This window comes from Meriones unguiculatus, chromosome 15, assembly GCF_030254825.1.
Source record: "Meriones unguiculatus strain TT.TT164.6M chromosome 15, Bangor_MerUng_6.1, whole genome shotgun sequence".
NCBI lineage: Eukaryota > Metazoa > Chordata > Mammalia > Rodentia > Muridae > Meriones > Meriones unguiculatus.
In genome coordinates this window covers 53,618,690-54,195,405 of record NC_083362.1, presented here as the reverse complement: position 1 = coordinate 54,195,405, position 576,716 = coordinate 53,618,690, and the positions used below count along the sequence as shown (strand labels likewise).

The 576,716-nt window shown below is 40.3% G+C and overlaps 6 protein-coding genes, 1 non-coding gene and 3 pseudogenes across 31 annotated transcripts; 5 read left to right on the top strand and 5 right to left on the bottom strand.

The window, feature by feature from the left end:
• Window positions 1-13,973: 13,973 nt before the first annotated feature.
• Window positions 13,974-14,113, top strand: LOC132648134 (small nucleolar RNA SNORA48). Its single transcript, XR_009586518.1, has one exon. It is a non-coding gene; the product is annotated as a small nucleolar RNA SNORA48 (small nucleolar RNA).
• Window positions 14,114-50,846: 36,733 nt separating this feature from the next.
• Window positions 50,847-88,129, top strand: Lancl1 (LanC like glutathione S-transferase 1). Of its 2 annotated transcripts, XM_021655694.2 has the most exons (10): window positions 50,847-50,944; window positions 51,135-51,231; window positions 55,476-55,593; window positions 69,739-69,946; window positions 77,863-77,998; window positions 78,499-78,645; window positions 81,450-81,632; window positions 83,622-83,798; window positions 84,196-84,268; window positions 85,017-88,129. In XM_021655694.2, the coding sequence occupies exons 2-10, from the start codon at window positions 51,151-51,153 to the stop codon at window positions 85,091-85,093; spliced, it is 1,200 nt and encodes a 399-aa protein (XP_021511369.1). In that variant the 5' UTR covers window positions 50,847-50,944; window positions 51,135-51,150; the 3' UTR covers window positions 85,094-88,129. The 2 variants fall into 2 exon arrangements, with proteins under 2 accessions (XP_021511369.1, XP_060224544.1); XM_060368561.1 differs by having other exon boundaries at window positions 50,871-51,231.
• Window positions 88,130-131,434: 43,305 nt separating this feature from the next.
• Window positions 131,435-133,149, bottom strand: LOC110560008 (histidine--tRNA ligase, cytoplasmic-like; annotated as a pseudogene).
• A 4,183-nt stretch (window positions 133,150-137,332) lies between these two features.
• On the top strand, window positions 137,333-157,143 carry Myl1 (myosin light chain 1). Of its 3 annotated transcripts, none has more exons than XM_021655695.2 (7): window positions 137,335-137,587; window positions 147,861-147,888; window positions 151,895-152,038; window positions 154,549-154,722; window positions 155,176-155,253; window positions 156,380-156,422; window positions 156,866-157,143. In XM_021655695.2, the coding sequence occupies exons 1-6, from the start codon at window positions 137,471-137,473 to the stop codon at window positions 156,406-156,408; spliced, it is 570 nt and encodes a 189-aa protein (XP_021511370.1). In that variant the 5' UTR covers window positions 137,335-137,470; the 3' UTR covers window positions 156,409-156,422; window positions 156,866-157,143. The 3 variants fall into 3 exon arrangements, with proteins under 3 accessions (XP_060224542.1, XP_021511370.1, XP_021511371.1); XM_021655696.2 differs by lacking the exons at window positions 137,335-137,587; window positions 147,861-147,888 and adding exons at window positions 146,747-146,838; window positions 147,600-147,624; XM_060368559.1 differs by lacking the exon at window positions 156,380-156,422 and having other exon boundaries at window positions 137,333-137,587.
• A 48,979-nt stretch (window positions 157,144-206,122) lies between these two features.
• On the bottom strand, window positions 206,123-206,243 carry LOC132648155 (small nucleolar RNA SNORA17; annotated as a pseudogene).
• Window positions 206,244-210,564: 4,321 nt separating this feature from the next.
• Window positions 210,565-240,723, top strand: Acadl (acyl-CoA dehydrogenase long chain). The gene is made up of 11 exons (XM_060368558.1): window positions 210,565-210,715; window positions 213,584-213,739; window positions 215,479-215,616; window positions 216,573-216,737; window positions 221,668-221,734; window positions 225,018-225,182; window positions 225,774-225,875; window positions 226,760-226,873; window positions 234,185-234,312; window positions 235,626-235,712; window positions 240,055-240,723. The coding sequence occupies exons 1-11, from the start codon at window positions 210,651-210,653 to the stop codon at window positions 240,146-240,148; spliced, it is 1,281 nt and encodes a 426-aa protein (XP_060224541.1). The 5' UTR covers window positions 210,565-210,650; the 3' UTR covers window positions 240,149-240,723.
• A 13,152-nt stretch (window positions 240,724-253,875) lies between these two features.
• Kansl1l (KAT8 regulatory NSL complex subunit 1 like) lies at window positions 253,876-354,354 on the top strand. 8 transcript variants are annotated; one of them, XM_060368550.1, is made up of 15 exons: window positions 253,876-254,096; window positions 270,473-271,592; window positions 296,392-296,533; window positions 297,860-297,952; window positions 298,402-298,523; window positions 308,093-308,297; window positions 335,075-335,240; window positions 337,432-337,539; window positions 345,156-345,284; window positions 347,082-347,203; window positions 347,911-348,035; window positions 349,174-349,228; window positions 350,419-350,531; window positions 351,763-351,931; window positions 352,716-354,354. In XM_060368550.1, exons 2-15 carry the CDS (start codon window positions 270,502-270,504, stop codon window positions 352,938-352,940), a joined length of 2,865 nt encoding a protein of 954 aa, XP_060224533.1. In that variant the 5' UTR covers window positions 253,876-254,096; window positions 270,473-270,501; the 3' UTR covers window positions 352,941-354,354. The 8 variants fall into 8 exon arrangements, with proteins under 8 accessions (XP_060224533.1, XP_060224535.1, XP_021511368.1 ...); XM_060368549.1 differs by having other exon boundaries at window positions 253,959-254,096; window positions 297,755-297,952; window positions 308,129-308,297; XM_060368548.1 differs by having other exon boundaries at window positions 253,960-254,096; window positions 297,755-297,952; window positions 347,085-347,203.
• LOC110560002 (60 kDa heat shock protein, mitochondrial-like) lies at window positions 289,411-290,552 on the bottom strand (annotated as a pseudogene).
• Rpe (ribulose-5-phosphate-3-epimerase) lies at window positions 354,203-372,357 on the bottom strand. 5 transcript variants are annotated; one of them, XM_060368553.1, is made up of 7 exons: window positions 372,153-372,357; window positions 371,522-371,541; window positions 365,741-365,820; window positions 359,292-359,431; window positions 358,329-358,463; window positions 357,782-357,868; window positions 354,203-356,235 (listed from the first exon to the last, which is right to left on the bottom strand). In XM_060368553.1, the coding sequence occupies exons 1-7, from the start codon at window positions 372,261-372,263 to the stop codon at window positions 356,113-356,115; spliced, it is 696 nt and encodes a 231-aa protein (XP_060224536.1). In that variant the 5' UTR covers window positions 372,264-372,357; the 3' UTR covers window positions 354,203-356,112. The 5 variants fall into 5 exon arrangements, with proteins under 5 accessions (XP_060224536.1, XP_060224540.1, XP_060224539.1 ...); XM_060368557.1 differs by having other exon boundaries at window positions 371,511-371,541; window positions 372,153-372,352; XM_060368556.1 differs by having other exon boundaries at window positions 371,511-371,541; window positions 372,142-372,248.
• A 1,660-nt stretch (window positions 372,358-374,017) lies between these two features.
• Window positions 374,018-555,281, bottom strand: Unc80 (unc-80 homolog, NALCN channel complex subunit). 11 transcript variants are annotated; one of them, XM_060368545.1, is made up of 65 exons: window positions 554,968-555,281; window positions 553,980-554,028; window positions 551,350-551,506; window positions 549,630-549,931; window positions 539,567-539,690; window positions 537,236-537,312; window positions 533,978-534,117; window positions 523,569-523,830; window positions 522,334-522,468; window positions 520,655-520,871; window positions 519,836-519,976; window positions 517,991-518,259; window positions 516,607-517,002; window positions 513,223-513,369; window positions 508,749-508,896; window positions 506,623-506,771; window positions 504,397-504,563; window positions 503,124-503,222; window positions 497,062-497,276; window positions 495,908-496,014; window positions 494,659-494,755; window positions 492,733-492,905; window positions 473,176-473,388; window positions 465,052-465,187; window positions 462,225-462,358; window positions 458,025-458,190; window positions 452,891-453,094; window positions 450,991-451,091; window positions 447,228-447,428; window positions 439,276-439,383; window positions 438,085-438,223; window positions 435,160-435,341; window positions 434,447-434,578; window positions 432,084-432,270; window positions 431,371-431,502; window positions 427,393-427,536; window positions 424,459-424,559; window positions 422,554-422,640; window positions 421,448-421,631; window positions 420,230-420,324; window positions 418,876-418,965; window positions 417,774-417,875; window positions 415,440-415,620; window positions 414,144-414,412; window positions 412,658-412,792; window positions 412,156-412,303; window positions 411,440-411,536; window positions 409,477-409,647; window positions 406,380-406,472; window positions 405,687-405,722; window positions 405,123-405,341; window positions 401,693-401,893; window positions 399,470-399,593; window positions 397,922-398,047; window positions 396,680-396,803; window positions 395,762-395,968; window positions 393,127-393,311; window positions 392,402-392,567; window positions 390,789-390,968; window positions 389,485-389,623; window positions 387,074-387,130; window positions 380,106-380,187; window positions 378,937-379,048; window positions 378,137-378,336; window positions 374,018-377,355 (listed from the first exon to the last, which is right to left on the bottom strand). In XM_060368545.1, the coding sequence occupies exons 1-65, from the start codon at window positions 555,057-555,059 to the stop codon at window positions 377,089-377,091; spliced, it is 10,020 nt and encodes a 3,339-aa protein (XP_060224528.1). In that variant the 5' UTR covers window positions 555,060-555,281; the 3' UTR covers window positions 374,018-377,088. The 11 variants fall into 11 exon arrangements, with proteins under 11 accessions (XP_060224528.1, XP_060224523.1, XP_060224521.1 ...); XM_060368540.1 differs by lacking the exon at window positions 405,687-405,722 and having other exon boundaries at window positions 513,238-513,369; XM_060368538.1 differs by lacking the exon at window positions 405,687-405,722 and having other exon boundaries at window positions 497,068-497,276; window positions 554,968-555,280.
• Window positions 555,282-576,716: the final 21,435 nt, after the last annotated feature.

Below are 576,716 nucleotides of genomic sequence, written 5' to 3'. Positions count from 1 at the left end.
CCCGCCACCTCCTAATGGAGCGCCTTGACAGTAGGCCAGCACAAAATAACTTTACTTCAGAAACAATAATGTATGTCATTCTGTCTTCTGTGTGCAAACCCAACACAGCTGTTTCAGATATGAGAGGCAATTCTGGTTTCAAAAGGGAGATGGCAGATTCAGAGTTATGGCATCTGAATTCAAATTCCAATGCAACATTTATTTGTAAAAATCAACTGTTGTCAATGTTGCTTGTTTTCCTCCTTTATAAATTAAACAAAGTGTCAGGCAGTGGTGGCACACCCCTTAAACCCCAGCACTCAAGAGGTAGAAGCAGATGGATCTCTAAGTTCAAGGTCAGACTGGTCTATAGAGTGAGTTCCAGGATAGCCCGGGCTACACAGAGAAACCCTGTTTCAAAGAAGCCAAAAATAAATAAATAAATAAATAAATAAATAAAGTAAGTAAGTAAGATCTATAACTTCTCTGAAATTGGCGCCAGTGTCTCTGACTGCTCACTAGATTTATTCTTATAACAAACAAACCTGGATTTTATGGAAGAGTGAATAATTTTATTTTACATTTGATCATAAAAGAAAAAATATAGGTTTTTAACTTTATTAAAGATCAATGTAATTTTATGAAAGCAAGTGGTTGGAATTTATCACAAATATGATTCCTTGTCTATCTGAAGAATGCAGTAATATTAAAAAACAGATTACATTTAATAGCATAACAGACCATTTTGTTCATGAATTTGATTATTTTTGTCCAACTTTTAGCTAAGCCTTTTCATGCACTGATGCAGGTCACTAAATTGACTTCAGGAAACACCCTTCCTATCAATGAAGATAATTATATTATATTGTAGTAAGCCTTTTGGGGAGATATTACTGTATTGCTCTTTCAATGAAATGTTTAAAGTTAAAGATAATGAGTGGTTTAAATTCACTGAACTGTATATGCCTAAGAAAAAAAAAGGCTTAGCTGATGACAAGATCTGAAAATGTTTTTGACGGAAAGCATAGTATTAAGTAGTACATGGGTATCGCAAGCTTAAATAGAATTGAACTAACACAGAGTGATGAAGGAGCAATAAGATGGAGAGAAAGTAAATGCAGTTAAGATGAAAGCAAATGGAATTTATATTTTATCCATCTCCACAATGCTGCCTCTTATCATCAGGATGTCTAACTTGGTTCCTACTTGAAATGGGAGGGAAGACAGTCCATAGTTTGCGGCTAGTAAAGTATTGATCAAGCAGTGAAGAGCGAGCAAGAACATTCTGGAATGCTGTCAGTCCAGAGTTTTGTTTTTCTTTTTTGGCTAAGGCCAAAGGAAAACTCAGATGAAAACATCCCTCTTTGTTTTCTCTCAAGATGCTAATGTTAAGGGTTAAGCACCTATAATGCAGTAGGCTCTACAACTGAGAGAAGCAAATAGAAAGATGCTTTCTAAAGAGCACAAATCTACCTGGAAAAAAAGTCAATGATGTGGGAGGACTCTCCTATTATTGAGAGAGGAGGCTTCTAAAACAGGTTTGTTCTGACAGAGCCTTAGGAACAAAGGCAAATGCTTTAAATGATTTCTGAAGAAAGCTGACATTTTGTTTTTTTAGCATTCTGTGTCTTCCTTGTATAGGTTCAGCTCAATCTAATGTTACACTGATCATTTGTGCACCTACTAAGTGGTAAATCTTAAAAGGCTGAAAAGGTGATCAAGACATGGCTTCTATGTTTAAGGAAACGAGGAGTCAGAGACACATTAAAGTTAACTATAGAAAGTGTTATTCTATTCCATTGACTATCCTAACACTGTTTTAGTATTCTAGGCTGTCCTAATTCCACCTTTATATTCGAATCCTCTGAACCATAATCCCCATGTGAGTTAAAGATGAGATGCACTGCCCATAGGCTCCTGTGTTTGAACAGTTAGTTCCTAGCTGGGTAGGTGGTGGAACTTTTAGGAGGTTGAGACTTGATGGAGGAAGTACATAGTGGGTCCGGCCTTGAGGCCAGCCCCACTTCCTGTTGTCTCCCTCTGCTTCCTGAGGGTAGAAGCAATGTGACTAGCCAGCCTCCTGCTCCTACCACCATGCCTTCCCCGCCTAACGCTGTATCTTCCTATCACGACAAACTGCATAAGCTCAGGACTGTGAGGCAGAGCAGACCCACTGTCCCTTCCGTTGCTTTTGTCAGAGTATTTTATCACGGTAACAGCAAACTATGAGATAGATAGATAGATAGATAGATAGATAGATAGATAGATAGATATCCCTTCCAAAAGCTTTGCTTAGACATCCCACCATCATGATAAATTCACAAACAAATAAAGCCAAACACAGAATAACCTCTTCTCCATCAAAAAAAAGTTCTTTGTAGTACAGACTTATGTGGGGTACCTCTAACTTTTCCAATCTCCCAAGGCTCCAATTAATATTTCTTTTATTTCTTGGTCGTACTCAATTAGCTATTGAATCCTACCACACTTTCCTGAGGAATTTACCCCGTAAATATAGTTTCCCCTCATTATCTGCTACTTACCACATCTTGTTTCAGATTCTCTTTATGGCCAGTACTCAACGGGGTGACAGAGATCTACCTCACCCAGCCACTGCCAGAAATGTTTGCCACCCCCTCCCCTACCCCACCTCAGCCTAGTTCACAAGCCCCCTAATCACTACACACATCCTGGCATGGGGCTGCTCCTACCTGTCAGTTTAGCTTTCAAAGACTTTGGTGTATTTCTGGTGAATTTGTTCCTTTAGCTTATTGATTTCTGTTGCTTACAGTCAAAAGAGCCTTAACATAAGTAAATAAGATTGAGAATAAAATGTGTTAAATCAGCCTAGAAGAAGAGGAGAGAGACTGGTCCAAGATCTATAAGTCATACTTGAGAGTGCCAATAAAAATTAGTCTGTGGGCCTAATACGTTAAGGAATATACTAAATAGCCACAAGAAAAACATCAGTCAGTGGGCATTTCTTTGATGGGGGCTTCTCAATGCTCAGTCTCAACAAACATCCCAACTCCACTACCACAAATTTCAACTCCTGTGTGACCTCCCTCTCCAGAGAATATCCCTGGTTCATTTACTCATTTTCTTGACCTTTTTCTAAACTGTCAAGGCTGCATGAGATAGTGAAATGCAATGGCACAAAGATAAAACAGCGGGTTTATTAGTGATGGATAATTTATGCACACTTTCTTAGTGGGTAAATAAAAAAAAAAATCAATGAAAGCCTCCACTCCAGTGAGTGAGAATGGGACTTCCTGTAGGCGGGGATATCAGAGTGCTCTTTCCAGGGGAAATTGTATTAGAGCTAGAGATTTGAGGCAGCCTGCAGTCACATTCTCCAAACTTTCTTTATGCCATTGCAGACGAATACCTAATAGATCTTCAACACTTCCATGTCCAAAGTCTCCACAAAAAGGAGAAGAGTTAAGCACAGGGACGTACCTTTAGACACCCCTGACTCTTAGATCTCTAGGGCCCATGTAGGTCTAGAGACCTAAAGCCTCTTGTTATTCTTTTTCAGTGTGTTCAACTTTGTCAGAGTACTGCAATTTAATTGGGCGTCCCTGTTACATTTTCATGTTAAAAAAAAAAAAGTTACAAAGAAGGTATTCTTCTATTTCAAGGAAAATAAACAGCAATTAGTCTAGATGGAGTTGTTTCCATAGAGCTTTGTACACAAAAAGGGGTGTGGAGAGGAAAAAACTCCAAGGTGTTAGGACTAGTTTCTAAAGGGGAGAAACAAGACAGTGAGAAACAGCCAATACCAAGAGACCAAAATTAACTGAAGAATGACGATGCATAAGCAAACTCAGACGTGAAAACCTGATCTACCTGAAAAATCTATAAAAACTGAAAAGAGTATTTTGGTCTTTTCCTAGTAAAAATATCACAGATAAATGACAGCCTTGACTGACTCTGTAGCAGGATTTATAATGATATGCACTATTGATATCTGTTTTTATTTTAATGTTATGATTACAACTGAATAATGTTTGATTTTTATGTGGAGTTAGGCACAATCCTGCTTTCCAACTGCAAAGACTCTTTGTTTTTCCTTCAACTTTTCTCTTCGATCTACAATCCACATGCACTCACATTTTGTAAGGAACCTTCCATTTGAGAGGGGTTGTGATGAGTTTTCAGAGTATGGGGCATGGGAGAAAGAGAAAAGGAAAAACCCCTTAATTTCTGCTCTGTGATAGGTGCTGTGCTAAGTACTTTCAATTCATAAGTCTGTTTCCTTCCGTCAATAATGTTACAGTGGGGATTCTGGCACCTTCTCTTTTGTGTAGAGACACAGGTAACTCTCTTCCTTGAATTCACAGAGGCAAAGCTTCAGTTTTCACATGGAATAACATGGCGGCAATGCTCTTGCTTCACGTATTGGGTCCTCCATTCACTTCCTTTCTATGTCCATCATGCCTCTTAATGGATTCATTGCCCAAGTCAGGCCAGCCAGAGCGTGCTTCTTGTAACGGGCATTCTCTTTTCCCTCACCCAGCCTCCTCTTTCCAGACTTCTTCTATTTCTTATATTCCTTCTCTCTTTTCTTCATCTTTCTTCTCTTCTCCTTCCTTTCTCTTGCTCTTTTTCATGCCTCTGCTCTGACCCTGTTTTTCTCCCTTATTATTTCTTCCTCCTCCTTCTCCTCCCTAAGCCCCTCTCTTCCTCTCCTTCTTTTCCTTTCCCTTTGTTGTTTGAGGTGTGCCATTACCAGTCACCTATATATCAAGCAATTTTCCCACATCTTTCCTAAGCGCTAACCCAGGCATTCTCCCCTTGTGTAGACCATGCCTGTCATGACATCCCCATGTGAACTCAGAGCTGCTTCTCTGTTCTTCTGTTGCCTCTTTTTATATCTTTCTTATTGGGTTCATCACTCCCTATGTCCTAGACACTAGCTTATTCTGTCTTCCCTTTCTCCATTCCAGTTTTGTGCTACTATGGGACAGTAGCTGTATGGAGTCATTTCAAAGGCTGATAGAGAAGTTGGGAGAGATCAAATGCTTACTAAATTCATTCTAAATGAAAGAATGGGTTTATTGTTCCCTTGAGTTTACAGCAATCCAGGGCAACTCAAAGGAGACAGGTGAGTGAACAAGACATAATGAACATGAGTTTGCCCTCTGGTCATGGATGATAACGGAGGCTTTCAGATAAGTTAACTGTCTGAGGGAGGCTTTGCATCAGAGTAATCAGCTCGATGGTACAAAGTCTCCTGGGCATAACAGAGACTGACATACAGTAAGCTTTGCACGTTGCACCTGTGATGCTGAGCCTTAACTCCCTGATAACCGGTCTTCCTAATGATCTCCTTATTCCTGGCATGGAGCAAAGGCTGCAGCAGTGGACACCTCAGAAACTGGCTACTGGTTCTCAGACATAGAAAGAAAGGGGAATCCCCATGAAAGTGGTGGTTTAATTTCTTACCAGCCCAGTGGAAAAAAGAAAAAAAAAAAAAAGGCAAAGCTTTTTATTTTACCAAGTTTAATGTGTTAGGATAATCGGGTTTCTTTTCTAGTTCCATCCATTTGCTTGCAAATTTAACGGCATCATTGTTTTTAATAGCTGAGTAATATTCCATTGTGTAAATGTACCACAGATTCTTTATCCATTCTTTGGTTGAGGGAAATCTAGGTTGTTTTCAGTTTCTGGCTATCACAAATAAAGCTGTACGAACATGGTTGATCAAATGTCCTTATATACCCAGGAGGGATATAGATGGGTCTTTAGGTGTGGCTTTCCCAGTTTTCTGAGTAAGTGCCAGATTGATTTCCAAAGTGGTTGTGCAAGTTTGCACTCCCACCAGCAATAAAGGAGTATTCCCCTTTCTCCATATCCTTGCCACAAACCCAGAAAGACACACATGGTATATAGTCATTTATAAGCTGGTGTTAGTCAGATAGTACAGGATAGACATACTATAATGCACAGACCCCAAGAAGATAAGCCCTAGGGGAGTGGGGAAATATCTCTGACAAGGACTATGTTGCCGGCTTTTTTATCACTTTCCCCTGAGGGGACTTCCCTACCAGGCCATGGCAGACAAACTCAGTTCTCCTGTCAACAGATGAACTGGGGTGTCTGGGTGGGGGGACCCCCCTATTCTGAAGAATAAGATAGAGGAGATACAGGAGGGAGGGTGGGACCGGCAGAAGATGAAGGAAAGTCCTAAAAAAAATAAGAGTAAGTGGATTCCAAGCAATGCAAAATTACACTTACTATAACTTGTGAGAAACAGTGCAGGTTCTGCTCAAGAGGAGCAGGGAAGGAAAGAAGCCTTTGAAACAAGTGAGGAAAAGAGTCCCTGAGCTCCAGATGGCAGGAGCCAATGTCCTTGTCAGAGAGCCATCTTTGAGTTGAACACAGTACAACTATATTTAGTTGTTCTAAGCGTCTGATTGGTCAAGCATGGTCAGGTGTCTACCAATTGGCAAAGAGAAAGAGATGGGACTAAGGTCAGAGGCTGTCCCACCAAGACACCAGTCAAACAAGAGTAACAAGCTTTCCACAGAAATACCTGAATATGGCAATTCAAACATGAAGGCACATAAGCAAATTTGGAGATACCATATCCATTATTCATTCATATTTCCTACTTTTCATGCTTTTCATTATAACGCTTACAATACAAGTTCCATGGAGTCAGAAAATTTTGTGTTGTGCCTTACTGGGTGCTTGTCCTTAGACTATTCCATAGCTTGTAATAATCATTCATGGTTAAAAGGGCTAGGGGTTAGCTCAGTGGTAGAACAGTTGCCTAGTTTGTTAAGCAAGTGAGTGATTAAGTTGAAACCTCAACACCATAATGAGTACATAAATATTAGTTAATGTATTACTATGTCTCTAAATTCGCTACCGTTACTATAGAGAAGTATAAGTCCAAGGAGGAAAATATGTTGTCAGTAAATTTTATGTAAAGGCAAAAGTTTACAAAAGAATCAAAGTCTGAAGTAAACGCTCATTGAAAACCTTTAACTGGACAGAAAACCATAGGAAGATTCTAAAGAGTTAAAAATGTTAAAGAGCCATGCAGAAGAAGGCCTAGGAAAGGTGGTTGGAGGGACAGGCTGAAGATAAAAGGTCTACCTCCTGGCAGACGTTGTAAGCACTTTTGCACATGCTGTCTCATTAAAATGGTGTGCCAAAACTCCAAGAAATATGTAGAAAGTAATGACCATCACAGAATGTGGGCCACTTTTGCTTCATACTCATGGTACAACAGGCCATTGACCTGAGGTACCCTCCACTAGATACACATTTGATTTGCACAATGAGGCCATTGGCTCTGGCAAACAGCAGTGTCAACATTGCTAATCAGAAACAACAATCTCTCATGCCCATCTCTGCTCCACCTTCAAACACACCCACAGCAAGAAATGACAAACACTTTACATGTGCCTAGGTGAGCAGTCTCTCACTTGTGTAGAAAGGGCAGCCAGCTAACCCTGTAGGAACTTCCTTCTCTCCTGGCTTCTCATGAGGATGGCACCCAGCTCACCTTATCCAAAAATACTTAGTGGAGAAATGTTTTTAGAGTTTTCCTCATAGACATTTAGGTCTAGACTGGGCCTGTGCTTATTCTACAGATAACAAGGGGAAATTCAATTTTTAAAAAATGCTCAATACCTCACAACTTGTTTGTTTTAGGCCTGGGTTTTAACGAGCATCTCCCACTTTCTAATTCAGCCCTTTTCTCATTCACCAGTGTTTTTTGCTTATTTGTCTGTTGTTTGTTTGTTTGCGTTCGTGTTTTTTTGCTCAGATTCATACTGGCTTTGCATTTTCTACAGCAGCCCAGAGACAAAAAGCATGTGTTTTAAGGAGCTGTAATTCAAGATGCTCTGTTTTTCTCTTTGAGAACTCACAGACCAACCTGACAGCATGTTTCTTCTAATTGTGCAACATGAAAATGAGGCCCATATGTCCAAGAAGCATCATTTAATGTTTGCTCTGATGTCTGGAGATTTTTTTTTTTTACATCAATTCAGTTTCAGCCACCTCGACAGAAAAGCACCTTAGACACAGAGCCAACAGCACCCTCCAATTGGCCAAAACAAAATCAAGGTTAGAATAAATGATTACAGTTTCAGAGAATCTTAACCCTCATTTGGATTCAAAGTTCCTCAAATGGGAATATAATTACTTTGCCACTTCTTTATTTACTCTATCAGTCTGAGTTCAAAAAATAAAAGCCACTCATAGAATTTCTTTAAATAGTAACATCCCTAATCACATCAAAACATGATCTACATCATTGCATTCTATTAACTAATGAATGTATTTCTCACGCATAGTTATGTTGAAAAAAAAATTCTAGAAAGCATCAAAAATATTACCGGAAAGATGGAAAAATGAATTAAAACTCCATTAACATTTTAAAATGTTTACTCTAATGACTCTGTTAAGCAGGTAAAACTATCCACAACTTGCACTGCTTTACCAGAGGCCGAGCCCATTCGAGGGACCCCAAGTACCACACCACCTGCTAATACTCCATAAGGTCCACCAACATCCCCCAACAGCACCGCTCTCCTGGGCTCCGTATTCTGGCCCACAACTGAGGCAGAGCACATCTGCTTTCCCAGAGGCTACCCAGGTACTAGGGATCCCAGGTGAGACACCACCTGCCCCCTCCAACACCTCTTAAAGCCTGACTGGCAGCCCCCAAGAGCACCCTCTCTCCTGGGCTCCATATTCAGTCCCACAACTTCTCCTTTAACAGAGGCCATTCTGTACTAGGAACTCAAGCCGATACCCAGAACCCCAGAGGCCACACAAGTACTTGGAACACTTACGTCAGTGTTGGCACCCCAAACCACAGAGGTCATAGGCCACAAAAAACCAGCACAGACAACCTACTGGACCTTAAGATTAGCTGGTCACCAGAACTCTAGGCCACTCAGGCCAGAAGACCAGAGAGAAAACAGAAACCAAGCAGGAAAAAAACATCCATCTAACAAAGAGAAACTCAGAAATCAGCACCTAAATCTGTAATAGCCCTAAATCCAGATGACTAGAGGCCAGCATAAGAACACAATCTAACAGAAGCAGAAAGACACCCATGGTATATACTCACTTATAAGTGGGTTTTAGACATATAATATAGGATAAACATACTAAAATCTGTACACCTAAAGAAGCTAAGCAAGGAGGAGGATCCTGGGTAAGATGATCAATCCTCATTCAGAAAGCAAATAGGATGGACATCAGAGGAAGAAGAAAACAGGAAACAGGACAGAAGCCTACCACAGAGGGCCTCTGAAAGGCTCTGCCCTGCAGGGTATCGAGGCAGATGCTGAGACTCATAGCCAAACTTTGGGCAGAGTGCAGGGAATCTTATGAAAGAAGAGGGAGAAAGAAAGACCTGGAGAGGACAGGAGCTCCACAAGGAGACCAACAGAATACAAAAATCTGGGCACAGGGGTCTTTTCTGAGACTGATACTCCAACCAACGACCATTCATGGAGATAACCTAGAACCCCTGTAGCCCATGGCAGCTCAGTCTCCAAGTAGGTTCTCTAGTAATGGGAACAGGGACTTTTTCTGACATGAACTCAGTGGCTGGCTCTTGGATCACCTCCCCCTGAGCGGGGAGCAGCCTAACCAGGCCACAGAGGAAGACAATGCAGCCAGTCCTGATGAGACCTGATAGGCTAGGGTCAGAGGGAAGGGGATGAGGACCTCCCCTGTCATTGGACTTGGGGAGGGGCATGGGAGAAGATGAGGGAGGATGGGGTTGGGAGGGGACTCAGCTATTAAAAACGACAGTGTCGTTAAATTTGCAAGCAAATTGATGGAACTAGAAAAGATCATTCTGAGTGAGGTAATACAGACTCAGAAAGACACACATAGGATGTACTCACTTATAAGTAGGTTTTTGCCATATGGTACAGGATAAGCATACTCAGAGGCACAGACTCAAAAGAAGGTAAGTAATAAGGAGGACCCAAGTGAGAATACATAAATCTCACTAGGAAAGGGGAGAAAGAATAGGGATTTGGGGACAGACAGGGAAAGGGGTCTGGATGGGATATGGGGATGGGAATGGGGGGATAAGTTATGGGGAGTATAAAGGAAGAGAGTAAAGAGATAAAGTACTGCCATCAGGCGGTTCATAGACACACATGCAAGCAAAACATCCATATACATTTTTTAAGTTAATAAAGTCAATTCTATGTGAAATGTAAATTTGTAGCTCTCCAGGCTGCAAATGAGAACACAGATTGACTGGATATGGGAAGGCGATCTTTGGAGATTGATGACAATACTCTAAATTCATAGTGGTGATGGTTGTGCAAATACGAGAATTTGCTGAAAAACTACCCGACTATACATTTTAAAGGGTAGATGTTACGATGTGCAACTTACAACCTAAAAGCTCACTGATCGAAGAGTAAGATTTCCCTTTTTCACTAAGAGTGAGAGGGACTGTATATACTCTCTTCTGACATGATGCATCACCTAGAAATTATGTAAGAGAAACAACTTTTTTTCAAGACTTGAGAAAACAGCAGCTAAGGATGACCTCACAATTCCTGCTTTCTGAGCCAAAGATTGAAAGTCAAGACTCTAAGGTGAGATGGCTCAGAAAGCAGGGACAGTCCAATGGACTAACTGAGTCTCAGATGTTGAAGTTGAGAGCCCAGAAAACAAAGGCAGCTGAATTTTCAAAATGTCGTGGTAGAGTGAGTCACTCCAAGAGAAATTGGGAGATCCACGGGGGTTTCCTCAAGCAGTGAGTATATGCATGCAAGGAAGCTAAACAAGATTAGGAGAACAACTGGAAAAGCTCAACAAGAACAGCCAGAGTAGGCAACTCACAGTCCACTCTGTATTAGAAACACCCATAAGAATCTTGCTTCAACAGTGGGAAATAATTAATCCTAGATTAAACAAAGTTACAATTTAACCTAAAAAATAATCATAGAACAGAACTCAAAAGTACCAAGCTTTTTTTTCAAATAATGTCCTAGAACAGCACTCAAGCAAATTTTTGTGAATACACAAAGCTCGAGCACTAACTAGACCACCATGTCTGGCATCGAGTCAGAAACCACCAGGTGTGATGGTGGATCTTCATTGCTCACTGGATTTGAAATCACCTAGGAGACACTCCTGAAGGTGTGTCTGTGAGGGTGTTTCCAGAGATGGTCAGTGGGGAAGAGAAAACTCCCTTTCAAGGTGGGAGACACAACCCCATGTCCTGAGCTCATAACTGGCCTGAAAAGCAAAATGGAGCCAATATGAACACCGGCATTCATCTCTGTCTGTGCTCCTTGATTACAGAAGAAACATGGCCAGCCCCCTCACAGCTGCCTCTTGCTGCCATGCCTTTCTGCCATGGTAGATTGTATTGCGTCTTCAACCATAAGACAAAATTAACTTTTCTTCCTTTAAATTGCTTCTGTCAATATTTTTCACAACAGCAAATATTTTATTTTGAGATTATAATTTCATTGCCTTTCTCTCTTCCCTTTCTTCACCCAAGTCTCCTATATACCCCTCCCTTCTATCTTTCAAGTTTATGGTCTTTTTCCATTAATTTTATTGCATGCATATATGTATTTGCATATACATACATATCACTAAATATAATCTGTCTATATAATATTACTTGTAAACATGTCTCAGGACTGACAATGAGGTACTGGACAACCAATTGGTACTATCCTTCCTGAAGAGGACCACCTCTGCTGCTCCCAGCTTTCTGCAGTCGCCTGTGGTTCTTTGTGTAGAGTTGAGGCCTTGTGGGCATTTTCCTATTCAGTTTGACATGTTCACTGGTGTCGTCCTTCTTCAACTAAAGTTTTGGCCGTCATGTTGACGAAACTTATAGCCATAGCTTTTGATATTACTAGGAGATACAACCGCACAGCAAACTCCTTGATTCTCTGACTCTTACAACCTTTCCTCCCTCTCTATCACAACATTTGCTGAGCCTTAGGTACAGTAATGTAGTGTAGATGTATCTACTGGACTGATCTTTACTCCCCAACTCTGCATTTTGATTGGTTGTGGTTTGCTGTAGTGGTCCTCATCTCTTGCAAAAGATAAGTTTCTTTGATGAACGGTGAGACTACACCTATCAGTGGGTATAAAGATAACTGTTTTTAGACTTGTCAGGGATTATCCCAGGGTAGTAAAGTAGTGGTTGTAGATTACTCTCCAATAACCATGACATCACTAGCACTCGTTAGTTAGCTGGGTTTTCAGTTCCAGGCATGGTATTTTTCTTGTTGAGTTTGGTCTTCAGTTCAATGATAGAGCAGCTAGTTACTGCCAATATATATGTGCCACTTCTGTATCCACAGGATTGTCACGCCATTCTGGTTGTTGATATTCATAGGCATCTTAGGTGGATAGGACAGTTGTTTGCACAGAAGATTGTATGTTACTCTTTCTGGTACCATGAAACCTGGTCCTCAGGAAGGAGACATGCAGGGCAGTTCCAACTGAGTGGGCTCAAGGTCTTGTTTCTGAAGAGCATGGTGTCTAAGGCAATAGGAACTTCCCTTCCACTTCTCAGGGGTAAGTAAGAGCAACAACAATAGGCTACATGTTTTAGAAGTCTCTTAGTTGTCCCTGACCAACAACATAAAAGAGAGCTTCTCATGTCTTGTATTGGCACTTTTGTTAGGTGATCTTTGACTTGTGGAAGAAGCACCATTAGACCAGATGGTAAAAATGTATTAAAATTACATATATGTATTTTTATATACATATTGTATTACAGGCATTATGATTGTTTTTGGTTGGTTGGTTTGGTTTGATTTGGTTGGATTTTTTGTTTGTTTGTTTGTATGTTTCTTGTTTTTAGGGAAATAGATAATAGTATGATCCCTTGTGGCTTTTTCAACCATCTATATTGTTACGTTACCTCCTCTTGTTTTTATATCTTTCCCTTTTCCCTAAGAAGGCCCCCTCTTTTCTCACTCACCCCATCAGACCAATTGCATCCTGCTATTGCCCTATATCCTCCTCCCACTTTGTTCTGTATTAACGTCGCTACCCCTGCAGAAGGAGCCTACATTTCCCCATTTCCCTGTCAAATCACTTGTATCCTGCTATTCCCCTCTACCCATATTTATCTCCCTCCCTGCCCTAAGGAGCTCCTCTTCCCATTTCTCTGATTAGATTACTTATATCCTGATATTTCCCTCTCTATTGCTCCCAACAGCCCACTTGCCACCACCAAACTTTGCAATGGTAAAATGGTACCATTTTACTTTCCTGATTTCCAAAGTTACTCACATCTAAAGATTTGGAACTAAGAGCCTCTAATAAGAGAGAAGTGAGGTTTGTCTTTCTAGATATAGATTAATTCCCTCAATACGATCATTTCTAGTTCCATCCATTTACATACAAATTCCATAACTTCTGTTGTCTTTTCTACTTAATAGTGTTCCATAGGCTCTGTGTGCTATATTTGCATTATCCATCCATCAGTTGTACAACATTTTGGTTGTTTCTGTTTCCTAGCTATTCACAACAGTTTTTAAAGATAACCAATATATCAGGCATGCCGAGAAATGGAAAATCCAATCAGTCAAAGCTGACATAGATAATAGAATTACCACAAAAGAAAACTAAAGATGTTATAACATCTTTAAGAGTGATAGATAGATAGATAGATAGATAGATAGACAAATAGACTGATAGATAGACAGATAGATAGAGGCACTGAACTTTTGAAGGTGAAAATTATAATACCTGATGTTTAAGATGCACAGCAAATTGGGTGTCACAAAATGAAATACCAGTGAACTCAAGGTTGGGGATTTAACTCAGGGGTAGTAAACCTGTGTATCACTGTAGACCCTGGGTTCCATAGCAACACACACACACACACACACACACACACACACACACACACATCAACGAGTTCAAATTATTGTAGAAAGTAATAGTAATTGTTTAAAATTAAATGTAGAGATAAAAAGATTTTTTTTTTAAATTTTAAAACATTAGCGAATACCCCCTGGCAATGACAAAGAGACACCTTGTTGGTGTGGTTCTTATTTCAGTCAGGGGCAGAGCAGATGTCAGTCCTTTGTTCATCCTAGTTTGATGCCTGACTTGGTGGCCAATGCTGTCCTATGCCTAGGACTCATAAAAATCAAATCAGATTAAATCAAACCCAGGCATCACAGCCCAGGAAGAAGACAGAGACTTGCACACCGACATGCCACGCAACAGACCTGCCCTCCTGCGCACAGCACAGGTGGGCCATAGGCACCTGTTTGCCTCCACACCATGTAGAATGATGAAGGATTTCACCCAGGGGCCCCCTGGCCTTCAGCGTGGCTGGCCAGCATTGTACCAGGATGTGGTGCTCAGATGGGAGAGAGAGATACGTGGAACAGCTGGAGCACTATGAAGAGAGGTGGAACTGGGGACTCACGAGTGAAGAGGAGTAACCTAATGTGAGTGGCCAGCCCCTCCACCTGAGGCCATGGTGAGGTTCCAGCCTGAGCTGCAGCTGAGGACCACGTGTGAGTCAGTGGTTATGCCGCAGCAGGGGTTGATGTCAATATTCGTGGCTCATATTACCACTAGACCCCGTGGAGATGTCCACGGGGCTGTGCATAACTGGCCCTGCCCCCCACTGAATGCAGCATTCTGGAAAGCTGGCCCAATCTCCCATCACCGGGGAGAGTGAGCTTTGTGCCTCACCCAGGAAGCACAGTACAGCTAGTCCTGGTGGTGGGGTGTAGGTGAGCCAGCCCTGAGGGCATAAGTATGTAGAGATGACGCCTTCCTCCACTCCCACCCCCACTCCCACCCCTGCCTTGCTCCTCACTGCCTGCAGCAGTTGGGAGAACTGGCCCCGTGGTCATGAGTGCAAGAGATCTGGTCCTGGCCCTTGGCAAGCTGCAACACTCAGGAGACCAAGCATCTCACCTGGGCAGCACAGTTGGCCTGGCCCTGGTCAGGAGGCAGCAGGTAAGCCAGCACTGAGGGCAAGAGCATGGCAAGGCTGGCCCTGCCACTTGTCTATCATGAGATGACATGTGGGTGGGAGTAATGCCTTTTCCCTCCCCTCCTTGCCACCTGCAGTAGCTGGAAGAGCTGGCTCTGGGGTGATGAGAGCAGGAGAGCTACCTCTGCCCCCTCACTGGCTGTAGCACTCAGGAGAGCCAGTCCTGCACCTGGCCTGGGCCACACAGTGGAGCTCGTGCTGATGGCAGAGGTGAGCCAGTCCTGAGGGTGTGAGAGCAGGAGAGCCGCCCCAGCCCCTCACAGGCTGCAGCACTTGGGAGTCTGAGCAGCACAGTGGAGCTGGAGCTGCGAGTTCAGGTAAGCTGGCCCACAGGGCATGAGAACAGGAGAGCTGCTCCTGCCTCCTGCTGATGTCAGCACTATCTAGATAGTCCTGGTGGTGGTAGTACTGATAATGGAGAGCAGTGGGCCGACTACCTCAGCTACCACCCAGGTCTGAATAGACCTACCCCAAAATCTGTATTACCTGGGAATGGATGGGACATGTGAAAAGGCCAGTCCTGCTCTTCCAAAGTTGCAGGATCTCCATGACACAGGAAGGACAAAAACAGGATAGCTGAGAGGAGTTCCAATGAGGATCCAATATTGACGGTGTCACAGAAGCCAGAGATCTCAAAACAGACCAACAACTCATTGCAATGAACATTTGCAAGTGAAGATGTGTGGACAGAGGGATTCACTGTGTCACACTACAGCTTCCACAATAAACTGTTTTCTATGCTTTGTTTTGTTATTGTTTGTGTGTGTGTGTGTGTGTGTGTGTATGTGTGTGTGTGTGTGTATTTGGAGGGGGGAGGCTTACAAGAGCAAAGGGAGGATATAAGGGGATGAGAGATGAGTAGGACTAGGGTGCATGATGTGAAACTCATGAAGAATCAATCAAAAATAAAAACATAGTGAATCATTAGAACATTTAAATGGTCTGATATATAGGTATTTAGAATCCCCAAAGAGGAAAGAGCATGGAAAAAAAAAATGGTGGTTAAAATGTTCTAAATTTAGTACAAACTGTAAGCCATAGTTAAAATAATTTCAACAATATACAGGGGGACACAGGAAAACCCTACTAAGAAACATTAATTGTTCAAACTCAATGATAAAGAGAAAAACCATCAAAACAAAAAGAAAGCCTCAGAGGGAAAAGGACAAAGACAAAAAATGGCCCAAAGGTTTCTCCTGAAAAGCACATAAACCACGGAAAAAAATAGATCCACCAACCTGTAATTCTATAACAAAGATGCAGCCTCCAAAAACCATTCATTAGAGAAATACAAGTGATAACTACAACAAAGCCGCTATTAAGAATGGCTGAAAATGAAAAGACTGCTGTTACAAACAAGTCGAAAGTTTGGAGGGACTGGGGGCCGTATGTTGCTATTTGTCGTGCAGACCGTTGGTTGCAGTCACTTTAGTAGACATGTTGGGTTTGAACAAGAGCTGTGGTGTGCACTCCACTACGCTACCCACTCATTCTATTTCTCGAGTCTTACTCAACAGAAATAACATGTCCGTAAGGAGACACGACACAGTAATTAGAAGCTCACCTTTTAGTCACCAGAATTTGGGAACATATCTAAATGACCTTGATGGTCACATCAGGGAATGATCAAAAGAAATTGCAGTGTATTCATACATTAGAACAAAACGCCAGCAATAAAAAGGTGTGAACTATTGAATGCATACACTGCAGTATTTATGAACCTGAAAATAATTATACTTAGTGAAAGAGGCTACACAAAAAAATAATTCATAGTGTATAATTCAATTTTTTATTTTTTTATTTACTATTACAATTTATTCATTTTGCATCCCAGCTGTAGCACCCTCCCGCATCCCCTCCCAATCCCACCCTCCCTCCTTCTTCTCTTCCAATGCCCCTCTCCCAGTCAACTGATAAGGGAGGTCCTCCCTCCCTTCCATCTGACCCTAGCCTATCAGGTCTCATCAGGACTGGCTGCATTGTCTTCCTCTGTGGCCTGGAAAGGCTGCTCCCCACCCCCTCAGGAGGAAGTGATCAAGGAGCCAGCCACTGAGTTCATGTCAGAGACAGTCCATGTTCCCATTACTAGGGTACCCACTTAAAGACTGAGCTGCCACGGACTACATCTGTGCAGGGGTTCTATGTTATCTCCATGCATGGTCCTTGATTATCAGTCTCAAAAAAGGCCCCTGGGCCCAGATTTTTTTAGTTATGTTGCTATCCTTATGGAGCTCCTGCCCCCCCCCAGTTCTCTCCATCTCCCCCTTTTTTCATAAGATACCCTGCACTCTGCCCAAAGTTTGGCTATGAGTCTCAGCATCTGCTTTGATACCCTGCTGGGTAGAGTCTTTTGTAGCAGCTTTACTCGTAATATCCAGTATCTGGAAACAACCCAGATGTCCCTCAATGGAAAAATGGATACAGAAATTGTGGTACATTTACACAATGGAATACTACTCGGCAATTAAAAGCAAGGAAATCATGAAATTTGCAGACAAATGGTGGAAAATAGAAAAAGATCATCCTGAGTGAAATATCCCAGAAGTAGAAAGACACACATGGTATTCACTTACTTATAAGTGGATATTAGACCTATAATATAGGATAAACATACTATCTGTACACCTAAAGAAGCTAAGTAAGAAGAAGGACCCTGGGTAGGATGCTCAATCCTAATTTAGAAAAGCAAACAGGGTAGACATTGGAAGAAGAAGAAAACAGGGAACAGGACAGAGTATAATTCAATTTTATAAAATGCCAAAAACTCAACTAATTCATAGTGACCAGGATAGCTTTATATTGCTATGATGAAATAATTTAAAAAGACACTCTTAGAAAGAAAAACTTATTTAGCTCATGCTGTATTTTATTATGGAAATAAAGAGGAGAGCACATACTGAGAGTAGCTAGCACTTAGCCTAAGTGTCTAAGACAAATGGCTCTGAAGCAGCATCTCCCCCACTTGTGTCAAAAAGCGAGCAGCATGGTTACAGTGATCGTGTGACTCCAGCCTAATTAACAAAGCAGGAAAGCCTTCGAGTTCTTCAGTACATTACCAGTCATTATTGACAAATCACTTGCAAGACACACAGATCACGGTCTAGCGCAAAGTCAGAATGACACCTGTGACAATCTATCATAGCATAACCTCAGAAGTCTGTCTGTTCTAGCCCCTTTGTTCATAGGCAAATGAACAGGCACCAGTCACAGGATATCATGTATTGTCCTCATGCTGATATTTAATTGTGTTATGAAATTCAAGACCTTAATATAAAGCTCTCCATTTGGCTCAGTAGCTGTTGACTAATTCAAAATACAGCATGGCCACAGAGAGACTCAGCAAATAAATTATTGAAAAACTTCCTCAAAAGCCTTGTGTTCCTATTAGTTGGATACAGAAACTGAAAGAAAATTGGAAGGAACATCAATGAGGAGTAAAAAGGCTAAAGTGTGTAAATGGAATAACTGCTATCATTTTTCTTTGCCATTACCTTGACAATAAACAGTTTCTATGGAAGCTCCTGATTTATGGCCCTTTCAAGGCAGTCACCGCTGAACAAAGCCACATTGATTTCCCAAGATCCAAGGTGGAGCAGGTCAAGGCCACTAACAATTGCAGTTCACACTTCTATTGGTTGGTGTCTATGAATTAAACCTGACCCAGACCAAATTTATGAATGGGACCGGTCTTGGCCTACCTGTCTTATCGCCAACACATGGAAACTTTTACCTTACAGTAAGTCATGCACAGGAGGGCACCCTGCACTTCTGACCTATGCCTGTGCAAGCGCTCTGGGTAGAGGACCTTAAGACTCTCTTTGAAGATTATGCACCAATAAAGCACATTAATCTTTGATACAGCTGAACCTTCAACTGCTGAGAACAGAGCTATTGCAGTGAGACGAACAAAAGAACCACACAGAAAAGTTCAATGCATTTCTGCTTGGCTTTCCTGAAGTGAGTGTGGTATAAAAACTGGTTTTGGAGGATTTTCTCTTTCGTGGGACATTACAAGGCAAATATGCAAATAAAATGAGTATATCAGCGAAAAAGGCAGAGGTGTGCCATGAACATATATAAATACATGCATGAAAAAATAGAGAAAAAGGACGCTAAAAGGAGTGGGGGAAAAAATCATTATTTTAACAAATAGGTAGAAAAGCCTAACCAAATAGAAAGAATGGAAAAGAAATAACACAGAGTGGGGAACCAGAGAAGTTGATCTTAAGTGTATGGAAGTTGTGGGCCATTGTGAAGCTTTCTGGAGTAAGTGGCTAGAGTGTGTTTAAAAGGACGAGTCCCAGGTAGCACACAGGACAGCTGTAGCGTGTGTTACATCTGAAAATTGCCATGTGTTCTTTGAGCCCGCTGAGAAGCTGGTTCTGGAGTGAGATTGCCCCCACACACCCTCACTTCAGACCTAAGTATGTCTGTCCCAAGTTCACTTGTTTAGGGGTGGGCTTTCCCCACCCAGCTCTGTCGCAGAGAGGGACGAGAATGACAAGGAGATCACGAAATTTGCAGACAAATGGTGGGAACTAGAGAAAGATCGTCCTGGGTGAGGTATCCCAGAAGCAGAAAGACACGCATGGTATATACTCACTTATAAGTGGATATTAAATATATAATATAGAAAAATCATACTAAAATCTGTACACCTAAAGAAGCTAATCAGGAAGGAGGACCCTGGGTAAATTGCTCAATCCGCATTCAGAAAGGCAATCCAGGAGTAGAAGCCGTGGGCTCTTGCAAACACCCGGAAGGCAACCCACTGCCAAGGGATATTATTACTGTTTCTCCCACTGTGTAAAAGTGCCTGCAGTGGGGGAAAGAGGCTGGCAGCTCAACCCTGTGAAACTCACCGAGGGAGAGATAGCTCCACCAGATACCTCGGCTGACACCTCCACTTTCTCAGTTGGTTTCCGCTTGAGGTTTCCTGGTCCTGACTCAATCAACAATACTTCCCAGTCAATCTCTGCTGGATTTTTTGAGCGCCCAGTTTGACGTTTTGCCATCCATCCATCCCTTGCTATGTATTGGTTTGCGCTGCTGTATGCTTAGTAAACCAGCTCATTCAGAGCTCAATGTATGACTGCCATACATACCATACAGAACAACTATATGCATGAAGATAGGAAAGTGTGCCTTGCAGTCCATCTGGGGAGCTGTATTCAGTAAGTAAGCTGTGCTTACGACGGGAGCCAAGGTGAAACCCCAGGGCTTTCCAGAGGAAGAAAAACTTGAACTTGACCCTCTGTGTAGCTGCTGAGAAATGACATGTTATGCTTCTTAGAAAAGCCAGTACACCTGAGAAGGGTATGTAGGAATGAGGTGAGCGGGATGCAGGAAGAAAAAAGTGATGGGGACATCACAAGAGTTGGACTTATTGACATTTGGAAGGACAACAGGGTTAAAAAGCATACGGAAATACAGACTGTGTGCCTCAGGCAGCTGGCTTTCCTTACCTGATATATGGTCACCAGGAGAATGAAGAGGGGCAGATGGAGAACACCACTTTGATGATGCTCAATCTGAGGTGTCCGTGGACGATCTGCCTAGACAGAAAGCACCTGAGAGACGCATCAGAAATGTTTTTCACTGGTGACACCATGTCTCACACAGACTGAATCCCTCAGCTGGAATATTACAATGATGTGAATACATCTCTGCCGAAAACAAATGAAACCAGGAAAACACAGCAGGTGCACAGCACTCACGTTTCAGGGTCGTCTTCAGTCCCTCCTCGTTAGGGAGCTGCCATCAGCCCACACCTTTGTTGCTCCAGCAATAGCTTCTCTGACAGCCTGCTCCACGAGGCTGGACTACACTGTGAGATTTTTTTCCTAAGCTTTGAGTTTTGTTTTTTGTTTTGTTTTGTTTTGTTTTACCTGACTGCAGAACACTCAGAGCCTTTACGAGTGAACGGATTTCTTCAGCGTAGTGTCCCCATTTGCAAAACGATATTTCCAAAGACATCATTTAGTGAAAGAAATGCTGTTATGGTGGGACCCTGGGTAAGAGGCTCAATCCTCATTCAGAAAGGCAAATGGGATGGACATCAGAAGAGGAGAAAACAGGGAACAGGACAGGAGCCCACCACAAAGGATCTCTAAAAGACTCTAACCTGCAGGGTATCAACACAGATGCTGAAACTTATAGCCAAACTTTGGGCAGCGTGTAGGGACAGGAGAGATAGAAAGATCTAGAGGGGGCAGGAGTTCCACAAGGAGAGCAACAGAACCAAAAAATCTGAACACAGGGGTCTTTTCTGAGACTGATACTCCAAACAAGGACCATGCATGGAGACAACCTAGAACCCCTGCACAGATGTAGCCTGTGGCAGCTCAGTGTCCAAGCGGATTTCCTAGTAATGGGAACAGGGACTGTCTCTGACAGGAACTCAGTGGCTGGCTCTTTGATCACTTCCCCCTGAGGGGGGAGCCACCTCACCAGACCACAGAGGAAACAATGCTGCCAGTCCTGATGAGACCTGATAGGCTAGGGTCAGAGATAAGGAGAGGACCTCCCCTATCAGTGGATTTATGGAGGGCCATGGGAAGAGATGAGGGAGGGAGGGTAGGATTGGGAGGGGACAAGGGAGAGTGCTACAGGTGGGACACAAAGTGAATAAACTGTAATTAATAAAACAAAAAAGAAATTAAAAAAAAGAAATACTGTTGTCTGCTTTCCTCATGCCCAATATCACATAAATAATATATTAAGACCCTCCTCTTTTAGGCAAAGTGATAGCTGACTCCCTAGCCTTTTGCTGACTAAAGGTCCTAGGGTATAGCTGATGAAGAAAGCTCCCGCATTCCGTATCTCAGCTTTGCCTCCATGCTGATCCCTTCTACAGCTCCTTTTAGATCTAAGTAAATCAGAAAAGTAGACATTGGCCATCCTTCTGAATTGTCATCTTTGTAAGTATGTTTCGGTTGTATTGACACTGGACAATGCCAGTCACAGGGAGGCTGTTTCCTCCTCTCGATCGTGTCATCAGTGAGACACGGGTGTATAGAAGTGCACTATCTCCTGGAGAACGGCGAAGAACTGCGTTTGGATCAATCTTAAACTAGAAGAAATACAGCCGCATCAATAATAATTACACCTGTTTCTAATGATTACTCCAGAGGAGACTTGTATTTTCACTTTTGTGTGACTTCAATGCAAAACCCTTTGAACTGAGGTTACTGCATTGAATTACCTGGACTGAGACCCCTACTCAGTACTTATTAGCTGCATGATCTTGAGCAATTTATTTAACCCTGTTTATAGTGAGTTTTCTCATATATAGATTGAAAATGATGGTAGGATTTCACTCTTGACATTGAGGTGAGGATGAAACATATGTCAAATGATTAAAACGTGGTGTGCTATAAAAGACTTGGTGCACACTAAGAATTCAATAACCTATAGCCACTCATACCAAAAAGAAAAAAAAAGAAAAAAGCTTTTTTTTTTTTCTTTCTTCTCGAATTTTGCTTGTTTTTCACAGGGCTTACAGTTTGGGGTTGTTTGGTTAGCTGGTTGTTTTGTTTTGTATTAATGAAGATTAGAAATTGATGCAGCGAGAAGGAAAGCATCAAGGAGCGAACAAGGGATGTTCAAGCAAAGATACATACCTGCTTTGATCCAGCCTTCCAGGCAGTGACCCGTCAGTGTATGTCACCGAGGGAAGAGGAAGGCACAGTGGATAGCCTGACAAACAGAGTGTGGCATCTCCCTGAACCACAAACAGCTGGGCTGGAACAAAGCCAGGAAAGGAATGCAATCTCTGAAAGAAAGAACGAAAAAAAAAAAAAAAAAAACATCTTCTTGTTTTGACAGTTCAGGGGGGAAAGGCAGCTTTGTAGAATAAAGCAATGTGTGTGCTTTGAAACCTCCCAAGGAAAGGGGAGAGGAGAGACACAGCCTGTTACTGTGTAAACCCCGTGTGTGTGTGTGTGTGTGTGTGTGTGTGTGTGTGTGTGTGTGTGTGTAGAGCTTTGGCCCTCAACCAAACTGTGTTATACAGAGAGGATTTTGGTTGTTTTTCCCTGATGTGGAGTAAAATTATCTTTTTCCTGCATCTGCCTTGTGCTGCTTCGGATACTAAGACAAACATTTAACATCCCAGAGCAACAGTCCTGCACAATCATGCGCCATTTTGGCCTGAATACGTTCCCCCTTCTAAGAATGTTGAGTTGGAGTCAAATATTCAAATTCCTAAAAATTACAGCAACCACAGCGGTAGCAAAATAAAATTGAACTCACTAATTCATCATATCTCTGATTATAAATAGTAGTTAACAGCAGAAATTGAAACAGGAGAGGGCATGGAAGGCACCAATAGAGAGTAAGAGAGAATGCACCTGCTAGAAGAGAGAAGAAAAATGAGAACTGATACTTATGCACAGGCTTCACCTCTCCCTCAGACGCTAGAATGCTTATTTAATGAGTCTCTCTCTATCAACTTGTCAGGCAAAACAGCTGCAACTTCTGAGTTAAAGTGACAAGTGACGTGTCTCTGCAAAGCTTCCTAAACAGAGCTTCAAGCTTAAGGCACAAGGAAATGGGAAACCCCAACCAACCACTATCTCCTCCCTCCCAAGAATTATCTGCGCCATCTAGTGGCAGCGCATGATAATAGCATCCAACTAGTTAAGGGACCCACTAGACCTCTCTGTAATTACAAAGGTTGTAGCATGTAACAATGGTGAAATCAACAGATAATGCTAACGAGAAGGGGGAAATGTTTTTCACAGCTAGACAAAGAATTACAGGAAACTAATCACTGTTGGTACATATATGTGTGTGTATATATATGCATAAACATATATTTGTGTATCTATGTGTGTACCAATAACAAAGAAAAAGAGGTTATGAAAGTAGTGAACATGAAAGAGGTTCAAGCCAGGGACCTTAGGAGGAGCTGGAGGGAGGAAAGGAAAAAAGGAAGGTGATGTAATTCTATTTTAATTAACATGTACTTTTTAATTTTTAATTTTATTTTTATTAGTTACAGTTTATTCACTTTGTATCCCAGCTGTAGCTCTCTCTCCAATCCCACCCTCCCTCCTTCTTCTTCTCCTATGCCCCTCCTCCAATCCAATGATAGGGTAGGTCTTCCTCCCCTTCCATGTGACCCTAGTCTATAAAGGTCTCATCAGGACTGGCTTCTTTGTCTTCTTCTGTGGACTGGTATGGCTGCTCCCCCCTCAGGTGGAGGTGATCAAAGAGCCAGCCCATGAGTTCTTGTCAGAGACAGACCCTGTTCCTATTATTGGGGAACCCTCTTCGACACCGAGCTGCCATGGGCCACTTCTGTGCAGGGGTTCTAGGTTATCTCCATGCATGGTCCTTATTTGGAGTATCAGTCTAAGAAAAAGATTGTTGTGCCCAGATTTTTTGGTTCTGTTACTCTCTTTGTGAAGCTTCTGTTCCCTCCAGGTTTTTCTATCTCCCCCTACTTTCATAAGATTACCTGCACTCTGCCCAAAGTTTTACTATGAGTCTCAACATATGTTTTGATACCCTGCTGGGTAGAGTCTTTCAGAGGCCCTCTGTGACAGGCTTCTGACCTGTTCCCTGTTTTCTCCCTCTTCCGATGTCCATCTCCTTTGCCTTTCTAAATGAAGATTGAGCATCTTACCAGGGTCCTCCTTCTTGATTAGCTTCCTTAGGTGTACAGATTTTAGTATGATTATTTTATATTATGTGGCTCAGCCATTAAAGGCTAGGCTCACAACCATAAATATAACATGTACTTTTAATAAGACTTCAGTTATCTACCTCCTCACAGAATGTCTGCTGGACTCCTGTCATACGTTCAATGCACATCCCATCTGTCTTTCTAAATGAGGATTGATCATCTTACCCCATGTCCGCTCAATTGATTATCTTTTTTAGGTGTATAGATTTCATTATGTTTATCATATCTTATAGGTCTATATAAGTGAGTATATCCCATGTTTGTCTTTCTCCTTCTGGAATATTTCACTCAGAATGATCTTTTCTAGATCCCACCATTTGCCTGCAAATTTCATGATTTCCTCCTTTTTGATTGCTGAGTAGTTTTCCATTGTATAAAAATACCACAATTTCTGTACCCATTCCACCGTTGATGGACATCTGGGTTGTTTCCAGGTTCTGGCTATTACAAATAGAGCTGCTATAAACATGGTTGAGCAAGTGTCCTTTTTGTGTACTTGAACAAACTTTGGGTATATACCTAGCAGTGGTATAGCTGGGTCTGGAGGAAGCACTATTCCTAGTTGTCTTAGAAAGCGCCAGATAGCTTTCCAGAGTGGTTGTACCAGTTTACATTCCCACCAGCAGTGGAGGAGGGTTCCCCTTTCTCCACAACCTCTCCAGCATGTGTTATCGCTTGAGTTTTTCATCTTGGCCATTCTGATGGGTGTAAGGTGATATCTTAGGACAGGAGTCTACTGAGCGCATCTGAAAGACTCTAACTAGCAGTGTTTTCAAAGCAAAGACTCATAACCAAACCTTTGGCAGAGTACAGGGAATCATAAGAAAGAAGGGGAGTTAGTCTGATGGGGAAAGGATAGGAGCTCCACAAGGACCAAATATATCTGGGCACAGGGTCTTTTCTGAGACTGACATTCAACCAAGGACCATGTATGGATATAACCTAGAACCTCTGCTCAGATGTAGCCCGTGGTAGCTCAGTAACCAATTGGTTTCCCAAAGTGAGGGGAACAGGGACTATTTCTAACAGGAACTCAATGACTGGCTCTTTGGCCTCCCCACCCCCAAGGGAGGAGCAGTCCTGTTAGGCCACAGAGGAGGGCTTTGCAGCCAGTCCTGAAGATACCTGATAAAACAGGATCAGATGAATGGGGAGGAGGTCCCCCCATCAATGGACTTGGAAAGGGGCACGGTGGAGATGAGGGAGGGAGGGAGGGACTGGGAGGGAATGAGGGATCGGGACACGGCTGGGATACAGAGTTAATAAAATGTAACTGATAAAAAAAATAAAAAATAAATAAAAAATACATCAAAAAAAAAATAAAAATAAAAATAAAAAAAATAAAAAATTAATAAAAAAGAACATACTGGGTAAAAAAAAATCTGTTTTCATTTTAAAAAATCATGGTGGGTACTATGTGTTATAAATTAAAATATATATGCTCCAAAGACCAAAAAAAAAAAAAAAAAAAAGAATGTCTGCTGGAAAGACTTTAGTTGATTTTGGAACCAGTGATCTTTCTATACAAAGAAATCATGTTCAGAGTTTTTAAAAAGAGATCAACTTAGAACTCCTGCACAAAGGTAGCCCATGGCAGCTCAGTGTCCAAGTGGGTTCCATGGTAATGGGAACAGGGACTGTCTCTGACAGGAACTGATTGGCCTGCTCTTTTATCACCTCCCCCTAAGGGGGGAGCAGCCTTACCAGGCCACAGAGGAAGACAATGCAGCCACTCCTGATGAGACCTGATAAACTAGGATCAGAAGGAATGGGAGGAGGACCTTCTCCATCAGTAGACTTGGGGAGGGACATGGGTGGAGAAGGGGGAAGGAGAGTAGGATTGGGAGGGGAGGGGAGAGGGAGCTATAGGGGGGATACAAAGTGAATAAGCTATAATTAACAAAAATAAAAAAGAGAAAAAATAAAATAAAAAGAGATCAATGCTAGATTTTGTAAAATATCCACCCCATCAAAATTTCTAGGACTCAGGCTCAAGGAATTGGTTTTTGTTTGTGTGGGTTTGTTTGTGGGTTTTTTCCTTTGTTTTGTTTTGTTTTAATTGGGGAGGGGTAAGCTCAGCAGAGCATTAGGGAAGTGTTTATCAACCTGTGGCCTCAATCCCTTGGGAACAAAAGATCTTTTCACAGGAGTCGCATATCAGATAACTGTAGCAAAATTACAATTATGAGGTAGCAACAGAAATAGTTTTACAACTTGGGATCACCACAATATGAAGACTGTATTACAGGGTCACAGCATTAGGAAGATTGAAAACTACTGTATTAGGACAAACTGAGCTTTGAGAACCACAAAGCTAACTCAAGTCTTAATGTTTAAAAGTGTAGAAAGCTTGACTAAGGCAAAGGGACCCAAGATTGACCTTCCCTTAGAGTACAGTACTTCTTTCCCTAAAACCCAACCCAAAAATTGCTCAATCCAAATCAACAAATACAAGCTGTATTCTTGAAAAGATGCTTTTTTGTAAAGAAAGTATTTAATCTTCCAAAGGTAAATAGAATCTTTTCTATTTTTATTGTATCTCACAAAAGACATTTATTTAAACTTTTAACCAGTTCTATTCTCTGAAATGTTGCCAGCATTGAGAGATGAATTCTTCTTTACAACTTGCCTTACTTTTTTAAAGATTTGAAACAAAAATAGAGATGAAACAATAGCACACTTTATAGGGTCTTAATTGAGAGTGGAAAAAAGAAAACTGACCAAAAAGTAAGATGAAATTAGAAGGAATTACCCCAAGGGGGCTTATGCCTTAATTACAGCCAACACAAGAGTTGCTGCACTTAACAGAGCTAATGAATAGAAAGGAAGAGATGATTAGTTTCAAGATCTCTATTCCCTTTTGGTCAGCTGCTCTGAATAAGAATGATCAGCTCTGAGAAGGAAAATGAAGTAGAGAAGGGAGAGATTAAGTATTAAATAGTGGCTAGAAAAGGTGTTACTGAGAGGACATGGTCGAGCCATGTCTTCCTGGAACCAGACACAGAACAGCAAGGTCCTGAGGACAGCACGCACCTGGTATGTTGGAGAAACACAAAAGAAGCCAGTTTAAGAGCAGTCGCAACTAAGATTAAGTCTTAATTAGATTATGTCACTTCTCTGTTGGGGCTGCTATAGTGATTCCTGTGTCCCTGCAAGGAATCAGCAAAGCCATTACTATCATCTACAGCATCTGCCTCCAAGAACTCTGACTTTGTGTAGTGCCAACAATCCATGAACACTGACATCCAGACATGTCTTACACAGGAGCCTTCAGCTAACGTCTTTGTTGACTTTTATCCCTGGTCAGTGTGAAAGGAGGGATTCATTGAAGGGTCAGTGAGGGACAGAAACAAGAAGTGATAATAGGGGATAGCAGCTCCTCCTACAGTAGGAAGGTCTGAGAGATGCTAGAAAACAAGAGAGGGGAAGAAGGAAACACGAACACACTCAAAAAATTTACCTCACTATCTTGGGTAGCAAAATACAGAATGGGAATTTTGGGTATTGAATTGTATAGTCATAAGGCCTGGTAGATGCCATAGATGCCTGCGTGCCTGTGTGAAAAATAGTTCAAAGTTTTTTGGTATTGGGACAGGACATTCTGGTAACAACAGGATCTGAGCAGTGGGGAAGTAATAAAAATGTAAGGAGTTCACCACAAACTTTACTTCTACGGAAAGAAAAAAAGGGGGGATGGAGGAAGAAATACACTTAAGGAATGTCCCATCAATTACACACACACACACACACACACAAACTATCCAGGCAGGCAGTGAATCTGTACTCAATAGCAAAACAAAATAGAAAGTTACTTGCTAAACACTTTTCATACATTCTGGATTTTTTTGTTTGTTTGTTTTGTTTTTTAAGTCTTAGCTTGAACTGGCGTGAAGAAATTAAAGATGGCTCTGCTGAATAGATCAACAGTGCAAGACAGGAATACAGGTAAATGTTCCCTGAGGTTAAATAAGATCTGCCCCAACCGGAAGAGACAGGTGGGATGCAGGTAGTCTGCATGTCTGTGTGCTGGATTTTGGTGATGTTGCACTATTACATGATTTGTGTTTAATGAGCTGCTTTACTGAGTTTAGTGGCGTCGCTTAGTCCAATTCATCAACCCTGAATGGAAGCCCATAACAGAAAGGGACAGTGTTCCATATACACCTCCACACACACACACACAAAAAAAAAAAACAAAGTATCGCGCCAATGGGAGACTGGCATCTCACTGGGAAGAGAATCTGAACTAAGAGGCTTCTCTGATCCCCAAACGTTTTCAGCGTAAGAACTTTGAACTCCAAAGAAGTTGGGTATTAATGGCAAAGTCACAATTAAAAAAGAAAGACTCCTGTTCTGATCCTTGCTGATACCAGTTTGTGTGTGTATCGTCACACACACAGCCAGTCGTGTCTGCTCAGCAGCATCACATGCGGTGCTTTTACACAAGCCAGTAACAGAACCCTGCCTACCCACAGGAGGTTCTAAGTCAACTGTGGGCTTTTAAGCCCCCAAATTATTCTTCTAGGTGGTCAGTGGCAGATGCCATTCTTTGAGCTATTCAGCGTCAGCTCTGCCTTGCCATGAATGTTCCAGTAATTGAGCTGGGCCCATAGACCCAACTCTTTCCCAACCTTCCCTTCTTATGGCACCTTCAGAGTAAACCTCGCTGAAGTAAGGGATAACAAGACCAAGCTCACGGCGAACACTAGCGAGTTGGGGATATATTTTGCATGTCAAATTTAAGAATCCTTCACTAGGGGCCCATACAAGTGCCAAAGTACATTTGTATCTCTGCGTCATCATTTTATTCAAAATGTCAATACCCTTTTACCAACATAGAAGTTAGAAAATAAACACATTTTTAAAATAAATGGCACAAAAGCTAATTTAGTGCAGCCTGGTGAAATTAGCCTATTATCACAGCTTGAGCATTTTCTCTGTGTATTCCAATCACCACCTGATAAAAGGGAACCCAGAGCCATTGTTGCTCCTTACAGCCTAGAAATGAGCCTTTGCTCTCTACTCCATGGTGGCATGAGCCTGGGTTAGATTACGTTCAACTTCAGTTTCCAAGGCACTTATAATCTAATTGACTATTGGTAGCTCATGACACCATGACAGACGTCTGCGAGAACACCTGCGAACCAGTTTCCAACTTCAGGCAGCCGTATTAACCCATCTGCTCGCTCAGACGAATGAAATCATTCCTCTATAAACCACAAATGGCTATCACCTGAAATGATAGCACCGCAAATGAGATGTTCAACTGGAAAGGGTATTTGCACACCCTGGGGAGATGTGGCTGCCAGTGTAAGTAGAACCAAGAGCAAACTGAAAAGGACGACTGAAAAGGAGACCTACAACTGACTGACAACAGTAAAGGGGACAGCCAATCTCCATGGATTGAGATGACTGAAAAGTGTCTGAATGAAAAAAACCAACAGCATCTCTTTATACATGACCCAGGTGAAAACAAACGAACAAACAAAAACACAACCATATCCCACCCTGGGCATTTGACTCTTCGATTTTAAATAGCAAATCTCCCTGACTAATGCATTTAAATATCCATACTTAATATAGCTGTTGAAAGGCCATGACTATGGGTTAAAACTAAGGGAATTGCTCATGTCACTTAGAATTGCCCAGAACCCTAATTTGGAAAAAGAGTGTTTGGGAAGCCCAGGTGAACAGTTTATCACTTTACAATCCGGTCAGAATTTACCTAGCCTGTGCTCATATCCACTGCCATCTTCTACTGAATGGATCCACCAGTTCACTCCAACTTTGAAACTTCTATTTCAGCAGTAGCTTTGCAAAGCAAGCAGTGAAGGGTGATTTGACAATCCAACAAAACAGTTATTGCCTTGAACCTGAGCTCATGACAGCAAGTTGAGAAATAGAGTCTAAAAGACCCATGAATCTGAAAGGGGGTGTGGTGGGGGTTGCCTTCTATTTTTAGTAACATTTAGGCAAATTTTAATATTCATCCAAACATAAATGTAAGAACTCAACCTTAGTAGTGTTATCTGTGTGTACAACTTCATCTTAGAATTTACATAAATTTACATTTCTCGTTGCAGTGGTGCACACGTTTGGAAAAAAACTATATGTACCATTTATTGGCTTTAGAACTCTTATTTGATTGAATTCTGCAACCTTAAATTTGGTTGTAAGAAGTATAAATACTATTATGCTGCAACATTTTAAACTATGATATAACAATATTTCAGTGTGATGGGATTTTTCCTTTGAAATTTACATTGTACATTTCAAAGCATTGTTCTCAGAAGAGATAGGTAATTTTCACTACATTGCCAATCATGACATGAAATGTTAAGACATTTTAAAGTTACTTTTTCTTTTCTAGTTACTGATGGTTAGATTTTTATGTGATATTTTTTATTACTACAATTTATTCACTTTGTATCCCAGCTGTAGCCCCCTCCCTCAGCCCCTCTCAATCTCACCCTCCCTCCCTCTTCTCCTCCCATGCCCCTCCCCCAGTCTACTGATAAGGGAGGTCCTCCTCCCAATCCATCTGACTCTGGCCTATCAGATCTCACCAGTACTGCCTGCATTGTCCTCCTCTGTAGCCTGGTAAGGCTGCTCCCCTACTCAGGGAGAGGTGATCAAAGACCCAGCCACTGAGTTCATGTCAGAGACAGTCCCTGTTCCCATTACTAGGGCATCCACTTGGTCAATGAGCCGCCATGAGGTACATCTGTGCAGGGGTTCTAGGTTATCTCCATGCATGGTCCTTGATTGATATCAGTCTCAGAAAAGGCCCCTTGACCCAGATTTTTTAGTTCTGTTGATCTCTTTGTGGAGCTCCTGTCCCCTCCAGGTCTTTCTATCTCCCCCTTCTTTCATAAGAATCCTTGCACTCTGCCCAAAGTTTGGTTATGAGTCTCAGGATCTGCTTCAATACCTTGCCGGGTAGAGTCTGTCCTGTTCTCTGTTTTCTCCCACTTCCAATATCTACCCCATATGCTTTCTGAGTGAGGATTGAACAGCTTCCCTAGGGTCCTCCTTCTTGTTTAGCTTCTTTAGGAATATAGATTTTAGTATGTTTATCCATGATTTTGATCCATATCCTAAGTGCATGATTTTTCTCATGGGAAGTTGTTTGTTGATTAAAGCAGATATCTTCTACACTTGAGTCTAGGCAACATATTAAAAGTTACTTCCAGAAGATGGTTACACATCAAGGATATGAAATACTGTCAGCTGTATGTCTTAGAAAAAGAAAAGAAACTTCCCAGTGTACAGTGGGGGTGGCTATCTTATTTCTAACTCCTCCTATAGCCATCAGCCTAGCCTTTAGGAACCGCTTCTTCCCTGTCTGCAGAGCATGAAACTGGAAGTCATTAAGCTGTGTAGCTATGTCCAAGAGTTCCCCAGCTATTGCTTATATTGTATTTTGAGATTTCCAAATAATGAATGTTATCCAGTCATAAAATGGCATCACGCAGAAAAAGCCTTCTTCTGTCAGGACGGTCAAAACTTGTCTCTTGTATGCTGGCTAGCCTAAAATTAAATACACAGCTGTCAACTTTGCTGCTATCAGCTACAGCACCGCATTCTTGGGCCATCTGCTGTTCCCGCTCATGTTGGTTGCTGCCAATGTCTCACTGATGTTTCACCCAGCTTTACCACTGCTACTCTTTTCAACGATGCCTCTATGTGGTTAGGAAAGAGAGGCCCTTTACCACTTCGAAAGTTAATATACTCAAAGGAAGCCCTGGATGTTTAAGAACATCCTAACATCCCAGCAGAAGAAAGACGTCTAAGAGAATGATAACTGGAGCTCCTCGATGCTAACGGACCTCTTAAGGTTCTTACTGCTACGTTCCAAACCTGGGACAAATGGCTGTGGTACCTATTGAACATATCACAGTGGACCTGGCCACCAGGTTCTCCCTGTACCCCACAGCCCCTACCTGTTACAAGGTATAACTGGCACACTCTGTCCCCTACCCTGAACTCTCCAGCCCCAGAGGCTGGGCTGCCCTCCTCTACATAATTCCTCCATTTTGGTTACCCCCTCTCTTTGTACCTTTGGGCCTCTTGGCTGCTGAACTGGGTTCTTCTTCCCTCCCCCCTCCTTTCCCTCCCCCCTCTTTTCAAGTGGCTCAGGGTCATGTCCACTCTGGACTCTTCCAGGTGTCCCTGCCTCTGACTATGTCTCCCTTTTATCTTAAACATTCTCCTTCACCATACCTAGGGACAGTCATGTTTCTTTTTCTTTTTTTTTTTTTTTTTTCATTCTTGTGCTGCTAAAACTCAGCACTCATTATGTCCTGCCCTTTCCTTTTATTGCTTTCTCTTTTTTATCTTCACTCACTTACAACTCTTATGGAAAAATAGAAAAAGAACTATCCACTAGATTCCTTAACCGTAACCATAACGATTAAGGTAAGGTCAAAGCTGACCTGTGACAACTTCGCTTTGACATAGGTCACTTGGAACACCACAGAGGGCCAGTTGAATCCACAGACATCCAAGCTTTTATCACCCACACAACTCAAAATAGCCAACACTAAAATCATGCCCAGGGGAGGGGGGATGCTCAACACAAGCAGTAATTAACACCTTCCAAGAAACACAACAAAACAAAACAAAACAAAACATTCTCTTACAGTCAATTAAATACATTCGAGTCAATTATTCAAACAGTTCCTGCCAATAGACAATTCAAGCCTTCACTTTAAAAGAGTTTGTTTGCAAGCCCTGTAATTGCCTCTAGATATGAGGAAGCCAAGGGCCATTCCTTCCCCATACAAGAAGACTTGAGAGACAAAGATAAACTTAGACTCCAGTGTTAGTTTTGTTTCATGTTGCTAGGAGAAACTACTGAGCACAGTAGCTTAAGGGAAAGGGGGTTTAATCTGGATGACAGTCATCGGGAACTCAAGGTAACAGGGGCATGAAGCAGCAGGTAACATCACATCCACAGTCAGAAGGCAAAGAGAGCATGATGCTGTCGGCTCAGGTTATACAGTGCGAGCTCAAAGCCAGGGAATGGTGCTTCCCACAGTGGCTGGGTGGGCCTGCCCATCTTTATTAGCATAATCAAATTGTTCTGTACAGACATGCTCAAAGGTCCATCCCCCAGGAGATTGTAAATTCTGTTGAGTTAACCATCACCACTGCCAAGTGAGGACTCTGTGGGGAATAGGGAACACAAGAGAAAAAGCAAACAAAACTGTAAACTGGGCTTCTCAGGATCTGCATGAATACATGGACAAGTTCAAGTTATGTATGTATGCATATATACATACATACATACATATATGGGGGCTCAAAGTTTAGATGCAAATTTAGTAGTAAAAAAAATGGAGTAAGTCAGTCCTACTTCCCATTTTCCAAGAAGCTTTTTAAAGTTGTAGCCAGGGCCCACACTGAAGGAGTCTTCCACATCTATCTTTAGGTTGTAGCTCTATCACCAACAACTAAGCCAGTAATTTTACTTTATCCTCTCCTCATCACCTTCCACAAATATTGTAGTATCTGCTCTCCACAGATGCAATGGTCTTGTTAAACCATTTAGGGCATAATTCTCAGGTTATTTAATTAAAATATATGCACGTATTAGATGCAAAATTACTTTATACAACCACTGCTGGAGTTGATGTTGTACAGGAGTCACATAGATCTCCATAGATAAACTATGTTTGAGCATGAAAGAAAAGAAAACCATACATACAATAAATATGGTATAAGTTTATAAGCATTTATATTTATTTATAAGATTATGTAAATATATCTACATATCAGATTTATAGAAGCATCTATATGTCACCATAAACTTAGAGAATATTTTTAGTATCAATAAAGCTCTGGCTGTAAATATCCTGAGTGGTGTGGCTTAACAACCAGATAAGTCCTACAAAAATCTGAACACCTAAAGAAGGTAAGCTAGAAGGAGGACACTGAGTAAGATGATCAATCTTCACTCAGAAAGTCAAATGGGATGGACATTGGAAGAAGGAGAAAACAGGAAACAGGACAGGAGCCTACCACAGAGGGCCTCTGAAAGGCTCTACCCAGCATTGTATAAAAGCAGATAATGAGACTCATTAACAAACTTTGGGTAGAGTGAAGGGAATCTTAGGAAAGAAGGGAGAGATAGTAAGACCTGGAGAGGACAGGAGCTCCCCAAGGAGAGCAACAGAACCAAGAAATCTGGGCCCAGGAATCTTTTTCTGAGACTGATACTCCAACTAAGGACCATGTATGGATATAACCTAGAACCCATGCTCAGATATAGCCCATGACAGCTCAGTATCCAAGTGGGTACCCTAGTAAGGGGAACAGGAACTGTCTCTGACATGAACTCAGTGGTTAGCTCTTTGACCACCTTCCCTGGATGAGAGAACAGCCTTGCCAGGCCACAGAAGAGGACAATGCAACCAGTTTGGATGAGACCAGATAAGCTAGGGTCAGATAGAAGGGGAGGAGGACCTCCCCTATCCATGAACTTAGAGAGGGGCATAGGAGGAGATGAAAGAGGGAAGGTAGGACTGGGAGGGGAGGAAGGAGGGGACTACAGGTGGGATATAAAGTGAATAAAGTGTAATTAATATAAAAAATAAAAATTAATAAAAAATAACCACAGATAATATTGCTCATCATTAAAGCCTCAGTAACAGCTATGAAGCCAGATGCAAAGGAGAACGTCTTTCCTCTTTTCTCCTTATCCATTTTGTCCTCCATCCGTTCTTCTTTTCCTCCTTGCTGCTTTCCTCTTCCATTATTGAGGGAGCATGATGAAAATCACATATGATGGCAGTCCTGTGACTGGTTGTTGTCCCGACCCTCGGGAGTTCAACGGGGTCCTAAAAAGGGGTGGGGGGAGTGAAAAGAATGGGAGGACACAGAGACGTGAAGAAGGAAGCCAATCTGTTTATCTGATCAAGACCTTGTTTATTAGAAAATTTTACCAACTTATATAGGGAGAAGGCAGGAAAAGGGAAGGTTTAATTACTGCTGCGGGAGTTAGGAAGAGTGCTTTCATGGCTTGAAAATTGCACATGCAAGATACTATAAGGATGTTTTCTTAAGATATCTCGTGAATGCTCTAAAACTAACAGACGGATGTCCTCACAAATCTATCACCCATGACTTAGGGTCCTGGATAACTCTTTCACTAAATAGCTTTAGGTCTCCACTAAATAACTTTGGTTCACTATTTGGCTTTGGCTTCAGTAAATAGCTTTGGCTCCTGGCAGGTTGTTAACGTTGAGCTTGAATACCTGTATCATTTAATGTTCTCTATCTAGCATTTGTACAATTGCTCCTGAAACTTCCAAATTTAAAATCCTAAAGTACCCATCAGATGTATGTATCATGGGGAAAAAGGGGGGGGGTCCCTCCTAGGCCAAATTTGCCCTGTCTTTGAATCATTTGAGTGACATAAAGTCAGTGTGCAATGTGCAAGTATTTTATCCATTTTTTCTCTCTATTTTATTTTCCAATAACTCATTTATTTAATCACTTTATAGCCTGATCCCAGTCTCCTTCCTCTTCTTCCCCCACATTCCCCCTGTCCTTCTTCTTAGAGAAGGGGAGGCCCTCAAGAGGTACCAACCCACCCTGGCACCTCAAGTCACAGTACTACTGAGCACATCCTCTCCCACTGACACAACACAAGGCAGCCCAGTTATGGGGAAGGGGTCCCCCAAGGCAGACAGCAAAGCCAGAGACAGACCCTATTCTTGTTGTTAGGGGATCCACATGAAGAGCAACCTTCACTTCTGCTACATATGTGTAGGGGGTCTAGGTCCAGCCCATGCATGCTCTTTGGTTGGTGGTTCAGTCTCTGTGCACCCCATGGCCTATGTTAGTTGGCTCTGTAGGTCTTGTTATGGGGTCCTTGACCCTCTCTGGATCCCTCTATCTTTTCTCCCACTCTTCCACAAGACCCCCCAAGCTCAGCCTATTGTTTGGCTGTGGGTCTCTGCATATGTTTCTATCAACTGCTGGATAAAGCCTCTCAGAAGACAGTTCTACTAGGCTCCTGTCTGCAAGCATAACAGAGTATAATTAATAGTAACAGGGGTGGATCTCAAGTTGGGCCAGTCATTAATTTGCCATTCCCTCAATCTCTGCTTCATCTTTATCCCTACACTTCTTGAAGGAAGACAGATTTTGGGTCAAAGGCTTTATGGGTGGGTTGGCAGTACCCCCTCTCTACTGGAAGTCCCATCTGGCTACAGGAGGCGACAACTTCAGGCTCCAAATCTCCCACTGCTAGGAGTCTCAGCTAGGGTCTCAGCTAGGCTGACATTTTGTCCTATTGACATTGTCTTTTGCCTAGAAGAAGCTTTTCAGTTTCATGAGGTCCCATTTAATAATTGTTGATCTTTTGTGCAAAAGTTGTCTTTTGTACAAATTTAATGAGTCCAAGCATATTCCTCACTTTCTTTTCAGTTAGGTTTAGTGTATCCAGTTTTATGTTGAGGTCTTTGATCTATTGGACTTGAGTTTTGTGCAAGGTGATGAATATAAATCTATTTGCAATTTTTCTACATGTAAACATCCAGTTAGACCTGCACCATTTGTTAAAGATGCTGTCTTTTTTCCATCCAAAGAGTCATTAGGTCTTACTTCAAAGAACCTGTACCCCACAAAACTGAAAAAAGAAACCTGAACAAAATGAACAATTTTCTTGATAGATACTACTTACCAATGTTAAATCAAGATCAGGTAAACAATTTAAATAGACCTATAACCCCAAGGAAATAGCAGCAGTCATTAAAATCTCCCAACCCCCAAAATCCCAGGGCAGGATGGTTTCAGTACAGAATTCTACCAGACTTCCAAAGAAGAGCTAATACCAAAACTCCTCAAACTGTTCCATAACATAGAAACAGGAGCATTACCTAACTCATTCTATGAGGTGATAATCACCCTAATACTTAAACTACACAAAGACTCTACCAAAAAAAAAAAAAGAATTTCTGACCAATCTTTCTTATGAACTTTGATTTAAAAAAAAAAAAACTCAATAAAATACTCACAAACGAAATCCAAGAACATATCATCAACCAAGGTCAAGTAAGCTTCATTCCAGGAATGCAGGGGTGGTTCAATATGTGAAAATCCATCAATGCAATCTAACAAACTGAAAGAAAAAAGAAACACATGATCATCTCATTAGATGTCAAACAAGCATTTTAAAAAATCAAACACCCTTTCGTGGTAAAAAAAAAAAAAAAAAAAAAAAAAACTGGGACAAATCAGGAATACAAGGTGTATACCTAAACACAATAAAGGCAATATACAGAAAGCCAATAGCCAACATCAAATTAAAATAATCTACCGATTCAATGAAATTCCCATTAAAATTCCAACACAATTCTTTACAGACTTTGAACGAGCAATCCTCAACTTCACATAGAAAAATAAAATATCCAGGATAGCTAAAACAATTCTGTACAATAAAAGTACTTCTGGGAGTATCACCATCACCATTCCCAATTGCAAGTTGTACTATAGAGCAACAGGTTTTTTTTTTAAGTATAGTAATGGCATAAAAATAGACAGGTTGAGCAATGGAATCAAATTGAAAATCCAGAAATAAATCTACATTCCTATGGACACTTAACTTGTGATGAAGAAGCCAAACCTTACAATGGAAAAAAAAAAGTATTCGTTCTTGAGCCATTTCTAGGAAGAACCAAGTACCAACATGAATCAAAACAAATTTTACCCAACAAGACCTTTGCTGTGCCCTCCAAAATGTTCTATAGGCATAAATATAAAGCAAAGTTCATAGTAGTTGTTAATCATTCTTGCCATCTTTTGCCTCTTTTATTTCCAAGATCTGTATTACAGAAAATGTTAGAAGGATATGTGAAAAAATGTGAATCTGTAGTCCACAAAGATTTCTAAACTTGATAGGAAGATTTCGGTAATACCAACTGGTAAAACTTCTTAACATTTTTATTGTTGCCTAAGTTATTGTTACTAATTTCTCTGGATTTGCAACTCAATTAGAAATGAAAAGTTACAAGGATAAGGGTCTGTGAGAAGAGGAAGATGAGCATAGATGGGCATAGCTACAAACATGACTGTTCTTTTTTTTTTTTAAGCTACCATTCCCAGAGAAAGACATTTTTTTTTCCCAAAAGGTCATCCCATTATTGTCCAAGAGATGGGTGGAAATTGCACAGTCAATGAAGAATACATTGGTCTATTTCTGCTCATAATGTGTCCCTGGTCTCTGAAGGCAATGGTTCCCATACACACAGAGCAATCACGGTCACAGTAGGTGCAGCTAAGGTAGATAGAGGGAGGAGACTGTTAATAAGGAGACTGTTGGCAAACGGCAATCTTTGATGAAGAAATGTGATCATGTGCATGCTAAGCCAACACTCAGCGGCAGAGCTTCTACAGTGTGGGTCTGATGGCAGTGAGGACCCAGGGCATATTATCCTTGCTCACTTTTGGAATATGAGACGCATTGGCTTTGGCTACTATGCCGGTGATGTAATGATAATTTGAACTGACAACTGGAAATTCTCCCCTTTGCGACAGAGGCGTGTTCTTACCTCCAACACCAAAGTAAAATCATTTCCATAACCTGAAAAGTATGAGTCACTCCCATTTTCTTCTCTTTTAACCTTGGAAAATATAGCCAGCCTGTGTTGCTAAATAAATAAATAAATAAATAATAACAATAAAAGAATACTGCAAGCAAGCCAAAGAAAACGGATGTCAGGAAAGCCAGATATTTAATAAAGTCTAAAAGAAGAAGAAGAAAGAAAAAAAGAAAAAGAAAAAGGTCATTTCAATGCAGATTCAATTAGTTCCACATCCAAAGGTTTCCCATAGGTCCCCAACACAGACTTGTGAGTAGTATTGAGTGTGATGAAGATGCCCTTTTTCTGAAGAACTGGGACAGGTCCCTGTGGTCCACAACACAGGCAGGAAAACTGATTTAGTGGCCTAATTCCATTCTCAAAATTTGAAACTCAAGTATTGCATGGGTGCCTTCTGGGTATTTTTCTGACATTTCACTGAGGCTAAATTGTTCTCTCTTTCACTTTCTGCAAATTGATATGTATGGCTGGGAGCACAAACACGTGTAAAGGTAATTTCACTACCCAAACTCTTGAACGAGTAGAGCCAAACTGTTGGAGGAGACAATTTGTAAGAAAGAGAAGTCAGATGTAGGTATAAACTAAAAGGAGCTGTATCATGGCATGACAAACAACCAAAAAAAAGTACCAAAGACAAATTAATAATCAACTGATGTCAGCAGACAACTTGGAGGGACAAGGCTATGATTGTCATTCATCATCACCTGCCCTCCTTCCTTAATAAATACCTAAAGGCTTTTTTATCTTAGTAAAATCTATTGCCAATACCGGTTCAGAGAACCCTGTTGTGTATTTCATCCCAAAACAGCTGCCTAGGCCACTCCTACTTATAAATGACTAAGCTGTCATGAAATTCAGACGACTCAGATTATGTCTGCTGTGTATCAGGGCCCATCAATCACTTATACTATCCAGCAAAGCAGTTCTTCCTACTTTCCCTGGTTAGTTTCAGCTATTAACTTGCCCGTGGGGGTCTCCCCTGAGAGACAACCCAGATCAGACTGGACTATGGCCATGTCTGTGAAAGATTCTCTTGATTGATGACTGATGCGAGGAGACCCGGTTCACTGTAGGCAATACCACGTGGAGTAGTTTGAAAGAAAATGGGTCCCCATAGGCTCATGGGTAGTGGCACTGTTAGGAGGTGTGACGCTTGCTGGAGGAAGTGTCACTGAGGGCAGGCTTTGAGGTATCAGCTCAAGCCAAGCCTGGTGGCTCACAGCCTCTTCCAGCCTACAAATCTAGGTGTGGAACTCTCAGCTCCCTCTCCAGTATCGCACGTGCCTGCACGCTGCCGTGCTTCCTGGTGTGATGATAACTGGCTAAACCTCTGAACTGTAAGGCAGCCACAAGTAAATGTTTTTCTTTATAAGAGTTTCCGTAGTCATGCTGTCTCTACAGCAATAGAATTCTAACGAAGACATTTGCCTAAGTAGGTACATCTGAACTGTATAAGAAAGCTAGCTGAGTGATCCAGAGAATGAGCTATCATGAAGCCTTTCTCTGAAGTCTCTGTTACTCTTCTGCCTTAAGTTCTTCCTCTACTTTCCTCAGTAATGGACTGTGATCTGGAAATTTAAGCCAAAATAAACCCTTGCAGGTTGTTTTTGGTCAGTGTTGTGTGTGAGGGCACAGTAACGAAACCACCAAAATGTCCACTTCATGATTTAGGGGAAGGTTTTTATTGTGGGGGAAAAAGAAGCAAGAAGTATCTGGAAGTTCCCAGAGCAAAGGAGTGAAGATGTGTGTGTGTGGGCGGAGGGTGGGGTGGATCAGACTGGTGGACATAGCCATGGCTGCAGAAGCAAGAACAGCAGAGAATAGCAAGCAAGGGAATAGTGAGATAGCAGGGGCAGGAGGGAAACTTTGTCATTATATAGAGAATGAAGTGGTATCTGAGAGCAGAGAATTATATCAACAGCCTGGGAACAAGCATAGTGGAGAAGGTAAGAAGGGCCAGGATGCTAGCTAGGGTTTGAGATGTACAAGTATCAAGTATGTGTGAATAGGGGGTGAAGAATCCTGGAGGCCAGCATGGGCTTTGATATGATGATATGATGACAGATGTATGTCAATATAAGCTTATATGTCCCTTCTCCCAGAGACAAGGGAAATAACTACTTTTGGTGGGTGGGAACAGGGATCACAAGTTCCTGAGGGGTGCTGGCTTTTACCTGACCACCAGAAATCCTCCTACAGTCCAGCTGGATCTGAGTCTAAGACTCAACTTTGGACCAGGTCAGGAGGCCTGCCATTGTTGGAGAGGAGTAAAGAACAGGACGCCCTTCAGACATGGCAAGTGTTTTATCACAGTTACGGCAGAGGAGACTACAGCACTACTGAACATCTCAGTGGCTGAGGGCACAGGACAGGAGAGTGTGCCTTGCCTAGGCTAGCAAGGAACAGGTAGCGAGGAGCTCCATAGCTAAAGTCCTAAAATGAGAAAAACGTGGCATGAGATTTCATAGACCTGAGAAATTTACACAGCGGCCTCTAGGTAAAGGTGAGATTAGAAGGTTGGGAACCATTCTTGAGCCGTCCTTCATTTCCAGAAACGGTAACTAGGGCCAAATGAAGAATTTCTCTGTGCCTCTTGCATAAAAGGGAAGGATTCAAAGCAAGCTCTGGTATGGTTTTGTAACTGGGGCCTCACTCTGTATCCTCTTCAGATCCTCTGTCTTTATTGTCTCTGCAGAAAAAGTTCAGATTACGCACAGAGACTACAGTGCAGAAGGTCGGGATCTTATTACGGACAGAGCAAATGGGCCACTCTAAAGTTGTAGACACAGACAAGAGCCAGAGAGACCATTGTGTCAATCTACATTTAAGGCAGGCTTACAATATGTCTAAGGACTCCAGGCATGAACCTTCGGTGGTTATGATTTAGAATGCTTTGATATAGATAATTGTTCCTTAAAATCCATGTGTTAAAGTCTTGAGGCCCAGTGCAGTGCCTTGTGGGAGGCCTTTAGATCATTAGAAACGTGCCCTAGCAGACAATCAAGATATCCCAGGCTCTGGCTCTTCCTGTCTATGACTCCTGATTTATAACACGAACAGTTGGCTCTGCTGCCTGTTCCCACCATAAAAATTAAGTAATTTGCAAAGACAGTGGTAAAACTGGGATCTAAACCCATCTTTATTACTGGAGCACTAGATCTAAACTCTCAACCATGATTCCTTACCAGAAGAGGGTAAAAAATAAGCCTGAAATGCAGAGAGATGTAGCTGGGAAACCTTTCTGCAGGTAGGAAAGAATAGAAGACGCGTGCATAGGCAAATTCAGCAAGGAGAGAATGGAGTGCTGAGTGGACGGGACTGAGAACAAGGTGGAGGACAAATCTGCTATGAGAGGGTTAGGCCCAGAAAAAGAGGCGATTCATGGAAGCAAACTCTCAGTACCAGGAACAGGTAATCCTCTCGTGAGTTATTGGTCAAGGAAGCCTCAAATCAGCACATGCTACTGTCATTCCTCTTGGTTGCCTGCCACAAGTCGATTGCAAAAACCATTTTGTTGGATGCACCACACACTTTGGTTGTAGAACACACCAGTTAATAGCATGGACCAAGAAACTCTCACAGCTGGCTAGATTTCACAGTGCTGAAGATGCTTCACAGACCGCCAGTAAGAAAATACATACATGTTCTTTTCCAGTGCTGAACCAAGGAAGCCTACGGGCTCAGAGAACATCGAGGAAGAGGTAGCAGAAATGCTATGAAATACTACCATATTTTTATTTGTTGATAGGACATGCTGTTGCACATATAAACTCAAAGCAGGTATGATTACTTACGTAAGACCAAGCCAGGTAAAATTCCAGCACAGGTTGGGAGGAAGCCTTGAGCCTCCATTCCTGTGCGAGGAGCTATTGGTAGTTGATGGCTGCTTGGGAAAGGGAGTCCTTTTGCTTTGGGAGTGTAGCAACTGGTAAATTGTTCATGTCCAATGCATGGCCACAACTCCATGTGCAAATGTGTTTTACTAATTAAACTCAGACAGTTGCTTAAAATTAAACAAATAAACACAAGAAAAGCCATGCAATTGTGAGGGAGATATTTTGGGAAGTCCTGGGAGTAATAGAGGGTAGATATGATCAAAACACATTGAACACATGCATGAAATTTTCAAAGAATAAATAAAAAACACTTTTCATTATATTTATAAATATATTATATTTAAATATATACATATTAAATATATGTATATATAAAATATGTGTGCACATATATATATATATACATGTGTATATGTATGTTCATCTGTGTATATATATATATGTATGTACACACACATATATTTATTTATTTATTTATCAACAGGAAGAAGACAAAAACCAGAGAGAAAGATGAAAATGAACTGGGAATTTAAAGAGGGGACTCCAAGAAACATAAGCATGTGTTGTTGTTTTTTTCTCTGCTTCATTCTTGTATTTATCCTCTCAACAAATCATTAGGAAAGCTAATCAGTGCTGTATGCTGTACCCACATGATAAGTCATATGGCCTTTTGCTATCAAGACGTTTAAGACCTAAGATTAACAGAATTAAATGCAAAAGCAGGTATTACTTGCAACAAGAAGAAGGTCTAGTTTTCAGAGCTCAGGTTCAGAGAAAGAGGCTATAAGGAGGCAAACTTGGAAGAGGATTCAGGAATTCTTTCCTATCATGGAGAGGACCTAAAGCCCCTGCACAGAGATAGCCCATGGCAGCTCAGTCTCCAAGTAGGTTCCCTAGAAAGGGGAACAGGAGCTGTCTCTGACATGAACTCAGTAGCTGACTCTTTGATCACCTCCCTCTGAGGGAGGTGCAACCTTACCAGGCCACAGAGAAAGACAATGATAGACTAGTCCTGAGGAGACCTGATAGACTAGGGTCAGATGGAAGGGGAGGGGGATCTCCCCTATCTATCACTGGACTAGGGGAGGGGCATAGGAGAAGAAGAGGGAGGGAGGGTGAGACTGGGAGATGAGGGAGGGAGCTACAGCCAGGATACAAAGTGAATAAATTATAATAAATAATAAATAAATTTTTAAAAAGTTTTGTGAGTTTCCATTTGCAGCTATTCTGATGTAATTATTCTATTGCCAGTCTTTTAGTACTAGAAATTTTAAGACTTCTGGCTAATTCCCTGTGCAAGCTAGATTTGACCATGACCACATCAGTGGGTAGCTGATTTAATGAATCTCAAATAGCTATACATGGGACTGCTTTAATGATGGACAGAAGTCATTTACTCAGAGTGCTTGGCACCCAGACAAGGTCCTGTGAGCACAAACTGTGGTGATTAGGAAGGGGGCTATGGGCCAGTGTCCCCTTCTTGGCCTTTTCATGTGCCTGCCAACGACAATGAACGTTCTGGAAGGCTTATGAGTGTTTGTATAAAGAGTGACAGCCAACCGCATGTTTCCCTCCCTAACAGCCTCCGGCTTGGCAGCAGAGAGACATTGTGGAGCTGCCGTCCCACAGTGGAAGTATGCGGAATGCATTTGTTCTCCCTGAGGTCCAGAGAAAGCCACAGGACTCCTGCAAGACTTTTTCTGGCAAGTTCCTCTCCACCCTGCTATAAACAGGCATGAGCGTATGGTTGAGAAACAAGCTACATCGAAGAAAGAAATCCTAGGAAAATGCAGGCGGAGTTAAAACTCACTTGACTGCTCAAGCCCAAAAGAAAAAAAAAAGTTAGGAATAGCCCTTCTTTGTAGTGTCTTAGTAAACTACCCAAAATACTGCCTAGAAGCATAGACTGGCTTAGGTTAAAATCATGACAAGGGACCAGAGAACTCTCCTTCCTTCCTTCCTTCCTTCCTTCCTTCCTTCCTTCCTTCCTTCCTTCCTTCTTTCCACCTTCCTTCCATTCTTTCTCTCACTCACTCACTCTCTTCTCCCTTCCCTTCCTTCCTCCTCTCCCTCCGTCTCTTCAGTTCTCTTTCTCAGCTTTGATCTAGACCAGCAGTTCCTAGCCTTCCTAATATGAGACTCTTTAATACATTTCCTTATGTTGTGGTGACCCCCAACCATAAAATTCCATTGCTACTGCATAAATGTAATCTTGCTACTGTTATGAATGGTGACATAAACATATGTGTTTCCCAACGGTCTTAGGCAAAGGCTGTGAATGGGTCATTCAACCCTCAGGTTGGATCAGCGACTGTGATTCGCCAATTGGAGACTGGAAATCAATAATTCGCAGAACTCCAGCCCATCATTTATAGCCATGGTTTTTAAATGTTCAAAGTATATTCTTCCGTTGTCTTCTCCTTTTCTAGAAGGAGAACATGACAAACTCTAGGCAGAATTAGATGACAGTCCAGCCAAGTGTGCAATTCTTGACTACAAGAGCTTTTCATAATGCAGGGTCAACCCAATGCCCCTAAGACAGAGTGCCTGACAGGAAGTCAAAGGGCTTGTAGCAGAAATAAGCTTTGATGGTGATGACGTATGGGAATCAGCCCTTGAGAGGAGTAAGTTTTGCGTGACTCTTTGAGTTGCAGTCTTCTCCTTTATTCAGCCAGTCCAGCCTTGAAGGGGGGCTTTGCAGCTCAGCGCAGGCATTGTATTGATAAAGTGGGAAGGCCCTTGCTGCAGCCCGGCCTGATGGCTGTCACAGTCAGACCTGCAACACAAATGGCTGCAAGCTGATGTGGCACAGTGGTGACAAGCTGGCCTCCTCTCAGTTCTATGAACTCTATCTCCGGGTATGGGTACATATGGCCCTACTGAGGCACCATCTTTGACTTCTTACTACTAACCTTTATGCTTCACAGTTACTCAGCCTGGCATTTGATTCCTTGCTACTTACAGCAAGTAAAAAAGAAAAAAAAAATGAAGTAGAAATAGCAAGGCTACCAGGAAAGCTAGAAATGTTTTTAGTGCTTTGTTTTAAATCACTGAAAACCGCCATTGTAAGGCAAGTCCGTAACATGACATGAAATATTGTTGACATTAGTGCCTCCTTGTCAGCCAGTGGGACAGGCTGGTGGGTGTCTGGAACTGCGACAAACTGAGGAAGAAGATGTATCACCTCACTACAGGCACTAGTGTTGAGTGGCTGCGTGGGGATGGAAGCAAACACAGTTCACCTCATTAGGGGTTTCTGAGGGCCCAAGAAGTGTGGCTCCGCGAGCAAAGGCACTTGCTGCCAAGCCTGACAACCAGAGTTCAACCTCCAGGGCTCACACAGTGATAGGAAGAAAACAAACTCCCTCGAGTTGTCCTCTAACCTCCACACATCCCACAGATAAATGTAATTTAAAAAATTAAACTATATCTTAATACGTAATGATTTCTGACTGTGAGGAGGATGCCGGGTACAGGGACAGGACCGTGGTGGCTTCCTATCACTGGCTTGCTCGTATGTACCATGCACAGAGAGAGCAAGGGTCTGTCTAACCTCAGCCCGGAACACAGGTGTACATTCTCAACAACAAAGAGGGAAAGGCTCTCTCTTCTTGCTCCGAAAGACATGAGCTGGGATGTTGATGAAGGTATTTTCTAACGGGTGAAGAGGAGAGCAAGAAAAGCCGTCTAAATGTCAGAACATCTTTGACCAGCTTTCTGTACCCGCAATCTTCTTAATCTCGCAGAGAACCCCAGAGCGCCTGTGTTTCATATAGCAGGCTCTCTCGCCCAGCAGTTACCGATACAAAGAAACCCATCAGCTCACTAATAACAGTCCTGACTCCTGACAAGGCAAGGAGCCAATGTTTTCTGTACACTGTCTCCGGGAAATTAAAACTGTACCACAGTGCGCTTGGAAAACGCCTCTTTTCATGTGTTTCCTCTGCTGCCAATGGCACTGCCAGTCAGTGGAATCAGCACCTTGGGTGAAACAGGAAATTGCTTCAGTTGTACATAGACCCAACCAGATGTTACACCAATGGGTCAGTGACAGTGAAGTCAGACTTAGATGGCTGCTGCATTATAGTTTTTTGAGCTGAGAAGGAGAAAAGTAAATAAAAGCTGTTGGCTGGGTGTTTGGGCTCACGAGTATGTATGTTTTGTATGTGTGTGTGTCTGTCTGTGTGTATATGTGTGTTAGAGGACATGTTTCTGACAAAACGAAATAATATGGAGTCTCGTGGTCTCTCTTCTCCCACAGTTCAATGACAGAATTAACAAAGTTCAAGGCAATGCACCATAGGCAAAAAGAGTGTGTTCAATAAGGTCAGAGTCAAAGGGGGAATCACAGGAACACAACTGTGTTGCCTTTATGCTAAGAGACGGTTACTACCAGTTCCCATGCCTAGGAGGAACTACATAGTTCCTCTGTGCATAGAGACCACTGCCCACCAAAGCAGCCCTCCCCTATGCACATCAAAGCTAGACAGGCTCAGAAGATGACCTTGTTTCCTATCTCCCTGGGCAGCTGGTCACAGCCATGCGGCTCAATTCTCACCTGTGGACACATGAGGGCAGGGCAGTGATGGCTTCCCCTACTAGTCTCTGCATGCCTGAGTTTGCCTGACCCACCTCAGGCTAGAACACAGATGCACCTCTGCCCACCATGGACACTGTGACAAGGGCAGCATACTGAGGGATGAACAGCACAGTGGATGAAATCTACAATCCTGAACAGAACAAAGCTAACCTAAACAGAGAGAGGTACATTTCTCTCTGTTTCCATGGTGTGCTTGAGGCCTCTTCGTAACCACCACTCAGCCGTCACCCTCCCACACAACCTGTCATTTGGAGGTCGCCTCCTGCAAACCAAGAAAAGGGGCAACAGGAAAGCAGTAAATGCTGCCAGCATCCAAACTTTGACCCTCCAGCGCCGTAGGAAAACTAACTTGGCGTTATTTGAGCTTCTTGGCTAAGGCACTCTGCAGCGGGAGCCAGAGCACAACGTGAGTCATCCTCGAGGCCCGGGAGTGGATAGACACACACGGAGCTTGAAGCCATGTCTCCAAATCACAATCGCAAAGCTGCAATGAGTTTTATTTAATCCATAGCATGGGAAAGTTAACAGACAGGAGAATATATTCACAACATCTGAAGCCAGAGATGAATAACTGGAAATTGCTTGCCTGGAGATCTAGAAACCCTGTCAACTGTCACGTAAAAACAAACACAAAAGTGACTATCCATAGATAAAGTCCAGTTGTCTGGCCTGTGTATGAACAAAAGCCCAATGCTACTATCAACAACATAAAAAGAAAACCTGAGTGTTTCAACATCAATGGAGTTCTATACCATTTATTAACGCGATAAATTTAGAATAGTAGTCAATAAATGCTGGGTAGGAGGTGAGGACAAACTGATAGGTCCCAATAGAGACATGATAAACCAGTCCACTGGTTCTAGAAAGCAATCAAACAATATTGGGGAAATTAATACTGAGGAAATTAGTTTTGAGAATATCCTATGATCTAGCAGTCGGCTTCTGGTATAGACAGAATGGTTATACCTAAGCAATATCTATATATCTATGCCATCTACATCTAATCTATATCTATCTGTTAATCATACATATATATGGAAAGATATCTTTGTGGGTCAGAGTGCTCACTGCACAAACATGAGGGTGTGAATCCAGGACCTCAGCATAAAAGGCAGATGGACAAACCCATAGTCCCAGGTTTGGGGTGGAGGGAGACAGGAGACTCGCTGGAACTTGGCTGCCTCCAATCAAGGAGAAAACCACCAGTCTCCAGGCTCAGGAAGATATACTGTCTCAGAGGAGCAAGACAGACTGACGGAGGACATTACACTTGTCTGGCTTCCCGGCAGGCGTGCCTGTGTTCCCAGTATCAGCAGTGTGAGGGGCTGGGAGCGCCGCATCTCGCACTGTCCACATGGCACATGCTCCTCCATCAGGTCTTTCAGCCACCAACACGCTCCTGTCAAACTCTCAGACTTCCTCTGTCCTCGAGCTGCTCCCATCTTCCTGCCCACTATCATCCCTTCAAGCATGTCTGCTTGTGCTAAATGTTCTGCTGTGCTGAACCGAGCCATTCCTTCTGTAAGTCACCAGCCTATTTAGGTATCACTGAAATTTCAACCACTCACGTAAAGACTGAAATGCGATATCATGACACTGAGCTTGCAACGCCTCGTACTCCTTTCCCTTTCTCCTCTTATGAGATGCTCCTCTAAATCTCCATATTTGCAGCCTAATATTCACTAGAGACCTTTACTAACTCTCCATAAATATGCTGGGAGAACTGAACTAAGGAATTTCTGGAAGAATAAAAGTTATCTTAAAAAACAAAACAAAACAAAAAAAAACCTTGAATGTTTAACTTAGTTTAAGGCTCAGTTTGGGTGTTGATTTCACAAGAGAGAACTGGGGCAGACATGAGGAAGAGGAGGTTCAAGAACAGTGCGAGGTCTGAGCTTGCGCTCTCAACCAATAGAGAGGGGAATGAAATAACATCTTATGTTTTTATTTTATTTTGTTCTCCCCCTCCCTCCCTTACTATCTCTCTTTCTCTCTTTGAGTGGTGTGTGTGTGGTGTGTGTATGTGTGTGTGTGTGTGTATGGGTGTGTGTTTATGGAGGCCAGAGTTTATGGAGGGAGTTCTGATGGTTGCAAGCAGCCCAGTATGGGTGCTGGGAATCAAACTCTGCTTTTCCCTAAGAGCATCGAGAGCTCTGAGCCCCGCCCCCGTGCATCTCTGCAGCCACCGACTGACTTGAACTGAACTAATGTGTCCCAGGCAGGATTTAATTTCAAAGGAAAAAAAATTTCAAATTGAAAGAGACCGTTAAGCCCTGAGATGAGTATCTACTCTTTGTCTTTCATTGTTTGTTTGTTTTTTGTGTTTTTTTTTGTTTTTTTTTTTTAAGGCTTCAAAATCTAGTATTAGAGTCTAATTTAGGCTAAGGAGCTGAATTTCCTAATTTCTTGATCTTGAGTTTTTCCGTAAATTCCCTGATGTTTTTGTCACTTGCCACTTGGTGCCTTGTCCACAGACTCCAGACCCTTAAAAAATAAAAAATTTAAACAATTTAAAAAATAAAAAGTCCCCAAAGTATTTAGCACGACCTAGTTTGTGCGGTGATGGTGTCGGGCGCGTGGTTTAGGGGCATTTGTTTGTCTGTTTGTTTTGTCTATTAGTCGGGGTTTCTCTGTGTAGTCCTGGCTGTCTTAAAACTCTGTAGACCAGAGTGGCCTCGAACTCAGGAGATCTGTCTGCCTCTGCCTCCCAAGTGCACCACCACGCCTGGCTGGCCACATGGATTTCTTGGTTTCTTCATTCTCTGTCACTTCTGGGTCTCTTTCTTTTTTTTTTTTTTTTTTTTTTTTTCCTTCTTTTAGAAACCTAGGGAAACTTACCTTGGCCCAACTTCACGTTGTCAGCTGTAGTTAAAAGGCTAAGGTGTTTAGATTTGAATGCGATACTTTCCTGGGCTTCGAACTCCTGGGATCTAAAACCGAATGTGCTTTCTTTAACCACGTGTTTGTAAACGAGGGCGGGAAACGTGGGGACCTCCCCGCCCACCCGGGAGATAGGAGGGGGAGGGACGAACGCCAGAAAGCGCGCTGTGTCTTTAAGAACCTGAACCCGGGAGGCGGAGCTCCTGTCCGGCGTGCCCGCCGATTGGCCAGGCCGCCAGGAAGTGGGCGGTGAACGCGCCGCGTCTGTTGCCGCCTGCGCTGCGCGGTGTGCGAGGCCGCCGCCGAGCCCCGTCGTCGGCTTGTGACCCCCGCTCGCGGGCGTGGGACGTGGGTGGAAAACGGGCCCCCTTGCTCCCGCGGGGCTCCGAGCGGCGGCCGCGGTCCCGCGAGCCTGCCGAGCCGCTGCGGGCCGGGGTCCGCTCGGAGGGCGGGGGCTGCGGGAGCGCCCGGCGTCGCGGTCGCGTCCCGGCCCCGAGCCCCGGCGCCCCTTGACGTCTCTCTTCCCCCTGTTGTGCAGGTTCGCTTGCGGCGCCATGGCTCAGAGGGCCTTTCCCAATCCTTACGCCGATTATAACAAGTCCCTGGCCGAAGGCTACTTCGACTCCTCCGGGAGGGTGAGTCCGGGCGGCGTCACCCACCCGCTTCCCCAGCCCCGCACGACCGCGCCTCCGCCGGGACTCTGGGGGCGCCCGGCCGTCCCCCGCCGGGGATGCGCGCGTGGATCGGCCTTACATAAGCGTCTAAGGCAGGACGCACCCAGCCCTGACGGTGTGAGGTAGGGAGTGAAGATGGTTGTCGACCTCGCCAGCGACGTCCCGGAAAGAATTTGTAATTTAAAAAAAAATTTTCAGCTGAGGAGTGGGAGGCAAAGAGTAGGAAAACTACCCGTTCTGTACTTGACACTGGTCTGCACACGCTGGGCCCCTGGAGGGAAGAGCCCGGCGGGGCGGGGCACCGGAGACCTGTTCTCGCACGCCTCTTTGGCGAGTGGGGTTGTTGGAAGGGATGCCGGGTTTTGAAAAGTCCCAGCGGGAGAGCTGGAGGGTGTGCACTCACTACGTAGCCTAGGCTGGACTCCAAGGTAGCTCAGGCTAGCCTTAAAGTCACCATCCTCCTGCCTCAGCCGCCCCAGCACTAGGACTAAAAAGCGTATTTGCCGCTGGGCCAGCAGGTGCACATTTTCTTAAAAAATGTTATCACGTTTCTTTGAAACGTGTCAACCATGTAAAATAAAAATAAAATAAAATAATAGGTGGTGATATGGTAGCCATGAGGAGTTCCTGAGAGCCACATAAATGGCTCTGTCGGCTCGCTCCTGCAAGCACCTTGGTCTCGCAATAGGAGGGGTGAATGATGGAGGTGCCGTGTGGGTGTGGAAAGGTACCAAAGTGTGTGTCCGGCTGGGACAAAGCTTTGTGTCATTGTCTGGAGCCGCCGTGGCCTCCTTGTCACCCTCAGGGCCTGTGTTCTGCTCACCTCAGCAGATCTGAAGCTAAGGTGTGAGTCAGGCAGTCTGGTTGGAGGAAGGCATGCCACTGCATGCTGACTTGGCTGAGGGAACCCTTGAAGAAGTGACCCAATGACGGAGCTTTAGTCTGAGGCTTCGGGCTGCTCCTATGCCAATGCTTCCACACAGTCACTTCTTGTTGGTATTCATCCACTGCATGTGTGTGATGTGCCTGTGCATACAGGCTACAGCCACATAAGTTCGTTCTTGCCTTCCGCCTTGTTGAGGCTTTGTGATGTACTCCAGGCTGGCCGACCCACAGTCTCTGGGTGACTCTGGTCTCCACCTGCCATTTTGCTGTAGGACACCTGGGATCGATGCGCTTTGATAAGTGAATTGCTACATGCTGCTTTTTATGTGTTGTGAGATTGAATTCTGGGTAGTCAAGTTTCACAGCTAATGCTCTTGTGCGCTGACATGTCTTGACCCATTTTCTCTAGGTTTTTTTGAACTGCTAAGCCAGAGCTCAGTTGGTAGCCCAGACTGGCTGGCCTTTAACTCAAAGTAATCCTTCTGCCTCAGTCACCTGAGCACTATAGATGTGAGCCATCATATCCAGCTCTCAGAACTAATTCCTCTCTTGAGGCAGTGTCTCACTATGTGGCTCTGACTGGCCTGGGACTCAGTGTGACATTCAGGGTGCCCTCAAACTCACAGTCCATCTACCTTTACCTCTTAAATACTGGGATTAAAGGTGTGTGCCACTATACCAGGCCTAATTTTAATTCATTTCTAAATGACAAAAAAAAAAAAAAAAAAAACTTTAACCCCAAATATCAAGGTGACATGATAGAACATACTTTGGGAATTCTACAAAGAAAATGGCATCCGTTTTTTAAATCCCTTAGTGTTGAACCCTGGAGACCTGGCAGCCACCAGGTGTTAAGACAAGGGCACAGGAGGAGCTGGTCTGCCGTCTGCCTCCTGTTCTCTGCATGGACATACTTCCAGTGATGTGGTTGGCTGCAAGCAGTCCGTATTCTCCGGCAGGTCACCTTTGTAAATGTGTGAGTGTGCCTGATAGAAAGTGACTCCTATCCTGAGGGTGAGGCATTCTCCCTGGGGCCTCCTGATATCAGGCCGCACAGAGCAGCGAATTACACATGGTCTCTGTGCAGAAGGTGGCTTTTGGTCATGTTGAGCTACATCTCGACCTCATTGAGACTTACAGACCTTTCATGTTAACATTGGAGTCCATTATGTTTTACTAAATGTATCTCAAGTCTTGCTGAAGTCCTGACCCCTTTGCCAGAGACTGTTACTTACAGGCGAGTATCTCTCAGGCTGTAGATTCTTAGTAGCACTCTACTGGACCAGCCAGGGCCTGAGCAGGGATGCTTCTCTGAGGCGAATCTTTGAAAATGATCAGCATTGGTACTTACGACACTACCTCCTTCAGTCTTAGTGCCTCTTTGCACATGTGCCAGAGCTTGCATGGATATCAGTTAGAGGATAATGTCCATCGCTCCCTGTGGGGACAGGGCCTTTCTGGCAAGGAGCGTGACAAGTAGGCCAAGACTGGCTGTCTATCTAGCCCCAGGAATTGGCCTGTTTTCTCCTCCTCAGCTCCGAGATTATAAGCACATGCCAGCATGCCCCAAGTTTTTATGCACTGGCTCCTCCAGAGGTCAGACTAAAGCTTTCATGCTTGTAAAAGCAGGTACTTTGTTGTCAGAGCCATTTCCCTAACCTAATTTGGTTTTTGGTGGTGGAGGTGGTGGTTGGTTTGGTTTGGTTTTTTGGGGGTTTGTTTTTTTGTTGTTGTTGTTTTGTTTGTTTGTTTGTTTTCTTTTTTTTTTTTTTGAGACAGGGTTTCTCTGTGTAGCCTTGGCTGTCCTGGCCTCACTTTGTAGACCAGGCTGGCCTCTAACTCATAGTGATCTGCCTGCCTCTGCCTCCCTGAGTGTTGGGATTACAGGTGTGTGCCACTATGCCCAGCACCTAAGGTGATCTTAAAAATGAGATTATAGAGCCATTGAGATGGCCCCACAGAAAGCACTCAGCAGGCAAGCTGAGGACTCCAGCAGGAGAGCAGTGACTCCCGAAAGTTGACCTCCCACCTCTACCCACGTGCCGGCCATGAATGCACAGGCGGGAACATACAGCCACAGTCAGAATAAGAACGTAAAGAAAGACTCTGGCGATGGCCAATTTGGATTTGGCATTACAGTCTTTTCATGATGGAGCACGTTTCTGAACTTGTCATGTTCCTCAGCCCTGTATTGAAATTTTACCAGGTTTTGCGGAATCCCAGTCTGGGGGTCATATCAAGTTCCTGAATATTGGATACATTGAAGCAACTTCTTAATACACTCAGTCATTTAGAGCATACAGTTCTTCAGAACTACTTCCCAGTTGCCTTTATAAAAAGTATGCCTTGATGAGGAGGCAGAAGAGATGGCTGCAGTTAAGGACACTTGTTGCTCTTCATAGGATCTGAGTTCTAGCACCCACATGGCAGCTCACTGCTTACTATAACTCCGGTTTCAGGAGATCAGACACCCCCTTTTGGCTTCCCAAGGCACCAGGTACACACATAGTCCACAGACATGTAAGTCATCAAAACACCCATTCATATATAATAAAAGTAAATCGGAAAATAAAATTAAAAGAATATGCCTTTAGGAATATGACTTGTGAACTTCAGTTTGTCCATCGGTTCTGTAGACACCCTCACATTGGGTGTCACCCCAGGGGCCCAGCCTTAGAGTACCCAGGTTCTTGTTAAACAGCTTTGGTTGCTGAACAGTAAAATAGTTACTGCTTACTTCCCTGAGTGGAAAACACATGTGGCACAGAATGGATGGCCTTTAAGAAACCATGGGGCAGGTGTTAACTCTCTAACCCCAGGAAGGTAACTGCAGTATAAACAAGTTAGCAAGTTAGGACTTAAGCTGGGTGGTGGTGGCTCATACCTTTAATTCCAGAACTTGGGAGGCAGAGTTCAAAAAGCAAGTTCCAGGACACCTAGGGCTACACAGAGAAGCCCTGTCTCGAAAAACAAAAAAGTAAAATGACTTTCTTTTCTTCTGAGACTAGATCTGACTGTAGCCCAGGCTAGCCTCAAAGTAGCTGACCTCCTGCACCAGCCTCCCAAGTGCTGGGATTGCAGGCATGCACTGGCCATAACCTGGTTCATCGTAACATTTTAAAGTAAACATGTTGGCTTAAATAATAGTATAAGCTTCCTATGTGTTTTCTGGAAAACCTAAACCTTTAAGACTGCTTTGAGTTTTATATCAGAATTTTTATTTCCATGAATAGAAAGTGTCATCATGAAGGTACTATTAATTCTGTTACTGTGATCGACTATTCTATTCTTTAAAAATATTTTTTTCTTAATTACTACAGCTGACTCCTGAGTTCTCACAGCGCTTGACCAACAAGATTCGAGAGCTCCTCCAGCAGATGGAGAGAGGCCTGAAGTCAGCAGACTCTCGGGATGGCAGTGGGTATACCGGCTGGACAGGTACAGAGCGCCCGAGCGAGCTAGCATGCGCACTGGTGAGAGCCAAAGCAGGGCCTCCCCAGGGCTGCGAGGTGTGGGCGGGTGCATCCTCCCCGATGCACAGCTACCTTCCACGTGAGCATTGTTTAGGGTGGGACAGTGTTGATTTTCACGTCTGTCTACCAGACTCCACTGCTGATGGCCTGGAGGGCAGGGAGAACTAGCCACTGCTTTGGAGGAAGTGAGAGGTCTCCGAGAGCTGAAGGGCTGCAGTTAGTTTTCCCTACTGCAGGGACAGGAGGGCACTGTGAGAATGTTGCAGGACGCAGTCGAGGGGCACAGGGCACAGGGCTTCCCACGCACTCTGAATAGGTGGGAGCTCCGTGTTGACATGCTGAACTTAAGGGCTTTGCAGGTTCCATGCACCACAGTTGAGCTGCTCAGTGAGTTGTAAGCAGAAGCCAGAAATGGCATTTTATAGACAAATGTGGAAGCTGATCTGTGGCGAGCCCCTCACAGCCCTCGTTAGTGTGAGGAGGCACATTTCCTTACAAGGTCAGGGAAGACAGGTGATGCCTGTAAGGTAATTGCAGGGAACATTAGGCTGACTGTTTTTTATAGACTTGGTCTCACTATGAAGCCTGGCTTTCCTAGAACTCACCATGTATGTAGATTATTCTGGCCTCAAACTCACCGTGATCCACCTGCCTCTGTCTTCCAAGTGCTGAGATTAAAGGCATGTGCCACCATACCTGGCCTAAAGGAAGATGACATTGGTTATACTTTTTATAGTTGACTTTTAAGGTTGTTACATATTTTAAAAGCTGAACTAAGTAAGATACATGGCTAGACTTAGTTCCAGGACGGAAAAGAAAGGATTTAAGTCCCTAAATTGCCTGTTCAGATGGGCTCATTTTATTATAAAGAACTTTGCTTGAGGGTGGGGAGAGATGGACTGATTGGTTTCAGGTGTGAATGACTAACTTGACAATCTCAGGAAAAGCCCCCGTCGCACACGCTGAATTGCTAGGTTAGATGAGAAGCTAAATGTCACAGTTCCTTCAGAAGAGCTGTTTTTTTCTGAAGTAAAATACACCTGGGTTAAGCTTTTTGACTGCAGTACATTTCTGGCATCATCATCTTTGACTGTCAGTGTCTATCCTCAAGCAGCTGGAGAGTGCTGGCTCTGGAAGCAGCTCCTGTGGCAAGTGTGAGACACATTGGCACACTGAGCAGTTGAGGAAGTCTTCTGTTGCTGGTGTATTTCTGAGAAAGCCTAAAATCTTGTAGATAAATTTGCTAATGGCTTTTGAAGCAAGGTTCCTAATGTCCCCTCATCGAACACTGTTAAAATGCCATTATTTCCACATAAACTAAACTGTCTCCTCCAGCGTTCTCATACATAATAGGTTGTCCTGTGCCAGTATTCAGTCTGGAAAATGGGAAGCTCTGAGGTGACTTAAGATGTAACACTGATTTGGCCACAGGAAATGATAATCTGTGAGCCTTCAGTAACTACTGTCTATGACAACTGCTGTTTCATTGCACTGCAGCTATTGTTAATGAATATTAGTAATTAATATTCAATCACATAATTAGTAAAACTTTACTTATTCATTGATCAGTAACTTCCCCAAATAACCACACAGTGAGACTATGATTCACTCAAAATTAAGCACAGAGGTGAACATAATAACTAATCTGTTATCCCCCTGTCATTTTATCTTCCTCCATCCAAGGTCTCAGGTACTTGTGTTATTCTCTTCTCTGGAATCCATCCATTCTCCTCCTCTCCTGCACCTTCTCCAGCCCCCCCGATCTCTAGCCTGGCAACCTGAAAACTCCACCTCCTCTTCTGCCAAATCCCAAGCTTCATCATTTCTTATTAACCAATCAATTTTAAATTAGGTGGAGCAAGGTTTATACAACTAGGACAGGTATATGTGAGAATTTGCTCATCTTGTCCCTACAAGATCTTGGGGGCCAGTAATTAGCATTAAAGTGCACAGCACCAGACCAAGCCCCAGCAGTCCTGAATAGCACAGTGGGAACACTTGGCGCCGTATGTTCAAGCACTGACTATCTGATGCTGTGCACCCGCGTGTGTGATTTATGTGTGCCCACATAACCTTTCTAAAAATTAGGCCTTTTTTTCACAATTTATTATATATCCTGATTGAAGACCCCTCCTTCTTCCCCATTATCCCCTTCCCCCTAGTCCACTGAAAAGGGAAATTCTCCTCCTCTGCCATAGCCTAGAGCTTATCAAGTCTCATAAGGACCACCTGGATCCCCTTCCTTCCTTGTCAGGCCATGTCATCAGGAGCCAGTGATCAAAGAACAGGCAACCAAGTTTGTGACAGGGGCAGCCCCTGCTCCTGTCACTCAGAGATCCAAATGGAAACTGAGCTGCCAGTCAGCCAAATCTGAGGAGGGGGTCTAGGTCCTCTCCATACAAGGTCCTCCGTTGGTGCATCAGCCTCTAGAGATTCTTTAGCTTTGTTGATCTCCTTTTGGGGCTCCTGTCCCCTATCCCCACCCCCTCTTCTTCCAAAAGACTCCCTGCGCTCTGCCCAAAGTTTGGCTGTGAGTCTCAGCATCTGCTTTGATCCCCTGTTGGGTGGATCCTTTCAGAGGACCCTCTTTAGTAGGCTCCCATCCTGTTTCTTCTCTTCCACCCCTTCAGGTGTCTATCTTGTTTGCCATTCTGAATGAGATTTAAGCATCCTCCCTAGGGTCCTCCTTAGTGTTTAGCTTCTTTAGGTGTGTAGATGGTTGTCCTATATGATATGTCTAATATCCACTTATGAGTACATATCATGTGTGTCTTTCTGTTTCTGGGTTACCTCACTCAGGATGATCTTTACTAGTTCCCACCATTTGCCTGCATATTTCACAGTTTTCTTATTTTTAATAGCTAAGTAATATTCCATTGTGTAGATGTACCACAATTTCTGTATCCATTCCTCCGTTGAGGGACATCTAGGTTGTTTCCAGATTCTGGCTATTAATAATAAAGCTGCTGTGAACATAGTTAAGCAAATGTCCTTATTGAATAGTGGGGCAGTTTTTGGGTATATGCTCAGGAGTGGTATAGCTAGATCTTAAGGTAGTGCTAGTCGCAATTTTCTAGATAAGGTACTTTCTTTTGACTTTGCTCACTATGAAATTTGGAATTTGGGACCTTTTATAAAGACTATCTTATTGTTGCTCTTTGTGCTAACTTATTCACCAATTTAGGAAATGCTATTTCATTCATTTAGTGGACATCTCTTATCATGGACAGTGAAAGCTATTACAAGTTGTAATTAGGTTACAGTGTGGCTGTGTGAGCCAAGGCTATGCTTACAGTTAATTAGAACTTTAAATTGATGTCTTATTCTCTGGTAGAAATGAAGCTGCTGGCCAGTGCCAGTTCAGGAAGAATCAGGCTTTGCAATGGAATTAGAGTCTTCAGTCTAAATACTATAGTTTTATGTTTCTCCTGTGGAGAAGTCGTGGAGGGACAGCTGAAGGCTGACATGATAACCTTGGGTGTTTACAGCAGTCCAGGTTCCTCTCTTATTGCTTTCTCATTCCTCAGCCACGAGTTCTGCTCTTGGTAAGGACCGCTGCTAACAGCCTGCTGTTGTTTCAATGTTCCAGCTGCCAGAAGGAAAGGAAGCAAAGGAAAAATGCATTCCATTTCCTGAGAAAGACTTCATGGATGACCCACTCAGTGTGGTGTCCAGTTCTGCTCCGTGTGGCATGATGACACATGTCAATTATTGTCACTCAGGAATGATATATATCAGGAAGGGCAACTCCTGTAGTCTGTTAGCTGGAGTTTCGTGGTAAGAGGAACATAGACTTTCAGATAAAACCTTTTAGTATCTTAGAGCTCTTATCTATAAGCAAAACTTTCTTAAATATGTGTTGTACAGCCAGTTGGTGCTTTTTTTTTTTTTCTCATCTGCAAATTCTGTCTAGTGTACTTGGGTCGGGATTTTTATAAAAATGAACTTGCTAAGGTCTTAAAATGTTTTTAAATCATGTAAGCGATAGTATTGCCCCCTCTTCATTTCCAAAGGAACTCAAAACAACTTTCTTCTTTCTAAAAACAAAGTCTTCATCTCGCACATAAAACCTGTTACGGAGAAGTATTTCAGAATGCGACATCCTTAGTACTGTCTAGTGCTCAGTGTGTCGCCCTCCACGAGAGACTGCAGCTGCCACTGCTGCTGCTGCCGCCATCTCTAACTGATGACTGGGCTCTCTACCTCCCCTTTCTTCTCCTTCAACGCCTCGTTCTTTCTTTTGTGGACTTTAAACGCCTTTGTTTGTTGTTCTGTACACACACCAGTCACACATCCCTAAACCCCACAGTCGTGCCCGTCTGTGCCTGTCATGATTCTGAAGATTTAAAGCTACAAAACCAGGCTGCCCAGATCCATGATGCCTTGTACATGCTGTAACTTGCTCTGCTGACCTTGAAGCTGAAAGGGTTCAGCGAAGAGATGCAGCAGCAAGTGTTCAGTGCTACGTGCAGAAGACTTACATCCAAACACATGGACCCCATAGCGTTTTCCATCCTGTCAGCAAAACCTGAGACTCATGGGGCCAAGGTACTTGGACTTTCTGCCAGGGCATCTCTATGTGATCTTGCTTTGCAAGATAACCATCACAATTAGAAGCTTACCATCTGACCAAGGAAAACATCCAGCGTCAGCATCTGGCCTCCACACACACATGTCTACATGAATGCAAACACATGTACACTAAACAGAGACACACTAAAGACGCTGCAGTTGGCGGAGGAGCAAGGTTCTACAGCAGGACCTATCTTGGCTTTTATTTCTAAGTGGAGCTTGAGGATGTTTTACAGAACCGAGAGTATTAACTATGAGAAGCCATCATTAGGCCTCACACCCCTGGCGTTTACCCTTTCACACATGCAACACAGAAGCAAAATTCCATGACCCTGGGAAGAAAAGAGTAGAGATCAAAGCATTGTTCCTATTAACAGTCATTCCAACATTTGCATGACAGGCGTGAGAAAGTGTGCGCATGGACATGCATGACCAATGAGGAGAGCACATAGAGTGTTAAGTGCTTTCCTTTAATCCACTGTTCTGTGCCTCAGAACAGCTCCGTGGTACAGAGTCTAGCCAGGTATCCATGTCACAGTTAAGAGATAGCAGCAGAACAAGGCTGCATTCCTAGGTGGCTCAGCCAGCAGGTGATGACAACAGGCTTCTGTCCGGCAAGCCTGCTCAAGAGTCATGTCCTTTAACGTCTGCATGAGTTTGTGTGCATGTTTCCCACCAACTGCTGCATTTGTGTCCATTGTGTTCATTTTGTAAGCGAAGATTTTCTTAATGTCTCTGATGTGGAATAGTTTGAGCCATGGCAACCCAGTACCGCTCCTGCACTACATTTTAGAATTGCTATGACCCATCAGAGTTCGGTATTTTATGTTTTTGAAAAATTATGAAATGAATCTGGAAAATAGAGAAATACTCACTATTACCAAGGCAGCAGAGGGAAGGGTAATTAAGCCTGCAGGTAGGTTATTTAGGATTGGACATGAAGTAAATCCTGGAAGTTTTTCTCAGTGTTTGCAGCCAGGAAACTAAATTTGCCATTCTTTCATAGAAAATGTGTTTCCCAGCATCCTAATCCTGTGGTTGCCTTCAATGTAGATTCACAATAAAACATGAACTAGTCCAAGGAATATTTTTCTCATAATGGCTTATATTTGAGAATCCATGTTTTATTGTGAATCTGCACTGAGTGTGTGTTTTAGATGATGGACAAGAACTCACTTGGGAAGTTGTCGCCATCATCTAAAATCAGTTGGCAACTGTTAATAAGTGACATCTCAGATGAACAGCCTCAGTTATTTTGCCAGAATCCTTCTCTATAATGTATTACCCTCTCAAGTAGTGTACAGTGGTTTGAGGCGTGGCATATACCAGCTGTCAGCATTGGGTTGTTTGTTTACCGTCTCCATCCCCTCCCAGCAGACGCACAGGAGTTGTGCTCACAGGTGAGGAGCAAGGGCAGCCCTTAGGTCACTTAGATGAGAAGACAGCAGGGGCGGAACCCTACAACCAACGCTGTGGCCAGCTGGGCTCTGTGATGTCTCAGTGGTGTGTGGACACTCCAGACACTATAGTGCTAGCTGGGCAGCGCTGCCTTTTCTTCCAGAGAAGACGATGAAGATCCTAGAATGGTGTCTAGAGTCGAAATAACAAAAGACCAGTATAGACTTATTGTCATGAAGGGTGAGTGGGCCCTTCCCGAAGTGTGTTATAAGTAAGCCTTTAGTGGAAGCACTGCCTCTCTGATAGTTAACAGCAGAGAGTTAAGTAAACCCGAGGGAGGGCTGATCTCTATCTTGTCACTAGATAGCATGAGGAAAAGAGCTAGCCTCCATATAATGTCACTTTTCCCCACTCCTCACTGTGCTGACTCCTCCGAGAAACAGTGATCAGCTTACACTTTAAAGAGAAAAAACCAAGTGCACAGTGGGCTCCAGAGGCTTCAGCTCTGAAAGGCATGAATGAGCTAAGCTCCTGTTAGGCAACTCAGGAAGTTAATGAGGCTGAGATTGGCATGCACATCCTCTTCTCAAGTATTAGATAACGTTTTAAATAAGAACAGCTACAGCGTGATCCCTAGAGTAATATTAACTTGGGCTCTAAACGCAGGTCATTAGTGTTTCAAGATGCTGTTCCTCTGATCTGCCAAATGTATAGCTGTTAGCTGCCACATTAGTATGTGGGTCTCAGTTACTGCTGTCACTAGATTTACTTGAAAGAGATCATTCTGGCCAGTTGTCTTCTCTTTGCAATTTGATCTCTCTTTATAAGAAGCTTCCGTACCAGCGACAGCATTTGATTGTCTAATTTGAGCTCTGAGCAGATGTCCCCTTCACCTTCATGAGATGCACCTGTCTCCACGCCAGAACCATTGATGTGGATGGATCCCTTCTTACATCCCAGGATAGATAGCTACACCAGGAGCATTGTCTTCTCTCTTTCTGAGCCATACACCAAAGCGTAATGTAATATCAGTGCCGTTGTACTGTAGGTTATCTTACTAAGGCACATAGGGTTGAGCTGTCCACAGTGTGCTTAGGGGACGCACAAAGAGCAGATGTTAGTGTTGGTGAGCAAACAAGAATAAGGGGAACTGAGGAATGACTCAGTTGAGTAAAGTGCTTGCCATTCAAGGATGAGAAGCAGAGTTCAGATCCCTAGCCCCCAAGTAGATTCTGAGCCAGTGTTGCAGCTGCCTGGGATCCCAGCATCCTAAATGTGGACACAAGATAAGATCTCCAGAGCAACCTGAGTAGCTAGATTAGTTGTGGGTTCAGTAAGAGGCCCTGGCTCAATGAATAAGGTTGAAAAAGATTCCTGACATCAGCCTTGGATCTACACACACACACACACACACACACACACATCAACATGCAGAAACACATATTCAAAGAAGAAATGGTAGAAAGGAGGTCACATTGACCAAAGCAATGACCTTTACAGGCGACACCAAAAAGGCTACAGCTGGGCCTGTCATTCCCATTCCAGCATAATGCCCATAGTCAGTGTTTAATAAAAATACTTGAAAAATGAATGTTTGAAGGGAATGTACCCGCATTACTGCTCATTGCCACTACCTATTTAACCCAAAAGAATTACTTAAAACTGGGTTCAAGGGGAAATGAATGAGAAATCAGTTCAGCTCATGTCTATTAGGCTGTGATTTAGTTTATCATGGCTCTTCTACTCTGATCCAGTTAAGATAGTTCAGGATATGGTAAAATTTGTCAGCTATTCCTGAACTTATATCTCAACTGGACCAGAGTTAATACCCAGTGAGGTTCACTGCCTAATGGGATTGTAGACTTTTTAAGTTGGTGTATGCCAGGGACTACTCTGTGCGAGCCACATGACTCTAGCACAGAGTAGTGCCTGTGCTGCTGCTGTTTGAGGTTTCAAAAGAGGGCTCAGGCAGATGAGGGTTTGCACAGCTTGGAAGGACAGAGGCTCTCCTCTACCCCAGCATGAAGAGCCCGCAGTCTTAAAAACTGTAATTTATCACCTGTTAGGCCAATCCAGTAAAAGGCTGACAGTGCTTCTGTATTTGATCTTTACGAAGCAGGAGTCTGTTGGACACTGAGGGAGAGGAAGACTGTGTAATGTTTCCTTTGTTCTTAAATCCCAGTTCCACAGTTGCATGGTAGCTGTGGAACTAGCTAAAAGGAAAGAAGACCTGTGTTGTTGTTGTTGTTTTTAATAAATTATTAATTTTATTTTATGTGCATCAGTGTGAAGGTGTCAGATCCCTTGGAACTGAAGTTAAAGACAGTTGTGAGCTGCCATGTGGGTGCTGAGAATTGAACCTGGGTCAGTAACATATAAAACATGAGTCATTGACATTTAAGATTGAGGAACAGTTCTGAAATTACAGTAGAAAACCCCAGCTTGATACAGAAAGGAAGGTGGTCATGAGTAATGGGAGTTCATTGGGGATTTTCACTTATATTCTCCAAGTCTGAAAGGAAAAAAAGAAAAACATAGTAATTAATGGTGACCTTTTAAAGCTTCAAAAAAGGAAAAGTTTGCGCTTAGATTGGAATTCTTCCTCCCCTCTCCTTCAGTAATTATCTGACTTTCCAACATTCTTAGCTTATTTCTGCCATAGCACCTGTATCTGTGAGCGCCCCTGGCTGCAGGGAGCCGACAGCCTCTGCAAAGGTCTACTGCTGACTGGTTAGTGAATAAACACAGTAACCTCCAGCATCACAGATACTTTTGGAAGGCCCTCCTGTCTGGGGAGTTTGTCAGCTCCATATCCATTTGAGACACAGTGAGCTCTTGATTGGTCAAGAAGAATAGAACTAATGGCCCCTCAGAAATGCAAAAGCTTAATATTAATTACCTCCAGAAAACAGCTGCTGTACTTAAGCACTGCTGAGCATCCAGAGCTGAGTAAAGGAAATTGCAGATTTAGAAGTGGCCCTGAACAGTTGACCCTCCCTCCCCAGAGTGGCAGCTCTGGAAAGAAACAGCCAAGCAAACCAGGGTTGATGTGTCTTACACAAGTCTTTTGGTCCTTACAGTTTCTTCTTTTTTCTTAAAGTAAGTAAGTTACAGACATTTGAAAGCCACATTTATAGGGTGAGTATAAGGAGTTCCCAGACTTCCCCAGCTCCTTATGCAGATAAACACTTCCATGCTCCTTAGAGCAGTCATGTTAGAACATTTTTCCTCCATGGAAATGGTAGTTTGCTCTGACTGGCAGCCACAGGCCAGCTGTAGTTGTTGAGCATTTTGAATGGAAGGGTGTCACTAAAGTTTGCTTCCTGTTTAATGAACTGTTATTGTAAATGAAAGTAATGTTGGGCTATCTAACGTTATTATTAGTCCCGCTATCACAGATAAGACACAGGCGCCTGTTAGATTTTATAATTGCCTTATGTACCTTGGGCTGGCCAGATATTCTACATACACTGTCTCAATAACTTCACCATCCGTCTCCCAGCCCCCACCCAGTGCCATCCTTCTTAAGCATTCCTATCTGGGCTACTTCCGTCCATAATCCTAAGGTACTTGCTTATATTTTTCATCTTGTTTTCTCCATCCACACTATCCTTAAAGACCTTCCTCCTGGCCCACATGGTTCCTTCTCCATGTTAACCCATCATGGCATCCTCCTGCTTCCTCTCTTCCCGTTTCCTGTGATTCTCTTGAACGCACAGCCTAGAAACCTTAGCCACGCCAACCTCATTCTGCCCTTCCTAGGTTTTAGGCCTTTTAATCAACCAGCCAGATATAATATCTTAGGTAGGTTTACACAGGATAGGTGAATCCAGGCAGTATACAGATCTTGAGGACCAGTAATTAGAATCAAAATACAAGCATCAGACCAGCCCCCAACAATGAACTTAACTTAGCTGTAGTTGTAGAGCAGAGACTGGCATCAGACGCTGCAGGACCAGAGTGAGCGGAATGCTAATGTCACGTGCCTTGGTTCCTCTGGCCTCCCAGACTGCAAAGATTATGGCAAGTCAGTTTGCTGCTTGTGACACACATTGAAAACCATTGCTGAATTCAAGTTACACAGAATTAAGATGTTTCCCAAATGCTTACTGATCACATTTTCCGATTACAAGACTCCTAACTAAATGCTATCTAATTACGTTTTGCTTTATTTACTTTTCTATGTCTTCCCTTGTCCATTAAGATGGATTGCACTCTCCTTTAAGATTCTACATGTTTTAGTCATGTGTGTGAGCAAAACTGAAAAATAGTACAAGCCAAAGGCCTTAACTTGCACAGCCTAACAACACTGGTTTTCATGGAATAGACCAGCCAAGATAAGAAATCAGTAATATTTAACCTTTTTTTTTTTTTTAATTGCTGGGGAGAGGATAATTTTAAGACACAGTTTCTCTGTGTAGCCTTGGCTGTCCTGGTCTCGCTTTATAAGCCAGGCTGGCCTTGAATTCACAGTAGTCAGCCTCCCTCTGCCTTCTAGAGTTCTGGGGTTAAAGGTGTGCACCACCACACCCGTCTTTAGCTTAAAATTTAAAGTTATTGTTGGTCCAGTGACATGGTCTAGTGAGTAAAGATGCTTGCCACCAAGCCTTACAACTCGATTTCCATACCCAAAACCTGTGTGGTAGCAGCAGGAGCAAATAGATGCCTACAAGCCATCTACTGACTCAGACGTCTGTGCCATGGCACATACACACACTGAGACAAATAAAATGTAATTTTTTAAAAAGAAATCATAAGACTTAAAATTTTGTGTTTGTGAAAATGTTAGTCATCCGGGTTTGTGAAAAGAAGGCTCTTAGGTTTTTAAATAAAATACTTCAAACAGAAAAAAAATAAAATAAATGGAGCTTATTTTTAGAGTATAATGAAAACTTAAATCATATTTAAATGTTTTCTGAGGTGGTACAAAAAAATAAAAGATAGAAAAAAGAAGTATATCTCTGTTTTTGTAGTCTTTGCTTAGCAGACAGTACAAAGAAATTTTATCCAGTGTTCAGGTGCAAATCTAAGAACACACTCAATTACAAATGGCTGCTGTCTTATTTTAATGATTTAAACATTTTTAACAATTTAAACATTGGCAGATGCAACTCTGTCCATCACTTGCCCAATTGTGATGTTATCACACAAGTATTTTCCTCCTGAAATTAGTGCCCTTTAAAGACTAGTGATGCATTTAAAGATGTGTTTCTTCATGGACACAGTGGTAATCGTCCCTTGAGATCCTCTGGTGTTGGCCTGTCCTGCCATGCTGGTGGTGCCCACGAAACTTGGAACTGGGACATTGGGGAGCCATCATGGTATCTCCTGTCACTCGTCCTCCACCAAGCCCTGTTAATTTTACCTCCTAGGCAGGTTCATTCTCACTGCATCTCTAGTCTACCCTGTGCCCTGTGTCTGTTTCACTCCTGTTCTTGTAGCATCCTCCTAACTACCCTCGGGCATCCACTGTCCCAGCCCTTACGGGGTAGCCATAATGCTTGTAAAATATCTTTATGCTGTTATGCTGTTCTCCTGCTTAAAAGGATGCATTTCAAATGAAACCACCATCATCAACTGGCTAAACCTGAGACATAGCTTTACTACCTCTCTAGCTTTGGAACAAGAGCTCTATTCTCTAGTACTGGTTTTACCAGCATGTGTCGTACACTTAAACAGCAATGGCTTTAGTGAGACAGACATTCTCTTTCTTGTGTTAGTAGACAGCACAGGGTCTGGGGTTGTGGTATCTAGGGCACTAGACCGCCATCTCCTCCCATCACCAGCATCCTAATGGAGTTCCAGTTTATGGTCTACAGTCACACCACCAAGACCATGCCATCACTTTCACATCCCAGACAGGAAGAAGGTGGGAGGGAGGAAACATACTCACTGATAGAGCTTTTTCCCCTGAGGGGAAATGGGTGTGCATTTAGAGAACCAGTTCTATGTCACAAGAGGTAAATCTTCGTATTCTAGATGGGAATACAGACAGACAGATAGATAGATAGATGGTCTGAAATGGAAAGAATTAAAAAATACCATCGAGGCTTTCTCTTAGAAATTGGAGGCAGAGAGTCAAACAGTTGAAATCATTGAAGGGAGAGGGACAAGGAAGGGCGTGAGATTGTATGCTCAGCCCTGCAGTGCTATATGACTTCCAGTGAACAGCCGAGGTCAGACTTGGCAGTTTATCTTCAGGCCTATCCTGTCTCTTGGTTTCCCACCTTGCCTGCTATCTTTGAGTCTTCGATGTCTGTGCAGAGACGCAGATGTGTGCGTGCAAACTGTCAAGGCTGCGGAATTTGAGGATCAGGCTCAAGACATTCAGCCACAGGTTTTCTACATTTTCCCACTTTTTCTATATTGAATTTAAACATGTTGATGAGAAATGAAATATCTCTTAAGTATTTTGTCTATTCTCCTGACACAAGCTGGATTGTAAGTAGGTCTGAGGAAATTGGCAGCAGAATTCAGTACTTAAAGCCCGTTCTATCCACGAGTGCTTTGGGCAGGAAGAAACCACACACTCCAGAAACAGACTGCATAAATGAAATATGACACCAGGGCCCAGGATAGAGACAGGGAAATGGAACCTGGGGCTGTTGGAATCCAAGAAGCTCCAGGCATAACTGTGCTCATCAGAAAAGAACCAACCGAAATACTCCCCGATTTTCATGAGGAATGCATCGGGTTTTTAAATTGTGAGGCATAATAGGTTTTGTTTGTTAGCTTAAGACAAAACGAATTGTTGATACGTGAGACAAAACTCCAAGAAGGAAAATAGTCACTGGGCTTGTGTTTAGTCACTTTTTATTTTCCCAGATCCAGGTTATGTCATTATCTGGCTTTGGCGCTAATCTCACTTAATTAGGGGGGTTGGGGCAACAATGGGAATAGGAGAGGAGGCAGAAGGACAGCAGTGTAAGTGGATCACCAGCAGGCGTGTGATGTGGGTGGTGATGAAGCCCATTAAGGAGCCAATTCTGGAAGAAGCTCTTGATGTTGATCATTTGTGAAAAGGAGATTTTTTTTCCTCCTCACATACGTGGTTCTGTACACTTGTCTATAAACCTTGAGCATTGTTACATCTGCTCATCAACTTTTGGAATTACTAACACCGTGCCGCTCTGAAAGAGCAAACAAGGTTATTAACTTTGGCAGGAAATGAAAAGTTGGCCTTAATACACATGTGAAATTGAATTGTCTGTAACACAAAGCTTGGGAGATTACCCATGCAAAATGAGAAAAGTATCTGAATTTAAAATTGTCCTCAGTACAGTGAAAAGTAATTTTGCAGACTCCGTTTTTACTACATTGAAATCCATGAAGAGATCAGCCCTATTAATTTAGATTTAAACATAGGCTCTGTGTCTTCTAAAAATGGCAAATGAGATGGAAAATGTACTTTACGGGGAAAAAAAAATGTTTGTGGAAATGCTTTAGGCAGACAGACTGCCTTCTCCACTCTGACTGCTTGTCACTGAGATGGCTTCAGAGGGAGCTCTGTCTCCTGCCACAGGCACCTGTAATAAGGATTTACAGACCTCAGTTAACTGCATAGGCTTTAGGGGAGGACAGGGTGCAAGGTGGGTGGGGGCTCTGCCATTATTCTCCAAAATAGCTCAGGGTGGGGGTAGTCCTTGACATGAAAAAATATTAGAAAATTTGAGTGTATTTTCTCAAATGGCCAATCCCTTCCTATAAGGGAACCAGAGAGTAGGACTGGTGACACAAACTAGCTTTTCATACACAAAACAAAATATACCTTTTCTTTTGTTTAAAAAGAAGTTAGCTTTTTCATACCTTACTCTGAATTGCTTTACATCACAAAGATTGTACTTCTTGTTCATTATTAACAAAAACAGTAGTAATAGTCAGTGTGTCTGTGCATATCTGTCTTGGACAAATCTTAAAAAATCTTTATTACTTAATAGAATTTTAACAGGGAGGATAATTGACTCCATCTGCCTTATTCTTAGAGCTGCCTCGCAGCAGGTGGAGCTGAAGCTTTTTTGGAAAATGACCCGAACTTTTAGATGGTTTCACATAGCTTATGAGACCCAACCCAGATGAGTGGGTGACACACCAGAATAACATTGAGCTGCTCATCTCCATGTGCTCTCTCCTTGCATTCCAGGCATTGCTGTGCTTTACCTCCATCTCTATGATGTGTTTGGGGACCCTGCCTACCTGCAGATGGCGCACGGCTATGTAAAGCAAAGCCTAAACTGCTTGAGCAAGAGGTCCATCACCTTCCTGTGTGGTGATGCAGGCCCCCTGGCCGTGGCTGCTGTGCTGTATCACAAGATGAACAGTGAGAAGCAGGCAGAGGATTGCATCACACGGTAATCATGTGTGTTTGTGAGGAGTGTTGTTGCCTCGACCTCATTAGGATTCTGCCTATGTTAACAAAAGAACATTCTACTGAGTTTGCTTTTCTCTCAGCAGGTAAATCTTCCTCCCGCTTTTGGTCCGTTCTCATCTTCCTCTTATCGTTAAGGAATAGCCTTGTAATTCTTATCTTAATACAAAATAGATGATGCTGGCATGGTCCAGATCAAATATCAATTCCCTGGGACCAAAGCCTTGATTGTGGGATGACTAAGTCATGGTGCTCCCCAGAGTCTGCATTTGAAAGGAAATGGGTCCCTTCTTCTTTCTTGTAAGCGAGGGACCAAAAACCAAAAGTTACAATTATGCTACAATGAAGGAATTATTTATATCAGCATTGCTTAATGAATGTATAACTTGTTTAGGTGTGCATACATACAGAAGTTCTCCATTCTCCCTAAATTTTGTCCGATACAATGCTACTTTCTCATTATAACAATTTTTTTCCTAATGAAAATTATAACTGCAGAAGGGAAGCGAAAGAATCTTTTGTTCTACCTGTAACATTATATGAATCAACATAATAAATCATTTTTTTGCACTGACTGTTTAATACATAACTGTGCTTATATCTATCAAAAACCACAAATTATATAGTCCAACTTCAAATGAAAAGCCGCATTGTCTAGTATGTATAGAAAAAAAACCTGGCAGAGAATTGTTTAATATAAAACTATATAAGCTTTCTCCATGCAGCCTAGCCCTCATACTGCTAGAAGGTGCTGTACAGGCTTCTGGGAAATGCTGTTGTAGCCCTACTCAGCTATGAACCCTACATGTTGTACTATTGAACTAGAGCAGGATGTGCCTGCTAGTGCAGTAGAGGCATGACTCTCCAGGGGTAACCAACTGCCTGATCTGAGGCCCACTCACCAGGAGGGGATTCATACCTGATCCGATAAGCCAGTCAAATGCCCATGGCTGAGGAGGTCAATGCCCTCTTGCGGAAGTTACTGCTGTTGTTTTGCTGAAAGGACATGGTATGCCTGTCAAATTGCCTTCCAGATGTTTATGTCGACGCTCACAGATGTGTGCTGTTGTTAGCTTTAGTCAGAGCAGCAGCTTTTTGCACTGGATGGCAGTTACTGTAGAGACTCATAACTGATCTGGGCATTTAGCCGTGGACGGAGCAGCACATCACCCCTCCAGTCTGTCAGAGACTGTCACAAGAGCTGGAAAGGGCGTGAGAGTGTAAGAAGAGGCTGGCACCCTGCCCTAGGGGTGTGACGTGGCCATGGCTCTCTGAAACTCTCAGCGCTGTGGTTACCTCCAGGAGACCCACACGGCATGGGTCTTACCAGCATTCCAGTGCAGAGGGGAAGGACTCACATGCCGCCCCAGCCCTGAGCACCTCCTCAGCGGTCAGCAGCTGCCGAGGGCAGGGGACAGCAACTGATAACAACCAACCCACACTCCTGGCCTAACCAAAAGGGTAACCTTCATTAAACTCATGGGTTCATAAAAAAGAAAACTACAATATGACTTTTAAAAAACTGTCCCCAAGCTTGACCAGAGTGGTAGATGATACAAAGTAATAATTTCTCTGCAGGTCTAAGCACAGTTGAGTTCCTTCCACCGCAGCTTACTGAGGTATGACGAGCCAGTGCAAACTGTTGGATGCTCACTTGAGGCTGAAGCACAGAAACTGCCTTGCCTAATTATTAGTTCTTGCATCGCTGGTTTAATGCCATTAAGCATTTGCGATTCCTGAGATAGTATTCCTCCCTATCACTCTGAATTACCATCAGGTACATTATAGTGGCTTCAGTGTGTCACACACAAGGTCACCTCTCCTGAAATACAGTGGCTAAGTGGTAATCTTCTTTGTTAAGAATTTTAATAGTAACGGTGGAACTCATTACTGGTTACACAGAATTAAATGCTCACAGTTGCCCGTCTGCACATAGTCCTCAGGAGCTCATGTGTCAGGGAAGCCCTGCAACGCCAGGCTGCAGTGTTTTCTTTGCCGTCAATGTAGTCAGCCTTCGTTTCTCATCCTAAGGGCCTGGCCTAAGAAATGCTTTCTGGGAAATGGTACCATATGCCTCGATTGCCTTAAGATACTCAAATGAGTAAGCTAAGATTCGTGTATCATTTATTTGATACCTTGCTTATAAATACCTTTCATGATTCACAACTTTTAAAAGATCAAAAGCCATCAAGCTTGTCATGTTCAGCTAAAATACAGACTGTGAGATAGGCGTGGTGGCTCCCATCTATAATCCTAGTCCTTGGAAGGTTGAAGGAGGAAGATTTCTACAAGTTCAAGGCCAATCTGGACCACATACTAAGTTCTAGGCCAGCATGGTCCATGCCGTAAGACTGTCTCAAAACAAAAGTAAAGAAAGGTATGTGTGTGTGTCTGTGTCTGCATATGTATACATGTGGTTACTTTTCTACTCCATATGTATGCAAATGTGGGTGTGGCGGAATGTGGGGAAATTCATTGTTGGTGGCCACAGCTTTCTCGCATCTATATCTCATGAGCACTGCTGGGAACTGTGGTCCTTGCTTCACCCTCTACATCTCCTCCTTCTTAGTGGCAAAAAAAAAAATCCTTTAGTTCAGTTCCTAGAAATCCAGAATTATTTTATATCATCAGGGATTGAATCAGGGCACTTGCTTATTTTGCTTCTTAATGAACCATCTACCTGGTGTCACATCCCCTAGGGGTATCACACTCATTTCCTTGGGCAATGTCTTTGTTTTGTCCACTAACCACACCATCCACTTACCTTTCCAGCATTTTGAGTTTGAAAGAGCAAACACGCCTTAAATATTAAAAAATAATAATAATAATAACAATGTTTACATAAAGAAACAAGAATCCAAAGAAATCAATTTTCCTTGGGTTTCAGTTCTTAACCTTGCCTTTGAGGGTCTTTAGCTTCCAGAAGTAGAGGGACCCTGTGAAACATTTTTTTCGGAATGGAGAGGGCTTACACTTTTCTCATGTGGCTTCCGACGGGGGTGGGGGGGCAGAGGAGTTGGGAGGGATGAATGAAAATCAGTGATGGCACTTGGTCCTGTTGTGTTGCAAATGGCCTGGTTAAAGGACAGAACCTCCTAGTGGTTTCCTCTGCCGTCTGGTAAATACGGTATAGGTCTGAGAAGCTGAGACTTCTTGTATGTTGTAGTGTAATGAATCAGAAAAGGACTTATTTTTTTAACCATTATAAATCTTTTGACATTATGCAGAACAGAGAGCTCCATGCACACCTGGGGAGGCGCAACTCGATACCTAGCAGAGCAATCTTGAGTGTCTGTATTCTTCGTCCAGTGACATTCACCGACTTGCTGGTCTCTTCTGTTGCTGTTAATATCAGCCTATCCAGACAGATAAGCGGAGCTACAGAGATACACTTGTGGGTCTCAGAGTTTCCAAAAAGACCATAAAATAACCCTTATGACTGATGTTCAGGTACCCTGATTATTTTATCTTATGAATGTAGCATGTGAAGCGCAGGGCTTCCAGCCCCTGTAGTAATCAGAACCAACTAGGAAGTGCTGACAGTCTGAATTCTGATGCAGAAAAGAAATGTCCCACATCTCTTATTGGCCTAAACTCTGTTGTTGGGAGATGGCTGCTCTGCACAGTGTCTATAAGCTTCTAGACTGTATTCCATACCTGCTGCTATGACCAGCCCTAGGGCAAATGAGTGTGGTTTCATCTTAGTTGTGTATCGCCACCTAGTGGTAGTGTAGATGAGGACACTGGCATTTTTGTAATTCAGTAATTCAACTCTGTTTTGGTAGCATCTTCACTGGACTGAGTGCAGTAATCGATCACAATTATGCTTCCTAGGGCTGAAATAACACCGAAGTCTTCCTTTTGAGTAGCTCCTTCTGTCTCTCTGCAGAAGTAAGTCAAGTTTGCTTTTGTTTCCAGAGTCTGTAGGATCGATGTGTCTGTGTTAAAGTCAGTCAGGTGTTCCGATCTGACCTTGAGACACATGATATGGCTGCTGCAGTTGCTGAGTTTGTATGTAGCCGACAGAGCTGTTGTCTTGGCCCCAGTGTTGCTCAGATACAAGTTCTGTCATGAGGGGGAAAAGACGGTTTTCTTAGCAAATGTTTTTATGTTCTTTTGAAAATGCAGACCTGGCCAAGCTCCTCTGCCTGGGGCCATGTGGCGTGTCCTCCCAGATCTTCCCCCTTAGAGGTACCTCTGAGCTCTGAGGAGTCTTCAGAGTGAAGTCTGTTTCTCTGAACTTACTTTAAAGGAGGAGACTTGTGCAGCCCAGGATACCTGGATACCGCTCCTGCCTGCTCCTGCCAGGGCTAAGGGGTAGGGTGGGCCAGCTTGCTCAGCCTCTGTGAAGCCTCTTAGTCCCTGAAGAGCCTTGAGTTACTCAGCGCGTGTCCTAGTAGAAAAATTAGGCAGAAAAACCTACACAGCATCCTTTGTAGAGTCATTTTGGAAAACGATTTAGAGTAAATGTGCCAGTTTTTTGTGCTACGCAAAGACCTGCATAGGTATATATTAGAAAACTACTGAATCAAAAATCATTGGATCAGAAGGCAGGTAAGACATCTTAAAACAGAGCCCTCTGGAAATAGCTTACCCTTCAAGAAACAGTAATGCATTGTGTGTGTGTGTGTGTGTGTGTGTGTGTGTGTGTGTGTGTGTGACACAAAGATACATATACATCCCATACAGCCTCACCAATGCCCAAATTTATAGTACTAACCTAATTCAGTACTCAAAAACTGATATGTCATTTTTCTTCTTTTAGTTTGTTACCACCAGGATTGACCTTGACTATAAATTGTGTGTGTGTGTGTAACCATTTGTGTTTTCTTTGAGTACAAGAAAAAAACAGAGGTGAAGGATGTAATTGAGAAAATGAACACTTGGCCATCATGCCCACCACACTGGGTTCATTTGGCCCAGCCGCAGTAAGATGGGATAGGGGTGGGAAGTGAAAAGAAGACATTCCCTCTCGTCTTCCTCTCCCACAGCTCTGTTAGCACTGAGCAGACCTTAAGCAACACTGCAGGAAGAACATCTGGCCGTGGTGGCCCTGACCCTGAGACACCATTTCACTGCCACTTTGTTTCCCGTATTGTCAAGGGGAATAAAGAGACTCTGATCTGGCATTTATATATTTTTCTAACTTGAAGTGCATCAGTTGCTTGCACAGTACCGTTCTTTTTTAAGCCCCGTTTTTCTACCAAGTAGCAAGCATTTAAATACCCTTTACACCAGCAATGGAAGGCTTAGTAGCTAAGAGCAGGGCACCTGTTGCCTTTGCGTAGGACCTGGGTTCAATTCCCCGTGTCCATCTGGTGGCTCACAATCTCCATAACTCCAGTTCCAGGGGACTCCATACCTTCTTCTGACAATTGCATGTACCAGGCACATGTGTGGTAAACATGCATAATTCAAATGAAACACATATAAAACAAAATGAATAAATCTAATTAAAAATTTTGTTTAATTTTTAAAAACAAGAATCCTTGATGTGTTTCCTTAACATTTGTTCTATATCTGTCAGCTTTTTGAGTCATAAAGTTATCTCATTCTGGTTATAAGAACAGGCCCTTTTTATTGCAGACACCAGCTGTGCCTCTCCCTCTCAGTAGGTGATAGAAGAAAAAAAAAGGGGAAGGAGGGAATGTGAAAGGAGTCTTTTCTTTCTCACAAATGCTTGTCTTCCTAACTCTAGCCTCTTTGCATATGCACTGATGTGCATCTGGCCTGCTGGAGCAACTGTCATGGCTTTGTGGGCCTGGGCTTCCTGTGTTCTTGATGTGGGTAAATATTGTTGGCCTCCATGAGTTACGGTTATCTATGTATGTATACATACATATACATACGGCTGTGTATGTAACAGCTACACCCTGACTCCTATGTGTGTTAAAATAAAAGCATGGGCAGTGGCCTAGTTCTACCAAATGGGCAAATGTTTACTAGGAAGAAATCCACATGTGATAGTATCAGAGACTGCTCTTCCAGCTCTGAGGAAGCCACACAGCCCTCTGTATTGATTGTTAAAGAACAAGAAAGACTATACCCAGCCCACATCTCCAGCCCTGTCAGCTCAGTCCACCAAGAAAGCCATGTCCTCTCAATCCTTTCTTCTTTTATTAACAAGGTCTTGATACGGATTTTGATAGAGATTGTTGAGTCCCTGTGACATTGATTCCTGGTTACAGTATTTGTAATGTAACCATTCACCCCATTGGAGATGTAATGTTGCAAATGCTGTTCAGCCACTTGAGTGTGAAATCAAATTAGGAAGGTGTGCACACTATGCTGACAATCCAAAGATGAGTTTCTACCCTGAGAACAAATAAGGGAATTTTAGCATCAGGAGTCATTCTTAGAGAAGAAACAGAATGAAGATGAAATGTTATGCCAAGAATATTGTAAAATATCAAATAACATTTTATTTTCCAGAAAGTCCCTAAGCTTTTTATACTAATATCATTTTGTCAAAATTTAAAGTGTTTTAATAACTTAAATGGGATCATGTCACAGTTCATAAAGAATTTAGAGAAAATTAAGGTGCATTTTCAAACTCTATGTTACTAAAAATTCTAAAACAGCAAGGACACTCCCCCTCTAAAAAAAAAAAAAACAAAACAAAGCAAAAACCCACACAAGTTGAGGCTACCTAGCCTGGGTTGTCTTCCAAGTGTCTAAGCGTGCCTCCCCTGGGGTTTCCCCTTACTTTCTGGTTGCCTGGGGTCTGCTTACCAGCGGTAAGTGTTCCGCCTACTTCTGGGCTGAGTGACACAGAAGTTAGGTAAACAGGGTTACCCCTCCCGTACAGCCACAGTGCCTCTAGTCTCCAGGGAAGGTAGTCTCCCTCACAGTTTCGCCTCTGGGCTCCCATTGTAGTTGTTTCTGCCTGCGGCTTGAGACAGAGAAAGGTCTTACCCTCTCTAGTCCTTTACTAAGGACCTTTCTTTCCTGTTCATCCCTGAGACAGAGGTCCTTCTGGGACCACCGTCAGCCTGCCAGTACTTCTGTGTTATTGGCCATACTGAGCTCAGGCCAAGGGATTATTGGAAGGGGGAGAAACCTCCAATGTCGTATTCCAGATCCTGCCCCACCTAGCCACTGCTGTTTCCTTTTCAGAGTACTCAAACTGCTGTCTGGTGTTTTCTCTCCAGGTGGTTGGAGCCATGTTTAATGAAAAAGGGAAGGCTGGCTTTACTTGATGCTGCTTAACTGGAAACAGAACCCATAAAAGCGTGTGAGACAGCTGCGCTGCACCCATCAATAAGAACCTAACGAATTAGAATGTGCACTTTGACAGGATACTGTTTTCTAACTTACAAAGAAGGGAACTAGTCTTGTGTGTGCTTGACAGGGAAGAGCTGTATGAAGGGCGCTGCAGACCATTGCTGGATTAAATTCATATTTATACACACATGTATTTGTGCATACATGTATTTGTGCTTATATGCACGTAAATCTAGAAACACACATAGTAGCCAAGGATGTTCCTAAAAATAAAACTGATATGGCCTTCTGCCATTTGCGTGTGTTACCCTGTGGAAGATGAGGCTACAGTGGAGAGGAGTAGGATGCTACAAGCACTTTGTTCAAGTGTCTATCAGTTCAGGCTAAATGCTGTGATGGCAGCCGTGGCTAGCTCCTCCCATCCCCACTGCTTAAGCACAAGTCTTAGAGCCTGCTTCTGTGAGAAGCTAGGGAGCATTCAGGAGCCTTAGCCTCACTTGTGCATTCTCCTTTTGTTTGGCCAGTTCCGTTTCGAACTCAACATGGGGCTAGTCTTTAAACCATGATTTTAGATATGTGTGCTTATATGTCGGTGTATATATTTTTAATGAACCATGTCGTATGCCAATGTCTAATCCCTGCCAGATGATCATAGGCGCATGTTTCTATTCCTAGGCTCATTCACCTGAGTAAGATTGACCCCCATTCACCAAATGAAATGCTCTATGGACGCATAGGCTACATCTTTGCTCTTCTTTTTGTCAATAAGAACTTTGGAGAAGAGAAGATTCCTCAGAGCCATATCCAGCAGGTAATAGTTTTGCGGGATTTAGAAGCGTTCCATACTCTTTGTCTCTCCACTTAGCACATCCCATGTAGAAAGACCGTGCGTTCAACCTCTATAGGTGATGCACAGGCAGAGACAACAGCTTCACACTGGTCTGTGGGAAGCTCTGTCAGGAACAATGGGAGCCAGAAGGCCGTGCTGCTTGTTTGATAGGTCAGACACCCTTCCTATGTGAGATAGAGGCCAGGTCTCATTTCTCAGATGAAAGTATCTCCTTCGGTTCCTGGAGGAGTTTGTGCTTCTCTTTGAAAGACATGTAGATTCTTAAAAGTGCTAATAAAAAAAGTTGAGGGTTCTCCCCAACTGCCTCCTAGGTAGAATAACACTCACACTTCTCAGAAGGGAACTGTGTTCTTCCTGGTGGAAGGTAGTGTCTGATTACCTACCAGTAATTAACAAAAAGATCCACCAAGAACACTTTTTGTCTAACTGTCTTGTCATTTTGCTTGCCTTTCTTCTTGTAGGTTTGTGAAGCAATCTTAGCATCTGGAGAAAAACTGTCTAGAAAGAGAAACTTCACAGCAAAGTCTCCACTGATGTACGAGTGGTACCAGGAATATTACGTGGGGGCTGCACATGGCCTGGCGGGAATTTATTACTACCTGATGCAGGTGAGGGATGCTTCAGGTGAGACTAGATGACCCACACGTGTAGGCTTGGGTGGGGAGCAGATCCTTCTGTCAGGCACTGTGTCATACTCCTTGCAGGAGCCAGGGTACACCTTTAAGTGTGAAAGCATAAAGACACCACGCTGGGGATGGTGCTGGGTCCTCGGGTGAGCATGCACTCACTGAGCACCACTAGAGCAGGCTCTTGACCTCTCAATCTACATGAAGTGCTCTTTGTTTTCTCAGGAAATACCTTGAGTCACAAGTGTCATTCTCTGTTATAAAGAACAACACTTGAATATGAGAATTTGTGGCAAAAGAAAGTGGATTCTTTGTGACAGTGGAAGTGTGTGCCTTTCTCTTACAGAGCACAGTGTCACGTAAAGGATGGTGCACTGTTTGTGCACCCACCATGTGTGCATGGGTGTACATGTCACCATCTGGCCAGAAGAACACAAAACTGTTTTCCTGCCCACAACCCATGCTTGCTTTGGAATAAAGTCAGTTTGGGAGCAGTGATCAGAGACTAGCCTACGTTTGTTTGTTTGTTCTATTTTCCAGTAGTTGTATAATTAGCATTTTTGACAATCAAGATTTAAATTTCTTTTTCTGGAATGCTTCTTTGGTGACTTTATTTCCAAAACTACACGTAGATTCTTTAAAAGATTTCATGAAAGGAAGGTTTGTATCTGCTGATCAAGTTAAAACCATACATGTCAGTGAGTGGGCAGGCAGCCTTGTTGACTCGTCATTAAATCTGAGACTCAAGTGCTATCTACTGTGACTCTTTTTGTTAGCTCTGACAAGAAATCTGAAAACATGGTATTAATTTTTCGATTCCCAGTTTGTTATCTGCTGGAAATGATGAAGTTTTAATAGTGAAAATCCATTCGTGAATGTGCCCAGATATCAACATAAAACTGAACAATATTATTTCTAGGCCATGTTGGATAACTCTGGAGTGATTCACTCTGCTTTGAATACTTTCTACTGATTAAGTATTCTTTGTGTAAAGTTCTATTTTTATATGTATTGAAGAACACAGAATCCTGAGAACACACGTCATTCCCAGCATGTGGGTGAGGAGTGCACCATCCCCTGAGTGTGCACTCCTCACCCACATGCCCCATCCCCTGTGTCTTTTAAAGAGTAAGCAAAGCACTGAATTAAAAATTATCAAAAAGAGAATCGCAAAATTATATCCCAAGTGACATCCACCATGCCACATAAACCCGTATATCCCAGTATCAGAGTAATCCAGTGTACAAGTCATTTCCAGTTGGGTATTCAGCCACACGGTGGTTCCACAGCAGGTCTCGGGCCTCCCAGTCTCATGCCCTTTCCTGTTGCAAACAGCACCCAACATCTTCCTGTCTGAAAGCAGGAACTGAGCTTTCAGGAACTTGATTGTTCATTGTGTCTCTGCACTTGACAAACATGGATTGCACCCTTGTTTGCAAGCACTGATTTAGGAAAAGTGCTTGTGAATGTGTCCATAACAACAAACATTGGAAATAATACATACAGAATGCCTTAAGAGTTACTTAACTTCCACTACTTAGAAATCATAAAGCAGAAGATTAAAACTAGAATATCTAGCAGATTAAACAATTGAAAGAGATGTGAAGCCTTTCAATGACCTCACATTTCCTATTTTTTTACTTTTTGCTTTTTCTTCACTTTGTATCCCAGCTGTAGCCTCCTCCTACATTCCCTCTCAATCCTACCCCCTCTCCCTCATCTCCTCCCTGCCCCTCTCCAAGTCCACTGATAGGGGAGGTCCTCCTCCCCTTCCATCTGACCCTAGCCTATCAAGTCTCATCAGGACTGGCTACATTGTTTTCCTCTGTGACCTAGTAAAGCTGCTCCCCTGTAAGGTAGAGGTGATCAAAGAGCCAGACCCTGAGTTCATGTCAGAGACAGCCCCTGTTCCCATTACTAGAGAACCCACTTGGGCACTGAGCTGCCATAGGCTACATCTATGCAGGGGTTCTAGCTTATCTCCATGCATGGTCCTTGGTTGGCATATCAGTCTCAGAAAAGACCTCTGTGCCCAGATTTTTTGGTTCTATTGCTCTCCTTGTGGAGTTCCTTTCTCCTCCAGATCTTTGTGTCTCCCTCTTATCTTTCATAAAATTCCCTGAACTCTGCCCAAAGTTTGGCTATAAGCCTAAGCATCTGCCTAGATACCCTGTAGGGTAGAGCCTTTCAGAAGCCCTCTGGTAGGCTTCTGTCCTGTTTCCTGTTTTCTCCCTCTTCCAATGTCCGTCCCATTTGCCTTTCTGAGTGAGGATTGATCATCTTTCTCAGGGTCCTCCTTCTTGCTTAGCTTCTTTAGGTGTACAGATTTTAGTATGTTTATCCTATATTATATGTCTAATATCCACTTATAAGTGAGTATATACCTTGTGTGTCATTCTGCTTCTGGGATACCTCACTCAAGATAATCTTTTCTAGTTCCCACCATTTGCCTGCAAATTTCATAATTTCCTTGTTTTTAATTGCTGAGTAATATTCCATTGTGTAAATGTACCACAATTTCTGTATCCATTCCTTAACTGAGGGACACCTAGATTGTGTTCAGATTCTGGCTATTAAGAATAAAGTGCTATGAACATGGTTGAGCAAATGTCCTCATTGTATACTTGAGCTTCTTTTGGATATATGCCTAGGAGTGGTATAGCTGGATCTTAAGGAAGCTCACATTTCCTATTAGGTGTATTTTTTTTTTCTTTCTGGTTTTAAACTCATTTTGAATTCTAGGAATTCTTTTTCTTCAGTAGAATAATTCTGTTTCTCCTTTTAAGCCCAGCCTTCAGGTGAGCCAAGGAAAGTTACACAGTTTGGTGAAGCCCAGTGTAGACTTTGTCTGCCAGCTGAAGTTCCCTTCTGGCAATTATCCTCCGTGTTTGGATGACACCAGAGACCTGCTTGTTCACTGGTGCCACGGTGCCCCTGGGGTCATCTACATGCTCATCCAAGCCTACAAGGTACCTCCTGTTTTCATGTTGTAACAGAAATTTTTGAAAAACATAGCAAACTTTTTTTAAGGTAACACTATTCTCATAATCATTAAAGGGTTGTGAACCAGCCGCTGGGTCTAAGAGCGTTCATTGTGCTGAATTGGTTAGCAGCCTTTCTCACAGGTCCACCCTACCATGGTGTTTGCCGTCCATAACACTAGAAGCTGCTTCACTGATAGAGTAACCAAAATAATAATGGTAGTGGCGGAACCAAGATACATGTCCCAGAAACGTAACTGAAAGCATATCCTCATACATTGCTGCTGGAATATGAAATGGCACAGCTGCCATGCAGACAGATTGGTGGTCCCTAAAAGTCAAGCACTTCACTGTGATATAACAGTTCCACTCTAGGCTTATGCCAGTAGGTGATAGATAGACAGAAAGAATCTAGAGCAATTCAGAGAGGTTTGTGCACATGACAATTCATAACAGCTCCATTCTACGCTATTCATCATATTTTAGATGAAAAATCCCTAAACATCTCTTAATCTATCAACAGATGAGGATATGGATAAAATACTGGAATGAAACAGAATGAAATGCCAGTATATACTATAATACTCATGAACCTTGAAAACATGCTAAACAAATAACTATAGACACCCAGAATGCAATACAGAAGAGGAAATTACACTTATATTGAGTGATGACTAATAGGATGTGTCTAGAGTAGGCAAATTATGTAGACAGAAAGTAGAAGGTATCAGGCTCAGGACATAGAGAACAGGGAAGGAGGACCTGTTGCTTAATGTGTAATAGTAAAAATGGAAGTGATGTTGGGTGCACAACTTCAAGACTATAATTAGCACCACTGAGTTATATGCAGAACAAGGTAATCCCAGTCCTGAGGAGGTGGAGCTAGGACGATCCCTAGGGCTCACTGGCCACCTAATATTGCCCAGGGTGAGTGAGAGACCCTATTGTGAAAAAAAAGTTGGAGAGCAGTTAGCGGAAACATCTGACTTGGACCTTTGACCTTCACAGGTACCCATACACATATCCACACATAAGAATACACATACACGCAAAAATATAATAATAGCTCCTAGATTCTTCCCCAGTATGTAAAGATACTCTTAATGGTGAAGGGTGTTGTAATTACTCAAGCAGCTGTGTGTGCTCTTTGGAGAAGGAGTGATAATAAGAACAAGTGGCCAGTTCAGTACTGCTGTTTGGTCTCACACATACACATAAAGCTTAGACCAAACATACAAGACCAGTTATTTTTTCAATAATTTATTTATTTTATGTGTGTCGCTGTTTTGTCTGCATGTATGTTGTGTGAGGGTGTTAAATCTTGGAGTTACAGACAGTTGTGAGCAGCAGTGTTGGTGTTGGGAATTGAATCCGGGTCCTCTGGATGAGCAGTCAGTGCTCTCAACTGCTGAGCCATCTCTCCAGCCCTAAGCCAAGTTATTTTTAAAAATCAAAGCTAATTACATAGTTGCTTTTCTGTTGCTGTGATAAAACACTAACTCAAAGCTACTTGGAGTAGGGAAGGGTTTATGTGGCTTATAGGTTAGTCCAACATGAAGGAAAGCCAAGGCAAAGCAGGAACCTGAGGCAGGAACTGAAGCAGAGTCTTGGAGGGATGCTGCTACTAATTCCTTTCCCCTGCCTAGCTCAGTCTACTTCCTTATATAACCCAGGACTACCTGCTAGGGCGTGGCACCACCTACAATGGACTGGACCCTCCCACATGAGTCAGCAATCAAGGAAACACCCCACAGATATGCCCACAGGCCAGTCTGATAGACAGTTCCTCAATTGAGATCCCTCTTCCCAGGTGCGCCTAGGCTTGTGTCAAGTTGAAAAACCTAACTATGCTACAAGCCAATGTTAAGAATTTGTCAGCAGTAACATATTCTGTTGCTCTATTCCTTATTTCTTCCTTCCATGCCTGGAGAATTTTCCTTTGTGCCCTGATGATACATATGTCCCTTGACTCTGTAGGTGTTCAGAGAGGAGCAGTACCTGCATGACGCCTACCGGTGTGCTGACGTGGTGTGGCAGTACGGGCTGCTGAAGAAGGGCTACGGACTGTGTCATGGTGCTGCAGGGAATGCCTACACGTTCCTGGCACTCTACAACCTCACACAAGATGTGAAGTACCTGTACAGGGCCTGCAAGGTAGGGGCCAGGCTGTACGTGGAGAAGCTGCTCCTTGAGAGGTTGAGAGTGTCCATGAGTTTAGAGTTAACAAATGTGTTCTTTAAGAAAACCTTCAGGGACTATTCAGTTAGGGTAGCATTCCTTTAAAGGGTGCATTTTGCTGGGGCATTTGTGGGAGTAAAAGCTGAAAGACAGAAAGGCATCATTTTGTCCTCTGATACCCTTGGCAGCATGTGGCTCGCATGCTCACTAAACCCCTCCCAAGGCCTATACCTGCCTTCAAGCCACCCAAGTCTCAACATTAGCTCCTTATCTCTGACTTGATATTTTGGAATTTTTCAAAGTAGCAGTTTTCATGAGTTCTCAGGATCTCTGAAGAAATAACTACAGTCGTTGAACTTGGTCTCTTTTTCAGTTTGCTGAGTGGTGTTTAGACTATGGAGAGCACGGATGCAGGACACCAGACACCCCCTTCTCGCTCTTCGAAGGTATTTTTCACATACGACATACTTTCTGATGCCACCTGCTACTCTGCTTGGTGGTAATGCGTTTGAATTCCAGCCCTAACTACAAACTGGTTTTTATAGTCCATTCTTAAACATACACTTCCTTACTTCCTATGTTTCAGGTCGGGTGGTAAGGTTGGGGGTACAGCTCAGGTGTTAGAGTGCTTCCTGAGTGTACATGAAGCCCCGAGTTCGTCCTCCACACTGCATTAACTGGGCATGTTGGCACACCTCCGCAGTCTCCTCTATAACTCAAGGGATGGAGACAGTAGAGGTAGCAGGTCATCCCTAGCCTGTTAGCTAGTTTAAGGCCAGCCTGGACCGTATGAAACCCTGTGTCCAAAACAAAACAAAAAGACTTAGCGAGCATGCTACCACAGACGATATTAGTAGCTGTGATGGGACCACCATTTATGAAGCCAGGCTGAGTTGTAGATACAGAGCCTCACAGAGATACGTGGCCACAGTGCTGTGGCAAAGAAACTCGCAGGTAGTGACAGGTAGTAAGTGGCTTGGACTTGTTTCCATTCTATCTCCTCCCTTCCCCCTGAATAAACAAAATAAAGCCAAGAAGCTCTCTAGGGGCCTCTGATGTTGAATGCAGTGTATGAATTACAGGACGCTTCCCATGTGTTAGAATAGAATAAAGTTGGTGATGAAAAAAAAATGAGCTGCTTTACGAATTGGAGCCATTTGGTATAGTAAGTTGTGCTTCTTTCTCTTGCTTTAGGGATGGCTGGAACAATATATTTCCTGGCTGACCTATTAGTCCCCACGAAGGCCAAGTTCCCTGCATTTGAACTCTGAAAGGAAAGCATGTCTCCTGTGCTTACAGAGTGCCTCTCTGTGTGTTCCTCTGGGCTAAGTGTCTCTGTTGCTTTTGAAGGAAGCAAAATGAAACTGTGTACTTGATGTGGCCCGGCTTTTATTTAGCAGTTCAGCGCCTTCCTTTTATTACTTGCTTTATTTAAAAGTATACATGAAAGCCATCTTAACTGTCTTCCAAAGAGAAGGATGCATGAAAAGTACAGTATTTTGTGGCCATTTACATGTATTTCCAGACTTGGAGGACATCTCACTCTTATTTAAGTTCTTTCTAGAAACTCACTGGTAAGCCATTCCTGGTAACATATTATCCCAGCTACTGAGGAGACTGAGGCAAGACGATCACAAGTTCAAGACCAACCTGGGCAACTCAGTGAGACTGTTTCAAAGTAAAGAGAAGAGAGAGATGAGGGATTAGCTGAGTGGCAGAACACTTTTCTAGCATGCAAAAATCCCTGGGTTCTGTCCCTAGCTCACGCATACACATAATACTACATATAGTGCAGATAGATGATCATATGTAGATGGCCATCACCTTCCATCTCTTCTGTTGAATCTTTGTCCTCCAACAGAGAGTAGTTTTATGACTTGGTTTTCTCAAGTGGTTGATTATTAAAGGTGACAAGAATGTAGTAAGCCATGCTTCTGGAAGAAAAACTGCAAGACTTACCAATTAGACTTGGGGCCTAAATGTCGTGTTTTAAATTGCTAGTTTTTGTATAAACCAGAAATACCATTTTCAATGAGCCAAACAGGCACTGTATTCCAGAAATATTATCAAAACTTAAATTGATTTTGATGCGCATTCTGATCTTGAAGCTAATTCACCAACAATAGCTCCTTGTTTTCTGTTATATGCCAGAAATGTTTATTTTAAAAGTGTTTGTCCTTCAGTGTTCATATGAGATCCAGAAGTAGATGTTCTGTGTAAATTTGCTGAGACAGGACTACAGCCTGACCTTTGGCTGACCTTCAGATGTTTGGCCTAGATTTTCCTTGCTTTTCGCTGACTGTGCTTGAGTGCCACGTGTCATCCCTTCCTGTCAATTGATTTGAACATTGATCTTTTCGCTAAGTAGTACAGAATCTAATTCTGCTTACACAGCAGGTGGAAAGGGAGATGCTGTGAGTAGTAGCTTCTGAGAGAACACAGAATTCTTACTCCTGGAGGCACTGGATGTTACAGACTTCATGCATGTAACACATGAGTCTTTGCACATCCCAGGAGCAACAGTGGTCAGATTCTGAGACCACGGAGCCAGGTTTGTTTGTACATGAAGACTCCCTGGTGCTTCAAATTCCGAACAAATGTTTTTTGACACCTCAGCTCCTCCCTCCCTCCTCCATTATCACATACCTATCCAAATTCTAGGTAACTGACTTGGGAACATTTTCCACCTTTAAAACAACAGGGTCTGAGAATATTTAATGTGCTATTTTGTGGCTCTCTTGATCGTGCTATTTTTGTTGGAAATTGAATCCCCTTGGAGTGTGTGCTGGTTGCTATGAGGAATAATCTTATTATTTTTCTATTTGGTACCAAGATAGCTAATATGGGAAATTTCCTAGCCCTTTAAAGGCTACCTGCAGTAGGATTCAACAAGCAGCCCAGTGCTTAATTCTGAGGATTGGGTTGCTCCTTCTGTGACCCTCTGTACACAGGGACTTGTGCATCTTCACCCTCTGAAGTGCTGCTGAAAGCTGTGTGTAAACTGCCTGGTGAAGGCTGTGCACCGACGGGGCCAGAATGTGTAAGTAAGACTCAAACACAGCAAAGCACATCTGTTTGTTGGGTGCCCAGCTTTGAAAGGAAAGCCCACTTGGTTGGCTGAATGGCTTACTATATTCTGCCTGTACTTTCAGCTACTGTAGGTACTTATTAAAAGAAAAAGAACAAGTATTTTGATCAGTCAAGAGACTTGATCACAGTGCTTCCCCGGCATCCTGATCAGGGGAGCCCCAGAAGGAACTCAAAGAAGGAAGAATGTTTTGAGGCCCACCCTTGTTGCTATCCTAGCAGCCTTCAACATACTGTCATCCAGTAACAGGCCCATCGGCACCAACAGTTCGGCTTTCTGTCTTCACTGTAGCTTTGTAAAACTCCTTACACTGACAGCATATTTATGCCACATTGACTGAAGCGTAAAAGCTAGGAGAGTTTTCTGAGGGTTTTAAACTCAGGTAGAAACAAAGCTCACACCGATGCCTCCCACTCTGAGGTAGAGGCCACAAGAAACACTTTCACTCCAGCTTGTGTGGGAGCACCATTGTTGCTTTCATTCTTTGACGTTTTTCGCTCGGATGTTTTTCTTCTCGGTTTAAAAACCTTCCAGAGGTTGCTTCAGGAAAATTTGGTGGCATTGCTAATCTCCCTACAGAGACTGTGTAGTAAAATGTTGAGAGGCTCTCAGGCCCTTCTGTAAGATGCCAACATTGCCATGACCGTTTCTGTAGATCCCACCAAGTGTTCATTTCATTCCAGCTGTCAGTCTTCCGTCCTTAGAGTCATCTGGTTTCCTTTTCATCATTCCTGTCACATCCGTTTGATGGCAGAAGCCCGCATGTAGGTAGAGTTACATCAAAGGGGATCTAAGGGTATTTTTTTCTCCTTTTCCCCATTTCCCTGAGTAACTAAATTGCAGCACTCCACTCCTGTGTCCTCAGGTCAGTTTGTATCTGTTTTGGCGGTGCCCTTACCTTCTGTCACCTAACTTTGAAATAAACTGTAAGCGGGAACGTTTATTTATAGACTCTTAGGCTCCTAGAACTCAGGTGTAGTCCTTGCTTACTCATTTTTAATTCCAATTCCCTTTCTGCTTCCTGAAAACAGTCAGAGCAGGTTTCTGAGTGTTCTGTACCACTGTGCTGTAGGGGAACTGTTTACATCTGGTAAGCAGGAGTCAGTGTGGAGGACATTGAAGAATCATCCCAGGTTCATTGTCCCTTGCTGGGAACAGATGTGTATGTTATGAAAAGGATTTGTCTGGATGGTTTTCAATAAAATGCTATTAGGCCTGAGTATCGCCTACTATTGTTTGTTTTAGTTTTTTCTCCATAATGGTAAATAGCTTTTTCTATAAACTCACTCCCTGAGATTTGTGCTTAACTTTTCATTATTAGTTCCACTCCTTTCTGATAACGGATTTATAGAATAAAAAAATATTTTTACGTCTGATCATGGTAGGATTAGGAAGGATCTCCAAGGCTTCAAACCATGCATTAATTTCCCATGTCGTGTTTATCTGAGTCTACCCAGTAGTCAGTGACCAAGAGCCTCATTCCAGGAATTCCCCGTGCCCGTAATTGTAAAGGAACTGTGGATTAAGGTCACTGACTGAGGCATAGCCATAGGGAAAGGAAGTCGCCCAGACACCTGGCAGATTTGGTACCAGCCCTTCTCCTGCCCAGCAAGGTAGCACATGAGAAGTTCACCAGTATCTTCATGGACCACGTGGCCGCGTGTCTGAGCCACAAGTGTGGAAGTGTCCTTCCTCTCTCCCCTCTGTTGACCGACTGACTCTTCACTCCAAGGAGAGGTGTGGCTCTTTCCCTCTCCTTCACATGAAATGAAGGTGTGTCTGTGGTAGCAGGTCTGTCGATGCAGGTGTGAGGCGTGGAGGGACAGAGCCCTCCAGTGCTCCAGACCCACAGTGACCCTGTGCCCTGTTTACTTCTCCCTAGCAGAGTGAAAATACACTGTTGCCGCCGTATTGAAAAAGGATAATAAACATTGAAGTGAGTTGGCCCTTTCTGCTTGCCCGTAACTTGTTTGTTCCTATGAATTTTTTTTATATTCTTTGTCCCTCCCATACTCTTTGATCATTAGAAAATGATAATTTATGTCATTTTCCTTTCCTATAATAACCTCCATTGTGGATTTTGTGCCCCAGAGGCCTCATACCTCCTTTATGCTTATAAGCATCATGTAAACTTACCCTATAAATCTATCCCCAGAAAATGAGCTGCTTCGTTCTCTTTCTCATTCACACTGTCCTTTCTAGAGCTGTGGTCAGTTACAGCAGAACACTGGCTTTCTTAACAACAGGGAACACCCTCCCTTCCTCTTCTCCACTATGGCCCTCCCCTAGTCCAGTGGAGGGTGGGACTGGGAGGAGATGAGGGAAGGGCCTACAGCTGGGATACAAAGTGAATAAATGGTAATAAATAATAAATCAATAGCAAATAGAATGGAAAAAAAAAGAGAGAACACAGTGGCTTCACAGTTCTGTCGTGTGAACTAATAAAGAGTTTTCCAGGAGCCGTGTAGTGCATCCTTAGGGACACACTTTACAGTTTCGTTAGTAATGAGAGGAAGCACAAACACAGCAAGGCGAAACGTGGACTAATGAGGACAGAAATGGATCTTAGCGGGGCCGCTTCTCGTCATCAGGCAGTTGATTTCGCATCTGCGCGTTATGTTAACTTTCCATCAACATGCAAGTTACAGCCATCGTGACAACATCTGCAGCTAACATCCTGCCACTGTGCAGATTAGGAGAGCCTTTGTGTGGCATTTAGTGGTTACGGGCGGCGAGGAACACTCCTGATCAATCAGTTTGTGAAGTACTGTCCAAATTGCCTGATTTCTCTGGCGGACCTGGCTGTGAAGGAAAGCATTTGTAATCTGCAAGTGTTGATGGGGGCTCGATGTAAGCTCCTGGCTAACACTGGCCCTTTTCTCGAAACTGGCATTTAGCAGCTGGCATGCACGCTCTCGTAGACACTTTTCGCACTGTTGTTGGTACTATCGTCTTACGTCCTGCAGACCTGCCGGTTCTGGTGGTGCTATGAGCAGCGCTTAATCTTCATTGCTTGCATGCTCAGGTCTTATCTGTGTGTAAGTGCCGCATGCACAAAACAGCTCTGCCCTGGCAGCTCGGTCTGCAGAACGTAGGTAATTAGCCAAGCCAATTACAAAATGTGTTCCGATGTTTGCACTGGCGCCAACTCTTCTAACCCTTGTTTCATGAGGTCTAATGTAAGCCTGGCTCTCTTGTGCTCTGTGGTTTCTTTGTATTTGTGGAAATGCTGACATTAGACGCCTTCACAGGGTGAAGACGCGCAGCCAGCCCAGGAGCATTTCCCGGTGTTCCATTTGGACAGCCCTAGTGCTGGGCAGGGTGTAGGGAAAGCTGAAGACGTAAAGCCACTTACTCCTCCCAGTTCTCTCATTTAGTCAACTTCTGGGAAATCCTTAGTGTTAGCCTTATTAAGTTAGGTTTTGCACAAGATCAAGCGTGGAGGGGGGGAGAGGTGGCTGCTGCAGGGAGACAGAGTCCGTTTTCTATAGGAGTATGGCCTCTGGTAAGTCAGGCTCCAGTGGATGCCAGAGCCATGAGTATAGGTGCAGCACAAATTGGACTCAGTGGGCTACTTTTTAGAAATACAGAATAGAGGAGAGGAAAAGTCGGGGATGGATGAGCCAGGCAAGAGGGAAGTGATGGTGAATGTGATCAAAATACATTTTACACATGAAGTTTTCAATAAAAATATTTAAATTCCTTTCCTTGAAGGGCATTTTAAGGAAGTACAGATACTTTAGAAGTAGCTCACAAATCCTCCCATGCCTTAGCCTTCATTGCACAGGACGATTGTTCAACCTGAATATGTGAGGACTGCTGCTAGTGTGTGCTAGTTGAAGCATCCCATGAGGACTGGGAAGATACAACTAGTATGTTCTACTACCACTGCTCACAAAAACCTCCTGAAATGAATGTAACGGTAAACAAGTGATTTCAGTGTGAGTCATCTGGTTAGACTCCTCCGAACCTCATTCACGGTTCATAAGGAGCCAGACTTCAGCATCCTTAAAGATACTGCTAAACACAGCTCAGTCACATTCCTTCCCCAAAGCCTGACTTCTCAGCATGCCTTCAGTAGTAAATGTATGTAGGTGCTGCTGGCCACCTACCTTTTGACAGGATTCCAGTGTGAGAATTTCATAAAGAGATGTGGTTTGGGGGGTGGGGGGTTCCAGAAGCCATTCAGCCAGAGCTGTGTAAGAACCTAATACCAAAGCTGATGTAGGAGAATTGGAAACCTAACTAGAAACATCAGGGTGGGAATGCTTTATTATCTCCTAAATCACAAGCCTGATAACAAGTAAGAAAGATCATATCCCTTTTTTCCTGTCAACATGAGCATGTTCTCTGGGCCTTCAGCAGTAAAAACTGATCTAAGTTTGAATGACTCGCAAGCAGTGTATTTTCTACTACTCATAATTTATATAAACCAACCATGTTAGGTTTTAATTTTTATAATCCTTCCTCTACCCAGTTAAAACTGGATGGCGACATCGTAAGATGGTAAAATGACAAGTCCATCCCTTGTTCCTTGTCCCCTTGTGGGAAGTGATTTCCTAGTACACAGGACAGAAGAGCTCCTGAGAATTCCATAGTCCAAGAAGGTGGCGTGCACCAGGCAAACAAAAATGCTCCTCTCAGGACAGAACAGAAACAGGCTGTATGGGTAGCACTCAAGCTTCTGGAGGACTTTCTGGGAAGCTGCTTTGGGCTGTTCGTCCTGACACAGTACAGGCAGGAAGCTGACGATGTACTTTAGAAGTCTGGCAGCCACTGGGGAAAGGGTGATTGTACAGCCCAAGAGCTTGCCATACATCTGGGCATAGTGGTGCACACCTGTGATCCCAGCACCTAGAAGGTAGAGAGTATCAGGTCGGGACATCCCCAGGCATGTGGTAAATCCAAGGCCGATTCAGCATTGTGTAGGAGTTCGTTTCAGAAAAATAAAAACAGAAAACCACTTACAATACAGAAGACAGACACCAGAGGGAGCAAGATATTACAAACGCCTGAAAAAGGAACCTAGCAAGCATGTCTAATTGAGAAATTAAAGCCACAGAGAAGTTATATTTTCCTAATCCAAGGTTTAAGCGTGCCCCACCCCACCTCATCCCATAGAGCTGGGTTTAACACTGAGTGTATTCTCTCATAGGAAGACCCCATGCAAACACTGGGACAAGACTAGATGCTTTGTTGTAATTCAACACACATGTGCCATGTGTAATAATCAGAGTAACGGACATGTCTGTGTCTTCAAGTGTTCTTATGTGTTGATAATTTTATACTCTTCAGTCATTTTGAAATATCTTAGCTGTTGGTAACTGTCCTGGGCAAACCAGAAGTGATTCCTCCACTCTGCTTTGCCCTTTAGGGGGCTTCACCCCATTCTCCTTTCTTTCATGTTTCTCCCAGTTTCTAGCGAGCACTCTTTCAAATGCTTCAATCCTAATTCATAGTTATGAGTCACATGAGAAACAGAAAAGCATGTCTCCAAGCTAAGAAAGTGTACGTGCAGAGCAACCCCAAAGAAATAAGAGATGGGAATTCCCTGGTTTTGAAATTAAGAAACCAATGCAGTAGGGAAAATGAGAATTCTAGCAAACAGGCAGAAAACATAAAGGAGACCATTTGGTGAATGAAAAACACAATAACTGAAATGACAGAAGAGCAGCAAAAGAGAGCCAGGCATTGTGGCGTACGCCTTTAATCCCTGCACTCAGGAGGCAGAGGCAGGCGGATCTCTGTGAAGTTGAGGCCAGCCTCGGCTGCAAAGAGAGTTCCAGGACAGCCAAGGTTGTCTCAAAAAAAAAAAAAAAAAAAAAGTAAGGCATCAAAAGAGTTCAATAAAAGTGGCAGAATCATTGAGTTGAAATATAAATCTTTTGAAAGGGGAAAAATAATTGTAAGTAAAGGGGTGAAGAAGGCTCAAAGGGTGTGTGTGATATCTGTAGGAGAGTCCCTATATGCACTATGGGAAATTCGGAACAATACAGAGGAGCAGAAAACATAAAGAAAAATGGCTTAAAATGTCCCAAGTCAGAGAAAGAAAACTAACATCCAGGCTGAACCAAACCAGTCTGTCCTCAGACATGTTATGAACAAATTGTCAAAAATCATAGGTAAAACTTTTGAAAATGGCAAGAGAAAGGTATGTTTTCATACACAAGGGAGGGTTACTGTGACTATAAAAACACTTCTCAGCAGCAGCCTGGCAGGCCACTGTGTGATTCAGCCAAAGTGCTAGACAAGGTGAAATAACAGGAAGCAGGAATACCTCCCAACCAAGAATGTTGCCTCTAACAAAACTATCCTTCAAAACAGCTAGATTTTTCTAGATGAAGTGTAAGATAGTCCCATCACCGCCGGAAGATTCTTCAAGTTGAAACAAAAAGACACTAAACAGAATGTAGAAACATTTAAGCACCTAAAACTAACAGAAAAAATAAATGTGGAGACAAGAACAGGATGATTTGGTAAAAAGTGGCCTAGAAATTGTTCTAATTATAGCATTAAAAAATACAATGCCAAACATTGATACACAATATAAAGGAGAATGGTTTCCAATAATAAAAGTGTGGGTGAAGTGAAAGTCCAGAACATTTCTGAGTTGACATTAAGTTGTTATCGGCTTAAACCATTATTACAGCAATAAGGTGCTTTAGATAATCATGATAAATACTAAAAAGCATATATACTTAGAGAAGACAGGCACAAGAAAATGAGAAAGAAATATCACCACATGAGTCAAAGAAGCACAAAAAGACGCTGGGGAGAAGGGGGGAGGAGGAGACAGACAGCAGTTAACCAAAAGGCAAGATGTGCATGGATTTAACATGGCAACCAAAGACATAACATGGCTGAATAGAATTTAAGAAATAAAACCAGATCCAATGATGTGTTGAGGGCACACTAGAAATCCCCCCCCCAAAAAAATGAGAAGAAATGTATACTGTATGTAGATGGTAATTTTAAGCAGTTTCCATGTTTACTCTATCACACAACATTGACTGCAAACACTGGCAGGGTGGAGTGAGAAACGTACAAGAAACTGATAGGTTTAGGTGTCCCACTGGAGATGATGGTGAGCGCATCAAGACAAAAAAAAAAAAAATCAGATTGAAACAACAGAATCAAACCCGTTAGATGCTGTAGAAGTGGGACTCAGAGGAATTTCATAATGCTGAGAAGGGAAAGGCCTAACTCTGAGGTACTGAACATAACTCAGTGAACTAGAAAAAGCCATCTAATCCCAGAGTTGACACAGGTTCAGTCTTCAGACTAGATTACCTGCTAGATACCAAAACACCCGGAGAACTTGAGACCTTACCAGCTGCAATGAAATGAAAGTAAAAACTAGTGCCAGGAGGGAAGCTACAGAATTCAGAACACACAGAAATCAACACATTGAATTTGTAGGACAGAGAAGAAATTGAAAGGAAAAGCACTTCTCCTCTTCCCTGCCTCCAGCTTCCTTTGCTTGCAGGTACCCAACACTTTCCCTTGGTTTCTGTCTTTGCTTTACTGTGGGAACATTAAGCATTCACAAACTATCACATCCTCTCAAACACAGTCAACTGTATGCAGTGTTCACTTTAATTTTCTATTCTTAAAGAAAATATTTTATATTTGTCACTGCAATGTCAATTATTGAAATGTTTGCAGATAATAACAGCACACTTAGCAAATTGGTTGTGATTCTATTTTATCCAGGAATTTCTCAGACGTAGAGGGATCTTAGCTAAAATATGGCACTACTCATTTTGGTGGGGTCTATGGTGAGCGAATTTGCATATGTAAGTGCACACATATAGCAGCCAGAGGAAGACATAGTGTGTGTGCCTCTGTTGCTTTCCACCTTATTCGCTGACTGAGACAGGACATGTCACTAACCCTGAAATTCGCCGTTCTGCTAACAAGCTCCCAAGATCTGCCTGTCTCCGTCTCCCGATTCTGGGGTCACATTTATGTACAGCCATGCTTGGTTTTTTGGTAAGAGATAGGGATTTGAACTCAGGTCCTCATGCATGCATAGAAAGCACTGTTATCAACTGCTACACCTCTCCACACCCTATTCATTTTTTAAATGAGGTTCCACAAAGACGGTCCAGCCAGCCAGAAGCTGGGATCAAGTGTTTCGTCGGAACCAAGACTGTGATGGAGGAAAAAACAAAACTATGGAATGGTTCTCTATTAAAAATATTTTTTAATTTTTTATTATTAATTACACTTTATTCACTTTGTATTCCCCCCCATAAGCCCCTGCCTCCTCCCCTCCAGTCCCACCCTCCCTCCCCATTCTCCACACATGCCCCTCCCCAAGTCCACTGATAGGGGAGGAAGACCTCCCCTTCCTTCTGATCCTAGTCTATCAGGTCTCATCAGGACTGGCTGCATTGTCTTCCTTTGTGGCCTGGTAAGGCTGCTCCCCCCTCAGGGGGAGGTGATCAAAGAGCAGGCCAATCAATTCATGTCAGAGACAGTCGCTGTTACCATTACTAGGGAACCCACTTGGACACTGAACTGTCATGGGCTACATCTGTGCAGGAGTTCTAGGTTATCTCCATCAATGGTCCTTGTTCAGAGTATCAGTCTCAGAAAAAAACCCTGTGCCCAGATTTTTTGGTTCTGTTGCTCTTCTTGTGGAGCTCCTGTCCTCTCCAGGACTTACTATTTCCCACTTCTTTCATAAGATTCCCTGCATTCTGCCCAAACGTTGGCCATAAGTCTTAGCATCTGCTTTGGGCAGCTTTGTTTGTAATAGCCAGAACCTGGAAACAACTCAATGCCCCTTAACTGAGGAATGGATACAGAAAGTATGGTACATCTACACAATGGAATATTACTTAGCATTAAAAAACAAGGAAATCATGAAATTTGCAAGTAAATGGTGGGAACTGGAAAAGATCATCCTGAGTGAGGTGTCCCAGAAGTAGAAAGACACACAGGATATGTACTCACTCATAAGTGGATATTAGACATATAATATAGGATAAACCTACTAAAATCTATATACCTAAAGGAACTAATCAAGAAGGAGGACGCCGGCTAAAATGTTCAATCCCCATTCAGAAAGGCAAAGAGGATGGACATCAGAAGAAGAAGAAAACAGGAAACAAGACAAGAACCTGCCACAGAGGGCCCCTAAAAATATTTTTTGAAAAAAGTCCAAACAAGTTAATATAAAAGCTAGGGATGTTCCATCTGTTATTATTGTATTGTGGCATCCCCATCTATGCTTCTGAGTCCATAAAAAATACCCTAAATGCAAGACCTCGCATCTTTGCAGTTTCCTCCACAAAGATGTGCTTGTAATTATGCAGACAGCAAGCACTGACAGAACACTTCCCAAAGGATCTCCTCACTAGCTAAACCAGCCCCCTTGGAGGAGAGACCCTGCTGTGACTGATGCAGGCCTGCCAGCACTGCCACTAAGCCTCAGGGGAGGCGCGGAAATGTGGCTCAAAGCACCAAGCTGAAGTGCGGCTTTGCCAGCTAGAAAAACAGACTTGGAAACTGCTCTCAGATATACCGTGTGCTAATTCAGAGTCGCACACTTGGCTTAACTTTGTTTTCTGTTGTGTGGTGGAGCTTTTCGTTGCTGAGCTAATAATCATCAAGTCACAAACACAGGTTTTGTCCAGCAGATGTCAGCAGAACTCAGTTCAATAATTTCTGCCGTTAATGAACTTGAAAAACCAACGGGAGATAATGGGAGGAAAATTAGTTGCAACAAGAATAGCATCTTTTTTTTTGGTTGGCATTTGAGGAAGTGGAATGGCATAAAAATCCACATAATTAGGCATGCTGGAAACACTGCGAGATCGACTATAACACAGTCATTTTTAGTGCTAATGTCTTCCACTTAAAAATTCAAAGTGATTTTAATTGGATGTCAAGTTTTAAGGCAGAATCCAAGTCATGACTGATACAGAAAGTAACAGTCTCAGGATGTGGGCTCAGGTGTGGGTTATAGTGCCAGTTGAGGCTACTTGTGTGTGTGTGTGTGTGTGTGTGTGAGAGAGAGAGAGAGAGAGAGAGAGAGAGAGAGAGAGAGAAGAAAAAGAAGAAGGAAGAAGAAGAAGAAGAAGGGCAAGAAGGAGGGAGAGAGGGAGGGAAGGAGAGAGAGACCTATTATCATCAAGTAGACCTTATACTGATACTGAGTCTTCCTCCTTATCCTTTGAGGCAGAGTCTCTCGCTGACTCTGTCTTAGCCAACACTCGTGTCTTAGCTTGACCAAGGATGACTGATCCTCCTGTCTCCCTTGGAACTAGTGCACCAACACATGCAGCTTTTTATGGGAGTTTTGGGCATCTGAAGTCAGGTGGTCATACACAGCAAATACTTTATGAACTGAACCATCTGTCCAGCCCCCAAGACATTTTTCTGGAGGCCATAATATTACTTCACCAAGTATTTAGACTCATTTTTTTTTCTAGAGTGATGTTAAGCCATCTTTTTTGTTTAAAAATTTAAAATCCTTTCCACAGCTTTGAGCTTAAAAGGAGAGAGCATAAAGTAAAAGGGAAGCCTAATTTTTTCATCTGAGAGAAAATTTACACACAATCACACACCAAGACCAAGGTGTTTTTAATAAACATCCATGAAATCATCACACCTAATATGTAAATAATGATGATGCTGATAATGATAGTGGTGATAGATTTTTCCTGGTTCTGAATGTTTAATCTGCTTTAGTTTTATATATAAATCAAAAAAAGATTATTTATATATGTGTATATGCACACACACACATATATATACAGTAATCCTTAAGGAACCTGCCTGTATCTGTTAGATGTCATGGAATCAGACTGTCTTTTGATCTGTGATTCTATCTTCAGAATCTACCCCATCTGGCCTAATATTTCCTTCACTCCCAGAACATCTTCCTTTCAGTTCCTGGATGACATAACTCTCTCTAAGATCCTTGTGGGTATCTTATGTGTTGTTCTCTGTGAGCTCCAGCACAGTTTAGGAATTGGTCAGAAAGGAAGGGGATCATCAGGCCAAGGAGGCCTGCCATGAGGCAAGAGAGTAGGTCCTTTTAACTGAGTGACTGTTACGTTAGATTTTCCAATTTTACTTTGTATTCTCAAGCAGAAATAAGTGAAATGACCCTTTTGATACGCAAACACACACACACACACACAAGCCCACATACATATTCACATACGCATACATTCACACACACAAACTCACACTTTCTCTCACTCTCTCTGTCTCTCAGTCACACACTCCAAAACTCAGTCGTCTGACCCAATCTTCATACCTTCTTAACCTCTCCACATCCAGTCTCACCAGGCTGTGAATCTCATCATCATCCAGAAGTCTCTAGTGGTCCATTTATTGTGAACAGGTACTTTTCCCAAAGATCATCTTCCTCAGGAGCCGCCCATTTGCTATACCATTAAATTACCATTACCATAGCATAATGGGGAGAAAGAAAGTTTATTTCCTCAGTAATGTTACAGGGTTTAGAGAAAAAGAAAAAAAAAAGACAAGAAGCAACTGACTTTTATTAATAACATTGCTGGAAAGTGGCAAGGCAACACCTGGAATACTGATTACCCATTTGGCATGCCATTCGTCTCCACGGCTAAGATTCAACATGACAAGTGCTGTCAAAAGGAAATAAGCTCCATCTAGTTAAATTAGAATGATTAGGGTCATTTAGACAGGGGAAGTTTAATTTGTATGGATCTAGAAATTTTATACAAACTGGGATACCTAAGTATTTAATCTTCCCTGAAGCTCAATTGAAAATTGAAAGAGACTGTTGCACAGATCTATAATGAGATGAGACATATTAGAAATTAATTTAACTATTACAGCGCTGGGAGCATGTAGCCCAAAGAACAAAAGAATGCTTTATTTGCAGCTTGTACACAATGAGAGAAGCAAATGTTCTGATACAGTTCATTAATCAGCCTGTTCTTTATATCATATTCGGCTTGGATTTTTTTTCTACTTCTGAAAAATTCTCCTCCCAAACTTATATTACAGAGTAAATGTAAAAGCAAATTGAACCATATTCTGCCCTAACCTTATATTCTAAATAGAGATTCTTAACCTTCCTAATGTCACAGAGGCCTTTGGGATCCCATGAACTGTTATGGGCCCTTCTCAGAAGAGTATTTTAAACATGAAAAGTAAAATGTGTATGATTTTTGTTTTAGGTAAAAACATAACATTTTTAACATGTAGAAATGTAAAGAAAATTTCTTTTATTGAAATTTCAGATTGGTGACAGATAGGTACTTCTTATTTTGTGTATGTAATACCAAAATGTAGCAGCGTATTTGATAACTACTGTCGTTTTGAAATAACGCATCAAAGATTTATCTATTTTATGTGCATGTGTCTGGGTAAATGTATATGCACCGAGTGTGTGTGTGTGTGTGTGTGCATGGAGGCCAGACGAGGCCATTGAAAGCCCTGCAACTGGGGTCAAAGGTGGTTGTGAGCTGCCACAGGGCAGCTGAGAACCAAACCTGGGTCGTCTGCAAGAACAGCAGATGCTCTAATCTCTCCAGCCCCTTGAAATAAATCTGAATGGAAATTATCACCCGAGCGCAGTATACAAGTACTGCACTCTGTCAGTGACGAAGTCTCGCGTACTCACACCACACCTGTGTTGCCTGTAATAATTGGAATAAATGTTTCATTTTAGTCATAATTTTGTGAAGATTTGCGTGTGATCATTTTCTATACACGTTCCTAGACTAGCGCTTCTGTGTTGTCGCTGCCACCGATGGTGGATGTAGGCTCTACAGCTAATGCTATAGCTAGGAAGACTGGGTGGACACTGTAGCTGTCGACAGCTGGATTGACTGGGTCACTCTTCGCTTATTGGCCGGTTAATGGCCACACAGCCGAAACGGCTGAGGTACCAGTTAGCGGCTTAAAAAAGCTGTTCAGTTTCTGCCTCTCTTGCTGCCATGCAGCTAGAGGGTGTGAGCTTTTGTTCCGGATTCATGGAGGACACTAGTTCGAATTGCCTGGTTTAGATGAGGAGTCCATACGCTGGTGGGCTCTTTACGTTTCTTAGGTAGTTCGTTCTCTTCTTTAAAATATCCTTTTTCCACCTGCAACGTAATAAATCTTGACATGTTCTTGGAAGCATCTTCACACTTTCTTCAGTTTAAAGAGCTGATATTTCCCTTGGGGAACATAGTTTCTTTCCGTATCATATATGAAATGCTGTTCTGTCTGGGTATAAGGAGGGCTAAATGCTGAAGACTAAAGCTGACTAAGACCATGGAATTCATGAGCTTCTGAGAGAATCAAATTAGTAAATCACTACCCCACGCACCAAGTAGTAACTTTGGTTCTACACCAGACATTGCTGAACTCCGGGTTTCCTTTCTGCAGCTGCAAGAGGAGAGAAGACCCTGACACAGGTAGGCAGGAGTCATCTATAAAGTTATATAATTTTTTTAAGTAAGGAGACAAGAAGGATTAGTGAACCTGTGTTTGCAGAGGTTGTGCAAAGATACGAGAAGGTAAATCATGTTAGAGAAAAGGATGGAGCTATACAGAGGTGCAAAGACCTAAATATGATAGAGCATTTTTCTTCTGTTTTCTCTGAAACATAGAGTGGCACCTAGACATCCAGTCTAGCATATCCTCTAGCTAATGGACAGTACGGGGCAGGAACCATTGACCAATGATGGTTTGATAGGAAAACTAACCAAATGCCCAGAAACCATTCTCTTCCAGCTTTAGAAGAGCAAGCGATGGATTTCTATTTTCAGATGAAAGGATTGCTTATGTGTCTGTGTGAAAGATGGGCTACAGAAAGGAAAACATGGAAAGATTATTAGAAGATTTATTAGAAGATTGTGCCATGTGCCAGGGAAGCCCTGGGGAAAACAAAGACAAGTAAAATGGCAGTCGGAATGAATAGGAAGGGCAGACGTGAGGGACAGCACTGACCGATGTAGCAGCTGTATGTGGGAGGCGAAGGAGAGAGCATGTCCAGGGTGACCTATGATGCAGCATTTGCCTCGTCAGTCTTACTCAAATGTGCTTCTGCAGGCCAGCCCCCCTAGTCCTTGATGCTGTATGTGCCACCTCCCCTCAGGATGCTTGTACAGCTGCAGTTTAGAAAAGGTACACGAGGACCCACTCCTGGTGACTGACAATGCACAAAGAATACATGTGAGCTCTTTGTGCAAATGACCCAGCCAAGACCCAGGGTTTTGAAAACAAAGAAAACGCACTAGGCAGAAAGACTGGCTATCAGGCTTCATGGGGGTGCAATACTGGGGCTGGACAGGAAATAAACCTGTAACACCCCATGCTGCTATAACACTGAAAAAAACAAAATGCCCACAAGAAGAAAACTGATGAGAACACATTGCAGTGACCCAGGGGCCAGCCTGGAGCAGCTTCGACGGGCTTAGTCAAGAAATGAATAGCCACGTGGAGCAGCACTTTAGAAGGACACCTGCCATAAGCATGTGACTACAGTCCTCTACAAAAGACCCCCTGCATGCTCTCCAAAGTGTCCAGCTCCACATAGTTAGATGAGGAGGCACATGAGGAGGCTGTCACAAACAGAATGATACTAAGGGGCATCGTGACGTAATACAGTTGGGATTCTGAGTCAGATCCTAAAACACAAATAGACTAGACATGAAAATGACCCCCAAACCTGGTAAATTTGAACTAAAAACGGTTACAATAATTAATAGTGTCGCAAGGATGCTCATCTCTAAGCTTCAGTGATATACATTGCCAGATGTTGACATTATAGCAAGCTAGGTGAAGTAGAACCACTTTGAGTAAATAATTTTGCAAAATTTCTATGCATCTAATTTCATTTCAGAATACAATTTCAAAAGAATCAATCGTCATCACAGGAAGCCTCCCTTCCACTTCCATGAACGTGCTCCAGTGGATGATCCAGCAACCATCATCATCATAGTTTACTTTGGTTTTTGGAACCATTCTGCACGTATCTTAAATCTCTGAAGAATTCAGGCACAGATATATTTATACTCAAGCTTTATAAAACAAGCTTCAGAGTTGTCCCCTTTCATGGGCCCCACTGAATGGTGAAAGTTGCTGGGAACTATAGAATATTCTGCCTGTGTGAGGAGAAGCTGGGTTTTGAAGGGAGACTTGTGTCTGCCAACCATTCTAACACACTGCGTGAGGAACGCTCAGAAAGGATCTAAACCTTGAAGCCTCCGGCCACTTGTTATTTCCTTCTTCATTCAAAACCTGCTTGCTTCCAAATGTTCTCTTTGTCTCGGACTTTACGTTTACAGCTATTTTGTAAAGGGCCCCAGGAACTGTACGGATTCGCGTCCATCTACCCCGCCGAACTTTCAGTACCAAGTACAATGTTCAACAATGAAGTTACCAGAAAAATCACTCCGGACTCTAAAACATAGTCGATATCCATCAGTCACAAACTGACCATGCTAATCTGGGGAAGGCTTTTCCGGGATAACAGTTCCTTCTATGGCACCTTTAATGTTGAAGGGTTCTCTCTATCTGTACAGAAAGGATGCCAGTTAGCACACAACAGGATTCTCAGGGACCTCCCACGCGCTCTCAATTGCCCTGGAATTCTGACATCTTTACTCGGATTTTTTTTTTTTTTTACTTTGGCCAACATGGGTAAACCATTCAGTAGAAATCAGGCTTTCCCTGAGCTAGTGGCTCCCTCACTGAAACACACTCTCTCTGGAAGAGAGCTGTGAGCAGCAGCCAGCTGCTCAGTGAGGGGAGCACACGACATCCACTCTATAGTAGCTTGTGCCGTCAAATAATGACATCAGCCCTGTCAGACGTAGTAACTGAATCTTTTATTTAGAATATTTCCAACTTACACTGTGTTTATCAGTGTGTCACCTCCCCTTAGGAGCTGAGGAACATCTAGAATCTTGAACGTGTTTCTAGGAGGCAGAACAGTTAAGGACTGGGACTCAGGCAGTGTGTAGACTCCAGGGTAGGTCAGAGGAGTGTGGTCAGGTATGATATACACTACTCTAGAATAAAGCTTTTTCTTTTTATTATTAGTTACATTTTATTAACTCTGTATCCCAGCTGTACCCCGCTCCCTCTTCTTTTCTTTTCTTGTTATTGGCAGCTGCTGCTCTAGAGCCTAAAATAGCAACAGAAACTTTTGTCTGTCTTTGCACCCAGTATAGAAATGTACTTAATGTACTTAATGCAATTCTTAAAGGGTGGCGATTACATACTATTCCATACATGAGGCAGTTTCGAAGAGCTTTCAAGTTTAAGCAAGTGTGCTTCTGTACTGCAGAGTAAATCAGAGTGATACAGGTAGGATTCGGGACTGTGTTGGAACTGGGGTTTCAGTAATGTCCCCTCGGGCTAGGACGTCTCTTCGAAGCAGGCGTGTGCTCCCGAGAACACTTGATGCCTGAAGACTTCGCAGTGACTGCAGTCTGCACCACTGCACGATGGCTCCGGGCTGAAACTGAATCCGCTGTTAGTTCATTCCTCCCCCCCCCCACACACACACACAAACCCCCACCCCCGTCAATCTGGAGCCAAGCCTAGAAATAGCTCTGCTGCTGCCTTAATGGCATCTGGGATGGGAGCAAATGTTCTACACGGTGGCGCCTGTTGGCTCTAATCAGATAAATTAAGGAGTTGAGCATGTTTCCACCATTTGGTTTAGTTTTATTTTAGTCCCCAAGTCCCTTCGCTCCCCTTTCCAGGCTGGCCTTTTCTCACTGTGGAGGCCACACTGCTTTATCACTGAAGAAGCTTCCCCAAGCAGAAGCACCCCCTCTCTTGCCCATGCGACATTTCCAGCAGACCGGTTGCACAGCTACACTTTTCTGTCACAAAGGCCACCCCTTGTCTCACTGGGCATGCTTCAAATCGCTCCTTTCACAAACAAATGGACTCTCACTGGGCCTGGTAGCATACACTTTTAATCCCAGCCCTAGGAAGGCAGAGGCTAGAGGATCTCTGTGAATTGTAGCCCAATCTGCTCTGAATATCGAGTTCAAGGCCACCAACAAGCCAAGGCCACACAGATAAGCCTCTAAAAAGAAAAAAGAAAAAAAAAAACAGAAAAGAAAAAGGGGACAAAAAAGAAAGAAGAGTGAAAGAAAGAAAAAAAGAAAGAAGAGAAAGAGAGGAAAGGGACTCCTGCAGAGAGTAAAATACATGAGCTTTAGTACAAAAGGTCCTTTATAAAATGGGAATATAGAAAGCATATTTGGCTTTATACAAACAGCATAAGGCTTAGAGTTAATATGCAATTCCAACTCTGGAGATAAGGACTGTATGAATCATATTTTCTTCCCTTGCAGTACTTACTGTTTACGTCATATTACTTTTCTGACTCTATACTAGTTTTGACCCACAAATGCTGCAGTTTTACATGATTAAAGCAGATATTTATTATCTCCAGATAACTGTTCAGCTCTCCATTTTTTACTTCCCTCCCACTGGCAAAAGACATCCCATAACCGCAGTAGCTGCCAAAGATGTTCTTCTGAGCTTATTAGGAATCCTTTGCTAGCTGAATGAGAGCCAATAGATGGCACCTTCTCTGGGCATGTTCATAAATTTCTCCTTTTAAAAAAAAAACCACACACACACACACAGAAGAAATGTGAAAACAAGTAGAGAAGGAGAAAGAGAAAAGACAGAGCTGATTGCTCTTAGTTTTGCCTTTTTTTTTCCTCATCTGCTGAACTACCCGTAAGTTGTCAACACTAAGGATTAGAGAAAAATCGTACTAATCTAGTGATTTCACCAGTGATCCATCCATCAAAGGCTCTTTACACCTGGGGATAGAAATAAACTGCACTCGAAGGTAGTGATCAATGCAAAAGCACTAGGATTACTAAAAAGCTCAGTATTACTGTTTGATGTAGACTTACAGAGCACCACTTTGCCCATGTCAACGAGCTCCTAGGCTGTGACCGTGGCAATACTTCCACCTCTTCTCTACTGTTCGTCTAAGCAGTCTCTTTCTTCCCCATTTAATGTAAGTTCACACGTGATAACCACCCGTTAAGGCCTACAACTGGTCAACCCTCCAATGCAGTTCATGTTCCTTCCAGAGAGGCTTGCTCTGTCTAATGAGCCATCATAGAGCCGGCATTGTACACAGTAGGAAACCAGTAAATATTTATCAAATTAATGCAGAAAAGGCAGGGTTTTGTCCTACAGAGCATTTGAGTGGCTTGTTTTTATTCATTAACCCCTGAACAAATCCAGTACAGCATGACATGGAAGTTTTCACCACTTGTGAGAGTTTATACCTGAGGGAATGGAACATCTGCCTGAGCAATTGTTGTTTTCTAAGGATGGACAGTATGCCTATGGCTGAGGAAACACTGTACTCTTGTTATTCTTAGTCCCGCTCAGGACCCTGCCTGCCTCTGCACACACTGACAGATCTCGATAGGACAGCTGTGTGACCTGCCTTCCAAACAGTGAAAATGCAGAACATCTAGGACATGCCCTTGATGCTCTCCAATGTGTCTGTCAATGAGTCTTGCGCAGAGGAGAGCCAATCAGTGTTTTCAGCCCCCCGTAGTTGACATAGGATAGTGAGAGTCTTGGGAAATGGGTCAACATAACGTACTTCCTCTTCCTACTATAGCGCTCTGATATTCCTCTATCACATGGTTCTACTCTAGAGAGAAGGTTTGAGAAGCAAGTGACCCTGCTTTATTCTCACGCTAACAAAGTCCTTATAAATCTTTGATAGCTTTGTGTGTGTGTGCATACACACACACATGCGTGCACGCATGCATGTAACAGGATCCAGGGAGCCAACAGTTGTACTCACTCAGTAGTTCTTATATCTCATCAAACACTCTTGCTGACCCTAGGAAGTCGGAAGCAGCAACACCACATTCATTGTACATCTAAGAAACCTGGGGACCCGCTTGCCAAGCCATTTGCCCTAAAATTAACACAACTGGTGGATATGGGAGCCAAAATTCAAACACCCTCTGTCATCAAACCATTCTTTTGCTAAAAACATACATGGTGCTCCAATAAAAACTTCCCATCTAAAAATTAACAGATGGACTTACTTATAGCTGAGGTCTCCTGTAGCTTCAAAATTTTCACTCCAAGAAAATAATTTTTAATTTACAGGTCAACCGTATGTGAAGTGTCTTAAATTACACTTGCATTCACAGAAGAAATGAATAGATGCATAGCCAGGTATGATGGTGAATTCCTTTAATGTGAGGTGATGCAGGGGGAATCTCTGTGAGTTCGAGGCCATCCTGGTCTACATAATGAGTTCCTGGCCAGTGGGAGTTATATAGAAAAAGGGGAGGGGAATGCACCCAGAGACATTCCTTGGGAGTCTTTAGCCAGGTGTGGGGACACGTGCCTTTTTTTTTTTTTTAAGCTTTTAACTTCAGCACCAAGAATAGTGCTGAGAACCCTGAGTCTAAGGCCAACATGAGCTATACAGGCAGTCTCAAACTGAAAGATGTTTCCAAGAGCCTGGGGTGTAGCAGAAAGGGGGAGATGGCTAAGAAAAGTAACAATAGCTGGAAAGTGAGGCAAATCCCCAAGTCCCAGGTGGCTTGGAACCTGAAAAGCAAAAGAAAGTTTAAGAATATAATCATAGGTCCATCAGTAAGCCCCCAGAGCAAGAGTCGGGACCCTGATTAAGTTATATTAGGCAGAGCCAGCAAAGCGATGAGAATGGAGATGTGACGGAGCAGATAAAGCTACATCAGTAAGATTTAAGAACAACTGGAGATGACCCAGCCCCTTGACAGCTGCAAAGCAGAACAAAGTGATGATTTGGGAGTGAGATTTTTTTTTTTTTTTTTTTTTGCTTGTGTGAGTAATTATTTCTCCACCAAGAATTTTGTTACACTTATTATGTAGCTAGCCATGTGCTCATATGGTTATAAGGTTTTCATAAGAAAAACGAAAGGCAGGAGCTTTGATCTCAGCACTCAGAAGGTAGAGGCAGGAAGATCTCTCTGAATTTAAGGCCAGCCTGGTCTACATAGTGAGACTCTGTCTCAAAAAAAAAAAATTACTCATGTTCTTTTGGCCATGACTATTTAGTGGAAGAGAAAAAGCATGAGGATTGACATAATGAGACATTTTGATGATGGTTACATAGACATGGAGTCCTCAGAGGATACAGTAAAAGGAGAGAAGCTCCTCTCTGCTAGATATAGGAACAGAAGTGAAGGTGCTGAAGAGATGGCTTGACAGCTATTATGAGCATGGGCTGCTCTTCTAGAGGACCTGAGTTCAATTCCCAGCACCCACATAGCAGCTCACAACCTGTCTGTAAACTCCAGTTCCACGGGGTATGACACACCCACTCAGACATACATGCAAGCAAGGCACCAGTGCACATAAAATAGATAAATAATTACCTAAAAGAAGCAAAGACGATGCTGAGTAAGTGCCACTTAAATTGAATGAGAAATAACAAGAAGAATTATCCATGAGTATTGTTGATTACTAATATTTATTATTGATTTATCTTTTAGTTAAACAGTGGTTATTCCTAAAACATCTGTATACCCAAATCATCACATAGAAACTAAGATATATTTAGTTAACTTAGAGCACAATGCTGAGCAATGATTACTCCATCCTTAACCTCCAAGCCCACATAGCTTCCTACCATTCAGATTTTCCAACATTATGCCTGCTTTTAGTACTATCTTAGATCCAGCCCATCTCTTCTCATAGTTCCAAGTCCTCTCCTGCCAATCTCTCCTCTCTTACTTCTCCCACTCACTTCTTTCTCCTCCTCTCTGGACCAGGATGTCCCACCCTATTCTCTCCATTGCTCAGCATTGGTTGGTTGTTTTATTGAAAAATACAGAGAACAAATGGTGGCATGTTTATACAAACTTGAGACAGGTGATGCTTAGAATAAATATCACAATGCAATGTCCGGATTGAAACCTGAAAGTGGGGTAGAAAAATCAGCATTTGAATGAACAAGTGTAAATTGTATACATTTATACATTCCACAAGAACGTTATACCAACACATGGGCAATGGGGAATTGGAGAGAGATTTTTCTTTAATCAGGCTAGAATCTTTATATGTTTAAACAACACATGATTTAACTTTTAAAATCTGATTTGTTCCTTCCCTAGGATACAAGGGTCTCCTGAATTAATTGCCAATTGATAGCTGATCATTGATCTTCTATGAGCTGGATTATAGGGATTATATTTGTCCTGGTCAAAGATTATTTCTAGTAGCTGGGCACACAGGCGCATGAGTATAGCCCCAGTTAGAGTCAGTTAAAGTAGGAAGGTCACTTCAGTCCATGAGTTCATCCAGGCCAACACAGTGTGAGTGATGTCAGGAGGAGACAGAGGAGAAAAGAGGGAAGGAGGAAGATTATGTCTACGTTTGTTCTCTTCTAGACTTCAAGTCTATCCGTGTTTCCTCCTAAGGTCAAAGGTTAGCTGCCTAGCACCCCTGACACTCCGGGTTCCTACTTCATCTTGAGAAACAAACAAACAAACAAACAAAAATTAGAATTTCCAAAGTTATATCTCTTTTTGTTGTTGTTTTGTTTTGTTTGGGAAAATATCTGAGAGTGGACTCAGAGCCTTGCACATGTTCTTATAATAACTAGTCCCCATCTTTCAAAAGATCCTAGTGTGATATGTAGTCTTTCTATGTGTGGCTCCCTGTTGGGGAGACAGAATTTTTGGGGTATGGGCTGTAAACGCATTGAATTTTAGTTCAAAGCCACATTTGAGGATGACAAGTTTATTTAGAGATTAAGAATAACTTGGCTGAAAACTCAGGATTTCAGAAAGTCCCCCCTAAATTGTTTCTTCTTATCGAATCTTAGTATTATTGCAAAGTGACATAAAGTAGTTTGGGCATCACCGTTGCCAGGTCTTTTGGGAAGATTCCAGTAGCCTTTACTGGTGAGATGAGAAGCAAGAGCCTTCCTGCCCGAAACCCAGTGACCAAGGATGACATAGTATCTGCGGAAGCAAATCTCAGAGAATTCTGTCACTTAGCAAAAATACCCGTGACCACTTTGAACAACAGGAAAAGGCACACCGTGGTGAACTATGGGCATACTTAGAAGGGTTAAAACCAAGGCAAATTTTTGAAGACAAAAATGAGGGGAAATTATATCAGACATGGTGACATGCACACAGTTATGCAGAGTACTCTGAGAGCTTTAGGGGTCTAGTGAGCTATTTTTAAGCACTTAGAAAACCAGCTTTGTGGACATCAGAAGAAGAAGAAAACAGGAAATAACCTAGGAACCTACCACAGAGGGCCTCTGAAAGCCTCTGCCCTACAGACTATCAATGCAGATGCTGAGCCTGATGGGCAACTGTTGGGCAGAGTGAAGGGAATTTTATGTAAGAACTGGGAAATAGTAAGAGCTGGAGAGGACAGGGTCTCCACAAGGAGAGCAACAGAACAAGAAAATTTGAACACAGGGAACTTCCCAGAGACTCATACTCCAACCAAGGACTATTCATGGAGATAACCCAGAACCCCTGCACAGATGTAGCCCAGGGCAGTTCAGAGTCCAATTGGGTTACATAGTAATGTGAAGAGGGACTGCCTCTGACATAATCTGATTGGCCTGCTCTTTGATCACCTCCCCCTGGGGGGAAGCAGCCTTACCAGGCCATAGTAGAGGACAATGCAGCCACTTTTGATGTGAACTGATAGACTAAGATCAGAAAGGAGAGGAGACCCTCCCCTATCAGTGGACTTGGGGAGTGGCATGCAAGCAGAGGGAGGAGGGAGGGTGGGATTGGGAGGGGAGGAGGGAGGGGCTTATGGGGGGATGCAGAATGAATAAAGTGTAATTGATGAAAAATTAAAAATAAATAAATAAATAAATAAATAAATAAATAAATAAATAAATTGGGAAAAGAAAAGAAAACCAGCTTTGGGGGAAAGGACCCAGCTATACCACTGCTAGGTATATACCCAAAGTTTGTTCAAGTACACAAAAAGGACACTTGCTCAACCATGTTTATAGCAGCTCTATTTGTAATAGCCAGAACCTGGAAACAACCCAGATGTCCATCAATGGTGGAATGGGTACAGAAATTGTGGTATTTTTATACAATGGAATACTACTCAGCAATCAAAAAGGAGGAAATCATGAAATTTGCAGGCAAATGGTGGGATCTAGAAAAGATCATTCTGAGTGAAATATCCCAGAAGGAGAAAGACAAACATGGGATATACTCACTTATATAGACCTATAAGATATGATAAACATAATGAAATCTATACACCTAAAAAAGATAATCAATTGAGCGGACATGGGGTAAGATGATCAATCCTCATTTAGAAAGACAGATGGGATGTGCATTGAACGTATGACAGGAGTCTACTGAGCGCATCTGAAAGACTCTAACTAGCAGTGTTTTCAAAGCAAAGACTCATGACCAAACCTTTGGCAGAGTACAGGGAATCATAAGAAAGAAGGGGAGTTAGTCTGATGGGGAAAGGATAGGAGCTCCACAAGGACCAAATATATCTGGGCACAGGGTCTTTTCTGAGACTGACATTCAACCAAGGACCATGTATGGATATAACCTAGAACCTCCATTCAGATGTAGCCTGTGGTAGCTCAGTAACCAATTGGTTTCCCAAAGTGAGGGGAACAGGGACTATTTCTAACAGGAACTCAATGACTGGCTCTTTGGTCTCTCCACCCCCGAAGGGAGGAGCAGTCCTGTTAGGCCACAGAGGAGGGCTTTGCAGCCAGTCCTGAAGATACCTGATAAAACAGGATCAGATGAATGGGGAGGAGGTCCCCCCTATCAGTGGACTTGGAAAGGGGCACGGTGGAGATGAGGGAGGGAGGGAGGGAGGGACTGGGAGGGAATGAGGGATCGGGACATGGCTGGGATACAGAGTTAATAAAATGTAACTGATAAAAAAAAATAAAATAAATATAAAAAAACAAAAAAAAGAAAAATTAAAAATAAATAAATAAATAAATTGGGAAAAGAAAAGAAAACCAGCTTTGGGGGAAAGGAAGGAGGAAAAGGAGGAGGAAGGGAAGGAGAAGAGGAAGAGGAGTAAGGGGGACTGTCATCAGGAGCATACACATGAGCCACCACTGCAAGTAATAGGTCATGCAGGTTTAGCTGGAAGATCCCAGGGCAAACACTACCTGGCAGAATTCAATATTTTGTTTTATGAATTTCCCCCTCGTATAGTGTTTTCCTATTACTTTTCTTCTTTGCCCTTTGCAATTCACTAGGGTGATAAGTGGGGCCCGAGCATCTCTGTCACCTACTTTTGTTCTGTCAGATGGGACCTGGAAAGAAACAGCTGGAGAGCAAGCGAGCTTCAGGACGGTTGTTTGAGGAGTTAATGGTTTCCTTCTCCTTTTTCTCCTGCCCTTTTCCCCTCCCATGTTTTTCTCACCTCCTTCCCTAGCAATTAAAGACAAGCTTTCATGCAAAAGAAAAATAGAAACAGAAGCCCTTTTCCCTACGTCAAGTTTAGACCTTAGAATAAGAAAGTAAAAAGAATAATCAAGACTCACTTTGATACTTCAAAGTAAATGAAGGGACCAGGATTCAAATTTGAGATGAGATTGCCAGGAAGGCATTAATAAGGTATAAACATATGCCTGGAATATTCCTCAGGGTTCTAGCTAGCATGGACCTGCGTGCTCAAGTGTAAGTTTGTACCTGTAGCCAAACATACTGCCACATATACCCTGGACACCTACCCTGTGAATGATTAGCTAATAGTTCTTTTAAAATATGTGTGATCAGGAGCTGTGACAAAAAAAAAAAAAAAAAAGCACCTGTTTGATATGCTCATATGCTCATAAAACTCCCCTGAGGTTTACCAGTGCAGTAGAAAATGTTACATGCTCTGCAATTGTGCATCATTCCATTTGTTAAAACGAAGGTTAAATGGGTACCATCTTCCAGGAGCTACTAGCCTCCAAACTGGCATGAACATTAAAAAAAAAAAAAAAAACAAAACAAAACAAAAAAAAAAAAAAACGTTTTTGAGCCGTCTAGATTTCTAGTAGGACAGCGGTTCAATTCCAGATGTCTCATTGCTACAAGCACCACCACCCCCCAATCATTGCCTTGCACTGTTCCCTTCCTTTATTTTATTCTGAGCTATTTAGCAGAATAGAATATTGTTCACATGATCTCAGGCACAAAATTCAGCTGGCCATCGTTTTAATTGCATAGTTGGAGCTTTGTCCCTGTTCCCTTTCAATCTCTTCCACAAATGAGAAGATGCACTTTTAGAACTAATTACACAAATGCCAGCTTCAGCATCACTGCATTCTCCAACAGCTTTCAACTGGATGCTTGCTTGGAACCAAGCTTGGTACAGCCTCAAAAGCTCCAATTTGAAGGACTATGCATGGCCAGAGATCTTCCTGCTACATTTTAAATATTAATGCTTTCTAAAGACCTTCCGGACTTTATGTAGGCCTAAACAAATGCAGGTATTAAAAGTATTTTCTGGGTGTTTTATGATATTTAAACAATTAGGAGCATGTATTAACTATTAATATAAACCACCTCTATTTAGCAATACTTTACAGAACAAATACAAACTAATTAAATAATACACTCTGCAGCTGTTGGATATAAGATCATTATGAAATTAAGAGAACACTAAGAATTCTAATTAGAGAACTGTCAACAAGGGAAGTAACAAAGATGGGCTGAGGAATTTCTTCCGAGCTGGCATTTTCTCAGTGCAGGAAACCCTATGATGGTTTAGCCTCCTGCCCCTACTTCAGCTGGTCACACTATCCTTTTTTCAACAATTAAACACACTATTACTAGGGGTAGCTCAGTTTTGACACATATGACCTAGTTTAACATCCCAGAAGAATTTAAGGTCCTTTGTAGAGTGTTTGGATTGTCTGACTCTGGGAACACCTGTGCACGGGTGACCCTTTGTGTGAATGCACTTGTAGTCACACATCTAAAGTGAGGAGCTCCAGAATAAGCTTTTCATCCTACCCACATTCTTAACCTCTCTTGCCCCCAACTTAACCACTGAAAGTGTTACCTGAAGTAACAGAGGAAACCTCTACTCTGAGAGAAAGTAAAGTCCCACTAAAAAGACAAGACATTTCCTAGTAAATTCCTTAAGGGGTGAGAAGATACAGCAGCCTGTTCCTGTTGTCAGGTAATGGGAAAAGGAACTTCTTCCCATCCCCACAGTTCAGACCAAAGTTGCTTCACCAGAGGAGGGGCTGGAGAAGAGATGAAGAGATGGTACAATAGATACAGGATGAACCCCAGTCTCACCTGGCTTCAGAGAGCTACACTGAATAGAATCCACAGGAGTCTCACAACACATAGGCGAAGGCTCCATGGTAATGTAACACTGTCAAGATACCTTGGTTTAAAATTTTTATTCATGGCCATAATCCATCCATCCAAACAGAAGGAAGAAAAAAAAATACATATAAATTGTACATGTATGCTGGTGCTTTGGCTAATATTTAGGAGTGGTTTCTGACAAAGATGCATGCAAAATAGTGATCTTTACGTACGATCCCAGATTACATCAGCAAATCTAATGAAATGAAAGAAAGAAAAATAGGCATTTAATTAAGTGTTCTCAGTGTGTGGGGAAGTGGGGATGGATAGAAAGTGAAAAACTTCTGAACTTGATAGTGAAAGGAGTAGGAAAGTAGTTTCATAGTTGTGAGTGTGAAACTGTTAAGTAACCAAGAAAAATGCAAGAAGGGGAATTGAATAAAGAAAATATAATATTCAGTTCTCAAGTCAGAGAGGTTTGTGCACTTTAGATTCACTTTCACAAAATTCCAGGGAGATGAATTATCCAAAGTTGTCATTACCGGCAGTAATCCTCTGCTTTAATGGGATTTTATTGGAAACACTTAACACTACCAGGAATCACTCTAGTATCGCTTTTAGAGTATTTTACAATCATGTCCCTTAGCGTAGGCGTGTCTGGTGAATATTAATAGCTACATTCCAAGTTGTTCATCAGTAGTGACCTTCAAGCTTGTTAAGTTCCGTTTGTGAAGCTCAAATTAGAAGGAAGAGATCCATCCTCCAGAGTCTGATTTCTTCTTCCTGACCTGGAAGTCGGGGAAGGGCTAAGGAGACCAGAATCTCTCCTGTGGGCTGCTCACCTAATGCTAAATTTATTTAAATTCATCATAACCATCTTCACACTTGAATACACTTCTCCAATATATTTCTCTCATTGAGAATAATCACTTTTCTATACAGCCTGGTCAGTATAGAAAAATGAGAGAGAGAGAGAGAGACTATTCCTGAAGATTTTACAGCTATAGATATAGAAATCAAGAAAGTACAACAAAAATTCTAGAAATAGATTTTCAAATAAATGGATGTTTTATATGTATCTGTGTTATATCATAAGGGAAAAGACATTTAATACCTAGTATTGAAGCATTTTATTATCTACATGGGAAAAATTATCTCTGTTTTATGTCATACTCAGAAATAAGAAGTACAGAGAGCAACATGAGAATACAGGGAAACATTTTTAGATATTGGTTTAGAAAAATAGTTCTTAACAAAATTGCCCTTTAAAAGATTTATTTAGTTCTATATCACATGTATGTGTACTTATACACATGTGTATGCAGGTACACACAGAGGCCAGCAGAGGGTGCTGGAGTTACAGATGGTTGTAAGCCACTGAACGTGGGTGCTGGGAAACAAACCATGGGATTCTGCAGGAGATACAAGTGTTCTTAACATTAAGCCATCTCTCCAACCCCCAACAGGATTTCTCAAGTATAAATCATGAAGGAAAATATTGTATAGATTTAAATTTAAACATATGGGCTGGGAATGGTGGTACCCACCTGTAATCCCAACACTTGGGAGGTTGAGACAGGGGAATCATAGCTTCAAGAACAGCCTGTCTAAAAATATCTCTATAAAACACATGGATAAAAATTATGCACCTTTCCTAGTTGTCTGAGAAAGCGCCAGATTGCTTTCCAGAGTGGTTGTACAAGTTTACATTCCCACCAGCAATGGAGGAGGGTTCCCCTTTCTCCACAACCTCTCCAGCATGTGTTGTCACTTGAGTTTTTCATCTTGGCCATTCTGATGGGTGTAAGGTGAAATCTCAGGGTCATTTTGATTTGCATTTCCCTGATGACTAAGGACATTGAGCATTTCTCTAAGTGTTTTTCGGCCAAGTGGGTTCCATAGTAATGGGAACAGGGACTGTGTGTGACATGAACTAATTGGCCTGCTCTTTAATCACCTCCCCATGAAGGGGGAGCAGCCTTAACAGGCCACAGAGGAAGACAATGCAGCTACTCCTGACGAGACCTGATAGACTAGGATCAGAAGGAAGGAGAGGAGGACCTCCCTTATCAGTGGACTTGGGAAGGGGCATGCATGGAGAAGGGGAAGGGGGGAGGGTTGGGAGGGGAGGAGAGAGGGGGCCACAGGGGGATACAAAGTGAATAAAGTGTAATTAATAAAATTAAAATTAAAAAATATTTAAAAAAAAGAAAAAAAATATGTGCCACAAAGAATATAATTACAAACATTCATAGTTCTAATCAGCTCCTAGAATAAGGAAAGTATGTGAAAGCCCATTATAAAATGGACAAACACTCTATATAGGAAATTTACAGAAGGTAAATCTGAATGGTTTGTTAGTAAAAACTAAAAACATTCAATCTCATTCCTAGTTAAAGCACAAATTAAAAATAAAATATAATAGTAATACATATTTCAGCTGATCAAGATTTGAAGATTTTAAGTTGTTTGATTTTGTTTTGGTTTATAGTCCTGAGATCTTATACACTGATAAAAATGTATAATTGGGGCACCATCTTTGGGAGCCAATACAGTGATTCCTTGCAAACTTGATGATGCCCATATGCAAAGACAAGCAATCGTGGTCCATTTTATACTCCCTAAGGAAACACTTGCAAATACACAAGAACTTATATACCATTTTAATCATTGCATCACCAAAAGGAGCTAGAAAAGATGATTACATTCATATATTTATATTTATATAGTGGAATGTCCCAGTTTCAAAAATGGATTACGTTTGCATGTATCAATGTGGATAAATCCTTCAGACAAGTCTGAGTTTAGAACAGGCAGGAGAATTCACATCGTTGGTTATAGTTCAGTCTCTGTGTGTGTCTATCAATATGTCCATCAATCTGTCTTTGTCTGTGTGTCTTCTCTCCTTTAAGTACACATGAGAGGTAGGTGATTTTCAACTAAGCTATATCTCCTGCCCTCTTTATTCTTGTTGTTATAAGTTTAAGGGTGTTGGTGCTTTTCCTGCATACAGGAGACCAGAAGAGGGCATTGGATGCCCTGGAACTGGGGTTATAGATGACTGCTAATTGCCATGTGAGTGCTGGGTATTGAACCCAGGTTCTCCAGAAGAGCAATCGGTGCTCTTAACCACTAAGTCATCTCTTCAAACACTTTTCTTGTTCTTTTGAAATAGGATCTCACTAAATTTTAGCTTAGACTAGCCTTGAACTTGGGACATTACCACCTTGGCCTATCAATATCAGCGTGTCTTTTTTAAAGATTGTATTTCTGAGAGCAGTTTTAACTTATTGGGCAATATTCAAAGGCAAGTGCTGAGATTTCTCATTGGTTTCTAGCATCTACTTAAGTGAGCGTGGAGCTGAAGAGCTCTTAGGGTGCGTTGGACATCAGGCCTTTATCAGATTTGCCTTTGCATCTATATTTTCTCCTCCATGCCATGTCTTCTCATTTTCTTTGCCATATGTTTTTCAGAGAAAGCATCCTTCATTATGGTGAACTCCAACTTACCAACAGGATCTTTCACGGAAATGTTTTTGGAGTTATATCTGAAACGTTACTGAAGTACTCCGGTTTCTCTGATGTCACCTGGGAGTTTTATGGCTTTGTAATTTACCTTCAGGCCTATGACTCACTTTGAGTTAACAGCCTTCTTGGTGTTCTCTGAAAGCCCCAAATCCATGGTTTTCTTCATTCATAATTAATCTCTTGCCCTCCTATCCCTTCAACTAAATTCACTTATATCACTGAAGAAGACTCAATTCGCCTGCATTAGATTTTAGCTACTCAAGAATCTACCTCTTGTACCACATCGTCATGGGCAGTAACCACTTCCTTGTTTTCCTGTCATCTTCCAGTCATACCAAAGCATCATGTACATGTGTATCCAATGTTTATGTGGCCTTCATAGATGGAATTGAGCCACTGTTTCTATGACTGTCAATATATCATTATGTTAAAAAAATTAGACAAATGCCTGAAGAATTAAACAAAGACACGAACACTTCACACAGAAATTTTTTCTTATTGGTTGAGGAAGTCACAGCAGGAAGAGCTTTGAGACAGCCGGCGACTTTGCATCTGGACTTAGCAGAGAGCAATGGATGACTCCCTCCTCTGCTCTATCCCATCCAGGATCCCTTGTCTAGAAAATAGTGCCCCCACAGTGGCAGTCTTTCCACACCAATAGCATAATCAATGTAATTACCACACGCATGCTGAGAGCCATATGTCACAGGTGATTTTATATTTTGTCAAACTGACATTAACACTAACCATCAAAATGAGCTAATAGTAACTTTTAAATTAGAAAACAAAAGACGCTATATGTTTGCTAAATCTTTCCTCTCTTTCTCTATCTGAGATTCGAAAGAAAGGGAAACCTTGTACTTCTTTTTGTCTTAGTTTTAATTTTTTATGTATATTTTAGTTTATTTTTCTATATAGGTTGTTAACTGTTTTTCCTTATTAATAGAACAAATTGTAGGTTGGCAGCTTTGGGGCTGGGTTGGTGTCCCAATCCTTCCACCTGAGGCCTTGTATGGCTACAGAAGATGGCTGGCTAGGCTCTGTGTCCCCACTACCAGGAGTCTTTGCTAAGGTTTTTCTCATAGATTCCATAGAGTTTCCATTGCAATAGGTTTCTAGCTTGTCCCTAAAATGCTCCCCAATTCCAGCTGTTTCTCCTAGTATTTTCTTCTTCCCTCCCCTCCCCACTTGATCCCTCCTGTTCCCAACCCCATCTACTCACGTCCCCCAGTCTATCCACAAAATCTAATCTCTTTCACCTTCTCAGGGAGAGCCTTGCATCTTTTCCTTAAGCTCTCTTTTCTTACTTAGCTTCTCTGGGTCTTTAGATTGTAACATGGTTCTCCATTACTTTACAGATAATACCCACATATAAAGGAGAACATACCACGTTTGTCTTTCTTGCTCTGGATTACCACACTCAGGAAGATTTTTTTTCTACTTTGATCTATTTGCTTGCAAATTTCATGATGTCATAGTTTTTAATAGCTGAGTAATGCTCCACGGTATAAATATATTCCTTTACCCATTCTTCAATTGAGGGACATCTAGGTTGTTTCCAGTTTCTGGCTATTATGAATTAAGCTGCTATAAACATAGCTGAGCAAATGTCCTTGTGGTAGGATAGGGAGTCCTTTGGGTGTGTGCCCAGGAGTGGTCTTGCTAGGTCTTGGGGTAGGTGGGTTCCTAATTTTCTGAAAAACCTCCATATTGATTTCCAAAGTGTCTGTACAAGTTTGCACTCCCACCAGCAGCAGAAGAGTATTCCCCTTGTTCCATCTCCTCGCCAGCATGAGCTGTCACTTGTGGTTTTGATCTTAGCCATTATGACAGGTGTAAGACAGAATATCAGAGTCATTTTGATTTGTATTTTTCTGGTGGCTAAGGATGTTGAACATTTCTTTTAGTGTTTCTCTGCCATTTGAGATTCCTTTGTTGATAATTCTCTGTCTGTATCTGTACCCCATTTTTTAAAACTGGATTATTTGGTTTGTTGATGTCTAGTTTCTTGAGTTCTTTGTATCATTTGGATATTAGCCTTTGTGTTGTGTTCTTGAATTCATTTTATGAGTATTTTATTGAGTATATTTTCATGAGGGACATTAGTCTGTAATTCTCTCTCTTTATTGAGTCTGTATGGTTTGGGTATCAGGGTGACTGTGACCTCATAAAATGAATTTGGCTTCAGGAGGCCACATAGACTATTCACATCAGTCTATTCCTCACCACCTCTTCTTCATAGTGGACAAACCATTCTGCTTCTCTTTCTCTTCTCTCTCTCCATCACAGACTTGCTCATTCATCATGGTATTGCCTACAAGCACCTTATCAGCAATGACGTCTTCTTTTGACAGGTAGGATGGTTAAATGTTTGTCCAACCCAAAGATTCCAAAGGAAATAAATTCCTTGTCAAAATTTAAATACACACAGAGAAGCTGTGATTCAACATAGAGTCGTCTAGTGATGTGGTTGAACTACCACCACAACTAGGGAAATTAGCCAACAGGCCAATGACGAGACGTGAACACGTCAGGACATGTCCACTCTGTAGGTACCGCTTTTCTTCGCGGCCTCGGATGCAGCTCTGGGAGTCACAGTGACTCACACAGTGGTCCTGTGGCGTTGTCTTGGTGCCACCAGTTTCTTCTATCATACCTTCTGTGCCTGAGGTTCTCTTTGCCATCTCTTGTATTCTTTCAGTGATACCTGCCTCTGTATTTCCCGTTCGATTACTGAGGTTTTCCATCTCCAGAAGTATTCAGTTTTTGTTTTCTTTATTGCTTCTATTTCTGTATTCAGGTCTTGAATAATTTTATTCATTTCCTTTACCTGTTTGATTGTTTGTTTCTTTGTTTGTTTGTTGGCTTTCTTGGAACTTCTTTAAGGGATTTATTTGATTTCCTTTAAATTTTTGTTTGTCTTTTCCTCAGTTTCTTTAAGGGATTTTCTTCATTTCCTTTTTAAGGACATCATCATCTTCGTAGAGTTGGTTTTACAGATGTTTTCTTGTGCATCCACTGTTAGAATACTCAAGTCTTGCTGTCATAGGGTGTCTAGGCTCTGATGGTGCCATATTGCCCTGGCTATTGTCAATTGTGTTCTTACACTGGCATCTAGGTGTCTGGGCTTGGGAAGATTTTTAGGTTTAAGTGACAATTAATTTCTGAGTTTTTCTTTGTTGAATGGGTGTTTTGCTCCTTGGTTTCTGTTTCTTCTTTGGTCTTCTGGTCTTTGTGACCTGAATTTCTAGCAGCTGGCATGACCTCTGATCTAGTATGAAGTTTCTGTCCATACTGGGGCTGTACGTCTGGCAACTAGCTTGGCTTTTGCTGTAACAGAGGGTCTGTGCCCTAGTTTGGGACTGGGGTAGGGTGCTAAGAGGAGAGTGAGGTTTGGGGGCACCAAGAGAGTAGGGGAGGTCCACTGGCAAGCCGCCCATCTGTAGCTCTGGAGGCCGATGTGGTATCTGATCCTGCAGGGAGTCTCTGCCTAATTCACCTCTCTATTTTTCTAGCTTGCTTGGCCTGTACCTGCTCTTCAAACTGTCATAGCCTGCACCAGTCTTCTGACTGGCTTGTCTTGCTCCTGGGCAGCAGAAGTCAGCCAGAGTTGGGAGCTGGGGCACAACAGCAGTAGGGGAAGGTGGTGGAGTGGAGGGTGTAGGCAGTGGCATGAGTCGCTCAGAACCAAATCTAGGGAGTGGGGCAGTTTCACAGGCAGGAGGGCCACTCACCTGTTCTTCCAACTGTTGGCCTGCACCTGAGCAGAGGGAATCTGGAATCCGTTTGAGTTCGGGCAGGGGCCACAGCAGTGGAGGGAGACTGGGGTGGGGTGGGGGTGGGGCTGCGGACTGGGTCTTTGCGAATGGAATCTAGGATCTAGGGCATGAGGGCGGTCCAAGGCCAAGCAGGTCTCTCACCTGTTCTGACTGCTGTGGCGTGCTCCTGGGCCTTGTATCTTAACTGTCTCGGTCAGGATTCTGCTGCACCATGACCATGGCAACTCTTACAAAAGAAAACATCTCATTGGGGCTGGCTGACAGTTCAGAGGTTTAGCCCATTGCCATCATGGTGGGAAGCATGGCAGCACATAGAGCAGGCACAGTGCTGGAGAAGTAGCTGTAGGCTTTGCTTTTTTAAAACCTACTCTAGTTAGGGTTCTTAAATGCCTTCCAACCCACCAACCTTAGGTAGGAGATAAAGAAGGCTAATGGGTACAGGAATGTGTACCTCTTTAGACATAGTCCCTTGGGGTAATTCTGCTCTTTGTCAGGATACCAGCCATCCAGCCAAACAGCGAAAGCAGCACAAATAGTTCTCTGAAGCTTTTCTCTCTAGGAGCAATGCAATGGGAAGCATTCTCACTCGGGCTGTGGGCTCCTATTTATACCTTCTTAAAGTCTACACAAGGATGTTTCTCAGCTGGCCAAAACCATAACCCCCACACCACCATGAGACAGTTTCTTGTTGACATCTCAAGCCTTCTCCAAGGCTATTTATCAGCTGACAAAGGCTACTTGCCTCTCACAAGGCTGCTATCAGCTATGGATACAGCATTCCCACACCCCACACTTGAGACTACAGCAAAGCCATACCCACAGAACATAACCCAAACTTCCACTACAAGTAGCTTGAGAGTTTTATATCTGGATCAGCAGGCAACAGGAAGAGAGAGAACCACTGGGCCTCTAACCATAAAGCCCAACCCCGCGTGACACACTTCCTACAAGGCCACACCTGCTTCAATAAGGCCACACTTCCCAGTAGTGCCATTCCCTGAGGAGTAAGCATTCTAATATTTGAACCTATTGTGGTCTTATTCAAACTTCCAAGCTTGACCTTTGAGCTAATACAAAATCCTAAAAACAAAACAAACAAACGAACAAAACCAAAACACTTATCAAGTTTTTCTTTTTGTTCTCACTTTCCTCACACGCTTAGGCACTTTATTTTCAGTCTGATATCTTTCCATGGTAGCTGGAATCTTTCCTCTAAGGCTGTACATACCCAGCAGAAATCAGTCCAATTCCATATTGATTGAGCAGATGAACGAGGAAGCCAGCCCTTGGTCTCAAGCCTCCCGGGGGGTGGGGAGCTCAGAAGAACTTAATTCAACCTAAAGTGATGTGAACATCATGAGATGAACCCCACACACACATGCACAATTGCCCAAAATCAGTGTCGGGAAGATAACACCTGATAAGCTCAGAGGGAAAGTCTATCTTCAGTGAACAAGCTCACAGCTGTTCAGGGCAGAGGGCAGAGGTGCAAACAACCAGGGAGTGGGAATGGAACAGGGAGCATGCTTTCTGAGCCAGTTAAGGAAATTAAAAATAGTCTCAGAACTGTCATTCATCAAATGCTATCCTCAATACTTAAGGAATCTCCTCCGAGAAAATAAAAATGGAAGTACAACTCATGTTGAAATGTCCTTGACTATTTAGTGGACAGGTCTATTTACGGAGTCCTAACAACTCCCCAGGTGATTCCAGCACACAGCCCAGGGCAGAGCCAACACCTCAATGGATGTCCAAGCAGCGTTTGTGTTGTTCGTGTGCTCTTTCTGACAACCGGATGCTGAAATGTTCACTCTGCAATCACTGATGCTGCCTTGAGAACATAGACAACTCGCTGTTTTATGTTAGAATGCAAAGTAAGACAATCATTCCTGGGTAGCAAATCTCAAGTATCCACGACAACAGCATGTCTCCAACTAAGAGTGGAATCCTCATGGTAGGGAAATTCCAAGTCTCCAGAAGAAATTTAATCTACAAGTCACTAAGTATAGTGACTGGCAAGAAATACAGCGGCTGTGCCTTTTCTTGAGGAAAAGCTTGCTTCCCTGTGTCGCCACAGCTTTTCCTCCTATTTGCAATCCTAAAAGGCGAATGAAAAGAGTACATTTTTATATCTAAGTCAAAAGTCATAGCCAAGCTAGATAGTAGGCCCAACATCTCCTGATGGGATGAATGAGGAAAGTGAAGGAAGGTTACATGTGGCTTTTCACAAAATAATTGTGTCCAAAAGAAAAGTCAGTGAAGTGTATATGAAAGCTATGCAAAGTCCAGTTAAAAATATTGCATAAAATTGGTGTACATAGCTTTACCACTTTTATAACCTTACATCTCTTATATACGGGGAACAGGTTGGCACTCCATGGATATTTTCAAATTTCTAAAAAAAATCTACAAATACACATATAGATGTCTAATGCAATAAATAAAACACTGTAAATATAATGAAACTCTTTTGACTTTTAATCCTGGCACTTGAAAGTCAAAGGCAGATGGATCTTTGTGAGTTCAAGGCCAGCCTGGTCTACATAGTGAGTACTGGACAGCCAGGCATAGATTCATTGACACAAAGTCTCATTGACATTGTCTCAAACAAACAAGCAGACAGACATACAAAACAACAAAACAAATCAAAACAAAAAAAACCCACAAAATCTCTTCCAGTTAACACTCTAGACCTCATTTAATCATTTTCTCTCTTTCTTTCTCTCTCTTTCTTTCTCTGTCTCACGCTCCCTTCTTTTCTCCCGCTCTTCCTCAATCTCCCTTTCTCCCTCTAGCTCTCTATTTCTCATACAAAGAAACTATCTTGATTAAGTTGTATTGTTTTTATTAATACTATTATACACAGACTTTCCAATCTCTTGGTGTTGTGATATAACAGTGTCAGCTATAAGAACAAAACAAAAGGAAAAAAAAAACCTCATAATATTTTAAATAAGTTGAAGACTTTGGGTTTGGCCATGTTCATAGCAATCCTCAGGTATATGCACGGCCTTCTGGCCACTGATTGGATATGCCTGTGACTGAAACATTAATATTAAGTAATATAACGACGTGTTATATATTGAAATTTACATAAATATATTCTTCTGCTATTGGCTTTTACTCTTTCAATGTAAAATGTCTCAGTTATACTATTTTATTCATTTTTGACCCTTAAGATTATTGCATTGAATTAGTTTTATCAACAGTTCATATTTTCAGTGGTTTATGTTGTTATCCATTGTGTGTTCACCTTGTATACATCCAAATCTATCACCAACTTTGGCAATGCATATTTCCATGCTCCCATGGTTGAGCATCCCTAATTTATATACTTGAGCCTGAAATTAATAGCCTATGAAATATATGCCATTTCACCTCCACTAGATATTGTCAAATTAATCTACAAAGCATTTATCCCATGAAACTATCATCCCCAAAGCAGTGGGTGAAAGTTCCTAACCTCAATTTGTTTGAAGTGATATGCAAATTCTCTTTGGTGAAGCCTAGCTACCAAGTCCTAATAAACAGCTTTTTTTTTTTTTTTTCCTGAGACAGTGTTTCTGTGTAACCTTGACTGCTCTAGATTTGCTTTGTAGACCAGTCTGGCCTCGAACTCACAGAGGTCCACCGGCCACCATGCCCAGCTATAAGTAGCATTCCGATGCTAACCAAATGCTGCTCTGTGCTTCCCTGGCCAACTTGATGCCCAGAAGCTTAGGATCTCTGAGGCTCTTACGGTAAGATAATTTAGGTAGGTTTTTGTCTGGTTACAGCTCTCTTTTAAATTCTAAAATCATTTTACAATTACGCATAATGTAAGTGTAGTAACGGTAATCAAGTATACCAGAATGCCTTTATAAAACAGTTTTTGTAATGAATTTTGAGTAAGAAAAGTAGAAGCAGAATTGAAAATTCCCATTCTGTATATTAGACATTAAAGTTAATGATTAAAATAAATCTAACCAAATGCATCTTTTTAAATCCGAGAAGACGGGATAAAACTATTGATGGATGAAGGCAGAAGAATGATCTGGCTTGTGTTGAGTGAGCTTCAAGGCTGATGGGCTGCCCCTCTATGAAAGGTAAAAGTTAATAGCATAGTTAATTCTTCCCTACTAAAATTAATGTGCATTTCTGAAGGCTGGCCATTGTTTATGTAAGTCACGGTACAAAGTCAGCTCTTGGTTTCGTGAGAGAACAAGAACAATCCTTTTGTTTACTCCTTAATTCTCTCAAAAAAAAAAAACTATATTAGTAGAGAAACTCATGAGAAGAAACTTGAAAATAAGCTCACTCATATAAAAAGATTTGTTCTACATATTTTCTGTCTTCTTCGTGTAAAGAAAAAAAAAAGGAGGGGGGCTTCCAATGTGAGGGGAAAAGGAAGTCATATCAAACATGGGAACTGACTGCTCTGGCCCTTGTCTCTTCATTCCTCATTCCCTGAAAAGTCTTCTTCCACAATTGGATCATCTTGGCATTTTAGACCCACAGCCCTGAGGATGATTTCCTGAGGATGGGTGATGGCAGAGCTCAGCCTTGAAATGGGACAAAAGTCCAAGAACAGACATGCCTCTCAAAAGACAAAATTTGCAGGAAAACCAAAGGCATAAAAACAAAACTGAACAATGAATGATTGGACTGAGTAAAGGGTTTAGTTGAAAAGTTTGTGCTTCTCAAGGGATTACACCACAGCTTTAGAATTTCAGAGACCTGGTTTCCTGAGTGTTCAGATTTAAAATTCTGTCTCTGTGTAAGCCCTTTTAGATTCTGTTTGCTTAAGAAAAGAGAGGAAATGTAGGGCCCAGAAATCACATTGTAACACTGCAGGCGAGCAGGTGCTGGGGGACTGTGTGCTATTTATTTAGCCGTGTTGTATTGCCCTTTCCAATCCTAAATTCAGCATTGCTTTTTCTAGAAGATTATTGAAATGGGACTTGCGAAATACACAGTCCATTTCAAAAAACAGCAACCCAAATTCTTCCTTTCCACATCCCAGGGAAGAGGGGAAAATGCACCTTGCAAGCCAGGACACAGGTTGAAGGGCACTGAAGCTACAAGAGTCCTAATGGGCAAAGAGCACCAGGGAGAACCTCAATCCATACTTGGGATGAGTCAGAAGTCCCACCTTTGGAAGAGGCTCCATCTGTTCATTCAAAAGACTGCAGCATGAAGCTTTCCCAGCGGCCTCACCTCCAGGGCAGCGGGTGTTTTCACTCGGTAAAGAATCTCACCTGACAAGAATCAATGTGTCTACTTGCTCTTGACTATAAATGTCTCATTAACAGCGTAGAAAAGGACATAGCCATTCTATTTCGCCTTCTCCCTGTCCTTCACAGTCTCAACTTCCTGTCAGAAAAGCCCAAGGTTATTTAATTTAAAAAACAAAAACTGTATGAGGCCAGCTGGAGAGCTAGGCCTCAGGCTGAAGCTCCTAATTCAAGGTAATAGGTGTTTCATGTGTTTTAAATCCTGATGCCGGTTTATAGCCATATTGTCACCCTGCGTGCCATTCCCTCGTATAACACAAGGACGGAGGCCACCAGTTTCCTGAAAATGCCCAATGTCGAATAGCAGGGGCTCCTGAAGACATGGATATTTTCCTGGGCCAGATTTAGAGAACCCTCATGCTGACAAGAAAAAATGAAATGCTCAGCAGCAGGCTACTCTCGCTCCTATACTTGTGCTTGTTCTCAAAATGGAGACAGTCATGCCCATGCTCTCTGAAGCCCCCAACACATGCTGGAAAACAGGACCCCCACAGACACCTCCTGATTCTGTCCAGTGCCCTGTTTGTTTCTGAAGGCAGCTTCTTAAATTTACTGACTGTTTTACTAAACTATACCATACATTTCAGAAATGTGCCAAATTCATGGGCATAAAGCGTGGTAAATCATCACCAAGCGGATGATCACTAGTCCCTACAACCCCCCCCCCAATCCTAACCCTAACTTTCATACCCACCCTTCTCTCCAGGGGGCTCCCCCTTCCTGTCTTCGCAGGTCATCAGTTACTTTTAATTGGGTTTGAATTTTATGAGAATAGAGTCATTCGGGATATGCTGGCTTTTATAAAGGTTTAACTCAAAACTATGTGAGCTTGACCTACCTTGTCTCATCTGCCTGTGATTTGTCCATTTTCGTCGGCATCCAGTATTCCACTGGATGAATGTGCCATGCCATATTCATATATACTACTCGAGGTAGACGTTTTAATGAACTGCGGTTATACATAGCAATGAATAATGTTGCTATGGATGTGCATATTTCGTAGAGCATACATACACCTAAAAAATGGAACTGCCGGCTTTTAAAGTAGATGAGTGTTTAGCAGGCATGCCTTCATCATTTTGTTCTGGAAGATTTTTTTTTTTAATTTATTTTTCAGAAAGACAATCTCACTTTCAAAAGCTTCATTTGCCAGTTGGTTCTTGGAACTTGCTTAAGAACTGTGGAATGACAGGAAGCCCATGAGCAGTCGCCATCCTTGGAATCTGCTCTCTCCACTCTTTTTAGGGGGATGAGGTAAACAAGGACTACTGACCAAGAGCCTGACCAACCAGCGCCCCCTCTCCTACTGCCACAGGCCCCTCTTGAGGTGGCATCTGCACTGTGTGCCCTTCCATGCCACCATCAGGGATTTTCTGTCCCCTTCTTACTCCCTTCTTCTTGCCAGAATTACATACTACAGTACCAGAATTACACAATGAAGCAAGCTCTGAGCAATTTTAATCACTATAAATGTCCTTCCTTAAGAAACACTACACCACCCCGCCTCCAAGAAAAGCAGCAGCTGACCATGCCAAGAATCAGGCTGACTCCTTTTCCACAGGGCTTACTATCTCCTCCACAAGACAACATTCCTGAGCACTGGTCCCAGACAGATGCCCTGGATATGGTCTGACCGACCCGTAACTCGGTAACTGTAAAAGGAGAAAAATAACTCCCTTCTCCTCGTTACCCGGGGATTGAATTTATTGAGTGCTAAAGAAACAACGTTGCTTAAAAACTTAGTGATGAAAGGCATGCAAATATTAAAAAAAAGAAAAAAAAATACATTACTTCATCCCAGTTCTTCATCAAGTCAGAGGTTAAGCACCCACCTATTCTTAAACAGGGATAGTTAACAACACTTCAGAACACTCTTGGAAGATCTTCACTCCCCAGCTAATATGGTTTATTTTTAACTGGACACCCTTTTACTCATCACCGCTGGTCTCTGTAAAGAGCAGCTTATTACTATTCTCTTTATAATGAGTCCGCATAACAATTCCTTTCAAGCTCCCTTTTCTCTTTCTGGGAGGATAAGTCAGTTTCCTTCTGTAAATAATGTTGAAGGCCCTCATTCTTAGAGTAGGTTCCCATAGTTGATTATGTGCTCATCAACAGTTTTCTTGCCTAGCGATTCCAATTCTTCTAAATGCTGAAAAGCATTTACTGCAAGCAATTTAATTATAATAAATGCCAAAATTTGTAACTTCCATTCGTCCATGTCGTAGGAGGAGGAAAAATAGTTGCTTTGAGGTCATTATGTGTTGAGAACTGAAGATTCCACGGAGAATCTGATGGATGAGTCCAGGCACCATAGAGCCTATTCCCTAAGCGTATCAGGAAAGAAATAGATAAAACAATGAAAATTATAAGGACCGTAAGAAAAAAGTGTAATTCCTGTGCTAAATAACAACACATTGGGAGGATGCGTAAATTAAGACAAAGTCTTTCTAAAGACGTCACATGTGGATTAAAAACTAAATGATCTGAGATGGCAGCCACCAAAGGTGCCCTGGAAAGTATCCCAGGCAAAGGATACTTCCCTGAGTGAGAAGGTAAGGACAAACACACAGCCAACACGGTGAGAGAGCTGTGCGGAGCTTAGACACAAGGAAGTAGAAGATGGAGGAAACCCAGCCTCATTAGCCATTGTTTGGAGTTCTCTAAGTTCCGCATGAGTCCTCCGGCACTGGACAATCACATGTATGATTTTTTTTTTCCTGAATGGTGAGTGAGTGTGTGGCAGATATCACTTGGTCACTGTGTGCTCCTCCAGATCCTGGTTCCCACTACACCCAAGATCTCTGCTGTTGACGCTCGTAGTACTCCAGAAGTCCTTTTCTTCCCTGAGCCCCGTTTCCTCTGAAACATAACCTATTAATCATGAGTCTAAGCTGACACGTTGGTTTTTTATCAATTCATTTGCCTGCTATATGAGGGTGCACACTCACATAGAGATCAGAGAACAACCGTTGGTGGCTTCTCTCTTTCCGTCACATGGGGTCCAGGGATCAAACTCTCAAGTCATCGGGCTTGGCAGGGAACGCTTCAACCCACTGAGTCCCCTTGCCATCCTGCTAACATGTTATTTTATTCTATTACAGGTGAATAACACATCATACCCACAATTTTTTTTCACATGTAATTATCCTTCCTTTGGCCAATAGGAAGCAATAGTTAAGAGCTTAGGGTTTGGATTGCATTGAAATTTGGTTCTGTTTTGGACTTAGACTCTTTTCCTGCAGGTACATAACGTACTGCTTTGCATCTCTTGATGCAAGTGGAAATGATACCTGCCTAGGGGAGTTACTGTAGGATTAGAAGAGACAGCATGCATTAACTTTTAATGGGTGACTGTTAATACTGAGACTACATTTTTTCAAAGCAAACAAACACTATGGAAATTTTCACTGAAAAAATACAGACACTGATCTCTTTGTCTCGCTTTCTATGTCAGCCTCCTTGAAGCGAAAAACAATTACCATCATCACACCAACAGTCAGTAGCAAGCCAGTCCTCCCTAGCAAATATTCTAATCTGGAACAGCTCAACCGTTCAGCGCCTGCTGTGGCTTCGAGCTTGGCTTGTATGAACTACATAATCATTATCTGGATCAATCACAAATATGGTCTGATTCCCAAGAAGACAAATTGAGATTGGAATAGTGTGTGGTTTAACAAATTTTGCCCAGTAGAGCTCAGGATGTTCAGAATCATGAAGGGGAAAAGTCAATAATAAGATGTGATCCCCATGTAGATTTCATCCAAATGGAGACTGTGATTTGCAGACAGATCAGACTAGGAAAGAAACTGGACCAGTGTTCTAATAGCTGAGGAAACTCTGGAGGGAGGAGGTATGCGGGAAGAGGCACATGACATTTCTCATTGAAACCACCATGTAACGGAAGTTTTGGTTTCTTTGTAAACTCCATTATGTTATGTAAATATGTTTTTTTGTTTTAATCCCAAGTGTGGGGTTTTAGTTTGTTTGGGCTTTAGTTTGTCCACTGCTGATACTTATCTCGTGCGAGATGTGGCTTTTGCCAGCTGATAATGTCCTACCTCGTGCCTAGTGCTACACAGAGCTAGGGCTCTGAGGATAAAAGAATGCCCAGAAATGCCTGTGGTGTTGGCCTGTGGTGTGTGGCAGTTTGGAGAGACCAGAGAGACGGACAGAGTGGCAGTTCGGGACAGACAGGCGGAGAGAAACGCTTCAGGGCACAGCAGCTTCTAAGAGACTGCTGTCTGCATTTGCTGTTGATGGACTTTGGTATATCCCCCAAAGACCCCAACCTTAAACATCCCAGAGAAGTAAAGGGTTCTGCGCTCCCCTCTCCACCACTGAGCTTCTCTGTCCTACCTAGGGTTGGGGGTTTGGGGGAAAGGAGGTAGAGGCACAAATACCCCAAATAAAGTAGAGTTTTAAAAAGTAGTGCTACACCACCATACTCTTTCATTAGCCAACAACTTTGCTCCCAGAATGAACAAAGGACCTCTATCAAGAGCTCTGTCTCAAGAAGACTTGACTTTGCTCCTTTAATAGCCCCACTCTTCAGGAAGATACGAAATACATATCTATGCTTTAAGGAAGTATTCCCATGAGTTTACATGCACACATGTCTGGGTACCTGAGTGATTGATTGAGAGAAGAAAAAAAAAATTAATTTCTCATCCTGACTGATCAGTGTCCTTCCTCTTCCCCACTTCTCTTTCCTCACAGGAGTTTGCTAACCACAGGTAAGCATCCATTATTTATTTTGTGCTCTCAAAATGACTTTTTTTAAATTGCTGTCGCTGTGGGACTGGAGAGATGGCTCAGCGGTTAAGAGCATTGGCTGCTCTTCCAGTAGACCGAGGTTCAGTTCCCAAAACTACTTGTCTGTAGCTACAGTTCTAGGGCTTCTGACAACTTCACACAGATGTCCATGCAGGCAAAACACCAATGAACATAAAATTAAAATAAATTAAAATAAATTCTGCCACTGTACCGGCCTTCCAGTCTGCTGGGTAATTGGTATTGCTCTCTCTCTCTCTCTCTCTCTCTCTCTCTCTCTCTCTCTCTCTCTCACCGACCCCCAGCTTTCAGAAATGAACTGGCACAGCCACTTCAAGTTGCCATCTTATCCCACCATTTTCAAGCTATATTGTTCTAATTTGCTTTATATATTCCAAAACTAACCACATTTACTGCACATAACTCCCTGTGAGGAGTAGTGTACATTTCTTACTTCTTTTGCCTAGAATCTTCTCCTCACCTTTCACTTATAACCGCTTTCTTCCTCTGGTATTAAACCCAATTATGAGCCATTTGGTGAGAGGTTGTAAGGAGTCGACTGTCCCATCAGGTGTGTGACTCTGCAGTGAGCTCATCTCAGGTCCATCCCAGAAGCTTAGGAGGCAGAGACGTGAAAAGTAACCCCCCTAGACTCTGCTGCCACATACAAAGAAAGTGTAGTGCCTGGCTGCTATGAAGATGATGACGATAATGATTACTAGCCAGTGATGGCCAACAACAAGATAATAATAGCAAAATAAGACAAGAAGCCTCCGTCCTGACCATCCCTCAGTCTTCTGCTAGAACAGGGGTATGTAAACTATTTAAGTACATGTGCGGTTTTGTCTTAGCCTAAGCAATGCCAGCCCTGCTTCCTCAGTGAGTTCACTCAGTTCAGGAGGTTCGGAGGGACACTTGTTCTACTCCCCATCTCCCCCAGAAGGTCTTCTCTCTGCACACACACCCCTTCCCTGCTAGTCACTGAGCTGAGCTTCATGTCGCCATCCTTGAGCTCCTGCTCACCAGTGAAGGCCACTAATGAATGCCTCTTTCCTCGAAGTGCTACAACTCATCCGGTAATTTGGGGTTCTTCTTGTAGAGAAGCTCAGCCTTGATCCCTGCATCCCACAGCTCTGAGACAAGCTTCAGTCTCTCCTCCTGCAGCTGATTCTGTGCAGATAGATGTCAGAGGCACCTGTGTGTCTGTGATCCATACTTTTTCTTTCAAAGCAGTGGTTCTGAACCTTCCTAATAAATACTGCAGCCCTTTAGTACAGTTCCTCAAGTTGGGGTGACCCCCAACCATAAAATTATTTTCATTGCTACTTCATAACTGCAATTTGGCTATTGTTACAAATAGAGACGTAAATATTTGATAGGCAGGATATCTGATATGCAACCCCCATGAAAGGGACATTCATCCCTCAAAGGGGCGGCGACCCACAGGTTGATAAACACTGCTCCAAAGCCTCTAATCTTTGCTTAACAATGGAGAAGACACTCCGAAGCTGATCCCTCTGCATGGCACCTTGCATTCTTTGGGGTCAAACTCGACTAATCACCCATTGTTATGTACATCAGCAGCTCTTCTGTCATATAGTCCAAACCTAGAGCCTTACCTCCTGCCTGGGTTGGGGTCTGTAGCATCATTGCCTCATCGAGGACCCCAGTATAATATATAGTTCAACCCTAGAGCAAGGATCAGGTCAAAGGAGATCTTGTCATCGACGTCAAGTAGGGCAAAGTACTCAAGTGATGTTAGGTCTTCCAAAGCCCTTGAAGGTCTGCTTGTTTGGGGGACAGTTTAGCATCCTAGAGGAGAACACCCCAGCATTCTGCAGGATGCAGTCTCCAGTGCTCTCAGCTGCTTCGGGTACAAGGCCCTTCCACCATCTTCTACTTCCTTTCCTCCCAGGATACCTTATCTAGTTTGTCCACTAGGGAGCTGAAGGCACAGACCTTGCCATCAGGAACACCACAGGAAGCAAACGTCTCATGAAGGATGAAGAGATCATTTACCGTGATCAGGAGGTTGCCTATCTGAAGCGGCCTTGGAATCTCACACACAGTCTTCAGCCATTCTGAATCAGGAATCGGAGTGTCAAACTGGCCAGCAATGTCAAAATTCCATAATGGCGTTGGGTCACAGTTGGGTTAAACCAGCAATGCACCCTAGCTATGTGGTAGTGCTTAATGCTTATTCATTGCCCAGCATGGAGCCAAGGCATAGTGAGGTTATAAAGAAGAGACAGCAGCTGATCCTTAAGGATCTATGTCATACACATGTCTGACATCATCTCTGTACCAGTGTTCCTTTTCATTCAAACACAGGTATCAGTCACTTCTCCACGGCATTGAGGCAGTGGATGGTGGCATAAAATACCATCTCCTAACTGCCATCCTCCATGGAATGTAGTTCCTTGTACCCATGGGGGTTTTCAATACAGACTTCTGTCTGACTTCACCAAGGCCCAGCTGTGTCTCCAGTTTCATGCACTTGGCCACCACCTTTTCCATCTGCTTGGCAATGGCTTTCTGCTTTTTGAGGCCCCACATCTCTCCCTGAGGCCACGCAAGCTCCTCCAAACCAGCACGATCAGCCATCCTGCCTGCCAGCTACAACTGACTGCTGTCTAAACCAGCTTTGGTGGACACACAGTTGCTGTCATCAATGACAAGAAGTCAGTCTTTCTAACTCTGTGTTACCAGAACCCCATTTTTATCCTCTCTCCAACACTCTGGTCAGTTTTCCAAGAGAACAGGAATGAACTCCAATCGATTCGCTCTCTTCCAGCCAGTTGTAATACCATGCCACTGGTGCGTACTGTAATATATGTCAGGCTTAAAACTATTGAGCAGTATGTGTAAGTTACAACCATTGCCCCGTCAGTGGCTGTATATCCGAGGCTGTCATATAAGCCAGGAAAATGAAGGAAAATGCGGGTTGCTTCAGTTCCTAAGCCAAGAGTTTCAAAACGAAGATAGCTAGCCTGTCCAAATCAAATAGAAATGGGTTAGCATGTGGCAGAGCTTAACCACATGGTAAGTCACGGTGTCTCTGATGTCTTCTGTCATTCCCCTGAGCTTTGGTAAGCCCCTAAAAAAAAAAAAAATCACAGCAAATGGTTCAGTTCCATATAAGGAACGCTTGGAAGATTTGGACAGTCATCAGCTGCCACTGAGAACTGAACCCTCAGCTGTTACCCTTTCCCTCCTCACAAGTGGGTGTCACATAGCCCCATATGTGGATCCATAGAGAAATTCCATTCTAATTCTGATTACTGTATAAAATTAAACCAGCATCATTATTTCTAAAGGTCTCTAAATTATTTTTCCATAAGTGATTTCTGTACGTCACTAATGATACCTAAATGACAAACATACACCTTGGTCCAATAGAACTATTTTTTTTAATTTTATATTTAAGTCATTTTTTTCACTAATTATTTATTTACTTTATATCCAGATTGGAAGCTTCCCCTCCTTTCCTCCCAGTCCCTCTTCTTATCTCCTCTTCTCCCATTTCCCTCTCCCTTTATCCTCAGAGAAGGGAAGGCCTCAAATGTGTATCATCCTGCCTTTGCATAGCAAGAGAACTATTTTTAAAACATATATCTAATCAAATCTACAAAGAAAAGTTACCAGGCAGGAATGAAACTGTTTACTTCTTTCTTAGTCCCTTCCTTCCTCTTTCTTTTTGTGAAGAAAACTGTTCCACATTTTTTTTTTACTTTTGAAAATTTATAACTACACATTTCATTGGGGGATAAATTAAGAAAGGAGTTAGTTGGGCACAGTGGCATATACCTGTATCCCCAGTGTTTGGAGAGGCAGAGGCAGGTGGATCTCTGTGAGTTCAAGGTCAGCCAGGTCTACAAAGTGAGTCCAGGATAGGCAAGACTACACAGAAAAATTGTCTCAAAAAAAAAAAAATCCAAAAACAAACACAACCAGGAAGGAAGGAAGGAAGGAAGGAAGGAAGGAAGGAAGGAAGGAAGGAAGGAAGGAAGGAGGCTCTCTTGTGGGTTTGAGCACAAGTATAGCCTTGGCTTCCTCATGGCCCAGCTGTGCCTCGTGTTACTATAATGCACTGTTGTCTGTGTGTGTGTGATGCACATTCGTGGGCACAGCTTACTTGTGGATGCCAGAAGACAACTTTGTGGCGTTCATTCTCTTCTACCACCTTAACGGAGGCTCTGAGTGTGGAACGCTGGTCACCAGACTTGCATGGCAAATATCAGCCATTGCGCAATCTCACTGGCCTTGTAGTCACCGGTAAAACATATGTATTGCATGTGTTACTATCAACCTGCCAGTACTGGTACGGTCGTTTTCAGCTAATGTCTCCTTTACCCCAGCATCCTGAGTAAACTACATCAGATATGTCTCTCCAGGCGGACAGTTTCTCAGACCTCCCTTACTTTCGGTAACACTGAAGATTTAAAGATGTTCTTATCAGATAATTGTAGACTACCCCTCAATTTGGGTCTGATTCATGTTTTCCTCTGAATTAAACGGCATTATGGAGAAGCCAAGTAACACCATGTAGCTGGAGGATTAATAAAATGGTGAATTTATTAATTCTAAGCCTAATAAAACAGTGAAGAAATGGTGATAGATAGGCTTCACTTCATAAAAGGAATTCTTTATCTGCGATTTCAAGAAGAAAAACTCACACCAACACTTTATTCTCTATGAATCCACAAATCTGTGATATATATTTAGAAACACAGAAGGACTTGGTTATATAGCAATCATAAGCTACTTGCTTAGTATGAAAATACAGTCTCTCTATTTCCAATTTTGAACATTCAAGGTTTTAGTATAGAAAGTGTCATTATTTGTTGCCATTACTAATGTCAAACAATTTGGATAAGTTAACAAAACATAAAGATTACCATATATTTGTTGTTTCTGTTTTTCACTTGGATATAAAAAGAATCAGTTTTTTTTTTGTGTGTTTTTGGTTTTTTTTTCTTGGAAAAGGTAAAGCTCCCTTGCCCACCAACCCTTTCAAAATGTTAAGGGCTTTCTGTACACAAAGTAATATAAGCTGTGAATTGATAACATAATTAAAAGAGCATATTCACTGTAGAAAATCCCAAAGATAAACAAACCAGGGAGCAGTTCCACGTCATTGAGAAAAATGGTGATTCTAATATAAACATCATTATTTTAGGTATATCCTAATTATTTAGCAGGCATATACTTAAAGAGTATTCAGATTCTCGTGAGACTGCCTTGTACGTAAGAAAAGAGTATCAACGTCTAAATTTAGGTGATCAATAGTCTGTGGTAAGGAGCACACATCCAGGAGAGAGCTGTAAAACTCTTCTCCTTCGGCCAGAAACACAGGCACCGAGCAGTCTCCCACATGAATACAAGTTGAGGATGGAGCTGCAGAGGTCTCCGTTAAAAGCGCTGGCTGCTCATCAAGAGGACCGGGTTTCAATTCCTAGCACCCACATGGCAACTCAAACCTGGCTGTAACTTCACTTATGATACCCTCACACAGACGGATGACCCAAGTTCCTCACCCAGAACCCACATTAATGTGGGAGAGCCAGCTCCATGAAGTTGTCCTCTGACATCCACATGCAGGCTGCACCCACAAACATGCACTGTACATACATACAACAATAATAATTATAAGTCAGATACTCATTAATAAGTGTCAGACAAGCTAAACGACAAAGTGAGAGTGACACTAGACAATAGGATCTATCGCTTAGAGAGTTACATCTGTTGGTTTTCATAAATTTGTTTTTTTGTTTATTTGTTTTTAAGACAGGGTCTCTACGTAGCTCAGAACTCACTGTATACACCAGGCTGGACTTGAACTCACAGAGATCTGCCTGTCTCTGCCTCCCAGGTATTGGAATTAAAGATATACACCAATATACCCAATTTGGTTTTGTATGTTGTACCAAAGCCAAGGGCAAAAATATGAAAAAACAAATACCAAGTTGCCAGCAAAACATGCATAGCACTGATAATTAAACATCTTTTCTTTATTTCCCTAAAAAATGTATGTGTTGTTCTAGTATAGGTATAAGATTCTGGTGATTAAAAAAAAAATTTCTATTTTATGTTATTTAGAAAGCCACGTGGCTAAATGCATACTTTGATTGAAGACTAATTTACTATTATTCTTCATTTAAGTTGTGCAGAAAAATCAAGCTATAAGGGATACCTTTTAAATTATTTTTCTTTAGGGGAGACACAGACAGAGAGGAGGTGCAAAGAGAGGCAGAGACTCAGAAAGGAAACCACTTTAAGACTGGATGGACTTTCCTTATACGACTGCTCTTTATTTTTAAACGCTACCAATGACCTCTTTGCTGACCAACATTTTCTTGCAAATCATGGCCAAGGAGGGAGGGGCATGAGCGGTGAAGAAGCTGGGTGAAAGTTGGTGACGGCCTCTGCCAAAATTCCAAGTTGAAATTGAATCCGATAAAGTTTCTTAAGAGGGGGGAAAAAAAGATTTACGGCTTCAACAGAACTGTAATTCTATCAAGAAAAAGGTATGTCCGTCTGCTCTCACCAAACCAACCATGGCTGGGCTTTGTCATGCTTCTTTCTCCTTTATAGATGGAGGTGGAGAAGGGGGGTTGGGGGAAGAAAAAGCAAGAGGCGTTCAAAAAACTTGAGGAAGCCCTGACCCTTTAGATTCCATTTATAGTCTGAGCCGGAATGCCACCCCCCTGGACAAGCGAACCGTCCAATCCAGCGGCATGTGTCAAGGTTCTGTTAGGCACTAAGTGAAATATATAGGCATGCCCTTATACCATTCACCACTCCGGGTCCACCCTCCAGACGCCGGGCTGCAGGTCAAGCGAGCCACCGCTGCTCTTCCAGTGTCACCCCGACAGGTTCCCCTGGAGGAGATCCTTCTCTTGTTAACCCATCCTTTTAGTCAAAAATGGCACCAAAGAAAGACGTGAAGAAGCCTGCTGCCGCCGCTCCTGCCCCAGCCCCGGCCCCGGCCCCCGCCCCAGCCAAACCTAAAGAAGAAAAAATCGATCTGTCTGCCATTAAGGTAACTTAAACAGGTGAATCGTTTCGGTCACTGAAACATCTGCCGACCCGAAGAGTTCTAGTTTTCGTGGGAAGGAGCGGCGCTCCTCAGTGTGTGTGCTTTAGAAGCTGGCAGTCCTGCAGCACACGAGGCCAGTGACCTTCTGAAAGTGGTCACTGTCTGTGAGGTCCGCGCCCGCTCTCCTCTCGCTGTGCTGTTCAAGCTTTGCTCGCTCTCTTTGCCATTTCCCCCTAATCTGCCACGGCGCAGTTTAGGGGAGAAATACACGAATGTTTTACAAATATTGAAGGAGTGCACTTTTAAAATGAAATTCCCGTGGAAATTGGATCCCTGGCTCTTAAAGTGCATCATATTAAAAAAAAAAAAAAAAAAAAAAAAAAAAAAAAAAAAAAAAAAGTTTAGCCTCTGCTTGTTTCCAGAAACTTAGAGACAGCTGATAACCCAGTTGTCTCGGACACATCTATTTGGCAGCTGCTTTATTTCATCTGAAAAAAAATAAATAAATAAATTGGCAATTCAAGTTAACTCCTCTTCAGATTTGCTTAATAAAATTTCATACAAAATTTCTCAGTGCAGAAAACAATGCACTCAGGTGCTTCAGTGACTATAACTATCATCATGTTTATTTATGTTCAGCATTTAATTCGGAATGTGTGAGTTCCTTCTAAATGAAACTAATACAGTATATATTACATATTTATGCATTCTGTCACTTCTGTAGCCGTTGATGTGTGTTGAGACTTTTTCAGACTGATCTTGAACTAAGGGGAATGTGAGTGATTTTTGTGTGAACGCTCTGCTGTGAGCCAAGTTCTCAGCCTCAGAAAAGATGACCTGCTTTTGGAAAATGGCGAACGCCTGTGCCTGTCACCTCTCAGAGATTCGATAGTTATCCATGCACTTTCTCCTCGTTAATTGGGCTCAGACTGGTCCACATGGCAGGCGGAAAGTCTTCATCCAAGGAACCCTGCCTTATATGGAAAAGTACAGCGTCAAAGTGCTTCTGAGGTGATCCTTCCATCCCAGCCAACGATCCTGTACGTAGCACATCTGAAGTTTCACGCTTATCGCTGCATAAAGAAAGAAACAATGCTGACCTGCACACGAACATGCCACTGACCATCTTAATATAATCGTGGAGCTTTAAAAAAAAATCTCTAAAATAATAGAGTCAGCACACACGTGGATTTATGTTATGAAATCAAACATAGCCATAATGTTAAAAATACTCCAGTTAAATACAAAATGAAACGTGTTTCAATAGTACAAGAATACCACAAATGTTTAATCTTTGTATGTACCTGAAGTTATATTTGGGGAAAAAAAAAAACTAGTCACAGGATGTAGCATTATTAATGAATGTCCGTTTAGGAAAATGCGTGTTAGACCTTTTGAAAATGTTTTTTTTTTTTAATTTTGAGGATGAGTTGCATATAGTTAGTTCCTTAAGAAGAAACCAAACCTTGCATCCTCAGCAATCATGGTTGATGTCTCTACTGATGCACACTGCTGCCCACAAGCATGATTACAACCCCCACTATACTTCTTGATTCTTCAGTGCTCCACTCTTTAATGACCTGAAAACTCTAAGTCTGTGCCAAATCCATTCTTTCATTTATTTATTGTGATTTTTAAGACAGTATCATCCCTATGTTTCTGGAATAAGCATCCAGAAGAGAAGAAAATGTATATTATCTTAAGAAAACGAAACCGAAACAGAAATATTCCACTAATAAAAACAGAATTTAATTTTTCTACCCACAGAAATCATGTATCAGAAAAAATGAATGAATAGACTTCCATTAATATCAGATTTTTTAATTCAGAAATTAAGATGATCTTTTTTTTTCCAAACAGCAGAGAAGTAGCATGATTCTCTGAATGGTGGCACAGCTCTTGCCCTTCCCCCCATTCTTGAATTAAATTAATGCTGGTACATCAAGAAAAACTAAGGAAGTCCTCTTTGTTGTATGAACTCAATGTTACACTTTCAGTTTTTCAATGAAGAACAAGAGATGGAATATATATTGATAAAGAAAACATACACAAAACAGAAGTCAAACGAATCTTGAAGAAATGGAAGAAATTAACCTTTTGTTTCCTTCAAAAGGACCATTCCTAATGGAAGGAGATAGAAAGAAGAAACTGAAGCTGTCTCATTTGTGTAAAGGAATTGTGTAAATTCCTTCGATGATTTTCTCTCATTAATATGAAATCAGTACACATTTGGAAGTGTTTTAGCAAAGCCAAAGAATGTCATGCAGCTTGAGGGCTTTATAATATTTAATTTCACCCCGGTAGGTAACAGGGCTAATTAGAAAGTATATTGTGGCATTTCCTATTATGGTGCTTTTAACCACTTGCTGTTTCTAGTTGTATTTCCTCATATAAGTCAGAAACTTTTCAAGCAGAAAAAAAAACGATCAATATACATATTCATTAACTTTCTGAAAAGTCTATAAAGAACAAAATTTAATTTGATTATTTATTTTATAAATCCTGTAAGGTTAGAACTCTATCCTTTAAACCGTGTATAATGCTGGAGTTCAATCACATGTAAGACACAGCAATAATTAAATTCATTCCTCGATACTTTTCCCAACTAAAACCATGGTCCATTGTATCATATACCACATTTAATAGCTTCATACTTGATTCTCCATAAACCCTGAACAGCCTTGGATTTTTTTTATTATGTTGCTTAAATGTGCTTTTCCAATCTGATTTTCTGGTTTGATAGCTATTTATTTAGAATGCTTCTTCAGTTCTTCCTGATGTAAAACTTTAGAGAGCTTTCTGAGCATATGCCTATGTCCACAGACATTTTTGTGAGTAGCAGTTTTCACCAAGTTCCATTGACATCTGAACACTGATATTACTGTTCTTGGTAGTTCTCAGCTCTCTTTGCCTTTAGAGAGCTGGTATGTCCAGCGACAAATCCTGAGCCTAGAATAACACTGCCTTCCAGGATCATATAGGAATTAAAACCACCATTACGTTGTGTGTACAAATAAAGAAATGAATATTAGTTGCAACCAAGCAAAATGGTGAAAGTAAATAAGTAATGAATGAGATAACCACGTGCCTGAGTTATAAGAGATCTTTAGTATTTTTTTTTTTGCATGGTGGATGTTTTCTTTTTGCATGGTGCATGTGTTGACTGATAAGCCAGGATTGCTGTGAGGTGGAGAGTTTCGTCATGTCTCAAAATGTGTTCCTTCAATTTTAAATTGCATTGTGTTCACGTCACAATCTGGTCATTCCTGACTGGATACTGCAGGCAATATTACAAAATCGGTAACAGCAAAGAATACATTGACAGAAACTCTGCCAAATAACAAACCTCCGCACAGTAACTGATCACAGGCTTGGGGAAGACTTCCGTGTTCAATGTAATGAGTGAGTGGGATGTCCCGCGGAGGAAACTGAGCCCACATGAGGCCCATCATCAAATCACTAGTTAAGTGGCGAAGGTAAGACTTAACCAGGAGGGTGCATCTATAGTAAACTCTTTTTAGAGTTCGGCTACCTCTGATTTCTAAAAAGTCTGCTGTTTTTTAGTTGGAGCACAAAAGGATGTGTTTTCCGGGGCAGAAGAGCTGTTCTTTATTTCGCTGCACAGTCCTATGCATCCAGGAGAGGGAGTGAGAGGCCCACTCCAGAGCCGGTTCTGCAAGCCTTTGACCTTAGCAGATCTGCTTACTCTATTTTCCTTGCAGCCTCCCTACCGGTTCCCAACACTTGCTGTTGCGGAGTTAGGCATTCTCTTTGAACAGAGGATGAAATTCTAGGCACTTAGGAGAAGTCTTATTCACTTTGTCCCGAATTCCTATAAAAAGTTACCAATGGAAATGGATATAAAAACACTTCCACGAGTAATGAAATGTTGAATTTTAAGGCAGTTGTGGTGTTATCTTATTAAACACTCAGACATACCAAATCTAATCTTTAAATCTGCCATTATCATTATCTTCTGAGAAGAGACCTCTATTTGCTTGTAAAGAAACATACTAATTTAACTAGCAATTCTTAGTGTAATAAGCAGGAATGTAATGTCACCCATATAATGTGGTTAAACATTAACCTTAACATCATTTTGTAGAAAAGCGTGAGACAAATACATACAGTCGATCTCTAATTCAAAAAAGAAATGGGTGAAAACAATTTATCTTGGGAAGAAATAAAAATTGTTTAAGCCCATGAGTCAGTGTCAATAAAGTCTTTAGTCTTTTATATGCCTGTACTGTGAGAAAAATGAAACAGGTGAAACAAAGTGGAAAAACATTGAAGGGTATTTGTAACTCTCTCCACGGTGACATTTCAAAGTGTATGTAACTGAACTGTGTCTTTGCAAATTATAACACAGCTTGCAAAGAAAGAAATATCTCCACCAACTAAAAAGTGGATACTGCTTTTCATTTAAAGGTAATTAAATCTGTGCAAGTCGAGGAGACCACAAAGTGACAGTGCCAAATTTAGCCCATGACATTTCGGTACTGCAAATGAAGCCCCTGGCAAGTTGTCTTTAGAAGTCATTCCATAATTACCCAGCGTTAAGCACCATCTGACTCATGGGAATTGTGGGAAGGATTATATTTAGTCTGCTGAGATTGCACTTTCTTCTCTTTGGACTGAAATGCCTTTTGTATGAAAATTTGATATTATCTAGTTTACTTCTTCATCAACATTAAAAATTTTTTTTGACCCAAACCAGGATCTCGACAGAAGAAACTGCAATATAAAAGTTTCAGTGGCTTCAGAATATACTTTGTTAAATTTTAAATCATGTGTGTGATAAATTCAATTATTCTAGTCAGAAACTAATAACAGCGGATTGTTCCTGAGGAGGAAAGGTTTCCCTTAGGACAGACATTTTTCTTTTTGTCCTTGAGAGTGAACTGTTTCTTAACTTCCGGGCACCCAAAAATATATTATCTCCTGTTCATAAAACTCCAGGTTGACTTGAATGTGCTGCAGCAAAATTACATTTTGATAAAACTTTCGTTATTACAATGATTACAACATAATATCAATTGGGTTTTCAGATATCCTGACCTTTTTCACAAAGTAAGTTGAGGTAGGTCCTACTGACAAGAGGATGGAAAATTCAAAACATAATAGACCCATAAGCAACCCCCCAAAAAAATCATGGAAACTTTTATTGTGTATTCAGGAAAAATAATCTATAGAAGTTATTTAAATCAAAAGACACATGATTTGTCATGACAACCAGAATAACATTACCATTCTAGTTCTCCACGTAGCACATCAAAGTCTGTAGAAGAATTATTCATATTCAGTTATCACAGCTGTCCCAAAAGAACAAGTGGGGAAAACATAATTATAATTTCTTAGCATGTGAACTGTGTTTAAAATACTTACATTATAAAATTAAAAAGTGAAGAAACAAAAACACGTTTTCAATTTGTAAGAAATCACATGCAAATGAGTAAGTGCACAAAGGAAAAGTAGAGCTCCCAAGAAATTTTAAGTTTACTTTTCAATTATTAACTAGGCAAAGATGGGAGAGAAAACTGGAAAGGAGTAGACTTGGATCACATTTTGAAACTTGTGTCAAAATTCGCTTAGATCTCTACTGGTTCCTACCAATTTGAGCTGAGCTATTTTTAATTGCACAGTTTTGTGCTTAGGTGACAGAATTCAGATGACCAACCAGTCCAAGCCTGATGAACATAGTCTTACCAGGTCGGTCTCACTTAAGACCAATGTATCCAACCTAACTATCCAATAGCTCTCATATCATGCCCCCATTGCTCTAATTTCCCCTCTATATCATATTTTAAATAAGCACCCTAAGTACTCTTGTTGAGCTCAAAAGTGTAAAGGAGAAATATTTCTTTCCTTTGACCTCAAGTGACTTACCAGGAAGCACGCCATTCTAAGGGTTTCAAATATTACTTTTAATGGCCTTTTATAACAGATGCAAAAAACTCTGTTTGTGAGAAATTAGTTTTAATTCTTTTCTTAAAGGTTTATATATGTTTAACTCTGATCTCTCTGCCAGTCAAGAAGGCAGAGAATATCCAGCAATGTCCTCTTGACTAAAAACTGGCTCAGTTACAGCAGTATCTTTTCTTAGCTCCAGTCATTGGCATCTGCTCATTCCCCCCAAACTAGGAAAGATCTTTGATCATTGTAGTCCATGTTCTTCCTTGGGCATTTCCTTTAGTATTCAACACCATACATCCCCCACCGGTCTTTAATTGCAGCTCTTCTTCTCTCAAGATACTACAATTTAACAGATCAATTTTACATTTTGACTGCATTGTAATATTTTGTCCTATAAAATAATTCCTTCTAGATGCCAGAAAATGTATTTGTAGTTGGTGAACCACACTTCATGATTGCTGGCAGAAAAACAATTCTCAAAGCAAAAATGTCTCTCATCACTGCAACATAAATTCTTCTTAGTAGCAGATGTCTTACACACTGCTATTTGCCAAAACTCAAGATCAAATGTGAGTGGATGAGTTATCACAATGTGAAATATGGCCTTTTACTAACCATTTAAGATAAAGACAGGCTATGATGATAAAGAAATTGAGGATTGACAAATTAGAACTCTGGTCTATAAGCATTTGTATAAAATATAGAGGAAAATGATAGAGATATAAATATTACAGAATTTTAAATAAGTATGCCTACTATATGCTGGGCAGTTCTGGGGGCTGAAGGTGGAGCACTGACAGAGAATATACTTTTTTTTCTGGAATGTAAACAAGCTATGGGCTTTCAGTGTCGGCCTCTGCTTCCCGGGAGATGAAGCAGAAAGACTGACTAGCTTGCCATGGGAAAAAAGAGCCAGGTAAAACACGGGGAAGAGAGCATTCTTTGGATAAGAGGGGTTCTTACCAAGGCTGAGAAGAATGTCTAATGTGACAAAAAAAAGAGAACAGTGGGTTGCACGTAAGACAGAAAAGACTTAAATCCAACCTTTGAAGTGCACAAAACTCAAAGAGGTCCAAACCAAATGGCTGGGTAATCAAAACATGCATTTGCTTAAAGAGCTGATGATGTTCCTATTACAACAAGGAGGTGAAGCAAGAAGGAGTTTGTGGTTTTAACAGTGGAGTGGACAGGAGAAGACTTGCATCTCTTATTTATTCTTCAGCATATAACAGAGATCTAACATTTAAAGTTTATTTTCCTCTCTGGACTTAGCTATAGCTTATTCTTTCTTGTGTCAACTGATATGTTTAATTTTATAATTTGATTTTCAGTAGGTTAAAAAACATAAACTTTTATTGTTGATACTATAAAGATATAGAGAAAAACAAGAGGGTGAAATAATTTAACAGTTTCTTACCATTTTAAAGGTTCAATTTTAATAGTAACAACAAACTTTAATATGATATTTAAGTGATTAAAAAGATAATTCACAAATAAATTCAAGTTTTGTACTGACTTTCCAGCTTTCCCACAAGTTTTTATACAAATGGATGTTTCATATATATGCAAGGCCACATTTTTCTGTCAGAAAAAGACAAAATATGAATATTAGCATTATGTTCAACAGGGAAACTTTGATGTAATATTTATAGTTATTAACTTCACTAAAGATATATACTTCTCAACAGTAAAGACAATTCAGATTTAGTGGTACAAAATCTACATATATACAATTACATCACATTTAACGGTACACATACAAAAGTACAATTACAAACTCTCACTTTAATGACTCAAAACATTTTTAATTTTTCTGTTAACTATCATTCCCTGTAACTTTTAAAAAGATCAGTCTGTTTATGAAGATATGTCCACCGAGGTACTACTAACTTAAAAGTTATATTATCATTCTTCATTTGGAGTCTGTAAGATCCTGTAAGATTTTTTTTCATAGTTGTAAAATTTGAGCCAAAAGTAATAGATGTTTTTAAAATTTTGATTCGCATCTAATAACTATGTGGAATAAAGAGTACCATTGTGTTTTGAAATGTGCACATAGCTATTGTCTTGAAAAAGCGGTATACATTTAGCTGTTTCTTTCTTCCGGAATAGTAAGTGGATAAGTTCAAAATATCCATCTTCCTAGCAGAACACACTTCATGTTTTTTACGAATATCTTCCTTAAGGACCATTGCAGAAGTCACAGTTCATCTCGCACCTCCTTTATTCCTTTGAGCTATGAAATGTGTAGAAAACGATGACCATTGTGACTAAACTCCAGTGAACACTCTAACCCTGATCTTTCCCCCAAAGCCATGCCAGCTTTCCCGATTTTCAGATAAGCTGCTGTAAAAGCCCACTGCCGGCAATTCACTTAAACAGCTTTAAAATGCTGACGTGCTGTGCTGCAAGCCATGAGCCTTACTTTAGGTTACTTTACTCTCAGGCTGCAGACTGAGCCACAAACTGTTGAGAGGGCAGCTTGCTTCTGGTAAGAGCCTAGCACCGAAAAAAAATAATAACACAAAGTTGATATGTCCGTTTTCTTGCCTGCTAAGAGCGTCAGAAATAAAAACACACACGAATAGACAGTCTCTGTAAAGAAAATAGGGACAGCAGGACATACTCGAACCTTATGTCAGGAGATGAAGGGAAAAGGCAGAACCGCTGAACCACTTTTTGCCTAGACTATACCCCTGCGAACGCTGCTTGCAAAAGCACAAGCTTTAATGGAGATTGGGAAGCTGATTCAGATGGCCATCTGGGTATATCCTAAGAGATAAATACACAGAGCATGCAATGCCTTTTCAGCATCTCCGAACTCTACCATAAGGGGCAGAGCTTCAGAGAATGTTGCTTCTATACCAGTCTCTATTTGAAACCTCAACCCAGTTGCATCCAAGTGGTTCACTTAATACCCAGACTTGCTGACTAGACACTTGCAAGGACCATAATTATCTACCGGAAGCCTGAGCCCTAGATGAATCCCAAGTTTTCCACGAGCAAAGAAACATCTTAAGGAAGACTGTGAGCATCTCAGAGATAAAGACCATAAAAGTACTGACAGGCTTCAGTCTCACCAGGGCTGTTCACTTCTAGGTGCTGGTTTCCTAAAAATAGCCCGAGGGTACGTGTCCCTCTTTCCCTCTGCCCTAAGAAAGTTAAAGAACTTCTCCAGGAGGAGGGACAACTGCCCTGTGAAATCTGATGCCACAAGTGAGATCAGTTTGCCCAGAAATAAAAGGGAGCCACTGAGAAGGAAGACTCCACTCAGGGATCGGAGCTGCCTTCCCTTTACTCTTCAGCCCCGCTGCTGTTCTGCAGCCCAGAACTCCATCATGGTGGGTGCTACAAGAAAGCGATAGGCCATTTGTAGGAAGGATTCAGTTGGGCAACAGGAGCATACTGAGAAGAGCAGGCAGACAAGGAATAGAATGGAGGGCAGAGCCTATTTAGCGCAAGGTTTTTGGAACCTAATGTTGGTTTCGGTGAGCTATGATGAAGATAGAAGAAATTGCTTCGAACTATTGCACCAGATGGAAAAAAATCATCTTCTTACCCAGAGCAGGCATTTGGGCTTCACCAGCTTTTGCTATATCACGTAAGATTCATCTAAATTTAGAAGGGGAAAAAAAAAGTGCAGCTATAGTGAAATAGTATGCTGTAAGTAAGACTCCAACGATAACCGATAGCTGAAGCTAAGCAAACTGCATCTGATTCTTCAGTTTCATATACTATTATAAAAATATGTTAAAAAGAAATATATTAAAATATATTAAACAGAAAGACTTAAGGTGGTTTTTGTATGCAATTTTATTTGCAGTTTTAAATGTATATCTTATCAGACATGCTAAATATTGACCACTATGGCATTCTAGAAAGTGTTCCGTTTAGCACTTTTAATATCTTTACATCATTAAGATATAGGGAAAAAGAGTTCTTAACTTTTGCAATAGATTTTATGCTCCTAGGTTCAAAATTGCCCTCACTCTTCCTGTGCTATGAGAGCTACAGGGTTTCCTAAAGGCCTCAGAGCAGGCAGCACTCATTCTGTCAATGCATTTGAAAGTCCTTTCTTTCTCTCTCTCTCTTGCCACTGCAGTCCTTCAGCGCTGACCAGATTGCCGGTAAGTGATCTGAGCTTCTCTGCCATAGGCAGGGCTCTGCCTGTGTCTGAAATGTCCCTTAACTCCACAGCATGCTACTTTGTGGCTCGTGTCCATGCCATGCCTGAACTCAGAAAAATGGGCTGACTCCAGGAGCTCACTTTGAAGAGAATTCAGGAAATGAGCTGGATGCACTGTTAAATCAGGACGCTCTTTTCTGGTTAAAAATTTTTTTAAGATTAATTTCTTTCTAACAGATCGAGTTCTCTAAGGAACAACAGGAGGGTAAGTTTAAAGCTGTAGCTGTTCCTATGTACAGACTCACAGAGATGGCGAGTGAAAAAAAAAAAACTCTCTTGGGATGAGCTAAGTGTTGCCTAATTAACCACACTGGTGTCGCTACTCTAAATATAAATTGCTTTGAATCACTTTGAATATAAACCTGTATAACTGAAGCCCTTGGTTATAGTCAGTAATCAAAGATCTAAGGAAATAAAAAACCGAGTACAAATAAGACCTCAGAGCCATCATTTCTAAATAAGAAGACACTTGATAAAATAGGAAAGATCATATATGATATATTCACAAAAGGATATAGGCTTTAGAAAACTGATTTACTAATCAGCCCTAGAGAGAGATTTGGAGAGTCTCAAGTGTTCAATCTGAAAAATAAGGCTGATTAGAAAAGCCACCCTAATGATCAAACCTACCTCGTTTCTGTGGAAACAGGAAACTGTGGAATAGAAGTGAATTCCTATACAGAGAAGGACTTTGGTTCAGCAGTTCTCTAAGAGATATGGGACAGAGAGCTGGAGTGGTGAGAGATCTTTCTTCCTCAGTGACCAGAGAATTGGTAATAGCATCATACTCTTGTATGAATTCAAACTGGCTAGAAAGTCCTTTCATCAACAGGTACTATCAATCAGTCTCAAACTTTTTAAGATTGAAGAGACCCTGGAGAACTTCCCTAACACTTTAATTTCTCCCCCTTTGTGTCTTTGGATGCAACAGAGCCCAAGATCCCAAACAATCTCAATTTTTGGATTAGGATGTTTAGGGAGAAATGTGTTGTGGGGTGAAATCATCACAATATGTAGATGAACTAAGCAAAATGTATTTACAGAAAGGAGAGAGAGAAGCAGTTTTGTTATGTGTTGCCATATATGTTATGTGGTTGGCCATAATAATGTATACTATATTGCAATATATCAGATACAAATAATTGTGGGCTATTAGTAACAGTTCCCTACCTAGAGGCCTCCACATTGTTCAGTCTCAGGATCATGTTAATTACGATGTCGTCTGGGTATCCGTTTAAAATAAAAGTCCATTTTCTGTAGTACAAACTCACAGGTATCTATCCCATGGTTGGTGACCTCATGTAGACAGTTTAGATAGTGGTTCTCAACCTTCCCAATGCTGTGACTCTTTAATACAGTTCCTCATGTTGTGCTTTCCCTCAACCATAATATCGTTTTGTTGTTACTTCAAAACCGTAATTTTGCCACGCTTGTGAACCATACTGTAAATATCTGCTATAAAAGATATCTGATATGTGACCCCCAAAGAGGTCAGGCTCTCCCGGTTGAGACTCACAATCATTTAAAGGTATACCGTGGAGGCTTTGTCTTGAGGAAATGATGATTCTAGTTTATTTAAACGTACTTTAAACCGGTGATGTTGCTACATCATCAGCCTCTGCAGCCCAGTCCTCTGCGGTTCCTGGCGGACAGTGCCTCCATGGCTGCCAAACTATTGCTGAACCAAACAATGAAAGATTCAAAAAACCTTGCTGGGACCAATGTATTTGGTGCCGAGTGTGGGACGAATTACCCAATATTGAAAACAGGGTTTAGCCACAAAACTGAATAAACATTGGTGCATTGGCCCGATTTTTTTTTCTGTCTGTCAGAAAAACAAATGTAAACTACTCAAAGTGGGAAGTCTATGCTTTCAGAATAAATCACGACCACATGAATTTGTTTCCTTGCTTAGTGAATGAAGAATTTTGTTCATACCATTCTATCTGGATTGAAGGAAAAGTTGGGGGTTGGGGGAGACAGAGATAATTACTGCAAACTGAAGGTTTGGGTCTTATGCTGTCTGTTACCATGACCACCAGTTACATGTGACTACTTAAACATTAACTAATTTTAAAACTATAAATGGTAAGTCTAAATTTTAAAGCTCACCAGTCACATTTAAGTATCCAAAGCCACGATTAGAGGGCAGGAGGAGAATAATTCCATTGCTAGACATTTCAGAAACATTGTGATTCTGGGCAAAAGATCAGATGATGTATTCTTAAAGGTCAAATAGGAAAAGGGTTAAGCTTTGCTTGCAGTGTCGTCTGCGGAGAAAACGCCACTCCATTCTTGAGGTTTAGCAAAGACCACAAACAATACACAAACAAAGGGGTGTGGTAAGACCATAATAAAATGTGGTTTATACAGCCGGTAAGGAAAAGATTCGCCAGTTCTGGAACCTTGAAGAGAATAGCTAAGCCTTGGACTAAAAGTCCAGGACTTGAAAGTATTACATCTCCAGCCTCTGCCTTTAAGTTACTAAAAGATAATGTCAAAGTGATTCCATTACAGCCATAAAAATCCCATTTCTACACCAGTATCTGAGCCAGGTGAATGCGTGTCCTCAGAGCACCACGCCTGGCGCCTGACGCCAGCAGCAAGAGGCTTCCAGTTCCACGTGACCTTTAGAAAGATAAAAAATAGTATGTGACTCATGAAACACAACGCCCAAGCATTTTTTTTTTTTTTCAGATTGGGGCAGGTTATGATGAGATTGCTTAGGATCTAATAAAGAATGGCAACATGACCTATAGATAATTGTGTATACGAACCCAGTCCAATCTTAGATTAAAAGGCACTGGGATAGGAAGAAAGGATATTAGGATATTAGGCAGAATAATCTTTCCAGACGGCACACCTTGTTGGAGACAGCCCCTAACCTAAAAACAATGTTTCTAGTACTGGGAGTTTATCTCAGTATTGTTGGAGTTAACTCCAGTAAATCACCGTCAGCACTTCTAGATTTTCCAGAACTCCTCGCTTAGTCAAGTTTAGCCGTTTCCATTAAAATGCCTTTATTACGTCATAAATCCATTTGCAGCCCTCTTTCCAGTCTTTTTGTTACATATTTCTAAATTATTATAGTGATAATTGTGAAGGTGAAGTTACATATTTCTAAATTGCCACAGTGATAATTATGAAGGTGAAGCAGTTCAGTCGAAACACAACTATAGGACATAAAGTACCTGGCAGAGCAATCATAGTGAGAAAAGGCAGTACTTTGAGATATACTCTTAATGCACACACATGAATAAACAGCTCAGTCTATCCCTGCAAATATCCCAGCTTCAATAACATACTAGGATTCTACAAAGTGTTACACTGGAGAAAAATAGATAGAGGAGAAAATACAATTATTTCTGCATTATTTTCTCATAAGAGCATGAAAATCTATAATAATCTCCATTAAATGTTAACTTTAAAATATATCCTGAAATTATAAGGATATTTAGTTATATGTATCATTTGGGGACTGAATCAGAGTTATATGAACACATCATAAAAATTGACCTAAGAATCCTTTTCACTTTAAGTTAACCATAGTAGGAGATTCCTTGAATCAGGTTGACATTCAGGTTGTTAAACAGCATTGTAAAACTTAGAAGCTTACCTCACACTTTTAACTTCCTTAAATAATAATAATAATAATAATAATAATAATAATAATCTATTTCTGGAGGAAAATAGTTGAGAAGACAGCTTATAAAATTTGTGCCCCCAAAGGAAGATTTTTCTTCAAACTTAACAAGTTTGGGTTAAATTCACATACAATAGCCCCAGCAAGAAATTTGCCTTATTGAGATTTCATTAATGTTGCCAATTAATAGAAGTACTATTTGGAGACTCTTAAGCTTTCTTGAGGCATCAGAATATTTTAAGTGACTCCTGCTTCCCACACAGGTGTAGGAGATATGAATCACTATCATTTATTTCCATAATTAAAAATTAATTCCACATTAATAATGATGTGGCTTAAAACTAGAAATGCTGCTTTAAAGTAATTCCCCACAGAATCACCAAAAGGGTTTTCCAGTGATTGTTTGATAGATGGAGATAACTCAAGTGGTTGGCCAAAAATTGTAAAACAGAGAAGAGTTTGAACTGAATTCTTGAAGGACCTGGGGTTAATTAGAAGGTTTCAGGGAGGGGAAAAAAAAAAAAAAGCCAGTGCCCACCAGAGCCTGAATGTCTTGTGTTTCTTGCAGAATTCAAGGAGGCATTTCTCCTGTTTGACAGAACAGGTGAATGCAAGATCACCTTAAGTCAGGTGGGCGACGTCCTCCGGGCCCTGGGCACGAATCCCACAAATGCAGAGGTCAAGAAGGTTCTCGGGAACCCCAGCAATGAAGGTAGGTTCCTCTAAGATGGGTGTAAGTTGGGGAGAGACTCCCATATAGGAGAGCTCAGTCTGCTCCTGATGGTGGGCCTCATTTCCTTTTACACATGTGGAGAAATACATAAACATACGAATGCAACCTTTTGGGTCTGTCTACTGCTGCTTGTGTGATAGCAGGGCTGACCACAGCTTTGAGTCATCAATTAGTGGCCATCCCTGGGAGATGACTTCCCCCTCTCTCAGCATTCCTTAGTTTCCTGTAGCTCTTTGTCTAAAAGTGGGGTCCCCTGAGATTCCCCGCATCCATGTTGTCATATTTATGTTTGGTCACAGTCAGGTTCTGTTGAGCAGCCACATTGTTAAGGTGTTACAGGTAAATCTTTCCTGTCATCTCCAAGAAACACAGTCTCACAGTAGACATCCTGAGCCTCTGGCTCTTAACAATTTTTCATTTTGACAAAGACGATGAATATAGCTAAAATACAACACATTTTGTATAAAGCCATGAATTATCATGATAATGTTTTTCAAGATGAACACTGATTTTTGGATAAACAAGTGTGAAAATAAAGTGTTCTGAGACATACCTGCTGACCTTGGGCTATTTGGCTTTGCTTCAGTGACCACTTAGGGGAGAGTTGGCCATCTTAATTAAGAATAGGCAGTGTCTCATCTTAATGAGTATTTTCTATTTCCAATCAATTATATAACAACGACAACAACAAAAACCTAGAAAAATCTTAAAATAGAACCTTCATTCTGTCTCCCCAAGTAAATCCTGGAACAAGAATCAGTGCGGTACATAAGGGAAAATCACAGAAGTCATTCACTCCATATGAAAACCCAGTCATTAGTACAGAACAAGGAAATTGCTTTTAATCCCAGTGGCTGACGGCAAAGTATAATAACTTATTGGAAAAATGTGACTCTAAACAAACAAAGACAAGACACAAAATAGGTTTCTTGAGTAAAAATGTAGGCTGTTTGTCTGTGCCTTTAGGAAAAAGATTGAGGGGGCAGGCAAACGGACTTGTGCTTTTCCTGGTGACTAAAAATGTGCTAGTGATTTTCCCTTCACGAAAGAAACAGAGGGGGAGGGTAAATGACACAGATTTCAGGAAAATTTACCCCTACGGAAGTCAACCTGACTTTTCTGGAAACATGACCAATTACGCAGAAAGACGAGGAGAGCGGGAAACAGAGTGTGAAAGCAGCCTAAGCCTCGTCTTCACAAGCCACTGTCTCACTGAGAAGTGTCCCTCATTAACAGAATCGATATGTAGATGCGCCTTTGCTCAACACCCAAATGTGGTCGCTCTAATATTACCCCGTGTGCTAGATTTCCTTTGGTGAAAAGAAGAGGGAAATTTTTATTTAGGGAGTATTTCATCTCTGTGTGTGTGTGTGTGTGTGTGTGTGTGTGTTTGTACGGATGTGTGGATACAAACATATACACATGTAAATATACACAGATGTGGGGTCTATTTTACATTTTTATGTAAGTTTTATCTCATCAGAGACTCTGAAGAAAGTCTTAGCATCTCTGGCCTGGAGTCAGAAAGGAGAAAGGATATCACACAATATTTGACACACACTCTTTCCTCATGAGGTTCTTTTTTAAAATTACTTCAAATTTAAAGAAACCAACGGCTCTACAAAAGCTCAGGCATAGGGCGGCGTTTGTAGTCAAAATTCAATAAGGTTTTACTGTGTTTGTATGATTATGGGGAAGGTATTACTTCCCTGGTACTTACGGAATACAGTAAGTCACAGTGCCAAAAAATTTAATAAGTAATCAATTTCTCCCAAGCATTTTAACAAGCTTTTCCTGCATTGGGTTCATTAAATCTCACAATAATACTTTAAAGTACTTCTATTTTAAAATTGAGACTACAGTGTAAAAGGAGGTTAGAAAACTTGAGCCAAGGGTCTGGAAAGAGAGCTCAGCAGTCAGAGGCATTCACTGCTCTTGCAGAGGATCCGGGTTAGGTCCCCAGCACCCACATGAGGTCGCATACAACCAGGAACTCCAGTTCTGAAGGATCGAACACCTTACCCATCCTCTGCATCCGAGCCTGTGCACATGCCTACATTCAGACCCACACCCGAACATGTAAAATAAAATAATTTCAAGAGAGAAAACTGAGCCACAACAGCACTTTCCAAGTGGATTCCTCGGAGGCTTAGGAATTCAGCATCAGCCTCAGCTCCATAGCAAGTTGGAGGCCACTCAGAGATGCGTAAGACCCTATTTTTAAAAACTCACGATAAATAAAATGAAAGGGGTTGGCAAGGTTGCTCGTTTCTGAACAGCTGTGAGTGTTGAGCTAGCGATGAAGCTTGGCACTGAGACTGCAGAACGCATACTATTGTCTGTTATCATATGCTTTGTCAGTCTGGTAGTTTATTACGGGAAATTTAAGCTTACGTGAAGGTTTTTAATGAATGTCCGCATTTGTTCTATGACTCAGAGGTAGTATTTTATGATGGTTACTAATTTTGCAAACCGCTCTTTTCTTCCAGAGATGAACGCTAAGAAAATTGAGTTTGAACAGTTTCTGCCCATGATGCAAGCAATCTCCAACAACAAGGACCAGGGAGGCTATGAAGACTTTGTTGAAGGGCTGCGTGTCTTCGACAAGGAGGGCAACGGCACCGTTATGGGTGCTGAACTCCGCCATGTCCTTGCCACTCTGGGTAAGGGAATCTATTTCAGTGATCTTAACTGGGCAGACTGTGCAGGAAAGATCATGACAGGAAAGTCATGTCATAATCAGGGGGAAGGCTACAAAGAACAAAATGAAAAAAATAATAATAGTCAAAAGTCGGGGACTACTTCCCTTGGCCTCTGTGACAGTGAGTTTGTTTTCGGGGGTGAAGTACTCACATAAAGTGTTGGAAAACAGTAAGTGCACCATTGAGGTTCCCCCAGGTTGTAGGCGGGACACAAGTGATGATGTTCAGTTTATTCATCCATCCAAAAATCAGTCTATTGGAAAGCTTCCTACGTGCCTGGAAATAAGAAGGAACAAGCATTCACCCTCCAAGAGTTCAATCATGGTTTCAAAAGCCCATGGCTGATCACTTGTGATGGGGATTTGAAAATAGTCTGTGCTCTTATTTCTAAAACTAACTGTTTTGTTTCACCAGGTGAAAAGATGAAGGAGGAAGAGGTAGAGGCGCTGCTGGCAGGCCAGGAAGACTCCAACGGCTGCATCAACTATGAAGGTACAGCTGGCCTTACCTCACTGAAGATAGATTCCTTTTTGACCATTACAGTTTCCTCTTCTTTGTTGATACATGTTAGTTAGTATGAGTAAATTGCCCACTTATGAGATGTTGTATGAAGACCCAAACAGCATGCGGAATTAAATTTGGAAGTCCCATGCAGTATCTCACAGTTTAACCCGTGTTTTCTTATGCTTTCTCTTAGCTTTAATATCCCTGAAGGATAGACAGGGCTTGGATTAGAATCAAGTATAGAACAGTACTGGAGTGGAGCAAATTTTTCAAGTTCTTTACTGGTACAAAAATCACTAGAATCAAGAAACTGGAGGCCAAAGAGATTTAATTTCTTACTGATGGTCAAATTGTTCACAGCAAGGCTGGTACTAAATTTTAGTCCTCTTTGTCAAGTGATCTTGTTTAATATCTTGTTTAAAACCTTGAAAATCACTTAATAGCAGCCATGTTGGCATACATTTGTAATTCTAGGAAGCTGAAGGAGGAGGGGCCAGGCCTTCCTGGGTTATAGGCTGAGACCCTGCTAGAAGCAGGAAGGGAGAAAAGGAGAGAGGAAGGAAAAGACTGATAAGGTGGGGGAGGGGGTTGGAAATGCCATCCTTTAGTAGCCAGTGTTTATTTCCTGCCACCAGTTCACAGCAGTTTTACACAAAGGGTGTGAAAGCAATATACATACAAAGTAAATATTTAAAGTAAAGCTGTTTAATATTATTTTAAAAATTGAAATATTTCCAATAAATTTTATCTGCCTCCCCCAAAAGACCAGCCATATTTCAATAAACCTATGTTGGTAGCTTTGATGAAAATCTAAATTTACAATGTTCCAAATTCATAAAAAGCACTTTTTAAAGGAGACAGGAAAGAAGGGGAAGAAAAGGGGAGAAAATAAAGGCATTCAGCCATGCCAATAAATCTTCATCAGAAATATTAATTAAACTGTACTTTTTAACCCATAAACAATTCCTATTTTGTTGTTGTTATAAATACATTATGCATAATTAACTTTTAGTCAAATCATTGGGACAAATAGACAGTTATGTGAAAAATAAATTCAACTCTCAACTTTTTAATTCAATTTTTACTTTTTCTAACTGTACATATTGTCCAACAGCTTTTGTCAAACACATCATGTCTGTCTAAATGGAGTTTTCAAGGTATACACCTATCCTCTCTTTCATATCTAAGGCTTGGTGATATTTTGTTAAAAAATAAATAACAGCTTCACAGTATATGCTTTAGATACAATGTTGCCTCCTAATCATAAATTATTTATATTAACCCATATGCTTAACCCTATCTTTTAAACCCTACTACGACTAAACAGTGAAAATTTAACTAACCAGAGACTAGTTAATTAATTTCCTTTGTATATAACACTGCTGAAAATGTTGTACTAAGTTCTTTGAATAATTATTTTAGCTTTTAACAACTATTTCTCTAACAAACTACGTTCTAACAGTTCAAATTCAAGTGCCGGCCACCAGGTTCATAAGCAAGGATGTGACTGGCCTTCTGAGTGTTGGCTCATTGTTTCCTCTAGAGCGTTCTTTCTCAAGAGATATTAGCAACATCTCACTTGCTTCCATTTTCCCGACAGAACACAGTGTTTGGGAAGACTGGCCAGAACGTCAGTTCCAGAACACCTATGGCTAACTGTCCACACCTACTTACCACCGCCCAGATGATCCATCTAGACCGTTCCAGATTGAAGATATCCCTGAATTTTTACAAGCCTAGAGTTTTCAGGCATCTACCGTTCTAGGAAGACAGATAAAATATTGACAATCTCAAGTCCAAACACCACTTTTATCATCTGCTTGGGTCCACAACATTCTTAAACATTGTATCAATAAAGCTGGTCAGTCGAATATTCAAGCTGTGTTGTGTCTTACTTTCTCTCTTACGGGAAATCATAAAAAATGATGAATTACAAATGTATATATATAAAAAAAAATCACTGCAGGGCCTGATGAGACGGCTTTGTGGGTAGAGGCATGTGCCACCAAGCCTAAAGACCTTCATTCCATCCCTGGATGCACACGGGGGAAGAAGACAACAGATTCCCACACTTGTCCTCTGATCACCGTCTTCACGCCATACGTGAGAACGAATGCACGAACAGTCGAATGAATACATGATAAACGCAAGAAGAAGAAAAATCTAAGGTCATCTACAAAGTAGGTTTAAAGTAATCTACTTCAAAATGTAAAGTAATCTACAAAGCTACAAAGTAATAACGTTAAATAATAAAGAATTATATATTATGTAAAAAGTTAAATAGAGAGCCAAGGCACTTCAGATAGGATCCAGGGCATTTTAATATACTATGGTAAGGTAAAGGCAAAACCGGGTCCTTCAACTTTAGGTAAATCCTTATTTACTGTTTGATCTAATTCCTCTATAGTATTACAGAACGGTAGATGCCTTTGCATTTTCTCTCTGATGACCCCAAAAATATATTCCAGTGTGACCTTTTACTTGTTATTTTTTAAAAAAAAGAAAAATATCTCCAGGTTGAAGGGACTGTTGCCCAAGAGCTCAGGATTCTTTGTTCCTATGCGCCGCCCCCGCCCCCACAATGCCCTCTTCTGCTTTCCATGCACGTGTCCATGTTTCCGTGATTTACTACACATCAAAGAAGCTCGAAAACTAACTGGCAAAGTTTGCGGAATAAGCGTCATCGCCGCGATGTGTCACGTATACCTTCCCACAGAAGACCCTGAAAGTAGGTAATGTTGGTGCCACGTGGTTGCCCCTACCTCCCTGAAGAGAGAGACGCAACGAGGCAGACCAGAAACTCGCAGATGCCTGCGTGGACCTCTGGGGCGGGGATGTTGGCAACTTCCAGCCAACAAATTCCTTCTATCTTTCAAAGTCACCTGTGTCCTAGTCACTGCCCCGTGCTTTTGTGGCTAAGTTGGGCCACCGCGATCCCATGTTTAGAGGAAGTGAACTGTGACCTTTAAGCCAAGCCTACCTAAAAACAAGAACCAGAAACAACACTGAGAGTAAGTCGCAGAGATGTTTCTGGGAGAATGGAAACCTGTGTCTGTTCTCTCCTTCGTGGGGGGCCACACACCAGCCACTGAGGATGTGAAAGGAGCCTACTGAGGTGGGTTAATTGAATTTTTAAGTATATTTCACTTTACCTAAGATTTTAACTTAATGGCTATATAAAGGTCATGAGAGTGAAGGCTCTCAATATGCACTTACTTTTAGTTATTTCATGAGACAATTAAAATAAGTTTTTTGTTTTTTTTTTTTAATTAAAGCTCCACATACAAAATTGTCACCAGGCCACAGAGGAAGACAATGCAGTCCTGATGAGACCTGAGACCGGATAGACTAGGGTCAGATGAAAGGGAAGGGGTCCTCCCCTATCAGTGGACTGGGGAAGAGGCATGGGAGGAGATGAGGGAGGAAGGGGGGATAGGGAGGGAGGGAGAGAGGGGCTACAGCTGGGATACAAAGTGAATAAATTGTAATAAATAAAAAATTATATTAAAAAAATGTTTTCAGGCTGGGTGTGGTGATGCACGCCTTTAATTCCAGAGCATTGGGAGGCAAAGGCAGATGGATCTCTGAGTTCAAGGCTAGCCTAGTCTGCAGAATGAGTTCCAGGACAGCCAGTACACAGAGAAACCCTCTCTCAAAATAAATTCTTTTTTCAGAAGTATAAAGGTCACAGTGTAGAGAAAATAATTGCTACAAATAGTCAATCATAAAGGGCTCCTTTTTGTTTTTGTTTTTTTTAGCAGTCTGTGACTAGTTTGTAATCATATACATGTCTTTATATTATTTTTTCAAGCTTGAAAATCATGATGTCTATATGATCTAAATTATCAGTTTTGCGCTCTACGTATAGCGCTTTCCTCTCAAGACTTTATAGAAGTGCTTTGGCCCTCCCCGCAGGATAACTTCAGTACACTGTCATGGGACCTAACCTTATTAAATTACCATGTGTGAAAAGCCTGTAACCCAAGTAGCAGCAGGTGCAACATGGAGCTGCCGGCAGAAGAGGGACAGCCATTTTTAACATCCCCACCAGCTGGCGAAACAACAGGTGCCCAATTCCTCAGCCTTTAAAAATAACTTTTAAAAAAGCCTGCGCTGCATAAGCAAATATTTTCAAGTTTGTTTTAGAACCACCTTCAAGTTATTTTGCTCACAAAACACATTATACATTGATTTTTTTTTTTGTCTCAAAATTGCAACTGTAGCCTAAGCACGTAAGAGTTTATGTCCCTTTAGAAAGGAAATAATTATTATTTAACTGGAAAAGTAAAGTTTTTTATTAAAAGTTAGAGTATTTTTAAAGTTTCTGAGTAATATTTTCCAAGAACGATCACATGGTAAAGAGCTTGTACTATGCCTTCCCTTAACTCATCATCTTAAGCTGACAGTGGTAAATATCTTTTTTAAATCAGGACAAATGTAACTTGAAACTTAGCAGAATAAAGAAAGACTATCATTTCCCTCAACTCCTAAGTCTAGAGAAATCAATGAATCTGTAGATCTCGTCAGCAATGACTATAATCACAAAATAAACAAGCAGTAAATACCTTCCTGAGGTCCAGACGAAAGACCTAAATACGCTATGCTCACCAAGTGTGACTAAGTAGTGTGAATAAGCAATCGGGCAATGATTTCTGTTTGCACTTTGATAAGCAGTGAGCACCAAGCTAAGAAAGTTATGGTCTGGGGAGGATAACAGGTTACAAGACTGCTGGCAAGCCTTCCAGAAGCTTCATATGAGAATGGTGTTCTTAAACATCATTAGTGTCTGGTAGGAAGACGTTCTAATTTGTCGTTGACTTTATCTGCTAACAGTGTGATTGGCCACAGGCACCTCCTAACTCAGGCAAAATGGTGGCCCATGCCTGGACTCCAGCTTTCCAGTGCCCTACTCCAGCCTCACGACCCAGCAACATCTCTCGGAGCCAAGGAGTATACCCAGGAATACAGCGTGCCACTCTATCCCAGGCCACTCAAGGCACCAGGCAGTCCAGATGTCCCTGCCTAAGCAGCCTCAAGCTTCCCCCCAGGACAAGAGTGAGAGACTTTGTAAGTCCGCTCTTCTAGAGGAGGAGCTGAGTGGCGGGTGCAGCAAGGAGAGCAAGGGGTGACTGATGCTTTCCAGCATTGCTTTGCTTATGCACCCAGGCAATTCCTGACACCTCAGGATGCTGCTGACAGCAAGAACTGAGGAAAAACAAGCCTCTGTGTTATGGGGCAGACCACCAACCACTTAAAAATGCCACCTTGGCCTTCGTAGTGATTACGATGCCATATTATTCTTAGAAAAAAAGCAAAAGGTACGTGTAATTTAACATCTCCTCAGTTTGATCCATAATCAAGTATTTAAATTTAAATTATGCTAAGTGAGTCCCCCCACCCAAACCCTCATGCTATCATCTGTAAACTGTGAAGGTTGGTTTTCTGAATACAAAGCTTAGAGTTTTCTGGAACCAGTCCTAACGGTGCTCAGGAGTAGAGGGCTACTTAATTTAAACAATTCAAAAAATGCAAATTCTATGCCCAGTAATCAAACAACAGAATATCAGTTAAATTTTCCTTTCTGTCCTTGAAAGAACAATATCTTTTCTTTCCTCTTGTCTTTCTGCAACCTGCTCAAGAGAAAATCAACTCACCTCGTAATATTTTTATATAGGATGGAAGTAAGTACATTACAATTACAATAGAGGTGGGTAATTGTTCATGTCTGGTTGTGCAATAAAAATTGCAAATGTGGGGCTGGGGGAGATAGCTCTGTCATTGAAACAATTCCCAGGATCCCCCTCCCCCTTTATCAATGAAACAGGGGATAGATGCATGTAATTCTAGCGCTGGAGAGGCAGTTAGACAAACCTATCTGTTGAGCCCCAGGTTAGTGACAGATCCTGTCTCAAAAAACCAGGTAGGCAGTACCTGAAGAAAGCATCTGAGGTTAACTGCTGGCCTCCACTATGTATCTACACACATGCAACCACACAACCATGCCCCATACAACATGCTAAATTTGTATGTGTGTGTAGAAGTATATAAAACATCATAAGTGAAAATAGAGTTGAGGTTTCTTTTTTTTAACTTTTGAAAAAAAAAACATCAAAATCTCAACCCACATACATAAGATTTATTTTGCCATCATCTATTTATGGAAACTGAGCAAGGGCTGGAAGGTTTGCTCTGTGGTTAAGAGCAGTCATGGCTCTACCGGAGGACCAGGGTTCGATTCCCAGAATCTACATGGCCGCTCACAACAATCTGTTAACTCTAGTCCCAGAGAATCAACTCCCTCTTGTGGTGTCCACAGGCGTCAGGCACAAATGTGGAGGCGAAGCACACATGCACATAAAATAAACACATCTAAAACAATTTTCGAAGTTAAACTATAATTCAGCGAAATTGACCACTTGGCAAATCTACACTCCCTTGTGTTTATTAGTCTGTCCTTCACTATTAGACTTCTGTCAGAGAGATCAAAGCAGTCCCTAAAGAACAGGGGCTTGGGAGGCAGGCTCGGACAGTTCTTGCTTTCTATAGTCCTACCCTCTACACTGATGTGAAGGTGTCATGATATCGGGTTAGGTTAATTTTGAATAATCTGTGCAAACACTGAAGTTAAACTATAAACTATATGACCATGTAAACTATATGACTTACTCATTCATGCTTGAAAAGAAATTCCAAAAATAGGAACCTGCCATGCCATGGCCAAAGCAATCGTGGACCAGCAAGTCCTATTTAGTCCCTGTTCTATCCCTGTGCATGATGCAGTGTTCTCTACCCACTCTCTCTGAAACACTTGATCTTGTCTTCTATTTCTGCAACACCACACTTCCGCCTTTTCTTCTAACTCTTCTCTTGGGTGGATCGGCTTTCTTTACTCCTCTCTTAAATCTTACACCTTAATCTTATGCTCAAGGGTCTGTCCCCTGTGCTCTTACACACTCTCCAGGGTGACCTCAACTCTTCTACTGAATTAAGTTATTATCTATGTATGGCCACCTCACGAAACCTTAGCTTTTGCAACACTCTTTGCATGTGCGTCAAGATGGCGTACGCAGCAGCTTCCTGCTCTGTCCCACTGACATCTCTAAGTCACCTCGAAATCAAATATCAAAATCAGAGTACATACTTTCTCCAAACTGATTTGGAGTGATTTGAATATATATATATACAACCAGAGCCACTTTCTGATTATATATAATGATTACAGATTATATATAATTATATATGTATAATCATTTCAATCTAACCTCTTCCCTAGACCTCACAATTTATCAGCCAACAACCTATCTTCCTAGTACTTAAAAAATAGTAAGTCCACCTTTTCACGTTGGCATAGCCGTAAGCTGCTAATGCTTGGTACAGTCCACGGATGGTTTGTTCTTTTTTTTGTCCCTCATTATATCCCTCTCCTTCCTAAGACACTTGCATCATTCAACCAGAGCAACTTTCTACACTGTGAATAGGACGGTGTCCCTCTCTAGTTCTGAACAGTCCGAAGGCTCTATCACCTCCAAGAGACCAACACACTCCAAACTAGCTCGAAAATAAATAAAAAAATAAAATAAAAAAATTCTCGGCGACATCCCGTACCCTCACTGGGCCTCGCCTCTCAAACGCCAACCCTGCTACCCCTCACATGTGAGCCAAACCGAATTCCGTCCAGATCCGCTTACACACGGCAGTTGCTTCCTTCTGGTAATGTGTACGTGGCGTTCCTTGCCTTCAAAGAAGCGTTTCTGTTTCACCGCTTCTGTATCCAGCCAGTTTCAGTTCAGCTTTCACAGCACAGCTGTGTTCTGAAGGCCTCTCCGGAGGCTCTGAACGCACCGCTGTCTTCTGGTCTCCCGCGGGAGTCCGTTCTAACCTGGCAAAGCCCGCCTGCATTGTCCTGTATTTTAACTTCCAGGGCTTCTGATTACCTATTTTCTTTTTCGGAGAGCAAACCTTAATAAATAACGTTGAGCATGGTTAAGTTGAATAAGAATCCTTGGAGATGCACATTTTCACTGCTCTCCAGTTTCCTTCATTTCCCGCTATGGCATCTCTTAGGAGTATGTTCTGCACTAACTACATCCAGTTTCTCACGTACCAATTACTCAGAAAATGGAAAAATTCTTTAATTTTTTTTTTTTAATTTTCTAGACACATTACGCCTTCTTGAAAAAGATTAATGACCAACTCCAGAGGTAAAATCCCAGTTCTCGGCCACCTGAAATATTCATCAGTCTGAGCCCTTTGTCATTTTCCCAGGCCTCCAGAGAAAACACTCTGATTCCATTCCTCCATTACTTCTTTTTTGCCTGTCGTACTTGTCCTTCCTCCCACCCCACAACCTTGTTCGTATCCTAAGATTGTGTTTTGGTTTTTATTTAATGGCCCACACCTCTTTGCCTCTCCATGTACACATTCTCATTCTGATATGCCAGAAACTTGGCTTAATACTGACAACACCCAGCTCTGCCTTTACCCAAACAGATGTTTCTCCCAAACACTAAACGCAGCCATCCCTAACCTACCCAACATGGCTCTTCCATATGACCGTGCACGCCACTTTCCATCCATCCCAAAAGAAAACAGTGATGCAGACTATGAGCTCAGGACTTCTTTTTATGTTTGGTTGGTTTTTGAGACATTTCTAGAAAGGGTTTCTTTATGTAATATGCCCTGGCTGTCCTGGATTCACTTTTGTACACCAGGGTGGCCTCAAACTCACAGAGATCTGCCTTTGTCTGCCTCCTGAGTGCTGGAATTACAGGCATGTACTTCTATCCACTGTTACTCTCTCCTTCCTACCACACCAATCCAATCAAAAACCGAGGACTCCACCAGTAAGCGTTTCTCTCCATTTTCACCTTTGTGTAGTCTGCCATTATTTGGTCCTCAGATTTCAGAAACAATCCATTAACTCATATCCAAGTCACAACTCTTACATTTTTACTATCCTAAGCATCAAGATGGCTGTGTCATTCTTGGGTTTAAACATTTAGTAGTTCTCATTGCTTAAAGGATGAAGTTAAGAGATATATATCCTTTTGGTTTTCTTATTTCCTGCTATTTCCTTTTTTAAGAATATTTTATGTTTTAATTCACCAAAGCCAGGACAAATACCCATTGCCGCAACCTGGTTCCATATGCTACAGTTTTGTTTTGTTTGTTTTTTTAATCTAATTAGTTCTTTGATAACTTTGAACCTGTAAAGAATGCATACTGTCTTCTCTCACCCTCTCTTTTTTCAAACCCCCTTCTACTAGCCCTTCTCTCCTACAGATCTCTTTCTCAATTCATTTCTATTCATTTTGCTTTGATTGATATCTGCTGAATTTAACCAGGGCTATCTGCATCAATGTGGGTTTCAGAGCTAACCATAGATACACAACTAAAGACAGCAACTCCCCACATCCTTCCAGAATCCATCAGTAGCCAACAGTTCAGAAGGAAGAGGCAGAGCCTGATGATTACTGGTAGTTCTTCTTAATCATTCTTCTTCCCAATAATACTGAAAGGTGTGATGGATAGAAGCACAGACTTAGGTTCCAGTACACTCTATTATATTCCAGATGACAGCCTTGACGGTATTATAGGTAAATTATTCACAAAGCCCTGTTGTGGGGACTAACTGAGACAGCACAAGTAAAGTGCTTGAACTGCATGCTGGCTAGTCTTATGTCAGCTTAATGCACAAACTAGAATTATCTGGAAGGAGGGACGTTTTCTTAATGATTGTTGGAGGAGGGCCCAGCCCATTGTGTGTGGTGCCATCCCTGGGCTGGTGGTCCTTGGTTCTGTAAGAAGCAGGCTGAGCAAGCCATGAGGAACAAGCCTGCAAGCAGTACTCCTCCATGGCCTCTGCATCAGATCCTGCCTCCAAGGTCCTGCCTCCTTTGAGTTTCTATCCTGACTTTCTTCGATGATGAAGGGTAATATGGTAACATAAGACAAATAAACCCTTTCCTCTCCAGCTTCCTTTTTGGTCATGGTGTTTTACTGCAGCAATAAAAACCCTAACTAAGACAAACTGTAAGAATTAAATAAATGAGATTGTAGTTATTTTAATCATAGTTCTTTGAAAACATTCAAGAAGTTTCTTTTCGGAGGATGATTTTACATCTTCTTGGTATCTATTTCTCCTCCTGGCCTTTCCTTACTGAAGCCCCTACATCCACAACATGCCCAATAGGACCTTGTGTTTATTACTATTTTATGTTATTTGTGTATATCGCCCCATTTCTATATCCCTGGAACCTAGAACAATTCCTGACATATGATTATTGCTAAATTTAAAGGGGAAAAAAAAGACTAGGGGGAGCACAGCAGAGTATCAGGATGTAGTCCAGGCTAACCTTGAATTTACAATCCTCCTAATTCAGGTTTCTCAAGGTTAGAGCTGTATATCATCATGCCGACCTTTTTCCTTTGAGACAATGTCTCACTGTATTGCCCAAGGTATTCTTGGATTCCTAGACTATCACAGAGGAAACAAAATTTACCTGCCTCTAATACAACAAACTTAGTAAATCTCAGACATTGCTTGGATTTGGACCAATAATTCAGTTTCAAATTGCATTAGATTTTGCAAATAGAAGTTTGTTCTATAAAATTTATGTCAGCGTTCACAAAGCTTGAGAAAAAATATCAAGGTTTTCCTAATGATTTATCTGGACAAGTGAAATTACAAAATTTTTGTTCATTTACATGTTTTCTTTACTTTTATGTATCATGCTTTACCTCTCTCTAAGAGCTGAAACATACTGCTTTTGTAATTTGTAATAAAAAGTAAAATATATGTTGCTTTCATGAGTTCCTCCCTCCCCCCTTTCACCTTTTATCAAGTCTGTTCTTTGAGAACTTCATACGTTCATACAATGCATTCTGGTCCCTCTCACCACCGCCATGTCACATACTCTGTTGTTCTGGTTTTTAAAACATACAATGGCAATAGAAGAAAGAACAAAGGAAGGCTTGATGACAACAGCATTTTAAAGGAGAAGTACTTAACAGCAACAACAACAAAAAGATTGCCAGGAAGTTTGGGGTTTGGATATTTTTTTTTTTTTTTTTTTTTTTTTGGAAAATGTTTATCCAAATGAAAACTCTTAATGAAACTTGCAGACACTTAGCCAAATCAGCCAGTGTTGTCTCCTCATTCACAATGGGGGGTGGGGGGTGGGGCACAGAAGTCTAAGCAGGACTTTGCGAGGAGGCTGGGGCTTTCCTTTATTTGGGGGTATTTGTTCATTTATTTCATTATTTCTTTATAGCAGGGAGTCCCTGAATTCTGAGTTTCTTTGCCTAGTTTTGGAGCCTGTAACATAATGTGCACACTCTCCATGACAACGGTAAAGCAAAATGGAGGTCTTCGCTTCCAAGTGGAGCCACCGAGTCTGCCTTTTGCCTTGGCAGTTAGGAAGCTCAGAATAAATCTAACAATTTTTGCAAACTGTCCCACATATATTATATACATTACATATATATATATATATGTCTTTATTTTTATCTATATTTTTATCTAACATTCTGCCTTTATTACTTACCGCCCTACTGAAAGTACTATTATTGTAAGTCACAGCAAACCTGTTTGGTGGTATAAATTGTAATGAGCATACTGACAGGCTTCATGATTTCATCTTTCTAGATATAAACTCTATTTACCACCCATGAAAATCAACTTCCTGGATCAAATAAAAAAAAAAAAGATGATAAAATGGATCATAAGGTTTCTTGACATCCAGCATTTTCCACCAAATAATATTTCAGCGGGTAATGGATAACCAGATCAGAAACAGGTTTAATATCCCTTGAAATTCACATGGCCTTAGATGGAGGACTTAACACATCATTTACTAAGTTCGCTAAAATCAGAGGAAAACTGAAGTTTCCTAAACCACAAAAAAAAAAAAAAAAAAAAAAAAATTTAATTTTTTTCTTGCACTAGTTAAAAAAGATCAAAACTGTGAAGTATCAGGGTAACATAATGGCAATATGAAGGTCCCCATCAGGGTAATAACTGTAAGACCTGGGGTCTCACAGCTCAGGAGTTCAATCGCGCCCTTCCCAGAAACTCCCCCAGACCAAGACTCGTTGCAAAAGCAAGAGGTTTATTAACCATTGTGCAATGGGGTCACCCCTGCTGGTCAGCAAAGAGTGGCACTGGGAGACAAAGGCCTTTAGGTTTTTAAAAGAAAAATTGCAGGAAATTTGAAGTTGCAGTTTTGGCAATTTAGGATTGGATGAGGAAGTTATAAAGTAAGATAATTGGTTAGTCTTAGGTGTTCAAGCTTGGCCAGTCCTGCCAAGTGTAGATGCAGCTGCAATTTAAGGTGGGGGTGGTTAGCTCATCCTTGAAGATTAGGGGCTGCGGACTTTTGGCTGGAGGTCAAAAGCTACTCAGAAGAAGTCTAGGTTCGTTGCTAAGAAACGCTATCTCAAGGACAAGGGTCTGGTCCTCCTTTTGCTGAGTGAAGGTCATTGCTTGCTTGCCCTTTTTTTTTTATATCTGTCCTCACAGATAGGGTCACATTTCTTTACTCTCTGGAAAGGTACTAAGAGGCTTTAGCTTAACCTGGACCTAAAACTCAAAACTATAGGCTTTAGAAGACATATAGGTTACAAAGTTAGCCTAACTCTTTCATAATGACTACAGAGCTCACTCAGCCTCCTTACTTCAGCCCTTGCCTGTCCCTTCTTCCCACTCTGTGTAACCAGAACTGAAATGAAAACTCTGGGCATCCTTTCTTTGATTGCAGCCTTCTTTCATTCTCCTGAGCTACACCAAGCCGGAATACCCTATTTGCTTTGACGAACTTCCCCGGCCTTTCTGTAATGAGCTGGAATTTATAGCTATACATTAATGTCAATCATTTGTTTTACAAAGCACTAAGGGAGGTTAATTGAATTTGTTTTCCTCTTTGCATAATGTGTGGTGGTAAAAGTTTTGGAGCGAGGAAGCCAGAAAGATTTAAATAGGAGATTATAGGCAAGACAATTAATTTTGCTGAATTTGGCTTCCTTTAATGGAGAGAGAAAGAGAGAATCTGATCTTTTCAACAATGGCTTTATGTGTGGTCTGAACAAGCCTGATTTGAATATATATAGCTAAGTCCTAGCTGCTAGCTGGATGACCATTGATAATTTACTGTTCTGTTTGTTTCAAGTTTTGCTTCAACCACCGAGTGTGTATCTGAGTATAGGTATGTATGTGTAATTCTGGAAGGAGTCATTGAAAAATCATCATCATGTGCTTGAATGAAAACAGCCCACCGCTAGCTGGACTCTATCAACTCCCCACAGTACTGAAATGAGAGCTCAACTTGAAGAATGAGCAGATGGCATTCACCTGCCCTGTTCTCCCTCTCCCCTCTCTCCCTACCCTCTTACTCCTTTCCTCCTTCTCTCCCTCCTTTTCTCTAGGTGTATAATGACTCTTTGGAGTAGAGGACAGTTGGTGTGGAGGGAAATTGATATGTTTCCAAAAGTAGAACAAAAATCCTTTTCCTCCGAGGAAAGAAATCCAATTGTGCTTAATTACTGACACTTATCTCACTTTGCAATCTCCAATCATGTAAGCCAAATGTGTTTGGTGGTTCTCTTTGAATAGTGTTATTTAGAAAAGAAAAAAAAAAAAGGATGGCCATTAAATAATTTATAAATCCTCTCTGACGATAAGGGTCTTCAAGTGCTGTGTATGTTCTGGGAGGTGAGGGGAAAATCCAACAAATGAAAGACTTCTACCCCTAGTGTTCAATCTTCCTATCCCGTTAGCCCTACCGGGTATGCGCCATAGATAAAGAAATATAGAATGCCTTTAATAGAGTTAAAAAGCATTATACGTTCCTTAAAGACACACTTTAGCGTGATGGAGATAGCACAGAATCTAACTCCAAAGCTATCAAACTGCTTTTCTAGAATGGTAGACATAATTCGTTTCAGGCTTTTATTTCTGTTCGTTTGGTTTGTTGTTGTTGTTGGTTGGTTACTTGCTTATTTTGTGGAATAGTGACAGAGGCATGAAAATGAGTTCACATGATGGAACTCAGAGAGAGGAGGAGGAGGATAAAGAGGAAAGGGAAGAGAGAAAGGAAAAGATAGGCAAGGAGAACATGCAAGGAGAATAAGTGTGCAAGTAGTGTTGACACCATTGCTGTAAGATTTGCAATGCGCAGTCTTGTTTTCTTTGGACATTTATGATTTGCTTATGTTGGTATAAGCGGGGACAGTGAAAGTATACTAAGTTCTAAAGCCTAACAAACTGACTTATTTCTAAGAGCGGTACAGACAAGATTTAAACTATTTCAGGCCGGCCCCGGGAGCATCTGGGTTTATGTGTTAATTCAGCTCTGGCTTTTAATTTTGATGATGTTATATGAATACGCAGTGCACTGTGATTAAACTCACTCCCCAAAAACACTCTCCAGCCCCTGCCACTATTGATAAGCCTTCACTAGTCTCCCTTTAGCCCTCACATCCCTCCTTGTTTTTATGTAATGGGGCACCGTCTTCTGGACGCAACGTAAGTCATTGTAGTCATGAACATACACCATCTGTGACTGCCTATGTAAGGCTCAGAAAAAAAAAAGGGGGGTCTTTTTTTCTATAAATCACCAAGTATTTAATCCATTTTTAAGTTTGTCTGTTTGTTTGTTTGTTTGTTTGTTTAACATAGGATCTCATTATGTAACCCAAATGGTCTCAAACTCATGACCTCCCTACCTTAGCTTCCCTAACTCTAGGACTACTAGTGTATGTCCACAGGTCTGGCTCTGCCTGCTACTGCACATTGGCAGGAAATGAAAGAGTGGGTTAAGAGACTCATCCAAGTTCCTTGAAGGCAGAATGAAGATAAGCCTAGCCTCTGTTAGCATTGGTCTCAGTACTTCCTTCTGCCTCTGTTGCATGACAACAGATTCTCTATTGTGACAATATAGTAGCATGCTCTCTTAGCTAAAGATAATTCTTGTTAAGCTGAGGCTGTCTCTACAGAGGACATTCATTTTAGTGTTTTATTATCTGCTCTTCCTTCTTAACCACACTCCAATTCTCCTGGAGGAGTTGCCTTCCTTCTACTGTGTATGACCCTGTGAAAGAGTAAGTAGAGCTGGTCTTTTCTCTTCCACTCTATAGGCCAAAGCCACATCAGATGATAGTCCATAGCCCAGCTACGGTGTCAAGGTCGCTCAATATATTATCAGAGTCCTCCAGAGCAAATGAAGCACATGCATAGTACATTTGCAGGTTTCCAATACAAATGAAAAATAGACATTAAAAAAAAAAAAAACAAAAAAAAAAAAAACAGAAAGAGTAAAGGCACATAATAAAATAAAGGAGCCCTTGGCACCCAGGACCTGATCTAAGTCTCACCATGAAGCTAAGTTTTTTTGATTATTGTTACAGAGCTTCTAAGGCTGAGGCAGGAGCATCATAAGTTCAAGGTCATCCACTGCTACCTATTGAGTCTGAAGACTGTTTCAAAACAAAATAAGTATCTGCCAAGAATTTCCAAAGACTTTTTAAAGGCCTGTAATCCCTCTTCTAAGAAAAAACTTATAAACAAGAGTACAAGCCATGCTTGACAGTCGGTGACCCATGTGGTGAGACTTCTCTGACCCTCTTTGAACTGTTTTTATTTCATCACTCGTTGACACTATGAAGTGCCTCATGATTCACCTGTAATCTCATGTACTAAGCAACATCTCTTTAGATAAAAATAAGGGTACAAAATAGTGTTACTTAATATTTGAAGCTTTACAATATTATGTATCTTGAGCAATGTAACTTCAAAAACCACAAACACACACACACACACACATTCATGTATTAGCATACCATTGGGATCTATGTTTGGACTTTGAATGAAAGAACATTTTGGGGAATATTTATCAGGTGAGAAAAGTAACCTTTTCCCCCTCTACATCATGCTGAACAGGATCTCCTTTTCAAGATCCCAGGATTCTTTCAAAAGCTCCAAGGAGGGTATCAAATGCAAATGTAATTATAATGAATTCAGGGTCTTTTGAGAACATAGACACTTTGTGTATTCTCAGATGTGTGTGTGTGTGTGTGTGTGTGTGTGCGTGTATGTGTGTGTGTGTGTGTGTGTGTGTGTGTGAAAAGAGAACATTATGACACATTTATTAATGAGGACTTTCTTCTTGAGAGAGTCATTCTTGGATACATACTCATTCTTGGATATATACTTTTAAGTTTCACCATCTTGCTCCCCTGCACACACAAGCACACACTTTATGTTAAAAAAAAAATCCTTTTCTAAGTAACCTCAAACCACAAATTGATGCTAAAATTCCTTTCTGTGGTGCCAGTCAAGATCCAGCCCCACTTAAGAGAAGATTTCTGAAAAGAACTCAGTTTACATGGCTGGCAGCATTGAGCTGCTTCTCCCACTGTTCTGGAGAGGCAGAAACTCTATGCTACTGTCTCTATTTCCTCTTAGAAAAACAAGTTTTTTACTAGGTTATATCCACATACACTATGGATGTAAATCTCTTTTGATAAAGCCAGTTGTTTACAGTTGTTATCCTCCTCCACAAAATTGTTAGAGCAACATCTGGAATATTGTTTCTCTAAACAACTGATTATTATACTCCAACCAGGGACACAAAGCTAGCCTTCATGTGTGCACATCCAACCTCCATGTTAGTGCTAATTATGTAATTTCTAGTTCATGGAAGCATGCAGAGGGAAACTCGAGGGAATAACTTAAAGAGGCAATTATACCAATCTATACGGGCAGAGGAAGAAAACCAGCAAGAGGAGGAAGCAACCAGAGGCTGGCGGTCATAGAATGACATTCACACCCCACATCCTAAAGGTACACAGGTAAAGCTATCCCCTTTCATTTCCCATCGTCCAGCTCCCCAAAGGTGTCAAGACCCAAGCAGAAGCCAAAGAAAGACAAAGGAAATAGGGTATTAGAGCCCATGTACCTGAGACTCTCCTGACACTGAGCAAGGCAGAAGAGATCAAGAAACAGATCTGGAGGGAACAAAGAAATTAATTGTGTTGCCAGATGCATAAGATTCATTGGCGATTTAACAGCATGAGCCTCATCGCCCTCATTATGACTTCATGTTGCCTCAGAGGCAGACTTCCAGATACTTCCTACTTACTATCAGGTTTGGTTTTTATCATCTACTTGATTAGATTTAGAGGCAAGTGCAGGATTGGTGAGGCCTAGGAGGACATTTCCACAGATGACTGACTAATGTAGAAGACCCACCCTTAGCGCACCAGTACTCTGTGGGCTCCCGACTCCAGAAAAGGGGAAAGAAGAAAGGCGGAGGAATACCAACATTCTCTTCACTACATTTCTTGCTGCCAAGAGTTAAAAAGCTTCTCTGACACCCATTCCAGCTCCCAGGATGCTTTGGCCAAGTTCATGAAGCCAAGCAACCATGGGCTGACCCCTTTGTAACTGTGAGTTAAAATATCTTTTCAAAAGCTGATTTGGCCAACTATTTGGTCACTTTGATTTACGAGGTATCCAATATAGTTACCTTTTGGTTCACAGCCTGACAAGAATTCCACATTCTAGAGTGTGACTTTGGAACATTAATGCTGGACTTTCAAGATTGTGAAGAGAAATCAGCCCCCAGTAGCAATCCTCTGGTTCCCAGTGTTAGAGTGTGTACTGAGAAATGCAGAAAGTGGCTGGCCCTTAGACCAGCTGGTCCCTTTATATAGAGCCAGGTGACACAGTACTTGAAAGTGTGTCGAGGATTAGGAAATTGATGTCTTCTCTCCCTGTGCTTTCAAAAAAGACTATTCCTGAAAGTCCACATGAGAAAAAGTACAACTAGCTGGATGGGAACTGTGCCTTCTCCTTCTAAGGACAAGAAGGTAGAGTTTTGCCTCAAGTCAAGAGGACCTACGGAGGGTACCATCTTTGCATCTTACTCCAGGAGACACCTAGAGGAGCTTTGAGGCTCGACTAGAGAAGAGCTCCGTAGCATGTATCTGAAAGGGCAGACATGAGAGTTCAGACATGAGTCAGAAGTCCTATTCTGTCAACGTCAAACGCTCCACAGACAGAGAATTGAGGCTCTAAAATAACCATGCCAGACAACAAAAGTTTGTGTTTTGCTTTTTGAAATCCTCTCTCTACCTCACCCCCAAGGCTTCATCATCAAGGATCAGACAAAGCAGCTCTGGACGTCAGAGTGGCATGAAGAAGTCAGAGATGCTGAGTCCAATCCTTACTAGAGGTTTATAGGAGTAAGTTAGGATGGAGATAAACAATGTTGTGTTTGGTATTTGTGTGTGTTTGTGCGTGTGTGTGTGTGTGTGTGTTTGTGCATGTGTGTGTGTGTGTGTGTGTGTGTGTGTGTGTGTGTGCTTGGATGAGGCCAGAGGTTGACAATTCCACCATGACACTCCATCTTATCTTCTTGAAACAGGATATCTCTTTGAGCCTAGAACTCAACAATTGACTAGACTGGTGGGCCAGAGACCTCAGAGCATCTGCCACTCTTCAGACCTCATTCTTGGTTAAGGTTACAGACATATACAGCCATGCCCTGGTCTTTCATGGTGCCACGTAGCTCTTGTCCTCATGCTTCTGTGTCCTGCATGTAACCAGTTGGACCATCTCCTCAGCTCCCTTTACAGAAGAGCAGACGGTACTCTTAACCACTGAGCCATCTCTCCAGCTCTCCTCAGCTCCCAAACAACATATTGTAATTACTAAAACAAGACCTGTCTTTTGACTGAAATGAATAATAGAGGGTTTTTTTTTTTTTAAGTTGGATAAAATGACTAGAAAAGTCACTATGTGTGAGATAGGACTTTGTGCAGGATAAAAGATAATCAACAGAAACACACACTGAAAGGTTACAAGCCTGATAAAAACTGTTTCCCTGCCTCTGGCCCATAAAGTCCAGATCACTCAAATATAGTCATTTGAAGAATACAATTTTGTATCTTGTCTCTTTCATGAAAAGTAATGTTGAGCGTGCAGCTCTCTCACTGCCATTTTCCTGCAGCATATTATCTGTTTGCAAATTTAATTATTAAATCAAATATCTAGAGAAGTTTTCCAAAGTGGTTTTCTCACCTCCCCCAAAGTCATTTTCTTATTCATTGCATTTGACCAGTCAAATTCTCAAATCTATTATTTGTACATCACCTATGCATTGACCCCCATGCCAACAGCCTCCTTTTCAATTTGCACCTGTTCAGCCAGCTTGATTTTCATTAATGTTATTTATGGGGTGTCTTCTTTCTTATATTAAAATTTTATAGTGAGATGATTTGAGTGTGGCTTGCACAAAAGCAGCAAAAGACTATCAAATTTTCTTTCCTATAAAATAATTATAACTTTCCTATAGGAATGTCAACAGGGCATGTTTTTCCCCTAAAGTCCTTTTAAAGTTGGACTTCAAACAAAATATTCAAAATAGTTTGCACTAAGCAGTGCTTAACTCACATTTTATTTGTGTAACCTGAGTCATTTAAGGTTTTGTAAATCGTGGGGACTGATGGGAAGGGGACAGCAGAAAGTCAAATATTTCATCAATGTTGTACACCCTGGCAAGACCATCCTAGTTAGGATGCTGCCAGCAGCGAGAGAATCTGGGCATTCATAGGCCTGTCCCATGAAAACTCATTCACTTCCTTCCTACTAAGCATTGCTAGTGTGTTACACTCAATAGTTATTTATACAACTTAAATCTGGTATGACTTTTCTACCACCACGTTTGCCTCACCCTTGTCATTTTCCGCGGGCACACATTGGGTACCAGAACTTCATTTGGACACCCTTGGTTTGTGATAAGCAATGGCTAGGAGATGTCTGCTGAGCACCATTCTCTTCTGCCCTCCAGACTCATTAAAACTTCTTAAATGGTCAGAATGGTGGGATCTTCTTCTCCTTCTCCTTCTTTTTATATTTTTGTGGTGACAGAATCTCACTCTGCAGTCGCACTCACACTGTTCTCCAAGTTAAGGTCATCCTCCTGACTTAGCCTGCTGAATGCTGGGATTAAATGCATGAGCCACAATTCTCCACCTAGAAGTGATACGGTCACTGGCATCCCTGCCTTTGTTTTTTGTTTGTGTTTGTTTTTAAATTAAATTTTTATTTTTTATATTAGTTACATTTTATTAACTTTGTATCCCAGCTGTATCCCGCTCCCTCATTCCCCTCCAGTCCTACCCTCCCTCCCTCATCTCCTCCCTGCCCCTTTCCAAGTCCACTGATTTGGGAGGTCCTGCTCCCCTTCCCTCTGACCCTAGCTTAGCAGGTATCTTCAGGACTGGCTGCAATGTCAGCCTAGCAAGGCTGCTCCTCCCTTGGGGGGGGGGGAGAGGTCCTACCTTTGAATAAATGCTTTTAGAGTCCCTCTACCCAGCTGATACATGGCTAATATTCTACAGTTTAAGGGAAACCTGTTTCAAAGTGTGATTTTTAAAACCTTGCCCAGACAGATATACTAAGGATGCTGTATTAGCAGATGAATAGCAGGGTAAAGGCTGTGAGCCAAACCTGTGCCAGCTAAACCAATGTCAATTGCTCCATCTCCTGGAAAAGGGGAAGCATTTATCTTCCTACAGAGGCATCACCATCTTGCTCTGTCACTTAGACGTGTACTTCAGGAGCCGCCTCTGTCCAAATGAGGTATCTTTTCCCAGTCTGTACAACCATGCTACGAGGGCTGAAAGCAGGTGACAGCACAAATATTCCTTTAGTGAAGCTTTAGAAGGGCTAAACCACAGGACAATTGCTACGTTGTCATCAGAATCCTCTCTCCCTCCATGGTTCCAAAACACAAGAACCAAGGCCCAGGAGATGGCTCAGTATCTAAGAGCACTTGTTGCTCATCCAGAGGACCTGAGGTCAATTCCCAGCACCTATGTGGAGCCTCACAACTAACTACAACGCTAGTCCCAGGAGAGCTGACACTCTAGAACCCACGTGGCGCACAAACCTATGTGCAACTAAAACACCCACCCACACGAAAAATAAAATTAAAAATTAATTTTTTTAAATTGTAAATTCTGTTCATTTTACCTATTGATACAAAGACGTTACAAGAAATTTGAAAGGACTACAGACAAATGGAAGCCATCCTTATCAACCAACATCCAGAAGTACCTAGAAAATGTAACAGAACATCTTCCTGTGTGAATGCTGCCAAAAAATGGAAGGAATATCTGTAAAGTGCCTGAATCAAAACACAAGTGTAATTAGCACTGTGACGCATGCCTGTAACATCAGTATTTGAGAGGCAGAGGCAGGAGGATCACTGTGGTTTGAAGCTTGCCTGGGCTATGTATGAAATCCCTATCTCAAAAAGAAAAAAAAATGGGAAAAAAAAACATAAAACATATTTCTCTTTTTTATTTTAGCACACTTTTAGGGAGCACTTCAGCTGCCAGTTAAATTTCAAGGCTAAAACATTCCTTTCTTTGAAAAGTGTTATACAACTCGTTAATTCCAGCCTGGCTCAGAACCTAATGACATGTCCAGGAAGAGCAGTCAGGGTTAAATCTGGGTCTGTGTATCCATTTCTAAAAATCTGTGCGGCTGTGAGCAGGATGTGTTTAATATTCACAACCCCCCTCCAGGAGCCTACAAATAGTTTAAACAGAAGTAGTCAAGCATTAGGGAACATTCTTGCCTGTAGTACAGGTCCTAGATTAAGAAGCCCAAGGCTTTGATATTTTCCCCCTCCCAGGGCCAGCTGTAGCTATTTTTGCCCAAGTCTTTCAGAGGTGGTTACCAAAATAAAGGGTATAAACTGTTCTAGAAGAGAGATACTTTGTTTGCTGTAAAATAACCGAGCAGAAGCCATTACTCTGAGAAACAACAATCTGACAGGAACCAACACGCATTAGATTGCGTCCATTCTTCTTCCCTGTTTAAATTTCTTGAGATAACTAATGACACTTTTTGAAACTCTTTAGTCTTGTAGATTCAAAAGTAAGTTAGCAGCAAATGCACAGGGAGGTCATGAATTTTTCATCTTGCTTCATCCAACGTTGACACGTTGAGTAAGAATAACAGCAGGATGTTAACATCGGCACGATCCACAGAGGTTAGCCAGTTACACATTCATTCCTGTTTGTGTGGGTGCATATTTGCATCTTACACAGTTTAATCGCATGCATAGCTTCATGTAACCGTAACCACAATCCAACTCTACAACTATAGCATACTCACGAGATTTACCTTCCACCACTTACACAGACCCTATTTACCCACTCCCGTAAATACCTAAACTCCAGTTTACTTTCTATTTCTATAGTGTTATTTTTTTTAATATAAAATTGCAGAGGTTTATCTTTTTCCTAGTCAAATGATTCCATTTAAGTTCAAACTATGTGCATTCAGTTGTGCTATTAAAATCTAAAAGGAGGTGCTAGAGACAGGGCATACAGTTCTTGCAGAGGACCTGAGGTTGAATCTCTGATTTCATGTCAGATAGCTCACAACCTCTTCCAACTCCAGCTCCAGTGAACCCAACTCCCTACTGTGTATTCCGAAAGCACCCTCAAACATGGGATACATTCACATAAACAAATGCATGTGGATGTAAATTAAAATAAAAAATAAAATTATCCAGTTGGCGTCACCATTCTTCGGGTATAGCATTTGAAAGTGAAGCCATGTAACTCCAAGCATTCATCTTCATTTGGAAAAAATCCTGATTCACTTTAGGAGAGACCACTATTTTGATAGTGTCTCATTCTGTCGCTGCTTGAGAAATACTGCTCCCAAAGACAGGTAATTATGTTCAGAGAGTCTAAATAGCTAAAAACTAATCTCATTCTTATATCAACTTTTTAGGATAGTTAGTTCAATACAGTCTAGATTACATTCATTAGAACATTCTGCTAAACTTTCTTCTTCTAGTAAAAAAAATGTATACTTCACAAGAATAATATGGATTACATTATAAATATTTAATCTCCAGTTAATATCATGATAATGGGTAACAATAGTCTGTAGCAAAACAGACCAGTGTAAGTCTGTCTCTCTCTCTCTTCCTTCCCCCACCTCTCTCTCTTCCTTTTTTTCCTCTCTTTTTTCCTCTCTTTCTCTCCCTCTCTCTCTCAGTTTTTTCAAGACAGGGTTCTCTCTCTGTAGCCTTGGCCATCCTGGACACGCTTTGTAAATCAGGCTGGCCTCGAACTCAAGGAGATCCACCTGCCTCTGCTTCCTTGAGTGCAGTGTGAATCTCTTAAAAGAAAATGCATTGTGCAATAAACACGGACATAGAATTTCTCAGTCTCTTCTTTTAGAGTTCCCTTCATCTTCTGACTCAGCATTTGGTGTTGAGTTTCAGGTCTGGAGAGGAGGTGAATGCTCTCAGACTACTGGTTCTCCACTCCAGAGCACCCCAGAGATCTAAGAAACATGCTATGTGAGCCAGGGCTACCAGGCAGTCAGCCTAGCCCAAACTGCAAGTTTCTGGTTCTTGGGAGAGAGCCTATCTCAAGGCAGTAAGATGGAAATCAGTAGATAAAGACACCCAATGTCCTCCTCTTGTCTTTCCATGTGCACACACCTCTACACACACACAAAGAGGTAGAAAGATGAATGGTTTCATTTGTGAGAATAAGTGAAATGAATGATCCAGGACACATTAAGTTGTTGGGAGCATGTTAAGTACAATCAACAGGCAACTAAAATGTCTAAGAGGAACTAACTGGGGAATTCACAAAATTTATTGATCTATAATCATACATATATACATAAATACATATTTACATATGTATATGTTTTAAACTATACTTAGCCTAAGACAGGAGGATTTCCATGAGCATAAGAACAGCCAGGGCAATGGAATGAGAAACCCTGTCTCAAACAAACAAGTACTTAGCACCGAAAATATTTTCGAATGGTGATGCTGCTGTCATTGTTGGGATGTGCTTTAGTGGCTAATCAGGCTTCCAGTCTTTAAATGGAAGTGGTCATTGGACAGGGTCTTCAAGACATAAACTAGATAACATTAAAAGTATGAATGGATGGCAAAATGGAGGAAAGGTTAAAAAAAAATGTAAGGGGGACCAGACGCACAAAATATAAGTCGCCCTTTCGTGAAACTTGGCATTGAACAATAAGACAGAAATGAAAAGGACAATTAATTTTAATATTGGGGAAAATTGATTGCCATTTGGACTATGCAGAGTGACATTTTCTCAGCATATGAAGAAGTAAGTGCAGAAAAATTTGGCAACTGCCTTTTGTTTTGCTCCCTCTGTGTTCTTCACATATTTCCCTTGCTGCTCCATTCCCACCACCGCCTAATTAGATCTGTGCTCCTTTCTTTCTAGGGTTTTATTGCATTCTTCTTTTTACACCTACCACCTGGCACTCAATGAATGCTCAAAAATTGTTTATCTCAGATGAGGGGATGATGGAGTAGCCACAGTCCTGAAAGTAACATGAGGTTTGAGGTGAGAGAGAAAGCATTAGCAAGGGGAAAAAAGGACCCGCAGTCTTCAAGACGAGGAAAGGAACATGGAGCCAAGGAAATACCTTCAGATGAACTAGATTCTTTGGTGTGATGAAAGGTGCTGTGGGAATGCCAATGAGACAATAATGCGCCAGAAGGGGGTTTGAGAAACCAGGACAGGGGCATCATAAAAATATTATCCAAGGCCAGGCTAGAATGCTAACCTCCTGACACTGAGCCTGTGTGGGTTCGGCCCTGCACAGACCGGACTCACCTTGCAAACATTAAAAATTGAGTTATGTATCTGCCCCTGGAAATTCTGATTTACGACACCTGGAGTGAGACCTTGACTTTGACATCCTTTAAAGCCCCAGGTGTTGCTAATGTACAGCCAGAGATGAGAAGCACTGCCTTGGTAGAACTTTACTATTTAAAGGGAAAGTACTTTGTTTCAGTTACTGACACTGCCTCCCTTCCAAAGACAGCAAAAATGGCAGCGGGACAGGAAGTGTGATGCCTGGAAGGACAGCAAATGTAATAATTGTGTGAACATTGATGGAGGCCCAGTTCAGCTCTGACTGTTAGGAAAGAGCTTGTCAGTTTGGGGGCTTTTTCCTAACAGGCTTACAGAAGTTTTTTACAAAGGTCATTGATCCTTAATGCCGGTTCTCTCAATGGGTTGGAACCTTTCTACCAATTCCAAGAAAGCCTGTTACCGTATGCAAATTCAAATGAAAAAAATCTCAGTGTGAAAACATTCTCCTGCCTACAGAATACTGACATCACTGGAGCGAGGAACAGAACCTTGATTTATTGATATGCTTACTACTATCACAGTCACAAACAAGACCACTTCACAGAGTCCTGCTCTGTGGCTTTCTGATCACATCATCAATGAGGGGAAATAGACCAGTTTACATTTGAAAATTGATTAAAGGATTGGATGTCGTGTTAAGAACGGAAGATCTGGGGGGTGGGGGAGGCTCAGAAGGAACACTGGAGAGAACACACTCTCTCAGTTCTGAAGACGCAAACTTGTAGCCCGCCTGTGGACATTTTTATAACTCAGTCATTCTGCTTCAGTTACATACTTAACAAGCAACCACAAAAAATCTGATACAGTCCAATGATTAGTATTCAATTGAAACTGACACAAAGCAAGCTTCTTTCATGCAAGTGCTAGGGCAAGAATAATGGCCCACGAAATGCATTGTTTCATCTAAACCTTATGACATCACTACAGAAAACAGAAGAGGAAACTGAATGTCAGAGAGAGAGAGAGACAGAGAAAAGAAGTTTGCCTGTGAGCACACAGCCTGTAAATGAAAGATGAGGACTGACCCTGAACCTTTCGGCAAACCTCAGTGCTTAACCATACTGTGTTCGACCTTACACAGCAGAAAACTGAAGCAAAATGATCCCTTTAGAACTCTCCCTGTTCACTTCCCATGTCCCCTCCTTTTTGGTAGTCTCACAAACTTCTTAAAATCCAGGCTCGCCCAACTGAGAAAGGCTTCCTTACCTTCATCTTCACGCTACAAGACGGTGCTAATGCTATGTGGACTTTTGTTCCTGGCCTGTTCTGTTTTGTTTGTTTTGGTTTTTCGTTTAAGGCTAGTGTGTGTTTCAGCCCACTTGTACAATAAGATCTTTACAGGAATTAAGAGACAAAATGTTGGAGAGCTAGTTTATAGCCATGTATTGAAGGACAAAGGCTGCAGGAAACCACACAAAAAGCTTCTAGTGTTTAAATTTATGTTACTCTATTGCCATCTTCTGGTTTCATTATAAAGTGCATTTTATCCTTGTCAGTCTGGCTGTGGACAGAGGTGAGAAATACATTCCCAGCAGTGACACCCAGAATGTGTGCTCTGGAGGTAGCACACAGTGTGGCAAACTCACCCTGTTGGTACAGTTGTTGGTTGAGTTGTTTTCTTTTCCATGAGATGAGTCCTCACTATGCTTTCAAGGCCGGCTCAAGCAACCCTCAGCTTCTGAAACAGCTGGAACTAAAAGGACACACCACTGTATTCAGATTTACTAACTCGTTTATTAATGGGACAAACACTGGTGAATCTGGAGAAGGTTGAGTGCCCACAGTGGCAAAATGTGGAGCATTCAAGCTGGAGCCCTAAGAAAGCTAAGACTTACCCAGAATCACTCAAAAGTTCCACCAGCAGATGGCGGCCAGTTTTCACTGCATTCATTCAGTGTTGGTTGTCAGTGCCGTCTGACAGGTGCCATGAAGTAAAGCAAGAAAACAGCAGCCAGCTCTGTCTGATGTCTCTATTCTTCCTTTTGCACTTAATATGCAGCATTATGTAAGCTTTGCAGTCAGATGGACACACGCAGCCTGAAGAATACCGTTCATTGCCACACTCACCACCCTTATAAAAGTGTATCTGGTGTGGATCCCACTGGTTGGGAGTAAGACCACTACCAAGAATTTTTGAGCCAAATTTGAAAAAAGCCTTAATTAAATACTGACAAGGATGATGGGCTCTGGCCAGGTCCATTCCTGGGTTCCCAGAAAATAGTGATGAGTCACGTTTTGCAGAGGCTTAAAAAGGCAAATCCCTTCATGTACAAAAAGCCTCCGTATTTCCCAACAGGTCCAATCAGGGACAAGCATATATCCAGAAGCACTTCCTGCCTGTAAACCGTCCACCTCCGTCCAATCAAGAGCAAGCACACATCCTGTCCTATTTCCTGCCTAAGTACCTCCCACCTACACATGATCAAGCACACCTGGTGCAGATGGGCCAAACAAACTCGTTTAGGGGAGTGAAAACATGTGGCTTTGTTGTCTCTGCTAGGCAGTAACTTCCAGCATTTCTTTATCTGTTCTTGGGCAAGGAAAGGGCTTACTGGTTAGAGGCAATTTTGTTGCATAGATCTCTGAGGCACAGTAACTAAAACCCCTAAAATGTAACTTTGGCCCTCACACTGGTATGACTCAATAAATGCAAACATACCTGTACAATCAGATAAACCTGAAATCAGATGGGAATCTTCTTAAATTTTAATGAATTGAAATTTGCATATCTATAAAAAAAGAAAGCCAACTGATCAAAATCTAGTTTTAACCTGCTATGTTTATACCCACGTAATGAATTTCTTTGTAGCTACTCACAAATAGCCAGATATTCCTGTATTCTCATTATGATCTAGCATTTGACTGTAATTAAAAAAAAAAAAAAAAAGTGGAGCCCTGCAAATTTTGTAACACTGTTGCATGATAACAGTGGGCTGGCTGGGCATAAATGCTGAGCCCTTTGGTGGGGAGGGCCTTCTGCTTACCTATTGCCCACCACACCTAGCAGGGTGGCCCATCTTCATGGGTAAAATTATTCTCACAGAAAAAGAATATGTCAGTGTGAAAAAATGTTGAATTGGGGAGGAGGGGCAAGATGGCGGAGCCGGGAGGACTCTCATTCTGAGCAGCAGCACAGCAGGATCAGCACAGTGACCAGCAATCAGAACTCTCGGCCATAAAAATGTTGAATTGGGGTATTAGTACGTGTCCTTTTTTCCTACCCACCCTAGCTCCCAAATAATGACACGGAGACCCATTAGATTTATTCAACAAGCTTTAATCTCTATAACTGGGCAGATATTCTACTGTTCTAACCCAATAATGCTAGTCTGACTACCTCCCAGCCACTTGCCTTTTTATCTGCCATCCAGTCTCCATCTGGCATGGGCTTCTGCTGTATCCCTCTGTCCTCATGGCAAACTTCTCATGTTGACTGATAGGTTATCTCTGCCAACAAAATATGCCAATCCAAGCCAGATCAAAAGCATGAAAGGGGCACGTTTGTTTAGAAACCTGGACTCCTGGGTTTGTTCACCAGGCTCAGAGGACAAGACAAGAGGAAACAGCACCCAGACTATGGCAGGCAGGATATTTAAGGACTGTAGATGAGAGACCAAAGAACCAAAAATTAGGTTGTTGGGTTATTGGATTAAAGTTTAAAGTACAAGCCTGAACAAAGGCCAGGCATGTCGAGACATGTCATCCCAGCTCCAGCGGTGGGGAGAAACCAGCCTCACGGAATTCCTTTCCACCAACTAAAGATACTGTTGGCAAGATACTGGCCCTCCCTCTCCCCTAGCAACAGCCAATCATCACAAGACAGAACATTCCATCTGAAACCCAAGACCAGATGTTCCACCCCCTTGACAAGAGAGAACAAAGAAAGTCAGAACCATTTATGGTTTTGGCTCCTTCCCACAGCCAATCTATTTAAAATGCAACATCCTCTTTTGTATTTTAACCAATAGAAGCTTGCCAGGCTGGAATTCCCCTGCTTTGGGAGTGCTGGGAGGGACTGGGACCTATAAACCACCCTCCTCTCCCTGAGCTCAGGGCTCTACGCTCTACCACTGCATCAGCGAGGGTGTAAGCCCAAGCTTGAGCTTGTGATAAAAAGATCCTACTGCATTTGCATAGGAATTGGCTCCTTCGGTGGTCTTTCGGGTCCTTCTCTCTTCCTTTCTCTGGTCCCTACCTGAGACCCCTAGACTGGGAAAGGAAGTCCCACCTTCTGCATCCTCTGCCCAGTTATTGGCTAAATCGGTTTCATTATTAGCCAGTCAGAGATAATTGGGGAGTGAGTTTTACACAACACTGAGACTGGAGATTCTTCATAAACATGTCAACGTCCATGTGGGGACTGCAACCAGACCTTGAGACAGAGAAACCTGCATGAATACACAGTGCACAAGACCATCCCCCAGTGCGAAAATCACAAAATGTTGTAAGAACCCCCTGAGTTGTGATAAAAGGCTTGTGAAAGATGAGGTCACAGGCATAAACCGAGTCTTCTCTACTCACGTCCTCTGCTCCTGCTCCTGTCTTCTAGGAGGCAACCAGAACTCTTAGCTGGCTCCTGCTACTCCCATGCGTATTCTGCACTTCTATAGTAAGCGTAAACATTCATAAAAATATTTTAAATGTTCCCTAAAGATATCTTTAATTTTGTGACAGTGCATATGGATGTGTGATGTGTGTGAGTGTGTGTGTGTGTGTGTGGTTAGAGGTTGATAGTTTCTGTCTTCCTCAATTGTCCACCATGTCTTTGAAACAGGGTTTGTTTCTCCATGAACCTATAGCTCTCTCTAATTTGCCTCCTTTGACTGAACAGCAAGCCCCTGGAAAAATCTTTCTATTTTTGCCTCTAACAGTGCAAGGATTACAGGTAATGGTGCCATATCTGACTATTTTTTTTTAGTTTTTTACTGAAAATGAATTTTTCATACAGTTCATGCATACATTCTGATCACAGTTTCCCCTCCTCCATCTCCTTCCAGATCCTCCCCATTCATCCAACTACATGCCTTCTCTCTCTGTCTGTCTCTCTGTCTCTCTCTCTTTTCTTCTCTCTCTCTCTAACAAACAGAAAAATGAAAAAGCAAACCAGAATTTTTAAAAAGAAAAAGCACAAGAAACACACACAAAATAAATACACAAAATAGGAAACCACAATTTACAAGCAAAAGACCAGTAAGATAAAAATGCCCAAACAAAGTAATATGAGATAATGAACACACAAACAAATAAGAAAACTTGACGTGGGTTCTGGGGACAGAAGATGAGTCCCTCTGATCCATGGTATGTGCTGGATATAGAGGACATACCCACCATCCCATCCATGCTTTCTCACCCTCTCGGTTCCTCTCCCAACAGAATTCAAGAGATGAAGGAGAGAATCTCAGGCACTGAAGATATAATTGAAGAAATCAATACATCTCTTTAAAAAACACATAAAATCAGAAAAGTTCCTGACACAAAACATCCAAGAAATCAAGGACATCGTAAAAAAAAAAACAAAACCTAAGAATAATCAGAACAGATGAGAAAGAAGATACCAGGCTCCAAGGTCCAGAAAATATTTTCAAGAAAATCATAGAAGAAAAATTTCCCAACTTAAAGAAAGAGATGTCCTGAAACATACAAAAGGCCTACACAACACCAAGTAGACCAGACCAGAAAAGAAACTCCTCATGTCACATAACAGTCACTAAATCTACAGAACAAAGAAAAAAAATTAAAAGCCACAAGGCAAAAAGACCAAGCAACATATAAAGGTAGACCTATCAGAATCACACCAAACTTCTCAACAGAGACTATGAAAGCCAGAGGGGACTGGTAGTGATGGAGGGGAGATTGGTAGAGGGAGAAATTAATCAAAATATATCGTATACATGCATGAAATTGCCAAATAAAAAATTTAATTATGAAAAAAAATGTACATTGCTTCCTGAGGAATGATACTCAAGATTGCCTTCTGACCTGCACATGCATGTGAACACTTGTGCATGCACACCAGAAGAAATTTATACAACTGACAAATGCACACACAGATAGATAGATAGATAGATAGATAGATAGATAGATAGATAGATGGATAGACAGACAGATATTTTTAATTGCTATGATAAAATGCCCTAACCAAGGGCAACTTATGAAAGAGTTTATTTTGACATACATCTCCAGGGGAATAAGAGTCTATTATGTCAGGAACAGGGGGTTAAGATGTCACCGTTACATCCACACACAGGGACCAAAGTGGACAGAAACCAAGGTTCAAACTCTCGAAGCCTGTTCCCACTGATGTGAATCCTAGAGCAAGAGTACACATTCTAAAGGGTCTACAACCTCCCCAAACACCACCAACTGAAAACCAAGTTTCCAAGTAAAGGAGCCAGAGGATGGGAGACCATATCTCATTCAAACTATGTCAGATGGGTGACAGACAGAATAAGGTAAGAATGTTTCTCCTTACTGCTTTCTTCTTAATGCCATAATGAAGTTTCTGGCTAATATAGAAACATTAGAAAACAGTTTAGTGATCAAGATGGAAGAGGTAAAACTATCCTTTGTTCACATGTGACAAGACTGTCTATCTGGAAATCTAAAAGAAGAAGCCACAGAGTTGGGCATAGCAGCATATGCCTCCAGCTACTCTGGAGGCTGAGGTTGGAGGATCATTTGAACCCAGAGGTCCAGGGTTTTGACTACACTGCAATACCTTACCTCAAATAAGCAAACAAATGAAGAGCATTTCTGAAACTGATAAACTAAACAAGCAAGCCTCCAGGACACACAGTTAGTATTTAAAAGCCAATCACTTTCCAATGTCCCCAGCAATTAACAGGTGGCACCAAAAAAAAAAAAAAAAAAAAAAAAAACACTAACATTTACATTAGTACCCCATCCTAAGTGAAATAGTTTAGTATAAACTCAAAAATACATATATTCTCTATTGTAAACACCCTACAAAACTGTTTTTATTTGATTGTCTTTTTAGTCAAAGAATTTTGGAAATGGAGCTCTGTTTTCTGTTCATGGGCTGGAGCATTCAATACAATGAAGGTCAGACAGCTCTTCCCAACTTGAGCTCTAGATTCAACACAATCCCAGCCAAAACCATGGGTTATTTCATGGATTTTGACAAGCTAATTTTAAATTTTAGATGGAAGGCAAAAGACCAACATAGCATTGAAGGAAAACAAAGGCAGAGGACTGACATTGCCCAACTTGAAGACTTACTGCAAAGCTCCAGCATTCAGTATGTTACGCAGCTGGTGAAAGGATGGGCAGATATTAGTAGAAGAAAGTTGATGGCCCCAACTAGACAGACTTAAACAGAATCAGTTGATCTTTGACAAAAGAGCCAAAGCAATACTGAAATGAAGACTGACCAGGGAGCAGAAAAGGATCAAGGGAAAGAGCTTAAAGAAAATCCCAAAGCAATACAAAAACCAGGAACTTATCAATAAGCCAAATAGTATGTAGAAATGCAATCAACAGCCATCAAGCTGGGCTTTGTATTTGGAGAAAACGTTCTCCAGACTTGGTTGAATTTTTTTTCCAATTTTTAATTTATTGTTGTTATTTTTAATTAATTTACTCATTTTACATTCCAATTGTAACCCTCTCCCTCTACTCCTCCCTGTCCCACCCTCCCTCTCCATTCCTCCTATCCCTGTCCTCAAGTCCTCAGAAAGGTGGAGTCTTCCACCTTTACCAACTGATCCCAAGCTATCAAGTCTCTTCAGGACTGCTTACATCCCCTTCTTCTGTGGCCTGGTAAGGTCACCTCACCCAGGGAAAGTGATCAAAGAGTTGGCAACTAAGTTCATATCAGACACAGGCTCTGGTCCCCTTACTGGGTGACCTACATGGAGACTGTGGCCTACATCTGATCAGGGGCCTGGGACCTCTCTATGCATGGCCCTTGGTTGATACATTAGAAATTTAAAACTGTTTTAAACACTCTGACATGACATAGAAGTAAAATATTCTTTGAAAGATCATCCAGGTCAGAATAACCTGCATAACTTTGTCCTGATTTGGTAAAGGTCATTGCTAAGGTTTGAATGTGAAATTCCCCTCCAGGTTCATGCACTGGCGGTTTGGTTGCCAGACAACAGGCTTTAGGAATGTGGCTGAATCCCAAGCATTTTGGCTAATCATGGGACTAAATCCTTGCAGAGACTAAGAGGGCGGAAGGAAGAAAGGCAGGGCATATAGAGTGCTTTATTCTGTTACATATTAATTTATGCTCTGTATGGTGTTAGTTGCAGATACGTATCATTGTCCTGTACATTTTGGGGGAAGAATAAAGATGCTAAGAGCAGATCTAACATAAACTGTGGGCTCTAGGTGACACACTCTGAAAGCTCATTAATTGTAACAGATGCTTTATTCTGGCGTGTTGCTATTTGTAGTGGCCGGATGTGAAGACCACATACATGAGAAGTCTCTGTACTTTCTGCTCAGTTCTGCTGTGAGCGTCGAGCTACTTTAGCCAAATGTGTTTACTTTAAAATTACTGAAACAAAGAACAAGCCTTATACACTGACCTTCTACCAGTAGCTCACCTGCCAAGGTGACCCTATCAATAAGAAATACTACCTTTACAGTTCCGAATGAGCCCCTTTCCATTAGAAAGTACATATTATTCCTGTAACTTTTTTGAAATCTCCTGCCATTGTCCTCTAGGCTTTTTTTGAGGGGTGGGTTGTTTTATGCATATGTTTTGTTTTTACTATTCTAGTGAAGCTTTTGTACACATTTTGACCCTGTCCATATCATATTTCACTATATTTTGGCCAATGAAACAGAAAGCTTTTAGAGGTAAGGTTTAAGTTTCTCACGTTTAGGAGGCATTTGTTTGTGGCCTTTGCCAGGTAGCATTCTGCACTTAGTAGTTGTGAACATGAGTAGGTATTTTGCATTTCAGGTGCCTCCCATTCAAAAATGGACTTGACAATTCAGCAAAAGATCTCCACTTCCTAGGAAGAAAGTGGTGGAGTTTGCAAACTCTAGTTACAGCTGTTAAATTTGTTCCTATAAATAAATAAGTGAATAAATGTTTTATGACTATGCTTAGAGACAGGTGCACAAATGTGCAAAGAATGCTATTATTCGTTTCTAAAATCTGTGTTACTGTGTGTCATGGTTGATATAGGAATGACAGACATAGGCTCATAGATTTAGATGCTTAGTCATCAGGGAAGGCACTAATGTATTAGGAGGTGTGGTCTTGGAGTAGATGCGGACTTGCTGAAGGACGTGTGTCACTGAGATTGGGCTTGGAGGGCTTTGAGGTTTCAGATGCTCAAGCCAGGCCCAGTGTCTCTGTCTCCCAACCCAGATATACAACTCTCAGCTACCTTTTCAGCACCATGTCTGCCTGCACACTATCATGCTTCCCACCGTGATGATAATGGACTAAACCTCTAAAACTATAAACCAGCCCCAGTGAAAGGTTTTCCTTTATAAGAGGAATATATGGTCATGGTGTCTTCTTCACAGCAATAGAACCCTAACTAAGATACTGCATAATGGGAACAATCCATGTTCTGGTCAGATCCCTGCCTCTCCTTTAAGAAAGGGACATTCATTCATAAATGCTTAGAATACTGGGGGACTCAACCCTCAGCCCTCTCTCCAAAAATCAGCCTACTTCTAAAACCAGCACAAGAGGAGTCTGTACTGTCACTCATGTTTCAATCGAGAATAATATTTGTAAGATTATCCCAAATCCAGAAACCTCAGTGGGATTGGGTGAAATGATTGTTGCCACCAACTGTATTTTAACTCCTAATTCTACCTAATTCCATTGTCTTATTCTTTAAACGTATTGATCACTAACAGCACTACCCCATACCTTCTTCCATGCAAATATCAATATTCTTTCTAGAGTAATTAGCCCAAGACCATGGGTGTGGGTTGAAGAAGCAAATTCTATAATGTGATTTTCAATATGCATCACATGCTATCCAACTGGCCATCACTGTAAGGAGAAACTAGACAAATATCCCCTAACATGCTACAACAGTGCACTTAAAACTTCCATGAGTGGTGAACTGGAGTGAGATATTGAATAGAAAGAGTTTACTAAACAGGGCAAAATTTGTGGCATTTGAGAACTTCAGTGCAAGTGGCAAATATTAGATAGCCCTGGGTGATACCTTGGCTTACTGTGTGTCTTAAGGCTGTGTCTTGGTTACTTTTAAATTGCTGTGACAAAATGCCATGAGCAAGGCAATTTATAGAAGGAAGGGTTTCTATGGGGCTGACAGTTCCAGGAGCTAGGAGTCCATCAGCATCATCTCAGGGAGCGTGGCAGCAGACAGGCAGGTAGGCAGCGAAGCAGCTGACAGGTGATATCCCAGGCCACAAACATGGAGTGCAATGGGCATGGGGTGAGGTTTCTGAAACCCCTAGTGGAACACCTCCTCGCACAAGACCATATCTCCTAATCCTCACCAAATAGCCACTAACACCCGAGATTACAGGACCTATCTCGTTCATATCACCACAGGCTGTTTTACCGAAGGACCACAAACAATGAACTGTCTCCGTTGTAAAGGTTGGATGTTTCCCCTGAGAGCTGTAAGAAGGGAACTGCTCCCGCCTCACCAAGTGGTCACACGTGGCTCTGAAGCGATCTTTGACATTCTTGGTTTGCAGAAGCATCAGCTTCATCTCCAATTTCGTATTTAGTGTGTGACAAAGTTCCATTTTCATAAGGCTTCTAGCAAGTATACTTACCTGGGCCAAATTAATTATGTCTATAGACTCTATTTCTAAATGCAGTCTTGGTGTACAGTAATGGGATTTATCACTTCAGTCTATTAATGGGCAGGGGAAACAGCACCGTAATGGTGTAGAGAAGTTAAGAAAAGATGCATTTTTAAAAAAGCAGTGAGAAGATGAAGGTGATTACACCAAGGTAAAAAAAAAAAAAAAAAAAAGATAATGAATGTATAAAGAAACCTCATTTCCTGTCTCCAAGGAGCTCCAGAAGAGATGGAGTACTCAATTCAGACAAGTCTGAGGATACACCAGTCAGAAAGAAATGGGATTCTGAGGCAAGAGATGAAGTCCTTGGCACGGTAAACTCAGAAGTTTGGAATCCCAAATCCTTCTGAACCCTTGGGCCCACAGAAACGCCCCATATCCTTCTTCCTGCTGAAGGCCAGTCCTGTGTAGTTTCCAGACATAGTGTCCTCTGTCGTAAAAGAAAGTCTTCCTTTCTTTGACATCTACTCCTCCTGCCTCACTTCTGGCAGTAATTCCAGTAACCAGGCTTAAGCCATAAAACAGTCTGCTAAGTTTACTAACAGATGAATAGAACAGACATCAAAGGACCCTCAAAGGGCATAAGACTGTGGTAAGAGTGACACTTGAATCTTCATTCAGAAGGGCAAACGGGATGGACATTGGAAGAGAGAGAAAACAGGGAAAAGGACAGGAGGCTACCACAGAAGGCCTCTGAAAGACTCTGCCCAGCAGTGTATCAAAGCACATGCTGCAACTCATAGCCAAACCCTGGGCAGAGTACAGGGAATCTTATGAAAGAAGGGGGAGATAGAAAGACCTGAAGGGGACAGGAGCTCCACAAGGAGAGCAACAGAACCAAAAAATCTGGGTACAGGTTTTTTGGTTTTTTTTTTTTTCCTTAGACAAACAAGGACCATGCATGGAGATAACCTAGAACCCCTGCACAGATGTAGCCCATGGCAGCTCAGTGTCCAAGAGGGTTCCCTAGTAATGGGAACAGGGACTGTGTGTGACATGAACTGATTGGCCTGCTCTTTGATCACCTCCCCCTGAGCAGGGAGAAGCCTTACCAGTCCACAGAGGAAGACAATGCAACAACTCCTGATGAGACCTGATAAACTAGGGTCAGATGAAAGGGATGGAGGACCTCCCATATCATTGGACTGGGGAAGGGGCATAGGAGAAGAAAAGGGAGGGAGATTGGGGGTGGGAGGGATCGAGGGAGGGGCCTACAGCTGAGATACAAAGTGAATAAACTGTAATAAATAAAAATTTAAAAATCAGAAAAAAAAAGAATGACACTTAGGGTGACATGCCGAGAGGAAAGAATATAAAGTTAAATAGGAATCATCCATCCATATAGACTCATGAGGGCACAAGGGTTTTTGTTTGTTTGTCTGTCTGTCTCTCTGTGTTTGTGTGTGGTATCTGGGGCAGCATGGGGATGCAGCAGCAAAGCTGAGTGCTACACTGCACCTGCTTTCTTATCTGGTGGCAGCTGGAACGCAGAGCTCTCTGGCTGTAAGATGACTGTCCGCTTTCTCTGAGAAGGGACACAAAGTGGCAACACTCAAATTCCAAGAATGGTGGGTGGATTTTGCTGCTTCAGAGAACACAGTTGGCCCAGAACTTGAAATTTTCTTGCTTCTTTGCTTGACTTTTGTTTAAATGTTTTTTGTTCCTCAATAATAGCAGAAGTAACTCAATATTAAAGGTCTCTTCATGGGAAATGTGTTGGTATAATCTTATGGGATGTATACAATTTACCCTTGTTCATTCAAATGCTGATTTCTCTACCCCACTATCTGATTTCAATCCAGACATTGCATTGTGATGTTTATTCTAAGCATCATCTGTCTCAAGTTTGTGTAAACATGCCACCATTTGTTCTCTGTATTTTCTTTTTTTTTTTCATTCACTTTTTAATTATTATTTTTTTCTTTATTCACTTTGTATCCCCCATAAGCCCCTCCCTCCTTTCCTCCTGATCCCACCCTCTCTCCCCTCCCTCCCCCTTCTTCATACATGCCCCTCTCCAAGTCCACTGATAGGGGAGGTCCTCCTCTCCTTCCTTCTGATCTTAGTCTATCAGATCACATCAGGAGTGGCTGCATTGTCATCTTCTGTGGCCTGGTAAGACTGGTCTCCCTTCAGGGGGAGGTGATCAAAGAGCAGGCCAATCAAATCAAATTGTGTCAGAGGCAGTCCCTCTTCCCATTACTATGTAACCCACTTAGACACTAAACTGCCGTGGATTACATCTGTGCAGGGCTTCTAGGTTATCACCTTGCCTGGTACTTGGTTGAAGTATGGGTCTCTCGGAAGACCTCTGTGTTCAAATCTTCTGGTTCTGTTTCTCTCCTTGTGGGGTTCCTGTCCTCTCCATAACCTACTATTTACCACTTCTTACATAAGATACCATGCACTCTGCCCAACAGTTGGCCATAAAGACTCAGCATCTGCTTTGATAGTCTGCAGGGCAGAGTTTTTCAGAGGCCCTCCGTGGCAGGTTCCTAAGTTGTTTCCTGCTTTCTTCTTCTGATGTCCATCCTCTTTGCCTTTCAGGATGGGGATTGAGCATTTTAGTCAGGGTCCTCTCTCTTGATTAGTTTCTTTAGATGTACAGATTTTAGTAGGTTTATCCTATAAGTCTATATGAGTGAGTATATACCATGTGTGTCTTTCTGCTTCTGGGACAGCTCACTCAGGATGATCCTTTCCAGGTCCCACCATTTACCTGCAAATTTCATGATTTCCTTATTTTTCATTGCAGAGTAATACTCCATTGTGTAGATGTACCACAACTTCTGCATCCATTCTTCAGTTGAGGGGCATCTGGACTGTTTCCAGCTTCTGGCTATTACAAATAAGGCTGATACAAACATGGTTGAGCAAATGTCCTTATTGTGTACTTGAGCCTCTTTTGGATATATGCCTAGGAGTGGTATGGCTGGATCTTGAGGAAGCACCAAATTTATTTCCAGAGTGGTTGTACAAGTTTACATTCCCACCAGCAGTGGAGGAGGGTTCCCCTTTCTCCACAACCTCTCCAGCATGTATTGAGTTTTTGATCTTGGCCATTCTCATGGGTATAAGGTGAAATCTCAGGGTTGTTTTGATTTGCTTGTTCTCTGTATTTTCAATAAAACAACCAGTCAATGCTTAGCAATGGAGAGAATAGGGTGGGACATCCTGGTCCGGAGGGGAGGAAAAGGAAGTGAAAGAGGGGGGGCAAAGTAGGAGAGCGGAGATCAGCAGGACTGGACTTGGAACCCTGAGGGGAGATGAACCAGACCTAAGATAGGACTAGAAATAAGTATAATGTGGGAAATCTGAATGGGAGGAAACTATGTGGGCTTGGAATTTTAGGATGGAGAAGCTACTGCCCAGCATTGTGCTCTAGGTTAATTAAATACATCCTAGTCTCTGTGTGGTGATTTGGATATACAGCTGGTTTAGGAATAATCACCATTTAACTAAAAGATAAGTCAATAATAATAATCAACAACAGAAATGTTTTGTTGTTGTTGTTTTCTGTAACAGGGCACTTACACAGTTATTAAAAAAACAACTCCAACTTTCCCATATTCACCCTTCCTGAAGTCTGTGAAACACACCTATAATTGATATAAAAAAGAGCTCCAGGGGGACGGAGACTGCTATAATATTTAAGAACAATTAATAAAACCATCCAGGTTTGGAGGTCCCCCTTGTCTCTGTCATTCCTGCCAATGTCCCTTTCTTAGGAATAGACACTCAAGACTACTTTTTCTCTATCTTTCTCCACTCTTGGGATTGCAAATGCTTTGTGTTCTCAATACCCCCCCATTAAAAACTCTGGGCTGGCCAGGCAACAGTAGCGCATGCCTGTAAAGCTTCCACAACCTCTAAAACTACCACTGAGCCCAAATGCTCAGACATGCAAGTATGTGGGGGACACATTTCACATTCTAACCGTAACAAGTATGGATTCCTATTATTCAGCTATGATATGTGCTCTGCATGTGGTCTTTCCCTTTCTTGCTTTTAAGTCCCAGCAAGCATCATTATTCAAAGGTTTGTGGAGTTTGTGATCCACGGAATGAAATCTTAAATACCATCCAAGCCTAGCTAAGGAGGTACAGCAGTAGGCACATTGCCATGAGATCCACTGTTCATATTACAACTTTACCTTCAAAGGTGATACCCCGGAAGAATAGTATAATGGCCTATTAGCATCAAAGCTAAGACACCAGCATGGAGATGAGAATGAGGCAACCTTTTTTTAGGTGAGTCCATCCTCCAGAACTTTGGATGCACTGCCAGTCTGACACTTTATACGATGTCATATCTCCACTAAAGATGCCTGGACATGGTCAATCAGGGTCCCCACTATCATCATTCCTAATGGATTGCTTGGATAGTCTGTGCTTTTAGCCTGAAACTTTGGGCTCTGAGGTTGAGAGAACCAGGGTGCCAGCAGAAGATTGCTTCTACCAAGAGTCTTTTTCAACTTTAATGTCCAGGCTTAGACCTTACATACTAAAAACAACAGGCAACAGGAAATTGACTTTATTCTGAGGAGGAAGTAAGGTGCTGTTACATACAGAAATAAGCAGCTTTGTGTTTGGTATCCCAATAATCATTTTGAGCATGTGTTGGCATTTCCTTATCTAATCTGAAGATGAAGATAAGAAGGATTCTTTGATGAAAAGAATATTTTTCAGTAAGACAACTTGTTCCATTTCTTTTATTACTTGAAATATTGTATTAATTAAACTGGGGAAAAAGCTAGCATCACTGTGGTGAGTTGGCCCTGTAAAGCTCAACACTCAAGTGACAGAGGCAGGAAGATTGCCATGAGTTCAAAACCAGTGAGACCCTGTCTCCCAATGAAGGGAGGAGGTGCTAGGTAGCAATGGAAGTAGAAAATTTGAAACCTCAGAGTTAGAGTACCCGTCCTTTCTAAAGAAAAACAGACAAATGGAGTAGCCTGTGGATCTGCAGTGTAATTGTTCTCCCATGAAGGTCAGCCCTGCCAAGGGAACTGTAACCTGATCCTATCCAATGCCCACATTATGTAACAGCCCTTCTTCAGAAACCGTGTTCCTTAGGTGGCCTTATGTTTATAATTTGACATTGCATATCTGCCTAAAAAAACAAACCATGCAGATCGCATGAACTGAATTACTTTACTTTTGTGACAATTGTATTCCTCTTTGTGAATTAGCAAGTCCACATTCTCACTTAATTGTTTCTACAAAGTTTGGTTAATAGGTTTCTCCCATTGCCAAATAGACACCCTTTCAGAACTCATAAAATGAAATTTGAGAGTCTTGATGATAGAGGATCAATTTCTGTATGGTGAAAAATTCATCCATGTCTTTTGGAGTCTTATCTAGAAAGCCAACCCTTCACATGTGCTTGATTGAATCAGCCTAGAAGGAGAATAAATAAACACATCAGAAAATCATTTGACAAATAGAAGTTTAAAAATACTAACATGGAGGGCTGGAGGCATGGTCAAAACCACCTGCTGCTCTTGCAGAGGACCTGCATTGGATTCTAGCACCCACAGGAGGCTCACAGCTACAGGGATCTGTGATGCCATCTTCTGGCCCTTAATATTAGAGCAAAACACTCCTACACATAAAATAGAAATAGATACATCTTTATAAAAATGGTAATTACGTTACACGGGGAGGATGTGACTAGCTGTAGCAAGCAGGTGTGGCAAACTTGAGGCAAAATGTTCAGCAGCCATTTCTTTTTCCTTCCTCGATATTGACACAAAGGAAGACAATATCCTTTAGCTTCCTCACAGAGAGCTAAGCGAGGCCACACTAAACGCATAACTAGCTATGAGCCATGCACCGTCAGTTAAGAGCACACAGGCCACTTTCAACCCTACCCGTGAGGCTCTCTTTAGGATTTCCATCTCTCCTGACTATTCTGGAGGTTTCAGTTACAGATTTTGGGGCTATGAAATGGAAAATGTGGCTATTTAAATGTCTGTGTGGTAAATGCACGTAGAAATGTCGAAAATCAGTCCAAGACTTAATGCCTACATGGCTCAGAGAGCAGTGTCATCTTCAACAGACTTGGAGGATTTCAAAGTGAAAGGGGGTGAGAGAATTGGCAGGTTTGATTTGGACATACCAAGTGCAAAATAAAGAAATCTAAAGGAGAAAACAGGCAAATCATAATTGTCCATCCAGTTGGCTCTGAATTATTAAAAACTGTGAATGCAGAATTTTCACAACTTGTATTCTGAATTTTCTATTTGCTCTATAATCCCAGTTCTTTATTACACACTCTACTTTTATCCTAAAGAAATGTTTCTTTGAATGAATTATTTTTTTAAAAGTCATTATAATTTTTTCTAGTAGCAAAAAAATAGAAAAATTGTCAGGAGCCATTCTGTTAAAGGAGCAGTCTTTCTGGAAGGGGACCCAGTATTTTACAAGGTCTGTACCATGATACACACCAGAATTGTTTCCAGTCTCTCACACTCATTCTTTGTGCACTGCTGCATCTCTCTATACTCTAGTATGATGTGAATCATCACTTTCTGGATATTTATACACTCTGATTGAACAAACTTCCTATGAGATCTTATTGAAGCTGTACTGCTATTCAGATGAGTTAATTCCTGATTATAGAATTCCTGATTTGATTCAACCAATTTTAAAAGTTAAATTGTTTTAGAACTTCTTAAACAATTTTAGAAACTTTATTATTGCAATAAATACCTTTGTGGACCTACACATATCTCACTAGGAAACAGGCTTAAGACACATTTTTAGTCTCAGATAGCCTTCACTCCAGATGACACTATGAATCCTGGTATACACCATAAATATAGGTGAATTGATTTAAACCTCCTGTGAACCCAAGTTACAACGGGACTACCAAGCAATGTCTAATTAAGTACAAACCTTAATGTCAAAATATATACAAACTATTGTAATTCTTTATACCTTGTCACATTATGGCATTTTAGATTTGTTTCTTAGAATGAAAGACAGTTAAAATTATTGTCCTGAACTCACTATAAACCTAGAGATAGCTGGAAGATGTGTAGCCAGGTCAGTCCTAGTTGAAAAGACATATATTCTTGTAACTTTTAAACCTGTTAACCTTTAGGGTTTGTCAACCTTTGTAACTCTGAACTCACTATGAACTTATGTATTGGATACATAGCTAAGAAATGTTTAGTATTAAAACATGTAACCTGTTGTATCTTAGAATTCATCTGTCCTGAGGGATCAGCTCGAGAGGGCTGTCAGTAAGACAATTGTTTATTCCACAATTCCTTTTTGTACACAAAACAAGACAAGTCACATCAATACAAAAGAGAAGTTCATGGAACTGTCAAACTTGTTTTCTTAAACCACTTCCCTGTAGCAGATATGGCCCAAGGTCATACAAGCAAGTTAAAGGTACTTGGCAAAACCTCCTGCTTATCTCTGTCTCAAAGTGAAAGCCAGGTTAAACACATGTTTTTCACTGAATACTTAATAACGAAACAGCTTGACATAAAAGCAGCTTTCTACAGACCAGTTAAAGTTTTCCTCCTTAGTAGCAGTGTAGCTAGCCAGTCCCTAGACCTAGAAAAGGAATCCTAGGCTCCCTCCCCTCTTTCTTCCTTCAATGATGATTGATTGCCTAAGCCATTACCTAGGACAACCCAAGAGAAAAAGCAAAGGTGGGGGAACTCCACATCCTGTCCCAGATCCTACCTTGGACCCTGGAACCTTACTAAAGCAGAGAGAGAGATTGGTAAACAGACTTTAGCAGACCTTAACAAAGAACCATGCTGCACTGATACCACAACAATCTCAAAATGCTTGAGATCTCACAATGTCCATGGATGTTAATCAGACATAGTGAGTATAAGTCAGGTCTGATGACATCTATAATCCTGCACCTGTGAGGTTGAGGCAGGAACACTGACCAACTCAAAGGTAGTTTGAGCTTTGGAGTAGGCATAAGGCCAGCCTGGAATATACAATAAAGCTCTGTCTCAATGTCTTAGTCAGTGTTACTACTGCCGTGATGAAACACGATGACCAAAGCAACTTGGGGAGGAAAAGGTTTATTTGGCTTAAACTTCCATATTACAGTTCATCATCAAAGGAAGTCAGGACAGGAACTCAAGCAGGGCAGAAGCCTGGAGGCAGGAGCTGATGTAGAGGTCATGAAACAGTGCTTTACTGGCTTGCTCACCATGGCTTGCTCAGCTTTATTACTTATAGAATCCAGGACCCCCACCCAGCCCAAGGATGGCACCACTCATAATGGGTTGGGCCTTCTCCGATCAGCCACTAATTAAGAAAATGCCCTACAAGCTTGCCTACAGCCTGATCTTGTGGAAGCATTTTCTCAATTGAGGCTCCCTCCTTTCTGATAACTCTAATTTGTGCCAAAACGGTGTAAAACTTGGCAGTACTCTCAACAATGACAAGAAAGGAAGGGGGGAAAAAGAAATATCACTCATTGAGGTCAAAGCCACCCTCTGTCGTTCATATATATCCGTATGAACAAACAGAAGCACATGTAAACAGCACACACTTAATAACAGAATTCTGACTGTCTAATATCTTTGAGCCAGCTGCAAATAAACCAAAGGTCAGGATCGGTTATTAATAGGACAAAGAGCTCTTTGCTTCTTTGTTTGTTTGTTTTTTTAAAATCCTGTGTGAGTTGTTTTGAGCTCACTGACAGGTGTATGTTTGGTAAACACACACGAGTGGCATAGTTTTGACACTTGCTTTTATTGTAACCTTGCATTCCAGTGTGCTGGGAAATGGACAGCTCTCACCCACCTTGAACTTTTTCACAGTTAGTTACTGCTATCTGCCAGAAGTTGTATGTGGCCCAATAAGGGAAGGTTCATTCACCTCAGTGGTAACCTTGAGTAAAATACTTCTTTGTTAGAAAGTTGCAGTATCCTGATAAGAGAAATCCAGTTTCAAACTCCCAACAAATACTAATCCTGCCTACAGAAGCCAGATTCACTGCTATTGGGTTAGTATCTTCATTGCTGGCAAAAGTATTATTTGTAGTCGAAGTTCAGAATGGCAGATAATGTAACCTCTCTTTGCCTTTGGAGAGCTAAGTAAGAAAATAAGAAAGCTTGAACTCAGGCCTTGACTGCATTCTTACTTAAATTCTCAAATCTTGGATTGTACAAATGAGACACAAAAACATTTCTCTGGGAACCAGAAAACTTCCTCTGATGTAGGAAGAAAGTTGAAATGTAATAAAAAAGAAATATATAATCTACTTTCCCATATTATAACGCAATTATTAAACTTCAAGGATGTTTAGTTCAGTCCTAACCTTCACAGTAGCATAGTGACAGAAAGGTGATATTGAAATAGAAAGCAAAGAGACAACAAGGTCTCCCTCCTTCGCCGCTTGTGTGCACACAATACGTTTAATACACACACACACACAAACAAATAGTGTGCGTGTATAGTGCTGTTTGTAAAAATACTAATTTCAAATTTCTCAGAAACGTATATTATTCTTGCTTAATTAAGTGAAAATGTAAGTGCTCTTTAAACTCATGTCTAGCATTGTGAATCATAAAGTTACTCTGTTGAATATCCCAAAAGATATTAATACTTTTAAATGGAGAGAATGAGATGTTGTTTATCAACTCTTTGGCCATCTGCCTATGAAGTTAACATTTTTCTAAATGTTTTTTCATCTATAAAGGCAATATATTATAACACAGATAACCTACCTTCTACCTATAAGTAGCTAGAGAGAAAAAAACCAAAACTCATGGTATAATTTAGAGTTATCATCTCCCTCTTTGGAGACAAGAAAATTAAAACAGGCTGAGTTTCACTAATTCTTAAATGCCAACATGACAGAACAAACAACAAATTTCATATTTGATCTCTTGGTAGGTTCTAGTCAAAAGAAAGATGAACCATAATATTACATAAAATTAACTGCCTACATGTAGGGCTATATAAAATATAAGTGAATTCTGCACTTAGACTTAGGTCCTATTCCCAAGATATCTCAAAATGTATATACATTTTATTCCCAAATTTGAGACAGTTCTGTTCCCATGAATTCTGAATAAGTGATACTCAGCTTGTTTCTTTCTTTGGGTGCTCAGAAGAAGGCCTCTGAGGAAATCCCTTTGGATTTCCTGCTACTTTCTGCCTAGTAGGTAGTTTTAGCAGGCTGTGGCCTCCAGCACCTGAAGCAGATTTAGACAGGACGCGAAGACTTCAAGCAAATACCAGAGTCCTGAAATCTGGCACGACCTTGCAGAGCCAGTAAGGACAGAATGCTTCTGGATTCTGCAAGCTTTGGCTCTGTTCCTTTGAGAGCACTGGCAACAAAGTTTGCCCTAGGACACAAGGCTTAAGCATTTGCATAAGGGCAGCAAGTCCCAAAAGATAATTCTTTCCTCACCTTCTGCCTTCACGGCAGTGTTCAGCACCAGAGTCTCATGTGTTGTTTTTTCTTTCTTTCTTTTTTCTTCTTCTTTTCCTCCTTTCTTCAGCTACATGTAACAGCCATTAAGGACTCAAGTCCAGGAAGGTCTGGGCTTGGATAGTCAGGCAGGGATGCGTGTTTCCTAACTTAAATTTCACAGAGCAGTGAACTCTTCCTTGTACTCACTCAACACTCCGGGAGTCCCAAGCCCAGACTCTGTTGTGAGAATATCATTCTTTGGAAAACCAGACAGTTGAGCTGGCAAGATGGCTCAGCCAAGGAAGGTATTTGCCACCAAGCATGACAACCTGAGTTTAATGCCTACAACCTATACGACAGAAAGAGAAAAAAACAACATACAGCCCACCTCCAAATAAAAGTAAATGTAAAGAAAGAGAGAAAAGCAGGGAGATCCACAATGAAGAGATAGGAATCTTTCCCAAACTGGTGAATAGGTCAAGAAGAAACTATTTTAAGAATAAGAGTTTAACTGGGCATGGTGGTTGGTATATGCCTTTAATCCAAGCATTTGGGAGACAGAGAGGGATAAATCTCTGTGAGTCTGAGGCCATAGAGAGTTGTAGGACAGGCAGGGTTATTGAGAAAAACCCTGTGAAAGAAAGAAAGAAAGAAAGAAAGAAAGAAAGAAAGAAAGAAAGAAAGAAAGAAGGAAGGAAGGAAGGAAGGAAGGAAGGAAGAAAATAATAGTAGAGCTGGGTATTTAAGTTTTTATTCTCATGACAATCCCTTTGCAGTTGAAAAATCTAAAGTCTGCTATTAACATTAGCAAGTACATGTCTGCTGATGTTATTTGTGAGAGCATATTGAGTTCATTTAGTCTTCTTTAGAATGTATGTATTTAATACACCTTTTTCTCTCTTCTGGTACCCATCCTCCCTTCTTTCCAAACCCTCCCTCTCTTTTCTCCAGTACTCCATTACTCTTTTCAAGATCAAAGTGCAAACTCAGAGTCATTCACTGATGAATAGACAAAAGACTAATTTTTGTTACCTTATCAACAGCTGACTTACAGATACCTGTTCTGGTCTGCCCCTACAAACAAGTTAGAACTTTACTAACCTGTACATAAGCAGGCTCCCACTAAACATACGTTGAATGCATGAACAGACAAGTAGAAAACCAGAACAGGAAAAAAAAAATCTATGAGCAGGACCACAACATTCAAGAACTTTTCTGAGAGTGACTTGATGTGTTGGGGTGGGTTGGTATGGGAAGGGCTCCCTTTTCCTGAGGATAAGGGGAGTGGAGAATGGGGGAAGAAGGTAGGAGGGTGGGAGCAGGAGGAGAGCAGGGAGAGGGGCTTAGACCCGGATGTAAAGTGAATCTTCCAGATGTATCCCTCAATCACGTCCAATTACTGAGAAGACAGGGCCTCAACAAACACTGAATCTGCTAATACCTTGATCTTGTATTTTGTGACTTTTAGAATGAAAAGAGACACAAATGACTGTTAGTTAATATCTACATATTCTGATTTCAAACATTATTAATTCCTCTAATCTATAGTATTTTATTACAGTAGGTCGAACTGGCAGAGTCAATTCTCAACATAAAATGTTGGGCTGAATAGTCTTTGAGAAACAAAACAAAACATTCCACTGAAACAAATTTCAGAATGTTGGGGGCCGTGCAAGAGGAAAAGCAGAATGGTTTTAGAACTCATAGAATATTGCCCATCCGTCAGCACAACCACAATGGATGTGCCTTGGAAGGGCAGACCCCCCCCAAAGGACTATGTGTCCTAAGACTTCATGCTGTTGTGGTGCATAGCCCTGCTTGTTGCTGTTGAGGTCATCACATCCATCATAATCTGTGAGTTGTATGAAAAGTCTAAGGCGGATTCCAGCCCCTCACTGGGCAGTGCCAATAGCATTTAGAATAATAATAATCGATCTTGTTTGAGCATTGCTGATGGAGCAGATTAATGATTCAGTCACCACCCTCAGAAAGAGCTGAGAGATGTAAATTGTTAGTAAAGTTAAGATATTTTTGTTAATGGCTTTGATGTAGAAGATCCTGTGGAACAACTTAGAGCTCATGAAAATCACACTTTTGATAATTGGGTGAGTTTTATTTGTTTGTTTGTTGTTTTGGGGTTAGGGTGTGGAGAGCTGCATGTTTGTCAAGCTGCTTTGTTATTTATCAAAAAAACATGTTTTCACCCTGGCCTTCACCTTGAGACAGAGAAAAGAGGAAGTTTCAACAAGTTCCTTAAAACTTGTTTGAGTGACCTTGGACCATATCTGCTACAGGGAAGAAGTTACAGAAAACAAGTTTGGCAGTTCCACGAACTGGTATTGATGTGACTTGTTTTTGCTTTGCCTATAAAAAAAGGAATTGTGGAGTAAATTTGCACTGCAATCTTATTGACAGCCTTCTCAAGCCAATCCCGTGTGTAGTGTGACTTTGCTTTAATTATTTTAATCCTCACTCCCCACTCAGGAACTGTTTGACTCTGCCGGCGGGCTCCTGCATTAAGGAACAAGAAAAAAACGGTAGCTCAACTAGTACTAGCTGATGTGCCTTTCTTGCTAAAGCTGGGATGGTGACCAAGATGATGATTAATTTCCTGTATCCATATTTGTCCTCGACTTCCTGATAGGATTTAATAAAAAATTGTTCATGAGTATGTATGCACCCTGAGTATTGAAAGTAAAAGTGACTGTTTTTTTTAATAAAAAGTTTAGATTTGTGATTCTTTTAAGATTTTTTTATAAGATTACTTTTTAAAATAAATTATAAGATGATTGATCTTTGTAACCACAAATTGCAGCCTGCCAATAAGAGAAACTTGCTGAGAAAAATACCTTGCTTGCTTACACTTTGTTAATCTATAACAAGTTGCTCAAATACAAATGTATGTGTGTTCTTGGAAAGAATTTGTTTTTCACCTGTAATACGTAAGATGTTTAATCATGTAAAAGTACTCAGAGACATACTGTGATTTCTGTTTGTTTATTTCTTTTTTACTTTTTGTACTTATTCACTTAAAGAAAAACAGAATTACCACATTGTAATTTTTATATTGTTTGAAAGATTTTGCTGGAATATATAAGCTGTGGGAGAAGAAATAAAGTTGGAGCTTGTTGGAGCCTTGCTTCATTCACTGTTTATGTGTGGGTGTGTCCTATTTTTTTCCAGAGAAACAAGCTTTGCTGTCTCAGAGAGAAGCCTGCTGAGTGAATAATCTCTGACCCCACGCCCCTCCTCAGTGTGACTGACCTGTCCAAGCTGGCCTTTAACAAGAGATCAAAGATCTAGGAAAGAAAAGATTCTATGGTTATAGATTAGAGACTCTGAGCTGTGTCTATAAATCACTGCAATACTCTGTCCATCAACAAAGTAGCACTGAAATGCTATGTGGTGTTTGGTTTTGAGTACTTAGAGGAGAGGAGGGGTCATAAATCAAGACTTAAGGAGGAATGGTGATAACTCTTTAAGCAGGAGACTTTAATCTCTGGGTTGAAGACAAATTTGAGGGATATGGGGGCTGAAAAAGAGTATTACAGGTAGAATGCCTGGTTTTAAAAGTAAAAGGATGCTCTTGAATTAAAATGATTTTTTTTTGTCTGTGCTGCAAAATATGGCTATTTCTCATCAATGACAATGTTAACTACAAGTACTTATTAGAATTATACCTGTATGCTAGTTGTTTTACCGCCATTATGTGGAAATCTTCCCTACAATCTTTTTAAAAACTTATTGGTTCTTTGCAAGTTTCAAATCATGCAACCCCAGTCCTACTCATCTTTCCCTCCCCTCTTACCTGCCCTCTACCCTTGCAACCTCCCCTTCCCCAACAGAGAAAAAAACAAATCTAGTTGTGGAAGCTGTGGTTGTGTCATAATGTGTCTCCCACAGTATACCCCTTTGTCCACACTTCTTTGCTTGCAAATGTTCGTTGCAGTGAGCTCTTGGTCTGGTATGACGCCATCTTGTATATGCTGTTGTTGGCCTGTCATCTAGGTTTGGATCCGTAGGACAGGCCCCTTCATGCACTCCAGCAGTTCATCAATAAGATAGCTGATGGAGTGGACCAATTCAATGCCTGAAATCTGAACCAGAGACTGAAAGATACCTAAGCTGCTTAGGGTACCCACACCACAGGGGTAGCTCTCTGGCCGTTCCCTGGCTGGCCCCTCCAATGCCACTGCCAGCAAGGGTCAGAGCCTGCTCTCCTGCTCCGGCTCTTCTGCACCCAAACCATCAGGGCCAGTTGTCCTGTGCTGGCCAGGTGAAGTGCTTCAGGACAGGGCTAGCTCTCCTGTGCTCTCCCTCAGGGGTGGTGCACCTGCTAACACCTGCAACCGGAACCAGTTCTCCCAAGATGCCCAGGCGAGTGGCGGGGCCAGTTCTGTACAGCCCTCAGACATCGACACGTCCCCGGGCGGGCAGCAGTCCTGACCAGGGACAGCCACCTGGCCTTCGGTAGTAGCAGACCCTTGCTGCTGCAGGGCCACACACCCAGACCTGGTCCCCGGTGGCCGCACAGACCAGGACCCTACCATGGTCCCAGGTGGCATCACCAGCTACTCACATCAAGCTGTTCCTCACTGTCCTGGAGTCTCCAGCTCCGTTTCTCTTTATTGTGCCTACATCCTTCTGTTTCTCTTTCTCTTTCATTCCTCCACCACGTATTTACTCCTCTTGGGCGTGGTCTGCCCCTCCCCCTGCCAGGCCTTCCAGGCACCAGAGTGGTGGTCCTCTCAGGCTGTTTCCTCACCCAAGCCCACCCATGTGGCCCCATGCAGGGGCCATTGGTCTCGGGCTCACCCACGTGGAGCCCACAGCCCCAGACGGGGTTTTTACTCGTCTCTGGATCACTTCTGCCCTAGGGCCAATCTGTCTGGGTGTGCACAGAGCTGGACTGGTGATCATATCAGAGAGCGTTAGTCTACTAGTCACTCAGATGTTTATAGGTCACGTCACTGAGCCTGGACACAGCCTCTCTGCCACCTACACACAGGGGACACAGCAGCCACACCTGCAGCGCCTCCAGGGCCAGCTCTTCCTGCAATCTCGTGACACGGGCACTGTTTCTCTTCACCCTCGAGTTAAACAACGCCTTAAATGCTAGATGCTGGACCCACGAAGTTCATGTTTCCCCGTACCTGGCCTGTTCTAACTAACCTGCGTTTAAGGTGGCCTCAGAAAATCCAGGCGAGCTCCAATAGTTTCCAAACTTGGAGAAGATTCCATCCAAGCCTTGCCCTCTTCACACTTGTCTTACATCTCTTTTAATCACACAAACCAACAAACTTCAGCCCATTTATTGGCTCCATATTCCTGAAAATTCCTGCTATCTTGATGTGCGAACCTGTCAGATGGCGATACTGTGTTATACTCATTTTCACAGCTATGAAACTTTTAAAGTATTTGGTCAACCCACTGGACCCCTCGTGGCCTAGAAGTGACGATGACCCTTGATGATCGAATTGTTCCGATCCCCCAAAGATGAAAAGGTTGAAGTTTCACATTGTCAGCAGTTGATTATACCAGCTCAGCACATGAAGCCAGAAATAGTCCATGGTTTTAGACTATAGACAAATGAAGTTCTTTCGTCCTTTAGCCTATTTTAACGTCAACTTTAAAAATCCCCTGTGCTATTTATGAACTCTGGGTTAAAGGATACTAAGACTGGCATTTCCCTAAAGAGTGTTACCACAGGAGGCTTGGGCTTTCTCTGTCTAGTCTTTTTCTCCAGCGGAAAGAACAAGAAAGGAAGAGGAGAGTTCGTTATCCCAGGCTCAGTTTGGGTAGTCCTTGAAGGATTAGCAGTATCAGTCACTGCAAACACTTCCCAAATGGATGAATAGGAACCGAATCAGAGGACGTTCTCTGTTTTTTATGCTTCTCTGGCAAACTGGGCAGAGCACTCCTTCTCCTAGATTTAGGCTGAAGACACACAGTCATGACATTACTGTGGACTGGTCTCCTACTGTGCCCAGAATGAATGCTCTACATACTTTATCTTGTTTTAGCTTCACAACAAGGGTATGAGGTAGATGCTATTAATATTTCCATGTTACAAATAAGGAAACAGAGACTCGGAAAGATTAAACTCCAAGAGAAGATTTTTTTTCAGCCTCACTCTAGAGTTTTCTTTCCCATGTGTTTTCTACTATGCCATAAAATAAAGAACAAAGGGGTAACTCAAAAAGGTCACCACTGCCCTGCTCTTTCTTTAATGCCATCACTTTGATTTTTTATCATATCCTTAAGTGTGATTATATTCTTTTCTTTCAAATATATTAGTTATTATTATTTTATTTTATATGCATGTATAAAACAAACTTAGAGAAAATTCCAGCTGAGCCTTGTCCTCTTTATGCCTGTTTTTTGCTTCTTTTTTTTAATCAGATAATTTCTGAACTTTAGCCCATTTTTTTGGCTCCATATTCCTGACAATTCCGGCTGCCTTCATTTCTTATTCATTTTCATTGTTCACCATCCAATGAAAGACCTCCAATCCCCTCAAACTGGAGTTACAGAAGGTATTAGTCACCATGAGGATGCTAGAAATTGAGCCCTCTTCTGGAAGAGCGTTCAGTGTTCTTAACCACGGACCCATCTCTCCAGCCCTTGCTACTCATGGGTAAAGACTGTCCCTTTGAAAGCATGTATTTTATCATATACAAGGTCATAGTTTTATAATTAGAAGAAACTGAATATTTATGGAATTAAAGAATGAATTAATGAGTTATTTTTGCCCTCCTCAGCCATAAGCACTCTTGACTTCCTATCACACCAAATGTAAACTCCTTGGTCTGGTATTTAGTACTCATAAAAATCCTGGCCACCAGCCATTGCCTGCCAGTGATTGCCTGCATCAAATACGTGACTTGGCCTTTGCAAGCACCAATCTACTCCATTTCCAAAATGAAAACGTCAAATCCAGCTAGTCTCAGAGGTAAATCTGCACTGCACTCCCTGCCCAGGAATTACCTACCTATTTAACTGGCATTTACCAACATAAACTTTCCAGTTAGACGGGTTCTTCTGCCCATCCCTTCCTTTCTCCTTTCTGGTGAGCTTTTCTTATTTTGTCACACCCGCTGTATCCCATCTTTTTTATCACATATATTTTGCCTTAATTCTGCCACCAGGAAATCTGAAAAACAACCAACAAACAAAAACCCAACCCAACCAGATCAAGACACTTTTAGAGAATGGATAAAGAAGGGCAAAAAGGAAATGAAACTAAAAAACAAAACAAACAGAAAAGAACACAGAAAGACAAAATTAAACTGCTCTGGGTTACCTTATACCATGGTGACTTGACAAGGAAGATATCCTGGGCTCAGGATGAGAGTGATGCCCAGCCCACACAAGGTGCACAAGTTCATTCCCAGCAGCTGGAGACAAACACCAAGCCAGGATGGGTCTGTACCAAAGCTCACTCTAATGAACCGGTATTGCTGGGATTTGCTGAAGTTGGATAACAGTCTGCAAATTAGGTAAAGAATTTTACCTAAATTGGGCATGGTGGCACACGCCTTTAATCTCAGTGCTTGGAAGGCAGAGGTAAGCAGACTGCTGTGAGTTCTCGGGCCAGCCTAGTCTACGTAGGTTAGCCAGAACGCCATAGTGAGAACATGTCTCAACAAACAAACACACTGGAATTTTACCTCAGCGCTAAACGTCTATCCTTACTAACTGTGCTATGATCATTAAGGTGATTCCCTTGCTCTTGGGAAATAACAGGGAGAGAAGGGGGGCATAATATATACGATAGTTTTTCACATGGTTCAGAAAAATCTCTCTATATGTGGCAGATTGGTCAAAATGTTAGTATTTGAGCATCTGAGGAAAGGACCAATGGAAGACAGTTTATTATATGTGTATGCATATAACGTATTCAATTATAATGTGTAATTATAATAAGATGGATCTCTGTCTAAGCTGATAGCACTTTCTTCGAAAATCAGAAGATTTTCCTAAGGACTTTGCAGTAATTCTTAGCCTTGAAAATAAATGTTCTTTGGCTGTGTACTTGGCCCTACTAATAGACCAGAAAGATGTGCTAGGAGTGCCATTAGATCTGAAGCTTATCATTAAAAGCCCAATAAGCCCAGATGGGTCCTCACAGTTCTATCACAAAACCACCTTGCTTGACACTGAATTGAGAGTCATGATGTGTGTGTGTGTGTTTGATTGTAAAAGGTCATTATTGCCTTCCCTCAGAAGGGCATTGAGACTGGGGCCTGCAAAGGTGGAGAACAGAAACAGCTAGCATTCTGGGAGCTGAAGTGCTGGGACATCTCATTGGACGCAGCAGCCTTAGGGGAGAATTCGGGGGCCTGAAAACCTGAGGGGCTGGAGAGAAGGTTCCTTGGGGTACAGTGCCTGCTGTGCAAACATGAAGACCTGAATTTGAATCCCCAGTCTCCATTCAGTGGCTGGGTGTGTTTGTAAGCCAAGCCCCAGGGGAAGCAGAGACAGGTGGATCTCTGGTAAGCACCAGGTTAATCGAGAAACCTGGAGGGCAAGTGATAAAGACTTCTGACATGGACTTCTGGACGCCTTATGCACGTCTATACACATACATACATGCATGTGCACACAGGATAAGTTGTATATACACCATACCCACACCCAATAAGTAAATGCACTTTAAATATTCTAAAAATTAAAAAAAGACTTATGTCCTTCCCGATTGTTGGTGGTGTGAAGTAATAAAACTTGCCTTTAAACATTTCTGTACGCCCTACTTTCTGTTAGCTGTTGGTTGTTGACTTCTAACACAAAATATCTTTCACTTTCACTATTTCATATTCAGTGACTGTTCTCCTAGAACAGTCTTATTCCTCAGCCTCCTTAGGAATCTAATCTGGCCATTCTTTAGAGTTCAGGTATTCCCCATTACCAAATGTCAAATTCATAAGGCTAAGTACCATAAATTTTGTTGAACTAAAACAAAACAAACAAATAAACAACAAAAAGGAAATGCCCGTATACACGTTCGAGTACTATTGGAGAACTGAACCAATTGTAATTTCCGTATCAAATATATTTTCCTCCCCTCCCCTTCCCTTCTCTCCCCTCCCCTCTTCTCTCCTCTTTTTTTCTTTTTCAGAGAGTGGCTACAAATTTTTGCAAGAACAAAACAAAACAAAACCAGCACGATTCTTTACAGACAGTATTCACGTAGTTGTCTGTATAAAGTGAGCCCTCCAAAGTTAGAAAACGATGAATTTCATGCACCTTTCAGTGCTGGGCCTTGCCGCCTCGGGGCAGGGAGGGCGCACGGTGGGTACGCCCAGGGCCCGGCGCAGACCCCGCCCGAGTCGGCGGCACCGCCCTGCGGCCCGCAGTTGGCTGTCCCCGAAGCCCGCCCCTCCGTCCCGCCGGCCGCCGCCCGCCTTCGTCGGCCGCAGAGCCCGCGAGTCCCGTCCGCCGCCCTCCGTCCAGCCATGGCCGCGCGCCTGCTCCTCCGCTCCCTGCGCGCCCTGGGCGCTCGCTCCGCGCCCCCCGCCCGGTGAGTGCGGGTCCAGCCTGGGATGCGGGCAGCCGGGATCTCGGGGTTCTTGGGACGGGGTGTGGTGCGCCGCGGCCGAGCTGGGGAGACGCGGCCAGAGGAAGGAGAGGGGCCTTCTCTCCGGAACTTGGGGCTGCCCGCCGTGCGCGGAGAATTCAGGGTGTCCCCATCCCGTCCCCTCCGCGGGCCGCCGCGCCCCCAAAGCCGAGACTCTGCCGACTGCTCAGCCCGGGTCGGGCCCCGCCCCGTGTCCTACACCGTGTCGGGGAACTGGCTTTCAAAGAGTTGCCCTGAAGTAGGGGCGGGGGCGGTCACCCCTCCGGCGCGCTGTCACCAAGTAGCTGCGACCTTTAGCCCAGTTGGAACTGAGGCTGGGGACTGCCAAACCGACAGTGAACTTGGGACTCTGCGTGCGGGGGGGGGGGGAGGTGGAGGGGGGAGGGGGGGAGGGGGGGGCGGCGGAAGACCTGAGCAGCAGCAGTAATTCCTACTTCCCATCTGATAAATTAGCTGTAGATTTATTAGCAAATCCTTAAACTAATTAAATGTAGAGGGATTAATGGGCAGCTTCCAAGAGCTTTAGACACTATTAGGGAGTGTTTATACCGAGATCAAAAGTTCTTTACCTGCCCTGAGATCCATTCATTGGATAAAACAAACTGGAAGCTCAAAGCTTCCTTAATTAGGGTGGCAGGGCGTTTAAATGATCTAATTGGCACATTGTTGTGGGGTGCAATAAAGTGCTGTGGTCATGCTTCCCCGGCCTGGCGAGACTTGGGAAAGTTCCAAAGACTTTTGAGATAGGAGTGCTTTGCCAGTGTCCCGAAGACATCCGGAGATGTGACGTTCTGAGAGGATATTGGAAAATGGTCAATGAGTCAGGAGCTATAGTTTTCGCATCGCAGGTGTCTTAAACTTTTATGAGTATAAGGGCCAAGGATCCTGTTGAAACGCAGTCTGATTCAGCGTTTATGGAGTGAGATCTATGCCGAGCCCAGAGCGTGGACTTATATCCCCTCCTGACTGTGTTAGTGGTTCATTTCACTTAGTTCTTTTTCTTTTTGTGTGTATGTTGTTTTTTTTTTTAAGTGTAAATGGGGATTTGAAGTGGTGATACATGCCTGTAATCCCCCCTCTTTACCCCCTTACACGCACGCACACTGGAGGCAGAGGCCAGGGGATCACATGAATTTGAAGCCTGGTTTGAAATACTCAGTGACTGACTTAAAAGGCAAAGAACAATACAGACTAGCCTGAAGGTTATTGACTTACTCAATACAGGTGTCTCAAAACTGAAAATAGATGTTTCAGCAAGCTTAACTGCCATGCAAATGTTTCCGGTTCTGTCCCGTGCATATCCTTTAAGCACCTTTAACTGAACCAGGAAGTGTTTATTTGTGCATGTCTTTTTCTGAGGTTCCATAATTTTCCTTAGCATATTATGGGGTGTAGCATTTTAAAACCCAGGCAGACTTACACATAAGTTCTCTCTCAATATATTGATAAATGATCCCATGTGAATCTTAGAAGCCTAGTATCCTAGTCTTGCCATTGTTTGTTTTTACATGGAGGAAAAAACAATGTATGAAAAATCTGTACGGACAATTGCACTCTATGCTCACGTAATAGCAGTAAATTGAAAGCAGTCATTTCAGGCATAGGGATCAAGTGAGCTTTTGTCTAGTTGATGTGACACGGTTGTGATCTGTGAGACCACCTGCCATTCTTGTCCCCTGTTCACCCTGACCTTTTGAAAACTTGGCCACCCCGTTTGGTGGCTCTAGTGAAGTTTAGGAGGTGTGGCCTTTCTGTGGGAAGTAACCCACGAGGATCTGGCCTGTTGCCATCTCCAGTTTGCTGTCTCTTCTTTGTGCTTGTGGTTCAAGATGTGGCTCTGCAGTGGTGGTGGGCTTTGTGTTCACGGGCAACTGCTTTGAACAAATGTAAGGTGTACGTGATTCTCTCTGAGAGGCCAGCAAGGGTCCACAACACCTGCTCAGTCCAGCTGCCAAGCCATGCTCAATGCATCAACCAGAACAGTATCAGGCATTGGCATCACCTGTGACACCATTGTGAAGGACAAGGCACCACCAGGATGAGTGAATTAACCCCGTTCTTGAAAACCCACACTTTGGTTTTTAAATACAACAGTTATTCTTTAAAAAAAATGTTTTATTCAGATGTGAGTTTGAAGTTGTATAAAGGGAACTTGCTTCGAAAAGCAACCTCAGTAGAAACAAAATCATGAGTACAGTTGAGCTAAGGGGACCGAGAAGAAGTCAGTTTTTGTTCCTGAGGGGAGTGGAGAAGGAGAGGATGGAGGAGAGAGGGAAGTGTCAGCTGAAGATCCTGAAGAATTCTAGACAAACCCACACAGAGTTTTCTTGGGCATTTTAATGGACACTCCAATGTGTCAGTGCCATTGGTACAGTTCAATATCTTTTGCTGTTGCCGTTTGGAGTTATGATTCTGAATATGATGCTACTTTGGAAGGGTTTGCATTGTTTTAAAACTTTCATGCAACATAAAAATTTACCACTACTATTCTGTTGTGCAGTTTGAGTTTTCTGCAATTTAGTCCATACATTGTTGGGGAGCACTGTATTTCACCTCAACTCAAGCCTGTGATTAGATCTACTACGTGTTATCCACCTTACAGATTTCCAGATGGAAGCAGCTGAATTCTGACAAAGCGCTATTCTCTTTTCGGCTGTGGTGGGAAGGTGAAGGAGGGCTCAGAGACAGGGCCTGGGAGGTGAAGAGATCCCATTGAAAGCGTGTCTCAGGGCTCCATGCTGTTCACTGGCGTTAACCTGGAAGTGAAAGAATAACCGTTGATTTAATTTTCTTAATTTATGTGCCTTTAAGGTGTTCTCATTCTGGAGCAGAGGCTCGGCTGGAAACTCCTTCTGCTAAAAAATTAACTGATATCGGAATCAGAAGAATCTTTTCCTCGGAGCACGACATTTTTCGGGAGAGCGTAAGGAAATTTTTTCAAGAAGAAGTGGTTCCGTACCACACAGAGTGAGTGCCTTCCTTCCCCTGCTGAAGTGTAACATATGGAAAGGTCCGCTTCCTGGCGTTCGTGGGGACACAAAAACTGCCTCCTCTGCCCGGTCACGGCTCCCCACTGTAGTAACGTTGAGGTTCTAGTAGGATTTTGGGGTTTTATAAGTATTTTATTACTACTATTAATTTTACCTATTTTATATTTTGAGACCTCATATATCACTGTATTCTCTAAACTGGTCTTGAATTCTTAGGCACAACACTTTTCTCCTCACCTGCCCAAGTATCTGGGGTCTAAAGCTTGTGCTGCCACATTTGGCCTTTTAAAATTCAAGAGGGAGAGAGTTTGTGGATTTGCAAAGAAGCCTAAAAATAATGTTAACAAACAAAACAAAACAAAACCAAAAACCAAACAAACAGATAAGAATTATGGTTAGGTGACAAATTCGTCCTTCATTTCAGTCTGTTTCTATGTTACAAATGAATTAAACTATGTAAATATTAAATACGTCAGCATAGTGAAACTTGGTAGGTCATTGGCCGCCTCTGTATATTTTTACAATTGATACTGTTTTTAAGAAGTCTTACATATTTATTTTGTGTGTGTGTGTGTGTATCCATCCTATGCATGCTTGAACTGCAGTTGAGGATAGTTATGAACTACCCTATTGGTGCTAGGAATTGAACCCAGGCCCTGTGCATGAAAAAGAAGTGTTGGTGTCTAATTTTTTAAATCTACTTTATTGGGGTTCTTATACCTCTCCCTCCTTTCAACCCTGATTCCTTCCAACAAGAAGGTAGGAGAGAAAGAAGGTTAGTGGGGAGAGGGGGCGTGTTCTCTTTATCTGCTTCCTGCTGGTTAGGGTCGCTGGGTTCCTTGGGGCAAGTCCAATCTTTGTTTCAGGATAGCTCCAACATCTTCTCCCCAAACTGTAACGACAGCAACCAGGAGCAGCAGGGGGAGCAGCAGCAGCCTTCTTTCCCAGAGCTCTGGCATTTATTCCCTCTCAGAGTCCTCAGAACTAACCTGTCTGCAGCAGGCAAAGATCACATCCCTCTCAGAGCCCACAGGAGGCAAATAGTCTGCTGCTATGGACAAGCAAAAGCAGCCCCATATCTTACACCTGGAAAAAAAAAACATGTTTATACAACATAAATGAGTTTTTAAAGACATCAGAACTCCCACTACGAACAAGTGCTCTTAGCCACTGAGCCATCTCTTTAGTCCCCCAGCTGGTGTCTCTCGATTATCATTTTATTATTGAATAAAAAAATTAATTAATGTATTAAAATAGAATTTTGTTGTGTTTCAAAATTCACTAATTTTACTACATTGCAAATGGGTTTAAAGTATTTTGTAAGAACAGCTTGTAGGAATTTTTTTATTTTTTTATTTTTTTTTGAGACAAGGTCTGTGTTGTATTGGCTGGCCTGGAATTATGTAGAAAATATTTACATGTCCTACGAGGGAAAATTTCATGTCGCTGTGGTAAAACTAAGCTTATTCCCTAGAGTATCAACTACCCATGATAACAGCAGGAATAAATGATAGGTCTAGGAGAAAGGTCAGGAGGAAGCAAAAGGTGGCAAAAATAAGGAAGAGAAAAAGAGGAGACATCACACAGCCAGATACACATCAAAATGCCCATGGCCATTGTCATCAGTTACCTCAGATTAAGGACATGTTTCTGCACAAATCTCTAGTTTGCATAATCTCTAGGAAGTTTGTCTCACTTGAGATTTGCTATTTGCAGATGGGAGAAAGCTGGAGAAGTGAGTAGAGAGGTCTGGGAAAAAGCTGGCAAGCAAGGACTACTTGGCATCAACATTGCCGAGAAACATGGCGGCATTGGCGGGGACTTGTTCTCGACCGCAGTCACGTGGGAAGAGCAGTAAGTATGGAGCCATTTAAAGTGGAGTCTCGCCTTGTGATAGTGAAAATACTTTCTAGGGTTCTTGGAAGAACGAAAATTCAGTGTAAAATATGGGAGATGACACCGTGTGTGTACTCACTTTCGTTATATAGGAGGTTGTTCCTTGTTTTGTTTTGTTTTGTTTTTAAATCCTTTTATGTGCTCATCTGCAAAATTTGAAAATTACAAATCTTGGTACCCAGGAGTGACAAGATAGTTGTGAAAGTAACACATTCATTCACCGTTAGTTGCATTCAGATTTAAGAAAGAAAAAAAAAAAGACTATTTCTGGGATTTAAATCTTAAGTGTATGAAAGGTGAATGAATGTGTTCCTGCCAGGGTGTCATTCAGGGGAATTTACTGTAAGAACGTAGTTTGTTAGGAAAAGAGCAATATTGTGGCCGACTGTAACCCCTAAATTGTGGCGCAGTCTAAATGCACTGCCGTGGGAAGAGGATGCGTACGTAAGTTATGTAACATAACTGATGCGGAATATTTTACATCTATTTAAGAATGTAATTTAAAATGATTGTAAGCAGCGGGGCTTAATCCCAAAAAATTACGAGGGAAATGATAAAGTAAAAAGTTCATAAATTGGCTTCAGTTACATTAGAATATCCCCAAGTTGTCCTCAATGGTAAGACAGTTGCTCTGGCAGGGTAATGTAATTACCTGTGGGTGTTGAGTATTTTATCTCTTCGTTCATCAAGTGAGTACCTATGGAGGGGCTGCTGAGCACCATTACTATGTTAGAACCTTTAATTAAAGGGTCGGCAGAAACAGAGATGGCCTTTGGGAAGGTCGGGGCTTTATGAGAAAGCATACTGTACTGTTACCTTGCAGTACAGTGACACTTCTGGTAATTCTTTTAAAGAAACCCAGAGCAGCCACACAGCTACCTCACGGCTCCGTTTCCCTCTCTCTGCGTTCTAAGGGCATACTCAAATTGCACAGGCCCTGGCTTCAGCCTTCACTCGGACATCGTCATGCCCTACATTGCACATTATGGCACCAAAGAGCAGATTGAGCGTTTCCTCCCCCAGATGACCGCAGGCAAGTGTATCGGTGCCATAGCAATGACAGAGCCTGGTGCCGGAAGGTGAGTCCATGGTTCGCGGCTTCTGTGTTCTTAGAAGCAGTGTCCTAACAGAAGACCTTGGCTAAGTGCACTCCACAGCTCTCCATTCATGGCTTTGTATGATCTCAGATAGAAAATGCTTGGGGAAAAAAAAAAATAATTGCGCTTGTGCTGAAAGCGTACACATTTTTCTTGTCATTATTTCCTAGAAAGCATAGGATAACAACCATCTATAGAGCATTTCCGTTGGCCTGGATTCTATAAATAATCTGGAAGTTAAAATCTAAAGTGTGTGGGAAGATACACGTAAGTGGTATGCAATGATTTGTAGGTTTTGTTATCTGGGAATGGGGGTCCTGGAACCATTTCCCCAAGTCTCTGTGGGTACTAGGTGACAGGTGAGCTTTATAAATGATTCTGAGCTGTACAGACGAAGGGGATCACTGCATGATTCACAGTGTGAGACTGCAGCCTGAGGACAAGGCAAATAATGGCACAGCAGTTGTTAATCGGTGCTGTGTCTGAGATACCTGCGTGGTGAAATGAAAACACAGTGGTAGGCCATGGGGTGAGTCTTCAGCATGGTGTATCTGTTCTTCTTTCTGTTTTGTTCAAGGCAGGGTTTCTCTTTGTAACAGCCCTGGCCGTCCTCCTGGATCTCTCTTTGTAGACCAGGCTGGCCTTGAACTCACAGAGAGCCACCTGCCTTCGCCTCCGCCTCCCAAGTGCTGGGATTGAAGGTGTGCACCATCATGCTCCGCGGGTGCACACCTTTAAGAGGGGTGTGTTGAGCAGACTGTTAAACCTGCTAATTTGGGACTCTCGACACAGGTCTGGAGGCTGTGCATTTCAAAGGGAAGAGAGTGCAAAACTAGAAATTTTCTGAATGAAGAAGACTGCCAAAATGTTGAGAAGCGGGACACATGTATGGGAGGGAAAGAACAGAATAGATGGGACAGTTTACTTTGCCTTGTGTCAGGGGAGATGGGTTAACCACTTATTCTTAACTTAGATTCGGCCTCCGCCGAAAGCCTGCCGTGGCTGGGCCAGTGAGGTGGCTCGGCAGGTAAAAGCGCTTGCTTGTATTACAGGCCTGGCAACCTGAGTTGCAGTGTACATGAAGAGGGAAGCAGGAAGTGGGCTCTACATGGTGTGCGTGCTGTGGCGCGCATGCTTACATACACACAGTCCTGAAGATGATAGGAATGTTGCTGAAATGCTTGCCGTTGCTGGAAAAACCACCTCACCGGCCCTTTCCCCTCCCCTTCTGTGTTCACAGGCGACTTGGTTGTATTTGCCTATGTATGTTAGTGATGCTCTAGGTTTTGTAAGTGTTCTCACGTTGATTTCTCACACAAATTCTCACTTGGTGATTAAAAGTCATGTAAGGTAAAGAATTACTATGGTCCCCATGTTAGGAGAAAAGAGAAAATGAGAAAGAAGCACATACAGCAAACTGTTGAAGGCATTGTGTTTGTTAGGACACCAGATCTGTGATGTTGTGAAAATCTCTAGTCTCAGTGTCAGAATCAGGGAAACTGAGGTAATAATCAAAGATTTGAGAGTCTGTGTTCTTGTCGTGTTACGAGGTTGTGTATGTTGAAACCATTTTCAGTGTTTCATGGATACCCTGAAAAGCTTTCAGGACAAGACACTAACCTATGTCATTACCCTTATTACCTACCTGGTTATATCCCTGTATGGAACAAACAAGTTTTGTTGTTCTTGTTTTTTTGTGTCTGTCTGTATGTCTGTCTCTCTGTGTGTGTGTGTGAGAGAGAGAGACCATGGAAGCCAGAAGAGGGCACTGGGTTTTCTGGAGCTGGAATTGCTGTTGTGAACTGCCTGCTGTGGATGGTGGGCATGGAATCCAGGTCCTCTGCAAGAGGAAGGAGCAGGTGCTCTTAACCTCTGAGTCATCTCTCCAGTCTCTGGAACAACTTTTCAGAACCCATGTACAGATTTTAGGAACTGATACTAATGATGAAAATAACATTAGAATCCAACCTTAGTTAGCCTTTAAATGAGCTTCTCTCACATTTCTGAGGGCTAGAAATCCACTATTGGTATCTTTAGACCCAATCAGAATATCATCTGGGCCATATACCCTCCAGAAAGTAAAGGGAAGAACTCATTTTTTGCCTCTCTCTCTTGGCGGCTCCTAGCATTCGCTGGCTTATTGCCTAGGATCCCATTGCCCTCCCCTTCTCTCTCTCTGCCCCTCTCCTCAGGATATCTGTAATATTTAGAACTCATCCAGATAATCCATGACACTCTTTCTGTCTCAAAACCCTCAAGTTTGTCATGTCTGTCAGATCTCTTTTCCGTATAATGTAGTGTAGGTGTCAGGGGTTAGGACCTGGTATCTTTGGGATGGCAGGGAATATTATCTAATATAAAAAGCATTTTTAAGGGCTGTGGGGTATGAAAATACAAGGATCACGTACAATGATGTAACATGAATTAATCATACACTGTTGTAGAGTATTAATGACAATTACAAGCCTATGCTTGAGCTGGTGGGATGCCTCCTGCCAAGCCTGATAATGTAAGTTCGATATCCTTTCGGGAGCCACGTGGTGGAAGAAAACTGACTCCCAAAAGTTGGCCTCTGACCTCTGTGGCATGCTTGTGCATGCGCACATGTGTGCGCTTATATAAATAAAAATGATCTTACAGAGCTGGGTGTGGTGCACACCATTAAACCAGAGACAGGTGAATCTCTGGTTGACAAGCAAGTTCCAGGGCAGCCAGAGCTACATAACAGAGAGACCCTGTCTTAAAAACAGAAAACACAACCAAAAAGTTTTCTGATAGAAAAATACTAGATATTAAGATCAAAATCATGTTTCTAATTTTATTTAAAAATTACATATGTGTGTTTGTATGCATTGAAAATATAGGAAGGGTATATTTAAGAATGTTCATACAGGCGATAAGTTATTTTTGAAGACCAGGTCTCATTGTACACACTTAAAATCCTGGTGCTTGTGAGACTGAGGCAGGAGGATCTTTAGTTTGAGGTCAGACTGGGCGATGTAGTTAGTTCCAGGACAGCCCAAGTTACATATTAAATCTTATCTCAAAAGACCAAAAGTAAATAAATAATTTTCTCCTTTGAATACTGTTATTTTGTAAATATTTTTATTTTTTTTAAGATTTATTTATTATGTATAGTGTTTTGTCTGCATGTACACTTGCAGGCCAGAAGAGGGCACCAAATCTCACTATAGATGCTTATGAGCCACCACCATGTGGTTCCTGGGAATTGAACTCAGGACCTTGAGAAGAGCAGCCAGTGCTCTTATCCGCTGAGCCATCTCTCCAGCCCTTATTTTTATTTTTTAATCAAGTGTAAATATGTGTGGGTAGGTGTGTACATGTGAATTTAAATTCCCACAGGGTCAGAAGAAGGCATTGGGGTCCCTTGGAAGCTGGCTCTACAGGTGGTTTTGAGCCACCTGATATTAATGCTGGGAACCAAATTTGGGTCCTTTGGAAGAACAGTAAGTGCTCTTCACCACTGAGCCGTCTCTCCAGCCCCTTTTCATACTTTAAGTACAAGTATCCATAAAGATACACTCTGGTTTGTTAGGAGGACAGCAGTTGAAAGATGTTTTAACTTTTTTTTTAAATTTGTTTTATGTATATGACTATTTTGCCTATATGTATGTATGTGTACCATGTGTCTGACAGGTACCCATGGAAGTGAGAGGAGGGCATTGGAACTGGACTTAGTGGATCCCTGTGAGCCACCATGTGGGTTCTGAGGAGCTGACCTGGGTCCTCTGTAAGAGCAGCAAGGGCTCTTAACTACTGAGCCATCCCTCCGGCCCCTGTTTTTTTTTTTTTTAATTAAATTTTTATTTTTTTTTATATTAATTACAGTTTATTCACTTTGTATCCCAGCTGTAGCCCTCTCCCTCATTCCCTCCCAATCCCAGACTCCCTCCCACATCTCCCATGCCCCTCAGTGGACTTCCAAGTCCACTGATAGGGAAGGTTCTCCTCCCCTTCCATCTGACTCTTGCTTACCCTGTTTTTAAAACACTCACATTGTTGATGAGAAGACAGTGTTAGGAACCAATAGAAGTAAAGGCAGGAAAGTATAGCTGCTGTTGGCTTCTTTGTTGGTTCTTCTCCACCTCTTTTCTTCCATCCTTTCAACCCCCAACAATAGATAACGAGCGAAAACAAGATAGAGAGGAAAGAAAAGAGATCCCTGAATAAAGTCATGGGTCAGAAAGGGGGCAAAGTTTCCTGCTGATCAGGAACATAGCGTTCCTTGGGGCAAGTTTAATCTTCGCCATCAGGATATCTTAATTCTTTGTATTTTTCTTTGCACACAGCTGCTTAAAAAAACCACAACCAACAACGAACCAACAACCCCCCTGAACGACCAATAACCACCCACCGCACCTATCAGGGCCCTAGTATTTACATACCCTCTGAAAAGTTCCCAGAATTCCTAACATCACACAATTGCAGAAACTGTCTGCAGCTGGCAAAACCACGCCTCTGCTGGAGCACGAGGCAAATCATGGTCAACTGCTGTGAAGCAGCCCCTTATCCCCAAACCTGACATTCAAACAAAAACATATTCTTACAGTGTTTCTGTGTTTTCTAAAGAAACCAAACTTTCGCAGTTATCAATACAGGTAAGTACATGGTGATTCATAACTTTAGGGAGATAGCAAGCCTTGAAATGAAATGTCATCAGTTTAGTTTGGAGTTCTTAAATATAGTTGGGCTTCTGTGAATTACGTACAGTCTGGCTAGTTTTATTTAAAGTTTGTGTATTCATTCATGTAAGATCTTTACAATATATTAATTATTTTTAGTGTAATTCTGGGCACATTCCTAATAGGATTTTTAATATATGCTGTTCTATACAATAGCTTTTGTGTAATTTGATGTTTACCAATTGATTGATGTTTGTTTTCCATTATAGTGACTTACAAGGAGTAAGAACAAATGCCAAAAAATCTGGGAGTGATTGGATTCTCAATGGAAGCAAGGTTTGTGAAAAGAGAGGGCAGGGGTGGCTTCTCTCTCTAAGCAGGCCATGGGTACCAGTGTCTCAAAACTATACCAACAAGTACGTAGTTGATGATATGATCAACCTAAGGGCTTGTTTAATACAGGAATTGTTGCAGAGTCTTGAGGATAGTAAGAGGTTTACAGTTTTTATATGGCAGAATCTGTAGCTAACCTCTTCTGTGTTTCCTGTTGGGCTTGACCCTCCACAAATACTGCGAATGTGCTTTTAGCTTCCAAGTGACTCTTGACAGACAGAAGGGGAGGGAGGGGGAGGAGATCGTTGCTCCAAAGTGGGACAAACGATTGTGAGCTTGCTGCTGCTGAATAGTTGGGTGAAGGAGGTTAAGAGCACTTGCTGTGAAAGTGTGAGGACCGGGACATGGATCATAGCACCCACATAAAAAGATGTGGTTTTATACAGACCGTTATCCCAGCACCGAAGGGGACAGAAACAAGAGGATCAGCGGGGCTTGCTAGCTACTAGCCTAAGTGAAAAATGGAAGCCTCAGGTTTAAGGAAAGAAGACCCTGCCTTAAAATAACAAGGTGGAGAGTGATAGAGGAGGATACCTCACACACATATATATACAAACAAGTAAGTAAATTTTATTAAAAAAAAAAGATTAGGAGGAAGATGGGGAGATGTCTCAATAGTTAAGAATATTGGCCGTTCTTCTGGAGGACCAAGGTTCCATGACCAGCACCCATGTGCTGGCTTCTAACTGGCTGTAAGTCCTTACTTACTTCCTTCTGAGGCCCTCTTCTGGCTGCCATGGGTACTCTATGCATGTGCACAGGCATACAAGCCCGCAAAACCACCTACGCATATTATATAATAATAAGATGAAAAAATGATTGGGAGGAAAGATTTCAAACATGTATCAGAAAGGGTTTCAGGAAAACTTAAGAGATGAAAGGGCAGGCGATAGGGTTCAAGAGCCCTCCAGTACTTCTGAGAATTGGCTTATTGATACCCTTGGAGAGCTCCTCAGACAGGTTCAGGAGGCTCAAGAGCAAACATATCCTGGAGAAGAAATGTTCCAGCTGACTAAATGTTAAGGAGAGATATTTCTTTCTTTCTTTCTTTCTTTCTTTTTTTTTTTTTTTTGTTAAAAAGGGGGGGTGTTGTTTGTGGATGAGTTTTCTTATTTGGTTGCTTTTTTTTGGTGCAAGGATTTGAGCACATGGTTTCTTACGTGCTAAATTTTATTCTTTGGGTCAGGGGAGCTTTGTAATTATTTGGGCTGCTCTTTTGTTTGAGATATAGGGTCTTGCTATGGAGCACAGGATGACTTTCAATTCATGATTTTCCTGTGTTATCTAACCATGAGCTGGCGTTACAAGCATATACAGCCATATTGTATTTACTTTATTCAATTTTTTTTTAAATTTCCCATTTGCTTTAAGCTAATGTGTTTATATTTACAAAATCGAATAATATTGTAGAACTGTCAGGTTTCTAAAAATCTGATTTTTATGCTATCAATGTCTAAGTAACAGTTTGTTTTCTGACATCGGTCATTCCTGTACAGGAAAAATAGTAGCTGTGGTGTCAAATAAATTTGGGAAAATGTGGAGAACTTCTCATTCTTTGATATGCAGTGTGCATTGTGACCCTCCAAGAGCCGAAGACACTGTATCTTCTATCGTAGGAAATTTCCTTCTACAGACTGTCACGAAGCACTGACATCATTCAAACACACTTTAGGAAGCAGTTACCTAAGTGTTGTGGAAATGGCTCACTGGTACCATATGGGCCTAGTATGTGCAAAGCCCTGGCTTTGATCCTGTAAAAAACAAAGCAGCTCATCTCAGCCTGCCGCGGTTATGAATTTATGGTGCATTCGGAGTACTTAACTCACTGTGGAAGACCGAGAAGAATTTTAGATGACGCGCTAATTAGATGACGTGCTACTTGAGCTTAGTCCAAGATGAGTAGGATTGAGTTTGTCAGAGTCAGACAGGGCCTGCATGGTGGAGGGAATGCGATTTTCAGAGACTCATAGAACCTGAAGGGTTTGGAATGTTTGAGGCAAGCGCTTCAGCAGGAAGTAGAAGCGATATAGGATGAGAGACAAGGCAGGAGGTGTCAGCTACCATCTTTTGTTAGCAGTTTTGTATGCTTGCTCAAAGCGGTAGGGTTTATCTGTAAGCCTAGCTGTTCCTAGGTGTTGGAGTGTGGACTTGGCATGATCAGATTGGCAGTTAGTCCCCTCGGAGAATGTGATGGGTGATGGAGTTTTAGTGAGAGCTGTCCTAGGACCTTGTGCAGGAACTGATGAGGGTTGGGGAAAAAGTTAGTGGCCAGGGTAGAAGAGGAAGTGAATCGACTCGAACAGTAAAAATGGACCAGAAAGAACAAACAATGCGGAGTTGAATGTGAAACAGATGACAGACGTCTGCTGAAGTAGAGGATAAGTTCATATTCGTTGTTGGATCACAGACCTGGGTGGGAAAGACAGGCTTTGCTCATGAGTCACTTTCTGGATTCCAGTAGACCGTATCAGGAAATGTGGCTTAGCTGGGCATGGAGGTACACTCCTGTACTCTCTTTATTCCCAGCACTCTGGAGGCTGAAGCAGAAGGGTTTTAAATTTCAAGCCAGCTTGGGCTACATCACAAGTTCAGGCCGGCGGATTAGTGAGATGCTGTCTCATAAAAACGAAGAAGAGACAGCCTTGGAGTCTCCGTGGGTGACTAAGCCACAGCGGTTGAGGTAGCCCAGGCAAGGTGCAGAATAAGGTGTCAGTTATTAATTGCTTTAGATCATCAGCTCATATTTCTTGTTTAGCTTGTTGTTTTCCCCCACCCCCACCCCCAACGCTTAACCATAATGCTTTCCTTATGTAGGCCATCTTGAAAGAAGTAGTCCCTCTTTACAAACAAAAACTGTCGTTTCAAAAACGGATCAGTCTAAGAGTACAGTTCCCATTGAAAACAAATTCCCTTTTTTCTATCTGTAACTCCCCTCCAGAATTCAGGTTGCCAAGTGAATGGGGGATTTGGTCTTATTGTAGAGACAAAATAGTTTCCTATTGCTGTTTATCGCGTGAGTAGTGGGGAGACGCGGACACTTCGGTATGGAAGCCCTGGAGACTCGTTGCTCTTTACTAGCCTCAGCAGTGCAGAGGCCGGCCTGTGTGTGCAGAGATGGGACATTTCTCCTGCTTGTTCTAGTCTTCTGGCATATGCTCCCCCATAGGAGCTTGCACATAGACCTGGATAGGGCCGAGCTTCATAGGATATTTGGAATTTTTTGCAGGTCTTCATCACTAATGGCTGGTTAAGTGACCTTGTGATCGTGGTGGCTGTTACCAACCGTGAGGCTCGCTCGCCTGCCCATGGCATTAGCCTCTTTCTGGTGGAAAATGGAATGAAAGGATTTATCAAGGGCCGGAAGCTACAGAAGATGGGAATGAAAGCCCAGGTAAGTCATGGCACCAATCAGATTCTGGTGGCTTATCCCGTGTGTTCTCAGTTGGAGAGTCGACATACAGCGTGACTCGTGGCATCTTCCTGAGGTGACTGCAGGGCATGTTTTCAGAAAGGGCAGAGGAGACGTCTTTTTAGTCATGCCACCGTTTCTGCCACGCTCAACAATGGGAAGGAATCAGGGTGTTTGGAATACCTGCTTTAGAAATGGGAAAGTCAGCTGTATTGTAAGAAGCTGTCTGCTTGTGAAATTTAGAATGTTAATGAGATAATAACAGTACTTTGGTATATATTACCAGAAAACATGTTTTGTTTGCTCTGTGTAGGAAATTCTAACTTCCCAGGACCTAGATAGAGAACCAGACACCGCCAAAGCCTAAAAGGCAGTGTATTGCAGTGAGAAAGCCACAGATTGTGAAGTGAAATGGAATTAGATAAAACTCCCTGATTTATCGCTTACTACTTAATGTTCAGTCTCCAAATTCACTCCAGTTTGTTCTTTGTTTCTTCTTCAGTGGACGTTGTAAACGTTACTGGGTTACTGTAAATGAATGCGCTCATTCTCTGCTTGATCTGTGTTTCTTAGGACACGGCAGAACTATTCTTTGAAGATGTCCGATTGCCAGCTAGTGCCCTGCTAGGGGAAGAGAATAAAGGCTTCTACTACCTCATGCAAGAGCTCCCACAGGTATTAAATGCCTAAGGATGCCTTCTTCAGGCTAGGCACTTCCGGTCAGACACTGAGCGAAAACAGACTACAGACAGAGCCATGCATGTCGAGATACACACACGTCAATCTTGCCCCACAACAGTCACCTGAGTATAATTTAAAGTTGCATATGAACAAGTGGGACTGTTAGTGGCCGGATAAGTCAGTAACCGAACTCAGCCGGGTCCAACCAGAGTGTGAGAGCAGTAAGGAACATAGGTATTCTGTTTCTGTGGTTCTTCTTTAGGATGACTCTGGCCTCTCAAGTGAAGAACTTTTAGCTTTTTGTAACAAAACATCCCCGAGAACCTGTGGCAGGTTGAGTCAAAGGAAGACAGTGTTAAACAAGAAATGTTGCCGCCTTGCAGTCTTTGAGCCTGTGCTTTGAGAACGGCGTTGCCTCGTCATTGACATGTTGTGCTATAAGTATGTCGCGACTAGGGCACCAGCAAATGTGAAAGGGAAAAAAGCTAGTGGGTCCAGTAGGAAAGTAGAATACAGAAATCCGCAGCATGGTGGGATTTGATGACGAAAGCTAGTTTGACACCAGTTGGTAGGATTTGAACCGTGTACTTGGGATGTTGGACACAGATACACTGTTCTGTAATGGATACAATGAGGCGAAAGAGTCAACTGTGGGAGTTCGTTACATCTGTGTGGTAAAGACAGTATGGATAAAAAGCATCTTCGTGTTGATCTTAGATACGATACAATAACCACAGATGTCTGTGGGAGCCTTTTCTTCAAGCTAAGAAGTTAAAAGTTAATCTTTAGTAGTTGTTATAAAGATTATTTATGGGACTTACTGAAATGGTATGAAAATGGATTGTGTAATCATGCTTAACATAATTTTGGGGCTCTAGGAAAGGCTGCTAATTGCTGATTTAGCAATCTCTGCCTGTGAGTTCATGTTTGAAGAGACCAGGAACTACGTGAAGCAAAGAAAAGCTTTTGGGAAAACAGTCGCACACATCCAGGTAAGCTTGTCCTCACAGCTATGTGTTTGTTGCTCATCAAGGCAGTCACCTCGGCTGGTTCAGGGTGAAATGTTAGTTAAGCGTAATTTTGGTGCAACGCCATTTTAGAAACATGAAAGTGGATGAGATACGGAAGGGGAGAGGAAAGGGTAGAAATGTTAAGAAGAGTGTCGAGGGCAGAGCCTGGAGAAAACTGTAAGATTTGAAGGTGACGTAGAGAAGGAAGGTCTGCCAGAAGCAGGGGATGAAAGGAGAGAAAAGGCAGCTCGGGAGAGGCTTGTCACAGAAGCCATCAGGGAAGACTTCAGCAGGAGGGCGTGGCATCCGAGTTTGGACTCCTAGTTTCCAGGGTGAACCATACAGTCACCATGTTAGATACTCTTGCCAGCAGACTTAGGGGGCGTTAAGTGTGAGCGTTTTTAAGTAGAGTGATCGTGGCTGAGCGGCTTTGTGGATGGAAAGGTAGAAATGGAACCTCTTGGTGTCATCGCAGAAACAGCCTTGTAGCATTATGGTCAAGTGCAGCTTATGTCCTCGCACAGCTCCTGAAATCCCCACAGTCAAGGCAGGTTGTGTTCTGGAACAAATATTTTCTGTTTGTAAATTTTACAAATTCACTCGACACACAATTTACTGTAAAATCTTACTGCTGGAAAGTCTTGAAGCTTGTAAGACTTGTGCTTATTCACAAATAGAAATATTTTTATTTATGAATAATAGTTGAGATCTACCTTGTTTGATTACTGTAAGGATTTTATGGGACAGTGCATTTTGCCTCCATGGGCACACACACACACACATATGAACTCTGCACACATGTATGTACATATGCACACACTAATAATAACATAAATCTTTAAGAATATGCTACTCAGACTGCCTGAATGATTCACAAAGCATGGAATTAGACATTTCATCATAAATGAAGTAGCAATTGATCTGTACTGTTGTTCCATAAAAGAAAAGGGTTTCTTTCAAATGCAGTCCTGGGGCTGATGTGATGGCTCAGTGGGTAAAAGTACTTGCCACACCAAGCCTGATGACCTGAGTTTGAGTCCCAGAACCCACAAGGTAGAAGGACAGACCCGACTCCTGAAAGTTGTGACCTCAACTCAGGCACTGTGGTGTGTTTCTGCCGCCACACATGTATGTGTACATACATCCACAAGAAATAAATGCATATAATTTAAAATGTAGTCATCAGTGATAGACTGCATATATGACCTGTGATGGGAAGCTGATAACGTGGTAGCTCAGTGCATGATGGTGGAGACACTGGTGTTAAGTAGTGTGTCAGTCATGCGTACAAGTAGGCAGCATTTAATATTGATCATACATTTATTACTTACACACTATGCTGTACCCATTGTCATAGGCTATATTACTTCTTTGATTAAATGAAGTTTACATGAAGCTAATATGTTATGGCAGCAGAATCCTCAGACATCTTATGTTCGCCACATCCCTTGCCTGTCAGGATGCTTCGCCAAAGCATCCTGTACCGTCTAGGTTTATGAGGGTACGGTGTGGTTCACCGTACCGTCTAGGTTTATGAGGGTACGGTGTGGTTCACACAATGGTGAAATTGTTTAATAGCCTATTACTCAAAATGGTTCACCTTGTTCAGCAAGTACTGTACTTCACGACTGTACTTCATCTTCATAGCAAAAGGATAAGTAGGTGTGCACTTGTCTTTCAAAGCATGTGCTGCTATTTGTTGCCTTCCTACAAAACAAAAGCTTACCAGCTTTTCAGTAGGTGGCAGTAATGAGCTTTAGAGTCTGTGATTCTCAACCTGTGGGTCGAAACCCACTCAGGGACTTGACCGGCCCTTTCACAGGGGTCACATACCAAATATCCTGCATTTCAGATACTTACATGACGATAGATAGAAGTAGCAACGCAATTTTATGGGCACAGTCACAGCATGAGGAGCTGTGTCAAAGGTGTGTGCAGCGTGTGCTGTGTGTGTTGTGTGTGCTGTGTGTGCGGAGAATGTGCGTGAATGTCTGAAGGTATGTGGACCAGAGATTTAATTTTAGTGTTTCCCTCCATGGCTTTCCAGCTCATGTTTTGAAGCAGGATTTCTTACTGAATCTGGTACTATTTTGGCTAAACTGGACGACCAGTAAATCCCGGCAATCCACCTGCCTTTGCACTCCACTATGTGGTGTGTGTGTGTGTGTGTGTGTGTGTTTTGGGGGAGGGGGAGTTTACAAGAACATACTAGCACACCAGGCTTTCACGTGAGAGCTTGGAATCTAAACTCAGGTCCTCATGCTAATGTTTCTATTGCTTTACGGACTGAGTTACCTCACCCGCTCCCTACAGCTTCATAGGTTCATGCAAAGTATTTTTTTTTTAATGCAAAGTAGTGCTGTTTTTTTAGTAAGCATATTTTAAGATTTTTTTTCAATTTTTAAAATAAGTTTGAATAATATGTTCATTTCAAGTTAGAAATGCAGGCAGAGAAGGCAGGTGATGTATACCTGTTCTAGAGCTGGCTACATGGTGGTTTCAGACTTCTTAACTGAAATACATGACCTGTACATACCACATTATACTTGGCTAAATGCCAGTTTAGCATAATTATGTTTCCTTTCTTTTTTTATAATTTTTGACTGTTGAACATTTTGGCTTTTGTTGCCCACTTGGGTGTATGTCAAAAATTTACACTAGAGTATTACTATAATCATAGAGCAGGAGTTATGGGTAATAACATGGCTCATGATTTATCCTGAAATAGCTGATAAAATAGTATGATTCAAATAATAATAACAGTGATAATGTTAGATGATAATAGTAACAATGATGATATTCATCAGTTATTAACTTCTTTCCATGTCTCAGATGCTGTATTTAATGCAGTTCTATCTTGTTGCTTATAATTGTATATTACAGTTATTACAATTATCTTCATTTATTTCCTAAAGTAGTTAAGGCAGAGAGGTTAAATAACCAAACTAAAATTACTCAGATGTTTTATGTCTAGGCCTTACATTCTTTTAAAAAAATTATCATATGTCTATGGATGTTTGTCTGCATATGTGCGCCATGTATGTCCTGTGCGTGGTGCCCAGGGAGGCCGGAAAAGGGCATCAGACCCCCTAGAACTGGAGTTAACAGATGTTTGTGGGCCACCGTGTGGGTGCTGGGAATTGACCTTGGGTCCTCTGGAAGAGCAATCAGTGCGTTTCGCTGCAGAGCTATCTCTCCAGCCATGGAATCTTCATTCTGTGTTACTGTGTTGACTTTGAACAGGGTCTCAGTGTCTCACTGTACCCCTGGCTAACCTGGAATTTGCGCTGTAGACTGGCTGTCCTTGAACTCTGAGAGATCCACCTGCATCTGCGTCCCACGTGCTGGGATTAAAGACTTGTACCACTATGCCTGGCTAGAGCCTACATTTTAATCATCCCAGTGTTTAAAGTGGAAGGTTGGTTTTTTTTTTTTTTTTTCCTTCATTTTCTGTTTTCTTCACCTTTGGGTAGTGAAGTGAAGGTGGAATGTATTCTTTCCTAACTAGAGTGCTCAATCATTTTCTATGTGGTATATACTGCTGATTTTAAAGACATATACTGTTTGGGAGAAAAATAGGAAAAGGGGAAAAAAATGTCTTTTTCTTCACGGTCTTCAAACAGAACCTATCTAGTTCCTACTTGAATATGACATTAAATAACAGTAATATTAGAGAACAAACTGAGTTTGTTTTTTTAATAGTTATGTCATAATATATGCTAGTAATAACTCGCAGTTTTGCTTTAATGACTACTTGGCTTGCTAACTATTCCAAGGTGCCTTCAAATCATAAAGTTCCAAGATGAATGTCATTCATTGCTTAACTTTAAAAAAAAAAACAACCTTTTTTCTTGTTTTTTTGAGACATGGTTTCTCTGTGTATAGCCTTGGCTGTCCTGGAACTCATTCAGTAGACCAGACTGGCCTTGAATTCATAGAGATCTGCCTGCCACTGCCTCTCGAGTGCTGGTATTAAAGGTGCATTGCTTAATTTTTTTTAAGTTTTATTTATTTATTTTTAATTCCTTTACTCTATTCCCGTGTGTGTGGGGTGTGGGGTTATGTACACTCTTGACAAGTGTGTGGAGGTCAAAGAACAACTTGTGGGACTTGGTTATTTTTCTGCCATGTGGGTCTTACAGATTGCCTGCTGAGCCATCCACCTGACTCTCATTCAGAATGTTGAGAGATTTTATTCAGTCCACTTAGTCGCTTACAAAGATTTCTTTGAGTGTGTGTGTGTGTGTGTGTGAGAGAGAGAGAGAGAGAGCGAGACAGACACATAGACAGACAGAGACAGAGCAGATGGACAGACACAGAGACAGAGGCTCATAGAGTATGGGCTGCCTTTCCTTACCTCTGCTTCTCAAGTGCTGGCATTTCAGATTCCTGCCACTGTGCAAATGAGGTTTCTCCCTAAATTCGAGCTGCAGTTTTTACTGTTGGCAGATAACAGTAACCACTAAAGATACTCTGAGAGCATGTCGATCATTCCTGAAAAGCACCCTACCAGTAATGGGTGATGATGTGATCATTAGCAGCCATTCATGACACAGTGGGTTCAGAATGCAGGATGCTTCTCTGGTGAAGCACAAAGGCCAGTTCTGTTCACTAGCTCCTGGGTTCAGTGCCAAGAATATGTAAATATTTAATCTCTTTATCTTCAGACAGTAAATTCTGTACCCTTGGCGGCATTCGTTATTTTTAGACCTCTGAACCTAGCGGGTGTGCTGAAGGAAGAATTTTAAGTGAGTCCATTCTTGTCTGAGTTTTAACCTCAGCTTCTAGAAGCTCCCAGCATTCGTACAGAAAAGCTTTCATGTGAGAGAGAGCTTGATCTTTTGACATTCTAGATAGCACATAAAGCCTCATATGTAACATCATACAAGGGCAGCAATTCTTGAGAATTGACTGATTCCCCCTCCCGACCAGCTTCCCTTCCCACCCCATAAATGTTGTGGAATTAAGCCAGTGCTGGACTTAGAATTCAGGGTCAAGGGTCTTCAGTCTCTATAGGAAATTATTTAACTAATCTTCAGACTTTTTCTCTCTCTGTAAACTTGAATGTGTAAAGTGGGGACATGGAACTTTATGCCAATTAAAAGGTAGAGATTTGGCTAAAGGAAATACAGTTAGTAGAAAAGGAGATAGAAAAAATATGAACCTGCCAGCATGCTCCAAATTGGAGGCCAGGACTCACAGGGGGAAGCTAGGTGCTACCAGCCTTGCCAAGGCTTAGTTTCTGGATCATCAACTGCCACTTATACTTTCAAGAAGAGGGCAGGGCAAAACCTCTAGGCACTTGGGATTTTTGTTGATGTGTTTTGAGACAAGAGTTTCTTTGTGGAGCCTTGACTGTCCTGGAACTGGCTCTGTAGACCAGGCCTGCCTCAAACTCCAGGGACCTGCCTGCCTCTGCCACCTGTATTGGGATTAAAGTTGTGTGCCACGACTTCCCAGCTTGACACTTAGACTGGCATCAACACAATAGTTAATAAACCCATGAGGCGTCTGCCCCTCAAAGCTCCTAATCCACCCGACCCGCATCCAGAAAATACGCACATAAATTGCTGGCAATGATTATTATTAACGCCTGTAAATATTACAGTGGCATTATCTAGCCCGCTATCATAAACAATAAAAGACACTGACACCTGTTGCATTTTAAGTAAGCCTATTTCCTCTGGGCAGTGCAGATATTAACCTCCTAAACTGCCCTTTAGCTCCAGTCCCATAGCCTATGCTCTAATCATTCCTATCTGGCTACTTCCCACCCATAAATACTTGCATATCTTGCATATGCTTCTCATCTGGGCTGCTTTTCTCCATCCACATCAATGCAGCCTCGTGCTTTTCTCCACTACCCCCTGGTGGCTCTCCTTCTTTCTCCTCTCCTACCTGCCTTCTCTTTCTTCCCGTGATCCTCTACTCCTCCATGCCTGAGAAGCTTGGCCACACCTCCCTAACTTCTGCCCTGTCCAGACGTGTAGACATTTATTTACCAATTGGGGACATTTTGGAGACAATGATTACAAACACCATTTTGGGGTATGTGAGTGTCTTCTCATAAAAGATAGCAAGAGACCTCAGGGGGGCAAAATAATTAGCAGTCTAATACAAAGCACCAACACCTATACCATTGCCATCCGGCTCTCACCTGGTCCCACCATTGTTCTAGTCTAACTCTTTGATTTTCTTGCCATGAAAAATATTGAATTCGTACCTAGCCCTGCACTAGTCACACTGCATATTCAGTTTTATGCTTTGAAAATTGCCGTAGCCACAAGTATAAACGAAGATCTAACTGCCCCCGAGAAACTGTTCTCACAGCCTCCTTTGAGAACTCAAGCATGCCTTGGCCACAAAGGATGTCTCCTGCAGCCCACAGAAGAGTGATCAAAATTGTCTCTGTCGTAATTTCCTCAGAGAAGTTAGTGGCAGCTGGCCATAGATGGGCCTCAGACCTCAGTTAGAACAGGGCATGCATTTGGAGGTTCTGCCCAAGTCCAAGCCAGTTTCCTGAAGCAGGCTCAAGAGCTGGTACCAGCAAGAACAGATGTAGGCTGAAAGCTCAGGGTGCGAGAGCCAAGGGCCAAGAAACTAGAACTTGACAGAAGAGACGCCAACCAGGAACCGATGGGAATGGTCTGAATGGAATGATTTCCAAGCTCACTGATGGTTGTCTAAGGCAGCAGGAGAGGATAGATACACAATTATTCATGATTACACTTAGAAATAAGATCACTCAGAATTAGTAGGAGGCTACACAGGAGGCTGCAGAAGGATGGGAGAGGTTATGTTACTAACTTTGCCTACTGTTTCCATTGTTAGTACTGTGATTGTTAACCTGATACGTATTTGATGATGTGTATGTGATTAGATGAATCCATCTTGCCCCTCTATCCTGTTCTATTTAAGGCAAAGAGGCACAGTGGGGAGACGATTGTCCTTAATGTCATTAACACAGAGTAAATCCTGTTTAACCTCCAGAGAAAACGGGGTGATCCAGCAGCTGCGTGTGAAGGCTCCTACCACAAGATGGTGCTCAAACATTAGACCGTGATGTTCCTTAAGCAAGTTCCTTAAACCAGGACTGGTTGTTCACCTAGTTTTACGTCATTTGCTAAGAAGATGCAGGGTTTTTCATTTTTCGTGTCAGCTAGTGTTTTATTGGAAGAAAACCTCTGCAGTTCCACTTCTGTTTTGCTTTAAAGTTTTCATATTATGTAACCATTTGAGGCGCTGAGTGGAAACCTGTACCTTTAACATGCTCTTTTCCCTTTTCCTCTCAAGACTGTGCAGCATAAACTAGCAGAATTGAAAACAAACATTTGTGTAACTAGAGCCTTTGTGGACAGCTGTCTGCAGTTGCACGAAACAAAGCGTCTGGACTCTGCCTCAGCTTCCATGGCAAAATATTGGTATGCACACTACTAACTATAATTAAAATGTGGTGTTTGTTCAGACTTCTATGGAATCTTGCCAACTTTTAAACTCAACCTTGAAGGCATTAAAGGAGGAAGTCCGTGAGTGAAAAATAGCAGTAACAATTAAAAAAAAAATCAGAAAGTCCCATTGGATCTGTTTATAATAATGTCCTAAAAATTACTTGAGTTGGTATGTGCAAGTAAAATATTAAGAGCTTGAAGTAGGATCAGTGGGTACTTCAGTCAAGTAATAAGTTTACTTGAATTATCTAATTATACTATTGATATATTTATTTAGATATATATTCATATAATAATCAGATTATCTAAAGAATGGCAGCAAAGTGGGACAGAAAGAATAGAAGGTTAAAACTTGGGAGTCTTTTAGTGAGTCCTGTTTCCTTTAAACAACTCCAACTAAATTTAATTCTCTAGGGACAACTTTATGTATCTGTGATGTTTTTAGGTTGGATAGAATGAATGTGAGGTGATTTCCTGATTTAAGAATAATACTGAATTATGGACTGTCCGGCTAACATCCTATTGAGTTTAGAAAGGACTGCATTTGAATTAAGGATGATTAAAAAATGGTGTTAGAGGTGAGCTTGAGAATGGACCCCTGTATGGTTTCTATGTGTTTAAAGATGCAAGTGTAGCTAAAATCAGATTGTGGAATGGGAATTAATTTCCTTAAAGAAGAAGAACAGCAGCAGCAACAACAACAAAAATCTCATCTCACTCTCCCCAAAGCTGCCTAGAGAAATTCCCATTGTTATTTATTAACTCCATGTTTAATCCAGTCATTACTCTACAAGGGAAATACGCAGTATGGTGCTTTGTGTAATGATTTTATAATCATCAGATTATAAGATTAAGAAGGAATGTGAAGTTAACACAAACTTGCACTTTGGGGTTAGTGGAGATATTTTACATTTATGATAAGGTCTTTGGCATATAGGAAGAGGTATAAAGAATTTTAGGTAATTTTTGAAAGAGAATTTTGCACAGCTAATGGCCTTGTGCTTGAACATACTGGGCTTATGGATATAATGGTGCTGAATATTAAAAGATAGTTTAAATTTTGGGTAGTGGGAATGCTTTTTTTTTTTTTTTTCTAAGGTTTCATGCGTTGAGGCTGGCCTCCTACTCATACGTAACAAGGGCGGGCCTTGAACTTAATGAGTGTTGGGTTACAGGCATGCACTACCACCCAGTTCTATGTGGTAGGGGTTTGAACCTAATGATTTCTGAGTCCTCTACCAACCGAACTATCTTTTCTTTTTCTGCTTGTTATTTTGATCATTTAGGGCGTCTGAATTACAAAACAGCATAGCTTATGAATGTGTACAACTCCACGGAGGCTGGGGATACATGTGGGAGTACCCGATTGCAAAGTAAGTATGGTGGTTCCACGATCCTTTTCATGTCTTCCCCTTGCCCCGCCCCGCCCCGCCCCGCCCCGCCCCGCCCCGCCCCACCGCAGCTCTTCTCCCTTCCCTTCCCTTCCCTCATTACTTCCTTTCTCCTTTCCTCTCTTCTTCCCTCCTCTCTCTCTCTCTCTCTCTCTCTCTCTCTCTAATTCTTTCTTTTTTGGAGTTGAAGTCTTACTGTGTAACCCTGCCTGGCTAGGCTGGCCTCAGACTTACAGAGATCTGCCTGGCTCTGCCTAGAGTGCTGGGAAAAATGATAGGCTTCACCACACCCAGCCTATGAAGCTTTTCTTTCCATTTTAATAGTATTTTATGTGATTTTTTTAAAATTGAAAATAGATTTTTCCATACAATACATTCTGATTACGGTTTTCTGTTTTTGACCCCTCCCAGATATTTCCACTTCCGCATCCACCCAAATCCACAACCCTTTCTTTCTTGCTCTCATTGTGATGCTGTTCTTAAGGATATAAAGAAAGGAACTGTTTTTTTTTTTTTTTTTACTGTATATGCTAATACACAGGGAATATAGATCTAAAAATGTGCATTCTCAGTTAATATGTTTATGCAAATAGGAGTAGCTCCTCATTAGGGTTTTATTTAAAGAAAATAGTGAGTCCAGCATACTTTTAAATTTTATGTTCGGCTTTAAAAGAAATACCATTTTTAAAAAAATTCATTCCTTAATTTATTCATATTCTCTTTGTCTTTCTCTCTGTGTCTCTCTCTCTTACACACACACACACACACACACACACACACACACTCTCTCAATGTATTACTTTTCTTTATGGTGTGATAAAATACCCTGACAAATGCATGTGAAGGGAGCCTGTCGGTTGGAGGGCGGAGCCCACCAGAGTGGGGAAGTTCTGGCTGCAGGTTGGACCTGCAGTTTGGAAGCATTGAGTGAAGACGCTGCTGCTCAGTGGACAGCCTCCTTTTGATGCAGTCCAGGACCCAAGCCTAGGGAATGGTGCCGCCTTGCTTTGGAGTGAGTCTCCCACCTCAGTTAACCCAAACAAGACAATCTCTTAAGCAAAGGCTGACCGAATCTAGATAACCTCTCGTGATTATACCTGGAAGCTTGTGTCTTAGGTTTTCCAGATCTTGTCAAGTTGATAATCAGGACTGGCCATCATAGGAACTGAAACCAGGGCTGTGCATGTGTTGGGAAAGCAAAGTTTCCCACTGACCACCATCCCTAGCTACTTAAAAAACCAACCGAACAAAAATAGCAGTGTAGACGATCTGCTTGCATAATAGAAGTATTAACATATCATGCCTTAAGTATTTATTTTGCTTGGAGAATAAAAGTTTTTTTAATGGAATTTTTATGATGTTTCTTTTTATTGGGTCAGACATGAATTTCCTCAGATCAAACAGTAACAGTTGCAGTGGCGTGTTGTCTTCCTCCATGTCTCCCTTCTTCATTGTTCCTTCTCCTTCTCCTAAGGCCTTGCCTCTCCTTCACTTTTCCTTACCACCTTAGGAAAAAATATTGGTCCCTCTTACTTGATGGTATATTTAGCTTGTAAAAATTGCCCAAGGAAATTTTTGATAAATACTGATACATACCCACTTTAATTCTGAATCTGAGAGTAGGAATGCGATAGGCTTCTAAAAACATTCCCTAATTTTTACCCAGATGCCTTTGCATAGTTAGAAAAACTACCAAATAAATGCCTGTTCACATTGTTAGCCTGATACATCCGAGTTCCTCATCCTCACAAGCCTAACTGGAGATGTTTTATGTGCTTCTACTCTTTACTGAGGAACGTGAACTTTTTATTGCCATTTCATTAAGAGCAGAAGTTCCTGTGCTGGTATAACCTGCTAATTCTATTGTTACCACGAAGCGTAAAAGTGTTAGCTACTGGGTACATGTCATTCATAACTTTATAAAACTTGTCATCAATCAAGTGTTTTCTGTCTTTGAGAGAATATAAACATGAAACTGATTTTTAAAAAACTAATCATTTGACTTAGACTTTGGCATATCCTCTCAGAACTACTTCAAATAGACCTTAATCACATGCAGAGCTTCCCTCTTAAACCTTGGGTAGCCATGAAGTAGAAGTGAGCTTTTGGGTTATGCTAGCCCAAAGGTTCTCATCACTGGAATTTTTCCATCTTATTTATGAGAGGGCTTTGGAAATGAAATTATAACAGATGTTTATGTCTGTGTGTGTAAGCTCTTTTAACAGCTGTGACTGGGGAAGTAGGCATGTATTGGGTGTCTGAGGTGCTTAGGCATTCTAAGAAAGAGATGCTAACCTAAGAGGGCTCCCTACCCTGAGAATAAGGTTAGAGTATGGCATGAGCTGGGGCATCTGCTTTCTTAGAGTTCATTGCTTTAAGTCAGTACCAAGAAAACTTGTGGATTGTTGGCTTACAGTTTCTGCTTCTAGCTCGGGAGACTTGAACTCCTTGAAGAAATAATAATTACCCATTCTTGGCTGGCTTGCCAGTTCAAAGAGTATGTGAATCTTTATTAGCTCTTTCTGTCCCCAAAGATGTAGGAAATCCTGATATCACAAAATCCATTTACAAAGTAGACAGTATGTGGCTACAATATGCAGACTTTGATTTAAGGAGAACATGCAAAACGTGATTCTTATACCTGCCAGGGTAAGCTATGTTGGTTAGTGTGGGGAGGAGGAGAAAAAGAGATAGGTAATTTATTGAGTCTAGGGTTCTATGGTGAAGAGGCATTTTATTCCCTTTTATAATTTTCAGATAGCTAATTCTTGGCATGTGAACTGATTTGAGTGTTATTCGTTAGGTTTAGCTTCAGACCCTTAAATATGTCTTAGCTGTTGTAGGTGGAGAAGCTTGGACCAAGAACTTGACTGCAGTTAAACATTTCTCTGCTGCCTTTCTCTGTTAATCTTAGTGAATTTAATTAGTAACTTATGAAAGGTCTACTGGTCTGTCATTACATATCCTGGTAGAACTCCGTTAATGTGAAAAATAAATATCCAACCCAGCTCAAAAATGTCTGATCGCTCAGGTAAGCTGGAATGCCAGGAAGTCTTCCAAAGATACCAGTGCTTGGTTTTGTAGAGAACACCGACCTCTTCTTGGGGCTGGGGGTGGGGTTTATATATTTCAGAAAACACTGAGGAGTCCTAATAGCCTTCACCGTGCAGTTCATCACATAGGTAACCATTAAGTGAGGGTCCACGAACCTGCAGGATACCCTGGTGGATGTGGAAAAGTTCGGCTCATATTCTGAGAAATTAGCTCATTTTATCTTAGGAATTAAATAACTAAAGCCCTACCTTTATAGTTGAGAAAGGCTTTAAAAAAAAAAAATTTCCTGCCATGGAAAGTGCAGTACTCAATAACTAGTTTCACAGGACAGGACTAGGACAATGAAAGTATTGTGACCTAATAAAAGTTTTCTTGCCAGAGAGGCGAGACGCCTACATTCTTGTTCCAGCCTGACAGTTATCTATTATGTCACCAGTGAATGGTAATCATTAATTAGCAAATGCATCAGCCACTCTGAAACTTTTTTTTTCTTAAACCTGCAGAGCAGTAATATTTATCCTCCTGGATCCCAGAGGGCAAAGGGAAGGGAGAAAGGGTAAAAACAGTTACCTGGCTACTCTCATAGCTGTCAAAATGAGTCCTTGGACTCCTCAGACTGGGCCTGTGGCTCAGTGGCTCACCTGTCAAGATCCTGAGTCCAGTCCCTGTATTATTAGTGGCACTCCTCTCCTCTCCCAGCACCAGAAAACAGAAGTGTGAGAGCCCGGCTCTTCATGTCCGTGTAGGTCTCAGTGGGCACAGCCCCTTAGGATTTAATCCCAGCGATGACAAGAGTGACTATTAATCATTTCCCCCGAATAAGCTACTTGTTAACTTTTTGGGAAAAAAAAATAACATTTTGAAATATTAGGTGGTGGTTGTAGTGATGATGTTGAAAGGAGTGTCTGAAAATAAGTAATTTATTTATTTTTCCTTAAGGTCAGTGGATTTCAACTTTCTGGGGAGACAAAAAGACAAGACACTAAGATGTTTCATGCATTCCTAAATGTAGACATTTGGCTTGCTCTTATATACATGTAGCTTTCCAAAATTATGTCAGTTTACCTAAGTGTTATGTTGAATTTTAATGTCTTAATGGCTTCCACTATACCAACCTAATATGAATGCTGTGCAAGAATAAAATAATCAGTTATTTATAAGGATCTCTTACTGCTGAGAGTTTGTTAACTAAAAAGTAGTTATCTGGAAAGATGGGATTTAAATTTTCTACCATGTTTATATGAATTCAACCCTCTTCTAATTTATCTAGGGCTTATGTGGATGCTCGGGTTCAGCCCATCTACGGTGGTACCAACGAAATAATGAAAGAGCTGATTGCAAGACAGATCGTCAGTGACAGCTAGACATCTGCCTGCATCCTGGAATCCTATTACCTACAGCTAATCTGGATTCAAATCTACTTGAGATAAAGTATAACCTGCAAAGGGGGGAAAGAGTAAAGCTGTTTTTATGTATGATTGCTACAGAGAAAGAAATAAAATATAAAGTTAACACAGGGGAAAGAAAAATTTTTGAATACAGGAGGAGTGTAAAGTGAAAGGTTTAACCTTTTTTAAATATATATACAGAGAATGTTGAAAATTTTCTAACTCGAGCCTTAATGTCTTGTCTTTCAAAATCTGAAGAGCATGGATTGCTTTAATTCTTAAAGTTGAGACAAATAATTTTATATTCTTATAACACTAATAATATAGACTTTGGAAAGGAAAAATAATTATAAATTCCATAAAGTCATTTCAGCTACATTTTGCTCCAAATTCCCTAGAACATTGGTTTTTACTATACTACCACCAATCCCGTGTTTTTAAGTAATGAATAGAAAACCCTTTCTTCGGAAAAAATGGACTGTACTGTATATAATACACATAGAGGCTGTTACGTATCAGTTAAAAATAAAGTAGGACTTAAAAATAAAAAAGCTTGTAGAGTGTGTGTGAGGGGCTGAAGAATGAGAACGCGCTCTGCTGATGGGAAAATGCAGAGTTTCTTAGATAAGACACATGGGCTTTCAGCAGAGCCAATCCTAGTTTAAGTAGGAAAACTCAGTAATCCATCATCCTTAAATTCAAGATGTTTGGTAGATATCAAAGGAAAGGCTTTCTTTTTTTTTTTTTCAACAGTGTGATTTATTTATATTTATTAAATACTGTGCATCTTCCATAAACTAGTCTATTAAAAATGTTGGAAAGCAAGCTTGGAATATCCCTAGCACAAACAAGTAGAATATAGAGTGAAAATTTCAACTAAGACTAATAAGAGAATTATTATTTTGAATAAACATTTAAAATAGGAGTGTGGGAAAATCATTGAGACTTAAGCAATCATTATGAAAAATAAACTCATTTAGACATTTCAGTACTTTGATTTTTCGAGCACATAGTGGTAACACTGAAAAGGTTAAAAATGAAAATATATTCTTGTTCAACTTCAAAAAACTTAAACATTACTTTAGTCCTAGAAATGGGTATAGCAAATGGGAGATGGAATATTTCTGATATTCCTTTCCTCACGGCATACCACTTTGGGTTCCTGAACAGAACTTGGCATGGTTGCTGGCTTGACTCATTCTATATACATTTAGTAAAGTAAAAAGGGTTGAAATTTGTTATTTATCTGTTGAGAAAACTCCCATTTTGTAGTCTTGGTTGATATCGGAAAGGTACACAGACCAGGCTGGCCTGGAACTCACAGTGATCCTCCTGCCTCCGCCTCCCCTCCCAAGCGCAGGACTAAAGGCGTGTGCCACTCTGCTAGGCTTCAAGTCTTTAAAAAATAATAATAATAAGGTTTCATTTATTTTTAATTATATCTTTGTGTGAGTGAATATGGGCATGTCACCACAGGTGCCAACAGAGATCAGAATAGGGTGTTGGATCCTCTGGAGCTAAAGTTAAAGACAGCCATGAGTGCCCACCTCAGGTGCTGGGAACTGAACGTCAGCTCTCTGCCGGAAAAGTCAGCCATAGCCACCGAGTCTTCTCAGTACCTAGAGCGAATTCTTATTAAGTTTGCAGCTTGCACCTCCCTCCTGCCAACAGGAACTGTAAAGGCTTCACCAGAACTCTCTCTTACCCTTTCTGCCTCTTTAAGTCTACAGTGTAGAGATAGACAGACCTACTCTGCCTTTACGTCTTAGGCTTTATAACCTGTGTTAAAAAGAATTCAGGATGTGCTCCTCAGCCTCGGCTTTGGTGTTCATTTCCTAAACGGCTATTCTTTGTGTTTTGTTTGTGTGGCTTCGAGGAGTGTTCCCCGGGGAGGGAATTTATCATGCGAATCTCATGCAGCGCTGCTGAGTGCTCAAGAAACAATAAATAGTAACCACGCTCAAAAGAACGAGCTGGGCACGCAGAAGAAAGCCTCACTATGTAAATATTAATGAGAATTTAAAGGGTTAGTTTCATCTGGAGGCTAAGATTTTTTTTTTTTAGGATCAAAATTACTGCTTAAATACTCCACCCCCTTATTTCCTGATAGTGTCATTGAAAACTGCTTTGACTTGCTATTTTAAAATCTAAGCGCAAATCTTTACTAACCTCGTAATCTTAGCAACTTATTGCTGAAAGTATACAAATTCTAGATACTTTTTTTTTCATGCCAGGTTGTTTTTGGCCCATACAGCATTTATTTATTTGGAGTCATTGGGAAGATTTGACATTGAAATCGAAACCAACCGCAGGCCTGTGTCTACTGTTTCATAATAAATGTTGAAAAATACTACTCTTAAAATATTTTTTTCAAAAAAATTATGGAGAGCTACAAATGTACTAAAAATAGAGCATAGTCTAACCTCCAGTTCAACATTTGCAGTCAGTATCGTAGACTTTACCCCCTCTTTTGAGGGAGGTCCCAGATTCAGTGTTATTTCATACATGTACATACTCCAGAATACATATGGAGCATTTGTTTTTACATCTAGCCAGATTTCTGTTACCATACAGCAAAAACTTAAATTTAACATGTAATCCTGGGATCATGTCAAGTTCTCCTGGTTATACCCCGCCCTGCCCCCCCCCAAAAAAAATGCCGTTTTTGTTTAGTTTGTTTAAAGTAGGATCTAGGCAAGACCTATGAGGTCTATTTGGGAGCTGAAGAGATGGTCCAGTGGTTAAGAACAGGCATTGCTCTCCTAGAGGACCAGCATTCCATTCTCAGCATCAAAGTCATATAATTCCAAACCACCTGTAACTTCAGCTTCATAGGATACAACACATTCTCTGGTCTACACAGACACAGACAGACACATATACACACATACCCCAAGGAAAAAGAAACAGATTCCATTTGGTTTTCCTAAAACCCTTACATTTCTTGTATTTGAATTCCCCTATTTCTCCTCTCCATCTCTTTAACGTATACTTTTTCTTTTTTGTGCATATATTTTAAAGTTGCCCTTTGCAGCTCCAGAATTTTTATATATATCGATTTATGATTTCAGTTCTCATAGATTCATAGAGCTGTATCTACAACTAAGATACAGAACAGTTTCATCCCCCTGCCTCTAATGTCCTGGGGCTCTTTATAGTCATAGCTTCCCACACCTTCATAGTTCTGTCATTTTGAGACAATGATATAAGTGGAATTATACAGTATGTAACCTTTTAAGAATGTCTTAGAAAACTGCATTTAAGATTCCTTTTGCATGGATCAATAGCCTCCGCCTCTTTGGTGCTAAGCGGTGTCTCCACATGGGTATAGCACAGCTTATTTATTATTCATTCCCCTTTGCAAGGAGATCTTGGTTTAGGTTAAAGTTAAATCTAGCTCCTTGCTAAGGTTAACTTCCCAGCAGGGAATTGTTGGATTGCAGGTACGTTTAGCTTTCTAAAAACACTACAAACTGTTTTTCCAGATACCATTTACCTTCTAGTCATCCACATAAACGTTCCGATTGCTCTGAATATTAACCTTTTTTAACAGTGGTTTTATAAAAGGCATAATACTGATGCCTCATTGAAAAAAATTTTTATTAATTTTTATGTTATGTATGCGGATATTTTGTCTGCATATTTGTCTGTATATTCTGTGTGTGCCTGGTGGGCAAGGAGGCCAGAAGAGGGCATTTGATTTCCTAGAACTGGAGTTAGAGATGGGTGTGAGCTACCGTTCGGGTACTAGGAATGAAACTTTGCCGAGGCCACCTGCAGCAAGTCAGGTAGACTGAGGAGGGGTTGGTGTGGTGTGGACACATTTGATCACTCTAAAGGGTGAAACTTAAACCTTGGGCTGGCAAATAAGGGGGGGGGGGGATCAAACACATATACACAGGCAAGGACTTTTTCTGCTGTGTCCAGACACACACACACACACACACACACACACACACACACACCCCACAGGCATTTTCTGCTATCCCCAGAGAGTTTTTTGCGAGCTCCCGAGAATTAAGTTTTATTCCCTCCGAAAAGTCTGCTGAGTGATCAGTCACCATTCCACACCTGCCCCTCCTCAGTTTTCTTGACCTGCTGAAGCTGGCCTTTGGCAGAACCTGGTTTCTCTGTAAGAGCAACAAGGGTTGTTAACTACTGAGCCATCTCTCCAGCCTCTTGATGCCTTGTGGTTTTAATTTAGCATTTCCCTGATCATCCTCCTGTCAGGACAGCTTTTCCTATGCTTATCTTCCACCTGTTTCCTTTAATGAGGTGTCTCAAGTCTTTCACCCCGATTGTTGCTAGCAGAGAAAGTAGAGTAGTTAAAAGTACCAGTTGCTAAAGAGCCTATTCCCTGTTGCTGCTAAGGACTTTCATAGGTGTGCCTTAAGGGTGATGAGGCAGAAAGTCTCAAACCTTGAAAGGACTAGTGAGACAATGAGAACAGTCTTGGCATAGTCTTCTTGGTACGTAGGAAAGCTCAGAACTCTCCCAGCAGGACCTCATATGCCTCCCTAGTTCTGTTCCAGGGGAATCACAGGACATTCTGCTGATCCTGCTCTGCAAAACCCTGGCTTCTGTGGCTTGTGTGAAAACACACAAGGTCTCTGAGGACTGGCTCAAGCTATTCCCTTGTTCCCTGTCGATGAGCCCCTGTCACATGTGTGACTTGTAGCTAGCCTTTTCATTTCTTACTGATTGTTTTGCACTAAAAGTTCTTAATGTTTGAATTCTTACCACATTTTCTTTCATACATTCTATATTTGCTAACAACTCTTTACCAAAGACACGCTATAGGATACAAGATAAACAATTATCTCAGTAATAAATAGTATAATCCTAGGAATTACTTAGTAGATTTCTTTAAATATATTACTTCTTAGTATTTTATATTTTGTGTTATTCATTTAGATCTATGCTCATTCGATAATTTTCTGTAAGGACGTTCATCTTCAGAACATCTTTCAGCCTATGTCTAAGTGAGCTGCTTCTTGTACCCTGGTGAAAAACCAACTGACCATGTTTATGTGGGCCTGTTTCTGGGCCCTGTTCTGTTGCAGTGATCCATGACTGTAATTTATCCACTGCTATCCTGAGTTCAGTAGTTTTTTAGAAAGTTTTAAAATTAGATGGTGGAATTTCCCTAGCTTTGTTCTTTTTCAAAAGTTCTTTGGCTACTCTTACTCTGTATTCATTTTTTAATGAAATTGTCCATATCCATAAAAATAATCCTGTGAAGCTTTTGTTTGGGAAGAGTTAGGTCTCCAGATCACCGTAAAGGGAGGTGCCATCTGTTGGAATCTTCCAGGGCATGAATAAGGGGTCTGTTCATTTAGACTTTCTTTACTCAGCTGCTTTTAGACTTCATCACATGTTTTGTTATGCCTGTAGGTAAACTCCTTTTTGGAGCAACTGCAAATTGCATTGCTGTTTAATTCTGGTTTATAATATTTATTACCAAGATAACTGTTTATCTTGTATCCTATAGCTGTTGAACTTATTCCTAGGAGGAGTGTAGATTTCTTTGAATTTCTTGTATAAACAATAATGTTATCCAGGAATCAGAAGTTACCTTTCCTTCCTTCTTCCCTCCCTCCCTCCCTCCCTCCCTCCCTCCCTCCCTCCCTCCCTCCCTCCCTCCCTCCCTTCTTTCTTTCTTTCTTTCTTTCTTTCTTTCCTTTTTTGTGATAGGACTTCTCCCTATAACAGTAACAAAGTGAGTAGTGAATAGAAATTAAATTCTCATAGTCACAGTTGGCTGGAAAGGATATCCGTCTAGTCTTTGCTTTAAAAATGGTACCATGGACACCATATCCTTAGCTGGGGATCAGCACCGCATTGTCATATGGCAGAAGGGAAAAGGGTAAACTGACTGTTCCTCTCAAGCCCTCTATAAGGACACCAATTGTGAGGGCAGAACCATTATAGCTTTGTCACCTTGTTCTGGCTTCATCTCTTCATATTGTTGGATTAGCAGTGGAATGCCAGCATGGACTTGGGGGGTATAACACATTCAAACTATAGTTCTAGAATACAATAAATTCTAAATATCGAGCTGTCCTTACAATCTTGAGTTTGGCTCTACTTGGTTATAATGTTTTATTCTTTTTATATATTCTTTGTTGTGCCTGTTCAAAAGGGAAATAGAATTGTATGGTTTTCTGGGTTTTGTTTTGTAATTTTCTTTTTGTACTGCACTTTTTTCAGTATGTAAATGAGCTATTTTTGGTTTTATGAAGGCAGTACTGAGAACAAAATGAGTTAGTTCTCATTTTTCCCATTCTTTCATAAAATTGACTTGTTAGGAAACAAAAAATAATTCATTTGTTTTGCAGACTATTCAACATTATTGATTTGCCTCATTGATCTTTCATGATGGTTTCTGTTTATTCTTCCATCTTCCTTAGTTCCTGTAAACTGAAAGGAGTAGAGGCTTATTTAGATATGGGCTCAAAACTTTTCCCCCAGACAACTTAATAAGCAGCGCTGTAGACATTCTATCATAGTCAACTCATGAGACACATGTAGTTTCTCACAGTGATCCTGAAGTTGATTAGGGAATTCAAATAGTATTAATATGATATGTGCTTTTACCAAGTACTTTAATATCGATCAGTGATCTGTTGTTTTATTGGTCATTGACAATGCTTTTCTAATTTTTCACTCCCTTTGCATTTATCAACTGCATCTCGAGCAGGATGATCAGAGCCCTTACCCATGAAGTGTACTGAACAGATCTTGCTTCCAAAGGGAAGCTATGCAGTTGGCTGCCTGTTAGGGTGTTCAGGATTGGACAGAAATGCCCAACCACTGTGCTTACCATCTTTGCTCAGCCACACTGTTCTAGAGAGGCCTGGTCTTCCGAGTTGCTGTGAACCTGGGTGTGGTGGTGCCTGCCTGTAGTCTGGGCACTCAGGAGCGAGGCAGAGCCAGAAGGATCACAAGTTTGAGGCTGGCCTGGTTTACATAGCAAGTTTCAGTTGAGCCTGGACTAGGGTGAGACTCAAAAAGAAGGCTGACATGGATCCTGTAGGTGCTGTGAGCTGAAGACTGTTGCTCCGTCTTCCACACTCACTCTCTGAATACTTAACGACTTTTTCATACATCCATGGATCCTTGTGTCTAAACCAAATGTTCCTTCTCTTCAGTGCTGCCTACCCTCCACCGCATACCTTCTTTTTAAAATAACCCCGAATCCGATTAATGCTCTCTGCATTGCATGGGTGTAGCATCAGCCAACGGTGTATGGGTAACCTGGCAGCAGCCATATATTTAAAGAAAAAAAGACTCCTCCAACAGCTGCCATTGATCGCCAATAGACACTTAGGGTTTTTGTTTATCTGTTTGTCTGAAACCAGTCTTGCTGTAAAATCCCAAGCCAAGGTTGCATGTGTGATCCTCACGTCTCAGCTTGCACAGAGCTAGGATTACAGACATAAACCACCACACCTGGCCCAGATGTTTTTAATCCCTACTTTGGTGCAGTTGTCATGAGATCGCTCTAGACGGCTCTGTTGCCAGTGCAGGGCATCAAGACCAGAATCCTCCCTCAGCCCCCTGTGTGCTAGGATTACTTGTGTTTGCCATCATACCTGAAAGTTAAATGCATTTCTTATAATAAAATGCAAAGTCGTTTTTTGAAGGAGTATGTAGAAGTTATATATACATCCTTAGTTACAATTTATAAATAAGAGGCACAACCTAATCTTAATTCATTTATTCCTTCTGAGGACTGTGTGTGTTGTAACAACTTCTAATGGTAATGATTTATCTTAGGATTAGTAAGAAACAAATGAGTTTTGGATTTTTTTTTAAGATAGATTTTTACTGTATAGACTTGGCAGTCCTATGATCACAAGTTATGGTTATGTAGAGCAGTCAAACTTACAGAGATCTGTGTGCCTCTTCTTCTCAGGTCCTGTGATTAAAGGTGTATACCTCCATGCCTGGCTGAGTGTTGGAAGTGTTAATGGACTTCCGTTAACTGTAGTCATTATTCTTTTTAATGTGCAAGTTGTTTATTCTTGAGCAGCTTTCTGGCTCAGCCCGCTTGGAAGATTAGGTAGGAGAGTCAAGAGTTAAAGGCTCGTCAGCTGCGTAGCTAGTTCAGGGCGAGCCTGGAAGACATAAGGCCTTGTCTTAAAATAATTAAAAGAAAAGGGGGTCAGGAAGCTCTTATAAAGTCGTTCCTGTTTTCCTATTTATTATGGAAACGTCAGACACATTAAAAAGCACAGAGCAGCGTTTAATGAACCATATGCGTCACCCATCTTTGACAATTATCTGCTGGATCAATTTTATATTCCCCACTCTCAGAAATTAAAAATGAAAACCAGATGTCAGGTAATTCTGAGCAATATTGTCGTGAGTCATTATTTATGAAATCACTTTCTGTGTGGCTTAACTCTCCTACAGTTCCCGCACTGGGTCTGAATCTCCTTCCCCTTCCCTGAATCCGCCTCATTTATTCAATGCACATTTTCCAGCTTCAAGATGCTATTACTGTTTTTTTTCTTTTTTCTTTTTTTCCATTTTACTTCATAAAATTTCTCTGAAAACTTTTTGTTTGTTTTGGTGTTTCAAGAGAACGTTTCTCTAGCCTTGGCTGTCCTGGACTCACTTTGTAGACCAGGCTGGCCTCAAACTCACAGAGATCCACCTGCCTCTGCCTCCGAGACTCTGAAAACTCTTAGTATCAAAATTTATACTCTTTTGTAAGTGTTTTTCCCTTTACCACAATGCAAGGTAAGTTGTTTCCCATTTTATAGTGGAATATTTAGGTGGGATGTTTTTTTGTTTTTTGTTTTTTTTTTTTTGCCAAAAACAAAGCTGAAATCAAATTTAGCTTAAATAATGGAGGAAGGGCTCACAAAACTGGAAAGGCAGAGGAAGAGCAGCCCACCCTCAAAGCTATTTGAGCAGTTTAACTTAGTCATTAAGAACCCATTTTACTGGTTGGAGACCACTGTCCAACAAACAAATATTCTCTCCTAAAAAACAAGGCCTACATTGTTAGAAAAGAAAATGGATTTGAACTGTTTTACCTGTGTGTTCTAGTCTCCCTTGCTAATATATATATTTACATTATAGAGGTGTAGAGTTTTGAGAGAACTTAAGGAGAGACATGCTAAAGACTGTGCCTTCTGTTCCTTCTGATACCTATGAAATGGACAGGACGGGAAAAAACGATAGGAGGAAACTGTCTGGATGGGCCAGGGTGCTATTATCTTAGCTCTGGAACTCTTAGTACATCTCATTGGCTCTTAAAATGGACCCTTTGCTTATATATTAAGGCAGTAGGCCCAGAGTGTAATTCCAGCTACTCAGGAGACTTGGGACAGAAGGATGGCAAGTTCATGGTCTGCCTGGATGGCAACATAAGTTCAAGGCCATCATGGAAACTTAGAGCCCATCTCAAATAAAATACAATAATAAAACATTGAAAGAAAAAAGAAAGAGGGTGAGAGGGACTCAAATAGCACTTTCTCAGCATGTGTGATATTCTGGGCTGGATCCCTAGTACTGCTACCCATGCTCCTCAAGAAAATACTTGTTTTTTTATGGTTGTTTTTTATTCTAAGGACTGATACAGGGCTGGTGCATGCTAGGCTTGTGCTCTACCACTTAGCTGCATCCATTGTTTGGGCTTTCTGATGCACATATCTATCTTTCTCTAATACAGAGTAGCCTCCAATTTATATGACCTGGAAACCCCTTGGGTTTTGTGTCCACTTTCATCAAGGAGTCCTTGCTTACTGAAGTACCTTCTAAATATATTACCATATGCAAGTGTTTTGATGAATTTTGCACTCACTTGACTTCTAACATGATCAAGATACAAAACATTTTCCACCCCTGTCTTACTAACCCCAGTTGCTTCTCCCCAGCTCTGCTCAGCAACTGTCCATCTGCTTTCTGTCACTACGGGTCAGATGTGTCTTCCTAGAGCCTTACATAAATGGGATCATGCAGTATTTACTCTCTTTTGTGTCTGGTTTCTTTCATTCAGCGTTCTGTTTAAGATTCATCCATGGATGAAAAATGTCATAATGAAACCCATTATTTTCATGCTCACTTGATAAAAAGACCCCGGGGGTCTGGGAGGAGCTGGGGGAGTGGTGAAAGAATATAAAATATGTTGTATGATAAATTCAAAAAGCATTTGTGGCTCTTTTACAGTAGCACTCCATAATAGAATATATGGACACCCCACAGTTTTCACAGATGGTATATCTTAGGGTTGCTTCCATTTTATAGGCTATTATAAAGGGGATGTATGTGTTAATAAGCAAAGGAAATTATTTATTTTCCTGCCTCTGTGTGCCAGTGTTGTCCTTTCTTGTACCCAGATCTGGCTCCCTTGTAGTTTTGTTGTATATCCCTTTTTGTCTATAAATACAGGTTAGTTAAAAGTTAATATTAGCTGGGCATGGTGGCACATGCCTTTGATCTCAACAATTGGGAGGCAGAGGCAGGTGGATCTCTGTGAATTCCAGGGCAGCCTGGTCTACAAAGTTAGTTTCAGGACAGCAGGACTACATACAGAGAAACCCTGTCTCGAAACAAAGAAACAAAAAGTTAATAATACCTGAATGAGATGTCTTTAGTTAAGCCTACCTCACATCATATACCTGAATCTAAGCATGAATATAAGAATGTATACTAGGACAGTGGAAGACAGTTGTTTCTGGCACAGAGATATAAAGAACAGCATAAACTCCCATATGCTTTCTATTCCGTGAGAATTGAAGAAGGCTGGCTTTAGATCCAGTCAAGACTGTTTACATCCAAGACTGGCCACTTATTACTGTAAGTACCTCTGTACCTGGATACCACTGAGCTTAATTTTTTTTTTCAAACCTGGGTAATAAATAGAAAACCACAAAATGTTTGTTTTTTGTTATTCTCCCCCCCCCCCCCCAGTGTTTGTTGAGAGCCATCTCCTAAGCCCTAGGGACCGTGCTTAGATTCAGCGTTGAGAAAAACGGCCTGAGCTCATTGAGCTTATTTATATTCTAGACTAGGGAGAGGGAAATAAAAATCTGTGTTATGCTGGGTGGTGAAGTGCTGTGAAGAAACATGGAGAGGGGAGCGGGGACACAAAGGGCTGTGTTTGTCATCCAGTCTTGGCTGAGAGTTGCTTGAAGCCAGGCGTTGATCTCTATCTTGTAGCATTTATCATGGTGTCAGCTGGATCTTAAGTGCTGCCGCAGTGTTTCCTGAATGGAAGAAGTGACTGAGTAAATGCCAATGCGGGGTTTATCTCATGAAATCATGGTAATATTGCTTACCTGGGTGTTTTTACCGGCTTCTCCTCAGGTCATAATTATGTCAGCGAAAACTGTGCCCTTCTCTTCTCCTTGCTCTTGATGGATCTTTAGCTCTCCCTTACCCCTTTTCTCTCTTAAACCGATAATATATTTTTCTTGGAAACCAGAATTCTTTTTAATGTACCTTTAAAATAACAGATTCTTGATTTTTTTTTTTAAGAGTACAAGAATTCTTTCAGGATTTTCCCAAATAAGTAAAATAGGAAACCATTTGACAAATGACTTAGTATATCAATTTTTAGAACCTAAGGTATTCTACCATGTGTGGAAAACTGGAATGCTTATACTACATGCAGAAACATGTTTTAGAGTACTATTCAGTGTCTGTTGAGGAACTTTTGAAGGATCATTTTATGATACTGAAGTATCATTAAGATACTAAAGGATCATTTTATGGTCCTTCAAAAGTAATAGTTCATACATGATGGTTTCGTGGATTGGAGTTTCTATGTAAGGTTTACAGAGTCTGGCAGACTGAGACTAGGTAGCTACAAGATACAAGAATTACCCTGGGTATTGGAAAACAACCTACTTCCTGTCATGTTTGATAGACAAATTAGATAATACATTTAAAAACTTGTTATGGATGTCTGTCTGTATTTTGCAAAGCTTTCTAAATGTTGCCAAGACAGGTACCCTGTTTACTGCACTATCACCTTTATATAAATCTCACCACAAAATATGCTCTCAGTACATATTTGTTTAACTTTTACAAGGATTTTTTGCTTTGGTAACAAACTTCACGGGAGCAAACTGCAACTCAAGTAATATTATGGCTCTGCCATTACCTCAGCTTTAGATTTGCATTCCTTGTCACTCATTAGTATTTGGGACTGAACCCAGGGCCTCCCTCCCCCATGCTGGGCAAGTGCTCTTTCTTGTCATTCATGATTGAACAATGTAGTTGAGGGTGTTGTTTTCTACTCCAATAGTCTGATGCATATGATCTCCACTTCAGCATACTATTTCCTGAGTTACTGATGCCTTCCTCTCCTGCATGCAGCCTTTAAAAGAATGCCCACTAGAATCTGGGCTCTTACAACAGCTCTAACACCTCTGGCTGCTCAAACTGCTCCTACTTCCACCAAGCGATTTAGTTTTTGTTTTTAAACAGGCTCTCAGTAGGTAGCTATGGCTGTCCTGGAACTCACCACGTAGGCCAGGCTGGGATTAAAGGCGTGAGCCATCAATCCAGACCCTACCACATTTTTCATTTAAGTATTTTACTCATTCTGTTTCTGTACTCAGGAGCTATGACAGCCCTTTACATATGACAAACACCCAGCAGCGAATTAATTTCTCCTACAACACACCGTTAGCTCATGATTTTTAATCCAATGGAGGCAAATCTGTTTTCTGAAATGCCACCCTTGACCCATGTCGAGCAATTATTGTTCTGAGTAATTTTTATAACTATTCTCCCCACTGAAGGCAGTTTATCATAAAAAAATATTTCAGCTATGTACTGATGTACTAGAAAGACAAAGAGCAGTTGGTTTTCCGATTCCGGTAATGTGTAAGTATTGCTTCCTTATGACTTCAATTCTTCACACTTCTGCCAAGGCCCGACCGTGTAATCCCTTCCAAATGAATAAGGTAGAAATGATAATGTAAAATTCTAGCGCCTTCCACTCCCTGAAGCATTCCGGTGAAGATCTGCTTAGCAAAGCGTCTAATCTATTATCTAAGGGGCTATATTTAGGTTATCGTTTTTTTTTTCCCCCTTAAGCATCAAGTTCAAGCCTGGAGAGATGCCCGGGTGCGGTTAAAGGCGGTGAGGCTGCGAGCTGGGCCAGGTGCAGGCTGTTTGCCGTCTCTAGTCAACTGTTTCCGTATAAAATCCCGCCGGTCTGCGCTCCGGCAGAGTTGGCTGCAGCGCTCCTCAATCGCAAACCCGCTCAAAGGCACGCGAGGCGGGGCTGGCACCCTTTCCGAGGTCCGTCAGCCTGGGATCCGAGCCGCCGGGACCGACACCAGCCAACGCTCCGAGGGTCCCGGTGCCTCGGCAGCAGCGGGACGGTCCCGACGCCAAGGCGCGCCGGGGAGCGGCGAGGGACGCACAGCCGCGAGGTATCTTCCGGTCGCAGACCTCGAGCCACCGCGGCGCGGAGGCGGGAGGAAGCCCGGCAGGGCGGCTGGCGCCGGGGTGGAGGGAGCGCGGAGCGGCAAACGGGGCGGAACGCACCCGGGGCCGGCGGGGTTCGGCCGCCGTGCTCGGGCCGCTCTCAGAACGCTCCCAGCGGCTTCCGCAGGCCCCGCCCCCGCCGGGGTTTCCCCGCCGCCCGTCTCATTTGCATGGCGCGACCCTCCCCCGCTGCCATTGGCCAGCGCCGGGCCCCGCCCTCGCCCGCTCCGCCCCCCTCCGCGGCCAGGGTTCCGTCCCCCGAGCGCCCGGAGCTGCGGGCAGCCGGCGGACTGTTAAACCGCGGCGGCGGCGTCAGCCGGGGCGGGAGCGGGGCGCGCTCTGGAGACGAGGCGGCGGCGCCCCGGGCGGGGGGAGGCGGGCGGACAGCTAGAGATCGCCTACGGCGGCCCCCACCACGGCCGGACCGAAGGTGCGGCGGCGGAGGGCAGCCAGGGCGCCCCAGCAGGCGAGTGGCCGGCGTCGCAGCGGCGGGCAGAGGGGGGTGGGTCTCCTCGGCGGGGGACGGCGGCGGCGGCGGCGGCGCGGGGCGGGAAGAGCGGCGGAGACCGCCGGGTGGACTCGCGGGCTCTGCGTCCGCCGGGCGGCCGCCTTGCACCCCGGCTCCTCCTGGCCGTTGGACTCCGGGCCCCCGGCGCAGGACCGTGCTTCGGGGCAGGGGTCGGACCGCAGCCAAATTTAAACGGCTAAACCTAACAGCCTTGGCGGACGCGGCGGGGAGGGGAGGGCGGGGCCGGGGGCGGGCCCGGGCGCCGGTCACGTGACGGCGGGGCGGGGCCTGGCAGGCCTCCCTTTTGTTTTGGCCGGCGCGTGCGCAGAAGGCAGAACGCGTCTTCCTCCCCCTCGGGTCGGGGAGCCGCCGCGCGTTTGCGGCGGGGGTTTTCGGGGAGTCGGTGCGGCGCGGAGCCGAGCCGTCGGCGACGGCGGCGACGTTGTCGTGTTGCCCACTGGGGGGGCCGTTAAGGGTCTGGCCCTCAGACTCGTTCGGGGTGGAGGGGGTTATAGTGGTTTGTCGAAGGGTGGCCTCGAACCGCGGGCGGGAGCTGTTGGGGGCGCGGCGTGGGGGCCACCTCCAGGCCCCGAGCCACCCCCCCCCCCCGGCTCTAACCGGTTTACCTTCGGGTCCCCAGGGAGGTCCTTGGGCCCCGACTCGACGGGACGGGCTCGTCGGCCGCGTTAACTGTGCGCCCGAGCGCGGCCAGCCGAGCAGGCAGGGTTTGGGGGGCGGGAAAAGCCGCTCTAAAAATAATGCGGCCGCGGAGGGGGAGAGCGCGCAGGTGCGGGGCGCGGGCTGCCTCAGAGGCTGGGCGCCGGTGGTTGATTTCCGCGATCTCTCTCCTCGGCCAGCCGCAGCCCCGCTGACACATCTGTTTCCTCCAGTAAAGCTGTTTTCCTAACGTGGTCCCTGCCCTAAAAGCGTGTAGCGAGGATCACGTGCCCCGAGTTAGCCACCGTAAGTCTCCACGTAATGCGGTGCTGTGACAGAACGTCAGGCCTTTTTGTTTTTCTTCTTCTTCCCCTAAAAACAGAGCCAGCTCACTTGAGGCCGTGAAATAACATTTGGTTTTCGCCAGCCCTGTTGCACTTTTTTTGTCTCTGGGCATGGAAGCCAGCTGGCTTCGGAACTCGCTGTGTAGTCCAGGTCCCTGTAGAGCTGACTTGAGGAGCGTGTGCCACCTCCGAACTTTTGCTGTAACTTTTCACCGTTTGGAAGATTAATGTCAAGGTCGGCTCTCGCTGCTTCAAGAGTATTGATCCGCAGAGAGGATTAGTATTTCCCTTTTGCAGCCTTTATAGAATAATTTTCTTAAACATGAAACTCTTAATCTTGGCCAGTACTGTCACAGACAAGATCTGGGTAATAGGTGTCTTTTCAAATAACAGCTGCTAAGTTTTTTCACAAATTATAAAATTGCCTGGGAAACTTTCTTTTTTTTTTTTTTTTTCTATCAGCTATGTGTCATTTTCCTTAAACTAAGGATCATACATTTTCAGTTAATTTTAAAGCAGAAATTTATTTAGCAAATATTACTAAACAACAATATACCTTGAAAAATAATTTTAATAGCTGTTTAACATTTCATATATATATTTTAAGTTTTTTCTATTGGCAGATGTTTGGGGTTTTTCTAATGTTTTGTGTAAGTTTTATTACACAAGTCTTTAAAATAATATAATCCTCCTTCCCCTTTAGATATGTAGGAGAGGAGTTACTGGGTCCTAGTTGTGTTTTATATATAATATGTGTGTGTGTACATATATATATATATATATATATATACCCTTTTATGACCTTCCCAACTTTGAGAGTGTGGTATTAATTTACTCACATAGAGGTATGACTGTCTCATCATACCTTTGTTCATCACTCAGTGTTCTGTTCCCATTCCCCCACCTTCCACAGACAAGTATGTGGCATCTATTGGGTTTCTTAACTTATTGTTAGGGCCTGGAGAGAAAGCTGTTTCATGTTTACATGCAGTATATCAAATAGTGAATGCACAATGAAGACTAGCCAGTTGGCTGCTAATGTTTTTTTTAAACCTGTGAGGTCAAGAAATTGTCTTTCCCTTTTTTGTCTTAAGAATACATAGTTGATAATACAGTAACTGACTGAGTACCTATTCCTCAGGGCTAGGCCTCACTGAGCTTATTAGTTTTCTATTAAATGTCCTGGTAACTCCCTATTGTCTTAAGCATAGAGTGGCCAAAATCATCTCTCTTCTTTTTCTGCTTATATCATTGCTTACACAGTTTCACAGTTTACTTTTCCAAGGAGCTAATGTGAAGTTTTCATTCTGATCATTCCAATTTCTCTCACAGGCTCTGTGTTAGAGAAATAAGATGGATAGTGTCTAATGTTCTTTGCTTTATTTCCAATTGTTGTTGGCAGCCCCCTTGTTACTGCCTATGGCACCTTTTACCACCCTTTAGACTATCATGTAAACCTTATGAACCGTAAGCCATTCTTACAGTTTTCATGATGTCTTTAATGGTTTTGGATATTTCTTGTTCATTTCCCTTTAAGTCTGTTGTTATTTTATTAGGTGTCAGTTGAAGGAGAGGAAAGCTGCTTCCTTTAGGTTTAGAATTGTATTTAAGGTTGGAGTTTATCAGATTGTTACAGCAAAAAATGAGGCTACTTTGTGCAAATGACTGGGAAATTAGCAACCAGTTTATGACTGATGTGTGTTATGTCTTTCATCTGTTCTTAAAGTCTTTACTTCATTAGAGTACTGTAATAGAAAAATTATACAAAATAACTCATCTTTCATATTTTTGTTCAGTATGTTATATTTAGAGAAAGAAGTTACATAATTTTCTAACCCTCCCCCCCCCGCTTTCTCTTAAATGTACTAAATGGATATTTCACAGAATTTTGTTTCTTTTGTAGTCAAAGATAAAAACAAAAATATGCTAGTAAAAATGATATTATATTTGCCAGTTGATAGTGTGTAATGAAAATTGAAGGTTAAAGTGGAAATTTTCTTTTCTTTTAAAGACAAGCTGTCACTATGAAACCTGAGTCAGCCTGGAAGTCACACTGTAGTTAGCTTTTTTTTTTCTCTTTCATGTTGGGATTTTCATGTTACTTAGCCACAATGGAAACTTTTAATACTAAATGTTAGTTATGTATTTAAAAAAAAAACACTTATTTCTATATTGATGCAAAAATTCAGCTATTTATAACATTGAAAAGTTGTTAAATTTTTAAATCGTTCATGAACTTTCGAATGTTTCAGGTTATTTTTCAGCTGTATAATACCCATAATTGTTAAGTATGTTTTTAGTAGTTTAAAAAACAGAACAAAACAAAAACCCACACAATCCAAAATTGTCATGGTAGTAAGTCATTAATCAGTGTTGAGCTGGGTGGCATTAAATTGCCAAAATGACTAGACTTGGAAAACGTGTGGGAATGCACTTTGAAGTGTAAATTTCTGCATCCAGAGTTATATACACAGGAAAAACTTCATTTGTATTCTTATGAGTCATGCACTTACAGTGGAACAGTAACAATTCTCCAAGTATGAGCTGTTTGATCTGTTATGTGGCCACCCAAGTGGCTTTATCTCTAATTAAATTCCTTTAGTCTTCAAAGAGAATTCCTTTTTAGGCATAGTTTTCAAAGTGGAAGAAGCTCTTGCTTATAAACACAGACTACAAAGTTGCTGAGCTAGCCATATTCAAATCATGGCAATTACTGCAGCGTTTCTGTACGAACTGAGGCCTAAAAGAATGCATAAAGAAATCTGGAAATAGGCTATATTAATTTCTGTTTGTTTTTTTTTTTTTTTTGGATACGTTAAAATATTTAAAAAACTGATGTGTATGTCTGATTGCCGGTGTGGGTTTGGGTTTGTGTATGTGAGTGCAGTGCCTGGGGAGGCCAGAAGAGGGCGGTGGGTCTCTTGGACATGGATCTACAGGTGGCCTTGGGTTGAATTCAGGTCCTCTGCAAGAGCAGTGTGTGCTCTTACTCCTGAGCCATCTCTCCAGCATCTAGTTCCTACTTCTGTGGGATACAGATTCAACCAATATGAGCTCATTCTCTTTAGTGTTTTATATTTTTTTATTGTATTTTGCCTTTATAAGAACAAATTAAAAATTTTGAATTTTCTTATATTTTTAGTAATGTTTCAAAGCCCAACTTGGGCCAGTGAGAGGGCTCATGTGGTACAGGTGTTTGCCACTGGTGATCTGAGCTGGATCCCTGAAACCCACATAGTGGAAGGAAAAAACCACCCATTTCTACTAATTGTCCTCTGACCTCCACCCTAGCAACTCCCTGCCCCCAACTAAACAGATGTAAAGACAAAAAGAGAGTATCCCACATTTCGTCACCTACTTTTCCGTATTAGCATCATATGGCCTCGCTTCATAAAATATTGTCATGTATGTGAAAATAAGACTTGTTCTTGTTTCTGGACTCTTCCCCTTTCAAATGCTATTGGTAGTTTTTTATTTTTATAGGTGAATGTGTGTCCTTTACGATGTGCTTAAGAAAATGGGGTTTATCAAAATTACAATTAAAAGTAAGCTTAGTGTTCAGGAGTAAAACTGGAGAGACCATTTTTCAAATATAATATGGAATGTTTGTCTGCATTCTAGAATATTGAACATAACAAAAAACTGTAGTAATATGAGGAGTAGGAAATCAGATTTTAAAATTCATTTTTCAGGAGGAACACTGATTATCTAAATTATCAAATTCAAGTGTGAAGGTAGCAAGACTAGATCATATTTATTAATTTTCTTCAGGAATGTCAAAAATCATTTGAAATATGTAAGTTATTTATCAACTTGTAAAGATCTGATTACTAAGTATCTAAACCAACTGAATAGTAATGGTCTTGGCAGTTATCCCACTATGTAAATGCAGGTTTTGAAAGGTAACTGCTTTTGCTGTGTTTCATGATCTCTAGAGGAATAGATTACATTTAGTTAATGCTAGATTCATAAATATGAATGAATGTGCTATGGATCTTAAAAGTACAATTTAAACAGCTAATAAAAACATCCTGGGGACAAGGCAAAACCTTCCATTTGTAATGGTACAATTTCAGAATAAGTGAACTCTTAATTCTTAGTGAATGCCCTTTGGATTAAATTTTAGACTAAAATTTTAGAATTCGTGATATAGATTTAACAGTATAATACAGTTTGTTGTTCTTGATGGATTAATTTGGTTTTATAATAATGAAATTAGAATGCACTAAAAGAAGGAAAAAAGTGACTATGTTAAGTTTTTCTCATCCTATAGAAAGTCTCTTGCGACTTTCTATGTCTTGTAAGAATAGTATATGTTTGGATCTGGGTTGTTTGTTGAAAGGTTATTTACTTGACAGATTGTTTATAATGGTTTTCTGATAAACTTTCTTAATGCTACTCATAAAACCATAAAATTTCTGTCTGCCAAGATACTAATGAATTTTATAAGTGTAAGCCAAAGTGTAAACTGAAAGATTCGTCATGAAAATGAAATATAATTGTTTTTTTTGGTTTATCAAGAACTCTTGCCCTACAGAGAACCAGGGCCATGTAACTGCGCTCTTTTGAAGACTACAGTTTTTAAGCTCGTAGTATTCACTAAAAAATCCTATTAGCTTGATATTTTGCTGTGTGTCTTTGACAAGAAAAAAATTTATTTTTCCAAAACAATTTTTCCCCTTTGATGTCTTTACACTAAACTTTTTAAGAAAGTGCTGCATTATTCTTGAATATCTAGGGTGTACTCAAAATAAATAACCCTTACCAGTGGTGGTGGCGTCTGGAATCATAGAACACCATGTTTTTGTAGTTAGAAAGACAGTTTTAGATTTACCTAGGACTAAGTCTTCAAGCCCTGTTATGTGTGTAGTTACAGACTGATCAGCATGCTTTTTAGAAAATTGTTGGAATTTGTCTTCTTTAGAAAATTGTTGGAATTGCCTGGATTACTTTAGCGCCCCAAAATATACATATATTTGGTTAAGATAAATTTGTGGATCAAAATTTTGTAGTGAATGGTTGATTCCTGGTATTTAATGAATAATGTCATATGTTGCACTAGTTAGTACGGTAATCCTTTGCCACACAGGCTTGAGCATTTGAGGCTCTTGTTACATTAAGACTGTAACTCTGAAGAAACTCTGAAGTTTTGAACTTTTGCTACACAGGTTATATATAACCAATCTTGTTAATAAATTTTTATTAAATAAAAAAATTGGGTAGTAGTGGTTCACACCCTTAATCCCAGCACTCAGGAGGCAAAGGCAGGAAAGATCACTGTGAGTTCCAGGTCAGCCTGGTCTATGGACCGACTTTCAGGACAGCCAGGGCTACACAGAGAAACCCTGTCTTAAAAAAATTGGCGCAGGGTGAGGGGAAGCAGGTTGATACAGGAGGACTACAAATTTGAGTCCATTCGGTGCTTCCTGCAAGAACCGGTCTCAAAAATCAAGGGCTGGTGGGATAGCTAAGTTGTGGAGAACTTTCCTAGTACAAGTGAGACCGAGTTTATAGCCTGTACCACAATTACATGCAAGTGTGATAAGAAATTTTAGTACATGTTTGAAATACATTATTTGTTGTGAACATTCTATTATGCAGTAAATAACAATTTCATATAATACTTGCACATAGTGTTTAATTTATTAAGGGACATAAATTATATGAATTGATTTGACGTTTGTTCTGTTTGGCTTTCCCTGGGATTCCTGAATGTGTGGTTTGGTGTCTGATATAAATTGTGGAAATTATTAGATTTATTCTTAGTTTCTTTTCTCTTATTATTCCCACTGTATATATTTTGTCTTTCTGTAGCTATTTTGTCTTTTCCCACAGTGTTACACAATGGGATTTTTGTTCTGCTGGTTTCTTTGCTTTTTAATTTTTTTCTTCAGTCTGCTTTTTCAAGTTGGAACTTTCTCTTGACATGTTTTTTATATTCAGAGCTTTGTTCAGCCACGTCACAGGTACTAATTAGTCCATTGAAGGCAGCTTTGTTTTATTTACGTACTTGTGTGTTGTGGGTGCTTGTGTGCAGCATTCACTGGCATGCGAGCTCTGAGAAGCAGGTGGAGGCAAGAGGACAGTTTGCAGGAGTTAGTGCTCTCATTTCACCAGGGGGTCCTGGGGTATTGAACGCAGGCCTTCAGGCTTTGCAGCAAGCACCTTTCCCTGCTGAGCTACCTCTTACGCTCTAACACTGTTTTTGATTTGTACGGTTTCTTTTTGGTTCTTTGTTGGGACTTGCATTAATTTACTTGTATTACTTATCTGTCTGTCGTGTGTTGTCCCCCAACCCTGCTCCCGATTAGCAGTCCACTGTTTATTAATTATGGTTGTTTTAAATTCCTTATCTGGTAGTCCCATCTTTTAAAACTATATTATTTTTCCTCTTAGAGTGCCTTATAAGCTTTTAAACTGAAAGTTGGATATGATGTACTGTCTAGAACGAACTCAAATGGAGTCAGCCAAACAAGTCTAGAGTTCAAGTGAGAGGTCATAATTAGAGACAGTACTTGGAGAAGTCATGGCATATAAATAGTATTTAAAGCCAAGGAACAGGAGTTTACCTAGGGAGAGGATAAAAACAAGGGAAAGGAGCCAGGACCAAGACTAGGGAGGTTAGTAATAGTTATGTGAAAGGGAGCAAGCTATGAGAGAGGAAAGAGGCTCAAAGGAGAATGAAGTATCATCAATAAGAAACAACAAAAATTAGGAGTACAGTCAAGACAACTAAGTTTTAAAATGGGTATATTATTATGTCAAACGAAAACAGGAAACACGAGGGATATTACTCTCTAAGAAATCTGTTGAAAAGTCTCTGAGTTTTGTTTTGGTTAAGTGTAGTTAACATACACCGGTCTGCTCTAGCCTTCCACCATACAGAAAGAAACTACCAAAGACCAATCCTTTCTTCCCGTCCTTTCTAATCCCCAAGGCACAGAATCACTAAAACACAGACCTAACCACCAGGCTATTCAGTATCATTGTATTAAATGTCTGACATCTTAGTAAACATTTTATTAGAGTTCGTTCCCACGTCTGTTTTGCTTCAAAAATATTACCACTGACAATGCATTTGCTGAAGCTAGAAGACCAAGGGTCATTTTTGTTTTCTTTTCTTTTTGTTTTTCCTTTTAAGCAATGCAAAATATTGATTATAAAAGTTTTGTTGACTGCACCTTGAAACATATTTAAATTGAATTTTCCTCATTCTTACTAATATCTCACTAGCCCAAAGCAACCATTTTGGCTTGCATTGACTCACTAACTGCCTCTTTGGTTCCTCTGCATTCTAAGTTTTTCTATAGGACAGCCAGAGTGAGTAAGCTTGTTTGCTTGCTCACTTGCTCTAATGACTACTTCAGTTTAGGTATATATACTACTCTGGTCTTATTTTCTATTCTTTCTTTTGTCTTTATGTTCTAGACAAAGTGGCTGTTTTTTTCTTACAAGAACACCAAATTTATTCTTGTCTAAAGCTTTATGTTATCTTTTCTTGAGTGGAAGGCATGCATCCTAGATTCTTACTGGCTTGTTACTGTTTGAGATCTTAGCACAGATATCATCAAGAGAGAAGCCTTGAGGCCCACCTTCATCCACACATCCCAATTTACCCTGGTGGTGCCAATAGAAACATGCTTTATTCTTTAGCTGTCATAAACACTTACAAAACCTTTAATCACTTGATATTGTATATACTCATTGTCTTAGTTACTTTTATATTGCTGTGATAAGACACCACGACTAAGGCAACTTATAAAGAAAGCTTCAGTTCCAGAGCATTTGAGTCTGTGACCTTCATGGCGAGATCATGGTCAGCAGACAGTGGAGCAGTAGCTGAGAGTTTGCATCCCTGACCACAGCACAAGACAGAGACACTGGGGATACAGTGGGCTGTGAAACCTCAAAGCTTGTCGCTAGTGGCATACCTCCAACAAGGCCACACCTCCTAATCCTTCCTAAACAGTTCCGCTAACTGGTGACCTAGATAAGTTCAAATCAACACCCTTACTTTATGGCTGCCTTTCACATGAATGTTTTTTTTAAAGTTCTTTACTTTTTAAAATAACTTCCCCCACCCTCCTTCCTCTCTTCTCCCTCTAGCGTATCCCTCTAAGTGTGCACTTTGTGAGGGTAGAATTCCTGTCATACTCGCTGCATCTTTCTAGTATTTAGGATTGTATCGAAATGTTTACCTATGGAAGTTTTTAAATGAGTTGCTGAATTTTAGATTGAATACCTGTTAAGTGGAGATGAAGACTCAACCTCTATCCAAGGGAAACAGTTATTTTTATTACTCATTTGACTGTTTTCAGCCTTTAAAAAAACAAATTGATTTATGTCCAAAACTTGTGCATTTTAATTTTATTATTTAAAAAATTATAGTTTTCTAGCTATCATTCATAAGCATTCGATGTGAAAAAGGTGTGTGGTGTGGCTGGTCGTTATATTCTCAATGAAAAACACATGGCTTTATTTGTAGTTAAAGAGTTTCTTACTGGCTTTCTAAAGTTGTCTTCAAAAGCACAGTATACACATTAAGTTCTGTGAAATAGCTGTGATTATATTGAACTAAAGGAAGAACTTGAGGTAAATTTATGCAATTGTTTACTATTGTGTGCTTTTAAAATTATAAGTTTTTGTGTGTTTTGCCATTAGTAATCTATTTTGTATGTTAATGAAGTATATTTAAGTAAGAATAAATTAATTAAAACCTGTATAATGATTGGAGACATCATTCAAAATTAACATGAATGACTGAAAACTCAGTGGTTTAAGACTACTGTTTTAAATATTCATTCTTTTGGCTGGGTTTGGTGACACGAGTTTAATCCTAGAACTTAGAAGGCAGAGGAAGACATATCTGTAAATTTGAGGCTAGCTTAGTCAACTGACAGAGTTCCAGGCCAATCAAGACTACATAGTGAAATTGTATCTCACAAAAATAAAAATAAAACAAAATCAAAAGGTTTTTGTATTTATTACTTAATTTTGGGAAAGTTCAATTATTCAAATTTTTATTATGAATATTTTGGTGTCATATCTTTAAAAAAATCTTCAAGTAATAAAATATTTCAAAAGTTTTCTTCCTCCTTTCCCTCCTAGATGTTTTAGGAGTTTTAGCTTTTATATGTAGGCCCATGACTCATTTTGATGAATCTGGCCATTTTCATACATGGTATGAGGTATCATTGAGACTGACTTTTCTTGTACACTGAATTGGTCTCTTTCCAACATACTGCCTGTGTGTGGCAGCATCTTTCTGATCTGTTTTAGTCCTGTTTTTCTGTAGGCTTATCCTTGCCAGTACAGCGCTATGCTTAGCCAAACGTCAGTGCACAGTGTGAGTCCTTCAGGTTTGTTCTTTTTCAGAATTGTTTTTGGCTATTTTAGTTCTTTTGACTGTAAATCACTTTAGTCAGCTTGTCAGCATCAATAGAAATTCTTCCAAAATTTGGTTGAAATTATGTTTAATCTCATAAGTCATTTTGAGGAGAGTAAGATCATACCAGTGTTGAGTAGTCTCTCCCAAGAGACTACATTTATGTAAGTCATCTGGATATTCTTTGTGTTTCATATTTCTCAGTGTATTGAACATGGACATTTTGTCAAATTTTTTTGTTGTTACTGGAAGTGGAACCCAGGGCCCTGTATATACCATCCTTTACCATGGAGCTCTGCTAATATTGCTGTGTACTTTGGGAGGCATTATTGGAGTTGTTCTTTGGGGAGGTGTATTAGTCAGAGTTCTCTAGAGGAACAGAACCAATAGACTGAAAAAATACGGAATTTATTAGAGTGGTGTACAGGCTGTGGTCTGGCTATTTGAACAACTATCTCCCAGTAAAAGGCCAAGAATGCAATAGTTGTTCAATCCGTAAGGTTGAATGTCTCAGCTAGTGTTCCCTCTGTGTTGCGATCAGGATGAAGTAGGTTCTTATACCAGCAAAGGAATGCCTCAGCAACAGTAGGAAAGAGACTTTCCAGCCCGAACAAGGGCAAGCAGGCAAAAAGCAAAAGCTTCCTTCTTCCATCCTTATATATTGGCTACAGCCAGAAGGCATGGCCCCGATTTAGGCTGGGTCTTCCCGACTCAAATCAAGAAAATCCTTCACAGGTGTGCCCAGGTACTTGGGTTTTAATTGACTGGAGGTGTAGTCAAGTTGACAACCAAGATTAGCCATCACAGGAAATATCAGAGTTAACTGTTTTAAAATTTTCTGTCTAGTCTAGCTTCCCACATCTGTGATCATAAAATACAAATGATTTAATATTTTGACTGTCTGTAACCTGACAAAATGCTTGTTAGGATAAATGGATAAGTGTTCTAGGAGGACTTTTTTTTTTTTTAACATTCCTTGGGATTTTCTATGTAGAAATCATATGATGTGGTCATATCATATCATATGATGATGGATTTATTTTCTAATCTGTTTGCCTTTCTTTTCTTGCCGTAATGTACTTAGTGGGTTCTCTGGTGTGACACTAAACATAAATGATGAGAATATTTTGCTTCATTCCCGGTTTTAGGGCAGGAGAATTCTTCCTGCACCGTCAGTTCTGATATCAACAATAGGAGTTTGTGATTTTTGCTGGTTTAAAGAATTTTTTTCCTGAATTTCATGAGTTCTTTTTTCTTTTCTTATAAATGGATTTTTACATTCTGTGAAATGCTTTTACAATATGAGATCCCATTAAAAATTTTTTTTTTGATATGCTGAATTTCAGTGATTGATTTAAAAAAAAAAAACTGGTGAACCTCTCCTGAGTTCACGAAGTAAGCCATACTTGGTTGGGTCACATTATCCCATTTTTATATTGCTGTAACTGAACATCACTGTTAAAGTAGTAATTAACTAGATATTTTTGCTTGTCAAAGCTACATGAATCCTGTGTTTTGATGCCCTGTGACGGTTGTAGTAGTGTGTCCATGTAATCCCTGTATTTAGGCTAGAGACACAGGATGATAAGGGAGGCAGGCCTGTCAGGGAGTCAAGGCAAGGCTCTGCCACACAAAGATGAACTGCTAGTTCATGAACCCTTGTAACAAACACATAACAAGTACATTGCCCAAGCAGCATTCTAGTGTTGGGAGTTTAACACATAGACTAAAACTTGCCCTTAAGGACTAGAGAGATGTGGTTAATAGCATTCACTGTTCTTCCAGAGGACCCAGGTTCAATTCGCAGCACCCACAGGGCAGCTGACACATCCTCTTTTGCCTTCCAGAGGCACTCTACATACCTGGTACACAGGTGTACATGCAGGCAGAGCCCCATACACATAATAAGAATCTGAAAAAGAAAAACCAAAAACCTGCCCTTAAGCTGTGTTCCTTCCCAGAATATAAAAATGTCGAATAGTACTAGTGCTGTGTGGAGAACAATAAAGTGGTCCCAGAGAGAAGGACCAAAGCTCTTTTAAATATATTGGTCAGGGTAGGGGTTTAATAGGGTGACTGTAGCTCAGAAATATGAATGGAGAGGTCAGCATCTTATCAGAACTTTTCATATTTTCAAAATAACAAGTACTGTTACTTGTCAGCTTTTAAGACTTAACACAAAGCCCAGTGTCCCTAGAGTGTATTAATCTGTGGAGGAAACTGTAGAAGATGAAATAGGCAGAGGCCTTATAATGTAGAAGTTTATAGGCCATGAAAATGGAAACTCTAGGTTTTGTTCTCGATGCAGGGTAAGCTACTCATTTAGGCAGCGGGTGTACGGGAGTGTCCACCTGGCCACATTGTTCTAACAGTTACAAAAGTAGCAGCCTACATGTTACCAGAGTTTGTAAGAGCTGGTAATATAATGTTATAAACCTGACATAATACAAAAGTAGGCAAAGTGGTATTTTAGAGTTGTTTTTCAATTGGTAATTATGAAAGCAATTATATATGATATGTGTATAAAATTTAAATGATTGAAATAAATCTACTTACATGTTTTATTAAAACCATATTGAATACAAATCAACCCTTTTATTTAAAAAAAGAGATATAAATAATTTCATGAGTTTGTTTTGATTACACATTACAGAGACTTATTTCTGCTTCAGTATTTTTTTTTTAAATAAGGATACATTTGGGGATAGTGCACGGAAGAACCTTCTAGAAATTTTAAGTAGGGGTTGTGATGTGGCTCTGCTTTGCATTCCAGAGACTACAATCTAAAAGTCTTCATGGCGAATGTAGTTATAAGATGTGATTATAATGTCAAATATAAAATAACTTCAGAAGGTAGATCTGTTGACGGATAACAAACCCCCTCTAGTTATCTAATACATCCTTTTAGATTCCCTGTCTTGGCACAAGGTCTCTCATGAGCTCTATTCAGGTTAGCAGGTGCTGTGGTCATCTCCAGGCTTGGCTGGGGAAGAAGCTGCTTCCCAGATCACTCACAAGCTACTCATGGGGCGACAGCTCTTTGCCATATAGTCATTCCAGCTCACAGACCAGCAGTTAGCTTCTTTACTAAGGGGAAGACAAAAGATGGAAGCTTCAGTCTCTTCCTTAATCTCAGAAGTCATAGTCTGTTATTTCTGCTGGGTTGACACTACTCAGTCTAGTTCATACTCAAGAGAAGTGATTAGACATATCTGAACACCAGTAGATGGTATTATTAATAATAATAACTATTATTATTAGGAAAGTTTAGTATAAAAGAGATCTCGCAAGGTTCTCTATATATTTTCATTCTCTACCATAAATGGTCCTTTGTTATTTTAATCTTTGCATTGATTGTCTATTCTTACTCTGTTTTTAAAAATATGTCCTTACTCTGCTTATTTGTAGTTTTCCCTCGTCTTTACCCAGGACTCTTTTGCCTCATGATATTTTACTTAGGACCTCTGCTGCAAGCCACTTTAATTATATCCATAGCATCTTTTTTAAATGTTTGAGAGAAATGTGGATGGGGTAAGCGATAGAAATGCTGTTGTGGGTCTTTCTAGATTACAACATTTATGTCAGTTAATCAAATTGTCATTTAAATCCTGGGGGATTTTTTTTTCCTAATATTTTTTTAAACTTTCTTCTGTTACGTGTGTTTGGATGTCACGTGTGTGTGTACTCTCAGAGCCCAGAGGAAGGGCTTCATAGCCCCTGGAGCTGGAGTTACAGGCAGTTGTGACTCTCCCAGTGTGGGTGCTGGGAACACAAAAGAGGCTCCTCTGTGAGAGCCAGTGCTCGTAACCACTGAGCCATCTCACCGTCACCTCCCCGATGCTCTAATTATTTTTTATTTGTATTAAAAGCTGAGTGAATTGCAAAAAAAAAAAAAAAAAATCGTTTATTCATTTTTCCTTTAAAATTTGGGATGAATGAGTTTATTTAGAATTCATTGCTTAGTTACACAGAAGTGTGTTAATTTTGGGATAATTCAACTTTGAAGGCAGAATATAAACACATTTTACATTGAGACATTCTAACGTATATGTGTGTCTACACAGACATCTATATTTTTATCATCTAGTTAACCATTAACATTTGTTCAATTTGCATTTGTTCTTTTTTCCTAAGTCTTAAAATTTATAATGAACATTCTCTTAAATTATTACTCTTACTTCTCTCTCATGGAACTTGATGCAACCACTGTTACAGGTACAGTAGGTGCTTTTAGTTCATCTTTTATTAAGTGTAAGCATGGGCATCCATTTGTAGGACATGCTTTTATGTTTGTGTTATATGATATAAAACTAATGTGTGTGAGTATATACCTACTTTTTTCTTCTTCCCATTAAAGTCTCTGATTCTCTTAATTTTGCTATATTATTTCATTGTGTTTTACTGTTTTTTCTTCTTTTGTTTTGTCTTATATCTAAGTTGTTTTGGATTAATGTTTTGCCATTATAAGCATTGCTCATATACCTGTGACAAACATATTTTCAATTTTATGTACAAATTACTCAACCAATTTGTAGACTCAGTAGATGTGAGAAATTTTGCTTTTCATAAGTGTTATTTCAGGCTTGAATCATTTGTTGTCAGTTTGGTGTTTGGAAACTTTGGGACCTTTGCTTTGCTGACACACATTTCTTACTACTGTGATCAAGTGTATGTAAATGGCCATTTAGACACTGTCACCTAAGTGTCTTGTTACTGTGTCTTTTACTGATTTGAAGGGCTTCTTTATATATATTCTGGTGTTAATATTCTTTAAGTGTTACTTGGCTATTTGCTCTTAACCCTCTGCTTTTTTTTTTTTTAAATCAAAGAGATCTTTTACAACTTTTCTTCTTGATAATTTGTGCTAGTTTTGGGGAAAATAAAAATGAAGGAAGCACAATTAAAGCTAGCATCTGGGTACACATAATATTAGAGGGTTTCATGTGTGTTGAAAAAAATTATGTCGTGTAATAGTTCCAGTGTATTAAGTATCATTAAAAACTTAAAATAGTTAATGATGTAATATTTTCCACTGAGTATGCTGTTGGTAAGACTTAGTGCTACTACATTGCCATTTTCTGTATGTCAGAACGTAGAGCTTCATTCATTTCTTTTGAAAGTTGTTTAACTTTGGAATTAATCTTTACTGGTCATTAGGCATGGCTTTCACTACTTACTAGCTAGGAGGACTACGTTCCACGATGATAATAAATGTATATTTGTGAGAATGGAAAATATTATAGAGACATTTCAGGAAAAATACATGTCTCAGATCAGGCGATTTCTCACTGCCATATTATTTTTTAACAACCATAAACTCCTATGTTTTGTGTTCACTTAGGTGTACTTATTAACTGTGTAGCATATTTTACTTGTAGTTACTACTGTTCAATTTGAAAAAAAAAATTCCAAATGGAACTTCATTTTAGAAAAACTTACTTTGTTTCATAAAGATAAATGTTTTTGCAGCTGTGAGATTGAATCACATTTTCAAGTACGATTAAGAGACTGAAAGTGTTAGTTCTTCACTAAACACTGTCAGTGACATGACTGTGAAATGTGCTTGCACCCACATGGGTTATGAAACCCTTACAGTGGCAGTAAACAAATGCATTTTTGTTTTGTTTTGTTTTAGTGCTGCTACAGATGGAACCCAGGATCTCACATGTGCCACACAAGTATTATTCCACTGAGCTATATCCCCAGTCTAGTCATGTGCAATGTTAATTGGAATTGTGACTATTAGGCTCACAGTCAGAGTGAAAAATTACAGATTATTCATTATTGGGATAGTGTGGGAAGTTGAGAGATAAAGGAAATCTTTGGTGCCTTGCTCATTTTAATCAGAAACATCAAAAAATAAAAGTTGCCTTTGGCAAAAGTGTAAGCATCAAGCTTTTTTTCCTAGACATTTGATCATGTATTTCTTTTTTTTTATATAATTTTAGGCTTCCAGTAATTATCTTCAGGAATCGCCATGACCCCAGCTCTGAAGGAGGCAACAACAAAGGGTATCTGCTTTTCATCTTTGCCAAGTACCATGGAATCTGACAAGATGCTGTGCATGGAAAGTCCAAGAACTGTAGATGAAAAGCTTAAGGGAGGAGACACTTTCTCTCAGATGCTGGGATTCCCGACTCCTGAACCTACTCTAAATACTAATTTTGTAAATTTAAAACATTTTGCCTCCCCCCAGGCTTCAAAACATTTTCAGACCGTTCTTTTAATGAGTTCTAATTCAACACTAAGTAAGTATAATGAGAATTATAACCAAAAGAAAGTAATGGAGTCCAACTGCTGTAAGCTGAAAAACGTACTGTGTAATGGCAGCAGCATTCAGCTCAGTAAGGTCTGCCATTCTCATTCCGAGAATGAGTTCATCAAAAAGGAACTCTCAGACACCACAAGCCAGTGCATGAAAGACATACAAATTGTTTTGGATTCAAATCTCACCAAAGATGCCAATGTAGATAAAATACATCTGCAAAACTGTAAATGGTACCAAAAGAATGCACTCTTGGATAAATTCACCGACACAAAGATTAAAAAGGGCTTATTGCAATGTACTCAAAAGAAAATCGGACCTAGTCATTCCGATGTGCCTATTAGTTCCTCAGCTGCTGAAAAGGAGGAGGAAGTGAATGCTCGTTTACTTCACTGTGTGAGTAAGCAGAAACTCTTACTTAGCCAGGCTAGAAGAACTCAGAAGCACTTGCAGATGCTCCTGGCGAAGCATGTTGTTAAGCACTATGGCCAACAGATGAGATTTTCTATGAAACATCAGCTGCCCACAATGAAGATCTTTCATGAACCCACAACAGTTTTGGGTAATAGTTTACTTGAGCATACTGAAATTAAACCAGATGTCAACATACTGGCTTCAGAGAATAAGTTATGGGATGATACAAACAATGGCTTTTCTCAATGTACAGCTGCAGAAATCCAAAGATTTGCACTGTCTGCTACAGGGCTGTTGTCTCATGTCGAAGAGGGTCTGGATTCTGATGCCACCGATAGCAGCTCAGATGACGAGTTGGATGAATATACCATTAGGAAAAATGTGGCAGTGTAAGTGTAAAATTACTAGAGTTGTTTTTTTGTTTTTCTATTCTGCATACAGTAGCACTTACCCTGGTTTCAAGATATGTTATAAGAAATTGAGTTTTCTAAAATCTTACTGCTGTGGTCTTTAAGTTATAAAATACTGGTGAATTTTTTAAAAAAATGTTTTCTTTTTTTCCATACAATAATTTTGATCACATTCTTCTTCCCCCAATACCTCCCAGATCTTCCCCACCTCCTTATGAAGCAACTTTGTTTCACAGAAGAAACAACAAAAATGAAAAAGGAAAAAAAAGACAAAAATTATCAAAATAACATAAAAAGCGTGTGTGTCTGTGTCTCTGTGTGTGTATGCATAGGGCCTTCCCTCAGAGTGTGGTTGGTAGAGTCAGCAACACTCTGTTGGAGAAAACAGATTTTCTATCAATCAATTGCAAACAGCTCCTTGGTTAGTGGTGGGACTTTGTATCTGCTTCCCCTTCTCAGTGCCGGGGCTTTAATCTGTGTAGTGTTGTGGGTGCTGTCACAGTCTCTGTGAGTTGCACGTGGAAGATGCTGTTTCCTAGAGTCATCCACCACAATCTTTCTGCCTCCTCTTCCACATAGATCTTTGAGCCCTAAGAGAAGGGCTCTAATAAAGACATGCCACGCAAGGCTGAGTGCTCCAAAGTCTTTCACTGTTTGCCTATTGTTCTAGTGTGGCTCTGTTCATTGGTTAACATCTACTGCAAGAAGAAGCTTCTCTATGGAGGGCTGAGTGATGATCTGCTCTATGGGTATAGCAGTATGCCATTAGGAGTCATTTTTATTGCTATGTACCTTTATTAGAATGATAGCAGGTTTCCCCCTAGAACCATGGCCTATCTAGTCTCAGGTTCTTGGCCACTTTAACAGTATCATGTATGGGTTCCTCTCATGGAGTGGGCCGTAATCCAATAAAATAGTTTATGGTTACTTGCATAACAGTTATGCCACTTTTGCACCAGGATATTTTGCAGATTTGTTGTGTGTAGCAAGGTTTGTAGCTGGGTGAAATTGCTACTTTTCTTCTCCAGTAGCATGCAGAGTACCTTCTAGCACCATGCAACAGTAAGTGGGGGTGAAGCTTCAAGTTGTACACCAGCTTGATTTCTGCAAGCTTGATGATATAAGAAAGCTGTGTCTTCAGCAATAATCCCTTACCATCAGGTAATGTCATTAGGAGTCATTTTATTGCTGTGTTCCTTTAACAGAATGGAAGCAGATTATGGAGAGTAACCAACAGCTTCAGCAATAGCCTGTAATGTTTTATTGGGAAGGGGTTTTGAGGGCCCCTTTGGCCATTGATTCAAAAGATGTAACTGATTCCTGGCACCCGAGGTTTTACTTGGTGGTATGTTTAGTTGTGACATTATCTCTCATTATATGTTGTCTCTGTTTAAATTCCTTTCACATATGTATATTAGGAAGTTTCTCCAATAGGTTTCCATACGGCTTTTCAAAAGGCATTTACTGTGGTCTCTCTTCATATCTTGCCTTTCCCTACCCTTCCCTCTTCTTCACAATTTAATCCTATTCTGGTTTCTGTTTTATCCCTTTATAACACTATACTTCTCATTAGTTGGAAGATCTCCTCTTCCCTAGTAACCTCACTAGCTACTTAACCTCTGTTTATTCATGTTGAAACACACATATCAAAAACTTAAAAGCTAACATCCAGATATAAGAGAAAACCTGAAATATTTGTCTTTTTGTCCTGGGTTAACTCAGTCAGGATCATCTCAACTACATCCATTTGTCTGAAAATTTCATATTTTTTCTTAAAAAGTGAATAATATTCTCTTGTATGAATGTACCACTTTTTCATTACCCATTCATCACTTGATGGACATCTAGGCTATTTCCAGATTCTGGTTATTACAGAAAAGTGGTGGACATGGATGGGCAAGTTCCTAAGAGTAGTGTGGCTAGATCTTGAGGTAGATCTGTCCTATCTCCCTGAGGAACCCCCACACTGATTTCCACAATGGCTGTATCAATTTGCACCTCCGTCAGCAAGGAATAAGTGTTCCCTCTTCCCTGCATTCTTGCCAGCATGTGCTGACATTTATGCTGATCATGGCTATCTTGGCTGGGGTAGATGAAATCTCAAAGTAATTTAATTTGTATTTTCCTCATGGCAAAGGATGTTGAAAACTAAAAAAGTGTTTCTCAGTCATTTGTGTTTCTTCTTGTGAGAACTCTGTTTAGTTTTATACCCCAGTTTTAAGTGGGTGATTTTCCTGATGTTCAGTTTTTCCGTTCTTTATGTATTATTGAAACTAATCATTTAGCAGATGTATAATTGATTAAAGGTATTCCTCCCTTCCATAGGCTGCCACTTTGCTTGAATGATGGTGTCCTTTGCTCTGAGCCTTTGTCAGAGCCTTTTAGCTTCATGAGGTATCCTATTGTTGTTGTTCTTAAGGCCTGTCCTATGGGTGTCCTGTTCAGAAAATATTTTTCTTTGCCGATAGGTTCAAGCCTATTCCCCACTTCTTCTGACAGGTTCAATGTATCTAGTCTTATGTTGAGGTCTTAGATTAATTCAGAGTTGAGTTTTGTGCAGGGTGATAGATACAGATTCATTTTCATTCTTCGAAATGTAGCTATCGAGTTTGACCAGCATCATTTCTTGAAGATGCTGTCTTTTATTCAGTGTATATTTTTGGCTTTTGTAAAAAATCAGGCGTCTGAAAATAAATCAGGTGTCTGTATGTATGTGGAATTATGTCTGGCTCCTCTTCTGTTCATCAACATGGTATGTGTGTGCATACACATGTGTATGTGTGTTTGTGTTTTCTGAGATAGGGTTTCACTATGTAGCTAAGGCTATCCTGAAGCTCACCATGTAGACCAGGCTACCCTTCAATTCAGAGATCTGCCTTCCTCTGCCTCCTGAGTGCTGGAATTAAAGGTGTGCATTACCCACCTGGGTCAACATGCCTGTTTTATTCCAGGCCCATGCTGTTTTATTACAATAGCTCAATAATAGGTCTTGAAATCTGGGATGATGGGACCTTAAAGTGTTTTATTTCTTAAGCCATATGTGTGAGTCAGATATGGCAAGTGTCAGTCATATCTGTACAGAAGAATCTGGTATTCTGTAAATACTCCAATTCACAGGGTTTATTTTATTCTATTATACAAAATGGCATAGTATGTGTACCCATGACATTTTCTTGTATACTTTAGACCAAATCTAGATTAAATATAATGCTTAAAACAATATAAATGCCATGGAAATAATTGTTGTATTGTGTAGGGGATAACAAGAAAAAAAAAAAAACTCTATAGGTTCCATATGGAAGCAGTTTCAGAGATGATAGAAATTTTCTATGGTTTGGTTTGTAATAGGCCTCCTATACCTATTGAGGTCTCAGTTGCTATAATTTGTGATTGGTTGAATCTGCAGATGTTATAGTATCTATGGATATGGAATACTACACATTATTTAAAAGTCAGTTACTTTACTGTCTGTGGAAAACTTACACCTAGAAACAGTAATATTAATTAGGCAAAAAAAAAAAAGCATTTTTTCTATCCTTGAATGCAGTTAAAGCCTGAGATTTTATGAGATTACGTAGAATACTATCATTGGCTTTGGGAGTTTCTGAGTACATGTAAAGTGGTGTGCTACTTCAGAGAAGATAGAGTTGAGATGTCTTAGGTAGCTCAGGCCTGACTTGAACTCATTATGTAGTCAAGGATGGCCTTGAAATCCTGTTTATATTCTTGCCAGTGCTTCCTAACTACTGGGATTGCAATCATGCCTTTGATCTGCTAGGGTTTTATCTCTTTTTTTTGTTTTGTTTTTGTTTTTTACAAAGAAAGAATATAATAGTGTTTCAATGTATAATCTCTATCCAACCTGGCACTATAACAAAGTAAATATAAACCATATTATTTCACCTGCAGTACCTGATGATCTGCTAAGAATGACTAAGTTTTCAATTTAATTTGGCTTGAATTTAATTTAAATAGTCACATGGCACATAGTTTCAAATTTCTTGGGATCTGTTATGTTCCTTAATTAATATACATTCTTGAGTATAACTGTGGCATTATGGGTAGAAACAGTCTGCCATTTTTTTCAAATCCCCATTACAGAATTAGAAAGTTGCTTTTATTAATTAATTCATACAAAATTTGTGTATTATTCTTATAATGAGTAAACTGTGAAGCAAAGTAAGCACTCCTGTCTTTTGGTATTTTGATGTCACTATACCTGAAATTTGCTAGAATGTGGGGACCAGGGCAGTTATTAAGCACAAATATTTTTTGATATAATTTTTTTATTTATTACAACTTACTCACTTTGTATCCCAGCTGTAGCCCCCTCTCTCATCCCCTCTCAATCTCACCCTCCCTTCTTCTCTCATCTCCCATGCTCCTTCCCCAGTCCACTGATAGTAGAGGATCTCCTCCCCTTCCATCTGATCCTAGCTTATCAGGTCTCATCAGGACTGTCTTTCATAACCTTCCTCTGTGGCCTGGTCAGGATGCTCCCCCCTCATGGGGAGAATCAAAGAGCCAGCCACTGAGTTCACATCAAAGACAGCCCCTGCTTCCCTTACTAGCAAACCCATTTGGAGACTGAGCTGCCATGGGCTACCTATGTGCAGGGGGTCTAGGTTATCTCCATGAGACCCTCAGAAAAGACCCCTAGGCCCAGATTCATTGGTTCTGTTGTTCTCCTAGTGGAGCTCCAGACCCTTCCAGGTCTTTCTGTCTCCACCTTCTTTTATAAGATTCCCTGCACACTGCCCAAAGATTGGCTATGAGTCTCAGCATCTGCTTTAATACCCTGCTGGGTAGAGTCTTTCAGAGGCCCTCTGTGGAAGGCTCCTTTTCCTTGTTTTCTCCCTCTTCCGATGTCTATCCAGTTTGCCTTTCTGAATGAAGATTGAGCATCTTACCCAGGGTCCTCCTCCTTGCTTAGCTTCATTAGGTGTACAGATCTTACTATGATTATCCTATATGTTTACTGTCCACTTATAAGTGAGTATATACCATGTGTGTCTTTCTGCTTCTGGGATAGCTCACTCAGGATGATCTTTTCTAGTTGCCACCATTTGCCTGCAAATTTCATGATTTCCTTGTTTTTAATTGCTGAGTAGTATTCCATTGGAGCACAAATATTTTTTAGGCTGCCATTTTGATAGTTAATTATATGTGATATCTCATTTAGTTCTGTCAATAACCAAGGGAAGTGGTTGTTACTATCGTTATTTCACTTAAAAACAGTCACTGTGACACATGGCCACTCCCATGCCTCAGATCCGCGGCTGCTTTATAGAAGCCATGCTTCCCACGTCACTGATACCATTGCTGAAAGCACATCTGCAAGCCAGATCCAGTTTCAAAAGAGAGCCCAACCATGACTTCCCAGGTGGAAAAGAGACCGTGAAGACCCATCAGCTTTCTACTAAAGACCGCAACAGCCCTTGCTACGTCTGCTGGCACCCAAGCTGAGATGATGAGACCCTGTCTATAGTCTTTACCACTCTGGCCTCAGGTAACACATTGGAATGTCTCTGCTCTGCCCTTACTGAACCATGTTGCTGCACTTCACCTTGCTGGCAGCCATTGTTGCCCCTACTGATGTCAGTTCATAAAGATTAAAAGAACAACGCCACCAGCTGTGCATATATTATGCAAAACAAGAAACATGAAAAAAAAATCCCGGAAATAGTGTACCATCAACGATGTACAATGCTTTTGCAGTAACTGACCTCAATGAATAAGTTCTATGAATTAATAACTACCTGGAAAAGAATTCAAAATAACTGTTTTAGGAAGGCTCATCTAACTGTGAGAGAGTATGGACAATAAAGTCAGGAGAATAATACTTAAGTATAGGAGAGAGACTGAGATAAAGAACCAAGCAATTTTGGAACTTAGAAATAAAATGAAAGAAATGAAAAGTGCAACAGAGGGCATCAGGCAGATTTGGTTAAATAGATTTGTGAAATGATTATTTTGGCTATTTGGAAACAAGTTAGAGAAGAAATTTAAAGAAGAAAGCCTAGAGGACTTCTGGGTCTTCTCAGTGGAGCTAACGTTTAAAGACTACGGACTACCGTGATTAAAGAAGAGGTGAGAAAAGATTTTAAGGAAATTATGACTAGAAACCAATTGTATCTTAGGAACTGTATGTCAAGGTGGAGGAGGGTCAGGACTTTCCAGTTGTAAAAGTACTGCAGCAAGACAGAAGCTCAGAACCGCCAGCAGGTTGGTGAGATGCTGTGCAGGTAAGAAGGCCTGATTGACTCCTGAAGCCACATAGTTGAAGGAGAACTGACCCCAGCAATCAGTGCTCTGAGCATCACAGGTGTCCTGTGGCATGTGAGTACCCACACATAACACAAAATAAACGAATGAAAAACATGTATTAAAAAGAAAACACTGGCAAGCTCTTGAAGGATCTGCATATAGAACAGAGCTCGCTGGAAGCTCTCATCAGACTTCCAAAGTTTTCCAAGTCTAGAAAACCATGAGATGACAAAGTGCTCAAGGAGAAATAAACTTCCAGCCAAGAATACTTTACCCAGCAAAGCTCTCCTTAAAAATGAAGGTAGAATATCAAGCTGAGGAGTTTATCATCAGTAGACCTACTTCATTAATAATATATGTCACAAAGGTTTTCAGGCTGAAAGAAAAGTTAATTAGTTACAACCAAACATGAAAATAAAGCTGGTGGTAAAAGTAAGTAGTCAAGTCAGAAGACTGATTTACTGGAATGTACTGTAATAGAGATAGAAAAATAACTTAAATCTTTATTGAGAAAGTTAGATGGCAGCTTCAAGATAACAGCAATATCATTTTATAGTGGTTACAGAATGTAAAAGTATAATTGTGATAACAAGTCATGAAATGGGAGAGGAGTAAAATGTAGAGTTTTTGTATGCAATTGAGGCTATTTCTATGGGTTAGATACAATGTAGTCTGTTTTCCCCAATGTGCATTTTCCTGGTATGGCAATGGTGAGAGACTGTGTGAGCTTTGAGAAGGGAATCTTACTAGGAGGTCATTGTTATGATCAAGGCTTAAGGTAGTTGTTGTGAGGGTTGCTGTAAAATCATAAGAGTAGTCCCTCAGATGGTTTCTTTTTATTTATTTGTTTGTTTGTTTTTTATTTATTATTTTTTTAATTAATTACACTTTATTTACTTTGTATCCCCCCATAAGCCTCTTCCTCTTCCTCCCCCTGGTCCCACCCTCCCTCCCCCTTCTTCATGCATACCCCTCCTCAAGTCCACTGATAGGGGAGGTCCTCCTCTCCTTCCTTCTGATCTTAGTCTATCAGGTCTCATCAGGAGTGGCTGCATTGTCATCTTCTGTGGCTTGGTCTTGCATCCATTCAGATGGTTTCACGATATCATACCTGACGTGGTCATTTCCATAAGGATCTCATTTGGCATATTAAAATATAGCCAGGAATTCTTCATCAGAAGCCAAACAAAAGGGGTTGTACTGACTGGTTTGCCAGTCTTGAACTTTTGTCAAAATCATCAGCTTAATAGACCTCTTTTCTGCACAGGGTACCAAGTTCAGCTCCTTCATTATAGCAATCAATAGTAACAACTAGCATATTTTCTGCCAGCTTAAAATAGACTCCTACCTAACTGTTTTGATGTCTCATAGTTATCATATGCAAAACTTATTTGGCTACAGAAAAGAGTAAGGAATCAAAGCACAGCAGAAAGTCACTAGATCATGAAGAAGAGACTGCATTTTTAAAATGCCAATAATAGAATATATATGCTCTCCAGTAAGATGTTTCAGCTTTAAAAGGAGACACAGGGAATTAAAAAAAAAAAAAAAAAAAGCTATTCCCAGAAAACAGGGGTTAGCTATACTCATAAGCAGGAAAAAATAAAAAGTAATAAGAAAAATAAGCCACAAACGTGAGACATTGTACAACAAAATGAGTTATTATATATTGGTAAATTGCTTATCAAGAGTTAAAAGATTATTAATATCCACACGTAGAAGGACAAAACCCGAGACTGGATCTCTTTATGTAGCTCAGGCTGGTGTGGAACTTAGCGTATAGCTCAGGCCGACACAAATTCAGGGTCCTGCACGGATCCCCCAAGGCTGGGCTTCCTACTGTGCACTCCCATCCCTGTGGCTCGGAGGCATATTTGAGTATATACGACAAAATATACTAATTCAGTAATGAGAGATGTTAACAAGTCACATTCAGCACTAGGTAAATCATCCAATAGACCCATCTCAAAACCAACACTGGACTTGGGCTACACTTTAGATCGATGGCCCTAACATAGAGAATATTTTGTCCGATAGCAGCAGGAAATACATTCTTTGGACGCACTCATGGAACATTCCCTAGAACACATTATAGATAGCATGCGGAATAAATCTTAACAAATTTAAGACTGAAATTGTATCTGTAGGCCCCTGAGATGGCTTTGGGGGAATGACTGCCATATAAACTTCACTATCGGAGTTCAGTCCCCAGAACTCTCAGTGGAGAGTGCTGCCTTCTGCATTCTGCCTTCTGCAAATTGCCTCAGACCTCCACTTCGTCACATGGCCTGTACGTACCTGATTCACACTTTTATAGCACAAAAGAAAAATAAAAACTAAACAAAAAATTTGCATCAGAGCCAGGCATGGTGGTGCACACCCTTAATCCTGTACTCAGGGAGGGAGAGATAAGCAGGTTGCTGTGATTTCAAGGCCAGCCTGGTCTAGAGAATGAGTTCCAGGACAACCAAGGCTATACAGAAAAACCCTGTTTTGAAAAACAAACAGACAAAAAATTGCATCAGAAATCTTTTATATTTAAAATAGAATGAAACTAGAAATGAGTAAAAAGTTTGGGAAAATTAACAAGTATATAGAAATATATAGAGAAATTAAACATTTTTTCCAGAAAAGCCAAATGGATCAACAAATAAAGAAAAAATGTGAACGATCTTCAGAGAAGTTAAAGTAGAAAACAACATACCAGAACATAATATAGCAAAACCTACTATTAATAAGGAAGCATATAGAATTTTCCTTTAAAAAAAGAACTACGTGAAATATTGTTAAGACATAAGGAAGTCAGAAAAGAATAAAACCCTAACTTAGTGCAAAGAAAAAATGTCAGCACAAAAACAAATGCAATAGAGCCCAAAAAACGAAACTGAAAATATGAATGAAACTTGTTTTTGCAAAGCTAAACACAATTGATAAATCTTCAATCAGACTAAAATTAAAAGGCTGTAGGAAAAGTTAGGAGAGAGGAGATATAGGTGACTGAACAGAAATATAAAGGATTATAGTGTTCTATTAGGAATATTTGTACTTCAACAAACTAGATAACCTAGAATAAGTAAATTCATACTACATACACGTAATACTAAGATTAAATAATAAAAAAATTAAAAATGAACCTGATAATACCAAGTAAAGAGATGTCAACAGATGTCTATTATTAAAAGGCAAGAACCTGATGACGACCTTCTTAGGTTTCTATCAAACATTCAGAGAACTAATAATGCTACTCAAGGAGGTCCTGGTTCCTAATTCACTTTACGAATCCAGTACTACCCTACTAACAAAGTCAGATGAGAAGGTTAAAATAAAAATGAAATAAAAATAAAATAGGCTAGTATCCATAATGAGTATAAATTCAAAGTCCTTTACAAAAATAATTCAGATAAAGGATTTAATTCATCAATTAAAATAATCATGAACATTATCTAGTGGAATTTGTTTCTTGGATTCAAAGATGATTTAACAACAAGTCGACGATCATTATATCATGTTAACAGAATAAGAACTTACACGATCATCTCAATAAACGAGAAAAAAAGCCAAACAAATTAACATCCTTTCTTGGTTAAAGTTACCAACAACTTTTTATAAAAGATGTGTATCTTACATGATTCACATAATATTTTAATATTAGCAAACTTGAAAGCCATCCTTTAAAATAAGGAACAAGACAAGGATACTGTTCAGGCTGGTGCAAGGAAACATCCTAGACCAGGAAATTTATGAATTGCAGTTACTTGCAGATTCAGTTCTTAGAAATATCTTCAGACATGACACTTGTCTTCTAGCTAGGTTCTCACACGGAACTGGGAGTGAGCAAGTCCACTAGCCTCTTTTGTAAGGACATCAATCCTGTATGAAAGCAGAACCAGTCCCTTCCCAGTGACTACCTCTTAAGATCACAACAGCGCTACTAGGCTTCAATAGTCAATACTGGAATTCCCAGCCAAATCAGGAGAAAGGACATACAAGTGGGAAAAGAAGATGTTTAAATGGCTTTAAAAGCATTACATTCTTATGGGAAAAACAGGTATCCTGAAAACTGTTAGAAATATGAAATCAGTAAATGTACTAGATACAAAATCAATATATTGAAACCAGTAGTTTCTATACAAGAATTCTAAGCTCAAAATGCAATCAAGGATAAAAATACCTTTATGGTAGCATGAAAACAAATAGAATTTAGGATTGACTTCAATAAGGGCAGTGAAAGATGTGTATACTAAAAGTTACAAAATATTGACAGGAATATCAAAGTGGGCACAAATAAGTGGAAATACTCTACTTATAGGCATTTTGACAGATGCCTGCAATCCTTCAGTTCTCTGGAAACTAAGGCCAGAGGAGTTGGAGTAAGTATCTTTTTTATTTCAAAATGTAAAGAAGTTGTCCAGACAGCATGATGCTAGCAATAAAAAATCAACATTATATCTTAGGGAAGGAATTGAGAGCCTAAAATGAGTTTATTAACTCAATTGTGTTCAAATCATCTTGGAGAAAGATGCCAAGAGCACACAAATGGGGAGGAATAAACTCTTAAAATGTTGGGAAAATTAGACCTCTAGATGCAGAATAATGGAATTGAATTCTTATGCCATTCTATATTCCCACATAAAGACCTAAACGTGAGACGGAAAGTTGTAAAATTCCTAGAGAAAATGGAGAGAAAAAGCTTGATTGGCAAAGTTTTTCTGGATCTGTCCTTAAAACACCAGCAAAAAATGCAAAATAGGCTAGTGGGATTGCGTCAAATTGAAAACTGGTGCACAACAGAAGAAACAATACAAGCAGACAGCCTAGAGAATAGAAAATATTAGTAATAATGCATCTGATAAGTTAATGATCAAAGTACATGTCCAAGCCAGATAACACTAACAAAACAATTAAAAATCACCAAGGGACTTGACTAGACTTTTCTCCAAAGACATACAACTGGCCAACAGGTACTTCAAAACAAAGAGTGCAATCCAACATTACTAATTATCAGAAAAATACCAACCAAAACCACAATGAGAAAATGTCTTAACATATGTTAGTATGGTTATTATAAGGTTTGTAAGTGCTGACGAGAGTCCAGAGTAAAGGAAAACTTTGTATTATTGATAATGTAAACTAGTATAGCCTTTATGGAAAAAAGGTTTTTAAGGGAGCTAAAAAATGGAACTATTTTCTATATCCCAGCAGTCCCTACTCTGGGACCAAAGGAAATGAAATCAGAAAAAATTGAATTCATTTCTGCATTTCCATTTTTATACTTATGCACAGTCAAATAATGTAATGGACTATTATTCAGCCCTTTAAAAAGGTGAAATGCATCACTCATAAAATAATTGAACATAGAAGTCAATAATTGAAAAATGAATGCCTAGTCTCACTTAGAAGGAAAAGCTTAAAAAGTCATAACCTAGAAGCACAGTAGACTAGTGCTTCACAAACCTTGCAGGACGAAGTTGGGGAGAAGAGGATGTTAGTGACAGTGACTGCTTCCACTTAGGAGATATAAGTCCTGGGGCTCTTCTGTCAATATGGTGACGGATAAAATACACTGTGTGCATCAAAGTTGCTGAGAGTAGATGTTGAGCATTCTTAAATTTAAAATGGAAATATTGCAAAGGGTTGCTATATGTGGAACTTCATTTGTTGCTTCACATTGAGCTCTCTAGGAAATCATCACACTATACAATATTCATGTCATTTTTCCTCAAATATTTTTTTTTTAGTTTTATTTTGCTTTTTTGAGACAGGGCTTCTCTGTGTAGCCTTGGCTTTCTTGGAATTCATTCTGTAGACCAGGCTGGCCTCAAACTCACATAGATCTGCCTGCCTCTGTCTCCCAAAGTGCTGGGAATAAAGGCGTGTGCCATGACTGCCTGGCCTAAGATATATTTCTTTCTTTTCTTTTTTTTAAATATAATTTTAAAAAATCTGTCATGGTTTTAGGTTATCTTAAAAAGATCCAAGCCCCGCAGATAATATTTTGATAAATGGCTTTTAATAAAAAATGCCATTAAAACATTTTTAAAACTAAATTTTCATTCTTAGAAAATGGAGCTCATAAAATTTATATGTACTTTCAATGTAGTATTTCTTGGACTTCAAATGTATATTTTTGATAACATTAGCCAATAGTTTTGTTGGTGTATCTGCTACAAGGTCTCACTATGTAGCTCTGGCTGGCCTGGAACTAGTCTTGTAGGCTCGTGTTGAACAACTCACAGAGGTCATTGGGTGACAGGAGGTCTCTGCCTCCTGAATGCTACCATGCCTTTCTCAGCATCAGTGCTTCTAAAATTGGGATGTACATTATAATTCGAGTAAAATTAAATATATTCCTCCAAATTAGGTTTCATTAGTTTATTTAAGGTGTATTTTAATTGATGATGTCTCAGCATTGAGGAAATCCAGTAGTTGATTTTCTGCATCTAAAATTCTTTAAAGAATGATATCCAAAATATGCTCAACCATACAACAAGGACATTTGCTCAACTATGTTCATAGCAGCTTTATTTGTAATAGCCAGAATCTGGAAACAACCTAGATGTCCCTCAACTGAAGAATGGATACAAAAATGGTGGTACATTTACATAATGGAATACTACTCAGCAATTATAAACAAGGAAATCAGAAATTTGTAGGCAAATGGATGGAACTAGAAAAGATCATCCTAAGTGAGGTATCCCAGGAGCAGAAAGACACACATAGTATATACTCACTTGTAAGTGGATATTAGACATATAATATAGGATAAACATACTAAAATCTATAGTCCTAAAGAAGCAAAGCAACAAGGAGGACCCTAGGGAAGATGCTTAATCCTTAGTCAGAAGGGCAAACATGGTAGACATCAGAAGTGGGAGAAGACAGGGGACAGGACAGGAGCCTTCCACAGAGGGCCTCTGAAAAGCTACCCAGCACAGTATCGAAGTAGATGCTGACTGAGACTCATAGCCATACTTTGGGCAGAGTGCAGGAAATCTTATGGAAGAAGAGGGGGATAGAAAGACCTAGAGGGGACAGAAGCTCCACAAGGAGACCAGTATAGCCAGAAAGTTTTTTTTTTCTTCATGACTTTTTAAAATTATCATTTATTACAATTTATTCACTTTGTATCCCCGCTGTGGCCCTCTCCCTTGTCTCCTCCCAAACCCACCCTTCCTCCTCCTTCTCCCCCTATACCCCTCCCCTAGTCCACTGTTAGGGGAGGTCCTCCTCCCCTTCTGTTTGACCCTAGCCTATCAGGTCTCATCAGGACTGGTTGCATTGTCTTCCTCTGTGGACTGACAAGGCTGCTCCCCGCAGGGGGGAGATGATCAGAGAGCCTGTCACTGAGTTCATGCCAGAGAAAGCCCCTACCCCCTTAGTAGGAACCCCATTTGGAGACTGAATCTATGGGCTACATCTGAGTCAGGTTTTAGGTCCTCTCCATGCATTGTCTTTGGTTGGGGTATCATTCTCTTCAGGGCTCAGTTTTTATGGCTCTGTTGGTCTCCTTTTTTGAAGGAGAGATTTGTTAAGATATATGCTAAGCTGTCATAGTAAGGGAACCTCTACATAGGCAGCCCTTGTTTTTACCCCTTCCAGGTCAACAGTAATTAGGCATGCCTGGACCTGCTAGCTTTGTTATCTCCCTAAGAGCATTTGGTTGCCTGCCCTGACTCACTAGCAGTTCCTTTTATTTCCATTCCCAACTATTTTTAAGGATCCACTCAATTACACTTGAAGGCAAGCTCCAGCAGATGCACACATTATTTTGGCTTACCTTTTATGGTCAGACTTTGAAACTTAGACCCAGCATTTCCGATTGTGAAATGAAGTCTCCACTGGGTCTGCTCTGGGCTCAGATTTCTGTAATTAACAAGTACTTATACTCCCAGCATTCTGGATATTGAAGTAGGAGGATTATGAATCTGAATGTAATCTGGGCTATAATGTGAGTCTGATACTAGCCTGAAGTAAATAGTATGACATTCTCTCAAAAGTCAGAAAGACAAAGATACTGGGAGAAAAAGTGCTGATACTTAGTTTATTTGCTTATCACTGGCTTTCCATTTAGCCTTATACTCCTTTCTCATATATAGTTTCTCAGAGATGACAAGCTAGAATCAGAAGAGTAGAGTATCCCTCTATTATGTTCAGATGTGGTTCATCATAATGTAATGAACTACAAATTAGCAGATGTATTTTGTATCCATCTTGACCTTCTGTTATATGATGCAGTAAGGACAAGAGTGTTAAAATAAAATTCACAGGAGAGCTGGTAAAGGCCAGTGGGTAGATGCTATGTGAGCATGAGGACCTGAGTTTTGATCCCGAGGTAACATGTAAAAAGCTGGCTGTATCTGTGCATATGCATACCTGCAATGCCCGTGCTAGGAGATGGAGCTGGGGATATCCAGGGATGGCTGGGCACTGAGTGTAGTCAAGTGGTCAACTCCAGTTCAACCAATTAGAAAGCCTGTCGCCAAAAATAAGGAAAGCACTTTAAGAAGATCCTGCTTTCTACCTCTGGCTTCCATAGGTGTGTCCAGTATCATACACATATAAAACTCTCGTTAGTTAAAAATGTGGGTATACAAAATAGTTCTTGATCTTCCCAACACCAAGACTTTCTGTAGCAGTGGAGTAAGGTCTTAGAGTGGAGCCCCAATTTTGCTTTTTGAGGTAACAGTCTTTTCCTTTGTTTTCTATAGCTTCTCTGGGAATGTATTCTCATATCTTTTGTGACTATATGACTTTATAATCTACCATTATTGGATGTTGCACTACATACTTAACCCTGGATAGCTGTTAGTCCTCTGATAGCTGCTGCTAATAGACTTCACAGTGTTTCAGTCTTCACAGTCTTATATGTTATATGTGGAAATACCAAAGCCAAATTTCTCCTTTGCTGGTAATTAAGCTTTGTTAATTTGCTCTTTCTTCAGACCATACAACTCGTCATCAATGTAATGATTTGTCTTAGTGTCATGTTTACTATATATTTGTCTTGAATGATGCTTAAAAGAAAGATGAAGTCGGTGCAGTAAATACACTAATAATTTAATAACCTACCAAAATAAATTTATTTTCTGGGAAAGGGCCACACTCAGCAATCTTCTGTTTATATGTTTAAGTGTTTGTATGGCCAATTACTAGATAGATGTATATGCACACATACACAAAGAAGAATTACCATAGACACAGACCTTGAAATGACAGAGATGATGAGAAATAAAATGTCTATTGTGAACATACTTAATGAAGACATAAAACATGAGAAATTGAGGATAAAATAACTACCGAACTTTAAGTATTCAAAATAGAAACCTATTTTTCATCTTAGCAAGAGAGTGACTATTTAGAATTGTTCACTAAAATATTGCTACTTTTCATTGAAAGGGATGATTTCAAAAGTTAGTGGAATGATAAAGTGGAAATGTTGAAACAACATAGTTGTCTATTCAGTAAAGTGATTTTTTTAAACAAGGATCCATGGCATTTCCAAATAAGTAAAAACTGACAAAAGTCAGTATAAATGCACTTAAAAACATCTTTTTTTTTTATTTTTGCAACTAGGATTCAGAATGTTCTTCAAAAATAAAAATGAATAATTTGTGGGCACACACAATGAAAACAATAAGCCATTATATATTATTATAGAGATTATCTTGAACATTGATCGGCTAGCCCTTTCTTTAATCATTTACTTCTCTGAAGTTATTGTTGAACTCTGCCTTGACCTTCGTGGTCACTCACTTATAAGGGCAAAGTACAATTGTAGGAGTAAGAACATGTCCCTCACATCCCACCAATTACATCCATTTTATCCATTTCATCTTTTGTATCCATACCAGGCCCTTTTCTTTAAGAATTTTTGTCTCTAGTGCCTACTGCAGTTAACAGAGAAACTGCCCCAGCAGGATCTAGTAAAGCAGTTCTCATGACATTTGTTGAAGCAGTGGTTCCCTTTTCTACCGTGTTCACAAAATCTCCAAGCATAACATCAGAATTGACTTTTAAGGATTGTCACAGAATTTTCTCAAGTCTAAAAGATCCTTCAATACCTGTCTTGTCAGTAATAGTCATTTCAGGAATTTAAAGTGCTATTTTGATTTCTACCAATGTTCTGATCTTTACTAGAATATTTTAATGAGTCTTAGCAGAGCTCTCTCCACCCCTGAAAAATGTCTTCCTCTGCAGCTGCTCCTATAACATCGAGAACATCTGTAACCCTTGTCATTCATTTCAGTGTCACTTGTTCCCAAGCTTTGGCACAGCTACTCCTTCAGATAGTTTAGTCGTCTGTCATTTCAATTTCCTATTTGAATTTTGTCAGTTATTCAAGATTTAGTTTCAGCTCCTGCTCTCCAAACACTGAACTGCCAGTAGCAATATTTACAAATTTTCTTTCTAAATTATTTTGTTTTGAAATTATAGTTTCCTTTTTCCCTTTTCTCCTTTGAAACCCTCCTCTATATACTTCCCCACTTTCCTTCAAATTCAGTCTTTTTTTTATTATCACATGTATGTATATATATATGTGTGTGTGTGTGTGTGTATATATATATATTCTTAAATATAACCATCTCAGTCTGTAAAACGTTCCTTGTATATTTTTGGCTGATTATTTAGAATTGGATAAGCAATTAATGTGTTTTTCCTGAGGAAGACTGTTTCTCCTGTTCTAAGTCTCTCTTAGTTGTCTCTGTCTGGTTGAGGCCTCATGGTCTTTCCCCTGTTTGTTTGACATGTCTATTGTCCTTATTTACCTCATGTTTAGACAGTCTGTTGGTGACACTTTATTGGTTTAGCTTCTGAAATTACTAGGAGACACAGCCTCACAACAAACTCCCTGATCATATATATGTCTTTTACAATCTTTCCACCTTCTGCAACATTCCCTGAGCCTTTGGGGCAGGAGTAATTTTGTAGATGTGTTCATTGGAACTGGACTCCACTATGCAATTTGATATATTGCGGTTTTCTGTAATGATGTCCATTTGTTTTGTTTTGTTTGTTTTTTTTTGTTTATTTGTTTGTTTGGTTTTTTTTAGAGAATATGATATTTTTTATTTTTAATTATACTTTATTAAAAAGTTCCCTCTCTCCTCCCTTCCCAATCGTTCCCTTCCTCCCCCTTCTCCACATACTCTCCTCCTCAAGTCCACTGTTGGGGGAGGGTTTCTTTTTCTTCCCTCTGATCCTAGTCTGTTAGGTCTCATTGGGAGTGGCTGCATTGTCTTCCTCTGTGGCCTGGTAAGGCTGCTCCCCCCTCGGGATGGTGATCAAAGAGCAGGCCAGTCAGTTCATGTCAGAAGCAGTTCCTGTTCCCGTGTCCATTTGTTTTAAAGAGAAGTTTTCTTGTTGAGGGGTGAGGACATATATGTAGAATGTAGTTACTGATTATGCTGGCTTAGTAAAATGGTGGTTATAGGTTCTTCTCTAAGATCCCTAATTTCACTAGGCCTAGGTAGTTTACTAGATTTCCAGTACTAGACAAGCATGAGTTCCCTCTGCTTTAGTGGGTCTTAAGTACAATTATGGAGCTGTTATTTACTGTCAAAGTATTTGTGCCACTACTATGCCCTGAGGGTTATTATACCATGCTAGTCATAGTGAATCATCGGTGTATAGCTAGATAGGATTGTTGGTTGTCTCCCTCCCTTGAAAGCTTGTGTGCTGCCTTCAGGGAGGAGAATAGCCACATCTTTAAGCTGTTTTCTATTGTCCCCAGCCCTGGAGCTTTAACTGCTACAATCTGAAAAACAAATTTTATACCATCCAAAAGTAGTATACTTGCAATTTCTCCATTACCATCTTCAGTGATTACATATGAGCAAAGACTTCTGTTGAGCATAGAAATTTCAAACGTAGGTATAATAGGTTAGACACTAGAATTTTTTTTTTCACTCAGCAGAATATAGACATTTTGGAAAGCACATTTTCATCCTTTGGATGTCTTAATAACACATTGGGAAATATATCCTTAGGCAAATGTCATGTCTTCAATACAATTTACCATTCACTGTTTTTCATCCTTCACTGTGATGATACTTTCTTCCAAACTTTTGTCATTGAATCAAAAATGAAGTTTCTAACTTCTCTGTTTTTATTTGCAGAAATTGTAGCAACTTAAGAAATGTCTTCCCCGATTGTCACAGGCTTATATGGTTTTTAAGATCAGCAATTAATAGCATCAATAGCCAGCATGACACTTCTGATTTTTACTGGATTAGCACCTTCACTGTTCTTTTCAAAGCCTTCCTTAGGACTAGAGCATGCCAAAACAGCAACAGTATTGATGCCATCCACAGCCTCTTCATTTGTGTTACTGGCATCTTGAACAAATTTAATATTTTCATATTTATCTTTTAAATCAATTGACTTTGCAATGGTGACATCATCTTTTGTTACTTTGGTACCTCCCCAGTTCTGTTCAGTAGCTGTTGTTCTTCACTTTGTTTCTACACTTCACCCATTGTAATGGCTACAGCATTGGCTAAAAGGTGTGGCGGGTTGGCCAGGCTTTTGAACAATATTTTATATCTTTGACATAAACCTGAGTGAGATGAGGAGCCAGTGTGGGGGACACCTGTCAAAGAATTGTGGGTAGTGGAAGCATTTCTGCAGGGTGTTGCTGGGAAAGCTGATGGGGTGGCAGGTGGTCAGCTATGAGTGAAGAACAGAGCATGGGCACTAAACACATTTTTATAAGATTCAGGATAAGGAAAAATCATGTTTGGCTTAAACTCTCATCTACAGAAAAGAAAGAGGGACTGATAGGAAATGGTAAACATTCCAGATCTAGGAATATATAAAAAAAACACATTTACAAATATTATAGATGGTAAAAAAATCTATTTTAATTTCATAAAGTAAACTACTGAAGTGATGCTGATAGGAATATATTTTGACTAAAAAATGTGTATGTAGAAAAGAATGGTATAAAATCTTTGATCTGTGTTCACTTAAAAAATACTCTAAAACCTATAGCAAATGAAATATAAAGCAAGAAGAGGGAAAACCATAGAAATCAAGGAAAAACAAGCCACAGATCTTCTTTGTTCAGACTGTTGATAAACATACATAGGCTGAATAGAAAAAAAATGACCAAAAGCAGGGAGGAATAAAACTATCACTAAAGATATTAAAGGTATTACTACAATAATCAGGAATATTATAAGCAATTACATGCTAACCAATGAAAATATTTGGACCGAATAGTCTTACAACTTGTTAAAAAAGTTATCAAATATTACTAAAGAAGAAATAGAAAACATGATAGACATATCATTGACAATCTTCCCACATGGGATTTCAGGCCTAAAAATTTTCACTGATTAATTTTTTGAAATGGATGTACAAATAATTCCAATACTACAAAAACTCCTTGAAAGCATGAAGTAGAAATAAATACTTCCCAGTTTTCTAGGGAGGCCAGCATTAGCTTGTTGCTGACAAAAATGAAAGCGGCAGAGATGTAGCTCCTTTCACTAAAGGATGTTTTAGCCACTAAAACATCCAAAATAAATATCAGATAGAATTTGGTACAGTATTTTAATCATGACCACATACATGATGAGAGGAAGAAAGAAAGTTGATTTAACATTCAAATTTTAAATACCAAAAGTAAAACCCTCTTACAGTAATTGACAACTTATCAGCCTGAGCTACATAGGCCCTTTCTCAAGACAAAACCTCAGAATGCAATGTTACATAAACACACATACCTTATGTTATCTAACATTTTCCTCTGTAGCCATTATAGACTGTGAATGAAATATGACTAATAGGTTAAATTGATAGAGGAATTACACCAATAAGATAGCCCAGTCAAATGTGGACATGATATCTGCATAGGCATGTAATTAAACTCCTCCTAAGCCTGTGGAAAGCAGAAGGTGCGTATGAGAAAATAATCTGTAACAGGTGTTGGCAAATAGACCTGTGAACCAAATTTAATTTAGTTCCTGTTTTGAAAATAGTTAAATTGGAGCACAGCCACCCATGATGTGCATGGCCTAGAGCCACTCTCATATTACACATGTAGAGTTGCATCGTTAAAGAGATCCTAAAGTGTTTACTGTGTGCCTCTTCACAGAAAAAGTTTGCTAACCACCGATCTAAATACCAGTTAAGAAGGTTGACCCAAGTTATTTTTTATAACAAATCTTTCTCTTTTTTTTTTCTCGTGGTCATTTCTTTCAACTAGATAGTCTCTCATTTTTTTAGTCATCAATTTGCTCTGTTAGTGAGCTAACAAAACCTGGTGTTAAAGGAAAGATGAAATTATACATGTCTCTCCTTAAGACTTGGCATTCTAGATGTAATACTAGAAAGCTCTTATTTTGCAACTACACTTCAAAATCAAACTCTAGACTCTAGGTTCAGGTATTAATGCTGGAGCTGAAGAGTTGGTACAGTCGTGAGGAGCTCTTGCTGGTTTTGCAGAGGGCCTGGGTTTGTTTCTCAGCATCTACCTCCAGTTCTGGGAGCCCCATGTTGACTTCTGGCTTCCTGTGGCACTGGGTGTGTAGGTGATGTATATGTGTAGGTGATTTATATGCATATATACAGGCCAACACCCAGAAAGGAAACAAAATTTTAAGAAAAAGAACCTTGTAATATTTCCACCAACAAGTTAAGTGTTGACTACAGGCAAGCAAGGATGGAAGTTTAAGGCATAGTCTACCTTTGGGAGATAAAAGGTTTCTCACAGCCCAAGGGGTCTCCATGCACAGATGCCGTTGTCTTGTTCTTTACTAGAGATGGGAATACCACCAGTGCTCAGTGGTCTGTGGCCACTTTTACACAGTTTTGAGATGCAGGAAGCCATTATTCTTAGAGGATTAGCAGCCCAAACTTATATACTAATTACATATGCCTCAAATTGTATGGGCTCTTTAATATATCCTCCATGTTCTGATTTGGTTTATATTATAGTTACATCATTGTTTATATGTTGTTTATATAAAACATTTTGACTTTAAATGCAACAGCTGTCAGTCATCAAAAATGTCAGCCGTTGACTTAAGTGCTATCTGTTACATGTTCACAGCAATATTTTTAAGAAAAACATGTTTTTCAGCAAGGAAACAATTTGAATGAAAAATCTTGTGCACCCTTTTATATTTTGCAAACAGGCTTTTAATCATTCCTAGTAAAGTGTAGGATAAATTATCCATCATAAAAGTTCACTGAACACATCAGAAAGCTTCAGCATGATTTGGTTCATTTAAATTCAGTCTAGCATTCCAATGTCTATAATTTGATATAATTTGTTATTTTTGTCTTTTTTTTTTTCCGGAGCTGAGGACTGAACCCAGGGCCTTGTGCTTGCTAGGCAGGTGCTCTACCACTGAGCTAAATCCCCAACCCCTTGATATAATTTGTAAACATAAAAGTGAGTTGTGATACTAACTTCAGTGACAGTGTCTTTCTCAAAAGTATGTGAAGAAATGAAATTTTTCTCTTTTATATTTGATTTTTTTCATCAACTTCATATTCAAGTCAAATTGAATATGTTAGTAGGGAAATTTTCTAACTGAAGCAAAATATAATGAAAGAAATTGAAAATGACCTTTGCTTGCCTTATGTTCTCTTCTATAATGAACTTCTGTAATTCTGTTGGCTATAAATGAACTCTACCCACTTTATCTTATTTATCTGTTGCAAGTTCAAACTATTTTTAGATTGTTCCAGTCAGAATATGTTATATTGAGTAACAAGTTGCGATCATAATCTCAGTGCTTTAACACAGTAGAGATCTAGCATGGCTTATGCTCCGGGCTAGCCTCCTGCTATGCAGAATGGTTTTATAGCTCTTCTCTGCAGCGGTGGACGTGAACACCCTCGGATGTATGAAATGGCTGCAGCTTTGCTTGCAGCCTGTTGATTAGCAGTAGTCACATGGCTCCAACCTAAGAACAGAGGAGGCTACAAACTAGGGGTAGCACACGAGGTATTTGGAGACTGCAGTTTATTCACCAGCTCGTTATGTCTTCCTGTTTCTTGTCATGTCATACTTTAATGCTTTCGTAGCCACACTGGGAAAATAACTTTGTCCCTACCATTGAAGTAGCTTCCATTTTATACTAAATCAAGTTAATCTCACCTGTGCAACTTGTGTTTGGTAAGGCTCTCGCTTTACTCTCTAAACTTCATGATTGGCACTTGGTACTACTAAATATTATCTATATAAAGTAGATTTATTTATATATATTTTATATATTATATAATATATGTTATATATGTTATATATTTATGAGAATGGGATTTGTTAAAAATGTACAAAATTATGAACTTATAATTTTGACTATAAATTGAAAATGTAACAATCAAGAGAAACCCTGCTACATATGATAACTTCATTTGTACTATAGGCAATTAAAATCTCTTTGAAAGGGCTTTTTTTTTTTTTTTTTTTTTTTAATGCAGTTTATTCAGGAACATTGAACAATCCTCGGACCCTGGGGAAAGCCAGCCCACAGCTTAAATAGCCTCTGGGTAGCCAACCCAGGCGTGCCACGGGGGCAATGCAGATAGGTCCACATACATGGAAGCAAGCCAGATCCTCAGCCTTAGCCAAATGTGGAATTGTTCATGACAGAGAGCACTCACCATCGGGAAGGTGGAAGGCGGAAACCAGCTCCATTTGAAAGGGCTTTTAAGAAATACTGATAGCCTGGTGATCGTAGTATATGCCTTTAATCCCAGCACTAGGGAGACAGAGGCAGGAAGATCTCTGTGAGTTCGAAGCCAGCCTGGTCTACAGAGATTCCCAGGATAGCCAGGGCTAAAACAGAGAAACCCTGTCTCAAAAAACAAAACAAAACAAAAAACCCAAACAAATAAAAAAGTCCTGATATAAAATTCCGTTATACTTAGTAAATTCTGTGTGGCAAAGTTACAATAATTGCCTTACTTATCTGACAGAAAATTGTTTCTTCAATTATGTTCTCTGGCCTGACTTATATCACTATTCCATTATGGATTTATTATTAGTAATACTTATTGTTGTTTTTTCAAGACAGAGTCTCACTATGTATGTAGCTCTGTCTGTTCTGGAACTCACTATATAGACCAGGATGCCTTTGAGAGTTTAGCCTACCTCTGTCTCCTGAGTGCTAGGATTAAAGGTATGTGCCACTATGCCTGGCCTTTTTTTTGTTTGATTTGTTTTGTTTCCATTATACATTTTCTAAACTTTAGCTTTTGGAGTAGTTTTGGGTTCACAGCAAAACAGTATCAGAATTCCTGTGTACCCTCTGTCCCCACAAATTCACTTACAACATCCAGTGCAATTACTATCACTGATGAATCTGTACTGGTATGTATGGCTCATTGGGCTATACCTTCAGTGGTCTTGGTAATAAAGATCGATAAGTTTTTCTATTGCATACTTTTTCTCAGTTACACCTTTTTTGTGGTGATTTTTTTCCCCCTTGGCAGTTTAAATCTATTAATTTTTCCTTTTCCCCCCCTCCCTTTTCCTGTCTGTCTTCATTCCTCCATCCCTTATTCCCCACTTTCCTCCTTCCATCATAGCATGTATAGTTCCATTTATTTTTTCTACTTTATACACTTACAATATTTTCATGAAATAATGCATTTGCAATGTCAAAAACTACACATTCAGGCGTCCTGCTGAGAGATCGGCCAGCTGAGGAGCTTCAGTGTTTAGTTCAAAACGTACATGGAAGTAGAGCTCAGCCTTTGTGTTCTCTGTACTGTGGTGAATAGCCATGAGGTTTTTAACAAGATGTTTATCTGAGTAAACATCTGAAGACCTATGTATTAAAAATAATTATTTGAACTGTAAGTCTGGTCATGGTGGCACATGCCTTCAGTGCAGCATTTGGGAGTCAGAGGCAGGTAGAGTTCTATGAGTTTGAAGCCAGCCTGGGCTACAGAGCTGGTCCCTGGCCAACCAAGTTGTGGAGGGGGAGGGAAGGGGAGAGGGGCAGAGGAGGAGAGAGAAAGAAAGGAAAGTGCAGCAAAGGATTAAGTCTTTAAAATTATTGTTAATGCCTTTAATTTCAAGTATTAGGTACTTAATAAAATAATGATACATATATTGTACCAAGTAAAAATGACCTAATCAAGTACATTACAGTGAATTTAGGTATAGTTCAGATAGACTGTCTAGTACTTGACATCAACTTTTACATGTAAAATCCTTATAGAACAGATTTTATATGATGTTAGAAATGTTATTCTTGTTTCATTTTCCTCACTGGTTCATGCCTATGTAAGCCCTTAGCATTCATAACATTAAGTTACAGAGGGATTATTGTGTTGGGTACATAATATCAACTAAAGCCAAGTATTTGTGTGGTAGAAAGGTAAGGCATCAAATTATCCTTGATAAAAAGTTAATCTGCCATTTTCCCTTGATGTGGTATAGATGATTTGTAAATGAAATTGCATTTTATGAAACTAGTCAAGTTATTAAGCACCCTGAAAAGGTGACCGTCTTTGTGCTTTAACTGACTTTGTGTTTTTTTTTTCACAGTAACTCTAGTACTGAATGGAAGTGGCTTGTAGACAGAGCACGAGTTGGCAGCCGATGGACTTGGCTTCAAGCTCAGATTTCAGAGCTAGAATACAAAATCCAGCAACTAACAGATATCCACAGACAGATTCGTGCCTCCAAGGTACTGTCAGTGTTGATTCATTAAAAGTGTTACCTGTGTAATTTCTTCACATTAAATAATTTTCATTAAGTTTCATGAAAGTAGCTAGTTTATTCTAAGATTTTCATACATTATTTTTTAATTGATGCTACTTTCATAAAACTTTTATATATATATTACAATCATTTAGTCATACTTTTTAACAATTAAGAACTTTGAGTTTCAGTTAATATAAGTAACATACTCTTAAAAATTTATTGTCAAATATATAAATATATGACACAATTTATCTTATTTTTATGTGTACAGTTTAGTAGTGTTAAGTACTTTAATAATATTAGGCATTCATTTTCTTTCCATTCCTTTTCTCTCTCTCTTTCTGCCTTTTCTCTCAAGACAGTATCTTTGTGCAGCCTTAATCAGGCTGACCTTGAACTCATAGAGATCTGCCTGCCTGCCTCTGCCTTCCCAGTGCTGGGATTAAAGGTGTATGCCACCATACCTGGCCTCTTTTCATCTTATAAAACTCAACACTCGATACCCATTAAACAGTGACTAGTTTTCTTTCCCCATAACCTCATAACAATGTCTGTTTACAGTGGAAACATAATAGTACTTAGCTTTTTTGTGACTGCCTGATTTTCACTTGTGTTTGTGTGTGTATCTCTGGGCTGAGGTACCTGGCTTGGACCCAAATCGTTTTCTGTCAAAGTAGCTGTTGCAGCCCCTACATATCTTTTATCTTGTGGGATTCATGGGTGAGCACCTGCAGGTCATCCTCAGGCAAGAGAGTTTATGGCAGTGTGTTTCTCAAAGCAGACTCATGGGGTTTCAAGAATGGGGCCAGATATTGATTGACACAGGCATTAGACTGTCAGTGTTCTGGGGTTCTTCGGAGGAAGGCCTCAACAGCATAGGATATAGCTGTGATACCTCATATAGCTCGCTTGCTCGATTGCTCTCTCCCTCTCTCTCTCTTTCATATGCCAGAAGGATATTTTGGATCCCCTGGAGTTGGAGTTGTAGACTTGTGGTGGTTGCACACTGCCAGGCATGGGTGCTGGGGTCCAAACTTAGTTCCTCTGAAAGAACTGTGCACACTCTTAACTGCTGGGACCTCTCTCCAGCCCCAATCAGCCAGCTTTTTCTTTAAGACAGATAAACTATATTTTCAATTTTACATCTTATGTTTATTATGAGGACGGTTGGATGTGATCACTTTTACTGTTTTTTACCCCCTAGGGGATAGTGATCTTAGAAGAATGTCAACTTCCAAAAGACATTTTGAAAAAACAAATACATTTTTCAAACCAAGCAGTTTCATTAAACACTTCAGTGAATTCTCAGGTTCCCCAAAGGAGTGAAGAGCCTTTACCAGAACACGATTTTGAGATGTCACCAAGCAGCCCTACCCTACTTCTTCGAAACATAGAGAAACAGGTAAGCTTAGAGGAAGAGTGTCTGCTTTATGACATAACTTTATATACGTTTTTGCTTCTTAAACTATTTAGCAAGGTTTAGCAAGGTTTAGATATCAAATGTTCCTCCAGAAGTCACATGTGTTCAGCATTAGTTTCTATCTCATAGACCCAATCCTTGAGAGTGGATTGGATCATATAGATTCTGCGAAGATTAACCCACTGACAGATCTATAATTTGTTAGATTTGTTAGACGTTAAAAGGTAAGGTCTTGTTGGAGAAAGTAGGCCGCTGGGAAGATACTTTTAAAAACTAACACAATGGACAAATAGGCTTTATTTTAGGGATGCCAGAATGTGTTACTATAGGTAAATCAGTAACTACAATATAGCATATAAGTATTCTCAGGACAGAAATTCAGGATCTCACTGATGCTTAACTGTACTAAAGTTTGAACTGTTTCTTTGTAGAGTGCACAGTTGACTGAGATCATTAACAGTTTGATTGCCCCTCTCAACTTGTCTCCAACTTCATCACCCCTCTCCTCTAAGTCCTATAGCCACAAATGTCTGGCTAATGGCATTTCAAGGAGGTAGGTATTACTTGAGTAGTTAAACTTCTAAATTTAGCTTATTTTAATTTTGTTGATCTGTACCTACTACAGCCATTTTTCTTCTACATTAAGAATGGCAATAGTATAATCAGTATATCATGAGTACAGTTTCAGACAAAAATAAGTTCATAGAATTAATGTAATTTTAAAATATTTCCATGATGAAGTATAATTTCTAGGAATTTTAATGCTTCTAAAAATCATACCAGTGATAATATTAGTTATGGAAGTATTGCCTTATTACTATGACTTCCATTTTATACATTTTTATTTTTGATCTCCAGTTCACTGTTACTTGAAAAAGAAAGCTCCTAGATATAGTTGGGCATAGTAGATTGGTACATATCACCATAGTTTTACATTAATTTTGTTTACACTTTACATTATTAGTTACTTTGAGAACTTTATAATGTAACAAAAAGGAAAATGTCCTGATGAAAATCATTTTAAGTAGCCATTCACTAAATGGCATTAATTTTAAACAAAAATGTTTTCTTTACTTTTGATTTCTAATTGATTATTTGAAAGCATGTTTTAAAATATTTCTACAGTTTTGTTTATGCTGTTAAGTATTCCTAGTTCTACCATGAAAATAATTTTCCATTGATTTTACTTCATTTTTGACATAGTGTCGTTCTTTGCATCACTGATGCTTCACTTGGAAAGTAAGACTTTTTGGTTAATAAGGCAACTATGTTATTCTCATTTACAAGAATCCTGGTTTGGGGACTCGTGATGAAAGTCAATCACAGATGGAGTCATTAATGATGAATGAGCATTGTGGTTTCAGGCTAATACATTTTCTGTAACATTTTGCTTATCTCAATTATGTTTATTGCCATTACTATATTACTGAATATGTATGTGGATATTTACATATATATATTGTATAAGGCATCTATATATTCTTATTTTATAAAATTCTGGGTTGGGATTCTTATATAAAAATATATATTTCACATGTAATCTACAAATATTTGAGTGATGATAATATGGCACTGGTATGTAATTATGTACTCGTATATAATCTTGAACAAAAAATGCACCTGTGCTCTACTTGTGGTAGAGTGTAGTCTAGTTGAGGAAATAAATGATGTCACCATAACCATTCAGATAAATATATAATTTTAAACACTGATAAAATATTCTAAATAAAAATTTTGTTGCTAAAAATTTCATTTTGGAGCCAGGCGCACATAGTAACTCATGCCTATAATCCAAGCACTTGAGAGGCTGAGGCAAGAGGATTGCTAGTTTAAGGCCAGCCCCAAGTTATACAGTGAGACCTTGTCTTAAGAAACAGACAGGCTAGGGAGAGGCCTCAGAGATTAAGGACCTGAAGTTGGTTCCCAGCACCCATGACAAGTGGCTCACAACATGTAATTCTAGCTCCAGGGACTCAGACACTCTCTTCTGGACTCCACAGGCACCTGCACTCATGTGTTCACATACCTACATCTCTCTCTCTCTCTCACACACACACACACACACACACACACACACGCACACACACACACACACTTGGAGTTCATCTAATCTTGGAGTTCATCTAACCTCAATTTAGCTAAGTGATAGCATAATCTTGCATATTTTTCTCTATCACAGGAAGAAAATAGTCAAAATGAGCATAGTGGTGCATTTCTTTCATTCTAGCCACCTGCAAATTGGGTCAGGAGCATTGCAAGAGCTGGAAATGTGGCTTAGTCATAGCACACTTGCCTAGCATGTCTAAGGCTCAGCATTTAGTCAGTACTACTAAAAGAAAAGACATGGAACAGTCGATTTTTTTCATGGGTGGTTATCAATATTAGCAACAGTTGTGATTTACTAATGTTTTTACATATTATTTGTCTACTGTTTTAGACTTTTAACTAGCTTCAAAAACGTAGGGTTTCTTTAGTTTGTCCTGTTAAATTGTGGTTCTTGTTTTGGATCAGAAGAGATATATTATGAACATGAATTAACATTGAGTGAATGAAATATTTGTTGGCCATCTTTCATTGGCATAGGTATTGGTATAAGAAAATTACCTGAGGTGATGGGCTTTGAATTAGGACACATTGATTTTGGCTTGTAGTTTTAGAGGTTCACAGTTGGTTGCGATGATTAGCTTGAGGTTGGCAACCAGGCAGCACACAATGGCAAGAGTGTTTGGTGAAATAAATCAGGAACCATGGAGTGAGCAAAAAGGAAGACAGAGTCTGAGCTGTGAGGAGCCCTGTAAGAGCCCTTCTCAAGGTCATACCTCTTGTGGCTCAAGGACCTCTCTATGTCTTATTATTAAAGGTTCCACCACCTGTATGCCAGTCTGTATACCAACTCTTTAGTAAGTAGACATTTGGTAGACCCAGGATCCTTGTAGATAATTGAAATTCTTTTCTTTCTTTCTTTCTTTCTTTCTTTCTTTCTTTCTTTCTTTCTTTCTTTTTTTTTTTTTTTTTGCGACAGGGTTTTTCTGTATAGCCTTGGCTGTCCTGGACTCACTTTGTAGACCAGGCTGGCCTCACAAAGATCTGCCTGCCTCTGCCTCCCAAGTGCTGGGATTAAAGGTGTGACATTCTTAAAAGAATGTTGCGGGAGGCTGGGGAATATAAGTTGATATAGTGTTAGCCTGCATGAGGCTCTAGGTTCCATTTCCAGTAGGATATAAACTGGATATGGAGGCCCACACTTGTAATGGTAGCACTGAGGAATAGGGCAGAAGAATCAGGGTTTTGAGGCCAGTCTGGGATACAGGAGACCCTGTATTAATAATAATAATAATAATAATAATAATAAGAAGAAGAAGAAGAAGAAGAAAGAAAAGAAAAAAGAAATTGTACTTAGTTTTATTTACATCAGAATGTTGTTGCTCTAATGACTGCCTCCTTTAGTTTTGCTTCTCATGTAATTTGCCTCTGGATTAGAGCATGCAAAAAGTGGTATGGAGAGATGGCTTAGCAGTTAGCAGTGCTTGCTGCCCTGTCGAGAGGATCTGATTTCCTGATCCTAATAGCCATGTTTAATAGTTCATAAATGCCTGTGACTCATATTCCCAAGAGATCTTCTCTCTCCATAAGCATACACACACCTATAAGCACTTGCACACCATACTTAAAAATAAAAATCTTAAAATGAGAAATTCAAAACAGTATAAATACCTATATTGTAGTAAGAGACATTTTATAGAAGAGAAAGCCTCTCTTAAAAGTCATGTGAGTAAGCTTGCATACATGCACATATTAAAATCTCTTTTGGTTATATGGAGGCCTTTTGTCATTTTGGCTGCATTCTATGTAGTTGAAATGTCATGTAAGGAACCTCATGAATAAAATGTTTGTTTTTACATCAAACTGTACTCATTCTAGTTTTACATCACATTATATCATAATTTTGCATAGTATAGAAGAAATTTAAATTTTAAATTAGTCTTTACCTTTTATAGGTCACATAAAACTTACTATTTATGAAGTATATATTTTTAATATTCAGGTCATTGTTATAAGCATCTTAGTGAGCTCCTTTCAAACTGTTTTTAAATTCACTGTTATCATCTGGCAAACTTGTTTGTACACTTTTTGCTCATTGATTCCTGACCCTCATCTACTATTTGAGGCCATTGACTACCTGAAAATGATATGGCTGTAATTATCTTCTTAGCTTTCTTAATCCTGGCACTAAGGTCTAAAATGAGTCACTGAAAACCAAATAAGTATTATTAACTGTCCAAATAAATGAAGCATTGAATTCTGTCAATGGTGTAGTTACAAGTTTTTAGAACTAATATTCTAAAATGAACATAAGATGCTGTAAAGAGATCCTTGGGGTAGTATCTCTGAGAAAGTGCATTTCTATTTGAAACAAGGTCTAAATTTTTTGGTTTAATTTTTGCCTTAATAACCTCCAGAGTGGAGTATGAAATTAAATTCCAAATAAATCCTTACCATTCTATTTATTTCAATTAGTTGGAATTATTTCATATGAAATACAACTATTTCTTCTAATTGGGTATCATAGTTGAAAAGACACAGGCATGTTGTCAAAATAATCACAATATAAAGTCTTTTTACCATCATGATGTTTTAGTGGTCACTTGTCAATTATGAGAAATTTGTTTGGTAACAGTATTTTCCACGTCAGTGTTTTCTATATAATTTTGAATTCTGATGGATGCCACTAATTATTATATTAGCTAGATATGTGATACCAGTGGGGAAATAAACCTTCCCTGCTCTGTTTTTACAGCAGTGCCAGTAGGAGTTATTTTCATTGGTAAAACAGCTTTTTTTCTTTTTTATCTTTAAAGATGTAAGTGTAAAACTAACTTTATATAGGGGAATTTACTGGTATACTATTAAAATTACATCTGGAAAGTGTGTAATTATATAAGAACAGGTTTATTGTGTGCTATTAATTGGGAAAATGAAGATATAAAATTTGTTGTACAATAATTTCTTAGGAAAAACTATTTGAGGGACATAGAGCAAAATGTTAGTAAAAATAATCTTTCATCTTAAAAGGCAGGGTTGGAAAGTGTTTTTGCTTTCATTTTCATTGTGTGGTACGTGTGTGGGTTCCCTTGTGCACATGTGCCCAGGATGATTACAGAGTCAGAGGACAACTTTGGGGGTTGGTCTTCATCTACCTTTTGAGACAGGAATCTTCGCCAGGTAACCAGGTAGGCCCAGCTTCCAAGATGTGCCTGTATTCTATCATCATGCCATTGCTGGGCTTACAGGTACCTGATGCCACACCAGATTCCCTACATGGGTTCTGTGTAGTCCAAGCTCATGTTCTAATGCTTGTGAAGCTAACTCCCTGTTTCCTTAACTTTTCTCCCTTTTCTTTTTGTGTTTGCAGTAGGCTTTTCTTAACTCGGGTAAGATATAATATTTGACTGGCAATCAATATGTTTCTGCTTTTTGGGGTTTTGTTTGATTTGTTGTCTTCATGCTTTCAAGATATTCTCTTTAGGTAGGCATTGTGTTATATGCTTGTTCACAATTCTTCAGAGGATGGCATAGATGGATCATGAGTTCCAGGCCATGCCAGGTTGGGCCATAGTAAGTTTGACGCCAACTTTGGCTCCTGATGAGACCTGATGGACTAGGGTCAAATAGAAGGAAGACCTCACCTATCAGTGGACTAGGGGAGGGGCATAAGGGGAGAAGAGGGAGGGAGAGGGGGATTAGGAGAGGATGAGGGAGGGGGACACAGCTGGGACACAAAATTGGATAAATTGTAATAAATGATAATAATAAAAAAAACTTTTCTCAAAAACAACTACAAAAAGAAATAAAAAGTCCCATTTGAGGTAAATATCCAGATGTAATAATACAAACAGTACTATATAATCAGTTTCCTTTTTCTCCATGGAATATACAAATCTAACTATTTCTAGACTTAATTATTTTTAATATTTTGCTAACTTAAACTATTTCTATTTCTGATATGGTTTTTCACTTCAGAAATATTTTAAAAGCAAATTCTGATTATTGCTATTTTAACACTAAATAGTTCTGTATATTTCTGTGATGGACTATCATATTTTGTTGCCTTCGTCTTGAGTTTCTGAACCTCCTGACTTTTCTTCTTAAATACACATTACCCTACTAACCATAATTCATCATTGTTATGAAGTTCTCTACTCACATTCAACTTTTTATCCTTAAGACCATCTTTTTTAACTTTTAATTGATTCTTTGTGAATTTCACATTATGCACCCCATTCACACTTATCTCCCCATCCTCTCATATCTGTCCCCTGCCCTTATAACCTCCCCCTAAATTTAAAAAACACACAAGCCAAAATAAACAACAAAGCACAGAAAACATCTCATTGTAGAAGCTGTAGGGTGTCACAGTCTGTTCCCCTGCCCACACATCTTCACTTGCAGTGAGTCATTGGTCTGGTTCAAGGTCTCTGGCTTTTACCCTGGTGGTGCGGATAAGGGAGAGCTGGTGAACTGACAAGCTACCAACTGACTAGGCCTACCATCCAGGCCTAGACCCTGGGCTGAGTTGGCCCACCCCAACAACTATGTCATCTGTGAACTCTTGGAGTGCTTGAAAGAGCAGGTCCTGTAGATCCAAAGCTGCAGGACCTCCATGACACAGGACAACAACAAGATAGCTGGGAGGAGTCCTGGTGAGGAGTCAATATTAAGAGAATCTTTAAATAATATTTGTTAGAATCAGTAACCAACAAAATCGACATATTATATCTGGTTATTAAGTCTCCTAAGTCACTTTTGTTCTCAGGGGCCATGTTTACATGTATTAGAACTCTTAACACAAAATTAAGAGACTATAGTTTAAATATTTATTTTGTACTGTGAATTGAATCTAGTTTTATACATGCTAAGCAAGTGCCCTAACAATTGATATGTGTGTGTGTATGTACATACATACACACACACATTCCAGCCTTCTTTCTTTTGTTTTTGCTTTTTTTCTTTTTTAGAGACAGGATTTCTCTGTGTAGCTGTGGCTGTCCTGGAACTCTGTAGACCAGGCTGGCCTTGAACTCCGAGAGTCTGCCACTGTCTCCAAGTGCTAGGATTAAAGGTGTGTGACTCCACTATAGTGATCAATAGTAGCTTTCTATTTTATTGGGCTTTATACTTAAAAAAAAATTTCAGCTGGGCAGGGCAGTGCACACCTTTAATCCGAGCACTCAGGCAGGCAGAGGCAGGCTGATCACTGTGAGTTTGAGGCCAGCCTGGTCTACAAATCGAGTCCAGGGCAGCCAGTGCTACTAAGAAACCCTATCTCAAAAAAACAAAAACAAAAAAAAATCCCCTTTATCTGGTCATGGTGTCACTTGTCTGTGGTCCCAGCACTTTGTGCTTTCCACATTTGAGATAGGGTCTCACTAATTTGTCTAGGCTGGCCTTTGCCTTATTGGGTGTCCCACACAGGTCTTGAATTTACAGTCTGAGTCACTACGGAGGTTTCCTGAGTGGCTACAATTACTAACCCATGTCAGTAGGCCTGGCAAAAGACTTTGGGTGACAGTTACTATATTATTACTTATTGCTACAAATATTGCTGAAATAGTTTTTGAATGTATTGGTTACCTTCTCTGTTTAATTCTTTATGTTTTCATCAACATAAACTATCCAGGCTTCTTTTTGACTTTCTGTTTTCCCATTGCTTATGATTCTTGAATTTTTTTTTTTCATTTACTCTAAGAGAGTATTGTTACAGGTGTAATATGACTTAACAGCAATAGTACTGTTATAGAAAAACAGCATCTTTTTTGTGTGTTTGTGTGGTATGAATGTGTTAGGACATGATATTTATATGTATTCTTGGGGTTTTATGTTCATGCATTTAGAGGCCAGAGGTAGAAGCTGGGAGTCTTTCTCAAGCACTCTCCACCTTATTTTCAGAGACAAGGTCTCACTGAACCTGGAGTCCATCCATTTCACTGAGTTCTAGATTCCAGATAAGCCTGTCCCCTGCTCCAGTGTTGAAGTTATGAAAACAAAAAATAAAACAAAAACAAAACAGAGGCATTGCTGTGCTTGGCTTCTGAAAGGATGCCAGGGACCCAGACTCAGGCACTTGTGCTTCTATAATAGGTATTTTACAGACTGAGCTATTTCTCTAACCATCAGAAGAACTGTGTCTTATATTCACCTGCAAGCGCCAAGTGTACTTGAGTCAAATAGCATTATTATAGCTTATATATTGAATACTATCATCACATATAATAGCATTATTCCTTCCAAGTGGAGCTTATGGGGTATATCAAAGATAAAGGGACCAGATAGAGACCTCGAGTCAATGTTTCCATGTTCTTTGTCACCATTAAAGAAATAAATACATAAGAAATTTAGAATAAGTTTATTATAAGGCAGAGTTACATGGTAAAACAGTAATAGCTGGCTTCTCAGAAAGAAATATATCCCAAATCTCCAATAGCTTCTTTTATGCCCAAACTTAAAATGAAAGGGAGGATTATTCTTGAGTTAAGGTAGAGGAAAGGGAAGGAGTTTGAGGAAGTAGTTTGTGGGGGGGGGGTGGCCTGGTGTAGAATTAACCCAACCCTCTGCCCTGGTTGGGTTTTTTTACATGGTGTCAGATACATAATAGAAGCAAGCAAATTTGCAAGGCTAATGACATGGAGATGTAATTATAATGAAGCAAAGGAGAGTTCCCAGTTGTTCAGCAGGTTTTGAGTGGTCATGTAGTGCTCTGCTGTACTCCACTACAGTTGTATCACCCTTTAGCTAGTTTGCAGTTTGTCACTTTATTTCTGGGTCTACCTAGCCTATCTCCAATTCACTTGTTAGTATTAGACTATTAAGTAAACCTGTCTTGGTCTGCATAAAGTTGAAATTGGTACCTGTTGTATGTGAAAAGCTTATTTATATTAGCACATAAATATTTTACTTTATTTTATTATATATAATATATATTATACTATGTATATGTAAATATGTGACATACTAATATAAGTGAAGTTAAATGTGTCAACATAAAACAGCTCTCCAAAATTCCTAAGACACAGTTTATTACATCTAGAGTAATTACATCTAGAAACAGACTTGGGTTGCCTTGAATGATATATTCCACTGTTGAAACAATTCATGGATGTTTTCATGAACAAAAGAAAGTCATACATCAAAGCACTCACCATTACAGGGCTGGAGACTCAAGTAGGCCAGTCACAGCCAAGCAGGGCATCTCGGGGCTTTCAGGGCTTTCTCTTGACATCCTCAGTGTTTGTGTTGTAGAAGCTGGTGGTCTGCTAATACCTGAATTATTAATCTAGTCTAAAGGTTTTACTGCGATTCAGAATAAAAATAGTTCAGATTTAGAGATAGATCACAAATTGCTGTTAAAGGAATAAAGACACTCCCAAAAAATACTTTTTTCTTGAGCTGTAACATTCCAACATAATCATCAAGTTGTAACCTGTCATTCAGTTTGTAAAATCTTCAAAATAGATGTTCTTTTCTTTCCTGGGAACTTGAGTTCACAGAACCTTAAATTAATGTTAAAATTCGTTATAAAGAGTAATTTTAATACTATATTTTCCATGTATAGCTTATTTCATTATTTTATAGTTGTAACTTATATATCATAAGTTTAAAAAAAATTTAAACTATAATAGGATTGTAGCTGTTTCAGAATTCACTGAAATTTGGTATGCAGTAGACTTGCTTATTTAAGGAAATGAAAGATGCAGTGAGGAGACCTTGGTACTTTTTAAGCATTTGTTTTTGATGTACTTCAACCACATGCAAAAAGAAACTGGCATAAATAGTTAAACTGTGTTCTATGTTAATTATTGATTTGTAAAGAACATTATTTTATACTAAAGAACATTTTAACTTAACATTTTAACATTTAACATTTAACTTTGCAGCAGAAAATAGAAATTATTTTATATTTTACTATGTAGTTCTTTGTTAATGTCAATTATTTTACCTATTGTTATCACAAAATTGAAAATGAAAACTCTTCTATCACAATAAACCATGAAAATTTGCATATAGTTTTCTGTCTTTTTGTTCATTTTATTTTACCCCCATCTCCAATTATTTCATACATTTCAGTGCTTCAGAGAATTTAGATGAGCTCTCTTCCTCCAGTAGCTGGTTACTTAATCAGAAGCACAGTAAGAAAAGGAGAAAAGACAGGACAAGATTGAAATCTCCATCCTTGGCTATCATGAGTACAGCTGCCCGAACAAGGCCCCTTCAAAGTTTCCATAAAAGAAAACTCTACAGATTGAGTCCCACTTTTTACTGGACTCCTCAGGTAAGGCTGCATTTGGGAAAACATGAAGAAAGATTTCACTGCCAGTATATTTTCAGTACTACTGGATGTGAGTTATACACAGATACTTAAAATAATTATATATAAAAAACTTTAAAATATAGTTTATAAATTAGATAACAGATAGTGAAAATAAAATTGGGATTTAATAATTTTTTAAACAAAGCAGTATTTTCTGTATACTCTGAATTTTCTCTTATTCTGTTTTTTAAAGAAATAATTGTTGTTTTCTTTGCTGCTGGAGACTTCACATGGCCCCTGCATACTAAGCCTGCACTCTATACTGAGCCATTATGACTGCACCCCTGGTTTAAAAAAATAAATATATATTGCTGTTTTGTAAGTAAATTAAAGTAATTTTTTTAAGGAAATTAAATGTCAAGGTGATTTTTTAAAATATGCAGGTAAGGGTAACAATGAAATGTACTACATTATCTGTGTTAGAAATATTTGCTCAGGTAAACAAAGGTTTAAGGTTAGTGTGGATTACTAAACCACAGATGATGATGCAGTCATGCCAAAGGATGCAGGAGCTAGCCTGAATACATTTCTTCTAGCCAAATGTGGAATATTTGAGTATCAACCATTTTAACTCCTTCCCTTCCTCCTTGCTTGTTTGCTTTCTACCTTCCTTCTGTCCCTACCTCCATCCCTCCCTTCTATTCCTTTCTTGATTCTCCCTCCCTCCCCCTTCTTTTTCCTCCATCCTTTCCTCTTTCTCTCCTTCCCTTCTGAAACAGGGTCTTATGTACCTTATACAGCCTTAATTTGCTCTTGTAGTAAAGGATGATCTTAAAGTGATCCTCCTGTTTCTACTTCTGGAGCGCCTGGATTATGAGTATGCTGGGAGTTGAAAACAAGCTCTATGAATGTTTTATAAGAGTGTTTGACAAGTATTCATAAAGACCCAAGATTTAGGCCCAGAATTTCATAAAACTGGGCATAGTGACACATACCTGTAATCTCAGCATTTGGGATGTAAAGGCAAGATGATGAAAAGTTCAAGGACATCCTAGGTCATATAGTGAGTTTCAAGACTTTATTGCCAGATAAGAAAGTGTCTCAAAGCAAAACAACACAAAACAAAAACCCATGACTCGACACTGATGACACATAGAAAAGATGGCCTGGCAGGTAAACATGTATGTAGACAGGGCAGGGTGTTAATAAATGCAGAATGGATGATAAAATGAAAGATGACTGAGCAAGAATAGTGAGTGACTGACTAATAACAATCTGGGGTCAAGGTTGAGGAGGAGACTGTAGACAGGATATCTGTATAGACTTAAAAGTACAACTACCTTTTCTGCCTGTTGTCAGGGGTTTATAATAATTTTATTATAGACAATCAGAATCTATTTTACTCGTTATCAAAGCCAGAAAAACATATTAGAAAGATACAGTATTAGGCAGGGAGGTAGAATTCTAGTTTAAACATGAGTAATGATTAGACAAAGCCAAGTTTAGAAATATGCTACTAAGAAACAACTGGCTTGGAATACGTAAAGGTTCTCAATGTATTGTCATGAAGAATTGTTAATTGTGATATTGAGAAATATGACAGAGTAATCTAATGTGTGATCCAGAGCAGAATATTGTCAGAGGGACAGTTTTCTTGGAACAATGAGAGAACTAAAGTATGGTTAATAGAATGAATAAAAATACTTATGAGGTTGGGGATATAGCTCAGTGGTGAAACATCTGCCTACTGTCTATAAACTGTATTTTGGCTTCATCCTCAGCACTGCAAGCAAACAAACAAAAAGCCAGTGTTGAATTTTCTGAATGTGATACTGTTTTGTTGTTCTGTAAGAAACTAATCTACTCTAGGAATCACCCACTGAGATATTAAATGTTAGTGGCTAATACATATAATAAACTAACTGCTGTGCATCTAGACTGGTATTAGTTCTGTGTCCTTTAGAGAATTGAGGGTACAAATATATAAGTACATTTCTATATACTCACTGGTTGATATACTGCAATTGAGAGAAGTAACAAGTCAATGAAGAGGCACAGGAAGTGTCCTTGTAGTCAAGAGGATGTAGGAAGTAGTTAGCTAATCATCAGCTCTTCTGTAACAACCAGGGGGTAATGTTTGAATCCTTAAATATCATGTTGTTATGGGCATTTCCAGGACCTATGGTTTCAGTTCCAGCATACAAAGAAAGTAGACAATATTAGTCCTGTCTTTAGTCTAAAACAGTGAGCAATTTAAAAGCTAGTTTCTTTTTTTTGAGATTGTCAGGCTAATTGCTACCCTGAACTATTGAAAGATGGTAACTTCCAGTCTGTTTCCAGATGCAGAAGCCACATGGTACACTAAGCAGAGTTTTGAATGGACCTCCATTCATTCATGGACTCACCTATTTACAGCTTAAAGCTAAGAGGGGATGGATAATGGGTCTAGCATGTAAGGAGGAAAAGAACCAATGTGAAATGGGTTTAGGCATTCTCTGTAACAAAGATTCTTCTTTTCCATTTTTATTACCAGTAGTCTCTTCCTTAAGAGAAGTAGGTGTTTTGTTTGTGTGCAAATTGGGAACATTAAATGTATAGCTTATGGACATAGATAACACTAAAAGGTGAGATGTAATCACGAGATTAAGAATACTTCCTTTTTCACACACTTGACTACAAAGCTAAAAGAGGCCCTGTACAAGACAAGTGTATAGCTGCAGACAGGATGAATCTGAAGGGAACCAGAAGTGACCCAGGAGGTGGAAGCCTTACATACTGGCGATGTATTGTTTTCTACTTAATTCTCTTTGGCTTTTTCTTTTTTCTTGGCTTTGTTTCTCTTGGTCTGCTATAATGGTTATTTTGTCTATATTTTTAGTCTTATTTCTGTTGTACTTTCTGTTATGCTTTCCATGCTCTTACTATTAACTCTTGTTCACGTTCTCTCTTACCCCTTTCCAAATCTCTACTTTTTAGAACTTATCATTAGCAGTAACTTTGACATCAGTAACTTTTAAACTTCCATGTTTTTATAATTACGGTCTGAGACCTTTTATAATCTTACTAAGGATGTAGGTTAAGTAGTCATTTGCATTTTAATACATCTGAACAAGTAATTGTTTTGTTATTAATCTCTGCTTCATCTCCTTAAAAGAGTAATAAGCCCAAGAGAAAACTGCCCTCTCAAAAATATATAAAGAAAATAAAAAATACATGTACATCTCAATAGATGCCTGAGTCACACTATAAAACTGGAGAAGTATGAAAAATTTAGCCAGTATGACTCTTTAATTCCTCAATAGGTAAAACCAAAGATGCTGATACAGTTGCAATGTAAGAAAAAAATTCAAAAGCCTACTTTAAACATGATCAATGACTTTAAAAAGGAAGGTCTGAAGAAGCAGGTCACTGAAGTGTGGACATCAATTCAGGACCTAGATATAAAAAGTTTGCAACATAGATTAGAAATTAGCAGAAAGATGGAAATTAAACAAAACAGTAAATAATAACAGCAATAAATAATAATAATAATAATAAACCAATGGAAACCAATAGACTAGGCCACCAATAGACTAGGTCAAAGCAAAAGAAACAACACTAGGGTTTAAAAACAAAGTCAAGAGTACAGTTAAAGAAACAGAAACAAAACCGATGCCCATGACTTTGAGAAACTTTGGGGCATAATCCAGAGACCTAAGTGTACAAGTAATAGAGGAATTGAGTTGGAAGCTAAAGGCATAGAAAACCTATCCAATTACAGAGTAACAGAAAGATTCTCAAACCCAATGATACAGACAAACAGGGATTGGAGGCATTAAGAATTCCTAATATTCTTCTGTTGAGAATTCTGTTTACCTCTGTACCCCATTTACAGAGGAATATCGAATGGCAGAGAAACAAAGAAATGTTCAAGGTTCTTAGTCATCCAGAAAATGCAAATCAAAACAACCCTGAGATTCTATCTTACATCCATCAGAATGGCTAAGAGAAAAAACTCAAGGGACAACATATAATGGGGAGGTTGTAGAGAAAGGGGAGCCCTCTTCCATTGCTGGTAGGAATGTAAACTTGTACAACCACTTTGGAAATCACTCTGGCGCTTTCTTAGATAATTAGGAATAGCACTACCTCAAGATCCAGCTATACCACTTCCTGGGCATATATCTAAAAGATGTTCAACCATACAACAAGGACATTTGCTCAACTCTGTTTATAAAATCTGGAAACAACCTACATGTCCTTGAACTGAAGAATGGATACAGAAATTGTGGTACATTTGCACAATGGAATACTACTCAGCAATTAAAAGCAAGGATCATGAAATTTGTAGGGAAATGGATGGAACTAGAAAAGATCATCCTGATTGAGGTAACCCAGAAACAGAAAGACACTCATGGTATATACTCACTTATAAGTGGATATTAGCTATATAATATAGGCTAAACAATATAAAACCTATGGTCTTAAAGAAGCTGAACAACAAGGAGGACCCTAGAGAAGATGCTTAAGCCTCATTCAGAAGGGCAAACAGGATAGACATTGGAAGTAGGAGAAAACAGGGAATAGGACAGGAGCCTATCACAGAGGACCTCTGAAACACTATACCCATCAGGTATCCAAGCAGAGGCTGAGACTCATAGCCATATAAGCAGAGTGCAGGGAGTCTTATGAAAGAAGAGGAAGATAGAAGGACCTAGAGGGGACAGGAGCTCCACAAGGAGAGCAAAAGAACCAAAAAAAAAAAAAAAAATCTGAGCCCAGGGGTCTTTTCTGAGACTGATACTCCAACCAAAGACCATACATGGAGAGGACCTAGACTCAACTGCTCAGATGTAACCCATGGGCAGCTCAGTCTCCATGGGAGTTGTTAGTAAGGAGAGCAGGGGAAGTCACTGGCATGAACTCGGTTGTCTACTCTTTGATTACCTCCCCCTGGTGAGGTGGTCATACTAGGCCACAGAGAAAGAATCCAGACAGTCCTGATGAGATCTGATGGACTAGGGTCAGAGAGTAGGGGAGGAGGACCTCCCTTATCAGTGGACTAGGAGAAGGGACGTGGTGCGGGGAGACAGAGGGAGAGTGGGACTGGGAGGAGATGAAGGAGGGGGCTATAGCTGGGATACAAAATTAATAAATTATAAATAATAATAATAAAACAGCAGAAAAAAAAATTCCTAATAAAGAGGAGGCACATGCCTTTAATCCCAGCACTCAGGGATGAAGCGACAGGTGGATCTCTGTGGGTTTGAAGCCAGCCTGGTCTACAAAAGTGAGTCCAGGACAGGGGCTCTTCTTACACAAAGAAAAAAAAAAAAAAAAGAAATACGGCAAGACTAGAAGCTCCCCCTGTCATATCATAGTTAAATGCAAATAGAACAAAGAAGAATATTAAATGCTTGAGAAAGCTATGTGTGGTGTCACATACCTGTTATCCTAGCACTTAGGAAATTGAAACAGGTGGAGTTTGGTCACTTTTGAGTTTGTAGTATGTTGAGAATACATGAAGGGTAACATAGCAAGGATATATGAAAATGAAAACCAAATGCCAAACACAGCAAAACAAAAACAAATAACAAAATGCTACTAGAGAAAAATACCAAGATACTTCCAAAGGCATTTCCATCAGAAAACATTAGACCTGTCCTCCCAACAAAAGCTTGAAAAGCTGAAAGGCATCTGAAAATTATTTATCTATCTATCATCTATCTATCCATCTATGTATCATCTGTCTCTCTCTCTCTCTCTCTCTCTCTCTCTCTCTCTATCCATCTATCCTTAGATAGAGAGGGAATTATGCTATGTTTTTCCTCATTTCAGGGCTTTTATTAAAAAAGATGTTGAATTTGGTCTAAGGCTTTTTCTGTATCTATTGAGACAATCATGCAATTTATATCGAGTTTTATACATGTAATGTAATATAATTAGCTTATGTTAAACCATTCCTAAATCTCTGGAATGAAACCAGCTTGTTTGTGGTGAACCACATGCACAGGCACATGCACACGCATAACAAATGTATAGCCAAAAATATCAAAAGTGGAGAAAAATAAAAGTATTTTCCCTAAAATGAAAACCAGGGCAAAGATATCCACTCTCTCCATTCTTATCTAATACATCACTGGTATTTTTATCTAGATCAACACAGCATGGGAAAAAATGAAATGTATACAACCTAAAAATAGGAGAACTATTGAACTAGTAATTCAATCTTATTTGCAAAAATTTTGATATTATACTTTAAAAACCTTGATAAAAACTACCCCATGGAATATTTAGATATGATAAACATTTTCAACACATAGTGGAGATGTTACAGAAAGTCAACATATAAAATGTTGTTATTTTTCAATATATAATCACAGTCATGCTGAGAAGAAAATCAGGAAAATAATCCCTTTCACATTAGCCTCAAATACAAAACTAAAGAAGCAGTCCTAACCATAGAAGTGGGAGAGAGCTAAAATAAAAATTGTAACAAACACACACACACACACAAACACACAAACCAGGGACTCTCTCTGACATGAACTCAGAGGCTGGCTCTTTGATCATCTTCCCCTGAGGAGGGTACAGCTTTACCAGGCCTCAGAGGAAGACAATGCAGCCAGTCCTGATGAGACTTGATAGACTAGAGTCAGATGAAAGGGGAAGAGGACCTCCCGTATCAGTGGACTTGGGGAGGGTCATGGGAGGAGATGAAGGAGGCAGGGTGGGACTGGGAGACAGCTGGGATACAAAGTGAACAAACTGCAATTAATAAAAAATGAACAAATTTTTAAAAACTGATGAAAGAAACCAAGAAATATTGTGGAACTTGGGAAGACATCCTATGCTCATTGATCAAGAGAGTTAACATTGTAAAACTGTGTATACTACTCAAAGTTCTTTCTAGATCCAATGCAGTCCTTATCAAAATTTCAGTGACGTTCTTTACAGAAAGAGTAATTCTATAACTAAATGGATCTCCAAAAGCCAAAGCAGTTCTAAACAAAAAGAACAATGTTAGAAGTATCAAATACCTGATTTCAAATTATAGAACAGAGTCATGCTGCCAAAGACTCAGGTAAACACTGGAATAAAACCAGAATATATACCACTGGGGAGGAAGAGAAGACCAAGAAATGGACCCATACAGCTAAAGACATCTTATTTTCAAGAGCAGTTCAAAACAAAATTTATAGAAAATACATCTTTAACAAATGGTACTGTGAAAACTGGTTCACATGTGGCCAGAAAGGGCTACATAATTAGACCATGTCTCAAGAAAAAAACAAAACAAAATAAAAAACTAACTCAGAATATATATAAAGAGCTCACAAAACAGAGCATCAAATCCTCTCCCACCATCCAGTCAATAAATGGGCGAATGAATTGTACATTCAGTTCTTAAAAGAAGTACAATTGGCCAATAAATATGTAGGAAAATGGTCAGCATCCTTAGGCATCAGGAAAATGCAAATCAGAATTGAACATTCCCATCTCACCTTAGTCACAATGGCAATCATCAGAATACTCAGGAACAGAAATTCTGGCAAATATAGATGACTAAGCAGCTTACATATATCATTAGTGGAATATAAACTAATGCCACCACCATGAAAATCAATATTGGATAGTGCTCAAAAAACTAAAAATAACATAATATCATGTTCTACTATACACTCTTAGGCATTACATGAAGAAATCCAAGTCAGCATGCTGCTAAGAAAACTATATCTCTGCTTATCCAAGTAATTTCATCAACCTATCTTTCCATAGGTTAATGGACAAAGAGAATACACATACACACACACACATGCACACGTATGCTCTCACATGAGAGCTCTCACAGATAGCTTTATTCAGTCATAATGAAGCAAATTATATAATTGTCTGGAAAATGGATGGAACTAGATATCATCATGTTAAGTAAATAAAACAGGCACAAAAGATAAAGAGTCCCCTGTTTTCTCTTACAGAATCTAGAGTTTTTAATTAAAAAAATAAACAACTTGAAAACAAACTATTTGAGAAGCAAAAGGAGATCAGTTGGAATCGGGAATGGGAATAGGAGAGGGTAAAAGAAATTGGTAAGATCAAAGAGTGTCTCATATGTACATAGAATGTCATAATTAACCATTTTTACAAGGAATATATACTAATAAAATGATACTGCAAAGTATCTGACACCTATAGCAAAAGCAAGTACTTTTAGCTTATATTGCAGACAGTAATACCTATTACATGGTATATCAAAAAATATGCAAGGCACATTAGGAAGAACACACACCAAATAGACAATTATTAGATGTAATCTTAAGCTTTACAGACTGTCATACGGAGAAATCTTAGAGTGCTATATGAGGGTATGTACTACACAAAGCAGAAAACATAATAGTTTTGCAATGCAAACAGGTGGAAAATCAAGAGGAACCAAAAGTTATGCTATAAACTAAAAACAGTATAAATTAAGTCTGCCATTGGTGAGCTCATCGGCAGGCTGGACACGGCCAAGGAAAGATAACAATCCAAAGGACAGATTATTGAAACCTCAGGAACAATTAAAAAAGAAAAAGCAGCTTAAAAATGAAATAGAACTTGAAGAACTGTGAGGCAGTTTTAGATGATGTGCCATATATGTACTAGAATGTAAGAAGAGAAAAAGAATGGGACAAAAGAAATATTTGAAGCAACTAATAAGAAATTTCTGAAAATAATGGCAACAAATCAAACATGTAAAAAAGCAGGAGAATGTCCGCCTGAATCTCTCTCTCTCTATGCATCCTATCCACCATCTGTCCATTTACCTAGCTATTATCTAAAACACATTCCAACTTTAGAAGACAAAAACAAATCTTGGAAAAGGCCAAGGGAAGACCCATCTTAACTATATCAGCATAAAGATAGAAGGATAGTTAACTGCTTTGTTTTGTTTTGTTTTAAACCTATGGAAGCAGAGATGGGATTAAAACAATTGGACAACTGATACTGAGATTTTTATCCCAAAAGATGCTCATGTCCTGACTCCTGGTACCTAAGAGTCTAACCTAAAGGTTAAATTGTGACCTGAACAGCTCACTTGTGTTGGAGTTCTAATCCTTAAAGATGTGATCTAACTTGGAAATAGATTGTTGCAGAGGTAACCATGATGGGCTCTCATCCATACAACTGGTGCTTTTTAAAAAGGGTGGAATTGGACACAGATAAATGTTTCTAAGGTAAATGACATTGGCATGTAAAAAGTAAATTCAAAATTATTTAGAATAATGGTTCTTAACCTTCCTAATGATGTGACCATTTAATACAATTCCTCATGTTGTAGTGGTCTCCTAACCATAAAATTATTTCATTGCTACTCTATAACTGGAATTTTGCTACTGCTATGAATTGTAAATGTCTAAAATGCAACCCATGTGGGGGTTACGACCCACATGTTGAGAACCACTGATCTGGAATCAAAGAATATAAAGACCCAGCACTAAACAGAAGACTACACAGAACTATTTTTCCTTTTGGTCTTCAAAAGAAAATAACCCTGTAGACATGTTGATATGACATCTATCCTCTATAGAGCTAAGCTACTCAGTTGTTTTACTTTATAATGTGCATATGCTGAAATAATTATTGCTATCAATTTATTTAGTAATAAATTCATATTTAATAAGGAACTTATTTTGGACTTAGGATGAGCCCTAAAGCTAGTTATACATATTTTTATAAGAGAAAGTAGAATTTGGAAAACTAAAGACAGACGGAGGCATTGTGAAAAAGAGGTGGACCAGAGTTATGCTACCATAAGTCAAGGATAATACAAGTCCTGGGAGGAGGAAAAGCAGAAAAGTATTTCTCTTAGAACCTTTGAAAATTTGGCCCTGCTGACAGCTGGGATGCCATAATTATGAGAAAATGAATGTGGGATTTTTCACCACCTCTCAATCTTTGTTATGGCAGCTCCAAGATACATATGGTACTAAAACAAACACATAAAACTATAGAAATTCCTTTCCAGTTGGTTAATAAGTAAAGAACTACTGTAAGGTGTATAACGGAAAAAAAGTCTAGATTCTTGTGAGTACAGAAAGTGCAGAGGATTAAAAGATAAGGCTGCTGACATCTTAAAAATCTGTGTTGCTTTATTGGAATATTGTTAGAAAAATGTAAAAGGTGTGTGTGTGGTGCTTACACATGAATGTGAGGGCAAACATGCTTGTAGAAGCCAGAACAATATACCAAATGTCTTCTGTTTTTAAATTTATTTATTTTTTACAATTTATTCACCTTGCATACCCACTGAAGCCCCCTCCCTCAGATCCTCCCAATCCCACCAACCCTCCCTCTTCTCCCACTATGCCCTTTCCCTACTCCCCTGATAGTGGAGTGCCCTTTACTAGGGAATCCACTTGTAAACTGAGCAGCCAGTGGGCTTCCTTGGAACAGGGGTCTAGGTCATCTCCATGCATGGTCCTTACTTGGAGTATTGGTCTCTGCAGGGCTCCCTGGGCCTAGGTATTTTGGCTATATTTTTCTCCTTGTAGAGTTCCTATCCTCCGGATCTTTCTATCTCCCTCTTCTTCCATAAGGTTTCCTGCACTCTGCCCAAAGTTTAGCTATGAGTTTCAGTATCTCCTTCGATTCCCTGGTGGGTAGTCTTTCAGAGGTTCTCTGTGGAAGGCTCCTGTGCTCTTCCTTGTCTTCTCCCACTTCCTATGTCTATCCTGTTTGTCCTTCTGAATTAGGATTAAGCATCATTCCTTATTGTTTAGCTTCTTTAGGACACAATGGAATATTAATCAGTAATTAAAAACCAGGAAATCATGAAATTTGCAGGCAAATGTTGGGAACTAGAAAAGATCATCCTGTGTGAGGTATTCCCAGAAGCAGAAAGACATATATGATATATACTCACTTATAAGTGGGTAACAGCCATATAATATAGGATAAACGTCAATTCTCTTCTATTGCTACCCATCTTAATTCCTTGAGAAAAGGTCTCTTGCTATACTGGAAGCTCACCTTCTTGGCTAGGCTGTCTGGTTTAGAAACACCTAGGACCTGTGTATTTCCCCCAGTCCCCACTGGTCGGGTTGCAGGAATATACAGCCAGCCCAATTTCTACATGGCAGTGAATTTGGATATTTACTAAAAGTTCTTAAGCAAACTGGGGAGACTTGTGGTCAGTTTTCTCCTGGTTGCTTCTGGTAAACTGTAATTGAGTAAGGAACGTTTTGTTTGTTTTTTTAAGGGACCTAGAACCTAATAATGTCGGAATTTCTCATCTTCAGGGGGGCAGCCATATATAACAAGCCACAGTGTGAGCCAAGGTATGGGCAAACTTTCCCCAGAGATATTGACATTTAATTTGTAAGTCAGTCATCTCAGCAGGAACCAGGGATAGATAAGACCAACAGTCCAGAACTCTCAAAGAACGTTTTGGTCTAGGGACACGATCTCATTAAAATATGTAGGAGGCTCATAGTGTTTTTGACAGTTGTGTATCATCAGGAATATTCCCAGTTCACACTGAAAAAGAGATGATATGATGAGAGATTTTAAGACCTAAATTTTTCAGACAAAAAATGTAATATGGGCGAGATAGTAATACTCTTTTGTAATCTTGAATTATCCTTCAAGACAGAGGAAGGTAAATGATGGGCCTAAATGTCAAGGAAAACAAGTGTTTAGGAAAAAAAAAAAAAAGGAAAATATCTTCATGTTCCTAGCTAGGTGATTTCTTAAAAAGATATATAAATATATCACTAACTAGAAAATATTACTAATTTGGCCTTTGATAACGGTATTTACAACAAAGGCATTAAGTCTGACAGTATACATTGAGTAGAAACATGTTATACACAGCACACATATGTATGCATATGTTGGTGTTTTGTTTTTAAGTTTACTTTTGTTTTGTTTAAGATAGGGCCTCTATTTTGTCCTGGAATTCAATATATAAACCAGATGGGCCTGGAACTCAGAGATCTCCCTGCCTTTTTCTCATAAGTGCTGGGATTAGCAGTGTGTGCCACCATGCCTGCCTTTGTGTGCATATGGTTATATGTATTATATAAAATAACATATATAATAAATGTTTGAGTCCAGAGTGAATATACATTTAACATGTATTTTTACATATAGTTTTCAAGAAAAGAGAGACTAATTAAAATTTGCATAAACAGTTTTTATAGGCTATAATGGTTAAAATGGGTAGTAGTATATTCCTTTTTATCAGAAGATAAAACATTTTTCAGTAAAACGTGAGACGTGAACAGCTTTCATAAAATAGCGTATACCAGTTACTCACCAGTGAATGTGTTAAAAGCCTTTACTCATGAAAGAAATAAATTCAAAACTACAAGTCTCCACTATATATTTATTCCTGAGACCCAGGAACTCATAAAGTTAACTAGGAGTAATATATACTTATATATATGTGTGTATACAAAGTGACTCTGGTAGTTTTTATAATTTGTGAGTTTTGTGGAGAAACAGATCAGTAGGAAAATGGGAAAAAAGGAAGAAAAGTGTTAGAGAGAAACAGATAAAGAGATTTAGCTTGAGTTGGCTCATAAAATTATGAAGGCCAGTTGGCCAAGAAGGCCAAGTATGGTTTGCCATCTGACAGCTGGAAAGCAGGAAGGTTTTCTGGTAAAATGTATTTGTGGTAATAAATAATGCAGTTATTTCAGTGCATTGTGAAAGAGGAGTCAGGTTGGACAAAAATGGCACTATGATGATTTGGTATTATGTTTATAATTCATATCTTGATCATGGTGGTGATTATCAGGTATATAAACAGGTGAGAAGTCATTCATGCCATTTAGCTTTCCGTCGTAAACTTGGATATATCTCACATGGCACACTTTCAGAATGGTTCATCCTTCTTGTTGTAGTAAATTGTTGCACACCATCCAATCCAGAGCACACAGGCTTATAACGATTAGCTATTAGCTTTCATGATGCCGTAGATTACCTAAGCAGTGATTCTTATACTCTTGCCTGAGGTCACTCTGACTTTAAGTAATAATTGGATAATTCTGTGGGGTCTGAACAGTGCTGGTTTCTAGGCCTCTTTTCATGTGCTTTCCACATGATTTCTTTCTCTCTTGTGTGTATGTCTGTGTAGTTATGTACATGAGTACGGTGCCCATGGAAGCAAGGGGTTTTAAATTGCCCTGGAGATAGAGTTAAAAGGTTGCTGTGAGCCACTTGTTACAGGTGGTAGGAAATGAACTCAGGTCTTCTGGAAGAGCAATATGTGTTTTTAATCACTGATCCATCTCTTCAGGCCCTCCACATGATTTTCTTTTTAAAAGCTTTTATTTACAACATTTTCATACAATATATTTTGATCATGTTTTTCTCTTCCTTTAACTCATTCCAGATCTTTGCCATCTACCTACTCACTCAACTTTTTGTCCTTTCTTTCATTCTTTCAAAAGAGAAAAATCAAAGCAAACAAAAATAAGACAAAACTATGCCAAGACAAACAAACAACAAGAAAAGTACACCCCCCAAAACCGAAAAGCAAACCATGGAGTTAGTTTTGTGTTGTCCAATTACTCCTGGGCACTAGAACACTAGTGACACTTCATTAGAGAAAACTCCTTTTCCCTTTGCCAGCAGCTGTCAATTGCAAATTGTTTTGTTAGAATTGGGATACTTCCCCTCTCACTGCAAGGACACCTTCTGGCATGAACCCATGCAGGTCTTGTGCATGCTGCCATAGTCTCTATGAATCCATGTATTGCATTAGTCCTGCCATATCTGGAAGACACTATTTTCTTCAGGTTTTCCATCACTTGTGACTCCTCTTCTGCATAGATCCATGAACCTTGAGGGGAAGACGTTGATGAAGACATCCCATTTGGCAATGTGTGCCCCAAAGTCTCCCATTCTCTGCACACTGCCCAGTTGTGGGTCTTTGAGTTAATTCTTACCTCCAGCAAGAAGCGTCCCTGATGAGGAGGGTTGAGTGAGGCAATAATCTCACTCTGGACAGTTTCTTTAAAATAATTAAACTTCTTACATTATGGTCCAAAGTACAAATAATGAATATATGGACCAATAAGAGTTAATGTGGGATTTAATTAGAGAGGGTTTATAGGTCAAAAATACTAAAAGACATGATTCAGGCAGCCACACTTGAAACTACCAAGTGTGGGTCCTCTGGATCTCAATGATTTACATTTTTAAACCACTTTAAACCTAAAATCCTAATTCTATATATTTTTATTAATTACACTTTATTCACTTTGTATCCCTCCCGCCCCCAGGGAACCCCTCCCTCCCTCTTCCCCATCTGTGCCCCTCCCCAGTCCACTGATAAGGGAGGTCCTCCCCTTCCATCTGGTCCTAGTCTATCAGGTCTCATCAGGAGTGGCTGCATTGTCTTCCTTTGTGGCCTGGTAAGGCTGTTACTCCTCAGGGGGAGTTGATCAAAGAGCCAGCTACTGAGTTCATGTCAGAGACAGTCCCTGTCCCCATTTACTATGGAACCCACTTGGGTACTGAACTGCCATAAGCTACCTCTGTGCAGGGGTTCCAGGCCATCTCCATGAGTGGTCCTTGGCTGGAGTAGCAGTCTCAGAAAAGAACCCTGTGCCCAGACTTTTTGGATCTGTTGCTCTTCTTGTGGAGTTCCTGTCCTCTCCAGGTCTTACTATCTCCCACTTCTTTCATAAGTGCACTCTGCCCAGAGTTTGGATATGAGTTTCAGCATCTGCCTTAGACAGAGTTTTTTTGTGTTTTTTTTTTTCGTTTTTTTTTTTTTTTAGTTATATTTTATTAACTCTGTATGTATCCCAGCTGTATCCCCCTCCTTCATTCCCTCCCAAACCCTTCCTCCCTCCCTCATCTCCACCCTGCCCCTTTCCAAGTCCACTGATTGGGGAGGACCTCCTCCCCTTTCATCCGACCCTGTTTTATTAGGTATCTTCAGGACTGGCTGCAAAGTCCTCCTCTGTGGCCTAGCAGGACTGCTCATCCCTTAGGGGTGGGGAGGTCAAAGAGCCTGCCATTGAGTTCCTGTCAGAAATAGTCCCTGTTCCCTTTACTATGGGAAACCAATTGGTTACTGAGCTACCATGGGCTTCATCCAAGCAGAGGTTCTAGGTTATATCCATACATGGTCCTTGGTGGAGTCAGTCTTAACTCAGACAGTCTTAACTCCAGTTCCAGGGAATCCAGTGCCCTCTTTTGGCTTCTGTGGGGTCCTGTATGCATGCACCACACCAACAAGCAGACATGCCCTCATACACAATTACAAAGGAAAAAAATATGTCAGGCATTATCTTAATGTCTCAGCCTACATTTATTCCATAAGTAATATCCATAAAACTATTTCATTTGGAGGAATTAAGGCCCAAGACAAAATTAAAGAATGCATGTATTCAGAGGAATGTAAGTATAGAATTAGCAATGTTATTGCTATTTTAACAGTACCTTCACCAGCTTGAGTATAGCATGTGAGCTAAACTGTGTATTAAGTTTTTGTTGTTGTTGTTTTTTCATATCAGTTGGGAAATTAGGTCAACGGTTGTTAAGACTCCATACCATTTTTAAACTCAGAAACTTTGGGTTCTCTAGGCAGATTGTTATTTATTGTCTGCTTATTTCTTATGGGGATACACTAGTTTATTGCTGGAGAACCTATATTATTTTTAAATTTGCTAAGATGTAATTAAAAAATACTGACATTTCCATAGTACAGATGTATCTTTAACTCCAGGAAAATGCATTGTCAGGCATGGATGAGATGCAAAAATGTTCTCCAGAACTTTTTCTATTTTCTTTAACCAAAGGACAAACATACCTATATTTATTTTAGATACTATTTTTTTCCTGTATTTTAGTTTTTACTTAATTCATATTTAATTAATATATAAAATGCCCTTTAGTCATATAAACAAAGTTTATAAACCTAATCACCTCACACTTTAGAAAGGAAATAAAAGCATTAAAATAGAAATTTTAAACTATGGTTTGTACTACTGGATTATTTTACTAAACCACAAGCATATGAAGAGATAAGCTATGAAGTAGTATTGAGAGATGGACTACCTCTTAGAATCCCTATGAATTTGCCTTAAAGGCTTATTAATGACTCTTTGTGAATAAATACCGAAAAGGGAATGGTTCTGCCTATTTTATATATAATACTCCATCTTAATTTTAGGCTTTACTCCAAGTTTTAAGTGTTAGGTGTACTGGAACTGTTTTTGTTTGTTTTTATGACTGGGTTTGTGGATTATGCGCTAGAACTGATGAAAAATGTAAAACTCTTCTTAAATGGTTTCTCAGTATTCCACAGTCTTCATATGGGTGTTAATTATTTAGACAAGAGTAGCTCCTCAAAATGCAAATTTAATTTTTCAGAGCAACACTGCCAGTGGTGAACTAGTTAGAATGTCACCTACTAATAACATAAGTTGGTTACGTTTGCATAGAAATGAAAGGAAAGAAAAAAAAAAAGAGAACTAAAATAGCATAGGCAAGCAGGAATCTTACATTTTTGTGTGTGTAAATATAATAATAATAATAATAATAATAAAAATGAGGCCATTGATTTGAGACTGTGATGGGGGTTGTTGGAGAAAGGAAAGAGAAAGGAAATATTAAAAGTAAATACTTTTAATTTAAAATATATTAAATTTAAAATACCTTTTAAAAATGGAGAAACATCATTAAAGGGCATGGAAAATATTACAAGAGATGATAGAAGACAAATGAGGCTCCTACAAATAAAGTTTGATTTATAAAAATCCTGACTAGGTCACATTCCTTATGTTATAGTGTAAGAATCTGTAACTTGTGAATAGAGGAGATTGCAAACATGGCTCTAAGAGCCTTTCTGTACCTCCCAGCCATATTGTCAGCCAACTGTATCTACTTTAATCAGTTACACATTAAATAACCTCAACTCTATTGTTCCAATAAATTTCTTGATTTATTTGTTTCAACATTTAAGTTTCTTAAATAAAATCTTAAAAATAACAGATATCTTTTTTTTTTTTTACTTCAAGTGGTACTTTATTTCTTTTTTTTTTTTTTTTTCAATGCAGTTTATTCAGGAACATTGAACAATCCTCGGACCCCGGGGAAAGCCAGCCCACAGCTTAAATAGCCTCTGGGTAGCCAACCCAGGCGTGCCACGGGGGCAATGCAGATAGGTCCACATACATGGAAGCAAGCCAGATCCTCGGCCTTAGCCAAATGTGGAGTTGTTCGTGACAGAGAGCACTCACCATCGGGAAGGTGGAAGGCGGAAACCAGCTCCATCTTTAAGGCATAGCATTCCGCAGCTCTCTACAGTTCCCCCTTTTTGTTTTAGACGCATCAGGCAAGAGTAGAGGTCTGATCTCTGATATTAGAAATAAATTGGGACTTTGTACAGATGTTCATTTAGGTGTCATCCACCCAAAGAGCATCAGACCCGTCCAATACCTTTTTCTCAGAGGCGGGACCTGGGGCATCAACCCGCATGCAATTAGACATGCTCTTCTCTGGGTCCAAAGCGGCTGATATCTTAATTTAAATAAAATTAGTTATAGAATATTATGTAAACTGCTGTGTGCCTAATCAGCCACCGCCTATTTCTTTATTTTTAATCATCATATAAACAAGTTCTCTTATGGCATTTCCATAGATAATTAGTTTTGGATGATTCTCCTCTCCCCTATCACAACTCTAAATCCTTTCTTCCCAGGATTCTTCCTTCCACTTTTCACATCAAATGTTCTATTATCTTCCTATGCTGTTCCGTTAAAGCCAGTTATTTTTTGTTGTTGTTGTTTTTCCTTTTCATGACCTCTCTTTAGTTTCCTAGATTCTACTTACACATATATAAAAATTTTAATGGTAAGATTTAAATTTGTAAAACTAGTCCATGTATTACAGAAGATGCAATAATTGGCATTCTGTTGTACGCTATATTGAGAAATTTACCTTGAAATCTAGAACTGTCTATTATTTTCCAGTGTTACAGGGACTACCCTTTGCCAGGTAGGGTGGCTCCCTGGTACTTAAGGCTGAAATGCCAACTTTGTAGGGCAAAGGATGCATAGCAACTGGCAAGAAAGAATATCAAGGGATCTGAAGAACATTATGGTCAGATAATCATTCTTATTTTAATTACTAATAGTAAATGGAATATTACCTTAAGGAAAGCTATTAATTACATTTATATACTAAGAATTAAAATAAATATAGGCATGTTTGTCCTTTGGTTGAAAAAAATTATAAAAAGTTGAAAGTAATATGGTTTAATACAAATTTAAATTACTATTGGAGAAATGAGGCACACAAACTAAATTTCAACCCAAGTGTTTCAGATAAGTCTTTTACCTTGCAGGAAACAAATAATGAATAATATTAACAAAGGAAATGTGTTAATTCCAGTATGTGAGGTATCCAATTAAATAAAAGGTATCATTTAAGTAATAGTAGTTTACTACTTGGAAACCAGCTCTTCTTCATGTGTGCATCATATCTACTTTATCCCATAAAGTGTATCTTCTTTAGATAATAAAAAGTAATCTTGTTAAAGGAATACCTTATTGCAACAGTTCTGCATTCCAAGGAATTTATGAGTTGGAGAAATTAAAATCTATTACATGCATAATATTATTTCTTTTAGAAAATATGACTTATGTAATTGTGGATCAATCTTGATGGTACTAAATTTAACTAAGAATTGAAAATGATTTCCTAGAGGGGAGTAGCACATTTTGGTCATTCCACATATGTGTTTTTTTTTCTTTTTAATTTTTTATTAATTAGACTTTATTCATTCTGCATCCCCCCATAAGCCCCTCCCTCCTCCCCTCCCGATCCCACCCTCCCTCCCCTTTCTGCATGCATGCCACTCCCCAAGTCCACTGATAGGGGAGGTTCTCCTCTCCTTTCTGATCTTAGTCTATCAGTTCACATAAAAAGTGGCTGCATTGTCCTCTACTGTGTTCTGGTAAGGCTGCTCCCCCATCAGGGGGAGGTGATCAAAGAGCAGGCCAATCAGATTATGTCAGAGGCAGTCCCTCTTCCCATTACTATGTAACCTACTTGGACACTGAACTGCCATGGGCCACATCTGTGCAGGGGTTCTAGGTTATCTCCATAAATAGTCCTTGGTTGGGTTATGAGTCTCTGGGAAGTTCCCTATGTTCAAATTTTCTTGTTCTGTTGCTCTCCTTATGGAGACCCTGTCCTCTCCAGCTCTTACTATTTCCCACTTCTTACATAAAATTCCACCCCATTGATCGCCAGGGTTGATTCGGCTGATCTGGCTGGCTAGGCGGGTGTCCCCTTCCTCCCTCACCGCTCCATGTGCGTCCCTCCCGAAGCTGCACTCTTGGTTGAAGAGGACGACCTTCCCTGAATAGAGGAGGACTGGTCTTTGGTCCTTCGGTCAAGGGTATACGAGTAGCTGCGCTCCCCTGCTAGAACCTCCAAACAAGCTCAAGGTCCACATATGTGTTTTTGAAAACATACTGGACCAAAATCCTAGTTGTAGCTTTAGGCAGCACTGGGAATGAAACTCTAGCTTGGCTCAGGATAGATAAACACTCTGCCAAAGAGCTACTCCTCGAATCTTCTATGCCACACTGTAGGAAGCTAGCTTCATTCATTCTTCTGGCAGATAGTAATGACAGTTGGCTGCTTCAGCTCCATTTACCTTGTGACTTCCTACATTAATGGCTTCCTTTCATGTCACCTAGAACAATGCCCCAAAGACTACAGGCATAAAGGAAGATATAAACCACAAATATAACTTTCAGTGCATTCTGTAGACAGAGCAAATCATCTGGGCATCCCAGAGTCAAGAGTATGGAGAAAACAAACCTTTTATTTAACTAGATGTAGGTGTGTGTACATGAGTGCGGGGGTCTAGAGAAGCCAGCAGGGCCAGATATGAAGACCTGTAGTGACAGATGCTTTTAAGTCAAGTGACAAGGGTGCTGCAAACCAAAATCAGAAGACTATCAAGCACTCCTAATTGCTAAGCCATCTCTCCAGCCTCATAAAAAGAGAAGTCTTTTCTGAAGCAAAAGGGTATAAAAAGAGAAGGAACTTGTACCTATTTTCATTATTAAGCAACCTTCCAAATGAGGTCTGCTTTGTAAAACATAGGTTCCCCGTATGAGTAATCAAAGAGGAAAAACAGTATGGATACCTTAAAGAGTCACATTGAGATGAATAACATTAAAAGGATATGCAACCCAATGCCTGTCATATAAGTATTCATCAAGTGTGAATGATGATAAGGATTCAATGAACGAGAGTAATTTTGGGAAATGAGTGATGAGCTTTGTTTTGGGGAACTGAAATGTCGTAAGTACTAGTTTTGAACAGTTACTACAATGCCTTTGAAAAGGTCAGTTTGCAATAGGGAGACACTAGAGAAATGAGTAACTATTAGAATATAGTAGATGTAATACAGACTTGGATTACAAGGAAAAAGACTTGATACAAAGAAGTGTTTTGTAAAAGGAATGGCTACTTTAACTGATTTAATATGATAAAGGAAAGTTTTGGAAGAGGAGAAATGGAAAAAAGTTATTACCAATTATGGTACTGCTGAACTCATTTTGTAAAATGTCTCAGATAAGTGATAATAATGTATACCTAAAATCATGAATTAAAACATGGTAGAAAATGAACCAAATATGATTCTTTACTTCACACATTTGATTTACAGTTGTATAAATTCCACTGAGCTATGAATGGAAAACGTTATATCTTCAGAACACAAAATCTGTGTAGTATTTTTAAGCCTTGTATAGTCCAAAGTTTTGTGTTTTCCCTGTGCGCATTCACTGTGTTATATATTAGCTCTTGCAAGGTATGAGGAGTGACATTTGCTGTCATGCTTGCCCAATATCAGCTACATTTTCTTCTCGTATTTCTTTGTTGATTTATTTTTACTATTACTTTTTGCCCAGTATTACTTGTTTTGGAAAAACATGCTGGACAAAAATGTTTTCATTCTTCCTTTCATAATAGAGCGCAGCTCTGATGAACATGAATGAAACTTACAAAGCACAAATTTCTAGTGCGTTGAAGCTGGTAGGTAACAACTTCCATACATGCATATAAAGCGACATTCAGGAAGGACTTATATTGGGAAAACAGATCTTCATGTATATCAGTACAATATTTAGATTTTTACAGTAATGTACTTGATATGTCCTTCTTCCCTTCCTTCCCCTCTCTTCTAGTAAGAAACATTACCTACCTCGTGCCACGCAGTGCTTAGACATTGGAGTACTATAGTGAAGAAGATAGAAGGGTTCCCACCTTCATGGAGCTTTACCCTCAGTTGGGAAAAAGACAAAGTGTAAATGTTAATGAATACTGTTTCTTGGAAAATAATAGAATGAAAATGAGAAATAGAGAATTCGGAAGAAAAGAAAGAAAAAGACCAAGTGACTAAAGCTGACCTTGGTGCAAAGAGTTAAAATAACTTCCAGAACAGATTGTTATAATAAACAGTCATAAAACAAAACTTAATCTTTAAAATTTAAAAATAAAATTATTGGGATTATCTGTCTGTACATGAATTGGAATATAAGACCAAGGGAATTATCTAGCTATTTCTGACACTTGAGAAAAAGGCATATAATTAGTTTGAACAAGTCTATTAACTAGTCAGTGTTATCAACTAAAGTAAGTTAATAACCCATACCTAAACAGATTCTCATTAAATTTATTAATACATATAAGATCTTAAAGCTTCTAAAAAGGAAGCAAAGTTAGCAAAACAACGTATGGCCTACAATGGTTAAGAATGGCACTACCATTGAAACTGATTACTTTAGGTGCCAGATGACAGTGGAAGTTCTGAAGGAACAATTACTCTGAATTTAGGAGCAAAACTAAGTTATGATGATTATGATGTTAATTCTGTAGGAAGTGTAATTGCATCAACAGATTATTAAAACTAAACCAATTACCATGTAAGAACCATTTAAATACATATTTTTAAAAAGCAAAGTATGTCTCCAAAAGGAGACTGTAAGTTTTCTCTTTCAAAGAAACATGAAAAGTTTTAGTTTGTAAAATATCTTCCTAAAACACAGTTTATCATCTAAATTGAAGGTGATCTCAATAAAACTTAGCTAGATATTTTTGAAATTCAGTAACTTATTGATATGTATGATGACAAAAACTTATGAATTGCTAGTGTACATTTAAAAAGGGAAGAGGGTGAATGAGTGATGTGACTTACAGTAATATATACTTGGTAATGGCTCCAGTATAGACAAATAGAACTAGAATGAGTATAGGACAATTCCATAAAAAGAGATTCAAATATTTCTTTTACAATGTGTTCTGTAATAAAGAAAAAAAATAAAGCAATTGAGGTAAAATATAGTAAAATGATTCTAAGGGGCATGAAAGAAAAGAGGGACTAAAGAGGGAAAAAGGTCATAAAATATAAACTTTACACTGTGTGACTATCATAATTTCTTTGCTATTGGCCATTTGGGTTGCTGCTGACTTAGTACTATATTAATAAAAGCTGCGAATGTAGTATTGTACATCTGTTTGTGTCATCATTTTTGGATAGTATTTTACATTGCCATCAGAAATATTCTAACCACCTGAGTGTTCATATGCCAACACACAAGATAATCAGTGCTTTTAATTTTTACCAATCTAATGGGAATGTCAGATTAGCATGGCTCATATTGCCTACTTGAGGCTTAAGTCCTTTTCTTTTTCTAGGTTCTTTGTATTCTTTTTGTGATTTTTTTTTTCGTTGATCCTAGACTTAGAATTTCCAAATATCACAGTATTATTAGCTCAAATTTTTCTTGTGATTAAAAAAGTTCTGTATTATTTCAGTCAGGCCTTTTAGATTTTTTAAATGCATGAGTGCTTTGCCTGCATGTGTGTGTGCCATGTGCCTTCAGTGCTTACAGTGGCCAGATGCCAGTATGTGATCCCTGAAACTGAAGTCATAGATGACTGTGTGCCACCAAGTCAGTGCTGGAAAGCAAACCAAAGCCAGGTCCTTTGCAAGAGCAACCAATGCTCTCAACCTCAGCCCTCCCGTTAGGCCTTTTAAATTTGAGATTTGATATGAATGTTCAGTGTACACGTCAAGGAGTATGATTTGTTGATGTGGATGGACTTTTAATTAAATGCTAACTAGCTTCACTGAGTTAGTAGTACTGATGGACACATTTATATCCTTGCAGATATTTTACTTTCCACATCTCTCAGCAATAAGTACAAAGCACTCTATTGTACTTTTTAATTCTTTCAGGGTGTTATGTTGTTGTTTCTTATATTTTGAAGCTGTTTCTGCACAAGTATTTTCTTCTTTTGGGTGGACAGATGAGAATGTATGTCCTGTTCCTCTCTGTTTATTTTTGAAGTATATGTGTTGGGTCCACAGCTGACAAGTAATTTACCAAAGGGTGAATTGAATCTTGAGTCTTAATTGTACTTGATATATATATATATATATATATATTAGATGAGATGCTGGACTTTTGAGTTAATGCTTGGAGTGAGGTAAAACTTTGGAGGAGAGAATGAATATTTTGTAAGTGCTCAAGACATAAACTTTTCTTGGATAGCCACTGTGGAATTCCAAAGAATGTGGTTCCCCAAACTCATATATCTGACCCTCATTGTTTTCCATGTGATATTTAGCGCTCTGGCCTCTGGTAAGTGATTAGATAACAAGTAGAGCCCCGGAGAATGAAAATAGTGACCTGGCAGGTTAATTCCAGACAGCTGTACCCCACGTATGCTATATGACGTTCAGATAAAATACATCTATGATAGAGGAAAGTAGGCCAGCAACAGACATAGAATCTGTCAGCACTGTCATTTAAGACTTTTCTGCCTCTGGAATATTCTATGGTTTACAAGCTATCTTGTCTACACTAGTTAGTTATAGCAGCTCAAGGAGACTAAGGTCACACATTATGAAAAACATGCTTTAAAAACAAAAGGAATGAAGACAGAAAATTTATTAGCAGTAGCCTGATCTATTACCTTGAAATGAGAGCACTGGTAACCTAGACTCTAGAGCTAACCATTCAGCAGAAACAATGGAAGCCAGAAGAAAGTTTCCTTAAGACACTGAGAGAGGGGGAGGAGGGAAGGAGCTACAGGGGGATACAAAGGGAATAAACTGTAATTAATAAAAATACAAAAAAAAACAAAAAACAAAAAGTACTGAGAGAGAAAGTCATTATAGAATTTTATGTCTATAAAAAATACCATTGAGATTATAACATGAGTGTTTCATGTAAAAATAATTTGTTAGGCAAAAATTTGTCGAACAATGTTACACAGCAAGAAAAAGAGTAAATGGGATTAAAGTATTTTGATACCCTAGAGTTTTGTGACAAAACAAAGTAATTTATATTATATTGAAAAAGACAATTGGAATCTAGGACTCTATGAGAAAACCACAAAAAAGTAAATAAGGGCCTCAGTAAGGTACTTGCTCTACAAGATTGAAGACACAAGTTCAGATCTCCAGCACCCACATAAAAAGCCAAGCATGGTGGCACACGCTGGAAGAAGAGACGAGGAGGCTGGGTCTTGCTGGTCAGCATCAGGTTAAACACTGCCTTAAAAATAAACAAGTAAAGTGGAGGGCAATCGGGAAAGACACCTTGATGTCAACCTCTGGCCTTTTAACACATGCACGTGGTGAGTGCACCTGTACAGACAAATGCACAGACATAAACATAAAACGTGTATCCTTGTATGCCACCCAGATAAACAATAGGAATAAAAAAGTAAAAGAACAATCAGTGAAATATAAATCATATAGAAAATCAATAAAACCAATTGCTGAGTCTCTGAAAAAGTAAACCTGACAAACACCTATTAAGACTCTAAAACAATCTAAAGTTGACTTGACCCTTATAAATATGTTAATGCAATTTACCATGGGGTAATGTAGTGATTTCAACAGGCTCAGGAAAAAAAAATCACTATTAAAAGGGAGTATATTCCTATTAAAAAAGTACAGCAAAAACCTCCTGCAACTTATGCCATGTTTAAAGGTTTGTTTTTATGAGGAGACATAGGTCTGTGCTGTGGGTGTGTACATGTACAGATGGAGGCCAGAGGTTGATGCTCTATGCCTTCCTCTCCACCTCATTTCTATTAAAGTTTTGTATCACTTTCTCTCCTCCCTTTACTCCAGCCCTTCCTAACCACCTCCCTTAAATCTCAGCAGGTGGTAGCCTCTTTTTGATTGCATTCATTAAACACACACACACTGCTGAGTTAATTTTGTTGTATCCATGAGGTTTCAAGGCTTACTGCTCTGCACTGGACAGCCAATAAAGCAGCTGCCTATGCTCCACTGATCTCTGTGCTGGGTGCAGTTGTGGTTTTCTAGGATGGTCTACATTTGCTGTTAAGAGCATTCTTTGCAGGGTGGTAACACTTATGTAGGAGAGGTGGCCCTCATGCAAAAAGAGGGTTGGAAATAGACTCTTAAGTTTTCAGACCACATTGGATTAGAAGCCCTACTTTATCTTCTGAGGCGGAGTCTGCTGCTGAAACTGGAGCTCATCAACTGGCTAGACTTGTTGGCCATTGAGTTTCCACAGTCTTCCTGTCTCCACTTCTCAGCACTGGGGTGACAGGTGCATGCAGCCACACCCGGGGCTTCATGGGTGCTGGGTACCACATTCTTAATCTTGCTTGAAAATTTTCTTTATTACTGTCAGTTCGGTTATGATCACGTGCAAAACAGTATGTCCTTTGGTCAGTTTTATATTTATTAATGAAACTGAGAACATTCAGCATGGCTAGCATTTCCAAGTAACCAAGATTTTAGAATTAACTGAAAAAAATTCAAGTTAGTATTACATATGGACAATATATTAGAATTTCTATCTCCTACTGAAGACAAAGGAACCAAGAAGGAACATGGGTGGAATAAGAAAGTTGGGCATAGTTGTGGGGATACACTTAATACACAATAGTTAATTTCATTTTAAAATACCTTCAGTAGGGCTGAAGATATTGCTCAGCAGTTAAGAGCATTTGTTCTTGCAGAGGACCTGAGTTCCAGTCTCATCCCAGGCAGGGCAGCATACAACCCTACATAAAACCACCTTTGAGTATCCATCACCCTCCTCTGGCCTTCAAAGGCACCAGACACATGCAAGCAAAACACCCACACACAATAAAAATCTTAAAAAAAAAAGTTTAATCTTTTATAATGGAAACAGTAAAATTTAACTGAAAACATCTGACAAAAATATGTGAAGCTTTTAAAATATAATGTAAAAATATATGTGTATGTGTGCAGCATGTATGCAGGTATCTAAGGAGACTAAAGGATGGTGTCAGAGCCTTCAGAGCTGGAGTTAGAGGTGGTTGTGACCTGCCTGATAAGGGTGCTGGGAACCTAACTTGGGTCCTCTGGAAAAGTAGCAAGTCCCCTTAACTGCTGAGCTGTCTCCCCAGTCCCAGATGTGTAAAATTTTATAGAAGAAATATAGTTTGCTTAAAGAATCATTTAAAAAGAAATTGAATATAACTAAAGTTAGAAGACATGCACTTTTATGGACTCTTTCTTTACTGTATCTTCCTATGCTGTCAGAAAGACTTATTTTCATGAATATTGTTCTTTATTTTGAAGAACGCAGAAGGGGTCACTCCCAACTCTCCAGAATCATGGCCAATGCGTTAATTTCTCTCCTTCTATACCAAGGTGACTACTAAGCCAGGACTTTGTTCTAGTATCATCCAGATACACACTGCAATATAACTTCAGCTGTCTTTGATCAGGTCTTAAAGCATAAAGTGAAACCTTTACGTTTTTTTCCTTGCAGACTTTACCTTCAAAAGAAGCATTTTTAAATACCACACAGATGCCTTATATGGGATCACCACCTTTAAGTTGGGGCAGCTGGGAACAGAGTTCCAAGTCTCAGCTGTTAAGAGAACATGTTTCAAAACTAGATTCCTCTTTTCATCCGGTCTTGTCATTACCATCAGGTAAGCTACCTCAAACAAATTTGAGTATTTTCTATAATGAAAACAAGTACAGGCAATCTCTTAAAAATATTTTGGGTTTATTTTTTGGAGATGAGGGTTTGTTGAGATGGGGCCTCATTCATTATGATGCCCTGAAACTATTTATGTGTACTGAGCACACTGAATATTTTTGTTTAATTCTCATAACCCTATGAGAACACATTGTGTTGTACTTTTTATCTTACCCATGAGCATATTGAGTTTGGTAAGGTGGTCAATCCAAGATCATTCAGCTAATGAACAATGGGGCCAAGAGTTGAGGCAATTCCCCAGACTCACACTTCTAATACAAGGGTATTATGTTGCTTTATCGTTGACTAATTGCCTGTCTTTATGTCACTTTGAGAGATGAGAGAGCCTCATTCTAACTTGTAACTCTGAGACAGTATCCACATATACTTATCTAGAGCTAAGACATCCAAGTGCAGTAAGATTAGCTTCTTTACCTACAAGTTAAAGCTTCTTGCATTTGGCCAAAATATCAACACTTACTCTATACTGGATACTAAATAAGTGCTACAAGTATAAATAAGTCTTTCGTTACTTGCATTCTAGTTTTAATAACATATAGAAATATAAAATATATACAAATATAAGCAAATAAAATACTTTGCTAAAACCCCACAGGTACTTTAGGGAGGTACTTGGGAAGAACAAGGGCCTTCTCCAAGCAGTGATAAGACTTTCAAGAAGCAAAGTTGTTTAGGCAACTGGAAAACAAAATCTTGTAAACTTTGAACAGTGTTTTAGAGTATTTAATTTCTATTCCCATTTCATTTTATTTTTGCAGCAAATTCCATGATACTTAGACATTTTTAAGTGTATTTTTTTCTATTTACACGTAGATTTGCCATTAAGGTATAAACTTTGAGCCAGGCAAGGTGATGTAGCCCTTTAATCTCTAACTAGGGAGACAAATGTAGGCAAATTTCTGTAAGTTTGAGACTAGCTTGACCCACATAGTAAGCTCCAGGCCAGCCAGGGGCTATATAGTGAGTTAAAAAGTATAATAATAAATATGCATCTATATATCTATACACACACACTATATAAATAAGGCACAGCTTTTGAGAAACTCAGACATGTGTTTTGCCTGTCCAGATATATGTGATCATGACTAATTTTTCCTATTGCTGGCAAAACACTCAGTAGTTCAAAAAAAAAAAAATGCTCTTGAAAGAATATTTCCCAGGGGGATTGTATAGGTAGGTGTTTATGCTTTTAAAAATGATTTTGTTTTCACATTCCATAAAATCTTTACTTTTTGTGTTTGTGTGTGTATGTTATATGGTTGTTCAGATGCCATATGTGTGTAGAGGTCAGGGATCAATTCTTTAGAGTGAGTTCTCTTGGTGGGCATGGCCATATCTGCGAAACTATGTCATGGCCAGGTTTTACAATTATAAACGAAAAATAATCCTAATTCCTATGAAGTTTGCTGTGAGATGGCTCAGGGAATAGGTCACAGGCCTGACAACTCTATTTCAATCCCTGCGACCCACATGGCAGAAGGGAAAACTGACTTTCACAGGTCCCTCTTGTGGCAAACCCCCTCACACAATGTAATTAAATGTAAAGCGCACCTTGCTTGTTACTTGGCTTCTCTGTGAGTATAAAATCCATACTCAATATACATTTTCAGCTGAATCTTCCTAAATCTGTGTCTGAAGGAGGACAGCTGCAGGGTGGATGGTAGTCCTTTTATACGTAGCTGCACGTCGTAGCAATGATGGAAAAGAATGTGCAACTTGATGTTGTCCTGTGCTCTGCTTACAGCAGTGCTTCCCTGTGCAACGACTGGTATCACATAAACATGATTTTCATGGTTTTAAAAGTTTTTGTTAAGGTCTTTTGGGGGCATTTGTGCACTCACCTGAGAAGACTGTTAACATCTACAGTTACTGCTCTGACAGAGTAAGGGAAGGTCTTAGAGTGGGGCAGATGCATGCTTAGTATACCTAGTTAGTAACTTTCCAAACATGGCTACCAACCTTCTTGGAAAAGTATTTTGGTACTTCTACTTCTCAAAGTTCTTACTGTGTAAACTTTAATTTTTCTAAGTTTATGTGTTATTTATTAAAGGGAAACAAAATTAGTATTAGGCTGTGGAAAGAGGTATTAACCAAAAATATTTTTTACTTTGATTTTCCAGAAATGCCCCTTCATCTTCATTTTGAGACCTTATTGAAGAAGACCGACATAAAAGGAGAGCTTGCTGATAATAAATTTGTAAGCAACTGTATCATATCACCACCACCTGGTACGTCATTTACAAATCATGTGCATTTGTACGTGTTCTTACATCATCTACAATTTTTTTTATTTTAAGTAAATAAAATTTAACAAAAGACTAAATGCAAATCCTTAATTTTTAATACTTTTTCCATAAGTCACACACATACACTGAGAAACGTGGATTGCCTTCTGTTTGCGGCCCTTGGTTCTAGGACATGAAAGAGGGAGGGAGAGGATAGAAGGTGAGAGTGGGAGATAAAGTGAGAGAAAAAAGGGGGGAGAAGAATGAATAGATGATGAATGAATGAATGAATGAATGAATGGACAAACAAACAAACATGGGCACAATCCTGGGACACAATGTATGATACCTATTGAATGAAAGTTATTAAGTATTAATTAAAAATCCTATAATCTTAAAATATAGTAATATTAAGGTTACCAATTATTTTTATTAGTTTGGATATTTAGCTCAATTTAAATTGGAGTTACAGTAGATTTGGTCATCATAAAATATTCCACAGCTCGTCAAGAGTACTAAAGAGGAAAAAACATAAAAGGAACTAGTGCTGAAGAAATGTAGCTCAACCACATATAGAGAGGCATCACAAAACCATATAATAGCACAGATTTTATTTTGTTTATATTAGGAAGAGTATATCATGAAAATGATCAAGAAAGCTAAGAATTATTCTAATATGTAGTATTAATTTTTCTTAGTAAAAAATTTACACACTTATTTCATAATATAAATCACAATGAATTGTAGTTGGCATCAGTAATTTTAAATTAAAATTAATATAATAAAATCTCAAGGAAATTATATTGAACTGTTTATGAGTTCTCTGAAATGAAAAAATCAACATATTCTGATTGTCTGCAAAGCTGTAAACTTAGTATCAAAAGAAAACAAACAAAATTTAACCAGGTTAAAAAAAATAACTACCTGCAAAACTCCAGAGGAGAGTTAATATATGCTAAGTGGGTTTTTTTTTTTTTTTTTTAAACCAGCCATTTTAGGGCTGAGGAGGGGTGGAGGTGGGGGTCAGTGCTCAAAGGCCCGAGTTCAGTTAAGAGCACTGGGAAGCAAAGGGATAAAACTGACAAAAACAAGACAAGCAAAACAAGCCAAAAAAACACAACAACAACAAAAAAAAGTGCCAGCTCTTTTAATTGCAGTAGTCATTAGATTGAATATGTAAAGGAACAAAGACCTCATTAAAGATGATGGCAATGTCTAGAGTAAATAAGGGTTTGGCAGGGACACAGCATGAGATGTTCCTAAATGGAGGGAAATAAACTGTTCTGGTCAGAAGACACTTGTTAACTTAAAATGCCTGCTTTCTGATTCTTATCGTATACAGAAAACTTTAATAAGAATCACAAAATGGTTTTGTCCTTTTCAAGACAGGGTTTCTCTGCTCTGGCTCTCCTGGAACTCAGTCTCCCTCTGCCTCCCTCTGCCTCCCCAGTGCTGTGACTAAAGGTGTTCACCACTACACTCGGCAAGGAAGTATTTTTAAACCTACATTTATTCAGACTTCTTTTTCGACAATCGCAGGAATCAGGAGGTTGATAGGAAGATTGCAAAGATTAGGGAAGTCTGGGCTACAATAATTATTCCAGACCAAAGTGGGACACAGTGCGACAGCTCTGCTATTCTCAACTCTTGGTCCCCTTCCCTGTTCTTGGTGTATGCCACTATTATCTGGCTGAAATATTCTCTTTGAACAAAATTATTCTGAAGTTTATCTCAGAGAAAATGTTGCAAGATAGCAAATATTTTTAAAAGATCAAAAGGAGGTGTCATGTTAAAGTTTGGCAGTACTGAATAAAAGATAACACAAAGGAACTAAATTAACATAAACAAAGGGCCCACAGACAGACAAAAAAACTTACTGTGTATTCTTCAGAGTGTAGAAAGGAAGCTCAGCCAATAAATGTCAACGACAAGGGGCTGGAGAGATGGCTTAGCTGTTAAGAGCATGTGTTCTTGCAGAGGATCTAGGTCCAGATCCTAGCACACACATGGCTGCTCACAAGCATCTGCAACTCCAGTTCCAGAGGATCTTATGCCCTCCCTGGCCTCCATAGGCACCAGGCATGCAGATGATACATACATACATGCAGGCAAAACACTCATACGTATAAATCTTTAAATCAATGATAAGAACAATAAATGCCTGATGTAGTCTTAGGCCAACAGGGTCTGAAGGCACTAAACTATATTAGATACTTTAAACAAAATCACAGTGAGGTATGGCTAGAGTAGAGTGGATGAAAGGCTGTGCTCTGAGTAACCAACCTTTATTCTCAGGAGAACTCAATAATCACTGGTTTAGATCTGTAATCATATAGCACATTAAAACATTTAAGATAGATGAATTCTTATACATATTTCACATGGATTAAAGAGTTTTATGTTGACAGCGTCTTAACAATTAGAAAAACTAAATCTGCCTGGTGATAATTATAATGAAAACAATAATACAGCATTTACCTAGGACTTGTGTTAGACACTTTGTGATTGTGTTAAAATATTTTAAATAATTCTATTACTACAATAAAAAACAGTATTCTTGAATATTTAAAAATACACCAAGGATTGATAGAGGCCATTTAGGAGGCAGTATCATTGACTTATAATATTTTTAAGACTAAATCACTACTTTTGTACCTACTGAGAATATTTACTAAATTGCAAACTGTATTATGATCCAGTTATTTTTAAAAATATAGTCTAATCTTAAATATGAAAGTCTTTATTCAGAAATGTCTCAGAATTTTTTGATAATGTAAGATTAGCAACAACTTAAATATGACAGAATTATATTAAATATGCAATTTTTAAAAATATATTAAAGGTTCATCTCAGTATGGAAACAAAGAATAGTGTAATGTAATGTAAGGAATTTTTATAATTCTGTTATTTTTACAATTATATCCATGTAAAAAACATTATCATAAGTCATATTTATATTTAAGGAGTTTGTTGGAATTCTGATGAAGAAATTTTATACATACAAACTTTAAAAAACTTAAAACTTTAAATAATTTATTTATTTTTATTTTATGTGCACTAGTGTGAACATGTCAGATCCCTTGGAGCTGAAGTTACAGACAGTTGTTAGCTGCCATGTGGGTGTTAGAAATAGAGCCAAGGTCCTTTGGAAGAGCAGACAGTGCTCTTAACTGCTGAGCCATCTCTCTAGCCCCTAAAACAAAAAAAACTTACTAACAAATATACTTTGTAGACAATCCAAATATGAACATGGGCTTTTTGTTTTATATTAAATACTTTTGTCATTTTTAATAATGCATTGTGGTCACTTAACTATACCTATACTTTTATCAGTTAGTTTTTTTTTTTTTTAGAGACTCATGCTGACATATGATATGAATAAAAAGTCTAGATTTTTAAAAATTACAGTATAAAGGTTGGCAAGAGTGAGATGAAACAAGACTGGTCATTAAGTGCTGTGGATAGGTGCAATATTCATAGGTCATTATTATAGTCTCCTGTTTTAGAATTTTTCATAATAAAAAAAAATCAAAATACCCAGAGCAAGGAACAATTACCTATGTTTAAGACAACAGAAGTAGGACTAGAAAATATAAGACATGCTCAAGTACTTGTATATGACATAGTTCTGTTTATTCAGAGTCTCTCTAAAGACCCGGAAATACAGTATTCTAAAGACTATAGTTGCTTATGATGGTGGTGATAACAGCTGAGGTCTAGCTGCTACAGAATACCTAAATAGTCAGAGAAATGTTACACAACAGTTGAACAATAATGAGTAAAATATGAGAAAAATACATAGGCAGTTATATTCTAATTTATATTATGATTTTATATTTGAAATATGTGTAGATTACAAAATGCACATAATATTAAGTGAAAGGGAATATACGATGCATTAGAGAAGGGGTCTACTGTTTTTCTGGCATAAGTAATGAGGAAGCAATATAAATCTTAGGCAATGAATTGTTATTGAACCTATCAATAATGGAGTGATATGTCATATGCCACATGTAATGGAAAATTTTAAAGGTATGAGGTAGACTGTTCTTGAATTTCATGTTGCCATGCTACTAGGCAAACAATGCAGTATTCTTTTGTGTACCAGTCTCTTTCCCCTGCTGTTAATCCCTACCATGCTCAACTCAAGTGAGTATGATTCTTCCCATGAATAAAAGTAGAGTGCTACATTACGGTACTCTGTGCTAGGCATGGTATTAAGTGATGAAAAAGCATAGGTAAAGCACAGGAAATTATATCTATGTCTATATGCATCTACATAATGTAAAGAAGAAAGTGAACAAGAATAACTATTACAAGGTATGATGCCAAGATACATGATAACAATATATAATAGCACTTCCTAAGATAAGGCAAAAAGGGAGGTTAAGAGGGATGCAAAATAGACACAGCGGGATTCCAGAAAGATAAAGGAGCTAAGTGCCATTCTAGAATTTACACACACAGAAGTTCCAAATCAGTGTTCTTCAAGCTTAACATGCAAGTATACTACTTGAGGAATATTGTTGGAATGCAGATTCAGATTCAAGAACTTTGATATAGGGCCCAAGACTCCGTATTTCAACTAGTCTTAGCTGATTCAGACACTTGCACAATTATGTAATATGTTGTTACATGCAATGTTGACTTATACTATAAGACATTAAATAATCGGAATAATACATATATGGAGGCATAAGACAATGTGGTGCTTCCAAGTATCTACAAATAGCTTGGTATTCCTGCAGAGTAAATGTGTGAGGTAAGCAGACAGATCTTTGGCTCACTGCAGCACTTTATCCTGTCTTATTAGGTTTTACCCTTACAAAGTCATATGGACTAAAGACAAGGAGGTAGGGTCAAATTGTAAAGCTGAGTAAATACATTTTTAGTTTAATCAAGAGGATGACAGGCAAAGGCAATTGAAAAACCTGTCTTTATCGAAGTATTACAGAGTATGATGAAAAAGGGAACAGAGCTTTTGAGCTTTTTGAGATAAGACTTTACTTAAGACCCAATACACAAATAATTGGCAAATATGAATAAGCCTATATATTATCTAGTAATATATCCTGATTCCTGACAACTATGTGGGTAGGTAGAAGATTTTGCTTTCATGCACAAGATCATCTCAGTAAAAGGATGTGTAGAAATTCTTTGTATTGTTTCAAGTGTTTTGTGAATTTGAGTATGTCAAAATTGTCTTTATTTTTTTAGAGTGAATAGGTGCAAGCAGTAAGAAAAGCATAACCTAGAAGCAAGCCAAAAACACAGGGCTCAGGCTGTCTCATCCAATATGATCCTATAAGCTTGTTTTAAACCTCTTTATGTCAATATTAACCCCAACACAATAATCTATTTACACTTAAAGTCTAATTTTTATTTCCTTTCAAACATCAAAGCCAACGATACTTAGATTACAAATTGTTACCTCTATCAGCCGTTTAGGAATTAATGGAAGACCCTTAAGCTCTGACAACAGACACTCAATCCTGCTTTCTGTTTTTCACCAAGCTGTCTTGCACCTTTATACAGGCATGTCTATCCTCTTTCCCCTTACTATGGCCTGTAAGACGGTGAAGATAAAGCATGAGTTAGATGCAACTTGTTTAAAATATCCAACTGACAGTCAAGATATACTACTGATGTAAACTCCCTGCCTTTAGTTATGCTGTGCAAGTATGTGAAGATTACTCTTGTCCTCTCCTTCTATTTAACATCTTTCTCTGTGTTGGATGGAAGGAAATTTTAAATGTCTTTAAAAGTTTCCCTAGTCATTGTTTTCTTGCATCCAGTTTCAATAATCCCCATTCCTTTCCAGTACTCCTAAATTCATTTCTTGTAACTTTTAGGGTATATTTATCTGTTTATACTATTATAATACAGAACAGATTTTTAAAACAATTGCTGTTTGGCATTTCAGTGAATTCTTTGAAATCTTAAGAAATTAATGTAAACAGCTCAGGGAAAAATTCAGGGCTGCTTCTTCAAATGTTCTTCTTCATTTGCTGTTCTCTGATATTCCATTTTCTTTTTTTCATTCTGTTCATTCAACTGTGGAAACTTTTCCAACCCACTTTTGATTTTCTGTCTGTGGTTGTTTTCTTACTTGGCTCAATTAGTTATCATTTTTAAATCTGAACAATTATGCTGCATTTCTGAGATTTTTCTGGAAAGGCTTCTAGGTCTTGCTTCATTCTCATCATTGTTTTAGAGCGTTATTAATCTATACGTAGGGAACATTCCAGAAGTTATGTAAGATTAATTTTTTCACTTCCAGATTTTTTTTTTTAGTTATGCTGTCAGAACTGAGGATTTTTAGGAGATTGTATACACACATTTGAAGCTGATATTTAGGGCTAAGATTATTCTACGACTACTATTTAAGTAATTAGTTAGTGAGAAAAGCAGAGACTTGGATTCAAAGCTATTTTCAAATTGGAGTTGGGACAACACAGAACATTTCTGAGTAGGACATAGTACGGACCTTACCTTAACCACCCATTTCTTTCTGGAAAGAGATTTTGTTATCTGAGTGACATGCTCTGTAAGCAGCCTAGCTGAGTGAGGTAGACACTGGCTTTCACAGTCTACCAGTTACTTTCATATCATTTTTGTTATCATTTTTTTCTTGCAGATCTAGACAAAGATTGATATTTATTATATTTTTGTGGTAATAATTTTCCCTTGTACTGCTTTGGCTTTCTTCAACTAAATTCCATGGGTGATAGTTTTGTAGAGATGATTAATAAATTTTATAAAGAATGTGGCTTGTCATTTTTAGAGTGCTCTGCCACCTTGTGACTGGATTCCTGATAACTGCTATTAGGCTACGCCTTTACTTTTGTCCTCAGTGTGTGTTGACCCTTGAGTCTACCTATTTTTTTTTTCTTATTTCCACATTTCTAAACCTTTATCCACTGCTCTCCCAAAGGAGCCAATATGCTGACTAGACCAAAATTTGAGGTTCTATAAGGTTCAGTTGCTAACATTTATGGTACATTTTTCATGGGCGATGACTATTTCAGGAATTAATTTGTTGAATCATTTCCCCAAGACAGCTGCTTTTATAAATACGTTGAAAGAACTAAGGCAGAGATATTGACTTAAAATTATTTTAAATTCAGGTTTTTAAAGTTAAATAACAGTGGTACTCATTGTCACAGTTGGATAACATGAGGTTCTGGTTCCACAGAGTCTGTATGTCATGACCATGAGACTCTCTTGGTGCTAAGTGGCTCCACATTTAAGGATGACAACTTCAGGACTTAAATTAGCATTCAGCCAAGATTTATAGATCTGAACCAATGCTCACTGATTTTGAAGACATTGAGAGCACAACACATTCCTTCTATCCACTTATAAATAAGTAGAGCAAAAATAGAAATTGGGCATTTCCTGAGAACATTTTTGAGGAATCCTTTTATTTCATTTATTTTTAGTTTGGGAACCATCCCTCTTGTTAATTGAGATTTTATTTCATTCTATGTAATTTTGAACTAAGACCTTAAAATTGAAACATTTTAAATAGAAACATATTAGCATGTTCACTGTCTCTGTTAAAGGACAAAAACTTTACACAGCGTTGTTTTGTTGTTTTTTTTTTTCATTTGTTTTAGTACAAGGTACTTCTCTGAATCAGTGGAGAAATGGATATTCACCTATATGTAAGCCTCAAATAAGGTCACAATCATCTGCACAACTATTACAGGGAAGAAAAAAAAGACACTTGAGTGAAACAGCATTAGGTAGGTTAAAGTGAAGATGTGACCATTAGTGCTAAATATTGGAAGTAAAAAACATATATTCTTCAAAGAACCCTGGTCTTGTGAAAATTAATAATCTAGAACAGTCACTAACTACCTAAAACACCTGTGTCTGTCTGAGCACATTCATGTACTTCATGCAGAATTTGTAAGCTGTCCACTTTATGGCAATTAACAACTTCTTTCCTGCTTTTCTTGCCTTCTGTGAACTGTCATCTGTACTGGATTTACTACAGTTACATTAGACTCAGACTAGGACATTGTGAAATTTATGATCATCACTAAATGTTGTAGATTTTGAGAAAGTGGTCATGATTCAGCCGACCCTTTTCAGTTCTCCATTTAGAGAAATCTCTCCATTTACATATCCAAGATGAAAAAGAGGTAACATTTGAAACAGCTGTTCTAATAATATCAAGTGTGATTTGTTGTGGGGATGTAGGAGATGACAGTTATTGTTGTTAATGGTAAGAAGAAAACCAGCAAGATATATTTTGAAGAGAAAGTAATCTGTGTACATTTGGTTCTTGTTCATTATCGTAATGCATTTATGTCATATTCATTAGTCAGATCACTCCCAGGTGTAATATTTCAATAACATGGCCAAGCATAAATAATTAAAAAATAATTACATCCAAAATATACTGATTTATAATTTTAACAATGGATCTACAGTTTCTCTAGTGTCCTTAGAAATTTCATTTTGAATAATAGACCTATAATCATTACAGTCTGATTAAAAAAAATCATTGTGGCAAAAAATGGAATATGCTCTCAAATGTGTGTAGAGATTTTGTTGAAATGTCTCTTAGGAGCAGACAAGTAAAGATCACGTGCCGATACATGGGAAAAAATATAATCTCTTAAAAAGACTATGAACCATAGATTAATTATTTAAACAAAATGAGTGATATATTTAAATTTAATGGATATAAGGGGATAATTTAAAAAAAAAAGAACAATGCAATAAGTAGAATAGGCAATGCCCTTATAAGCACTGCCCTGATAAATGAATTCTTCTAGGATACAAGAAAACCAGAAAGCAATTTACCAATTTCAGTATGTGGATTTTGATTTGAAGAAATTAACTGTAACGAATACTTTTTTACAACTGAAGAAATGTAAATATGGAGTTGATCCTATTACATTTTACATTATGAAGAAAATAGTAAAAATTATTTAAATATTTCATAGTGAAGTAATGCAGGTAATAGCATTGAGTGAACAGAAATACAAATATTCTTACAAGTAGGAAAAAAAGAACGGAACTGGACAGAAACATATAATACTAATAAGAGCAGATCAAATTAATATGTGAGAAAATGAATTTCATTCACAAAACGGGTATAAGATGTTTTATCAAATGAATACCAAAAACCCAGAATCTTTAGAAATTGCTAAGATTGAAATTCAAGAATATTAAAAGCTCAGACCGTCAACTTGATGAAATCTCACACAGAATGAGACAGGCAAAGATCGGTAGGATGCTTAAAAAAACAATACTAGGGAAAAGACAACAGAAAAAACTGCTGAAAAGAAAATTATACAAAATGTACTAGGCAGAAAACAGTGAGGCCCCAGGAAATAGAAATATCTGGAAGAAGAATATAGGTAAGACTATATTGTTTTATCATTTTCTTCTTTTTTCTGATTATGTCTTTAAAAGCAAATAAACAAAAATAAATAAGGTTCAATCACCTCTCACTTATTTGGGAAAATAATTGTAATACATGTAGTTATTTTTAACATGTGACATTCTGAAGGTTTTTTTTTCCACAGTAGGAGAAAGAACTAGATATGAAGAATTTGCTTTTCAACGAACAGAACCAGGATCCCACTGCGATTTTACTGGTGTCTCTAATGCCAATGTTACATCAAGAACCCAGAATTCATCCTCACAAGTAGGTTGTTTTTAACAATTGTACATTAAATTCTAAAATAGTTTTATAGATTTTAAAAGCAAGCTGATAAAAAACTGATTATTTTGCTAATCCATGCCAGACTTATTTACTAGAATGTTTTAGAGCTGTCTTATTACGAAATAGTAATGGTTAAATAAAACATTTTTACTTGGAATCTAGCAGCTCATAATCATTAAAGTTTATGGATTCTTTTTCTGTTAAAAACTTATGACCATCTCTACTTTTGAACATCCAAAGCTAAACACAGTTTGTGAATGAGCACATTGTCTTAAATTGATTTTCTTCCTTCCTTTCTTCCGCCCGGGCAGTAGAGAGGTTACCTGTTTGAAGGTTTAGATGGTAGTCTGAAGCTCCAGGGGCAGGAGCAAATATATGAAGACCTTTAGAAGCTATCTTCACTCAAGAGCTCCCCAAATTTAATAGTCTTTCAAATAATTGTTAGTCTTTCCACACAAAATATACATTATATGTATTATATCTCAAAAGAGATGTCTTTGGTAAAAAAAAAAAAAAAAAAGCATTCTTAATTGGCTTTCTTAGCATTTTACAATCCAATTTGAAAATAATGAATTTACAAAAAATATGTCGCAGGTATACTACATACTATTTTTACGAAACTAATGAAGGAATATCACCACAAATAACTAAACATTATTGTAAATTAGTACAATAATTGTGTGTTGCAGAATACTGCACGACGGAGACTAAGAAGTGAGAGCTCTTACGATATAGATAACATTGTGATTCCCATGTCATTAGTAGCACCAGCCAAGTTAGAGAAACTCCAGTATAAAGAAATACTTACTCCACGGTATGTACGCTTATGCTTCCTTTCTTCTTCCTTTAATAAACCTAAATTTAGAGACAGGTTAGAACTACTTTAGCAGTGTAAACACAACAACAGCAAACAGTTCTTACCTTTTATGACAGAGGTGTCCTTTGGTTGTGAAGAATTCAAAGCAGAAAGCAGTTGTATATGCACGTGTACACACACTGAAGACAGTAATGCTTGGGAACTAAAAGGAGTTTCTGATTTATTTCTAATTTAACAATAAATCAAATAGAAAACGAAAGGGGACTGAAGAAATAGGGCGATAATCTATAAAGGTAAAAATGGTTTACACGGACACAAGTGTGCAAGGTCTAGCCAGATGGAGAGATTTGGAATAGTGTATAAAAAGCTGAGCTACAAGAGAACCAGACTACGGCACTCTGAATCCATGCACAGACCTGCATCCACTGCAATGAAGGAAGCCACGTTTTAGGGCAGCAACGAAAGCAGTCTCTTACAGACATAAATATCGCACAAGAAAATAGAAGAGGTTGAAAATGAACATGAGCCAGGTCACAGCTACCTTACTTCCCATCCATCTCCATTTTAATTCCATAAGCTCCGTTCCTGCTTCACAATTACTCTGAGGAATTAGCCGGGCACTCTAGTAGGGGTTATAGTTACACATACAGAGGGTTGGCATTTTCTACAGTAAGAAATATTGTCATGGTTATAGTGTTCCATAGCAACAGTGTTCTCAGCTTGCAGTGAAGAATTCTGTGAGCCAGTTAAGCTGCTAGAAACAAAGTCAAAAGGGGGCATAATACACATTTCCATCCCAAAGAGAACTAGAAAACACTATGAATCAGTTCAGATTTCTCATTTTTGCTCAAGCCAGTTTATCAGTCTCCCAGAGTTAATTCAAAACCAGCACATAATTAGAAAATGCAACCATGTAGAAGAGACGCTTTACTGTGAGGTATAAAGATCCATCTTCTATTTTCTTTTATAAAAGTATTGTTCTTTTTTCCTTAAAAATGACAAACTTTTAAAAAACAGCAACTGGAACTACGTAAGTCTTGAGGAAATAAAATCCTAATACATTTAGCTGTGTACAGAAAATAAAACTGCTGTATTTCGATAAAAGCTATTTGAAATCCTTTTGTATTTCCAACAGGTGGAGGATGGTTGTTCTTCAGCCTCTAGATGAGCATGACTTAAACAAAGAAGAGGTAAGCTGCCATATGTTTAATGGAATAATTACACACCCTATATTATAAAGCCTGAATCATTTAACAGTTAAATATCTAAAAGAAAATATAAAAATTTTTATAAAAAGAATTTTTTGAAAAAAGGATATTAATTTTTTTAGAAAATTTTTTTGTTAATTTGACTGCAAAAGTAATAATGTACAGCTTAGTCTATCTCCCAAACCAGCCCAAACAAAAGGGCAATAATAATTATTATAACTATTATTGACTCTTAATAATAGTCAGTAATAACAATGATATTAATGTTTCTGACGTAAAATATGTACAGTAAATGTGACAATACACTAAGAATAAATACTGTCACAGAATTTTGGATCGGGCTATGAATTTTAAGAAAAGCTTGTTATTTTTTTAGATTTTTTTTTATAATTAAATTATTGGTAAAGGATTCTGAACCTGTACAGGTAAAATTACATTAAGAACAATGGCAGGAATCAAAACACACTGTATGAAACTCGATACTCTCAGAGAACTAATGAAAAGAACAATTATAGGGAACATGGTTTAGAATGACTAATTCAAAGGTGATGGTCTTTAGATGAAAATTAGAATTACATAGAAGGTATACATATAGTTTTGATCTATTAACAGTTCTTATAGGCCCAAGTCTTGTTTGTCAGCTACTAGTATCTTCCCATAAGTGCACTTTGCTTTTTATTGCACTCTTGCTAAGTCAGAATGACCACTGCAAGAAAAACAAATTTCCCCAGAATTACCAAGTTAAAACCTCAGATAAGTCAGTAACTGAAGTCTGATTTACCTCAATCAGTTTTACTTTTTTTTTACACATTGGCATGTTCTTAAAACACTATATACTTCATAATGGATAATCCATAATTATTCTATGGAATGAGTAGCTAAGAGATTGGATAAGGTAGCACATACCCATAGTCCCTGTACCACACAGGTTACATTAAGAAGAGTGCATATTTGAAGCTAGGCTGAGCTATACAGTAACATCCTGTCCCCAAACAGTAACAAAACTCCAAACAAAACAAAACAGTCCCATAAACCTTGGCAAATGGAGAGCACTGCGAGCTCCTCTGTAGCCTACGTACATATTAAAACACAGGCCAAGAGCAGGATGTTCAAACAGGTTCATGCTCACAGAGACTATTTGAACCTGTTCTCCTCTCTCAAAATCTTACCAGATAGAAGATCTTTCTGATGAAGTCTTCTCCCTAAGACACAGAAAATATGAAGAGAGAGAGCAAGCTAGATGGTCACTCTGGGAGCAAAGCAAGTGGCACAGAAGAAATAACAGGCAAGTATTTTAAGTTGAAAACATTAAAGCCATAGTATATAAGGAATGAACAGAAGCTAGTCATAAAATCTGAAAGACCACTACAGGGGAAACACAAGACGCAAGATCCTCTGCTATGTAAAGTAGCATCCGCATGTATAAACTTACACTCAGAATACATCTGGGAAATTACATATGATAAAATGAGTTTTGTGCTGCTAGTCATGGTATCATTATTATTATATTACTCACATAGCAAGTAACAGGAACATTATATATAAAGTATGTCATTTTAGACAGGCATGATGGTACGTACATGGCAGTAGTTACATGCCAGGGGGAATCTCCAGTTTCAGGCCAGTATAGATTTTCAAAACCTCAAAGTAAATTATCTCAATGTACTTTAAACAGTGAGCCAGCACTAGGGCAAGAGTTTACATAATTCATTTTAGCAAACATCTCAAAAATACATTATGCAAACTTTCAAAAATTTTTATTTTAGTATAAAAGGCTAGTCCATGGAACTATAAACACTGGATCTGAGCACATGCTGAGAGTTTCACACTCAGGGTGCTGAGGCAGGAGGATCATGAATTAGAGCATGTACTATAGAGCCAAATTCTGTCTCAAAAGACAGAAAAAAGCCCATAAGTAGACTTTGGGGGAGAATACGTAGTAAGTAATTATCTATTTGAAAACAGCTCTAGTATATTTGTAGTTACAATCCATTATTTTTTATATATCCACAATTTAAAAAGCAAGTTCATGTAAAATCTAGCAGTCTCTTCACTTTTGGAACAACCTTTAGTTTAGTAATATTAAAAGTCCTTTCTCTGCTTAGATATTCAGATATACTGTAAATCTAGCTGAAAGAGTTCTCCTTATAAAAGTAAGACTCTAGAATTCCTGTTCTTTTCCACATTCAGGAAATACAGCTTTGCAGAAATAGAGGAAAAATGTGAATTGAGGCCTTCACATAAGATATTAAAATAATTACAGAATTACAGAATAACTTGAGAATTCAGAGACTGGAAAGGTCAAGTGCACAGCCCTTTCTGTCTTGTAAAGACCTAGTAATTGTGACAAATGTGATGGAGTACTCAGTGATGAGGAAGCACTGTATTTAAACCTTGGATAAAAACCTTTTATAAAGATAAGACTGGAAAGATCATCAAATAACACCAGGTAGAAATGTTGAGAAAAAGGCAGTACTGACCTAGCGCTACCCTGTATCCCTTTATTTCCCGGCTAGAGCTTACAGTAAAAATGTGGAAGGGCAGGACTTGGTTCCTAAGGAATACTCAGGCGAACTTAACAGTGCTCAGCAGTGTGCTGCCGAAAGTCCTCTGGAGCTCCCCGCAGAGAGCCCCAGTCTGTGTGCTCAGGACTCACTTTCTTTAAGTGATGGTCAAGAAGTCAAGGTAAGCCTAAGTCATAGGACTGTGTTTTCTTTTAATTTCATTTCACTTATGTGTAGAAATTGTTTATTGCAAATTGTTTCACTACATATCAAATTCAGCAAGATGTTCAGTCTAGTATGTCCAGGAGTCTATAGAAGAACATTCTAGTTCCATTATATTAGCAACTTCTTTTTATTTTTTATTGTCGGGAGGGGGTAGAATAGTTTGTCACTAACAACTTGATCCTGTCTATTTACTTACCTGTTAGGGAATGGGGATTCCATTGAACTTTCTTTAAAGAATGAATTTGACCACTGGAGACTCACGCCTAGTACATAATAAGTGCCATTTCTGTTTCTCTGTTTCCAGCAGAAGGCTTTACCTCTGTCTACACAAATTCAGTCCTATTTTAGGAGAGTGTATCCTACTATTACAAAGTTCATGCATCTTTCCCTATCAACGGTGCTGAAAAATAACTAGATCAAGAATAGAGGATAGAAACTGATATGCACAATGCAGAAAAACAGGAAGGAAAAGTCAGTGTATATGTGTAATGCTGTTGAGTACAGCAAATGCAGGAAACCCTTCCAGGGGCTTTCCTCAAGTGTGTTCTGTCACTCTTTCTTCCTAGCAGAGGCAAAATGAAGAAATAATTCCTTAAAGTCAGGAATTCTCACCATATTCCAGTTTGACAGGAGAGGAAGCAAAAACCTGAACTTATATGCTAAAAGAATATAAAAACTAACATTACAAATCCTTAACAAATAATTAGGTGAAACTTAACTGAAAATGTTTCCCCTTTCAGCCTTTGCGGTGGGAGCGGCGAGCTTTTCCACTGAAGGATGAGGACACAGCAGACTTATTATGTCAAGATGAAAGAAAGGCTGAGGCTGAGGGGGCAAGCCCAGCTGTCCGCGATGAAGTCTTCTGTAGCTCTACACCAGAGAATGGCCACCCTCCAAACTCAGATGGATTGGAAGAATATAAAACCTTTGGTATAGGAGTTACTAATGTGAAAAGAAATAGGTGACAGGGGACATATTAAGAAATCTATGTAACTGAAAGGAAAAGAGGAAAAAAAATCTAAACCCTCTTCTGGATCTTCCACCTCCTCTGGTCACAATTCCAGAACAGGAGAAAGTGTTCCATGTACACATCTTTGACTGTTCATGAAACAGGCCAGAAGTTTCTTTCTCCTTCCTGAATCACAGAAGTAGCTAGCTTTTCACCTACACAAATGCTAGTAACTTGTGTTTGTCAATAATACAAATCACAAGCACTAAGATATTAACTGCTGCAGTTTGATGCCAAATCACACTATGGGGTAACTGTTGAGGCAAGAGCCTTCTCTGACAATACAGTTGATTTGCATCAAATAACTATTCTGCATTTCTATTCTCAAGACAGTTCACTAAAATTGCCTCAATAATATATAAGAATATACTAGTGTGTATACAGAACATGTACACACACAGTGCACACATACGTAGTCTTATAATTGCATGTATGAACTACTCTATGCAATGGATGTTGCCATGAATATCTAGCACAGGTGTTGACTGATAACAGAGTTCTGAAAGATTGGACTGTGGAGAGGGAGTTATTTTTTCTTTTATTCTAAAAATTCTTTAACCAATATAAGTTATTTATGGAAATTCTTATATCAGATAACACAATATTCATTTATTTGAAATCATTGTTCTCTCTTGAACTAACCACAGGCTTTCTGCTTACTCGTAACAATTAAGAGAAGCAACTTAAGAGTTTAATATATTGATTCATTTTAAAACTATTGTCTTTGAAACTTCACCAAGTTTTAGTTGCCTTATGTACCTCTTCAAGACAGTAATTTAAAAATGTAAAACAGCACACAAATCATAATGTGGCTGTAATTCTAGCTAATGTACAGCTAGAAGCTTCTAATTTGGTTTCTTCTTGGCATAGCTTTTATAAATACCTACTCTTAACAGGCATCCTAGATCAAGAATACAAGTTCTCTAAGACCAAGACTTTAATAGAATACTGAGGAGTGTACATTAAGGAAAATTCTTTTTGAAGCTATAAACACCATTTTTTTTTTCTAGATGAAAGTTAAGGACAATTTGTATCAACCACTTCTTGTTATGCAAAGAAAGGTTACTCAATTTGTAGTTCCCATACTACTGAGTATCCTGGCCACTGGGCTTGGAATCTATGGGATTAGATACTTAAGGTTTTGTTGAGGATTAGGAATTAAACTGGTCCCTGCAAAAGGGGGGTGGGGAAGCCATTGAAAATTCAATACTTAGAAACTTTTGCTTATAGTTTTACTGTACATTTATTTTTAAAGAAAAAGATAACAAAAGCCAGAAAAATACAAGTTGTCCCAGCAAGTAAATTCAAATCTTTGTCATGACTGATATTATAATCTTTTACATAGTTTTTTAATTAAAGTTATTTCTATATGCCTTGTATTGTGTGATTTGATTAAATGCTATTATTCATGGCACAAACCTTTCATAAGCTAAAAAAAAAAAAAACAAAAACACCCCACAGGTATTAATAAACTTTTATCTTATAGGGCAGGGAAAAACCCAAGCAAGCTCTATTCCATACCTATTTGTCAGTGTTCTTTGTTTTTAAACCTTATTTCTCAAAACTCATGGTAGCCTGAAGAAATCTAGTGATACAGGTTGTGTTCTTCTCATGTTCAAGAGTGAAAGTGAAGTGGCTAATACGTATTTTTAGTTTCTTGGTCACTGAGCACATGGTCATTAATACTTATTTATGGATTAAGTCTGCATCCCATCACTTCTTAGCCTACTTCTTTCTTAGAAATTACATGTATGTATGTATGCATGTATATATATATATATATATGTATATATATATATGTATATATATATATGTATGTATGCATGTATATATATATATATGTATATATATATATATATAATACAGATACACATATTTAAGTATGTGTGTGTATACACACACACACACCTTTGGGGTCAAAATCTGTATTTCCAGAGTTTTCTTGTCTCACTCTGTTTCTACTACAGGGTAAAGTTACACTAAAAATAAAAAAAGTAAAAATCTTTTTTTTTTAACCTACCCCAGGAGCTGTTTGTAGTCAAAGAAGTAGCACATACCAGAAAACTGCTTTTTACTGGACCCTCTCTATGTACCAGCCCACTGCAGATCTCCACTTTCTTTAGTCTTAAGATAGGACAAAAATAGCTGCTCTAACAATTACTGGATAATCTAGGAATTAATGGGATTATTCCAAAGTGCTTAATAACTCACAAAACAGATAAAAAAAAAATGCTTGCCATTTGTGGAGAATCCTCTACAGTCTAAGCGTAGAACTATACGCTTTCCAATATTATGTTATGCTTTTAAGTCTCAAACTCAGTAGTTATGGTTCCATTCAACATATTTAAGAGTTTATAGTGAAAATAGGTTGGATGATTTTACTAAGATCAAAGAGCTAGAATGGGTCCAACTTGGCATTCAACCCAGTGGAGCTTCCAAGGCAGACTTCGGTTTCTTTCTGCTCCCAGCTAACAACAGTATTATTTCACATAATACTGTGAGATCAGGGGCAGGAAGGAATTATCGAGTAGTCTGCTATGACAAAGAAAATACCTTGATAAAGTCTGTGCTTGCATTTCAGAAACCCTAGGCTTCATACATTATTTTATAGTTGTTCATAAACCAAGTGTAAGATTAAAAATGTTTCAGATGCCAGGCCGTGACATGCCACCCCCCCAAAGCTTCTAATTTTAGCCCCTTCCATTCACTCTCTCAGGCGTCTCAGCAAATCACAAATGACATGAAACAGAAGATGCACGTCATTTGCTTTAGGGATAAACTGGGGAAACAACAGAACACTTTTTGTAAAAATACAGAAAAATGTTTGTCATAGTAGCTAATTTTCCTCTTTAGGCATTAAGACGTATTTCTGTCTAATCTTAACAAAACCGTATTTTTACTCTTTACAAAAACCATCCTCCCAGTATAAACACGAATATTTCTCATCACGCTAATCTCTAAATGGCATCACTAAAAAGGTAGTTATTTCTAACCTCTTGAACATCCTGCCCAATTGATTTTAATCTCTGGAATGCAGCACTGCTTCGATTGCAATGTGATTTGGTAGTCAATATTCCTCTTTTCCAATAAAAAAGGTTTCATGAACAGAAACCAGGTTCCTTGTGGCTTCATCGATCGAGAGAACGTTTCTGAGCAGCTTCCGAGCAAACATTTCTTAGTAAGTTGATAACAGATCTGGGGTCGTCACTCCTCATAATGGCACTGCCAGACACAATCATGTTAGCTCCTGCCTGCAAGAAGTACACAGCTGTGTGTTAGGAAGGAAGGAAACCAAAACAGAGTCCTGGACTAGTGTTTCCACCTTGCCTCTGACAGCATTTTTCCAGAAGCTGATGGCAGCACTCTAAGTCACTGAGTTAAAAAGGAAAATGCTTATAAATGAGGCCACACTGTTATCTGTAAACGAGTCTACCAGGTCACTGGACGGTTGGACTAACTACCTGAAAACTGTACACAGTACCTCTGCAGATACTTAGATAAAGCTTTAAACTCTTAGGTCCTTAATTCCATTCAGGCCTTTCCTAAGCATATAGGTGGTCCCAGACACTAAGCAAACAACTATAGCTGGTTATATCTAAAAAGCCTGAAAGGAGATGATGTGAAAACAAGATGCTATCCATAAAACACTGGGATCATTAGTGCCTTGTCATTTTGTGTCAGAAATAATGTAAAAATGTGTCATTATGCTTCCTTACGGTCCAGAATGGCTTTAGAGGGCCTTAGAAAATAGTCTCCAGGTAACATTTTTAAATGTGGAGGCAAAAAAGGGGATGGGGTATTATATATATATCCTAAAAAGTTCAAGTGAAACAACTCTAAATTTGGCTCTGGGCCTGGCATCTGAGCTGAGGGAAACCCATTGTTGGAAGCTTAAAAACCTCAAGCTTAGGAAACTTTCTCCAATGAGAACCCAGTAACCTAATAGCAGACTATGACATCTCCAACGGCATTCTTTCCAGGAATTAGATTTTATGGAGTATTGATCAACATGTCTCTAAATTTGAACAGGAACAGCATCCCAGAAAAGTTCAAATCAAAGCAACTTAAAAGGATCTAAAAGATGATGTACTCAGTGATCATCTATACAGCAGCTTTCAAAATACTTATCACTGCCAAGTCTTTTAGTTTTATTTTTTATAGTTTTTAAGTTAGGGTCTTCCTATATAGTCTAAGCTGGCCTGGAACTTAAAGCATACATTCTTCCTCTTCCTCATGTCTCTGCTTTCTGCCAAAGTCTTTGGTCATTTGTATGAGGTCATTTGTATGGCCATTATAAAAGAATCGGAAGTTGAGAGTGAACATGTGACTTATGGGCACCTGCAGTCTACAGAAAAGGTTGCCACTTTGTGACACCTAGGTAGCTCCCTAGACAAAACAGAATCAGCTGGCAAGTGGGGAGGCCTTGGTCTCTCAAAAGAAAAAATAGTCACTTGTTCAGAATTACAAACGGTAGCTAATACTTTTAAATTATAAAACAGCATGATTAGGCCAGTTAAATTTCTCCATTTTTGTCTAGTTAAGTTATCTTTTAAAAGAACTTAACGATTTTGCTGAGGGCTAATATTCACTGTACTCTTCTGGAGACCAGGATTTACTATGTAACAATTTGTATAGTATAGTTAGTAACTTGCTTGTTCTCTACTTTCCTAATCCTACAATTGAACGAAAACCATTTGGCCAAGAAAAAATTGATTTGAACAATCCTTTGGTGATAGGACTGTCCTGCAGGTGTCATCTGCAGGAACTGTCCTAGTCACAGCTCGGGAGCAGTCTCACCTCTGCACACTTTTGAACAGTGTCAGGACCTACTCCACCGTCGACCTCTATATCCAGAGTTGGGAACTGGGTCCTCAGCCAGTGAACCTAGACATACACAGAAAAATAGTGACTCCTACAGTGGACACGCAGGGACAAGCAACCAAGCACACAAAACACTATGGCTGACACTAGCAATACACACTAAGCCTGTCACACAGATGTATATATATATGTATATACACAACATTTTTGGGGATCACTTTTAATTAGACTGGCCCATACTGTGTTTGTTTATAGGAGCTGTTTAGCAAATGACATTCAATTTGAGATAGCTTTGCCATAGACTAATGAAAACTCTCATGTGACCCAAGGTCACAAAAAATACGCTTAAAATTTTTGCAATATGGTTAAAACGAGTTTATATTTTAGAACTTATCATGCTGTATTACAGCGTATGAAGGCATCTCTGTCCTCTCATCTCCAAAACAGGACATGTCTCAATATCTGTCTACTGAATACACACCTATAGTAAAAACCTTACCCCAGAATAGAATACTTCTTTTACCTTGGGCATCATATCTTCCATGAATTTCTGCCCTCCAAACCCAGGCTCTACAGTCATTACCAAGGCCATATCTATTTGATTAGCCCATGGGGCCAAATATTCAACTGTAGTTCCCGGTTTGATGGCCAGGCCAACCTGTAACAGACAAATGCTAAATCACATTACTTCTCTATCGGATTACTGCAGCCTAGTTAAAAACAAAAACAATCAACGTACAAAACAGAACACGCAAATTATCCAGGGTATAACATCAGCTTTTTTGTTTTGTTTTTGTTTAATTTGGCTTTATTTTTGCTACCTTATTTTTTGTTTTTTGATATGTTTTTAATTGATAATTCATATTTAATTAATATTTGATCATGCCCTCAACTCCTCCCAGATCTTTTCTATCCATTCAGTTTTATATTCTCTCCCTCTCTTTCTTAAAAACAATATACATGCAAACATACATGAAACAAAAAAATCAAACAAAAAAATATGTGACAAAAAACCCAAAACAAAACAAACCCACAAAGAGCAAACAAACAAAAAACCACAGAGTTCATTTTGCATTAGAAAACTGCTCCTGGGTCTGCATTAGAGGTACGGCTGATGGACCCAGCAAGACTCCACTGTAGAAAATTATTTTCTCCTCACCTGTGGGTATCGATTGCAAATAGCTTCTTTTTTTAGGGGTTGGGCCCTGTGTGTCCACTTCCCCCTCTTTGTGACAACTTCAGGCCATTCAGGGTCCTAGCATTCTTTTCTTTTTTTAAAGGTAACATGGCCATTAAATGTGAATGACTCCGAAGGCAGTGACCTTCAGAAATATAGTGGAATATACCTTCCAAACATTTTATACTTCAACTCTGGCCTCCCAGGTACCCACCTCCAGTCCCTTCCCTATCATTTTTCTCCTACTATTCTTTCAAACTTTGACAAGCTTTGAACTAGTATAAAATAAGTCTCTGATCATTGACTTACCTTCATCCCATTCTCCCGGATGTCTTTAATCAAAGCCCCTGGGTTCTCAGTTGCTTCAAGATGAAAGGTATATTGATTGGCACCTGCCACAGCCATTGGTTTTACCCACTGTTCTGGCCTAGATACCATCATGTGCATATCTAGGAAGAAGAGACACCGCCTGAACATTACTGGAACACACCAGCTCAGAGGATGAAGTCAGCCTATATGTTTGATTTCATTATTGTCACTATGTCTATAAATTATTCTGGCATTACAGAGTGATCAGTTATACTTTGGTATAGATAGTCTTCATCCTAAAGATACAGTTTGGTTATATTCACTTATTAAAACTTTTATATAAAAAGCACATGCTGCTATATGCAAAAAGCAATGAAGTCAGAAAACAGAGGTCTAGGAGATGACGCGTTAAAAAGTTTAAAGAAGTCACATTACCCACACAGCCTTGCTCCCTCTCATACGCTCTTTCTAGTGACCTTTACTGAACTGTTATGGCACCATGAACGGATGCTCTAGGTGCCAGGAATTGGCTGTTTCTCTCCTGCCTTACGAAATCCTTCTTAGTGAGACAATAAACACAGCAAGATAGAATTCACACTAGGTTGAGCAGCTAAAGCCAGCAAAACTGGGATTGGACTGTACTGGGAGGACATGATGTCAGAGAGACAGGCATCTAGGGAGATCAGCAGAGCTCTGGGCTGCTGGGGTTTAGTGCTAATGAGACAGGGAAAATGAAGGCTCAGTGAAGTGACAAGGTGCAACCACGGGGGCTACTGTGACAGGAACTCAAGTGAAAACCACATTCTGAGGCACAGCCATCTAAAAGGTGAAAGGAAAATGTAGATTGTGCTAAATATTTGGCCTGAGGAAGCAGAGCTTCAGTTCCCTGAGTGACACACAAGAGAGAAGGCAGGCTAGCAAGGGAGGCTGGCAGCCTAAAGCTGCTGAGCATAAATACAGTGAGTACAACACAGGCATGGTCTTCCTAAAACTGAATGTGTTTCATGAGGAAAGTGCTGCTTTAAAGACTACAGACTAACCCTGTAACCAATTCTGTGTCGGGAAGCATGGAGAGATTTTTTTGTCAGAGGAAGTACATTTCTGGCCTTGCTAAGCTATATTTTAAAAAGAATTTCTAACACTTCAGAACTTAATTATGATTATAAAATTCAAAAGTTTGGAAAAGAGTTAGACAATAACACCAGTAGTACACAATTCTGAACTAACAAAGACATGTTTCTAGGTAAAAACTTCACATAAGATCAGCAGTCCTTCAACAGAGTCTAGCACTCTCTGGTTGACACTGGCTAGATGGACAGATGTGATGTGTATTAGATATTCGAATTAAGACTTGTCAAGGTGCTAGTTAATACACGAAATACTGAGAGATTACATCTGACCTCCTTTTGCAGTTTACTTTGTATAGCTTCATTGTGGATGTGTCAACTGTACTTTAAAAATATTAAACAGAAGCCCAGCGTGGGGGTGCATGCCTGTAATCTCAGCACTTGGGGAGGCAAAGGCAGGAGGATCTCTGTGAGTTTGAGGGCAACCTGGTCTACAAAGTGAGTTCAGGACAACCAAGGGTACACAGAAAAACCCTATCTCAATAAACCAAAACAACAATAACAAAATATTAAACAGAGAGGCTGGAAAGATAGCTCAGGAGTTAAGAACACAGTCTGTTCTTCATAAGATCTGGTTCAATTCCCAGCACTTATAGGGCAGCTAACAACTGTCTGTAACCCCAATCTCATGGAACCCAAGAACCCTCTTATAGCCTCCCCTGGCCACAGGCATACAAGTGGTTCATAGACATACCTGCAGGCAAAATACCCATACACATAAAATAAATAAGTTATTAAAAAAATTAAACACAAAGTTGGAGAAATATACACTTTTGCACCCCACACCACATGGAGTCATTCCTGACTGGTGTACACACACTATATACCACTGCCTGTTAACCACTTGGCAGCTGGCTGAAGTGATCACACCCAATGTACTGGTATCACAGTGTTTATGATCAAGTAACCCCATTTCTAGAAAATTATTATTGTTTGTGTGTGTGTGTTTAAGTATAGGTGTGTGCATGCCATGGCATGAATGTGGAGGTCAGAGGATAACTGCTGGGAGTCGGGATGGAAAAAGGGATACAATTCAGGCTGTCCCTACATAACAAACACTTTTATCCTCTGCATTATCTTGTTGACCCCTAGTTTTTACTTGCTATCAGCAACACAGCACAAGCATCATGATAGTGACAAATGGGACAAGTCATAGATGCTTCCTTTAAGTATCACATTATTGCAAGGTTTACAGTAAGAAAGTGTGACAGGGACTGCATTCCCATAATTACAGTACACTGTCTTATTCTATTTTATCACGAGTTGTTGCTTACTAATTACTGTGTTTAATTATAAGTTAGGCTTTAACACAGATGTGTAAGAAAATCATAGTGACACTATATCCTGCAGTAGCAAATATTCATCTAAGATATTCCTTATTGAAAAATAAGTACATCATCTTATTAATATGCTAATATGCATTCATCTTTAATAAATTATAAAATCATTTGTATGCAAAAAAGTTGTTCTAAAATCAATTATTTCATGATTTATTACCAGTAAATGTACAGTTTATATGCTTATATATCTTTATACCCAAGGCTGTGTAAAAATTTCTCAGGAAAAAAAAAAGTCAAGGCTAAAGAAAGTTTAAGAAACCTTGCTCTCTAACAGAACCAAAAAATCTGAGCACAGGGGTCTTTCCTGAGACTCCTACTCCAACCAAGTACTATGCATGGAGATAACCTAGAACCCCTGCACAGATGTAGCCCATGGCAGTTCAGAGTCCAAGTGGGTTCCATAGTAATGGGAACAAGGACTGCCTCTGACATGAACTGATTGGCCTGCTCTTTAATCACCTCCCCCTAAGGGGGAGCAGCATTACCAGACCACAGAGGAAGACAATGCAGCCAGCCACTCCTGATGAGATCTGATAGACTAAGATCAGAAGGAAGGAGAGGAGGACCTACCGTATCAGTGGACTTGGGGAGGGGCATGCGTGAAGACGGGGGAGGGAAGGTGGAATTGGGGGGGGAGGGAGAGGTTTATGGGGGGGATACAAAGTGAATAAAGTATAATTAATAAAAGTTAAAAAAAAAATAAGAAACCTTGCTCTCTACCAGGTGTGGTTGTGCACATGGGACTATAGGAGTTTGGAGGTAGAGTCAGGAGAACTAAGAGTTCAAGGCCAGCCTGAGCTACATAAGATCTTGCCTCCCCTGTGGCCCCTTCCAAACACTGTTTTATGTGTATTGTACATTGTATGGGAGGCATCTGCTGAAAACAAGTGATAAATCACAAGTGGGAGTCAACACTTCATATACCAGAGATGATTTTTTTTCCCAACTGTAGGCTGACTAAGTACTCTGCACAACTGACCTAGGCAAGGCTCACGTATGACGTTTCGGAGGTTACCCATGTGCACTTTTGACTTATGATGTTTTCGCCCTACAATGTATTTATTGGAACACAGTCCTATGATAAAGTAAGGAGTATGTGTAGTTGGAGCTGAGCAAAGAAGACAGCAGCTTTCTACAGTTTCTCTTTACAAGCTCAAGGAAACTTCGAAGTGACAAACTGCGCCACCAAAGATATGTACTGCAAACACATAGCATACATACATACATACATACAGCAGGGAAGCATGGTCCCTTACAGGAGGAATCCAATGCCCTGCACCACTGACTTGGTTACGATGCCAAAAAACTAATTTACCACTGATGTGCAAAATAACGTCCCAGTGTTATGAAAATGGCTTTGACCTCATAAATGATCTAAGAGGATTTCCATGGTTCCCAACAGTACAGACCACTGCCTTAGATAATAAAGGCTTCTACTTGTTAGTTTATTTCTTACATGTCAGGTCTGCTAGCAGAACTGTAATAAAAGCATCTCCAGAGGCTCAGGCTGGAGGATTCCAAGTTCATGGGGGGCCTGGGATACAAAGTAAGTTCTAAGCCAGTGAGGGGATTTTGGGGAGGCCCTGTTTCAAAACTAAAAGTAGGACTAGAGAGATGGCACAGTGAATAAAAGTGCTAGCCATACAAGGTTGACGACCTGAGTTTGATCTCTGGAAAAGCAGATATAGTAGTGTAATCCCATTTATAGTCCTGGCATTTCTATGGTAAGATGGGAGGAAGAGAGAGAATTTTCTATCCAGGAAGCTCTCAGGCCAGCTAGGTGGAGTCTGCAGTAAGACAGATTCTGCCTCGGTAAGGTGGAAGGGGGGAAATGATTCCCAAAAGCTATCCCAACCTTCCGTCTACACTGTGTCACTGAGGTACATGCATGCCTGCACACACACACACACACACACACACAAATACATATAAAATTTTTAAAGAAATATAAACATTTTCAAAGATTGTTTTTTCTTTAAAATAGTAAAAAGTTGTGGTTGGAACCGGCATGTCCTGATCTCCAGTTCCACCAACAAAACCCCCAGAACCTTAGAGGTTGTACATATAACTTATGAACTACTTGTTTATTTATCTTTAAAGATTTTACTTTCAATTATGTATGTATGTATCTGTGTGGGGGTATGTGCACATAAGTACAGGTGATTGCAGAGGCCAGAAGAGGGAGTTACAGGTAGTTGTGAGCCATCTGATTTGGGTACTGGAAACCAAATCCTGGTTTCCAGTGCTGGTCCTTTGTGCTCTTAACTGAAGAACCATCTTTAGCCCTGGTCTACTTCTTAAAATGCAGTCATGTATCAATTATCTAACAACTAAACCAAAATGCATAGTTTATAAAAAAACAAATGGCTCAAACCCCTAGTATTAACGAAATGTATTCACCTTTATATTGGACAAATTTCCCAAAATATTAATTAGCAAATTTATATAAATATACATAATACTGAAAAGTGAGACTATGAGTCATAATAAAAAGGAAAAACAGGAGAACTACATGAGCAGTGGGAAGTGTGGCTACTGTCTGTAGGAACAGATAACTTGTTTCACCACTTCTCATAAGGAACCAAATTTAATTTTAAAAGTCATGGCACTCAGTATGAGCAGATTCAAGAAGAAGCACTAGGAAAACTCCTTTCCAAAACAATTTTTAACACAATCAAGATCAAATTCAACTACATAAAATTTAAAAAGACGAACATGTTCATGGACAAGAAATAATAATGCACATTTTCTTTGGTTCTCTCAAAATGGACGATTCCATTCAGCCTGCAAGAGTTGAGGGATGGCTATAAACAAGACCAACACAAAGCTTACTTTATATGAGATCTTTGGTTTTATTTACTTTTTGTAACTCAACTATGTGATTTCCGGGTGTGAATTTTGTATGCGACAATAGCATGTTGCATGTCTAAAGGCTGGACCCTCAGAACAGTCTGCATTAGTAGGGATGTCCTGTGGCTATGCTGCTGTGGACGCTCAAAAGACACATGCAACTACTGAGGACTTGTAATGTGCCTTTTGTAAATGAGAAACTACATTTTTACTTTAAGAAGCTAAATATGGGTTTTAGAGCTACCATACTGAACAGTATAGCTATAAGTCCTCCATAAAATTGTTCTACTACTGGCAAAAAAATTAAGTTTTACTTAATTATACAAGTTACATAAAACATTATGAACTTGGATCTGTATCAGTTCAAATAACTTCTAGGTTGGAGTGATCTACAAAGAAAAACAAAACAACAAAAAATAAACAACAACAAAACCTTCATCTTTACTACCCTATGACACTGAAATGAAGCATATCCTCAGAAAGCGCACATTTGAAAGAAATGAACTGGCTGTTGGAACACTTACTTGAACCATAAATCCAACTACTAGTTACTCAAATATAATATGTCTGTTTAAGCCTAAGTTGTGGCAGAGAGAGGACACAGTAGGTAAGAGGATGATGGGCTGCTTCGCCACAGGAACCCAGTTCAGTTCCTTGCACCCACATGGAGGGTCACAACCTTCTGTAACTCCAGTTTCAAGGGATCCAATGCCATCTTCTGGCCTCAGAGGATACTGTATACACATACATCCCAACAAATAAATTAGAGTAAAAAAAAAAATAACAAGATGAGTTCTACCTCTTCCTTCACAGATCTTACAATCTGACAATCTGAAACTAAAGTACATTCTAAAAACAGACTGAAAAGTGGATCAAAGTTAATCTGGACTCAATGCTTAGAAAGGCCTCTCTGAGCAGATAAGTGACCAGAGAGCTGCGGCTGAGACCCTCAGCAAGGAATTTTTCTAGGCAGAATCTGGTTCAAGGGCCTAGGGAAGTGAAGGTGTTGGATTACTATGATCAAGCAAATGAGCCACAGCACAAGAGAAGAGTGCAAGATGAACTTGATCAAACAAATCCATTTTCCTTTAAGCAATATAATCAGTTTTAAATTGTATAATAACACACTTACCAAAGAAAGGGTCCTGGCCTAGCTGCTTCCGGAGGCTTTCAACCACGGGGTGACCAAAAGTGATGTTGGGAACAAAATGCCTACAAGACAAAAGGAAAATCTTACTCCAAAACATTTTCAATTTAACTTCTGCATTGCTCAGTATAAATTCAGGCAAAAGAACAAGGGGATATTTAATTTGCATTTTTCCTCAAATAATCCTTAACATCTTTTTTTAATATTAAACAAAATTTAAAAAAATAAACAGGTAAGATCAATTTTATAACTAATGTATGCTGTAACATATATCTTCTTGACAAGTCTGCAAATCATAACCCATGGCAACCAGAAATGGAAAGATGACAAAAGACAGTTCCGGACTTGCTCAAGTGATACTAGTTAATAACGGATTCTAACACAGGTGTCCCGAATCTTAGCCTCTAGTCCACCTCAATAACAGACCATTAACTTACAGCTTAAACAATAACCATTAAAAAAATAACTTGATGCCTCTCAGAGCTAGTCATAGTATACTGAGAGCTTAGTTCACACCAGGTTATTGTATCTTTCTTCATACCTCAGACTAGTTAACGAGCTCTGAGGTAGATTCTCTTTGAAGAACATACTAACACCCTTTAATAATAAAGGCTGGTTAATCTGTGGAGCAGAATTCAAATTAAGTCAGTCGGATAACAACCCCGAAGCAACCTTTGCCTCCTTGGTTCATCTTCCTGTCATATGGCTTGCTCATTTCAGAATTTAGAAAAATCCCTTCCCACATGCAGGTCCTATGCTAGGTGCAACATGCACTGTGTCTGCCAAAGAAACAAGCTCACTGGTGAGAAATGAACGAGAGGGTCAGCAAGTCACCACAGCTCTCCATCTACAGCTGCAGGATAGTTTTAAGTAGGAAGCTAACCCACCAAAGGACTATTGTGATAATTCCCAGCTGTTCCTGTAATAATTCTCATCAATGGTCTCTGAGTTTAAGTGGTGAATGTTACTGTAGACTCTAGAACATAGAAAGCACGAGCTGAGCAGTCCTAATCGGAAATCCTATAATACTGGGGAGAATCAATCCGATGCCACAAAAAACAAATTTTATTTAATATATGACAGGCTGTAGGTACAGTAACAAGATGGTTTAAATTTTTGTAGTGGGGTGTACTTCCCCAAGACCTGGGAGGTTCAGGGAAGAAGGTCAAGAGTTCAAGGTCACCCTCAGCTACTCAGAGATCCTACCTCAAAAAAAGAAAAGAAAAAAAAAAAAGACTATAGAAAATTACAGGAACTGTACACAAAGTTTCAAAAGACCTAAATGAACTTAGGCCTGGGTCCTAATCCCAAAGTAACTTATAGGTATACAAAAATATTCTGAGATCCAAGTAAAACCCCAAAACTGAGACAATTCTGTTCATAAATATTTTGGATGAGAGAAGTTCAACCTGCCCCCCTTTCCTATTCTCACTTTACTATCAGCCAATAAAACTCTTTCTGAATAGAACCACGGGATGGAAGAAGATGAAATCCCAGAACACGTGCATGGAAAGACACTCACACTCACCTGCAACATTAGCAAGAAATTAACTATAGTGCTATGTTACCGAAATCTAGGCTTTGAGAAAAGCTAAGCAATAATGCCCATGGGAATGTGAAGAAAGAAAATAGCAAAAGTAGGATTAAAATAAAAGCAAGGCTTCTGTGGAATTCTGAAACATTAGAAGATCACAGGACTTATGGAACGTTGAGATGTGTAGGATCAGAAACAGCTGAAAAGGAAGCAAAGGTAGAAATAAGCAAGTTTAGGTCAAGGGGGAAAGGGTGTTGACCAAACCAGGAGTAGACTCTATCAGATTAAGGGTGTCCAATGCTACATGCAGGTGTTTGGAGTTTATTGCACTATAAATGTCTAGTGGGATAATAGGGCAAGAAACAAGTAATAAAATACAAAAAACAAAACATGAAAATGGATTAGCAGTAAGCTCCAAGAAGGAAGTCAGGTATTAATGCTAAGAATCCATAAAAATGACAAAGTAGGTAAAGCCAAGAGGGTCTGTCAATTAACAATTAAATGCAGCAGGAGGTAAAAGAGTCAATCATGGTTAGGGTGTTTGTTTGTTTTTGACACAGGGTTTCTCCATGTAGCTTTAGCTGTCCTGGAACTCCAACTGTAAACCAGGCTGGCCTTGAATTCAGAGATCCACCTGATCCTAATGCCTCTCTGCCTTCCTGGGGCAGGTGAGAGGTGTGAGAGGCACCACCGCCCATCAGTTAAAGCTTTTTTAAGTTCAGATGACAGACAGGAGAGCTGCTCTTAAAGAGTGTAAGTTCCAAACACTTCCCATACATTTAACTCTAAACATGGCAACCCATGAGACAGTAGCTCCTGTGCTTTACAGGCAAGGGAATACGGCCCAGTGCCATACAATCAGAGGGCGTTGGTGACAGGAATGAACACAGGCAGTAACTACGAAGTCCACTCTTAATCACTGAATTCACCTGCCAGTACAGTGACAGCTAGAACAGACCTGGGGAGAGAGTGCAGAAACTCACACTCTGAATACACCCCAACAGGACACAATGAGTAGACCAGTGTGGCGAAGTGCTCTAATCAACCGATACTTGGAGGTTCCATTTGTAAGCATTGAAAAGATTTTTCCACTGCCTGTCTCGAGAAATCACTAGCAGGGCTTGATGCCTCCAGAAATAAGGGTTGGCTAAGCAGGCAGCAACCCCGATGACTATCCTACTTTACAGAAAAGTCTTTAGTTGCACATACTGTTCTTTTAATTCACTGTGTGGCCTTGAAAGTTGGTTTGTTCAAATTTAGGTTTCATTTATTATGAAAAACATAGTTATAAAGGATGGAATAAGAAGCTGAGAATGAATAAATACAAATCTACTTAACTCAAGTTATGTGGACAACATGTGCTCCTGGTGATGAACTCAGTGAACCAGGTTTACTAAATTCACCAAGAGCACAAAAATGCACTAATATTCTCACAAGAAACTAAAGGTTTGTGGTTAAGCAAAAACCAAAAAACGGCAAAAATCCAGACATGAAATCAGATGTCTTGGAATTCTCTTACAATATGAATTACCAAGGCATTAACAGCCTCTTCATGAAGGCTACTGAGGTTCCAAAAACCTAAGGATATGAATTTTTAACAAATGCCTCAGATTTCTTACCAGACTAGAAAATTCTAAATTCATTCATTCTAAAGAAAAGGAATTAAACAGAAAAGCCAGCTTCATCATTATTTTATTCTCACATTTCCCTCCTCAAGTTCAATTCTTTGGAGTAAAGCCTGAAAGAAATAAAATTCATCAAAGGCCTCTCCTTTCAGAAATCTGGAGATTTGCTGGGATTAAGCTATAGCTACTACAGTTTGGGAATGCAAGTTTCCTCTCTCATCACATTCCATCACCAGTCCTATGCTTTAGTTATAACTGGAATGCAGTCTACTGCAGACAAACCAACAGACGGATTAAGGTCAGTACAAAATGTACCGAGACTAGAACCAGCAGTCTTCCTGTGAATCAGGAATCACACAGTCGCTGGCTGGTGGCAGCTGGCAGACAACATGAAGAAGCAAAACTGAGCAGATGAGACAGGCTGGAGGGGGTAAGGCACAGGACACAATGAGTAACTGGCGAAAGGCACTTGCCTCACTCAGCTCCAGCTCACCATGGCCTTACCAGAATCCAGAACCTAGTGGCCAAGTCTTTGATAGCCCCACCATGCCCTAGCCCCAAGTCAGAAATTCAGTACTCATGTGAAAAACTCCCCAAAGTAATGATTCATTTACAAATAGTCATTTGCTCTGCTCCCATGGTTTGGACCAACATATTATGGTCCCCATCTTGTCACGGTGTGTTTTGTGCTTTTCTCAAAATGTTTTTTCTAGAAAATAAACCAGTTTTTAAATTTATTTTTTTTTAGATATCTAACCATACTTGTGTCTGGCCACCTAGTGTTTTCCAACCCAGTTTCTGACTTTATGGATAAATTCAGTTTTAAGCAGGAAAAACAAAATTGGGGCAGGGGTGGGGGTGCTAAGCAGAGAAGGGAAGGAAATATTTTGAGGCTGACCACCTTTGTAAAGGGACCCCAGAGTTCACTTTTGTACCGCTGCCCCGGAGACACTGCAGCACACGGCTAAGGAGGCCACACTGGCTCCATCAGGTTTGCTCTGCTCTCTCATGGTGGTGGGAAGGAGGCTGTACTTCCCTAAAATGATTTCCTCTTTCAAAAACGAATAGAAACAGCTTTTACAAAAAAATAAAAAATAAAGATTAAAAGGCTTGAAGAATTTAGGTTTTCCAAGCCAGTGCTTCCCAGTAAAAACAGAACAATTAAAAAAAAAATAAAGTTTGCCTTATTTACTAAACTGAAGTCTGTGAGGGGCAAATGTGACTCTAAAAGATGCTTCCTGCTATTGGAAAGCAATGGTAAGATGGCTGCAGAGCTTTATTTCAAGATACCAAGGTGAAAAAGAGAGACAGACCCTGCTCTCAGGACAGAAGATGTCTTAATAATTCTGCAGAAGTCCAGGACCGACAAAAAGCATAGTTGGATGTTACACTGCTTCTAACCTTGGTTCCACCTGGATTTTTTTTTTTTTTGGAGGGGGGGCGGAAGCTACCAGACATGGCACTATACCTTACTCTTCACTGATAAACACATTAACAACAAAAAGTACCTGAACAGCCCTGCAGGGCCCTGGCCCTACACAAGGAACTAGATAACTAAAGAATGCTAAGAGGAGGAGACACAGTCTTATCCAATACCAAAAGGCCTCCTCAAAAAATATACACACAAGTAACATACAGACTGGGCAGATCATATTTCTATTTTTATGGATATATACATATGTGCTTTTATATATGTATGCAAGAACAATTTAAAAAGAGGCCACGGATTTCAAAGAGAACAAGGAGATATATGGTGTATGAGAGGGTCGGATGGAAAGGGAAAATGATTTCATTATAATCTCAAAAATAAAATGTATTTTTAACAAAATACCACAAAAGTGATTCTAAATATTGCCATCATCAATATTACTATAAGCAAACTGAAAGGAATGTTTTCCATCCATTCATTCTGTATCAAATATACTCACACTTATGCTTGAAGCCCTTTCAGGCTGAGACCCCCTAAGTTCCCTCAGGCACCAAAAACCAACCACCATTTCTGTGGTACACACTTTGTGTAGTCAAGGGCTTTCAAGTAAGTGTCAAGAAAAACAAGAGATTTAACCAGAGAGCAAAAGGAGACAAAATTGCTACATAGAAGCCAAAGGGATTAAAAGGAAAAGGTGTAGCTGAGTGTGGTGGCAGGTGCCTGTAACTCCAGCATTTGGGGAAGATGAGGCAAGATTATGAGCTTGAGGCCAGTTTGATTTTCGTAGACCTTTTCTCAAAAACAAAATGAACAGCAATACCCAGTTTCAGCCCCAACAAGAAAATTAACTAATGGAGCTCTTGCAAATAATACATATTTGCCAATGTGACTTAGGGCAAACAGATTTTGCATACCTGAAATAAATTTATTTTTCTACCTCAACCCAAGGCTGTATTTATAATTTTATACGAACTTCAGGTGGGAAAAGCTAGTCAAAGCCAAGAAGATTCAAGTTCCAAGGCTGTCACAGTCTTCCGTAATCTTGAGCAAGTCTTACGGCCTCCTTTGGGTCTGGGTTTGTTTACTCACTTTATAACCAACTTAGGAAACTTGTACCCTGATTCTGAGCATTATAAGCTATAACTACAGTGCTTAAAGATTACTTACAAAAAACTGACCTCCCTGAAGAGCAGGGTGCCTGAAGAGAAAATAGACAGGAAAATCAGAATTCGAATGGTTATTCGATACACTAACAACTGCAGAGAATCTGTTACATGTCAGGCTCTGGACTTGCTCGTTTCATTTCTTTTTCCCCCCCCGAAGACACGGAAGCGTTCTATTATCAATACTACTTCCATTTCCCTAACACTGAAACCGAACCTCAATGAAGGCTGAAGTGGCTTGTACGTCAGCAAGCGGTCGCGCTTAGGAATCACACCCAGGGGTCAAGCTCATCGCCGTGGACCAGTCGGTCTCCCAGCTTGGTCAAGAACTAGCTATCTGAGTGTGAGTCGTGCCTGTCCCGTCGGGGCCTCAGTTTCTCTATGAGTTCACGAAAGAAATGTCCTGAACCCTAAAGATGGCTCCGGGGTCTTACCACCACAGGTTAGTTACGGGGTGCGGGGAAGGACTGGGGACTGGGCCCCGAAGGCAGCCGGGGCCAGCTCGGTGCCCTGGGCAGCGCGCTTGCCGAGGCGGCCCGTCGGTCCCACAGGGGCGCCGTGCACCCAACAGGCGCTCGCTGAGGTGCAGCGACGCGACCCGCGCGGCCAGCCCGCCCCGAGCCCCGCGGAGTTACCCGTCCATTACATCCAGGTGCAGGTAGTCGGCCCCCGAGTCCAGCATGCGCAGGCACTCGGCCCCCAGGTTGGCCAGGTCGCTGTTGAGGATGGAGGGGCCGATCTTGCAGCCCGACGCCATGGTGCCGGTTCCCTAGAGCGAGTGAGCCCACGAGAGCCCGGGGCCAGCCAAGACTACGTCCCGATTGGGCGCGCCGCTCTGGCTCCGCCCCCTCCCATCCCGCACTGTCTTCCGGACTCTGCCGGAAGCAGCTGCCCTGCGCCGAGGAAGTCCCGCCTCCACGTGGGGGCGGGGCTATCAGATGGCTGGCCAGGGGCGGAGCCAGGCGCAGAGCAGAGCTCCGACCTCCTGTCATGGATTGCCAGGGCCTTCTGTCCTCTCAGTATAATGCCTTCTTTTTTATTTCGGCAAGGAAAAATAGTTAATTGAATATAATGCAAAAATGCCATGGGATGATCATGGGCTACTGCCTACAATGTAGGAAATTATTAAAAAAAATTTTTTTACTATTTCATACGTGTATACCATATAATGTGATCAAATCCAGCCCCATTACCCTCTCTTTCAACCTCTGCCACTCATCCTGACCCCTTCCTTCTCCCCAGTTAATCCCTCTCCTACTTAAATATCTAAGTGTGTCTGTAGGTTTTGTTCAGGGAGCCACAGCTGCTTGCGCACTCAATTGCAACAGCCCTGCCATATCCGGTAGACAGCATTTCTTAGCACCTACCCACCCTCTAGCTCTTAGTCTTTTGAGACTGTTGAGTAGTTGGTGTAGTAATTTCTTAGGCTTCTTTACTCTTTCCTGTCTTTACTTTACCTTCCTCTGCAGTAGACAGACTTGACAGAGTTGTTTATTATTTAGCTGTAATTCTTGAACTGGGTGAGGGTCCTAATGCCAAATCTACGTAGAGTCTAGGTCAGGAAGAAATGGGAATCTATGCGAAGAAAAACATGGACTGAACAAGAGCAATTCCTAAAGAACAAGGATAGGGTACCTCATAATTTTATTAAAAAACATAGCTGTTGGTAATTTGGATGCTATGGTTTCTATAGCCACAGTCAGGGGACAATAAAGTCTTTAATGTTCTGACTTGGGAATATACCAGCATTCCAGCAGGTCATAAAGTGAAATTGGCTGTCTTCCATATCTACATTCTGCTTTATTTTGAAAGACAGGAGACGAGAAGTACCAGTAGGTGGATATCAGATGTGGAGGTAGAGGGACTGAAGGAGTTTACTGATTGGTGACTTTAGACCAGGTATAGAGTGGTGATGTGAAGAACAAGAGATGAATAAAGGAAGGCACACTCCAGGCCTTCAAAAATGATTGTGAATGAGCTAGCTCATTCCCAATGGAGAGAAATGAAATTAGAGCACATTAAATGATTTTAAATTTATTTTAGTATATGTGCATATTCAAACACAGAAGTCATAAGCTTTCATAAATATCTTTCATAAACATCTCAATATTTATTCATATGCATTTTTCCATGCTCTTTGGTCATTCAGTATTCATAACAGACTTTATAGTCATTTGAGGGAAGTTGGCTGTATAGTCAATCCTTTGTTTTTACCTACAAAATGGCTAATAAAGGACTTTAATCCCATGGTCACAGTGACTATTAAAAAATATCATGGAGGTACGTATATTTATGATCCTAAATGATCCTTAAATAAAATAAGTAAATTTATCATAAACTTTTCCAAATACATTCTGCCCTCAACTTGTTTTTATTCTCCTGAGTGTCAAATCAAAGTTTGCTTCTGAAATGCTGCAGTTGAGACCCACAAAAGAAAGTGAGGAAGTGGGACAGTTTACTCACTGCTGAGACACAAGGCCATGGATTGGTAGTGTGAGGTCACAGAGTAAAAGTTGGACTCCATGTGACAGCAGCAAATTCTGGAGAGTTCTCTGGTAAAGTATCCTGTATAACTCAAAGAAGGTATTTAGTTCATGTTTGGGGCTATAATTCTATTCATTTATGACCCTTTCTTTCCTATAGATCTCTGTACATACACTATTATTTCCTTGGGAACTCTAGGAGGTGGGCAGCAACGTGGAGAAAGTTCTTCACTGACTAAAAAAACAAATGCTAAAAGAGAGATGCCATCCTGTCTTAAGTTACTTTTAGAGGCTTGAAGCAGGAAGCCAACTGTTGCCTCCAGCACTGCCATGTGCCCAGTTGTGCCTTTTGACACTAGTCTTAGTGGTTTGTTCCAAGGCACTCAGTAACTAACTTTCCTTGTCAGAAGAATCAAGAAATTTAATAGAATTATAGAAAGCCGTGAATGCTGAAAATGAAAATCCAGGATTTAAACTGCGTTAGTCTGAATAGTACAAATCTGTACCCACTATCATGGATGATATGTTTTTATTCCAAGGTCTCTCTATAAAGTTACTTTCCAAAGGAGCAATCTTCATTGCATGTAATTTTTAATAACTGTAAAGTGGGTGACTGTTTTATCCTTTCTTTGAATGAGATAAATATTATTAAGCATTACAGATTAAGAAATGTTCTATTTTTAGTAATATTATATTGATCAAAAGTGATAGTTCTTACTCACATTTTGAATATTACAAAAGATTGTCAATTAACTCAAATTTTTTGCTTATCTTCCCTAACTGTATTCTTTAAGTTATTCTTTCAAACTCTAGGTAACAGTATTCCTGAGAATACATCTTGTGACAGTTTTATGCACATACATATAGATACTTTAGTCACCACACATAAACATTCAACACATTACATTCAACACGTTTAAGGACACCTTAAATGGAATAGATGCACACATCTGCCAAGTCTCAGAAGTTCCAACAATACACAATTCTCAGAGTGGACATGTCTCTCTCTCTCTTCTTTTTTTCTTTTCAAGATAAAAACGCTACTTAGCTTATTGAAAAAGTTTCTAACAGATTTCCATACACGACAGTGAAGGAGTCAGGTTAAAAGGCAGACAGACCAGTAAAATCATTTCTCCAACAGCCCAACACATTTAAAATATATAAAGGTATTTAGGGTTATTATTGAATATTTAACAGTTCTTTGACCTCGATACTTCTTAAATATCTGACATGATTACAGAGATTTTGAATCAAGAATCCAGGAACAAAGCACAGACATATAGATGCACATAGATACTTGTAATTACCAAACATAAGGCCTCTAATGCTAATTGAGCAGCATAGTTTTTAACAGGCAAAATATCTTAGCTCAGAACCAGAAAACCACTGACAGGTCTACTTCTGCACTTAGAAATGGATATTCTGCATTAAGTATAAGTGACGTGAAGATGTTTTAACACATAAAAGAGGTTTACTTATCTCCTTCATGTCTCACACTCTTCTCAGCCGAAAGGCCAGGAGGTGATACAGCCTCGATTTTCTGACATGGGGGGTTTACAGATTAACTTTCATTCTCTTGGTGAATGAGGCCATAGCCCCAAAATATATTTGATTTTGTAAGTCACAATATAAACTGTGCTTATTTAATAAACAAGTCTAACATAAAAATCATTTTCTTTATGATTTGTTCGGGTTTATAGGTCTCCTTTTTCTATACATGTACATTTCATAGCTAACAGAGTCAACATTTGAGCATATAGAATATATTTTAAACTCGTATCAACATAGTCAAAATCTCTGTTTAACATCTACTTGAAGACTAACACACACACACACACACACACACACACACACACACGCATACATACCAATGTAGATATGTGTACGAGATTTTTCAATGCTTAGTACAATTTTCTAATGTAAACTGCTAAACTTTCAAAAACCATTGAGGAACTGCATGATGTGGAGCCCTTCAATAATCCACTAAGTACTGACCTTACAAGTCTTTCAAATTGTATTCTTTTTTTTTTTTTGAAGTAACTGCACTTCAAGTTAAAGCCCTATTTGTCATATATACAAGCTGTCTGAGTCTATAAAGAAGTTGATTACTCTGACTTTACCCCATTAACTGGAATCTCCTAAGAATCATAGAATATTTGACTACTGAGAAAAAGTTATTTTCTGATCTAGTGCTAACAACTTAACTTTAATGTATGAAAAGATGCCCTCAGGGGCAGGCACAAGGACTGTGAGGAAAAGTAACCCCCTTTCCCAATAGATCCTAATCTTGACATTGATGTAGTCAGGGCTAGAAGTAGGAATGCCATCTCTTTCAAGCAATGCTATTTACATGTAGCTTTTTATAATTATAGAGCTCTCTATGCTATTAATTCAGAATCATGTCTGAGAATTTCTAGAATATTCTCTGTCTAATACCATAGATATGGAATGGAATGATATGTGACATTGGAATTTTGATTTATAACATGTAATGAAAAGGACAGTTAAAAAATAAATTTTGAAAACTCCATAGCTCTAAAAATAGTATTTTGCCTTTTTTTTTTTAAATAACTGGCTATATTATTGGCCAAAACAAAAGATGGCTGTAGGGTTTGTTATTTAGTTTCTCTAATTATTTTTCTTATTGGTTGTTTTTTTATGTAAATTGATATGCATATAGTCACCTAATGTAAAATTTTGAAACTACAAAAATAAACATTTTCATGAGATGTATAATGTATCTTAAAAGACTGCATTCCCTTTTAGAACATATTGTTAGTATTATGAGGGCAGTAATATTATATATTCTCAAACAGTCTGTAATAGTAGTATGTATTCCTAGCTGCTCAAAGCGCGCTATCCATAATGTGCAGTGAGATGGCTCTTTCCCCTATTCTTCTCTGTTTTCACACAACTAAAGACTTTTAGCTATTGATTTTTAGGATGTTTATGAAACATTAGGAGTTTGGGCAGCGAAATCCTCTCAGACTTACTGCCACCGAAGGGCTATAAAGTGCTGTTTTAGAGTTAATCACTTAGCTCGAAAGCATTCTACTGTCGGCAGTCTTCTGTGGCAAGCGGAGCTCCTGCAATACAGAACTAAACACGGAACTCATCGAGGGCTGCTTCGGTCTCCCCCAGCTCTGGAGGAGTGAAAGTGAACTGGCTGGACAGCAGGGGGTTCTCCATGCCATTTTCCTCACTGATATGAAGGACAGTGTCTCCATGCTGTAGGAGTATGGACGTCTCGAGGCCAGTGAAGTCATCAGGTTCGGACAGCTGAGCAGAGAGAGGGCTGTGTACTGCAGCACCTTGTACCTCTGTGTCCTCCTTCTTTTCTCCTTCTTCAGCATGTAGGAGCTCACTCTGTGATCAAAAGGATCATAACATCATACACAAGTAGGACGGGTCCCAGAAAAGAACATTTCAAAAATGTTGTATAGCTCTAACCGAACAAGAGATCAAAGGTGAATTCCAGCCTATGCCACAGGTAGGGTCTATAAGGGTCCCTCCAGCTTTCAAAGCCTTGGTTTTCTGTCCTTTGACATGAGCATTGACTTTCGGTGGGGAGGGAAGGGATCATGCTGATCCTATGGTCTATAAAAACGAACTGATGTAAATGGTGTGCTATAGTTCCTTTTCACTACTAAAGCCTGTGCAAATACATCCGCTAATATTACCAGATATTTTTCTTTATATATCCCATCAGAATATGACACCTATAGAAATTTATTTATATGAGCAAAAGAAAATATTAAAACAACGAGGAAAAAGTTTCAAGTCCATCTGATCTTTAGGACACAGAAAACTATGTAAAGGCTTCATCAATGCTAGTAACTTCATTTGTTATAATTGAAAAATATTGCAACTATGTATCAAATTTCTGTTGTCCATGATTAATACAGCTGAAAAGTAATTTTTATGTTTTCCATTAAGAGTTCTTTTGGTCCTTAATAATTATAGGTACATTGTTGGCCAAACACTTTATGTAGATTTTCTTTTTCGCAATGGCAGGAAGAGTATCTGTTTGGACAATAACATCTTTCAGAACCAGACTTAATTATCTGGAAGAAATATGAGCATCTAAGTGCTTCTCGTGGAGAAGAGTGCAGGGAGCAGGCCTTGCCTGTCTTTGCAGTGCCCTCACCTTCTTGGGAGACAGGCTATGGAGATCCGCAACAACAATGGCGGGAGAGGATGTGAGCACTGGTTTGTCTGTTCCTTCTGGCTTCCCAGATAGGCCTGGGCTGCAGCCCTGTGTTTGAACTGTGGCAGGAAGTGTGTCTGTGGGGGCAGTTGTTGGCTCTGGCTGAGCCTCGATGAATGTCACAGATCGCTTCTGGTCAGCTGCAAGTAAGAGATGAACCAATGAGAAGGAGACAAATTGACTGCTGATGCTTATTACTTTGGCATTAACCAGTGAATAATCACAAAAACAATGGTCTTATGTGACAATTTTATGTATTTTGATTTCATCTTCTTATATAGAATAGGACTACAGAGAGAAAACCGTCTCTACAGAAATGGCCTAAGATTTGCAAAGGTGAACGTATTATAATGAACCTCCTAGCAATGGATCCTAGAACCGAAAAGCCCCAAGAGTTACTTACTGTGCTTCTGCCTTTAGTAAGAGACACAATATCCAACTTCCTGGACTGAGTAAAGATAATACAACCTTTTACATTCAAGTTTCAGAATATTAACAATTTACCTTGGGTTATTCCATTTACCTAGGTTCACTGGGAGTGGAGAAAGTTTGGGGAAGATGAAGAAGAAAAATAAGGAGGAGGAAGAGAAGAAGAAAGTAGTGAAGGTTCCTGGGAAACATATCTTAAGAATTCCCTAAAGGTGAGGTTATTCACATCAGCTCAGTTTCTGCAGGCCTTCCAGGCTGCTTGCCATCAGAACAGTGGTACAATCAGAAGGGACACAAGAGGCCTGCCTCACCAGATGGCTTTGTCTTCGGTTGAATGCTCCTGCGAGTGGTAGACAGTCGAGCGCCATGACGGTTTCTGAGTTCAGCTTGAGTCTTCTGCCTTGACAGGAGAGGGCGTCTTAGCTGAAGAAAACAGATAAAACAAAACTGGCAAGAAAGTACAACTGTCTAGGAACAGATATTGTGCTCAGGAAACCCTGACTTGACTGGTCCCCCTGTTTCTTCCTGTAGCCATGTTGGAGCATTCATGGACTTGAGATGCCAAATTTGAGATTTTTTTAATTGAAAGGAAACAAAAAAAATAATGCTTAATACCTGACTTATGCTTATCTAAAAGCTATGGTTGAACATATCTCAGCTGACAGAGAGTAAGAAACCTAAGCCTCTAGCAAAGCATCAGAGGTGAGAAGCACCCAGATATGACAAGAAGAGCTTCACTCAGATTTTTAATATGAGCCAGGGTGGTGGTATATACCTGGAATCCCTGAATTCTCAGGAAACTGAGGCAGGAGGATTGAATGTGACACCAGCTTGGCGTATATAGTGAAAGCCTGTCCAGAAATTGAGAAATGAGAGGAGAGGGGTGTGAGGGGAAGATGGACGATGGGAGCAGAAGGGGCAGGGGTTGACAAAGGGAGGAACCTCACACTAAGAGATCTGTATTCTACTACCACTCCCAGACTGGCCTCCAATTCTGTGTGACCAGGCTGGCCTTGAACCCCAGACCCTTCTCCCTCAGCCTCCTATGTTCTGGGAATGTGAATATGCACCACAGCACCCAGCTAAAAATACGACCTTCCATTTCAGTAGTAAATCTCTAATCTCGGAGTGAGGAAGGACCTTTCTTTGTCTCTCTGGAAAAGCAGGCCTTCAGTGAACTGTGTAAGAGCCTGTGCAAGCCCTGCCAGTGAGTTTGCCTGGGAAAGAAACTTGCCAAGCAGAGAACAAGAAGACCTATAGGCCTGACCTACCTTATCAAATAACCAGCTTTGCACAATAAGAGATTCGTATTTGAAACAGAAGCCTCATGTGTTCAGCTTGCCCAAGCACTCACCATGTTGCAAGGTTGCTGTGAGCTGCTTATTTCAGGCGAGAGGGCCAAGCGTAATCTTAATAAACAATGACAAACAAGTAGAGCGTCCACCTTAATGACTCTCTTAGCATTTCAGGGTCTTCTTACCTGCCTCAGGCCCCTCTTCCTCCCCAGTGGCTGCTGCAAGAGGACGTTCTGCTGGCCGGGCTCACTCTGTACACTTGCCACCCTGCCAAGCATCAGCGACATTAGTCTTCCCTGGAGACAGCGCAGAGGACCATTCTTTGACGGGTGTTAGCCAAAACCACTTATATGGAACAGTCACTTCAAAGATACCATTATCTTTGAAGGATGGTTGGGAAAGGGTCCCTGGGGTAGGAGTTTTCAAAGGCTTGGAAAGGAGGACAAGGCCTTGTAGCCCCAAGCTGTCAAAATTGAGATTCTGCTTTCAATCACTGATGCTGTGTCTACCATTCAGCAGGACGATGGTTTGATCACACCCCTGGTTTATAAGCCATCAAAAAGCTTATCATGTTCTAATCTCAATTTTTTCCCAAGGGGAATGGAAACGCTGGTGACAAATACACACAAACAACTCTGTCACATAGATGGGAACACCTGTTTTAAAACTTCCAATTTAAATGAAAAATAAGATGGACAGATATTGAACACATCAGACACATTGCATTTGGGTGAAGGGACACATTCAACACATGTTTGCAGCCTGAAGTCTCTGTGACAGCTGGGCAAGTCAGCAGATATACAGGTAGGGAATTTAAATAAGTTTGAAATTATTTTAGATTTAAAAGGCTGGCGAAGTATACTGTCAGGACAATTCAATTAGCTGCACTTGAACAAACTGTGCAGTTGAAAAAAGGAGTAGTCTGCTCCCCCCAAATTTGCTGTGTATGTGTGTCTCTTATAAGCAAAAATGACTACTGGTAGGGCCTGCTACTTTAGTGTTGGGTGAAGCTGAACGTACTGAAATAGGCCATGATTTCTTTTTCATTCTCCATGCATGTATCATAGCTATCTATAATGGAAGAGAGAATGAAAAGAGAAAGCACTGTGCCCCATATGATATTTTAATTTTGTGGTCGATGTCAATGTGATTGATTTATGGTTCAATAGTGTCTTTGCCTTTGCAAAAGGAGAGCCATCTACAGATATTCTTAGGGTAAAATATCCCACAGAAAAAAACCCAGTCAGCAACTGCCCAGGAAAAAAAGAAAATTAGTCTATCTATACACTCCTGTTTTTATAATGTGCTACAAAAATACCTCACACTTTGAGTAAAAGAAATTAGCAGCAAGATGGGCATTCAGATGCTTCCCATGTACTGAGGGCTGGCCAATGGTCACAGTTGGTACAGTCAAGGCTATCGTTTATTAAAGTCCAACTCATATTTTCACTAGAAGAAAAAGCAACAATTCTCGATAAGATCTGCCAAACTCTCTATAAAATGGGGACACGATTGCACCATCTGACATATTTATCACAAAATTCTATGAAGAATAGAAAAAAGAGGTGTTTAAAATATCTTTTCTTCCCCCCAAAAAAAATCAAGCTTAAAGTACATTATCTTTATGACTTTGTCGTGTGTATGAGGGAAGCCTACACTGAAGAAACGGTGCAGGACGCTCCGATAATTGGTCCAGACTACGTTGCTGGCATGTCTGATAGGACAGCTCCTTCTTAATTACCCACGTTAACATGTGTCTGTTAAGTTGGAAAGCATATGTATGCACACAGTAGAAATACATTTCTCCCAATACCAAGCAAAGCTACTGTTGGAATGGATCCTTCATTGACATCTAGATGTTACCTCAGTTCCCTTGGCCATAAAGGGAGGTTGATACTTACCAATTACCTCCCATTAAGGTAGAGAAAAGAAGTTAGTTGATGTGAAATGGTTTATATATGAAGAGTGATGTAAATAGCATGCTTTCTTGTTTTACATTTGTTGTTCGTAATGGTTTTATTGGTTGTAGGGTACTGAGAGGAAGCAGGTAATACATTTGGAAAATAATTGGCCAGAGAAAATGAATGTGAGGCAGTCCACTTGTCTCATTTTTATTTAGTAACCTGAGATTGTGAGAAAAAATGGTGCAGGAAAAGAAAAAAAAATACATTACTCGGAGAGTTAAATGTCACAACATAACAGTAACTTCATGATGTCTACTCTAAGAGGAAGACCACGAGCATCAACATTTCTCTATGGAAAGAGAGGCTTATAGCTGATAAATCTATCAAGTTTCTCTAGTAATTGTCTGTTCTATGTAAATAACATAAGAATGTATACATCAAAGATGGAATTGCAGAACATGTGTTTGGAAGACATCCTAGGCAATAAATTATACTTGCCCTAGAAATATGATGCTGACATTTGTATTTGCCACATCAACAAATTAATTCATATGAATAATAACCAGCTAAAAAAAAGCTAACAATGAATGTAATGTATGCAAAATTTTCATTTCTTGGAGCTTATTTAAAATTTGAACTATATATAAAAATTAGCTTCAGTTTAACTTCTATTTCTTCATATAATGTAATATTTCAGTTATTTGTGGGAACCAGGAGAAAGCCAAGCTCTTTTTGCCAAGATCTTTTTTTATTATGTTCCGTTCAGTCCCATTCAGAGCCTACCACAAATGTAATAATCAAAATTAATTTCATCATCAAGGAGCTACTATATTTTGTTGGGTAGTCTCCATTTTAAAAATATTTTAGTAGGCAACTGAATCCTTTTGAATAACTGAAATATCTATTTCCATTTCATGAAGACTAATTGAGAAGCTGAGATGATGTCAAGGTTTGTCAGAGTAACGGATCAAATAATAAAAACTATCTTCTACAGAACACTGGTTTCTTGAAAGCTTTAATTTTAAGAATGACAGCGGATTTTTTACTGTCTTAACCAAATAGGGTGAAACAATAAGTATAAAAGCTAATACAACTTTTCTAAACTTATATATTTATTTAAAAACAGGGTTTTTGTTTTGTTTTGGTTTGTTTTTTTTGGTGGGGGTGGGGAAGAAGGTAGCCCTGGCTATGCTATGATGGAATTAGCTTTATAAACCGGTCTGCCTGGAACCCACAAAGCCCTCTCTGCCTCTGCCTCTCTGCCTCTCTGCCTCTCTCTCTCTCTCTCTGCCTCTCTCTCTCTCTCTGCCTCTCTCTGCCTCTCTGCCTCTCTGCCTCTCTGCCTCTCTGCCTCTGCCCCCAAGTGCTAGGGCTACATGACAGGCCTGTGTTGTCATGCCTTTCTTTCCCCTGTGTTTTTGAGTTGCTGAAAATATTACTTTGGCAAATGATAGGAAGAGCCAGGTTTTAGAAAAGAAAATTCAACCAGGTCACAGCAGAGTTGGTGTGATTCACACTGTCTTCAAAAACTAGCTCTTATTTATAACACAAGGAAGTAATTCAGAAGCGAGGAGAGTTTAGGTAATATTAGGAAAATGATTCTGACAAAGATTACCTCTGTTTTACTGTTGCAGCATGATGGCCTGGACTTAAGTGTATACATATGTGTGTTTCCTGATTACATGTCTTATAGTATTTCTTTAATTAAAAATTATGTTAAAAAAGGAGCCGTTCAGTAATGCAAGGATAATTGGTGTCATTTATAAACTATGTGTTGCAGTATATCATAAATAAAAAGTTAAGCAGAAGCACTGGATGACAACATTATCTAGATATTAATTTGGTGTGTTTAATGCTTCTTTCTATACTTTTGGCTTCAGCTTTGACTTGGTTATAGAACTCTAGAAGTGGGACATAAGACATGCGGCAGCCATTTATTCTGAGTGATTGACTGCCTTGCGGTGGGAACTCATGAAGTCAAAAAGGAGCAACAGGCAGACAGCAGGGAAGCAAACAGCAGACCAAAGCTTACTCCTGTCCTTTCACAAACCAATTATTCTTTAAAGTTTACTTAGCTTTCCTAGAACACAAGAATATACATATTTTAGTATATTCTGTAGTTAAGTGCTCAGAATTTACAGATTAGAGGCTCATTTCAGATGGTAGGGAATAACTGAATTTATGACATTTTGTGAGAACTGTCTTAGCAATGGCAAAGAGGGCATCTGCGTCAGGCTGGTGGAATCCTCCTTATATGTGATGAGTCTCTGGCAAGTTTTCACGCTTAGAGGCACCTGTAAGCATGAGATGGGCATGACTCTCTAGGTTCTTATCTCATCTAGACTACAGTCTTGCTCAAACTTAGATTATATTCGTAATTTTCACTGTGATCAAACTTTCCCAAAATTAAAATGGCATGAGTCGACAGTGAACTCTTAATTTAAAAAGAAATTCTCATGCCATTTTAACCTAATCTGGTTCTCAATTATAAACATCTAGCCTTAAGGACTGAAATAACTTCTCTAGATATCTATTACTCTGGAGGGAAAAAATATACCTGTGGTATATATGTGTGTTTGAGGAACCTCTACAATGATCTCTCAGAGCAGCGCTCTCCAAAGAAGAAAAATCTTCCATGGAATTTTGATTTAGCTTATTAATTTCCAATTGAAGTTTTAAGAAACAGAAGCAGAGAGAAAGCAATGTTTCTGATAGGCAACTTGGTGGCTGGATTTTTTAAAAGAAATGTATTAATGCAGTTTAGTAAAACTCTTAGAAGTTTCCAATTGGTGTACCATTTCTTTTGAGTTCCTGTCCACTTATCTGGTTATCTTGTTCTCTTCCTCATTCAGCCTATTTAGTCCAACTTGCCTCTTTTGTCTAAAACAAGTGGCCTGTCAGAAGCAAGGTCCTATAAAAGTTAAGCAGAAAAATAAGGGGTAGGGATGGTAGGGCTTTGCGCGTCCCTTTCGGTGTGCTCCTTGGTAAGCTTGAGTCAGAATTTCTTCAGCATAATTTTGACTGTACTTCAAATCATAAATACTAGAGTGTATATTAAATGTAATTCCCATGTCACTGCCTTTCTACTTTGGGATTTTAATAATGTGCATGAGGAATTCTTGTGCCAAAAGTAAGAAAGCCTCCGAACAAGGTATGTTAAAATGTGGCATTTCATGATCTCCCCTTTTAGTAAATGCCTAAACTTCCTCTCCTCCAAAGAGAACTTGCTGACTCAGTGGTGTTCATAAGGATACAGCTTGCAGCGCATGGCAAAGGTGGATGTGCTACTGACTGGTGGGTTGCCTCCACACTGATGAAAGTATTTCAGAATCCAAAGCAAAATGTTCACCAGTCTGTTTCTTAGTGACAACAGCTGGGCTTGGTGACTAACACCAAGGTCCGGAGGAAAACTGACAGCAGCAACAACAGATCAGCAACAGCTGATTCAAGATGGTCATTGAGATGCTAGCATGATCCGTTCGCCCGGAGGTCTCTAACCCTAGCTCTGGACTCTTCTTCCTCTCTAGCACAGACGTTGAGTTTCATCCCTTTGCACTGGGCACAGCACAGACTGAATCAGTTCAAATAACCCCAGTCATTTGAACTCTGAGCTGTCTGGGGAAGCCAAATCCTTAAGAGAATTAATAAAAACAGGCTGCTCCTGTCCCATCTTGCACACCCTGGACGGAGATTTACGTTAGCAGAAGTAGAATCTGAACTAATCAGAAAACTCTCCGCACGACTTGATCTAGATTGAAACCTGACTAATTTCATTTCTGCCCTTAATGAGCCAGTGTTCCTGCCTTCTGAAATCAAGGCACTTTTAAGCACAGTTACATCTTTAAAAGCATTGTTGCCCCTCCTAGACTTGTTGAAAGTTCTGCAGACACCAGGAAGAGCTAAGGGAAACCTTCTCCAGGACTGTGTTTCTCGACCTGTTTTTCCCTACAGTTCCTGCTAACTAGGGTTGCACTCGGCAGCACTTCCACATTTACCAATAAGAGACCAATCTGTTCAAGCAAGGGCTCGCAAACACAAATGAATGTCATGAATTATGGCTCCAGTAAAAAACAAAACAAAACAAACCAAAAACAAACCAAAAACCAAAAAACAATAGACCTGATGACGGACTAAATTTCCCATTTTCAGTTGCAGAAGAAAATGTGAAATCCAAACAAGGTGCAAAGAAAACAGTAGACAACCTCTCACAGGAACGGCCTCTCAACATTTCCTCATCTCTGAGATAAAGCAATAAACATGGGGGGGGGGGCGCATTGAACTCACTACATAGTGCAGCCCTGGGACTGTTTTCTCTTGAGATGGGACAAAGACACTCTAAGGATGAACAAGAAGCATTGCCCCTAATGAGGATTAGTTGAGAGGTGTAAGTCAACAGCACAAGATTAGGAATGTTTGACGTGGTTCATCTGAGTGTTAAAGGTGCAGTACCCTTTTCTGAGGCTTAAGCAAATAGTCTAGGTAATGGGTTTCTATTGTATGACTTCTCTTACTACTTTTTAAGAAAAGCTCGCATTTGATTTTTCATGTTTGAGTCATCTTTTGCTAGAACCAATATTCTTTACGTGTTTGAACAAAGTACAGTAATGACACGCCAGACAGCATGTATCAAAGAGAAGCAATCACATAAATTACTATGATATTACTATTCTCACAGCATCATTTTTTTAAATTTTACTTTTTACCATCTATGATATTAGCTAAAAACAAATCTGACTTGGTTGAGTACAGGGGCTTCCTGAGAGGAAGCTGTACTAAAATGGCCTCCCAAAGCAATTCCCAATGAATATCAGTGTGCAAAGGAATAATTAAATGGGAGAAATTTAACATTTTGTATTGCAAACTTTGGGGGAGGTACTGGGTATTGGATCCAGAGTCTTGCATGCGGTAAACACATGCTCTACCACTGAACTACACTGTTAGCCCTTGGTATATTAAAGATCTTAGACAGCCACTAGACATGCCTCATAGAGAATTCTGTTTTTTGTTTTTGTTTTTTTTTTTTTAAATTAAGGTTTCTAGACTATTTATGATCTCTGAGGCTGTAAAGAAGGAGGGTTTGCTACACCTTTGACTTCCAGGCTCGTGTGTTCATGAACAACAAAGGGCGAGGGATGGAAATAGGTACCAAGACGGGCAAGAGAAGACGGAGGAGACAGAGAGACCAGGTGACAGGGAACAGCTAGTTTCCCAGCACAGACACCAATAGACAGGTAGCTTTGACACTGTACCTAGAGAGGCTGCCCTCGGCGGCCAGGCCCTGGGAGTCATCGAGGACATTAGGTTCACTGCAGGAGGGGTAGGGAGATGAAGCATTTAGGGAAAGAGAATGCAAAAGGAAAAAAAATAAAAAGAGAAAAAAGAAAAGGAAAGGGGAAGGGGAAGCATGCAATTTTCTGTTTCCAAGAACTGAAAATAAATTTAACAGAACAGGGAAGGAAAAGGAGACAGTCAACCATTTCACCTTGTGCTGGGTTTGTCGAGACATAGGACTCAAGGCAATGGGGGAAGGAAAGACTTCGGATGGGTACGACTCTCAGAGGAGCAGTCTGTTTATTGGTCAAGAGTTAAAATGAGTCCAAATGGACACATGAGCTCTAAGCTCTGAAACGCATTGCAGAATAGATCTGTAGAAGATGAATCCATGATTTCTTTGGTAGCCATTTGGCTACGTGGTTATTATTTTTAACTTACATTATGGACACAATATTTCAATGACCAGACATTTTCTCGTATTTCCTAACATTACCGCACAGAAACCACTTACCATGAATGGCCACAACCAAAGTCTGGAAACTGATGCCATTAAGAAAAGCAAAGAAAGAGCCCAACTTCCCCTGCTAATTTTGCAATGGAAATGTCAGTAAACAAACTGAAGGTATCTTCAAAACATTACAAGGAACTCACATTTACCTCCCTAATCTACAGTCTCTAGTGGCTGAATTGTTAATCTAACAGAAGCCTGTCAATTGGTGAGCAAATAATAGTTTGCCCAGTTATTTGAACGCAGATGAGGTGAGCAGCGCTGTATTTTATTCACATTCCCCTCAGGCTTAGCACTGAGATAAGCAACCATAGGCATTCAATGCACATGTATGAAGCTGTATAGATGTAAGCATCTACAAAACTGAAGAGACTATTCCCAAAGAACTGACTGTAAACTTAGTCTCTGTCCCCAGGGAGAGAATAATTTTTTGTCATGAACAAAGACAGTGTTCCCTTCTCCAATTTTCCAAAATGTAATTCAAGAACAAAGTGATTCGTTATAGTGTCTTTTTAAAAAACTCCTTGGATATGTTTATACTAGATAAAATTTGTCCCTGTAAGTAAGTTGGTCTATTATTATGTACAGGGAAAGAGAATTAGTAGTTTGGCTTATTTTGAACAGGTTGAAACCTCTCTAATTAAAACTCCTATTCTAGTTTCATTCTCAATACAAACGTGGATAATTAACAACTTAAAATAAATCATGTTACCAACATTAATTGCTTGTGTTACTTTTATCTGGACACATCATTTGGTTCTTTGGTTACACGTTTTATTTATAAAATATTTCATGCTTAAAGGGAAATTATCAAATGTTAGGTTACATGAACTGTTTATTGAGTGGTTTGGGTACAATATAATTACTCCAGTATATAAATCAGACTAACTTAAACATAGTCATATATACCTACTAATATTACAGTCTATGTGGAAATCGTACTACAATGAGTGTAAGGGTATAAACAACAGTGCTGGGGATATGGCTCAGTTGCCTATAGCATACGTAACGCTGTGCGTTAAACTCCTCCAGTGAAAAATACAAAATAACACACTCAAAATCAAGCCACACCAATTCTCTGAAAGAATACAGTTCTTGAAATGAAAATATTAGTTGTTTAAAAAATAGATTAACTTTTATGTTGATATTTTCTGTGGTAATTTTATTGAAAATATGTAAAGTTCAAATATGAGTGTTTATTTAAATACAAATTTAAGTTTCAATCATGTATTATTGTTTTTCCCAATTATAACATATTTTTTTTAAAAAGCCAAGGGCTCCTAAGTGGGCTTTTAAAATTACATTCTTATATAGCAGAGAACATCAAGAGAAAATGGTTTAAATGGTTTAATCACTGAGTCTTAGAGTTATTGACTCAGTAGTTCCCCTTCATATCATTTTAGCCCACCTCATCTCACGGTGGGGAGACTGTGAGCTATATCCAGTGGCATGCCAATGGTCCACAGTGTCAGAGGCATACTTTCTGCTTGGTAAAAAGCATTCCTACATGCAGCTGGATACTAACGATATTACAGAAGGCTAAATGCCTAGAGTATTAAGTAAAGCTGGCCTACTCTTGCCAAAAAACCCTCACTAAATCTGACTATAAGGATGTCGTTGACCAGAATAAAAGGATTATATTTTTATTTATGGATATCTCAATGAGAGGCAATACCTTGATCTCATATAGTATAGAAGTCTCATTTGAAGCCTGGCTTAGAAATCTGCAACTATTACCCATAGGGACCTACTTGAAAATGCTTTGTTGAACAGTTTCTCTAGAAACATAACCCATGCTTGTTCTCCTTCAGTCTTTAGAGGATAATGTGGCTGTATATGCCCCCAAATGCAGAGTATAAGACAGTGGTAGCCTTTTACCTTTGGCTGGGTAACATGCCCACCTCAGCCTGAGGTGCAGACATGCTGGAGACGTGGCTGGAGAACCGCCTCCTTCCAATGGCACTCAGGAGACAAGCTTCCTGTTCACTTACCACACTGGGCATGCTTACAGAGTCATCTGAAAGTGGGGAAGGAGTCACGTGTTACAAAACCACGATACCTTTCAGAAAATCCCAACCAGAGCTGTGCTTGGGTTCTATCCCTGTCTTGGGTACAACTTCAGGGCTGTCTCTAGGCCTAAATGGTCACAGCTACCTCTGTACATAAAAAACAAAACAAACAAACAAACAAACAAAAACCAAACCTACCATCCCAAGTGGTCCAATGATAATCCTTCATGTCTACAAATTTCTTATCCTCTCATACTAGAACAGCCTTCACAAAACACATGTAAACTTCTTACTTACTTTTATCAGTACAAACCAATGTGTACCTGCAAACCAAAGATTTTAGAAAAGCTAGACTGTACATTAACATTTAGACTACTGCAGCAATGGTTTAGTTGGGGGTTTGTTTTCAAATAAGTCAGTTACATTTCCTTGACATTCAAAAAACCATTCAGTTCTTTCAATGATTTCCAGCCTGCTGGGGGAAGGAACATTTCAGATACCTTAGGGAAAATGTTTGGAAATTATAACATCTATAAACATTGGGAAAAAAGTATTTTGGCCAAAAACGAGCCCCTTATATGATACAGATATATAATGGAAACTCGCCAGTCTTTTGCTTTTAACCCCTACTTTTAAGTGTACATGTGCAGCAGTTTTTGATCTGCTATCTTTTTTTTTTGTAACAGTAAATCTTTAGCACACACATTCAGAAATTCCTGGGATAACTGCATTACAGGGGAGTCTTCAAACTCAAATGTAAGTTGTTTCTTCTCAAGTGTCATTTTAATTTCTTCCTGGCTTCTACAGACAGCTGGTATTTTTTGAGTACCGTATGCATGCTCTGCCTGCTATTCTTTGACAAATAGGACCTTGTGAGTTCTGACCATCCCTCTAGCCAGGATGCTCAGGAAACAGACGAATATGTGATTTTCTTACAATTTAACAAATTTCCAAGGAAAGGTCAGATATATATATATATATATATATATATATATATATATATATATTCCCCCAAATGTCTAAGGCTATCAATTTCATTTTGAATGCTCTTTTAAGATAATGACAAAGCGGGCAGTCCAGGAAATGGCTAGAAGGGCAGGAATCCTTCCTAGGCCCTTGCTAGCGTGGCCAGGCGGGCTGTGTGGCTTGCCTGGGTTCTGTGGTGTGACCTACTTTCCTCATCCTCCTCGTCAGTCCGACTGAGGGTGTCCTGTGAAGCCTGTTGGGATGGCTCGCTGTCCTGCTCCCAGACGGTGCCTGTGCCCGTGTTGGAGCGCGACATGGTGGCCAGGCTCAGGCGGTAGGCAGAGGTGGATGTGCCCACCGTGCTGATGGAGGTCTTTCCTTGGTAGGCTGGAGTTGAGAGACCAAAGGAAATGTGTAAGGCAATGGAAAAAAAAATGTTTGTTTCAAAGTTCTCCTTGTCCTTGACTTTTTTTTTTGATAACTCCAGACTTAAGGAGTAATTAAGATAAAGTTGCCCAAGAAGTTGGAGAAAAAGTCAGTATTGGCCATTATGTGTATTTCCTTATGAAGGCCTGAAATCCTTAGCAAAGGGAAAAAGGCTTTTGAAATTTCTCCTCTTAGTGTGATTATTTTTCCTTTGCTTAGGCTAATAGGATACCAAGTAATTTTGACTTGAACTGCTGATTCCAAACCTTAGTTTTACCATGGCATGTGCATTGCTCACATAAGAATACTGCAACAATAAGAAATTTTGCATGTTTGCTATGAACCTAAAATCAAAATCATGACACAAAATCATGGTCTCCTCTTCTGGAGACCTCAGCATTAGAAACTCCTCAGCTCTGAGGCAGATGGTTCCATCAGAGTCAGCAGGATATCTGAATGGCCAATTTGTAAATATTACCAACATTGCACTTTTTAGTATTTGTATTTTGAACATACTGCAACTGTAGTAAAAAACTCCATACTGTTACATAGGGGCGATGACTGCCCTCTAATGGTGAACAGCGATTTAATTTCCTCCCTGTTCCTAGAACTGCAGGGTAAAGCAATGCAGAGTAAAGCAATGCAGACTCAAGGGGGAAAGCTCTCAAATGAAGTACCTTCCCCCCCTGTCAATTTCATTTAGCTCCTTCCCATTGCGGTTTGAGAAACATTAAGAGGCTTTAGAAAACATAAGACAAACTTAGTGTAAAGTCACCTCACTAGCTTCACTTTTGATGTATATAAGCTGTTTGATTCTCTGAGTGTCAATCCTCCCTCCCCCTGACGCCCACTCCCCCCCCCCCCTTTTTTTTTCTGAGATTGGACTCACTTTGTTGCCCAGGCTGGCCTCAAACTCACAGAGATCTGCCTGCCTCTGCCTCCCTGACTGCTGAGGTTAAAGGAGTGTTTCACCACACCCGGAAATGTTCTCCCTTTTAAATTGGGCTTTGAAAGATAGTTTTTGCAGATGTTTTTGTGTGGATTACAGGAAATAATACCGATGAAGTTATAACAGATGCTCAATAAAATGAACCCCTCTATCAAAAAGGGAATGAAAGAATGTAAACACCTTTCCCCCCTATTAATTATTTAAGGGCTTAACCACTAAAAAGAATATTTAAAAATATCCAAGAAAAGAATGTAGCTGAATTTCCATGATAGACCTTTGACATTTGTCTGATTGTTAGACACAGCTGCATGGCCAAATCTACCGGTCTGTTAAGAGAGCTAGTACAGGCGTGCATGGCTTACAAAAGAGCAGGGAGTTGAGCAGGGGATTCTTTGTGGATCGTGAATCCCATCCGCCGGACTCAGAGGACACCACGCATCCTTACCTGATCCACTGTGCACCGCCTCTTTCAGAATTTTCAGTTCGCTGTTGAACTCGGCGATGAGCGAGCTTTTGCATAAAGGGCGGGGGATGAAGCGCCGCTCCAGCTGGTCAGCAATATGTTGGCGGGCAGAAAGCTCTTCATGATTCTCTGCTGGTTGGGCCAGCAGCTAAAAGGAAGACATTGCATCCTCAGGACCCCGATTTCCCCATGTGTAAACTGGGCTAGCTTTGATGCCTACCCACTTCCTAGATACGGGAAGAAAAGAAGGCCATGCATAGCAAACAGCAGTGCCAGCACAAGGGCATTATTTAGAGTCTCTGCCGGAAGAAACCGGGGCCCAAGAAGAATAAAAGCGTACATACGTACTCATGAAAGAAAAAAAAAGAAGAAGCCTTAACTTTCCCACTTTTTTTTTCCATGTTTCTGTAACAGTAGATTTCAATTAATGCCATTGCCAGGGGAGAATGTTCTCTAGGTTCTCTAGAACATTCCACCGGGACAGTTTTCTCCTTTTTTGAAAGGGATGGGTGGCGGTTGGGGTGGGAATAAGTTTGGCGGGCTTTAGTGGGTGAGAAGGTGCCCTGAATGTGAGATAATGTCTGGACGCGCTTGGGCCGTTTCCTCATCAAGCACGGTGGCGGTAACAGTCCCACGCCCGTGTTCCGTGTACCCCTCCCGCCAACCCAGCACTCCTGCCCTAATGGAGAACCGGCTTGTTGCCGCACCTTGCACTGGATGAAAGGGCGCAGGAGCACAAAGATGGGGATCCGGGTGCGCACGATGAAGTCCAGGAAGTCCCACAGCGCCAGGCCGCCCACCTTCCGCAGGGCCATCTCCTTCACCTGCAGGCTCAGCCAGTACCACTGGCTGCCCAGCTGCCTCTCGAAGCAGACGAGAATAACCTTGAGGGCTTCACAGCCGCAAGAGAAAAGAGGAGCCTGAGGGCCTGTGCTTCAGAGCAATCCTGCCCATAGCCACCGCTCTTACACACGGGGGGGGGGGGGGGGGGGAGGTCTAATTTGTTAAACTCCGTGCTTCTGGGAAACATAACGTACACTCCCGAGCCGGTATTCCACACCTACAGGCTCAGGTGTTTTGATGTAGATTAGAACACAGCTTTGTTAAGTGCATTGGAAAATTTCCAGTTTGAGAGGAAAGCAAAAATGGGGGTAACGTCGGTGGCCCACTGAACGGAAAAGGTGCTAGAAGTATGTGTATTTACTGATGCTCTACAGCCCAAAGGCTTTGTCACAGTGGCTGTATGGAGCCGTAAGAGTACTGCACACATGCACAGCTGAGATACAACAAAAATAAAAAAGGTACAATGGCCTGACAAAGAGAAAAAAAAAAAAGGTAGCACCTTTATTAAAAAGGCAGAAAGTGGAATGGAGTGAGAACAATTTTAAATTTAATTAATAATTTTTTAAAATTTCTGGCCTTACTTAATAAGCTTCCTTCTCCATCATATTCTGGGCTTCCTAACCACCAGGCTTGCTTCTCTACCAGGCTGAATTTTGTTTGAGCCTGGCTTCCTGTGCCTTGGGTAACCGAGCACCTGTCTGGGTTAGCCCTGCCTACACACTTTCTTTCTTTTCTTTCTTTTTTTTGGGGGGTGGGGGCATAGTAAATGATAACTTTTTATGTGCATACCCTTTCAGAATGCTATTTAAACACCTTATGTTCCCACATTCCAAGGACCTGTTTGATTCAGGGAATTTGTATTTGTCTCACACTCTCCCACCAACATCCACTTTGCTGAACAACAATAACAACAACAACAACAAAAACATGTCAGGTGAAGTGTTCTTCTTCTGGGGTTTTCCATTGTCAGTGGTCTTTATTCTTGGTGCCAGTCCAAGAGTGGTCTCCCCCCCCCCCCCCCGTTTACTTCCTTCAGGGACAATCAGTGTCTCTCTGTTACTGAATGGGAGGGCAATCCTTAGCAATCCTTAGATGCAGGAATGGGGATGTGGGGAAGTAGGAATGGAAGTGGGAAGAGGAACTGGAAGTTTGTAGGGAGAGGGGGCTGTCCTCACATTATTGAAGATCAAGATGGAATGTTAAGACATTGCCAGGGAAGAAAAAGAAAGTTGGCCGAAGAACTAAGGTCTCGTAAGGCCACCATGCCCTCCCTCTCAGGATGTTGACTGCCAGCTTCAAGGGCTGTATTTAAACAGATTACAGCCCAATGAGAACCACAGAATACACTACCTCACAGCACCCGCTAAAGGTCAGAGTTTTCCTGAACCGGCCATCTTCTGTAAACAGAAAAGACTTCCAGGGGAGGGAATGGAATGCCAACCCAGCCACGAAACCTTCGACCTGTGCTTTGTCCTGCCTACAAGATTTGTTGTAGTAAAGACATTGTGGGAATGGCCAACTAATGATTGCTCCATGCCACGAGAGGGAGCCCACCCCTGACACTGCCTGGAGGGCCCAAACCCAGAGGCTGTAGAGCACAGAGACCTAGGATACAACTAAACACAACTGGCAAAAGAAGAAAGAGAAAAAAGAAAAGTCAATGAAATGATGCCGAGTAACATCCTGCTATGCTGATAGATTGATGCCAAGGTCAAGTGATAGTCTGCTATATTGATAGATTGGTGTCTAGCCCAATTGTCATCAGAGTGGCTTCAGCCAGCAACTCTTGGAAAAGGGTGCAGAGACTCACAGCCAAACATTAGGTGGAGCTTGGAGAATCCAGTGGAGGAGGGGAAGGTAGGATTGTAGGAGTCACAGAGGTCAAGGACACCACGAGAAAACCCACAGAAACAACCAACCTGAGCCCATAGGAGCTCACAGAGACTGGACCACCAACCAGTCTGCATGGGACTGAACTAGGCTCTCTGCACTTAAATTACAGTTGCATTGGAGCTTCTTCTTGTGGGGCAGGACAGTGGAAGCAGGAGTCGTCTCCGACTCTCTTGCCTGTCTTTGGAACCCTTTCCCCTTACTGTGTTGCCTTGTCTAGCCTTAATGGAAGAGGAGGTGCCTAGTCTTCCTTCAACTTGCTATGGCATGGCTGGTTGATACCCACTGTGGCTGGCCCTTTTCTGAAGAGAAAAGGTGGAGGAGTGGATAGGAGTGGGGGCTAGGGGGCAGGAGAGAAGGAAGGAGAAGGGGAAGGATTGGGATATGAGGAGGAAGGAGACACTTTGGTCGGGATGTAAAATGAATAAAATTAAAATTAAGAATAGTTGAAAAAAAAAAAAAAAGAGAACGTGCTTGTTGCCTTTTGACCTACATTTCCTGAAGTAAACCAGCTGTGCAAGAGTGTTTCTTTAAATACTTTCTGAGCCAAGATGGAGCTTAGTACATCCGTGGGTAGGGAAAAAGAGGAGGCAGGGGAGAAAGACCCACCTAAGTATGCTGCCTGGCTGGTGGACTCAGCCAGCCCTTCCTTGCGCAAATCTTTGCCTGCATCCCCGGGGGTGGAGCAGTGTGCTGGGGAACTCTCCAGCATGAAGTTCTTGCTCCTAGAGGTGGTGATGATCCGAGGGGGCAGAAGCACGTTAATGACGGTCTGCAGCAGTAGCTGTACCTCGGGCTGCTCCAGCCATGGGCTATCTGAAGCGCATTTTGGAAGAGTAAAGGGAAAGAACAACAATCACAAGGCAGACCTTCCATGTCATGCACTGAGCCATGCAACTTCTTCCAGCTCCAAACCAGAACACCCAGGAGTTGTGGACGTTTCCCACCAAGTACTTCTCCTTCCACGTACAGCACAGCTTCTGTGCCTGGCATCCAAGGGCTTCTGTTCCTAAGCCAGGTCTGCTGCTTACCAGTTCATTCTCTTTGCTTTTGGCAAAAATTTAGAGTATACTGGCCTGACATTTGAGATATGCTTTTCCTAAAAGAAAGACCCCCATCAGAAGGAAGAGTAATGAGAACGGCTTGACAGTTGGCAGCTGCAGGATTTCTGCAAACAACAGTGGTTGCATTAAAGTCTAGTCACCTGTCAATTCTCAGCGTATTGTACTTGAATCATTAACATCTTCTTAACTGAAACAATGTTCTCCCAAATCTCTGCTGTATTGAAATCATTTTAAATAGTATATATATATTTTTTTCCCCCTAAGAAGTAGTGCACAGAAATTCTTGTGCCAGGACAGCCAAACCAAATACAATTCCCATTACCCAAGTCAACCCCCACTTAAACCATTCCGATCCATTTCAACTGAGGACTTTCATGGGGAAAAACAGGAAAAGCAGAAACAACACCCGGTGGTTAGAAAACACAACAACAACAGTAGTTTCCTTTAGTTAAGTTAATCAGACCTTTGCTTCCAGATCCTACTGTGAGCACAAATGGGATGAGCAGATTTAAAAGCATCCCCTCCCTTCGCTCTTGATTGGTGAATGGGGAGATCACATGGCTTAAAGGAAAATCTTCTTTTAAAGCCTGTGCAGCAATAATAGAAAAGAAAAGGTCAGTTGACCACCGCATCCATTATCCACATTGGTTTCTACAGAGCGTCGGCGAAGGTGCCTCCCCGCTGGCTGCACCTGTAAACTCTGAGTTCGTGTGTCACCTTTGTGCCTTATGAAGTCCTGACTCACACTGATGCTGTACCACTGGCTTCACATAACAGAGCTACATTCCTAAAAAGACAGTACAGCTCACGCATTAAAAGAAGTATAATACTAGACCCACCTCCTTTCCCCCACTAATTTTCTCTATGTGTCTATCAATGACAATTTGGCATTTTCTCCAGTTGGGGGCTATTTAAAAGAAGGTGCCTGCCTAGGCCTTCTTCAAGCCAGGAAGAAAAAAAAAAAAAAAGGAAAGAACTAATCTTTGGAAACAGGTTATTAAGTTGAACACAGGAATGTCACCTTTTTCCTTCTGCACAGTAGACACCGTTCTTCTATGCTTTGACCATCTACCCATTTTCTGCATGGTAAAAAGCCTGTTGCCAGCTAATGGATAGGTCAGCTACCCATTTATAGCTGGTGTATTCTTTCCATTGATCACAGAGCTTTAAAACTGAGTGATACAGAGAAACAGTCAGGGGAATTGGGAATTTGTACCTTAGTTGTTAATGTAGGATACTTGTGTGTGTGTGTGTTTAAAATAATATTCAACCCACAATCATTAAAGAAAATTAAGCTAGTCAAAGTCTGGTGGGAACACAGGAAAGAAGCTCATAGTGTAATTCTTTCTGAAGATAATTTTAAACCAGACTTTGAGTGCTATTGTCTCTTTTAATTAACAATTGTGAGCTGTTTACCTATAAGCCATTAGTTTGCACACAACTTGAATAACCACAGTGGTTCCTGTGGTGGTGCCAGGACCAAATGACTCTGCTATTTTTGAGATCTCAAGAAGAATTACAGAAGCACAACTTAGGGCCATGCTCAGGACTGAAGCTCCAAACCTGTCAAAGTTTGGAGGAGTTCACACTTCTGTGTCACAGATTTTGCCCAGCCTTTGCAGAACGAGAGAGAGAGAGCACCACAATGATGTGGTGCCTCCACCAGCAACTCAATGAGCGTGACAAACAGGTAAGGCAGTCACACCTGTATCTGCAATGCTACAAGCCGGACAACAGCTGTGCTGAAGGGTAGAGGTGGTGAGAGATAAGGGCTGAGATGAAGAAGGGGTAATCCATCAGCAACACTGGAAGGTCCTACTACTCCCATCACCTGAAATACAAACAGAGCACATGACCAGCCTTGACCATTGCAATTTCATGCAACTGTAGTAAAGGAGTCTCATTCACCAGTAAAATAGTAACGAATTGAAGGTTGGGCATGTTATTCTCAGTCTTTTCTTTCTCCGTGCCCTCTAAGGCATGTAATGTCTGGAGTCGGATCAATCGTTATACGGGTTCAGCCAAGGTTTTGTAGAATGCTGTCTATAACTAACTGTGTAGGTAATGAGAGATGGATAACTGGGAGACCGAACACACTTGCAGATTCAAAGGAGTGCGGTCTTTGATGGAGCAGACACTGACAACAATGATGATAGCCACAGCTCTATGTGCACTAGGCATTCCAGCTACACAACTGTTGCCCAACTAGCTAAGCAGCAGATCCTACGGGATGGTTGGTATGCTCTAACATGGTTTCCAACACATTGTACAAAACCTTGTCAGGACCGGACTCTAGATATTACATAAAGGGTGAAGATAATTTTTCTTTGCATAAATCCTAGACTGGCCAACTCATGGTGTTATTTGGAGAAAGAAAGAAAGAAAGAAAGAAAGAAAGAAAGAAAGAAAGAAAGAAAGAAAGAAAGAAAGAAGGGAGGGAGGGAGGGAGGGAAGGTAGGAAGGAAGGAAGGAAGAGAAAGAGAGAGGAAGAAAGAAAGAGAAAGAAAGAAAGAAAGAGAAAAGAAGGAAGGAAGGAAGGAAAGAAAGAAAGAGGAAATAAAAGCCTCTTTTGTGTCTCCCCTCCCCAAACTAAGAAAGAAAGAAAGAAAGAAAGAGAAAGAAAGAGAAAAGAAGGAAGGAAGGAAAGAAAGGAAGAAAGAAAGAAATAAGAAAGAAAGAAGAAAGAAAGAAAGAGGAAAGAAAAGCCTCTTTTGTGTCTCCCCTCCCCAAACTAAGAAAGAAAGAAAGAAAGAAAGAAAGAGAGAGAGAAAGAAAGAGAAAAGAAGTAAGGAAGGAAAGAAAGGAAGAAGAAAGAAGGAAAGAAAGAAGAAAGAAAGAGGAAAGAAAGAAAGAAAGAAAGAGGAAAGAAAGGACAGAAGGAAAGAAAGAGGAAAGAAAAGCCTCTCTTGTGTCTCCCCTCCCCAAACTATCTCAGCTTTTAGCCAATAGTGCAGACTCCACCACCCCACTCTCCAACTGGCAGCCCTCAGCTCTCAGCGCAACTTTGAGGTGATTGTCAAAGTAGTGCATGGGAAACAGCACCCCAACACCCCGCCTGGGCAGGGGTGGGCCCCTGTATCTCCCATGAACCACCTTGAAGTGCACCTCGCTGTTTTCAGTGTCACCTGAGCCATCAGTTTTCAGAGGAAGGTAGGGGGCACAAAGTGGTTGACCTGTAAATCTTCAGTTTAGAGAAATCAATAGCAGAGTTAAACTGTGCAAAGTTCCATAAGATTGCCAGTTGGCTACTCACCAGATTGACACAGACATTGATCAGTGACCTAAGGTGAGGCAGGAAGGATATGATTGGCTGCCTCTGAAGTGTCAAACAAACCCCTTCAATCAAACTGCTGGCAGGCTCCCACTCAACCTGTCGCCTGGAACACAATATAGGAGCCATTAGCGGCCTGGCTCCCTTCTGGAGACAGTGTGAAACAAGTGAACGAGATGGTGGTCCTGACGTCAACTAAACACAGGATGCGTGCCTGAGACAACGGAGTGCTCCCCATGGGATGACATTTACCCATGTAGTTCCAAAAGTACAGAGCACACTGGGAAAGGAAGAAGGTGCCGAAAACGCAGCAGAGGCACACTCCTGCCCCACCGACTAATGAGACAAAAGTCTACCAAAGAAAAAAACAGAGATGATGAATGGGTCACATTTTAAGGTCCCGGATGCCAGTTTTGGGAGGTTCCTATGCTATCATTTCAGATGTGAGAAGCCTCCTAACAGAACAAATCTGCCACCAGCTGCAGTTCTGAGATCTACTCGTCAGACTATACTCAATACTGTTAACTTTCATGCCAAGCTACCAGTGGGATTTATATGGCTTAAGTCCTGTCAAAAGGTGAAATTTGAGGAAAATGGTCTAAAAGTTCTCTTTGCCTCCCAGGAAATGAGCGTGAGTTATTTCCTATGGTAGCACAGATAGTAGAGTACACAATCTAATCAGATTAACACATAAATTTTCTGTCTTGAAAATGAATTTATCCTGTGATTGTCCCAGTCCGCAAGACTCTAAAATAAGCAGGCTGAGCTCTGCTGATTTGGGAAATATTTTCTAAGCCTCCATTTCCTATGAAACTGCAGCTGGTACAATGAAAGAATGGAGATGTATCACAAACGAGGATATACTGGAATCCTGGACAGCAGAGGTGCCCAGGTAATGACAGCTTGGTTTCACTCAATACGTTGTGTGTTGAACTGAGGTCACACGAAAAGGTTAAAGACAAACCAAGTGTATTTTACTTTGTGCTGCCCAGTAAAAGTTCCTATAGCTGATCAAACCTGTGCATGAATCCAAAAGTTCTGATGGAAAGTTATGTCATTTGTAACCGATTTAACTATATGATGAATGAGCCATTTTATGGAGGTGTTTAACATTTTTAGATGTCAAAACACTAACAAAAGATAATTTATTTTGACACACACTCATAGGACACCTGTAAGTCTTTGGTCGGCCATTTACCAGTAGATGCAAATGTTCTACTGCAACTGCTAAAGAAACTGTACTTAAGAACGGGCATATGTCCTCAATGCCACTGAAATAAGTGACCTTGACATCCATCACCATGGTACAAAAGAATCTACGAACCAGTGCTTAGGCAGTAGCCTGATACTGTCCAATTCTGTTTTCTGTGACTCCTTATGGTGGCATGAAAGTGCGGAGTCTTTGCTAATGTCTGTAAAACTTCTGGTGAACTGAAACTTCGGTGCCACAATCTGAAGCGAAGCGGCATCAATTTTGAGTTTAGTTTTAAGGGGGTAGATAAAACTCTCTCATTCATTCAAATTTGAAATTTCCATTTAGTATGTTTGTGAACAATGCCATCTGCTCATTATGACTATAGTTTCCACACTTGGCTCGCATCTCCAGGAAGGCTAGTGAAGAGGCATCTGCACATTGGAAAGGGATGAATGGATATTTCTCAGGCCACTGAGAAATCTCCAGGCTGTAATTGTGTTCATTTAGAACTCCACTGAATAAGGTGAAAGTTGGGGCTTGAGAGCAGTCCTGTGCCCTTTTTCACCTGCAGTTTGGCTGTTAACTGCAAAACTTGAATTTTTCTAAATTACTGTGTTCTCAAATTTGATATCTTACTTATATTAAATATGGTACTTTTAGCATCAAATTAATGATTCTTCTCTTGATTGTTGGCTATTTGTAAGACGTATTCTGTCCTACCTCAAAAAAAGATTAAGGACTGTGAATTCTAATTGGATTTCTTCATCGTATCAGGTGAAGAACTGAGAAATGGATAAACAATTCTTCAAACTGAGTACATACATTCCTAAAGAAATATTATTTTATCAAAACAAACCTCATTATTGGGGAATTTATATTCAAATTATCTATGCACAAATACCACCATAAAACTTCTAACTCATTTATTCAACTAGAGGTTGATCTTATAGTTTAAAATGGCAAATTTCTAACCCCATGCTCTGTAATATCTGAGCAGGAGGCCTCCTCACCTCAAAGTGGGCATCTTATGGATTTTGTTGAACATTCTATCCAATCTCTTTAGAATGAGGATAAGAGCTGGCCTCACTGCCTCTGCTGACCAGTCGGTAATGGGGAGCATCTCCATGATGTAGCGCCGAAGGCCTCTGCTCTCCATTGTTTGGGTGTCATAGGGTGCCAGCTTCAGAAGGGAGTGTGCAATTTCTGCCAGCCTGAAATCATAGCAGAAATAATGAGCAGAAAGATACCACAATGGGACTACGCTGAGGACCTCATGCTACTTGACATACAACTTCCTAACGGAGAATAGTCTCTTCAGCATTCTCTGTCCCTCTGCTCTTCTCACGTATATCAATTCAGTGATATGTGCCCATGCATGGTGACAGAGAATCATGGGATGTTTCAGAGAGTAAACATGAAGAGCAGTGTAGGAAGATAAAGGATGGGCCAAATGTATCTAGAAAAGTCACTTCTTTTTTTGTGCATGACAGATCTCTTGTTAATTAGGCTTGAAATTACTATGTAGCAGAAAATGATCCTGAACTTCATTCATATCCTTTTGTCTCATCCTCCCAAGTGCTGGAATTACAGACGTCTGATATCATGCCTGGTTGTAAGTGGTACTGGGGTAAAACCCAGGACCTTGTACATGCTGAACAAGAACTGTCAATTTTCCACATTCTCAACACACACACACACACACACACACACACACACACACACACGCGCGCGCGCGCGCGCGCGCGCTTTCATTACAACATTACAAGAAACATTATTGTAAGTCGGTTCAGTACCATGTTAATGTATTTGGAGCTGCTCCCCCCACCCCACCTCCACCCCCAGTAACAGAACATCTGCATTTAGTCAAAGAAACACACACTTGTCTTTCACCAAAAGCTTGCTGTTCAGTAGTACATTAATAGGGGACATTTGGTTTAAATAATCTCTGAGCAATGCAGTCCATGGAGTAGCTTTCCTCTCACCCTAACCTGGCTCCAGAGAGCCTGTTTGTGACAAATCACATAATGGCGTGATGTCAACTGTCCACACAGTCTCACTATAAGGGAATTGTTGGAGACACTGTTATTTGTACCACTCTATTTTCAACAAATATCCACCAGAAGACATTGCTTGTCCTTTGTTTTATAGATTTGCTTGTTTGTTTGTTTTGAGACAGAGTCTTCTTATGCAGCCAATATTATCTTGGACCTGTGAGGACTAAACTGACCTTGAACTTTTGACTCTTTTGCTTCAAAGTTCACTGATTACTGTTGTCAACCATGGCCATCATTACTTTTAATAAGTATTACCTCATCAAGCAACTATTTTTTTATTCCATTCATACTACGGTTTTATATCTGATCATATTTTGCTAATTGCTTTAAGATTCCAAAAGGTCAACATCAAATTTATGGCTCATGAATAAATCTAGTGTGACTTCATATTTTTTGTGCTAATCTTATCATAAAAATAAATATTTACATATTAATTTACTTTTTTCTGACTCTCTAGTTAGTGAATTCTATCTCTTTGTATCATATAGTTTATAAGTTGCCTCAAAATAATAATTAATTATACAAGTGATTTTAGTACTTATTTTCTTTTTTGTTTTTTGAAATGGACCATGATAACTTCAAAAATTAAGGCTTTATGTTGTACCCCTAATGTCAAATATAATATAGATAATTTTTATTAGTGTTAATGTCTATTGTACTTTAAATCCACAAGTACCAAGTAGTCACTTAGGGCTTGTTAAACTTTGGTGTTAGCCTCTAGAGGGTGCTCCAAGCCTCTCTGATCCTATTCTTCCTTCTGCTGAATGGCCAAAGAATTACAGAATAGTCCTACGACCTCTAGACATACATAGACATGTACACAGATCACTCACACACAGAGATAGACAGACAGATAGAGATTGATAGGCACAGATAGACTCAAATACACAAATAGACTCAAACACAAAGAGAACACAGAGATAGAGATGCACAGACACAGACAGACAGACACACACAAACACAAATAGGCTCAAACACAAATTAGAGAAACACAAGATGTACACACACCATCAAAGATACATACACAGATATCAACACAGGTACATACAGAGGTCGACACATACACAGATACACACACTGACACACATACTCATACATGCACACAAATATAGACACACACTGACACACACAGAGATACAAAACACAGAAACACATACTGCCACACAGAAACATGAACATTACACATGCACACAGAGGCACATGCATATTGATACATACACACACACTGATAAATGTACATAGACATATATAGACAGACACAGACACACAGATATAGAAACACAGACACACACAGACAGGTAGACAGACACACATGCACACACGTTCACACCCTCACAAAATGCCTGCCAGTAAGTCATTTTTTGACTCTTGGAATTTGATATTTGACTATTCACAGAATTACTTAGGTCAATTAGATATAATCTGTGTAAAAAGGAAAGGGTCTGAATAGAGCCATGGCAACAGGTCCTCGAAACACTGCAGCCTTCAATGCTGGAGCTGCACGTCTCTGAGAAATTATCTCCTTGTCATCACTGTGCAGTGGGGAGGATTGGGGCTCTCCAGTGTGCCTGGGTGTGTGCTCACACCTCAGCGAAGTTGAGAGGCCAGAGGAGAAAGCATTTGCATTCATCTCAGGCTTCTGCCCTCCTCCATGCCGTCACCCAGCACCTCCTAAGTCCCTTTCAAGAGGTCACTTAAAAACAAACAAACGAACAAACAAACCAAAAAACCAAAACCAAAAAACAGAAAACAGTTACTGTTCAGGAAATCGGTGTGTTTTGAAAATTACGATGCTATTTCTGGATGGCTCAGATAGAACTGTACATTTAGGTTTTCTTTTTGTTTTTCTGTGTAGCCTTGGCTCTCTTGGACTGACTTTGTAGACCAGGTTGGCCTTAAACTCACAAAGATCCGCCTGCCTCTGTCTCCCCGAGTGCTGGGATTAAAGGCTTGAGCCACCAAGTCCAGCTTGTAAATTTAGTTTTACAGGTATATTAAACATTCCAAGTAACTCCTGCTAACCATGAAATTTTACTTTGAAGGAATTCTTATGATCCTTTACAGGTTGTTGGAAATACAGTTACTAGGTCCTCTGGAATCATATTTAAAAATCCGTGAAAACAGTAAATTATGGACTGGATTCCCATTTTAAAATCATCCCCTCCTTTCTAACAGAGATCCCTTTTATAGATACAATGTTCATTTTACCAGAGCGATCTAAGTGTTATGTACCCAAATCACAGGACACAAAATATTCTAAGCATCTCATTCATTTTCCTGGAGGAAGTCCCCAGTGCCCCCAGTCCAGCCCAGCACACAGACAACAGACCCAAGGCTCAAGCTCTGAGCACCACAACATGCAGAGGTGGGACACGTGAGCAGGTACCTCATGTGGGACTTGACATCCAGCAGCTCAAGGGCATTGACCCGGGGTTCCCCAGCCATATTTTGTAAGATCTTCAGCCTGGGCCCACAGTGCTTATAGAATTCTGTGCAAATGTTCAGCAGAGACTCCCGGGGTCTTCGGAATTCTTCTCGGGCAATTTTTTCATCTAGTTCTTCTTTGGGAAGGCCTTGCCCTTCCTCCAATAAATGGAGGTTTTCCCTGGAGGAATTGTGAAAGATTAACTAGGGTTCTGAAAACGTGGGCACGTGGTTACTAGGAGTGCAGGGTGTCTCACTGCGGAGAAATACGCTTCCCACTGAGTTAAGGCATCGGTAGGCAGAGCCCCACAGAAGCTCTTTTGGAGGATGAAGAAAATTTATTATCCCTGAAGACATGGCGGCGCCACACCGCAGTGGCTCTCCCAGAGCTATTTCCTAAGGATTCACACAAAAACAGTTACGTCATGCATCCCTCAGACGAGTTAAATAGAGTCAGAACCCAGGCCTAGAGACAATTTCTCAGTGTGTCAGAAGAGGTATGCAATCAGAGCGGGTCTTTCTGTACCTGATAAAGTGCAGCGTAGCGCCTTGCTCCTGGTACCTACGAATCAGAACAGCAACCTGCATAAGCTTCAGAGCAAGAAGGGAAGTCCTTGGCAGTGTCCCAAGAGAGTGCTCATATACAAAGCCCTCGGAGGTACACGCTTTGATAAACGCACATACACACAGTAAACCCTGAAAGGTACTATCTTCTTTCACTTGGCCACTGCAACTGTAGTTCCTATAAAACTTGTTTCATTGTCATATGCTCCATTCACGTCTTCATTGCATGAAGAAAGAACTAAGGATCATGGAAATTTGCCAAAGGAGGAAATTAAAAAAAAAAATCTTTGAAATCCGAGCCTTATTTTAAACACTATGGAAAGGAGAGGGCCTTGCTACCCTAGGGACCAGTGAAGCCTCAGGACAGCCTGGAGTCCAACAGACCAACACAAGAACTACCTCATGAAGGCTGCTTGACTTTCTCTGTCGTGATTTTCAAAGCAGCTCTGGTGTTTTCTTGTACCTTTAACCTTTCCCTCTCTTTTCTTATCTTGGAAGTTTTTCTTCACAGATTTTCTCACTTAACATTGTGTGTGTGGGGGTGTTTTGTTTGTTTGTCTGTGGTATGTTTTGTTTGGTTTTCAGGGTTCCGTTCATTTCCCAGCCACTGAAAGGCATGTGAGAGGTCACAGAGGCACAGGGCCCAGTGAGTTACCTGGTGTTCACTCCAGATGACATGGTATGATTGGCCGTGGTTGTCCCCTTGTGACCTTGATCGCTCCTGCTCATCTGCGGGGCTGTCATGGGCCTACCACAGTAACAAGGGTTTCCATTACAAAGCAACAGAAGTGGAGACATTTATGAAATTCTTAGTTGTTGATGTTCACCCAAGTAAGTTTTCAAATCTTAAAAGAATAGGCTGTCCAGTTTGGGGCTCTTCAGTCCCAAGAGGCCCTTTAGAGACAGAGTTGACTTCCAATTTTATACCTATGTTCTGCGTCTTGGTCCTCAGTAGTAAATCATGAGTCTTCAAATAAGACATATGTAAGTGCCAGTGGGTAAAAAGGTCACTCATCAGCTCAGGTGGCAGGCAGACCAGCATTCTGGATAACAGTACAAGGCAACAGCGCATATAAATCTGCACCAGAGCTACACTATTTCCCCAAAGAATCATTACATAATGATTTTAGTGACAATTATAGCAACCTTTTCTGGGGAATAAATTTCCATGTTAAGTCAGATGTTTAATAAGAGTCAAAGGATATAGGTTCTTGGAGCATTTACCTTGATGAAATCTTTATGGTTGGCTATTGTTCTGAGTGCTGAATATGGCAACTAAGCTTTCAAGAATGACAGAAGGTCCTGTCTTCCCATGCCTTGGCATGGTAGGCAGAACTTAAAGATGGCCCCAATCCCTTTGTCCTAATTTCACTCCAATGTTGTGTTTAAAAACAGTCTCTCTTTATTTCTCTGTCTGGGGGCAGATTTGAAGCATGAAGATTCAGTGCACTCTAGCCTTCTTAGGGGACTAAGCAGACAGCTTGAAAAGAATAAGATGCCTTTTAAATGCAGAGCTGCTCCTGGTGGAGAGCCAGAAAAGAAACTGCTCAGACCAAAGCCATGAAACTGAGTTCTGCAAGAAACTGAATGAACTAGGGAGTGGTTCTCCCTTTGAGCCTTTGGGTACGCACTCAGGATGACCAATGGTTTCATTTCCTTTCTTCGAGCCCCTGGACACTGTTTCATACAAGGATGAGATACAAAAAACTCAGGTTTTATTTTAATTCTCTAACTTTCTAGTAGAGTTATAAACTAGAAACCCAATACACTTATGATGTACATATGTAATACCTATACAACGTTAAATATCTTTTTCATGAGATCATAAAGTTATAAGCATGGCTATGAAATGGGACTGTTCTTTGAAAATGGCAAACAAATGGATAAGAGCATGAGAGAGATTTTGGAGAAGGTGGAGAGAGGGGTGTGGTATGGATTTTGGGGTGAGAGTGGTCTAGATACACTGCACACAGTGTGAACTGTCTAAAAGCAAATTTTATTAGTTAAAAAAACCAATAAAACCAATTATTCTCTGGCTACTACTAACCAACAAGGCTCTCTTCTCTACAAAAGCGGCAATAAATTCAGCCAAGTATTTAAAGCCACAAAGGTTTATTTTAATATTTATTCTATTACTGTGGGGGAGGGGATGCTCATACCATGGCACACGTGTGAAGGCAGAGGACAGCCCGTGGACTCAATCCCAAGAATCCACCTTAGGTGAGCAGGCTTCTACGACGAGCACCTCATCGACCCAGCTACAGAATTTTAAAGGCCCAAACCTTTATCCATAACAAGGCAAGTAAAATGTGGATTTTGGATGTGTTTAATTCATTTGTCATTATAAAAGGTAATAGAAAGGAGGAAAGAATTGCCAATATATAATGTGAGAAGAAGTCACTATAGGAGCATTTGAGAAAGGTTGGTTATTGTCCCTGCCTCTGTTCTAGGAAGGCTTAGGAGACAGGTGTAGAAGGAACAGGCTAAATGACATCCTTCTCTTTGGATGCCTCTTCTCCTAAGGCTTTCCGAAACCATCAGGAAAGCTTCAGGACTACTCATGGCACGCAAGTTTGTCCACTTTATCCTGGCATTCGGTTCCACCTTTTACTGCTTAGTCATTTTGGGTGCAGATGAGTACTTCAGCGTGATGAGCTGCCAGAGACCTTGGGGCTCCATTCTGCTTGCCTAGGTTGGCAGCGTGGTTTGTCATTGGAAACTAACTATATATCACCATTCACAAATGACAGTTTCACTCACTCTCACGTCTTAAATAGTTAATAATTAAATAGTTTTAGCAAGATGACTCAGCAGGTAAAGATGTTTGCCTCCACGCCTGGCAACCTGAGTTGTATTCTTGGGGCCCTTGTGATAGATGGCCATTCTTTGTCCACCTACAGTCCCCATTGTGCCCTTCATGCTAAATGATAGCTCATCTCCTTTCTCTTTTGCACCCAAGAATCTTTTGACGGGATAGTTCCTTGAACTTTTTTTAGGGCTAAACTCTGGTGCCCATGTGATTTTTTCCCCAGAACTCTCATTTTTGCTCCTCCTGGCATTATCTGTTCCTGCTCGGCGGCAAACCTGTTCCTCTGGAATACAGTAACATTCTGAAGCTTATATTTGTTTTGTAGTTTCTAAAAATATAGTAAACAACCCAGCTCGTTATGGATAGTAAAATAATAAAAGACTGCTTGGTTACAATTGCAAACACACATCTCAAAATAATTGAATAGGGTGAGCAAAGGTGAGTAAAAGTGCTTTGCCCCAAGCCTGACAAACTGAGTTCGGTCCCTGGGACCCACATGATAGACAGAGAGAAGTGATCCTCACAACTTCTGGCAATTGTGCATGCAAAAACTAAAAAAAAAAAAATTGATCAAAAGGCTAATTAAAATGTGGATCACATCTTCATATTCACTAACTTGCCCTTTTACTAAAAGCTTTGTTTACCACTGGGCTAAAACTGCCGTAGAAACTCTCCAAGTTATATGTAATTGCATGTTTTGTAGGAAAATCATCCTTATTGCTACTGCGACTGTTCAAAGGACTTAGCATAATTATTCAAGTAATTTTAAGAAGTATTTACAGTAATAAGCCATAAGGGGCTAAGTAGCTATCTCTAAAAAGATAATTGCCTATAATCCATAAACAAAGATCAGGTTTTAGAGATATTTTGTGACAACCAGTTTCCTCATCTTTTCAGTGAACACGTGTGGCTTTAGGCTGTGGATATTCGCCTCTGAGATTACCTGGTAAGGACCTCCACACTGTACAAAAGGGCTTGTAAGGATGTGGCCAGAGCAGCTGTGGCAGCAATCTCCTCTCGGACAGCAGGCGCCGTCTCTACCTGAGATGTCTGCCTCTTCATCTTCTGTAAGTAGCACGGAACTAACGCCTCCAAGACCATCAGCATCTGCAGGCTGTAAGCACCGGAAAGAAAAGCAAGTCACATTGGACTGAATGATATTCAGGAGCATGGAATCGCCACCAGAGATGCTGAATTCCATCTCCCTTCCTGTGCAACACCAGCAAAAAGCTGGTGAAGGCTGACACATGTGTTGACTACCATCAATTAGCTAGGCACCCAGTAACAGCTGAGAAAGCCTGTCTTAATGAAGCGTACGAGACACGTAGGAAGAATTAGCCATTTGTGCAAAAGGCCAAAAGAAGAGCAGAATGTTGATTAGCAAGGTACCACAGACTATCCGGAGCAACGGGCTACATTGCCCAGCAGGGTCTCTGTTTGCGAATGAGTGGAGGGCAACCTTTCAGCTGAAGAAAATTTTGAGACATTAGACCTTTTCCCAAAAAGCTTAAGCCATTTCAGAGCAAGTGTTGGCAGATGCTGTTATGTTGATGGGGCCTGGCAATATGTCCTTGCTAGAGTGCGTGGACACTACTCACTGGACAGGATGCACACTTGGTACAGTGAAGAGCTGTCGGCAACCTCAACTTAAAGAGGAGATGGAATCAAAATATGAGGGATTTCTGCCATGTTTTTTTTTCCAGCACTGAGTAATGCTTTCTGATGTGGTAACTGCACAGAATCAAGGCTCTACAGTAAGGGGGTGACAGTTTTCAGAACTTGATGGGAATGGAGTTAAAGTTACACACATTTCTAGGTCCTAATGCCTCCATGATGGCCTAAGAGAGAGGCAAGAAATCAGCGCATTTTTTTTGAAAAAGTAACGGATTTTGTTTTAGGCTAACAAGCCCTTAACATCAAGAGAATCTGAGGCATCTAACTGAAAATGTGTATAATACAAAATAGAACAGGATGCATGTTTTTTTCATTCAGATAGGATGGACTCAACACAAGGTTTATGTTCATTTGGAAGTGCTTCCTGGAGCAGGGGTATTGCAGCAGGAATAGGGAATTGGGGGCAGGAACACCCTATAGAAGGCAGATTTTCTTCTCTTAAAGGCCATAGCCTTTAAAAGTCAAACTCCTGCTTGACTTCTGGCCTAATGTCTAATCCGCATTAAAGATTATTAAAAAACAAAACAAAAAACAAACAAACAAAAACCAAATCAGAGGCTATTGGTTACATTTTTGTTCATCCCTGATGTTTTTTGGAAGAAAAAGCTCAACTAAGAGAAATCCTGGCCACCTCTCGCCCTTAATTTATTCTGTTCTAGGGGAGAGGAGAAGCCCATCTAAGAGCAAATGTATAAAGCTAGCAAGCAAAGTAAGCCTGTCCCCTCTCTTCCTACAGGCTGTGCCAGCAAAGTAGGTTTGTTTAAAGGAGACAGAACTCATGTTTTAGACCAGAGCTGGCTTCCTGGTACTGGGGTGACTCACTTCCCATTTGAATCATCTGGCTACCTTGCTCCTGGCAAAATAAAACATGAGATTTATAATGTTGCCCTTGGTGTTCTCATTAGTCCTCAGAGGGGGTTTTCACAGATGGTTTAAATGTCTGTTATGAAGTTTTGTTTGCTAATGGCTTCTAATTGCATAAGTAGAAAATATTTAACAGGCATAAATATCCTTGCCTCTGCACAAAAGTTCCAAATTAGGGAATTTCAAATGCAGGGAGATTTACAGTGTTTTTCAGGACTTCTGCTTTGAAAAATTTCTAAATTTGGTTTTTAGAAGCTTAGTCACCATAATGTTACAGAAAGATATGCTAAACATAACCTTTCCCATCCAGTTTTATTTCTTGGCTACTCTTACTTATCACAAGAGACAGAAGAGAGGGCTGGGGTTACCTTCGGAATGACTCGGGAGCATAAGCCACTACAGTGACGCAGAGCTTAATGGCCTCACTGATGGAGAACGTCAGGTCCTCGTTTCCATAGCAGAAGTCTGCAAAGAGGAAGAGTAAGCAAGCGTGGCCGCCGGACAGACAGATGGCACTGCTACTTAGGCCCTTTTATCTTTTAGGTTTTATTGGAGAATTCTGCAAGCTATACATTTCTTCATCTGAAGGAATCAAAATTCTGCTTCCTACATCCAAACAACTGGCTAATAAACGAGGCAGGCTTTAACAACCTCACCTAATAGAAGATACTGAGGCACTTTAACTGTCCGAGATAGAACAGAACAACACTTTATCTTTGAGTTATGTCTGATTCTATACATTACACAACAATAAAAATTATGAAATTATTAAATTTCAGCTTAGAATTGCTGAACCTATACTTTTAGAGTAAGGGTCTACTGAGCAACACTTTAATATGATTTTCACAGAAGAGGATTCCTTAATCTGTAAATTCACAAGAGATTTAAGACAAGATTTTTTTTTAATCTACTCACTCAATGCAAAACATTGTTCTATTTATTTTTGTTTTTTGATTAGGTTGATATACTATGTAACAATTTTAGTTGTGTATAGTTAGTTATAGGCAATTATATACGTACATACATATATCTATTTGAACAATTGCAATAAGTCAAAGAATATTGGGGGGAGTTTTGCATTTACCTAGTGATTTCAGGGGCTTCTCAGCTTTAACCAGCTCTAGAATGTCCAATGTATCAGTGGTTTCTCCCTCCAGGGACTGTAGCAAGTCAAACAGACACTGAGCTGATACACCTTTGCTGGTCCCAGTATTGGTCCCAGTATTGGCATCCTACATAGCAAAACAAAACAAGAGGCTTTCAATTTATTGATTTTCACGTTAGCACTAATACGGCTGACTGGGAACTCAAAATTTATAAATGCAAATACAAATCACAATATCTATGTGTGATTCAACTTACATAATTCTGTATCTGACATTCTGGTGAAGAATTTCAGGAACCTATTAAATGCCAGTAGTAAGCCACACATATATTAAGCATCCTTCCTGTCCACTCTGGAGCTCTACAACATCTCTGGCCTGCCTCTGAATTCTGTCCAAACATGGGTGATGCCCAGCTCCCCTGCTGTCACCTTTCAATGCTTCATTGGTTGGTCTTTGCTCATCTCCTCAGGTCTTACTCACCGGGAACTCCAGGAGAGGGGCCACACTAGCAAACAGCTGGAGCACAAAGGGCTTTCGGTGTAGGATGTAGAACTGGTGACAGGCAAACTCAATGGCTCGGCGCAGTTGGGGATTGCTTTCATAGTCTGAGTATACCTACAGAGAAACACCCCATGGTTAGCAAGGGCCTTCGCAGTCTGCCAAAGTGGGGTTTACTTGTACAGCTTCTTATTGTCACAGGAGACACAGAAAACAGCTAAGTTTATAAGCCGGTAGGGTGCATTGTAATAGACATCAGCTTTCTTGAGATAATTTGGTGATAAATATAACATTCCTTTAAAACACACATGTATGCTTTAAATTAGTCAGAAGTGGTAGCTTGTTAAGTGAATTATGGTACAGGCATTGCGTAACTATACTATTTTTTCATCATCTACTCATCAGTATGGACAGCTACCCAGGCTATTTTCATTTCCTGGATATGATGCGTAGATCAGCACAGAACATCTCTGTAGTAGGAAACAGGCATCCTCTGGGCACATGCTCAAGAGCAGTGTAGCTGGATTGTGTGGTGGAGCTATGTTTAGGTTTCACTTGTTTGTTTGGTTTGTTTTTAGGAATCTGTACCCTGACTTCCACTGTGGTGGCACCAGTTTGCACTTTTCACGGCACTGAGTAAGTACTGCCCTTTCCCCTCAGCCACACCAGCATTTTACCATGAGTTTGGGTATTACTTTGGGTAAAAGAGAAAATTGCTATTACTTAAAAAATAAGGCAGAGAGTCTTAAGTTTGCAAAAGCAAATTTCTTGCCATTGTTGGAGGATGATACAAATTGTATTTTGTATAAACATACTCTATTTTCATAATGCTCATTAAAAGGCTAGTTAGAATTAGCCCCAGGTCCTTCCTGAATTATCTTCAGTACTCCACTCGCAAGGAGAGCTGGGTCTACACTGCACATGTGAAACAGAAAATCCTGCTAACGCCAACTCCCCCAACCCTTTGGCCCCATCTTTATGGAACCAGAAATGCGTGTTCAAACTGAGGTCACAACCAACGGAAATGTGCCATCCAGCTGGCTCAGGGGCAGCAAAGAGGTCCTTTCGCTGCCTATAGGACCTGCACTACCACAAGGCTTGCTAAAGACATACACTGCTGGGCCCTCACAGAGTTTCTTATTCAGCAGGGCTGGGATGGGACCCGGGAGGGTGAATTTCTAGGGACATGTTGGGTGATACTGAGGCTGCTGGCCTGGAGGTCACATTTTGGGAGTTACCATGCCGTAACACGGGAAAACTAGCCAGGCTCCCAGCTCTGGGGCAGTGTCTAGGGACAGCACAGAATAGTATGAACTCTTGAAAAATCTATGTGGGGGATGTCAGTGGGTGCCTTCTGCCATAATAAGGGAGGTAAGGAAACTTTGTTATGGAAACACCTCTTTACAGATCTTGTTGGACTGCTAAGGTCTGGGTCACTTTTGTAGCTGGGAGAGGAGATGTGGGGCACCTGCAGCATGGTAGGGAGAATCCACTGGTAGCCACTGAGCGAGAACAGGTGGTTAAAGTGCACGGCCGTGTTGATGACAGTGGCGGCGTACTGCCTGAGCAGGGCGCTGTCTTCCGGGTGGAGAATCAGAGCCCCGTTAAACACGTTGAGAAAAAGCATGATTTCATCCCCCCAGGGGAACTCGCTCGGCATGCCCAGGAACATCTCTTCCAGGAGCTGGATCCACAAGCTTTTCTGAAGGGTGTCGAGGCCAAACAGCTCCTTCCCAGCTGGGAGAACACGAGACAGCAGAGACAGAGTTAGCCCCACATGAGCCCCATCAGCCCCGTCAGCACAAGCAGGCCATCAAACTCCAGGGCACAACTATTTTCTGTTTATTTGTTCCAACATTGGAAGATCTAAAGCCGAAAGGTTTCCTAGCACAATGATTCCTGCATGGGCATGATGCTTCCTCCATCTCTAAGTATCTGCACTGACACCTCTTTGATTGAACTCTGGGAAAGCCAGGACTGGCATCTGCAGTGTTAAATAAACTACATCACTGAAAGAGATACTATTCTAGGATCTATTGTCTAATGGTCAGGGCTGGGATCAGTGCCTGGCTTCCTTATCACTGCTTAGACACTTTCTGTCAGGGATTCTGAAGCACAGGGGTGGTGATTTAAGGGCTTGTCCCATATCAACGATGATAACAGAATGAGGTTCTCAGTTGAATCTTTTGCTATTTCTCTGACTCTATCACAGTTCAGGCATAAGACACACTAAAATGCCCAGAACTTAAATGGGGTATCCATATAGTTTTGCAAAACTATGTACTTAGGTAAACAAACCCAAGGGCTGTGTAGCTTATTTTTATCCTTCCGTAAAGTTCCCTCATGCCTTTGCCAACAGTTCACTCACTCCTTTCCAACCCAGAGGCGACTGCTGTTCTGATTTGTGTCACTCAGGATTAGCTTGGCTTCTTTTTGATCTTCTTATGCACACTGGGTTTTGCTTACTCAAGGGATTCTGCTGCAGTAACATCATCTCCCTGCTTCCTTCACCTGCTGTGATCAGCTGCCAGCACTGGTCTCCCAAGCCAGGGCTGGGAGCAGCACCATCAGCATCACCAGTGTCCTCTGGGAATGTGTTAGGTGTAGGAGTCTGGACCCACCCTGAAACTCATAGGTGGAGGATAGCATCAGCAGTCTGAGTTTTAACATAACCTCCAGCTGACTCAGATGGATGTTCAGATTAAGGCAAAGGTATGAGAGAAAAAGAAAGGCCAAGAGGAATGGCTCCCCCCCCCCGAAGTACCTTGAGGGTCACTGAAGAGAGAAAACTCAGCGTCTATTGCACTCCGAGGGAAGGAGGGCAGCCGAAGAAGGTCCTCCTGAAGCATGGAGACATGTGACTGCTTGTGGGCTGTGGGGATCTTCTGGGTAAGGGAGATGAGAAACAGCACCCGGCCTACTTCCTCCAGCTTCCGGGTGAACACCTGGCAGGGGCAGAGAACGAGTGGAATTAGGAACCTGAGAGTTGCAGCGTGAAGACACTGAAGATATTCAATAACAAACCCAGCTGATAAGATGAACGGGGGAGGAATGGAAAGAGGAAGGAGTGTGTTTACCACAGAGGGAGAATGAACGGTGAGAGTTTAATGGACTCTCAGTCCCTGATGCTGTCTGAGCTCAAGGATGCTGTGGCCTAGAGAAGCACAAGAAAGGGATTGTCCAGAGTCTAGGACTACACAGAGGCCCATTTGTGTGCCTGTCATAACACAGAAGGCTTTCTCTGATGGGGAGCCAGCAGTCAGTTACAATTGCCATTGCATCTCCACAGATGCCTTAAGCTGTTTCCTGGCAGTTCTGGGTTTGTCTTTTTAAGAAAAGAAAAAGGACAATCTAGGAACACATGATTAAAATAAAAGCTGATGGTCCCCACATAGCCAATAGTTCCAGAGTTTGGAAGGCATGTCTCTGCGTCTTTTGGTCTCTTATTTCATTTCTCTGGATAATCACTGGGCTAGGATTAGGGGACTCCTGGTAATGAACAGCTGTCGAAGATGCTCATGCTTAAGCCAGACCATAAGGCTCCACATGTTCCTCTCCCCAGGGAACTGAGACATCTCAGGATTCCAGCTTGGAGTAAAGAGAGCAAGTGCCCCATTCGTGACACTCTTTGAAGTATCATTTTAAACATAACCACAAGTGCACGCCTGTGAAGTAGCGTTTTTTACTATCTTGCTGTAAAATGTTAAGGCTGAGGTCATTTTGGCGAGGTGATCTTTGACACTGCTCATGGTGAAGACCTTTCAGGTTTACCCAGCACCTTAGACCTGGCTATAGACTCAGCATCTTCTTCCCTTTAGAACCAATTTAGGCAGTTAATGGGAGCAATCTTTAAAAAAAATGACTCAAGTGTTCCAATGCTATGCTACCCTCATTTATCTCAGGAACGATATTTCAATGCAAAAATTAGCATCCTTGATGTGTGCGGAGAAATTGACTTGATCAACTATCTTCAAATTCTTGTTTATGTATTTTACTTAAAAATGAAAGTTAATGAAGTACCTAGGCATGGAAGTTATATTCAGAATATGATCGAATTTGGAATTGTGTATAAACTTATGTTTTGCATGCAGATGACTGACTTTCCTTAAGTCTGATTTGGGATCAAGTGTGTGAATGCTATTCTGTTCTTCTATATTAGATGGGAGTATGAACTGCCTGGCTGTCTCTTCTCCTGTTTTCGGAATGTCAGAGTCGTAGCTAGCTGCACAGTAGGGATGGAACCTAGATCTCCAGCTCTCAGCTCAGTGCCTTTTTGAGGCCCTATGTTTTTACCTGTTTTCACCTGGCTTAAGTCACTGTGTTAACAGAGCACAAACTATACTATGTAGACTTTGTATGCGTGCAGTACATGAGTGTGTACAAGCGTGCTTGTCGGAGGTCAGCTTTGTGTGTCTTTCTCCATTGCTCCCAACCTTATTTTTCGAGACAGCAGCTGTCACTGAGCCTGGGGCTCACGCTTTCAGTTAGACTAGCTGGCCAGAGAGCCCTGGTGGACCCACCATCCTCCTCTTATGCCCAGTTCTGGGTTTATAGATGCACACCACTGCTCTTAGCTTTTCATGTGTGGCAGGGAATGGAACTCAGGTCCTTATGCTTGCAGAGCAAGCGCTTTACCCACAGAGCTATCTTCTTAGCCCCTACTTGAGAGAGGGTCCCATGAGCCCAAGCTGGCTTTGAACTTAATATGTAGCTGAGAATGGGGCTGAACACCGGATCTGCTCCCACGTTCCAGTGCTAGGGTTGCAGTCATGCAGCACTATATGTTTTTCAATACTGCTTTGATAAAATGAAAAGCCATACATAGGAACTAGCCAGCCAATAAGTTAGATTATTTCTATTATATGTTTCGTAATATTATCCGATATGAGTCTCTTTGAATGCATTAGGCACCATGATCCAATGTACACAACTTACATTATTTTTTCCCTTTAGGGAACAATCTACTGAGCAAAGTTTTCCACTCTTCAGTGCTTAGAGCGAGGATCACAATAGAATTGCAAACTCTCAAGCCCGGTAGCGTGCTTACAGATTAACCTCCCCAGAGCACAACCCAGGGTAAGGAGCAATGGCTACACACCTGTTTCTGAATGAGCTCCTGCCCCTTTTCCGGATGCATATGCACAAGGTTCAGCTGTGGAGACACGGACCTCCGGAAGGGATAAATGTCTCGAACATAGGTCTGTAGTGGGTTACAGAGAGAGAGAAACCAGCTCAAAACTAGTTATGTTTGATCTTCATGCCCTCTTTTCCCAGAAGTCAGGCGGATAAAATGCTCATCTATTTCCTAATGCTTTTTGTTCTTGCTGCCTTACACCCCTCATTTCCACAGAATCCTAAAAAAGAAAATGCCCGCTCCTCAGGAAAGCCTCACTCTGCCTAGTCCGGCTACCCACTATCTGACCTGGGAGCAAGGTCAGGAGAAACCTCACTTTGTTAGAGGGTTAGACTACAGCGAGGCTGGGGACCACCTCAGGTGTCACTCTGTATACTTGATCAGGTCCCCATCACCATGTTAAAAATAAGAGAAAGAACACCAAGGCAGAGCTACAATCCCAAACAGTCATGCGGTTGCCATTTGTATATGCATGTGATGGTTAGTCTTCACTGTCAACTTAACTTCATGGGCTGGGGACCGGGACAAAGACAGAGAGAGAGAGAGAGAAAGAGAGAGAGAGAGAGAGAGAGAGAGAGAGAGAGAGAGAGAGAGAGAGGAGAGTTGAGCACAGACACTCTTGGTCTGCTTCCTGACTGCAGATGGCATGTGACTGATGGGCGCCCTCTACTTGCCATCATACATTTCTGACCTCAATGGATTGTATTCTCTCAACTATGAGCCAACATTAACCTTTCCTTCCACATGGTATTTGGCCACAGCAATGAGCAAAACACAAAACATGAAATTTCTACATATATCAAGTGTGATACGTAGCTAAGTGCTTAAGAGGGAGTATCTCGTTCAGTGACTACGACTACCCCACAACACACAGTTATCACTTTCACTTTACAAATAAAGACGCTAAGGGATAGAAAGGTAATCAATTGGTCTGAAGCCCAGGGGACCCAAGTAATCATGATGATAATCTGAATCAGTGATGCCTGACCAATAGAAAGCTGCACTTAGGGAAGGTTTGTTGAACTTCCAACACAATTCAGCATGAACATCGTGATGGCATACTTACCTTATTGTAGTGGATGAGGTTCCATCGTTTATCCATGAGGAAATAATGTGTTGACTGTGATTCTGGGATGTTGAAGAACTCCAGACACTCCTAGGACAACAGGAATAAATTTTACAAATGCCTATCAAGATTATATTACTTGGTGGACAGACAGAATGCTAGAAAGACACAAGGTGATTATTATAGGGACGTGAGAACCTATAGTGATAAATTTACCTGAAAGTAATATTGTAAAGGCTGGTAACGTACATCATCTGTTCTTACAGTGTCCAAAGTGACATAGTTTTAACTCTGACTGAGTGAAGGTCTGTGAAGGAACTGGGCATGAGCTTGGGAAAAGCATCTTTAGTGGCAGAATAATCCAAACCACAATGCATCCAGTGCTTACTGTGTGCTGGTCCCAGCACTGTCCATGGAGATAACTTGTATAGTCAAACTAGGATTCATGAAAATGACCAGAGAGGGACTATGATTCCTGTTAGGCTGGCTGTGGTGAGGCCATGACACAGTCTGAATCTTGATAGCCACCATCCAGTGCAAGTATGCAAATGGGGTGATGTTAAGAGCTTGCTAACTTCAAAAGACTCTGGATATGCAATGGAGATCTTGAAAAAGTCTGAAAACAGGAGTCATGCTCCCTCCTACACTTTTCTACTTATATTGGGATCCAGAATGGGTTTCAATCATACCCAGTAAGGAAATACTGCTAAAGACTCAGACTATAGATGAGTAGAGATTGTTATCTTGCTGATTATTTTACATTAAAAGCCTTGCAGGCACAGGCAGCGATCAACTGTAATTCTTTTGAGAGGGTTGTTTTCATAGCTATTGGAAAGTTCTTTCTTTGCCCACTTGATTTATGCTAAGGTTTGTATTTCCTGTGTCACCGGTAATTTTCCTGTATTATATACAGTCCACTTGGTATTGCATCGGTTGACAGCTAGAATTTACTTCGTGAGTAAAAACCAGAAGCACAGAAAAACAAAACAAACACACAAACAAAAGCCTAAAACAGTAACCCTAAATGTTCCTAAACTGGAATCCACAGTTTTAGGCAGAGTTGGGAATAACATCCAAAGGCTACACTGCTGTTTGAGACAGAATTTGCCCAATTTTGCCCAATTTTGCCTACTCTAATGCAGAGCTAAAACATCAGCTAAAAGTGGGGGATGTTACGTAAGGGTAGAATGGCAGAGGAGGCTCTGGAGAGTGAAGCATTAGATGTGTTCAGTTGAATACAAAAACGCCATTTGTTACGATTCCAGAATGTGTTTACTGTGCAGCATGGGTATGCATAAAAAATCATTTCTGTCAAAAACAACAACAACAAAACCAAAACAGCACTATTTCCTACCTTCAGCAGGGCTTCGAACTGAGTGTCTTCATGCACGGGCAGCTGGGTTGGAATATCACACTCATTCTGTCCATGAACTACTAAGGTTTTGGTTCCTAGTCAAAATAAAAATCACTATGAACATAGTCTTTCATCTACATTTGAGCTTAAGACATAAAATACTAAAATTAAAATAGTATAAATAGGATGTTTTCCATTGTGGTTACTATCAAGGTCTTTCTATGTTAGGTGGTTTGCTTTTGAAGCAGGGAATTGCTCTTATATAGCCCAGGCTGGCTTCAAACTACCATGTAGCCAAGCCTTTAAGCATGAGTGACAATATGACTTTTTTGACATAAAAAAGAGCTGACTGCTCTTTTAAATACTCTACACAGCATACAAATGCATAATAACCCATTACCCATCGGATGATTGTCACAAATCAGGCCTTTTGAATAAGCAATTTGTATCAGAAACCAATTTACTCATTACAATTTGAGTTAGGAATTGCATTTATATGTCACACACATGGAAAGAAATCATGAAAAATGATTTTATTTTTCCACACCTAATTCTGGTTATAAGGCTAACACTGACAAGGCTGGTTTTAACGCGGGCTTCTTTGCTCGGAACCTGTATTCTCACCTCTGCACAATGTTGTGTTTCTCCTTATTTCAATACATGTATCATCTTAAGTTTTCACACTCCCCTCACAAAGATCAAACATTAGGAAAATCTTCATCTCACAGACAAACCAGCTGTGCTGGCTGAAGAGGAACAAACTCCATCTACAGTTTACAGCACACTTTGTATTCTTCTCTAATTCTCCCTCTTCCTGTTTTCCCCTTTTCCAACTTTTTATAAAGCTTCCTCTCATCGAGTCTACAAAGGCCCAGAGTCCTTGCCATACAAACAATGTCATTCACATGGCAGCAGTGCCAAAAATTCACTCACAATGGCTTTCAGTTCAGCTGGCCTCTGCGATAGACATAAATACATCTTTAACCTTGGCGACGCTTCAAGGACTGATTCCCAGGCACTCTGTTCACATGTCTGCCTTTTCATCTCGCAGCTCCTGACTTTTTGAAGGGGCTATTGTATTTCTTCTGACTATACCAAACAAAAATTACTGAATGCGTTCAATACTAGGGGCTGGGACTGTTTTTTCCTGGGAATGAAAAGGTCCCGTGTCTTTCAGAGGAGAATAGACATGTATAGATACACACACATATGAGTTACCTGGCATGGAAGCTGTGACCAACAGCTTCACTTCACATTGCTCCTTCTTCATCGTCTGCTTGAGATCCTTGAAGAAGAGGCCTTCCACATACCCGACCACCTCCCACAGGAAGGTCAGTGTGGCGGAGATGGCATCCATGCCCCACTCACACGGAGTCCTCACAAAGTACATGATGAGTCCTACCTGGAGCAAAAGAACAGCCACAGAGCCACATTTTTCCTACCCTCAAGTTCCCGTTTTCTTGGGCTTTTCTTTTTAAAACTAAGTCACCCTCACGTTCACAGTCTCTGCTCAGAGGCTTCTATAACACTTCCAATGCCATTAATAAGGAAGAGACACAACGGAAAAGCCTGACCAAGCTGGCTTGCATGTGTACTGGACACTTAGTGTTCCCTAGGCTAGCCAACAAGCAGACACTGAGATGACCAAGTTAGTCAGAGAGAAGACAAAGGAATTACAAACATTTCCTGCACTTTTAGATGTATGGTGTGAGCTAAGTTTATCACGCTGCAATAGATACATATACATATGGATATTTCTCTCATAAAAGGAAGGGAGCAATATCAATAAAGACATTTATTTGTCTGTTTGTCTGTCTGCCTGAATTGAGGGACAATTTCAGAGTAGTTAAAACATGCCCCAGTCCTCAAACTGCATAAATATTCATTTGGGGCTTAAGGGGAAGAATGTGAAGAAACAGGTAAATCTTGAAGGGGTACTGAAGAAGCTCTCAGAGCAAGATAAAGCATAAAGCTATGAAATGTGTGTGTCTGTGTGTGTCTGTGTGTATGTATGAGTGTGTGTGTTCATGTTGTGTGTGTGTGTGTGTGTGTGTGTGTGTGTGTGGTTTTAAACAGCAAAGTATGAGTAGGGAGTGGGGAGACTAAAAATGAACTAACATAGGGAAGTTACCTAATGCTAAAAGGAGAACCAAGACAATAACATTTATTGATGATCTATTATATGCCAAATCTTGTGCCAGGCAATGCTTTCCTCACACTAAAACTGGAAACTTCCACTGACCATTTTTCAATTACACAATTTTTGGGAATTTCTTGGGGAGGGATAGCCACATCTCTTTCTCCATGTTACTGCTGAGACTCACCAAGTAGTTGAACAGGATGTGTGACGTTTGAGCTGGGAAGTCTCCAATATTTAAGAGAAGTTTGCGCAGCATGTACATTAGCTCATCCTGGAAGAAGAACAGACGGGTCAAGCCCTTTACCAGCAGCCACGCTGTCAGAAGTTAACTGCTTAAAATTAGAGGGAAATCTTCCTAACTTTTGCCTATTTGTTAATTTCAACTACGTTCACCATTTTAACATGGCAGAAGAGAAACTAACCCATACATACTGATTCCACGTGTGATCCCTGCTATTCAAATGAGCCGGAAGACCTTTCCTTTTTGGATAACATACAAATATCACCAACCAGCATACGGTCATATTTTAAAATAACACTTGGCATTGTGTCTCCAGGTCACTGGAGAATCACGTGGGGGCTGTGTATCTAGTTGATTGTATTTGTCACGGCTTCTGGTTACAAAGGGAATGTGAGTAGGACCTAATCTGAGAAACTAATGCACACTCTAGGTTAATTGACTATTCTAATTTGGTTCCCTGGGTTTCGGATCAATGAGATAACATGAAGCCAAGGAAGACAAATTGAAATGTCTGCAATTAACCTTGCTTCCCAGAAACCACTAGTCTTCTAGTGAAAATAATCAGCATAGCGACACGATTAAAATTATGTTTAATTATCAGTTTGCTTCAGTATTATTCAGGAAACTATTTTCATTTGACACCTTACAGGTTGTCTGGTAAATTAGCTTTTTGGGTGATGGAGAGCTATTTGGGTTTGGTCGGGTGCTCTGTATCCTGATGCTAATTATTGACCCCCCCCCCCCCAATCTGGTGGCTGCCCAGACGAGCACATTCTCGTTTACACCTGTCCTGGTTGTGTAAACCTTGCCTAAGAAATTAGTCCTGTTTGACCAATAAAAAAGCCTGTTCCTGGGTAGGGCCAAAAGAAGGTAGGCATGGCTAAGGTTTAAGGGCCTTGGGGACAGAAGGATCATGGAAAATAAGAGACAGCTACCAGAAAAGGAAGGAAGAAAAGGGACATAATGGGTTAGCATGGGGAGGAGCTCATGGCCGGATCTGTATGGATGGAGGAAATTGGTTCAGATGAAGAACATTAACTAGTGTTTTGGGATTTTAGATAGGAGACACCCCCAAAAGAAACTATTAGAGCAGATGTCATGGGATGGGGGCTTGGAAGACAAAGATAGTTTAAGATATCTGCCACGCCCCAGACGAAATAAGGCTACTCTAAAATCTATAAGGTGCTTATGTCTTTTTGATTGTTATGGCGGGTTAGATAAATTAAAAGAAGAAGAATAAATACTACTAGACAATACTTTTAAATTAACCACAAAGAGAGAATTTACATATTGGAATAACCCCACTAGCATTCCAGGCTACCAAACAACTAGAATTCCATACATGTAACCAACCCTAAAAACTTCAAACTGCATCTAGCCTTTGTTTAAGATATTGAGAATCACCAGGCGGTGGTGGCACACACCTTTATACCAGCACTGGAAGTCAGGGGCAGGTGGATCTCTGAGTTTGAGGCCAGTATGGTTTACAGAGTGAGTTCCAGGACAGCCAGGGCTGAACAGAGAAACCCTGTCTCAAAACAACCAAATACACACACACACACACACACACACACACACGCACACGCACACGCACACGCACATTGAGAATCCTGAAAGTCTTCGGGTTACCAAGCAATGCACTGTGCACACATGGAAAGATCAATTACTGAAGGAAGCTGAACTGAAATAGCAAAATTTAATACTTGTTTATCAGTACTTTAAAGGCATCATTTGGCCACATGTCAGAGTAAGTTATCACACTGTTAGCACACGGCAGCTCTGCACAGTCCTCTGCTTGCTTTCAGCAGAGATCACACTCATAGCTACTGACAAGGAAAAGGCACTCACTTGTCTATTGCTGATGGTCAGCTTTTCCAGGAAATGTCGGAGAACTGTTGATGGATCTTCAATCAGACAGTTCCACAAGACTTGCTGGGCCACAGCGCTGACTTTAGGAGAGAAAAGAAAGTGGCCATAAGTCCCTCAAGCAGAAGAAGTTTTCAAGCAGTTTACTAAGCTTTATAGAGTTCTTTCTTTCTGCTTGAGTCCCGGGGGTCTAACTGCTGACCTGCCAGGCAAGTTGTGCCCAGTGGCCCAATAGTAGCACGATGGTTAGTTATGTGGGGAACTGACCACTTTCTGATCAGATTTGAGGCCTCTGAACAGGATGGATTTCTGGCTGGTACTGTAATTTGGTCAACAGCCCATGACTAGAGAGGAAACAGGCTGAGGTGGGAACCCACTGGTGTTTTACTAAATAGTCACGTTGTCTAACTACCTTCTCAACATCTATGTTTATGCCCACAGATTTGTGCTGCTCTGAACCTTGGTTAGCGAGGCTCCATTTTGCAGTGAGAATTGCTTAAGATGGAGACTCATGATTGGTTCAAGTCCTCCGGGTAAGTGGTTGCAAGTATTCAGCCACTGAGTGGGTGTTGTGTTCTGTATGAACCTCCTTCTATGCAAGACTCAGGAAACACGGAAGAGTGAGTAGAAGGAATGTAGCTCACAACCATCTGTAATTCCAGTTTGAAGAGATCTGATGATCTTTGGTCTCTGCAGGCAGTGCAAGGCACAAATGTGGTGTAGGGGGGCAGAACACCATACACATAAAAATAAGGTAAAATTAAAAAAAGAAAGAAAAAGAAAGAAAGCATCAAGTTGGGCAGGGGAAGGATTGGTGGGTCCCAGAGTAAGTTTGAGGAAGGCAGAAAGAAGGGCGCAAAGACTAAAATTGTAAAATGTATAAAAATTTCAAAACATTAATAACAGTATTACTTTTTAAGATAATACAAAAGTGCAAAATGCAATAAAGCTCATTGGCTCTCGAAACACTTTTTGTATTGAAAAATGAAAAGTTGCCAATCTTGTTTCCCTTTGTAAGGAAAGGAAACAAGAGTGAGTTGGTCTTTACGTATTGGCATTACTTTGCAAGAACTGCCTTCGCAAGTGTACACAGTTGTCCTTGACCCGGGGACCAAACTAATGTTGAAAATGTAAGCCTTTATTAAATTAAATCCAGATTTCATTGTTTTTTTGTCATAAATTCTGCTTTAAAATTTAGTTTTTATTTTATTTAAACAATTTTCATATTACTTATTTTATTTTATCTATATGAATGTTTTGCCTGCCTATATGTATGTACACCATGTATGTACCTGGTGCCTGCAAAGGTTAAATTAGAAGAGGATATTGGATCCCTTGGGACTAGTTACAGACGGTTGCGATCCACCATATTAGTGCTGGGAATCAAAACAAAGCTCCTAACTGCTGAGCTATCTCTTCAACCCCTTTGTAAGTTCTTAAGTTATTTAGGTTTTAAAATGTGGTTAGGTTTAAAATGCAAATGAACTAGAGTCAAACTTTTACTATCCAATTCAGCGAGATAAAGTAGTTGAGTCGGCATTAATTAGGTTCCTAGGAATAAATATACAATCCTATCGGGAAAGCTGCTACTTCATTATAACACAAGGTCAGGCTAAGCTTCCCTGGATGCCTTGAGGTAGGAAGCAGAAGAGTGGCACTCAACAGCTCATGACATCCAGTTTGAACTGTGGTCTTCAGTTCTGCTGGCTTCGAAGCTAAAAATTTAGAATGTCGCATGAATCTATCATTCAGTATTTTGAATAAATAGTATCAATTTTAAATTAAAATCAGTAGCTGTACTATGAATAAGAAATATATAAACATAAACTTTAGTTTTCAAGCATATTTCCAAATAACTAAAATGTGTGTGTGTGTGTGTGTGTGTGTGTTTGTATTCGTGTGTGTGTGCATGCATGCACGTGTGCATGCCTATACATCTGGTGCTGGAGACTGAACAGCTGGGCTTAAATATACAGGGAAAAGGTTCTACCACTGAGCTCTATACATAATCCAGAGATAGGGTTTCTAGGTTGGACCTGTTTACTAAAATATCCTTATGAGACTTAAAAAATATCTCACCGCTTCGGTAAAGCAATGTGATGTTTAAAATGTGGAAATACAAGAACAAATTAAAGAAAAAAATAAAAAAATAAATTTCATCAATATAGAAAGAGGTGCTAAGTGTTGGTGCCTGCTTTTCATATTTATATAAACCATACATACATATACTTCAAAGTAGCATATAGGTAATGTTTTAAACTTTAATTAGCGTTACGCAGAACACTCTTTAATTTAATTTAATTTCCTTGACTGTGCCTTCCGAAGTGTTGAGAATGCTATCATGCAGAGGCAACAAGGTTAATTGATCTCTTGATTATCATGTGCAAGACCTGGGCTCAGTCACTAGCCAGGAATAAAAAAGGAACACACACACACACACACACACACACACACACACACACACACACAAGAATACTCTTTTGTCCATTATAAATATAGCATTTTATCCCTATTTTATCCTTTCAGTCTCTTCTTAACTAGTATCTGGGAAGGTAGTCAAGTGGGAACGAAGGCTTTCATGCTGGTGGATTAATAGCTAAGATTTCTGAGGCGGGCGAAATCACTGCTGACTCCTTGATAGTCAAATAAGTGCCGTTTAATTTTCTGGCAATAAAACATTTTTCATGGACCTAGGTACTGACCTTAATGAAATTTCTTGGTAAAGGCACTAAAAGCAGTAAGAGGAGGTAGAGAAAGCGATAGATTGGCATGCTATGTCTAAAAAATGTACAATCATAACATGTACACAGAACAATCAAGCACATGGTCAGCAGAGCTGTGTGCTCAAGAGAAAACTGCTGTTTCCATTCAGGCGAGCAGCACAAGAAGAGAACGGTTTGGCTGGCCAGATGATACCTGCTACTCCATCTTCCCGCACCTCACCGTCCTCCATTAAATGGACAATGGGAAGGACTGCTGCACAGATGCATGCTGGGAATACTGCTTGTGGAGGCTGAGGCACGTGGTGGTTTGGGGTGTGCTCAGTGGTGTGTTCCTCATCTGGAGAGAGAGAGAGAGAGAGAGAGAGAGAGAGAGAGAGAGAGAGAGAGAATTTTAACGTAACAGCAATTTGTAGTTCAAACCCTGTTTGGCAATGCAATCAATAATATTGCTAAAATAAAAATAAATGTGACTTTATATAGAGTGCTTTCCCATTATAAGACAACAAAATCAACCCGCTTTCCAAGTGCTGTCATTAGTTTTAAGTTGCAGAGAAAGAAAAGCACAGACATATCGAGATAGGAAACAAGTTCGTAATATGAAATCAGAGAAAATAAAATTCTAAGTGAGGGCTAAGGCGTTTGTCATAGATACCCCATGTCACAAACATGTGTAAGAGATTTATGAGCATGAATATGGAGTAGCACAAAGCAGGTGAACTTAGGGTAAAAATAATGTGATCCTGTCAGATTATCGTCCTCATTTGAGAAATACAATGAAAATTAAAGTTGGTGATTACTTCATTAGAATAAAGAAAAGGGCAGTAAAGGAAATAAAAAAAAGTCGAGGATGGTAGTAAAGTTATTTACCAGTATATTAATATGAAAAGAAAGTCACTGTTATTAATGCAGAATAAACATTTTTATAAAATATAAAGAACATTGGGTCTTTGAGTATCCTATCTTAATTTCTATGACTCTTTGAGATTTTAAATAGGTCCTGTGAAGGGCTAGAAGGTAAAAGCTTTATTAAGTTGTTGTAAATCCTACTTTCCCATTAAGTGTATATAGTTATTAAAATGATAGGTGGTTGTGTAGCTAGATGATAGACACTTTGTCACATTATGAACTTTATCCACTCTCAATACAAAAAAAAAAAAACAAAAAACAAGAAAATGCTGTTTGTATTCAGGAACAAAGACAATCAATAGAAACTGCTCAGATGTGATGGTATGTATTAGACAATGATTTTAAAGCAGCTATGACGACTATGCTGTCTTTTCCTGTAAATGCCACATAAATGTAAAAGTGCTTATGATAGAAAATACATGTTACAAACTGTTTCATGTGACATTTTGTCCTTTAATATGGCAGATATAAATCTTAGTTTATTTATAAATTACATTAAGTGAAAATGAACTCAATTTTCCAAACAAAAGGCAGAATTAGTAGAATGGATAAAAAGCTTGACATACAAGCTTGACTCAAACACCATCTATATAGAAGAAGCATAACATTGTTTCAAAATTACAAAAATAAATCATCTGAACATAAATGAAAAGAGAATTGAAATGATGAACTTTATACTAGATGATATGCACTTTAAGAAAAAAATCTCTACTACAGTTAAAGGATGTGTTTTGATAGAGACTCAATTTATCAGGAAGATTAATTATATGCATATAATTAATAATTTTATAAGCATATAAAAGCACACCTTTAAAGTGTTTGAAGCAAATAATGGCAGAATTAAATAGAGAAAGAAGCAATTTCACAATAATCAGTGGACACTATATCACTTTTCATAAGAGAGCAGCTGGACAGAATTCACATGGAAGTCAAAGATTTCAATAGCACTGCAAACCAGACAGACCCAGAGTGTCAATAGAGAGAAACACTGCTACCCCCTATATGTTGGAAGGAAGCCACGGTAAGCTTCAAGGACTGGCTCACATGAAGTATGCTCTATTGTAATGAAATCAGATGTCAATAGCATCTGGGGAATTCACAAATAGTGCTAATTACCTTGATTCCAAATAATCAGTCAATCAAATGATAACTCACAGAGGAAATTAAAAGGGCTCCGATGCATAAGAAAATGACAACAACATATCTCTAAGTTTGGAATTCAGCAAGAACAGCGTTTAGAGGACGACTTATATCTGTGTGTGTACTCAGCTATGTATGTATTCTGATACTAACATTAACTGAGGACATCGTCACAAGACATCAAAACTGTGGGCCAATGTTCCTTATGAACACAAAACCTTCATCAAGGTCTTGCCAGCCGGGATCTGAAACCATGTAAAAGGAAGACTGATACTTTGAACAAGACGGTTTGTGTTTGGAATGGAATGTAAGCATGGTATAACACATGAAAGAGCTAATACAACACACCATGTCAATTAAATGCAGAAAACAGCACATGAGAGATAACTCACAACCAAAATACATGAGAATTTTAATGGATACATAGAAACCATTTGACAAACACCGGATTATTTCATGATTAAAATACTAAAACCCTGACAATCAAAAAGAGTTTCCTTCATGTCACAAAGACCATTCACTAAAAATTCAGGCTTAATATCATAACTGATGGCCAAAGGCTAAATGTCTTCCACTTAGTACTGGTGGCAAGACAAAAAGTGTATCTGGCCACAGTTTTTAGTAAAACTGTCCTTGAAACTTAGCAGAGGTAATTAGTCAATAAGAAGAAATATAAAGAAACTGCATTAGAAGAAAGGGAGTGAGTAATCTCTGTTTGCGAATGACATGATTTTATATAGAGAAGATGCTGAGGAACATACACAAACTATAATAAACTATCTCATCAAGTTTTTTTTGGCCATAAAATATATACAGAAAAGTCAATCTTTATTTCCTTTTTAAACATTTTTCCTTTATTATTAGTCAATCTTTATTTCTACACGCTAGTAATAAATAGTAAGTGAAATTAGAAGAACAAGTTCCTGTAAACGGGCAACAGCAACAAAAGAATAAACTAGGAATAATTTCAGAAGAAGTGTAAGATTTGTAGGCCAAAACCCACACACATTATAATAGTCTAAGTGGATAGATAGCCCATGTTCATGGATTAGGAGCCTTACTATGCCCCATATTGGTTAAGATACACCATCTGCTATTTACGAAGAATGTTGATGAACCCATCTTAAAATTTACGCAGGAATGCTAAGAGATCAAGACCAGCTAAAATAATCTAAAAAAGAAAAGCTGGGCACAGAGGTCTTTTCTGAGACTGATACTCCAACCAAAGACCATTCATGGCTATTACCTAGAACCCTTGCGCAGATGTAGCCCATGGCAGCTCAGTATCCAAGTGAGTTCCCTAGTAATGGGAACAGAGACTGTGTCTGACATGAACTAAGTGTCTGGCTCTTTACCCCCCACCTCCCGAGAGGGAGGAGCAGCCTTGCCAGGCCACAGAGGAGGACAATGCAGCCAGTCCTGGTGAGACCTGATAGGCTAGGGTCAGATGGAAGGGGAGGAGGACCTCCTCCATAGGTGGACTTGGAGAGGGGCTTGGGAGGAAATGAGGGAGGGAAGGTGGGATTGGGAGGGAATGATGGAGGGGGCTACAGCTGGGAATAAATTGTAATTAATATAAAAATAAATTAAAAATAAAATAAAAAGGAAAAGGAAAAGATGAGAGAGGACTCTCACGTTCCAATTTAAAAACTTAACTAGAAAGCTGTAGCCAAGACTGCCTGTGATTGGTATCAACATAGAAACCAAAACAGATCAGAATAATGAAATCATGAGAACAAAGACAGACTCACAGTCTGTGAGTGATCACAGTTGAGTGATTTATTTATTTATTTATTTTAAATAGTGCCAAGAGCTGGGTTGGTGGCATGTGCCTTTATTTCCAGCACTCAGGAGGCAGAGGAAGGTGGCTCTCTTCCTCTGTATGAGGGCAGCCTGGTCTTCAAGAAAATTTAAGGGAGAGTGGAATTCGTAATTAATAAAAAGGACAGCAAGGTACATCTGAGCGAAAGAATAAAGATGGATGCTAATATGTAACCAAAATGTTCATTTTGAAAATTGTTCTCCTAGCTAAACATGAACTCTAAGCTATAAAGCACTTCTGATAGTAGAATAGGTTTTAGAAGAAATTAGTCATCAAGAACAACACATTGGCAACGGGACACACCTTCAGCACTGACTGCTGAACGTACGGACCACACTGACCCTCTGCGGAAGGAATAATTTCTGTGGGATGTGCTGGATGTGCAAGATGGACTCACGGACAGCCGTCGGGATGTCAGATTGGCGACTTCTTCTACTGGCAAACAGAACAGGAAATGTGAATTTTGTTCTTATATCCCCAATGTAACACTACCACAAAGTAAAGTTGCACCCGTATCAAGTACTATTTTTCTCCACCATAGCACTTCAGTAACTTACTATACACTTAGGAAACATAATGAAGATCTTCTACTGAGAAGGAAAATTACTTCTAAAACTTCCCACAATGACAGAACAGAGAACCAAGGAATTTAGAATGGTCCATGAATCATTTTTTCGATAACCAGCAGAAAGCTGTCTACACTTGGGAAGGTTGAAGGTGATGGATGGACTAAGTCATTTTAAATAAGAGTCAGTGCATCTGCTGTCTTGTTTATTGTGGACTGAGCCTTCCTGAATCACAACCAGTGCTGGTCTGTTGTCAGACTGATTTGTTCAAGGTTACTACCACTCTCCAGACACAGGAAAACTCTACATTTTAGAACACTGCATCTGTTTTCTCCTTGTAAGGGAGCGATAGGAGAGGACATGTCACATGGTGTCATCCTTGTTTGTCTGAGAGTAGGTCATTTCCCTGAGGAGTAGCCCACCCCCATGACATCACAGCTATGAAGGCACCTTCTTCCTCAGGCTCTGAGTTGGGTGTGCATGTGGGCTCATAGCAAGCCTCCTGGGTGATGGGGATGGCGGTGATGAGGCTTGCCTCACGACCGAGACGTTTCTTCTCTTCCTCCTGCTGCAAGTTCTTTAAGATGTGCTCTGCTCTCTGATGGGAGCGGGACACAGCCCGGGCAGAGAAGGATTTCTGTGGAGACACAAAAGCAAGTCTTCTTACAGGATCATAGACACAGAGAGTGACCCAACAAGTAACTTAAAGTTGAGAGTTTGCCCTAAGAAAATATTAGGTCATCTATGCCCTAATCAATGAATATATTTGTAGAGATTTTCTATTACATTTCTACAGTTGGTGACTTTCCCCTCACCACTCATTAATCTAAGTCCCCAAGAATGTCTGTAACTTCTGGAGACAGTGCTATTTCACATGTTCAGGTGATATCAATTCACTATTTAAACATGAAAGGCAACTTTTATTTAAACTGGCTTTAAACAAAGCACGTTTATCGTATAAGGTTAGTAAGATAGAAAAACAACATGCTAAGGAAAAAGAAAGCGATATAGCTCTCAAATAAGCTAGTGAGTTATACTGTTTATTTCATTTTATCAATCAAGTAGCACAATGTAAATAACATTCATCAATAAGTACAGCCGCGCACTTGAAATACTTTGTAGGAGAATGCTATTGAATGGAAAGTAAAACACTGGAAGGCATTACCCAGGTTGAATGTAAAATATGAAGTGAAAAAAGAAACATTAAAACCAATCTACTGTTCCACAGGCAAAAGATAAAGAGAGACAAAGAACTGAAGATTCATTCCACGCAGTGGCTACGCCATTCATGCCTTTCTTAATCGTGATGCTACTGCTGAGAGCCGTAGGGACAGAGTTGGTGGTCAGAGCTAGGTCAGAGTCTCTCCTTACAAATTTGAAGCAGAAAAGCCATTTCACACCTCTCTGCTACTCTCTAGCCAAATGAGGTTGTAGTGACATCTGGAGACCTTGGCTTCATTCATACAAGCCCCGTTATGTAGGATATTAACATGCGACTAACAGTTTAACCACAATGGATGGCACAACAGTGGCTGAGAACAATGGATCATATGATTGCCTTCCAGAGCCATGTAGGTAAGATGGTCTGTTATAAGGCTAAATGTAGGTATTAGAAAAGGAGAGAAAGTGAAAGCTGGATATAAAATCTGAAAATGTTTTTTTAAATCCATGGTTGGAAAATAGTTATTTGAATCTATAACTATATGGGAATCCATAACTGTTTGGGAGAAGAGCCAAAGATACTTATATTGGTGGACCAGATGCTTGAGCTGCTGCAAGTATGAGGGAAGGAACAGGTGTACCTTCCTTGTCATCACTGGGCATCATGCATGGAGATGGCATACGTGGGGGAGTGTAAGTAAAATCACCTTGTGAGGGAGGGAGAAGGGGCTCAGACAAACTGTTCAACAAAGAACACTGAACGTGCCTAGAAAATCTATGTATAATCTGCAGAGATGTTCAATTTAACTTCGCATAGTCAACTAACATTTTCAAAGATGTGTGAATTAAAATACCAATAGTTTATTTTACCACCCAAAGTAACTAAATTAGAATAGTGTGGACTGAAGTCACCCATCCCAACCACCACCCTCCAAGTCACATTGCTACTGAAGACGTTGTAGACTGACTGACCAGAATTTCTTGATTTTGGAAAGTAGAAATGTTGCAGAGTGGAAGCCAAAATTATCTTAAGTTCTCTTTCTGTTTTGGCTTCACTTTTGCCTTTTTTTTAAAAAAATATTCTTAATTTAGAGGTGTGTTATTCAATAGATGATAAAGATGTGGTTTTGGAGAATCATCTGTTTTAAAAGGCATATATTGTCTGTTTTTATTCTGTGGATAAATGTAGCTGTATCTGAGTCATGTTACACGTAGCAGTGACACATACGAGCCCTGTATCACCCAAGGTCTTGAGCAATGGTGGCAATGATGGTGGTGATGACAATAAGATGAGAAATAAGAAGAACCAGAATCTGCTGACTCTTCATTTTCACTCTTGCTGGACCCATATATTTAAGAATCAGGCAGTTCACATACTGCAGTTAAATTAATATAACTAAAAGCAGCAGCAAAAATGCTCCCCTTTGTAGCAAATAAATGCCTCTTTGTTGGATACTTTGACAACAAAACAAAACAAAACAACCAACCAAACAAACAAACAAGCCCAAAACTTATCTTGATAAAAGCTAGTTTCTAGTGGCCACTATGGCTTTCTGTGTTTTTACATTTTCATGACGTGGATGGCCAAATGGTCTCAGTACATGCATCCCATGCATTGTGGAGATATAGGAAAAAGAGGGCCTGTTACTCACAGACTGGTCTTCGTTAATGGGGTCCTGGACACTCCCACTGCACTGAGGGACCCATGGAGGGTCAAACATTGGGACGGAAGGCATTCCAAGTACTGGCGAGGGCAAGGTGAAGTTTATGCTGGGAGGCGGGATCTGTTAGTAGACATCAGAAGCATGAGGTGAGTAGGAGCTGGAATGAGTCTGAGGTAGAATTAAACATGATCTGCCTAATTAGGTGTCAAGGGTCTGAGTGGTTCCTTAGAGGTACAAGAAACATCAGAGAAAAGGGCTGTTTTCTAAGACTTCTCTGCTAATAAGACACGAGATGATCCTCTTTGGACCTCAGTTTACTCATCAGTGAAATGATGTGTTCTAACAAAAATTAAGTTTGTGCTGATCACTCTATTCTGCCCCAAACATCTGTATGTGTGCAGATAACAAAAGGCCTAGATGGTTACAACCCAAACTTAGCTGTCTACCCCTGAGGATGGCTATGCGATATTCAGGCTGCTACTAGATTGAGTTTTTTGTTCTATGTTCTAGTATATTTCAATTTGTTTAATTAAATTGTATTTATTTATATATGAGTTAAGTTTACTGATATGGTCAGAGGAAAGACAACGTCTCTGGCTGTGCATAGCCAGTCTGTGTTTTATGATTTGTGACAAGCCCTGGGTTGGTTGTGCTAATCTAATTCCTGTGTAGATAGATAGCACCCCTACAGCACCCCTCACCTTAAAAATCTGCTGTGCTCCTTCCTCCATCCTGGGCCAGACCTGATACCGAAACCTCCAGAGTGTGTGGAACTTGAGGACAGCATTCAGCCTCTGTACAGTCTCTGCATGGTGGAACTCAGACATCAACATGTCCGACACAGCTTCAGGAACCTTCACCGCACACAACAGGAACATGGCGGCTAGAGACAGCCAACAATGAACTCATCAGCTGCATACCTTAAGATGATGCATTGTTTCCGGGGTTGAGAGGATATGGGGCCTTCTCCTCTCTCCTCTCCACCACTCTGGGAGTGAAGTCTGGCCACTGGCAGTGGCCAGAGCTAACAATGTTCCAGATACTAGACACAAACGGCAAACTGTGTTTGACCGGACATCTAAGAGCTGGTGCCAAAGCAGGCACAGCAGGACAATTCAGCAGAATACTCATTTAAAGCAAAGTTTCCTTTGGCTCATGGGGAAAAGGCAGAGCCAGAGAAATCAATGAAAAGAGTTACACAGTGAAATGTGCTATTTAGGAAATGGCCAGACTCTGCTAGCTATCTGAGGACGGAGCATGAAGACAGTCCTTCAAGCAACCTCAGTTCTATCACCTATATGAAAAGCAAAGCCTGTGATATAGATTCTACTCAGAACATCTGCTCTTCTCAGAGACTGGGAAGCAAAGGTGGTTTCATGAATTGGAAAACTTAAAATCTTAAATTTTGGCAAAAGCTAAGTATTAATAAGAGAGTCATGGTGGTGATAAGTTTGTGAATAATGAGAAAGAGAAACAACCCCATAGCTCTGACAGAAGAGCCAATGGCAGGCATAAAGACATAATCTACACTCTGCTAGAGATGCGACCTGTATTCAATTGTGCTAACAGCACTGAGGTTGCGTCCTAGCTTTGACACTTCTTTGCTGCATGATCTTGGACAAGCCTCTTAACCTCGTAGCTTCCATTTTCTTCCCTTGAAAATGTCCAGGAAGGATGTTGGTTTGTGCATGATAATACCTGACTCCAAATTTGCTATTCCAGTAAGGTAAAACGATGTACAGAGAGGCACTTTGTGCTTTCATTGTGAGCCTGAGCCTCTCATGGCTGTCTGACCATCTTTTGGGCCTGGGAAATGCTTTGTGAAGTGAGAAGTATGTTGGAGTTCGGAAGTGCATTTTATTTTTCTCTGGCAAAGTGACAGAAAGCAAGGCTATCTACAGTGTGCAGTCAGAAGGTTTGGGTTTGATTTTACGACTCTCTGAGTGGGATGAAGTTACACAAGTTCCTTCAAGTCTGTCTTCAATTTGCTCATCTATAAATTGAGCAACTTGTGCTGGGTAGAAGGGCACACCCCCGTGATTCTAAAATAAGGCTGAGATTGAAGGCCAGCCTGGGCTACACAGTGAGAACTTGTCCCAAAAACAACAGCAACAGAAAAAAAAACCCAGCAAAACAAAAAGAAATTAAATTTTATGAACAAAATTGTGACATAATTCTACAATAAATGCTACTTACTATGGTCATTAGCTTTTGATAAGCCTTTTCAGTCTAGCTATATAAATTTCCACTCTTCATTTTTTAAGTGCATTCTACCCTGCCTTAATTTTTAAACACCATGTTAATACTTTACATTATGGAAGAGTTCTAATTTAGTCTCCTTACCAAAATAGTTTTCTTGTAACAGTCATAAGCTGCCAGCAGATCCAACTGTGTGTGTGTGTGTGTGTGTGTGTGTGTGTGTGTGTGTGTGTATTATTTTGGCCGGTGCTTTGAGACTATCTCTATACTCCTTCTTTCTACAAACCCTTCTCCTCAAGAGACCCCTGGCATCCTCTGCCTCAGCTGTCACGTGCATCAGCATACAAGTGTCTTCTGACTAACTGAAAATGTCATCAGTTACTGTTCACCTGCAATCAATCACTACTTTAATTTCTTTATTTTCTCACTGGAGATGAAACTAGAACCCTCTACACACTAAGCAAGTGCTTGGCCAGTGAGCTACATCTTTAATCCCTGAGGCTTCTCTTTGTCAGGGTCTTACCATGTAGCTCATGCTACACTGGAGCTCAACTATCTATTCCAGACTGGCCTCAACTCAGGATCCTCCTGCCTCCACCTTCTGGGTGATGGAACTATAGGCATACACCACCACAAAAACCAAGTGATGCCGTGTGTAAGTTGGACAACAGTTTTTATATAACTGCTAGCTCAGATCCTGTGAGCAATTGTCTATAGTAACTTTAGAAAGTCCACACCTGTGATAATACAGTCTATAAACATTCTGAGTCCCACTCATCTGTCTAATGCTATAAGCATGTAGTCCCTTTGTGAAACTTCCAGCATTGTCAAACTAATTTCCCCAAGTGTTCTAAGCACACAGAATGTATTTTCCTATCCATGTCATTTTGCCCACATTATTTTCTCTAGGCTAACCATGTGTGTACGTGTTTTAGTTATTTGCTTGTTTTTGGGGACAGGGTCACATGTAGCCCTGGTAGACCTTGAACTCACTATGTAGACAAGGATGACTTTGAACTTCTGTTCCTTCTGCCATCCGATTCTCTTTGGTGGAGGTGGTCCAAGCATGCACCACCTTGCCCGGCTTTACATGGTACAGAGGACCCAACCCAGCGATTTGTGTATAACAGTCAAGCAGTCAAGCATTCTTCCAACTGAAGTTTACCGCCGAGCCCAGAGAATTCTGTTTTAGTCATAGAACACTAATATACCAAGAGAGAGCTGATGATCTTGTAAGAACACACAGTACAATTTGAAGGATGCTCTGCAAATATGGGTTTGTGTTCCTCAGGCGTACACCTCTATCAAGAGGTCTACAAACTTCTGTCATCCTGATTTAGGATTGAAGGTACCTTTTTCTCGGTGTCATGTCAATACTGCAGTCACTAACGGCCATAGGAGCCAGTTCCCAGCCAGTATTTCTTTACCTGCCGCCCCTGCCATGTGCTCATCCATGCTGAGGAGCAGCTCCCAAGCAGCGGGCTGGATGTCTCCATACATCTCCTCCGTCAGAATCGGAGCTGCCTTGATTAGCAGAGACAGGGGAGCGGGTGACAAGCTCATCACCTGGGGAGAGATGCAAACCACACCTCAAAATCTCCTAAGACGACAATTACCTCTTAAAACTTAAGAACCATCTCCCTTCTCTGATTGAGGTGGATTTAGGTGACGTGGCGAGTAAACCTTACACTCTATTAGTTGACGCAAGTCAGAAAGAAATATTGATCTTGTAATATTTTCATCACACAAAAAAAGTCTTAAAATTACTCAAAAAATTAACCATGGAGTGTGGGTACCTCTACAGAAAAGAAAAAAAGAATAGACAACCATGGATTTGTCCTCAAAGTTCTGTTAGATTTTTAAAGTCTTTTTTCTTTCATTTTCTCTGTGTTAGCAGATTGCCACTGAAAACCACATGGGACCTGTAACTCATAAAGGATTCTATTTATAAAGTTAACTTCTGAACTTGGATGACATTTCCCTTTGAAACAATGTGATTATACATTGTGGCTCGCAAAGTCCTTCTTAGTCAATCATTTCTTATAATTTAGGTTATACATACAGGTTATAGGCATCACTTTAAACATTCTAGGAAAATATGAAAAGCCCTTCCTCCCCATAAGAGAAAGGAATGGTTTCAAGCTTAGATTTGTAAGAGCAGTAGAATACTATGTCAAGGACTGGATAAGCATGCCAATGTACTATTTTACTTAATCCATGCAATAATCCTTTGAGACATGTAATCCCTGTTTCATAAATGAGACAACAAAGATCAATGGAAATAAAATTCCTTGCCCAAGTCTCAGACTAGGCGTATGCACTGGACATTCTCATTTAGAAGCCTGTGGAGAGCCATTCCATGATAGTGAGCAATTGGCTCCATTGGAGACAGCATAGTTGGGGAGGGGCACCCAACCAAAACTTCTGGCCTCGTTCAGTGGCAACTGGCTGTCTAGCTAGAAAGATTTTTTTTTCTCTTCTCTTGCATACCAATTAAGGGACATTCATGGCAACATAGTGCCAGCTTCTGTTTTGTCTCCCAAACTCTCATGAGCAGGGTGTATAGGGGCTCTTTCCTGGTAATGCCCCATGCATGTTTCTGATTCACATGCTCATACCTGGAGCCTGATGTACTTCAGCATCCCGGAGTCCTTTTTCCCTTCCAGGTTGACATCTGAAACTCTCTTCTTCAGAGAAGGTGTCCTCAGGCATGACTTATCTGAGCACTAAGAGAAGGTGAGTTGTGAACTGAAGGTTGTTTTTCAAAACCCATACATAGTGCTCTCTGCCTCCCGGTTTCTCCCCGATACCACCTTTTCATTGAAAGGATAGTTTTAAGTTTCTTGTTTTGTTTTGTTTAAACAGGCCTAAAACTTTTGAAAAACGTTGGTGTTGTTGAGAAAAGGGGATTAAATACGATTACTATGAAGCTTCTCTTTCACATCTGGAGAGCAAGGATGCAAGAGATAGAGTTATCTGGCCAAGTTGCAAAGCTTGTTAGCTGCTGAATATGGGAAAGACAAAGATTTCCATATTTTCATTTCAGGTTTAATTATTTTCTGTCAAGTGGCTAAAAAAAAAAACCCACAAATTTAAATAAATGTTAATTTGGATAAAATACACTCTGTTTTAATGTATGCTGAGGTATGTGGTCGGGGAAGAAAGGGAGTACTTCAAATGTTGACACGGAAAAGGGCAAAGAGCTGTCAGGGATGGATGAGTCAATAGTACCTGCCATCTCAACATGAATTGTCCAGGGAAAGTGGTTTCTTGGGAAAAAAAAGTCTAGAGAACACAACAGTTCTCCTTGCCAATTATGCCTTCAACCTGGCTCCAAAACAGGCCATTTCACTTGCATGAACAAACATGAGACAATGCCTTCCTCTGACTCCCCAGGTGCCAAGCCTGGAAGGGTCAGTGCAGTTTGGAGAAGAATTGGTTCTTTCTTATTTCTTAGTCCTGACTTCTGATTCTTTGCTGTTTGTTTGGTTGTTTTGTGCTTGTTTGTTTGTTTGATTGGTTGGGTTTTGCACTCCAGACTATAGGCGAGCACAGAATAAAGCTCACTTGTTTCACCAGGGCCATGCCAAGGAAACACTTTCTCCCTCTATGCTAAAGAAAAAAGAAACAAAACCAAAAAAACAAACTAAACTCCTTAAGAATTTCTGGCAGAGCATCACAGTGTGAAGATATTTTGGAAGTATTATGAAAGAAAAGGCAAATCTACAAGCATGCACATGCCCCAAGAAACTCTCTTGAAATTCTGACAAAAAAAAAAAAATCCAAGATAATAAATCTGTCATAGGGCTGATATGGGACCATCTTTTAAAATGAATCTACTTGGACTTCAATTTTGTGCAGGGTGATAAGTATGGATTTATTTGCATTTTCTACGTATAGATATCCAGTTAGACCAGTACCATTTGTTGAAGATGCTATCTTTTTTCCATTGTATGGTTTTGGCATCTTTGTCAAAAATCAGGTGTCCATAAGTGTGTGGGTTTATTTCTGGGTCTTACATTCAATTCTATTGATCCACCAGTCTGTTTCTATGCCAGTACCATAGAAGTTTTTATTACTCTTGCACTGTAGTACAGCTTGAGATAGGGAATGGAGATAGCCTAGAACCCTTGCTCAGATGTAGTCCATGGCAGCTCAGTTTCCAGGTGGGGTCCCTAGTAAGGGAAACAGAAATTGTCTCTGACATGAACTCAGTGGCTGGCTCTTTGATCACCTCCCCCTGAGGGGGGCAGCATTACCAGGCCACAGAGAAAAACAATGCAGTCAGTCCTGATGCTATCTGATAGGCTAGGGTCGGATGGAAGGGGAGGAGGACCTCCCCTATCAGTGGACTTGGAGACGGGCATGGGAGAAGAAGAGAGATGGAGGGTGAATTTGGAAAAGGGTGAGAAAGAGGGCTATCACTGGGATACAAAGTGAATAAATTGTAATAAATAAATAAATAAACAAACAAACAGACTGGGAAAGGATCTTCACCAACCCTATATCTGACAGAGGGCTAATATCTAGTATATATAAAGAACTCAAGAAGTTAAAAAGCAACAAATCAAGTATTAGAGGAAATGCAAACTCACAAACACTTCTATCATTTACCATCAGAGGAAACTGAGTTCAACTGTCCATGTGCCCTACAGTTTCAGCTCTAGTCTTCACTATATGGACTAAGCAATTTCTTTAAATCAAAAGTTTTAATATAAAAAAATGGGGTACAGAGCTAAACAGAGAACTCTCTGTAGAGAAATGTAGAATGACAGAAAAACACTTAAAGAAATGCTCAACGTCCTTAGCCATCAGGGAGATGCAAATGAAAATGACCCTGAGATTTCACCTTACACCCATCAGAATGGCTAAGATAAAAACTTCAAGTGACAACACATGCTGAAGAGGTTGTGGAGAAAGGGAAACCCTACTCCATTGCTGGTGGAAATGTAAACTTGTACAACCACTCTGGAAAGCAATCTGATACTTTATCAGACACTTAGGAATAGCGCTTCCTCAAGATCCAGCTATACCACTTCTAGGCATATATCCAAAATATGTTCAAGTACACAACAAGGACATTTGTTCAACCACATTTGTAGCAGCTTTATTCGTAATAGACAGAACCTGGAAACAACCCAAATGTCCCTCAGTGGAGGAATGGATACAGAAATTGTGGTACATTTACACAATGGAATACTACTCTGCAAATAAAAACAAGGAAATCATGACATTTGCCGGCAAATGGTGGGATCTAGAAAAGATCATCCTGAGTGAGGTATCACAGAAGCAGAAAGACACACATGGTACATATTCATTTATAAGTGGATACTAGACCTATAAGATGGGATAAACACACTGTACACCTAATCTGTACACCTAAAGAAGCTAAACAAGAAGGAGGACCCGGGGTAAGAAGATCAATCCTTACTTAGAATGACAAATAGGATGGATATTGGAAGTAGGAGAAAATAAGAAGCAGGATAGGAGCCTACCATAGAGGGCCTCTGAAAGACTCTTTAATACCCAGCAGTGTATTAAAGCAGATGGTGAGAGTCATGGCCAAACTTTGGGCAGAGTGCAAGAAATCATATAAAAGAAGATAGAGTCAGTAAGACCTGGAGAGAACAGGAGCTCCACAAGGACCAAATATCTGGGCACAGAGGCTTGTCTGAGACTGATTCTCCAACCAGAAACCATGCATGGATATAACCTAGAACCCCTGCTCGGATGTAGCCCATGGCAGCTCAGTATCCAAGTAGCTTCCCTAATAAGGGGAACAGGGACTGTCTCTGTCATGAACTCTGGGGCTAGCTCTTTGACTGCCCCCTCACTATGGGAGCAGCCTTGCCAGGCCACAGAAGAGGACATTGCAGTCAATCCTGATGAGACCTGATAAGCTAGGGTCAGATGGAAGGGGTGGAGGACCTCCCCTATCAGTAGACTTAGAGAGGGGCAGGGAGAAGATGAGGGAGGGTGGGAGGGATTGGGAGGGAATGATGGAGCGGACTACAGCTGGGATACAAAGTAAATAACCTGTAATTAATATAAAAAATAAAAATTTATTAAAAAATAAATAAGTAAATAAATAAAATGAACCTACAATGAAAAAAGGAGGTAAGAGCTGTTGCTGTGTTTTTGAGATAAAAGAATAAAAACCATGGAAGTATATTCTTTGAAACATAAAACTTAGGAAATATGTTGTATAAATAGTATACATACTTGTATGAAGATATATACAGCATGAAAATCTTTCATTAAAAAAAAAGAGACATAGAGTTGTGTCTTCTGAAAGACTTGCAGTATTTAAAAATTCCTATCTGTTTGCTGTATCTTTCTACTCAGAAAATAATATGTGTGAATATCAGTGTATCTGGAAAAGACAGAAACTATGAAAACAAAAAAAATGCCCATATTCCCAATTTAATAACAATCATGACTTGATTTCCTTTAGTCTTCCTCCCTTGATGCCTCTTAGCAAAACTGTGATAGCCTTCTGTGTGTGGCATCCAATTTTAAACAATCATTTCAATGTGATTTTTATGCTAAGCATTTCTCTGGGCAGGGGGGAGGCCATGATTTTAGACTAAAGTGTATTATTTGTCCTCTGTCTAGCCATTGTATCCTTTTCATGGACACTTACAAATACTTCTCAATTAAATTACAAGATACAGCAGTATGCGACTCAAGTAAAGAAAAAGCTGAGCACTTACAGTAAATCCAATGTGCTAGAAAACACAGAGTTGTGCTTTATTCTGTCTGCTAGGCCCTGTGGGACAAGTGCGTGTTTGCAAGTGTGCCAAGGAAGCACAGTGCTGGATACCTGGGTTCCAGGATAACTAGCATATGGGTTTCAGTGGAAGAGGTGGGGGTTGGGCGGGTTTCACATCAGGGCCACGTGCTGGTCCCAGTGTTTGAATATCTTGATTAGAGTCAGGCAGTAGATGCCAGAGATGGGAACGCGTGTGAGGGGACTTGGCGCACTGGTGGGAGAGTCCTGAAGTACCTTTATGGTGTGCCTCTTGGCTCAGAACAAACTACTGTGAGAGGTTTTGTTTGATTGTTTTGTTTTGTTTTATATTAAATGAAACTCAAGTCAAAGGAATCTAGACATTAAATGGAATGAAGAGCTATTTCCCATGGCATCTAGTAGTGGTTTTTGGAGGCTTTAGGATCTCGCTGGTCTATATGAATGGTTAGGAATTAGACATCAAGCAAGAATCTGTAGAGAAATTTGGGATGAATAAGCCAAGAAAAAAGAGTGATGACTCACGGAGGACTGTAGTGTAGCTGTTTGCTCTGGGATGAACATGAACATGAACATGGCTGTTATGCATCAGAACAACTGTGACCAAATGCAGGAGATGACCTGTTTCCTTCCCACCTGGGAGAGGGTAGACCCTTGGGAGGCAGTCCTAATGCTCACATGAGGCACTCAGAGATTATACAAAAGGGAATTCTGTTCCCCAGGAGACTTCCCAGTGGTACAGTACATAACTCATCGGTTCACCAAGCTGGACTTGGATGGAATCCTTGCTTTGGTTTGCCAGCTCCTTCTCTATAGGAAGCAAATAAATATTTTGTTTCCTTGGGAAATTTTATGTAACAAGGACCTTATCCACTAATAATATAGTTCTACTATAGCAGCTGTAGTAAAGAGAGGCAGCCATAAGGCCATAAGATCTCTTAGAGATACCGGGGAAGGCTGACTGTTCGTGTGTGTGTGTGTGTGTGTGTGTGTGTGTGTGTGTGCACGCGCGCGCAAGTAGGATGTGTAAATTAATGTATCTTTAATAACTCATCATGCTTGATTGCTATAGATCATATTTGCAATGCAAAATCAGCCTGAGCTGGCTGAAGAATCATCACTTATGGTGTTTGGCTTAAAAAGAAGACCAGACACCAACAAGTTACTGCCCTATAGTGAGAACTGTTAGGTGCTAGAAAGAATGACACCACCTTGGAATTTTCAACGTAAAACTTAAGATGAGCAAAGCAAGAGGAGATGGCCAGAGCACAGACTCATTAGCAGGGATGATGCAGACAGGGGCAGAGATGAGAAACTGTCAGGTGACAGCCCTGGTGATGGATTCCTTGGGCATTGGCCATGTTTTCCTTACTGTCCCTGGATTCAGTGAATTTGTCTGGAAGGAAAACTATTCTTTGCATCAAATGATTATTGATCACAGAGAAATAAGATTTAGCTATTTAAAATAATGTTTTTATGTATTCATGAACAATTCGAGAATACTTATTGAGTAAACCTATGGGCTGGGCTAACATCTGGAGTTATGCTGAGAGCTCATTTATGGTGCTGGCCGCAATGCCATTCCTTTAGGGGGACAGAGAACAAACAAGCAGAATATAGGACAACAAAGATAAGCAAAAGGGGAGGTACATGCCTTGGAGATAACATGGGCTGGTAGAAAATAACCTTTCCTGGCTGTCCTGGGATGGGTTTCTTTATGGCTTAGGAAAGAACAGTCCACGGATGGAAGTGTGAGCCTTTCCAAAAGACAATTAGACCCCTGTGCTTCACACACAGTTGACTTGTAAATTATTTATGTTTGCTGTGTTTTGCTCTGACCTACTGATTATGATCCAGTCTGCTCTTTGACTCACAGTAGCATTTTCAGTCATTTTAGAAAGGAATTCTGTAGGAAATCAGTTATCCTCTTGCCATTTGCATTAACAAGCATCACAGTATCTACCTTCACTGATATGTTTGTTTTTTCTCTTGGGGGGAATCTATCCTTGACTCAAGTCTTTTGTTTGACTGACAGGAAAAGTTTGTTTTATTTACTCCCAGTCACTACAGTTGGTCTTAGGCAAAAGGTGAAGCAATAAGTCTTTGCCTTTTGAGAAGTGGGGGGCACTGTTCATTCACACGACAGATTCAGAACAGGCAAATATAAAATAGCATGAAGAAGGAGGAAAAAAAGGCTTGAGCAGAAAGCTTGCATTTTGGAAATACAATGTTTACCATACAGCATTAATATATATTATTTCTTCACTTGGATGACTAGTTAAAAATCAATAAAGCATGAAGACTCATCTACTAGGTCTCCTTCAAAAGCAAACACCACAACAGGAGGTCACACACCTATTCTGGTGCTTTCTGCCAGCTCACAGGTGAGCTGCAGGTACATATACTCAAAAGCCATCCTAGCCTATAACCTCACTCAGTCAGTCAATATTTACTAGTTCTGTATCACAAGTAAGTACTTTGGAGGATACTTGGGACGCAAAGGATATAGTTAAACAAAAAACAAAAGACAAAAAACAACCACAAACCCAAAAACCGAAGGTTCCATGCATTCACCTCTTCCTTGGCCAGAAAACCAATTAATATTGAAGAATGCTTTTGTCAAAGTCGACCTATTTCTCTATAGGAAAGGTTGTCTTTTTTTCTCTGCCAAATCCTCAGCTTTAGTCACCATCTCTCTCAGTGGCTTTCCATCGCAGTTACTACTACTGTAATTTTACATCAATCTAGATGGTACCTCTCCATTGCACTCATTACTGCTGCAATTTTACGTCAGCGTGGAAGGTTCGATTGATTAGCTTCTTTCCCTCAGATAATACTACACATGGAATCTGAAGGCAAAGGACAGTCTTATGTATCCCAGGCTGGCCTCAGACTACAATTCACCTGAGAAGTATCTTGAATGATTGTTGAAGTGCGCAGGTGTTACATAAAATTCTCTTTGAGAAACTGTTCAGAAAAGAATCTGTAAAGGAGGCATATGGCATTCAGTGGAATGGGCATTTTGGCTCTACTGCCTGTTTAGGGGCAGGTGGGTAGATAGAGTTTTCCTGGCAGGAGGGCAGCAGTTGTGGTTACCTTCTTTTGCCAGCTCAGCTGAAAGAGCAGCTTACTTCTTGAAAGTGTCATAGGGTCTTGAAAGAGATTTCTTAGTATGGTTTGCCTCATCTATAATTGGTTGAGCCATTTATTGTTTATATTGCTTTGTAATGTCTACTTCCATCCACTCTCCCACACGCTTTAATCCCCCTGGGTGTGTTATCTTATAATTCTGAGGGTCAGAAATTCCAAAGGAACTGAAAGGCTCCAGGGGATACTCTGTTTCCTTGACTTTCTCTGAGTCTGGAATTTCCTAGTTTTTCTGGGCTCGCGGCTGCTCCCAACTCTGTTCTCTGCTGTTGTCACCTGCTCTGCCCCTGACTCCCTGAAATCCTTTCTTCCTATATGAGGGCACATATATCTACCCAAGCCCATGCAGTCTAGGACACACCTGCAAAGTGTCACTTGTCCTGTGAGGTGTCATGTTCACAGGTCCCAGAGAGCTGCTATTCTCATCACCACCACAATGCCTCTAAATTTGTACCTGTAAAACAAAGCCTGGGGAAACGTTCCATGTATACCCACAAGCACAGACCAAGCATCTGTCTGTCTTGCACATATCTTCCTCCTTTCCTTAGAGCCGCACAGATCTGTAGTTTGCCTTATACAACTGCTTTTGCTTGACATTTTATTTCTAGGGACAATCACTATAAACGTATCTTTTCTCCTGCCCCAGGGTGTGTTACCTGGTGACTGCTCTCTCACCTCTTTCTGTTTCTTGCCCCTCAGAGCCACGTTACTGACGTTGCTGCTCTCACGCAGGGAGTCCACACTGTCCCCATACAGCAGTTTAATGGCCCTGACCAGCCGGGCACAGGAGCGGCTGTGGTGCAGGTAGCAGTGTGGATGGCAGTAGTCTACGTGTGTGCAAATGAAACTTTGTTGATTGCATAGTAAAATCATGACCTGGAAAAGAAAAAAATAAACCCACACATTCAACCGGGCAATGAGGGAACAGAAGCACGGGAAGATGGAAAGTCAGAGCATGGACTCTTATGCGGTGAGCAAACAAGAGCAACTCGGTAATTCCCACAGGTGGATAGCTGGCTACAGGTCTCTGCTCAATTGGCCTTTTTTAAAATCCCTCTCTCTATAACCGATAAAATGATCCTTTAGAAACACTCGAACGCGGGTTGTGAAGTATCTGGCTTCCTAACAGTTTCCAGAACCCCAAACCAGCTCTTATGCTGGGATAGGAGTCTGAAGGAAGATTCTACAGGGCTGAGTTCAATTCCTGAGTTCTCTCACTGACCCTGAACACCTGGCTGTACCCTAAACACCAGCTTATCCCATGTGGTGCTTGAAAATATGTGTGCACCTTCACTCTGGAGAGTCACTTGGAACTGGAACTTGGAATTCCACCATCAAGCCTCACTCCAGCTCAACTGCTGATTCTCTGCCACCGTACACACACTTCCTGCTCCGACTCTAAAGCCATTCTAGCCCCCTCTTTTAAACATAGTTTTGTCTGGTTCAAATACATCCCCTAAGAGTTCCCATTAGGATTCTCGAAAGAAACTCAGATGACTTAAAGGGTGCAGTTATTTTAAGATAGGAGTGGAGGACCTTGAATTTGCAACTGAAACTTGCAAATTGAAACTGCCAATTTTGGTGCTCCGACTCAGGGCCTTGCACATGCGAAGCACATATCTGTCACTGAGGTGCATCTCAGTGCAAATTTGTGGACTGTGCCTGTTGTGCGCTAGGGATTAAACTCCAAAACTGTGCATGCTTAGGCAAGCACTCTGTCACTGAGCCCTGCCGCCAGACCCCAAGTTCACAAGTCAAAACTGTTTTAAAGTTTACTTTACTGTATGTTTATGAGAGTTTTGTCTGCATGGCTGCAGGTGTACCACATTCATGCCTGGCGCCTGTGGAGGCTAGATGACGGTGTCTCCTGGAACTGGAGTATGGATGGCTGTGACCTGGATGTGAGTTCTAGGAACTGACCCCAGGTGCGCAACTTTTAAAGTAAACTTTCCTTAAAGGAGTATGTACAGAGTAACCCTCTGAATGCTTCTGTTCCTCAGGAAACTAGCTCTCACCTTGGCAACTAAACCGTGAAGGACTACGTGCCATACTGGACAGATGAGGCCAACTGAACCTACCTGGCAGAGCTGCCTTAAGGTCAACATCTCATTTATTCTGAGGCATAGGTGAAAGCAACAGTCATCTATACGTCCTGTCGAACTCAGATAACGAAGTCTACACCTGCAAGGTTTCCCAAGAAAATACTAACGGTGTTTGTTTACTGTGTATCTTTAGACATTCTGCTTCATACTGACACATGAAGCAGGTCTACATGAGGATGCTAAAGGTTTCCTTGTTGTTTTCAATCTAGTGATGAAGTGAAACACCAAGAAAGCCTTTCAAGTACACACACACACACAGAGAGAGGGAGAGAGAGAGAAAGAGAGAGAGAAAGAGAGAGAGAGAGAGAGAGAGAGAGAGAGAGAGAGAGAGAGAGAGAAAGAGAGGGCATATCACTAGACTTTGCCTCAGAGAATTCTGATATGGAAGTCTTGAGGTCAGTGACGACTGGTTTAGCAATCTATAATCTATAACTTTAAAATCCTGCTACTCATATTCCTTCAGTAGTTATATTTCTAAGATGATGCTCAGTGATCTACACAATCTGGTACTTATGCTCTGTGAAAGCTCCTCCCATTGAGTATGAGTTAGTATCACATCCTGCTTCTCACCAATAGCATATGGCAAAGGTGTTGGAATGGCCCCTCTCTGGCTACATTGCATATGACCGTGATTTCTCTCTTCTCAGCTGACTCTTTAAATGAGGCAGTTTGTCATGATTCAAGGTTCCATGTGGTAAAGCAATAAGAGCAGTTTCTAGTTTGGCATGGTGGCTCAGGGTGTAAAAATACTTCTGCGGACATGAGGACCTGCCTTTGAAACCTCAGAATATACATAAGATCTTGGTGTAATTGCATGGGCCTACAACCTCATCATTGGGAAGGCAAAGACAGCAGGTCCTGAGAGCTGGCTGGCTAGCCGTCTTAGCCAAAATGGGTAAGCGTCAGGCTTAGTGAGAGACCCCTTTTTAAAGGAATACTACGGAGAGTGGTAAAAGAACACAAGCCACATCCTCTGTTGGCCTGTACATGCATGGGCAGGGCATGCTCCCAGCTCACTGACCAACCACCAAAGGGGCTAGACTGCATCAGACAAGCAGAATACCCGAGGTACAGCTGTACCCCCAAATACCAGACAAACGGAAGAAACTGAGAGCCCAACCCTGTTATATATTAGCTCTTGTCTGAACAGTATTAATACCTCTGCTGGGTGACTTGTACAATTAAAAAAAGTGTCAGAGAGGAAGGCAGACATTAAGTGATGCCATTCCTTTCTAGGTGTTTGCTGACTGAATAGGAAAAAAAAAAGCCACCAAGAAAGCAGCTGACAAAAAGAATAGATTTTCTGGCAACTTCACTGCACAGAGAAAACCAATATTGGAATTCTTTGTTATCTGCCAGAGGACAGAATGAATCCTTATTATAGGAATAAGCACCCTGTAAAAACTCTAAAAGTTTTTAAATTAGGAAAATTTGTTTAAGAGTGGTTTTAGATAGAGAGCCAATTTGAGCAGAAAGTATAGCTAGATCCCTAGAACACCTTGGTACATGCGTGAACAATCCTGCCTACTCTCAACTCCCTGCACAACAGTGATTCAGTTATGACAATCGGACAACACTGGCGTATCTTCAATAAAGTCTACAGGTGATGCCAATTGTCTCCCTTGGTGCTGTTCATCCTATGGATTTCTACAAACTATATGGCGACAGGCTATCATTGCATCCCTGTAATGTTCATCTGCCTTGCTCATGAAAAGATGGAGTACAGAAGGCTCACAGATCTGAGGTCCCATTCTTTCAGTATGAAGGAGAGAGCACATTTCTTTTTCATGCCCAGTTCAAATCTTTGCTCCAACCTATACCCAAAGGTTGTAAGAGAGACCTCTGTGCCTTTACACACCAGCTATCTATCTGAGGCATGATCTTCACCTAGAATCTTCTTCCATTCACAATTTTTCATTTAAATTTAAATTGTTAAAAATTGTTTTGTACACAAGCACTACATATTTATATCAAATCCCCACCCCCGCCCATCTCTGATATGGAGTGGAGAATGACACTGACCTTGCTCTCAAGTTCATGGTAATATGTTTAAAATTGACCATGATGTCTAGTCTGTGTCATTCAGGATATTTTGATCATCAACTTAGCTCAAATCCTCATTATTTTTCCTGACAGACTGGACACATAGCACAAAGGCTTACTTAATCTTAAACAAACAGAATCCAGCATCATCATCCTTTCCTTATGAGTTGAGTTGAGAGCTTCAGCTAAAATATGATGCTATACACGCTTATCTTGATAGCCCATTTCTCTCTTCTAGACTCTTCCCCAGTACCAAAGGAAATTTGTTCTAGCGAGCTGAGATGGATACTTACATGAAGCCATGACATGTTTCTGTGGTAATTTTCCTCTGTGCCGGCATTGCTCATTCCCTCAGGCTCAATGCTGGGTTCACTTGCACTCCAAGGACTCCCTTCTTTAAGAAAAGAATACCAAGAAAGAGTTCAATGTTCAGTCTCCCTGGAGAACATGTCAGTATGGTGTCATTGTCCATGCTTTTGAATCCAAGGGCAGACTCTCCCATGGCCCAACAGGTTACAGGGTGCAGGACTTTTTTGGAAGAATATTAATAGGAGCTGCTCCCTTGATCACCACCTATACTGACAAGTTCAGAGACATTGGTGATCTCTGCTAAGGTGGTTTCTGTGTTAAGACATGAGAGCAGAGAAAAAAAAAAGCATCAAGTCCTTGAGATGAGCCAGTTATATACTGAATGTGCCCAAATCCATTCCAGACTGCCCAGATGTCACAGATGTAGCCAAGCAGGGACACAGAATGACCTGCGCTGACATCACAGGGTGGTTAATGCCTCCATTTGGGTTGGGGCTGCTCCTGTACTGACTTCCCTCTAGATATCAGGCTTTGCTTTGGGAGCTATTCAGAGCTGTTTGGAGGCTTTGGGAGGATTAAAGTGATTTGAAAGCATTGACAGCTGACTGTGAGCAATCCTTGTGTCCTCTCTATGGGAGGTGTAAAGGAAATCTCACCTTTTCGTTTATCACAGGCAAAGCCTTGCCCTTAAATCTAAAAGCTTCACGAATCATTTTAATAACAAAGCTGTGTCTCTGGTCTGACTGCTTTGATTTGACTGGTGAGGATGGGTTGATTGGTTCGGATAATCCTAACCGCTGACTGATGGTAAAGTCATAATGTTCACCCTTCAACAACAGAAATCACTCCCCCCGCCCATTATCTCCTTGAAAAAGTAAGTGGAATCTTAACTAATGCATAGATTAGCTATTTTTAAAGGGGAGGGTGGGCAGATGTAGAGCATTTTCTATTTTAAACTTTCCTTGATTAGACACTCAGCTACCATTTGACAGATTATCCATTGATCGATCATTTATCCACACTTACTGCTGCCTTGAAAGCAGAGACTAAATGGCAGGGCAAATGTGCTTGAACTGGCACTAAAGACTTCATTATAGGCAGCCTGTGAGCTCTGCACTTATTATTCCTACTAGGTCTCTTCTTGGTCTATGAAGATGCTCATAGACTGCACAACCACACAGAGACCTGGAGCCTCTTCACAGCCTACGGTTGTAGTCTATGGTGTTAGTGCTTTGATTGTACTTACAGCTCATCCCTGGACACTTAACAGTCACAAGAGCACCCTTACAGATGGACCATGAACAGCTATTCCCGCTGGATGGTTGGAAACACATCCCTGAAAAGTAGGCGACCCACTGAAGATCCCTAGGTGTCAAGTCTATCTAGACAACTACTTCTTTTTCTGGTGTTTTTTTGTTTTGTTTTGTTTTGTTTTTTTTTTTTTAACTGTCAAATGATGGCTACAATAGCAAAGCCTTCAACATTTGCCTTTGAAGGTCCTAATGGTTAGCACAGATATACAAGCACCTGGAGTTCTAAAACTGTCTTTGTTGCCAATGGGTCTTTTGTTTTCTAATGAGCACTTTTTCACAGCTCTAGAGGGTGGTCCTTGAGTCAGCAGCATCTGCCTCACGGGGAAGCTTATTTAAAACACAGAGTCTCGGGTTCCCACATCATCTGCTGAATCGGGGTTAGCACTCGGACAGGAAGTCCAGGTGCCAGATACACCTGCTCAAGAGCGAAGTGGGGTTCTCTATAGAACGCGTTCTCTAAGCTCTGACTCTTGCTCTGTTCACATGGGATGGAATGAACTTGGCTGTCCCAGGACTTGGGTCCTGGCTTCCTACCCCCCACGTCCCTGCACACCCCACTCTTCTATGTTACCTAGGTCAGTGACAGTGTCCCTGCTCTGGGACAGCTGCAGCTCCTCAGCCTCAGACTCTGAGTCCTGCCGTGATAGCTTGCTGCTCTTTAAGCTGCCGACTCGGCGAATGCTGGACAAGGAACCCCCCTTCTTCACCTGGAAACTGCGGGTTCCTTTAATCTGGAGCAGGCGAGAACCTCCTATCCTGATCTTCCTGCTGGGAACTGTATTAAAAGAATAAAATAGGGCTTTCCCCCGCTTAGTTTTCCCCCAGCCAGTTCAGATCCATACTTTTCCCAATTTGTCTCTGGGAAGCCAACGTTCAGCCGGCTCGGTTGAGCAAGCATTTCTCGACTGCCAGCCCCCAGGCACCAGGGTTGGTCAGGCAGGAGACCAGGGAGACCAGGAGGAGCTGGTGAAGATCTTCTTTGGGCAAAGTACACCTCAAGGCTGGGAATGATCTGCTCTCATTCTGGCCCAGGGGTCACAAGCATGAGTGTGCTTACACAGCACCATCGCCAAGATCAGCTAACAGATTTTAATCACATTCTTATTTGGTTCAGTAGAGCCACACTCCACGGTTTTTGTTTTTCCTGTGAAATGGGAACTGAGGACTGTCATTGGAACCCCTTTCTTTGGATAACCTACTAATCAATAAGCATAAGGGGTGTGCCTCTCTTTGACAGTCAGGAGTGGGGTGCACTCTGCTCCTTAGCAAAGTCATTAAGGGATCTTTTCCCTTAATGTGTGTGTGTGTGTGTGTGTGTGTGTGTTTGCTCTAGTTCTATTTTCAATCATTTAGGGATTTCATAGCATTCTCCTCTCAATCAGAGAGCTAATGAGATGGTAGTCTAAATGTTGCCTGCCCTGTTCCACAGTCTATACATAACAAGAAGGGCATGCATTATTCATGCCTAGTGTTCTGGAGGAAACAGTCACCAGGGTAGGATAAAGTGGTAAAAGAAACATGTTTAAACTTTAAACTCACATTATGGGAATCAAAAGCACAGTTATTTTTCAGGTAATATGTACATTTTTCTTTTCTTTTAAAGTTTTAATAGCATCAACACTGATTTTATAATAGCAGGATGAAGCAAATTTTCAGGGTTCAAAAGCCATTAGGAGGAGGGGGCCAGTTTACACAGTTTATCTTAAGATATGAACAAGATTTCATATTCATCATTTAAATCCAAGCTATGAATGTATTTAGAAATTGGGAAGTTTTAGTTTCAGGTTTTTCCCTATATGAGACAATAATAAAAGTTGAATTCTTTAAAATGTTAGTTGAATGTACACTTTCAAAGCCACATAAGGAGGTCAGAAGAATTTGTAGAGTAAGGGAATGTTGAGTCTCTGGATTATGTTTGTGGTTGACAAGAGCCTAGAATTACCACTGTTCTGCTTGTACAAACTTCTTGGAGCTTCCTGAACACATCTGGATAGAACTGCACATCTGGAAGGATTTTTTTTTTTTGCAGCACAGTTGGATAAATGCCAAAAAAAAAGTATAGATCACAATTACAGCACAAGGTTAATTATAGCACAAGATTCACCCAGTAGTATTTTTCAATATTTTTTCTAGGCTTAATTTGGACTTTATGGTTAATTATTTTTAATGACCATTACTGCAATTTCATGTGTAAGTAGAATGATAAATAAAGAATATATTACAGTGATAATTCTTAGAATTTTTTATAGATGCACATACTAATGCCTTTTGCCTGGGTTTATTATAATTTTCAGGCTACAAATTCAGCTAAATAACTTCAAATTAGTGGGATCTGAAAGAGACTTAATTTTTGAGAATTTGTTCTAACATAAAAGATAATTGGAGACCTCCTGCAGCCCTTAAAAAATTAGGGTTCCAAATTATGACATCAATTACTTCAAAGTGACACAGTGATGAGAATTCAGGCTTAATGTTGTTCATGAAATATGTCATCTGAGACTCTGTGCTATTGAATTTTAGTCTTCGTCTCCATAACAGTAAGAAACTAGAATCAAAATGAAACAGATTCATCTGAATTGGATAATCTCCCTTTGCACATAGTACTCATTAGCAAGTCCTGCTGCCTCTATGCTTCAAAACGTCATGAATTCAAAGTCCTGCTACCTTTTCTCTGGTCCATGCAGCTACCTCTAACTGTTCCCAGCATCTACACACAGCGTCACATACATGGACCAGCAACCTCTAACACACTTAAAACAGAATTACATTTCTAAGCATATCTACTGGGCTATGGCTGCCCCTTGCCTCTCTGACTTCTGCTTCTCCTCCCAAACTCATTCTCTGATAACTTTGTTGATCTTTCCATCCTCCTTCAAGTGCTCCAAGTTCTCTCTTCATGATGTCCATGACCTCATAGTTGCCTCTGTTTGGAGCACTGTCTTCAGCCTTCTGTATTACTGGAATGTCCCATGAAAGTCTCTCAGTTTAATGTCCATTATGGGAACCTTCTCTGGCCAAACCTCTTCCTATTCTAGAGCACTGCCTTCACCCTAATTTGTTTTACTTCCCACTGCATATCTTGAAAGTCTGGCATTTCATGTTATTAACTCTTATGTCAATAGTAATATGCTTGTGAATGAAAGCATGTGTGGGAACATGCTCTTGTTAGTTCCCACATTCTGGGAACTTGTAATACTTCCTGTTATACAGCAGGTGCTCAATAACTGGATGCTGAATGAGGAGATGTTTATATATTTTGGAATGTTAGTTTCTGTTTGTCTCTGGGACAGGAGTAAATGTATTTCATAGACTCTCCTTAGAGCTCTTGGTCAGATATCTCAGTTCTTAAGGATAAGTTCACATTCATTTTCTTTGGTAGAATCTACTTGTTCTCAAACTGTTCATTTCAGGAGCTGACTTTTTTCCTTTTATAAAAATTGATGGTATGACATTTAAAAAATAGTATTTACAGTTAGCAGTGTCTCATTGTCTTGTCACATTTTCATATTGGCTGTAGTAGCTGAAACAGCTTGTAGAATCTTTATATATCGTTAGGAAGACTTTTGCCAACTGATAAAGGACATTTTATGGTTATGTTCTTGTTTTATTTATACTTCCAGCTTTCTGTTGTTTATTTATGAGACAGCATTTATATATTAACATAGACATATTGTATAATAAAAATCAGTAAATATGTGAGAGTTTGAACAGTAAAGACAATTATATTAGTAATAATGAAGTTGACATGTTCTTAAAATTAAGCAACTACTTTACTTTTTAAAGATGATGTGGAATTTATTTTATTTAAGATTAACTAGGTAAGTATTTGGAATTTTTTTTCAGCTACTTTAAATAATAATTTTTAATGGCTAAACACTGCTTTCTGAGTTAAAAGCATTGTTGGCATATGTTTTAAAATGGAAGTTGCCTTCATTGGATACAGCAAATATTTGAAATCACATTGACTTGATACCTCTTGACATCTATAAGCTGTTCAGAACTATTTATTCTTAAAACATGGCCTCTACCTATTAAAATCCAATAGGATATGCTATAATAATATTTGTATTTAAAAGGTGGCAACATATTGATGTTGAAATATTCAAACTTTTTCCATTGCATTCCCTTCCTTATGAGACTTCAGATAGTTTGTATTTTCTCTATCTATGGCTATTTCACTTATTAACTGATTAAGCCCATCAAATACACACTCATTCATTGTCTATAGGATGCTAAAAATATTTCAATGTACACAATCAACTTTTTACACAGACGTTCAGATTTTTTAAAATGTGAAATATTTTACAAAAAAGTACTTAAAGGCAACAAAATTTACAAAAAACCACAATGGTGCTGGCGAGATGGTTCAGAGGTTAAGAGCACTGGCTGTTCTTCCTGAAGGTTCTGAGTTCAATTCCCAGCAACCACATGGTGGCTCACAACCATCTGTAGTTAGATCTGGTGCCCTCTTCTGGTGTGCAGGTGTACTTGCAGGCAGAACACTATACATATGATAAATGAATAAATCTTTTTTAAAAAGATAAGTAAGGTGACATTTTAGGGGAATCTTTAAATGTCTTACTTTTAAGTGACTTTTTTTTTTTTTTTAGCCCTAGCTAGGATTTTCTGTGTTGATTTCTGATCTAGCCACTTATGATATAGGAAAATAAAGATGGCAATGCTAACTTACCATGTTCCTCCATTCACCCTATGGATTTGTTCTGTTCTTTACTTGTTCTGTCCTAATTAAAGCTCTAATGACATAGTGCAGAAGCCAGTCATTTTCCTGACTAGAAATAGGCTTATGGATTTAAAGGTTAGTCATATAGTCATATACTAGGTCATATAGAGAGGGGCCATATGCGACCCATCTCCAATAGGCTCTTCTTCACATTTTGGTGTATGTGAAATTGAACTTGGGATATCTGGCTCCAAGTGGCAGCTGAAATATTGTTCTTGTTCTTGTCTGTGACCACATGAGTGTCGGCAGCAAAACATGCAGATTTTATCTCCTAGCACCAAGGTCAGGTGGTAGTGGAGGGTGGAAATGTGGGTGAGGGTCCCTGAAGAGGAACTCAAGGGAGGCTACTCCTAACTACTGCTCCTAATTAATATGCTGATGCTCCAGAACACATGGTCCTATAGAAAAACATGGACATTGACAACTCTGAACTGAAAAGTAATTTATTTTGGACTGCAAGTTGAAAAGCTTTAGTTATACTGTTTTTAGTTGCACCAAGAATGTTATATAATAATAACAATGAATATATATATGTATATGTATATATATATATACATATACATATATTGAAAGAGGACTTTGGGACTCTCTCTCTATTGAGTCCTCTTTCAATAAAAAAAAATAAAGCAAGCAGAGTGATAAGAAATTCCTACAAAATAGTTGAATCTGGGTGTTTTCTGTTTCTTATTGGTTAATAAACTAATGGGTCATCTTAAGGCTAATGACATCTCACATTCAATGTGGTCAAAGGAGAATCGCCGATTTGGCATTGTACAAGGCATTCTGGTTGCAAGTTCAACCTCTACCTGGTGGCGTTTCCTACCTCACCAGCTGTGACGAGTCCACAGAATCAGCACTATGTGGAGCCAAAAATCTGGGCACACAGGTGTTGCAGTTTAGACCCCAGATCAAACATGTCCTGTGAGAAAGCCAGAAACACGAAGCGACCCTTTTGTCTCCCTACCTTTCTTCTCCTCGGCACCTGCGTCTGATTTGAGGGTGTGGCTGCTGCTGTGCAGAGAATCTTTTGAGTCTTCATTTTCATCCAGAACTCCTGCAAAGCTGATCTTCCTCTCATATCTGTGCCTGTCCAGCTCAGGATCCAGACGAAGCCTGCAGCTCTCCAAGTCCTGAAATGTCACAGAAGAGGATACAAGTGCTGCAGTGTCCTGAAACAAAGCAGCGCTCTCTCTCTCTCTCTCTCTCCTTTCTTTTTCTTTGTTTGTTTGACACGGTCTTGCTCTGAAGCCAGGAAGCAGGTCTCCTGATCCTCCTGCCTCTGCTCCAGTTCCCTAAGTGCTGCAATGTTGGGCGGGTGCCATCCTGCTCCAACAGCTGCACTGGTATTGGGGCAAACATCTATTCATTTGAATCACGTGCAATTATATTCAAAATGTCCTTACTGTTCACTTTAAATTGTGATCTTAAAATATCTTGCGTTGGAAAACAAGTGTTCCCTAACTGATAGCTTCTCCTTACATGTTACATCTTCCAGGAACACAGAACTTCGAACTAGCTTCTTCACCCTCTAACTCTTGGTCCAATGTCTGGGAGACATCCTTGGCCTTTATATGTTGATCACATCCTCATGCACTGAGTTTGAACATGTTGGGTACAATGGCATAAGTAAGAGATGATTTCTTCTTTGAGGAACTCAGAGTACTAAGAGGAGAGATGAGTGAGCATAGATAAGTCCTGAGTGTAGGAGTCAGATATCAGACTTGTAAACAACCGTGATAGAATAATGGTTCCCACGCGATATCTACACTTTTAAGTCCCCAGAGCCTGAGAATATGTTGCTTCTTACTGCAACATGAACTTTTGGAGATACAATTAAAGCTAAGGATTTTATGGATGTAGAGATTATCCTGCGTTAGCTAAGTGGACCAAATTTACAGGTATTCGTAGAAGTGAAGAGTCTTTTTTTGGTTGTGGGCAGAGGAAGCTTCAATACGTTATTACTCTGCCTTTGAAGCTGGAAGAAGGGGAGTGAGGTGGGTGTAGTAGTTTATAGAAAATAGGAAAAAAAATAAAAAAGCAAGGAGGCAGGCAGGTTCTTCCTCTACCACAGAAAGAAAGGCAACCTCACCAATATCTTGAATTTGGCCTAGGAAGAGCTGTCCTGGACTTTGGGCCTGAAGAAATGGAGGACAGTATGTCTGAACTATTGAAAACAAGTACAAGACTCCCACAGAGGGTGCTGTTCAAGCTAACTTTGACTGAAGTTTCTTAGGACACAAATGTGGAAAGTCAGTTCAGATTGAAAAAAAAATGCATGTGTGAGGCGAGAGCCCAAGAGGGAGATTTTGTATTGGGGGAATTTTATACTCTCATCTAGAAAGAACTAAAGACAAGAGGGAGAAAGCCCAGGAAACCTCAGCCATATGCAAAGAAATACAGGCAACTAAAGAATGTGGAGAGCAGGAGAATTAGCCTTCCCCAGGGAAGAGCACACCAATGGGTTATCCAGTACCAAATGGTCAGCCCTGACAACATGCACACAAGTAACGATATGCAGACTGAGCAGGTTGGATTTATGTATCTAGGAATACATATGTATGGATATATAAATATTTATATGACAATAATTATTGAAAAAAGAGGCTACACATTTTAAAAAGAGCAAGGAGGGTTTTATGGGAGAATTTGGAGGGAGAAAAGAGAAGGGGGTTACGATATAAATATGTCTCAAAAAGGAAATAATAAAAATGCACAAGCCTGCATGGAACAGGGAGAATGTTAGTGCAGTGAACAAAAGGTCTCAGGAACCTAGTTCAAAGTGAAGAAGACACACTTTTCTCTTGTTACTAAATGGCCAAAGGTTGCTGTTCTAGTCTTTGACTTCCCAGGTTTCTTTCTTTGTACTTCCTTTGTTGTGCAGTCTCTCCTTGTCACAGGCCCTTGATATGTAGCCCAGCCTGCGGCCCTCTAAGTGCTGAGATTCTTGGTGTCTGCTGCCATGGCAGATCTATGTACGCAGGCTACAAAGCCTCGATCGATCTAGAAGGCAGCAAGTTTTATTTTCACTAATGGGCCTCACTCAGTTCAGCACTGCTCTTCAAAGAGACGTGATTATTAAGTTTGTCTCAATATATGATAGGTTACAAGAAACATAATTTCCTCACTAGCAAGAGTCATTGAGACAGAGCTTTAAGAGTTAAAAGGCAGAGCAAACGCGGATAAAGACATATACATGTTTTCGTGAAAGTTGAGGCTAATCTGAAAATGTGAAATCAGATAAAGTCTATGCTTTCCCAAAGAGTGTATTCATCAGGAGGCTGGACGGAATGATATTGAAGGAAGTCTACAGGTCAGATATTTTGTTATGCTTGACTTTAGCTAAACGCATGCATCGAGGTGTCTTGATTTGAATTTAGAGTACTCTCAACGGAACAGAGAAAATGACAATTCAGAAGAATAAAGGTCGAATAAGTACAATGTCACAGAGGGCAGTAGCTGGAATTTCCTTTTCCCAAAGTCAAATGGTACAGTTTCACAGTCCCAATGAGGGTGATTTCCGCTTGAAAACAAGCATTTCATTCATAAATGTTTCCAACTTTAAAAATAGCCGTTTTTGTTCTAGGATGTGAGGAAATGGATTTTCTAGAACATCAGAAAACTAAAGCCATAGGCTGTCCTCCATGGTACCCGAACACTAACTCCTTTGTCCGACTTCCGGTCCCACCCTGAGATTGGCCTTACTTGACTTATACATGCTGTTGGATTTAACAGCAGGAGAGGTGCGTTGTAGAGTGCCCTCAAGTGAAAGGTGGTGTGTCAAGTCCTGTGTAAAAGAGAAGAAGCTTTCGCTTGGCTCCTTAGGTAAAGCTGCAGGATGACTGCGATGAAAGGACCATTGGTTTCCATCAGGATCTCAGACACCTGAGATGCTCCCTGTTAACACATACTCTGAAAGTTTATGGGCCTGGCATAGTGTTTACCGGTACAGTAAAAGAAATAGTACCTGGCTGTATTTTTATGTGCCAATATGTGTAGTGTGTGTGTGTGTGTGTGTGTGTGTGTGTGTGTGCTGTCATGTTTTCTGTCCATCCATAATCCACAACAGTGTGATGCAGCCATGATCATTCAGGCCTTTACAGCCATTGAAGCAGGACATTCTCCCCAAGCATGGTTGGATACCATAAAAAGCTAAAATGATACGCTCAGGATGCGAGGCTAAGCACTGCACTCAGGGTCAGCCGCTTTGGACCCAGAGAAGAGCATGTCTGATTGCATGCGGGTTGATGCCCCAGGTCCCGCCTCTGAGAAAAAGGTATCGGACGGTCTGATGCTTTTTGGGTGGATGACACCTAAATGAACATCTGTACAAAGTCCCAATTTATTTCTATTATCAGAGATCAGACCTCTACTCTTGCCTGATGCGTCTAAAACAAAAAGGGGGAACTGTAGAGAGCTGCGGAATGCTATGCCTTAAAGATGGAGCTGGTTTCCGCCTTCCACCTTCCCGATGGTGAGTGCTCTCTGTCAGGAACAACTCCACATTTGGCTAAGGCCGAGGATCTGGCTTGCTTCCATGTATGTGGACCTATCTGCATTGCCCCCGTGGCACGCCTGGGTTGGCTACCCAGAGGCTATTTAAACTGTGGGCTGGCTTTCCCCGGGGTCCGAGGATTGTTCAATGTTCCTGAATAAACTGCATTGAAAAAAAAAAAAAAAAAAAAAAGAAAAAAGAAATGCTATGAAAATCACATTTTTGGAAATGCTGAGAATTTAAACACTGAAGTTGTTTATCTCATTCTACAAATCAGGAAACAGTTTGGAAGAAAGCTTCTCTAGGAGCTGTTAGTACCAAAAAAAATAGGATAATGATTTCTGAATAATGTTGGCCATAAAACTCCTCGTTCTCTGTAGTGTAAGGAACCATAAGCTCCTAGATAGTTCCAACAAAATGAGTGGTTATTATCCATCGGACAGGGTTCCTGGAAGTGCTATCATCAGTGATTACAAAGCCAACCTTGGAATGATTATTTTAACAGACAAAAGAGATTGTCCTTTTTATGCATGAAAATCCTTTGGTTAAAACTTTAAATTACATAACACATCTGGTCTTCGAGCACTTAAAGATGGTGGAGGTACAGAAAACCTAGCTGTCGTTCCTTGTTTTCAAGTAGCTCGGCTATCGACACACATTGCTTCAACATACCACTAGAGGCTCAGTGCGAGGCCTAGGCAGGCAAGAAAAAGTCTCCCTCAGGAAGGTGGTTATCTCCAGGAGAAGTTGGCAAGCTGCCATCTTCAAGGCAAAGGGACAGCCACATTTAGAAGGGTTCACAGTACCTAGAAAGAAAAAAATTCTTCATGAGAAGGTGAATCAATAACAAAAAGAGGGCCATGGTGTGATGGACCTAGCTATGTCCATGTAAAATCAAACTGCACATAATAATATTTTCTACACAGCCTCAATTTAGCTACTCCTGTTAGCATGACTGGGGCATGCCCATCCACCTCTCTTCCTTCTCTCTGAAGTCCTGTAACATGTGCTTTAGTATTAAAGGATCAAACAAGCAGAATTCAGTGTTTCTATTTACAGTGCTATAGAGTAGCACAACACAGTTCTGGTGTAACCAGAAGACCATTTGGTGAGACAGAAATTGAAAGTGGTCTGGTATTTAGTCAGGTCTTGACTGCATATACGATATATGACAACCAGCTAGGATGGGAGCCCTAAAGTCCTTCCAGGTCATTTTAGGGAGGGATGTTTGCTTTGGCCTTCTGAGAGCTGTGAGTTCTCTCAGCTCTAGCTCAATTGGTGTTTGTGCAACACAGATACAAGAAAAGATGTTTCTTGGTCACCCCTACTACCATTTTTGTTTGTGTGTAACAGGACTCCTGGTTGCAGTAGCCCTGGCTGTCCTAGAAATCACTGTGTAAACCAGTGATTTTTGTTTGTTTGTTTTTGTCGTTTTGATTTTCAAGACAGGGTCTCTCTACCTTGGCCTGGCTGTCTTAGAACTTGCTCTGTAGACAAGCTGGCCTTGAACTCACATGCCTCTGCCTCCCAAGTGCTGAGAGTAAAGTGTGTGCCGCCACTACTCCCAGTTTATAGTACACGCCTTAATGCAATCTGTCCTGACATAGTAAGACACAGATGTATCAGAAGTAACTGAGTCTCTTTCACTCTGCAGAGTCTTTTATTTTGTCAGATACCCAGTCTACTATGGACCAACTAATCAGTTTTGGACTAAACACAAGTAATGGCCAAAAGCCTTAAAAACTGTCAGGATTGGTTGTGAGATCTGTATAAACATTAACTATAAAGAACTATTCTGGCTATTCCATCATCAGAAAAGAAAGAGGCCACCTAGCATTCTGCCTCTTACAAAAGAAAGAAACTTGTTAACCGCTGAATAAGTCGTCACAATATCATTATGTATCAATATTTAAAAAAATATTCCATAAGTGTCTCCTGGGCATAATGAGATTTATTAACTAAATACTATACATGATTTTTTTCTTGACACAGAAGGTAGAAGTTATAATCTTCTGAAGATATCTGGCCTATATCTCCCTCCTGAGAACCATTGCCTTTTCTCCATTAAAATGTGGCTGGAAAAATCTGCCTCTCATTTAGATTAGAAGAGACAAATTCTGGAATTTCCAAACAGACATGTGCTTACTTTATATTTAGCTTTGGAATGCAAGATTAGCTACATCACACATAACAACTTCACAATCAGTGGAGAATCACACATAGCTTTAAACTCCATAGAGGATACGGGGCTGTAAATGTTACCTAGATGTGCAAAATTTAAAAAGCAAGTTTGTTGAAACTAGGCCTGGTAGCAGAGGCCTGCAATATCTGCTACTCAGATGTTTGAGGCAGGAGGATTTCAAGATCAAGATCAGCCTGAACTACATAGGAAGATCGTGTCTGGAAAAAATGAGAAATAAAAATAAACGAACACCAGACACCCAGTGTAAACCTCTAGATCCGTGTTTTCACTCATGAGGTTCTCATTCAGACACTCTAAAATTTCTGTACAGAGTGACCTTGGCTGTGGTCTAGTCTCTCTTCTGGCTATTATCTGAAATATTCTGTCACGATGAGCAAAGATGGAGGTCTTCATGACCCGGACAAAATACTGAACACATTGAGAGTTTTCTTTGATTACTATTTCATCTTTCTCAATGTTATCATCTAGCCATCATTTCACACTTCATGATGACAGGATTTGGCAGATTTGGCAGAATTAACCAAGAACAACCCTTAAAATACAGCCAGAGAGCTTCAATTGTAAACGATTGGCCTGGTAAGGCTGCTACCCCTTCAGGGGGAGGTGATCAAAGAGCCAGCCACTGAGTTCATGTCAGAGATAACCCCTGCCCCCCTTACTAGGGAACCCACATGGAGACTGAGCTGCCACTTCTATGGCCATACCACCCTGAATGAACCCGTTCTCATCTGTGTCCAGCTTTTTAACAGGGCTTGTGAGGATCTTACCTCAAGTCCTCATGCTTGTACAACAAGCAATTCACCAACTGAGTAATCTCCCCAGCCCCTGGAAAGCATTTCTTGTTTGAGTATATTTTGCATGATGCATTTATTTTCCCAAAGCAGTAATAACATAAAATCTTGGGATGGGGAGGAGGAAGGAAAAAAGGAAAGAAGGAAGGATGGAATGAAGGAAGTAAAGAAAAGCCTGCTCAGAAAACAGATTTTCACAAGTGCCTTCTCTCTGAGGCTTAGTATGAATCTATGGGTATCAGCAAGAGTCAGAGGCTAAAAAGTAAAGTCCCTTCCACATAGCCTGCAGTGCTTTGCCCATCTGCCTTCGTTTCCTGACCTTTGCCTTCTCTCACTTCCTCTCTGGTTTTCTGTACATGCTTTACATCCACATGAGGGGAAGGGGAATGGTCTGAGGGAGATGGAGGCAGGTGGAGAGGGTATGAGAGAAGAACAGCGCATTAAGTGTCCCTATAGCAGAGTCTCTTACAAGCAGGGGCTCCTGTAGTAAAGGGAGTCTCCTTACTGTCATCTAAAAAGTCTTCCTCCTCATCCTCCTTTCGCAGTCTTCTCTTGGTCTCCTCATCATAAATAAGGCCGAGCAGGTTAGCAGGGCTCTCACTTTCACCATGGCACAGCTCATTCAAGCGGATGCCAATCGCCTAGAGTGGAAAAGAAAAGGAAACACCACAAAGGATGTTAGGCTCTAAGACAGCACACAATCAGCTGAAGAATGGGCCTGATTTCCCACACAAGCCTCTTCTACGTTTTATGTGTTGTCACCACCACCTTCCCCAATTCAGGAATCTAGAAATGGAAGAAACAGTGCTATCCCCAGAGTCATTTGTTCTAAAGATTAAAAAAAAAAATGGAATGGACACTTTTATATGCAAATACAAATATTATTTATGAAACAAATCTCCATATTTATTTGAAGTGCATTTGTTTTGTAGATCTGATATATGGAAGCAAGCCAGCAGTATCCTCTCTCTCACACACTCAGTGTGTGTCTGTGTGTGTGTTTGTAAATGTGTGGTAAGTATGCAGGTATGTGCAGGTATGTGCTAGTGTGGAATTCAGAGGAGAACACTGGGTGTTCTGTTCTATGAGTCTTCACCTTACTCTTTGAGACAGGCTTTCTTAGTGAATCTTGAACTGAGCTGTCGTTCATCAAGCCTGAGCAAGACTCCTGTGTCAACTCCCCCCCCCCATAGTACTGATGTTACAAGTGTACCCTGGACCTTTTTTGTGGGTATTGGAGATTTAAACTCACATTCCCATATTTAAGCACTCTTATCAACTGAGCAATTTACCCATCCTACCTGCAGGTTTTTGTTTTAGTAGAGGGTTTTTAGGGCAGTAAAAAATAATAGTAATAATAAAGGCTTACACCTTGTAATATGTCTACTTACGCTATCTTATACAAGTATCACTGCCACGCTAATGAGCTTGGAAGTTGGCAAAACTCTATCCCTGTGGTTTTATTCATACTGCCATTATGTATGCACTATTGGTGTTTATGGACCTCTCCCCATCCCATGATAGTAACTGAGTAAGAAATGTTAACTGCTCTTCTGGGAGAGCTTCTAAAAACCACGTTAGAGACAGAACGTTTAATAACTTGTCCCCAGGACAATATTGACTCTTACGTGGCACACACGTAAGAATCAAACTTGCTCTCGGTTCTCCTGAGTTGTGACACACTGATCCACAGTTTATCAAAAGGAATTTTCCTCTAGAGGTGAATACACTATGCCTATCCAGTTCCCTTTGTATCCAAATGATGCATAATATGCAACAATGAGAGAGTTAGAGACTTAAGAAGGGGTCCCAAGGATAAAGCTCAAATGAGCACTGTTTCCGGGTCTGACACTCCTGCGCTCTCTGGATTAATGAAAACAAACCAGAGCTCATTTTTTTGCTTTTTCCCTGTATCAAGCTTATGAAATATTTAGCAAATTTGCAAGTTTCTCGGCGTGCAAGGAATTAGACTCGCTGCTGGAAAGCAACCTGTACCCAGGATCAGATGTGCAAAGTGATTGAGAATGCTTTCAATGAAAACACAACTGTTTTGGATGCCTTAAAGTTCCAGAAACAAAAAGGTCTTTGTAAGATCTGGAAGTAAATGACAAAGTGCAGACCAGGAAATAAAAACACCAACAAGAAAATAATATGAAAGGCTATCACAGCATCTCCTGGTTTTACTTGCTATCCTCTAAAATTTTAAACAAATAAAACAAGACCATAAGCAGCACCACAAAAGGACCTTGTTCTAAGGAGGAGGCATGACAAATTTGGAGTGGGGCTAGCCAGCTAAATGGTGAGTCTCAAAGGAGATGATTTTTTTAATATTACTTTTTCTGGGATATTGCAATGAAATAACTTAAATTAACCCCCCAGTTTATAAACAAACAAACAAAACCCCCAAAACCCAGACTCTGAACTTGCCTAAGGTAACACTAATGTCTAAGTAACAATTTAAATTTCCAAGTCTCATCTAAGGGTGGACGGATACCTTAAGGACCCGTAATTCCTTTCTTGCTCCATTCATGGAATATTTATAAAGTGAGACCATTTGTAAGGTATTGAATGAGACACGAATATACATAAGCTGTTTAAATGCACTGTGCCTTGTATACATGTGCCTTATGAATTATGAATGCACTAACAGGAAGATCACAGACAAACAGGGAAATAACGGGAGGCAGAGAGGCTAGCTGAAGGCTGCGGGCGGAATTCCAACATGCCCACCTTCGATCCTTTTCCGTACTAACACACTGGTCGATAGGAGATACAAGAACATGTTGAGATGAGAGTCATTGGTTCAGAAGACAGGCATCAAACACAGTTCAGGAACAAGGTACCTCATTATTACAAATTAGAGGGGCTGATGTGTTGGCAGCTTAAAAATGGAGAAAGATGTTCATTTGAAGGGAACTAAAAGTTTTTGTGATTTTGGAAGTATAACAGGGACTCACCAGAAAAGAACAATTTTTTTTTTTTTTTTTTTTTTAATGGGGAAAATGTGCAGGAAGACTAGAAGGGTACTTTAGGACTCAGGAGCCTAACAAACCATTGGAGGGACATTGTGCTGCCTGCTCAGGAAGGTACTGAAAAGACATGAAACTTGACTTTAACCCTGATAGAAGTCTATTACCTATATAAAAGTATAAGTTTATATATTATTAATTATACAACATAATCATAGAATTAAAATATAATGCATAATTTAAATGTTATTTATTTAATATTATTTATAAATTTATAAAATAAATTTCTAGTAAGAAGGCTTAAGGTAATTATGCTTTATGTGTATGAACTAATTCAACTTCATTACCCATGACCTTAGAAATTACTTAAGCAAATGTTGAACAATGATTCCAACCTGAGCAATTTTGGCCATGACTCAAGAAATAGGGGGAGGCATTAAAGTCATCTCCTTACTGAAGAGTTTATAGAAGGAATGAGAGGGCCAAGAGTAGACGCAGGGAGACCAGTATGAACATTTCATTTTGGATAGATTACGTCCTATGGAGATGACCTTCCTGGCAGTGTGCAAGACAGATTATAAGGTGTGGCTGTGAGGATGACAGAAAATAATAATCATCTAAATTTGAAGTCATGAAGATCTGACCTATGATCAGAAAGAGGTGGGACCATCCAATAGGGAATCAGAATGCACTTGGCCATGCAGACCTGGGATTTGAAACGTGCTCTGGATGGGGCGCTTTGTGCTATTGCCACTCATCAAGCATTGGTCACATAGGAACCGACTGATCCTGGGGGAAACCATACAGGGAGAAATTATAAGAGATAAGAGGCAATGGATATATGGGGAGAGAAGAGGAGAGGCCAGGGAGGGAGACACGCCTTATGTGAGGTAGAGTATAAATGGGCCCAAATGTTTCTGTATAATGATGTCTTTGAAAATGAACTTTTGTTTTGAAAATCTACATCAACTGACAGACTCCAAACTGCTCAAACTTCTAGGAAAAAAAATATAAATATATAAATGTATAACATAGTGTGTATGTATGTATTTATGTATGTATGTATGGACTGGAAATAATGAGTGTGGTTACTAAAAAGGCCTTTAAAATTGCTTTACATGGAAAATAAGGGGACCATCAGAAAAGGGGCAATAAAGCTAAAAATTGAAAACTGGCTTGATTATTTGTCTTAGTGACTTCAATTCTCATTGCTAATTTTCTAAACCCCCAAATTTCATCTAACTTAGGCAAGGGAGTCACAGAGTTTCTGACACACATGTATGAAAGAAAAGAGGGGGGTGGGATTCAAATTCTGGTAGGTGTGTAGCAGCGAGCTGGAGGCTCACTTGCGTGGGAGAGTTTTGTAGTTCTGGCAGAAGAGGGTAGGAAGAGTTATGTGAAGGCCAGCTTCGTAAGCTTTGCAATAAAGTATGCTTCTGTGGTGAACTGTCTCAATTAAAATAAGATGAAAACAAGTCAGTCATGGCTTTATTATATCAAGTTAATAAATCACGAAGAAATATTGGAATTGGAACAACGTTGCTATAATTATAGGCCAGGAATTCTTTGAAGATTTTAAAATGGTGGCCGACACATTCAGATTGAATGCAATATTCCCTGTTAATAGCAAACTGTTAATCTCACTACGTTAAATTAAGCCAAGTGGATATTCTTATTAAATTGGTTTGTTTATATTACTTTATGTCTCAGGTTTTCAAAAATACCAGTGATACATACATCGCTATGTCACAAATTAATAGGTGGAATAACACATTAATTCAGGCCTCACATGTTCTGTCTGTCTTCTAAACACAAGAAAGCCCAAAGAGGTGGGTCAACTTGGGACACATTATATAAAACACCTAAATATATCATAGGACCGATTATTAATCATACTGAAGACTCAAATAGAATTGGTATTATATGACAGTCCTTCATCACTAGATAAAAAAAAAAGGCCCAAAGGCACTTTCCTCAGGGAGACACTATGAACATCTGATGAACGTGTTTATAATTTATGAATTCTTGCAAGAAGTCTCCAAATATGTTCTTATGCCCGTTTACTGTTATTGTCAGAGAAGAGTCCATCTGTCTTAGTTATTTATAGCCTATTGTCTCTTTGCCAGGGGAGAAATACAGGAGTTAAACACTCCATCTTTTAATTCAAAAGAGCTCAATGGCTGAAAACAAAAACAAAACAAAACCAAAACCCAGAAACAACATTATACAACTCTACTTGCCTGGAGAGCAAGACTGTCCAAAAAGTACCTGGGCTTTGGAAAATGAGAAAACTTTCTACCAGCAGGGCGATGAACAGTTTTAATACAGTTTGGGGTAGAGAATAAAGCATGTTGGAGTAAGAAAAACCTTTATCCTGCTCACTGCCATATAAATTTCCAATGTGATGATTTTACTTTGATAATAACAAATGTAGTCTCACAGAAAAAAAAATCATCCCTGATTTCAGCAGGATTATGAGGCCATGTAATTGGGAAGGAGTATTCAATATTTTAAGAATGAGAAAACTAAACATGAAAGACTGGGATTTGCAAGCCTATTTAGTGAAAATGCTTGGGTTATAGCTTGATTCTAAGCAGAGGAGAGGCCATTCAGGATGAACTCATTCATGGGTTAGGTGTCGAGGCTCAGTGAGTGGTTCATGCACAACAGGAAGAAAGATAATTGCACCCCCCCAATACCTACGTTTCCTAGAATCTTATGTTTATATTTCTGCCTTCTCATTGGATTCCAATATCATAACTATACTATAAGCATGTTTGACAATCCATCTAAAAGATCCTTCTCTAACATGAAGACTGTTAGAGACATCCCTACTCTCAACCTCCACCCCTACATTGGCTGTGTTTCTTCCACCAATCCTGTTTTGCTCAGTATGACGTTTGCCTTTAAGATTTCTTTTTAGCATAGCTATTCACCGAACAAATATAGGGTAACATTTCTATTCAATAGGAAAAGAGATTTTATAAGAGATCTGTGTACAGGCTAGTAAATATCTCCAACAAGGGAAAATAAGGTGGCAGAATGGCTATTTATGGTGTTATTTTGACCATCTGGGGACAAACTGGAACACAGGTGGTAAGAGTCCGACAGGGTTAAAGTGTGATCAGGGAATGGAGGGAGGGGAACAAGGACATTTTTCAAATAAATAACCTTGTGGGAATCTTACTTTTTTTCTTTTTTTTACTTAAACATTTATGTGATTTTTATCTTCACTTTAAGAAAGACAGTAGTGAAGGGCTACCATTTATGAATTAAGGTTTTAGTTTGTAGGCAAGATAGTTCCAGCCAGGTCATGAATATACTTCACCTTCTTTAAAACATGGATGGCAAAATCTAAACTCTGGGTAGGAACTGCCCTAGTCAGATAGAATAAACAATTAACATAAAGAACTGGTGTCAGGTATTCAGGTGTCATCAAGTTCCGTAATTTAAGTGTATTTATCATATTCGGTGATACAATTAGAATGCATATAGTATAACAATATCTACCATCATCTACCTATGTACCTATTATCTATCTATCTATCTATCTATCTATCTATCTATCTATCTATCTATCTATCTATCTCTATCTACCTACCTACCTATTTATCTACCTTTCATCTATGTGTCTATCTATCTATCTATCTATCTATCTATCTATCTATCTATCTATCTATCTATCTTCTATCATCTACCTATCTACCGACCTATCATCTATCTATCTATCTATCTATCTATCTATCTATCTATCTATCTATCTATCTATCTATCATGTGTGTGTTCATGACCACGTGTGTACAGGTGCACATAGAGGCCAGAGGCCCAACTCTAGCATTGTTCCTTGGGCAGTACCACCTTCATTCTGTGAGGAAGAGTCTCTTCCTGGCCTGGAGCTCGTTGGCCTAGGCTGTCTGGTTATAACGCTTTAGGGCTCTACCTGTCTCTGTCTCCCCAGCACTGGGATTCAAGTGTGTATTATGATGCTTGGCTCTTTCTTGCATGAGTTTGGGGGAATGAACTGAATTCCTCACTGGCAAGCACTTCACCAAGTGGACTATTTTCTCAGCCTTCGTTATTCTTATTTAAATAATCCGCTAAGATGGATCTATCAAATTATTCTACAGTGAGTAGTTCGAGACAGAAAGATTTTGTACAACAAGCACAAAATCAATGTTTCAGTGCGAAAAGAAACTCACAATTCAGGCTCAGCATTCTTCATTTCCAGCCTACGAACCATTATGCTATAATTATTAATCTTAAACATTATTAAGGGTACATGATGGCAGGCATTTAGTCAAGGAGTTTACTTCCTTGTGTTCCTGTGGCTCTGGTGTATTTTCGTGTCTCGTGATATACTTTTTGTTTATACTGCTTGACTTGTGTAAACTCTCGTGTTTTCTATTAAGTAGGCATAACAGAATGTAGGGAAAAAAATCAAGTGGAGTTATGTAACTCAAAACTCAACTCAACTAATTTTTAAAGACGGGATGCCACATAGGAGGGAGGTTTCCTCTCATAAATTGTGCAACAGAACACTCAAAAAGGCAGTGCCAAGCCTGATCATGAATGCTTACATTAATAGAGAACGCTGTCTGATATTTATGAAACATATCTCACATGTTTTTTTTTTTTTTTTACATAGGATAGTTATATAGGACAAGTCAAAGAAAATTCAGTAAAGGAGAGAAAGATTAATGCATTCATGTTTACAGAAGGACAGCACACCACAATTTTGGTGCAGTGCATGCCTGCTGAGTTACTATGCAAAAGAGATGAAGGAGGACCAAAAGCACAAAATCCTAAATTAGTTGATGCACTAAGCCAATCACTGAGGAAATTATACCAGTAGCTGTAATCATTCTGTAAGGATACAGGGATATTGAACCCTTTATATGCATTTGTGTTTCTTTCTCCTTAAAATTAGCAGAAAGGAAGAAAACCCTCAGTCTTCTTGAATTTCTTTTTATTATTCATTTCTCCCTTCCTGTAATGAGGAAGTTGGCATTGTAAGTGTCCATTTTATTAGAAGTCTTATAGCAGAGTCATGCCTTTCTATGAATTTACTTATTTCTAAATAATCTCTCTCATGATACTAACAATCAGGCAATCATCGGAAGTAAACTCAGTAAGTCAAGAAAAATAATATATTAAAGTAGCAGGGGTCAGTTGGGAAAAAGAAGGGTTTCAGTGGGGAAAAGGGGTTGAAAGATGATTATTATGAGTTGAAAATGCCTAAAACCAGTATGTACATACATAAAATTGACAAAGAATAAAAATGTTAAAATTTATAAAATCATGCTTATAATGATAGCAATGATTTAACCACAAAGATGATTCTTTAATTCAGCAATTAAAAGCAAGGCTTTATAATCCAACATGGAAGATTAATACTGATTATTTTAACTATTTTCAGTCTGGCACATTACTGTAATAAACCTCAATGTCTTTAACTGTAAAACCAGAGTAATACTGAGCCTTATACATTTGTTGGGTGAAATTAAAGGTTATTTTTCCCTCATCTGGTACATATAACAGATATATGACAGTAAGTAATAATAGAAGAAATAGATAATAAATGTCTATAAAATAAATTCATTAAGAGAAACTTCATTTCACTCAAATGCCCTAGGCTTTATAGAAGAAAGGCAAGAGCTCACATCTCCCCACTGGTAGAAGAGCTTGGCAGCATTCCACTGCAGCTTCTGGTTCCTCTTGTTGCCCACGATGGGAGACCTGCCCCGGGAAAGGCCTTTCTTGGTGATGTTCACGTGGTGGCCCTTCATCCACTCTGGCCAGTTGCCACGGTTGCACCGGTGGACAAAACGGGCACATTCCAGGAACAGAGCTGCTCTGGCCACCACGGGGGCTTCCTGAGAAGGGTTAAAGGAAGAACAAGGTGGGCTTGATAAAGAGCATCTTTAAAGAGTACTCACGTGGAATGACTGGGTTTCTGCTGGGCATACATCAGTCCAGGTGTTTTGGTTTTGCTTGGGACATGTTACTTGGGATGGCATGTGCGTGGTAGTGGGAAATCTGGAAATGAAATCCCAAAGGCACTGTGGATCTTGAGGAATTAGATGTCCTAAGGGAGCCCATGCTACCTTCACCTTCTCAGTTCACAACTGATCACATGCTTTCATTATGTATTTATTTTATTTTATTTTATTTTTATCAGTTACATTTTATTAACTCTGTATCCCAGCCGTGTCCTGATCCCTCATTCCCTCCCAGTCCCTCCCTCCCTCCCTCCCTCATCTCCACCTTGCCCCTTTCCAAGTCCACTGATAGGGGGGACCTCCTCCCCATTCATCTGATCCTGTTTTATCAGGTATCTTCAGGACTGGCTGCAAAGCCCTCCTCTGTGGCCTAACAGGACTGCTCCTCCCTTCGGGGGTGGGGAGACCAAAGAGCCAGTCATTGAGTTCCTGTTAGAAATAGTCCCTGTTCCCCTCACTTTGGGGAACCAATTGGTTACTGAGCTACCACAGGCTACATCTGAGTGGAGGTTCTAGGTTATATCCATACATGGTCTTTGGTTGAATGTCAGTCTCAGAAAAGACCCTGTGCCCAGATATATTTGGTCCTTGTGGAGCTCCTATCCTTTTCCCATCAGACTAACTCCCCTTCTTTCTTATGATTCCCTGTACTCTGCCAAAGGTTTGGTCATGAGTCTTTGCTTTGAAAACACTGCTAGTTAGAGTCTTTCAGATGCGCTCAGTAGACTCCTGTCATACGTTCAATGCACATCCCCTCTGTCTTTCTAAATGCGGATTGATCATCTTACCCCATGTCCGCTCAATTGATTATCTTTTTTTAGGTGTATAGATTTCATTATGTTTATCATATCTTATAGGTCTATATAAGTGAGTATATCCCATGTTTGTCTTTCTCCTTCTGGGATATTTCACTCAGAATGATCTTTTCTAGATCCCACCATTTGCCTGCAAATTTCATGATTTCCTCCTTTTTGATTGCTGAGTAGTATTCCATTGTATAAAAATACCACAATTTCTGTACCCATTCCACCGTTGATGGACCTCTGGGTTGTTTCCAGGTTCTGGCTATTACAAATAGAGCTGCTATAAACATGGTTGAGCAAGTGTCCTTTTTGTGTACTTGAACAAAATTTGGGTATATACCTAGCAGTGGTATAGCTGGGTCTGGAGGAAGCACTATTCCTATTTGTCTTAGAAAGCACCAGATAGCTTTCCAGAGTGGTTGTACCAGTTTACATTCCCACCAGCAGTGGAGCAGGGTTCCCCTTTCTCCACAACCTCTCCAGCATGTGTTATCGCTTGAGTTTTTCATCTTGGCCATTCTGATGGGTGTAAGGTGATATCTCAGGGTCGTTTTGATTTGCATTTCCCTGATGGCTAATGAGGATGAGCATTTCTTTAAGTGTTTTTCTGCCATTCGTATTTTTTTATTATTTTTTTAATTGAAACTAGATTTTCCGTGCAATATATTTGGATCATGGTTCCCCCTACCCCCTACTACACCCATAACTCCCGACTCCACACCCACCCAAATCCACACCTTTATTCCCCCTCTCTGATTAGAATACAAACAGGCATCTACTAAAAAATAAGAAAGCAAAATAAAAATACCATAAGATAATAACAAACAAACCCAAATAGCGCAACTAGGACTTGAATGTATGCATGAATGAGCTTTCAAATAAAAACCTTCAAAATAAAACACTAAAAATTTGAATAATCAAATACTCCATTTCTAGAATGAATCTTACATCAATCCACCACGTAGTTATTTCAGCCCTACACTGGTATGCGATCTAAGACCATTCTCATGATTCTGGAGGTGAACTGTTGTTTTGAACACTGAGCATTAGAAAAAGAGCAAGCTTTTGTTGAATTAATCTTCTTCCTACATAACAGACCCAATTCTGCATAATAAGCATCATTTTAGTTGAAAATATTTGAGAAAAGAGAAAATTATTTAATTGTGATAAATGAGAAACAGAACTTTTTTTTTTCAGGAAAATAAAAAGCAGGACTCCCTCTTGTCATGCAAAGATGTGGTTTTAAAAATAAAAGTGAGAGCTTTGGTTACCCAGAACTTGGAAAAGTGAGTTACTCTACTGAACAGTTTAAAAGCTAACAGGCATGTTACAGGATATTTGATCCCGTTGTGAACCTCAGAATTGTGAACTCTAAAGCCCTGCTTCTTTGGTGTGGTTGAGTCCAATCACACACCTTTAATCTAAGAACTTTCTGTTTATTTTAAACTGGTGACTATGGTGCGGTTCACCCAGCCCTAGCACACACCTTTAATCCAAGAATTTTCTGTACACAGGATTTAATAAAGTTAATCCTAGGTCAAGAGGCAGAGCAAGATACCAGCTGACAGGAATTAAAGAGTAGGAGGGACATTGAGTAGAGGGATATTTAAGACAGTATGGAGAAGAAAGGGCTTTTAGCTCAAACTCTGGCTTTAGCTTTGGCTTCAGCTCCTAAGCTCTCTGGCTTTGGGGAGTGTGAGCTAGCAAGCCTTTGTCCTTGGTGTTTTGGGGGCTTTTGATCCTGGGCTGTCAGCTGAGCTAGTGAGCCTTTTGGTTTTTTTTCCATCCAGACTTGAGCTGAGAAGGAAGGTCAGCTGGTGCTTTCTCTGCCTCTCTGAGCTGGCTGGTTTTCACCCCAGCATCTGGCTCCTGAGTCTTTATTAGTAAATAGAATAGTTGGGATTTTCATTTATGTCTACAGGCATATACAAAGAGGCAAGGGAGAGGGGAAGATGAACGGAGAAGAAGAAAAAGGAGAGGAAGATGAGGAAGAAGAGGAGGAAGAGGAGGAGAAGGAGGTCATTAGGTCATAGGAAAAATATAAAGTAGCACCTTGTATTTTTATTTGTGCAAGTTTTTTTGTTTGTTTTGTTTTACGTCACAACACTATCATCACCTGTGGGTTCCTTAGTAACTGGAGGCCGTCAATGATAACAGATATTCAGATTAATTTTTTTTCATAATTTTAAGCAGCAGATTTCTAAACAATTCAATCTGTAATGCTAAAATAGATATTAATGTATAGAGATTTATGTCACAGTTGGTTTTTTTTACATTATAATATATATTTGATACTATGGTTAGGAATTAATAGCCTCATTTTAGGAGTCTTAAAAACTAAACAAACCATGATTTCCACATGACCATGGACTGTGAAGGGGAACATACAGTATCCAATCCAATGTTCTCCCATGTCCACATCTATGCTATTTTTCTCCTTGTATTAACATTGTCTTAATTTATATTCAGAAATCTTACTAAAAGAGAATTTTGAGGATGTAGGTAAACTTAAGAATAAGATATCCTAGTTTGTTTCCTGTTTTCTTCTTCTGGCTTTCAGAAGCCCTCTGTAGAAGGTTCCTAGGTTGTTTCCTGTTTTCTTCTTCTTCTGATGTCCATCTTCTTTGCCTTTCAGGATGAGGATTGACCGTTTTAGTTAGGGTCCTCTCTCTTGCTTAGTTTCTTTAGATGCACAGATTTTAGTGGGTTTGTCCTATGTTGTATGTCTATATGAGTGAGTATATACCATGTGTGCCTTTTTGCTTTTGGGACAACTCACTCAGGATGATCCTTTCCAGGTCCCACCATTTACCTGCAAATTTCATGATTTCCTTATTTTTCATTGCTGAGTAGGGCCTCTGAAAGCCTCTGCCCTACAGACTATCAAAGCAGATGCTGAGCCTGATGGTCAACTGTTGGGCAGAGTGAATGGAATTTTATGTAAGAAGTGGGAAATAGTAAGAGCTGGGGAGGACAGGGTCTCCACAAGGAGAGCAACAGAACAAGGAAATTTGAACACAGGGAACTTCCCAGAGACTCATACTCCAACCAAGTACTATTCATGGAGATAACCTAGAACCCATGCACAGATGTAGTCCATGGCAGTTCAGTGTCCAAGTGGGTTACATAGTAATGGGAAGAGGGACTGCCTCTGACATAATCTGATTGGCCTGCTCTTTGATCACCTCCCCCTGTGGGGGGAGCAGCCTTACCAGGCCACAGTAGAGGACAATGCAGCCACTTTTGATGAGATCTGATAGACTAAGATCAGAAAGGAGAGGAGAACCTCACCTATCAGTGGACTTGGGGAGTGTCATGCATGCAGAAAGGGGAGGGAGGGTGGGGTCGGGAGGGGAGGAGGGAGGGGCTTATGGGGGGATACAAAGTGAATAAAGTGTAATTAATAAAAAAATAAAAAAGACAAAAAAATTTCAGGCAGAGAAAAAAAGAATAAGATATCACTAAATATAATATTTTTAAAAACACATACCACATTCTTTCTATCATCAAAACTTATTATAGTTCCATATAATGAAAAAGGATGTTCATCCTTTGTGACTTGGCTCACCTCCCAGGCTATTCCCATCTCAAGTGCTGTACACTCTAAGCCAATCAAACAAGCAGCCATTTTCCAAATATGAGCTCTCATATTTTTCCAGGTATGGTGTTCTCATGACCTGTAGCCTTCAAATCCTTTTTCCTGTGCTCAAGTACACAACAAGAACATTTGCTCAACCATGTTCATAGCAGCTTTATTCATAATAGCTAGAACCTGGAAACAACCCAGATGTCCCTCAACTGAGGAATGGATATAGAAATTGTGGTACATTTACACAATGGAATATTACTCAGCAATTAAAAACAAGGAAATCATGAAATTTGCAGGCAAATGGTGGGAACTAGAAAAGATTATCCTGAGTGAGAAAGACACACACGGTATATACTCACTTATAAGTGGATATTAGACATATAATATAGGATAAACTTACTAAAATATGTACACCTAAAGAAGCTAATCAAGAAGGAGAACCCTTGATAAGATGATCAATCCCCATTCAGAAAGGCAAACAGGATAGACATTACAAGAGAGAGAAAATGGAACAGGACAGGCATATACCACAGAGGGACTCTGAAAGACTCTACCCCGCAGGGTATCGAAGCAGATGCTGAGACTCACAGCCAAACTTTGGGCAGAGTGCAGGGAATCTTATGAAAGAAGCGGGAGATGAAAGACCTGGAGGAGACAGGAATTCCACAAGAAGAGCAAGAGAACCGAAAATCTGGGCACAGGGGTCTTTTCTGAGACTGATACTATAACCAAGAACCATTCATGGAGATAACCTAGAACCCTTGCACAGATGTAGCGCATGGCAGCTCAGTGTTCGAGTAGGTTCCCTAATAAGGGGAATAGGGGCTATCTCTGACATGAACTCAGTGGCCTGCTCTTTGATCACATCAGCAGCCTTTCCATGCTACAGAGGAAGACAATGCAGCCAGTCCTGATGAGACCTGATAGGGTAGGCTCAGATGGAAGGGGAAGAGGACCTCCCTTATCAGTGGAATTGGGAAGGGGCATGGGAGGAGAAGATGGAGGGAAGGTGGGATAGGGAGGGGACAAAGGAGGGGGCTACAGCTAGGATACAAAGTAAAAAAAAAACTGTAGTTAATTTAAAAAAAGTAAATTAAAATTAATAAAAAAATCCTTTCTCCTCCTGGCAACTCTCCAACTATAAGATTTCGGCTACTGTCTCCACTAAGAAATCCACTTTGTTTTTATGCTCCTTTAGATGATTAAAGAAAATTACAACTCTCTTTTCTTTGGCTTAGATGCAGCTGTCAATAATTCTATAAACCTAATTTTAAAATGTTTTTACAGAAAAAATGATGATTGTAATGCATCATAAAAATCTAGTTAAAGATGTATTTACAGAGGGGCTTAATTCTGCAAACCTCATTGACAAGAAACGGAAAGTTAATACGAGTTCAAGGACAAAATACTAGATGAATGCTGTATTATGAATCTGTTATTAGTGCACGATTGACAAGTATTGAAAGTCTGTACAGAGGCCAAGACTTGGGAACAGGTCATAGAGATAGTCCTTTTCCCATTGCCAGGGCTCTGAATCAAAGGCATGGATGTTATGGTGCCACCCCACATGTTATGGCACCACCCCACACATTCTATACATGTTGAGTCTTCCTGTGTAAGAGTTTACTAGCCATGTCAGACATGCTTGGCTGCATCTGAAAAGGGCTGAGACTCGTGTTTCTAGAAAACGAATGCCAGGCAGGAGGGTAAGGCTGGTGCTGCAAACTTACCTTTTGCTTGTCAGGCTGTGACAGATTCGAGGTATAAAACAATGTGAAGTCAATGTTTAGTGACAGGTGATGGGAAGAACACTCTGGCTGAGCACTGTGCAGTCAACTCTGACTTTTAGAGGATTAATGGTGAAAACTAACTTAGACTAGATACATGGGGGAGAGAGACTCTTCACCACCCCTAACTGTGGGCTTATTGATGAATGGACGTGAGAAGGTATAAGAAGCTTGCCATGTTTATTTTTTTAATGAACAGAAAATTTTAGTTCTCTACTTAAAAATAATTTAGCATGATAAACCCCAGATGTTACTAGCATATTGTTATTTGCCTTGTTAATTTGAGGTTTGGAAAGGCAATTTAGATCAATTTGAGGGTATATTCCATTTATAATACAACTCAACCCAAGGGCAAGGTTGATTCCAATGGACTTGACACATGCTGTAAAACCCAGTGGCACCTGCTTGCATGAAGGAATGACAATTATAGAATCACTCAAACACTGGCCTTTTATAATAATCTTTGTGATCCTGATAGATGGGAGAATTCTATACTCAAGATGGCATGAATTATGTCACTTTCTTGAGTGAGTAAATGAACTTTTAAGGCCTCAACACAATGGAAAATCATGCCTGGTATTGGAAACCCAGAACCCAGCTTCCTGGAGCTACTGCAGGCATGGAGAGCCCACTATTGTCACTTTACTAAATCAATATAATTCCTAACTGTATAATTCCTAAAATGTATCCTTTTATCCAGACGTAAGCATAACTCTCACTGCTTGTGTGGTTTGAATAGAAATGGCCCCATAGACTCATGTATTTTCATGCTTAGGGGTGGCATTGGGGGTGCAGGTTAGTTAAGTAGGTATGACCTTGCTTGAAGAACTGTGTCACTGGGGATGGGCTGTGAAGTTTCCAGTGCTCAATCCAGGTTCAGTATCTCTCTTTCTCTTTCTGTCTGCTGCCTGTGGATCCAGATATCGAACTCTCAGCTACCCTCTGCCTATATGCCACTATACTTTCCGCCATGATCACAATGGACTAAACCTCTGAACTATAACTAAGACACAGTTAAAGGCTTTCCTTTAGAATAGTTGCCATGGTCATGGTGTCTCTTCACAACAACAGAGCACTGATTAAAACACCCCTCATCAAAGAATCTTTTTGCAGCAAATGGAGACCATTACAGAATACAACTCACCAAAATAAAGAGATCATGATCATGGGGTGACTAGCCCCAACAGATATAATGTCTATGGGACAACTCCTGCACTTACATCTCAGGAAACTTTTGAAAGAAGGAACAGAAAGACTGTAAGAGGCAGCGAATCAAGAAATCTACTGTGAAATTGTGTTTCCTAGACAGGGATGCTACACTCACACCTCAATCATCAGGGTGCCTAAGCAAGACCTGGGCAAAGAAAACACCAATAGACATGTTAACACAGAAAGGGAAAATCTCACCAAGCCTCTAGACAAAGAACTATAGGAAAGTAATGGCTGATGAGGGAGAGAAAATTTGTCTTTCCCATGAATGAGCCCCCTCCTTGGTTTATCCAATGCCAAAGGGTCAGGCCTGAACTCATAAACACGAAGCAACATTAAATGGACCCAGCATATTGCACTCATATATATATATATATATGATATATGTATGATATATATCAATGTATAACATATATATCAGTAATAATTAAAGAAAAGGAGGGTTTCAGATTGGCAATGACCTAAGTAGGAATAGGAGGTGTTGGAAAGAGGGGACATGAGAGGGGCTTGAGGGAGAAATGGGAATAGGAAAATGGTATAATTATATCTTAATAGATATTTTTTTAAAAAATAAAAAAAGCAAAACAAACCCAAAAAGCTGAGAGCACTGGCCTGCCATGACATGTGCTGCTGGTACTTCTGAAACTGAAGTTGATATATTAAAAATGCCTCCTTTCTTAACAATCTGCCAGCCCAGGTGACCTTTCAGCCACTAGAGCTGCATAAAATTTCTATTCCACTATCCCACCATTTCATAGCTTGCACATAGATGTGAGAGTCATTTTAAGTGGAAAAGAAGAAACCTATTAAGCTAAATTATATGAATCAGAATATCCAAAGGTAAAGGTTAAGAAGAAGATGGACTATCAGTGATTTCAAGCAATTCCCCTACCTACATGGAAGGAGTATCTTGTGATGGCTACAGAGTTGTCTAGCTGAAGTCACGTGAAGTCACAAGACTGTCACTGGGCAGTCTGAATTTCTTGAATGTTCTGCAACTAGAAAACTTCATGCACCCAGATGCTTTCCTTATTTTTTTTTTCCTATTTCCCCTGGATTTCATGATTGTTATAAATATTGAATGCTTCCTTTGTGAAGGTGAAGCAGAGAATTGGGATACGAAACCAAACAGCTGTGCTGTCTTTTACCTGGGGACCTAGAAATATATTTACCAGGACACAACAGTTAATTGGAGGGTATAACTGCAATACATTCCTTTCCCTCAGGGGCTATATCTTAGCTTGTTATATGAGAAGAAACCTCAACAGATCCTGAAAATTCATATAATACTGCACAGGACCTTCCAATTTTTTTGAAAGCTAAATGTTTTATGATGGTCTCCCGGGAATCACATAATTTTTATTGCCTTACAATAAAATACGAAGTGCTTGCTGGTGTGAGATAGCTGTTTAGCTAAAACCAATGGGAATAAGCAGCTTTTGTGGGTCTCAGTATGTGTTAGAATCTTTTTTTTTTTTTTTAAGGCCAGAGGGCATATGCTTCCCAGTCAGTTTTTTAATTTTGTGGTGTTGAATTCACTCCCTGACCGAGAACACTGAGTAACAGACTCATTACCTGACAAGCTGCTTCTGTCTGCGTCAACAGCAGCTGGGGGCAGACTGGAATGAGCTGTTTAATTCATAGTCTGCATGGGTAGTCGTCTTCAGGTTTACTCAAGTCATGGTCATGTTTTGGGTCAGTACTTTAGAAAGCAAATGATGTCTTCTACTTTGTACAATGGACTGTGTGGAAAGATGTACTTCCTTTGGTTTAAAACACCTAAAACATGCTAGATACAATTTAAATTTTGTTTTTATTTTTATTTCTCAGGCAAGAAGGAAGACCGCTGAAAAAGAGTAAAAAGCCCAGTCATAGAGGAGAGGTGGAATGAGTTAGCAATATTTGCCTTGAGGGTTGTTGGTCCACATGTAGAAGGGTCAGGCTGGTAGGGGTCAGGCCAGACACTTCCACCTGAAGTAAATTCTCTTTGCTTGCTTTGAGTTAAGGGTCTCATTAGGTAGTCCAGGCTACGTATCCTGAATGCTGTGGTTATAGGAATGTACTACCATCTCTCCATCTCTGGTTCTAAAGTTGACCTTTTACAAAAAAAAAAAAGCACTGCTCTTGAAATTTAAAATCCAAAAGATAGGGTAAAACATAGATTAGTTGAGTGATTTTTTTTTTTTTAATCACCAATACTATTAACATTTGGGCCAGATCATCACTGACTTGTGGGTGCTGTACTGTGAGTGCGATGTTTATCAGCATCTTTGGTGTCTGCTCCGAGTTGTGATTCTTCAGACCTTGTGAAATACACTATGGTAGGCAGCCTTGCCCTTGCTTAAGAGTGCGGGGAATGGTGCTGGAGAAACAGATCGCCACTAAAAACAAAACAAAACAAAAACAAAAACAAAACAACAACAACAAAACGGTTGCTTTTCCAGAGGACGTTGTAGATTCAACTCCCAGAATCTACAACGTAGTTTACAACTATCTGTAACTCCCGTCCCAGGGAAGCCACATGCCGTTGTGGCCTCTGCAGGCCCCAAGCATGCACGCGGTGCACAGACATACATGCAGGCAAAAACACCAACACACCTAAATAATGAAATGAAATTAAAGACCCACTTCACAGAGAGACAGTGAAGTGAATGGGATAGCTGCACATTTTCTAAGACACAGTTTTGAGAGAGACAAAGTAATGAAAGAGACAGACGAGGCTGTCAAGATCAGGGGATAAACTGCAACATTTACCTGCAATTTCCAGGAGGAAAGATCAGAGAAAATGTAAGGTGTCTTGTATCAAAGAGATAGCACCTGAGAAATTTCCAGAATAGATATAATATGCCAGAAGAGTAATTCTCAACCTATGAATGGTGACCCCTTGGGGTCAATTGACTCACAGGGCCTGAGATGATAAAAAATACCAGATATTTATATTACAATTCATAACAGTAGCGGTATTACAGTTACGAAGTAGCAACAAAAATAATTTTATGGTTGAGGTCACCACAACATGAAGAACTGCATTAAGAAGTCACAGTATTAGGAAGGTTGAGAATCACTGCTCTAGAAAAACATGGCAGAAGCGTTTTAGTGAAACTGTAAGCTATCAACAGTAACCAGAAGATATTAAAAGGCGCTTGCAATAAGGAATATCAAGACAAAGGTATGGAATAATATCTTGAAAGGGCAGAAAAAAATGTCAGCTTATGACTTGTAACAATTCTGGCAGAAGATGCTTCAAGTTGAGGTAAGAGCAGGGTTTTTAAATACCCTGTGGCTGAAAGGGACTCCAGTTGGCCTCTGAATCCCCTCTGGTGAGGGATGCCTCAGAGGGATCATGAGTTAGCAAGGCACATCGGAGTAAAAGGAGAAATACTTAACCGAATTTGCTAAACTTTGGGGACCTATTAAGCATGAGGACCCGAGTTCTGACTCAAGAACGCACATAAATCAAGGTATGGTACAGCTCATATGTAAACCTGGGGCTCTTGGAGCATGAGACAGAAAGATCACTAGAAGCTTGAAGAACAGCTAGCCAGGGATAACCCAGCTCACTCTAATGTGATGGAGGGAAAGGACCAATGCCCAGTGTTCTCTTCTGACCTCCACATGAGGTAACATGTATGTACGTACATTCCCACATCCCACCCCTGCCAAACACACACAGAGTGGGGGAGGACAGATAAGAAAATATGCTGGCCATAAAGGAGAATATGGATAAGTTAAATGATCCTTAATTAAAAGAAATTCTCTTCATTAAAATATACCACATAAATGAAGAAAATAAAAGCAAAAACCTAAACGAAGCTCTGCAGAAAACAAAACATCTACTAGTAGTGGCATGATCTACACTCTTTTTTGGTTGGTTGTTTTTAATGGTTTTGTGTGTGTGTACTTTTTTGTTGTTTGTTTGTTCATTTGAAGCAAGATCTCACTATGTAGACCAGGCTGGCATCGAACTCACAGAGATCTGCCTGCCTCTGCCTCTGGAGTGCTGGGTTTAAAGATGTGCACCACCATGCTTCACCTACCATCTTCTAAAATTAACCCTAAAGGACAAACCTCTTCAGTAAAGAGATGGACAAAGATATAAACTGAATTATTCATCAAATATATGGAAAAACATCTTAAACCTTATTTTGAAATACAAAGTCAGTCACTCTGGGTCACCAGGCTGATAAAAATAAGGATGTAAACAAGTTAAAAAAAAACATAAGCAAGAACATTAGAACATTGACTAATATGAACTTTCATTACACAATTGGCTCCTGTGTAGAATTTTCACAAGTACTATGAAATACAGGCCTCATACTAAATCCAAAATTATAATCAGAATTGAACTCTTCTGGGTACCTAGGAAACTATTCTGAATCAAGGCCAATGTGCATTGACATTTAGAAAAGCATCATTCCCAAACTGCTAAAATTCTAAAAAAAAAAAAAAAAAAAAAATACTTTGCTAAAAATAAAATGAATTTACAGCTTGTGCTATAGTTAACAAAAGTCTTCTACCATGAAAACTAACGTAGTAGCACTAACTTCATGAGGAGAAAATGCAACACATGACTTCACATCAATAAATCTCAAGGTCTGGTAAAATAAAACAAAGCCAAACAACACAACAAAGCACAGGTATAACACCAAGAGAGTAGGCATCTTACTATCCCCGGGATGGCCTGCTTTGAGGTCTGCTATGAATATGGCTTTGATTTTATTTTCTTGAATTTTCCCTGCCTATAAGGCCAGTAAATTGAACACGAATTAGATTTTCTCTAGTCACAGACTAGAGAGTTCTCTAATCCTACACGTGTTAATATTCATGGAGATTGGATGAAAGAGTACTAGAGCGTGATGATAAAATGGACTCTAATATAATTTTGAACTCAGTCCGTGTTTCTACTTCTGCCCTGAAGTCCTACTTGATAACCGAGCAGCATTTGCAACTACAGCTGTACCCTGTGTGCCTGCCCCTGTCTACCTATATATCTGTGTGTCCACTTATCTGTGTATCTATGCATGTATGCATGTATGTATTTATGTATGTATGTATCATTTATCTGCCATCTGTTATCTATACCTAGCTTAATATCCATTATCTATCCATGCATGTTAATATCTATTAACTATATTTTTATATCCCAGTGTTTTTATAATCATACCTATATCACATACATGATCAAAACTACAAACGCATTAGGAAACACATGAAGGTATTATACAACAGGAATTCATTCAAAATAAGAAGCAGATGGTTTAGATGCTGGGAGAAAACAATTACAGAGGGGAAACCTGTGAACATGAGCATAATCCTTAGGAAATCCTAACCTAGATTGATATTGACAACTACAATTGTCACACCTGTACAAATGACAACCAGCACCAAATGCCACTTTGATTCAAGAAACAAAACATGCACCTATGCGTTGCTTCCTTTCAGTTGGATTCTCAGCATTTACTAGCAAATTCCATGTGTGCCTGCATCTGGGGACCATATTCAGGGCCGATGCTTTTATTCTTATACCAACAAGTAGGATAATGTGAAAGTGCTTTATAAACTGTCTGTAGAATGAAACTTGCCAATATTAACCTCTACTCACTGCTGCCCACCTCCATTTCCTACTTCTCTGCCTCTCCTCTATCACCTTCTGTGTCACTTATGCTTGTTTTCAAACCAATGGGTTACCCTCACTGGTTGAAGATGGTGTTCTTTGACTTCTTTATGTTTTGATTGACTCTGACATCCTCGGTTTGGGCTTCTGAACTTGGGCACAGTGCTTGGTCTTTACTAGAATAAAAGACTCCCAGATACGAAAACCCATCCTCAAACCACCCAGCCACTGCTCCAGGGTCACACATTTGCCACAGTATATATAAGTATTGATGAAGAGTATTTTCTTCCCCACCTCATACAGGTCACTCCATCAGTGGGCATGTACATGCAGTAGGAAATGGTTCTGTGCTTGGTGGCTAAAAGATGCTATTCATATGCACTCAAGGCTAGAATAGATTCTGCAGGAATAGGAGGGAAGAGAACCCAATGATCTGGTAACTCTCAATTCATAGCTTACATTTAGGCACATAAAAAAAAGTCCATTTGCTGTGTTTTAGTCCAATCCAATGGTAGGAGTCACATTCCATCAACTAATGGAGTCTATTTTTGTCTGGGAACTCTTATATCACATTTCTTTAGAAATTAAGGGGCACAACATCTGGAAATCAGGTAGGTATGGAATCATTTTAATGGGATCAAATGAAACTCCACCACCTAGGAAAATTAAATGTCAAATTGATCATCAATATTGTAATTAAAATCATCTTGACTCAGAAGTAAGCAATAATTTGTTCCCATGGGATTCTTCTAATCCCTCAGAGTGTTCTTCTTGTGACAAGTCTTGTGTTTTTGCAGGCCCACATATCTTAATATAAATCCTATGAGTTTTCCATATGAGAAGCAATGATGAAAGGGTTCTTTATGGCTTTCTATCATCAATAAATAGATATTAAATAATTCTGGCTGCTCAGTTTCAAAGTGAGTTCCCTAGTAAGGGGAACAGGGATTGTCTCTGACAGGAACTCAGTGGCCAGCTCTTTGATCACCTCCCCCTGGGGGGTGTAGCCTTATCAGGCCACAGTGAAAGATGATGCAGCCACCCTTGATGAGACTTGATAAGCTAGGATAAGATAGAAGGGGAGGAGGTCCTCCCTTCTGAGGGGAATAGGGAAAGCTCATAGGGGGAAAAGAGGGATTGTGGGTGAGACTGGTAGGAGAAAAGGTAGGGAGATGCAGTGGGGATACAAACTGAATAAATTATAATAAATAAACATATAAATAAAATTAATTAAAAAGGTTATGGAACCTTTAGAATGGGAGACTTGCTAGAAGTGTTCCACTAAAGGCAGGCTTTGAGATTTTATAACCTGGCCCTATTTCCAGTTCTCTCTGTCGTGGTTTGAATATGTAAGTAAGGTTCCCATAGACTCACATGTTTGAGTCATGGTGTCTCTTCACAGCAATAAAACCCTAACTAAGGCAGAAGTTGGTACCAGGGACTGAGGTATTACTGTGATGGGCCTGACCTTGCTTTTGTTTGGAGGAATGTAGACTTGGGAATTTTGGTTTAGGAAAGCAGTAGAATGCTTCGAATTCTACTAACAGGGCCTAATGGACAATACTAATACAAACATGGAAGGTAGTAGTACTGAGGATGATTTGAACTGTGGGGACTTGGTTCAAAAGGTTTCAGAGGAGAACTATAGAATGTGACACTATTCTTCTGGTAGGAATGTGACTGCTTTTTGCCCTTGTCCAAAAAGTTTGCCTGAGACTAAAGTGAAGAATTTTGGGTGAATTGCATTGGCAAAGGAAATCTCAAGACAGCCTACTATAGACTCTGTCATGTGGTTACTAGTGTTTGATCCAGTGAAAAGCATTTTGAGCAAGGAAAAACATAAAACGTATGGCTGGGGAGAAAAGGAACAAAAGGAAGTGGAATGGAATAAAGAGAAAATGGAACAAAGGGAGCGGTGACCTCAGGGCAAGATTCCACCCATCTAAACTTCCATCTTGTAAAAAGGAGGTCCAGGCATAATTATCCCAGCACTTAGGAGACAGAGGCTTTCAAGTCTCTGAGTTCAAGGTCAACTTCCTCTACAGATCTAGTTTGAATCTTAGGCAGTGAAGGAAACCATTGAAAACAGAAAGCTGGTGAAGATGTAATTGGACAAAGCAGCCATGCTTCAGCCTCAGCGAGCAGCAGAACTCGGAAGCTTTGGCCATGTGATTCTGTCTTTAGAGTCAAGGATATAAGAAAGGGTTTATGAAAACTCCCTCTGTAATTAAAGGAAAGCCCATGAGAGCAAATGTACGGCAAGGGTGTCTCTGCACAGAGACCAGGGAGACCATTGTGTGAAGCTGTGAAGGTGAAACCTGGATTGCCTTGGAGACCCCAAAATGCTGGAAAGTCAGAGCCATAGGATACCTGCCAAGGAAAGCTACTAACAAGAAGTAGAGCCAACTCAAGAGAAAGAAATTTGTCGCATTCACAAAGGAGTTGGAGATCTGAAGAACGTTTTAACACCAGACATGAAGATGCAGAGTTTGGAGTTTGCCCAGCTGGTTTTCAGTCTTGTTTTGGTCCAGTATTTTCTCACTATGATTCCTTTCCTCTATTTTGGAATGGTAATATATATCCTGTGCCATTATACATTGAAAGTATGTAATTTGCTTTTTTGCTTTTGATTTTATATGGGATTACAGCTAAGAGATTGCATGAATCTCAGAAATGACTTTGAATTTGGACTTTCAGACATTGTAGAGACTGTGATAGACTACAAAGACTTTTGAAGTTGGACTAAGTGCAACTTTCTCCTTGCCTGTAGTCATGTCCTTCACTGTTATAAGCCTCTATCCCTTTGGAACTGTAGCCAAAATAAACTGTCAGAGTATTTTATCACAACAATAGGAAAGAAACTAGTATTCTTTTACAACAAATGATAGTATTTCTTATATCCCATAATAAAACAGCCAGTGTGACCATGAAAAAAAAATACTGCTTTAGTGAGCATTAGAAAATAAAAAAGAAATTAAGTAATTCCAGTTGTCTGATGAGTCTCCTTGCAAATGGAGACACATTTATCTGAGAGAGCAAGAGCAGAACTAACTCCATCTTGTTTTTCAGACACTATTTTGAATGGCCGTGTCCTTTTAGGTGACCCACGTTCTCCCACCAGGAACGTGGCAAGTAAAAATACCTACAGAAGGAAATTGGCAAGTGAAAAATCCCAGGAGAAACTTGGCAAGAATAATTAGGTTCTGTACCTAGAGCCAACCAGTGAAATGAAAGTACATACATAGTTCTGGGCATTGCCCAGGCCACGGTGTTTTTTCAATAGCCTGTTTCCCCCTTACAATATGGCCAACTGGCCTGAACCAATCAGCTTAAAAGTCCATCTACCTCATCCTACCCACTCCCCTTTTACCCAATCATGTAATACCAAGGCTTGGACTTCCCCACTTACAGTTTTTCTCTTTAAAAACTCTACCCTCCCTAGGCTCTGGGACACTCTTTCTGAAATGCTGCATCAGGGATGATTACTAGCCCAAGCTTGAGCTTGAATAAAGACCCTTGTGTGTTTGCATCAGACTTGTGTTCCTGGTGGTCTCTTGGGGGCCTTGTGATCTAGGCATAACAATCAAGGTAGAATTATTGAGTTTTTATAAACGAGTTCTGTGAGAAATCCATTAATTTTCTGATATATATGCTAATTTTTGTTTCTAATTGTGGTTTTCTTGGGAGATTTTTCACAACTTTCATTCAAATCTAAATGAACCAATGTTGCCAAATGTTAAGGATCACTGATTTGATACTACAATTCACAGACCCAAAGAAGATAAGTAACAAGGAGGACCCAAAGGAGGATACTTAAACCTCACTCAGAAGGGGAAATAAAATAGACAGTGGAAGTGGCTGAAGAGAGAGAATAAGGTAGGAGAGGAATCTCAGAGAGAAATGACGGTGGGGACCAGATCTGGAGAGGGGATGGTGGAGGACAGAGGACTTACAGAAAGAAGAGAAATGGTAGGTGTGTGTGTGGGGGGGGTTCTCTATGACAAGCTGGAGACCTAAAGCAGAGTAGCTTCTAGGAGGATATAGGATATAGGTGTGATTCTAGCTGAGACTCTTAGGTCAGATGGAGGGGTCATGGAAACTGAAGAGGACACCCTCTAACTAGATAGAACTCCTAGAGAAGGGGGAGGGGATAATCAACCCACCCACAAAAACTTCAACACAGAATTTACTCTGCCTACACGATGTTCCCATGAACATAAAGATACAGCACAGATTGAGGGAATGTCCAACCAACACCTGGCCTAACCCAAGACCCACCCCATGGGACAGAGCCAACCCCTGACACTATTAATGATATTCTGCTGTGCTTGCAGATAGGAGCCTAGCATAGCTATCCTCTGAGAGGCTCCACCCAGCAGCAAATCAAAACAGATGCTGAGACTCAGCCAAACATTGGTCAAAGCGTAGGGAGTCTTATGGAAAAGTGGTAGGAAGGATAGAAGTACCTGGAGGTACCACAAGCTCCACAAGACCAACAGGGCAAACTAACCAGGGCCTAGAGGGAGACTTGAGGAAAGGGAAGCACCAACCAAGGAACACAGATAGACTGGAACTAGGCTCCCTACACAGATATAGCAGATGGGCAGCTCAGGTTTCATGTGGGTTGCCTAGTAAAGGGAGCAGGGGCTATCTCTGACATGGACTCCATTGCTTGCTTTCTGATCACTCTCCTTTGATGAGGCTCCCTCATTGTGCCATAGGAAAAGGATGCCCTCAGTCCTATGCAGCTTAATGAACTGGGGTTGGGTGGGGTGCTCCTTTTATCTGAGGAATAGGGGAGGAGAAATGGGGAAAGAAGGAAAGTGAGACCAGGAAGAGAGGAGGAGTCATCTACAATTGGGATATAAGGTGAATAAATAAAGAAATTAAAAAAAAATTACTGGTTTGGAGAATTAATGTGATGTGAATACTCAAAATTGAAGATAGTTTGTTTTCCTTTTATTAATTTATCATGTAGTCCTACAAAAAGAAACTTCTTTAAAGAATCAAATATTTTTTGAATCATTAAAAAAGCATTCACAATTTACTCGGTTATAGGAGGCCATATACATATAGTTCAATGTGTCCTGATACTAATTTTGATTTATTTAAATAATTGTTTGACAGAGAAAGCATATGGTGTTTCTATAATAGTCCTATATAGAATCAGAAGATTCTGCTCTGATCCCAGTTTTAGCACCAATTAGCATATGACCTTGATCAAAGTCACCAGAGCTGTCAGAGCTTTTGAAATTCTTAAAGAGGCTCTGCATCACTTTTTATTAAGAATGATAGAGCATAAAAGAGTACAAAATGTAGTGTCTCTGAAGACAGAAGCCAGGCCTGGGCTCTAGTCTATCCTTTGCTGACCTGGGCTCTATGTTGGTCTTCCTGGTTCGAGGACTTTCATGTGGAAATGTACAAGGCAGACTAGAGATTTAAATCATTAGCCTTAGGCTGTGGTACTCACTAAGATCGGAACATAGATGACTACACACAGAAAGCCCAAGTTTTGCACCTTTGTAGCTGCTAGTACTATGCTTGGCACAGAGGAAGACCTCAATGGACGTCTGTTCCTTTGTTATTACATGCTGAGTATTTTGTAAATGATACACAACTTTAATCCCAGTACTTCAGAGGGCAGAGGCAGGCAAATCTCTGAATTTGAGGCCAACTTGGCCTCTACAGCAAATTCTAAGATAGCCAGAGACACATAATGAGACCTCGCCTCAAATACCACAAACAAACAACCCCAAGAACTTATATATAAAATTTAAGACTACTATATGGAGTATTAATATATTGCAGGTACTGTGGAGGGGCTTTCATGTAGCATCTCATTTAATCCTCACACCAGCCCCGGGAAGAAGGTCCAGGGGTAACATAAACTCTCATTTTATAGTTGTTGGGCTAAAGAAATGTTGGTTCAAATTCCCAGCTCAGATATCCTGAGGTTGTAATGCTTTCATGACTTCCTAATAATCACACCATTATTTATGCTACTCCTCAGTGATTATTTATTAAGATTTCTACCATTTCTTTCTTTCTTTTTTTTTTTTTTACTCTTTCACTTTACTATCTTCCCCCCATTTCTGACACTAATTCTGAGAAAACTAAATAGATAAGAGCCCATCGTTAAGGTTAGGACTAGGGATTCGTGCTTTCTTCCATTGCTAGCATGAATGTGAGTAAGGGTGGGGAAATTCTGTGACTTACGAGGTCCAAGGCAGCGGCTAGGATGGATGCATCAGGAATCGTCCCTGGCTCACAGCAGTTTAACAGAAACTGAAAACGTTTCATGCCTTGTCGGATTGCTCCCAGATTCACCACATTTTTGCTTTTTCCGCCATCTTGGTTGGGAGAAAGATGGTCATCGAAACTATGGCAACCTGTAGGTGTTGTGCCATTATGAAAGGAAGAGAAGGAAACGGATCATAAGAAATTTTCAAAGACATGCCGTAGGTTTTCTGTAATGCTAGCCTAAAAACTCTCTCTCATTCTTTTCCCTTCCTCTGCACCTCTAAGATGTCTGCTATGAACACCTACTGACTTGAATTAATTGATGACATATGGCATATAAAAATTCAAGATTTTCACCAAACAATTTCAATGTGGGTCTACTTTTGCTACCGCATCTCTTACATGGTGAAGGAGACTGGCCTATTTGGAACACCCATGAATAAGACTAAGTTTTCAATTTTTAATTGAAAAAGAGAGTGCAAGGAAATCAAAGGTAATGACAAGAACCCAGAGATATTTTCATCTCTCCCATGAAGGAGAATGCTTGACAAATGGGAAAATACAATGCCTTTATCAGTTAGAACAGACATAATGAAATACCACAGGTCAGCTGACCTTTTAAACAACAAGTATCTGACTTTCATAACTGTGGCCTACAAGTCTGCTATTGGGTTCAAGTACAACTGTTCTAGTTTGATTATGTCCTCAAGTGGCCTTTGCTTATATGAGCACGGAGCTATGTCACCTCTCTTTTCTATAAGAGTACTAAAATCCAATCATGGTGGTATTACCCTCATGATATCATCTAACCAACCCTAACAGCCTTCTCAAAGTCCCACTTTTAAATGTATCCGGCTCAGTACTAAAATGATCAACTTGGTTGAAAGCATGGAAATGTGTATCAATTCAGATGAATCATCAATGCCCAGTGGTTTTGAGTCTGTCCTTTAATTTTTTTCTGGACAAGTGATCTAACTGCATTCTATGTAATAAAATAAGCCTTGTGAAATAGAGAGTTGATGGTGGCTACATCAAAGCATATCATGATGTTCTTTGATAGGAAGATGAACTAGCAAAGTCTGACCAATGCAAACCAATTATGTGATGAGAACACTGATGACAGAAATTCTATTCATGCAGTAAGTTCTATCCATGCATTTTCCGTATCCATGGCGTAGATATATTATTGACTACACTGATTTATTTCAAACACAGCCTATTGTATTCCATCTAATGCTGTAGTTTACAGCCTAGAAAAAGGAATCAAAAATGTGGCAGAACGAGAGCAGCTTCCATTGAATAAAACAAACAAACAAACAAACAAACAAAACAAAAAGAAAGTCAAAAGAGAGAACAGGAAATGAATAAGAGAGGTTATGGCATTGTGTGTAGTTGTGTGTGTGCAGTTACAGATATCATCATTGGGATAAAACACCTAGTTTGTGGGCAAATGTATTTTCAGATTATAAAGAAAGATTTCCTAACAATTAAAGCTGTCTAGCTCTGGAACAAACTGCTTTGTAAAGTTGCACACTCCCCCTCAGCAGAGGGAGGTGGCCACCTGTCAGCCATGCGATGAACAGAACTCTGAAGCTGAGTGGTGGGTGGATAGGAGGACCTGTGCCTCGCAGACTCTAACAGGAAGAGACTATGTCCTATCCTCTGCACACTCAGTGCCCACCAGGGGGTGAGAATCACAGTAAGGCTTCTGTAAATGTCTCCTCAAACTGATAATAAAGAAGCTATAGATAGCACTGAAAGACACACTTAAAGAACAAAGGGAAAGACAATACAAATAGAAAATGACCATTTTTTTAAAAAAAGACAATTTCAGAAAAAAGAAATGGACCAGTTAATTTAAGTAACTGAAAAGAAGTAATTGCTTAGGTGATTGACATTTACCAAGACGCTTGAAGAAATTCTCCTCCTCTTCTCGACCGTTCTCCATCCCACTCCCTGGCCCACCTTCAGAGAGCTTAACAGCACTGGTGAACTTGACCTAAGGAGAAAGGAAAGGCTTCCGACATTCAGGAGCCAACCCCAACCACTGGGTTATGTTAGCCCTTGGTTTGAAAAACAAATTGTTTTAGGATATGGAAATGATGTTCTTCTGGCTTCCATATCTAGTAAGTGCTGTCATGGAATACATCGCTGTATCTCCAAAAAGATGTCACCATAATGGCAGGTGCAAGGACTACCAGGTGAGAGGTCAGAAGCTGAATATGAAAATAATTTAGTGAACAACTCAGCCATGTGAAGTGCTAACTCTGATACAGTCCAACCTGAAAGCCACATTTGTTCTTAGTGAACATAGTCACAGTTGAAAATCAGACCAATAAGAAGTATTTTTTCTATTCTAAATGTATAAATCAATTTGTAACATAATAAATATTCTTCCCCTTCCTCCCCCTTCCTATCCTTCCCTTTCTTCTCTTCCCTCCTTCTTTCTGTCCTTCCCTCCCTGTTACTCTCTCTCTTTCTTCACTCCCCTAGAATTGAATGTTGGAACTGGCACATGCTAGGCAAGCGCTCTGTCACTGAGCTAAATCCCTAGCCTTCTTGTTGACTTGTTATAATGAGTCAGAGACTCACTGGATTGCCTAGGCTATTCAGGCTGGTCTTGAACTCATTGTATAGCCCAGGTTGGGCTTGAACTTAAGATTCTGCCACTAAGTTCTCCACAGTATCACCAGACCTGGCTCCATGTCTTTTCTAAAGCCTTGATAAGTCTTCATGATTCTGACTTTAGGTCAACTCAATAAGACGTAAGTAACAGAACAGAAAGGAAGCTATGGGGGAGGGGGGTAGACTCCAATAATTGTCTGATATTTTCAGACAATTCAGACAGCTCAGAGAATGTGCGTAAGAAGTCCAGTCATGTTTCCTTAATTTCTGTCACCCTCCTGTATCCTTCATAGCTAGATACAGCGGCAGTGACAGATATTTCCTTACTTTCATTCTTATTGTGGTTTACTAGTTAAATATTTTTAGTTTATCTAAAAGATTTAACTATCTAGCTGCGTGTCTGTTTTCTGAACTTACTCAACTCCAAAGTTTCTTTTAACTCTTCCCATGCGTTTACCACTGTTCAATCCTAATAGCTTTTAGTCAGTGACTCCAGGGGTCACTTCGTGAGAAATGTCCTGTTTACCTTGGAGCTTTGCCTGATGAAAGACAGGCGATCCACAGAGCTAATGTCCAGGAGGTCCTCTACACCATCTGCCAGGCCAGAGAGGGAGGATCGCTTCAGCCAGTTTCCTAGTTAATGATATTTTGAAAAACGGAGCATTTGCTCTCAAATGAATTAAACAGAAACGCCAGCATGTACTGAACTAACAATGAAAGGTACATGGCCCCAGTATAAATAGAAGCAAAAACAAACTGTTTTCAGTATCAGTGTTTTGAATCCAAATGTTCAGTGATGAACTGTAAAATCACATGAGCATGTAAGTGCAGGACAAATGGGCCTGGTCCCCTCCACAGCAGGAACCCACAGTCCACCCATCTGTGCCGGACAAATTTCCTATCTCTCTTGAAAACCTGTGCACTTTTATCTCCTCAACAGTTCTCAAATCAGTCTGCTTCTCTATTTCTGCTTAGCACACAGTTCGTTTCTTTCTGCCTGGGCCCCTAGACAGTTTTCAGTCTGATTCTAGTACTGACTAACATTCCTTCAATGCGGTGGTCTTTTAGACGGTTCATTCGCTTGCATTATTCTGTTTTCCCTAACATGTTGGTCCATGAGGGCCGAGGTGAAGGGCCACCCTGATTTGCATGTCCTCTGGCTTGCTGTTCTGCCACAATGAGTCAGCTAGTTCCTCCCTTAGCTGGTTCCTTCCAGTTGCCCCCCCTCCCCCAGCCTGTTACATTTGCACCTTGCCCTTGCGCTGTTGTGTATTTGGCAGATTTTAATATCTGGGCTCCCCAGCCCTGTGAATAAGTCGGGCTTCATTGTTGTCCTTGTTCGCAGCCCCACGTCATGTTTTCTCTTCATGAAATTTATAGTTCACAACTGCACGTATTTTGTGATTCTCTGCTTTAACGGTGGTGTCTCCCCCTCAAATGCAGCAAAGCTAAGAGGTGTGTATTTAAACAGAGCAGAGGCAAGGCCGTGTAGCTGCCTTTTGGAAACTATCTGCATCCGCAGAGGCGCGAACAAACTAATGGGAGGATGACAGTCAACAGCAGGCCTCAGAGTTTGAATGCTTTTTCTTCCCAGCCCCCTACCACGCCATGTTCTGTCCCAATCACTCATTGATTTGATGTCATGATAGTAAGAGAATCCATAAATAAATACAGACATACTTTTACCTATGGGGAGTTTCAACTTCTTTCTCAGGGAGATTCTGCGGGAGCGGGAGCGGGCGCGCCGTTCCGAGGTGTTCCCTGAGTGGGCTGTGGTGCATTCCGAAGTGTCCTGTTCAGACTGGCTGCTGGTGTCACTTGCTGCGCTTTGGGATTTGAACATCTTCCGCCAGAAATCTTTCCTCCCCAGGTTGCCTCCTTGCATTTGTTCATCACTACAGAAGGTAAAGTAGAGGTTTAAAAACCTCTCAAAGCTCGGTGCTCTCTTAACTGCCAGCTATGGTACTCAGGCAAATTGTACAGAATAATCTTTGAGGGCTGGGTGGGTATGAGAGGAGTGAGAGAGTGGGAAGAGGAAGAACAAGGTTGACCTTCCTGGAAATAGACCTGTCTTGGCAATAAATTGGAGGTAGTCATCTTTTCAACCTCACTAAAATGACTAAATATTCTCACAGATATCCATCCATTTGCAGTATGAGTCATTATAGTAGGAACACTTAAAATGTCCGTAAATATTTAACTTTTAAAGAAAGCTCCTTGGGGGCTGGAGAGCTAGCTTAGAGGTTAAGAGCACTGCCTGCTCTTCCAAAGGTCCTGAGTTCAATTCCCAGCAACCACGTGGTTGCCCACAACCATCTATAATAAGATCACAGGTCTCCTTCTGGCATGAAGGTGTATATGCAGATAGAACATTGTATACATAATAAATAAATAATTTTTTTTTTAAAAAAAGAAAGCTCCCTGGCTCTTGTGAAGTATCCCACCCCTCACTTCAATACATCATAATTGAAACCCAATAATGAGAATTAATGAATGAGAGAGTATAATTTCACCACCATGCTCAGGGAATATATCACCCTACAGCCAATTAAGTTGAAGAAAGTCCACCAGTTTAAAAATAAAAATGTAGTTCTGACTCAAAAAGAAAGTCAGAAAACCCGAAAGAAGGTCTTCAATGAGAAAAACCATTACTATGCAGAAATTAATCTTATAATAATAATAATAATCAGCTAAAATTTCCATTTTCACCCATTAAATTAGCAGAGATTAAGGTGGCTAGAAGGAGAAATCCATGCTCCAACGTGCTGACATTGGAGAGACAAAATATTTCAGTCTTTCTGGAATACTTATATTCTATGCAACAAGTTCTGGAAGTCCCTATCAATCACCTACACGGAGAACTTGAAATTCTAGGAAGTAATAGCAAAGAAAAGATGGAGAGGTGGGGCTTTGCACTAAGACATAGGGGTGGTCATTACTGAACAGTGGGTATAATTTTAATGTTTAAGTCCAGGAAGATAGTTGAATATATTATGGGCATTTCATAGGGTGATAAATTCCCAACCATTTATATCATAGGCTACAAATGCCATTGGCCAATTCCTGGCACACAATGTCTCCTGCACTTATAAAGGCACAATTCTCCCATGACAGCCTTACAGACAGAATTCCTGCCTGGCATAATTCAGGCTTTAAGATGAATGTGACATAATGCATTTTGTTTATTCATCAGATGGTGAACATTGGACTTGTTTCTACCTGTGGCTCTCGTAACTAAAGCTGCTGTGTATATAGTTTTTTAAATTTTTATTTTCTATGGAAATAGGTTTTTATTTCTTTGGGGTAACGAGCCAAAAATGGAATTGTTGGCTTATATGGTGAGGGACTGGTTTGGGGTCAGAAATTGTCTACATTCATACCAGTGTTTATTATAATCTCCTAGAATATATTAAATATTATATCATCATGGTTTTGAGCTGTGTCTACAGTAAATGATTACTAACCCATACAAAGAACAAAGCATTGACATTTCTCTTGTTATGTGTGGAGCTTGAGTACATTGGGAAAACAGAAAAAGTTAGCTATGAATACTTCTATTGTATTTAACTTATATGGGCCATGCAGAATGAGAAAAATCTATGGAGAGAGAAAGATTGGAGGAGGAGGTAGGGGAAGAGAAAGAGGGAATGAGGGAAGGAAGGAAAGGGGAAAGAGAGAGTAGAGTCATGGCTCCCTAGGTCTCAAGAATGGAAGAAGTATGGGAAATACTGTTTTATATTGTCTTTCAAGATGGTGAAATGTTCAAGAATTATATATTAGTGAGCTTGTACAACTCTGATTATATTAAAAACCAATGAACTATATAATTTCAGTTCATGAATTGAACATTATGTGAATTTGAGGTATCAAAGCAGAGGCTGAGACTCAAAGCCAAACTTTGGGCAGAGTGCAAGGAATTTTATGACAGAAGGAGATAGAAAGAACTGGAGGGGACAGGAGATCCAAAAGGAGACCAGTAAAGCCAAAAAACCTGGGCCCTGGGGGTCCTGCAGAGACTGATACTCCAACCAAGGACCATGCATGGAGAGGACCTAAAACCCCTGCTCAGATGTAACCCATAGACTCAGTCTCCAAGTGGGTTCCCTTATAAGGAGGTGGGGCAGAGGCTGTCTCTGGCTTGAACTCAGTGACAGGCTGTCTGAGTACCCCCACCCTGGGGGATGCATCCTTACCAGTCCACAGAGGAAGACAATACAGCCAGTCCTGATGAGACCTGATAGGCTAGGGTCAGATAGAAGGGGAGGAGGACCTCCCCTATCAGTGGACTAGGGGAGGGTCATAGGGGGAGAAGAGGGAGGGAGGGTGGGATTGGGAGGAGACAAGGGAAGGGACCACAGTCAGGATACAAAGTGAATAAATTATAATAAATAATAATAATAATATTTTAAAAAAGATATATAAAATAAAAAAAAAACTTGTTGAAAGAAAAGATGAATGTGACAAGCTGGTGCTATTAGGAGAAAAAGTCAAGGGCTTTGGGTTAACTTTGTTCCATTATTGTCAAAATAAAAGTGAAAAAAAAATCTTATTTTAGAAGAAGGTTGACTTAGGCACTCTTTACGACAAATGGTAAAGTTAAAAGCAATAATCAAATGGATTAAATAGGCTAAAACAATGATAATAAATCATATGTGATGACATGTCTGGGTGTGAAGTTTCAGGTACACACTCAAAAATGTTCTTAGCACGAAACAGAAAAGGTTTGCAGAGGTTATCTTTAGCAGGGGTATTTTGGTTTTCCAACCTCCCTAGTAGTTTTCTGTGCTTTCCATATTTCCCATCTTGAACAGCATGCATATCTCTTGTAGTTTGGAAAGAAATGATGTTGGGAGACGTTCTAGTGGTTTGATGACATTTATTTATGGGTTTTTATGTAACTTTTACTTTAGGGTACAGACCTGAATTGATCCAACATTTGGCTGTATTGCATAACACAATCATCTTCGGGACATAGATGGGAAGATTCAGATTTTTAACTCTCGAATGTCATTAAAGTGCTAAACATTTAAAGCTCATTTTGAAAGAATTTACTTGTTTTTATTTTCCTCATATATTCCATCCCTACCATGGTTTCTCCTCCCTCCTCTCCTCTCAGCCCCTCCCCTTAACCTCCTCTCTTCCCTGGATCTACTTTTTCTTCTCTGTTTCCCTCCTCAAGGCCTCCCAGGTCTATCAACCAGACATGGCATAACAAGTTACAATAAAACCAGGTACATACTCTCGTATTGAGGCCGGATGAGGCAACCCAGTAGGAAAAAAGGATCCTAAGAGTAGGCAAAAATCTCAGAGGCAGCCTCTCCTCCCACTGTTAGGAGTCCCACAAAGACACCAAGCTACACAACCATAACATACATGCAGAGGCCCCTGCAAGCCCTATGATTATTGCTTCAGTCTCTGTGAATACCTATGAACCCTTCTTCTAAACCAGCCTTCCTACGGCAACGACCCTTTGATACAGTTCCTCATGTTGTGGTAATCCTTAAACCATAAAATTATTTTGCTGCTACTTTATAACTGTAATTTTGTCACTGTTAAGAATGGTACTGCAAATATCTCATGTGTAGGATATCAGATATGTGACCCCCAAAAGGGGTCATGGCCCACAGGTTGAGGACTGCTATTCTGAACTATGGTATTTTGTTTATGAAGAGGTATATAGTCAAACTGGATTTCTAGCATTGACTAGTCTGTTACTCAGGAGGGCAGCACGTTCTGTTAAGCTCTTCGTGCCTTCAGGGAAGGCAAAGTACAATGGTGAGAACCTGTAAAGGTGCATGGATGGATAGGGAAGACATTCAGAACAAAAAGATGTCATCTATTACCCTCCCTGAGAAAGTGTACATCAGCAGCAGGCAGTGTCAGGAAAAACTATCACATTAATACTATCACTGATTCTAAGTGTTCAGTATCTAGTAAGAACGAGAACTAGTGTAAAAAGGAGAGGGAGAGAAAGAGAAACGGAGGGTAGAGGAGGAACCAGGACTATCAAAGAGGCTTCTCACCTTTCTCTGGGCTAAATAAAGGATGGTTAGTGTGCTTGCTTCCTAGGACCACATGAAAAGCTCCACATTTGATGATTCATGACACCATTCCAAGCAGAAATATTAATGGCAAAGCATTCTAAAACAGACATATGGTAAATGTGGAGGAATTCAGTGTGTCTACAGAAAGAATATTTGGAGTTCTAAAAAAAACCCAAACATCTATTAGCATAGCCAATTTTATTTTCAAAATCCAAATAATCTTTTAGGACACTTTCATTTATCAGATTATTTCAAAAGTTTGAGTTTAAAAAAGTCATCTTTCCTCTAATGCTGTTTTCCCCCAAGGCAGGGTTTTACTGTGTAGTTCTGACTGTCCTGGAACTCATGCCATAGACCAGGCTGGCCTCAAACTCAGAGATCCACCTGCCTCTGCCCCACAAGGGTTAAGATTTAAGGTGTGCACCACCACTGCCTGGCATTCTCTAGCTATTTGAATATAGAACTCGTTTTATCAATTAATTTTGCCCCTTTAGAGAAAAATTTGGATTTTTGTCATGCCTCCGAGGGTCTCCTTAAAGGAAAACAAAAAAATGAAAATTTAATTTTGAGGAAGAAAGTTAAAATGAAAACTTAATGATAGTCTGATAGTTCTGTCATTTAATCATTACATATCATTCATTCCTTGATTGCATATCATTCACTCTTCCTTGAAATATATGCATTAATTTTCTACAACAAGTGAAACTCCATCTTGGTACTAGGGGTTTAGCAGTAAATGAAGATACATCTGGTTACTGGGCCCATTGGCTTGACTGATTTTATCCTTGTCATTCTCCATTAAAGGCACAATCTCACAGAAAAAAAGATTCTGAAGCACCAAAGAACTGTGTGTGCATTCGTGTTTTTGAAGATTTTGCTTCCTTAGTCTTATGTTTGATGGGTGCTGCCTTCTTACCCTTAATTTGTAGAAAGGATCCCCTAATGCCTACAATGTTCTGCAGAATTGCTAAAACCATAATTTAGTATGGAATGCGGGCTTTGGGAAGCAAAGCTGTGTACCTGCAGTGACATATGTCTGAAATGTAGACCACTCTATGTGTAATTCCCAAAGAAGAATGACTAACATGAACCTCTCATGGGCCTAGGCTGTACATTTAACGTCTGTAGGAAGCCTCACATCTTCTGCAGGCGGGAATCGGAAGAAAATTTTGAATTTTGTCAGTATGAAAAACGGAGATAAACTGATGTCAAGAAGACATTGGAATGGATCCAAGATGAAAGTGCAGTGGAGAAGAGTCTATATTTCATCTAAAATTCAGCACCTTTGAGATCTATCCTATTTTTTTTTCTTTTAGAAAAGGTTCACTGAGTATATTGGAAGCCGTTCATCCATTTTAATACTGATTTTTTTTAAAAACAAGAAAGTATACAACATCTTACATACACAACATCTGAAAGGAAGGGGTATAGGAAAGGCATGATGGAAAGTAAAATTAGGGATTCTTTCTGTATGTACAAAGGTGGCTATTTGGTCTCACCTAGAACAATTGGTGGTATTGGGAACGAAACCGTAAGGGCAGAGAGCAATGTCTCAAGGAAATGAAAGCAAACCAATAAAAAGCAAAATACCGAAACAAATAAACCAAAAAAACCCAAGCACAGTTTAGGAAAGAAACTTTCTTTCAGTGTGTAGCGCCAAGTTCTTTGCCCTGGAGGCAAAAATTGTCTTCTACTTACTGTTCTGGGGTCTGCGAGGGACGACCAGACATGAAGCTGCGACACTCCTCAGGTGCAGAGGGTACCTGGCCTCTGTCCGTGATGCTTCCTGCCTCCGACCTATACAAATGGCACATGCCACCAATCACAGTAGAATAGGACACCACTGTTCAACCTTCCACACTCTCCACAACCAAGCCACCTGCTGTGGACAACCTCTTTATCTGCAAACCTTTCTCACCCTGAGCCCAAGTTGTATAGAATTTATAGCTAGCTACTGGGCTCGCGATGTTATTTTTCACCAGAATTTCACTATTGCAAACTGAGGCACTAGAAGCAAGTAGCATTTTTGGTTTAGCATTTTTTTTTTTTTAATTCTTGCAAGTACTCTTTAATATACAGTAGGCATGAAATAAACGCACACTTACTGGAAGGATAAACAACACAGTGTTTCACAGCAACTTTTTCCAGAAGTGTTGGGAACTGGATGCAGGACCACTGTACGAGCTAAGCAAGTACTCTACCACTCAGCCTAGTGATTTATAGTTTTACTACCTCTAGAACACCGTTTTAATGAACAAAAGAACATGGTGTCGTTAATTGTTTTTCTTTTCTTGATAAAAATGTAAATTATATAAAAATAAACCAAAATCAAGATAACACTTTACCATGTAATCAAGAACTCATGAGCTCATTCAATTAAAAAATAATAATAAATGGTAGAAGTTTATTTAGTTCATGGCCCTGGAGGCTTGGGAACCCAAAGGCAGGTGGTGATGGTTCCTTGCAGCATTATTACTGCAAAGCATGGCACAGGGCATGACATGGCAAGACAGAGCTGTTTATAGAACGCCCATTCTTATGACAAAGCCTTGTCCATGATAATCTATAAAAATACTAATCCAGCCGGGCGTGGCACACACCTTTAATCCAAGCACTCTGGGAGGCAGAGGCAGGTAGATTTTGTGAGCTCGAGGCCAGCCTGGTCTGCAAAGTGAGTTTAGGACAATCAAGGGTACAAAGAAAACACTGTCTTAAACAACAACAACAACAAAAGAACACTAATGTATCCCCATGGGCAATCTTTGTAACTCAATTACCCCAAAGGCCCCACCTTTAAAATTCATTTAATTTAAAGCTTCAGTAGAACTACATTGGTGATACCAGTTGTACAGATAGCTTTACCAGCCCTTCCCTGACTCTGTAGTACATCCGGCAACACACGGTGCGATGAAGGGTAACATTGCTCTGACAGTTAGCAAACACTGATATTCAGAGAGCTCAAGTTTCCAACCTTTTACCACCTGCAGGCTTAGACTCCTGTCCATTCTCCTCCACCTTTTTCCCTGGTGCTAACTTCTCGGCGCTGTCAAGCAGAGCGCTAAGAGCCACTCTCCTGAAGACATTCCCATGAGCTTCTTTGATAAACTGGACCAGCTGGCGGATGTCACAGTACAGTCCCTGTTTGGAGGCAAGAAGAAGGTTTGGAGGCAAGGAAGGTAGCTGTCTGGTTAGTTTTCCCAGGGAGAGAAGTCAGTGGCTTGGGTTCTGATGAATGTTGGGGTCATGAGGGGATGACAAATATTTCTGCTGCCACACATGAGTTTGTTCTTTTTATTACTCCCATGGGAGAATGCTCTTCCCTTCACATTCAGTATAGAAAAGAATGACTAGCACACCTTCAAATTCAGAGTCAGCCATACCACTAGAAAGACATATCTGCTCTTACAAATATTGGATCGCCACATTTTCTCTCTTAATTGTGAGTTCTGAAGAGAACTTTTTTGCCTGGAAAAAATAATGGTAGCCAGAATTTTGTTTACAGTAGAAATTTCATGCCCCTGATCAGCTTCTCCAAAGGGTCTAAATTACTGTGGTGAAATGTTAAGTAATTCATTTGGATACTTCTAACAAAGCCTGATTGTTCAAAGGACAGTGGATTTTCTGGATGTATTTAGTAAATGATAAGTACATTGTAGCTGAGATGAGTGTGAACATGTCCATGAACCTAAGATGCAGAGGGGCTTAGTACACTTGTGAGTCGACATTGAAAAATGTGTGTATATTTTTTTTTTCTTGAGATATTAAGTTTTGTACTCTTATCTTATACCCTTGCCTCCTTTCCTTAAAGGGGTATTCTTCAACTTTGTGGTAAAACAGAATTTAGAAACCTAAAAAATTACCTCAATACCTTTGTTTTTAAAATACCCAGTACCATGGGATAATAATTATGTCCATGATCTTCAGGAAGGCAGAGGGACGAACCCTTGAGGACAACAGAGAAAGAGCATCTTTTAAAGCCTGCGGGGAGCAGGGCTCTGAGCCCTTTGCTCTGCTCTTTATTTGCTCATCCATGGAAGATAAAGCCATCTAAAAGCAATGTTTCTATTCTCACCAGGGCATGCCCAGGCCTACACCTCATCAGAGAGCTCAAGGGGAAGTAACAGCTACGGATGAATGACCAGGACCTGTGGAGACTCACTCCGGACACTGCCTGAGACTCTGTAGAGTCGGAAACCTAAGAGTGACTCAAGTTTGACTCCTGGTTATTCTGGTGGCTAGAAGTCCAAAGTTAAGATTGTGGATAATTAAAGAATTTAGTATTTTCTCTACGTATAAAGTTGTACATAAAGACTTGTAAGAACTCACATGTGTTATAATCAACTTTAAAAATCACATCTAGCCAGGACCAAAAGGAACACGTGAATAGTGTGTGTTACACTCAGTGTCCAAGAACGCTGCAGGACTGCCTTTGACCGTCAGTAAAAGTAAATTCCATTTGGTTTGTGAAAATTATGTTTATCTGAAATGAACCACTTCAGAGTTTAGAATGATATAAAACAATGTTTTCCATTTAGTAAAAATAGCAGATAGGTCCATATGTGTAAATGAGCTTATTTCTGCATAGAAATAAGTGACAGATGTAGGAGGAATGATCTTTTGGTTCCCAAAAAGACCCGAATTCACCTAACTTTGTCAAATTTGTCATCTAAAGTCTACACTGAGATCTTAAAGACATCCTCTTCTCCTTGAAAGGACTTGGGCATTTCATAACCTAGTTTCCTTCCCACACTACTTGCAGCTTCATTTGATAAATTACCACACGCTTTATGAAGGACAGATAAAGATTATAATGCTCAATAAAAGAAAGCATAACAAATTTCGATGGCATATTTGCATGAATTCATAAAAGCAAATAAAGTTTCAAATAATGCTTGGAGTAATATCCTTTTATATTTCATAAACCAATAAGCTGTGTTCTAGCACCTTGTTTCTGAAAGGCTCTAAATACCTTGTAACCTTTCACCAGTCTCTATTCAAGCCCATGAGGTGGAGGAAGATAAATCAGTCTGTCCATAGAATGGCTGGGGGTTATGGCCCCATGGTGAGTTAAGGGTGACATTGGGAAAAAATTGGATACTCTAATGTTAAGACTTCATCTTCTCTTCCTCCAGATCACAGTACAAGGGCTTCTTTGGGACCAGAGTTTGAGACCTGTGAGGAAGGAAACTGCTCTCACCAGATTCTCGGGGCTATGTAGTTCATGTGTGGTTGAGGCACAGCGTGTGATGAGGGACTTGAACATGGCACCAACGATAATGCCTTCCACATTTTGGGCTGTGGATTTGTTGTCCACGGTGGTGAAGTTATTTCCAAACCCAGCTTTGTCTGGAACGCAAAGACATACGTTAGAGGCCAGGAGCTACACAGCTGAGAGCTGTAAGGAAGCAAGTATCCGGCAGCTAGGAAATTGTAAAGCTCTGTGAAAAGTTGTGAATTGCGAAAAACTGTGAAAAATACAGACACGGGCAGTTAAAGATACCTGTAGCGTAATAATCCCTGTGCAGACTAGAAAAGCAATCAGCCTGCTTCAGTCTTTGCTCTGACATGGCCCTTCAGTGGAGCATTTGGGTTGATTAATCTTAGAAAGAAAAAGGGGGTCTATTAAAAAAGAAAGGATGGAAGGAAGAGGAAGAGAGAGAGAAAGGGAGAGAGAGAAAAAGGGAGAGAGAAAGGAAGGAGTGAGGGGAATCAACTCATTGGTTTATCTATGGAGAAAAAAAATGTGACTCAACCTTCTTTAGTGAGGAACTCTGGCTTTTAGCAGAAACCACCCCGTATGTCAGAAGGGACATGTGACATGAGCTGTGCAGCAAGAGAGAAATGGTGGAGCCCTTGCAGAAGGACTCCTGCAGGTCTGGAAAAAAGTGTTCCTAGATGCTCTGGGCGAATGTGGAGAGGAAACACTTCCCTTATCCTTCAGAACGACTTCCTTAGTACAGAGGATGGAAAACGCTGGAGCTCAAAGGCTGTGAGCCCCCCCCATGGTATTTGATAGCCCCCCTTTTTTTCTACATATCCACGGATCTTCAGAGGGTACATGCCTATTCTGTGGCTTTGCAAGAGGAATCCTCATGGCCCATGAGCCAGCTGTGGATGATGAGAAGCACATGTAGAGCTCCCAGACTGATGGGGAAGGGCCTGTCTGTCTGTCTGAACCAATGTGACTCACTATACAGCTCAGGATTCTAGGAGGAACGTATCATGTTTGCTCACCAACCTTTCACTGTCTGTACCAACTGATAAGGATTTATCTCCAGTTTGACAACACTGAAAGCAATACTGCCATCTGTGCTTAGAGCTCTTATCTCAAATTAGAGGAGAGAGAGAGAGAGAGAGAGAGAGAGAGAGAGAGAGAGAGAGAATGAAAGAAGAGAGACATTTTAGTTTTTAATCTTCATTTTCTTTTGCAGAGCTCAACTATAATCCTCCCTTCATTGTTTCCAAATTTGTAAAGTGATTAGTGTAAGCCAGTTCTGATAGGATATGTTATTCCAGGGGTTCTAAGAGGAGGCAACATTTTCACTTACTGTGATAACTAGTCAATAAAGAGTAAGATACAAACAAGAAAAAAAAAAGTTTCTAAACACATGATTTTTCCTTTACCATAAATTAGTCACTTCATTCATGTGTCATATGTGCCTTGAGTCTATACTAAGAAGTTATTTCCCTCAAGGTTCAGTTCAGAATATGCATTTGACCCAACATGGCTTCCAGTCCCTCACTGCACCTGCATTTAGAAGGGTCTCAAAGTGTTCATTTTAACGAATGTGACTGGCACTTTCTAGTCTCTCCTTGTAGCTTAGACCTCTATACTTTTTTTTTTTTAAGCTATGGAACTATAAAAAGGTTGTCGGTCTATATGTTTGCCTATTTAAATAAACTAAAGCTACATGTATGTAGGCCAATTATGTCACTACAGTGTTTATGCTAATTCCATTTTCTTTCTTAGTTTATTATGTGAAACATGCCAAACACTACAAGGGGTATATTGTAGCCACTCATTTCATAATTGTTGAACCAGCAAATTCATTTCCTTGTCCTCTCATTTCTGTCTCCACTGTCACACACAGACAGTCAGGAAAGAAACAGAACTACCTTTTGAGGACGCCATAATCTGTGAGCGTCTTGTTTCTCTTCTTCATTACAGACAGTTCTCCGCACATACATGCACACACGTGTACAGACATTAACACGTGTCTTTCCTCTCGGTGGTCTAGTCCCAGATATTGAATATGCCAGTGAAACACTACCTGCTTTACCACCCAGTGGCTGCTCCGTCAACTCAGGGGCGGCTTTACTTACTGTCAGTGACCGGCTCCATACAAAATCCTAGCAAAGCATGCAAGAAGTCCACTACATTATTGAGGGAGTCCTTGTTCACATAGTCCCTCATGGTCTGTCGGAACTGTATCTTATCTAGCTTGTACAGCTTACTGAGGCAGTTCTGGGCCTGCAATGAAGGGAGAAAAGTGAAAAGTCACAAGTACCAGCTTAAGCTCCAAACATCAACACAGTTAGTCTGACACAAAAGTAGCAGGAGGCAAAGACTCCCACCCATTCCCTCTCAGCTGCCAATTCCTCCCCATGCTAGGCCCAGCTGTTTGAATAAGAGGTGAGCAGAAGCCCACTGGGTGGTCTGAAGGAGCATGTATTTGGAAAATCCACTCCTAGGGGCGAGGTGGGCTGGGAGCAACTCAAAGCTGATGCTCAGTACTGATCCCAGAGGAACTCAGTCTTTTTACCAAGGTCAAGATTTTAAGATCTGATGAAAATAACTCAAGACGTAAAATTGAAGTAGGTCAAAGATGCCATAGTCCACTCTTAGAAAAACTCAAAGGCTTTGTGCAATTGGAGAAAGCGTATCACTTTCATGCCCAGGCACTTTGAAGTTAGATACCTTAAATGGAGAGAGTGAAGGCAAGAGGAGTAGTGAGTGGAAATCTAGTGGACTTTCACATTTTGATTAATTAATTATTAATTAATTTTTTGAGACAAGAGTCTCAAGTGACCTAGTGTGCCTTGGCTTGCTGATATAGCTGAGGATGGCTTAGAACTTCTAATCCTTCTGCCTCCATCTTCTGAATGCTAGGATTACAGATGTGCACATCTGTAATCAAACCCTGCGGATGTGCCACTGGGTATTGTAGTCAAGGCTTCATGGATGCTAGGCAAGCACTCTACCAAGTGAGCTATAGCCACAGCTGTACAGTGACCTCTTATATGGCCAAGAAAGAAAAGGTTCTTAGAACACATAAGAGGCATGAAATAGTATATTCATTTATGATTTGTCTGAACTTGGATGTGAAAGGCAGCATGCTAATTTAAATAGAATTTGGTCCCATAACATGGTACTTCTACTCAAAATTACAGTGTATCCAGCAACCTAGTAAATAATTTTGCCACCTTGCAAAAATAAGAGGCATTAATTCCTACCATCAGAAACAATGAAGTAACAATCATTGACAATAGAGGTTTTAGACAGAATATTCCCCTGGTATTGAGAACCACTAGGGGGCTGATAGATTTCTTTACTATTTAAAGATAAACTTCATTTGAATGGTGCTTTGCTGCAAAACATTCTTTTTTTTTTTTTTCATGAAAGGGCATCACATCTGACTCTATTATTTGCTGATTACCCTCTTCTCACTTCTGCAGAAAGTGAGGCTGAAAGAAATCAAAGGTTTTGTTTAAGCTGATACCATCATTTCTGCAGTAAAGTCAATGCCAGAAGTCAGGGCCTTGCCTGCTAAGGTGTCCTTAGTTCTTCTGTGATATAGTGAATTTTAACACTTGAGACATTGATATCTTGAGGAACTGTATTTCCTGCTACTCCCAACAAGCAGTTAAGATGACTGATACTACAGATTAACTGGTATCTTGAAGAAAGCTATCTGAATAAAAGAGACACAAGGAAGGTCCTGAAGATGGATGGAATGGGAAAATGGCAGAGGTGTCTGAGTTGAGGGAGACCACCTTGAGGATGGAAAACTTTGTATTAGGTGTAGGCATTGAAGTCACAGCAGGGAGGCAATCCCTGAGAGCTGGAATCCTGATGATGACTTTTTACTAGTGATCCAGAAGATATGGTCGTGACCCAGTAAAGGCACTTGGACATTTAAAAGAAAAAAACAAATAGTGTAAAAGGATGAAACTTAGAATTCATTGTATAAACTTTTTTGGTATGATCTTGCTATGATCTCTCCAACTATATCACAGGGAGGGTTGTTTTTTTTAATTTATTTTATTCTTTCTTCACTTATGCCTCAGAAGATTTGAAATCAGGAGTTTTCATTCCAGAGAGCTTCCTAAGTTACCATATCTCAAACAAGGTCCCTTCCTTCCTTCCTTCCTTCCTTCCTTCCTTCCTTCCTTCCTTCCTTCCTTCCTTCCTTGTATAAAACATGCTGCTTTCTGATAAGTGATGTTTACAAAGCACTTAAGTAAATGTGATCTGCATTGGCTTAACTATCATTACATATGTGGTTTGTAAAGATCTTCATTTTCACATTTAGAAAGAGAATAAAATACTAAACTTTTTTAGTTACATTTTTAAATTTTTTATATTAATCACAGGTTATTTACTTTGTATCCCAGCCGTAGACCCCTCCCTCATTCCCTCCCAATCCCACCCTCCCTCCCTTGTCTTCTCCCTGCCCCTTTCCAAGTCCACTAACAGGGGAGGACCTCCTCCCCCTCCAGAATACTAAACTTTTGAAGTACGAATTACTTCAGGTTCTCTGTAAAGTGGTATAGTTTCATTTCTCTGCTTTGGAGGCTGCAAGACTATCTGCAATGCTGGGAGAGTTCAGCGGGAAGTTTAATAAAGTTTAAGATTTTCAAACCTTTAAGATTCTTATTCTGATTAAACATCATAATGTTTCCAAGAATTAGAAAAGCATTAATTAGTTCCTTTTCAAAATGTGGGACTACTAGTAAATCATTAGATTAACCACCTAAGGTTTGTGAAGGTTTAGTAAGCTTTATTATGCAGAACCCTTAGGTACCTTTTATACTTTCAAGAAATATAAAAGTAATTAACCAACTAATTTATTTTCATTTATTTGGGAATCACTAACAAACTATTAGAATCAAGAGTTATTATAGGATTTTGTGTTAGAACTATTAGGCACTTAGAGAAAATAACTTTAGTAATCTCCTTTTTCAATATATGTATAAGAACCCAATGGTCTGGTCTAAAGGTGAGACATATTCTTAATTTTTCAAGTAAGATTGCATTTGAAAAGGCCATGGCACAGAAACACAGAAATATGTAGTTCTTAATCTAGATATTTTCCTGGGAAAGTTTCTCAAACTTGTGCATATAATCTCTAGAATGAGTACAGAAGAGGTAGGTCTAGAAGATTGGAAAGCAACTGGCCAGTTTGAAAATGTAAGCAAAAAACTGGCTGACCACTCTCACAAATACACAATGCAGTAAGAGCAGCCTCTCTTCTGGCCCAACTGGTCCTGCTTCTATCAATTCAGAAAAACAGAGTATAGTTCTCAAAGTCAGTTTACCCCTTCAGGAAAATGCTTCTTTTGAAATTTTAATCTGAAGTCCATGAAACTGGCCTTCTGTATGAGGGGTAACGTTTTTTTTGTTTTTTTGTTTTTTTTTTTTTGTTAGAATTGACAGTTTTTATTCATCTTGTAACAAAATTAGAAATACTTATGTCTAAGGACTGAGGCAATGGAAGCTTTTATTGTTTTATCTTTTTTTTTTTTTAACTTTTGGCCTCAAAATCTAGATCTTGGTCAAAATGTCTGAGTTAGGGAATTTAAAAGTTAACCACTGTGAATATACCTCCCATATACACACAATAAACCAAAATGCTATAACATAATTGAATATAAAAGAAAGGTAAATGGATAAATCGATGGATGGTAGATGATACATTAAGCGAGAAATCCAGCATGCTAATACTGTATGAACATTTCATGACAAAACCTACACCAAAGAAAATGTGCTGGCATCAGATTTTGACATGATCTCCCAACTCTGCCCAGATATGCCGATCTAATTTGCATCAAATTTTGACTTTTAAAAGAATATTTTCTTATGATTTCAATTCCAATATAGAATGGAGGCAACTATCCCAGACCAGGCTTGTTAGAGGTGGGTTGTTGCTTGGGTCAGAAGGTAAGAATGGGTAGATGCAACTAAAAGCGAGCTGCAGTAAAGCATGTTCCATTACTCAAAACAATGGCAAGCCCATGTGCAGAGTCAAGTTTCATACAGTTCAAAGCAACGTGATCTCAAACATACAGAAGTTGAGGGTCATTCTCAAGCAAAGCAGCCACGTGCCTGGCTACTTTTACAGTCTTGTTTTGTCCCAATAAGGGCCACTTTCCATTTCTAAGTAAGAATAGCAATGCCTTTGACCTGTTCCTCTAATATAAAAGGCTTCTCTGTTAGCCAGATTCTCATAGGAGCATACGCACAAATCACCAGATGCTAAATGTATGCACCTGTGCAGAGTTCTTTCCAGCTTCTATCTAGATGTTCTGATTCTGCACCCCTTTCCCAGATGGTCTGCATCAGGCAGGAGGCAGATGGGCTTTCCTGATGAAGTTTTCCTAAGTCTCAGTCTTAGATGTCTTGAGATGCCTTATGGGGATTCTCTCACCTCAAGACAGTATTAAGCGCCTATGAAATGCAGTATTTTGGGGGACTATTGACCCTCATTGTCAAAGGACTCATTCCTCATTTAGAAGGAGGAAAGAGAGAGACATAGAGACAGGAAAGAGGAAGTGGAATCTACTTTAATTCTCTTACATTCTCCCGGAATACCTGGTGTCTCAGACGATCTCCAGAGAGCCCCCGATGTCCTTCTCCACAACCATAGGCACATCCCAAAGATTTCACTATTTTGATGAGCATAGTGAGAGCAAGCCTATGGTTGCTTACAGGTATATTTTCATCCTAGTAAGCACGATTGAGAAAAAAAGACAAGCCTGTTGACTATGCCACTGAGCTCCTTTCAGTGTCAGAATTCTTTTTTATAAAGTTAACACGTGTTATAATGACTTAGAAAATAAAATTGTCACGAGCTCAACAAACTTGTCTCTAAAACCTAGTACATGAACTGGCAGAAAGAAACTCCATTCTAAATTTCCTCTAATGATACATAATTATAATGTATTCATTAAAAACATACTTTTATATTCTCATTTGAGGATGAGAGCAACAACCTACTGAGAGACAGTGGGGTGATCAACAGTGAATGCAAACAGATTGTCTTAGAAATTATCCTTATCAGAAATTTCTGATAACACCCCCAAGCAAGGATAATCACTAGCTCTCTGGAACTGATCTAAGTCTGGAACCTGGGAATCTTATGGTTGAAATTTTTGAGAAAAATATCCCAGGGTATACTTCCATCATATTGCAATATCCATAGTATAAACATAAGCAGAGCAGAATGTGTAGAACCTAACAAAACTATTCAAGCTTGACTCTCCTCTTGAGGCTCACCAGGAAGCCTTCCTGAGAGGAATTATGAAATTTGTTATCTTTTGTCCCTTTTGCTTTTCAGGAGTGGAAAACAGGAATCCCCAAAAGGGGCTTGAATTCTTTCCATAAAACAACTCAGCTGTTTCTGAGGAATGATGCTGAGCCCATGGGGCCATTATCTTTGAGTTGTTGAAGCCCTCTTGGTCCTCTAGGCTATGTTCAACAGTCAGCATGTGTATCGCATGCCAGGATTCTAGCTCATGCTCCCTAGTTGCTTTTGGTGATGATACAAGACAATTTCATAAATTAACTAATCTCAATGTGTTTTACCTTTCTGCCTGTGAAGTAAGGGTTCTCATAGCTAGCCTCCCTATTTCATAGGGTTTTCAGATGGACTAAATGAAACAACAGAAGGGAATTACTCTGTAATCAGGAAGGACTTTTTCCCCCATTAGTCACACTTTCAGATTTGCCATCACAGAAAGAATAGTTCAGTGTGGGTAGGGTGTGAAAGGTCTAAGGGGCTACAGAGGAATTATCATGTACCTTAACATGGTATGGTGGAATCTCTCCTTCCCTGACACTTTCCAACTGGCCATCCTCCTCTTAGCTATAAACTCAAGTAGCACATGTGTATGGGGCCCTAGAGAGGCACACTTCAGGAATGAAAAAAATCTCTTCTTCGAGCTGATAGAAATGTTGGCTAACCTGCCTCACCTGAAGGCCTCCCCAGTGGGCAAAGATGCCTCTATTAACCATCCAACATCATTTTGTTTGGCCTTTGCAAAATCATACTGAATCCAAAGAACACTCCGAAATTACATATTTGCTAAGTAAGAAATGATTTTTAATTTGGATCCAAACTGTAGCTTCAATATTTAGTAACCGTGTAATCTTGGGTGAGCTCTTAATAGTTAAAGCATTGTGTTCTCTAGAAAGGCAATTGTTCTGATACCTGTCTCATAGAGATATTGTGAGAGGTAAATCACAACATATGATGCCCACAATTAAGAGCAAAACAAAGTGTTATTTTTTGGCACACGGCACTGCCGTTCTTCAGAGCGACTAGGCTCTTGAGTGCTGGCTTAGAAAGGAGATGTTAGGCTGGATTCCCTTCCTCACTGGTCTGCTTAGTTGAGTGCCTTTGGGTAATTCAGGAACACCATAGCTTTATGAAAAAGCACCTTGGAAAAGGTCACCCTGACAAGGTCTTCTTTGGAAGGCTGATTTACACATATTTTAAAATCATTATATGCTCTTTAAAAGCTTTTCTAGTCCTGAAAACCCCTTGCATACATCCATCCAGGTTTTATTTCTTTAAGCCTTCGTATGTCCTTGGGACTTAGGGCTCTTTCACTGGAGACATGAAGAAAGATGTACCAAGCTATAGGCAGAAATCAGAGCTATTAAATGACACTTTAAAGTCTTGTTTTAGGTTGGAGGCCAATTAAGAAATAAAAATTAACTTTTCTTTTCTCTCTTGATTTCCTGTGCTTCTGGTATTACCAGGTTTCAAAGCGTAGATACACTCTGTTTGACTGAAAATAATAGATGGTTGCAAGGTAGAGTAGACTTTTGTGGGTAGTAAAGTCTAATTGCAGTTTGATAAGTAATTACATAATTTTTATAGCATGGTGACTTTTTAGAGATCATAAAATCTGACCTTAAAATATTTCACATGTGGGAATTTTGTTCATCACATTGATAGGATCACGCTATAATATTTAAAGTAATAATAATTCTCATAATTACCTAATTATAATAACTAATAAGTTAAATGCTTAATATAAGAGGATAATATCTAGACATGATACATGACTAAGACAATTCTAAATAAAGGAGTAAAAGCCCAAAAATATTGTAATAGATTTGTGGATCAGAGATCACGATTATTGGAAATATATAAGCCAATTGTGAGATGAGGAAATAGAAGATTGACAGAGTAAATATGCACCTGTGTGCTAGAGGTAGAAAAGAAATTCTAAGAAAGTACAGTACCATTCATTTATATATTAAAAAATGATACCTTATATGTAAAAGCGGACAATCCATGATTTCTGTAACAAATTATACAACTGTTTACAGTATAATCCTTTACTTGTAAACTCAGCATAATATGCAGATTGTAACCTGTTACAGATTTCTCTCATTTATTTCAATTTATGAGCATCAATTTGCAGCTAAAACCTCCAGTTAAAATCAGCGTAAGATATATAAATTTAAACTGTGATAATTTGTACCTAAACTTAAAATAAAAGAAATTCTTACTAAATCCAGAGGTCATAAGGCATGATGAAAAACAGCAAGAATGAAATTCAGGAAAAACCAGTAACAATAAGATGAAAACCTTAGGGACAGGATACATTGAGACAGGAGAGACCTGAGGCTAGGTAGTTGTTTCCACACCAAACCTGTGTCAAAATAACACTGTCAAAGTCAGACTGCTAGATATCTGTGTCTCTCAAAATTCAAACACAAGCCTTAACTCTGCTCGTGCTAAGTGAGAACTTCATTCAGACATTTGTGCCATCATTGCTTTTAGACTCTGGTGACTTCTTGTTATTCCAGCCAATAAATACATGGGAAAACCAAGATCACACACACACAAACTAACACACAGTACATGCATATCGACATTCCCACACAAATGGAAAATAATTCTGGACTCCGGATTGTCTGAGAATATAGCGTATCATTCAACCATACCTTCTCTTGGTTTTTCTCATTCTTCTCATAAGGGCCACCTCCACCTCCTCCACCACCTCCTCCATCGCCTCCACCTCCTCCTCCTCCTCCGCCACCACCTTCTCCTCCTCCATCTCCACTGCCTCCTTCTTCTCCTCCACCATCTCCAGCTCCGCTAACAGAAGGAGCCCCGAACCCACTGGTGGAACTTGAAGACACGCCTTTGAACTGGAAAGTTCCCTCACTTGGTCTCTTTTCCACAATCTCGTTTTCCTTGTTTTCACTCTTCTTCCTGTTCTTTTCTACACAGGGAACTACACCAAGCTGAAGCAAACATTCCACAATGTTTAGCGCCACATCACAGATGCGAGAGCTGATGTCATGGTTAAGAACGAGGTAGACAGCCTTCAGAACCACCTGCAGAACACAAATAACCACAGGACAATTATATCACCCACGACATCTTTTCCAAAAGTCTCTTATTTGGTTTAATCCATTTCATTGGGCATTACTAGAAATGGCTACAAATAATGCAGGCAGATGAATTCAAGACATGTAGTAGCTCAATTAAACCTTCCCATCTTGGCACCAAAGATATAGTTGATGGAAATAATGAAGCACATCAAGTTAATGAAAAGGCAATCATTTGCCCAAATAAACACTTAGCTGACTCTTTAGACTCAAAACATTTTAATCCTCTGCCTTTCATTTCCCACAAATAATAAAGAACAAGGACCTCCTTACACTTATACCACAGGAGCACGACTCCCCACTATTGTATCATTATTTAATCTTCAATGTTAAATGCACAATATTTGCATGTTTAAATTATGACCTTTTATTGATTTTAATATCTTGAATTATTTGCTGAGCTCAGTTCCAGAGGGTGTAATAAAAATGTTGGTAAAATATAATTGTAAAATATAACAGTTCTTTCATTGGCGAATGACTGTACTCAAAACAGGCATTCCTGAGAATGCAAGAACAAGTCTTTCAAGGACCCCTATTCATTTATTTTCCCCTGGCTTCAGGGGAGGTTTCTAATCCTGGTGATTATATAACTAAAGAAAAATAAAAGAACTTCTCACTTTTATTGTAGAAAAACACAGAGGAGTAGCAGAACACACAGTTAGCTATATTTACACATGTGTATTCAGATTCACTAAGGCTTTGGGGAGTTAAAAACATTTTGAGATAAGATCAAATATAATACAATACTTAGAAAAAAACCAAAAGGTACATTTAAGACGGTTGATATTTTTTGTGGAATTTTTATACGGGCAGCTTCTTCATTTTAGGATTCAGCAAATATTTCTAAGACATCTACACACCCACATTCCCATTCTTGTAAGAATTACACTGAAGAGCCTTTCTAGACTTCATAAGGAAAAGTACTGTCCCTTACAGAAAGATCCAGCATGCCGTTCTTGTGGACAAAGTTGTTGGTCCCATCGATATGGTCTGTGTCCTCCAGGTAGCTGTAGTTTATGCAGGAGTCTGTGAGGCTCCGTGGCAAGTTCGCACATGCCAGGGGTTCGTGCGGCATCTCTGGGATGGGCACCTGGCTGCAGAGCTTCCTCATATGTTCACTGAAAAAGTCCGCGTAGCCTACATTGAAGGATGCCAGCGTGGTGTTGAAGGTTGCAACTGTGATGGTGGAGATCTGAGACCGCACTGAGAAGGCAGAGCAAGATCTCAGTTTCCCTCATGTGGACCCGGTACACTAGTTAGACTGTTATGCTAGTTCTTACATTGTAATCACAGTCATAACTTCTAACGATTGCTGGTTTATGGTCTCAGAACTATTCTCAACTTGCATGAAATGCTATGGAGGTAAGCTGATATCTGACAGATAGTGAAGGTCTTAGAAAACTGTGATCACAAGTATTCTCCTTAAGACTGAAGCTAGAATTTAAATTTTATAAGGATGACTTAAGTTGATAACATCCCATAGATTTTTTAACATAACAGCCCATTAATATCAACTGATTTATCGGAGATCTTTTTCTATGAATTCATAGCTAAATAGTTAAATATACCTCACTTTGTTAAGCCAAATGTCAAGAACCTGAGAAAGAAACTAGTAGGGATGAAGATGGGAAGGATTGGAGGGGAGTATTCATAAGAACACAAAAGAGATAAGAGAGACCTGGAAGGGGAGTAATCAGAACATAAGTTGTCAAACAGTCAACAAAAATGAAACTCTAAAAATATTTACTTTTATCTAAAATGTTAAAAAAAACAAGGAAAAATTATTTTTTATTCCAAGAGTAATGGGACATAGGTTTGTAATGATAAATAATAGATAGTATCAAATACCCATAATAGAGTCCGGGAACAAAAGGGATCAAGGGATGAAGTTTATGCTGGAAGCGGAACAATAACGAAAAGAATGAACAGTTGTGTTCAAAGTAAAGAGTAAGACCACCCAGAGACACGTTTGCTCCACAGAAGCCACCAAGACGAACTAGCAGCTGTCAGAAAAATGATCTAGTGGCCCTAGAGAGGTTTGACTTCATTCCCACCGACTTCTAGGAGCTTCCTGCCTTGAAGATATAGCACGGAGGTGGGAAAGCAATGAATCTAGACATTTTCCAGCCTTTGGGCTTATGATCTTTTAAAATATGTATGAGTGCCTTGTCCTTGCTCTACCCCCGGGAGGTACAGTGCTCATCAAATAGTAGAAAACAGCTGCTGCTTACGAAAGCTGTGTTAAGAATAGCTAAGAAGTAGATTTCTGATGGTGCAGAGAACTATCAACATGGTGTATGCCAACTTGTCACAAGCTAAAGTCAATGAGACTCGGGGACCTCAGCCAACAAAATGGCTTCGTAAGATCCAGCTGTAGACAAGCTTGGAGGACATTTTCTTAATTAGTGATTGATGTGAGGGTCCCAGCCCATTATGGGTTGTGCCATCCCTGAGCTGGTGGTTCTGGGTTCTATAAGAAAGCAGCTAAGTAAGCCACGTGAGACAAGCAATGAGCAGCACCCCTGCATGGCCTCTGTATCAGCTCCTGCCTCCAGGTTTCTGCCCCATTTGAGCTCTTGTTCTGATTTCCATGTCTAATGAGCAGCAGTGTGGAAGCAGAAGCCAAATAAACCCCTTCTTCCCCGTGCTGCTTTTGGTCATGGTGTTTCATCAGAGCAATGGAAACCCTAACTGGAAAGAATGGGTAACAGTGTAAGAATGAAAGAAATCTGTACTCCTTCCCACACTGCCTCTTGCCCGCCTCCCCTGCAGGACGCACCTTCCTTGACAGTGTTTTCTCCATGGCTGTTGGAGTGGTCTGGCAGGTCGCTCACCAGGGTGTGATGGGAGTGGGAGTGCCTGGCACTCAGGCTTTCCATTTCAGTGGCTGCATCTGAGCTGCCCCGCCGGGTCAATTTCCCTGAGACGGAGGAGAGTATCACAAGAGGCTTTTAAAATCTAGAAGAGTATCTGCTAAGATTCTTTTCTTTCTAGAGGACAGCTATAGAGTAAGAGGGTATGAAGAAGAACACAGAGTTCAACCGAAATAGCAAGAATTGAACTTGACTCAGGAACACTCAAGGTCAAGATGATTGATGAAACTGCTTGGGATAAGGTCAGCCCCACTCTAAGACAAACGTCAGAGAACATCTGGTGTGGCTCGCTGGCTGTCAGCTTCTGATATTAAGCTTCCCTTCTTAACATGTCATCCAAAGGGGTGGTGGTGCCAATTTTCTTTTCTTTATTTTCTTTCTTTCTTAATAAGAGTTAAGCAAAAGTCTGTCTTTGATTTAAAAAAAAAATGATAATTAATATACAGAATTCTCTATGGCCATGTCTCTGCATCTATAATGATCTAAGGAATATGGCCTTTACTGGATAATCATAGAAATTTCTCTTATGATTAATTAAGTTATCTGCACATCTTTGGTTGTGAAAACTCCACATTAGTTCAATATCGGAGGGAGGACTTGCATTTGGGCTCACTATTCTCAAATGAACTGTTCAAGAGAGATCTAGATTTGGAAGGGATCCTGAGATCCAGATTCACAAATAGGTCACTTGGGCTGTGCCCTACTGGGAAGATCTTTGTAGTCACCTAAGATGGTGGTTTGCCAGCCTCCCTTCTCGATGCTTCTCCTATCTTCTCCAAGCCCAGAGAAACTTCCAAATGAGAATGTACTGCGGGTGGGGGACACATCCAGATGGTCCTCATGCAGCAGGAATGGCACACCCATTCTCCTCGGTCTCCTCTTTCCCGTGTGATGGAACGGAATGGAGCCTTTCCTCTCTCGGTCTTCTTTGCGGCTCTTGAACTGCAATGATGAAAGATAAAGCAGACACAAGTCAACGGAGATATAAGAGTAAACACAGAAATTGTGTGGGGAAGAGGACTCCTAGGCCATTATTGAGCATTACCCATTGGGGGTGGGGGGGGGATGTCACAAGAATGCTAATAGAGCAAGAGAAACCAAGCAAATGCTATGCTTTCTGGAAGTCTTCCTGCTGGGTGAGTTTGAGCAGAGGTTCTCAAAGAGAAGACCCTGAGCCCTCAGCAGCAGCAGCATTTGGGAACTTGTTAGGTATGCAGTCTTGCAACGCCACCCTCAGACATGCCTAACATTTAAAATTCAGAAGGAGAAGCCCAGTGAGCTATGTTTTGACAAGCCCTGAGGCTGCCTCTGCTCTCTGATGCACACTAGCGGTGGAAAACCACTGGGGTAGAGAGGAACAGTGCCTCGAGCCGCCGCTTGGACCTGACTTCCTTTAACTCTGTTCTACTTTCCAAGCTTGAAGTCTGTTGTTTTTAGTTAGCAGCTTCACTGTTTCCAAGGACAGTCAAAGATGGCACACAATAGACAAATCTATTATCCATACAAAAGAAGTTCAAGATCAGGAGTAACTCAGAATTTAGAACGGCTTGGAGAGCTTTAAAAATATACCCATATCTGAATCTAGCTTTCAGCACATTAGTCTGGCCTTAGGCCTGGGCACTTAGATTTTTAAAGCTACTCCAAATACCTATGTGCACTGGGAATATAAAAATCCCCTCCCCTCTTTTTTTTTCTCCAAATTTTGGTGTTTTTAGAAAAATTATGGTCAGTGCCTACTGCTGTGTTACTAACGAAGGAGACACACTTGTTATTTATTAACAAGATGAGCTAAACAGTAAGTAAATACTGACTTCTAAGTTCTTCACCGATATAATTAAACAAATAATTTTGAAAAACAGAAAACAAAGCTGCTACATGTAACTGAGTCTACCCATATCATTTTCTAAGTGACTAACTCTATACAATGATGAAAGAGAGACAGGGTGGAAGGCCCCAAAGAAGGTGGATTTTTAGATATGAGTCTTGTTTTTGAGGTTAGGATTAAACTTTAGCAAACTGCCTAACATTTCTGTGGGGTAATTTCTGTTCTGAACATTTAAAGACTAGGGTCCCCCTGGGTAAAGTAAGAACTACTTATATAAAGTATTTGATAAGTGAAATGGAACCATGCAAAATTAAAATCATCATGACTGCACTACTACCACCGCCACCATCACACGGAATCATAGGCGTCTTCATGATAACTGTGTGGAACATCTAGACTAGGACAGACACACACACACACACTCACACACACACACGCATACACGCTTATACACATTGGGTTACAGAGTTATGCTGTGAGTCACTGTTACACTTGGGAGCTGTTATTTCCTCCCTTTTCTACCCTTGCATCTTGTGGCATATCAAAGGATAGCACTTAGATATTACAACGCGGACCCACCTTCTTAAAAATGTTCATGCCCAGGTCTGAAGACAGATCTGGGACAGCAGATCTTCGGAGATTTGTCAATGAAACCTTGGAAAAGGCCTCGGGGCTCAGAGATTTTTCTTCTTCATTACACTTCATGGTCAGATCCTTAACAAACAATAAACAGAAACAATGACTAAGGACTTACATAAGCCCACTACTTATTTTATTGGGGGTGTCACGTTTTTCAGGGAGCTAGGCCAATTGTTTTGAGAGCTATAAAATTTTTAACTTGCATGGTTGAACTTCTGGGATCCAAATTCTGCTATTGCAAAGACATTTCACAAGAACTGTAATTTCTGTTTGCCAGTTTTAGCCCTTAGGCCATGTAGCCTCAGACCCAACATAACAAGAAAACAGGGACGAGATACATATTGTTTTAATTAAAACATTTTCATGTTATATATTTTGTTAATTTTCCCCTTTTCCAAATTCACCCAGATCTTCCTGACCTGAGATTTTTCTAGTTAATAACTCACTAAAGAAGTTGCTTGTTGTGTGGGGACCTTTACTACCCAAGCAATGCTTATCATTAGAATGTGCAGGAAAACACTTTCAGAACCATCCCACTCAAGTTTAACCATAACAAAATGGCTGGAGTGTTCTGCAAGCTAACTAACTATTCCTCTATATTTTCATTAAGTGGAGCTGATGAGAAAGATGGAAAGAACAAGTCGTTGGTTGATATGTGGGTATCATTTATCAGAATAATCTTCTCAGGCATGTTATTATGTCTGAGTGTATATTCGGTTACTTCTCTCAATATCCATAATAAATTGCAAGTCTATATATAAAAAATAATATTCCCAATGGTAGCTTTGAGATACCTAAGATTCTGAGTTGTGAAAAAAAGTTGAGTCACATTCTGTAAAATGTTAATGGTCTGTATTTTATGATATTGGTAATTATTATGTTGCCTGTCAGACCTGGTTCTCTGGTTTTCTAGGAGTCCTGATTTTCAATGCTCTGTATGAACAAAGGCTTATACTAAATTAATAGGCACAAAATATACACTTGTGTCAATAGTGAAAAGAGAGCTGAAGAGCTGCCAAAAGTTCTAGCCATCCAACAAAAGAGAAGGATACGGCAAGAGAGTTAGTCATCAAACAAGTTTTAGGCACGGGAACCCATCAGAGCTGGAAGCTAGGAGAGAAACGGAAAATGCTGACATTGTTAGCCCGAGCAACCGTGGACCAGGTTTGCCTTACTTGGGTCTTATGGGTGTTCACTAGCGAGGGAGCTGCCGCCACCATCGAGCTACTTCTAGGCCTGGGCAGGAGAGGAATGTCCGGCTCGGGGGCCTTTTCCGGCTTCTCTTCCAGCATGTGCCTCAGCCTTTGCAGATAGTACATCAGGGACCACTGAGTGCCTTCCTCAGACCAGTGGGGCTGGAGAAGGCAGCGGAGAACAGCAACATCGAAGTAGGTGGCGTAGCGCGACCTCTGGCACGGTGGTATTACAAGAGAGGCCCTGTTCCCAGCGGCAGAGAGAAGAAAATTACACGGGCATCAGGCCTTCCAAGGGGCAATGCAATCCAGCCGAAGGCTCTACTGTTTCACTCATTTGTTCATTCTCTCATCTCTTGCATGGTTCATGCTAATGACTTCCTAACTGGCACAGATCACTGCACTTTTGTCAAACATTTCTTGAAAGAAGAAATATTGAGAGATTTAAAGGATGGGTAAGAAATTGGCAATTTAAAGTGAAGTTGGCTCAGGAAGGCAAACTGGTATTTTAAGTTAAAAGGCACCATGCCTGCAAAGGTATTGATTTAAACAGACAAACAAACAAAAACTGAGTTGGGTGTGTGCATCACATGTACAGTTGATGAGTAATTTGGGTTGTGAGAAATGTTGGTAGGCAGAGACAAAGAAACCGATGGGAGTCAAGTCATGATGTTTCCTGAGCTCTCAGGTTTGACTCCAATAAAAGCAGAAATTATTTTTTTCTTATTTACTGTATTGGGCTATTTTAAGTTCAATGGTGCAAGTATTTTGTAAAAGCACTAAAGGAACAGGAATGTTCTAAACAGACTGAAGGTTTATCATTATTAAAATGAATCTCTGAAAATTCTAAAGTTACGTATTATGTAAGACTGTGAAAGCAACTTAAAAACTCTCAAAGTTCTGGGATGCTATTTCTTCATTGAAATGCATCATGTGTTCATTTACTAATGATCGGTTTACTAGAGAATAGTTGTAAGCAATTACCTAGATGAGTCTATCATGTTGTTTTAATTATCATTAGCAACATCCTCTGATGTACTGAATGACAACTGACAGTCTCCAAGTATATGAAAGTTCTGAATGTCATTGTTGTCTTTAAAAGCTTGTATTTTTCAAATTTTATATTGCATTTTATTTATTTTGTGTGTGTGTGTATGTGAATGTGGGTACTTGTACCACTGCGGGTGTGGAGGTGAGAAGACAACTGTGGCAATCAGCTCTTTTCTTCTACCACGTGGGTTAGAGAGACCAGACTTAGGTTGTCAGGGAAGGCGGCGAGTGTTCTTCACTGCTGAGCCAGCTCACCGCCCCTGGGTATTGCCTTGTAGTTGACTATTCTGAGTAATTTAACTAGAAAGTAGGAAACTAAATATAAAATGTTCAAGCACAGATGCCACATACCAAATTATTAACTGGGATGGAAATCATATATCTTTCTATAATACCCTAAATTCTCCTACACACTGGATTGGAGAACTACAGTAGTCTGATCATCATTTACAGGCTTGTCATTTATAGGCTGTTTTTTAATCCATCATAGAGTCCTACAGATTCTTCTCCCAACTACTCCTCATCAACTCTACCTCTAGATGCCATACAGATGCTGATGGCCAACACATCTCAGTAGGAGAATCACCATTACGTGCTTCAGACCTACTGGTTTATTCTGTTCTCCATCCAATGAAATAGTCATCCTTACAATGAAATGCAAAATCCATATAGTGCTGAACAAAGTCTGTCTAATGTGTATTGGAATTCATTTTCTTCCTTCTTTTTCTTACTGTTTTTATTGTTTTGTTTTTTTTGAGATAAGTTCTCATGTTGCTCAGGCTGTCTCCCGACTCAAAGTAACCCAGCCTGGACTTGAACTCATAATCTTTTTGATTCAGTCTCTTGAGTGCCGGGATAATGTGTGCAGTATCCCTTGCTATCTATTCCAGCCTTATTTTCCCTTAGGCATGCACTGATGTAGCTGTTATCAACGTACTGAATTACAACTCAAGATCATCCATTTACTTATTTATCTATTTATTTTTTGGTAAAGAACATCTTTCACTCTCTTTTCAGATTCTCCACTGGAGTCTTTATTGCCTTCTGAACCCTGACTGGTTATACCTTCAGCACTAGCTTGAGGGGAAATAATAACCTCGACTTTCATTTCTACACATTTCCAAGAGACTTTCACTACTCCCCCCCTCCCTAAACACATTCTATTTCTCTTCCTTAAAGAATCATGATTGAACTTATTCCTCTAAGCCTATCATTTATACCTAAGTTAACAAGAATTCTTTCCCATGTTAGATCTATAAAGAAAAGACAAAATAGGAGGTTGGCTGGCTACCAGCTGTGTAATTTTAGGTCCTTAAGCCTTCATGACAGTCATCTAATTTACAAGAGTCTGTGGAAGCCATTATTTTCTTGACTAATCTTCTGTAATGAAGGCAGATATCATCAGGCCAGAGAATCATTCCCACCTTTGACTAGCCATAGTTATCATAAATTCCATACCATAGAGTTCTCAAAATTTCATAGCTTTTAGATTAGGTAATCTTCTAAATTTTTTCATATCCCTAGAACACTGTCCCATATGAGGTGTCAACGGACCACTGATGTCCCCAAGGAGCACAAGAAAGAAGGAGGATGTTAAGAAAACAGACATCGGGGTTTCCCCTAAAATTTACTAAAGTAAAATTTCTGAGGGTCAGGCCCAAGAAGTATTGTTGCAAACCTTATCTTTGAGTAGTCCTCGAATTCCCTTAATCAATTGGGGGAATAGTTACCCTCAAGAAACATGTAAACAATCCAACCAACAATCAATACAACTGTTAAACGAAAATAGCATGATTAGAACAACATCATGTTGACAATGTCATGTCCCGGGACACTTGGTGACCAAGTTTATGTCTCTCTTTACACTCTGAGTAAACTCTGAGTCAACTAAAACTAATGACTAACAGTTCAGTTAAGTGCTCTAGGCACTAACAGCAATTTATTATTATTATTATTATTATTATTATTTCCTCCTCCCTCCTCCTCCTCCTTTTCCTCTTCCCCTCCTTTTTTCCCCTCTCCTCCTTCTTTCTTCCTTCTTCCTCTCTTTTTTCTTCTTCTAACAGAGCTTGTCAGTTCATTGATTAGTTGACAGGCTGCAGAGCAGCAAGACTCCATGGATATAAATAAGGCTGTAACTGGAGACTAAAAGCATGCCTCTAACTAGGGTAATCACAGGTTCACATTTCAGTGATTTAATAATGGAGTCAACTCCATTTGAAACTGAAGGAGGGTCAAGGGAACTTGGAATGATCTGGGAAATGGGTACAGTCTCTTTAAAAAGGGATGTTCTTGCTCCCAATTTTGCCCCAACCCCATCCTCAAAAGATTGCTCCTGTTACTAAATGTCCAGCAGAGAGAAAAGAGAGGATCCAAGGGAGAAAACCTGGCAGTACCAACCAGGGAGAAGTCTGGAAAGGGTAGGTCCCCAGCAACCTATAAAAAGTCAAATCTAGAGACCCTGGGTGGACCCTCACCTCTAGGGCCCCACCATCTAAATGGGAGCTATTTGTGTGTTCTAGTAACGTTTGACCTTTTACTCTCTCTGTGGCTGGTCTTTCTCTGTTCCATAGTCAATCTGTAAAGTCCTGTCACTGCGTAAGCTACCATCAGGAACTAACTGTTATTTTCTGCCTGGTACCCTCAGGATCTCCACTTGCAGTCTTCCTGGCTGCCATTTTGGTGCCTTCTCCTCTCATCTCCCAGTACTCTAGGGATCTCTGCTACTTTCATTCTCATGCAGCTTTCACACCCCTTGCCTTTCATACTCCCTGCCTCTGATCTCAGCCACCACATGCTCTCAGTCAATTCTCACCCTCCAGCTGTCACCTCCCTTTCTTGTCTGAACTGGTCTTCTTTCCCGAAAGTACATTTATTTTTCCATCCCATGAAACTAAGTCATTTATCCCAAAATGACCACCCTTCACCAGAGACCCACTGAAAATAACAACAATGAGGTAACAAGAAATTCAGATGCAAATAATTAGAACCTCATGCACCTTTTGTTTTTCTTTTTGGCTCTATATTATGTAACTTGAAATGTGAGCGCCCTTGGTTGGAATGGTCATTTAAAAGTAAAAATGATAAAGTTATTTTATCTAGAACAGCATTATAATATGTAGTAATTGGACAATGGAAGTTAAAAGCTATTTTCATTAAATTAAAACATGAGAGGGTAAAAAAAAAAACAAGAACATTTCATGACTGAATATGAATGTAATTTTTCTTATAAATGATATGCATGGAAATAATGAAGAGAGGCTTACTTACAGAGAAGAAAATGTAAAATTTATTTACCTAATGAGGACATGAAGTAGTATTTCTTATTTCTCAATGTTTTAAATATTAATGTAAAGCTACAAATATAATTTATAAATATTTATAGAATTTAATATATAATTTATTAAATATATTATTTAAAATAATATATAATTTAATAAATATATTTAAATAGTTCTATAGTTAGCATTTCATTAAATTATGTGTGCACAATAAGCATTTATGAAGAGAAAAGCTCTTTATAATGGTAAGACTGCTTTAATATATTTCCAGTCAATGACAGTTTTGGGAAACGAGCTTATCATTAATGAGTACTGAAAAATGATGGTAGAAAAACACAATGAAAAGTGAATATTCTAGAAGTAACAGTTTGTGATAGCAGAGAAATGTGGGAATCAGTCTTGACCCTCTGTAGTATTTAATGAAGCATGAATTATGTCTCTGCATATGGTAATTAAAGATGTAATCTTACATTAGCATTAAAAACTAGCTATTTGTTCTCTGATTGCAGTGTGCAGGGAAGAGAGATGCTGAGTTCAGTCAGGGTCAGGGCAAAAGCCACAGTGATCTGGATTTGCTTGATCTAGGTAGACAGCTTTCGTTGTTAGGATATTTGCCAGCCTTTATTATCAAGGCTCTTTCTTCAAGTTCAATAAACACAAGAACTCCTCCAACAGAGATACATTCACAGTAGCACTTGCTACGCAATCTAACTTGTCCATAATTTCCATGGTAACCAGCCACTGTAGCTAGGCAGAAAGAAGACAACTCACTTTTTTTTTTTTTTTTCAAAGTGCTACTGATTCATGTCTAATTCACATTAATGTGGGTGAATTGTGCTATGGGAGAGTGTGTGTGTGTGCATGTGTGAGAAAGAGAGAGAGAGAGATAAAGAGAGAGATGACAGATTACACATAGGTGGGCAAATAGATGGTAGGCAGATGGCTCGAGGACAGTAAAACAAACAACATCCTTTCACAAATAAGAATATGGGACATTTTAGTTAGCTTTGCTTTTATACATAATCAGATTGAAATCTACAGTTTGATTCTTCAAAGAGATTAATTTTGTGCTTAAATTATAATCTCTAATGTTTGTGATGGTCAAGGAAACTATACACGAAATCAAATATGTCTACTTTACAACCTCAAGATTTCACTTTCATACTGGTTTTTATGACTTTTCAAAAGTATCTGGCATAAACCGAGTGCTTGAAGTAAGAGATTACTTCATACATTAAATCAAATTAAACATTTTAAGACAAAACTGGTGGAAGAGGCATATTCAACAACTGGTGAAAATGTAATAATAAAATTTACAGTGTATAAAATGGTAGTGACATCATCACGAATACTGTTTGCTGTACCTGGTCTCTAAGATACTCCCAATATCTCCTGGTTCTTACACTCTGGTGTAGAATAATCTCGTATTCTACCATGGCTGCATGTCGGAAGTGACAGGCTGTGACGTTCAGAGCATGCTGCAGAAAACACTGCAGTTCTATACTGGTGTTCTCTCTCTCTTGCACAATTTGTTACGAAAGAAACCAGTTTCCATATCATGTCTGGCCTTAAAGAGACACCCTGAAGCTGAGAAAGTGAGGCTAATTAAAATAGATTTTGGTAACAAGATAAAAACCTTAAACCTGGGGAATGGTTGCAGAACCCTGAAACAGGTAGAACCCATTTTAAAAAATGGGGAATGTGATTGCTTTTTAGTATAAATTTTCTGCACATTTAGTAAATAAAAAACTTTGAGAATTTGCTCATGAGCTTCGTGGAGAATAAGAGAATGCCACCGAAACAAGGGGATGAAGAGTTTTCACTATGTAGAGGCAGGACTAAGTTTGCATTGGTGTGGAAATTACACAAATGTGCCCAACAAACTCGGTGACCTAATAAAAGAGATGACATAATAAAGACGAAAAGACACTGTGTGGTTTCTTTTGGCTGGTTATAGTTACTCAAAAGAGAAGAGAGAGCAATTATTAAAGATTTATGAGACTTGATAATATTGGAATTTCCCAACTTTTACAGAGAACAAATGATGCTAAAATTAAGCAATGGCTAAGTGCACATAAAATCTATAGTCCTAAAGAACTTAAACAACAAGGAGGACCCTAGGGAAGATGCTTAATCCTCATTCTGAAGGGCAACAGGCTAGACACCAGAAGCCATCGAAGAGAGGGAACAGAAAGGGAGCCTACCACAGATGTCCTCTAAAAGACCCCAACCAGCAAGAAATAGAAGCAGATGTGGAGACTCATAGCCAAACTGTGGGCAGTGTGCAGGGTATCTTATGGAAGAAGGTGGAGACAGAAAGACCTGGAGGGGACAGGAGCTCTACAAGGAGAGCAACAGAGAAAAAAAATCTGGGCCTGGAGGGGGCTGCAGAAATTGATGAATCAACCAAGGACCATGCACGGAGAAGACCTAGACCCCCTGCTCAGGTGTAGCCTATGGGCAGCTCAGTTTCCATGGGGACCTCTTAGTAAGGGGAGTAGGGGCAGTCTCTGGCACGAACTTCCTTGCTTGCTCTTTGATCGCCTCCCCCTGGCAGGGTGGCCTTACTTGGCCACAGAGAAAGAGGATCCATACACTTCTGATGAGAACTGATAGGCTAGGGTCAGATAGTAGGAGAGGAGGACCTCCCTTATCAGTGGACTAGGGGAAACGGCATGGGGGTGTAGAGACAGGAAGGATGGGATTGGGAGGAGATGAGGGAGAGGGCTACAGCCAGGATACACAATTAAGAAATTGTAATTAATAATAATAACAATTTTTAAAAGTGCAAAAAAGAATAAAATCACATTGAAATACTAACATAAATAAATAAATAAATAGGTAAATAAATATATAAATAAAATCTATGGAACTGTTGGATAAACAGAGTCTAAAGATCAAGCCAAGGGTAAAGCTATAGCGTCACTCATTAAGACTTCAAAATAATCTAAGGTCATATTCCAGAACACCACTGAATCTGACAAAGGCCCTCTACAAACCTTGACAGTTTGATGCATATATATATGCATATATTTATTTATACTATACATGTATACATATTTATTTATATTTATAAATATATATGCATATATTTGCATGTATACACACATATACACATATAATCTATTACATAATTTTCTGGTAGCCACTACATAATTTTATATATTATCTATTATATAATTTTGTAGTTTATTATCCTTATGCAACATTATTAGTATTATATAATTATTTTATATATATGCATATATAATGACATGTAAAAAATTATGGGCATGATTCTTTAACAGAAGCCTAAGACGGAGATGGGATATGTAAACATGCATTTTGTCGATTCCCCTGAATCTTAGTAAGATTCACAGGGAACCTACAAAAACTTTAAAAAGCATTATATCAACAAAAAACACTCTCAGAGACATTAAAAATTGAAAATAGTCTCTTAAGCCCACTTCCCCAAATGTTAGTTTCAGGAATTAAGCCATGGACTTGTGCTACCTTCCTTGGAGATAGAAAGTTGACTTTGATGATACAACCAATAGAGAAGAAGAAGAAGAAGAAGAAGAAGAAGAAGAAGAAGAAACTAATTGCCATGGCTAAGAGCGGGCTGTTTTCTATCAAAGAACCTCCAACCCTTCCTGCCCACTATCAGAACTGCCTTGAGCCAGCGTGTCTCACTTCACCGCCGTCAGTGGCCACGTGCACAGCAGGTCTATCTCGTGCCTATTTTACGAGACTTGTTGTCTCATGTCATTTGTCTCATGTCATGTCATTTGCCCATGGGTAGTTGGAAGCGGTATGGTAAGGGTACACACGTGTTGAATAGAAAGGGAAAACGTGTGTGCTGAACGTAACAATACAACGCTAGAAGTTGCAGAAATCTAAACAGGAAAACAGTAAGGATTTGAATCGAATAAAGATGAAAAGTAGCATGAGAGGCGTTAAGAAGGCAGAATGCGCTCCCTGACTTGAATAGCAGTGAACCTCGGTGTATCAGCTGGTTGCTCTGAACAGCTGTAGCATAAACCTAGGCCTTAACTGAGCTGCACCTCTACAATTTTTAAGTAAGGTATCTGGGTACATGGTTGTGCCACCTACTAAAATAGAAACCAGTGAATAAATGCATATATACTAAGCCTGCAAATATAAATACTAGCGATTCCTACATGGCCTTAAATTTTCAGTAATTCTAGGAAGATTTTCAAAAACAATATACGCACATAATCTGGTTCAAAGCCAGGTAAAGTTAAATCATTTAAAAACCATCAAATGAAAATGTGAGCCAGATATTTAAAGGAGATACCTGTGAAATGTTGTTTTTTTTAAGATATTTGTATTCAGGACATATTTTAAAAATTATTTTTAAAGATTTATACAGTATTCTGCCTGCATCTGTTCCTGCATGCCAGGAGAGGGCACCATATCTCACTATAGATGGCTGTGCGCCACCATGTGGCTGCTGGAACTTGAACTCAGGACCTTTGGAAGAACAGTCAGTGTTCTTAACCTCCGAGCCATCTCTCCAGTCCTTAAAAATTCTTAAAAGTGAACAATTGCCACCTTCATTAAAATGTGGGAATTTTTTTGTTTTTTAGCTGATTTTTTTTAGTAATTTATTCATGATTATGATTATGATTATGATTATTTACAGTTTATTCACTCTATATCCCAGTTGTATCCCTCTCCCTGATCTCCTCCCAGTCCCATCCTCCCTCCCTCTTCATTCCCTATCCCTCTTCCCTAGTTCACTGAAATGGGAGGTCCTCTTCCCCTATTGTCTGACCCTAGCTTATCAGGTCCCATCAGAACTGCCTGGCTTCTCTTCCTCTGTGGGCTGGCTGGGTCAACCCACCAGGGAGAAGTGATCAAGGAGCAGGCAACTGAGTTTATGTCAGATTTTTGAAAAACACTTTAGTAAAACAGTACCTCTGAATAGCTCATAAGCATATGAAAGCATCCTTGGCATCCTTAGTCATTAGGAAAAAGCAAATGAAAGCCATAGCCAGATCCCATTTCATACCCACTAGGATGACTTTATTAAAGTCATCCTGCAACAGTTCCTAAATTGCTAGAGGAGTGTAAAGTAGTGATGGCATTTGGGGAAAAATTGTTAGTTTTTTTCAAAGTTGAGCATAAATTTGCTACTCCGCAATTCTACTCATGGCTGTCCACCAAAGGAATGGAGACCCATGTCCATAAACGATTTAACTGAAGGGTTACAGCGGTATTATGCAGTTGCAAGACACTACAAATGAATCAATTTCATTTGTTCATGGGGCCTAGAAATACAACCCAATGCAGACAGAAAGTATGTTATAGACTCTCTAAAGTCTTTGTGGGAATAGGAGTAACCACAAGTGTAAATGATGGGGAGATGCTAAAACTGGATTTTGGTGGTTGTAAAACTTTGTAAACATATTAGGAAATGATTAAAATATTTAAGACATAGAAATTATATATCACCTAAACAATAATTTTATTGGAAAGTAGAAATACACAGATTGTCTTACAAACTATGGCTCATTAGGTGAAGGGTCATACTTTGTGAGTCTAGGTTTCTATTATGGAGCAGCAAGAGGTAGATTAGCTTGGTCCTGGCAGAAGGCATTTGGAAGCAAATTTGTTTTGTTCACGAAACACAGGGAAGACTTGGAAGATCTAAAGAATGGACTTGATAATTTCAAAGTGTTTTAGCAATGCCCATTTCAGTACAGGGATTAATGATGAAAAGTATCCTTATCCCCTAAACCAGATCCTTAATCATGGCTGCAATGTAATCTTCTTATAATAGCACTGGGATTTCTTCTCTTGGATATCTAACTCAGGCATCTCATTAAATCTGACATGTCTTCTTACTTACTGCCTGATTTGTTAAAATTAGGAAAGGATGAACATTCATAGCACGTGTTTGTAAATAGCAATTTATATGTTGGGTAAAACTTATACACACAGAGAGAACACACATCCACATTTTAAAGGATAAAGACTGTAAACATAGCTAGAATACAATTTAACTTTCGGTAACTGGGATATATTTCATTTTCTATCTAGCCCTCAGCGAAGTACCTTGAATGCGATGGCCCTCTTTCCTGGGAAGTTTGGGAGGACAGGCTTCCATCGAAGGAGTTTCCCTGGTGGCAGCCTGAGATGGCGGCCTTGGGTGAGATGGAATCAGGCTGCAGGCCTTCACTGACCACCTGAAGTCCCTTTCAGAGGTGAGATAGCATATTAGTTCCTTTCCCTCCTGCGGGCATATGCTATAGAATTACGTCCCTCAAGCACACTGAGTCATGTACATCGAAGGTTTTCTCTGTAGCATAAGCGATCATAGACCTAGAGATCTGCCCTTGTCTAAAATGCACTGGACATAGATTCCTAGAAAGCACTGGTATTATTCCAAGCATCAGGCTTCACTATTTCATCTTGCCTCTCATTGCTTTCCTTTCAACCGCTATGCCCAGCAAGTTCAGTAGAGCTATGAACCCCAAAATTCAGCAAAGACATGCTAGCATCAAGGTGTGACACTCTGCCTAGTGCCAGTTTAGCAGAGCGTGTCACACTCAAGTCAGCCCCTGAGGATGAAAATTTTTCCATCATTCATCAGAAAATGGGTATAACACAATTTTCAATTGGCTGCGGGGCCCTTTACCTGGTCTGTAAACATGCGCTCAATAATTCATTTCATGGAAAGACTTGTTTTAATTCCATTTAGCCGACAAATGCAATTTTGCTTAGGTAATGGAAATCTTTTTCTTTGGAATCATACATTAACTTCTTTTTTTTATTATTTTATTTCAACACTAGAAGTTTACTTGAGAAGAAATTTCTGCCCTCCCTTCATTTAGACTCCCATTGTAATCAATAACCTGAACAACAAATCCCTGAGCTAATTGTCTGCTCCTTGGACTTTAAAAACAAGGCATACTAGAATTTCTCATAAACATTTAATAAATAATTTTGTTTTTTTCTCTCTCTGCATGCATGATTTATAAAGTAAACAACAAAAGGCATACTTATAAAAGAGGCCACAAAGCCTGTTGATCCTAACTAGACAATTTTTCTTCTGATACCATTTCCAGATCTGCTGAAATATGCTTTGGCAAGATTTAAATTTCTTTTTCATAAATAATACAGATGCAAAAGAAAATTAAATATCGCTTCCACCAACAAGATTCCCAAGATATGATTGCTACTGATTTCTTCAGTGGTGTTTATCAACTCTTTTCTTATATAAACACACAAACATCTGACACAGTAAAAGCAGGTCATATTCCAGACAGCAGCCTCCACCAAACCCCATACATTAACTTCTTATGTACAAGGACCCTCAGATGTTTACCACAACAGTTCAGCCCTTATGCATTCCATCTTCACACACAAAATAATAAACTACCCAATTGCACTTTATAGAAAGACAAAACACACCTGGAAATTTTATGAAGTAAGCCTTCAGAAGTTATCAAAGAACCAGTTATTATTAGTATGCTACATGTGTTTGACGTTATTGGGGGAAAAACATGTCAGGAGGCTGGGGGTGTGACTGAGTCACTCAATGATAAAGAGTTTGCTACCATGTGTGAACACCTTGGTTCCACCCCAGTATCACCAACACAACAACAAAAATTTGATGAACTGGAAACTTGAAATCAAGAATTTAGAGCATAGTTTAAAGAGTGGAATATAGTTATTAGAAAAGAATACTGACCTCAACATAAAACCAGAAACAATAAATCTGTTAGAAGAAAAAGTGGGGCAGAGCCTTGAACTCACTAGCACAGGAGACAACTTTCTGAACAGAACACCAACAGCTCAGGCTCTAAGATCAATAATCAATAAATGGGACCTCACAAAACTGAAAAGCTTCTGTAAAGCAAAAGATGCTGTCATCAGAACAAAACAACAGTCTACAGACTGGGAAAGGATCTTCACCAACCCTACATCTGACAGAGAGCTAATATTTAGAATATAAAAGAACTCAAGAAGTTAAACAGCAACAGATCAAGTAATCCAATTAAAAGATAGGGTACAGAGCTAAACAGAGAATTCTCTATAGAGGAATATTGAATGGCAGAGAAACAATTAAAGAAATGCTCAACATCCTTAGTCATCAGGGAAATGCAAATCAAAACCATCCCGAGGTTTCACATTACACCCATCAGAATGGCTAAGATCAAAAACTCAAGTGACAACACATGCTAGAGTGGATGTGGAGAAAGGGAACCCTCCTTCATTGATGGAAATGTAAACTTGTACAACCACTTTAGAAATCAATCTGGCACTTTCTCAGACAATTAAGAATAGTGCTACCTCAAGATCCAGCTATACCACTCTTAGGCATATATCCAAAAGATGCTCAAGTATACAACAAGGACATTTGCTCAACCATGTTTGTAGCAGCTTTATTCATAATAGACAGAACCTAGAAGCAAGCCAGATGTCCCTCAACTGAGAAATGAATACAGAAATTGTGGTACATTTACACAATGGAATACTACTCAGCAATTAAAAACAAGGAAATCATGAAATTTTCATGCAAATGGTGGGAACAGGGACTGTCTCTGACATGAATTCAGTGGCTGGCTCTTCTATCACCTCCTCCTGAGGGGGGAGCAGCCTTACCAGGCCACAGAGGAAGACAATTCAGCCACTCCTGATGAGATGATAGGCTAGAATCAGATGGAGGGGGAGTAGGACCTCCCCTATCAGTGGACTTGGAGAGGGGCATGGGAGAAGAAGGAGGAAAGGTGGGATTGGGAGGGAATGAGGGAGTGGGCTATAGCTGGGATACAAAGTGAATAAAGTGTAACAACTATAAAAATGAAAATTAAGGTTAAAAAAAGAATTGAATATTGAATCGAACTATGCCCAGCCCCATCACTAATTTTAAGAAGAGTAAAGGAGGGCTGGGGGGTTGCTCAGTCAGTAAAGTCCTTGCCTTTTAAACATGATTACCCCAGTTCAATCCCCAGAATCTACTTAAGAATGCCAGGGGAAGAGAACCCGATTTTAATGAAAGGCATCAAGTTTTACATTGCACAAGTCAAATGGAAAAAAGCAACACTTTATGTGAGATGAATGACAAAAAAATACTTATTGTTACATCCTGGCCACCAAGACGAAACACTACTTACTACAAACTGATTGCTGCAATAAAATACTCACACACTTGTTTGTTTCAACACCTCTATACTTGCTCTATGTTCAGAATGGAGGAGAGGGCTTTGAATGCCATGGTATGAGTCTAAAACTGATATCTAGTCCCTTACAATGAGCTACCAAATGGATCCCTCCCTCCCCTCTTCTCATGAACTATAACAAACTAACCTCTCCTTGATGTCTTGTGTCTTGATTTGGTGATTCACAGGTTTTACTCCGACTGTTGATGGGAGAGCTTCTCTTGGCTACAAAGATGTTAGAAAAATTAATGATAAATTTTATAAGATTTGTTGGTATATTGTTCTTGTGGAATGTATACAATTTACCCTTGTTCATTCACATGCTGATTTCTCTACCTTGCTATCTCATTTTAATCCAGACATTGCATTGTGATGCTTATTTTAAGCATCACCTGTCTCAAATTTGTGTAACCATGCCACCATTTGTATTGTCAATAAAACAACCCGCCAATGCTGAACAATGCAGAGAATAGGGTGGGACATCCTGGTCTGGAGGGAAGGAGAAAGAGGTGAGTCAGGAAGAGAGATTAGAGAGGAGAGAACTTGGAAAGATGAACTGGATATGACTAAAAAGCAAGTATAATGGGTAAAATCTGAATGGGAGGAATCTATGCGGGTTGGAGGTTTAGAATGGAGTAATTATTGCCCAGCATTGTGCTCTAGGTTAATTAAATAAATCCTAGTCTCTGTGTGGTGATTTGAGTATACTGGTGGTTTAGGAATAACCACTGTTTAAGTAAAAGATAAATCAATAATAAAATTAATAATACACAACAAAGATTATAAGTTCATTTTATCTCATAGGTTCACATCATTTTCAAGTTTCATATGACATTATCACCTTGAAAGAAAACATTGAATCTTGTGTGTGATGTGATTGAAATTAAATAAACAATAGAAGTAAGCACCTCTCAGCTTTCAATGTATATATTTATTTCTTTATTCCAACTCAGAAGGTTGAGGTGTAAGAGTTGGTAATAATAAAACATGTATGGTTTACCCAACCTTTATTGTATACCAAGTTCTGTCCTAAGTATTTGACATATGTTAACTAATTTAATCTTTTTGGTCATACTATTCTACTGCTGTTTGACTATGCTGATTTATAGATGAAAAACTCAGGCAACAGAAAGTTTAACTTGACACTTATAGGAACGTTCCAAGCCAGTTTTTGTAGCTCCAGAACCTGTATTTCAGTCACCAGGTAAGACCAATCCTGTAGTAAGCCTCAAATAGACTACATCTTTACTTTTGCCTTAGAAATCGTGTATGCCTTGATGAGGTAGTGAAAATCCAAGTTATTGCCAAGGTTTCTTTGTGGAATTGCTCTTTCTAACCATACTGAGTAGGTCATGTCTGAATTCCCTTCAGATGTTGGGCACTATTTCAAGTCTCAGGCATCAGATGCAGGGAAAGGGAACCAAATGAGTTTCTTTCAGAAGCCAAAGGAGAAAGAAGTGAATAATGTACCCAGGGGCTTTCATGAAGATTTGAAGCTCCTTAGAAGTTTTGCAGTGTGTTCAATGACTGTCATGTATGGATCAACATGAGAGAGGTGGGGCTAGAGTTGTAAATTAATGGCAGAAAACTTCTTGAGCATGTAAGAGGCTCCAGGATCAAGCTTCAGGGGTCAGACCTCTAGCCGTGAAGGGCTATTACAATTGTATAGGAAAACTATAGCAAAATTCATGTCACAACAAGAATCTTTTCAAACTCATGACTAATAAGGAACTTGATGATTGCAATAATTCCTTAACATATCAGGTACCTGTAAAGTTGTGTTCGGTTATAGAGGAAAAAGAATGGAAGAATGTGGTTATAGTTTCTTTCCACTTATAAAGTCCCTTTATATACATAACTCCTACTGACTACCTTCAAAACCTACAGACTAAGGAAACCATCTCCACAGAGGTGAATATATATGTATGTGATTCTTTTATTGATGACACTAAAGTAGGACCAAGAACAGAAGAATGGAATTTACTAAGCATTTACTTCCAGACAAGTACCTTATATGCTTGCTCACTAGCATTTATTAAGAAGCCAGGTAATGTGCCATAGAATCTCTATTTTACATTAATAGAAACACATATCCTCGAGTTAGGACATGTACTTAGAGAGAAGTGCAAGCATATTGTACGCTCATAAATTTATCATGATAGACTCTTTCTACAATTTAGTTAAATAATAGGACTAGCTCACGACAGAATTCCAGTACCTCAAGCAAAACACTTTCATAGCAATCAACACTGTGAAGGCGTCTCTAAGCACCCTCTACTTCATCTGTCATAACCATGATTCAATAATAGTTATACTAGCAGTGACCTCTTATTATATGAAAGGAATTCTTCTAGCTGATACATACATACATATGTAATTTATTCTTCACAATAATTCTATGAGTGCTATTAGTATTTTAATTCCCATTTTCCAGATCAGGGGAAAAAAATCACACCACAAAATAGTTGGAGTCACGAACCTGTAATGATGCTTCTGATGGGCTTTACCAGGGCAGTGAAGCCGGAGACTTCTGGCTGTCTGTGCTCCCACATAGGTTGCCATATAACCAGTCCACTGGCCAGTCGGAAGGTGAGGTCAGATTCCTGGGGACAGGAAAGATCTGCATTCAGTCATTTGTTTGTACCATCTTCCACAGGCCATTTCCAGAGGGACTTGCTCTGGCAAACACTCACATGAATGTTTCTAAGCAAAGCAGTGATCTTGTTAATACTACAATCGGGATGGAAATTACAGTGACCTGTTTTATAAAAAAAAAAAAAATAAGAGGTTAAACAAATGTAGCTTTGGAAAAAGCATGGAACACATAAACCATTGTTTTGTTGGCAGTGAGGGTGATCTGTTCATTTCTATAGTCTTGGCAGATCTCTTCATGTTTGGTTATAGCATCATTCCTCTTACTTATGAAATTGTCCTTTTTTTTTTTCTCCCTCAGAAGGCAATATCCTCCTAGCCTGGCTACTTTGAGTGCCTAGTCTCCAGTGTTTCTCTTTTTCTGGTATTTCATGGATTTGGTTAACTATATGTTGATTCTTCATAGTGAGTGATACTGTAATGTTCTTTTAACAATCCTTAGTTCTTCAAGGCCAGGACTAGTTAAAGAATTCTCCTTTCCTGCAGCTCCCAGCATTGCCACAGCACTTAACACAGATAGAGCATTGTGTTTACAAAGGTATGCCATGAATATTTGTTAAATTAGGCAGGCTTTACAACCCATGCCTGTATAGCTTATTTGTAACTGAATGCCTCACCCAGAAACTCATTCTATGCTTCATTATTGCATCCTATTGAGAGGCTTAAGTATTTGAAAGTGCAACCTCATATTGTAGAGGTTCAAACATGTCATAATATCACATCTTAAATACCTCAGCTCATTGAAAAAGGTGGACATGGAAACAAGGAATATGAACACAGATTAGCAAACACATCTGAGACCCAGGAATTCACTTACGACAATATTTTGCAACCCTAACATGTGTAATTACAACCACTTGGGGAAGTTTTAAAACATGGAGGAGGCTCAGGTCTCATCTCACTCTCCTACTCAGACCCATTAAATTAGAAACCCTGTGAGATTTTGCTAATGCTCCCCAAGGACCCATTTATGCAGCCATAGCTTAAAACCGCCGAACTAGAAGATCCCAGCTAAGAGAGACTGGAAAGATAGAAGAAAAAAAGTGATTCTACAAACGATGAATCAAGTTCACTGAATGATAAGAAATCTTCGGTTAAAGGGCATTTGACAGAATTTCCAGATGAAGGGCTGGAGAAATGTCTCAGGGTCTAAAAGCACTTGCTGCTCTTCCAGAGGATGGGAGTTCAGGTTCCAGCACCTTCATCAGGCAGCTCACACCAGACTGAAAGCCCAGTTCCAGGGGATGTGACACCTTCTCTTGGTTTCCAAGGGCATTAGACTACAGAGTGCACAAACGCACATGCATGCATGCATGCGTGCATGTGTGCACGCGCACACACACGCACTCTCAGGTACATACACATAAAATAAATTCCTTTTAGAATCCCCAGATAAATTCACATTATTAGAGACTTGGTGCCCACATTTCATGCCTGTTGTGTTATGCGATAGGTAACCTGACCAATATCTATCTAGAGAAAAAGGTTATTTGGCTTACAAATCCAGGTTGCAGTCCATTCTCCCTCCCTCTGGAGGGAGTCAGAGAAAGAACTAGAAGTAGCTACTTACATCCCATCCAGGGTCAAGATCAAAGAGAATAAACACACCCTTCCTTGTTTGCTTTCTTCTGTTTCACACAGTTCAGGATGCCCTCCCTGGAGAGTGCTGCTGCCCACAATAAACATTGAACCATCAAAACAATTCCCCACAGACAAGTCCATAAGCCAACTTGATCCAGACAATTTCCCAGTAGACTTGCTCAGATGCCTTTAGACTGTAGAAAGCTGACATTTAAAACTAACCAGTACACTTACTCTCACACAACTCGAAACAGTAGGTTGATGGCTGTTGTACAATAGATTCCTTTGAATCGAAGCATGCCATCTAGGATGGATGAGAAAAGTCATGAGACTCCAGAGATAAACAAAACAGAATATGTCTGGGAAAGTAAAACTTGTATTTGGAAATCAATCTGGCGCTTTCTCAGAAAATTAGGAATGTGGCTACCTTAAGATCTGGCTATCCCACTCCTGGGCATATATCCAAAAGATGCTCAACTATACAACAAATACATTTGCTCAACCATGTATTTGTAATAGGCACAATCTGGAAACAACCTAGATGTCCCTCAACAGAAGAATAGATACATAAATTGTGGAACATTTATACAGTGGAATACTACTCAGCTATTAAAAACAAGGAAATCATGAAAATTGCAGGCAAATGGTTGGAACTAGAAAAGATCATCTTGAGTGAAGTAACCCAGAAACAGAAAGACACACATGATATATACTCACTCATAAGTGGATATTATCCATATAATACAGGATAAACATATTCCTGTAGAAGCTAAACAATCTATACTCCTGAAGAAGCTAAACAACAAGAAAAACATTCGGGAAGATGCTCAGTCCTCATTCAGAAAGACAAACACGATAGACATTGGAAGCAGGAGAAGACTGGGAACAGGACAGGAGCCTACCACAGAGGCCTCTGAAAGACTCTACTGACCGAGGTAATGAAGCAGCGGCTGAGACTCATAGCCAAACTTTGGGCAGAATGCATGAAATTTTGTGAAAGAAGGGGGAGATAGAAAGGCCTGGAGGAGACAGGAGCTCTAAAAGGAGAGCAACAGAGCCAAGAAACAAAACAAAAACCCTGAGACCTGGGAGGCCCTGAAGAGAATGATATGCCAACCAAGGACAATGCATGGAGAGGACCTAAAACCCCAGCTCAGATGTAGCACATAGACCCAGTCCACAAGTGGGTTTCCTAGTAAGGGGAGTAGGGGCTTTCTCTGGCATGAACTCAGTGGCAGGCTCTCTGCTCACCTCCCCTTGGGGGATGTAGCCTTGTCAGGCCACAGAGGAAGACAATGCAACCAGTCCTGATGAGATGTGATAGGCTAAGGTCAGATAGAAGGGGAGGAGTACCTCCCCATCAGTGGACTAGGAGAGGGACATAGGGGGATAAGAGGGAGGGAGGGTGGAATTGGGAGGAGACAAAGGAGGACGAAGTTTGACAAAAGCTTACAAAGTACTTGTTGAAATTCATTCCTCATTTAATTTTAAATATGTGTATAATATGCTTTATGAACCTGGTGCTATTATAGGTTCTTGTGCATATCAGAGAAGAAAGCATATAAAAGCCCTTGCTCATAGTACACAGGAGAATAGTAGACAGAGGATATAAGTGGCAAGGCACTGACTTCTTAAAACAGGCAGTCCTGGAAGAGCAGGAGAAGGTGGCTTCCGAGCAAAGGCATAAGTGACATCACTGAGTATCCATGTAGGCCTCACAAGGAGAAGGCTGGGCAATGTGAAGTCCCTAGTCTGCCTGCTCTGTCAAGAATCAAACAATGAACTGTATGCCTAGAGTAAAGAGAATGAGAGAAGAACGGGAAACCCTACAATCAGCAACGTTACCAAGTGTGAGACAAAGTGTTGCCTGATAGGACACACACTTCAGCAGGACCTGGGGAAGAAAGAGAGCACCAGGAGGTTTTGAGTAGTAGAGGACTTATGCTTAATAAGTTTGATCAAATCATTGAGAATAGTCTGAGAAAAGACAAATTTGAAATAAGAGACAATCTGTTGGGCTATTGTTATCACTTACATGAGAGATGATTATATTGGAACACTAGCTGAGAGCAAAATTACAGTTCTAAAAGCATTTTGGAGATATGATTACAGAATTTGCTAATTGATTGGTAGTAGAGTATGAGGAAAAACAAATCTGAAAGAGCAGAGCCCTGGATCCATTAGCAAGAGAGCCAGACAAATGACAGCAAAGGAAATGCCTCTTGGGTTCCCTGTGGAAGTATGACAGCCGCTTACAAAGTACCTGTTAAAATTCATTACACGTTTAATTGCAAATATTTGTACAGCATGCTTTCTGAACCTGGTGCTATTTTAGGTTCTTATGTATATCAAGAAATTTTGGGCCTGGGATTTTGGCCTCTCCCATCAATAAAGATGGGTGGAATGAAATGGAACAGTGATGGGATTTTTGCCTAATAAGGTTGAGCTACCACTTGGCATTAAACAATAAAGTTAAGAGAGCAATTAGAAAGGTCTGGTGGCTACTGTCCCTTGAAATGAATGGTAGACATAGCATCTAGCATGCAGAAAATCACCATTAAAATCTTCTAGAAATGTAAGGAGCCATATGCCTCAGTTGACCTGGTTTTAATAATTTCTTAGTTTCAAATTCAGTCCTTTTCCCATGTTTCTTATACATAATCTCAGCATAAACAAAACCCTAGTGGGAGCCACACATGATGGCACGCACCTGCAATCCTAACATGTTACGCTGTGGACTCAGGCGAATGCGATTTCAAGGTCATGCTCAGCTACCTAGGAAGTCAAGGTCAGCCTAGTCTATATCATGAGCTTCCAACCCCCCGAATAATAACAGTAATAATAATACATCTGCCATAAATACGGTAATAATACAGTAATAAATACAGTAATAATAATAACACCTGCCATATCCATGGCTTCCTCCTTTGTTAGTGGGTTATTTTCAAAGTATTCTTAAGTTGTCAGAATGAATAGGCCCTGCCACCCTAATTTCTGTCAGTGTGCTCCTATGTATATACACACAACCAGAAACTTTGTCCCTGGAGAACACTTTTTAAAAATCATTTAAATAACTGAATGAAGGAAGATTTAAAGGTTCCTTGGTGGGGGAGGGGGGAGAGCAGATGGAAATAAACATGGTAGAAACTGCCTCTCCACATTTTGAGTGGTTTTCTCCATTCCACTGGGGTCTATGATATTATTAAGCAATTTTATTAACTGGGCACTTAGATTTCACTGAGCAATGAGAATTAAAAAAAAAATGTAGACTTTACACGTGGATTTTGCCCAAATCCCTTTGCAGCCTTGAATTTTGCTCTATCTCCCACTATTTCTCCAATACCCTAAATAGTGTTTCGTATATTGGAAACACCCAATAAATATTCCTTCAAAAAATAAGTGTCAATATGAGACTTTATAGTTTAATAAATGTATTTTGTTTTCATTGATTAAATTTAGTATAAAATTAATGATATATTTGTGAGAATATTTAGATTCATGATGTTAGCTGAAATATCTTAGCGTATTATAAATTCAAGGAATAGAAAAACAGGAAATTACTATGTCTTAAAAGTGAGTAATTCTAATTTATAAATTAGCTTATTCAATAAATATTATCTTCTAAACACAGATGCCATGTTAGTTTCCATAGATGCAACTATAATTTGTACCTTCAAACCATTCACAAACTAGGAAGAGAGAGACTTAGAAAGAGATTACAATTATCAAGCTAATTACAATAAATGTGTCCCTACAATATTACTGAAATAGAGAAGAGTAAGAATAGATTTTGAGTGAAATCCTAAAGGATGAACAGGTATTTTCTAGGCAGAGAGGTAGACTATGAGGTATTTCAGGCAACAGGACCTGCATAAACACACACACACACACACGCCAAACTTCTACAGCTCATGGATATAGGGAGAAAAGAGATAGCCTTTGGTCTTGACGTGGGTTGGCACTTGAAGAAAAAAAAGAGCAGGAATAGTACTGGTAAGTGGCAGAAAGGCACAGAAAGGATATGGGAGGAAAACAGACCCCAAAACAGTCCTATGACTAGCAGGTAAATGAAAAACCTAGGGTCTGGCCTCAGTCAGGAACAATTCCCCATCACCCATAAAACTGGGAACATTTGGTGACCTCTGGAGTTATGTGTGGATGTCACAACTCAGGGAGAAGAGGATGTGACCAACACTTAGCAGGTAGATGACCAAGATAGCATTAGATATTGTGCACTTCATGGGGTAATGTCTAATAGCAGGATTATTGTGCCCCAAAAGCCAACAGTGTCAAAGCCAATAAATACTATTTTATAGATCTTATATCCCCAGTGGCTAAGAAAAAGCATCACTTTCAAACGGAGGAATCCTTGAAGGCATATTTATTGTCTCAATAATTATACTTTTATAGTATCTAGAGCAAAACAGCAATGAAAATGATAATGCAATAATTATCCTAGCAATATAGCTAATAACAATTATTTACAATGTTTCTGTCACTGCACAGTGTTCTTATATACTGACTTCTTGGTAAGTGTTCCATTCCCAGGCCACTGATAAAATTTGGAGGGCTTCCTGAGAGCATTCCAATTCTGTCATATCTACATAAATAGCACTTAGTATCTCTCTTCCATTAATACAGAATACTGGTAGCAATGAAATACTAACACTCAAACAACAAAGCCTTGTTGTCTTTCAATGTTTTAGGTAGAATACTATGACTTGTTTGCCCCGCAGGATACTTTCAAATTTGTTCTTATGTACAACTTACTCTTGGTGAAATACAGACTTAAAAATAAATTACTCAATGTGATACAGTAGCCATTGTCAGGCACTGAACTCAAAAAGTAGCATCATTTGTTTTCAAGGCTAGAACTCTCCACCATGTCTTCCTAATAACATTACAGCCATTGTGGACATACCTATTCTCCAATTCAGATGTTATTTCTTGACACATGGAGATGTCTATGGGCTGTGTTTAGGGGACCATTTCCCTTGCCCTCATATTTAAGGACCATGTATTCACATACAGTGGCTCCTGGTAACATGTTAGGTTTTTTTAAGTAAGTCAGTAAAAACAAAAACAAAAGAAAAACCTTAATGAGAGCCATGCATTCATTTGGACTCTAGAAATATGGTTCCCTGAGAAAAACAGCATCCCAGCCTCCCTTCATTTAGAATCTTTTTCTAGAGGATGGGAGGATACACATCCTCTGGAAGACTCTACCCAGCAAGGGATTGAAGCAGATGCTGAGACTCATAGCCAAACTTTAGGCAGAGCATTGGAAATCTTATGGAAGAGTGAGGAGATAGGAGAACCTAGAGGGGATAGGAGCTCTACAAGGAGACCAACAAAGCCAAAAATTCTGGATCCAGGGAGGTTGCAGAAACTGATGCACCAACCAAGGACCATGCTTGGAAAGGACCTATACCCCTGCGCAGATGTAGCCAAAAGGCAGCTCGGTCTTCAAGTGGGTTGCCTAGTAAGGGAAGCAGGGGTATATCTGACATGGACTCTGTTACCCACTTTTTTATCACTTCCCCCTGATGAGGCAGCCTTGTCAGGCCACAGAAGAAGAGGATCCAGACAGTCAAGATGAGACTTGATAGGCAAGGGCCAGATAGTAAGGGAGGAGTCTCCCCATTTCTATGGTCTATGGGAGAGGGAAGAGGGTTGAGGTCCAGGGGGATATGAGGAAGGGGGCTACAATTGGGATGTAAAGTAAATAAATTACAAAAACATATATTAAAAAATTAAAAAGTGAAAAGAATCCCTGTCCCAGCAAGAGTAATGGACATTAAGGATGTTCTCAAACACAACTCCTGGTGTAACAGTTGCAAAGGCAAAACACAGGGTGAAACACTCACTATGAAAAGTAGTGAGAGGGCAGAGCCTTTCAGAGGTCCTCTGTGTCAGGCTCCTGACTTGTTCCCTCTTTTCTCCTTCTTCTGATGTCCAGCCTCTTTGCCTTTCTGGATAGGAATTGAGCTTTTTAGCAAGAGTCCTCCCTCTTGATTAATTTCTTTAGGTGTACAGATTTTAGTAGGTTTATCCTATATTATATGTCTATATGAGTGAGTATATACCGTGTGCATCTTTCTGCTTCTGGGATAGCTCACCCAGGATGAACTTTTCCAGATCCCACTATTTACCTGCAAATTTTATGATTTCCTTGTTTTTTATTGCTGAGTAATATTTCATTATGTAGATAAACCACAATTTGTGCATCCATTCCTCCACTGAGGGGCATCTGGGCTATTTCCAGCTTTTGGCTATTACAAATAAGGCTGCTACAAACATGGTTGAACAAATGTCCTTATTGTGTACTTGAGACTCTTTTGGATATATGCCTAGGAGTGGTATGGCTGGATCTTGAGGAAACGCTATTCCTAGTCTGAGAAAGCGCCAGATTGCTTTCCAGAGTGGTTGTACAAGTTTACATTCCCACCAGCAGTGGAGATTATGGGCAACCTTTGAGCAGAGTGCAGGGAATCTTATGAAAGAAGTGGGAAACAGTAAGATCTGGAGAGGACAGGAACTCCACAAGGTAAGCAACAGAACCAAAAAATCTGAGCACAGAGGTCTTTCCTGAGACTGATACTCCAACCAAGGACTATGCATGGAGATAACCTAAGACCCCTGCACAGATGTAGCCCATGGCAGTTCAATATCCAAGTGGATTCCATTGTAATAGAAACAAGGAGTGTCTCTGACAGGAACTGATTTGCCTGCTCTTTAATTACCTCCCCCTGATGGGGAAGCAGCATTTCCAGGCCACAGAAGACGACAACGCAGCCACTCCTGATGAGACCTAATTGACTAGGGTCAGAAGAAAGGAAAAAAAAGACCTCCCCTATCAGTGGACTTGGAGAGGGGCATGCATACAGAGGGTGGAGGAAGGGAGGGATTGAGACGGGAGGAGGGAGGGAACCACAGGGGGGATACAAAGTGAATAAAGTGTAATTAATAAAAAAAAGGAAAAAAAGAAAAGTAGTGAAATAACTTTCTTATGTGTTGACATATGACAGTGATGAAATTACAACTTACAAGAGGTACATACATAATCACATGAGAATGTGAAGGTAGAGGGAAGGAGTAAATGTTTCAAGAGAAAAAAATAGTTCAAAGACCTGAACATAGGAGAAAGGTTATGGAGTTTGAGGATATATCTGTAGTAATCCTGAAGGTTAGTGAACATGAAGGGAAATGAATCAGCTGAAGGGGTAAGCAAGGCCAGAACCTACAGGTCCCATAAGCAAGATGGATATGATCACTCTCAGTTGAAGAAATGCTTTCCTTTCAGTGACTCTTATTAAAAAAAAAAAGACAACAATAACAACAACAACAACAGCCTTTTTAGTAGTAGGAAGTTAAAGCTTTTAAAACAATTTGATTAAACAGCATTAAAAAATTAGTGTGTTTAACAAATAACACTTTTTAAAAGTCCTCTCCTTTAGAGTTAACAGTCCCATCTGCTTTCATATACTTATTGAGGAATGGCATAGTTATCAGTAGGGTTTCAATACTGAAGAGCAGCTAAGCCCCTGAATAGCTTATCTCTTACCTTGTTACTGAAATGGGATACGATATGTATGTCCTCACCCATATTCAACAGTGTTGGAGGTATTTATAATCTTATGAAAATGACATATGAGACAAAATGATGCAACTAGGCTCATACATCTATAAAGTTACCACACTAGCCATAATATATAACCCTGAGTTTTGTATTTTATGCATTGAAAATATTTTCAAACACTCAGTTGTTTTTTATCACTGTCACAGGTCTTAGCACGTAAGAGTCGAAGCTTCTTCTCCAGACTCTGTGTTATAACGTAGGTAGTTGCAAAAGGCTGTGGACATAGAAAAGGCCTGGCAATTGTGTCTGTATGGAGGAGGCCCAAGGAAAAGCTTCATGGAAGTGATGACATTGAAGCTGAATTTGCAATGACCACGAGAGGAGGAGAGGAAGGAGAGGCATGCAGGGCAAACAGCAAGAGCGCTTTCATGGAATGGCTCCTGTAAGTCTCAGAACTGGATCCTGAGGCAGCCAGTTCAGATGAACAGCTGATAAATCAAGGAAAGAAGTTAAGCCATAAAAACACACTTAATTTGTGGAGAATTGTCAAAAATTAATATATACATTATATATGTTAACAATATATGATATATATTATTAAAATAATATTCAGTGTTTAAGGTTTCCATGCTGTTGCTAGATCATTCAAAGACATAGGCAAACAAATATGGAACTATGATGCTCACCTCACTCATTTCTAACCCACACCTAACTGTAGCTTACTACCTACCTTTATCCTGTGTACCAGAGGAGCAAACAGGAACACAAAGAGCTCCACGGTAGCCATGGAGTTCTGGAAGATCTTCCTTCTGTTGTTCTCTTCTTCGTCATTGGAGCTACTCCGGCAAGGCTGCCCGGGAGAACTCTGGTTTTCAATCTGGTGGATGAAAGCACTGCTGCTGCCACCCCAGCTGGAGCCTCGGTCTGTAACCCCAAACTGATCATTGTTGCAGTCCTGCGGGGCCTCAAGCAGCATCCAGTGCAGAGTGTGAAGGAGTTTTGTCTCAGCAACACCGAGCTTATCCTGGTGGCCTGCAAGGGACAACCACACAGCCAGGGAAAGGTAAGTTATGTGACCAGAATGCAGAGACACAGAGAAAAGAGATGTTCTTCCTAAGAGAACTTTCTTCTTTTTATTTTTTATACATTACAGTTTATTCACTTTGTATCCCTACTGTAGGCCCCTCCCTCGTCACTTCCCAGTCCTACCCTCCTTCCCTCATCTCCTCCCATTCCCTTCCCCAAGTCCATTGATAGGGGAGGTCCTCCTTCCCTTCCATCTGACCCTAGCTTATCAGATCTCATCAGGACTGGCTGCATTGTCTTCCTCTGTGGCCTGGTAAGGCTGCTCCCCCATCAGGGGGAGGTGATCAAAGAGCCAGCCTTTGAGTTCATATCAGAGACAGCCCCTGTTCCTATTACTAGGAAACTCACTTGGATATTGAACTGCCATGGGATACATCTGTGCAGGGGTTCTAGGGGTTCTAGGTTATCTCTATGCATTGTCTCTAAGAGATCTTCCAAACTTCAAACAACCAGTATTTATAAGACTCATTTCCATTTGGAGCTCTTTTTTACTGGCTATGATCTCTCCAGAAAAGCATGCTACTATAGTTCTTCAGTCAGATACCTGAATGTTTTACCAAACAGACCTGTCTTATCAGGATGAAAAGCATAGACAGTGAAGATAAAAACTATTTTATTTTAGGCCTGACCTGGAAAGGTCCCTGTAATATCAAAGCAGAGACACAAGCAAGGGGAGAGAATAAGACGAAAGCTGAATGCTCTAACACAGGAGAAATGGCTAGAAAACATTACGAGGTGCAGAAAAGCAATTTTCAAAATAATAATTTTCTATTATCTATAGATGATATTATCTGTCTGTCTGTCTTCCTGCCTGCCTGCCTGTCTGTCTGTCTATAATGCAATGAAGCTGAGGAAATGGCCTTAGGACAGTGGTTCTCAACTATGGGTTGCGACCACTTGGCAAACCTCTGTCTCTAAAAATATTTACATTATGATTCATAACAGTAATGAAATTACAGTTATGAAGTAGCAATGAAAATAACTTTATGGGTGGGGGTCACCACAACATGAGAAACTGTATTAAGGGGTCACAGCATTAGGAAGGTTGAGAACTACTGCCTTAGGGGAATAAGCCAAGTTCATGAACACATTTGCATTAGAAATTGGAGGGATGAAGGGCAGATCACACACTGGGTCAGAATACTTAGCTCACCGAATGTTCCTGATGTTATTCTAACGTTTAGGTGGAGAGTACGCTCCCTTTCGTAAAATAGCAATAATGGTGGCATTGATGGGAATGAAATTCTGTAATTACATGAGATAATGTATGCACAGGGCCTGGAATGGTAGTTACCACCAAACACATGTTCTGGTGCATCCTGCATGTGAAGGAAAATGTAACTCAACAATGCTAGAACACCCACCTAGTTTGTTCCTGTTGGACAGCAGGGTAGCAGTGCAGTGGAGAACATGAGGGAGGGCGGCCTGCACCAGCTCCCATCTGGAGATACTCTGGATGGCTTCGGAGAGGGCCGGGGAGAGGCCGTGCAGTTTGTTTTCTACCAATACTCGCTCAAAGGACTGCAGATTTCAAATTTCAGGAAGCATACAAAACAAAGAATTGGAGACCATTCAAAATTAATGCTAAAATGCTACACATACTAAAAGACCATCACAGACCTCGACATTTTTTAGGGGGCACTCCTGTTTTTGCCAGGTGTACATTGACCTGCAGTGAGTCAACCATAAGCCATTGTTAACTGCCAATTTGTTGGCTTTGGATCTATGTGGTATACAGTCCGCATGCTAAAGTGATCTGTGTTTCTTTTTCTGTTAAAATAAGCTTTTTCACATAGCAACAGATTTGCTATCAAGATACATCATATATTTAATATTTATTTATAATATATTTATAATGTAATATCTTATTTTTTAAAATGCCGCTGAGTATCCAAAGTCGCTGCCACAGCTCTAGACCAAAGCAAAACGTGTTTCATGAAACTATCTTGAGATTCGAGATTTATGTCAGTGTGCCCAACCAGTATTAACTGAGATACCAGACTATTTCAAAACAGTCTGATTCATTTCATCCTCAAATCAATGATGCAACAAAGGAATTCCTTAACTAAACCAGAAAGGGAGAGGAGAGAAACAGCTGTCAAATGAGCCTTTGCCTTGTGTTTTAATAATTTTTCTATCCTTGTCTAACAGGTGTTCAAAGACTAAAGAAAACTGCAAGAAACAAGTGTGACCTACACATGCTTTGCTTTGTTTCGTTGGTCAAGAGTAGAGAGTGTCTGTTTAAAGTACTGGCCATCTGTTAGAACAAAGCCAGTGCAGATTTAACTTGTAAGAACATGATTCATTTCTTGGGTGTCCTAACTGGTCAATGCACTTGTGCAATTGTCTTGTAGAGGGTTGCAACATAATGCATATTCTAACTGTATTGTTGTAACTATTGTAATATTTGCCAAATATTAAGATATTTGGCAAAAAGTCACCTGTTTCAGGAATTAGCTAATGAGAACGCTTTTCTTACTAAACAAAACGAAACAAAACTCCACCAAACCCCCTAATTTTTATAAAGGTACACAGATACATCAAAGAGGGTGAATTGCTCAATCTCATAATCTCAAGGAACTGAGTTGCTGATTCCATTTCTTCTTAAATCCTGCTAATGTAACCTTTAATCACTTTTGAAACTCTGGAGCTGTGTCCTATTTTGATATCAGTTTGCCTGGTTCCCTATTTATCTGCTTATCCCTGCATGAAACGTAACTACTTGACGTTTTGCTAACGCTTTAAAAACATCAGATAGATCTTTACCAAGAATAGGAAAAAGTCCTGGTTATTTTAAGCTGGAGTAAGTGCCTGCATGGCTTAAGGAAGGGCTTAAAGCGTCAAGTTATTGAACTGACTGAGATTCAAGAAGTTCCACCAAGAGTAATAACGAGAAAGGTATGTCTTAAGGTGTCTTTGTGACAACTCAATAAAGCCCATGCCTCCATGATCCTGGGCGTATGTGTATGTGCACATGTATGCATGAGCTTAACTTTCTGGTTAATTTGCACCATAATTTCTAGATCTTACATTTCAGAAGGCCATACTAGGGGACCATCCACACAGCTACTTATGAATGTATTTGGCAGCACGGAAATGGGCAGCTTTCCATTTTCCCACTACACTATGCAGGATCTAAAGCCATTTGTGAAACTGTTGAAATTCATTTCACCTTTGCCTCATAATTTCACGTCTTGTTTTCTCAGTTGGCAAAATAGGTCTTATAAGGCCATGGGGTTTCTTTAGAACCTCGGGACAAGTTCACATAACATTTCCATTGAGATATAAATATCAATAGCACTATCTTCATGATCATTCATTTTCAGACCTGCAGAATGTATGCAAGACATCAGGTTTTGAACTGCTCATTAAGTACTCCACAGTCATTTATTATATGAGTGACCAGCACAAAATGGTCTCCGTTTTGTTGAATAATTATTTGACTTTTAATCTTCCCTATAAGGCCTATTACTTCTACTCTCTCTACATTCTCTTCTACTGCCCACTCAATCCTTCCCATTCCTCTAGCTCATTCCTACTTGATGCTAAGGGTCTTTGTAGTTCCCTCTGCTCTCAAGATAGGATTCCTTCTTGCATCCCTTATGTCTTTGCCCAAGTGTCACATTAGTAATTAAGCCTTATCTACCAACCACCCATAAAATAAACCCCTACCATAGTTCTTCTAATATACTTTGTTCCTTTTCTCCATAGTGCTTCTGATCATCGTTTATATTAAGCAATATACAAACAAATATACATACATACATATTCTTCTGTGGTCTTTTTGCCTCACACTAGCATGTAAACTCTGTGTTTTGTTTACGTCTTTGCCCTACCCCAACAGAACAGAACTACGCCTGGAACATGGTAAATGCTCACTGATATTTGTCAATTGAATTAACTTGTGGAGTTAATATGACTCAGTCTTTCCCCGGGTTAAATTATCACACAGAGAGAACATGGAAATAATGATTAAATGATGAGAATCACATACCACACATGAGGCTTCATATTGCTTCCCCAGCTTAGGCCTCAAAAATGCACTGAAAAAATTAGTAAAGGTTTTTGTTATAAACATGAACAAACTACTTCAAAAGCAGCTTTATGAGGTATTTTTTAATGAATAGGGCAGGGCTCTACGCAACTCAGATTTCATGCTTCCTTATAGCTTGTTAATGAGCAGGTGTTGGACAGCTGACGACATTTGCTTTTACATATTAATTACACACATGAGAAAGACATGGCTTTTTACAATTTTCCATGTCACTGTTATTTTGGAGACTTTTCCCTAACCAGATTCTAAACCGCCAATGATCCAAAGTGGTGCATTCCTCATGCATGCAGTTATCTTAAAAATCTGAAAAAAATGAGCACTGATATGGGTCATAATTCTCAGCAGCAATTGTCATGTGTACTCAATCTCTAAAATAACAAGATAGCCCTTTAATGTTTATTGGCAGGGGTGTCAGGCCTAGCCAGGTGAAAGAAATCTAATAAAAAAAAATCATTTTGCTCAGGAGCTTTAGCCACGAAGACGACGCTGGCTGAATCCAAGCAAAAACGGTTAACAAGTGGGCACAGCAGATATGCCAAACACGCTAGAAAACAACAGGTCACCAGGCAGGGATTACAGCAGGAGATGGAGGGGGAATTGGAGGCCAGGGCAGAACCAGTCCCAATTACCGTCTTAGCTCCCCGCCCCCTCTGCCCAGCCTCTCTGCCCTCCCACCCCCCCTCAATACTGTATCTATTTATTCGAAAACTGCCAATCTGCTTGTTGTCAAACTTCAGTGAGGTTTCTTGTCTTTCCTTCTTCTTCTTCTCTTTTTAATGCGTGCTTTTAAGTGGGTTGCAGAGGGCTCGCTTCCCACCCCCAAGAGACAGTGCTGGCTGCAGGCTGCGGCGCGGCCTCAGTTGGCAGGGTGGTTGCGGCGGCGACGACCCGGCGACCCCCGAGCGCCCCCAAGCCCGGCGCCCCTCACCTGGTTTGCCGCCACAGGAAGGTCTGGATGGGCAGCGGGATGCCGCGGCCGCCGTCCTGCTCCTGGCCCTCGGAGCTCTTCCTCTTCACCATGATGGTGGCTCCCGGGAGTCCTACCGCAGAACCCAGCGCGGGTTCCTCGCCGGCCGCCGCCGCCGCCGCCGCCGCCTCCTCGTCGCGCTGCTCCCCCCAGCTCTCATCCCCTCCTTCCCCGAGGCAGAGGCGGCTCTCGTCGCCGCCGGCCCCCGGCTCTCGCCCCTTCCCCCAGCCCTCCCCGCGCGCGGAACATGGCTGATGGAGGAGGGGAGGGCCGGAGGAGCGGCGCGGCGCGGAGGGGGGCGCTCGGAGCAGCCGGCCGGCCCGCCGCCCCCGCGCCCTGCTTTCAGCACCTCCCACTGTGGACAGCGGCCCGCGCCGGGCGGCCCAGCCGCGGAGCAGAGCCGGGGGCCGGGGCTGCAGCTGCGGGGTGGCCGCGGGGGTCCACGCTCCGCATGGCACGGGCACGCCGGTCCCCCGCGCGGCCTCTTCGGCACCCAGGGTTCTGCCTGCTCCTCTCGGAGTGCACCCCCGGAGTGTCCCCTGTCCTGCTTCCCAACCTCTGCGTCCCGGGGACTGTCGACCTCTGGGGAGGAGGAGCTTTGGAGAGCCGCAGAGCAGTCTTCTGGCATCTTCGCACCTCTTGCAAAGAGGTCAGCAGTCCATCTCGGGTCTATCAGGGAGAAGGCAGGGGGGGATCACTAGAAAATGAAATCAGGGCAGGAGGCAGGCTTGGCAAGTGAGAGGGAGCTGAGAAGTTTTCCTATGTGAGAATTTGTCTTACGCTGATAACTAACTGTGAAGAAGTCAACCGGGCTTGCTTTACCAAAGCAGGGTGGGGCAAACTGAGCGAGCCGGTGAGGGTTTCAGCTAGTTGCAAATTGAAAAGGAAACGTTTGAATTAGGTGAGGCATGGTTTATCATAGGTCACTAAGTGCGCTTCGGTGGTCTTTTTTCACTCCGGTGATAGCTGCCATTTTCCGTCTGTGTATCCAAAGCCCACATAATTTATAGCTGTGTTCCTTTAACTAGTATTACCTAATACTGAGACAGATCCGGGTGAGGTGAGGCAAGGTGATGCCTGACTACAAGACCAATGCTGGAGGTTTATCTACCTGCAAACATCTGAAACAAGAAAACAAACAACAACAACAACAAATGTAGCCAAACCCTTATTTGAACCGAGATATGAGAGTGAAAATGAAAGGGCAAGTCGATCTTAGTCCTTAGTCTTACGAGAGAGGACATGATATTCTCTTGGGAACAACACCCATTTCCCATCTGGAGAAAACTCTATGATACGCAGTGATCTTTAAGATTCAGAAACAAACTTTTTGTTTACCTTCTTGGAGATATCTTCTACTAAGGATATAAAACTAAGTGTTTTACTTTAGATAGTTATTGCTAGGGAGCCCAAGCTGCCCTTAAATTCTCAGCTATCCCCCTGTCTGAGTCTTCCAACTACCGGGATTATAGAAATATACACCCAGCAAAATATAGATCTTAAAACAGACAAAGATAGAGACTAGATAAAATGTATTCAATGAATATTTATTAAGTATATTTATATACCAGGAAACTGTATTTTATGTTGATTCCTGTTCACAAAAGGCTCCCAGGGCTGAAGGGAAGGCAGCCACATGCAGAGAAGGAGTTTCATAGCAAACATGAGCCCAGGTTCAGTTCTGAGCAGAAAGACAAGGAAGAAAATACAGACAGGTATTTGTTGTTCAAAAGGAAACTTCTGCATGGAAGTGAAAACATCTTTGTGTGCAGTTGATGTGAATGGAATGAGAAGGGGAACTAGAAAAGTATTCTGTGAGAGCCTGAGTCAATGTCATGCCACTAAAGTTATAAGATAGACGTAATAGGACTTGATGGCCAAGTGGGTACAAGAAAAAATAAGTAGTGGCAAGCACGTAAGGCTTGAACTAGATGTTTTTGGCTCTAATCCACCCAACGTTAGCTAGTTATAGACCCCATGAAGGTGAAAAGCTGTGCCAAAGTCTCTAATGATGGAAAGACGTTAAGTCTCTTGTCTATGATTCCATTAGAAAATACCAACCAAATCTTCACATTTTGAACAACTAAATAAAATGGTGATTTCATTTAAAAAGAGAAATAAGCAAGGAGGAGGCTTGTTTCTGAGCATGTGGTGTGTGTGGGGAGGCATTAATGAGTTATTCTTGAATCTTCATAGGAAATTCCAATGTTCACCACAAGGAAAAAGAGCTAGACAAGTGCAAGTGGACTTCAGAAGAGGTATCATGATCGAAAGACCACTTTGTGGTTAGTATTCCATAGAAAGTCACCTATTATATGGTAGTAGGTGAGATTCAGGTTAATATATAGGAAATGAAGGAAGGGCTTGATTTGGTTTGATAGGATATCTCAGCTTTAGAATATGGTAAGAAAGGATGCTTTCATTAAAAAGATGAAAATCATGAAATTTGCAGGCAAATGGTGGGATCTAGAAAAGATCATCCTAAGTGAGGTATCCCAGAAGCATAAAGACACACATGGTATATACTCACTTGTAAGTGGATACTAGACCTATAAGATAGGATAAACCTACTAAAATCTGTACACCTAAAAAGGCTAAACAAGAAGGAGTTCTGGGGTAAGTTGATCAATCCTCACTTAGAAAGACAAATGGGATGAACATTGGAAGTAGGAGAAAACAAGAAACAGGACAGGAGCCTACCACAGAGGGCCTCTGAAAGACTCTATCTAGCAGTGTATCAAAGCAGATGCTGTGACTCATAATCAAACCTTGGCCAGAGTGCAGGGAATCATATGAAAGAAGGGGGAGTTAGTAAGACCTGGACAGGATGGGAGTGCCACAAGGACCAAATATATCTGGGCACAGGGGTCTTTTCTGAGACTGAGTCGCCAACCAAGGACCATGCATGGATATAACCTAGAACCCCTGCTCAGATGTAGCCCATGGCAGCTCAGCATCCAAGTAGATACCCTAGTAAGGGGAACAGGGACTGTCTCTGACATGAACTCAGTGGCAGGCTCTTTGATCTTCCCCCTTCTCTGAGGAAAAGCAGCCTTACCAGGCCACAGAGGAGGACATTGCAGCCAGTCCTGATGAGACCTGATAAACTAGGGTCAGATGGAAGGGGAGGAGGATCTCCCCTATCAGTGGACTTAGAGAGGGGCAGGGAGGAGATAAAGGAGGGAGGGTTGGCTTGGGAGGGAATGAGGGAGGGGGCTACAGCTGGGATACAAAGTATATAACCTGTAATTAATATAAAAAATAAAAAAATTAAAAAAATAAAGGATGCTGTCAAAAGGAGATGACTTGGGCTAAGATAGTGTCCACTAACAGAATTATAAAGTAGCTTCAAAGACTCCCTTACTTTTCTGTACCTGTAGACAGAAACTACATACTTTCCCCTAGAAATTCAGTGAAACTATACTTTGAATGCTGCTCTGAAGCATTTATACAAACCTTCTGTATTTAACAATATTAACAAGCTTTGTATCTTAAAGAAGTTTTAAGCTAATAGAAAAAAAAACGGAACAGATAATGCTAAGTTTCCATATCCTCCTTTGTCCTCCATCTATAGTTTTTTATATTAATGTTTTGCATTATTATGATATAATCTTTGTTATTTATTAACTAACATTGGTACATTATTATTTACCAAACCCATAGTTTGTAATAGTGCTGATTATTTGTTAGCACAATTATATACGTTTTGCACAATAATGCCACACATCCATCATTATAGTAGCATATAATAGAGCTACATTGGCTCAGATTCTCCCATGCTCAGCCTATTCATTTCTCTTTTTTTCCCCTCATCTGACCCCTAGCAACTATAGATCTTTTTACTGCCTGAGGAGTTTTGCTATCCCCAGAATATCACACAATATGTGTCTTTTCCAGACATGCTGTTTCACATTTGTGTGTGTTTAAATTTTCTCAAGTTTTAGTAGCTTGATATAGCTCATTTCCTTGTATTACCAAACATGATCACATTATGACAATGAAGGACTCGTGGTCTCTGAAACTACCAACACCAACAGAGTGCTGACTCAGGAGAGAGAAGAAGGCATTTCAGTTTAACATGACTCTATAACTGGAGCTGGTTAAAACTTTGAGAGTTTGACCTCGAGTAGTTTATTTTAGGCATATTTAAGCACAGCACAATTTGGAGAAAAGTTTCCTCATGGCAATTAACTCAATCTCATGTGCATAAAAAAAAGATTAAGACATGACTGCATCGAAACTCTTATAAAGTACAAGTGACATCTTCCATAAAAATAGGTTCTATAGATTAACTGAGGAAATGCGATCAAAATAGACACATTCCTGTTAAAGATCTGGGGGATGACAGTGAGACAAATAAGATCAAGATGAGGGTTTGTGGAAGCAGGTGTGACCTGGTCACATAGAGTTCATCAGGCTAGCAACCACATCCCTTCATCCAGCCTTCTGGGTGGAAGACATTATACTTCTCTCTGGAGAGACAAGCCATGTGTGCAACATCCCTGGTTTCCCTAGTGCTTTTCTGTGAGCACAAGGCCCAGTGCCTCCTTTGAAAGTGCGTTTCAATTGCTTTCACTTTTTGACAAGTGTGAATTAAGTTGCTACAAATAATTCCATGTAAGTTGTTTGCAGATAAGATTTTCAACATGTTTGGTTCTAAGAGCTGAATTTCTGGATTCTCTAATAAAACTGATTAATTGTGTAGGAAACTTTGTAGGTTGTGGTGGCACAAGCGAAGCATTCTATCACATAAGAAGTAGAGGCAGGAGGATTGCCACAAACTCAAGACCAGCTTGTTCTACATAAGGAATTTACAGCCAGTACGGCGACATGATACACTGGTGAGACTCCATCACAAAAGAAAGAGGAGGGGCAAAAAGTTGTTGTACAAGAGGGTCTTTTAACATTACATGTTTATGGGCAAGAAAGTTTTCAGGGAAAGCAATGTTGAGGTTATCTGAGGAAAGGATAAATAATAAACATGTTACGAAGAAGATAATATCTGGAGTACAGATGGATTGTTCGTCCTAGAAAGAGAACAATTGCTGTGATTGCAAATTATAAAGTAGGAACAGTAGAGACTATCATGAAAATATGAAAGATAATCTATGAACATTCAAGCTTGGTGACCAGCTTGGCGATCAGCTATGAATGGATTGGTATCATCTTCTAACAGTGAGTTTGATTTTGAGAGTAGAGAAGTTTTCAAATGTATGTTATATATCCAGGTTAATTGCATCACCATAGTAAATGACCAAGCTCTGTATCCAAAAGAGTTATTAATATCTTACTGTGGGGAGTATTGTATTTAATGTAGCACTTTCCCAAAGGTGGCCTCAAGAGAGGGACAGCCTTGGATCCAAAGAGTTAAAAGGTTACTGGGCTTTCAGTAAGATGAAAATATCAACATTCAAAAGAAAGAAAGAAAGAAAATAAACTGAACCCCAGAAAACTTAAGTTATTCACTTGATGTTCTGAATTGAATGGTGAAATAAAAATGGTGCAGCCTGCCTTCAAAGTTCTGATCCAACTTTCTAGTATAGTAGAGTGTTTTGAAGTTGGGGTGTTAGCAGAAATACTATGAGCCCCACTCATGAATCCTGCTCAAGGACACAAAGATATTGCACTGCTGGAGGTACAAGTTGAAGAAGAGTTAATGCTATTTTCCATTCCTGAGTGCTCTTGAGGTACCGAGTCAGGTGGGGAAAGGAGAAATCTATAAGAAGCACTGTCAACACCTGTTTTCAAAACAATATCTTACTGTGGAATCAATATTACCATTATAGTTTGCTCCTCAGATACCCAGCGAAACCACACCCCAACTCTTACCTTTTGGGAACCAACATGCTGTCTCCGGCTGTTTTGTCTATATGATATTCTTTCACACATTACTTCTCTATTTAGGTGAGCAATGTTGGAAGAAAGTCAAGAACCAGTTATCTGATCAATAAATATCACCATAGTAAATGACCAAGCTCTGTATCCATGAGAGTTATTAATATCTTACTGTGGGGGTATTGTATTTAATGTAGCACTTTCCCAAAGGTGGCCTCAAGAGAGGGACAGCCTTGGATCCAAAGAGTTAAAAGGTTACTGGGCTTTCAGAAACATATAAGAGGAAATTAAAAGACGGGTTTCAATATACAGTAGCCCTGAAGGCTAGTCTCTCTTTCTAACAGAAGAAAGTATTTTGACAGCAGCCAGATGCCAACTTGCCAGATGTGTACAAAAATAAATGTTCTTCACAGATAAGCTGAGTGGAGGAGAACCCTTGGCTGAGTTTTCAGGAAAGAGTGCTGTAGTAAACCCTCTTTGGAATGCTTTAATGTAAGTGTATGAGAGCTGATAATAATAATTTAAAAGGTTTTCATAGTAATTCATCAAAAACAGCTTGAGGAAAGAACCCCCCCCCCCCCACCTTTAACTCCATGGCAATTCCTTCAATTTTGAAGGTGATGTAAAGTAGCTGTATCATGTGCCCAAGAGTCAGAGATGTGTGAGAATGATTACACTGATGATATAGGTCTGGAGCATTAAATCTATTGCCAAGAGGGAGAAGTAGATAGACCTTGTGTCTCACATCCATGATCCATCCTCCTGCAGGCTTTTCACTACAGTATGCAGGGATCTCCGTGATCTGCTTTCATTCTGTGCATCTCCATACACACTGACCCCTTCAGGATGAGGTGCTGCAGATCTTTCTGTCCTGTCATCCTCGTATGCCTAGGTACCAGCCTAGGTGATACAGCCGTCTGGTGTAAAATTGCTTATTAAAATGCTTAAAATACCTCTTCATATTTTGTGCTAGTTTTTTTACTACATTTCTCTGTTTTGCATTCTATAGAGTTCATCACTGTCTGAATATGTCATATTTTGAGCTTTAAACTGTTTCCCCCTTAGAAACATAAAAAAGAATCTACAAGGCATCAAGGAATAAGTCTAATCAAAATTACTGAATGTATTTGTGAAAAAAAATGAAATAAATTGTCTAAAGATTTAAAAAATTAAGAACTCACCATGTGCCCAGGTAGATTCATTTTAACACTGTGCCAATGATGTATTCCCAAAACAATGTATTTAGCGTATAACATGCAGCTATCTTACTCTACATATCAATATACAAAATGCTTCATTACTTAATGTTCAGTGAAATAAAAATTTTCAGAATTATTTCAGAATTATTGTGTTATTTATTTTTAAGCTTAAATATGCAAAACAATGTCACATATTTGAAGTAGGCAAGAATTGAATGACAATATATTTTTTATACTATCTTTTGACCCAGCTACTCCAAGGCATGGCTTGAAACAATGGCTTATTTGTTGCTTCTTCTTGGGGAGCATAATCAAAGTGGGTTAGAGTGAGTCATGGATAGATGAAATGGAGACAAAGAAACTTGTCTGTAAGATAGTAAGATCACCAGGAAACATCCAGTAACACATCATCTTTGGCCATGTAGATTATCATTTGACTTGAGTACTGTTTCCTGATAACTCATTTCTAAAAGACCTGCCTCCCAGAAGGGTGCTGGCAAAGAGACTGAGCGCTCTGAAAGTTCAGCTTGCCTTGAACTGTTTTAATTTCTCTGTGCTCCCTGGACATATTTAGGTGCATGCACTCAGAGAGCACCCAATTGCATCTCATTCTTCAGCACTTAAGCCAGTTCTGGATCACTTTTAAAGTTATGTGGCAAAAGAGTGGGCAAGGGGTGTTCTACAAAGTATTTGTGGAGGTGGCTGAAGCTGTGACAAATGGCCATGAGGTCAAGATCTAAATCTGAAAAAAGTTCAGGGATGATCGTATTCACCGAAGATACTTAAGAGCTCTGCCTTGGACCCTGACTACCTCTTTGTTTCACCTTGTGTGGTACTCACAAGGCAGGTCATGTTGAGATTGCCACAAAGTATCTCTGGGGCTTAGTTTTGTCATATAAAAAAGGAATGGAGAAAGAAAGTCTGATGCTGATACATAAAGAAGAATAAAGCCACATTATTTGTATGGAGCTGGGGCCATCATTAGAGTGAAATAGTCCAGATAACAAGTATTTTGTTTCTATATAGGAGACAAACACACACACACACACTCGTGTATATTATGGCATCAAAGTAGGGGGGACTATTCGGGAGGACAAAAGTGAACAAAGAAAGGGCAGTGAAAGGTTGAATAGGCAGAAAGTATGATGATATGTTTATGTGAAATTATTATAATGAGGCCTATTTGTGGGGGCAAGCTAAACTATTTGCAAAGGATAAGAAGAGTATCCATTCTGTAAGGGCGTTGTGAGGATGAAATGAATTAGTGTGTTTTCTACTGTTGCGTACAAGTGACCAGGCCAGATACTAGCAGCAAAAATCATCCACTGTTACTGTGTTCATGATCTGTGGGGCAGGAGTCTGGGAGGCCTCAGCAGGACAGTCCTCAGAGCCCCCCCCCCCCCGCCTTCACAGAAGATGTGGTTGGGGCTGTCTTTTTTGAAGATGTGAATGAATGGGCTGCATGCCCAAGGCAGCTCATGCCGGGTGACCACGGGGGGCTTGGACTCTCCATTAGAAGGAGCATATGCACGTGCCTTTTCTAAGTGTGGGTAGTCAAACATTTTGCCGCTCACTTCACTCAGAGCGAGAACAGCAGGAAAAGCTGGTCAAAGCTACAATTTTTTTTTCAGCCTAGATCCCAAAGCCGCATGATAACATTTCTCCTTCCGCTTAATGGTTTTGAGGAACATGGCTTTAGATTTGAGAGGGAGCCATGTAGAGCCCGGCTTTCAGCAAGGAGAAGTGTCAAAAAATTTGTCAGGTATTTACATAACCACAAAAAAACAGCTAACGCACTTGCAACACTGTCTGTCCTGTGAAATCATTAGTGTTACGTTTCTGACCTGATGGCATAGCCTTGGGCCTTTCCAACAAATTCTCTATAGCTTAGCCTTCAGTGTCATTTTCTACTTAATATCGTAAGTCACAAATCCACACTGAGTCTTTGCTGAGTGACTGGGAAAAGAGGATAAGCACTGAGCGGGTGACTGTCAGGGATGTTATATAAATCACTTACTTGTGTGGAGAAGAGGCCAGGGCACTCACATTACATTTTCTTTCCTGTGCACATCTTGTGGGGCTTACTAGTCAACACATTTCCCAAGGCACAGGCCTCTGTGACTCAGCAGCAAAAACGGGGACCTGCAGGACCCAAGGTGGCTGCTCTCTCGCTCACTCACTCACTCGGTTTTGAATCTTTAAACACGAGTGGACAGATCCAGGCTAGGGAGGACCTCTGTGCTCGTTTTATTTTTAATGATTTCACTAGATGAATTTCTACAGGCTGCTGATTTCTATCAGTAGTCTTACACTTCTTTTCCAAGAGTACAAAAATCCCTTTCCTCCACAGAGATTTAAGAATTCAAAAGATGAAGCAACTTCCCTTGGGTACTTCTTGTTTAGCTTCTTTAGGAGTATAGATTTTAGTATTTTTATCTTATATGACTAATATCCACTTATAAGTGAGTATATACCATGTGTGTCTTTCTGCTTCTGGGTCACCTCACTCAGGATGGTCTTTTCTAGTTCCCACCGTTTGCCTGCAAATGTCATGATTTCTTTGTTTTTAATTGCTGAGTAACATTCCATTGTATAAATGTACCCCAATTTCTGTATCCATTCCTCTGTTGAGAGACATCTGGTTTGTTTCCAGATTCTGACCATTATGAATAAAGGTGCTACAAACATGGTTGAGCAAATGTCCTTGTATACTTGAGCATATCTTGGATATATGCTTAGGAGTGGTATAGCTGGATCCTAATATTCTGAGAAAGCACCAGATTGATTTCCAAAGTGGTTGTACAATTTCATTCCCACAAGCAATGGAGGAGGGTTCCCCTTTCTCCACCTCCTCTCCAGCATGTGTTGTCCCTTGAGTTTTTGATCTTAGCCATTCTGATGGGTGTAAGGTGAAATCTCAGGATCATTTTGATTTGCATTTCCCTGATGACTCAGGATTTTGAGCATTTCTTTAAGTGTTTCTCTGCTTAATCCTCAGTCAGATAGCAAATGGGATAGACATCAGAAGCAGGAGAAAACAGGGAACAGGACAGGAGCCTACCACAGAGGGCTTCTGAAAGACTCTATCCAGCAGGATATCAAAGCAGATGCTGAGACTCATAACCAAACTTTGGACAGAGTGCAGGGAATCTTATGAAAGAAGGGGGAGACAGAAAGACCTGGAGGGGACAGGAGCTCCACAAGGAGACCAACAGAACCAAAAACATCTGGGCCCAGGGGTCTTTGTAAAGACTGATACTCCAACCAAGGACCATGCCTGGAGATAACCTAGAACCTTTGTACAGATGTAGCCCATGGCAGCTCAGCCTCCAAGTGGGTTCCCTAGTAAGGGGAGCAAGTGCTATCTCTGACATGAACTCAGTGGCTGGCTCTTTGATCACCTCCCCTTGTGGGGGGAATGTAGCTGTACCAGGCCACAGAAGATGACAATGCAGCCAGTCCTGATGAGATCTGATAGGCTAGGGTCAGATGGAAGGAGAGGTGGACCTCCCAATCAGTGCACTTGTGGGGGAGCATGGGCAGAGAAGAAGGAGAGTGGGTGGGATTGGGAGGGACCAAGGAACAGAGCTACAGCTGGGATACAAAGTGAATAAATTGTAACAATAATAAAAAAAACTAAAGTGAAAAATAAAAAAGATCGATGCTTAGCAGATTTTTGCCTTTCAGAACAATAATAAAATATTTTAAATGGAAAAAAAATAATTCAAAAGAAAGACCGATATTGTCATCAAAATAAAATTAGTTTTTAAAGTCATATTTAAATTGTTGCAAATATAAGTAAATATAAAGAACAGTTTCAGAACAAGTTTTCTTTTTTGTTAGCATAATCACTCTTACTGATAAAAATCAAGATAGTACAGACTTTCCCAAACCCCAGTGTCAATGTCCATTTCTCACTGTATTGAGATGCTTGCTTCTTTGTCCAGAGTTGGGGCACTTGCATCAATGTCCTTTACTATCATGACATTAACTCCACCCTTCATGATCTGATTATTTTATAAGAAATAACAGATTTTGGAGTTTAAGGTTTATGGCAATTTCTTGGGGCTAGAAGACATATTAACTAAATTACTGTTTGTTCACTTTCACTTGTTTATTTATTTAAAGATTTATTTATTTTTATTTGGTTGTGTGTTTCTGTGTGTGTGTGTGTGTGTGTGTGTGTGTGTGTGTGCAGGCGTGTCTGGGTGTGTTTGAGTGTGGATGGATTCCCATAGAGGCTAGAAGAAGATGAGTGCTCTGGGGCTGCAGTTAGAGGTGATTGTAAGCCACCTGACATGGGTTCTTGGATCTGGACTCTGGTTCATTGCAAGAGCAGAGAACACTCTTAACCACTAGAGCGGTTCTTCCAGTCCCCCATTTTCAATTATTGTTTTTGCAGCTTGAAACAGTTTCTGTCCTCAGTCTCCATTATTTCACACTGAGCTTGTCATATTGTGATGACAAAGACTTGTGTATTTTCACTCTGTATGATGTTCGAATAAAGGGTGTCTCTACTAAATGGAAATACCAAGTAGTCCCTTGAAAACAGCTTCAGTTAAATTTTTCCTGTTAATCTCTAAAAAATATTTTAAAAGCTTCCTTTATAAGAGAGACAGTTAAGAGAATCACAAGACTCATGCTTTCCTAGGGCCTAAGCCTCTTCTCTTCAGGAACAATTTGTATTTTAAAAGGAATACTGCTTATGAGATAGTAAGAATTATACAGATAGGGGTCGGAGAGATGGCTCAGCTATTCAGAATTCTGGCTGCTCTTCCAGAGGACCCAAGTTCATTTCCCAGCACCCACATGGTGGCTCACAACCATTTAAACTCTAGTCCCATTGGATCCCATACCCATTTCTCCAAGCATGCATGTGATGTACAGACATACAGGCAGGAAAAACATTTACACATATAAACAAAAAATAATTTGAAATAATTCTATTGTTACTTTCTATTCATGAAATGTTCATCTGTGTGTAAACTGGCTCAAATCTCAGAAATGCTTTAGTCAGTGAAGGGAGCTATTGACCTTGATCCGTAATAATTGAGTTTTTATTAGAAAGAACATAGGAGGAATGTGGGAAGAAACTGAATATGATTAAAATGTATTATATGAAGTTCTTGAAGAATTATAAAGATATTATTCCAAAACAAAACATAGCCAGTTCACCTGCCTTATCCTTGTTTTAAAAATATGCTCAGTGCTTACAGCAATACCTTCTTTTGGTATTTTAAAGTTAAGTGCTTGTTTCTTTTTTTATTTCTTATACTCTTATATGTGAACACACACACACACACACACACACACACACACACACACACACACTTACATAAACTCCCTAATGGGAAGTTGTGCCCTCATCCGTCAGATAAAACTCTTAGTGAGAAACATGTAAAAGGACCTATGGAATAGCTCTAATACTATTTTATACATCAGATGCATTCCATGGGTCTGTACCTCTCTGTCAGCTGACCTTCATGATGCCTAGTCTACAAATGATTGCTGTTGGCCCACTGCTATCAAGGAATCGAGGGAGCGGAAAAGTCATGATGTAAGCCGTGATTATCAATAGTAGCAAGAGCTACATAATGGGTAAGATGGACTCTGAATGACAGGAGTGAGTGGCAGGCCAGGATAGGGGGCACCAGAAAAGACAGGTGTATAGTCTGCTCAAATATGATGCTATCCGTATGTCTATTCATTTTTTTTTAAAGGTCTGGATTTACAGATAGAAAATCCTTGCTCAACTTATGGCTTTTCACATGCCACATTTTATATGATGGTGGAGAATTATATCTCACCCACTCCGATGTGTCAAATATGGCAAGACCGTATACCTCATAGGATTATATTAACGACTAAATAAATGAGATGTTGAAGATGCATGCACATTCGAAAAGCACCGGGCAGACGTAAAAGAATAATTACCTGTAGGTACCAGAGTGTCAGGTTAATTGTGAAGAAAGAGGCAAAATAAAATTCACTAGAAAATATCTGCTGGTCTGTGTATTTTCATCTATGTGTGCAGTATTCCAGTGCAATATGTGATTTGTGAATTGTCAGGAATGCCGAAGACGATCGGCTGTTAATTGCTAACTACTTGCTTCCTGTGAATTGGTAGCCTCTGGGTGATTCCAGCTTCATTACAGATAAGCGAAGGCTGTTCGCCAAAGAAGCCAGTTCACTCAGGTCTATATCGGTAGCTGAAGAGCAGGAGCTGGAACTAATTTGGACTGCAAAAGGTGGGGCACTTTACTCAGTCCGAGGGCCTTACTGCCTCCTCAGTGGCTCAGTCTCTCACCATGCTCTCTCTCTTTCTTTGCCTTGTGAATTGAGGGAGCCGGGACTATTTAGCAAAGCCAGGGGGAAAAAAATCAGATCCTTTGTCGCTTTAGGAATCATTTTTTTTTTTTAAGAAAGAATAAAAATTTGAAATGTAAATGTTGTATGAGCTTCAGATTGCAGTTTCCGTGATATTGGAACACAGCCATGCTCGTTTATTTACGTATTGTCTGTTCCTTAATAACATGACAGGTGAAGTGAGTAAACAGAGAGGCTGTATGTGCGAGAACACGCAACACCTACACCTACAGTATCGCTATAGTGTGTACTGTAGTTACAGTGTAAACTACTTGGCTTATTAGAGGACAATGACAGGTGTAGACCTGTGACTGAATCTCTGTGTCATTTTAGGGTAGAAAGAGAGACCTCAATTGATGAGGTCTCAATTGGATTGACCTGTGGCTGTGGCTGGGGAGCATTTTCTTAATTTCTAATGTATGGAGAGAACCCAACTTATCGTGGGCTATGCTATCTCTGAAAGGGTGGTCCTGAGAGCTATAAGAAAGCAATCTGAACAAGCCATGGGGAGCGAGCCGGTAAGAAGAGTTTCTCCATAGTTTCTGCCTGGAGTTCCTGTCTTGGCTTTTCTCAATGCTGGACTATAACCAGTAGGCAAATGAAACTTCCGCTCTCCTAGTTGCTTTGGTCATGACGTTTATCATAGCAATGGGAAAGTAACTAAGACACACTGTTTGCCTCAATTTTTCTATCCCTTGAAATTTAATGAGAAAAATCTCAATTTTTACAAGATCCATTTGAACTGAAATGTAGAATGATGGTAAAACATATGTTAAGATTGATTTAAAAAATCCATGTGGGGAAGTATCCATGTGGATTGATTTAAAAAATCCATGTGGAAATAAAAACTAATACCTAGTTTTCAGAAATGATATGGCTATAGGTGTAAAAAAGGCTAATAAATAGGAAAATCTTTTTGTCAGATTTTTTCTCCCTTTTAAAAAATTAAATTAATTTATTTATTCACTTTACATTCCGATTGCAGCCCCCTCTCTCCTCTCCTCCCGGTTCTCCCCCTCCCACCCTCTTTCTGCTTTCCCATCCTCCCCTTCTCCTCAGAAAAGGGGAACCCCCATCAGCCCACCTCAGCATGTCACATCAGAATAAGTGTGAAAATAGGGACATCTTTTACTCAACAACTTCTAGGAGTTTTTACCAAGTACAACTTTTAAGACAGGGTCTCAGCTTCAAGCTTGGGTTATGCTGGAATTTGCTATTTAGCCCAAGCTGGCTTGAACCTGCTGTGATCTGTGTCTTTCAGCTGCCCTAGTGCTGGGCTCAAGGTGTGTGCTACCATTCCTGGCTCTTTCAATACTAGTGAGCTATCGATTCTGGCTCTTGAATTTTGGCTCAATATTAGCAGAATATTCCCTTCCAAAGTGAAGGTAAATTGTCCATCTCCAGCTTGACTTTTCCTGCTTTTCATAATCCTGGAGGTTGTGAATATGCTTCTCCACTTGCCTGCTTTTGCCTCAGCACCCGAGAACTGTTGTAGGCCGAGTAACAAGTTCTATACAAGAGCTAAGAGCTAGCATGCGGACTCCATTTTCATACCTGAGCTGACAGAAACAGTTCACTAAGTGAAAGATTAAAAACTAACTTTAATTTTAGGATGTTTGTTTTGGGAGATGTCGTTATATGCACTACTTGGATGCACAGATGTAAAAAGGGAAAATAATTTTAAGGCAATTAAATATAAATGATTCCATGATTGTGTAATTTATTGAAGTCTAAAGAAAAAAAAATCCCAATAAATTATATAACCAAAATTAATCCACTTTGGTTTTCCAGACTGGTCCTGAGACAGAACACGTGAAATTTGTCAACTTATCATCTACTACCCTTACAATGTATAAATGAGAAAACGCAATAATTTTTATCTGAGAATCACAAATTGAAAATCTAATTGACTAGAGCATTAGGGTATAAGCAAGAATTATTATGATCATTTCTATGATCGGAGAACTAACTCTAATTAGACATCTAAGTGAGTAATGAAGCAGATTTTATTCTTTTTTAAAACTTTTTATTGATTCTGAGTTTCACACCATGCACCCCAGTCCCACTCATCTCCCTGTCCCTTTGTATCTGCCCCTTGCCTTTGCAACCTACCCGAAAAGAAAATAAAAACAAAAATAAAACAAGACAAAGCAAAGCATAGAAAATATCTTGTCATGAAAGCTGTAGTGTGTCACAGTGTGTCCCGCAGTGTAGTCTTTTGTCCAGGCATCTTTACCTGCAAATGCTCATTGAGACGAGTCATTGGTCTTCCTCAAGGCCCTTGGATTCTTCTGCACCATCAATATTGGATCCTCACAGGACTCCTCTTGGTCATTCTGTTGTTGACCTGTTTCATGGAGATCCTGCAGCTTTGGGTGTACAGGACCGGCCCCTTCACATGCCCCAGCAGCTCAAGGATGAAGTAGTTTTGGGGGTGGGCCAACTCGAAGCCCTGGATCTGGGTCTGGGTGGTAGCTGTGTTGGTCAGCCTGCCAGCTCTCCCACACCTGCACCATTAGGGCTATCTCTCCAGCACTACCCTGGCTCGCTCACCCAATGCCATAGCCAGCATGGATAAGGGACAGGCTCCTATGCCCTTGATCCAGCTCATCTGCACCCACATCACCAGAGCCATCTCTACTGTGCTGCCCAGTCGAGGTGCTGGACTGACTCTCAAATGCTGCAGTCTGTGAGGGGCTGGGCCAGCTCTTCTGCTCTCACACCCTGCAGCTGGCTCACCTGTGCCGTCACCATTAGGGCCTGCTCTACTGTGTTGCCCAGGTGAGGGGCAGGACCCACTTGCCCCAGTGTGCTAGGTGGTGAGGGGCTCTCCCCCTGTCATGACATCTTCGGGGCCAGACTCTCCAGACTGCCTCGGGTGGTGAGGGAAGTGGGGAAGGTGTCTTTCCAGTGCCCACACCACTTCACAGCAGATGGGTGGTGGCAGTACCAGCTCTCCCACACTCACCCTTGGGGCCACCTCACCTTTGCCCCTCCCTCCAGTACAGCCAACTCTACCGTGCTTCCCAGGCAAGGGGCACGACCTGGTCTCCCTACTGCTGCAGCCAAGGAGGGGCAGGGCCAGCTCTGCACAGCCCTCGGACATGTGAGTGGTCCCAGGCAGCAGCCCAGACCAGGGATATTTGCACAGTCTTTAGTGGTAATGTGAGCCACAGACATCAACACAGACCCCTGCTGCTGCGTGGTCATGGACCCAGACAAGGCGCTCAGCTGCAGCCCAAGCTGGGACTTGACCATGGCCTCAGGTAGCCAGACTGGCAACTCACAAACAGCTATTCCTTTACACCCTGACATCTCTAGTTCTCCCTCTCCTCATCCTGTTCAAACTGTTCCACATATCTTTCTCTGCCATCTGTTTACCAAATACTTGCACATCGCAGCGATGCCTGCCGTAGGCAGGCCTCTGGGTGTCCTCTTCCCGTCTGTGCCAGGAGAATCTCGGTCAACACCTTTTTTTTCTTTAAACTTCCAAAATTTCATTGAGCTGAGACTGCATCATTACTTAGCAAGGCCTGCTCAGACATTTGGAAACTTTCATTTGCACTTGCTATTATGCAAGCAAATAAATCTACTTACGTTCATTTAGAAGCTAGTGTCTGAGACAGCAGTCACCTGTTGGTTGATCGTGGAGGGGCTGAAGATCAAATGTGGGAAGAAGATGGATTTTACCCATAGTAATTGGCAGGACTGGGTGAGAGGTGAAATCAAAGAGAAGCTTTCCTGGGTTGGTTTGTTTGTTTTACCACTGGCAGTGCTGACAAATAATGTGTCCTCAGGAGGAGAGGCTTTTCAAGAGGAAAACATTTCCATAATGGTGTCCAGATTGCCCAGCAACGGGTGGGAAACACATTTCAGACTGTCCTTTCAGAGGCGCGGAAAGCACTGTCGCAAAGGACTCTGGTATAATTTGCTCCAGGTTACACATAAGGGAAACGAAGGCGTGCAGCCCATTCATCTTGTTCTTTCTTTGCCATTGACTGTTCTGCAAAGTCACTGCCTGCCCTATCCTACGGGTCACCCAGCATCTGTTCGCCGCAGATTGTATCCATCTACCCACTGCGGCTTCTCCGATCATCCATCCAATTTCTAGTGTTCACTATTTCTCTCTCTCTGTCTCTCTGTCTGAATTACTGTGTGTCACCCTGAATGTATTTTTTTTTTTATTTCTTTTGTGAACACAGTTTACATAAATTCATCCATTCCTATTCCTTAGGACTGTCATCATTTATAATATAGGAGTTTCTCAAAGTTCTTTGAGAGATTATTAAGCTTGTGGAATATGACAATGATAGATAAAACTGGTAAGACATGATATTTAAAAATTAATAGCCTTATCTGATTATTTATGACTTGAGTATTATTCTTGAATACCAAGACATTTCACCTATAGGCAAAAGGAAATGAAATATCTTACCCGTAATAAGTTAATATAAAGAGAACACAGGGAAATTTACAAAAAAAAGACCCTCTTCCAACCTCAGACACATGCCTATAAGCATTTTAATCAACCAAATCAAGCAAAATCAACACAAAACAAAAAAAAAATGAATAACAACCACAGTTGTCTAATGAAGAGCCATCTGTCAGATGCTTTTTTTTTTTTCAATGCAGTTTATTCAGGAACCTTGAACAATCCTCGGACCCTGGGGAAAGCCAGCCCACAGCTTAAATAGCCTCTGGGTAGCCAACCCAGGCGTGCTACGTGGGCAATGCAGATAGGTCCACATACATGGAAGCAAGCCAGATCCTCAGCCTTAGCCAAATGTGGAATTGTTCGTGACAGAGAGCACTCACCATCGGGAAGGTGGAAGGCGGAAACCAGCTCCATCTTTAAGGCACAGCATTCCGCAGCTCTCTACAGTTCCCCCTTTTTGTTTTAGACGCATCAGGCAAGAGTAGAGGTCTGATCTCTGATATTAGAAATAAATTGGGACTTTGTACCGATGTTCATTTATGTCAGATGCTTTAAAATTCAGTTTCTTTTTCTTCGAAGAGAAATTTACAGAGACCTGGAGCAGAAAAGTCATGGGACCTATGTAGTCATCAACGTATTTACTCCCAACTAGACCCATACAGAAGAGACAGTGCCTAAACTTGGAGAAGGCAGTTGGTTAAAATGAATTATGAGGGATGTGTGTTGTTGCTGTCATTTCCTAATTAGTATAATTATCCAACCAGAAGTCTTTTCTCTACTTTAAATCCTAGCCCTACTGGTGGCCACTATTCATAACATTCTTGGGTCAGAGATAACTGGGCAAGCCAACCCCCTGTCTTGAACATTGTCTTCCTGGCTTGACTATACAGACAAGGCTGATAGTCTGCACATACCTGTGTTTAACATTCCACCTCTGACAAAAATGAGAATGAATGTTTTCTAAGGCTTCCTTATGGGTTCTCTGTGAACCCAGCTTCTTCTGCTTTTTCCACGCAGTTCACCTGAGCTAGCAGTTGTTACCTGTTTGATCACTCTTTTTCTTCTCTGTGAACCAGCTCATCTCCTCGGTTCTATCACTTTACTTCAAAAACATCCTTAGCTCTTTTTTTTTTTAAACTAGAACTTGACTGTCTCTTCTTCCCAGCCCAAGCTCCAGTCACCTCTGCATTTCTCAACTCTAATCTGCTCTTAATCAGTCTTCACATTGTTGCTGAAATTGCTATTATGAAATTAGGCTCTAATGCCATTTATTTCTTCTTTCCATCTTTCTCTTTCTTCTTCTTTCTTTCTTTCTTTCTTTCTCTTTCTCTGTCTTTCTTTCTCTTTCTTTCCTTCCTTCCTTTCTTCCTCCCTCCTTCCCTTCCTTTCTTTCTTTCTTTCTTTCTTTCTTTCTTTCTTTCTTTCTTTCTTTCTTTCTTTCCTTCTTTCTTCTTTCTTTCTTTTCCTTTTTGACAGGCCTTCTTTATGTAGCCCTGGCTGTCCTGGAACTCACTCTGTAGACCAAGCTGGCCTCAAACTCAGAGATCCTTCTGTGTCTGCTTCCCTAGTACTGAGATTAAAGGTGTACGCCCTATCCTCCCATGGCAGGCCTGGCTGATCTAATGCCATTTCTAATTCTCAAAAACCATTAATAAGGCTGAAGACATGGCTCAGTGGTTAAGAACACTGTTCACTCTTCCAGAGGTCCTGAGTTTAATTCCCAGCAACTGCACAACCAGTCTATACTGGGATTTGATGCTCTCTTCTGGCATGCAGGTGTACATGCAGATAGAACATTCATATATAAATCTTTAAAAACACAGGTTGATGTTAGAAACTATTAATAACTGCCCTTTAGGTTTCACAGTACAATATCAGCTTCAGAGCATGTTAAAATATTGAATGCTGTCTCTAGGCTTAGGCTTTGTTTTCCTAAACTCACGTACATTTCAGGTGACTTTATGTTCAGGATGTTTCTTTTCACTCAGGATGTTGTTCGGCCTTTGCTTAGAAGTCCCCTCCATCCCATTGCCTGTCCTTTCTCTTTTCCTGTTGTGGCTTTGTATGAACATGGACTCTTATTTATCCAGTGCTCTGATTGGTCCTGGAGGATGTTTCCTCTGGGGCTGTAGGAGACAATACATTCCCATTTGATGTTGATGGTCTTTATTCACTTTCTATTCAGAAGTTGATTGACATCAGATCTCAAAAAGAATGTGTGTGTGTGATAGTTTGAATAAGAAAGGCCCCCATAGGTTGATACATTTGATTCCTTAGTCATCAGGGATAGGCAGTATTGGAGAAGGATTAGGATATGTGGCTTTGTTGGAGGAAATGGGGTTGGGATTTGAGATTTAAAAAGCCCATGCCGGGCCCAATATCACCCCTCCCCCCCACACACACATACAAACACTCTTCCTTTCTCTCTTGGCCTGCCTATCAGGAAGTAGCTCTCAGATACTTCTCCAGCACCATGCCTGCCTGCTGCCATCCTCCCTACCATGATGATGAGAATAGACTTAACCTCTGAAACTGTAAGCCACCCCAATTAAATGCTTTCTCTGATTAGAGTTGCCTTGGTCATGATGTCTCTTCACAACAATAGAACGATGATGACTAAGACAATCCCTTTCTGTGGTATGTATATCAGCAGTGGAAATAACACCAAGGGATCAGTTAGAGGATACACATTGAAGACGAGTGTGGTTTGATGTGAGACCATTTAATAAAGGTTTTGATTTGGGGCCCAGATTCAGGGCCCCAAATGTTGTTTTTGGGTCACATTTTCTGTTTAGGGTAGACTATGGGGATGTGCTAGCTTCTTAGATTATTGCGACAACCAGGGGGCTGATTAAAGAGCTTTGAAATGAGATCCATAAGGTTGAGATAGCAGAAGACATTGGATTTCTACAGAAATCTAGAGCTCAGGAGAAAGTTGGCTGTTCTAGATTATGATGGGATGATGCTGAGGCAGGAGCATCTCCACATCTGGAGTTGTTACGGTGAGGAGTCTGAAGGCCAGGAGAGGCTCAGAGCAAATGGTTCTTTTGCAATAAATTTTTTTTTCTTTTTCTTTTTTTTTTTTTAAGGGAGAGGAAACTCAGAAGCATGAAGCTGAACTGAGCTCTTGGGTGCTCATTGGGAAAGAGGAAAGATCTGTTTTAAGCTGCAGGGATCACAGAATGCCAGTCTCTAAATGTGTTTGTCCTGCTATTATGTGTTAAGTGTTATCATTGAAGGCTGTAAACACAGCAATTGCCAAGGTAAAAAACAAACAAACAAACAAAAAAACAAGAAACAACAAACAAGCAAACAAACAAAAAAACCTGAATCCGCAGAGAATACCCCAAATGCCACGCAAACTCTTAAGTCTACGGTGTTTATTTTACATCATCAGGATCCAAGTTTTGGTTATTTTATCACTAGATTTTAATATCTGAGGCTCTTGGTAAAACTTTCTCCGAGTAACAGGGTTTCATTACCTGAGAGTGGTTTGAACGTCATGGGTCTGCCCAAGTCTTCAACCTGCATCAGCAGCGAGTTTCTCAGGAGAATAATGTTTACAGATGTGGAGAGAGAGGCAGGTTTGTGTTTTGATCACAGTTTGCAAGTCAGTCACAGTTATTCACTGTACTGGTCATAGCATATTGGTACCCTGGTGTCTACAGCATAAATGCTTTTGCTTTTTCTACATTTCAGTCAGAAAAATGGCTGAGAAACCTCTGCAGTATCTACTTCTGTCTTCATATCCTGATGTTAATATAATCAGCAAACTTTTGCTTATGAATATTTAAAATTAGAAAGATTATCTAAAATATATATTCAGACGTTTTCGTATTTCAGGCTGTAAGCTGTGGAGCCTTGTTTTTTTAAGT

Excerpts from the sequence above, each read along its gene's own strand:
- Rpe (XM_060368553.1), bottom strand. The coding sequence starts at position 372,263 with ATGGCGTCGGGCTGCAAGATCGGCCCCTCCATCCTCAACAGCGACCTG. Across the intron at positions 359,432-365,740 it reads AGGCCAGGACCCTTTCTTTG|ATATGCACATGATGGTATCT; the intron begins GTAAGTGTGTTA and ends TCTTCTTCCTAG. Across the intron at positions 358,464-359,291 it reads TCCGGGAGAATGGGATGAAG|GTTGGCCTGGCCATCAAACC; the intron begins GTAAGTCAATGA and ends TGTCTGTTACAG.
- Acadl (XM_060368558.1), top strand. The coding sequence starts at position 210,651 with ATGGCCGCGCGCCTGCTCCTCCGCTCCCTGCGCGCCCTGGGCGCTCGC. Across the intron at positions 216,738-221,667 it reads ACAGAGCCTGGTGCCGGAAG|TGACTTACAAGGAGTAAGAA; the intron begins GTGAGTCCATGG and ends TTTCCATTATAG. Across the intron at positions 226,874-234,184 it reads AAACAGTCGCACACATCCAG|ACTGTGCAGCATAAACTAGC; the intron begins GTAAGCTTGTCC and ends TTTCCTCTCAAG.
- Myl1 (XM_060368559.1), top strand. The coding sequence starts at position 137,471 with ATGGCACCAAAGAAAGACGTGAAGAAGCCTGCTGCCGCCGCTCCTGCC. Across the intron at positions 137,588-147,860 it reads TCGATCTGTCTGCCATTAAG|ATCGAGTTCTCTAAGGAACA; the intron begins GTAACTTAAACA and ends TCTTTCTAACAG. Across the intron at positions 154,723-155,175 it reads CCATGTCCTTGCCACTCTGG|GTGAAAAGATGAAGGAGGAA; the intron begins GTAAGGGAATCT and ends TTGTTTCACCAG.
- Unc80 (XM_060368545.1), bottom strand. The coding sequence starts at position 555,059 with ATGGTGAAGAGGAAGAGCTCCGAGGGCCAGGAGCAGGACGGCGGCCGC. Across the intron at positions 554,029-554,967 it reads TTCCTGTGGCGGCAAACCAG|TGCATTTTTGAGGCCTAAGC; the intron begins GTGAGGGGCGCC and ends TAATTTTTTCAG. Across the intron at positions 392,568-393,126 it reads GCCCTTTCATCCAGTGCAAG|CTGCTGGCCCAACCAGCAGA; the intron begins GTGCGGCAACAA and ends TCTTCCTTTTAG.
- Kansl1l (XM_021655692.2), top strand. The coding sequence starts at position 270,502 with ATGACCCCAGCTCTGAAGGAGGCAACAACAAAGGGTATCTGCTTTTCA. Across the intron at positions 298,524-308,092 it reads GCTAATGGCATTTCAAGGAG|TGCTTCAGAGAATTTAGATG; the intron begins GTAGGTATTACT and ends CATACATTTCAG. Across the intron at positions 351,932-352,715 it reads GTGATGGTCAAGAAGTCAAG|CCTTTGCGGTGGGAGCGGCG; the intron begins GTAAGCCTAAGT and ends TTCCCCTTTCAG.
- Lancl1 (XM_021655694.2), top strand. The coding sequence starts at position 51,151 with ATGGCTCAGAGGGCCTTTCCCAATCCTTACGCCGATTATAACAAGTCC. Across the intron at positions 78,646-81,449 it reads TTTATTACTACCTGATGCAG|CCCAGCCTTCAGGTGAGCCA; the intron begins GTGAGGGATGCT and ends TCTCCTTTTAAG. Across the intron at positions 81,633-83,621 it reads TGCTCATCCAAGCCTACAAG|GTGTTCAGAGAGGAGCAGTA; the intron begins GTACCTCCTGTT and ends TTGACTCTGTAG.